At 47.0% G+C, this 498,215-nt stretch overlaps 2 protein-coding genes across 5 annotated transcripts in view; both read right to left on the minus strand.

Moving 5' to 3' along the window:
- LOC144770951 (uncharacterized) overlaps positions 1–58,108 on the minus strand; it is a 197,945-nt gene extending 139,837 nt beyond the window's left edge. For both annotated transcript variants that reach the window (XM_078655790.1, XM_078655789.1), the window contains exons 1-2: positions 57,992–58,108; positions 48,233–48,332 (exon numbers count right to left, since the gene is read on the minus strand). The gene's annotated coding sequence lies outside the window, so the exon portion shown is untranslated. The remainder of the gene's footprint in view (positions 1–48,232; positions 48,333–57,991) is intronic.
- Positions 58,109–72,604: 14,496 nt separating this feature from the next.
- On the minus strand, positions 72,605–340,120 carry LOC144770959 (uncharacterized). Of its 3 annotated transcripts, none has more exons than XM_078655812.1 (9): positions 339,977–340,118; positions 337,270–337,396; positions 329,587–329,697; positions 316,327–316,434; positions 313,255–313,365; positions 279,122–279,217; positions 243,439–243,549; positions 203,274–203,384; positions 72,605–75,647 (listed from the first exon to the last, which is right to left on the minus strand). In XM_078655812.1, exons 1-9 carry the CDS (start codon positions 339,989–339,991, stop codon positions 74,665–74,667), a joined length of 1,773 nt encoding a protein of 590 aa, XP_078511938.1. In that variant the 5' UTR covers positions 339,992–340,118; the 3' UTR covers positions 72,605–74,664. The 3 variants fall into 3 exon arrangements, with proteins under 3 accessions (XP_078511938.1, XP_078511936.1, XP_078511937.1); XM_078655810.1 differs by lacking the exon at positions 72,605–75,647 and adding an exon at positions 165,011–168,139; XM_078655811.1 differs by lacking the exons at positions 72,605–75,647; positions 313,255–313,365 and adding an exon at positions 165,011–168,139 and having other exon boundaries at positions 339,977–340,120.
- Between the last annotated feature and the right edge of the window lie 158,095 nt (positions 340,121–498,215).

The raw sequence follows: 498,215 nt of genomic DNA on the forward strand, positions 1-498,215 counted from the left end.
AACTACATTGGATTGTTTGACAATCCTAGTAGAGATTGCCACTTTCTTAATATCCCTGCAAAATGATTTTAACCAAAATACAGTACATTTAATATGGGGCGGTGACTTTAATCTCCCACTATGTTTCAACCACAAAAGTGGAAACTGTGGGCTACAAAACGAACATGGTAGTCCCATGCCCCATTTTGCTCACTCGACCTGTGGAAACAAGTTAAATGAGATTCTATTTTCCTTAGATCTGGACTTTGCAAATGAGTTAGTAGAGCCACAGAAAGATTTTTCTCCAACTTTCCATGGAAGAGGCTTCCTAACAACTATAGACTATATACTGTCCTCCCAATCACTCAAGGGGCAACTAACCAACTTTGTAACCGGGACAAATGTAACAAGTGATCATTATCCAATCAGTGTAAGAATCACCCCAAAAATGGACAATGCACACCCTGCAAAAATGAGTCTCTTAAACCAAAACTCACTAACCATGAACAAACTGAATGGCTATACATGTCAGATCTCGAACCCCCACCCCACTTCTTTCTCTCTGTCACCGTCTCCGTAGGTGCAGAAACCAGAACTACACGGAGTCCCGAGACGGCAAGGACAGAACCACACTTCCCGGCAAGCCGTGTTGCGCGGCGCACAGGTGACGCAGAGTCAGGCGCGCACCCGGAAACAAAAAGACATCGGAGACCAGCGGCGGTGCCGATTACTCAGCTGAACACGGAGTCTTCGTTTCAGGCGTATGGGTAGCGGTAAGCCGTTCTGGGAGGTTCAAGTTCCTCATTGTGATTGAGGGAGTCTCATGCTTGGTATTGAACACGCAGGCAGCGTGTTGTTCTGTTCTCGCAAATGGCGTGTTGGAAAGGACACGCAAGCAGCGTGTTGTAAAGTGCTGCGACTATCTTTGGTCTTGCTTTGTATTAACGCGCAGACAGCGTGTGAACTGTTCTGTAACATTTATCTCTCAAGAGAGAGAAAGGACTTTTTGGGTTCACGAACATTTGGCTCTGTTGAACTATGAAGTAAGTTGCAAGACTCATTGTCAACTTACGTTTATGCGGAGCCTCAGACTGTTTCAACTATTTGCATATTGACATTGAGAAATGGTGATGAAGTGCAAAGCAGAAATCGTTAAGGAGTAATTAACATTGACTGCTGTTTTTTCCTGTTTATTTCCACAACCCTGGTTTGCTTTATTTTCTATGCAGGAGAATCCGAGAGAGGGATACTTTAAGCAAGGGTTCTGTGCTGATAGGTGAGCCGTTTTGAAACCACATACTTACTAGGTGTGAATGAGCATTGTTGTTGGTATTCACATGCAGGGGTTCATACTAGTTCCCGTTTGTCTTTCCTACAGCAAAACAGTAGCCCTGGTATTCCCTCAAGTCTCATCTCCTCGCATATACTCCCTAACCTTTCCCCTCTCCAGGTAGGAAAGAAGGATAAGCAAATACCATACATTCCTAGACAGAAGAGTGTGAAACAGTGGGTGAAAGGGGGGGGCTTCTCCTCTAATGGTTTGTTCCTTTATCGTTTCAGCTCTCCCTCCCCGCTGCTCCCTTCCTTTCCTTCCTTGGGGGAATTGCTTTTATGGTCTGTGTATATTTCAGACGTAGAAGTGGTTCTTCGAGAGGAGGTAGAGGTCTTGCAACACAGCTCCGAAGAGATAGAGGCGGAGCCTGACAGAATAATCGGCCCAAGTAGTTTTTCTCTTCTCGGCTGTGTTGGAAGACGCCATGACAACATTGGATGATGTTATGGCTGCACTAGTGCAGGTTCAAACCGAACTTGCAGCATCCAATAGAGAGGTGGCGGCTGCCCGAGCCGAGAACGCCCAATTGAAAGCTAGAATGGATCGGACCCCGACACCCCAAGCCTTAGGAGGGGGGAGTCAAGTTCCATCAACCACAGTCACAGTGGAAATGCCTGCTCAAATTCCCTTAGCCCCACCTGAACGATTCCACGGGGATAACAGCAAGGTACAGGTGTTTATTACACAAGTGCTGTTACACTTCATGTGCAAACCGAAGATGTTTGCCACAAATCAAGCGAGAGTCGCTTTTTTGATCTCGCATTTAGGGGGTGAAGCCGCTCAATGGGCAGTCCCTATTGTACGAAGGGATGACCCGTTACTATACGCATGGGATGACTTCCGTGAGGCATTTGAGAAAACCTTTGATAGGAGGGCTGAGACCTTTTCGGCTGATAGGGATCTGCTTAAGCTAAAACAAGGCGGTTCGGATCTAGTGACCTATCTAAACAACTTCCGCCGTCTGGTGGCCGAGACAGAGTGGCCTGAAAACAAACAATCCGCCCTTTTCTATCAAGGCCTGAACGACGACCTTAAAGATGTCTTGGCGCAAATAGACCCTCAGCCTAGAACATGCTCCGCCCTGATTGAACTTACCTTACGCCTGGATCACAGGTTGAAAGAACGCAAAGGGGACCATAAAACCAAAGACAAAACAGTGTTACCTTACGAACATGCGGGGCATGGAGATAAACCGGCCTCACCCTCGGAAGCAATGGATATTGGAGCAGTTCGTGCTTCATTAACGCTTAGTGAGAAGAACTATCGTCGGAAACAGGGTCTTTGCCTGTACTGCGGGAAAAAGGGACATTTCCTGAGGGAATGTCCAGTGAAACCCAAACCAGGCAGAGGGAGAGGCGGAACGGTAGCGGCAGGAACCACTAACACGGAGCCGGAAAACTGCAAAGCTTGAAGGTGGGTGAAGGGGAACCATCAAGCAGAATAACCATCCATTCTATTACCCCAGAAACAAACTCAGACCAAACACATCTATTCCTGCATATGTCTATTGTGATTGCATCTAAGGAAAGAAGCATCAGAGCGATGGTCGACTCAGGTGCTACCGGATGTTTTATGGATTATTCAGAAGCAGAGCGCCTCGGGGTGCTGTTGATCACAAAAGAACATCCAGAAACGGTTTACGCCGTAGATGGCAAAGAGCTGAAAGCGGGACCTATATGGTATCACACTCCGGACTATGTTTTGTCCTATCAAGGAAGGCATCATGAGGAGATTTAACATCATCGAAGCGCCTCAATATGGCATCATATTGGGACTTCCGTGGTTGAAGAAGCATGAACCTCAAATCCATTGGACTTCAGGCGAGGTGTTCTTTCGATCCATCTTCTGTAGGGAACATTGTATTCATGAAAGGCTGAACCCCTCAGGTGCCTTGGCTTTGGTGCTGCATGTTGCTACCGCAGCAGAAAAAGAAGTCACTCTTCCCTCTTGCTACAAGGCATACGAGGAGGTGTTTAGCGACGTGAAGGCTGAAAAAACTCCCTCCCCATCGGTCATACGATTGTCAGATCGACCTTCTTCCCGGGTCTGTGGTGCCCAATAGCAGGATTTACGCCCTCACACTACCGGAAAACGAGGTTCTACGTGCCTACCTGGATAAATATCTGGCCCTTGGATTCATCAGGCCTTCCAGGTCCCCAGCGGCGTCACCACTATTTTTTAATCCAAAAGCGAATGGCGAGAAAAGATGCTGTATAGACTACAGAGCCTTGAATGCCATCACGGTGAAAAACCAATACCCGTTGCCCTTGATACCGGTCCTGTTGGAACAAGTCCGTTCAGCCACTGTGTACACAAAACTGGACCTGAGAGGGGCATATCACCTCGTCCGAATACGACATGGGGACGAGTGGAAAACAGCTTTTAAAACGAGGTATGGGCTCTACGAATACCTCGTAATGCCCTTCGGATTATGTAATGCCCCGGCGGCGTTTCAATTCTTCTCAAACGAAGTACTACGAGAATACCTGGATCGTCATGTAGTGGTCTACATTGACGACATCCTGATTTACTCCGACTCCATGGAAGAACACGAAGAACATGTAAAACAAGTGTTGGGAGCACTGCTAGCACACCACTTATACTGTAAAATCACAAAATGTGAATTCCATGTGTCCACAGTGGAATTTCTCGGTGTAATGCTCACCCCATCGGGACAAGTGATGGCAGAGAGGAAAGTTAAGGCTATCGCGGACTGGCCTCGGCCCTGTACCGTCAAGGATATACAGTGTCTGCTGGGGTTTGCCAACTTTTACAGGAGATTCATCAGAAATTTTTCTAAACTGGTGACCCCGTTAACCCGCCTGACGAGAAAGGATGTTCCCTTTGTTTGGGACCAGGAAGCACAGCAGTCGTTCGCACAGCTTAAGGTCTCTTTCTCCTCTGCACCTGTTTTGATTCATGCCAACCCCGAATTACCGTTTGTTGTTGAAGCAGACGCCTCAGAATACGCTATTGGCGCCGTACTTTCACAACGGAAAGAAGACACTGGTGTACTGCATCCTATTGCTTTTATGTCACGGAAATTGAGTGTGGCTGAGTGTAATTATACCATCGCCGAAAAGGAACTGTTGGCGATTCGTGATGCCTTCCTGGAATGGAGACATTGGTTGCTGGGTGCTAAACGGTTGGTTACTGTTTATACAGATCACAGGAATCTGCAGTTCATGCGGGACGCAAGACATCTTACCCCACGGCAACTACGTTGGATGTTGTTTTTTGAAGAATACAGGTTTGTGGTTACTTTTCGGCCTGGTTCAAGCAACAAAAAAGCCGATGCACTTACTCGCCAAGAACATCCGAACCAGCATTCCTTAACCCCTGATCGAGCGATAATCAATCCTACTCAAGTGATCGGTGCAACAGAATCGCAGGCCTTTCTCAAAGGAGTGAGTAAAGGAGTACAGACGTGTGTGTGGAGGACATGGATACGCCATCACCCTGAATGGAGAATGAAACATGGAGTGCCCATGAAAGGGAATCAGGTATTAATCCCAACGATTCCTTTAAGAAAACTGGCGTATTCTTGGTGTCATGACACCCCTTGTGCGGGACACATGGGATATGTAAAGACTCTGGAGAAGGTGGTGAGGCAGTTCTGGTGGCCTTCGGTGAGACCTGATGTTCGTAAGTGGGTGAGTGAGTGCAGGACGTGTGCACAAATGAAATCCGACAGACAACAACCACAGGGTCTACTCCAGCCTCTGCCCACGCCGGAACAACCTTGGGAGAGGTTTTCAGTGGACTTCATAGTCGGACTCCCCAAAGATCAAGGAAACAGAGCCATCATCGTTGTCGTGGATTACCTGACGAAGATGGGTCACTTCGTGGCATGTAAGCAGGTCCCTACGGCTGGTCAGTTGGCTTACCTTCTTTTGGTTCACGTTGTAAGGCTACACGGTCTCCCAAGAGATATAGTGTCCGACAGAGGGGCCCAATTCACAGCCCGTTTTTGGAAGACCTGGTGTGCAGAACTGCAAATTACGTCCTCTCTGTCCACCAGTTTTCATCCGCAAACTGATGGGCAGACAGAGAGGCTTAATCAAACACTTAAGCAGTATTTGCGTTGTTATGTACGGAACAACTCGGATGCTTGGGTGGACTGGTTGTGGGTAGCAGAGATCGCCTACAATAACACTTTGCATTCATCCACACAACATACCCCTTTCTTCTGCACCTATGGGCATCACCCCAGGTTCACTCCTTTGCTACTGCCCAGTACGTGCAGTACGCTTCCGGAGGTTAAAAACAGGCTTTTGCGACTACGCAAGGTCTTGCTCGCCGCCCGCAAGAACCTGATTCAGGCCAAAGCTGAGTACAAAAAACATGCCGATAAACACCGTAGGCCGAGCCCTGTGTATAAGTGTGGTGATTTGGTGTGGTTGTCCACGAAACATATCAGGTTTCGAAAGCATAGCGTGTTTAATCCTAAATTCATAGGCCCCTACAAGATTGTGAAACATGTCAATCCAGTAGGGGTGCGTTTGTGCCTGCCGAAGCACCTTCGGATTCACCCGGTGTTTCATGTTTCCCTGTTGAAACCATCTTTGTGCCCCCGCCGCCGGGCACCCATGCCTGTTTGGGTGCAGCAGGACCGGGAGTATGAAGTGCACAGTGTTTTGGACTCCAAAAGGGTGAGGGGGCGTTTGTACTATTTGTTTGCTTGGAAAGGATTTGGTCCGGAAGAACACTCATGGGAGCCTGCTGCAGCGGTGCATGCCCCTCGGCTGGTGGCCAGATTCCATGAGGCTCACCCGGATTGCCCTGTGTGAGTCCGGGACCCTTTGGAGGGGGGATGTACTGTCAGATCTCGAACCCCCACCCCCCTTCTTTCTCTCTGTCACCGTCTCCGTAGGTGCAGAAACCAGAACTACACGGAGTCCCGAGACGGCAAGGACAGAACCACACTTCCCGGCAAGCCGTGTTGCGCGGCGCACAGGTGACGCAGAGTCAGGCGCGCACCCGGAAACAAAAAGACATCGGAGACCAGCGGCGGTGCCGATTATTCAGCTGAACACGGAGTCTTCGTTTCAGGCGTATGGGTAGCGGTAAGCCGTTCTGGGAGGTTCAAGTTCCTCATTGTGATTGAGGGAGTCTCATGCTTGGTATTGAACACGCAGGCAGCGTGTTGTTCTGTTCTCGCAAATGGCGTGTTGGAAAGGACACGCAAGCAGCGTGTTGTAAAGTGCTGCGACTATCTTTGGTCTTGCTTTGTATTGACGCGCAGACAGCGTGTGAACTGTTCTGTAACATTTATCTCTCAAGAGAGAGAAAGGACTTTTTGGGTTCACGAACATTTGGCTCTGTTGAACTATGAAGTAAGTTGCAAGACTCATTGTCAACTTACGTTTATGCGGAGCCTCAGACTGTTTCAACTATTTGCATATTGACATTGAGAAATGGTGATTAAGTGCAAAGCAGAAATCGTTAAGGAGTAATTAACATTGACTGCTGTTTTTTCCTGTTTATTTCCACAACCCTGGTTTGCTTTATTTTCTATGCAGGAGAATCAGAGAGAGGGATACTTTAAGCAAGGGTTCTGTGCTGATAGGTGAGCCGTTTTGAAACCACATACTTACTAGGTGTGAATGAGCATTGTTGTTGGTATTCACATGCAGGGGTTCATACTAGTTCCCGTTTGTCTTTCCTACAGCAAAACAGTAGCCCTGGTATTCCCTCAAGTCTCATCTCCTCGCATATACTCCCTAACCTTTCCCCTCTCCAGGTAGGAAAGAAGGATAAGCAAATACCATACATTCCTAGACAGAAGAGTGTGAAACAGTGGGTGAAAGGGGGGGGCTTCTCCTCTAATGGTTTGTTCCCTTATCGTTTCAGCTCTCCCTCCCCGCTGCTCCCTTCCTTTCCTTCCTTGGGGGAATTGCTTTTATGGTCTGTGTATATTTCAGACGTAGAGGTGGTTCTTCGAGAGGAGGTAGAGGTCTTGCAACACAGCTCCGAAGAGATAGAGGCGGAGCCTGACAATACAGTCAATTGGGCCAAGATTGACCCGGTGGAAGTAACAGAGAACATTCTTGAAAAATCTAAGTCTTGGATACTTGAATGCTTATCTTCAGATACTACACCTCGGTCAATCGTCAATAGCTTCCAGAACATCTTAGAAACAATTGGTAATGAACTTTTTGTCAAGTTAAAGAACATTAAGCCCTCTACCACGAGATGGTTCGACGCAGCTTGTCGAAAAGCCCTCTCAAGCTTGAAAGAAGCCTTACATAGACCCACAAGAAACCAAGTGGAAATCTCCAACTTAAGAAAACTTTATAACCTAGCCAGACGGGAATGCAAAAAAGAAATTAAGCAAGACCTATGGACACAACTCCATGACAGCTGCCAAAGAAAGGATAGCGCCCTATTCTGGCAAGTTATAAGATCTCCTTTTCTGGCCGACAGTACAGAAGGTCAGCATCTAGATGTAGCAGTTACGGAGGATGACTGGGTTATGCATTTTTCTAAAATCTTCGGTCCATCCTCTCAAAATGCAACAGTAATAGGAACAGAACCAACTGAAGCCCATACATCGAAGAATAACAGCTATCCGATAAATATCCATTTCCATCATAGTGAAGTTATTAAAGCAATCAAGGCATCGAAACCAGGCAAGGCTCCGGGCCCCGATGGAGTTCCAATGGACATTTTTCTCCATAACATAGAACTCTGGTCACCGATAATTACTCAGGTTCTGGCAGCAGTAACATCGGATGGGTTTTTTCAGTCATGGTCAACGTCAACCCTGTTACCCATCTTTAAAAAAGGCGACTGTAACGACCCAGCCAATCTCCCTTCTGGATTCCATGGGTAAAATTGCAGGTCGAGTGCTCCTGGACCGTTTACAATCTTGGGCCCAGGAAAATAACATAATGACCGACCTGCAATATGGCTTCCAGAAGGGGCTTGGGACCGTGGAACAGGCCCTGAACCTTGCCCTCTTGACCGTGAAATATGTTGGCGCCAAAGGAGGTAACATCTTCCTCGTCTATGTCGACCTCAGTGCGGCATTTGACTGCGTCCAACATGGAAAACTTTGGAAAATACTCAGTGACCTTGGAGTGGATCCACCTTTAATAGTCTTCCTCCGTGAACTTTATTCCAATGCTTCAGGGCGAGTCAGATACGGTATCAACGGTGAGCTGTCCCGCTCATTTCCAATAACAAAGGGAGTAAGACAGGGTTGTGTACTGGCTCCCTTCCTGTTCAATCTTTACACCAATGGATTAGAGCAGGCTATGCTGGAAGGGAGCCAGGATCTACCCAAGATAAACCACCGTCCAATACCGACACTGCTATATGCAGATGATTCAGACATCCTGGCCCGTACACTAAATCAACTCCAAAAACAAATCAATAAATATAGCAGCTTTATGGACTCACTTGGCCTGAAAATTAATATAAAAAAGACCTTTACCATGCACATTGGCCCCAGGGTCAAAAACCATAAATCAATATTGGTGGATAATACAAAGTTGGAAAAAACCTCTGTTTACCCTTATCTGGGAATTCTTGTGGATGATGCTTTAAATTGGCGTCAAGCTACGGCCACTAGAAACCTCCTTTTTCGCGTGCAACATCGGCCCTGATTTCCTTTTCGAGAAAACTGGGGAAACCTGCTCCACCTGAACTTTTGAAAGTCTACTACGCTAAGTGCCACAGTGTGGCTACTTATGGAGCAGGCGTGTGGGGGTATGGCCATATAGATCACCTACAAGTAACAGAGAACGGCTTTATCAAATATGTGCTGGCCCTCCCGCAAAGCGCCCCGAACTTTGCTTCCCATAGCGAGCTTGGCATGGAATACATTACAGACACTATCCGTTCCCAACCTATCTTATTGTGGCAACGTATATGGTCCAAACCCGAGTGCCACTTAACACGATCCCTGATCACAGACTGTTTAGCTCTAACCAACAGGCATAAGATCCCATGGTTGGTCTATGTACGGAACTTTTTTAACGACCTTGGCTACAAGTCCTATTTCGATGACCCTCCTACTATCGAAGATATCTCCAGAAAACAGCTAAAGTCAATGTGCTTGGCTCACCTGAGAGAGCTGCGAAACCAGGCAGAGATTACAAAAACTTCGAATACCCAAATTTGCGCAATACAACCTCTCAAAGGTATGCAACCCTACCTGTCCTACTTTCTGTCAAACCACGAGAAATTCTTATTAACAAGATTTCGCTTTAACACTTTTTTTCGTTTAGTTTCTTTTCCTGAAATCCACAACTGGTCCCGCATGCTCATGAACTGTCCATGCGATGGAATATCTCCACAAACAACGATTCACATTATTTTCTTTTGCAAATATTACAAATCTCCACGTAAATCTTGGATTATTCCCCTTCTTCGATCTAGTGGTCATAGACAGTGTTACTCTGCATTCCTCTTTCTGCAGTGTTTGGACTCGCCACATGTAGCTAAATTCATAGCGACTTTCTTAAAAGCCACTATCACAATACACCAAAAACTTTCAAACTGAATAGAAAAACTTAAATCATAAGTTTTTTTTTTTTTTTTTTTAAACTTTGTCTTTCTTAAATTTATGTTTATGATGAAATCTTTTACTATGTACTTTTTATGATTATACAAGCGGTAATCGAATAAAAGTTATTGAACTGATATGCGGCGGACAAGGGTCGTTGGGGGACCCAGACTTTACGCGGTTCAACAGCTCAGCTAACCTCGATTGGTCTATGAGAGGGATAGCCTCAAGTTCGTAGGGATTTCTGCAGATGTCCATTCTGTCTGCAATGGCCGAGCAGGGCTGGATACTGTCTCTTATAATGACAATCTTATCCTTAAAGAAGTCATTGAGCTGATTACACATGATTTGAGTGGGAGGTTGAGAGGGGGAGGTTCTGACATCATTACATAGGTCGTTTACGACCCTAAAAATTTCTCTGGATTTATTTTGGGCGCTGGAGATTTTTTCAGAGAAGAAAGCTGCCTTAGCTGATAAGATGGAGTTCTTATACTTCCTGCGGGCAGATATGTATGATGATCTATCTTCGTCAGAATATCCGTGTCTCCATTTTCTTTCCAATTGGCGCAGTTTTAGTTTTTGATTTTTTAGGTCTGCAGTGAACCACCTATGGGCGTCCATGCGACGAGCACGTGAGAACTTGGTTAACGGAACGTGCTCGTTGCAGGCCGCCAGGACCCATTCAGTGAGATCTTTGTCCATGAGATTAATGTCTGGGGAAGGTGTTGGAAGAGAACTGGCCAGAGTAGACAGGAAATCTTGATTATTTAGTGAGCCCCATTTCCTTCCTAGCCGCCCCGCGGAGATGGGAGCCTTTGAGTGGCCGTAAGAGATGATGGAGAATTGCAGTAGGTAATGATCAGACCATATGCAAGGTATTGTCGTCGGGGTGGATAGTGGGGCATTACGTGACCAAATCTGGTCCAAAATGTGTCCCTTTTCATGGGTGGAGGTCAGGACTGATTGAGAAAAGTTCATGTGGGAGAGAAGCTCAAAGAGTTCTGTGGCCTGGGGTCCTGTTTCCGGGTCATTATACCAATAATTTAAATCCCCAATCAATATGACTTTGTCATAATTAACGGCTAGTCTGGCCATTTGTTCAGTCACAGAGACTGGGGATGTAGGCATCGTTTTGGGTGGGCGAAAGCACACATTCTATTAGGTTTTGAGCTCTCATCAGAGAAATGTATTTTCATTTGAATTCTGCACAGCAAGAAGAGTGAAGTGACACTAGTGGTGAGGCATACTAAAGTATACAAAAAAGGGATGGATTGAATGTTTGAATTAATATCAACCACTGGTAATTACTCAGGCCACATACCAGGGCACCATTTTTTTTCACACCATGCCACCTCATTTTGGACCCAGGAATATGCAAATCAGTGTAGACCCTGCTCCAACGGAAACGGTTCATACTGAACTTCCAGGCCAGATTCTCCCTGAATCACAAAACAAGCAAACTGGGACTGGTTTCGCCCAAAATATGGCTCATAAACCAGGTATAGTTTGATTCCAGTGTGTGCACAGGACCCACGTCTGGGCATACCTGTCCCGCTTAGCAGGACATACTAAAGTATATAAAAAAAGGGAGGGATGGAATGCTTTAATTGGTGGTGTGATCGGCATTGGTGCAATATCCATGGAAGTATGCAGAAGAACAATATATTAAACAAGAGTGGTGCAACAGCTCTCACAGCTATATAAGTTAACACTCAATGTGGATGCAGTCCACTATCTTGTTAACATGGGATAGAACACCGAACCAGAGATAGGAATTTTTTAAGTTTTGAATAAAAGTATTGCCCGAAACGTATTAAGTACCAACAGCAGTCATCTGATTGAGAATGACTGGGACCTCTGTAGTAATTAAGACTGACCATGATATAAGAAACAGGTTAATCTAAGTTGGAAGGTTTAGCCTCTGACTTGGTCTCTAACCCTTTCCTTTCTCCCGTCGGGCAACGGCCGTCGCAAGCACTCCCTCCGTAGTGCTATGCACATCCGTTGGCTGCTGCGGCCCTGCCCACACAATGAAACACTCCGCACCGTGGCGGAATTGCCGCCCCGGTTAAGGCGCTAAGATGAAAGTCAGCAAGCTGTGGTCGAGAAAGGCTCCACAAGTGCTTATGAAGTCGTTGACTGGGCGTGGCTTGGACACCGATGGAAGAGGTCGCCTGAGAGCTGAGCTCCGCGACCGAGCCTCCGATTATACTGTCTAACGACCTCTGAAAACCCCTGTTTCCCCTCGCAAGACGAGCGAGGGGGAATATCCTGCAGAGCGGCAGCGGGACATCCCCTGATCGTCTCTGGGGGCCGATGAACCAGACTCACTGGGCTGCCTGGGGTCCCCGGGGCGGACAGACAAGATGGCGGCTGCGGGGCGCCTCTGACGCCTGATACACCGGCGACCGGGACTGCCCCTGTGGGCCCTTTGGAGTTCCCCGGTTCGACGGCAGAACCAGGGAGATCAACTTGCCGCACGGCTCATGAGCGCGCGAACACGGATCGAAACTGCTGGAGAGGGCTATCCGGCTGAGGCTTGTGCGCCGTTGCTGTGTGGCGGCCCTTCGAGCTGAGATCGGGGTGCCCGGCCCTCCCCTGCGGGAGCTTGCTGCAGGCACTGGCCCAGAGGGTCGCACTGGTGTGGATTTGGCCCCGGCCCCCGCTCTGGAGCGGCGATTTCACCCACCATTGCCTGTGAATTACAGAGGCGGAGACCTGCTTCCCGCCCTCCCCCCGAGGACCGACTGGGCCGCTGTGCGAGGCGCCTCGGGTCCTACGAGGGGAAATAGACGTTGGCATAGCGCTTTGACGGTGGGGCTGCCTTGAGGACCGCGTGGAAGCCGGAGTGTCCCTGCTGCCTGTCGGGCGGCTCCTGGGAGTGTCGGCGGGAGGACGCACCATTGCTCTGAAGGGGGCTTGCTGAAGGTGAGCCCAGAGGGTTGGGGCCCGGTCTTGGAGGGCAGAAACTGCAGTGCCGCGCAAAGCACCGGGACCCTGGCATGGTGCTCACTGGTGCCCTCGCCCGACTGCGCAGTGAAGGATCACCTTGTCGCCGCCTCGGGGGCTCCAGGGGCGGAGGCGGAGATGAGGGCAAAGGCTGCAGGGGCGCTGCCGCGATGGGGGTGATGATCTACAGGAGCTGAACTTACCTGCACACGCAGTGGTGGCAGAGGAGAGCAGCAGCACACGTCTCGCTGGATTTTGAGGCCTGCGCCTCTGACCTCTTGCACCGAACTGCAGAAGGAACTGGTGACTGAGTCGAGGTCGAAGTGATCACCTGACCGAATAAAGACTACCAGACGACCTCTGATGGTTTGCAGCGTCACGTGGAAACAGGTGACTATCCACTAGCGGTGCCTAGACGCCACGCACCGGGCCCCCCCGACCCGCTGTCTCTTGGGTGGCCACCTCTAGAGCGCCTAGGAACTTCACTGACGAATTGCCCTCCGTGGTGGGGCAGCCGTGACACGGCTACCGTTCTAGGGGGGCTGGGTGCGACCCTTGTTGAACTAGACTAAGAACCTCACATGGCTGGCACTGGATGGACTGCTGCGTACGTGAGGGCCATCGAACATCTACTCTAATCCGAGCGACCTGGGACTCTGCTGACTGGGGACAACTCTACCTCGGTCCTATACACCTGACAACAAGGGGCCTCTGAGCAACACAATTACTTATTCACACTGCCCTTTTCTGAGCGCGCCCGGGAGAGTCCCTTCCGATCCGCTGGAACGAACACCAGCCGGAGCTCGAGTTGGTGGGAGGCCCCCTGTTTCCTCTCCACTATCCCTCGCCCACCGGCGACGAATTTGAGGACACTACTGCCATGGGAAAACCTAAAGGTACTAAAGGCGCTACACAATCCACATCCGATGCGGAGATGCCGGACAAGGGAGACCACCCAGACCCCGACCAACCACGGGATCCCCACTTGCAATTCCAGCTGGACAAGATCTTGACGGCCATAACGGAGATCCGTGCGGCACTTCAACAAGATATTTCGCAAGTGGCCACGGGACTTGGTTTGCTCCGAGCAGACCACGGTAAACTGTCTGACAGTCAAAGAGGTAGAAGACACAGTCCACACTCTGGCGCCAGCACAGAAAGACCTTTCAGCCACGATGGCCAATGTGCTGGATCGCATGGACGCTCTAGAGAGATGAGCTGAGGACGCTGAAGGGCGTAATCGCCGGAATAACATCCTCATAGAAGGCCTGCCAGAGAAAGTGGAAGGGAAGGACATGGTTCGGTATCTTGACGATTGGCTCCAGACGACGGTGGCGCCAGAAGGTTTGTCCACCTTTTACACGCTGGAACAAGCGCACAGAGTCCCATCCAAGCCGCTACAACAGGGCCGTCCACCACGACCGGTAGTGGCATGGCCGTTACACTATCGAGACAGAGATCTGCGGCTCCAGAATGCTCGCTTGAACGGCCCTTTCCAAGTGGAGAACAGTAAAGTCAACATCTTCCCAGACTATACTTACGAGACACAGTGCCGGCAGACCTCTTTTCTAGCAGTTAAAAGAGAACTGAGAAGCGAGGGTCTCCAGTACTCCCTGTTGTTTCCTGCTCGTCTCAGGATAATTGTTGATGGCGCCACTAAATTCTTTGACATGCCGGAAGACGCCTGCAACTGGCTGGAACTGTACAGAACTGGCAGAGATGGCCTGGATGCACGGCTCGGAACTGTCTCAGAAGGACTGCCACAACGAAAATTCAGGCGGATCCGTAATCGACACAGGGGTCTCAGGCGACCTTCAATGTCTGAGACGGCAGCGGAGTGAAGAGGGGTCCTGGAAGTGGTTTCTACCATATCGGGGTCACAGGATTCTCCATCGCGAGACGAGGCAGAATCCGGTAAAGGCGATGACCCCTCCGACACTGAACACTCAGAAACAGACAGTGTGCCATTGCCTGCGATCACACTAGCGACGGCTGAAGGAATGCTGGACGAATAACGAGAGAGCACCTGTGAGCTGTTGAGGCCCGCACACATTGACTGTGGTGAACTGTTTATTAAGGCATGAAAGGGGGCAATAATGTTCTTGTGGAGGGGAGGCGGGTGGAGGTTCTGTTGTATTTACCTACCTGAGGCTTGTTCCCCCACCGGGAGCTCAGGCGAGGGGCGGCTCCCCGTTGGTACCCAACCCCCCTTATTGCCCTTAAGGCTTCCCACAGTGACTACTGTTGGATTATTTACCAATTTTTTTTCTGGGAGTGTTTGGATGGGAACTAGATTGCGGTCTTTGGGTCCAGTTCTGGGGGGGAGGGAGGTTGGGGGCATATCATAATGTTGGGGGAAGGGCACACCATCGGTGCTAATGCTTTATCAGGTTGGAGACATTTACAGAATGGCTGGAACGAAGAGCACGGGACACTGTGGGACAATGGGTGACTTATCTACTTTGAAGTGTATAACCTGGAACGTGAGGGGACTCCATACTATGACCAGATGCCACAAAATACATGCATATCTGGTGCGCAGGGGAGTTAAGATTGCATTATTGCAAGAAACACATTTGACAAAGGCTGAAGGGATAGCATTACAACGCAGATGGTGGGGACAAGTCTACAACACCACATATTCAGCTTTTGCCAGGGGCGTTCTGATCTGGATTAGGGCCGGGATCCCATTTCAGGTTACCAGACAGATTATAGACCCAGAAGGGAGGTTTGTTGCCATAGCGGAAAATTGGATGGTAGAGACATTGCCTTGTGTAGCGTATATGCACCTAATGTGGATCAGCTCACTTTTTTAACAGAATTATCAGGATCCCTTGCACACTTCCTGGTGGCACCTGTATTAGTGGGAGGGGATTTTAATACAGTGCTAGATGTAACTCTTGATAGGTCACATCCCCCATTGGCAGACTCCCCAACACACCGTACTGCTAAGGGTAGAATGGAATGGCACTCAAGATGGAGCCTGTATGATATATGGTGCGCACAACACCCACAGACTCGAGATTATTCCTTTTTCTCAAACATGCATGAACTCCATGTTCGGCTAGATGCGTTCCTATGCTCCCCAACCCTCATACCAATGGTTGCGGGGACATAATATTTGTCGAGAACAGTCTCAGACCATAATCCTCTACTGCTCACCATGCAGTGGTCCCCTGTCACTTCTTGAGTTCCCACCTGGAAGCTATGCCCAGAAACACTGGAAGACCCGCTGTTCCGTGATGCGTTGGATGAGAGAATAACACATTTTTTTGAAGACAATGCTGGTACAACGAAGGCGAGAGCAACAGAGTGGGATGCCTTCAAGGTGGTAGTTAGGGGGTTTTGCATAGGTAAACAAGTAGGAGTACGGAAGGTGCTCTTGAACGACCTTGATAGAGCTGATAAGAAACTCCGGGACATGGAGTCTGAGGCCCGGTCACCCCGAACTACAAGAGCAGATTAGTGAGGCGAAAGAAGCAGTCGCAACAGAAACAGAACGTTTGCGCAGCTTCGACTATAAAGCATATATAGCTAGATCCCACGCAGAGGGCGACAAGTCTGGAGCCTTGCTGGCCTGGCTCGCCAACCCCATGAGGAGAGTCTCCCCCATAGTGTCCATGTACACGGCGGAAGGTGTGGAAGTGCATACCCAACCAGAGATCCTACGCTTCTTTACCAGTTACTATGAAACCCTGTATCAAAGTAAATTGTTGACCGACACCCCGGCTATAGATGTTTTTCTTGAAGGGCTATGCTTCCCAGTTTTAGACCCGGATCAAGCAAAAGACTTGGGTAGAGATATTCAACTAGGAGAGATCCGTCGGGCAATAAAACAGATGGCACATAATAAAACCCCAGGTCTCGATGGATTGCCCATCGAATTCTATGTGAAATACATGGATCTGCTGGCCCCACGACTACTAGAGGTCTATGTAGAAGCGAAGCAATTAGGACACTTACCAAATTCCATGCGAGAGGCGTTGGCAATTCCCCTCCTCAAACCTGGTAGAGAGAGCGGTGATACAGCATCATACAGACCTTTATCGATGCTGACTACTGACTACAAAATCTTGAGCAGCATACTGGCATCCCGTCTCTTAGAACATATGCCCACACTGGTCCATGAAGACCAAGCGGGTTTTATACCTAAGCGCAACACTGCTATGAACCTACGCTGCTTGATGAGACTCCTAGAAGAAGACCACTCTGAAACCCATCACCCTATGATATTATCCGTAGATTTGGAGAAGGCGTTTGACAGCTTGGAATGGGAATACCTTTACAAAGTACTTAGGCGCTTTGGTGTGGGGGACGACTATCTGAAATGGACCGCTGTGCTATACGCCTCGGTGGTGGCCAGAGTGAAGACGGGTAAACTAATATCACCTCAATACTCAGAAGAAAGAGGGACAAAACAGGGATGTTCACTATCTCCGTTGCTGTTTGCATTGGCAGTGGAGCCTCGCACGGGGGTCCATTATAGGGGACTGTGAAGCAAACTTGGCCGGCAATACGTATCGTTATATGCGGACGATCTTTTGCTTTTTCTTGAAGACGCAGATGGGGCCCTAGCTAGAGCCGACGATCTTTTAACCAGCTTTGGCGAACTTTCCGGCCTTAAAGTAAATTGGTCCAAGACATGTTTATTCCCAGTGCACAAAGGCGAGATTCAGCCCTCCACGACCAGAGCAATCAGGAGGGAACCCGTCTGCCTGAAATACCTAGGGGTTTATGTTTATCACACCCCTGCTGACGTATTAGAGGGCAATGTTACCCGCGGCATCATAGCGCTGGAGGGCAGCATGTCCTTCTGGGCCACACTCCCATTGTCAGTGGCAGGTCGCATAGTGCTGCTCAAGATGGTGGCGCTCCCAAGGCTCCAATATTATTTTAGAACGCTACCCGTTTGGATTCCTTCCGCCACCTACAGACTTCTGAAGTCTTTGATAGTATCCTTCCACTGGGGGACGGGTAGATGCAGAGTAGCCTTAGCAACGTTAATGAGGCCTAAACCGGAAGGAGGTCTGGCAGTCCCCGACTTTGAACTGTACTACTTGGCAGCTCAACTGCAGACCTATACCCAGGAAATAGCTCGGGAATTTCGAGGACCAGAAAATAAACGGGGCCTGGGCATGCCTCGCCATGTGCTTTCATTTATAGCATTACAACAGAAGTTAGACCTCAGAGACCTCACACAAGAGGAGAAAACGATTAGATTATGCTGGAACCGCACACAGCGTAGGGCGGGAGTGCTGCACCCATACGCCCCCGAAATCCCGCTGGGAATGCTGACAGCATTACCACACGGCGGGGATTGGTCACAGTTACAGAGGAGGGAGGATGCAGGGATTCAGGTACTTAGGGACTTATATGAGGACGGTGTGCTGCTGCCTTTTCCGGTACTCCTGGACCGGTATGATCTGCCCAATGGGGACTTCCTACTGCACTCAGCACTCACACGCGCACTACAAGCGCATTGGAGAGGAGGGCTCACGGAACTTAAAACAACGATGGCTTGCCAATATACTATGATGGCAGCGGGAACGTTTAAGGCGGTCTCATGCCTTTATTTTAGAATGACCAATGAAGGTCTCCCTCCTTTAATGGCGTTGAAGGGCAAATGGGAAGTCGATATAGGTAAAGAGACGCACGCAACCTGGGCTTCATCCTGGACTCCTCCCTCTCCATGACCGGACAAGTCAACGCCGTCTCCTCGGCGTGCTTCAACATCCTGCATATGCTACGTAAGATCTTCCGGTGGATCCCCACCGAGACAAGGAAGACGGTCACCCAGGCCCTCGTCACCAGCCGTCTGGACTACGGCAACGCCCTCTACGCCGGAACCACCGCCAAACTCCAGAAGAGACTCCAGCGGATCCAGAACGCCTCAGCCCGACTCATCCTGGACATCCCCCGTCGCAACCACATCTCCAGACACCTGAAAGACCTGCACTGGCTCCCGGTCAACAAGAGAATCACCTTCCGCCTCCTCACCCACGCACACAAAGCCCTACACAATGAAGGCCCAGGATACCTCAACAACCGCCTCAACTTCTACGCTCCCAAACGCCAGCTTCGATCGACCGGCCATGCCCTCGCCACCGTCCCCGGCATCCGAAGAGCCACTACAGGGGGAAGGTCCTTCTCCTACCTCGCCGCCAAGACCTGGAACTCCCTCCCGACTCACCTCCGCCTGACCCAGGACCACCTCGCCTTCAGGAAGCAGCTCAAGACCTGGCTGTTCGAGCAGTAGCGGACCCCCCCCCTAGCGCCTTGAGACCCCCCGGGTGAGTAGTGCGCTATATAAATGCTTTGATTGATTGATTGATTGATTGATTGAGATCCCTGAGACAGTGTGGAAACAGTTAATGAGAAGGGCCTGGAAGAGCACACGCAACGCGAGCTTCCAGTTAGTGCACTTTTACATTCTCCACCGTGCATACCTAACCCCGGGAAAGATCAAAAAATATTTTGCCGCAGATTCTGCGGGATGCCCTAGATGCAAGACAGTTGGTGTTGAGTTAGAACACATGCTATGGACATGCCCGATATTAACTCCTTACTGGACGGAGGTGGGGAACACTCTTAATGAGGTAACTGAGAGGGGATTGGTGTTCGACATGGCCATTGGGGTTCTACATTGGTTTCCTCACACCTCTAAAAACAAAGTCACAAGCAAATTCATAGATATGGGGCTTATCCTCGCAAAACGCGAAATCACACGACATTGGAAGACGGTAACAGGTCCCACGAGTATGAAATGGAGAAATTAGTTTCTTAAATGGGCGGGCGGGGAAAGCATGTTGAGGTTTCAATCGGCGCGGCGCCAGCACAATGACAGAGCTTTAGAAACTGCACAAGCATGGGACGCATTAGTACAAACACTGCGCGACTATGACAAGCAGGATGAACTAGCGAACTAATACCATGACTGGAGACTACCCCTGTAACACGTCAGGTACATGGCGCATACCATTGTCTGCTAACTCCTGTGCATATTACCCGTTATGATTATAACTTAATACGTGCACCGATGGTGGGAAATGGGAAGGGGTTCTTAATATTAGCAATTACTTAGTTCTTGGGTAACAGGCCACTATTAATGGCCCAGACAGCGTAAAACTGTAATGTACGATATATGTTGTGTGAAACAAAACCCAATAAAATTTGTTTAAAAAAAAAATGAAGTCGTTGACATTTGGAGGGACCGTGCAGAGCCTGCGAAAGTCAAAACTCACACCTAAGGAAGGTTACTCACTGGCCAGATACCTTTGCTGCCTTCGTTCAGGCTTAGGTCACTTTTTTGGAGCCCAGATTCCTCTAGCAGGGCAAGACTGCAAGTTGTAGCCAAACAGGGCTCTACGCTGCCTTACTCCTTCTCCGTGACCTCCAGTAGAAATATATTTGCTACCACAGGAAAGCTCCAAGCTTTGGCAACCTGAATCTTTTGCCAGCACAACAACCCTTCGTTGGATTGACCTGGCAGCTTTGACCCAGTCCTCCAGAGATCTTTGGAGCTTAAAAGTTTTTAAGTTCCAGGTTTCTCAGGATGTTAGGAAGAGTATGCTTTGATACGCTCAACTGTCCCAGGACCTCACGGACAGCCCTAGAGGGGGTCAAGACCCACATCAGCAGAAGCCACCAGCAGGGTCACAAGAAGGCTCATTTGGAACTGGTCAGTTGGGCTCTTAAGGAAAAGGTGCTTCTAACAGTGTTGTGTCCCTGTAGTCGGGCAGGACATCAACCAACTGACCCTTAGAGTCCATGTTTTTGTCGTGGGTACAGGGGGGAGCAGGTCCAGCCTCTCTGATCTGCTCATATGTCTCACTAACAGGTGCAGTCTTTCTTCTGACTTCCACAGGCCAGTAGGGCTCTGAAGGTAGTGCCCAGTGGTGCCACACTTATGCCTGGCACTAGCCTGTAGGTGGAGAAGACTCCTGGCCCCTCTTTAACCAATAGGAAAAAAGTTCCCTGGGGTAACTGTGAAATATTGGTTTGTAGGTTAAGGGGGTGTGTGAACCCTTCTAAAGCAACAGCCAGAATCCTCATCAGGGAGAACCACAACAGCCACTAGATGAACCTGTGCTTAATCTGGTAGCTTGGCACAAGCAATTCCCAATAAAAGGAAAACCCCAAACTGAGTAAGCAAAATAGATTATCGTTTAATAAATAAAATGACACAAAAACCACAGAAATCAAATCTATGGATCCGGAATTATGAAAGTTAAAACTTTTAAGTAAAAATAGCACCAAGAAGCACAAATCACTGCAGTTATCTATTCCCACAGGACCAAGTCACAAGTTCATGCTGATCGCGATGGAGCGCTGGCCTGGTACAGAACCGGGTTTGGTCAGATGAGAAATATCCCTTTGTGTGTTTGGGGGTTGAAATACAAAGCCTTAAATCAAGAGGCTTCCTGATGAATCGGTGCTGGTTGGTTGCCAATCAGAAGCTGCTCTGTGAAGTCTGGCATTGCAGTGTGTCAGTCTGCATCAATGCTGAGCGCTCCATTCACCAGGATATGAGATGCGGAGTCTGCCGTGAAGATGTGTCGCGCTGTGGCAGTGCTGAGTCGCTGATCAGGAGCTGCGATGCAAAGTCCAGCGTCGCAGTGTGTCGGGCTGCTTTAAAGCTGAGGGATTCGCCGTCCAGGAGATGCGATGTGAACTCCAGTGTCGAGATATATCGCACTGCATTTGTGAATAATTTGCCAATCAGAACCTGTTTTTCAATCATGGCTGAATTTGCCCTATCAGGTCTGGAATTGTGCTGCGTCGGGCAACGTCGACTTTGATGGATATGTTGTGTCCCTATAGTTTACACAGGAGGCCAGCGAACTGGCAGCTGGAGTCATTTTGTAGAGTTCTGGGTTCACTTCTCCTTGAGGAGAGCAGGCCTCAAGCAGTAGGAGAGCATTCTGGAGAGCAATGTGATCCTTCTGAAGTCATCTGCAGGTCCAGGAGTATTCTGAAAATGTGTTCTGAGGGCCCAATATTCATGCCTGGTGCTTGAAGTGAGGGCCTTCCTGGCTACACCTAATCCAGTTCTAACCAGTTCTCCTGTCCTTGTTGGGTCTGGCTCCCTTCTGTCAGGTAAAGCAACAACCAGGCCAGGCTTGGCGTCAGTCCCCCGTGTACAGGTAGTATCAACCCTTTGGAGTGCACGGGAAGGCCGGCTACAGCATTTCCCTATCATCGACCAAGATGAACCTTCCCACCCACACCCAAGTCCCCTGGGCTTCACTGTCTTGAAGGAATACACAAAACCCCAGTCACAGTCCTGTGACTCGGGATATTGGCAGAAAAGCACAGATGGTTAGGACAAGAAAATGCCAACTTTAAAAAATGGCTTTTGGACCCGGCTACTTCAGTTTGAGGTCCCCGCCTTGCTCCTGCGTCTCGCTCTGATCTTCTGCTCTCTGTTCTCACCCCTTGTGCTCTTCGTCACTTTCTGTGCTCTGTTCGCCTATTTTGTGCTCCTTGGGCTTCCTTGTGCTCTTTTTGTGCTCCTTTGTGTTATTTTGTGCTTCTTGTGCCCTTTTTATTTTGTTTCCTTTTTCTGCTTTTTCTACTCTTCTGTGTTCTTTTTACCATTTTTTCTGCTCTTCTATGCTCTTTTATGCCCTCTCTTTCCTCTTTTTGGTCTTTTGTGCTCTTTTCTGCCTTTGTCTTTCAGTCACTTTGGCCATCTCACCTTGAGTCAGTATTTCTGCCCCCTGTGGCACTCCCTGCAGCCCCCCACACCCATCCTGTGCTTTTCCCACCTACTCCACCCCTTACGTGTTCTTCTACCACGTTCTCAAGCCTGCCTCTTCTTCCAGCACTGTGTTAGGCCCACTTATCGCCCCTGCACTCTACCCCCTTCCAGGACCTATTTAATGGCAGCGCCCTACAGAGCAGGTGCCTAGACCCAGCCCCACACTTATCTCAACTGATCCTCTTACCAGTAAAGAGCCTTTCAGACCCAGCAACTTTGCCTTGAGGGTCTTGCCCCGCTACTTTAGCCCATTCTGGCAGTCTACCCTCTATTCTCAACCCCTGTTCTCTTCTGTGCTCCGTTGTGCTTATTTGTGCTTCCCTGTGCTTTGTTCGTGCAACTCTGTGCCATTATCTGATTTTTGTGTGCTGTTTTTGTGTGATTTGTGTTCCTTTTGCACAGTTTGTACTCTTCTGTACTCTCTTTGTGCGCTTGGTCTACTATTTTATGTTTTATGTGCTTTTTCTGCCCTTTTTAGGTTTCACCTAGCGAAGGCTGCGCTTGCGCAGTCTCCGCTGGGAGAAACTGATGTTTTCGGAGAATGGGGCTTGAACCCGCCCCTCTTCTCCATTGGCTGGCCTCGTAAATGCTGGCCAGCCATTGGAGGAGAGGCCCCGTCTTTTTCGGATTCGGGGGCGTGTTTTTGCAGCTTTTAACTCTGTGACGTCATCCGTCACTCAACTGCAAAAGCCACGCCACCGAATGCGAAAATGGCGGCGCTCTTCTTATGCCATTTCGGACCAACCACCGCCGGAAGAAGTCGCCGAGTCCTCCGCCCCAGTCGGTGAGTGCTTGCTTTTCTGCCCCCCCTGTTCCTCGTTCTGGTCGCTGCTCGGTTTTTGGCACCCCCCACCCCCTGTTCATCGTCACTTTTGGTCTCTCCCGTTGCGGCGTGCTCGTGCCCGTTGCCCCCGTGCCTCGCGCCCGCCCTGGTACCACCAGTCGTCGGCCCCGGAGTGTTCGTTGTTCTGTCAGGCGTCGCCATCGATCGGTGATGCTCCTCAGAGGCCGTGGACCTGGCGCTTTGTTCCTACCCTGGGGCCCTAGCCCTGCCCGACCAGCGGCGCAATGTACAGTCCGCGCCCGTTGAGCCCTGAAGTCGGCCGCGGCCTGCTTCCTCCGCTGCCTCCCTTGCCTCCCCTCCCGAGCCTGCCTCCGATTCCCCCATGTCGCTTCTGCCGCCTTTGACACCACTGCCTCCTTTGGGGCCGCTCGGATCTGTGGGATCGCTGACATCGTCGGCCTCGCTGACATCCTACAGGAGGGAGATGTCGTCCGACCTCCCGAGAAGGGTGAGTGTTAAGGGGCGAGCACTGGTGGGGGGTGGAGAGGGGACTGTCAGAGATCATGGGAGTGGTGGTACTGCAGGATATGAAGAGGAACCTGAGAGAGATGATGGAGGGGATACGGGTGACTGCATGACAAGCACTGATAGGGGATGTGCAGGGAGGCATGATGAGTGAGTGTGTGGGGTCAGGTTTGTCATGTTTTTGTATGGGACATCGCTAAAACAGCTGCCTCTCTGCTCTTTACAAGTTAAACAACATTGGATTTCGAGATCTCATTATAGGGAAAATGGAAAACAGTGGGAGCGGTGCAGAGTTATGGTTGATGTTGGCTGTTTGAGGATGTAGGGTCATCTTGCAGCAGCTGAGTTGGCAGAAACAGTATTGCTTGTGTTGGGTAATGTGGAAATAGAGATCTATTAGAAAGAGGAGTATATTGTGCACACATACAGATATGAGATGATTGTTTTTAATGGATTCCAGGTCCAATGCTTGCAAACGACGTGCCTGATAGTTGCGGTTTGGGATTAATTATTGACAGCAAGGTGCATACTTTGAAGTCGTGGGTTACTAGGCGGCCTAAACGCAGAGTGTTTTCTGCGGCACCTCAGAGGCTCTGTCTGGTCCAGGGCCCTCATTTCTACCTTCTGATTACTGAGGGGGCAGCATCTGATGTTAATGAGGGTCTGGCAGCAAGAGGGAGGGGGCAGGTGGGGCACAGTGCCAGGGGCATGACAGTGCGCTCTACCCATGTCTGTCGTCTGCGTGTCGCTCGGTCCTGGCTGTCTGCCTCACCCTCCGCCTGCCAGCCTGTCTGGGCAGCTAGTTGGACAGACAGACAGAGCACAGAGCGAGCGACACATCACCCCATGGGCACTCTGCCACGGTCTCAGACCCTCGTTCAGATGCAGGGGAGCAGCCCCAGGGCCTGCTGCCAACATTTCACCTGCCTTACTCCTCTTTTCAACAGGGCGCTCTCGCTTCTCTCCTGTTTCCTTTACGTTCCCTCTTCTTCGGTCTCTCTCCCCCAAACACACACTCCTCTCTTTCTCACACACACACATACACACACACACACACACTCTCCCTCTCATAAACAAAAAAAAATGTCTCTCTCTCCCCCAGAACACTTCTCACTTTCCTGCACACAAGTATCCCCGTTATATACACCAGTCACGCATAAATGTCACACTCCCTCACACACGAACCCCACAAACATCGCACTTCCTCACACAAGAACCCCACAAACATCGCACTCTCATATACGAACCCCACAAACATCACACTCCCTCACACACGTGGGGGGCTGTGTGTGTGGGGGGGGGGCTCTGTGTGTGTGGGGGGGCTCTGTGTATGTGTGTGTGTGGGGCTCTGTGTGTGTGTGTGGGGAGGGGTTCTCTGTGTGTGGGGGGCTCTGTGTGTGTGGGGGGGGCTCTGTGTGTGTGTGGGGCTGTGTGTGTGTGTGTGTGTGTGTGTGTGTGTGGGAGGGACTCTGTGTGTGTGGGGGGCTCTGTGTCTGTGTGTGGGGGCTCTGTGTGTGTGTGGGGCTGTGTGTGTGTGTGTGTGTATGTGTGTGTGTGTGTGGGGCTGTGTGTGTGTGGGGCTGTGTGTGTGTGGGGGGGCTCTGTGTATGTGGGGGGGGGCTCTGTGTGTGTGTGGGGGGAGGCTCTGTGTGTGTGTGGGGCTCTGTGTGTGTGTGTGGGGCTGTGTGTGTGTGTGGGGGGTCTGTGTGTGTGTGTGTGCCATTTGCGAGAGATTAAGCTATTGGCATTGTAAATGACAATGCCATTTATTTATCTGTTTTCAAAACCAACACATAAATAAAAAAACTTGTCATTTACAATGCCAATAGCTCTAACTTTGCAAAGGCGAGACCGTTACATTGTAAATGCTTGTTTAACTAGTCTGTGCTCTTTTTGCACTTTCTGTGCTCTTTTCTGCTTTTGTGCCTTTCACTCACCTGGGCTTTCGTCTCGAGTCAGGCCTTCTGCCCCCCTGAAAACACCACACAGCCACCGCTCTTTTCCTGCCTACCCATGCTCCTTATCTCTGCTCCTGTCATGTTTTCCTTCCCGCCTCTTCTTTCTGTGCTGCAGTAGCACTGCCTCTGCACTCCTTTCCCCTCCCAGGACCTACTTAATGGTGGCATGCAAAAGGCAGGTCCATCTGCGCCTGGACTACGCCCAGCCCCACGAACCCTGGTCCAATTGTGATACTCCGCAGCATTCCTTCAAACACTCGATCCGAGACGCCGCTCCTCCCGCTGCTGCAGCGCCGCAACACACACCACGATAAGAGCGTTCACCTCCACCCACTGCGGGTCTCCTGCAGCTACCACGCACACAGGCCTCAGCAATGCCATCAAAGCCCACGCCCAACACGATACGCCACAGCGACCTCACATAAGAGCACTCACTGGATTGCATGCTACTCAACACACCATCGCTCAGCAAACACACAACAGAAATTTGGGACCTGCTGAGTAGTGATCCACCAGACATCCTTTTCCTCACCAAAACCTGCCTCTACTCCACATCTGCACACAACATTGGAGCAGTAATGCCAGCACTGGGCTCGAAAAAGCATAGCATTGTTACCAGATTTGCTGGTCTAGTAACTTTAAAAATCTACTAAACCTAACTGTAATGTACTTGACCAATGAACTGCTCTCAAATTGTGTGATCCTAGGCAAGTATTTTGTCTTAAGGAGTCGCTGCCTTCTTTATTATCAAATAAGTGAGCACCCTCAAATATGCAAGTTCACTATTTCTGCTGTACAAAAAACTCTTTATTTACCAGACTTAACTTTTTCTCCATGTATAATAAGAATCAAGCCCACGTACAGGGTACACGTGATCACTGGCTTGCCTCTTAGTTCACTAATAGCATTGTCATCTTGGCAGGAGCAGTTATAATTCCCAGTTCATGTTTAAAAACTCACTTTTCATAAATATATTACTAAGGCATGCTGTGGTAGTGAACTGGCATTTACAGATAACATATTTTCCATTGGAATGGCCACAAAATGTTCCTACTAACATGTAGTTTTACTGATAATAGCGCAAAAACAGAAATTGGGTTTCAGCAAAAATATTTACAATTTGCACATCACCAAGTAAAGTGTTATAATTTGTTTTGATTCTATAAAAATATTTTTTCACCCCAGAAGTACACAAATGGGTCTTCAAAACTAGTGAAATATATATGAAATATTTGAACAGTTCACTTAGCTATTTCAGTGTTGTGTTAGAAAAATACTGACATCTTACAGCCTTTCATTCACCATGCTTTGCATAGTTCAATTGTCACACAGTTCACTTAACGAAATCCTCCAACTTCAGTCACAGGAAAAAATATGAAGCAAGACAAACTGACTTTTGACCACTGTCTCTAAAAGCGGAGCAAATGTGACAAGGTAACAAGATTTAAAGGCATTTTTCTTGCTCTTTCACTTTGTGAGCAATAAAGATGCCTTTAAATCTTATCTTGTCACATTTGCTGCTTTCAGAGACAGAGGCCAAAAGTCAGTTTGCCTTCCTACATCTACTTTTTGTTCTGTGACTGAAGTTAGAGAATTTTCAGCTTGCCCGGAAGGTAGAGTAGTCCCTAAAAATAGCTCGCCCTGAATAAATCTTGCTTGACAATGCTAGTGGGCGAGTGGATTTTTCGAGCCCTGATCTACAAGGAATCTATCATATGCTCAACATTCATGGAGAACGCCACCCCATTCATGGAACATCTGCATTTCAAGATGCAAATCTCCGAAAACGTCACCTTGTACGGGACCAGTGCATATCGTACATCCGGACCAAATGCCACTTTTAAGAGTCTCATCACCAACTTAACCCCCCTACTCCCCATCGACTCCAGAGTCTACATACTCCTTGGCGATCTCAACATCCACTCAACAGTCATGTGGAAGACAGATCCGACCCAGCCCTGCAGCACTCCTCGAAAGCCTGGGCAACATCAGACTTACCTAGCTCCTTAAATAACCAACACACACTGCAGGACTCACACTAAACTCCATCTTCACCACCAGTGACAGCATCCAATACAACCCCACCTCCCCGCTCACTTGGACCAACCATTCCATAATCCACTTCCAAGTCAACACACCGGTAGTCAACGCACCCACCAGTACCAGCCAACCAAGACGCAGATTGGGGGAAAAGAATTACAGAAACAGTTTGACTCAGCACTCCCAGCACGGATCAACCAACCCCACAGACAACCGTAACAGGTGCGTTGCCAACTTCCACAACTTGATAAGGAACTGGGCTGACTCACTCGCTCCAATGAAGCCTAAGAAGCAAAGAAGGTCTGAAAAGCAAGCCAGCTGGTACACACAGGAACTTTGAAGCACCATCTTGCATTGTAAACAGCTGGAGATGCAATGACAAGCAAGCCACAAAACTACCAACAGAACCACCTACATATTTACCGCTATATAGTTATTTATTTCACTTAAAACAACAATGGTCAAAGGGACTTTATAGTTAGGTGAAATTGTCAGTTAAACATATCATTTTAAACTAACAAATCCACAGAAATTCACCAGTTATAGTTATCTTCAGAAACCATAACACATGCCCTAAAGTAACTATAAGTTGTGCCCGCCATGCACAGTGAAGTCATCAATGACATGACATCATCCAAGCTTCGTTTGACACATTGCTCAATTGCTCTAAGGGCAAAATAGCTCTGAATACTATGGCGCATCATTACTGCTATCACACATGCAACGTCCATAGATGAAGCAAGCGTGTGTTATGTGCAACACTGACCCTATACCATACACTTCATGGGTAGCTGAGTTTTTGTTGACTATGAACCATAGATGAAAGGGTAACCTATCCTACACACGGTGTTCAATCTGTGTACAACTGTATAGGGAAGACCAAGTTCCCGCAGATACTCAAGCCGTTACATAATTAATGCTCTACTACAGACCTTCTATACCTGTATCAAACCCTCCACATTCATCAGACCTACAGTAATAAATGAAGTGGATATTAGCAGAAAAGTAGGTGTTAGAAACAACTGTCTACTCTATGGAGAGAGTTTATTCTGTACCACACTGTTTGCAGACATTAATACCACAGAGTATCTATTAAGAACAGTGTACACTATGCAAAACATGTCTAAAGAGCAACTATTCACTTAAAATAACCAAGGTTTGAAGGTGCTAAAGATCGTACTACCTGAAGCCTTCATGCTGAGGTGAAAGCTTTACAGTTAACCTATCTTCTGACGCAAAACAAGCACATGTACATAGGTTAGTGCATAATGCACACAGCAGTCTATGTTATGTACAAATTGTCATGCTGAGGTGAGTCTCTCTAACAACTAAGGGCTGCCTAAAATGCTTAGGGGTAGATTTATTAACTTGTCATGCAGCACAGCAAGTCAAATATATACATAGTTTACCTACTGGCAGATGCCAGTAGGTAGTTATAGTTAGGACCTAGTTCCCATAGGAAAAGTGTTTTTTTCCTTGCTTATTACTTTGGTGTCATTTGACGATCCCCCAAAAAGTACCCTCCTGATTCTAGTTGAGCATGGAAAACTTTGGTGTGATCTGTCAAGCGTGAGCTGATAAAAAAGGATGGGGGGGGGCAAAAGTGTGTTTCCCTAGTCCCCAAATTTTAGACATGGTTACAGCCTGAACCGCTGAATGGAATTCCGCCAAATTTGGCAGAAAGAAAACTCTTTTTTGTTATTTTGGGTAAATCCGTTCAGTAGTTTTGAAGATTTTGAAGGAAAACCAAAACACGGACCCTCTGCAAATCTTTTCAATCTCGTGCAGAGATCCGATTGGCTGCAGACACTTTAACTAGGCAACTATAACTCATGCCGTAAAGTAACTATAACTCGCGGCCCCACCATGTATCCTTTTTCCATCAATTATTTTATTGCAAAAGTTGCAATGATAATATTATTTGATGGGAGATGTCAATAGTGATGTAATATGTGGGGTAATTAGCAGTGAATGGTGAGGGCTTATGGTATAGTTACCTTAGTTCATGAGTTATAGTTTCTGTTGAATTTCTATTGTTTTGTGCTTGTAAAATCTGAAGCTTACTGTAACGTCCCTGAAAACTTTAGTTTCTTCAGTCAATTTGTACATTTTAAAATAATTTCCTATCCTTAACGTCCCTGTAACCTTTGGTTGTTTCAGTGAAATTCTATGTTTTTTTAACCAGTTGTCATGTTTGCAGAGTGGTGGAGAAAGTGGGCGCGCCTCCAATAACCTCTCAGCAATCCTGCTTTGTGGCACTTACTGAAGGTAACAGGAGGTCTTCTTGGCCCCCAGGACACTCAGCAGGCAAGGGGACTTCATCTCCCAACCAACAGTGTCGCAGGAGGCACATTTGCATAGTAGTGAAGAAAGTGGGTGGGGCCTCTGGCGACTTGGCGGTCTTTTGGTAATTTTTTATTTATTCAGAAGGAGACTGCTTGGCCCCCCTCCATGGTCGATTTTGGCCCTGGGGAACCCATTCCTCTGTGCCCGGCCTCTAGTGTGGGTACCTACTTTCTAGTGTTGGGGACCGAGTGGGGAGCCTCAAGGCCCCCATGGTCCCTTCCAGCTTCCCACCTCCTGCAGGAGTCGGCACTGCTTTGACACAGAGGGAGCTAGTAGGCAGCTCCCTCTATGATACAGCAATTGGCTCTGCTTTGAGCAAGCAAGCGCAAAATACTCTCACCTGCTCAAAGCGGAGCACTGTTTCCTAGGGGTGGGCACGCCGAGACATAGCTGGTGCCAGCCCTGGAGGCGGGTCCTCACTCCATTGCAGGTCAGAGCCCCAGGGAGGTGGAGGTCACCCACTTTCAATATTACCATTGGCCTTGGGGATCATTATCACCGTCATTATCATTACCATTTGGCCCGCATTAGTATTACATTTAGCCAAGGGGAGGCGGCAGTCCATGAGGCTGCGTGGGTCCCCTCCCCCGCAATTATGTCAGATTTCGCCCTTGGATTTCGCGTGGGGCCTCACGTGCCCCTGCATTAATACATTTGCCCGGGGGAAGTGGGGGTCCCCAGGGCAACCCCTGCATAAATTGTGAAGAATACCCCGGGGAGGGGGTGGCCCCAGGGGCTGCAGAGGTCATACGGGCCTCCACTGCACAAACTGTCAAAAAGCCCCTGCATCATTTTATTGTTTGCCTTGGGGAAGTGGCAGTCACCGGGCATGGGGGTGCTGCATGGGCACCCCCCTGCATAATTAATAAACATTGCCCTGGGGATTTGGCCCACCCGGGGTCTTCATAAAAAACAAACGAAGGGAGCCTGTGCGTCTTATCTTTTTTAAAAAGTTGCTGTGGGTCCAACTATGAATTCTCAAAATTCAAAAAAATACTTTTAATCCCCGGCAGGGTCCCAGCCATATCTGGAGGGGGTGTGGCGGGAGAGTCAGGGTATTCCTACTGTGCCCCCTTTTCCTTATTTTTAACTTCTTTGTGGGGCTCGGCTTCAAGCTGAGTCCCAAGATAGCTATAGCTGCAAACACTTCCTCGTTGAAGTGTTGGCATCCATTCAAATGTCAGTAGGCCACTGCAAGGACTTGCGTCCCCAAATATCTATATTTTTTATCTCTGAAACTACTGAATGGATTTACACCAAATCACAAAAAGCACGCTTTGTGGACCAACATCTAGCATTCTGACAAATTTGGTATAATTCCGTTCAACGGTTCAGGCTTTAGTCGTTTAAAAAAATCCCCATGGACATAATATGGGGAAAACGCATTTGGGAACCCCCTTTTTTCTCGGCTCCCGCCTGATGAATCACCCCGAAACTTTTAACACACCAGCTGAACCAAAAAGGGGAAGTTTTTGTTAAATTTGCAAAACGGCGCCAAAGTAATTGGCAAAAAAACACTTCACTATGGAAACTTTGTTCTTTACTATAACTACCTATCGCCAGTAGTTTATAAATGTATATATATTACCTACTGGCGGTCGCCAGTAGGTAGATATAGTTAGGACCTATAATCCAAAGGAAATCCGCAACATTCTATTTGGAATAACTTTGGCGCCGATTGACGAATCTTCATGAAATTTCCCAAACTTTTGGCCAGCTCAGTTCTGCTCCTTCCCTCAAAGTTTGGGGGCGACTGGTCAAGCGGGGGCCGAGACAAAAGGGGGGTCCCAAAACGTGTTTTCCTCATGCAATTTCCGATAGGACCTTTAGACTAGGCTACAGCCCGAACGGCTGAACGGAATTACACCAAATGTGGCAAAGAGGTAGTCCTCAGTTCAGACTTGTGCCTTTTGCTTATTTGGTATAAATCCGTTCAGTAGTTCCTGAGAAAATTACAGTGAAAACCATTTATATATCTATGGGTGCGGTGGATCTGCGTATCTATCCGTGTACTCTACGTGCAGCCTACAATTACCCTGCCATGCACGAGCTAATTGGCTGACAACTGTGAAAATCAGGAAGTGTTGACAGCCATCTTGTGCCTCGGTAGAACCGAGGCACAAGAAACCAAAAAACAAACGCTGCAGAACGCGAAAAGGGGGCATGGTAGAAACACCCTGACCCCCTAGGCCTGCGAAGGGGGTCCCACAAGCACCCCCAGGGCCCAAAAAAGCATTAAAAAAAAAAAAAGAAATTGCAGAGATACGTGCACCCAGTGCGAATTTCGGCCGAAGTAAAAAAAAAAAAAGCGCGGGCTCCCGAAATTCAGTGGTAATTATCCCCTGGGGGGGGCCAAATCCCGGGGGCAAAAAAAGAATTGGGTGGGGGGCCCAATAGGCCCCCCCAGCCCCGGGGCTTTTAAAATAAGGAATGGGTGGGAGGGCTAAAAGGCCCCCCCAAGCCCCAGGGACCGCCACCACCCCAGGGCTTCATCACGATATTGGTGGGGGGGGCTCAAAGACCCCCCCCCCGCAGCCCCAGGGACCACCACACCCCGGGGCTTCGAACTGTAAAATAAAAATAAAAAAACCTGTGTGGGGGGCCCAAGCCCTCCCATACGCCCCAGGGACCGCCACCTTCCCGGGGCTCTAATATTTCCAGCCCCGGGGACCACCACCCCCTGGGGCTTTAATACCCACTCATTCTTCAATGTAAATTGCTATATATGTGATGCATATTTAAATAACGAAGCAAACCACATTCACTGGATGATGTCATCAGTGATGTCATCAGTGATGTCATTTGAGATGTCATCAGTGATGTCACTGACCATGTCATGAATGATCTAATATGTGACATCATCAGCAGTGGATTGCAGGTGCGCGAAATATAGTTAGTACAACTAACTATATAGGAGCAATTTCATTGGTTTTGTATGAGTAAAATGTCCAGCTAACTATAACACCACTAAAACTTATAGTTTTTTGAGTGAATTTAAAAGGTTTTTTAAATGCTGATTCCTAACTATACAAGGCCTGAAACCTATGGTTTTTTCAGTGAATTTCAAAGGTTTTTTAAATGCTAATTCCTAACTGTATAAGGCCTGAAACCTATGGTTTTTTCAGTGTTTTAAAAAAAAAATTGATTGGTTAACTGGATTATTAAGTGTATCTTAGTGAATACATATATTAGCGAGTAATGTTTAAATATTTAAATATATGCATGAGTGATGTAATATGTGACGTCATCAGCAGTGCATTGCAGACGTGCAAGTTATAGTGAGTCTAACTAACTATAACGTGGGAATTTCAATGGTTTTATGCGAGTAACATTTCCAGCTAACTATACCTGGTGTGAAACCTATGTTTTTTTTCAGTGAATTTCAAAGGTTTTTTAAATGCCAATTCCTAACTATAACTGGTGTGTAACCTATGATTTTTTCAGTGAATATATATATATATAAAATTTCTATGGCAAAATGAAACCCCTCATTTTGTTCCTTTTCAAATTAAATGTATTAAGCGTTACCACTTTATTCCAATCAAGATGACTTCAGGTGTGCCATACTTTTGTCATAAGTAAGACTGTTAGCGTTCTAGTTGTTCTTTAGAACACTCTGGGACATTCTGTCATTGGGCTATAGTTGGGCTACATCTGGCTGATATTTGGGCTACATTTGGGCTCTTTTGTCTCTGGTGGCCATCTTGGGAGACTGCATATCAGAATTTTTTTAATGAAATATAAGTGGATTTGAGAAGTCACTCAAAATGTGCCCTAATTTTTCTTTCTTCAGCACTAATCATAATTTATATGGCAAAATGAACCCCCTCATTTTGTTCCTTTGCAAATTAAATGTTTTAAGTGTTAAAACTTTATTCCAATCAAGATGACTTCAGGAGTGCCATACTTTTGTCATAAGTAAGACTGTTAGCGCTCTAGTTGTTCTTTAGAACACTCTGGGACATTCTGTCATTGGGCTATAGTTGGGCTACATCTGGCTGATATTTGGGCTACATTTGTTTTTTTTTGTCTCTGGTGGCCATCTTTGGGCTACATTGGGCTACATTGGGGCTCTAACATATATATAGCCCAATGTAGCCCAATATATATTTTTTCAAAGTTAATTTTTCGTAAAAACCACTGGAGCACATATCTTGAGACATAGCAAAGGCACATCGGGCTACCAGTCCCTACAATTTTGCCACGTTTGGTGGAAAACCATTCAGCCGTTCGGGCTAAAAGTGAGTCCAACCGCCCTATGGAAATTAACATGGGGAAAACATGTTTTGGGACCCCCCCCTTTTATCTCTGCCCCTGCTTGACGAATCCCCCCCAAACTTTCAGGGAAGGAGCGGAGCGCCGCGAGGCAAAGTTAAGGAAAATTTCAGGAAGATTCCTCAACCGGCGCCAAAGTTATTCCCAATAGAATGTTGCAATTTCCCTATGGAAAACAATCCTAACTATATATCCCTACTGGCTATCGCCAGTAGGTAATATAAATAGTCTTTCAATCCTAGCATCCATAAATCCGTCAAAGCATCTCCAGCGGAAAAGAAAAATAGGTGGCACATGGTTGTCTGTCACCAGCAATCTTTTTAATTTCTTGAATTTCCCTAAGGTGCAAGAAAAAAATAAATATTGTTGGGCCAGGCCCTCTCTGCAGGTGAAGTGGGCCAGGCTCCAGGGGTCACACCCACATTTTTTGCCTTCACTCTATGCTTGCTGAAATTTGTTTTTGTTGACCTTAGGACTCTGCACTTTACTACTGCTAACTAGTGTTAAAATGCTTACGCTCTCTCCCTCAAACATGGCAAGATAGACTTACACCTATTTGTCTTATTTAATTTACTCATAAGTCCACTGTAGTGTGGTATCCCATATACCCAGGGTATGTAAATTAAATACTACTAGTGGGCCTGCAGCACCTATTATGACATCCACGTAAGAAGCCCCTTAAAACATGTTGCAGGCCTGCCATTGCAGGCTGAATGCTGTTTTAAACTGCCAATTTAACTTGTCAATATAACGCCCTTGCCAAGCCTTCAACTCCCCTTTAATTGCATGTATGTCACCCCTACGGTACGTCCTAGGTATCCCATAGGGCATGGTGCATTGTAATTAAAGGGCTGGACATGTACATTTAAGTTTTACATGTCCTGGTGGTGAAACACTCCAAAATATGTTTTTCATTACCACGAGGCCTACCCATCCCATAGGATAACATATAACTGTCTGTTTGACTTTGTTTTATCGTCCCAGGCAGCCAGATAATAGAGGGATTAGCTGTGTCTGGATGGGCCAGCAAACAGCAGGATCGGGCGGGCTGAGCAAAGCCCCACTTGCAAATGAATAGGCTGTGCTTTGCCTTCACACAGAGGACTGGTCACCCCTGCATTGTTCATGCAGACAGCCTGGAGCCACAGCAGATAAATGCAAAAACTTCAAGCACTTCAAAGGGAATTCTCTTAAAATGAGGCACTGAAAGTTTGAGCTATTGGCATTGCTAATAATAATGCAATGCGAATAGCTCAAACTTTCAGAAACGCGAGACCTAATGTATCGCAAATGCTTTTTGTTTTATTGTGGAAAAGCAGTACCCGTGAGTGAGATTTCACCTAGCAATCTGGTCTTTTCAGAAAATGTGGTATTACATGCAAGAGTTATGTCGGGAAGGCAATATTTGTGCAAGACTGTAGCGTGTGGTTTCGCTTCCTTTGAGCAAATCTGAGCTGTGAAAAAGTATTTCCAAGCACAATGTGAGCTTTAATGTGTAGCTAAAGTTTATTTGCCAAAAATGTTTCGTTTGTTCTCCAAGTTGTTGACTTTGTGAGTGGAGTGGTGTGGCTCACTAGTTAGAGGCGGCAGACCCGGGAGCAGAGGACGGCCCGGGACCAGGGTTCAATTCCCGACGCGGCAGGGTCTTGGACCAGGGTCAACGGACTCGATAATTCTCGCCTCGGTGCCTACTCTAACTAGGGATCACACTCGGCAACTCTGGGCATTAGCTTGCCTCATCTCCACAACGGCCCCCCACATACGCCGGGGATGCCTGGTTTCACCTTGGAGATACCCAGTAGGGACCATCTCACAGGGAAAGCCAGGACAGGTTCCCCAGCGGTCTACAGCGCAGAGATACTCCTTCGGGAGTCGATTCTAGCGCTTTAGAAACCCACAATCAATCAATCAATTTATCACTACGCTTAGAGGTGGCAGCAGAAAGCGTTTCTTATTCGGTAGATAAGTAGGCATATGCTATACAGGCAAAAACACTAATTGCCTCACTACAAATGTATTAGAACAGATCTTGTCTGGAATAGTTTACTTTGGTGAAAAACATACCCACAGCTCCTAACACCGATGGTATTGCAATAACGAGGGTCGTGTGACGATTGAAGACTCACAACAGCCACATATTTTGTTTACTTTTTCATTAAGTGTATATTGTTCATCAAAGCCTGAAAATATTTTTATCCACGTGTGCCAGTTTGTAAAAGTAGCTCGACAAAGAAGTCTCTCTGGTTGATGAGCGGTGGTGAGGTTTCGTCTGAGGTATTTTTGGCACAAGCCGTTAAGTCATTGGAAGGACATGTAAAGATCAGCCATCTAGTGCAGGCGCCATTCGAGACCAGGCACTAGTACAGCTGCCCGAGAAAGCAGCTAAAACACATATTCAAGTATGTCAGTGAATAAGAAACATGGCAGCAGTGCAACATTAAAAATATGTGCAGTACAAAATACATAGATAACCCCCAATAGTGGATGACATGAGGCGGTGAGTGCCACTGGTCATACACGTAAAACTTAAGGGCAGCAGGTTTAATAAATGAACAATGCCGCCAGCACGCTTCAGTAAAAATGGCACAACTATTGCCGCGATGAAGTAAATTCATGAAGGGGCAGCAGGCTGCAATGAAGAGATGCTGCTGACCCACACTCAAGCTTGCAAGATCAATCAATCAATCATAGACATTTATAGAGCGCTCTACTTACCCGGAGGTTCTCAAGGCGCTAGGGGGGGGGGTGCTGCTACTGCCCGAACAGCCAGGTCTTGAGCTTCTTCCTGAAGGCGAGGTGGTCTTGGGTCAGGCGCAGGTCGGTCGGGAGGGAGTTCCAGGTCTTGGCAGCCAGGTAGGAGAAGGACCTTCCTCCTGTTGTCGTTCTTCGGATGCGGGGGACGGCGGCGAGGGCGTGACTGGCTGATCGGAGGTGTCGTTTGGGAGCGTAGAAGTTGATGCGGTTGTTGAGGTAGCTCGGGCCTTGATCGTGTAGGGCTTTGTGTGCGTGGGTGAGGAGACGGAAGGTGATTCTCTTGTTGACCGGGAGCCAGTGCAGGTCCCTTAGGTGTCCGGAGATGTGGCTGTGTTGTGGGATGTCGAGGATGAGTCTGGCCGAGGCGTTCTGGATCCGTTGGAGTCTCTTCTGGAGCTTGGCGGTGGTTCCGGCGTAGAGGGCGTTGCCGTAGTCCAGTCGGCTGGTGACGAGGGCCTGGGTGACAGTCTTCCTGGTCTCGGTGGGGATCCATCGGAAGATTTTCCGTAGCATGCGCAGGATGTTGAAGCACGACGAGGAGACTGCGTTGACTTGCTTGGTCATGGAGAGGGAGGAGTCCAGGATGAAGCCCAGGTTGCGTGCGTGGTCTGTCGGTTTGGGTGCAGTTCCCAGGGCGGGGGGCCACCAGGAGTCGTCCCAGGCGGAGGGCGAGGATCCCAGGATGAGGACTTCCGTCTTGTCCGAGTTCAGCTTCAGGCGGCTGGTCGACATCCACTCGGCTACTTCTTTCATTCCTTCGTGAAGGTTGGCTCTGGCGGCGGCGGGGTCGTTGGTAAGGGAGAGGATCAGCTGGGTATCGTCGGCGTAGGAGATGATGTTCAGGTTGTGTTGGCGTGCGATGGCCGCGAGGGGGCTCATGTAGACGTTGAAGAGGGTTGGGTTCAGCGAGGATCCTTGGGGTACGCCGCAGATGACTTCGGTGGCCTTTGATTTGTACGGAGGTAGGCGGACTCTCTGGGTTCTTCCGTCGAGGAAGGAGATGATCCATTCCAGTGCCTTCTCCTGGATTCCGACGTTGTAGAGGCGCTGCACTAGGGTGCGGTGGCAGACGGTGTCGAAGGCCGCGGAGAGGTCTAGGAGGATGAGGGCCGTTGTTTCTCCGTTATCCATCAGGGTTCGGATGTCATCGGTGGCCGCGATGAGGGCGGTCTCGGTGCTGTGGTTGGCTCGGAAGCTAGACTGTGAGGGGTCGAGGGATCCGTTCGTCTCGAGGAAGGCGGCCAGTTGCTTGTTGACGGTCTTCTCGATGACTTTGGCTGGAAACGGGAGGAGCGAGATGGGGCGGTAATTCTTCAGTTCGGTGGGGTCCGCTGTTGGTTTCTTGAGTAGAGCGCCGAGTTCGGCGTGCTTCCAGCTCTCAGGGAAGGTGGCGGTGTCGAATGAGGTGTTGATGATGTCCCGCAGGTGGGGTGCGATGACAGCGTCGGCCTTGTTGAAGACGTGGTGAGGGCAAGGGTCGGTCGGAGATCCGGAGTGGATGGAGTTCATCGTGCGGACGGTGTCTTCGGTGCTGATAGTAGTCCAGGCGCGGAGGGTGGTGGTAGGGGGCGGTGGTTCGGTTGAGTCGGACGTGGCGTTCGTCGGTTGGGTGTTGAAGCTGTTGTGTATGTCCGCGATCTTGTTGTGGAAGTAGGAGGCGAGGGAGTTGCAGAGTTCTTGCGATGGGGTGATGTCGTTGTTTCCGGCGTTGGGGTTGGAGAGCTCTTTCACGATGTTGAAGAGTTCCTTGCAGTTGTGTGCGTTGTTGTCCAGTCGGTCCTTGAATGCAGTTTTCTTGGTGTCGCGGATCAGCTGGTGGTGCTTCCGGGTGGCAAGCTTGAGGGTGGTCATGTTGTCCGGTGTTGGCTCCCTTCTCCAGGCTTTCTCGAGGGCTCGGCAGTTCTTCTTGGAGCTCTTGAGTTCGTCGGTGAACCATGGGGCCTTCTTGCTGCCGGGTCTGCTGGGCGGGGTCTTCAGTGGGGCGAGTTCGTCCGCGCAGTTGCTGATCCACTTCGTGAGGTTGTCGGCGGCCTGGCTGGGGTTCGCTGAGCTGGCGGGAGGGTGCTGGCTCAGGGAAGCGGCGAGCTGGTCGACTGTGATCTTGCTCCAGTTTCTGCGGGCGACCTGTTGCTGGTGGTGGTGGATCGTCGTTCTTCTGAAGGTGAAGTGGACGCAGCTGTGGTCCGTCCAGTGGAGTCCTGTGGCGTGGCTGAAGGCGATGTCTTTGCAGGATGAGAAGACAGCGTCGAGTGTGTGTCCGGCGAGGTGGGTGGGGGTGGTCACCAGCTGCTTGAGTCCGAGGTTGGCGAGGTTGTCGAGCAGGGTGGTGGTGTTGCGGTCGTTGTTGTTCTCCAGGTGGAAGTTGAGGTCCCCCAGGAGGATGTAGTCAGCGGAGGGGAGGGCATGCGGGCTGACGAAGTCGGCGATGTCCTCGCTGAATTGTGTGCGTGGTCCCGGGGGTCGGTAGATCAGGGTGCCTCTGAGGGTGGTCTTCGGGTCGGTGTGGATCTGGAAGTGTAGGTGTTCGGCGGTAGTCAGGATGTCGTCGGTGTGGGTCGTGATGCGGATGGTGTCCCTGTGGATGATGGCGATGCCTCCTCCCATCTGGTTGGCGGTGCGGTCCCTCCGGATGATCTTGTAGCCGTCCGGGATGGCGATGGCGATGTCGGGCGCTGAAGAGGCGTTCATCCAGGTCTCCGTGAGGAAGGCAACGTCAGGAGCTGTTGTGTCGATGAGGTTCCAGAGTTCGATGGCGTGTCTGTGGACTGAGCGGGTGTTGAGCAGGATGCACTTGAGGTGGTTGGTGCTGGTGTTCGTCTTGGCGGGTGCTGGTGCGAGGCAGGTCCGGATGCAGGTGAACTTGCAGGCGGTGCAGCAGAAGGGTCCGTGGGAGCGCCTCGGGGTGGCACGGTAGCATCCCGGGGCTCGTCCGTCGTTGAGTGCGATGAGGGTGGCGGCGTCGTACGTCCGGCGGGTGGGCTGGGATCTGCGGGGGCCAGGGGTCCTGGCACTGGGCGCGGTCCAGGCGCGGACGGGCGCAGACGGGCTTACCTTTGGCGCACCTTCGGCGCTCATTTGGTGCTCCCGCTGCGCGCGTCCGCTGCGCGGTCGCTGAGGGGGCGTCATAAGAAGGGATCCGGGAGGGCGGGTCAGGCGGGAGGCGGGGAGCGCGTGGGCCTATCGGTAGGCGGGGGGGCGGGGTCGCGTCAAAACCGGCGCGAAAACCAGGCGGCTGGCCCTGCGGCGGCTGGGGCGCCGGGCTGGATCGGCGATCAAGGCGGGCGGCCCTGCGGCGGCTGGGGCGCCGGGATGGATCGGCAGCAGGCAGGCAGGCAGCAGGTAAGTGGCAGGCAGCAGGCGGGGAGCGAGGGGGCAACCAGGCCGAGGGCACAGTGGTCGTGTGCAAGCAGATGAGCACCAATAGCAAGCTCCATGTAAGCAGTGGAGCTCAGCTTTCCCTACTCAAAAAACAAAAATACAGCATCAGCAGTAGGCCTATACTGCTTAAGGAAAAAAAATTGCCAGTTCCAAAATAGAAAAGTGGTTGGCTTAATTTAAAAAAAAACCAAAATGATTTCTTAAAGTTCTCATCTCGTTATTCAGACCGGAACGGGTTGAGAGCACCTAGATGAGCCTTTGTATACCGGTATGCCTGAGTAAATAAAATAAATATTCGTGAAAACAAGGCTCAGCATTTTCTCTGCTGATCAGATCAGGGCTAATTACAGCAACGTTTGGGCCAGGGACACCGGTCTCTGCCACCAGCTGGAGCCCCGTGACTGACTGGAAGGTGGCGGGGAGGGTGAGCAGACAGAGAGGGGTGGAGGAGCGGGGAAGAGGCACAACAAGGAAATCAAAACCAGAGCTGTGCTCGTAAAAGGGCACAGTGCTGGTACAAAGAGCTCATACCTGTAGAGAGGGAAGGTTGTGCTGGGAGGAACAGGCACTGACAGCAGTGTCCCTTGCTCTGGGGCAGGCAGCAGCACACGCAGAAGGGGAGGCAGCAGTGTTAAGAGGGGTGAGAGTAAGAATGCTATATTTAAATGCAAGCAGCTAGGGCCCTGAAGCTGAACACACACAAACAGTAACAGAGCAGGAAGCCAAGAAAAAATAGTCCCCTGGAGAACAGATAAAGAACCATAGTGGAATGAGACAGTACTAAGGCCCTGCTCTGTTGGGAGGATAAGAAGAGAGAAAGGAGGGGCAAAAAGGCAGAACTGACCTCAGGCAAGCAAGGATTTTTAAAAGACACTGACATAGACAAATGAAAAGCAATGCCAAGAACAAGGGATGGACGTGATGGCCACAGACTAATTACTGCAGGTCTCAAAGAGACACAGCATGCGCTGCCTAGCTCGTCCTAAAAAGAGGACCTTCAGACCACTCTTTAGTCACTTTTTGGACCTGCGGAGGACTCTCAGCCTACTGCTGTGGCCTGCTGTGTACTACACAAGAGAGATTTGCTTCACCTCCTTAGCTGCCTAGAGCCTGCCTTGAACCCGCAGAGGCCTGCCCTGAAGTGTGAGCCCTGCTTCATTACTTAAAGCCAGGAATAGCATAGTGACTCTAGGGGCTAATTTACTGGCCTCTTGTTCAGAGCCTCAGGGACAGAAAAGGCTCACACCATCTTGAACTTGCACCTGGACCCAGCCTGAGAGAGTTCTAACACTAAAGTGGAGCCTTTCCAGTCTAGGACACTTTGTGGTGGTGCTAAAGGTGCCAAAATCCAAATTTTGGAACTTAAAAGATTTTTGCCTAAAAACTGCTCAGAGAACCGAGAGAATACAGGGACCAATTTGCTTGGGTATCCATCCAAGGTGCATCCTTTGCTGCAGCTCCTGTTACGTTCTTCTCCACGCAGCAAATCCTGTTCAGTGGTCCTACGCCAAAGGGGTATCTGGTGTCCCGGAACTCTCTTCAGCTACTGCCTCCTGCCTTGTCCCACAGGAGATTTTCGACTTTAAAAAAACAATACAATTCCAAACGTGGAAATCTTCACTGCAACTTCATTTAGCGACTCCCCGACAATGACACTTATTCCTCGGACACCGCCTGCAGCCGTGCCCTGCTCAAGTTTACCCACTCAGAACATTTTCTTCAGAATTTCTTAGGAGTTTGAAGGTAAGCGACAACTGGGCCCAATCCACTTTTTGTATTTGACCCGTGCTCCATCACGGTCAGCGATGTTTTCGAATTTGACCCAGCAACTAGATGTCCACGTTTGGCACTTTGATCTTTTATGCACTTGTTTTTACCTTAAAGTCTAGATTTCCATAACTCTGATTCTACTAATTGGATTTTTTCATTTTGTTGTCAAATGATTCATTAAAATGTACTTTAATTTTTCTAAATTGGTGTGGGGTTTTTCTTGTGTTATGCTTTGACTTTATTACTATTTGGTGTGCTGCATACATTCTTTATACATTGCCTCTATTTCAATTCAATTAAACTTTATTCGGATACAGTTTTGTGTCCATAAAAGTATACAAGTAATTAAAATCATTATTTAAAAACTGTTAAAATATTTAGTACAGAATATGACACGGGTAAAATACATTTTGTAGTAAAAAGAGCCGTAACTATCCATTAGCAGCAAGAATTCATATAGAAAAGACACAGAAACAAAGACAACAGCAGACTTGTGAAGCCAATAGTTTCTATTGTGACCCCAGAACACAGTCTATCATTATATATTTTACACGGAGTCAAAGTTAGCTCGATATCTAACACACACTTTTAAAAATTGGGCTATTGGGATGATGTTGTACTCAATGTCCAGACATTGTAGGGCAAGAAGGGCCGGATGACAGTGCCGCAAGCCCATGAGTTTCACCAAAGGGATGATCCACCGCTTACGTGGGAATTCATAATAACTGCAGAAAAAGACTATGTGGAGTAACGATTGCTCTGACTGCCCGTCACATGGGCAACAGGGCAGGGTACTAGACCAGTCTTTTATCTTTGGAAAAGTTAACTGCTGATGGAAAGTATTAAAACGGAGACGCGTCAAAAGATATTTATCATGGACAGTGACACTGGTTAGTAGATAAGGCTGGATCCCATGGGAGACTTGCACCGAGACTAGGTGGAAATTTGTAGGTTTAATGATCTCTGATGCCGAGCGAAGCTCACGGAGATGGGATAGACACACATCTTTCAGTTTTTTATGTGAAACTTCAGTTATGGTCTCGGGGGTTAGAAAGGCTGTTTCCATGTTTACATCTCTAAGGAAATTATAAACATAAAGTAACCATGGGATATTTTTCCACTTATCCAGTGTGAGGCAGTCAGAAATAAGAAAACGTGTAAGTTTACATTCTAAAGTTTGCCAAAGACGGTGCCATAAAAGAATTGGTTCAACAGCAATAAGATCGGTAATATAGTCCTGACCCAACTCCATATGACAGCCGAAGGTTGGGGAGCTTTTTGGGGCTGCCAGGAGATACCGCAGGAAGCCGTTTTCTACTTTTTGCCTCTAAGTTAAGACTGATTGCTTTTGTGCCAAGCTACCACAGGGTTAAGCACGGGTTAATTAAGTGAATTTTGTGGTTCACCCGACAGAGATTGTGGCTGTTGCTTGAACAGTGGTCATCATCAGGACACAAATAATCAGGTACACCCAGAAATACAAAATTGGAAGAATAGAATTTGGATCCAGAAAAAAACAAAATCATTCTGTGGGCTATTGGAACACTACGAGAAGCCTTACATACTAGTCTGAGAGTACATACCATTAAATTTAAGTTTAAAAGGCCTGAGTAATTACTTTTATACAGAACCTACAAGAAAGAAGGAGAGTACTCAGGTTGCAACCAGGTAACATAGGGGCTCAAAGACATGTGCAATGGAAAAAAGATATGTGAATACTAATTTATTTATTTCTTTTTTACATTTGTATGGCGCGCAGCTACCCAACAAGGGTTTCCCGGCGCCGATGGCAGAGTTGAAGCGGTTTAGGAAGGTGGTTTATGACAAGGTGGATTAATTCTGGAAGAGCCAGGTTTTAGGTGTTTTCTGAAGATGACATAACTGTCTTCTTTGCGGATATGGAGAGGGAGTTTGTTCCAGAGAGTGGGCCCTAGGACAGAGAAAGATCTTCCTCCCATTCTCGCGAGCCTGAACTTCGGGGTAGAAAAGTTTGCGGAATATTGAGATCGCAGCGCTCTTGCCGGAATGTAGGGGGTAGCAAGGGTTTGTAGATATTTAGGGGCGGTACCAGATTTGATCCTAAACATATAGCTCAGGGCTTTGAACCTAATGCGGCTCTCCACCCTGAGCCAATGTAGGTCTTTTAGATGGTTTGACACACTGGAGGTTTTTGGAATATTACAAAGTAGTCTTGCCGCTGAGTTCTGGACCAGTTGTAAGCGGTTAGTGACAGCTTTGTTTGAGCCCAAGTAGAGAATGTTGCCGTAGTCAAGACGAGATGTGATGAGTGCATTGACTACGGACTTTTGGGTATCAAGGGGAAGCATCCAAAGGATCTTTTTTAACCATTTCAAGATGGTGAAGCAGAGGCCAACCACTTTGTTAGCCTGCTGCTTCATGGACATGGTGTTATCAATGGTAACCCCCAGATTTCTTACTTGGGTGGCAGGAGTGGGGATGGAACCAAGCTCGGAGGGCCAGTGAGTTGCGTTCCAAAGGTCTTTATTTTTCCCCAGGAGGAGGATTTCGGTTTTGTCTCCGTTCAACTTCAGCTGGTTTGTGGAAATCCAGCTGAAGATGTTTTGGAGACCTTGTTTAAGACGTGATGGGGTCAGTGGGTTTGATTCTGACAGGGAAAAGATGATTTGAGAATCATCTGCATATGTCATGAGAGTAAGCCCAGATTCATCAGCTAGATCAGCCAGGGGCCGGAGGTAGAGATTAAAAAACAGAGGGCTCAGGATGGAGCCCTGCGGTACTCCGTGGGGGGCGCTAATCGTATCGGAGCAGGCTATTGAGGATGAAATTTGGAATGTTCTCTGTGACAAGAAGGATTCAATCCATTTTAGCGCTTCCCCCCTGATGCCATTTCTCCCAAGAGTGGCCAGGAGTTTGGAATGGGAGATGGTGTCGAAAGCCGCACTCAAATCTAATAAAATGAGTGCGACTGTCTGACCATCATCTAGGAGTTTCCTGATGTTTTCGGTTACTCCTAGTAGGGCTGTTTCTGTAGAGAAACCGGCCCTAAAACCAGATTGTGATGGATGAAGAAGGCAGTTATCTTCGGTAAAGAGGGTTAGGGCAGAGTGGATGTGCCTTTCCAGCAGTTTTGAAAAGATGGGGAGAAGTGAGATGGGCCGATAATTCGCGGGAAGTTCCGGGTTGGCAGTGGTTTTTTTTTAGGAGTGGGCTGACCATGGCGTGTTTCCATATTGAAGGCACTGCGGAGAGCTGGAGGGAAAAATTTATAGTTTCTGCAATAATGGTCAGGGCAGGAACATCCAGTTTCTTAAGAACAGAAACAGGTATTGGATCACGGGGGGAGCCTGATTTGACTAACTACATTGTTAAACAAAAATAACAAAAACACCCCAAGTGACCAAGGAATGTATAGTCGAAGTAATAACCATGCCCAATAAATTTGTAACATATCTGCCTTTACTAGAAAATGATGAGCCCACAATTGCCAGGATGGTACTTAGTGTAGGCAGGCGAAGCATCAATCATCAACCAGGGGGACACGTAAATAGAACCACCCCAAGCCAGCAATGTAACCGTTGCTGTCCTGGTCAGGGAGCAAAAGATGGGGACCTCCTGACAACAGGTAAATCAGCACCTGGTTCAGATCCACAAAAGCTCAAAAAAGAAAGAGTATTTAAAATAATTGTTGATGACAACATAAAATGATCAATTAACAAAAAGAGAGGTCATTACTGAAAAAAATGTATCTTGAATAAAAATGTAAATATAGTAGGACTAGTCGAAAGAGGACCATCAATCGCGCTTCCAAAAATAAATCACAATATGAAAACAGCATTAAAAACTGGATTAAAAGTGATTACAGATGAAGAAAAATGAAAATGAACTTTCTGGACCTCCTTTGTTTAAAAGGAAACCTGAGCACAGGAACGAATGCATGACTGAGAATTTCAAAAATAAAAGAAAGGGAGGAGGTCAAGCCACATTGCAATAGTTTCCCGTTGTGGTGCCAGAATGTCAACCCAACTGGCATCGTAAGGATCATCCGTATCAAACCACAGACAAACTGGCATCGTAAGGATCATCCGTATCAAACCACAGACAAACTGGCATCGTAAGGATCATCCGTATCAAACCACAGAATGTTAGAAATTGACCACATGAAAGTTTAGCAAATAATACTAAGAAAAGTTACACACATGGGTTGACTCAAGCAAGATGAAAAGTGGCGGTCCCACCGACAATGCATATGTATGATGGGGCAGTACATTTTTATCATGTGTGAGCCAGCAATCGGTGCTAATCCTGATCGATGTGCTACGGCATCCAAGCTATAAGTCATTGACGAGGCCTAATAAAGCTGGAAGCGCTCTGGGGCTGCTTGTGGACCCATGTGCAGCGTGTCTCGCCTGGAAGCTCGCGATTGACTGTTTGCATGAGGAGCAGGGTCAGTACTAATTTGCATAAGGCGGGCCTCTGTCTAGAGTGGAATGGTGGGCAAAAAACAGCGGGTTGGGAGCGGTAGGCAGCAGTTATGCTAATAGCAAGCATCCCATTGCTTTCAGGACAATATCAACCTAGTCATAGTAGTGTCCTGGTACAGTAGAGACGGTAATCATGGTTGCATTGCTGTTTGTTCTAACTGTATCCTCCAAAGCAATGCCCGATGAGTACCTTCATACAGCGAATTGTGGTTTCCTAAGTGTGACCTCAATGATATCAGAGCTTAGGAGTGGGGGCAGTGGAGAAGGAAGAAGAGAGGGTAGTTAGGAGAAACTATGACGCGGAATACCCAGGTTTAATGATGATTTCCAACTGTTCCCTCATCGCACTCGACCGTTTAGTAACTGGACAACAGACGAGTTGCATTCGATAATTTTTACTATGCCTACTCAACTCTGTTTGCTTTTCTGTGAATAATTCTTTTCTTAGGCCCACTTATCGTCAATGTACACTCTAGCGATCATTCCAGTAAGGCAAAGACATGAAAATACAGCATGTTCTTATTTTTTCAAATATCCTTAACAATTCATAACATGCAATCAGTAGAAGAAGCAAATTACTGAGGCGGAGAGAATGGCGGCAAATGAAATGCAAGAGTACTCTCTTGCTTCTATGAGTATAAATAACAAATAAATTCCTAATTACCACTGACGTCGTGGGCAAGGGATCCCAAAATAAAGGCCAAAAATCAGAAGGAAGAACTCTTCAAGTGCTGTCACCGGAGCAACCCTACATTTGTTTTATCCCCATTGAATTGCAGGAAATTTGCAAGTATATCAGGCAATACCTAGGATTCAGTGTAAGGGACTTCTTTAATTTTTTTAAATAACCTAAACTGACTTAAAATGTCATATTATTGTTAAGTTTAATTCTTCCTGGCTCTATTGCCACCACTCAAGTCGAGCAAAACAGTTCAACGCTTTTTTTCTCCCCAGAGTCTTCTTGACAACCTGTTCTTTCTTAGTTAATCCCAATGTAACCATGTCCTAAAATACCAACTGATGCTACTGGCAATTGCACAAGCATGATTTGGTTTGTGGAAAAGAAATTGCGTAAAACATATTTTTAATATTCCTAATGAGTTTATCGACCTACGACAAAGGTATAAATGGTGTCGGCATCTCAGATCGACCTCGCACTACACAAGTGCACAGAGTCCTGGGAAGTGTGACCCCTACCGTGACCTCTCAAGGATGCGACTAAGGTGTGACATGTGGGATTCTCGAGATGTAAGCTTGAAAAGCATGGTGACCAGTTAATGCTCAGAACATATTGCTATCACATCAGATGCAGAAGAAACACATTATAACAAATCTCACAAGGCCTTTCTGTTCCATTTGCAGTACTACCCACTGTGAAGGAGAGAAATGGCTGCTCAATGCATTACCTTCTGGGTTAGGTTATCGTGGATTCCACACATTGCTTCTGCCAAGGATGATATTGTGTTGGTTTCATCAGGGATTTTGAACCCTGTATAATCTATGACCCTGTAAAGAAGAAAAAAAGACATACTGAGGTCAGTTCACGGTAGGCGTTTGTCACAGGGATTTGCAGACAATGTGCGTGAGAAAAGTGCAGACACGGACAAAATGTTAAAGTTTGAAAGAAAGTTGGGAGCTAAAAGAAGAAAACAAAAAGTGATTCAAAACGTATAATGAGGGGTAAGGAGCTGAAATAATGAAGAACGAGTCACAAATTAAAAGAAAATGAAGAAACCAATCCAGGAGTGGTGGGTACAGATGACAATCACAAGCGGAGCAAGGTCTAGAGATACCTGCAGAAACGAAGGGTAAGTGACCTGCAGGGAGTGGGTTAGTCTAAAATTGACAAGTGCCAGTACCTGAAATGATTGATATCAGTGGTATTATGAATTTTGGGGTGCCTAATAGACTTTCCAGGTGCTCTGTGTGTGATGTGTGTAGAATAGTAGGTACCAGGTGCCCCTTTCTGCGCGGGGCCTACACAGTCTGGTCTGAGAGAATTACTCCAGGATTCCACATCACTCCCATTTACTAATGTGTAAACCAAGCTGGGGGTGAAAGAGTTCTGAGAAATGTTTAGTCTCTTGGCTTTAATATATGCCCGAACTTGTGTTCCAACCTCAATAGCGACAGTTTTACATTTGTTTACATCTATATACCTCTTCCCGTGATATTTTATTTCTTGTTAAGTGCGTACGCGGTTAAGAGGCAGAATGTATTAAAAAAGTTTAAAAAACCTCTTGTGAGGAATTTCCTGTCCAAGTTACAAGCCCAGCTTACTTCAGCTCCACAATCCACAACAGAACTCACACACGTCACAGCACAGGGGGCATCACAACAGTTATCAGGCACTGGTCATAGATATCAAAGCTCCCCTGGTAAGGTCACCACAAGTTACAGATTTCCCCAGACAGCTGGTGAAAAACGGGGACCGTCCTGGCAAATCCGGGATGCGTGGATATATATATATATATATATATATATATATATATATATATATATACCAAATCCTTTCTGCGAAGCACACGCAATTCTCCGCGCTGCCACACCTTCAGGAATGGACCACAGCAAAGGTAACTTATGAAGTGCAATTTATTCCAGTCACAACATGACGCGTTTCGGCCAGGTTACCCCAGCCTTGATATATATACATTTACAAGGCTACTAACTTTGTGTATATATATATATATATATACATACATACATTTGCAAGGCTACGCAAAAAACAGGACAAGCCAGATGTAAAAGTAGCATGAGAGGCTTTAGGCAGGCTTTGGTGTGGGACCTGTCCTGGTTTTTGCGCCTTAAAATCTGCTTTCCTGTCGACCTTTATTTTGCTCATAAACATGTATAACCGGGGCTTTATGTGGGCCGGGTCCTGCTGGTGCTCAGCACCGTTATATATAGAGGGTCCCAGACCAAAACACAATTCCTGATTTTGAACACACACTATTTAAATGAATTTTTGAAACACACACTAAATGAAGGTGAACAGTGTTTTTAATTCACTGTACCAGGTAAACAATGAATGTTGAAAAATCAGACATTAAATATACATGATTCAATGCGCCCACAAAGGGAGGGGGAGGGGGGAGGTGCAAGGAGGGGGATGTATTTCACTAGATTTTACATCACTAGTTAACATTCAAGAACAACAACATAATACATAGTTCAAAGCATAATTCCACATACATGAAAGCCATGGAACATGACATATATCATAGCAAAAAATTTTTTCTAAGGAGATACTCCTATAATGATTAGTATATCAAACTAGGGTTAGGAGTTCCTTGTTGTAAGGTGTAGATGTCTACGTTTCGACCCCGATGGTGTAGGACAGTGGATCCTTACTGCGTGGGTCTTCGTCAGGACGTGATAGGTGAAGGGGAGGGGAATGATGGGGCGTTTAACTCTGCGCAAAAAAATATAATAATAATTGTTACTCAACCGGTCTCAACTGAGTCCCGACACAACTACAAAAAGAAGGACAATAGAGTCCATTTATTAAAAATCAAAAGAAAGGAAATGGTAGGAGGTTCATACCAAGAGAGAAATACTGGGTGGGCTAAAGGCTAAATAGTTATCTCATGCCACAGATCAACAAAAGGAACTGCCATATGTGTCTAAACACCTAAAAAGCTTTATTACCACTGTGACCCAATGAGACAGGTAGGATTTAACTGGAAAAGACTCTTACACGACAGGGCATTAAATACCTTCGTCAGACGATTATGCACAAAAGGGGGGTACCACGTGTGCAGTCAAGATCTACCGTATGTAATCAAAATTAAAAATCACATTTGTAAGCAAAACCCAAGTGGGGTGTTGAGACTAAGGTGAGGCTGTATGGATAGAGCCCTACCTTGTTGTAAGCACCAAGGGTTAAGTCATGGATCAAAATGATTACCGGCTGCATCTGAAAGCAACGGTAAACAGCGTGTCAGTAGCACAGTCGCATTCTCCAATGAATCAATGAAGACTCAATACAGCTCAAAACTCACCAGTGTGGGTTGTACACCGTGCTAAGCCGGCTCTTTATCCACAAATTAACGCACGTTGTCAAGCTTGGCTCCGCATTATTGCTCTGTAAAGACATTGATAGAAAACGCCCAGCGTTTTAGAAATAACCCAGCGTTTTAAAAGTATGTCTTGCTGCTCCCTGCCAAGGGGAAAAAACTCACCCGCAATAGGGTTTGAAGGGCCAACCAGCCTTATTCCTAAAAAGAGACCTTTTTTCAGTTGGGGCGCGTTGTCGCAAAAGCATCTGCAGTGAACAAATCTGCAATATACAAGGTGAAAGGCTACTTAAGGAAAACCCAGCGTTAACAAATACGCATGGCTGCTCCCAGCCAGAGGGGAGACTCACCCGCAATATTGTGGAAGAAGCCAAACCGGGATTTTATTTCCGACCAAATCAGGGAAAGCCTCGATGATATTTAAAAGCCGCGTGTCACCATCTGTAGAGACACGGAGAAAAGACACTTAAACAGCCGCCCTTCGACTAACAGAACGCACAATTTCAGAACGCCAGGAGGGAGACCAAAAGGCAGAGACTCACCCGCGCTGCTGACGGAAAATTCCGATAGTGGTGCCTGCGCGCCGCGTCTCCTGGAAACAGGAAGTGTTGCCCCGAGAGACGGAGTTATTTACTCTCATGTGAAGACAGACTCGGGTCAGACTTATAAAAACTTCATTTAAGCGGGGATTTCGTCAGGAAAAAATAAACTCAATCAATGCTAGCGAAAACAGCCAAGGTCAGGAATTAATAAACATATATACAGCTAAATTTATACAATAAATCGGATAGGGCCCATTGGCAAAAACGTGATCATAGCACTGGACCTACCACACAGGGCGGTCAAAAGGGCTACTCACTCCATGCAATCCTACCTTGTTAAGAAGTGAAAAAACATTCTTGAAGCCCATACATATTCATCTCACCCACCAGAGGGTCCGAATGGATCATATATTATAAATGTCAGACATGCCAGAATGGTGACAGGGGGCGTCAAAGACACTGTACATACCTAAATAGGTGGTAGATGGCGCAAACCTACCTGGCAAGGCGGTTAAAGCGCTCTGTTATTAAAACATTCAGGTACATTGCACATTTGTAAGACAAATAGATACTGCTTATTGGGTAGGTTATACCAGGTTCATAGCTTCAAAAAATCCACATGACACATCCCACATAGGTTTCGAAAGGATCAGAAGGTAAGGAAGCATCATACGCCATTATATATCCCTAGAACATTGATGTACTTGCGCGAACCTGCCGGGCACGGTGGTTAAGGCGCTATGTAGCCCAAGGGTAACATTTAGAAGCAAAAATACACATTTGAAACATCTTAATCCACAACTAAATGTTGAGGCACATTGATGAAGACACTCTCAAACAGGAATAAAGCATACTAACATAGATATTTCACAGAGTAGCCATTTGGGCAAAACTGCTTTCAGACTCATTAAGACCCCCTCGTACAGAGTCAAAAAACCGGATCCATTTGATTTCTCTCATATTCAAAATGGGTTCAATGCTCCCACCCCTTGGACCCAGCTTAGCCTGCTCCAAAACTAACCACCTCAAACTCTCTGGTGGATGGCTCTTTTCATTACAATGTTCCACCAGGGGTGCGCCTGCAACCTTGCATCTCACACGGCTGCAGTGTTGGAAAAAACGTACTTTGACTCGTTGCTGGGTTTGACCCACATAGATCAAGTCACAGGGGCATATAATGCAGTATATTACGTCGGTCGAATTGCAATTCGTGTGCGATTTTAGTGGTACTTGTTGTTGACCGTGGCTAAAGACCTTAGTTTGGATTGTCGCAGGGCATGCTTTGCATGAGCCGCATCGGTAATGGCCCACAATGGGGGGCAGGTTCCACATGGTTGTGATGGTAGGTGCATCTTTGGTCGGCAGGAAGGAGCGAACCACACTATCCCGAATGTTCTTAGCCTTCTTAAAAGCATGAAGGGGCAATGAGTTACACCCAAGATCTTCTGATATCAAATTCCAATATCTATTGATGGTTTTTTTCACCTCATTGCTCCTTGTGGAGAAAGTTGTCACACAGATGAGGCGCTCCTCCTGGTTCACCAGTTTGTCACTAGGTTGGAGCAAGATTTCTCTTGGGTTGAACCATGCTCTTTTTTTGGCTTTATTTACCAGGCGTCTGGGGTATCCACGTTCGAGCAACCTGTTCATCAACACGGTGGACTGCTCTATGTAGTCATCCTTCCTACTGCAGTTACGTCGAATCCTTAAAAACTGACCAAACGGAAGGTTGTCCCGGAGACCTCGGGGGTGGTGGCTAGAGTATAGTAGAAGAGAGTTCCTCTCCGTCGGTTTCCTGAACAGTATAGTTTTTAAGGTGTCATCTTCCACAAAAATAGTAAGGTCCAAGAAATCTATTGTTTTTTTATCGAAATGGATAGTGAACTTGATGTCCGGGGAGCGTGAATTGAGCCAATTGAAAAAACCGGTGATTTTGTCCTCAGTACCTGACCAGATACAGATGATATCGTCAATATATCTCATCCAGGTTTTTATGTGTGGTCTGAAAGGGTTAGCATCAGTAAGTACAAACGTGTCCTCATACATGGACATAAAGATAATGGCCAAATCTGGGGCAAAGGCAGCCCCCATCGCCACACCCTTGGTCTGGAGATAGAAACAGTTTCTGAAGACAAAGAAATTCCTCATCATCGCAATTTTTAATAATAGAATGATGAAAGATGTAGGCACCCAGGTTGGAGCCTCCCGCTTATCTAGTGCAATAGTCATTGCCATGAGAGCCTCCTCTTGGGGTATGCTTGTATACAGGGAGACGATGTCACAGGTTACTAGAAGATCTTTAGCGGAGTCATAGGGATGCCCTTCAATCAGGTTGATGGTATGAGTAGTATCCCTGAGATAAGTGGTAGTGGCTTCTGCTATAGGTTTCAAAAAAACATCTATGTATCTACATAGGGGTTCCAGAACAGAACCACACCCCGAGACAATCGGGCGTCCAGGAGGCTGGTGGAGATCCTTGTGTACTTTGGGTAGGGTATAGATGGTTGGGAGTCGTGGATGCCTCTGGTTCAGATATTGAAATTCGTGTTCCGATAGGAAACCTTGTTGTCGTCCATCCTCCGTAACCCTCAGGATCTCGGCCGTGATGTCCTTGGATGGGTCACCACCCAATTGCTTGTAGCTAAATCCATCGTTCAGCTGTCGCAAAATTTCCTGAGTGTAGTTATCCAAATCTTGGACAACTATCGCCCCGCCCTTGTCGGCCGGTTTCACAACTATTTCAGTGTTGTCTCTTATCGTCTTGAGTGCTGATTGTTCTGCACGGCTAATGTTATTTCTGACAAACTTGTTGTCATCAAGGATAGACCTTACATCCCTAAGTACGAGACTTTCATACGCAAGGATCCGCTGGGTCATGGCATAAGTCGATGGTACGAAAGTAGATGGTACCCTCAGGTTTGTGGCAGATAGCATCGGTTGAGGTGGCTTGTTCCTGAAGAAGTATCTGAGTCTTATCTTTCTGAAGAATTTGTGGAGTTCGACCTCCGTGTTGAACGGATCTGGTTTGGAGGTTGGAACGAAGGATAAACCACGACTCAATACTTTAACTTCATCGTCTTGGAGGGTGTATTTGGAAATGTTAATCACAGGAGACGTCTTTGTCACCATCGGTAGGTTTTTCTGCGGGTCGACCTCTCCCCGTGTTCCTCTTGAGGGAAGCTCACTTGCTTGGCACCTCTCCCTCTCCCGGAGTCCCATTCTTGGCCTGGGTTGAATTGGCCCCTGCCTGTCCCCCTGTCCCACATGTTCCCACGGCCCCGGGGGGGTCTCCATCCTCCCTGACCTAAAAAAGCTAGCATTGATTGAGTTTATTTTTTCCTGACGAAATCCCCGCTTAAATGAAGTTTTTATAAGTCTGACCCGAGTCTGTCTTCACATGAGAGTAAATAACTCCGTCTCTCGGGGCAACACTTCCTGTTTCCAGGAGACGCGGCGCGCAGGCACCACTATCGGAATTTTCCGTCAGCAGCGCGGGTGAGTCTCTGCCTTTTGGTCTCCCTCCTGGCGTTCTGAAATTGTGCGTTCTGTTAGTCGAAGGGCGGCTGTTTAAGTGTCTTTTCTCCGTGTCTCTACAGATGGTGACACGCGGCTTTTAAATATCATCGAGGCTTTCCCTGATTTGGTCGGAAATAAAATCCCGGTTTGGCTTCTTCCACAATATTGCGGGTGAGTCTCCCCTCTGGCTGGGAGCAGCCATGCGTATTTGTTAACGCTGGGTTTTCCTTAAGTAGCCTTTCACCTTGTATATTGCAGATTTGTTCACTGCAGATGCTTTTGCGACAACGCGCCCCAACTGAAAAAAGGTCTCTTTTTAGGAATAAGGCTGGTTGGCCCTTCAAACCCTATTGCGGGTGAGTTTTTTCCCCTTGGCAGGGAGCAGCAAGACATACTTTTAAAACGCTGGGTTATTTCTAAAACGCTGGGCGTTTTCTATCAATGTCTTTACAGAGCAATAATGCGGAGCCAAGCTTGACAACGTGCGTTAATTTGTGGATAAAGAGCCGGCTTAGCACGGTGTACAACCCACACTGGTGAGTTTTGAGCTGTATTGAGTCTTCATTGATTCATTGGAGAATGCGACTGTGCTACTGACACGCTGTTTACCGTTGCTTTCAGATGCAGCCGGTAATCATTTTGATCCATGACTTAACCCTTGGTGCTTACAACAAGGTAGGGCTCTATCCATACAGCCTCACCTTAGTCTCAACACCCCACTTGGGTTTTGCTTACAAATGTGATTTTTAATTTTGATTACATACGGTAGATCTTGACTGCACACGTGGTACCCCCCTTTTGTGCATAATCGTCTGACGAAGGTATTTAATGCCCTGTCGTGTAAGAGTCTTTTCCAGTTAAATCCTACCTGTCTCATTGGGTCACAGTGGTAATAAAGCTTTTTAGGTGTTTAGACACATATGGCAGTTCCTTTTGTTGATCTGTGGCATGAGATAACTATTTAGCCTTTAGCCCACCCAGTATTTCTCTCTTGGTATGAACCTCCTACCATTTCCTTTCTTTTGATTTTTAATAAATGGACTCTATTGTCCTTCTTTTTGTAGTTGTGTCGGGACTCAGTTGAGACTGGTTGAGTAACAATTATTATTATATTTTTTTGCGCAGAGTTAAACGCCCCATCATTCCCCTCCCCTTCACCTATCACGTCCTGACGAAGACCCACGCAGTAAGGATCCACTGTCCTACACCATCGGGGTCGAAACGTAGACATCTACACCTTACAACAAGGAACTCCTAACCCTAGTTTGATATACTAATCATTATAGGAGTATCTCCTTAGAAATTTTTTTTTGCTATGATATATGTCATGTTCCATGGCTTTCATGTATGTGGAATTATGCTTTGAACTATGTATTATGTTGTTGTTCTTGAATGTTAACTAGTGATGTAAAATCTAGTGAAATACATCCCCCTCCTTGCACCTCCCCCTCCCTTTGTGGGCGCATTGAATCATGTATATTTAATGTCTGATTTTTCAACATTCATTGTTTACCTGGTACAGTGAATTAAAAACACTGTTCACCTTCATTTAGTGTGTGTTTCAAAAATTCATTTAAATAGTGTGTGTTCAAAATCAGGAATTGTGTTTTGGTCTGGGACCCTCTATATATAACGCTATTGATCACCCAGGTCCCACTGACCATATGGGTACAACCCCCCTTGTATAACCAACGGTGCTCAGCACCGGCAGTTCTTAAAAGCAGGTGCTGAGATGGGTCTTTGCTGGACTCTCCATTTTTGCCCTCAGGGTGAAGAAAAATCTTAACATCTTAACTCTGCAGCAATACTAATGCTTTAAATAGGCTGTTACTGCCCGGCACGGAATACCTGCACTTTTTCATTTTGAGGAGAGTACCGGCACTTCTCAAGAGAGACTTAATACTTTTAATTGGAGACTACCTGCACTTCTATTTTTCCATTTCAAGCACTGAACAGAACCACCGCTCAAAGCCTTTGATGTAGCTTCAGAAACTCAAATTCAAAATAAGCTTTATTCGATTTGTTTTGTAAAAATCATAAAAGCATACAGCACATTTTATACCACAATTTTCCCCCAACGTTTAAAAGCTCGAAAAAGCCATTTTCACATGATAAGAACATACAGTCGGTGGCGTCAGAAACTCATTTTAGTTCTTTTAGTCTTATTTCAGAACTGAAGAATCTTCAACATTTTTTACAACGAAGCCACAGTCGTTGCTTATTTATATTATGCAGCTAACAACCACTGACAAAGTCAATAGTCCTGGCTGAATATGTGATCTTTCTTCGCATGCGTTTACCACGCATGCCATAACTACGTTATTTCGCATACCGTTACAACGCAAGTTGTAACAACGACTTGCATCAGGGGGCGCTGGATGTTGGAATAGTATCATTTACTATTCCAAATCCAGTCTGTGCGGACACTAGGGAAGGTGGATTTTAAATCCAACACGTTCGGCCCCCCAACGCAAGTCGTTGTTTGGACTTGCGTTGTAACGGTATGTGAAATAACAACACAACGACCGTGTTGTTATGGCATGCGTTGTCACGCAAGCGTTGGATTGTTGTCGGTGTAATGTTACTTGTATTATATATCTGGACGCAAAGACTGAAAACTCAAAATGCCAGTCGGCGGTACACTATGCCAAGCACAGGTTTTATAAGATTGTTGTTTTAAGCCACGCCCCTAATTATACAAGCCACGCCCCTAACTATACAAGCCGCACATCTAATCATACAAGCCACGCCCCTAAGTATACAGGCCACGCCTCTAATCACACAGGCCACGCCCCTAATTCCACAAGACACGCCTCTAATTATACAACCCACGCCTCTAGTTATACAGGCCACGCCCCTCGACAGTTTTTCCTCCCCATTTAAAGCCCTGTGCATCATTTTGCATCCGTGACCCCCGTGAACGGTTCACGCCCCGGCTCGCGCTCCCGGGGACACTCCAGGTGTGTTTACAGCTGCTCTCTCTCCCTCGAGGCCTCCTTCCTCCTGGAGCCTCCCTCCCTCCCCCCCTCGCAGCTCTGACCAGTCCCCTCCCTCGCCATCTCTGCCCCTCAGCTCCCGGCCCCCGCCTCACCTGGGACAGCTCTGCCTTCGGTGATATATTGATATTTGTTTCCAGAGCGGCCGGGCCTGAACACTAGACAGGAAGTGACTGGGCCGCCGCCATTAACAGCCGGAATCTCACTGCGCATGCTCAGAAAACAAGACACACCTCACAGGTGCATGCGCACAGGTGACATGGTGTTACTGCCCATGCGCATGCTGAGACACTGCTTACGTAAGCATGCGCACACCTGCTAATCACTGCGCATGCCCAGAAAAAAGACGCGTACAAAGGCAGTGCGCAGCCGCCGTCGTACTTCGAGGCTCGTCCAGAAGAGAACGCGACTTTTACAGCCCGGCCGCCATCGTCCTACTGCGCATGCGCGGAAGACGAGACACAACTCACGAGAGCATGCTCACAGTGTGTGCACATGCTTCATTAAGTAGAATATCAGACATGCCAGCATTCTAGGGCAGGGCAGTGGGACAGTGTAATCTCCCCATTGCCTTCTATGACAGAAAGTGCAGTTTCAGGTGGGAGACGCTAAAACAAAGCACTTTTTGTCCCATTAAAAATCGGGAGTCTCCCGCCGGATTCGGGTCCATTGTCATGTATGGAATATGTAGTTCTGTACAAACAGCACCAATGCAGACATGCCAACATTTCAGGACAGGGACTTGGGAGAATTAAAGTAGAAAATCGGGAGAATGAAAATTCCCCATTGACTTCTATTGTAGAAACTGTCATTTCAGGTGGGAGACGGCTAATATAAAGCAATTTTTGGCTTGAAAAATCGGGAGTCTCCTGCCTGAATCGGGTCTATTGGCATTGGACATACATAATGTGCATTACCAAAGACAACACCTCCCACCTGCACAAACAAGAAACTTTCTAGAACTAACGATGACAATTTATGAGATAGAAATATCTTTCTTCAGGTACTAAAGCGCATGCATAAAACTTCAGAAAATGCTTTCTAATATCTTGACAGACCCATTAGTTATTATCTTTAGATTTGAGTCTTTCATTCGTTTTGTCCATAAATTGGGCTAGTATCCCTATAAAAGCATATTGTATAGTGTCTTAACACAAGTTTGAATCGCCTCCTTTACATTGCGCAAAGATTTCTTCCTGAAAGAAGGGAGGAAGTACTTGCTGTGAATATCACTCCACCCAGGACAGAGACAGAAAATTGTGATTCAAAGATTCCTTGCACTAATTTCAAAGTCTTCAATTTGGGGTGCTGGAGGTAGAGTTCCAGAGGCCTCCAAACTCTTTCATATGAATTCAGTAGACAGACAACAATTTTTGTTTTATTGGTGACTCTAAGTTAGAATCAATGTACTGATGATTTGGCTGGAAATAAGAATTCCATGAGAAGCTTAAAGTGTATTGTGATGCTTTTAGTAAATCTCTTAGCAGTGGTATCTGGTTACATTTCAAATGCAGGTTACCAGTCCGTGGCTTCCAATCAGGGGCTCAACCCACCATGAAGTCCGCAAATTGGGATGAGGGAGCAGGGTTCTTCCTTAGGCCATACCTGGTCCGTTCTCCTCTGGCAGGGGTTCTCGGCGGGGTTTCCCTCGGGATAGCGGTGGTGTCTTGTCGAGCAGCTGGAGAGTGTGGGGTGTTCGCCTTGGGGGTCACGGGTGTCATTGAACCTCCCGCAGGGTCTTCACCGTGGCTGTCTTGTTCTGCTGTCTCTGACTCCTCGCGGTCCTTTCGTTGACTGGGAGCTTCCTGGCCCCTTTCTAGCTCCTGTGAGCCAACGGTGTCTGGATGTGCTTTCTTGAAAAAGGAAATGTTGCGGGTAACTGTTTCTGGTCCACGTTGGGCTGTCACCATGGTGCCTGTCCGCCGCAGGACCGTCCATGGTTGAGGTTCGAACGGGAGCCGGAATTTGCTTCCTGGATACCGGTCTCTCACGTATACGCGATCCCTTTCTCGGATCTCCGATTCCTTGGCCTTCCGCCGTGAGCTGGCGTAGTTGTTGGATCGGAGTCTGTTGGAGAGAGTCTTCTGCGAGTCTACCCGACTCGGGGTCCAGTCGGGGTGGCTGGGAAGGGTGTCTCTGACCAACCGTCCCATGGTCGCAGGACCTGGTGCAGCCTCCGTGGTCCGGTGTGGAGTCAGCCTGTACTCGCGCAGAAAACTGTATATTGCCCTTTCCAGGGGGGATTCTTCGGCATGGGCAATCCTTATGATCTTGTTCAGGGTGCGCATGAATCTCTCTACCTCCCCGTTGGCTTGAGGCCAGCGGGGGGTTATCTTCCGATGATGGATTCCCCAGCTTTGGAGGTAATCTGCAAACTCTTGTCCCTGAAAGGGGGGACCATTGTCCGTTTTGACCACTTCAAAGATGCCGTGAGTGGCTATTGTTTTCTCAAATTTGGCAATGACTTCCTTGGCCGTTTGGGTCTCAATGATTTCTACCTCAGGATACTTGGTGAAATCATCGATGATAACAAGGAGGTATCGTCCGTCTGGTAGGTGCCCGAAATCGGCACTCACACACTCCCACAGTCTCTGAGGGTTGTCTTCTGTAATGATCGGTGGTGGGCGTTCCGGTTGTCCTGCTGCTTGGCCCCACGTGCACGTCCTGACTGCCTGTTCCACCATCGTGTCCATTTCTGGGAACCATACCTTAGCCCGCAGCCTGCTCACGCCCTGGTGTCCTCGGTGAGCTAACTCCACCACCTGTTGGGTCAGATTTGCTGGCATTACTATCCGCGGGCATCGCAGTAGGCAGCCTCGGTTGTCGAGGGACAGTTCTTCCTTCACCCTCAGGAGCGCTTCCAAGGAGGTTTTGGCATGCTGAGTCCGTATGTTCAGGGATGTCTGGATTGGCCTCCAGTCATTGGATCGCAGGGCATCTGCCGCCAATTGCAACACTTCATCGTTCTGCTTGGCTTTGATGATCATCTCCAAGCTCATGGGGAGGGGTCTTGACCGCTCCAGTACGACTCTCACATACTCTTCTGTCTCCTCTGCATCCTCCCTTTCCGATTTGGTTGCAGCGCGGGGGTGCCTGGACAGGTAGTCCGCCAGATTTGTTGCTCCAGCTCTGTATTCCACCTGATAGTCATACTCCTGTAATTGAAGGATCCATTTTTCGATCCTCAGGGGTGGCTTCGACACTGATCCCTGGAATAGGGGTATTAAAGGCTTGTGGTCCGTTGACACTGTGAAGGGGTGCCCGTATACATAGACATGGAAATGTCTGCAAGCCCAGTGAATCGCGATTGCCTCTCGTTCAATCTGTGAATATCTTTGTTCAGTGTCAGTCAGGGAGCGGCTGGCGTAGGCTATGAGAGCCCATTCTTCATTGTTTTGCCGCTGGGTCAGCATGGCTCCAAGGCCGTAAGGGCTGGTGTCGACTGCTATGTTCGTGGGCTTGGCCGGGTCAAAATACAACAGGGTTTTTTCAGCCGACAGGGCCTCCTTGGTGTCTCGGAATTCCTTTTCCTGTTCTTCGCCCCACTTCCAGGGGGTGGTGGCTTTTGTTAGCTCTCGGAGAGGCCTGGTGATATTGGATAAATCTGGTATGAATCTTCCACAGAATTTCACCATGCCCAGGAAGCTCCTTATTTCGGAGATATTGGACGGGGCTGGAGCGTCTTTCACATCCTGGACCTTGTCGGGGTCCGGGGCTATCCCCTGGTCTGAAAAGGTGTACCCAGAAAACTGATCTTGCTCTGTAGGAATTGGCACTTCTCCCGGTGCAACGTGAGCCCCGCCTCTTTGATCCTCTGCAGTACGCCCCTCAGTCTTTGATGGTGCTCTTCAACGGATTTGGCATAGATCAACAGGTCGTCGCTTACATTTAGGACTCCTGGCAGCCCGCTGAGTACCTCCCTAATAGTGTTCTGAATTACCTCGGCGGCACTGGAAATGCCGAAATTGAGCCGTCGGTAGCGTCTGAGGCCCACGTGGGTAGAAAAAGTAGTTATGTAACGGGAATCTGGGTGGAGAGGTAGCTGCTGGTAGCTAGAGCGAAGGCCCATTTTCGAAAACCACCTTGCTCCGTTTAGCTCTCCCAAGATGTCATCTACCGTGGGGGTTAAGTGTCTTTCCCTTTTGACGGCTGCGTTGGGTAGGCGCATGTCCACGCATATGCGGACCTGGCCCGGCTGTTTCGGCTTGCGAGCTACCACAATTGGAGATACCCAGGGGGTGGGTCCACTGACCTTTTCGATGATGCCCTGCTTCTCTAGGGCCTCCAGTTCTTCCGCTACCTTCTGCCTTAGGTGGAATGCAATTCTCCTGTGCCGTAGGGCTACTGGTTGGATCGATGGGTCGATGTGGAGGGATACTTCTTTTCCTTTCAGACACCCTATGCCTCTGAATGTCTCCTCAAATTCTTCCAGGATGGTGTCCAGCTCTTCTGTCAGTACGGCCATGGCAAACAAGATCAGTCTGCCCGCTGATCAGCATGCCGCTGCCCTCCTTGGTGACGTAGACTGTCGTGGGGACTTTCAAGTCCTGGTGTTGGAGTTCCATCTTGAAGCACCCTATTAGCGGGATCGGTGTTTTCTGTCCATATGCAAACACTCTAATCTTTGCTTCTTTCAGAGGAGGTCTGGCGCTTAGTTGGTTGTATATGTTTGCCGCCATTAATTCAATGGACGCTCCGGTGTCAATTGTAGCTCGCACTTCCTGTTGATGAATCCTGATGCGGCATTTCGGGAGCCGCCGCTTTTTTCGCTGCGGCTGGTCAATTGCGAAGACGTAGTGGACGGGATATTCGCTTGTTTCATCGTCCATATCTTCGCTGTCTTAGTCTTCCACAATCGCGTGTGCGGCTTCTTTCATGGACTTTGTGGACCTGCATACCGCAGCAAAGTGGTTCATCCATCCGCATGAACTGCATCTTTTTCCTCTTACTGGGCAGTCTTGTGCGTGGTGGGGCTGGCCCCCACAGTATCTGCAGTCCCTGCGCCTTTCTTGTTGTTTCTTCCCGCCGTACTGGCGCGTCTTTGGTTTCACCACGTTTACCTTCTCTGCCGTGTTGACCTGTTCCATCTTGATAGGCTGATGGAGGGCGGCTTCCACGTGCGAGGCTCTGGCTTGTGACAGTTCTTTTGAGCGCCCTAGCTTGAGGATATCTGCCAGTGGCTTACCGTCCTCTTGTAGTATCGTGACTCTCATCTTGGAGGAGTAGCAACCCTGAATTATCTGCCCCCGTATCTCCTCTTGTTCATCGCGGAATCCGCATGCACTGGTAAGTTCTTTCAGTCTTCCGTGGAACGCATCTATGGACTCTTCGGCCTCTTGCCTAGCTTGACGGAATACAAATCTTTCATAGTCCTTGCTTGCCATGGGCTCGAAGTGTGCATTAAGAGAGTTGAGGAGGGTTTGGTAAGATTTGGGGGTAGCTTCCACTAGCGTTTTGTATATTTTGTGGATGTCCTTTCCACCAAGATGGAGGAGTAGCACCCTGCGCCTTTCTCTGGCTGTGCCTGCTCCTTCAAAATAGATCTGCAGACGATCTGTCCAGTCTTTCCAGCGTGGCGCTAAGAATGCTGGGGCACGTCCACTACAAATGGCTCGATGGCGGGAATGGACGCCATGTTAGCACGTCGATGGGCCTGACTTGCAGCACGCGGTGTCCTTTGTCAGTGACTCCCAGGCTTGGGCAGATGCGGCCCTCTTCGGAGCAGCTCTTCGCGTAGGTGTGAGGTGGGGTTCCATCGGCGTGGGCCTCTACCTTCTGTACCCTTCGGCGTGCGGTCACTCTGCCTCCTGACCAGCGTCTTAGTGCTGGACGGGGCCGCACGCCAGTCTCCCCACCTATCCCGTGAGCTGAAAGGCTTGATGTCCCCTCTGACCTTGGTGACGACGCTGGCACTCCAAGAAGCTCGTGTCCGACACGTGGCGCGGTCCGCCGTATGAGCTTCTACTGCCGCAGGCGTGAGGTGCGAGGGGGCTGATCCGTGACGACACTACGAGGCATCCGGCGAGGGGTGCCGAACATGCTACTGGCATGGGGCTGCCTGGATGCCAGTACAAGTGCGTCGACGGGCATTGGCAGAAAGAGGCGTGCTCTGGGGCACAGCATGGGTTCTTAGGACCCTCGTCGCCAGTGTGAGGTCTTAGGCCGCGGGCGCAGGTGGAGCGCGGCGCCGCGGCATGAAGGACACACGGGACACACGTTTTGCTTTCCGCGTGGTCCGGACTGCCTTAGCCGGCTACACCTCCTTTATTTTATACTCTAGCGCGTGACGTAACACGCCCGCGCACACGCACCCTCTGGGACGCGGGTAACTAGACCGCTACCTCCCGATCCCAGACATTACAGTGATGCATAAAAGTTTGGTATGACATTTTTGTAGTGAAAGACGCGAACAAGCTTATTGGACAAACGTGAGGTCCAGGCTGGGCCCTCCTCCAGAGAAAAAATTAAAAAAGATTGGCAAACGGTGCATTTTAAAGCAAATTAATTTAGTGACAAAGCAAGGCTTATAAAGCAGTGGGAACGTATAGCCTTGAAATATTAAACACATTAAAAACTGCCCTATATCTTACTGCATTAACATTGCTGCCAAGGTTTCAGATTGCTCTGTGTGATATTTTCATAATTTCAGGGTAATTATGAATGACATTTCAATAACCATGACTGACACATTCTCGCGAGCAAAATAAAGCAATGAAGACGGGGGAAACATATAAATGTCAGAAATTACACCCATTTGAACAACAAGAAACTCCAAGAAGATATTAAAACATCTGTAAAGCACCAGAAATGGGATGGCATTAACCTAGTGCCCTTGTAATGGGTGGGTGGTAAAGTGTTTTCAACTTATTCACTGTGTTTCGCCTTGGTCTGTTTCTTTCCCTTTTACATTTCGGTACGATTAATGACAACAAACATCAAAAAGCAGAGAAAATTCCAAGCCTAGGTGAAACACTCATACCTGACAATGAACATGTACTGGTCTTTCCTCCACCGTTTCTCCCACAACAGACATCCGATGAAGTAAGTATATTTTATTGGAGGGCTGCACGTCATTTCTGGGTACCACTGTTAGCTTTAGAAACCGAGCTGTTAATTAAAACAGGCAATTCAAACCACTGGATCTCACACCTCTGCTGAATGCTGAAATAGCCTGGTAAGTGAGGGCACATGCTGCAGAGGGCACGTGTGCAAACAGTAGGCAACCTATCTGAATTCAGCGGAAGCTTTCACTTGTTAACTACACCTCACGGACAGTGAAGTGCTTAGGCACACTTACTTAATTTTGCAGCGAGGGCAGCCAGTGAGAGCAGCTGCCATTCCGTACACTTGACTTGCTGGCCAGTGTCATGGGTCGCCTGACTAGCTGGCGCTCTCTGGGCAGCTGAGCTGTGAACGATTAACCACAACTCTGCCGCCACAGCAGTGTTCGGTCAGCCGCCACCCGCGATGGCTCACCACCGTGCCTGGGCCCATCTGCGTCATCGTTGAAGCGGAATTCATCATTACCGAGGCGAGCTGAGCTCATGACTGCATGAAGCAGCAAAAAGAAACTATCAGATTGCAACTACCGCACCTCCCATCCGCCTATAAACTGAGTCTTAGACAAATTCACACTCCTGACCAGTATGTCGCGCCACACATGATTGAAGTGCTCCATTATTGCACTTAAGCTCAGCCAGCCCCCAGGCCACGCTTGCGTGTTGCCTGCCACTCCCCAGTTTTCACCAATCATATTTAACCAATAATCAGCCAGCACTCTTGGCTACTTGACAGCTGAGCTGAGGCGGTATATATGCGTGACAATACATTTCAGTGCGGTGATGCGGCCCACCACACAGAAATGCATTAGTCTAACGCCTGATGCATGGTACTTGGCAGGGCTGCATTAATATGTTCAACAGTTACTGTAATATGCAAATTGTACAACGCGACAGCTTCAGCCTTTTGAAGTGTGTGCTTGCCTAGTGTCTTGCACCGCATTGCGGCATCAACTTTGAAGAAAATGCTCTAACCAGTCTCCGGAAAGGACCCAAAGCTGCTGGCTACAATCAGCCATATAGAAATATGTGAAGATAGGCCTTTAAGTTGGATTAAAAACATGGGGGCTGTCTAAAAGGGAACACGTAATATACATTTCTGTGATTCCCATAGTGTGCTACCCGACTGGTATGTTGGTTTCTCTCTGAGATGTAATTGCATCCATATATATAACACAACAACTGACTTACACCTAAAACCTGGCAGTACGATTGGCTTTGTCAATGGCTGTCAGCTGTTTAGAATAAATGAGTAACAACAAGGATTTGTTTTGAATAATTAACCTTGAAAATGTTTCAGTTCTGAATTCCAATAGTATTGAGGCCTGTGGATGGAGTTTTAGCCGTTAGTTATGCTCGCTTTATGAATATGTCTGCCCTTTTTCTCTGGACTGTTGCGGGATCACTGGGCTGCCACAAATTTCCGACCACCCAGCGTTCCCCCAGGTCTCCTGACAATAATTGTATCTCACTTGTGTGGGTAGGCCTTGTGCCCGTGACAGGAAATGGCCCAAAACGTACTGTGGAGACTTCAAAATTATCGATCGCTAAACTGTCTGGTTTTGCGAGGGAATCACCTGTGTTTTTGGTCCCGGGCACCGCAGCCATCTAGGTAAACCTACTAAATCCAGACAGTTCTGGAAACTGGACACCCAAGTCCAGGGAGGTGTGGCTTGCATGAATACCCCAACATTTTCTTACGCAAAAAAAGCTGGCAACTTTTTCCTGCATGTTCTAATACTTGTTTGTTATATTTATTTATTTTTGTTCCAGGGGGGCAAAAAACAATGGGAGGGTGGATGTTGGGAAATACTACCTGAATTATAGCATAAACAGACGGATATTAGGGGCGAATCAACAGATGCCAGAATCCGAGGGCGGTGCAGAGGTGCAGCTCAGGATATGCTGAATGATTGTTATGTGGTGCTGAGTGAGGTTGAGGTGATGTTTAGTTGGTGGTGTTGCACTGAGGCTCAAGTGATGCTGAGCTAGTGTTCAGGTGGCGCCGAGGGATGCTCAGTTAGTGCTGTGCTGAGTTGATGCTGCACTGATAAACACAGGGCAGCATCCAAAGAGACATAACTAAACATACCTCGACGGACAATGCCAGCGATGCGACCGGGACATCAAAGTAATGCCTCCATTAATAACAATACATTCAAATTCGCTACCAACTGTACAGATGTTAGTCTTGAAAGAAGTTGTGCGCATTATAACTAATAGGTGCTCAGATTAAAAAACAGTAGGAGCGCTTGAAACTGGCCTGGTGCATTGTTTGTAAAAAAGAGAGAAATTTAAAGCCCATTACAATCAAATTAAACATGTTCTGGGGAAAGTCACTTTGCAGCAGCAGCGTAACCTTGTAACAACGCTTATTGTGTTTGCCACTAACTAGTGGGGAGGAAGCTTAAACTCTTTTGCAGATTGCTGCATATTAAGACTTTGGATATGTTAGATGGACTGGGGAGAGGTCACCTTGCCTTAAACCTGAGCATTACTAAGTAATTTATGGTGTGTGTCTTTAATGTTCTGCAGGCGAAGGGGAGGGAAGGAACCTTGCAGTACAATAGGAATGTTGGCGATCCAGGTTTTAAACTGGTTAAATTAGTTGGCGAGAAGTCACCCTGCAGTAGTTTTCGGGCAACAATAAAAATGTAAAGGGAACTTTGGTGAATAATGTTTTTTTTTGTTTGTTTTTTGCAGAGTTTTATATAGCGCGAACTAGACCCGAACTGAATCAGGTATCAGAGCGCTTTACATAGCACCAGTTACGTTACATGAGGACACACATTCATTTTAGGCACGGGGAGATTAAGTGATTTGCCCAGAATCACAGGAGGTTTTTGGCGTCGTTACCGAGACTCAAACCCAGATCCCCAGGTCCGAGGTAGAGCGCCCTAGCCGTTAGGCCAACCCCTCTCCCCTGTTGGAGAAAGATTGGAGTTTTATTTAGTGGCTGTTTCCACTCATGGTAAAGTCATGCAGAGGATTGAGATGCCTGCTGCAAAGAACATGTCCTTGTTCCTCGTGTGTCCAGAGGTTTACAGGCAACAATAGGAATGTAACAGTAACTTTGGTGATTAAGGTTCCTGCTGGAGAGAGATCGAAGTTTTATCCAGTGGCTGTTTCTACTCCTGTAGTAGCGCAGAGGATTTTGATGCCTGCTGCAAAGAACACGCCCTTGTGTGTCCAGAGGTTTTCAGGGAACAATAAAAATGTAAAGGTAACTTTGGTGATTAATGTTCCTGCTGGAAAGAGACGCATTATTGCACAAACCTTTTAAATATGATTGGCAAAACTAATTCTGTGCAACTAAGCCTGTCCCTAAATGGAGCTCTGATATTACGTGTAAATGGTTCAGGAATTGCAGACCAGCGCATAGCACTTTAAATGTATGTGACAAGCGTCTGCAATATTTGTATGTTTTCACACTTCTAGCAGAATAGCAATTGGGGGCTCAAGCTTTGCAGACCCACCAATGGAGGAAGATAACTAGAACATGGCAACAACAGGCAGCGAACAAGAAGAATTTCACTTCATCTTTGCCTCTAGTAGGTGGACTATACGTGCTTTAATTGGACTTGAAGCGCTTTAAATAACTGTTAATTTTGTTGTGTATAATTCTGGCATTAAGTATTTACAATTTTGCTCTGTGCCTCTGCTTGTAGCTTTATGCACGTGCTGCCTTTGACCAATATATTTTTCTCTGCTTGTCAAAGTATTTGTAAAGTAAACATTGCTTGAGTGGCAAGGAAATCACCTCAAGCACTCAGAGAGTTAATCTCAGAGGTGAGCATTTACAAGCAGCAAGCAATTAGACACACGAGATGTCACAGTACTTGCTTGAAAAAATAAGCATTAACCCCTTGGCCGCAGCAGTAATCCTGCCGCGGCGCTTGGGGGGAGGGAGAGAGCGCGGCGCCGCCATGCTCGTGACGGAACCACGCCGCCATGAGCCACAGGCGGGCTGTGCTTATGACAGCGTTGTTCCGTCACGACTCCGCCCACTCACTAATTCGCCCGCACAGGCAGGGAATCAGTGCTGCGTCGCGGAGTGGCCGCAGTATGACGGAACCACGCCATCATGAGCACATTCCGCCCATGGCTTATGACGGCATGGTTCCGTCATGAGCAGGGAAGGGGTTAATCTAGCCAAGAAGGATTCCTCGCTCTGTAACACGCTGCTGTTCTGGTCTGGTAATCTGCCATGGAGATTAATCCAGTGTTAGTGCAGATACTGTGGAAATCGGAGTGAGCTGCCTTATAACAAGGTATTTTCAGAATACTTTGGCCTCGATTGCGAGTGCCAGGAGGGATAGGCAGTATTTATAGCACCTGTTAAAACCCATATGCAGGGGTTTAAATAGCAAATTTGAAATAGCATCTATTACTGCACGCCGAAGACTATTTCGGCTTAGAAGCCCCTTTCAATGCCAATCACTCTTTCAGCTTCGACGTTTTTTGATGTCGGCTGCGAGGTGTGATTGGCATAATGTTAGAGAAAGTGGAAAAGGATGCATGCGCTGGACAGGGCTTGAAGGGAAATGTAGTTCTAGAGCATGTTTAGGTCTACAGTGCCGGGAGTCTGTGGATAGGCAGCCAATGTAAACGAGTGGGAGGAGCCGGGATGCTTCCTTCACTCTGTAGCGCTCCACGGAAGCCTGTTGAAGTGACTATAAGCGTGTTTAATTATTTTACGATGGACGGGAGCAGTTATAGGCATTTCAATTGAAAACCCTACAGCTTCTGTGAAGTCTGCGACTACAGAGCAGACGTTAAGGGTAGTAGGGGGGACTGAAATGCCTCCTGCTCTCAGCAGTGTACAAAGGAAACCTGTTGGAGCGATTAAAAGTTAGTATGATGCAGGATGGGGTGAACGTGCCTACGCAATAAAAGACCACATTTTAAGATAATGCAATTGCCATGGGAAACATGACGACGCCGTGCTCATACACGATCTGAGCCAAACAATAGATTATAGAGTGCGCCCAGAAGACCCTAGAATAAAGAATCGAGTATGCTCACGTGTAACAGGGGAAGTCTCCTTGAAGGGGCTGCAAGACCAAAAGGCGGGACTAATTAAGTATAGGGACCAAACAAAAGCAGGCATTTATGAAGGCCAGGAACAAGAGTCAAAGGAAAGATGGACGATACCTATAGTAACTATGCCAGATATAGCATGCATTGCAGAGCAGCACATGTGCTACCCAAGCTCAACCTAAAAACAGATGCTTTCATCTACAGCACTTTTCCCCCATATTTCCCCAAAAACACAAACTTTAGCTATATTTTGGCTAATTTCTGAGTTCCCTCCAGGGGGGTCCACAAACTCTAGTTACATCCTCAGGATGTTGGAAGTAAAGGATGCAAATTTGGCATAAATACCTTATGTGGACAAAACGTTACGGGCCCTAAGCGCAAACTGCAACAAATAGCCAAAAAAGAGGGGGGTGCGGGGTCGCCGTAGCAGGAAAGGGGTTAAGGTCAAGTGGGTTGAAACTATTTCCCAAACGGAATATTCCCTATTGCACGCAGAGACATCTCTTGGTGAGACAGAGGGCAGTGAGTCTGAGATCTCTTGACCATCGCCAAGCTGAAGACCGGCACGGCAAGAGTAGGGGCGTCGCCTGTGGGTGTCTCAGAAAAAGGCCCCCTGAGGAATCAAGGTTTCAGTCCTAATGAGAGAAGCTCATAGAGATCTGGAGAACTGATCTTCATGTTACAATTTTCAGGTCACAGATTTAAATGCTGAAAGTTAGTTTGGTGGGCTAATGGACCTAGTGTGCTCTGTGAGTGTGTGTAACATTAAGGCTAATTATTACATGTTTGATATAGAGGCTACATCTGACTGCAAGGAGCTGAGGAGTGCTACAGGTAGAATTTGTTATACCTGTAGGAGTATCTCAAGCTGAGTGTGCTATACATACACCAGACTACAAATGTAGATTGCTATTAGGATGTGGGGGAAGGCAACACATTAGTGAAAGACATATAGGAGGGAGGACACAGAGGCCTGTGGGTAATACGGATGTTCTTCTCTCCTGCATCTAAATTCACCAAAAAGAAAAGGTTCTGTCCAACATTTGTCAAAAGGGATTTTCAAGAGGAAAATAAAAGCATTATAGAAGGACATTTTCCAGTGATAGGTCTGAAAGTGCCCAGTGTCTTGCTAGAACAGCTTTGAAGTGTGAAAAGATGTGATGGAGATGGCCAAGTCAAAGTTTAAGGGCATTCTGCATTAAACCCAAATACAAGGAGGGTCGTGCACCTCTGTCTAGCTCTCCCCCTCCACACTCCTTCACCTCCCAAGAACCAGAAGTGTTATCAACACAGGCCGGTGGGTGTTCACCCTTCACCCTCTCCACCCAGGAGCTCTTGAGCGCCAAAAAAGCGAACCAGGGTAAACATCTTCAAAAAGCAAATCAGGGAAAGACATGAGTCTGAAATGTGAAAGGATTCCCTGCAGGAGGTGGTTTGAGAGACATCAGGCCCCAGACACATCAATGATTCTCTTTCTTTACCCCTGTAAGGGAGCAGGAGGAGCAGGGACTGATCTATACAAGAACATCAGAGGTTCAGGAAGGCATGCACCAGCTATGGAAGCACCAATCACCCAGGGAAACACCACAGAAACACAGCCCACTCAGCTCAGTGCCCCTGGGCCCATCTACTGTCAAGAGAAGCATTTATTAGTGGGAAGTAATGCCTTAACCCCTTCAGTGCTCATGACGAGCTCAGCTCGTTATGAGCTAAGGCGCTCCTGTGCTCATGACGAGCTCAGTTCGTCATGACCGCGCCTGTTCAATGGAACGCTCGCATGCTGGGCTGATTCCCCTGCTGTGCTGAGCGTTCCATTGAAACAGGCGCGGTCATGACGAGCTCAGCTCGTCATGAGCACCGGGGCGCTGTGCGCGCTCCCCCGCCTCCAGCACAGCGGGGGAAACAGCCTCGCACTCAAGGGATTAAAGTCTGCTTTCAAGCTAACCCTTGCATAAGTGATGGCGGGGAGTAAGGACAGCAGGGCCAGTAACTGCAAGATAGCATAGCCTGCATGATCATAACAAAAGGGAGTAGGCACCCCAGTGGGAGAACCTCTCCAGAAATAACCTGCATTACAAAATTCAGCATCAGAACCAGGGACATTAATACTTAGCGCAAGCATCCAACAGCGGAAAGAAACAGGGGGCATTCTGGGTTTACGATTCAATGCATTTCTCCTGAGGAAGGATCAGTTATTACATGGCCAGGAGAGGGGTCTGCGTCACAGATTATAACTAACAGTTGTCAGGTAGAGAGAAGTGTGATATGGAGCTGCAGGAACAGTGCCCAGAACACGTCTGTCTTCTGCACATCACAGGCAGTGGATTTAGCACAAATTTGCACAAACTATCAAGGGTCCAAAATGAGGATTGGGATTAAATATCCCACCCATTAAAATTAAAATACCGCTTTCTAGTGTCTCGTTCCCCATCCTGAGGGTTGCAACCCTGATTTTTGGCGAGTCAGAAAAGTCTGAGCAACAACTAAACATGTTTTCAATCAAAAAATGGGGGGTGGAGGGGGAGAAAGAAGTTGAGGTCCATTAACTTGATCTAAAACTGCACACCTATTTTTTTATTTCTTGAATCACCTTTCTCTAATAAATACTCATTTTCTGAAGATGACCCAAAGAATTTTAATTCACAATTTTTTCAGCACTTAACAATTTGCTCTGGACACTACTACGCATCCAGTGGTTACCTCCGGGTGGAGGTTAGCATACAACAAAACAAAAGACCCTATGATGATGCACTAACGCAACGTAAACGGCGGAGAATCAAGATATACCGCCATACCATCTACGTGCGTGTATGAGTTTTTTTTTTATGAAGGACAATTAGCACCATAAAAACCCAGGCTACGTAGTTACAAGTGGTCCATTCTCCCTCAATAACTAAACATGCTTTTAAATTCTGTGTTTATCTGGTCACATATGACATGTTAGGCTGCTTTATTTATTTAACATGGGGATTTATATTTACTTTTCTTTCTCTGACTGCAAATCGAGAGATTGTAAAGTGAATTATGTGACAATCTTCCTGGAGTACAGGGAGTGTGAAAGAAAAGGTTGTTAGGTGGTGTTTGTTTGTGAGATACAACACAATGTAAACACCTCTAAATGAACTGTATGCATTTAGCAGATAGAAAAACTAAACTTAGGCACAATTTGTTGTATTTTCATCTCAAGTGTGCTGAAAACAGAGATTTTAACAGGATAAAACAAATCCACAAATTTTTTCTTGGTGATGCACAAATGATAAATATTCACTGAAACCCAATTTTTACTCAATTAATCAATACATAATATCTTTATTCAGTCTATAATAAACCAGTAAAGCAGTAAAGCACATATAAGAACACAAATATTAAATTTAAACATTCGTTATCATTTGTGCACTATGTAGTTTTGTCAATAAAACTGTATGTCTGTGCAGATTTAGCGGCCAGTTCAATGGAAAATGCGCAGTCTGTCATTGACCTGTACTACGATGCGGTTCTTTACGTGCATTAAAGAATCACACAAAGCATTTCCATTAAATAAAGCTGGGTCACAAACGTTAGCTGTTGTAAAAAGTTGGTTGTGGTACTAAACAGTTTGGGAACCACTGTTCTACAGTGTTTCCTCTAGCCAAGATTAAAATATTTGCTTTGAGTAATATACTGCATGCATTACCTTATTACATTAAGAAGTTCACAAATGGATTAAAATAGGTGTGCTATCTCAAACTAACCCTATGGCACAAAGTGAGCAAAAACTAAATTCCAAGGTATTTATTATAGAAGAAATTCTGCAGTAGGCCAATGATCAGCTACTTGACGTGGCTTCTTGATAAATCATAAATAGTTCGAACTCTAATTATTGCCTCAATCTGGATGACTGAGAAACCCTTTCTTTCTGGCTGAATGCTTTGAAATGCCCAGCCTGCTCTGCGTTCTTTAGTGATACAGAAGATTTGACTTTTGAGTGAATGTTTTCCACTAAGCTGTGCAGTGAGGAGGTCTCTCCTCCGTACGTTCTCTGGTGATTTAGAAGATACGAGAACTAAGAGAAGGGGGAGGGGGATCCAAGGGACATGTACAGACCAGCGAGGACTGGTTCCCCAAACATTAATACAAAACACAGAGATTCCTCGGGTCTAAAATGCTGAGACGGCATCAATAGGGACAACAACAAAGATAACCAGTAGCTAATGGGAGAGTATTTTAATTAGGACAAAATCCCATCACCCACCAAGGTGGCATGCTTCATCATCTGGGAGTCTCCTCTTGGTGGAGACTCCTAGCTCTGCCAAGGGCTACAACCCCCTCACTGTGAGGGAGGAGCTCAGGGATGTTTTTAGTTTTCTATTCTGCGGAGGATGTACTAAATGCTACAGATAAGGAGCTTAAGACTGGTTGGGTAGCAGGCGCAGTGCAGGAAAAAAACTCAAAATGTGAGGTAGGTGATATTAAAACTAACTGGAATGAGGTCTAACTACTGTGCGTTTTCCCTGGAAATTTATAAGACTCACTGGAGTGAAAGGTTTTCACTCCTGTGAGTATTCCCTGGCAATGGTATAGAGTTTGCTTTTCAACAAACCTCTTCTCAGACTCACTGCAGTGATGGGGCCTCGCTACAGGGTGTATATACTCTGGTGATTTACAAGATACCTCTTTGAGTAAAGCTCTTCTCACACAGTGCACTGAAAAGGCCTTACTCCTGTGTGTATTCTCTGGTGCATTTGCAGTGTTCGCTTGTCACTAAAGCTCTTCTCACACTCAGTGCAGCGATGAGGCCCCTCTCCTCGGTGTCTTCTCTGGTGAGTTAGAAGATTCCCCTTTTGAGTAAAGCTCTTCTCACAATAAGTGCATTGAAAAGGCCTCACTCCTGTGTGTATTCTGAGGTGATTTAGAAGACTCCCCTTTTGAGTAAAGCTCTTCTCACATTCAGTGCATTGAAATGGACTCACTCCGCTGTGTATTCTCTGGTGAGACAGTAGGTGCACCTTTTGCGTAAAGCTCTTCTCACATTCAGTGCATTGAAAGGGCCTCACTCCGCTGTGTATTCTCTGGTGATTTAGAAGACTCCCCTTTTGATTAAAGCTCTTTTTACAATCAGTGCATTGATAAAGTCTTGCTCCTGTGTGTATTCTTCTGTGAATTCGGAGAGTTCTCTTGGAAACAAAGTTTTTCTCACACTCAGCGCAATGAAAGAACTTCTCTCCTGTGTGCATTCTTTGGTGAAGAAGATTTTCATTTTGAGCACTACTATTTTCATGCTCAGTGCAGTGACTGTCTCTCACTCCTGCATGTATATCTTCAGATGTCTGAAAAGTGGTATTTCGAGCAAAGCTCTTTTCACGTGGACGACACTGGTATGGCCCCAATAGTGTGTGTGTTATTTTGTGCCACAGAAGACTTGGCTTTTTAGTGAAGCTCTTAGCGCACACAGAGCAGGGATAAGGTCTTTTCCCTGTGTGGACTCTTTGATGCTCCACCAGAAGTGCCATACTGATACTTTGTTTTCCACACTCACTGCAGGTGAAGGTTACTTTCCTGGTGTGGATTCGCTGGTATTTTTGATTTTTTGCGAGTTTGTGAGTTAAAATCTTTGCAGGCTTGACACATGTGTCTGGCTCTTTATCGCTCACTATGCCATCTGCTGATTGATGTGCTGTAGAAAGAAACAAGAACAGGTTTAGTTCTTAGATTCACCTTCAAAATATTTCAGCACAGACTTGTGAAATTAATGTCAAATTGATTTGGTCTTGTTGCATCAAAAGGCTTGATGAGCTAGTAAAAGCTTTTCGTTAATCGACGACAGCTGCCCTGAGTCTGTCTACTACCCTTGTGCCTGTGAGATGTAAGGACTGTTAGGAAATCTGTAATATTCCCTCTCACGTGTAGTAGATGTCAGGAAAGTAGATTTTATTGCTAAGATACAGAAAGCAAGCCACCACAGTGTACACAGAAGTAGGAAACCCTTCAACTGTCTGGAATATTGGGGATTCACATATAAGCACCTGCTAAGGCCATTCAAGCATCATACAGGAGGTAAACAAGCACAGTGATGGCATTACATGATAGGAAAAACAGGATAATGGAACACTGTGTGACATTTCTCCGTAGAAAATAAAATCAAAGAAGGAAAGATCATGAAAGCGATGGTCTACTACATGACATAGGGCCAGATGTAGGTAGCCAAATACCGGTCGGTAATGGCCGATTTCGGCCGTTACCGACCGGTATTTGGCTTTGGACATGTAGGTGGGTCGGAATTTATAGAATCGGTGTATTTACCGATTCGGTAAATTTACCACTTCGGTATTTTTCCGAATCGGTAAATATACCGATTCTGTAAATCCATATGTAGGTGTCACTGTTTGCAGTGCCACATGCCCTTAGGAATTCTTAAAATACCGAAATCCAGTGTACATGCACATCTGTGCATGTACACCTATGCCATGTGACACACAGACATGCTCTTAGGGCATGTAAGTGTGCCACATGGCACACAAGCCTGCATTTGGGGAGCTACAGGGTGTCAAAGTGACACCCCGTTCCCCCTGCCAGGATTCGGTATTTACTGATTCTGTAAATACCGAATCTTCAAGGCCCGTAGGAATCAATGGGAAATACCGATTCGGTATTTACAGAATCGGTAAATACCGACTCTTACAGAATCGGTAATTTTTAAAATTAAAATTACCTACATCTGCCTCCTTCCAATTTACCTACTCTTAAATACCAATTCGGTATGATTCGGTATTTAAGAGTAGGTAAATCGGAATTACCTACATCCGGCCCCTAGCTACTTAAGAGGAACAAGACAAAAAAAATGAAAGCAAAAATTAGGTTGATATTTTCAGCAAAATACTAAAAATACAATCTATAAAGAAAACAAGCATAGCAAAAAGAATGAAAAGCACATCAACAGCAAAATGTTCTCTCCCAGAAACTCATAGAAACAAGAAGAGTCCCTTTGACTTCCACCTGGTTTCTCTCCCTTTCACACGGCTGCACCACCACATTATCAACCTTGACTCTCAGCATTCCATCAATGACGGGAATTTACCCTAACTGCATTCCTCCATAATTTATCCTCCTAGTGATTTATGAGAACGCCTGTGACCTTCGACATGCAGTGATTGCAGTAGCATATAAAGAGTGCAAGCCCAGGGATGAGTGATGACTTTGGGTTGTATCCTCCAAACTCCATCTTGAATGTCCGGACTAAATTATTGCCAACAATCCCAGATCACAGGCTAGTGGGAGAGATTACCTCACTGATACACAGGGATCAGACAGGCTTTATGCCTGGCTGATCGATGCAACAAAATCTCCGGCGTCCACACAACTGGCTAACTGTGGTGCAACATGCCCCCTTTCCACTGATACTTCTCATTACAGACGTGGAGAAGAAATTTGTATCAATTTATTTGCCAGACCTTTTTGCGACTGAGAAGATTTAGTTTTGTTCCACAATACTGCAGTCGGGCAACTTTGCTGTACAATGACCCCACCCTGAGTGGGACGGGTATACTCAGACGTGAGTCCCATGCTCTCCATGCCACAGGAATAAAGCTATCCAGGCTGAAGAGGGCTAAAAGCCCGAAACCGGTCCTTGGATGCTTGTTTCCAGTCCAGGGAGGACCTGGCTTAGCAGTTCGGGCTGGACTGTTCCCATTGGGCACAGGGTCAAGACTGATTTGCATATCGCTGGGTTTAAACTGGAAAGGCATGGTGAGCAAAAAAAACGATGGATTTAGGCCCAGATCTCTGTACTGGGGGCAATGTATGACATTGTTCTGCATTCTGTCCATCAACTGTTGTTTTGCATTTGTACAATGACCCCACAGCAGCAGTCTGTGGGAATGAGGCAATCTCAGACCCATTCTCTTTAGGCCAGGGCAGGAGGCAGGGGTGTCCACTTTTCTCCTTACGGTTTGCCCTTTGTATGGAATCCCAAGCTTGATCAGGGCATCAGGGGAGGAAGTGGAGGAGCCACAGTGGCCAATGGAGAAACAATGTCTATTTCTGTATGATGTCCTACTATACATCGCTGGTCCTGCCGCGTACTTGGGACCCCTACTTGAGAAGGTGGAGGCCTTTGGGGATACTCTGGATACAGGGTGAACAGAGGCGAATTGAACCTTTATAGAATGGGGCAATAGAACCAGGGAAATGAGTCACTGAATCAGTTCAGTCACTTCAAAGCTTTATTCGGCTTGTAAGTCACAACCATATAAGCAATCATTAAAATACAATTACATCATTATTGTTGTCAGCCCTTATTAGATACACAGGTAATATTTATCATCAAAAATGTAGATTGTACACACCTTTGGTAAATAGTATCGTGCTAACTCACAAACGTGTGCCTTATGCACTCTAAACTACATAATATGCAAATGTCGCAATACAGTACCATATGAAAATGATTTACATTTAGTACGAAATCTTCCAAAGTGACAAGTGCTATAAATAGTACATAAAGTGCAAACTTCGCAATAAAGTGACATATGTCAACGGTATACATTTCGTGCAAATTTGCAGAAAAGTGCCATGTGCTACTAATATTTGAGTGAGTTCAATTATGGCCTTCTGACATGGTCGACATATTTGAGTATAAGTCACTTGTACAGGGTCAGAATCATTATTAATGTCAACCCTTACTGAATACACAGGTAATACTTATCTTCATAAATTAGATTGTACATACCTTAAGTAAATAGTATTGTGCAAACTCGCAAACACTTGCCTTATGCACTTTAGAGTACATAATGTGCGAAAGTCAAAATACAGTACCATTATAAAAATGTTTTACATTTGGTACGAAATTTCCCAAAGTGACTGATGTTATAAATAGTACATTATGTGCAAACTACGCAGTAAAGTGCCATATGCCAACAGTATGTATTTCATGCAATTTTACAGAAAAGAGTCAAGTACTACTTATATTTGGATAGATAAAATTATAGCGTTCTGACATAGTTGACATATTTAAGTGAAAATCGCTTGTACGGGGCCAAAAGATTCATAAAGTGCTATCGTGCTGTTTTAGTTAATTGATCTGGGCAAAAATATGTAAATTCATAAGACTATAGATTTCCTAGCAGCTATACACTTTAAAATATAAGATGCAGCATAAAAACAAATGTCCGAACTTTCCAAAGAGAACAGTAACTTCATGGCATTTTTAGTGGATCGTACATTATATTTTAAAAGGATAGGTTTCAAATGAAATTTCCTTAAAAAAGAATAAAAAGTCACTGAATCAATAAAGGTCTTCCTGGACGTCTTAACATATCTGGGCATCTCTGTAACGCAGGACCCAGAGGACTTCTGGGAGCAAAACCTTGAACCACAAACGGGGGCCTTATAGGTGGACATGGCCAGATGGAGAAAGTTGGCATTCTAGTATTATTATTATCATTATTATTAGATACTTATATGGCGCACAGCTACCTCCAACGGAAGGGTCCCGGCACAATTATTCTAGGCAGGGCGGCCATCCTCATGATGATCACCCTCCTCAAGATATTATATGCAACTCAAAATAAACACCCTTCCTGATCCCAGAATCCTTCTTTGCTCGGTTGGACAGGGAGACAAAGCAATACTGGCGGGATGGTGAGCCTCACAGGAATGCTTTCAGGACTTTATGTCGCTCTCTCCCACTTTTGGGCATACTATTGGGCCTCTCAGTTCCAAGCAATACATTATTGGGCCCATGGCCCAAGAGAAGTCTCCGTGGTGCATCTTGAGAAGAGCTTTATGAAGAGCCCCTCGTTAAGACACCTCTCTTAAAGTGGCGAGTGCAGATCTGAGATAAGGGGCCCGTCCTGAGCGGTGCTGTTGGCCTGGGGCAGGACTAAGACATATATGGGGTGGAGGGGGTGGGTGACCAAGGCCACACCTTTGTGGTGGGTGGTATGCTCTGGGAGATAGGAACACCCACGCTTTTGACCACTGGCCTTCGATAGGAATCTCCACCCTTGGGGATGTGATTGGGGAGAGAATCCCACAAGGAAATCATGGAAACAGATCTACCCTTTTGTTGTCATTTTGCATGTCCAAGGTAAGGTACAAGAAAGAGACGAAAATGTATTTTCAAACATTTAGAGCTAAATCGTATTCTTGTATAAAAAGCATGAGTTGCGAAAAATAGGCAGATGAAACAAAGCAAGTGTGGGTACACGCCCATGTATTCCTACCTACACTATTGACTGCATAGTGGGAGTACCCTCTGCCAGATCAATTGCGATGGCCTAACCCCCTTACTTGGGTAAGATGTACCAAAGAGCCAGTCTGGTGTAGTTCAGGGTATCGTCCCTAGCAGGATGGAGGTCAGAGTCAGCAGGGCTGCATCTCAGTCACAGTGAAGGTTCCAGGATTACACCAGCAGACGTGCTTCTCTGCCAAATGTAGTACAGAGGCAATATTCATTGTGAAAGCACTGGTCAGCTCACATTGTGTCAGAGGTGCAGAGCTGATGCGATGATATGTCTACAATATCGGAGCTGTTGCCAACAGACAATCATGATACAAGGGAATCGCGTTCTGTGCTCCTAGCCTTGGCCTGAGTGTACAGAATACATGCCATAAAAACGTACAACGAATAGGCTTCATGTACATTGCCTTCTCAGTACATCACATGAGTCTAAAACCAAGTTAAAGTCACTATCAGAAAGAGATGCCAAGTTAAAACATGCAATCTAAAATGGAGGCTCTACGTGGGCCCTGTCGTGCTTCACCACACCCTCCCAGTGGAAGAATTAGCTCAAACTGAGTAAAACCGTAAAAGCTATAAATATATATGTAAAAAAGCAAATGCACTTCAATAATAGAAGCAGCTGAAAGCCATATTAAAAACATGCCAATTAATAAGCCAATAAAATCTAAAAAAATAAGTCAATTGCTTAAACACAAGGGGCGAAATCAAAATCTTGTAGGCTCCTGAGGAGTTTCCATGTCTTGAGTCACTAGTGACCAATAAAGAACCTGCATCTTCTCCTCCTGCTTCAACACCCTCCGCATGCTCCGCAGGATCTACAAGTGGATCCCCACTGAAACTAGAAGAACGGTCACCCAGGCCCTCGTCAGCAGCACGTTGGATGACGGAAACGCCCTCTACGCAGGAGCCTCTGCAAAACTCCTGAGACGGCTCCAAAGCATCCAGAACGCCTCTGCACACTTGATCCTTGACATCCCTCACCGCAGCCACATCACACCCCACCTGAGAGACCTACACTGGCTCCCGGTCAACAAGAAGATAACCTTCAAGCTCCTCACCCACGCACACAAGGCACTCCACGACACCGGACCAACGTACCTCAAGAGACGACTCAGCTTCTACACCCCCACCCGCCAGCTCCGCTCCGCCGACCTCGCCCTCGCCACATTCCCCGGCTTCCGAAGAGCGACCTCCGGCAGCAGATTGTTCTCCCACCTCACGCCAAGACCTGGAACACCCTCCCCATCCACCTACGGCAGCCCAAGACCTGCTGACCTTCAGAAAACTCCTCAAGACCTGGCTTTTCGAGCAGTAGCAGCATTCCCCACCCCAGTGCCTTGAGACCCTCATGGGTGAGTAGTGCGCTTTACAAATGATATGATTGATTGATTGCATCTGCAGACGACCGATCCACAGTGGCCTGAGAAGCAAATTCCAGCCAACTCAGCAGATGCTGAAGGCATGGCACCTGGTAGTGAAACTGCAACATTAGAGCCAGATCCCAATAATCCAGGAGCTGAAGCATCCATATCGGCCAGAAGCAAAGGCTCATAGTACGCATCGAGCAGCAATGGCAGCCTCGTAGGACAGCACTGAAGGTGGGTCCTCAATGGACTCATGCAGATCCATACCCATAGATTGAACCAATTGAGTGGCCAGACACAAGTTCAGCGCACATTCGAACGGGCTCAACAGACAGCAGTACACAGGGAGTCCACATTCTAGCTACACGGGTCTGGAGGACAAAGACCAGCTCGCGTTCAGTTCCTGGAGTAAAAACATTCCAAATTACTGTATTATGCATTCACAACACAGCAAGACATGTGGCAGATTCATCACCATTTGGCATCGAGGTGGAACATCCATTGTAGAGCAACACAAATGGGGCCAAAATAGCAACAACTAGGAATAACACAACTGGTATTCCTCTAAATACACTTGAAGCCAAAGAGTGCAGACAGTTCCCTCCAACTACAACCTGAAATGTACTGGGGGTGTGGCTAAGGCTGACTTGATGACAGAAGCTCCTTAACAGAGCTACACGCTGCGCTTCATGAACTCAGCAATATTCTGAAGTTCCTGCTGCCAGCTTTTACCCACACTGGCTCTAGGTGAGGGTACCAAGGTCAGGGGACCTGGATGGGCACCCTTTAAAAATATTTGCGCCCCCTGTCGGAGAGTGACAGCGGACACTCTCATGCAGCCCTGTGACATTGCTGCAGCATTTTCTGTTGGAGGCTGGAACCGGGCCTTCCCACCTCTACCCCTCTTTGCTTATAGTTACAAGCTTCCTGGGCAGGAGATCCCTGGGAAGTTACAATAGGGGTGCATGTCACAGGGATCTGGCCACCTCGGACAGCAGAGGCACCCCCACATGGTCAGTGACGCCAGATTGGGCCTCGCCAGGGTCGACGGTGCAGGGATTGGCCCACGATTGGTATCAGCCCTGGGCTTGTGTCCTGACCTCGGTGGCGTGCGGCACTGAGACACTGTGCTTTGGGGCTTTCTATGGCCTGGTGCAGGAGAGGTCAGTGACTGACCGCCGGATCCGTGATTCAGGTGATCCAGGGGAGACGGCAGTGTGCCAGTGTAGGAGACTCTGCGGGTGGATAATGAATGTCGTGTAGGGCTGGCGAGGGGCCTGCAGGGTGTGCATGACTTCGAGCCTTAAACTTTGGGGCCTTTCACAGAACGCTGTGCACTGGGGGCCTGCAGATGATTCTCCTGGCTGCTTTGAGGCAGGGACAGTATCTCCTAACAGTACAGCACCAGACTGTGATTGGCATTAGACCTGGTATTTGTTGTGGCGCCCTTGTAGTATCTGTGCAAAGGCAATCACTGCATTCCTTGCTGAATATGTAAATACGATGCAAGACTTTTCATTACATAGGAGTGCAGCGCATAGATATATTACCTACTGGCAGTCGCCTGTATGTAGTTATTGTTAGGACCTTGTTTCTTTAAAAAAAGTGTTTTTTCTTTTGCCAATATCTTTGGGACCGTTTGACGAATCTTCGCAAAAGCTTCCAAACTAATGGTTCACTCAGGTCAACTCCTGTCCTGAAAGTTTTGGGGTGATTTGTCAAGTGGAGGTCGACAAACAAGGGAGTCCCATAACTCATTTTCCCTATTTTAATTTCCTTAGGAATTTTGGAACAGGCTACAGCTTGAACTGCTGACTGGAATTACACCAAATTTGGTAAAAAAGTAGCTCTTGGTTCAGAAAGCAACCTTTTTTTTAATGGTGTAAATCCGTTCAGCGGTTCCTGAGAAATAAAAAAATATATTTATCAATCTTTGAGCACCGAGGAGGAGTTGAGACTCGTCCCGAGCAAGAGTGACTTCTGATTGTCTGCCAACACTCCAAGCCAGGAAGTGTTGGCAGCCATCTTATGACTCAGTAACTGAGTCACAAGAAAACACAAAAAAAAAAAGAGAAAGGGGGTAGGGTAGAAATACCCTGAACCCTTGGACCTACTCAGCAGGTCCCACAAGGACCCCAGAACCAAAAAAAGCAATAAAAAAAAAATGTCTGAATTCGCGCTGGCAGGGGCGATGAGATCCTCTTGTGTCCTGAGGACCTCAGGACTAAAGAGGACTTTATCCCCCAAACAGCAGTGCGCCTGGAGGCATGTTTGCAGATTGGTGTAAAAAGGGGGCAAGGCCTCGGACGACTCTCAGCAATCCAGCTGTGTGGGACTTACTGGAGGTACCTGGTGGGCTAGTTGGCCCCTAGGGACCCTCAGGATTCAATGGGACTTAATCCCCCAACCCAGCATTGCCGGAGGCACGTTGGCAGAGTGGTGGAGACTTTTCAGCAATACTACTATCTGGGACATACTGGAGGCATCAGGTAGGCTAGTTGGCCCCTAAGGATCCCCAGCAGCGAAGGGGGCTTTAATCCCTATCCAAGAGCGTGCCAGGAAGTGTGTTTGCAGAGTGGTGGGGGTGAGGGGCATGGCCCGCTATAAGAATTTAGCAATCCTGTGGGATGTATTAGAGGTAATAGAAGGAGAAGTTAGCCTCCAAGGAAGTCCTTGGGGGCCAACTTCCCCTCTTGTTACCTCCAGCTAGTCCCACACAGTGGGATTGCTAACACGTCATGGGAGGCCATGCCCCCCTTTCTCCACCACTCTGCAAACGTGCCTCTTGGCAGACTACGGGATGGGGGATGAAGTCCAATTTACTCCTGAGGGACTTTGGGGGCCATGAAGCCCTCCTGGTAACTCCTACACAGCAGAATTCTTGAGTGCTGGTCGAAGGCCCAGCACCCTTTCTCCACCACCCTGCAAACGCGACTACTAGTTAAAGAAGTGTTTGCAATGTGATAGGTTTCACATTTGCGAGAGTTAGAGCTATTGGCGTTGTAAATATAAAACGTTTTTTAATAATGTTTTGTGGAGTGGAGTAGATGTACGTTCTGTGTAGTGGAATTATGTGGTAAGTTGTGTAGTGAAATTATGTGGATAGTCCTCTTGCCTCCTTCTGCCCCTCTGTTGCTTCTTTCTGCACACCTGTTGCTTCATTCTGCACATTCCGTGCTTCTTTCTGCACCTGTCTTGCTTCTTTTTGCACCCCTGTTGTCTCTTTCTGCACTCGTCTTCCCTCTTTCTGTACATTTCTTGCCTGTTTCTCCATCTTCATTGCCTCTTTCTGCACTTTTCTTGCTTCTTTCTACACCTCCGTTGCTTCTTTCTACATCCCTGTTGTCTCTTTCTGCACTCGTCTTCACTCTTTCAGTACATTTTATTGCTTGTTTCTGCATCTCACTTGTCTCTTTCTGCACGTTTCTTGCCTGTTTCTGCACCCCTCTTGCCTCTTACTGCACCCGTATTCCCTCTTTGTGCAACTCTTTTGCCTCTTTCTATACCTCTCTTCCCTCTTTCTGCACCACTCTTGCCTCTTTTTGTACCTCTTGTGCTTCTTTCTTTACCCTTCGTGCCTCTTTCTACACCTGTTGCTTCTTTCAGCAATTCTCTTACCTCTTTGTGCACTTCTCTTCCTTCTTTCTGCACCCATTCTGCCTCTTCCGGTACCTCTCTTGCGTCTTTGTGCACCTCTTCTACCTCTTTCTGCACCCCTCTTGCTTCTTTTTGCAACTCTGTTGGTTCTTTCTGCACTGTTCTTGCTTCTTTCTGCACCTCACTTGCCTCTTTCTGCACTTATATTGCTTCTTTCTACACCTCTGTTGCTTCTTTCAGCAATTCTCTTGCCTCTATCTACACTTCTTTAGCTAGTTTCTGTACCTCGTTTGCGTCTTTCTACACCTCTGTTGCCTCTTTCTGCGCTTCATTAGCTTCTTTCTGTACCTCTCTTGCCTCTTTCAGCACCGCTGTTGCTTCTTTCTGCACTTTTCATGCCCCTTTCTGCACACACAGGGCTACTTTTAAGCTGACCTCAGGCTCAGCTGTGCACACATGCAAGTACAGAAAAGGGCTGCTGGCCTCTAAACTGCCATGCCCTATTATATGCTAGCGGCTTAGAGGTCGTTTTAAGCCCCCTGCCCTATTATGTACTAGGGCCTTACAGGGGATGTCATGCCAATCACATGGGTACCCCAACCCATAGTGTACCCGGGTGTATGTATGTGTTTTCATTGTATTCTAAGTGTCTTTCAGCATAACACTGGCTGCGGGCCTGTTTAGTCAGAGTCAGTTACCACCAGTACCAGTCAGCAAAAAGTTGGGGGCACAGGATGAGTTTGCAACAAGGCCTCTTTCTGCACCTTTCTTCGTCTTTCTGGACTTCTGTTGCCTCTTTCTGCATTTCACTCTCTTTTTTCTGCACTTTTCTTTCTCTTTCTGCACATGTCCTACCTCTGTAGGCATAGTTAGAAATTAGCATTTAAAAACTTTGAAATTCACTGAAAAAAACCATAGGTTTTCAGGGACGTTATAGTTAGAAATTATCATTTATAAAATCATTGAAATGCACTGAAAAATGCATAGTTTTCAGGGATGTTATAGTTAGAAATTAGAATTTAAAAAACCTTTGAAATTCACTGAAAAAAACGTAGGTTTCAAGAACGTTATAGTTAGAAATTAGCATTAAAAAAATCTTAGAAATTCATGAAAAAAACCACAGGTTCCAGGGACGTTATAGTTAGTTGGACATTTCACTCGTACAAAGCCAGACACATTTGGCCGTTATAGTTTGTTGAGCTAACTATAACTAATGCATTAAATACATTTAAATGCACCATCTGAGTTCTGAGGTCCACAATGATTTGTTGGCAACTAAGAGGGGTGTTTGTGGTGGACGTACTGCGGTGAAACTTTTAATTTGATGACAAATGTCACAACTGCGGACATGACATTTGTCATCAAATACATATTCTGGCTCCTCGGAGAAATGGAAGAACATGGCGGCCGGCTAATGGCAGGTCGCGGGAGAGCTCTTAGAGTGCTAATGGAACCTTGAGGAAACGAGGAGTACAATATGCTAAATCTAGGAAGTTGGAAATGCCACAATGAAAAATCCAATATCGGGAAAGCAACCGGAATCTACCTTGCAGAATTTCACAGACTGTGCAAGACTGTGCAAGCACGGGTGTGCCTCAGGACGCGGAATCCACCATGGCAGGCAGCAAAAGCACCGTAAAGGGCCCGGCAGCGAGTGTCTCACAGGACAAAACATCAGGCAGGTACGGAGACAAGGAAGAGTGTGAGAAAGGGAAAGCAGGAGAGAGTAACAGTGGGGGATGAGGGGCTTTTCAGATACACCCTAAGGAGCGCAGGGAAGGGGAGAGAGCTGCTGGGACAAGATACAATGGGGGAAAAAATCTGCTGTTGAAAGAGAAGGAAAGAAGAGAGGTAATAAGGAAGACAAAAACCCACCAGTCTGTAATAGGCCAGGTCCTGTTAAGCATACAAGCCATAAGAAAATATTAAAAACAAAACAGAAGAATTTGGAGCAAAGGATTAAGATCACACCTTCTCTTAGGACATTTTTTAAGGTTCTGCTAAAAATGATAATATTAGATGAAGGCCGTAGGGGGCAGTCAGACCCTTCCGGGGGCGGGGGGCGGGGGGCTGGATATGGCAGAATGGACAAATGATAGAAGCCTGAATCTATTCCAAGTTTTATTCTGAGAAGACCCAGTTTCCTCTAAGGAGGGGGCAGACAGTGTGCAAGTATTAGCATCTAGTGCTCCAAGAAGCTCAAGCTCTAGTCCGCTGGGAAGTGAAAGTGCCCTGAAGGGAGAAGCGAGAAGAGATGGTAACATAAACAGCAAGGAGCCCTCATTAGGATCCCTTTTAGCAACACTTTCCTCTGACATTAAGTCTAGGTTTGAGTTTTTCAGAAACGAACCACAAAGAAATAAGACTGGCTTGTGAGAATTTGGAGAAAAAGATAGATGACCTAACTAATAGAACAGTCATCTTGGAGGGGACAGTGAAGGAGCTTAGAAAGTCTGTGCAAATAATAGTGCAGAAATTGAGGAGCTATAACTGAGAGAGCAGGAGTGGCAAGATAGACTTGAGAGAATGGAGAACTTCCAGAGACGAAACACTCTGCAGATCTTAAAGGTGCCAGAAGGGAAAGAAGGAAAAGATATTAAGGCATTTGTAGTTAAATTTATCGAAAGGGAACTACAACCAGATGAGTCAGAGCAGGAGATTGCCAAGGATATTCAGAGGATCCACAGAGACCCCTTCAGACTAAATACTATCAGCACCAGACCAAGGAGAATATTGGTGAATTTCCTCACCTACATCTTGTTGAAGTCCTTGAGTAAGAAATCAGTAGACATGGCTGGTGTCACATGTGAAATCAGATCGGACCTGTCAGATATTACCTCAAATCGACAATGGGAACTGGGAAAGAGGATAGATCCATCGAAGAAATTAGGGGCCACAGTTCAGTTGAAGTTCCTGGAAGTTTTGATAGTTAGGCTAGATAACAAAATGCACAACTTTTCCTCGGTCAGGGATGTAGAGGAATTAATTGAGAAAACACAACCAGGAGTCTGAACATTAGGACGATAGAATGGTTGTACTGAAGAAGAGTATAGTTTATGGTTGATTTTTCCTTTATATTATTTGGTTATGGTGAAGCACACTCTGGGGGACACCCATAAGGCATAGGCCATGGTGAGTCTGGGATGAGTACTCACAGGGGGAAGAAGGGATGGGGTCACAGGGTGGGTAGCATGTGTGGAAAAAAGTCCTCCAAAGCCTCACTTATATTGTCCTCACATGCAGACGACAAAGGGGATAGGTGAGAAACAAACATCACATTTAAAAATTCTATCCTGGAATGTAAATGGTTTGAGGGTAAGGGGGAGACGGGAGAAACTATTACAGTATATAAAAGATTCACCAGCCCAGATAATACTTATGCAGGAAGCACACTTGGTGGAAAAAGAGTGTTTAGAGATCTTTAAGAGGAAAAGATGAGTGCAACAGGAAGTACGTACAAGACACTCATCTGTAACAAAGGGTGTGGTCCTCCTGGTGAAACAAGATACTGAAATCATCATCACTGAGTATGTTTCGGAGAGTGGGGTAAGATGGCTTATTGCAAAACTTGGGATTTTAGGGCAAAACTTTAATTTAGTTGGATTTTATGGTCAGAATCAGGATGAGAGTGTTCCCCTCAAGGAAATGTTGACAGAATAACTGAATTTCCCGCACCCAGTCATCATGGCGGGGGATTTTGTTGTAGTTCTGGACAATATCCTAGATAGATCCTCGAATAGTAAAGCTGTAGTGAATCCCAAATTGGAAGGTCAGATAAGGCGAATTATGGAGCAAATGGGTCTTAGTGATGTGTGGCGTCAGAGGGCAGGATCAAAGAGGGGATACACATATAATAACAGGAAGTATAGCCACCAGTCAAGAATCAACAATTTTTTCTTGAATATAAAGTTAGCAGATATGGTATGTAGGAAGGTGGAATTTGACTATATGGTTGCCCAAACTTTTTTCCTGGTGTTTTGATGGGTTTTGACTTAGTTGGACAGAGACCCTGCTAATCAGGGCCCAAGTCTATCTGCTTTCTTTGTAAAATGGACTCCATGTACTTTAAGTACATACCAGATTGGGTATTGGGTCACCTTTGTGAGTCCCTGTATAGTGTAACATAGGTACCCAGGCCATAGGTGCATCCAAGGCCTACCAGGGGCTGCAGCATGTATTATGCCACCCCTGGCTGACCCTCCAAACTGACACCACAAGTCTGTTCACTCAGCTTGGGTAAGGTGGTGTAATCACCCCTTACTTAGATATATTATACCTATATCTACCTATACATATAGACACATATGCAACTATAAGTCACTCCTATGGTAGGCCTCGACAATCCTCGAGGCAGAGTGCTTGGTTTTATGTGAGAGGGTGCCCTAGCATGAGCTGAGCCCCTCTGCAGCTTTCAGAACCATCTCCTTATAGCTGTTCTATGATATAGCCATACCATATACTCTTAAGTGCATTATAATCCTCGCTGTTAATGATAACTTTGGTTTGGCTTTATCAAAACATGTTGTGTAAGGTGTCAAACACTTTGGAATACTACTCCCCCCCCCGCCAGTCCTGGCGGCGGGGGTAGCATTCCACCCTTCTAGAGGGAGAAGACATGTAGTTACTGTGAAACCCAGTAAAAGTTAAACAGAGCTTCAGCAACGCAAAATGGATGCTGCTGCCACAGACATGAGTCTGACGTCCTGCTGCTTGGGTCCAATCCAGATACCGACACCGCAGTGAACTAGATCCTTCGTGGGACGGCTCGAATCCAGTGCCTGGTCATCATCAATGCCTTCTGGACCTCGTGGCTGAAGAGACAAACTCACTTTCTTCACCTGCAAGCACCCGACATCGCCTGGTTCCTTCCTGGTACCTTCCTGGTCACTGACTAGTGACCCAGACTCTGTCTCCTCTTCTTTCAGGTTCTTCAGATCTTTGATCCACCCTTGGATCCACCTGGACACTTTTCCTCTGGTCGCCTGCAGCACTTCTTTGCAGCTCTCCATTGAAAACGACGACGAAACCCGACACGAAAAGGCACCTATGCACCCGGCTTCCCTGGGTGAGGTGACACGAGTACTCTGGTGCTCCCGTGGGTCTTGACTCTCGAAGTGTCCTAGTTTAAAAGGGTTCCATCCTAGTCCATCCGGAAGTGTCCTTAAATTGTTCTTTTGTAACTTCTTCGTTTCCCATAGAAAGTCAATGGTAACTCGGGGCTGTGTTTAGACACGGCACGCGTCTCCCGTGGGCCTCCTACTTCCTAACCTTTGGTTGTTTAGAGTAGCCCCAGTGATTCCCCAGGCCCCAGGCGTGCTTTCTATTCCAGACGTGGTTCTTATACCACTATGTTAGTACATGGTTTGTGAGGCCCCTAGGGCATAACTGTATTTGTGCAACTTATCGTATGCTAATTGAGATTCTTGTATTGTACTTTGACCTCTGACCTGATAAAGAGAGCAGAGGGGTTGTGTTTAGATTAAATACATATATATTTGATATATACCTTGTGTGGTGTCTTTTCATTTGGTACTCAAGGGATTATAATTGGTAAAACAACTAGCTTCACATGCTCTCTGAAGTCTTAGTCTGATGACTTCTGGTCCATGCTACCACTAGGATAGCTTTCTATAAGGTTGCCTTTACAACCACAATCAATAAGGGTCGATTAGACTGGTGCAATGTGCCCACTAGAAGTAGTGGACATCATATGCCAGGCTAACTTCTCACATGGTACAGGATATCAACCATATAGGGGTGCACCTATCGGACAACTCAGGGGTGATGTTGGATTTAATCTTAATAGAGAAGAGCATTCAGTCTAGATGGACAATGGATCGTACTCTATTAATAGAGTAAGACATAATCGAGCTATTGAATAGGGAAACCTAAGAGTTATTGAAGTTAATCTAGGGTCTACCTCCGTGGAAAGAATGTGGGACACTAACAAGGCCGATTTAAAAGGCAGAATATGACGTTTATCGGCAGCAATGAGGAGTGCCTATTGGGAAGCAGTTACAAACTTAGAAGAGCGAATCCGAGTATTAGAAAGGGGATTGATCAACTTAAGAATAAATGAGGGTGACTCCCAGGGTTCGATGTCGGAAATAGCACAGGCTAAAAGTAACTTAGCCAATATAATGGAAGTCAGGGTTAGAAAGAGATGGGAGACCAGCAGGCTAGCCCATTTTGAACATGGCGAGAGCTGTAGTAAACTGTTAGCATGGAAAACTAAAAATGACCAGGTGAGGAATATGGTTAAGCATATCAAGTGTGAGTACACGGGCTGAGCTGTCTGGCAAGACGCAGATCGAATAAGCCTTCTTTAGGTACTTTGAAAAAGTTTATCCGGAATAAGTAGAGACTACTGAGGAGGGGATGAGAAAATGGTTAGAGCAGGAGCATTTTGATGTTTTAACGGAAGAAAAAGGCAAGAGTTTGAATGAGAAGATAGTTAGGATGGAAGTGGATCAAGTACTCAAGGAGGGAAAACAGGGGAAGGCCCCCGGCCCCCCATGAAATTTACAAAACACTGGCAGGGACGTTAGTTAGCACCAATTTTAATGAAGATATTTAATGAGGTATGGATGTAAGACGCTAGCATGCCTGAGTCATGGAAGAAGGCCAGCATTACACTAATTTTGAAGCCAGGGAAATGTGCCAAGAACGGCCGTTCGTACAAACCAGTGTCGTTATTAAATTGCGATTATGAAATATTTCCAAAATCTTGGCTGGAAGACTTAATGGGGTAATGGCAGATATCATACACGAGGACCAGAAGGTGTTCATACTAGGCAGGTCCTTGAAGGAAATGACACACACTCTTATTGGCTCCGGAGATCTGGCCACTGCATATAAACTCTCCCTTGAAGTAATTGCATTAGACGCTACAAAAGCGTTTGACCATGTAAACCGGATTTTTCTTCAAACAGTAATGAAATCTCTTAACTTGGGAATAAATTTTTGTAAAACACTGGCTGGAATATATAACTCACCATTAGCAAGGGTGTTGGTAAATGGCTCTTCGACAGACCCTTATAAAATAACCAGAGGAACGAGACAAGGTTGCCCGCTGTCGCCATTATTATTCAATCTTTATATTGAACCTCTAGCAAGGAAAGTCAGAAATAACCCGGAGATCATGCCCTCTAGATTGAAAGGCTGGAAAAAGACATTAGCTCTGTACGCGGACAACCTCTTGATTTATACGACTCACTTGCAGAAGACCATTAGTCAGGTTATGACATTAACAACGGAGTTTGGTAAGGTCTCAGGTTATGAGATTAATAGAGAAATACCAGAAATAATGGTCTGGAATGCAGAGAAAGGAGAGGAAAAAGTCAAAAGAGAAATTAGGTATTTGGGGACCAAGACAACCCAAGACATTACCGGGTTAGCCATGGAAAACTTTTTTTAACAATCAGGAAGGAAGTGTGCAACTTGAAGGTGAGCTGCTCACATCTTCTACTCACCATATGTGGCCGAGTCAACTTGGTAAAAATGACTATCCTCCCAAAGTTCACCTTTCTTTTCGATTCTATCCCACTACCTTTCAAGAAGGAATGGTTTGGAAAGCTTCAAGGCCGCATTAGTAGCTTTATCTGGTTCTCTAAAGGTCCTCGTATAGCGTGGAAGAAGTTGAGAAGGAAAATAGAGAAGGGGGGGTCTAGCGTTACAAGACTTACGATTTTAAACCTGGGCAATCTTGTTGAAAAAGGTAAAATGCTGCTAGATAGACCTTTGTGCTCCGAACCGGGCAGATGTTAAAGGATGTGAAAGGAGGGGAGTGCGGTTTTATGCATAAATATGCTGATTCCAAATACTTGAAAAAGATCAAACTGAAAACTTTAGAGGGCATGGCAACAGAGACGTGGTACAGGATGAAGAAGTTACCTTATTTTGGGAATCTTGCTCCAATTTGGGACTCCCGGCCTGAACAAAAGACAAACTGGCGGAGCTATTAAGGGAGGCTGGCATGTTGAGATGGGAACATTACATGCATGAAGGACACTTGATAACATATGAGTTGTGTAGAGAAAGGATGGACAATAGGGTGCAGAGATTTACATTTCTTCAAATCCAGAGTTGGAATAATTCCCTCAGTACGACAATAGGGGGGCCAAATGAAATCGAAGCCAGGCTGATGTCTGGAGCATTCACGAAGAAAGAAATATCTGTCTGGAAATAGGATGTTGGCTGACTTGAATGATGGGGAGTTCACGCTGCCACTGGAGCTGTGGGTTACCAGAGAACTTATGGCAAGTATCTATTTCTATGTTTTATAAAATAGTAAAACCTGCCTTTTTAAGAAGGACTCATCTGTTTACAATCCATAGGGCATATTGGACCCCATTAAGATTATCCAAATTTGGGAATGGAGGAGATGTGGCTTGCCCGAAATGTGGGCAATTGAAAGAGGGCGATGTTGACAAGTTCATGCAGGGTCCTGATATTCAAACCATTGTGGCAGGATGTGAGTAAAACTTTATCCCATATCCTGAAGATATAAATTCAGGTAAGTGTACGTCTTCTGTGGATGTATGGATATACAGTTCAAAGAGGATGGGGGCATTCGAAGCTGATATTTTATGCAGTACTGCTGGAACACGGGGAAAGCTGCAGAAAGTGGGTCGTCTCCACCCTCCTCCCCTACCCCGATATGAGGACTGGGTCTCTTCAGAAAAGAATATTGCTAGATTGGATATATTGGACATTGAAACGAAAAGGTACAATTTTTGGCTACCATTCATAAAATGGTCAGATGCAGGAAGAGGGAGGATAGATGAGAGGTCCGATGATTAAGCCAATTTCCGCCTCGGCTGGCACAGATCCTATCAGGCAGAGTCTGCTTGGAGGAATTGTGGTCAGACGAAAGAGCCTTTACAACTCAAGGGCGGTAACGATTGAATCCTCTTTCTCTCTTTTCCAGCAAAAGGTCAGGAAAGCCCAGGTTCGGGCTATGGAATGGTGTTTCTGAGGCAAATGAGGACATAAAAAAACAAAAAACAACTGTGGACATACTGTTTCATCTGCTTGCACCGACCATGCTACCAAAAGCATTTCTGTGGTAAGGAACCTGAAGCCGACACACTAGCATGTGCTGATGCCAATCCATCATGCACAGCAATAAATAATTGTAGCCTGCTGTCCGGGTTGGGTATCACTGGTATGCAAGCAAAAGGTATTTTTTGGGCAATCAAAGGATAGGAATATTTTGCTGGATATTCTTTAGGTAATGGGGTTGCATTGCTTTAAGCAGTGACAGCGGCCACAATGTCATCATCCACCCTGGTGTGAGAACAAGTAATCACTGCCCATACAGTAGTCTGGACCACTGCTTTTGCGGCTTCATAAGCCAGTGAATTTCACGCAATGTGTATTCCAACATGTTGGTGACTCAATGTATGAATTACATGAGCTTGTGGCAAGCGAGCTTTAAGATGCACCACTTTTCCCGAAACCAATTTATGTTTGATAGCATTTCCTTTAGACTCTGAATTCATTCAGGGCCCAACAGTAAAAATGTTCATCCTACGACTGGACAAAATAATTCAAATCACACACTGTACGTGTGGGGGATTTAGGATCTGTATTCTCCAGTGCGAGAACTAAAGTATTCAATTCAGCCAGTTGAGCAGGGTACAATCCCCTAGGGACTATGTAAATATTTGTTGTGCATGAAAAACAACATCTTTTATGACACCCAGTACTGTAGCACATGCAGCAGAATATCATTGTTTTGTCCCATACTGCAGGCTCAGCTGAATCATCAGTATATATTATATAATCAACCAGCTACAGGATAATATAGGTTAGCCACTTTTCCTCGGTGCAATGATTGGACATACGATTTTCCACCGTCACTGCAACCAGAAATCATCACAGAGCACTTTCTAATCTTAGTTGAGATCCCGTACTGACAAGACTCAACTGATCAAACATTCCGTGCATATAGAAGAACAGGGGCCATGGTCAACCCAGGAGGTCTACTCTGATAACAGACCCCGGGGATAAAATGTACTCATCCTCCGGTATGGAGTGACCGGGTGCTCTCTTGCCTCTTACTGGTCTGACTGGACCTATCTTCTTGAAATCAGAGCATCTTTTCGTAAAATGAGAACTAATAAAAAACATTTTTTAAATGAAGCTGTTTTATGTTTCTATCATCAATTAACAGTATATGTATTGCATTTTTATGGTCTATATCAATTATGACCGAATAATGTTTTTTGAACTTCAGTATAATCATACCAATCAAGAGACAAAATGTCACTGCACACAGGGTACTACTATTCGTACTGAAGGAATCCTTGAGTCTGCAAAGTGGGGTCAAAGACATAATCCACATCAGTAGCTGTTAAGAAAGTGGCCCACTGTATCTATCTTGGATGTAAGGCTTTCGGGTTAGGAACACTGGCCTTGGTGACAGCCTCTAAAGCTGGAATTGGGTTTACTACAATGATCTGTTTACCCGGAGCCAATGGTCTTTCCTTCATAACAGCTGTCTGAACTGCAGTCAGTATTTCTAAGGGAATGGAAAGCACATTTTAGCATTGGAATACAAATGTAATTTATAAGTAATCCACACAGTATTACCCTCACTGAAGGTGATATATGTATAGCCAGTGGACCCTGCAATTATGCGGATCATTAAGTTATCTGTGTTGAATTGAGTATGCAAGTGTCTGGATGCAGGCATGTGAGTTTGCAGTGTTTTAAGTATTTGCGTGTGTTCTGATGTCCAATGTGTACTGGAGAAATCAGGGCATATAAATTCGAACAACGTTTTAACTCATGCATAATCTGGTATGAATGTTCTACCAAAGTTCGGAAAACCTAAGTGATTGCAGCTTTTTATTGAAGTTTGGCAGTTGTAAGAGATCACCCTTCTCCAAGAAATGTGGCACAAGACTTTTGCCTTCATTAGAAGTTTTTATCCCAAAAATGGGGCACTGAGAAAAGCATTTTTGATCGTTGAAAGTTGAATTTGTATCCATGTTCAGCAAATCCCAAGACTATTTGATCTACTTTGACTAAGTGGGTATTAAAGTCATTGTCCGTTGGAAATATGTCATCGACGTAGGACAATGCGTCTCAGATAGTTTCTTGTAAGCTTGAAGTTACTCAGACAGCGAACAATCCTGGACTGTTCTTATACCCTTGAGGGAGTCCACCAACTGTCTCTGGCTCCCAAGGGCGCTGAAAGCGGTTAGATCTCTGCTTTCAGGTGCTATATTTTGGCAGAAAATCGACCAGAAATTAGCTGAAGGAGAATTCTCAATATTTGTGGCATAATTAGCCGAAATACCTGTCACTTTCTTCTTTTTAAACTAGGCTTTTTGAAGTGGAAGTTTCTCTGCCTTTTTTATGATGATGTCAGATGAGCGTTGTGAGTCCGTTTTTTAGTTTCACATACTCTTTGTGCCTGCATTCTGTTTGTCCTCCTCTCTCAGAGCTTTTGTCTGGTGTATCCTGAAAGGAGCCAAAAGGATGTGTACCAACATATTGATACCTATCAGGCTGTTTAAGTGTAACATGGTTAAGTAAATGATAACACTTTTCAGTGGGCTCCGGTTGCGGAGGTTTACACTGTGCTTTTGTTTTGTCTTTATTTTTCCATTTGTCCCAGGGTTTTTCAGAAGATTTAGATGTTTGCTTGGTGTTATCTGTTTCAGACTCGCCTTTAAGAAGTGGCTTATTAGGCCTGACTCCCAAATTATTTTGAACCAGACATGTATAGGTGGAAGAGGTGTGGCGCAGTGGCCAGGGTGCCTGACTCCGGACCACGGGGTTCACGGCTTGATCCCCGGCACTGGTGGCAGGTTAGCCCAGCACCATGTGACTCTGGGCAATAGCTCGCTTAATCTTCTCGATAGCCCCCAGCGCCGGGACACCTCTTCGGAGGTAGCCGTGCGCTTTACAAATGCTGGCATTTCATTTAGGTGTCCGCAATCATTTTTGGTAGTTCGCACTCTTGGTTCACAGCGGGAACCTGTGAAAGGCGCTGGCAGACCGCCAGCGCTGCTGATTCCCACTTAATATTACTTAAAATTATTGAGGAAACTGGCAAAGTTGGCAAAAAAATTCATTCCCAAATCCAGGGCAAGGCTGGCCCTGTATTCATTTTTTATTTGTTTTAGCACTTCAGGCAAAACAGCAATAAACAGCGTACCATGTATAGGGCAGCAAAGACGGTGCCTCAGGTGGCAAGGTCTTCAATCGAAGAAACCATACGAAGTTGTAAACACATTGTGAAAATTCTAATTTCATCTCGGGGTCCGGTATGGGGAAACACTACTTCAAGCTGGTTTTGTTTTTGTGCTATCCAGAATGGAATTTCCTTTACTTATTAGTGGCAGGACTAATTGCAGGCACAGCTTGAACAGTCCTTGCTGGGCCAGTTGGTATAGTACGCATAACAAACGGAGTTAAACGTCTATATAGTCTAGGGACAGACCTGTTTATAGGGTACAGAGTTCACCAACATTTAAAGGGGCTATGTTTGGGTACGGTGGGTAGCTGGCTAGAATTGACCAGGTTGCCCCTTTATTGCCGAGGAGACCTAGTCTTACATTTGCAAGTGGATGTGGAAGGGCATCTTGGTATCAATTGCGATGCAAGTTCTAATTGATTTTATGGCCTGTACTGATTAGGTATATCGGCCTCAGTGTATGTACGAAATGCTGTGTTGTGGCATCTACTGCAGGGAAATTGACCCAATAATAAGAAATTTCACATTTATATGCTTCGTGGGCCTCTACCACGAAGGTAACATCTCCACCTGTCAGAGGGAGTCCCTCTGCCATTAATTGTGCTGTAAATAGGATGTCTACAATTAACCGGAATGTTAATTACGTTTGCTATTTTAAAGAGTTGGAATCAGAGAGGAACTACTATGTTGGGGTTATCTTTTTAAAGGTTCAAGCATGATCATCCTGCAGATTCAAAAAGGTGCTTCCTATTAAGCTGAGGAGCATTAATCCCTAACACCAAGGACGTAGCCATATACAATTGAAAAGGGGGACCTTGGCAACATGCAAGAACTACTCAGGAGACCCACTGAATAAGTACCTGACCTAGAACGTTGGTGGCACCATGGTGTACGGTTCCTACCAATTAAGTAGGACTATGTATCAGGTCAACATAAACGTCAGGATATAGGGACTAAGTCTGCCTATACCATCAGAAATGTTGACAATTCCTAATTCCTAGCTAGCTCACAGTGCCCCAGCTGAACCCCTAAACTTACCAGGGTAGCAGATGGTATCTGCAACCTCGAACATGACTACACAGATTCCCAAGGAAATTGTGGAAACAGATCTACCCTTTCATAGTGACCTTGCATACCCAAAGTAAGACACAAGAATGAGCCAAAAGTTTCAAACAGTTATTGCTACAATCGTATTCATGTATAAAAAGTATGATCTGCGATTACTAGGCAGATTAAACAAAGCATGGTAACTCGCATTATAAGAATCGTGATAACGATGAACAGTTCAACCATGATAATGTTACTGTGTTGGTAAACTTCTATTGGTACGCTCCCATCCGTTACGACCTACAATATCGACAGCATAGTGGGAGTATCCTCTGCCAGATCAATTGGCATGGCCTACCCCCCCATACCTGGGTAAGAAGTACTGGAGAGCCAGGTTGCCAGTCTGGTGAAGTGCAGTCTATCATCCCTTGCAGGATGGAGATGACAGTCAGCAAGGCTGCATCTCAATCAGAGGGCACTACGTCCCAGGATAATCCAAGCAGGAGTTCTCCTCTGCCAAATGTAGCAGAGACAATTTCTTATAACGAAAGCACTGTTCAGCTCACATTGTGTCAGAGGTGCAGAGCTTATGCAAAGATATGTCTGCAATTTCGGAGCTGTCACCAATGGACAATCAAGATACAAGGGAATCGTATTCTATGTCCCTAGCCTTGGACGGAGAGTACAGACTGCATAGCATGCTTGCAAGGAATAGGTTGCATGTACAGTGTCTTCTCAGTACATTATCACAACAGTGTAAAACCATGTAAAAAGTTGCCATCAGAAAGATTTAAAATGTGCAGTCTAAAATGGAGGCTCTACGTGGGCCCTATCGTGCTTCACCACACTGGGGGGCAATCGGTCTCGACCACCTACAGGGTGATCCACAACAATATCTCTGACAATACTGGTTACCCTAGAAACCCCTGGGAGTGCGAAGTGGGTGACATGAAATACACAGACTGGGAGGTGGCCCTGAAGTACCCTAGTGAGGTGGCAAATCTTATACTATATAAATTGGCATCTTCATTACCATGTAACTTCTCTGTGCGTTGTATCTAATACTAGGTATCAACACATTTGTTAACATTGATAATCCCACTCTAGAGCCAAGTGCAGGTGTCTGCTTTAAGTGTGTGTCTATAGAGTAATCCCACTCTAGAGCCAAGTGTGGGTTTCTGCTTTAAGTGTGTGTTCTTCAGCATGTTTAAGTTTTCTCCAGTCACCTCAACTGTTGTTAGATGTAGGTTGCATCTGGGACCTCTAGTGCCCGAGCTCCATGAACAGTAGTGGTCACGCAAACTGAGACTGGCATTTGCAGCTCTATATGGAACATAGCTCTTGTGCAGCAATTCACGAAGGGTAAGGTTCACAGCCGAAATGTGGGAAGTACAACACTTAGGCCTAACACATGTATCAACATCACTTGAAGAAAGATGCAGGGTACAGTCAAAGACCTCACACTGACCTCAACATTGCTTTAAACACGGTTCCAAGGTTATGCAGGGTACGGACACACAGTCTTCCCAACATCAGAGCTGCTCACTGAAAGGGGCACAACACTGCAAGGTGTAGGCGCTTGAACTTCAGATGTTAATCAGCACAGCCCTCTAGTCCATGCATGACTAGCTTCCCCACACCAGGGTTTGTCTTTGTTTTGATCCGAAAAATTTCTCGTTTCTTTTCCCTTGAATCTCTCAAAATTATCATTTCTGCCCTCATCACTTCTCGCCTCGATTATGGAAACAGCTTGTTCGTGGGTATTCCTGCCTACGAAACCCGCCGCCTTCAAGCAATCCAGAATCAGGCTGCCCGTCTCATCTTTCACCTGCCCAAAACTCACCATATCACTCCTGTCCTCAAATCCCTTCACTGGTTACCCATTCTGCAGAGATCTTTGTTCAAACTTGGTTGCCTGGTTTTTCGGGCCCTTGATCGCTCTGCACCGGCTTTCATCAACTCTCTGATTTCCTCCCACACCCCTGTCCGCACTCTTCGTTCATCTTCCTCTGCCCTCCTCACTGTTCCCCGTTTCCGTAAAACTCGCACTGGTGGGACCAGATTTTCTGTTCTTGCACCCCGGTTTTGGAATTCCCTTCCTCTCTCTATGCGTTCTATCCCTATCTTTTCACACTTCCGAAAAGCGCTTAAAACATTCCTGTTTACTCTGGCCTACTCCTGTTAAAACCTCCTTGGCCCTGTTTGTTCTGTTCCCTAGAGCTCTCAGCGCCAAGAAGCCGTTTGGCCACCGTGCGCTCTATAAATAATTTCATTCATTCATTCATTCATTCATTCATTCATTCATGGCCTTACGTTAAGCGCTCCTGCTATCCTTGTCCTGATGAAGACCCCAGCATGAGGTTTCCATTAACCCTTATACCAGGGGTCGAAACGTAGACAACCTGACCACGCCATCTCTCTGAACATAGGAATAAATTAAGGAATAAGACGGACCCTATGTTGAAGAGCTCTATGGAACTTACGATCTAAATTAGACTGTAAAGGTTGCACTTGATTTTACTGTGATTGTTACAGGATCACAACACCTTTACCCAGTCCTCACCTTTTTCCATCACACCCATTCCCTCCAAACTACCTCCTTTCTTGTTCGCTTTGAGCGCACTGTTTTACATTTAATGTGAATAATAGGTTATGTTGCCTTACAAATCTCAAGCTATCTGTATAATGAATCTCAAATGTTTCTCCTATTTGTGTACATAAGATTATATGACTCAATGAGTTAATTGATATGCTTGAGGATTTACTGTGTAACTCATTGTTTTTGGGTACCCACTGAATGATACTAAGCATCCAGTGATTTATGTATGAAAATAAAATACATACTGGATCTATGAATTATGACGATTTAAGTTATGTTGTGTCTTCGCTTTACACTGTGGATGTGGATCGAAGTCGGAGAAGTCTGCAAGTCCAGTTTCTGAGTCGCTGAGTCGTCGGGTTCCCGCTGGAGCATCGACAAAGCAAACTGGCAAGTTACTGGTGGTGCCTGTTTGAACAGGGTGGTCACTCCTTGGCCACAAGGGAGATATTCTTCAGTCTTCTAGTCAGCATAGAATGTCGAAGTCCAAGAGTTCTGTATCGTAGTTTCTTTCCAGGATAATCTAATGTCTTTAGACACAGCTCCTAACTTTATACCAAACTAAGGGGCTGGATTACCTGCTAGGTCCCTCCTATGGGTGGAACCTGGGAAGGGGGTGGTTAAACCCCTTTCCCTTTGTCCAGTTTCGCGCCAGAGCTGGGGCTGGAGTGCCCCAGCAACTGGTTTGAACCGGGCTATGCATGGAGCAACTTGTGTGCCCCAGGCAGTGTCTGGAAAAGCATCTTTCCATTCAACCCACCCAGCCCCAGTACACTACTGGCTGTCAGGGGAGGTGCTAGCACCTCCCTCGACAGGAAACCTATTGTCCAGGCCTCCCTTGCTTGAGTTTGCCCCAGCTGCAGGAGGTCAGACTCGTGTCTGTGGCAGCAGCATCCATTCTGTGATGCTGAGGCTTTGTTTAACTTTAACCGGGTAAAGCAGTAACATACATGTCTTTTCCCTCTAGAAGGGTGGAATGCTACCCCCGCCGCCAGGACTGGCAGGAGGGGGGGGGGTAGTATTCTAAAGCGTTTGACACCTTACACAACATGTTTTGATAAAGCCAAACCAAAGTTAGCATTTAATCGCGAGGATTATAATGCACTTAAGAGTATATGGTATGGCTATATCATAGAACAGCTATAATGACATGGTTCCGAAAGCTGCAGAGGGGCTCAGCTCATGCCAGAGCACCCTCTCACATAGAACCAAGCACTCTGCCTCCAGGATTGTCGAGGACTGCCATAGGAGTGACTTATAGGTGCATATGTGTCTATATATAAGGTTAAATATAGGAATACTATATCTAAGTAAGGGGTGATTACACCACCTTACCCAAGCTGAGAGATCAGTCTGTGGTGTCAGTTTGGATGGCCAGCCAGGGGTGGCATAATACATGCTGCAGCCCCTGGTAGGCCTTGGATGCACCTATACCCTGGGTACCTATGGTACACTACACAGGGGCTCACAGAGGTGACCCAATACCCAATCAGGTACGTATGTACCTAAAGTACATGGTATCAATTTAGAGAGAGAACAGCTGGGCTGTGGGTCTGATTAGCAGGCCCACAACCACACTGAAGTCGAAAAACCAGTAAATCACAGCACAAAGTGGGGGTGACCATAGGAAGCAGACCCTACTCTCCTACAATGGCATAATTGGTTAAGGCATATGTGTCGTTAAGGTTCTTCCCTAGCACCCGCCCTGAGTGCTAAATCCCAGCCTCCCACCCCGAATTCTACCCCGACCCAAAACAGCCCAGCCCCCTGCCCACTCCTAAATGCGGACCCCAGCCCAAAAAACAAACCCCACCCCAGACCTAAAAACAACCCAGGCCCTGTGCCCTAAAACACACTCCAAGCCTTGAAAATCAACTCAAAAACCCCTGCCATGATCCCTAAATCCTTGACCCCAGATTTAAAAAACACCCCAGCCTGACCCCTTAAACCATCCACCCAGCCTTCAAAATCGACTCGGACCCCTCAGTCCTAAGCCCTAAAATCTTGACCCAAGATTTAAAAAACACCCCAGTCTCCCGGCCCTGAGAACTTGCCATGTATCGTATCGTATCGTATGGTATATTTATATAGCGCAAAAAACTGTCACCCTACCGGTATCCTGGCACTTAGACTTCAGAAATAGTCAACACGTGGGCAAACCTGAGCTGGCCGTAGAGGATCTAGTTTTACGCCCTTGGGAATAAACAAGTTTTCAGAGTCTTTCTAAAGCAGGTCAACGAGTTGGCTTGTCTGATGGTCTGGGACAGGTAATTCCAAAGACGTGCGGCTGCCACGCCAAAGGCTCTGCCCCCATCCTGGTTTTCTTAAATCTAGTAGTCCTTATCAGGTTTGCATTAGAGGGGCGGAGCTGCCTTTTCGGATTAGTCCATGTGAATCTTTCCTGTAGTCGGGTGGGCCCGAGTCATGCGCCGCTCTATACACAATACAGAGATTTAAAACAGATTCTTTAACAGGCAACCAGTGTAGGTCTCTCAAGGCTCCAGTCGTGGAGGTCCTACGTTGCCTATTCAACGCCAGCTTTGCTGCCATTGACTGGACTCTCTGCAGTCGCTGCAAGATGTACTGTGGTGCTCCCAGATACAGAGCATTGCAGTAGTCCAGTCTGCTAAGGATTACGCTCCATACTACAAGCGAGCGAGTATCTTTCGGCAGAAGCGGGAGGATCTGTCGTAACATCCGCAACAAAGAGAAGCAAACGTTAGCAGTTTTATTTGCTTGGGACTCCATTTGGAGACTGCCATCCACTAGTACCCCCAAGTTGCGCACCGTTTTGGCAGGAACCAGGGGGTCATCCTCTAGGGTGAGCTTAAACACCAGCATAGGCTGTTGGTGTAAGCTAGTCGGCGGGCAAAATATCACCTCTGTTTTTCCACCATTAAATTGCAGAGAGTTTTGCCTGAGCCAGCCTACTGTCTGGAGCATACACTCCTGAAACTTGTCCATGGACACCGCCTGTTTCCCTTCCAGGGAGAACACCAATTGGGTGTCGTCCGCGTAGTTAACCAGGTCGATTCCATAGGGCTTGATTAGAGTGAGTAGAGGACGCAGGTAGATATTAAAGGGGATGGGGCTTATCGCAGATCCCTGCGGAACCCCGTGAAGTACAGGGGACTGATTGGATTCAAACGGTGGCATAGTCACAGTCTGTTGCCTCCCTGAAAGATAAGATTGTAGCCACTGCAGGGCTCGTCCTCTTATCCCCATGTTTTTTAGTCTTTCCATCAGTAGTGTATGACTCACCGTGTCAAATGCGGCCGACATGTCTAGTAATACTAGAACAGAAAAATCTCCCTTGTCGGCACGCATCAGTAAATTATCCATTACGGTGACCAAGGCGGTCTCAGTACTGTCCTTTAGGATAGTCCCTTCATGTACATACCAAATTACATACGTTTTGTCCCATCCACACGTCATAACGGTTCTACACAGGTGACCTTTTATCCAGTATCTTACATCTGTCTTTTCGAAAACATGATCTCTGTACCCTATTTTAATCCGTGTACCTGACATACATAAACATGTCCTCAGGCACAGCAGATGTATTCTGTATAAGGGTCACGTCTCTTTTTTCATCCATGGCCAACAGCCCGCTATGCAGGAGAGTTTTTGTTTAGAAAAAGATTAGTGAATGTTTTCAAAACATATCAATTCTAGAAGAAAACCTGGAGTGACCACTTTAGTATAAAAGACCCTCACTCCCCCTTACAGAAAGAGAGGAGAATTCCTTCCAGGCTGGCCCGAGACTCTGCAGGCTGATCCTCAGACAGGCAGAGACCTGACATCCCTTGCGGGGTGTCATCCTCGACTCAGAGATGGGGTCCTTCATTCAGAACCATCAGGTCAGGGGTTAGCACTTCCCCAGGGGATTCTTGGCTCCATTAGGATCTATCCTGATATTTACATACACTGGCTTCACCTACATATCTAGGCTAGGACATTTAGGTAGGCTACGAATCATTGAAGTACGCCAATGCTATTGTTTTATATAAAATGCTTTTATATGTCTTATTAGCACTATGGTAAAAATGTATCTACTTTTTACGATATTGGTGCTAGCGATCGCATTTGTCGGCTCCTGTCTTCTGATTGTCGCACCTATTATGTTTCACACTAGACTGATGCTTGACCAGTAAATAATTATTGAAACCATTCCAATCATCATTCTATGTGTATTCTGAGAAAAAGTAAGCACGAGTAACTGAGCGAAAGATACCATATTGTTTCCACGATACCTGAGGAATCAGGGTTGCATGTTTAGTGGTTGCCAGATACTACCTACACCCCTGTAGAATACAGGGGGGTGATAGTGGAACTGTAGAGCTAACTGGTACAATGGCTGACTCATCCTGTGTGGCTGTCCAGAGTCTGTCTGCACACCAAGCCCTCAGTTTAGGTCATCCAAACCACGCAGTTCCTGGGGGGTCCTAGGAACTACACAACATCCTAAAACCATCACCTGGCCTTTAAATCGACCTGCCCTGCTGTCCTAAGCCCTAAAGCCTTGGTCCCAGACATAAAAAACACCCCTGCTCCCCCGCCCTGAACTCTAAAACCGCCCCCCTAGCCATGAAAAGTATCCTGACCACCGGTCCTGAGCCCTAAAACCCCATATACAATATTAAAAATTAGAAAAATCTTACTCACCAAGCCATTTCTAATCTGGGCAGGAAACCACCTCTGACCCACGCCCAGTCTGCAACACCTCCGACCCTCCGCTCAGAGTCTAGACCAATACCAACCATCAATGTCTAAACCACGCATGTGCCTGGAAAATGCATATTAGTGGTTTAGATGTACCTGGACTGCCTGCGTGGTTTAGCCTTGCATAGTTCACGGTGCATGGGAAAGGCTGTTTCTCATGGGTCATAGCAGTCAAATCACCCATAGGTTAACCTCCGAGGCATGACTTAATTAGGATGGCCTTTTTCTTTTGCCCATGTCCTGAGGAGGTCTGAATTTGTGGGCTAAAATGCATCGACCATACACACCAGAGGAATCCGACAGAATATTAGCGCCTTAAAAAGAAATTGGATACACACTCGCACGGACTGAGTGGAGGGTTGAGCTATCCTCTTTTGTGTGTATTGGACTACCTCGATGTGGGATTGCTTGAAAATATTCAGCAACCATTCTGTTGAATTTAGAATGGGTGAGAATGAAGTGTGATTGTATTGTATTGATTGATTTGTTTATCTTTTTTATGATTTCCTATTTGAAAAAATAAAAATAATTATTCTTATCTATTTTCTGATGTGGTATGTGATAAATTGAAAAAAACATTAATAACACTAAGGGACTAAGCACTTATATAAATAGGAATTCATTTGTGTTGCAATAAACAACAAGTATGGAAATGGAGTCACTACTCTGTACTCAGTAACAATAAGTATGGTAATAGCTTCACTGTTGTGCTACATGATAAGGTACGGGAATAGATTATCTGCCGTGGTACTTTAAGATTTATGGGAATAGATTCCCTGCTGTGGTATATTAAGATTTATGGGAATCGATTATCTGTTGCGGTACATTAAGATTTATGGGAATAGATTCCCTGCTGTGGTATATTAAGATTTATGGGAATCGATTATCTGTTGCGGTACTTTAAGACATATGGGAATAGATTATCTGCTGTGAAACATTAAGATTTATGGGACTAGATTATTTGCCGTGGTACTTTAAGATTTATGGGAATAGATAATCTACTGTGGTACTTTAAAACCTATGGGAATAGATTATCTGCTGTGGTCCTTTAAGACTTATGGGAATAGATTATCTGCTATGGTACTTTAAAATTTATGGGAATAGATTATCTGTTGCAGTACTTTAAGACATATGGGAATAGATTCACTGCCATGGTACATTAAGACTCATGGGACTAGATTATTTGCCGTGGTGCTTTCAGATTTATGGGAATAGATTATCTGCTGTGGTACTTTAAAATTTATGGGAATAGATTATCTGTTGTGGTACTTTAAGATTTATGGGAATAGATTATCTGCTGTGGTACTTTAAAATTTATGGGAATAGATTATCTGTTGCAGTACTTTAAGACATATGGGAATAGATTCACTGCCATGGTACATTAAGATTAATGGGAATAGATTATCTGCTGTGGTACTTTAAAATTTATGGGAATAGATTAGCTGTTGCAGTACTTTAAGACATATGGGAATAGATTCACTGCCATGGTATATTAAGATTTATGGGAATAGAGTATCTGTTGTGGTACTTTAAGTCTTATGGGAAATGATTATCTGCTGTGGTACTTTAAAATTTATTTGGAATAGTTTATCTGCTGTGGTACTTTAAAATTTATGGGAATAGATTATCTGTTGCAGTACTTTAAGACATATGGGAATAGATTCACTGCCATGGTACACTAAGATTTATGGGACTAGATTATTTGCCCTGGTACTTTAAGATTTAAGGGAATAGATAATCTACTGTGGTACTTTAAGATTTATGGGAATAGATTATCTGCTGTGGTACTTTAAGATTTATGGGAATAGATTATCTGTTGCAGTACTTTAAGACATATGGGAATAGATTATCTGTTGCGGTACTTTAAGACATATGGGAATAGATTATCTGTTGCGGTACTTTAAAACATATGGGGATAGATTATCTGCCGTGGTACATTAAGACATATGGGAATAGATTATCTGTTGCAGTACTTTAAAACATATGGGAATAGATTATCTGTTGCGGTACTTTAAAACATATGGGGATAGATTATCTGCCGTGGTACATTAAGACATATGTGAATAGATTCACTGCCATGGTACATTAAGATTTATGGGAATAGATTATCTGCTGTGGTACATTAAGATTTATGAGAATAGATTATCTACCAGGGTACATTAAGATTCATGGGAATAGATTATTTGTTGCGGTACTTTAAGACATATGGGAATAGATTATCTGTTGCAGTCCTTTAAGACATATGGGAATAGATTCACTGCCATGGTACATTAAGATTTATGGGAATAGATTATCTACCATGGTACGTTAAGATTTATGGGAATTGATTCTCTGCTGTGGTACATTAAGACTTATGGGAATAGATTCCCTGCTGTGGTACATTAAGACTTATGGGAATAGATTTACTAATCTGTAACACTATTAAGTATAGGAAGAGTGCCACTACTCCAACATTAAAAGTATGGGAATGGGTTTTGTACTCTCTACCATTGATAGCTATGTGAATTAAGGCATTACTTTGTAAGTTCGATAAGCATGTAAATAGAGTCTCTACTCTGTATTGTTAGTAAGTATGCAAACAGGTTCACTACAATATAACTTTGAGAGGTATGTAAATAGATTAACTACTCTATAAAGCTTATAAGTTATGAACAGATTTCCTATACATTAATAAATATCGAAAAAGATTAATTCCGCTGTAACACTCTTACGGGAATAGATTAACTACTTGGCCTCAATAATAAGTGTGGAAATAGATTAATTACTTGGTAACCTAAGATGGAACAGTTTTAATACTCAACCCCATTAACAAGTACAGGAATTGGGTCCCTACTCTGTAACATTAAGGGGCTAATTACGAGTACTGCGGTCCCTAGACATGAGTACTGTTGGTAGCTGGCCGACTGCCACCTCTCTGGTTTGACAGCTGGATTACAAGCATGGCTGTTGTACCACCACAAGACCGCTGCCAGAATCTTGGGTCCTGCGGTGATGGTGGTAGGGAAAGTGGCAGGTCCCTTGGAACCCCCCCCCCCCCCGACTGGGACATTGCCACTTCCTTTGCAGCGTGCATGCCCCTGTGAGGAAGAAAACAACAAAGTCGACATGGCACCCTGCCTCGGTGCCGTGCCAGGTAGCACTGCCTTACAGTAGAGGTAAGTCACCCCTCCAGCAGGCCTCACAGCCCTAAGGCAGGGTGCACTATACTCCAGGTGCAGATATGCCCTATAGAATTGGGCCCCATTTCCTAATAGTTAGTGCCAGGGGGGCCATAGAGAATACAAGGGCTGAGTACTCTACAACTCGAGTTCCACAGCACCAGGGTGGCTTCACTGAATACATGAATATTTGCTACAAAACTACACCTGTCAATAAATCCACACTGATGCCAGTGTGGGATGTATTGTACCATGTACCCAGAGGGAACCTCAGATGTGCTCCCTGAATCCCACCCAACCCAGGAGAGGTCTCTGGCCAGCAGTAGGCAGCCAGCTACCACCAGACATGTTTCTGGACCCCTGGGTAGAAAGTCCCCTGATCTCTGGGACCAGAAACAATGCACATCCTGGGCAAAGGAGTCATGCCTCCTCTCCCAGGATGGACCAGTGCTCAAAGGGGGGAATCTTTAAATGCCTGCTTTTTTAGCAAGGTGACCCCCAGCCTCTGCTGCTAGCAGCCGATGGCAGCGCCTGGTTTACATGAGCACAAGTTTCGTTTCACAAGGAGACATTCATTTGGTAGGCAGACGGAGATTGTGGGCCATATGTAGGTAATTTCTATTTACCGATTCCTAAATACCGAATTTTACCGATTCGGTATTTAAGAATCGGTAAATAGTATGTAGGTAAAAAAATGGTAATTTTTACCGATTCGGTAATATTTGTTATTACGGATTCATTATGTACCGAATCGGTAATAAGGAATACCTTCCCATTCATTCCTATGGGCCTGGAGTCCCATAGGAATGAATGGGAAGCCATTCACTATTACCGATTCGGTAAATACCGAATCGGTAATAGGGGGAGCATATTCAAGGGTGGCAGGGTGTCACATTGACACCCTGTTGCACCCCTGAATCGTGCATGAGTGCACATGTGGCGCACATACAGGCCCTAAGGGCATGTATGTCTGCAACATGGCACTTTTAAACAAGCATTTACAATGCAACGGTCTCGCATTTGCAAAGTTAGAGCTATTGGCATTGTAAATGACAACATTTTTATTTATGGGTTGGTTTTGAAAACAGATAAATAAATGGCATTGTCATTTACAATGCCATTAGCTTAATCTCTCGCAAATGCGAGACCTATTGCATTTGCAATGCAATAGGTCGCGTATTTACGCAAGTTTGAGCCATTAACATTGCAAACAACAACGCGTTTTATTTCTTTCAAAAACACACACACACAGCCACAGCCACACAAACAGTGCCACACACACAGCCACACACACACAGAGCTAAACACACACACAGAGCCCCCTACACACACACAGAGCCACACACACACAGCCACACACACACAGCCACACACACAGCCACACACACACACACACACACAGCACCACACACATACACACACACAGCCACACACACAGACAGAGCCATACACAGACAGAGCCACACACACACACACACACACAGAGCCACACACAGAGCCACACACACACAGAACCAGACACACACACAGAGCCAGAGACACAGAGCCACACACACACACAGAGCCACACACACACAGAGCCAGACACACACAGAGCCAGACACACACAGAGCCAGACACACAGAGCCACACACACACACAGAGCCACACACACACAGAGCCACACACACAGAGAGCCACACACACACAGAGCCAGACACACACAGAGCCAGACACACACAGAGCCAGACACACACACACACACACACACAGAGCCAGACACACACACACACAACACCAAGCCACCACCTTTATTTGATGGTGACTGTTGCACTCTAATATTCTGGTGGAAGGACTCTCTCAAACAGTGATCTAGCCACATTTAAGTTTTTTTTCCAGAAACGAAGTTCTGGTTACATTCTATGGCGGGGCTTGTGTGGAGCGTCACTGCGCGACAATGGAGGGCGCAGCATACTACGTGAAATAAAAACAGTGCATATTTGCCATGTGTTAATTCCTTTCGAGCCACAGGCTCATTGGCTAGTGAGGTAAACTGCCAATAGTATCCACAGAGAGCCGCGCGAGCCTGGGCATGGCGCCCCGCCGGCACGATGCCCAAGTGCCCCCGTGCGTGCTGCAGAGGCCGGGGTTAAGCCTGGCACTGATGCGCCCATGCCACAAGAGAAAGTACAAAATGGGGTCAATGACACCGCGTACCTCAGGGATCTGCAAGATGGACTCGCAGGAGGGGCGCACTGCAACCCAGGACCAGCAGCGGTTCGCACTGCCACCGCAGGACTGGGCTCAAGGCTCAGCAGAACCACAAGAGGAGTACAATGGTACCCCGAACACGCAATGAAACCAGAGGGGAGTACTATCACTGTGAAACCACAAGAGGGGCAATGCCACCCCCCAATCGCTGGCCTCATCTTGAACCGCGCGAGGGGTTCACAACCACACCAAGTGAGAGTTGCCTCCGGTCACCACCTGGGATTAACAGAGCCCCCACTGAACTCACTGCCGAACGAATTCTAAATGAATGAGTCCAGCACCTTTGGATCTGCAAGAAACTGATTCCTGTCTAACACTAGAAGGAACTGGAGCCCCAGTTACAGGGACGGGACTTCGGTAGTTCTGCGTACCTTCTTAGCACTGTTCATTCATTCGATGCTTAAACCAGCACACCACACCACACACAAGTAGAACCACGTCAGAATCGTGCAGGAAAGCCAAAACACCATCACACTGGAGGTTCAGGGTTGCAAAGAGCTCGCAGCAACACACGGTGGAAGCAACCCCTAAACCCCTCCTCCCTCGCTCCCCACCAAGCTTATGTTGAAGAGATGGCCCCAGTCCCCCCCTTCCCCACCAAAAAAGCGTGGCATCAGAGACGACATGGGATGTCTAAACCTGTTCCGCTCCTGTAACGCGCAGTGAAGGGATGTACGTGTCGGGAGCTTGCTCACAAGAGCATGGACACATGGTGCATCCCCACGTACCCAAAGCAACACACAGCTCCTCACACTGCCACAGACATGAGGTTGTCAACATGTACGCCCGCAAGCACTCGGGATTCCCACGGCCCCCGGCACAAGTGGGGTCCAGCAGTGTATACCCCCACACCACGCCGAGATCTCAGCCCCGACACACGAGCAGAACAAAGAAGCGCGCGTCCCCAGGGCTTTGAAGATGTTCCTATTTTGTAAGGTAGGGTTTACTATCTTTGACAAATCCGCCTCATGTTGCTTAATAAAACATAAGCCTCTCTATGTAGGTATGTTTTACATTGGGGCAATTATGTCATTTAAACCTTTTCTGACCGGCTGCCAGAAAGCCATCTGAGAGTTATGTACACGGTCCTTAAAAACCGCGACTGCTTTCCCCGAAAGGACCCTATGCGGCAAAACTCGGACTAAGAATTGTAATGGGACATGCAATATGCTGTGCCGTGCCTGGTTAATGCAAATTGGGCACTGATCCTCTGGCTGTGAGAATGTCGCCGCCGGATTCCCCCTGCCAGAAGCAAGCGCAACGAACGAGGGGTGGGGCAGCACAATGAACGAGGGGGCAGGACAGCAAGCACAAGGAACGCGGGGGGCAGCACAACGAACGAGGGGGCAGGACAGCAAGCACAACAAACGAGGGGGGGGCAGCACAACGAACGAGGGGGCAGGACAGCAAGCATAACGAACGAGGGAGAAGGACAGCAAGCACAATGAACGAGGGTGGGGCAGGACAACGAACGAGGGAGCAGGACAGCAAGCACAATGAACGAGGGGGGGCAGCACAACGAACGAGGGTGCAGGTGTGATTGGAGAACCAAGGTCTAGTACCAGAATAGACCAAATTTAGGAAAGGCCTTTCAACTACTGGTCATGTTTCCACTTTCAATGAAAAATGTGGTACCAAAAAGCTACACCACTTTAAATTGCCTTCCTGGATTTTGGTCAATCTTTTTGACATCTTTGGGCATTCAGCGTTGAGTGAAATTAAAAAAATGGAAGATGGACCAACAGCAAAACAAATAAAAATGGACCAACCGCTAGCAAATATGATTCAATTTCTTTATATAGGAACTACAATGGAGGTGAAAAAAAAGACTTGATGGAGCTAAAAATAGGAAGATAATGGTAACTAGAGGGGTCCAGAATGTTGCCTTCTGTCCCCTATTTAATAACCTGCATACAAATGACATCTATGACATTTTAATAGAACTTGTGCAGGATGTACTCTGAATTATAGTTGTTGAAATACCCATTCTCTTATTTGTGGATGGCTTTGTTTTGATTGCAAAGACACCAGATGCTCTACGAAATCTCCTCTGGTGCCCAGAAATGTATTCAAGGAAAATTGTCTGACCATCAATGAAAAGAAATCTAACTTAATGATGATAACTTTAGCAGAAAAAACATAATATACAAGACCTAAAAATACTGTTGCGCATATCACATGTGGCTATAATTTTGGAACACATTGTAGGGCTGTACTCAAGGGCACCTCATTTTTATGTAGACACTGGAATGTGGTAAATCACATTTTGTATCCCCTTTTCCCTCTTCTTCACTACGATTTGGTTCCTTTCTCATTTCCACAATTATCATTCCCTCACTCTTTGTTCCTCTATAGTATTCTCAAGTCTCTTCCTGTGTGCGTCTACTGCCATCTTTCCTCGCTACTTTATTAGTATGTAGTTGTGATGAGAGGTTTTTGTGTTGGAGTCTGGTCAGGGAATTAATTTGTTGAGGTAGTTAAACCTTCCATTTGGGATTTGTTTTGTGCCTTGAATGTGTAGAATTAGACGGTCATGAGAGGGAAGCAAGATGGCGACTGAGTGAGTCGGTCGTTTGGCTGCTCCCCAACCTTGATTCGACTTTGGAACTGAAAAGCGGCAGTAATTGGCAGCAAAAGGATCGCAAAAAGATCGCAAGTCAAGGAAGAATGCACACTGAATGAGAATACCAGTTATTTAAGAAGAAAAACTCGAAAAAACAAAAAGATTACGAGTGGAGGAAGGACAGGAGAGAAAAGGTAAAAACGGACAGGAATGCAGGAACAAGGGGGAACGGGATCGATTCTCACCCACCTGAGGCTCTACGACGGTTCCAATCAATGGGAAGCTGCGCTGTGTTGTACGGAGCTGGCAAGTGCGCTACTCTTCTCTCTGCGCTTATTGACGACTGGCAGAAGACAGGGGAAGTGTTGCCGGTTTAGATCAGGCTTGTTGGTTTCTCCGAGGCGAGGCAGAAATGCCTCGGAGAAACCACTGCCATTTTCGTGATTGGGGGGCGTGTTTTCGTTCTCTCCTCTTCCCATTAGCTGGAATGTAAAATTCCAGCCAATGGGAAGAGGATAGAAAGAAAACAGAAAGAAACTAAAAAACACACCCCTCAATCCCGTCCTAAATTGACGGACAACCCTGTTCTCCAATGACTGGCCTCCGTTTAGGAAGCCAGCCAATGGAGAAGAGGGGTGGGTTCAAGCCCCACTCTGAAAACATCAGTTTCTCCCAGAGAGAGCTGCGCAAGCGCAGCCTTTGCTAGGCGAAACCTAAAAAGCACAAAATTGCTTTTTTAAAGGTATTCGATATTTACCACCAACTTGTAGTTGGTGGTAAATAACGAATCCTTAAATCAAAAATGCACTCACTTGAGTGCTCCCTACATAGGATTTAAGGATTCGGTAATTTACCAATTCCTTAAATTACCGAATCCTTAAATCCAGGCACCTACATTAGAAAAAGTTAAATACCGGTCGGTAACGGGAAATTTATCGATTTTCGGCCGTTACCGGCCGGTATTAAGCTACCTACATATGACCCTAAGTGATTTGCCCAGAATCACAGGATGTTCAGCGTCAATACCGAGACTCGAACCCAGTTCCCCAGCTTCGAGGTCACCCGCTCTAGCTGCAAGGCTATATCCTCTCCAGTTGACAAATATATTCCACACCACCTTTGAATTGGACAAAATTTGCACCCTGGATTGCTGGAATCAGGCCTTGAGAGAACTCTACGATTGATATTGGGTCCAATGCCCAGGTTTCCTGCAGCACTATGACTGAGAATGTGTGGAGGTATCTCAGTGTTTCAGGGTCGTTGAGCTGGTCCTTCAGGCCATGAATATTCCAAAAGCAGAGTCTTAGGTTAGATGCCGTCTGGTTCAGTCCAAACTCTGTAACTTTGATTCAATTTCTCGGTGACTGTCGGTTGATTGATCCCGCAACCCACCACCATTCATTCCTCCAGGTTGAGTCATTGGGCAGGTGTGTGTCGGGCCTTTATCTTGAACTGCTCTGATGGCGAGGCTCCTTTTGCATTCCTGAGGACCGAGTAGGGCGTGTGTGCGGGTGACTGTTTTGCTGCCTGGGTACACTCTTCCATCATAAGCGGGTGCGGGTACCCAGGTTCAGTGTGGATTTCCACATGATCCCCGAGTCCATGAATTTTTAACATTTATAAAAACACTTTTGGGCTGTTTCAGTGGATCTCCAAGTGACCTTAGTTGAGTCGCTGTGCAGTCTAGTAGTGGGATTGATGAAAAAGACTGATTCTATTTCGGCTGGTGGGACCTGGCTAGAGTAGGGATCTGCCTCAGAAGTCCAAGTATGTTCCCTTATTTAGGATATCTTTGTTTCCTCAAGAGCGATAGTTTGGGTGGAATGGAGTTATGCTTGATGACCTTTTGGATGGTTTTCTGAGGCTTCCCTCCCCGCTAACATTGTGTGGGTTAAGTCTGCGTGGGCGTAACCAGCATTGAAGGGAGGTGGGCGTTGAGTGCTGCTCCCCATACCTGGGCATTCCCTCTCAGTTCTTTTGCACTCTTGTGTGGTGTATGGGTTTTTATTGCCTCATAGTCCTGTGGCGCAAAAAGAAGGTCTGTCTATATCCTGCTGTTTCGCATCGTACTTTTTAGAGGGGCAGTACTTTTAGGCTTGATGGATCTCGAGGTTGGTGAGGGGCAGATCTTTATTTCATTGATGTTGTTTCCTACATGTGCGGAAGTGGCGACTCTTAGGCTCGAGTGCGAGTGGTCATTGTGTTGCCCTTGTCCCTGATTTGGCCAAAAGTGCTATCAACGTTTTTAGGGTGCTTTCCGTGGGGAGGCTTGTTGCGTTTATCTTCGGAGAATGGTCCAGGAGTGTTGCAGTAGCCACTATGTACGCGTTTTGAGTATTTGTGCTTGGACTTGGTGACTATGGATCTCGAGTGTCATTGGTAATCTGTGCTGCAGGAGCCGCAGTCGATGGTGACGGATCTCTGATAGGTTCCTCTGTTCCTGAACTAGGCTGGGGCTTCGTTGGCACAGTCCATACCACGTGATATTTAGAAAAGTTTTGTTCCTTGACATTTATTTTTGGCTTCTTTTTGATTTTGTTTTAACGAAGAGTTAAAAATCTTCCTTGCTGGGTGATTGATTTTGCGTGGAGTCCACTGTGTAGCTAGCTGCCCGTGTATGTTATGATCTTTGTATCAGCCAATGTCCTTGCTGCCTTGCCTTCTTTTGGGGGGTGCTGCCCTTTGCGGAGCCTGGCCGGTTTTCTAAGTGGGCCTATACAGGTCCATTCGCTCCTGAGATTGGTATCTTAGTTATCAGGTTGTCTTTACTAGAGGGTACGCGTGCCTCACTTGTGGTTGGATCCGTGTTTGTTTTTAACTTATTTGTCAATTCAGGTTCTCCAGTACCTTCCCCAAAACCTCAGGCAGAGAGCGTAGTTTCTCCACGATTGGGGAACATATGCATTGTGTAGCCTTGGGCTCTTTTGATGAGCCTGGTCAGGTCGGCAACCTTCTGATCGTTTACAGCCACATGGGATGCAACGGTATTCAATACCGCGATTTGTATGTCCATTTTGCCAGAATGGTATGTTAAAGCTTCGACCATTCATTGCACGGTCTTTAGCAATTAGGTCCAGGTGCCGTTGTCTGACTGGTCCACTCATTGTTTTGCATTTCTAGGAAGTAGGCTCCTTGGTGTGGAGGTGATCTCTCCTGAGCTCTATTTTGAGCCCTCTGTTTGGTCTTTCTCCAACACATAAGACGCCAGGAGTTTGTTCCACTTGTGTCTTTACTCGAGGCCTGCTGTTGGAGTTGTGTTTTTCATTTCTTTGCTGCTTGTTTTTCTCCTTTTTCCATCTTTTACCCTCTGCTGAGTTGAATCATGGGTCAGTTCGGGGTGCTTCTTCCTGTGGTTTCCCATTCCTCTTGACCTGTTGGTTCTTGATTTTCAGAAGTGTTGGGTGGGTATGTGTTTACCGGGGTCAGAGTCTAGCCTTCCGCTGCACTGCTGGATTGTTATGACCGCTTGTCTTTGAGTTCTCTTCCATTTGTAGTTCTTCTTTTGTGTTAATATTTGAACTGAGCTTGCACTGGGGGATTCTTCTTGAGGCTTCATCTAGGCCGCCTGGAATACCCAGATGTTGAATCAGGGTGGGGCAGACGGGGTTATCAATGTGATTAAGTTTGAGGGTTGGTGCTAATCCTGGGTCATTAACTGAGATCTGTTTTACATTTTCTGCCACATGCATCGAAAATAGGATTTGCGATTACCAAATACCAATTTTTAAGGAATTGCTATTTGGTAATTGTAAATCCTTATGCATGTAGGAATACATTTTGTGAACATTAGCTAATAGCGATTTGGTAATTGCAAATCGCTATTACCTAATGTGACTATTCTTTTCTATGGGCCTACAGCCCCAAAAAATGAATGGGAAAGCATTCGCAAATTGCGATTACCAAATTGGTAATCGTAAATTGCAAACGCAATTCGAAAGGTTCCATGGGGCCCAAGGCCTCCCTGATGCACCCCCAAAAAAGGTAAGTGTGCACATGTGGCGCACGCACTTGCCCTAAAAGCATGTGTGTGTGCCACATGTCACTGTGAAAAATCCACGTTTGTGCATTTTTCAAAGAATGTGTTTGTATTTAGGGAAGGCTTGTTGCATCGCCTTTAAGGAATCGCAAATTGCGATTCCCTAAATGCATCATCAAAAATTGCGATTACATAATTTATGAAAGGAAATGGGTTCATGCATCAGAAAAGGCCTTTTTCCATTTGCAAACAGGCCGATTCTGCGAATCAGCCCGTTTGCGTCCGAAAAAAGTTTATGTATGTGGCCCTTTGTTCTTTTGTCGGAATGGGGATAGTCAGTGTGAGCGGGACTGGCAGCTCTGTGATTGGTTGTATGGTTGGAAAAATGGCGGTGCTTGCATCTTTAATTAGTGGGAACTTGGCAGTGGATTTAGGTCCCTGATTTCTCTGACGTTCACAAGTGATGCTGTCGTGCATGTACTGACCGTCTCGATGTCCCAGGGCTCATAGCTGTATTGCCCTGTTGTGCTGTTGTGTTGCCTATGCTTTATGGCACAGTCCTGGCGGCGGGCTGATTGGTTCTCTTTCCTGTTGGCCCTCATAGGGACTCCTTTACTTGCAGATCAACTCCTCGCTGCGATGAGCTATGATGAGCTGCCGCCTCAGCCCTTTTTTTTTTAATTAAAATTTTAATTGAGTGCTTCCCCTGTCTTTGAATTGAATTGAATTGAAAAGGGATCTATCCAGCGCAACATTGCCCGTAGGCGTCAAGGCGCTAAATCTGTGGCTTTAGCTTGCGCTGCCGGGATCCTAGGGCTTGGCCTTTTCAGGTTAACTCCCCAAGATATTGTTGACTGCCACTCCCCCTCACACCTTTGTTTGTTCCTTTCATGGCACTACTAATGGCGGTTGTGCTGTTTGTTTATTGTTGTTTCTTGGGAGAGAGAGGGGGCTTCTATCAGTGTTGCTCAAGGGGTGGAGGTGGGTCGTTACCCCCCTCCACTGAGTTGTGCTTGGAGATGCCTTCGAGCCCTCCAGGTACTGGGCGTTGAGCACTGTGCTCTCTGTGCTAAGGGGACCGGTTTGCTTCTGCCACTGCCGGTGGGCCAGACAGTGCCTAGCTTTCTAGTGGCCGAGTGGCAGTCTGCGGCTGTTGGCAATGTACTGCCCTTGCAGGGGTGATGTGAGTGGGGTGGCAAGCAGCGTTGGTAGACGGGAGTGGTTATTTTAAGGCTAAATTAAGCGGGTGACCGTGGGTGACCATCAGTCTGCAAACAAGCTGCACAAGCCTAACACACCGCTTCTATCTGTAGGGGGTAGCCCCTACAGTGCCTAGGTACTTGCACTTTGCTGCTTGCCACGTCTACCCTCGGGCCTGCTTTGGGGCGATGTGGCAAGGACCTGGTTCTGCTGGGTTACCGCTGCTCACACCCGGGCAGCGGTGCTGCACTCTCCGCGCCCTGCTTTGCCCCGCGCTGAGCCTGGCCAAGCCTTCCTCACTTGCTCTTTCGCAATGAAGAAGTCAATATCTCAATGTCATACCCCTTAATTACTCTGTAACACCAATGGATATAGAAATGGATTAACTACTCTGCCTCATTAGTGTGTGCAAGAAAGTGCCCCCTTTTGGCATAGTCACCCCTACATTTTGCTTGGTATTCGATGCAATTTTCACAGAAAGTGCTTTGGGTTCCTACTATCAAAGGTCCCCAGTGCCAGATCTCTTTCCATAAACTGTACAATTGTTCCCCCAACTGGCAATACCTTTAGCACCCCCTGTAACATGTCACTCGTCCTGTGTGCCATGCCTGCAAACACTGCATACAGAATAGGTAAGTCACCCCTACAGCAGGCCTTAAGTTGAGGCACGATGAACTATACTACATTCTTACTTATTACAAGTGAACTAGGAAGCTATTTTGAGTACATGTGCTGGATGCTGGTAATTAAGAGTTCCCTAGGTTCAGGATGGCCCCACGGAAACCCAAGATGTTTAGTATCAAACCTATTGTATTAATAAACCCACCCTGAATCTAGTGATGGATATATTAATAATGGCTCCCAGAGGGCACCTTAGAGGTGCCCCTCTTAAAACCTACCCACTACTAGTGCACTGGCTGACTGGTGTCGACCAGCCTGCCACAACAGACTGTTTTCTGTCCCCCTGCAGGTGACAGCCCACGCTCTCTGAAGGCAGAAACAATCCATGCTGTGAAAAGAGGTGTTGTCACCGCCTCCAAGCAGGATGGTTAAGTAATCAGCATTTCAAGACAGGAGGCTTCAAAAGCCTCTGCTGCATTTGATACAAGACCCGTGGCTTCCCCCGATAAGGGAACTCCCACCCCCTGCCCTGGGCTCATTTGGCACCAGGACAGGTGGAAAAATTAGCTAGTTAGGAGGCGTGTTCCCCATCAGGTTAATTCCACCACTAAGATGGGTTGCATGAGGGTTTTGTTGGAATTAGGCTCACTGGATCAGAGTTATGCCCACTTCCCAAAAGAAGTGTGTAGACACCCTAAAGGTAGGTAACCCACTGGCTACTTACTACCTATCACCCCATAAGTATTAAGGTGGCGCTCCTGATGCCAGGAATTTAGATTAGACAGATCAAGAAGAAAAGTATAAAGAAGAGCTGCGAGAAAAGCCAGAACTGAAGGCTGCTGTGGACTTTTGGAACCAAACCCTGTTTGCCAGCACCGAGTCTTAACAATCGCGACTAAGCCACTTGTCATGCAACTGAGCCTCTACCATGAGCCCGAGTAGACTGCCAGCTCTCTGCAAACTGCCAGCAATCTCACTTGGAGTAGAGGAGCCACACCCAGCAGTCCGCAGGCACTGAAAAACAGAGTTTGGTTAAACATGTTGCTGCTCCCCAGACAGCCCAATGCTGCAGGCCCCCCAGGAAGAGATACATGTTTTCCTGAATGTCAGATCTGTCCTCCCACTGAGTGAAAGGGCACCAGGTCGGACCAGAGCCGCACAGCACCAATACCTAGGGTACCAGAACACTCAATCGGCAAGACCCAGAACTGCAAGGAGCTTGGATGCATACAGATTGTTGTCCCACAAGAGGGTGAAAATGGAGTATAAGTAAGTGTCAGTAAAGAGATGCCCATGCATATGAATATACAGATTAGAACTGCAACAACCATAGGTGTCTGGGGAGGAGGATGGGCACATGTGAATCTACAGTCTACATGCCAAGAACAGATGCTTACAGGGTAAGTAACATAATCCGTTCAAGGCATGTGTGGCTGTAGATAAACATGCTTTTGCATAGACCCTCCAAAAAGCAGTGGCTAACCAGTGGACTTTGAAGTTGTTTCAAAAAGTGTACATAGCACCGCCTGTCCTACATTAGCTTGTTGGAGTGCTAAAATATCCACACAATAGTGTTCGATAAATGTGTGTTGTGTGGACCATATAGCTGCTTTACTAATGTCAGCTATGGGAAAGCCATATATGCCGCTATTTTACGAGTAGTGTGTGCTCTCGGGGGTACAGACAAAGTCCTTTGAGATAGCATGTCTGTATGCATTTAACAATCCATCGAGAACTGCCTGATTTTGAAATGGGTTTTTCTTTGTGAGAGGGAGGAAATGCAACAAAATGTTGTTTTGTGAAAATAATGTATCCTGTTAATATAATATATTAAGACTCTTTTAAAATCTAGTTCATGATGAGCCCTTTCTGCCACAGAATCTGGTTGAGAAAAGAAAACGGGTAGCTCAACCAATTGGTTAATGTGGAAAGGGCATACGACCTTTGGAAGGAATTTTAGGTTGGTAGGAAGAACCACCCCATTCCTATGATGCTTGGAGAATGGTTCTTCTAAAGTTAGTGCCTGGAGCTCACCAACAGTCCTTGGTGAGGTGATCGCAATTTAAAAAGCCAACTTCCCGGAAAGAAATTGGAGGAAGCAACTTTGTAACGGTTTAAAAGGTGGCCCAATAAGCCTTGTTAAAACAAAAGTGAGATTCCGCGCAGGTGAAGGTGAGACTCTTAATGACATCACTCTCTTAAGGCCTTCTGCGAAAGCCTTAATAACTGGCACTCTGAACAAAGACAAGTGTTATCTATTTTGAAGATATGCAGCCACTGCCGCAAGATGTTGATGTATGGAAACGTACCCACGCATTTGGGTTGTAAATGCAAGAGGTAACAAATATTTTGTATGGATGCATAGCATGCTCTAGAGGTAGGTTTCCTTGTTTCCTTAGGGGTGGTCAAGCATTCTGCTGGCAGGATTAGATATCCGAATCCCATGACTTCAGGAGCCAAATCACCAGGTTTAGCTACTTTAGTTTGGGAGTCTGATTTCGCCATTGGTTCTGAGTGAGAAGGTCTGGGTTCAGGTGAAGCTTCTTTTGTGTACAGAAAGTTCGAGTAGTGTGGTGACCCATGGATGACAATCCCATGTGGGAGCTACTAGAATGACGGTGAGAGACATCTGCCTGAGCTTCCAAACCGGAAAAGGAAGAAGAGGGAGAGGCAGAAAAGCAGGGGCAAATATCCCTGACCAATTCATCCACAGGGCGTTGCCTTTGGATAGAGGGTGTGGGTACCTGGAGGCAAGTGTGGGCATTTTACATTCTCTGCTGTTGCAAACTGGTCTATCAGTGGAAACCCCCAAGTGTAGTCGTACGGGAGGAGGACTTGAGGGTGGACTTAATGCTGCATCCTGCTGAGGAGGTCAGCAAAGCCGTTGTCTGTTCCCAGGAGGTATTCCGCTAACAAATGGATTTTGTGATGTATTGCCCAATGCCAAATGGTTTGAGCGAGGCGTGACAGCTATAGAGTGTGTGTCCCTTCTGTTTTTGTACATAGTACATGGCTGTCATATTGTCCGTCTTGCCTATAAGGTGAGGTCGAAATGCTTTCAGCGCTAGGGAACAGCTTGAAGCTCTAGGTAGTTGATGTTAAGATTCTGGTGTTTGGTGTCCCAGAGTCCCTGAACTGTTGGGTCTTGCTGGCGATCACCCGACCCTGTGAAGGATGCATCTGCTGTTAACATGACCTATGGAAAAGGGTCGATGAATGGCTGCCCTTTTAACGGGTTTTGTGTGTTCCACTACTGCAGAGAGTGATGAGTGTAGCTATCTACCAACACTAGTTGGTCCGGTCGACCCGGTGATTGAGTCCACTGTTGTGCTAAACATTCCTCTAGAAGACGCATGTTTAGTCTTGCATGAGGCACTAAGGCAATGCACGAGGCCATAATTCCCAGAATATGCCTGAACATTTTGACTGTTAAGTACCGATTGGCTCAAAATTGTGGTAGATGTGCTTGAAAATGTTCAATCCTGGCTGCATCGGTACAGGTTAGACCTAGTTGAGTGTTGAGCATAGCTCCAAGATATGATTGCAGCTGTGAGGGTTGGAGATGGGATTTTTGAGGATTGATTGTGAATCCCAGCTGTTGTAGGAGGTTTCTGGTAATTTGAGTGTGTTTATGACAACAGGATGTATGTATTGACTTTGATAAGCTAGTCTTCTAGATATGGGAAGACATGAATGTTTCGTAAATACGCTGCTACCACTGCTACGAATGGAAGGACTTCGAATTGGTGATGTTTTCCTGCTATCACAAGTCGGAGATATTTGTGATATGCTAGGTGAATGGGGATGTGAAAGTATGCATCCTTTAAGTCTAGTACTGACATGAAGTTGCCCTGCTGTAGAAGTGGAAACAGCTGTTGAAGTGTGACCATATGGAAGTGGCTATAGAGAGACGTCCTTTTTGGGAATTAGGAAGAGTAGAGGGAGTAAATTCCTGACCCCTGAATTTGTATTGGAACTGGTTCTATAGCTGCTTTGAGTAAGAGAGCTTGCACCTCTTGTTTGAATAGTTGTTTTTTTTTGTTTAAAAACTTTTATTGAGCAATCAGATAAAAAGTACAGAGATGGGCCTACAACCACACGGGCTGGCCGCTAATTCGCAAAGCACAACACATGAAGTAAACAATCATTTCCGTGGCCAGGCCGAAATCATAGAGTAAATATTGCTCCAGACATAGGACAGGACACAACAATTTTCTATATTAAACATTAAAATAACGAACACCAAACAAGGCGAATGCAGCAATCAAGTCAGCCCGGATGGCAGAGGGGAAGGTCACTAATCAGGAAAACAAAGGTAAATCAATGAGACTCGGCAAGGCTGGGGGTGGGGGGGAGAAGCAGGGAGGACAGGAAAATCCTAAAACAGAATGAAAAATTTCGGGAACGTCAGCCTAGGGAGACAGGGTAACATCGGAGGTGTCAACCAAGGGAGGGGTACAAATTTCTCCACGATATGCATTCCATTGACCCCAAATTTTCGTCCATGCCCTGGGTCTGCCCCTAGCCACATAGACGGTCTTCTCTCGGAACATGGACCAGTCCATGTTATCCTCCCACACCGAAACGTCTGGAGGTCGGGATGCGCCCCAGAGTTGCGCAATGTCACGCTTCGCGACCATGTAACCCAAGGTCGCCCATCTAGTCTGGGCCACAGAGTAATCGGAGGGTTCCCACACGTTCAGCAGGCATCGTCGGGCCTCAGGCCGCAGGGTAACACCAGTCACAACAGTCATTACCGCAAGTACATCCACCCAGTAGGCTGCTACCACAGGGCACTCCCAAAGTATATGCATAAAGGTAGTGCTCATCCCACAGCCACGCTTACATAAGCCATCCGGGGAAAAACCCATTACAACCAGACGCGGACCAGTCACATACACCCGGTGGAGGATCTTAAGTTGCACCAAACGAAGACGGGCAGGAATGGCGCCCTCTTTCGGAGAGGAGAGTGCCGACTGCCAATCCTCGTCATCTAATTCCAATCCGTCACCGACCCACATCTCCCTGAGTCGGACCAACAAATCAGCGCGATTATGAATCAATTTTTTGTAAATAAGGGAGATAGTGCTGTCGGGCAGGTGTCCATCTAGTATACGATCTTCAAGGGGGGAGGACTCGGGCAGGGCCACATCAGGAGTCAGAACTGAGGCCAGGGCATGCCGGACCTGCAGATACCGGAAAAACTCTCTATCACTCAAGTCGTATTCTGCCTTAAGGGCCTGGAATGACTTCACGCTACCTTTCACACAAACATCACCCACCTTACAAATCCCAATCATATCCCAGCGTTCAAAGCCCTTAGTAGACCAGAGACACCCCAAACGTTCAGAAGCATAAAGCGGAGTCGCCAGTGTCAGTCGATTCTCCCATCCCAAACTCACATTCGCGGCGCGCCACACGTTGACTGCGGTCCTGGACGGGCCCGTAAGATGGCGCCCGGCCGATCTAGAATAAAGCGCTCTATTAAAGTCCCCTCCCGGCAGCTGGAACCTATCCATCTCAAAGGCCGGATCGCGACCCGGCGAATACATCGCGTGGTTAATGGCAGATAGCTGGGCAGCCCAGTAATATCTCTTGATGTCGGGGAGCGCCATGCCCCCGTCATACCAAGGGATGGTAAGTTTCGCAAGGGCTATACGTGGACGCCCGTCCCAAATCAGTTGTCTTTGCAGACTATCGATCTCTCGGAAATAGGTAGCGGGAATGTCATCATAAGAATTTTGAAGTGCGTAGAGGAACCGCGGCAAGGACATCATTTTAAAAAGAGCTGCCCTACCCAGAGGAGATAGGGGTAGCTTACGCCAACGGGCCACATCCAGTCGCAGTCTAAGAAGCGGGGGGAGGAGATTACGCTCAAACCGGAGTGAGGGGTCCAGGGTAATAAAAATCCCCAAATACTTGAAGCCAGACTGGACTACCTGGATAGGAAATCTGTCCGGCAAAGGGGGCAAAACACCCGAAAGAACATACACACAGGACTTAGCCCAATTAATAACAAGGCCCGAGTTAGCACCGAACGAAGTAAGAACATCAAATAAGACATTTAAAGATTTACGCGGGGAGGTAAGATATAGAAGAATGTCATCCGCGTAAAGTGAGACGCGGTCCTCAAAGTCCGGTGACCAACGGATCCCTTTGAGTGAAGGCTCCCATCGAAGCCACGCAGCTAATGGTTCCAAGGCAAGCGCGAAAAGCAATGGAGACAAGGGGCAACCCTGACGGGTCCCCCTACCAAGGCAGAAGGGGACAGAAACTCTACCGTTCACCACTACTTGCGCTAAGGGTTCAACGTACAACAACTTCACCCAACCAATAAACTCAGGTCCAAAACCAAATTTTTCGAGAGCTGCCCAAAGATAGGGCCACTCTACAGTGTCAAAGGCCATCGAGGCGTCTAACGAGGCCAAAATGGCCGGCTCCGTCAGAAGCCCCGCCCTCGCAACAGCACCGTGGAGACGACGTAGGTTAAGAGCCGTGTTGCGATGTGGGATAAATCCGGATTGATCCGGATGAACCAAGCCACTAATGACCGTCAGTAGGCGGGTCGCCAGGAGCTTAGCCAGGACCTTAGGCTCAACATTTAACAGGGAAATGGGCCTATAAGACGAACAAAGGTCCCGCGGTTTCCCGTCTTTGGGAATTACGACTATCGTAGCCAGACGCTGGTCATACGGGAGAATACCCCGTTCCCGGGACTCCAAAAACATGGCACGAAGATAGGGCGCTACCCTGTCAGGGCGTAGCTTGTACAGCTCAATTGGCAACCCATTCGGGCCCAAGGCCTTGCCCGAACGGAGCGAGCGAATGGCAGTCGCTATCTCATCCGTAGTAAAAGGGGACTCCAACGAGACACGGTCTAAATCGGAAACACTGGGCAAAGCTATATCGCGCAACAAAAGGCGAGAGTCAGCCACATCCCGTCCAGACACAGGGGTATAAACCACACGAAAATACTCCGCAAAACATTCAACTATTCCAACCGGGTCCGTCACTTCGACACCATTCGACGACTGAATCACAGGCACCACACGATTCGCCCTCTCTTTCTTATCCAACCACGCCAACAATTTACCCGCTTTGTCCCCCACATCATACAGACGACCCTGCTGTTCCCGAAACATCAGTTTAGCCGCATCCGTGACCAAGGACTTATAAGCAAATTGTTTCAGACCCAGGGCGTGGAGTTTATCAGAGGTGACATCCGACTCTAAGTCGGCCTCCCTCTCCGCAATCTCTCTCTCAAGGTCCACCACCTCCCGATTCTTAGCCTTCTTGGAATCAGCAATAAGGGAAAGTGCCTGCCCACGAATCACTGTCTTAAAGGCCTCCCACAGGGATACCGCAGAGGAAACGGACCCCTCGTTGTCTAAAAAATAGGCATCCAAAGACTTAGTCAAAAGGTTGCGGGTCTCAGGGGAGGTAAGGTACCAGGGGTTAATAGGAGCCACTCGGCCCGCCGCTTCCACCCCAATCTCAAAACAAAGCCAGAGCGGAGAATGATCGGAGATGCCCCGGGGGAGGTGTCTGATCTCACGCACCGCCGGCGTCTGCGCCGCGGGCATCAGGAAATAATCCAGTCTAGACAGACTCCCATGGGCCCCCGAATGGAAAGTGTATTGAAGCTGGGTAGGATGCAGAAGCCTCCAGCAATCCACCAAGCCAAACGTGTCCAAAAACCCACCCAGCCACTGTTGGGCCGAAGGAGTATCCCTAGGGGGGTAACGATCGTGTAGACCGGAGATCACAGAATTAAAGTCACCTGCAATAAAGAGAGTACTATCAGGGAGGTTTAACAACACACGGCCCAAATCGGAAAAGGTAGAAGTCTGTAGGCCGGGGGGCACATAAACAGTAAACAAGGAGAGGGTACGACCCTCATAACGACCCACGAGGACAGCATAACGCCCCCGATCATCAAGGATCACATCATCAATAGCTAGGGGGAGGGAAGCCCGAACAAGGATACCCACCCCCCTGGAACCCGTGGTAAACCCCGAATGTGCGGCAAGGCGATATCCCCACCTATTCATCGCACGACAAGTATTGCCCACCAAATGAGTCTCCTGTAGAAAAACAATATCTGGAGATAAACGGCGTAGACATTTTAACACCACACTCCGCTTAATGCGATCTCCCAGACCATTAACATTCCACGAAACAAACCTCAACCGGCTACCCCCATCCCACACAGCAACGCCAAAACCCCTCTGCAATGAGCATGACATAAAAAACATCAGAAGCAAGATTGAGTCGCCTTGAGAACATAACACACAAACATCGAACGTCCCAACCACCCACCCCCCAACAATCGAGAAAACACCCCCCACCCTGCACCCCTGCAAAATGCTAAAAAGCCACCCCAACATGCAGTGTGCCTGTCGCCCAAGAACCCCCATTCTACAAAAAGACCCCGGAGGAGGAAAGGCTCTGGCCCACCCGCCACCCCGAGCAAGACAGATAATGAGGAGAACACACAAACAGTAGAGGCACTGAGGCATAGAATCCCTGAAGAGTTTACTCTATACGAGGGCCCAGGCGTAGACGAATTGTTCAGCTCTCCACACCACCCTCAGCACCACCCGGGTGGGCGGCGGACTCAGTCGCAGGAGGTCGGTCAGGCAGAGAGTCCAGCCAGTCATTCATAGAATCAGGCCGATCAAAGAAGAAGGTTCGGTCATTGTACTCAACGCGCAGCCTGGTCGGAAAAAGCATAGCGTAGCGTAACCCCATGTCTCGGAGACGTTTCTTGACACCACGGAAGCCCATACGCTGTTTCTGGACCTGTTGAGAAAAGTCCGGATAAAAGTTCACCGTGGCGTTCTCAAAGGCCACCGGGCCCTTCACACGTGATGCTTGCAGGATAGCGTCCCGATCCCTATAATGGAAGAGTTTCGCAACAATAGGCCTCGGCGGGGCACCTGGCTTACCCTGGCCCCCCGGAACACGATGGGCACGCTCCACTGCGAAAAATTTACTCAGACCAGACGGAGAGAGGTAGTTCTGGATCAAGTCCTCAACAAGGAGATCAACAGAGTGAGGTTCTGGATTCTCCGGAACTCCGACCACGCGCACATTACAGCGACGTGCCCTGTTCTCAAAGTCCTCCAAGCGCCGGGTCATGAAATCGTTCACCCTACGGAGGTTGCCGATCTCCGTCTGTATCTCCGAGACGTCTGCCGCGAGGCTGGATGACTTGAGATCCAATGACTTCACCTTCTCATTGGTTTTCGACAGGTCGGCTCGAATCAAGTTCACATCAATGGCCACGGTATCGATTTTGTGGGCCAAAGCTTCATATTGTTGGCCTATCGTCTCCTTCATGCCAGAAATGGCGCCCATGATGTCCTGCAAGGACGGCTCCGTTGACGCGTCCACAATGTGGTCAGCAGTACTTGATCCGGGCAGGGCGGCTCCGGGGGACCCCTTCGAATGGGTGTAACGGTCCATAACGTTAGACTGGACCGGGCCCCCACGCAGGGGCGTCTTGGTCTTCCGAGTCTCTCGGTCCCCTCTGCCTGCCATGCTAGAACTGCGTCACCAGGAGATTTACCAGGCTCGATGGAATGGCCACAGGAAAGTAGGGCTTCGGGACCAAAGAGCCGCTGCTAGGGTACCACTAGTATAGGGCCAGTCAGATAGGAGAATAAGCCAGCCAAAGGCCCGACAGCCGTCTCGTGCCCCGGATCCAGCCCAGGCCAGGCTCCCCTGCCAGATGTCGCAGTCTGAGGCAGAAACGAAACCGAAACTTAAGAGGGGGACCCACAAGTCGAATCCCCCTGCCACTGTTGTTCAACTCCAAGACGGCCACAGAGCCTCACCCAGTCCCGGGCGTACCTCGAGGGCGGAGCCCGAAAGTTCGAATCACCGTAACTCCGGCACCCCGGGTCCAAATCAAATTTCAAAAGTTCCAGGGCAATCAGCTCAGCGTCCTCTTCTGGTTCGATATCTTGTTGCCTGAAGATATTTGGCGTGTGTTTTATCACACGTCCCTGCACATCTCTGTGTCGAGCCAGACGGTCCCGCAAGGACTTTTTGGTTCGAAACACCTAACAGGCCTCACAATCTTCATCTTTGTACTCTGGAGATAAACACAGATTACAGACCTCATGAAGGTCGGTCCACGGGTATTTGGAATGGCACCGGGGGCAGGATCGAAATAGAGTCCGTTCCATCAGCAGAGTATCATCAATAGAGTCGAATAAGTATAAGGAAGTTCGGATGGCGAGGCCGAAGGCCACAAGAGGAGTATTCTGTCAAATTAATAAAGAGTTTTCCTATTTTTGATATGCAAAGGACGGGAAACGCGTTTGAAACAATACCGACAAGGGGTCGATGCCCATGTACACTATTACCAAGAAGAGGAGTCACCTTACCTCGTGGCTCTAAAGACTTCTCCAAGAAAAAAAAATTGCTATCATCCGGACCCAATACCAGATAGCAGTAGTATGGAAAGCATTTGTATGTCCGGCCACACATGCCTCAAACATCTAGTATTTAGGTGGCATACCCAGGTCCTGAACTTCAGTTGCTGATGACCTAAGAAGAGCTGGGCACTACGGAGTCACACCAGCAGAAGAGACTGCAGAAAATTACTGACTTGGCCTCAGCCCTACTGGCCTGTCTGCAGCCCTTGAGGATCCTGTGCCAAAAGACAACTCGTCCTGCAGCCCAGCAACCTCCAAACCTTTGGGAGGACTGCATGCCTTCGACAAAGATCAAGTTCTCCAGAGAACAGTGCACCTGTTCACAAGAAACAAACTTCAAGCAAGGCCTCTGTGACCTGAAGAACCGCAAAACCCTGCTCCCATTTCCAACTCTGCACCCAATGCCTCCAGCCCGAGTCCAAGTGGCCTACCGGTCACAGCGAGGTTCCCCAGTGCTCCAGAGTCCATTGTGCATTGACAAGTCCTGGACTCCTCAACATCGCCTGCAGCTTATGCACGGAAACACCCTCAACCGCGACCTGCTGCAGTAAGCCGTTTTCAACACCAAAAGACACCCCTGCAGCTGCCGGCCAGGGCCTTGGTGAAGCGGACCAAATGTGTCCCTATGTCCTGAAGCATCACAACTTATTTCTCCAGTTGTTGGTTTACTCTGACCAGCCTCCGGGCCTGAGCCTGCAGCCCTTTTCCGAGTTTTCCTTTCTCCATTGCATTATAGTGGGCACCCAACGCCTTATTTGCACCCTGCACCCGGCTGCCCCTGTGCCGCTGGTGGTGTACTGTTGGTGTTGCTTTGGACCCTGCCCGGCGCTTGCTTCAACCCCCAGAGACTCCTCCCCCCCTGTGGTATATAAATAAATAATACCGGATCTAGGTTTGACTGGACATAGCAATAACAGATAGCTCAATAAATAAGAGTCAAGATTCGAGGTAGTAGGAGTTTGCAGGTTTAATACAGCATAAAGGACAGGAACAGGACAACCTGCACAGGAATAGGATGGCAGCTGCCTGGGGGCAGGATCTGGAATGAGCGCGCTAACTTTAATAACAATACACAAGCATATATACTAAAACAGTTGCAATTGCAATACATACAATAGGCGGAGCAGTGGGTGTGGTCAATAGCAGTCGCGAAAGATAAGGGTGAAAGTAGGTGTAACAAGAGGCGTATACATAGACATGTGATGTAAACGTAACAGAATATGTCATAAATGGGGCGGAAACATGGAGGGGGCTACCTAAGGAGCCGGGACCTCTAACCTAATGGTGCGCGCAAACTGACAATGACGTGTTACTAGGAGAAGCTGGGGGCTATGACTTCTGCGCTAGGAGCAGAGACTGAAGTCTGGAGAGTCAGGGCGACATGTACCTAACATTATCTAGTATCTGATGTTTAGAGAACATGTTGATAGAATCCAAAAGTTATCGGGGTAAAGGCTAACAGACTCTAAGACTGGTGCATGCATTATTCTACATGTAGTGCGTGTTGAAGAATATTAAATGACCATAAATACAGTATTTCTCTTACATGGAGACGTAAAGGCTAGACGATGACGGAAACTATTGATGCGATTCAGTAGCTTAGGAATGCAGAGAAGGAGGGCTGGACTGATAACTAGAATCATAACATACTCTTGGCAGACTCGTAGGCAGAGCCAGGCTGAACCGGGCACTGTGAGGCAGGAAGTAAGTGAAGGGTCAGGAACACAGGTGGGGGCTGTATCGCTCCTCAGCGAGGGCTCAGGAGACAGGAGCTGAATCTGGTGTCCAGGCCCTTTTGAGGCCTAGAAACGGGGACTTTTCAATGAAATAACGTGCACACTGAGAAACGTGGCAACGTAGCTTTACATAGGCCTGATATTCGTAGTATTCACGAGAACTGGAAACTAGCATACTAGAGATGGACACAACTATAATTGCGTCTTTAATCGATCATGGGGAATACATATGCATATTAATCATGCACACATAACATAAGATGGGGAACACGTAGGGACACAGAACATGGCAAAATTTACTTTTCCACATTCCCTCCTTGTCACTACGTTTCCATCAGGAAACATCAATATTCATGATACCATCTATCATTTCATACAGTATCATTTGCTCGTCTCGAATTTTCTTGGAACGGGATTTAGAACGGGACTTGGGACTAGGAATACAAGAGGTAGCACAAATGCCACAAATCGCAGGGCCACATTGTATACAGAGGCAGCAACTGAATACGATCACTACTGCAATACCTAGAAAGGACAAGACTTTCCATCCCCAGGCGGAAATTATATTCCAGAACCAACCGGACCATGTCCAGGTGCCTGGATCTTGGTGTAACATATGGGCAATCTTATGGAGTCTGGTTATGGCTGAATAAACAGACGGCGCGTTATTTGGAATGAAAATGCAGCAACTAGATCCGATGACTCTACAAGCCCCTCCCCTATCGGCCAGTATGACGTCAAGGACGAGACGATTCTGGAGCACGACAATTCTCATAAAGGATTGTTCTTCGGTTAAGTTACCTAGAGCAGAGGTAGTCTCAATCACTACTGCTTCAAGGGTTCTGGTTAATCTACGTATCAGTTTACTATTCACGACAGTACCTAAATAGGGGAAGACACCTTTATTGATATCTATGTATTGTTCTAGAGCAGTTTCAGTATAATCGACAATCGGGAGGTCTCTCTTGTGTCTGGTATGTACTAGGTGGGAATTCCTATGATAGTCAGGTGGGGCTAGAAAAACTGGTGGCAGTAGGAAGGCAATGTAACAGGTTCCCTCCCAATCGAGGGGCAGACGAACATATGCGGTCTGACCACAAACAAAATAAGAATGACGTGAAGCTTTAAAAATAGATTTCCTACGGTCACTATACTTGACAATAGTAGTACAATCACTATGTCCTACATGTACGGAACCATTCTTTCGGACACATAATTCGCCTTTAACTGGTAATACTGACATAGCAGGTAAGTCTGGAGTAGAATCAGACTGAACATTCAGGACCATGAAATTCGAAGAATAATTACCTAAGTTATAAACTTCATTTTCTAGATCTAACCCTATTCTGTGGGGAAGACTTTGCTTGTCTGGAAAACATGTACTATTAAGAAAAGACATATCTGTTGAGGATGACGTTAACGTGGACCATGCTCCACACGAACCATTATGGGAAAATGGATAAGGAAAGGGTGGCAGAACTCCCTTCGGTGTCTGAAAAGGGGGGAGTCGACCACACACGCAACAATTAGTGGCATTGCTGGTCTGGTGTGAATAATGTAACATGCGGATAAATGAGTTATTACGCATAGCAAGACGATAAGATAGTTCATGAGGAGGCAGATCACTAAACGTGTGCTCTATTGCAACATTAGAAGACTTATTTACATGAGAAATAGGAAAACACAAATAAAATGCATAACTTGTGCAAGTAGTCATAAGGCTGAAAAACAATATGAAACTTAGAAAAACGATACATCGGATTGAGTTTTGACTAACTCTCTCACTATGGGGGTCTATTTTATACATGTCAGAAACCGGTCTAACCGTTTCACCTAGGGGAGGACTTAGACAATCAAACTGGCTGACTTATTTTACTAGACCTTAATTTCTTCTTATACTCCTGTTGCGGAGTTTTCTCTAACAGGGAGGGATTTATATCATTGTCTTTTGCGGGACAGTCCTTAAGAATAGTACTTTGGCAGTCTTTCAAATCCTCGGGAATGTTCTTAGAAACAGTTTTTAATCCATAAAACTTTTTCACATGAGACAGGTGGACCCAGCCCTTCCTGCCTTCCAGCTTGACGGCAGTACGGGTGGCCAGGAGGACCTGTTTTGGCTCCTTCCAGCGAGGCTCCAGCGGACTTGAACGATCAAAGTTCCTCACAAGGACCAAACATCCGGGAACGATGTCATGCGGTGCCACCTCGGTATTGTCTGGAAATGCGGCGGCAACCTGTGAACGACAAGAGTGTAGGGCAGACATCAAGGAAGCTAGGTAATCTGTCAGCATATTACTTGAAACATCTGTAATACTTCGGGGTCTAGGTGTACCCCACATATTAGGGGGGCGGCCGAATACGACCTCATACGGGGACAGACCTGATCTGGAATGTGCGACCATGCGCATATAAAACAAAGCAACTGGCAGAGCTACTAGCCAGTCTACACCTTTCTCTTTACAATTCTTGGCAATACGGATTTTCAGGGTCTGGTTATGTCTCTCTACGAGACCGGCTGCTTCTGGGTGGCGTACACAATGGAACTTCCACTGGTACCCTAACAAAAGGGAAACATGTTTCATAAGCTCAGATGAGAATGGCTGGCCGTTTTCAGAATATACGACTCTAGGGAGTCCATAACGGGGGAAGAACTCACAAACCAACTGCTTGGCAGTGGTCGCGGCTGTGTAATCTGGGACTGGGTATGCCTCTGTCCATCTGGACAAAGCGCATACAACTACAAGGACATACTTGAAACCTCGACATCGCTCCATCTGAATATAATCCATTTGGAGGACTTCAAAAGGGTGGTCAGGGGGCTGGAATCCACCTTGTTCCACCGGGACACTTTTACCTGGATTAAACTGGCAACATATCATACAGGTACGGACTTTCTGCTTGGCTGCAGCTCGTAAATGCTTGTTAAACCAAATGTTCTGGATACTGTCTAACATAGCTTTTTCTCCTAAATGTGCTGGACTATGTGCGGTATTGATAATGACTTGAACCATAGAGTCGGGGAGAAACCATGTGGCTCTACCCTTCGTTACCCATCCCTGATCTGTCTGGACCCCTCCTTGTTCGGACCATTTCTTGATTTCATCGGGAGTAGCATGTAACTGGATGTCTATGACATCTTGAGTAGGGTCCTTAACTGTCATACAGATAGTCGGATCTGGGGTATGTGTCTGTGTCGGATTAACTGGCATGTCTGGAGTCTGTGCTGTAAGCTTGGCTGTGCGATCTGCTAGATCATTACCTTGAGAAATAATATCAGTAACTTTCGTATGTGCTTTGCACTTCATGATAGCAATAGATGTCGGTAAATGTATGGCACCTAACAGAGCTTGAATAAGGAGACCATGCTGAATCTTGGTTCCATGAGAAGTCATGAAACCTCTCTCCTGCCAGAGCACTCCGAAGTCGTGTACAACTCCGAATGCGTAGCGTGAATCTGTATAAACATTAACTTTCAGGTTCTTGGCGTGTATGCAGGCTTGTGTCAGAGCAACTAGCTCTGCTGCTTGAGCAGACAGGGTGTCAATACGGTGTGTTTCTATAACTTCGGTGTCAGTAGTCACTGCATACGCGGCTACTAGTTCTCCTGTACTTGTTCTCATACATGAACCATCCACATAAAGTGTCAGGTCGGGATCTGGTAATGGAATATCTGTCAGATCTTGTCTTGGCTTAGTCATAATATTAACTACTTCCACACAGTCGTGTGCGACAGGATTCGAAGTAACTGACGGTAACAGTGTAGCAGGATTTAGAACGTTGCAGCGTCTGATTTCTATGTGTGGCTGGAACAATGTCAATTCATAACCTGTTAAACGTGCAATTGTCAAGTGCTGAGTTTGTGTTCGGTTTAAAAGAACTTCCACGGAGTGTGGAACTTGTACTGTCAAGGAATGTCCTAATACTATGGAATCACTTTGTCTGATAGCTAGTGCTGTGGCTGCAACTGACTTGAGGCACGCAGGCAGAGCCTGGGCTACAGGATCTAATGTGCTCGAAAAATAAGCACAAGACTTGTATTGTCCTGCTTGATCTTGTGTGAGAACAGATAATGCTGTACCTTCGCGTTCGGTGACGAAAAGTGTAAAAGGCTTACAGTAGTTCGGTGTAGCTAGAACAGGAGCTTGGCATAAAGCTTTCTTTAACTCATTGAAACTAAGTGTATGTTCAGATGTCCAAGGGAGGACAGTCGATACGGCTGCCTCCTGTGTCGTTAACTGTATCAGTGGCTTAGCTAGAAATGCATACTGAGGAATCCATTGTCTGCAATAAGAAGTAAGGCCGATAAAAGCACGTACCTCCTTCTGTGTCTTGGGCTGAGGAAGACTCGCTATTAACTGGATACGGTCTGGTGTCAACTGCCTACCCCACTTGGACAGTAAGTGGCCTAAGTAGATCACTTGCTGTACACAGAATTGAAGCTTCGAAGGGGACACCTTGTGCCCCATCTCGGCAAGGAAATACAAGACTGTAAGTGATGCTCGCTCGCAAGCACGTTCAGAACGGGCTGTGATCAGTAGATCATCGACATACTGGAGCAGGGCAGTGTCTGTTGGCATGTGAATGTTGTCTAGTTGTCGTTTAAGTGCTTGACTGTAAATACTAGGACTTTCTGTGAAACCTTGAGGAGCTCGTGTGAACATATAGCTCCTTCCATTTAAACAAAATCCGAAAAGAAACTGGCTGTCTGAATGAATGGGGACACTGAAAAACGCGTTCTTGAGGTCTATGACTGTAAAAAATGAAGCTTCGGAATCAATGGCTGTCAATAGGGAAGAAATATCTGGGACAACTGGATACTGGGGAATAATACATTTATTGAGTTCTCGAAGGTCAATCACTAATCGATATACTGGGGGTGCATTTGGATCAGTACGTTTCATGACTGGAATGATCGGAGAATTACATACATTGGAGTCAGTTTCTACAACTACTCCTTGAGGCATGAGCTCGTCAATAATTTTGGATAAGGCTGCTACAGCCTCAGGTGGCAATCTGTACTGCCTGATTCGTGGCAGGACTACACCTGGCTTGAGAGTCACACGATGGGGTGTGATTTGCATAAAACCTACATCAGTTGGACCTAGTGCCCATAGATGCGGCGGGACATTAGACAATCTCGGATCAAAATCTCGTAATACATAGTGACCATTGAAGTCACGTAAAAACAATCGTATTCCCTCTGGGGAGCAGCAAATAACTGCACCTAATTCTTTCAGTGTCTTAATACCTAACAAATTTTCTGGACATGACTTTGTAAGTAACAGATCAGTAGTGCGGGACAATGGACCTACTTCTAGAGTAACTGGCTTAGATATCTCGTTTACAATAGGCTTTCCTGAAAATCCAAGGGAAACATTTCTAGAGCCTGAGAGCGGAGCCCCTGGAACTTCGGCGTGACTGATGGTCGTCCTACTTGCCCCTGTATCAATTAAAAACTTTCTGTCTTTCCCTAGTACTTGACTATGAACATAGGGACCTTCTTGATCTACAGGAATCTCGATGAGAGGCAAGCCTACCTCCCTCTCTAGGCTGTTTCATGAATATTGTTGGTACTCTGGATACTCTGTCTGAGCATACTGATACATCTGCTGTGTAACATGCTGTGTTGCAGCAATAGGCTGCGATGCTGGAACTGTCTGTTGTGCATTCTGTGGCTGAGAAGTCTGTGAAACTTGTTCTTGTCTAGGCGGACGTGGTCTTTCTTTAGTTTTACCAGTGGCTATATTGTGTTTCAGAACTGCACACTCGTTTATAAAATGACCTGGCTGTTTACAATAATTGCATGTCCCTTTAACGGGAGCTGCAGGATGACTAGCTTGATTCGGACCCCTCTTCTGACTGTCTTGAGGAACAGATTGTGCAACTAGTACTTTCATTTTTGTGTCTTTCATACGTTTTCTCTCGTGTTCTTGCTCTTCTCTGATTCTATTCTGGTGGTACTGGAGCATCTGTAACATCTGGGACGGAGTACTAGCTTGCCATGTACTTTCGACTTTCAAAACTCGATTCTTAACTTGTGGACTAGAATTCTCAACTAATTTAGTAACAAAAAGATGAGGGTATGACTCACTACTTGTCTTGAGGCCACTGTTTATAATAAAGCATTTCTCAAATCTAGAATAAAAATCACTAGTGTCTTCGTCTTGTTTCTGTTTACAGGCTGAGATTGCATCCCAGTCTTCCTTTTTAGTGGCTAATAATCTGGGCAAAACTTGTATTAACAGTTCTGGTAATTCTTTACATTTCTCTCCAAGACCGGTACCTGGTACTCGTATCTTATCTTCAGCTTCTAGAACTGCCCAATCGATCTTTTTCTCTCCCACCTCCCAATCTTTTTCCTTGAGTTTTTCATATACCCCTGCGGGCAACAAGACCTTTAACATTTTAATAATATCTGGATAAGTGTATTCTCCCATACGGAGCATGTCTTTTAATTCTCGGTGGAACCCTGCTGGATCTTTGTCGTGACAAGGAATTAATTTCTTCATTTCTAAGAGTTCCATCTTTGTAATCGGGGTGTAAACAAATACTCTTTGCATTTCACCACCTGCTGTCCTGACTGGGTGTACTTCTCGTAGCGGGTTCTGTCTATCTATGTAAAATGGTTTACTTTCTGGAGGTGAGACATGAACAAAATGCGGATTCAAAAACATACTATATTTGTGACGCTGTTCTAGAATGACACTAATTAAATCGGTACCTAAACCTTTCCATTTATACTGGAGTAACTCGTTCAGGACATCATGTAACGGACCTGGATCAGAATGTTGACCCTCATACAATATGATGAGGTGCTGGATCATATACATACCCACCAGTCGCTGCTCGGCTGGGGGAAGTTTTAGAAACATGTGTGCCACTATTTCATCTGGAAAAGTGGTAGAATCAGTAATCCATCGGACTGCTGATCGGACTAGTTCTTGTTCATGCATAGTACTTAACTCACTATAACCGATTCGTGATTTCAGAATGTGATCGGTAGCTTGAAATACTTGTTCTAGAGAACCTTGTTCCGGTGCTGGATGATGAAAAACTGACTTGTGTTCTAGGCGTAAATGGCGATCTGGAAATCTAGATTTTCCTACATACGCTATTCTGGCGGGATTCTCGTCCTCTACCTCTTCCGTAGGAGAGTCATTCTCTTTCTCGCTTACTTGTGCTGCCTTACGTTGTTCGTGTAACCTTATTATTTCCTTACGAATTTTCTTGTACATACTCTCTATACTACTGATAGTTCTGTGTTTACCCTCGGCTATATTATCACTCCACCTTGTCAGGATTCTCATTTCGCTCGAATCTTTGGACGGATAATCTTGTTCTCTTATTAAACAATTAATCAGAAACTTTAATATCATGAGCTGGATCTCAGCTTTCCTTTGAGACATGGCTTCACCAATGCTTTCTGGATCATCCCCTGTACGGATGAAACGATATATTCTGTCTAGATCTTCTTTCATATCTGGTAGGGTGTCCAAATACCCGGTCACCCGTCTTACACGTATGGAATATATAACCGTACTATCATCACCTGCGACTGGATCATAGCGGCATTCAGTAAGAGCTCGTCGGATATCTGCAACGGACTTATATTTGGGCGTACGCTGTAACGCGCATTCATGTAACTCGACTAACGTTAAACGTTGGTGTGGTGGCGGGGTACCAGGAGGACCTCCTCCTGCGGCCCCTAAACTGGTATCATCGATTGATACTCTTCGTACTGGCGCGGCGGGAAATTGTAATGTAGGCTGGACCGGGGGTACCGTAGCAGGTACTCCGGTGTCTGGAGGAGCAGGAATTACATGATTTACAGGGACTGGCGGAACAGGATTTGCATATTCTGGGACTGTGTCGTCCAAGTAGGACGAGATGAAAATATCAGCTGCGGTCGGTTTGTGACGTAGCTTGGTCGGAACTAATGGTGACGGAAAATTACTGGATGCCTCCGGGGTCGCTTTTGGCAAGCCCTCGGCAAGAAGAGGATACATACCCTTAATAAGGGCATGCCTCTGTCTGTCTGACTGTTCGGTTTTAACTCGTTCACCTATTTCGATTAATTCCCTTTCTTGGGCTCTTTCTAAGGATTCTCTACTTAATTCTGACTTTCTGATTTCTTTCTCGGTTCTTTTATGAGATTCTTTGCGCCATAACTCGATGGCATCTTTCTGTGACTGTCTGGCTTTCCTTCTCCATAATGCTTCTTCTACTCGCATGATGCACTCGGCATCCCACGTACCTGATACGGGCCATCTATACTTTTCTTCTAACTGTTTGGTATACTCTACCCATAAATCTAGATATAATATGGCACTTATGCCATGCTTCTGATACATAAAATGACCTGGACTGTCCCTCGGCGGGACAGGAACTGCTTCTTCTAACAGACCTTTTCTAGTTCTTAACTGACGTAGTCTGGAAAATAACGGCATGACTGAACTATAATCTGGACACAATACAATACACAATGAACACGATAATTACACCACTTTCATACCACGACATTAAAATACATGAAGAACATTTAAAATAACAGTTCGAACAGAATACTACCTGGAATACGGAAAACAGAATACATGGATTTTTCTCGAGAACAGAACTGACTAGAACAGAAACTAGATGCACTGCTGAAACAGTACGAAACTTACCGGTCTCATAAAGAGACACGTCAGGACCCGCATCCACCGAAGTGGACACTTCGTTTTGGGATCTGTGTACCACCAAACCCCACGGACCAGAGACAATTAGATTGACCCTGTCTAGATACTACCCCAGCAACGGTACTCACCGGGCAGCAAGAACGGAAGGCCTCGGACTGGACGGGACTGCTTCGACGCCGGACGGATGAACTTCGGACTTCTGTTACGGGTGGGCCTCCGGACACCTCGGACTCTCGGCTTGGGCTCTGGTCGGGACTCGCCGCGTTCCTCCACCGCCTCGTCTGGATGCTGGACCGCAACCTCCGTCTCCTCCGTGGGCCTGAGGGATACTTGAAGCAGAAATATCTGCCGGTGCACGGTATGGTTCCGTCACGGCTGCAGAGGGTCAGGGGGCATACGTGGCTTCACCGGCGCGTGGGGAAAGGGCAAGTCCCTGTTCGGGCGCCATTATGTGGTATATAAATAAATAATACCGGATCTAGGTTTGACTGGACATAGCAATAACAGATAGCTCAATAAATAAGAGTCAAGATTCGAGGTAGTAGGAGTTTGCAGGTTTAATACAGCATAAAGGACAGGAACAGGACAACCTGCACAGGAATAGGATGGCAGCTGCCTGGGGGCAGGATCTGGAATGAGCGCGCTAACTTTAATAACAATACACAAGCATATATACTAAAACAGTTGCAATTGCAATACATACAATAGGCGGAGCAGTGGGTGTGGTCAATAGCAGTCGCGAAAGATAAGGGTGAAAGTAGGTGTAACAAGAGGCATATACATAGACATGTGATGTAAACGTAACAGAATATGTCATAAATGGGGCGGAAACATGGAGGGGGCTACCTAAGGAGCCGGGACCTCTAACCTAATGGTGCGCGCAAACTGACAATGACGTGTTACTAGGAGAAGCTGGGGGCTATGACTTCTGCGCTAGGAGCAGAGACTGAAGTCTGGAGAGTCAGGGCGACATGTACCTAACATTATCTAGTATCTGATGTTTAGAGAACATGTTGATAGAATCCAAAAGTTATCGGGGTAAAGGCTAACAGACTCTAAGACTGGTGCATGCATTATTCTACATGTAGTGCGTGTTGAAGAATATTAAATGACCATAAATACAGTATTTCTCTTACATGGAGACGTAAAGGCTAGACAATGACGGAAACTATTGATGCGATTCAGTAGCTTAGGAATGCAGAGAAGGAGGGCTGGACTGATAACTAGAATCATAACATACTCTTGGCAGACTCGTAGGCAGAGCCAGGCTGAACCGGGCACTGTGAGGCAGGAAGTAAGTGAAGGGTCAGGAACACAGGTGGGGGCTGTATCGCTCCTCAGCGAGGGCTCAGGAGACAGGAGCTGAATCTGGTGTCCAGGCCCTTTTGAGGCCTAGAAACGGGGACTTTTCAATGAAATAACGTGCACACTGAGAAACGTGGCAACGTAGCTTTACATAGGCCTGATATTCGTAGTATTCACGAGAACTGGAAACTAGCATACTAGAGATGGACACAACTATAATTGCGTCTTTAATCGATCATGGGGAATACATATGCATATTAATCATGCACACATAACATAAGATGGGGAACACGTAGGGACACAGAACATGGCAAAATTTACTTTTCCACACCCCCACCCCCCCAAGCTGCTGCTACTTACCTGTAAGCAGCCTCTGACCAATTGCCCCATTCTTCTTTGAGTTGTATTGGGCGCCCAACACCGTATTTTCACCCTGCACCCGGCGCCCACTCTGCTGCTGGTGGTATACTGTTGGTCTGAACCGAACCTTGCCTACTACGGACCTTCATTCCGGATGTCTGGTGTTGTAAGTCGATATTACCTGGCTGAATGGTTTCTTGCTCCCATAGGTTAACATTGCAAAGTCTGAAAATATGGAAACGTCACACACAGGTAGACTGTCCACTTTTTATATTGAAAAGTATTTCTATTGCAAAACTTATTTACCTAAATCAAAGTTCTGTGGTTCTACAAAATAAATATATTCAAGTACTACTTTTATAAATTGGTCTTGGATCAATTTTCATTTATTTGCACTGTGTGTACAACAAATGCTTAACTCAGCCCTCTGATAAGCCTAACTGTTCGCCCACGCTACCACAAAAGAGAACATCAGTATTATCTACTTTAGCCTCTGTAAATCCTTTGGGAATCCACTGGACTCTTTGCACACAATACCTCTTTTAGGCATACTATATAGAGAGCCAGCTTTCTACCGACACTAAGTTCCGAAGGACACTGCCTGAAACTGACCGTAAAAACTGTATACAGCATATGCCTTTTTTTCATAGGAAAGCATCGCTTTGTAATGACACATTTAACGGGACCCTTTACTTACCTGTAAACTCTACTTTAAAAAAAGTACTTACTTGATAACAAAGTTCTTGGTATCAAATTTTTTTATATTAAATCATGACTTATTTTTCTAAATTGGTCTTGGATTTATTCTGTGTGTAGGCCTCATGTATTGCTTCTGTGAGAACAACAAATGCTTAGCACTACCCTCTGATATGCCTAAACTTCTCGCCCACCCTACCACAAAAGAGCGCATTTAGGGCCAGATGTAGGTAAATGTCATTTACCGATTCGTAAATACCGAATTTTGCCGATTCGGTATTTACAAATCGGTAAATGCTATGTAGGTATATTTACCGATTTTATTACCGAATCTGTAACATTCGGTAATTACCGAATCGCTATTTACCGATTCGGTAATTGCCATTGATTCCTGTGGGCCTTGAGGCCCATAGGAATCAATGGCAATAACCGAATCGGTAAATACAGATTCGGTAAAATTACCGAATTTGCAAGGGGGATCGGGTGTCACTTTGACACCCTGTTGCACCCCTGATTCTGGCTTGTGAGCCATGTGGCACACATACATGTCCCTCAGGGGCATGTATGTGTGCCACATGGCACAGGTGTACATGCACAGATGTGCATGTACACAGGAATTCGTTATTTACCATCAAATAGTATTTCATGGTAAATAACGAATTCTTAAGGGCATGTGGCACTGTTTCCAGTGCCACCTACATATAGATTTACCGATTCGGTAAATCTACCGATTCGGTATTTTACAGAATCGGTAAATTTACGCCCCCTAAATCTCAATCACCAAATACCGGTCAGTAACGGCCGAAATCGGCCGTTACCGACCGGTATTTGGCGACCTACATCTGGCCCTTAGTGTTATAATTTTTGCCTCAGTAAACAAACTGGGGTCCGCTTGGACTCTCTACAGTAAAACTGGCTTGTTCCACTATATAGAGAGCCAGGTTCATGCATTTGGTGTCCAGTGCTGGCATACAAGACTTTGCATTTACTGATACCACTTGGGCAATAGGTGAATCCACAAAGTAAATTCGCAATTGACATTAGTTAAAAATATTTTTATTTAATTTTGTAAATTTTTCTAAATGTCTAAATTTGAACTGTTAGGGCCTGGGCTACGTCTCATAGTCCAATTGTTTTAGAATTTAACAATTATCCTAGATTAAGCCTGTTGAAAAGTAGACTGATCAATCTTTTTCTTGAATTCTAAAAAGGTTCCAACTGACCTAACACCACGTCTGAGGCAGATGGTACTAACCAGGCGCTCCACCTTGGTCCCTGCAAGAAGCTTAAGTTGACCCAACTCTAGGACCTCTGAAAAGCATGGAACCTCGCCATGAGGTCTAAATCTACTCGGGCTCCTTTACAGACCCTGCTTGCTGGAGCATGATATAGCCATGGCCAAGGAAGGGAACCCTTATGACACCGAGGAGGAAGAAGTCAGTGAGGAGGAAAATTACTCAGATTACCCTACTGACAGTACCTCCAGATGAAGCGGAAGAGAAAGATCCTGACCTTCGGAAACAAGCTAGGAGAATAGCTCTAGGAGTTAAAATCTTATCCTAAGGAAAAAAGAGCTGAGATTGGCCTAGGGTCCATCTCTGGTGGCAACTAGATCTTTAATGGAGAGAAAGATGAAGCGCTGACCCTAAAATCCACAAAGGGATTTTACACAAATATGTAGAGAGTTTACCAAATGGTTTACAGCATTTGAGGGGGTTGTAAGATGAAACTATTGTGGGTGTCTACTCAGGTAGCTGTGTTCAAGAAAGTTCAGGAAAAGACTCCTGGCACTGAGTGAAACAGATGCTGGGTCTTATGACCTCTTGAAGGATACCCTGACTGAGGGTTTTGGACTCATCACTGAGGAGTACAGGATTAGGTTCAGGGTACTCTCAAAATCGTGAGTCAGACGTGGGTAGAGTTTGTCAACTGCTCAGTCAATAAACTAGGTGGCTGGTTGGAAGGTAACAGGGTACAAGGCTATGATGGGCTTTATAATCGTATTATGAAAGAGCATCTGTTAAGTAACTGTGTTTCCGATAAATTGAATCAGTACTTGGTGGACCTAGGTCCAGTCTCCCCCCGAGAAATGGGAAAGAAGGCTCACCATTGGGTCAAGACTAGGGTGTCCAAGAAGTCTCATGGAAGGGCTGACCAAAAGAAAGTGGTAGCTAATCTCCCCAAGGGAAAAAGAGTGGGAGGTATAAAAATAAAAACTAACAGCTCTGTAAAGGCCCCCATGACCCGGTTCAGGAGTGTGGACCACAAGACAATATACAGTCGGGGAGGGGGGACAGATCCGTGTCACTATGGTGAATTAGAAACTGATATCTTCAGAGTGGTATTTGACTGAAGAGACCTATCCAGTCACCAATGCCGGCAAACAGACTAAGGTCCATCCAATGGCAATGGTACCCTTAGAGTGGGGAGGGGTCACTGGCCAAACAAATGTGGTTGTGTCCTCTGCAGTTCCTGTTGAATGTCTGCTAGGGAATGATCTGGAGTCCTCAGCATGGTCCGAGGCAGTGCTAAGATGTCATGCAGCCATGCTGGGAATCCCTGAATGGGTGTGCGTAAAAACCAGAGCCCAGGGTGAAAAAGCGGAGTTTGAGCCTGGAATAATGGCCGAACCATCGAAAAAGTAAGAAGTCTGGGAAGCCAGCTTCTGAACAGCCACAAGCTCGGGTCCCCTTGTATCAAGAAGTCCTGTCAGCCCCAGAGGGAACTGAGCCGCAGGCACTTGGGCCTTACATGGCAGAGCCCCAAAGCTGCTGCACAGGAAAAGGGAGATGTCAGGGATACTGAGGCCAGACACCCTGAGCCTGATGCCACTAGGAGAGCGGTAGTGCCTCCGCAGTACAGATAATGTTTAGTCTCATTGGCCCATGACATCCTCTTAGCTGGGCATCTTGACCAGAGCTAGACCTGTAGCAGGCTAGCCAGCCACTTCTACTGGCCACACATGTCCAAGAAGGTGAAGGAGTTTTGCGACTCCTGTGTTGTCTCTCAAGCCAGTGCACAACAGGTGGCCACCTGAAGGCCCCCTTAATTCCCCTAACTGTAGTTGGGTTCCCTTTGAGAGGGAGGGGGTGGCGTTATTGGCTTCCCTGGACCCTCCAACAGCATCCGGGAGCAGATTCATACTGGTGATAGTGGATCATGCAACCTGAAGCTACACCACTTAGGACTCACTGCTCCCGCAGTTGCTGGGGCCCTCATCAGTATCTTTACTAGAGTGGGCTTTCCTAAGGAGGTGGTGTTAGACGCAGGCAGTAACTTTATATCTAACTCCCTAAAAGCCATGGTGGCTGATTGTGGGGTGACATTCAAGGTAACCACCCCATATCACCCACAAACCAGTGGTTTAGTTGAGAGATTCAACAAAACCATGAAAGGTATGATCATGGGACTCCCTGAAAACTCAATAGGAGATGTGATGTCCTTTTGCCGTATATGCTTTTCGCTTACAGAAAACTCCCTCGGAAGGGACTAGGGTTCAGTTTCTTTGTTTGCCCATCCTGTAAGGTGACCATTGTGACTAATTAAGGAAGGCTGGAAGAGACCTCTCAAAGAGCCTAAACAAGATGTTGTGGACGTTATGCCTGGCATACGTTTAAGGATGGCTGAGCACCTCAGTAAAGCATTCAAAAGTCTTGAGGGCAGCCAAAACCTCCAGAAGCTTTTGTATGACCAAAAGGCTGCACTGGTGGAGTTCAAACCACGGCAGAAGGTATGGACGATGGAGTCTGTGGCACTTAGGGCTCTCTAGGACAAGTGGAGGGGTATCCTTCAGAGGAAAGGTGAGGACACCTATCTGGTGGACCTAGGCACTTGCAGGAACCTGCACAGAGTCATCCATGCCCACTGCCTGAAACCTTTCCAGGATATGGTTGATGTGCCCAAGCTGGATCAGGAAACAGAGGATCAGGAAACAGAGTGAACCTCTCTCTGACCTCCTCTCCAACAGCCCAAACGATATGTCAGTAGATTAGTTGTCTTCTCAGAGACACTCTCTGCCCAACAGCAACCTATCTGCAGGCAAGACCTGGAGCAGTATGCTGAGCCCTTCTCCCAACCCCCCTGGTCAGACTACCTGGGGAACCCATGAAGTGGACACTGGAGACAATACACCAGTCAAAAACTAAATATATCGACAGTCTGATCAAGTTAGGGAGAGCATCCGAGCTGACGTTAGCAAGATGCTGGAATTGGGAGACATTGAACATTCGCAGAGCCCCTTGGCCAGCCCAGTTGTGTTAGTCCCTACGCCTCGTTTCAAGGGTGGAATACCAAAGCTGAAGTTTTGCGTGGACTATAGGGGCTTCAATGTAGTAACCAAGACAGATATACGCCTAATTCCTAGAGATGATGAGGTAATTAACAGGTTGGGGCAGCCAAGTTCCTCAGTACCTTTGATTTAACATCAGGGTACTGGCAGATTAGTCTGACCTTAGGAGGAAAATGTCAGTTTTCTCGATCCCACAAGGGCATTATCAGTTCACGGTCATACCCTATGAATTAAAAGAATGCCCCTGCCACCTCCCATAAGTTGGTGAACATAGTCCTTGCTGGGTTACAGACGTTTGGTGCAGAATTTCTGGACGATATGGCTGGTTTTTTTAATAAAAACTTTATTGAGTTGTGAACGTACAGAAGCAGCTGGACACCTTTGACCATTGTATTTACAGAGTCACAGATTACCTTTGCAATGATTAGAAACAGGTATGTGCCCCATCCCACAACCTCGACATATACATTTTCATTCATGTGCATAGGCGGGAACAGTTATAATCAGTCCAACTGATTCGTCCATTTACCCCATACCCTGTGGTATTTAGCAGGATATCCCTGGGCTTCAAATAGAGGTTTCTCTTGTGTGGCATACCAGTCCACTCCTTGGCACCATCTGGCGATACTTGGGGGTTTGGGTTGTGCCCATGTGGCGGCAATATCGCGTTTAGCTATCGCAATGGCTGCCCCTAGGAACACCTTGTCTGGTCAGGACCCGTCTAGGCCATCCATAACCCCCAGAAAGAGTCGTGTGGAACCTGCCAGCCCAGGATGTGTGTGAGCTCAGACTTTATTACAGCCCAGTATGAGGCCAGACGCGGACAGATCCAGGTCATGAGGTAGAAATCTGCCGGTACATGACTGCAACGCGTGCAGCCCGAAGAGGGGCGCATGTCCGCTTTGTAAAGGTGTTCTGGGCTAAGATAGGCGATGTGTAGATAGTGATATTACTGTTTTTAATTCCACTTGGCAGCATCACCTGATCCACCTTGGGAAGAAGCTGAAGGCTTTACTATCGAGGCAAGCGAGTGCCAGATAGGGCAGGGCAAGTTGTAAACGTGGGCCACCTTGTAGGTGGAGGCCAAGATCAAACTTTATCATTATCTAGACATTTCTGGACTGGGAGGATCCAACCACCCTGGCTCAAGCCAGGGCATTCTTTGGTTTGCCTGGGTACTGCAGGAGGTTTTTGAAGGGGTATGGCACCATTAAGGCACCCCTCACAGAACGTACCTCCAAGAAGATGAAAAAGTAGATAAACTGGACAGTAAGCTGTCAAAAGGCTTTTGCCACTCTGAAGGAAGCAATGTGCCAGCCTCATTTTAACTCTCCAGATTACTCTAATCAGTTCAAAGTACTGAGCGATGCCTCTGAACATGGTGTAGGAGTGGTCCTATCCCAAACAACGATGGCCATGATTAGTCTGTTGCTTTCATTTGCAGGAGGTTACTCTACGAAGAGCAGCGTTTGAAGTCCCACAGAGAGAGAAGCCTTTGCTGTGGTTTTGGCCCTGAAGAAGCTGAGACCATACCTGTTTGGTACCCACTTCCTAGTTCAATCTGACCACAGACCTCTCAGATGGCTAATGCAAATGAAAGGTAAAAACCCCAAACTGCTAAGGTGGTCCATCCCTCTACAGGGAATGGATTTCAGAGCGGAGCACAAACCTGGGAGTGACCATGCAAATGCAGATAGACTTTACAGGTTTTTCCAGTTATAGGATGAGGACTCTCTTGGGAAAGATTAGTCATATTCTCTTTCGTTTGGGGGGAGGGTGTGGTTTAAGTAGGAAAAGGCCCCTTTAAGACATGGTTACCCTCACTTTTTGCCTGATGTTCAATGCAGTTTTGGCAGAAGGTGCACTGGGTTCCTGCTATTCAGGTCCCCAGTGCCAGATCTCTTTTCCTAAACTGTACAACTGTTCCCCCATTTGGTAATACCTTTAGCACGCCCGGTAAGACCCTTGTAAATGGTACCCAGGGAACCTAGCACATGGGGTACTAAAGAGGATCCCTAATGGCTGCAACATGAATTGTGCCACCCTAAAGGACCCCTCAGCACACTTATGCAAACTGTCACGGCAGGCTGCGAGACACGGTGCAGAGAAAAGTGAAGACACGATATGGCACACCTTTTGTGTGCCATTTCTGCAGAAACTGCATGCAGTTTAGGGAAGATACCCCTACAGCAGGCCTTACATCCCTAAAGCAGGGTGCACTATACTACATGTGTAGACATATCTGCATGAGCATATATGCCCCTGTGATGTCGAAGTCGATTCTTGGATATTACTAGAGAACTGGGAAGGCATTTTAAGTACATGTGCTGGACACTGTTAATTGCTAGTTCCTCACCTAAGTGATGACTTCACTCAAACTAAAGATGTTTAGTATCAAACATCTTGTATTAATAAGCCAACCCTGACTACAGAAATGGATTTATTAATACATGCTCCGACTACTAGTTTACAGGCTGATTGGTGTAGACCAGCTGGCCACCACAGACAGGCTTCTGACCCCCTGCAGAGAAGCCCGTGCTCACTGAGGGCCGTAACGGTGCCTGCTATGGACAGAGGCATTGATACCTACTCCAAGCAAGATAGCTAAGTAATGAGCATAACAAAGCAGGAGGCTTCAAAGGCCACTGCTGCCTTTGATATGCGACCCAAGGCTACCTCAAACAGGTGAAATGCCACCTCCTGCCGGGGCTCATTTGGCACTAGGACAGGCGGGAGAATTAGCATGTCAGGAGGCATATTTCTCACCAGGCTAGTTCCACCCATAAGGTACGCTGCCTGATGTGAACCCAAAACATAGATCTCCGCCATCTTGAATTTGGTGGAATCAGGCTCACTAAGTGAGAGAGCACAGACCGGAGCTCTTCCGCACCAATACCTAGGCTACCGGACCCATTGTAACAACAAAACCCTGTTTAAGTCCAGTTGAGACTCCAATAGTACTGAGACCGAGCTGCCAGCAAGGGTCATCAACCCCAGAGAGACCCACTTCCAGAGTGGCCTAGCTATCCTATTTTTGTACCCTAAACCGGCGAGACTGAGAACCGCGAGGACCTTGGCCCAGCCGACCTATCCACTCTGCACCCAGCTGGGTACCAACAAACCGGCTGTGCCCCCTTGCTCCCAGGAGTCTTGAGATCCGAGGCCCCCATTGGAAACTCCCAGGCTTGCCCCCAGGTTCCCCATTACAGCTGTTTCCAGGTGGACCCCCTGCCTTCTGGTATAATGCACAAAGCTAAGGGGGGCGCTAGAGGGCGCACAGCGGAATGGCTGCCTCTTGAGACAGCTCCACCGGCCAGGTCCCGTTAACGGCGGTAAAGAGCAGTAAGCAAGTCACTGATGGACTGCTGATGATACGCACGGCTGTCGGAATGCCCCGGCGTTAAGATGTGCAGGTGCTGGATTTTATAACTGAGACGCTGCGGCCGAAATTAATGTCGGAATGAATGGGGCTCTAAGTTTCGCGCCAAACAAGATGGCGGCGCCCAGTGAAACTCTTGTGGGAAGATCGGCAGTCGCGGCGAATACGGCGCAATGAGGAGCGATCTTCTGAATATAAACCCAGGTGATCAGCAGCGGAGTATAGTGGCTGTACAAGGAGATAACAGGCGGCATACTATACTGGCCCTTGCATACACACAATAAAAATTGGCATAGATGCGAGGCACAAAATTGTGGCGCCCATGTAGCCTCACAGGTCCCACTGGTAGCGAGATGCGCTTTACTGGGCAGCAGGATGGGCGAGGCTCTGACATTAGCGACTGGTGGCACTCCTACAGAGAACTCGGATGCTATCGCAAGTGTGCAGGTGAAAGGGTGCAATCACCGCAACGGAAGCTAAGGAGAGGTGCAGGACCTTAAGGTACAAATGGGACTGTTGGAAAGATGTGACAGCGACCGCGATGTTTGAGCCTGGGGACAATATGGTGGACATCTCCGTGTAGCAGATAGGCGGCAGATGCGGCTTCCGGGAAGGTGCTGTTTAGTGGCTTGTGCTGGAAATAATGTTGTTATCCGGAGCGGATAGTACATGATGATAGATACCGAGATTGAACTTATTATATGGCTTACCACTTGAATGAGCAAACACCCTACTGACGGTATACCACAGCAAGGCGCCTTATTGTGAATGTGTTGCCATCACAGGAGAAGCAATGCTAGAGGTATACAACTGCATGCATGGAGGAATAGTCAACATGTGGCACTAACGGAACCGCAGATCTGTGACGAGATCCCATCTATGGCTACATGACTGCGTCTGGGTGAGAACACTAGTATAATAGATTCGCAGAAGCACCTGAACTTATCGAATTGGAGTGCAATTCAAGCAGCACTAAACCTGAGAAACTCCAAACTAAGCTAACGTTTGATGCCAAAAAGAGCACGAAAGAGGCAACGGCACACTCGGATACCGAGGTGGAGAACAACGCAGAACCCTCAAAAGGTATGGAACAGGTGCTCAAGGCTATTCAACAAAGTTTGAAGGATGTCCATGGGAAACTGGACACCATAACGCTGCGAGTAGAAAACATGGCGGCGAAGCTAGATAAACATGGAGAGCGCCTTTTGGAGGCGGAGACCCGCATATCTGCAGTGGAGGATGTATCTCGCGAAACAGCGAAGAAATGCTCAGACATGGACAGACTACTGGAGGTCATTAAAAATAAGGCAGAAGAATTAGAAGCGAGATCCCGGAGAAATAACGTAAGAATTGCAGGTATTCCAGAGTCAACAAACACCGGGAAGATGGAGAGCTATGTGGAAAGTTTGCTCCGTGATATTTTTGGAACAGAACAATTATCCTCAGTATTTATTGTGGAACGCGCACACAGATCGCTTGCGCTACGACCAAAACCTGGTGCGCCACCGCGACCAATAGTTGCCTGCCTTCTCAATTATAGAGACAGAGATGTCGTTCTGAAAATGGCGCGGGAAAAGGGACGCATTGAATATCAGGGCAACAAACTGGAGTTCTATCCGGATTTCACCGTGAATGTACAAATAGCGCGTAAGGAATTTGCAACTGTAAAGCAAAAGTTCCGGGAATTGGGGATAGAATATGCAATGCTGTACCCAGCCCAGCTGAAGATTACACGAGACGGCAAAACCATGTTGTTTCAAACTCCGAAAGAAGCACAGGATTACATTAAAAAGCATGGACAGCGGCGACGAGAGCAAAGGCGGACCGAACAGCAGCAAGATTCGGACTGAGAGCAGAAGGTGAAGGAAGACGAACTGCTGAACACGGCGGACAGAATGAAGTGTTCCCCTTCGTCCTTTGGAGTTGCTATCCTCTGCACTGGGATATGTTTCTCACTGTCAATGTACTGTAGTGTTAGCATTTGGTGTTTTATGCTCGGACCTGCAGCATATTGAACGCCTCAACACAGTGATCAAATAAAACTCACAGTGAATGGAGAAGTGTACCACGGCTAATACTACGGGTACAGCACGTCCGTAGGATGCGCAGCTGCCGCTGCTATGCAACTACGGCTGTGGCCTGGAAGTGATGGGGTGAGACTTGTATAGCTGAAGAGTCCAGGCTGAGAAAGCAAGTATGCGTTAATGTTCCTTAACAGAGCCTCAGGTATGACAATGCAGCTGAGATGTGTGCTCAGGAATTGTTCATTAGGCATTCATATAATGAGTGAGGCCTATTACTGCTTGGTTGGGACAAGGAGATGTTTGGGGTACGCTATGCTGTAGATACTGTTGGGCGAGAGTAGATACATGAATGCCCCTTAATCCACATCTTGAGTGGAGCATGGTATTAGTATGTGTGAACAGGCCGGATAATATGTTAGAAAGATTTGTTGCCTCTTGATTAGGCATGGGGTTGCCAGCTGGGGTTGGGCTTCGGACTGCGTGTATTTTGCGACAGTGTATTAGTGCTTGCAATGCTCATGTTCACCTGGCCACATCCACTATGTTGGATGCAGATGTGTGACCCGAGTGGACCCCCGATAGGGTGTTTCCCTACCACAGTTTGGAAACAGTTGTAAGTGTTGAAGGGAAATGTCTTTGGCATGATTGGGATGCTGAAGTGGGAGGTTTTTTTGGGGGAAAGTTGTTATGCATTGCTGCATTTGAGAAACACTGCCATAATCCAGGGTACAATTGCACATTATGTTGTGTACATGGCGATGTCAAACATACGATATGAATGGTGTACATTACGCGCTTGGGCATTAATACATTTGTACTGTAGTTTCTGTATGTGTAACTAATGACTGAACGAATACAGTTCCTAACCTGGAATGTTAGGGGTCTCAAAAATCCGAAGAAAATTCATCAAATACTGGACTACTTCACTAGATTACATATTGATATAGCATTCTTACAAGAGACGCATATGGCCCCGAATACGACGAATCGTGAAGGTCACAGATGGGCGGAGTCGGTACATGGGTCTGCTTATTCCTCCTACTCTAGAGGGGTCCTTATACTAATTCGAAAGGGCTTAAACTTTCAGGTAGAGCAAGTCCATTCAGACAAAGAGGGGAGATATGTGGTAGTAACGGGAATGATCAGAGGACAGAGGCTCAACTTACTCAATCTATACAAACCTGGGAGTGACCATGCAAATGCAGATAGACTTTACAGGTTTTTCCAGTTATAGGATGAGGACTCTCTTGGGAAAGATTAGTCATATTCTCTTTCGTTTGGGGGGAGGGTGTGGTTTAAGTAGGAAAAGGCCCCTTTAAGACATGGTTACCCTCACTTTTTGCCTGATGTTCAATGCAGTTTTGGCAGAAGGTGCACTGGGTTCCTGCTATTCAGGTCCCCAGTGCCAGATCTCTTTTCCTAAACTGTACAACTGTTCCCCCATTTGGTAATACCTTTAGCACGCCCGGTAAGACCCTTGTAAATGGTACCCAGGGAACCTAGCACATGGGGTACTAAAGAGGATCCCTAATGGCTGCAACATGAATTGTGCCACCCTAAAGGACCCCTCAGCACACTTATGCAAACTGTCACGGCAGGCTGCGAGACACGGTGCAGAGAAAAGTGAAGACACGATATGGCACACCTTCTGTGTGCCATTTCTGCAGAAACTGCATGCAGTTTAGGGAAGATACCCCTACAGCAGGCCTTACATCCCTAAAGCAGGGTGCACTATACTACATGTGTAGACATATCTGCATGAGCATATATGCCCCTGTGATGTCGAAGTCGATTCTTGGATATTACTAGAGAACTGGGAAGGCATTTTAAGTACATGTGCTGGACACTGTTAATTGCTAGTTCCTCACCTAAGTGATGACTTCACTCAAACTAAAGATGTTTAGTATCAAACATCTTGTATTAATAAGCCAACCCTGACTACAGAAATGGATTTATTAATACATGCTCCGACTACTAGTTTACAGGCTGATTGGTGTAGACCAGCTGGCCACCACAGACAGGCTTCTGACCCCCTGCAGAGAAGCCCGTGCTCACTGAGGGCCGTAACGGTGCCTGCTATGGACAGAGGCATTGATACCTACTCCAAGCAAGATAGCTAAGTAATGAGCATAACAAAGCAGGAGGCTTCAAAGGCCACTGCTGCCTTTGATATGCGACCCAAGGCTACCTCAAACAGGTGAAATGCCACCTCCTGCCGGGGCTCATTTGGCACTAGGACAGGCGGGAGAATTAGCATGTCAGGAGGCATATTTCTCACCAGGCTAGTTCCACCCATAAGGTACGCTGCCTGATGTGAACCCAAAACGTAGATCTCCGCCATCTTGAATTTGGTGGAATCAGGCTCACTAAGTGAGAGAGCACAGACCGGAGCTCTTCCGCACCAATACCTAGGCTACCGGACCCATTGTAACAACAAAACCCTGTTTAAGTCCAGTTGAGACTCCAATAGTACTGAGACCGAGCTGCCAGCAAGGGTCATCAACCCCAGAGAGACCCACTTCCAGAGTGGCCTAGCTATCCTATTTTTGTACCCTAAACCGGCGAGACTGAGAACCGCGAGGACCTTGGCCCAGCCGACCTATCCACTCTGCACCCAGCTGGGTACCAACAAACCGGCTGTGCCCCCTTGCTCCCAGGAGTCTTGAGATCCGAGGCCCCCATTGGAAACTCCCAGGCTTGCCCCCAGGTTCCCCATTACAGCTGTTTCCAGGTGGACCCCCTGCCTTCTGGTATAATGCACAAAGCTAAGGGGGGCGCTAGAGGGCGCACAGCGGAATGGCTGCCTCTTGAGACAGCTCCACCGGCCAGGTCCCGTTAACGGCGGTAAAGAGCAGTAAGCAAGTCACTGATGGACTGCTGATGATACGCACGGCTGTCGGAATGCCCCGGCGTTAAGATGTGCAGGTGCTGGATTTTATAACTGAGACGCTGCGGCCGAAATTAATGTCGGAATGAATGGGGCTCTAAGTTTCGCGCCAAACAAGATGGCGGCGCCCAGTGAAACTCTTGTGGGAAGATCGGCAGTCGCGGCGAATACGGCGCAATGAGGAGCGATCTTCTGAATATAAACCCAGGTGATCAGCAGCGGAGTATAGTGGCTGTACAAGGAGATAACAGGCGGCATACTATACTGGCCCTTGCATACACACAATAAAAATTGGCATAGATGCGAGGCACAAAATTGTGGCGCCCATGTAGCCTCACAGGTCCCACTGGTAGCGAGATGCGCTTTACTGGGCAGCAGGATGGGCGAGGCTCTGACATTAGCGACTGGTGGCACTCCTACAGAGAACTCGGATGCTATCGCAAGTGTGCAGGTGAAAGGGTGCAATCACCGCAACGGAAGCTAAGGAGAGGTGCAGGACCTTAAGGTACAAATGGGACTGTTGGAAAGATGTGACAGCGACCGCGATGTTTGAGCCTGGGGACAATATGGTGGACATCTCCGTGTAGCAGATAGGCGGCAGATGCGGCTTCCGGGAAGGTGCTGTTTAGTGGCTTGTGCTGGAAATAATGTTGTTATCCGGAGCGGATAGTACATGATGATAGATACCGAGATTGAACTTATTATATGGCTTACCACTTGAATGAGCAAACACCCTACTGACGGTATACCACAGCAAGGCGCCTTATTGTGAATGTGTTGCCATCACAGGAGAAGCAATGCTAGAGGTATACAACTGCATGCATGGAGGAATAGTCAACATGTGGCACTAACGGAACCGCAGATCTGTGACGAGATCCCATCTATGGCTACATGACTGCGTCTGGGTGAGAACACTAGTATAATAGATTCGCAGAAGCACCTGAACTTATCGAATTGGAGTGCAATTCAAGCAGCACTAAACCTGAGAAACTCCAAACTAAGCTAACGTTTGATGCCAAAAAGAGCACGAAAGAGGCAACGGCACACTCGGATACCGAGGTGGAGAACGACGCAGAACCCTCAAAAGGTATGGAACAGGTGCTCAAGGCTATTCAACAAAGTTTGAAGGATGTCCATGGGAAACTGGACACCATAACGCTGCGAGTAGACAGCATGGCGGCGAAGCTAGATAAACATGGAGAGTGCCTTTTGGAGGCGGAGACCCGCATATCTGCAGTGGAGGATGTATCTCGCGAAACAGCGAAGAAATGCTCAGACATGGACAGACTACTGGAGGTCATTAAAAATAAGGCAGAAGAATTAGAAGCGAGATCCCGGAGAAATAACGTAAGAATTGCAGGTATTCCAGAGTCAACAAACACCGGGAAGATGGAGAGCTATGTGGAAAGTTTGCTCCGTGATATTTTTGGAACAGAACAATTATCCTCAGTATTTATTGTGGAACGCGCACACAGATCGCTTGCGCTACGACCAAAACCTGGTGCGCCACCGCGACCAATAGTTGCCTGCCTTCTCAATTATAGAGACAGAGATGTCGTTCTGAAAATGGCGCGGGAAAAGGGACGCATTGAATATCAGGGCAACAAACTGGAGTTCTATCCGGATTTCACCGTGAATGTACAAATAGCGCGTAAGGAATTTGCAACTGTAAAGCAAAAGTTCCGGGAATTGGGGATAGAATATGCAATGCTGTACCCAGCCCAGCTGAAGATTACACGAGACGGCAAAACCATGTTGTTTCAAACTCCGAAAGAAGCACAGGATTACATTAAAAAGCATGGACAGCGGCGACGAGAGCAAAGGCGGACCGAACAGCAGCAAGATTCGGACTGAGAGCAGAAGGTGAAGGAAGACGAACTGCTGAACACGGCGGACAGAATGAAGTGTTCCCCTTCGTCCTTTGGAATTGCTATCCTCTGCACTGGGATATGTTTCTCACTGTCAATGTACTGTAGTGTTAGCATTTGGTGTTTTATGCTCGGACCTGCAGCATATTGAACGCCTCAACACAGTGATCAAATAAAACTCACAGTGAATGGAGAAGTGTACCACGGCTAATACTACGGGTACAGCACGTCCGTAGGATGCGCAGCTGCCGCTGCTATGCAACTACGGCTGTGGCCTGGAAGTGATGGGGTGAGACTTGTATAGCTGAAGAGTCCAGGCTGAGAAAGCAAGTATGCGTTAATGTTCCTTAACAGAGCCTCAGGTATGACAATGCAGCTGAGATGTGTGCTCAGGAATTGTTCATTAGGCATTCATATAATGAGTGAGGCCTATTACTGCTTGGTTGGGACAAGGAGATGTTTGGGGTACGCTATGCTGTAGATACTGTTGGGCGAGAGTAGATACATGAATGCCCCTTAATCCACATCTTGAGTGGAGCATGGTATTAGTATGTGTGAACAGGCCGGATAATATGTTAGAAAGATTTGTTGCCTCTTGATTAGGCATGGGGTTGCCAGCTGGGGTTGGGCTTCGGACTGCGTGTATTTTGCGACAGTGTATTAGTGCTTGCAATGCTCATGTTCACCTGGCCACATCCACTATGTTGGATGCAGATGTGTGACCCGAGTGGACCCCTGATAGGGTGTTTCCCTACCACAGTTTGGAAACAGTTGTAAGTGTTGAAGGGAAATGTCTTTGGCATGATTGGGATGCTGAAGTGGGAGGTTTTTTTTGGGGAAAGTTGTTATGCATTGCTGCATTTGAGAAACACTGCCATAATCCAGGGTACAATTGCACATTATGTTGTGTACATGGCGATGTCAAACATACGATATGAATGGTGTACATTACGCGCTTGGGCATTAATACATTTGTACTGTAGATTCTGTATGTGTAACTAATGACTGAACGAATACAGTTCCTAACCTGGAATGTTAGGGGTCTCAAAAATCCGAAGAAAATTCATCAAATACTGGACTACTTCACTAGATTACATATTGATATAGCATTCTTACAAGAGACGCATATGGCCCCGAATACGACGAATCGTGAAGGTCACAGATGGGCGGAGTCGGTACATGGGTCTGCTTATTCCTCCTACTCTAGAGGGGTCCTTATACTAATTCGAAAGGGCTTAAACTTTCAGGTAGAGCAAGTCCATTCAGACAAAGAGGGGAGATATGTGGTAGTAACGGGAATGATCAGAGGACAGAGGCTCAACTTACTCAATCTATACGGGCCAAATATAGATGACCCCGACTTCTATCATAGATAGGTAGGTAGATCATAAACAAGTTGCCAGACGCACCACTGCTCTGGGGAGGGGACTTTAACGTCGCTTTGAATGAAGATGGGGATAGATCACAGCCCTCGGTAGAAACGCACAAAAGAGCATGAACTAAACTGAAAGATATTATACTGAACAGGCAACTAAATGATTTATGGAGAATGTGACATCCTGAGAAGTTAGAGGCTAAACACACAACAGCGGCACACAATAGCTGGTCCGGGATAGATTTTTGGTTAGGATCTTCGACTATATCACTGTGGGTAGATTCCGTATCTAATCTTCCCAGAACACTGTCGGATCATAATCCGGTGCTCCTAAAGCTTAAAATGCCGAATTATACTCCCCCCGTATAGTTGGAGGTTTAATGGGAAAGCACTACTTCACCCTATATACACGGATACAATTAGTAAAGCAATCACTGACTACTTTGAGTTGAATGTACCCACCACGGACGATCCAGGATTGCTGTGGGAAGCATTCAAGGCTAACATAAGAGGGATCTGCATAAATACGAGTGCAGGTATCTTAAAAGACACACACCAACAATTAACCAAACATGAGGATAACAACACGCGTCGTTACTAGGTGACATTAGAGTGGCGATGTCAGACTACCAAACATGCGCAGAAGAGGAACTCCGATATATCACGAAACGGCAAGTCGCACGCTGTTATGGGGAGGGAGGTAGGCCAGGTGCAGTATTGGCAGCTAAGATATGTGCAGGTAGACCGCCAACGATTGTGCAAGCCACACGAAATTCAGAGAGGGTTCTATGTCACGACATCCAGGGCATACTGAAGGAGTTTGTGGCCACATACGGGAAATTATACACTGGGGAGAATACGGCGTCAGCAGAGGAAATAGTGCAGCATTGTGATGATATAGCGCTCGCCTGGCTGTCTGATGCATGGAGAGCATATCTCTCCTTACCCATAACGGTAGAAGAAGTCACTGAAATTATCAAAAAGCTCCCCAATGGTAAGGCGCCTGGCCCGGACGGCTTTACGGGGAGTTCTACAAGGCTTTTGCAGATCAGATAGCTCCGCATCTTGTGGCAATGCTAGTAGATGCGCACGAGAAATCAATACTGCCACAGTCAATGAGGGAGGCAATGCTATTAGCGTTACTGAAGCCTGAAAAGAACCCAGAATACTGCGAATCGTATAGACCGTTATCCCTCATAAATGTAGACACTAAGATCCTGTCCAAACTGTTAGCTAACCGATTGCAACCCTTAATGACTAGATTGATTCTACCTGACCAATCAGGATTTATTCCAACGCGCTCAACAACCCACACTAGAACCCTGTTTGCAATATCGTATTTTCTGACCCCAAATACAAAGGCGGCTGCGATACTATTGGATGCCGCTAAAGCGTTTGATTCGATAGCATGGACATATTTGCATCCAATATTGCAACGAATGGGATTCCCCCCCGATATTCTTGCAATGGGTGAACCTATTATATACGGCGCCCACCGCCCGCATTAAGATCAACAATTACATATCAGAGGTAGTTCATATAGAACAGGGTACAAGGCAGGGTTGCCCTCTGTCCCCCCTGTTGTTCGCCATAGTGCTCGAACCGCTGGCTTGTAAGGTAAGGCAGGGTCATCACTGCTCGGCTTTACAATTCCCCCAGAGGCCACTGCATATATATCGATGTGCGCTGATGATATGATGTTATATTTCATTTAATCTTTATTTCGGCAATTTTGCCATAAAGAACAATTAAAAGCACATAATTACAGTTCATTTAACATAACAATACATCCAGCAGCACAAGTACGGAGAGTTTTTTTTGGGGGGGCAGAGGTAACCATACATTTATATACACATGATCAGGTTACGCCATAAAACCTAACACTAAATATCATAAATATACTAAAATCTTTAAAAGCCAGGTTTAAAATATTAAGAAGAGAAAAGGTTTTAATTATAGGTAGTTATCTTGGCCTTGCAGACCAAGGTTCAAAGGGCTACTAGAATTTTAGTCCCACCTTTTTTCTGATCAGATACACATTATATAAAAATCTACTTATACAAAATACTACCAATTGTGAAGTATCGGCTTTCAGTATGCGTTCAGCTTCACTGCAAGTCCTTACACCTAGGTTCCTACACAGTGGTCTAATCCATCGGTCTCGGTTAGCTTTGTAAGATGGGCAGATGAAGAGTAAATGGGCCTCATTTTCCTTTGCCTTCAGCGAACAGATAGTACATATATCTTTTCCTTTGTTCAATCCCCCCCATCTAGAGGTGTATGCATTTATTTCCAGTATGCCATATCTATATTTTAAAAATAAAGATTTGGCTAACGGGGGGCCTACCTCATCCAGAAAGGGTTCAAAGGAACCTTCATCTTTGAATTCGAGGAACTTCCGGGTGAGTGACCCTGTGGAAGAGCTATAAAGTAGTTCGGTGTGCTTATGGGACCAAAATGTTTGTTTTAAAATCTTTTTACAAGAGTTTGTAAGCTTTAGGGGTTCTTCCCAGTGGGAGAGGTGTGGCGCCGCGGCCAGGGCGACTGACACTGGAATCTGTGGATCAGGGTTCGATCCCCGGCTCCGGCGGCAGGTTAGCCCAGCACCATGCGACTCTGGGCAATAGCTTGCTTAATCTTCCCGACGGCCCCCAGCGCCTATAGGCCCTAACGGGTGATTGTGCGCTTTACAAATGTGGATTATTATTATTATTATTCCCAGTAATGGCTTAGGCCTAACTTGTTCACCCAAAGAAAGATGTGTTTTATCCAGGGGACACTCTTAAAACCATTGATCTGCATGATCTCTATCAGGCCATCTCTGTAACTAAGCAGCTCCAGAGTGGTCCATAACCTTATCCAATACAATAGCGGTCTTAAGGTTGCATGATAGTCAGTGCGTTTAATATTAATGTCTAGAAGTACTGGGGTCAATGGAGTTCTGGCAGGGATTTTCAATAGACTCCGTATGAACTTGTTTTCCTCCCGTTCAAAGTTATTTTTACAAAAAGGACCCCAAATCTCAGCCCCATACAGTACCGCAGACTGAACCTTAGCTTTGACCACTTCCAGGGCAGGAGGGATTGCCTTGGACTGGCTGTCTCCGTGTCTTTTTAAAATTGGAAATGCATTTTGCTGGAACATTAACCTATTTTTCTCTAGCTGACCTATCCAGGCTAGCTTGCTATCTAGCATGATTCCCAAATAATTAAAGCTTCCCGCATACTCCAATTTTTGATTTTTCAAGACAAGGTTCTTTCTAAATGATTTTTGTGGATTTCTAGACATGTATTTTGTTTTCGTTGAATTGATTTAAAGGCCCTTTTGCATGCAATAATTATGAAATGCGTTCACTAGATTTTGCAAGCCTTTAGGTGTCTGGGAAATAAGGATTGTATCATCAGCAAATAGTAATGCTGTGATAGCTTCACCCCCAAGTTTTGGGGAGTCGTGACTGCATTTGCCCAGAAAGGTGGGGATATCATTTACAAAAAGTGAGAAAAGCGTGGGTGCCGACACGCAACCTTGTCGTACACCCCGCCTCACTGGTATGGCTTCAGATGTCTCGCCCCTTGGTCCCCACCTTACTATTGCATATTTCCCTGCATGTAATCTTATCAGCTGGGCTAGTAACTCAGTTGGAACCCCTATATCTTTCAGTGTCTCCCATAATAGGGTTCGAGGAACTAAGTCGAAGGCAGCCCTCAAATCTATAAAAGCAACATATATATGATATATGATGTTATATATGTACGAAACCCGGCGCAGAACTTGAATCCATTATTGCGGGAATATATTAAATTTGGGCGTCAGTCAGGACTCAAGATTAACTGGGCTAAATCACTGATCATACCACTAACAAATAAATACTACACTACTGCACCAGACAGAGTTCCCGTTAGAATGGAAGTCGGAGCCCGTGCGATATCTAGGAGTGTGGTTTCACAGAGACCCTGAAGTGGTTGTCCGTACGAATTATGGCAGAGTAGTCAGTACACTAGAAGAGAAAATCGAAAGATGGATTCAGCTGCCATTATCGCTTGCTGATAGACTGGCAATTGTAAAAATGGTAATTCTGCCAAAACTCTTATATTTATTTAATAACATCCCAATCCGTCCACCTATGGCAGTGTTCTGTAGGATTTCCACTATGACACTACATTTAATATGGGCAGGCAAATCGGCCCGCATTGATTTGCACACATTAACGTTGCCATATTCACGAGGCGGTTTCAAAGTCCCTGACTTTCTGCTCTATTATTTGTGCGCACAGGTGCAATTTGCACACTTTTGGTATCACAAAATCCCCTTCCTTACACACGTGGCGATTGAAGAAGGAGATGCGAAACCGACACCGTTGGACGCGATTATAACACACCGCAGACCTCGGCTGCACAAGCTAGACATCAACACAATAGATGCAACAAATGAAGCATGGCGCATGATGGGGCGTATGGCAAACAAGCTGCCTTTATATGCTCCGGCTTTGCCTCTTCTTCAGGTGGGAATGGGATTGCTTAGACAGGTGGGTATAGATACTATGGGGGACTTGTATTGCAATGGAGTGTTCAAAACGATGGAAGACCTGTCATATGTGAGTAATCAGACACTGCTATTCAAGTTTACCTACCACAGGTTACAAGGGGCTGTAAAGAAATTGTATCCGTCATACTCAGCCGAGCCACACCAATTAGTGACACTGCAATTTTTGCTCACTACCCCTGATCCCAGACACATAGTGTCCAAATTATATGTATCAATCCAGGAAGATATAGGGAACACAGGGCACAAAGCACTGGAAAAATGGAATGCTTGTCTAGATACTCCCTTAACTGAAAAGGAATGGCCCATAACAGGAATGCTTACAAGTTTACTGACACCTAATTGAAATTTGCGAATTATACATATTAAATATCTACATCACGCATATCATACGCCTGTACGATTGGTAAGATTTGGTCTACGCACAGATTCCAGATGTCAGCGGTGTGGTGCTGTCCAATAGCTCTGTTATTGGCCAAACGTAGAGTGTCGCTGGAATGGGGAGTAAACGAGTGCCTCAAGCTAAGCAATGGATACAGGACTTGGTATACTGCAAGGACACTCTGAAGACCTACGAGGAAGAGCTACCAGCGGGATCGAGACCTAGAGACTATTGGATATATTTAATAGAGTACCTAAGTGCGACAAGTGTGGATAGCTAATGCGTACCGCCTAGAGTAGATGTACATTCTAATACGAATGTTGTGAATTATGTACCTATGGACGAGGAGTGTTGTAATGCAGTGATTACTATGGTATGGATTTGCTAGGTTTGACATGTGTTGTCATGTTTTGGTTTCTTATGAAATGCCAATAAAAAAAACAAAAAAAAAAAAAAAAAAATAATGCACAAAGCTAATACCCCAACCAGCACCAGCACCTCTGCACCTGGATGCCCCAGGGCTTGTAACAAGTAACTGGTGGAGGTACTCAGCCCAGTATGACCCTAAGAAACCAACCGTAAATAACTGTATGCAACATATGCCTTTTTTACGTAGGAAAGCATTGCTGTGTAAAAACGCATTTAAGTGAACATTTCACTTACCTGTAAAAATTGATATTTAAAAAAGTACTTACTTGATAACGAAGTTCTTGGTATATAAATGTATATAAAAATATGACTTATTTTTCTAAATTGGTCTCAAATTTATTCTTGAGTGTGTGCCATTTGTTCTCAGAGTACAACAAATGTTAGCATGTTGCCCTCTGAGATGCCTAAACTGCACGCTGCACTACCACAAAAGAGAACATTAAGTGTTAACATGTTTGCTTCTGTAAACCAATTGAGGGTCTTCTTGGACGCTCTACACAGAGTACCTCATTTTAATCCACTATACAGAGAGCCAGCTTCCTACAGTGTGGGAATGTATTAATTAGTCGGTCAAAGACATTAAGTATGTAATAGATTCAATACGCAACGCCATTAACAAGTGGTGAAATAGAGTCGCTTTTCTAAAATACTGTTTCGTAAGGAATAGATTAACTATGCTATAAAAATTTTTAAACATGGCAATATATTCACTACTATCTTATAGGTATATGAATGGACTCACTACTCCAATACTATTAAATTAGGGAATAGATTCACTACCCTGTAAAATTAAAAAATATAGAAAGATTTTCACTATGAGGCATGAATAAGTACATGGAACAAATGCACTACTCTAATATTACATTTGGGAAATTATTCAATAAAATAATAAGTTTGTGAATAGATTCACTACGTTGTCACAGTATGGTGAAAGATTCAGTGCTGTGTCACATTAACAAGTTTTGGAATAGCCATTCCTCAGTAACACTATTAAGTATGGGAATAGGTTTACTACTCTAACAATAACAGATTCACTATTTTTGTTTGCGAAAATCTTTTTATTGTAATAACTAGCTCCATAAAAATCGCACATTAGTCGGCATCGGTAATTCAATGGTACATAAAAACAAAGGCCATCATACAATCACCGGGAACAACATGGCCTGTACACAAAGGCCGAGCTCCTGGATATTCGTCTGTTTGTCAGCATCGGCCACAAAATGGAGAAGGCCATCCTATAATCATCAATAACAGTTCGATCCCCCCATATCCCTCGGGTCCATGGCATGCCCGTAGTATTCAACATTATCAGTTCCATGGGCTTACAGGAGGCAGAGTAACCCATAACAACAGCATATACAGTATACACAGCAATTACAGACCCAAATGCATGCATCACACTAACCAGGGTCAGACACAGACTGGGTACCTAACAATTCTCCCCTGTACAGTCTCCATGCCGCTCATATTTTCTCCCATTTCTTGGGACATCCTCTGCTTTTATATATTACTTTCTCAGCCCTTTGTCACCAGTCTAGGTCCGCCCCCAATCTTCCACTGTAGGAAAGAGATCACTACCCCACAGTCTTGCTATATTTCTCTTGGCGACCATACTCGCCAGTGCCAGCCATACCTTGTCCCACTTCGGCCAGGTGATGTCGCTCATCACACCCAAAATGTGCCACCTGGCGTCTAGTGGGACTTCCGCGCCCTAACAGATTCACTATTAATAAGTATGGAAAAAGATGAACTGCTCCTTAACACGGACACAAATGGAAATACATTTACTACTCAGTTTCACTGAGATGTGTAGGAATAGATTAGTTATTCAAACCCCATTAACTATTATGGAGCAGAGTCTCTACTCTAACATTGAAACTGTGGGACTGGGGTCACTTCTGTGCTACATTATTACATATGGGAATAGACTTATGTAACGGAAGCACTCTATAGTGCTCCACTGTGCTTCACTGCAATTGCAAGAATGTAGATTATAGGAGTTGATATCAAAATAGATAAAACAATGTGAAGATTTAGGCAACAGCTAAATCATTAAAGAACAAAAATAATTCTAATACATTTATTCAGGAAAAAGGGTAACACAATACAGATATAAACTTGTTATTCTTCAATAATGCAAAATGTTTCAAACCCTATGTAAGGTAGTACTGAAATGACGTGCTTTGGCTACTTTCAGTTTAGCATACCGTACTAACAGTAGTAATACTTGGTACAGATTTACATAATCTGTCTGGCACTTAAAGTAGCTGATTGGAGTTAAAATGCTACTCATGAAAAATCAGAAAACTGTTTTCTAGATCGTAAAGTGTTTTCCCTCTTGTCAAGTCCAGGATATTTTGTAAGAATAAAATAATGCTTTTGTTTAAAATCTGATTAGCACTTGGGAGACATTAGTTGTGCTATTTCAAACTCCCAGCATTACAGACTGCCATAAAATACATTCAAAACTACTCCATGGCATATGATCAGTTCTGCTGTAGAACACTTGTCTTCACGTAAAGAAAAGACCTCAAGACACACCTATTTGGAGGATTCAAAATAAATCGCTTCTAATACTCAGTTACTATCAAATTAATGAAGGCAAAGACTGATCTTTATTATAGAATGTAGTGCATTAAGATTGCCTAGTCCCGTAGGAATTCTCTGGTGCCACAGAAGATGTGAATTATGGGTTAAACGCTCTTACACTTTATTCAGAAAATTGACTCACTTTAGTATATTTTATGTGCATTTAAAAATTCAACACTTGGACAAAGCTTTGCTCCTGTGAGCCATATGGTGATACAGAGTACTTGGCTTTTGAGTAAATCTCTTCTCACACTCCATGCATTTATATGGCCTCACTCGTGGGTATTCTTTGAGGAATTACAACAGTTGATTTTAGAGTAGAGTTCTTCTCACATTTAGTGCAGTGAAATGGCCTCACAGATAGTGTATTCGTTGATGATTTCGAAGCTGTGACCTACATCGGAAACATTTGTCATACTCCGCTCAGTGAATTGTTTCTGTGTATTCTTTGGTGCCGTTGAAGATGTTGCTTACAAATAAATCTCTTCTCACAGTCTGTGCAGTGAAAGGGCTTACTTTCTGTGTGTTTTCTTTCGTGGTAGAGAAGACTTGAACTTGATGAAAAACTTTTCTCGCAATCAGTGCAGTGATACGGCCTGACACCTGTGTGTGTTCTTTGATGAATCGAAAGAGAGGACTTTCGAGTGAAGCTCTTGCCGCACTCCATGCAGTGAAAGGGCCTCTCTTCCATGTGTGTTCTCTGGTGCTGCAGGAGAATTTGCTTACGAGTAAATCTCTTCTCACACTCATTGCAGTGAAAAGGCCTAATTTCTGTGTGTATTCTTTGGTGATATAGAAGATTCGACTTTCGTGTAAAGCTTTTCTCACACTCTGTGCAGTTAAAAGGCTTACTTTCTGTGTGTTTTCTTTCGTGGTAGATAAGACTTGAACTTGATGAAAAACTTTTCTCGCAATCAGTGCAGTGATAAGGCCTGACTCCTGAGTGTATTCTTTGATGAATCAAAAGGGTTGACTTTTGAGAGAAGCTCTTCTCACAATCAGTGCAGTGATACGGCCTGACTCCAGTGTGTGTTCTTTGATGAATCAAAAGAGAGGACTTTCGAGTGAAGCTCTTGCCACACTCCATGCAGTGAAAAGGCCTCTCTTCCATGTGTATTCTCTGGTGCTGCAGAAGAGTTTGCTTACGAGTAAATCTCTTCTCACACTCATTGCAGTGAAAAGGCCTAATTTCTGTGTGTATTCTTTGGTGATATAGAAGATTTGACTTTTGAGTAAAGCTTTTCTCACAAACAGTGCAGTGATAAGGCCTCACTCCTGAGTGTGATCTTTGATGAATCGAAAGAGTTTCATTTCGAGTGTAGGTCTTGTCACACTCCATGCAGTGAAAGAGCCTCCCTCCAGCATGTGATTTTTGGTGCTTAAGAAAAGAGGTCTTTTGATTAAAGCTCTTTTCACATTTGGTGCACGGATACAGTCTCAGCCCAGTGTGGCTTCTTTGATGCTTCGCCAGAAGTGCCTTCCTGCTAAATCTCTTCTCACACTGAGTGCAGGCAAGGGTTCTTTTCAACTTGGGGGTTCGCTGGCATTTTTTTAAGGTGAACGTGTGAGCTGAAATCTTCTTGGGCTCGAAGCACGTATGGGACTCTTTCTCATTCATTATGCCTACCTCTGATTGGCATGCTAGAGAATGGAACAGGAATGGAAGAATATAACATGGAAATGTTTTAAAACTAAAATATAGAGTTGTGATGTTGCATGCGAAAGCATCACAGTCTCATTGCAAGCAGATGTTAGATGTTTTAAAACATACTTTCTGTTAATACACAAACATTGAGCAGTCAACCAGACATAACGTGCTGCCTCTTAACCCAGTAATAGGAGATTACCCAGACTTCCGTGCTAGACATGAAAAAACTTACTTACCGGTTACGATATTTCTGGTAGAGACTCTTATCACAGATTCCTCAACTTTACATATTCCCCTGGCTTCAGACAGGAGCCAGAAGAAATCTTGAGTGGTACCTCTGTGTGCCAGTAGGTGGTGCTAAGCGGCTCAGTGTCAATGCCGCCAGAGTCAGACGCAACATACACAGTGACTTTATAGGCACCACATTGGAGTGTTGACATAAATTTCTTTTATGACTATTTCCGCGCCAAAAAAACACGAAGCAATGACTGCATGATGTGTGACCAGTGTCCAGAATCCTTCAGGGTTGTTAGGGTGAGGAGTCCATTTCATAGAGCAGGGAAGATGAGAGGGTCAAGGAGGACTCTGCAGTTAGATAGTCTGTACCAGAAAAGCATGACCACAAGTAAGTAACTTGCTCATCTGATAGAGCCATCTAACCGCAAATTCCTCAGCTTAGCATGAATACCCAAGCAAAACCACCCCGGAGGCGGGTCTGAAAATGGATCAAACCAGCATATGCTGCAGGACTGACAGACAAAAAGCCGATCTCGATGGATTTGACTGTACATGCAGTAGTGCTTAGTGAACTGTGGAGTGAAACCCATGTAGCAGCTTGGCACAGGTCAAGGACCGATACCCGAGATGCTAACGCAGTAGTAGTTAAAATTAAACAAAACAAGGGGACCCGGAAGGATCGCTTCGGACCGCGGGTAACTATTTCTTGAGGAACAATGGTCCTAAGCATAAGAAACAGCATTCGAGCGAATCCAGTTATAGACCACAATGTGTACTATAAGTTCAATTCCAATGCCCAGCCGGACATGGAAGTTTTCAGGCAATAACTTTTTGGAGCAAAAGTGTGGCATGCATCTTAATACATTGTACTGCAAGCTCTACATGTCAGTGACAGCAATATATTCACACAATGGTACAATTGCGACACTGTTTCTGAAAGTCGACGACGTTTCGATCCCTTGCCCCTATGAAAGCGGGATCATCATCAGGACCAATGTCCCTGCTACCATGCACGACTGGATCGTATGACCATCGCGCCAACGACACCACTGAAGCCACGCTAGGCATCCCATCGCGGGCCTAAGCATTGATTCACTGAATATCCCGCTCTATTCCCCTTCCGGACAAGCATCGTCTTCCCAACTTGATCATGCTTTCACCTTCACTAGCAGGGTCTCGTTTCAGCGTATTTTACTTTGAGAGACTTGAGACAATTGAATCCGTGGCACTCGAGTATGCGCCACCTCAAAGCTTTATTCATAAATACAGGCAATTATTATTGGTCCTGATGATGATCCCGCTTTCTTAGGGGCGAGGGATCGAAACGTCGTCGACTTTCAGAAACAGTGTCGCAATTGTACCATTGTGTGAATATATTGCTGTCACTGACATGTAGAGCTTGCAGTACAATGTATTAAGATGCATGCCACACTTTTGCTCCAAAAAGTTATTGCCTGAAAACTTGTCCTTCTACCTTTCCTAACTCCTTTCTTTTCCTCAAACTGGGTACAGGACTGTGCCCTCTTATTTTTTGTGTGTTCAAATTTCAAAAAATCTTTTACAATTACAAAATAAATATTCCATGTCCGGCTGGGCATTGGAATTGAACTTTTAGTACACATCGTGGTCTATAACTGGATTCGCTCGAATACTGTTTCCTATGCTTAGGACCATTGTTCCTCAAACAAAAAGCAGTAGTAGTGGCCTTAGCCCTGGTGGAATGGGCCGTAAGCCCTCAGGAGGCTGCTTCTTAGCTAGTGTGTAGCAGATTGTGAGCAAAGTACAATCCATTGAGAGATGGCTCTCTTCTGCACATCCCTGAATTTTTTTCGCTCATTTAAAACTGATTAAGATCCGATCATCCACCCGCTGGTCCTTGGCACGATCAATGTAAAAGGACAGCGCTCTCTTCGGACCCTGACAGTAAAGCCTCTCCTTTTCCTTAGAAGGATGGGGTGGAGCTAAAATGTTGACAGCGTTATGTTTTAGCCGATGTGGAAGGAGGCCTTCTCCAAAATAGGGGGTCACTGTTCCAAGTGAGGATCTCAAGAAAGGAGAGGATCTGGGATGTAGATAAGATAGTCAACAAGACTAATACTTGTTGCCTTCGCACATTCCAACTAGCCAGTCGCATGTTCATTTCCATGCTCTCTGGCTCCATTCATGCCAGGTTGTCCTCCAGAAAGAGACGGGGTGCTGTGGTCACTATTAATGCGTTGCTCAGAGATATTCTGCCATAACAACGCCATGCAATGCTATCTTCACCTGCTGCTTTTTGAGAGACCCAATTGAGTTTCAATCTCCTTTTTGGCTGCAGGTCGGTGTGTTCCCATCTGTTCCAAGAATGGATGGTGTTTTGAGTATGTCAGAAATTATATCTTCGCCAAAACCTAGCCCTAAATTGCACTCCATGATTGTGTGATGTTTTTAGATATAAGCAAAAGATAGCGATATAAAGAACAATTGGTAATCCCCTAGGCCAGAGCTTTCCAAACTGTGTCCCGACACATTACTGTGTCGCCTGCAAAGGGTGGGTGTGTCGCGGGATGACACCGGTATTAATGGCACTAAGCACATAACTGCTGCTAATTAAGAGGCATTCCTTTGAAAGAGTGTCAGCAAACACCGATGCAGCAGTGCGGACTCCCTGACACTCTGCTCTATGGGGGCCAAGAGATTCACAACAAAGCAGTAAGTGGTATTTCAAAGACCTGCAAAAGTACTGGGGTGCGGCTGTGTGTGTCCAGGAAGCTGTCTCTGCCCAGGCTGAAACTCAAGCCAGGTGAGGGGACAGAGGGAGACAGAGGAAAGGAGACAGAGGGAGGGAGACAGAGAGGGGGAGAGGGAGGGTGACAAAGGGACGGAGACAGAGGGAGACAGAGAGAGATACAGAGGGCGACAGAGAGAGAGAGAGAGAGAGACAGAGGGAGGAAGACCGAGACAGAGGAAAACATAGAGAATGGAGACAGACAGAGGGAGACAGAGGGAGGGAGACAGAGGGAGGGAGACAGAGGGAGGGAGACAGAGGGAGGGAGACAGAGGGAGGGAGACGGAGACAGAGGGACGGAGACAGAGGGAGACAGACAGAGGGAGACAGACAGAGGGAGGAGGGCGACAGGGAGCGAAACAGACAGAGAGAGACAGAGGGAGGTAGACAGAGGGACACATACGGAGACAGACAGAGACAGACGGAGGAAGAGAGAGGGAGAGAGAGGGAGGGAGACAGTTAGAGAGGGAAACAGACAGAGTTAGTGAGAACCCTCCCGAACCCCCTTAAGTGGTTAGGGCTCGCTCGCTACGATCGCTCGCTACACTGCCTTACTGTGTCCCAAAATGATGCACCTCCAAAAAGTGTGTCACCAACATGAAAAGTTTGGAAAGCTGTGCCCTAGGCTGAGCCGACGTGCTTAATGTAACTAAGAGAAGGGTAACAAAGAGCGAAAAAACGGTCCAGTGCCTGCGCTCCAAAGCTAAGTATCCTCCAAATAGGGGGGGTCCCTGTTTCAAGTGAAATCTCAAGAAAGAAGAGGATCTAAGACTATTACTTGTTGCCCTCACACATCCCAAGATATGCCATGCTTCATCATAGGGCGGATGCTCCTTGTCGGGCCGGCGCTGCAATTGTGTGGAGAAGTGTGGCGCAATGGTTAGAGCAGGCAGACCTCGATGCAGAGCTCTGGCCAGGGACCAGGGTTCAATTCCCGCCTCGGCGCGTCTCGGGCTCATTAATTCCCCTGACCGGATATTCTCGCATCGGTGCCTATTCTAATCATGGGTCCCGCGCTGCAACTCTGGGCAATAGCTTACTTAGTCTCCACAACGGCCCCCACAACGCTAAGGATGCCTGGTCTGCACCATGGGGGTGCCCAGGAGTGGACACTTCACAGGGAAAGCCAGGAAGGGTTCCCTTGCGGTATTCGTACAAGCGCCGGGAAACCCACTGCGGGTAGCTGTGCGCTATACAAGTACAGAAACATTTACATTTACATTTACATATCATACGGGTCCTCTAAAGGGTCACATTGGCAGGGATACTTTGATACTCTCGCAGTATGATAAGTGTGAGACTGCGCTTAAGGAAGTGAGTATAAAACTGACTAGGGGATATCAGTACTACGTTTTTTTAATGGGTTGATTCCTCTGTCAGAACAAAAAACCTGATGGTTGGCGCTACTAGTGGGCTGTAATGTCCCTTAGTAGTCAGATGTGAATGTGAGTGAAAAAATTAAACAGGTCAACATGTTTTGGCCCGCTATTGGTCTTGGACAGAGATCCCTGGCACTTCTTAAGGACCAGAAAAATTGCAATCAGATAAAGTTGAGTTTAGTGAAAGTTGATCTCTCTCCTCCCCACTCAGAATGGTGGGGAGGAGAGAGGTCCCCTTCTATTAAAGTGGTATTGACTATTGGATCGTATCTTTGGTTATCCAACCTATATCGCAAAAAGAAAACCAAACAGAAAGAAAAAAACACATCAGTGTTACAATGTTTCTGGCGTAGGAGCTCCTTGTTAGCCAGAAGGTCCCATGAAGTGGACCACTGTGTGTGTCTGGTGCTGGACTAGACACCAGACATAGCAGGGTAAGTTACTTATCTTCGGTAACAATATATCTGTAAGTGACATATATTAGTTATAGATTCCTTACCTTAGAATTACCCCCAGGCGTCAGACTGGATCCGGAGAAATGTTTTCGTTGCAGTATCCCTGCGCGTCAATAGGTGGCGTCGGCCGACTCCATGTTCGTCGTCGTGGTCGGCAGGAAGTCAGTTCTGTACACGACTTTCCACGCCAGAAGCGCAGAGCCATGCAAGACACTGACCACTGGTACACAAAACTAGGGCCCGGGAAAGGAAGTCCTTAACCCTAGAAGTCAGTTTGCAGAACGGGGAGGATGGGTGGGGGGGGGGTAAGGAATCTATAACTAATATATCTCTCTAAGAGATATATCGTTACCGAAGGTAATTAACTTGTTCATCTGAAAGAGACTATTAGTGATAGATTCCTTACCTTAGAATAGATACCCCAGCAATACCAACCCCGGAGGTGGGTCTGCAAACTAAGTTCACACCAGGACATCCTGGAAAACAGAACGGCCAAAGAAGCCATCTCTCCGGACTTGAGAATCCAGGCAGTAGTGTTTGGTAAACGTGTGCAGTGATGCCCATGTGGGTGCCTGGCAGATGTCATGAAGGGGGAGTCCACGTCCCAAAGCAGTAGTGGCTGCCAACGCCCTGGTGGAATGGGTGCACAGACATGCTGGAGCTCCTTCTTTGCCACAGAGTAACAGATCTTAATGCAAAGAACGACCCACCGAGAAATAGTCTGTTTTTGCATGGCCCGACCTTTCCTGGGACCCACATAGCCAACAAAGAGTAGGTCATCCACCCTGAATTGCCTTTTGTGATCCAGATAAAAAGATACAGAAAAGGGGGTGGTGATGAACAGAGTGTCTGAATTAAGCAGACCACTCTTACCCAGTCCAAAGATCAGGGCTTGATCCATCACCGTTATTTATCTCACTGCCCCATCCCAGCTCAGAACCTGGCTGTATGCAAATTAGTCTGTCCCTGGCCCAGTGCATCATGGGAACAGGGCAGACCAAACTACAAGGCCAATTCTTCACCAGAAAGGAGACAAGCTACCGGGGACCGGTTTCTGGCATTTCAGCCTCTTCGGCCCGGCTTGCTTGAATCCTGATGGAGCAGTGAGAAAGGGACTCATGTCTGAGTATACCCTGCCACACCTATAGTGGCCAAAAACGATACAGAAAAGGGGGTGGTGATGAACAGAGTGTCTGAATTAAGCAGACCACTCTTACCCAGTCCAAAGATCAGGGCTTGATCCATCACCGTTATTTATCTCACTGCCCCATCCCAGCTCAGAACCTGGCTGTATGCAAATTAGTCTGTCCCTGGCCCAGTGCATCATGGGAACAGGGCAGACCAAACTACAAGGCCAATTCTTCACCAGAAAGGAGACAAGCTACCGGGGACCGGTTTCTGGCATTTCAGCCTCTTCGGCCCGGCTTGCTTGAATCCTGATGGAGCAGTGAGAAAGGGACTCATGTCTGAGTATACCCTGCCACACCTATAGTGGCCAAAAACGATACAGAAAAGGGGGTGGTGATGAACAGAGTGTCTGAATTAAGCAGACCACTCTTACCCAGTCCAAAGATCAGGGCTTGATCCATCACCGTTATTTATCTCACTGCCCCATCCCAGCTCAGAACCTGGCTGTATGCAAATTAGTCTGTCCCTGGCCCAGTGCATCATGGGAACAGGGCAGACCAAACTACAAGGCCAATTCTTCACCAGAAAGGAGACAAGCTACCGGGGACCGGTTTCTGGCATTTCAGCCTCTTCGGCCCGGCTTGCTTGAATCCTGATGGAGCAGTGAGAAAGGGACTCATGTCTGAGTAAACCCTGCCACACCTATAGTGGCCAAAAACGATACAGAAAAGGGGGTGGTGATGAACAGAGTGTCTGAATTAAGCAGACCACTCTTACCCAGTCCAAAGATCAGGGCTTGATCCATCACCGTTATTTATCTCACTGCCCCATCCCAGCTCAGAACCTGGCTGTATGCAAATTAGTCTGTCCCTGGCCCAGTGCATCATGGGAACAGGGCAGACCAAACTACAAGGCCAATTCTTCACCAGAAAGGAGACAAGCTACCGGGGACCGGTTTCTGGCATTTCAGCCTCTTCGGCCCGGCTTGCTTGAATCCTGATGGAGCAGTGAGAAAGGGACTCATGTCTGAGTATACCCTGCCACACCTATAGTGGCCAAAAACGATACAGAAAAGGGGGTGGTGATGAACAGAGTGTCTGAATTAAGCAGACCACTCTTACCCAGTCCAAAGATCAGGGCTTGATCCATCACCGTTATTTATCTCACTGCCCCATCCCAGCTCAGAACCTGGCTGTATGCAAATTAGTCTGTCCCTGGCCCAGTGCATCATGGGAACAGGGCAGACCAAACTACAAGGCCAATTCTTCACCAGAAAGGAGACAAGCTACCGGGGACCGGTTTCTGGCATTTCAGCCTCTTCGGCCCGGCTTGCTTGAATCCTGATGGAGCAGTGAGAAAGGGACTCATGTCTGAGTATACCCTGCCACACCTATAGTGGCCAAAAACGATACAGAAAAGGGGGTGGTGATGAACAGAGTGTCTGAATTAAGCAGACCACTCTTACCCAGTCCAAAGATCAGGGCTTGATCCATCACCGTTATTTATCTCACTGCCCCATCCCAGCTCAGAACCTGGCTGTATGCAAATTAGTCTGTCCCTGGCCCAGTGCATCATGGGAACAGGGCAGACCAAACTACAAGGCCAATTCTTCACCAGAAAGGAGACAAGCTACCGGGGACCGGTTTCTGGCATTTCAGCCTCTTCGGCCCGGCTTGCTTGAATCCTGATGGAGCAGTGAGAAAGGGACTCATGTCTGAGTATACCCTGCCACGCCTATAGTGGCCAAAAACGATACAGAAAAGGGGGTGGTGATGAACAGAGTGTCTGAATTAAGCAGACCACTCTTACCCAGTCCAAAGATCAGCGTGGAAGGGTATACTCAGATGTGAGTCCCTTGCTCATTGCACCATCAGGATTCAAGCAAGCCGGGCCGAAGACGCCTGAAATGGCAGAAACCGGTCCCCGGAAGCTTGTTTCCTTCCCAGTACAAGAATTGGCTTGGTAGTTTGGTTTGCCCTGTTCCCATCATGCACTGGGACAGGAACAGACTAATTTGCATATAGCCAAGTTCTGAGCTGGGATGGTGCAGTGAGCTAAAAAACGGTGATGGATCAAGCCCTGATCTTTGGACTGGGTAAGAGTGGTCTGCTTAATTCAGGCACTCTGTTCATCACCACCCCCTTTTCTGAATCAGATAAAAAGATAGCGCACAGTTTGGATCCAGACTGTGGAGAATCTCTTCTTCTTTTGAAGGATGTGGAGGCGGAAAGAAGGTGGGCAACGTGATGGTTTGACCAATGTGGAAAGAAGTAACGCCTCTGGGAAGAAAGGAAGATCCGGTTCTTAGGACAACCTTGTCCGGATGAACAGCTCGAAATGGAGACTTAGAGGATAGAGCCTAAAGCTCACTCACCCTGCGAGCAGAGCTGATGGCCACCAGAAAAGCAGTTTTCAAAGTTAGAAGCCTGAGAGGACAGGTATGCAGTGGCTCAAAAGGAGAGCACATTAGGCATGTTAGAACAAGGTTCAAGTCCCACTGAGGAATTACGAAGGGAATAGGAGAAAAGAGGTGAGTAATGCCTTTAAGAAATCTATTTACAATAGGGGAGTTGAAAAGAGAGGGCCGATCAGGCAGCTGAAGAAGGGCCGAGATGGCTGAGAGATAGCCCCTAAGAGTGACCAGAGCCCTGACAAATGAACCTTAGAAAAAGGGGCAGAGAGAGAAAACAACAGCCTTTGCTGTGCACCATGCCACAAATCTGTTCCATCCACAGGCGTACACCGTCCTAGTGGAGGGACGCATATAACATAAACAAAAAACAGCATTAAATGAGGGTCAAAGAAAGGGGAATATTTAAAGACCAAGATAACATTACAGACTTCGGGAGGCAGGTCAAAGGCTGTCACTGTTGCCGCTCAATCTCCACGAAAGGAGGTGGAGGCTGGACAGGTTCAGTGGAGGATCATCCCCTGCTGCTGCGACAAAAGATCCTCCAGAAGAGGCCATGTTGAGCAGCTCGGGATACCAGACTCTTCGAGCCCAGTACGGGACCACAAGAATGACTCGCGCTTGATCTTCTTCAGCACTCTGGGCATAAGTGGTATAGGCGGAAAGGCGTATAGAAAACCACAACTCCACTTGCAAAGAGAAGAGTCGCCAAGCGAGTGCCACCTTGGAAATTTGAATGAGGAGAACTGCTGACATTGCATGTTCTCTTCGGTGGCAAATAGATCTAAACAAGGTTCTCCCCACTGCTGAAAGTGACCTTGTACCACCTCCGAGTGAAGACCCCATTCGTGATCCATCATGCACCAGCGGCTGAGTTCGTCCGCACTGGCGTTCAGTGAACCTGCCAGGTGTTAAACCACCAGGAATATGCCCTGATGTTCCAGCCATATCCAGAGGTGAAGAGCCCCTTGACATAGGGTCCACGACCCCACCCGCCCTGTTTGTTGCAATACCACATGGCGGTTGTGTTGTCCGTGAACACCTGCACTACTCTTCCCTTGTCAGAGGGAAGGAATGCTTTGAGTGTAAGACGAATTGCCAGAGCTCCAGAAGGTTGATGTGGACCTCAGACTCCGACGGAGACCAGAGGCCTCTGATCTCCGCCTCCCCCATGTTGCCACCCCATCCCAGAAGCGATGCATCGGTCACCACTGTGAAATCTGGATGGGGAAGGGAAAGAGATCTGCAGTTGACCCAATCCTGGTTCGTGAGCCACCACTGCAATTGGGGTGCAGTGCCATCCGAGATCTGGACGCAATCAGAGAGATTTCTCTGATGCTGCGCCCACTGGAACTTCAGGTCCCACTGCCAATCCCGCATATGCCATCTGGCATGATCGACCAGCAGGATGCAGGAGGCCATCAGGCCCAGGAGCCTCAGGGTCATTCTGACTGAAACCCAGGATAGAGGCTGAAAGATTGGAATCATAGCTCGAATATCCCGCACTCGCTGCTCAGGAGGATAGGCCCGAAACTGCATTGTGTCCAGAACCGCTCCAATGTAGAAGAGCTTCTGAGAGGGAGTCAGGTGTGACTTCGGCACGTTGATAGAGAACCCCAGCGAGTGCAGGAAGTCTACCGTAGTCTGGAGGTGGGAGACAACAGCCTGGGGCGAGCCCGCCTTCAACAGCCAGTCGTCAAGATAGGGGAAGACTCCAACCCCTGATCTGCACAGATGAGCTGCGAAAATCCGCCATCACTTTCGTGAACACCCGAGGGGCGCTGGTAAGGCCAAAGGGGAGCACAGTAAAAAAAGTGCTTGTGGCCCACCATGAACCGAAGTTAACGCCTGTGGGCTGGCAGGAGGGGATGTGGAAATAGGCGTCCTGCAAGTCCAACGCCACCATCCAGTCTCCAGGGTCGAGGGCAGACTGAACCTGAGCTAACGTCAACATCTTGAACTTCTTTCGGAGGTTGCGGTTGACGTCCCGGAGGTCTGAGATAGGATGCAGGCCTTTGTCCTTATAGGGTACCAGAAAGTAGTGGGAATAACAACCACGAGCTACTTCTGGCACAGGGACGCGCTCAATGGCTCCCTTGGCCAAGAGAGCCATAACTTCCTGGCGGAGAAGGGCCAAGTAATCTTCCGACATGCAATGGAATTGAGGTGGCATGGATGGAGGGGTAGTCTCAAAGGGGAGGGAGTAGCCCCTTCAGACTATCTGCAAAACCCATCTGTCTGATGGGACGTTTTGCCAGTGAAGGAGATGATGGCGAATCCAGCCACCCACTGGCAACTCGTGGCCCTGAAGGGTCGGAGTAGGAGGGTTTGGAGGCTGCTGCAGAGGGGGCACTGGTGGACTGGCCTGCCCGCAGGCCCCCTGACCCACAACACTGGGTCCCACATCCCCAGCCGTGCAGAGTCTGAACAGTTTGCGCTGGCCTGTAGTCCTGGGCGGAACGTGGTGGGGCACCCCTTCCGTAGCCACAAAAGGGGTGTAAAACAGACTGAACAGGACAGGTGGGAGGGAGGCCCAAGGATCTGGCCGTAGCCCTAGAAACCTTGAAGTGCTCGGGTGCGCTGTCCGCTTTGTTGCAAGACAGGCGACGGCCATCAAAAAGCATGTCCAAAAGTGTAGATTGGACATCGCTCGAAAAGTCAGTTGATCTAAGCTAGGTGCAGCGTCTCAAGGCTACTGACCTAGAAATCGTCCTGCACAGCGAATCAGGGGTGTCAAGCCCACACCGAATGGCGAACTTGGCTGCATCTCTCCCTTCGGCAACGGCACGGGAGAGAACGGCCCGGGCCTCCTCTGGGCACCGAAGCAGCACCTGCCCAACGGAATCCCACACAGAGTGGGTGTATCGGCCCAATAGACATGCAGTGTTCACAGACCGCAGTCCCAAGCTGGCGGAAGAAAACATTTTTTTCCCAAGGTGGTCCAGCATTTTGGATTCACTATCTAGGGGAGCAGTAGGAAATTCGTTCTTGAAGTAGAGGCTTAAACCATCAAGCTCTCACGGGTAGGGTGTTGGGAGAGGAATATGGGGTCGCCCAGAGCCGTTCGATGGCGTTGAATAATCATCCTATCCACAGGAGCCCCTGTGCTGGGCCTGGTCCAGGTGCCCAGAAGGATGTCCGTGAGGGCATATTTGAACATCAGCAAGGTCTCCGAAGAGGCCGCTGCCTGTTGAAGCACCTCTGTCAGGAGGTTAGTCCTGACTGCCACCGTAGGAAGCTCGAGGTTTAAGGCCTCGAGCCGGCCTACGCAACACCACTGCATAAGATGCTTCCTCCTACGTAGCCGCGGTAGGGAGAGAAAGCATACCAAGGTCTGGTGAGGTGTCCAGACCACTGGCATCACCCAACTCCTCTCTCCTGTCCGGTTCGTCTAACTGGTCTGCAAGAGGGCCCACAGATCCCTCCGAGTCGTCCTGATCCTCACCAGGTTGCCACTAAGGGCAATAGGGAACGCCAGGATACAACAGGGGCACAAAAGTGCCCATCGGTGTCAGATCCGGTGTCAGGTCCGCTGTCCGACTCCGTGCCCATATCGAGGGGGAGGACGGGGTCGTTGGTGGCTGGGGACACAACCGGCATCGGAGGCGGCAGAGGTGTCGGCATCGGAAGCGGTGCTGGAGGTGTCGTTAGGTCGACAGGCACTGATTCGGATCCAGGTCTGGATCCTTGGGGGCCCCTCTGCCCCAGGCCGGAGCAGCCAAGTTCGAAGTCTTAGAGCCCCCAACCGAGTCTGCGGGCCCGCGGAATCCGGCTGCCCAAATATGGAGTGGAGAAATTCGTAAAAGCTATGAAGTTAGGCAGAGGTCGCCCGGCTCCCGGAAAGGGCAGAAAGCTTGGAGCCGACCCAGCTAGCTCTGCGGGCGGAACCGCAGGCAGAGCACCAACCACCTCCTGCATCACGTCAGCCGATGGACGGGGAAAATGCGAAGAGCGACAATGCTTCTTCGTCTTCTTCTTGTGCTTAGACTTACCCGAAGACTAATATGTTGACAAAGAGTGGTGTGGACAACTCCGCGACCGGTCCCACGACCTCCCTCTCGACTGGGACCTTGAGCGGCACGGACTGCCAGGCCTCGAGAAGCTTTCGGGACTTCTCCAGCAAAGACTTCGGGTTCATGGCCCGAAAGTCGAAGCACAACTTTGGGTCATGGTCGTACCTCCAGACACCAAAGGCACACCAGGTGCGGGTCCGTGACCGACATCAGTTTGCGAAAGGAGTCGCAAGCCTTGAAGCCAGTCTGATGCGGCATCCCTAGTGCACCAGGCATCAGGCATCAAGCAACTCAAAAATAGAAGTTGACAAAAGTTGAAAAAGATCAGTCAAAAAGTAACTGGAAGTACCGCTCTCTCCGGATCTGTGCTGGTTGGCGGGGAAATAGAAATAACTGACGTCAGTGCGCGAGGGCAGAGTCTAAGTAGATACCGTGACGTCATCCCGGTGATCACGCCGCCGCCGCATGCGGAGTCAACGGACGCCATCTATCGACGTGCAGGGGTACTGCTCCGAAAAAATGTCTCCGCATTGTAAATGTAAATGTGTTGTATTTGTAAAGCGCACGGCTGCCCACGCGACGGGGGTCCCGGCGCTACACTCATACCGCTGTGGAACCCTTCCTGGCTTTTCCATGTGAAATGTCCACTCCTGGGCACCCCCAAGGTGAAGCCAGGCATCCAAGCGCTGCTGGGGCCGTTGTGGAGATTATTGCCCAGAGTCACAGAGTGGGACCCATGATTAGACTAGGCACCGAGGCGAGAATGACCAGGTCCGGGGAGATTGAGTCCAAGAGCCGCCGAGGCGGAATTGAACCCTGGTCCCGGGCCAGACCTCTGCATCAGTGTCTGCCGCTCTAACCATTGAGCCACGCTTCTCCACGCATTCAGTCTGACGCCTGGGGTATTTCTAAGGTAAGGAATCTGGGATTGCTTGTGGTAGGTGGTTCTGTCAGGCGCCATTCTCCCCAAGCACCGACCGGTCCGTGGTTACACTAGTCATGGAGCGTCCCAGTGGCCCCAGCGTGCAAGGTGAGCTGAGTGGGCACATTCTTTCCCAGGGTGCATGTCTGGGGTTGTGTGCTGTGCAGAATGATGGTTCTAGACCACACTGGGCCTCATTGAGCCCCCATGGCCTAAACGTTTGTGTCTGGGTCTCACCGGCTGCCTCTGCGCTTCCGTAGTTGGTACCAGGGTGTGTGCTTCACTGCAGGGCGGCCTTCCAGATGTTATCTACATCATATGCCTGCAAGTTGAATGACTCACAATTCCACATTAGCTGCTGCTAAAATTCCCTCTGTGTTGTTTTTCTGCATTTTGGAATCCATGGCATTAGAGTGTGTTAACGTGGGCGAGGTTAAACAGTGGGGCATGGGGACTTCCGTGTATGCAGTGCACTGGGCATGAGGAAGAGTTTAGTGTCTACATCGTCCCGCTTTGGACCCATTATGTAATTGTGTGGGCGTTTGTAAAGCGCTACATTCCACAGTCATAGCGCTTTGGGAAGCAGGTACGCATGTGAGTTAATAGTTCATAGGAATGTATTAGATGCACAGACCCAGGAAGTGGAAGAACTATTCTCAGGCCCAGGAAGGATGGAGTCTACCGATGGATGTTCCCTCATTCTAACTTGACAACAGGGATGAAAAATCCTTGATGAAAGCAGGGGGGTTAATGGGGTCTCAGGGAATTTATTTAACGACCACTCACCACTATACTCCCCGGGGATAACCAAGCTACATACAAAATAATAGTGGTGGGTCAAGGAAGATTTTCTATGTACTCGACTATGTATAAAGAAGAATATTCAGTGGCAGTAGTCCACTAGCCAGGATACCTCATTCATGATTGATGAAAATACCCATCAGTAGCTATTCCTGGGCGCCCTTTTCATCATGTGGGTTCCTTCAAACCATGAAGGATGGTTGTTTTGCTCCAGTGTGATTTATACTGGACAAGGCCCAATGATAGTCTGGCTGCGTCTCAGGGAGCTACTGTGAAGCAGTGCGTGGGGGTGTAGTTAAGTGCTAATAGTGCAGGGTGGTGATTTACGTGAGTATAAAATTAGATAAACATGAGGAAAAATTATTTAATGCAGACCTCAATGTTTCTAAGGATTAAAAGAGTATTGCGAAATTGGTAGTTTTAACTAATAGCTACCAACAGGTTTTGGTCGACATGTTTCAGCAGATTTAGGGATCACTAGGGTATCCACTGCATTCCTCAGGACCTGTGTCGCTACTGCTTGTGATTCGTGAAAAATAAAAAGGAATTTTATCACCTGGGTTCTATTGAAGAATCATTCTCCCGGCTGGAAATTCAGATTCAGACAAACATACATAGTCGAAGACAAGGAAAGACATAGAATTAGTATATATTTGATATCCAACTGAACACATTAATTGGTATATCATATCTGTGGGGAGAATTTATCATTCAATTCTCTCTCTAGTACTGTTATTACTAGTTTTTACAGAAATATCTCTTCATGATATTTGAACTCTCACTTACCATTTAATGCAGGAGAGTACCGCCTCACCTCACCTGGCTCACAGCGCAGGTAAATGAAGCACCGCTCTAGAGTAAAAGGAAGACATACAAAGACATGTCAGCGACAGCTGACTTCACACTTAATCACAACCTTCTCTGGTGTGTTCTCAAAATTCGCGGACCGTTATATAATTTGGCTATGTCCCAAAGCAGAGCAACATTACTCGGCATTTCAAAAGAAGCATTTTAGTTATGCCAACATCAGGTTTCTCTCATTCATTCGTTGTGAAGCTTGTATTCATCAGAGAGAAACTTTTTCATCAAGCTGTAACCACTGGGTAGCTGCGCGAAGAAAGCATTCTACTGCTATCTAGCATCTCCGCACCTCGGAGAAAGATTTCAATTATCCCCTCTTTAGGTGTATATTGGTAGATTATCAATTCTATGTCAGGAAGCGGAGGCGAGGATTTTGCTAGTCCTTTCTCCATTTTATTGGACAGCAAGTTAGTAGTAAAGAAAAAACAACACATCCAGGACTGCCCAAACCAACATGGCAGCGGTAGTCCTGGTAACCTAACAACCAATCAGAGTCCAACAGTTCGTATATATGGAGTTCCAGCTGTTAGTCCTTCCTCTTTCTCCATTGCTGCCTCGGCAAGATAAGTCACGCTCTTCATATCTTTGTCGTGGCAGTTTATGTCGTGATTTGTTGACAGCTTTACTTGATTTCGCTTGTTTGTAATTGACTTTGCCTTGTTATAGGCTGTGTTTATAACGCGGTAGGCTTTCAGCCCGAGCGTTCATTCTTCGCGCGTGCGCGATCTTGGTGTCGGCTTCTGACGCCGATCAGCTGTTCTCCTCAGCGCTCTTCGCGCTTGAGTAGAAATGCGCTGAGGCACTGCACTTCTGTCATTTTACGGCCTCTTCCCTCACACTGACGCCGTTTTAGACGGCAAGAAGTATTTTCTGACTGAAATTTTTTGAATTTAATTTTAATTTCTGTCAGTACTTTGGTGTATCAGGTTTTCAAGTGTGTTAGCCTGTCTGGTACCTGTGTGAAGGGATTTCCCCTTGTATTTAGTTGGGGTGTTTGTGTATGGGTACCAGTTTTTCTGCTAATATGCAGTCCAGTCCTTCAACTGTTGAGGTGGTGGCTCCTAATGTTCAGCCACAACTGACCCCTTTACACCCTCCTGCAGAGGTTGACAGGCTTCTCTCTTCGGCGATAGCCCAAGCTCTGGCACCTCTGCAGGACAGTGTAAACAGACTGTCAGCCCATGTTTTTAAAAATGATACTGGTGTTTTTGGGGACAGTGGGGCAGGGCCCAGTGGTGTTCCGTTTGCTCTACCACGTACGGCCAGGAAGCGTGACGCGGGGCACCTGGAGGGCTTCAGTAAATTATCTGAAGTGTTCCGTAAGAGTGCGCGCACGCTTAGAAGCGCACCCTACCGGGGGGAAGACTCACCCGGAGAGACTGGTGGTTATGCCACCCAGGACCTTGACCCGGAGGAAGGGTTCCCCATTGAGGGAGATGATGAGGAGGACGAATACGTAGATGAGGATGAGGATGCTTCCTCAGAGGATTTTTCTGATGTGAGCAGGTCTTGGCGCCCTAAGCCCAGCGCTCCTAGTCTTACGGAGGGTGATCTTGCGCCTCCTAATATGTTTGACCCATCTACTATTATAAGACCTAGGTCATCGGAGTGGTTTCCTGAGCAGTCTACTGCTGATTATGTCGCAGCTAAGCTTCGACAGCCTTTACCTCAGGATGTCCGACTCCATCTGCGTTCAGAGTGCCCTCGCCCTTCCCTTCCCTTTAGAGTAGCTTGCACCCCTGAGATTGATCCCAAGTTGTGTACCTTCTTCGCCAAATATATCAAGGACCCTAAAAAGGGTATAGATAGGTCATGGAAGGCCTGTCAAGATAAACTCTTAGATGTAGTGGGCCCTCTCACTAAAATTATTGAAACGGCCCAACGTTCTAAGGAGTCGGGCTTACCGATGTCTGTTGATGACGTTGCTGGTTGGTCGCAACGGGCTATGTGCCTTCTTGGCAATGCCAATTGCGCGCTTTCTGCAGAGCGGTGACGTTCCTTACTGCTTAAGATTGACCCAAAACTAGGGGAGTTGTCGTCTTCGGAGGCAGGCCCTATTGCACAGGGTGCTTTGTTTGGTGACCCCTTTGTTAAGGAGTTGGGGAAGTTTGTGGCAACCTTTTCGGCTCTGGACAAGGCTCAGGCTTCGATGAAATTTTTTTTTCCCAGAAAGGTTTTTGGCGGGGCCGGCAGAGGCAGGGGTCGCTCTTCCGGCCGTCAGGTCCAGCAAGGCCCCAATAGAGGCCAATACAAACGAAATAACGGCTGGAATGATGGACGACAGGGTACCTTCTACCCCTCCAGAGGAGGCAGAGGCCAGGGCAAAGGACGTGGTGGATTCCAGTCCAACTCCAGAGGATTTAATGGTAAGATTTCGAATCATCTCTCTGGTTCAAATGGGGGGAAGGTTAGCGTTGTTTCCCCAGGCCTGGGCGTCATTAACTTCAGATCCTTGGGTGCTGGAGACGGTTCAGGGGTTTCACATCGAATTCTACGGTTCCCCCGTTCAACTTTCTCGTCCTCGTCCTCTAGTGTTTTCTGTCACAGACCAAGAACTTGTAGATTTAGAGGTTCGGGCGATGTTACAAAAAGGCGCCGTTATCCCCTCGGCGCTTCACCCAAACGGTTTCCTCAGCAACATCTTCCTGGTGGAAAAGAAAGGCAAAGGGTTCAGACCAGTAATCAACCTCCGCTCCTTCAACAAGTGGCTGGTTTACAGACACTTCAAGATGGAGGGCATCCATCTTCTGAGGGACCTTCTGTTACAGAACGATTGGTTGGTTCGCTTGGACCTGAAAGATGCTTATCTTTCGGTTCCAATCTTTCCTCCTCATCGTCGATTCCTCCAGTTTCTGTGGAGGAATCAGGTTTACGAATTTCGTACGCTTCCCTTTGGTCTTTCCTCAGCACCTTGGTGCTTTACCAAACTCCTGCGCCCGGTGGTAGAACATCTCCGTACCCTGGGGATTCATCTGATTGTTTACCTGGACGACATTCTTTTAATGTGTCAGTCCAAGGACCTCCTTCTTCACCATCTTCAGGTTACTATAACCCTTCTTCAGTCTCTGGGATTCATCATCAATGCCCAGAAGTCGGATCTCTTTCCCCGACAGGAAATTACTTTCCTTGGCTTTCTGATCATAACTACGGATGCGACTCTTCACCTCCCTTCCGAAAAGATCTCCAAGATCAAGAAGGAGATTCGCAAAGTTCTTCGGCGGGATCGAGTATGCCTCCGCCAACTGGCCAGGATTGTGGGCTTACTCTCTTCATCGATCCAGGCCATTTTTCCAGGCCCTCTTCATTACAGGGCTCTTCAGAGACTGAAGGCTTTTCACCTCCGCAAGGGTCATACTTACTCGGAACTGATTTCCTTGAATCTGGAAGCCCGATCGGAACTCCTGTGGTGGTTGGATCACATGGATGCCTGGAACGGGAAGGCGATTTTCGGTTCCCGTCCGGATCTGGTGATCGAGTCAGATGCCAGTCGCCAGGGTTGGGGCGCCCGTTGCGGCTCTCTCTCGGTGGGTGGCAGATGGACGGAGGAGGAACTTCATCTCCATATCAACTGTCTGGAGCTCCTGGCGGGCTCGTTCGCGATCCGCTCCTTCACCTCGACCAAGGTTTCGTGTTGTGTGCTTCTTCGGATGGACAACACGACTGCGGTCAGGTACATCAATCGATTGGGAGGCACGCACTCCAAGGTCCTAGCGGACCTTGCGAAAGACTTTTGGAACTATTGCCTTCTTCGCCAGATCTCTGTCACGGCGGAGTATCTCCCAGGCGATCTGAACACGGTTGCGGATTGGCAATCCAGGAATTTCCGGGATGCCAGCGACTGGAGACTGGATCCTTCAGTATTTCAGAGAATTTCGGACCTTTGGGGTCTTCCAGTAATGGACTTATTTGCGTCCAGATGGAACGCCCAACTACCCCGTTTCTACAGCTGGAAACCGGATCCGGGGGCGGAAGCAGTGGATGCCTTCCTACAGGACTGGTCCCTGTTTCCAGCTTATGCGTTTCCCCCCTTCCTTTTCATTCAAAGGGTGGCGGCTCAAGTCCGCAGGCAGAGAGCTTCTCTGATTCTGATCACGCCAATCTGGAGGGCTCAATGCTGGTTCCCTTCTCTTTTGGAACTATCCTGGGACAAGCCTCTTCGGCTTCCGTCGTTCGACCACATTCTAACGGATCCATTGGGTCACCCGCATCCGCTGGTTCTCCAGGGCCATCTACGTCTTATGGCATGGAGGATTTCAGGGGACGTTGGTCTTGTGACTCACTTTCGAGAGACGCTGAGCTCCTCATTCGAGGAGCCTGGGCTCCTAACACCACTAAGCGGTATAGATCAGCATGGAACAGATGGGTTCGTTGGTGTGTGGGAAAACACCTGGATCCCATGGGCTCCTCTGTCACCGACGTGATTAACTTCCTCGCTGATCTTTTCAAAAAGAAATTGGCGTACAGCACCATTAATTCTTTCAGTTCGGCAATTTCGGCTGGGCATGCCCTCGTTGATGGCTCTCCGGTTGGTGAGCACCCTTGGGTTTGTAAACTCCTTAAAGGTATTCGCCTTTCGCGCCCCCCAGAACCTCGTTATTCAGGTTTGTGGGATGTTAATGTGGTCTTGAATTTTCTAAAGTCCTGGCAGGATAATCAATACCTTTCCCGCAAGGAGCTTTCGGCCAAATTAGCGATTCTCCTCTGCCTGATCTCATGTAAACGTGCCTCAGATGTTCGTGCACTGGACGTATCAGCCAGGGTTTTTTCCCCAGAAGGGGTTACATTTACTGTTTCAAGAAGAACTAAATGTAATACCAGGTCAGTAACTTACCCGGCTTTCCCAGATTCGCCAAAGCTCTGTGTTGTTCGTTGCCTTAAGACATATGAGGATGTTACTCTTGAACTCCGCCCTCCGGGCGAGAGACAATTACTTATTGCGGTTAAGAAGCCGTTCAAGGCTGTTTCCTCTCCCACGATTGCCAGATGGGTCAGGTGGATAATGTCTGAAGCTGGAATTAGCGTCACTGACTTTGGGGCTCATTCCACTAGAGGTGCAATGGCTTCCAAGGCTATTCAGGTAGGTGGACGCCTGGAGGATATCATGAATGCAGCGGATTGGTCCTCAGATTCGACTTTCAAAAAGTTCTACTTTAAGCCAATCCATGAGGCTGCTTCGTTGGTGGTGAGTAGGCTTTGAACAAGCAAAATCCTCGCCTCCGCTTCCTGACATAGAATGAGAAATTTCCTAGTTACCACAAAGGAAAGTTTCAATTCTATTAAGGAGGCGGAGGCGAGGATTTTCCCACCCAGGCTTTATCGAGCCTCCCCTCCCGTGACTGGATTATGATTTTTTACTTCGTCTAAGGGAAGTATACTTTTTTCTGAGTTTTAATGTTTTCATTGATAAGCTGTGCAATGCTGATTACGTTCTATCTGCATTCCGTTCTGTTTACTCCATTGCAATGTTACTGAATTCTTCGACATTGTTCTGGACAAGATATTATTATTATTGTTCTCTTCCCTAGGCTCCGATCAAAAGACGGACTAGTGGTTGGATGACTTCTTTCCTGCGGCAGCTCCCACGAAAGAGGAAGGACTAACAGCTGGAACTCCATATATACGAACTGTTGGACTCTGATTGGTTGTTAGGTTACCAGGACTACCGCTGCCATGTTGGTTTGGGCAGTCCTGGATGTGTTGTTTTTTCTTCACTACTAACTTGCTGTCCAATAAAATGGAGAAAGGACTAGCAAAATCCTCGCCTCCGCCTCCTTAATAGAATTGAAACTTTCCTTTGTGGTAACTAGGAAATTTCTCAATCACGCATAATTTCTCATCTCAAACAGGGCGGACCACCACATAGCCGCTAAGAATTCTATCTTATGCACTGGATCGTTTACATGCACGTGATCGACTATTGAATCGCGCTATGCTGGTGGACGCGCGTCCTGAAAGCGGTAACAGCATATATTGCAGTGCTGACGCGTGAGCAGACAGAGAGATGTATTCTCCCACAAGTAAAGCACTCAGAACCATTCAGTCAATCCGTGAGGCTAAAGCAATTGCAAGCACCCGCACAATCAGGCGCTCATCCATTAGATCGCAGTAGGCGGCTATAGGCGCGTCCTAGATTTGGCAATAGCGTGTGTTACACCGCTCATTGACAGACAGGCAGAGCGATGTATTCTCCTACCTGTCCGTCGGTACTTCCAGCGTCCCTCTGGCTGTATGGGGAGGTAGCGAGCGCGTCAGACACCACTGATTTTACTTCCTTGTTGGGGCGTGTCTAGCAAGATCACGTGACTATAGGGATTATGGGACATGTAGTTCGCGCTGTTAGATCAACTTTAGCTATAGCGACCACATGATTACATGCTTGTAGTAATTGATGTTAACTTGTACATGATTACAAACGAGTATAACATGGCCTATGTCACACCGCTACTCTATATATAGAGAAGTACCAGTATTTTTTATATCGAACAATAGGTGTTGTGGGATATGTAGTTGTGGGATATTTGGTTCACATTTCGCCACAGCCATGGTCAAGGGTACACATGAATGGCGACATGCCCATCCAGTAGGTCACCTTCGTTTCTAATGTGTGTCAAATGAGGTTAGGATGGTGTGTTATTATTTCAACAGTATATAGAGGTCTATGGCAGATCCTATTAGTTAGGGACAGAGATGGAGGCTATCCATTCAGAGTGTATTCATATATATATATATATATATACATCCTCTTGGAGAGGGAGATTATCGTGTTCTGGCCAGAACTACTTTCAAGCCCTCCGTTAGGGTTTTTCTATCATGACGCATGTTGGTATTGGGGAGCTGTATTCAGAGAGACATCCAAGGGATGTCATCGTTCAACCCGTCCTTATCAGAGTTGAGGGTATACACCCATTTTTGCTCTTTCTTAAACAAAAACTTGTTTATATCTGTGACATGGCTGGGTATCAGAGGTTGTTCGATGACCGTCCAGCGGAAATCATTTGGGCCATGTCCCACCTCCAGGAAATGATTGGTCATTTTCGTGGATTGTCTTCAGCATCTGATAGTGCTTTTATGCTCAGAAATGCGTGTCTTCACCTTTCTAGTAGTCATTCCCACATATTTAGAGTCACAGGGGCAGACTATCAGATAGATGACATTTTGACTATTGCAATTGGTGAAGCGCCTTTGTTCCCACGGACGCCTACTCCCAATATCAATCGTTGTTGATTTCGCAGTCTGAGGACACGCAGCGCAATTCCCACAGGGATGGTGACCTGTCACCGCTGGCATGTCCCAGAGAGTACCCACTGCTCTCGGAATTACTGATCTTGGTCTGGTATGGACCAGTTGGTCCTTCAAGTTCTTTCCTCTTTTGAAAGCGAACAGTGGTGGGGGCAGATTGTCATTTCCAGTGTTGAGAATACCCCAATGTTTCTTAATGATCTTCTGGATTTTGTTTGATCGAGTTCCAAACGTATTGACACAGGTAATGCGAGTTTCCTTCGTTTTAGGTATCGATGGTTCCAAAAGACTCTTACGGTTATTATTGAAGGCCCTCTTTTTAGACCTGCGTATCAGATTCTTAGGATAATTTTTTTCAAGCAAATTGCTCTCTAATTTCTTAGCATGATTAACGAAGCTTTCCTTTGTTGAGCAATTCCTCTGGATTCTAAGGAATTGCCCGTAGGGCAGGTTATCTCTCAGAGCTTTATCCTGACCATAAAAAAGAGTCAATCACGCATCTGTGTCCATGGCCTAATAATGGCTGAGTACCTGCGCGGTAACTGCGCGCCTAGTGGACTAATTGTGACTAATGCACCTAGACTCTTCTTAGATGACAAGGAATTCTTGAACAACTGGTACCTAATCGCGTGGAAATGTACCCGCGACTGGTTAGTGCTTATAATTAAAACAGCGAAGAAGGCGGCCGATAAAATCTTGGTCGAGATTCAATTACTAGAGGGGCAGATTAGAACTACACTCTCAAGCAAAATCTTCACTAAAAATTTGGATGAGAATAACAAAGCTAACAAAGAATTCAGAGATTCTATTCTATTTAAGAAGCTGGAGAAGTGCAAAAAAGATATGGAGAAATTTGCGACCGAGAAAATCTATCCATATACCAGTGATTCCTTTGTCCCTGCGGTCTATAATGCAAAGGGCCATAAGGGAGGATCAACTTACGGTACTTCCAGTTCAGGCGAGGGGTCCAGTGATTCGGACTCATCAAGCCTAGGGAGCAATAATAACAACAAAGGTCGCGGTAGAGGTAACCGTAGAAATTGGAGAGGACCTGGTCAGAACTATAGTCAACCCCAGTTCCCACCATGGTGGCAACCAAATCCTTGGTCTCAAGGAGCCCCCTTCCCTCAACAGATGATGCCCTTTGGTCCCCAACAATTTTTCCCTGATTTCAATTCCCAGTCTTTTTTAGGATATGGCAGGGGGAGCCAGAGGGGGAGGAGGAGAGGTCAACAACAACAGAACCAAGTGCAGTGGAACCTAGCACCACAGATGATGGGCCTAAGGAGTGGGAAACAAGTACCTCAGGACCAGACGACGGCGACAACATCAGGGACGACCTCGTGATAAATCTTAGTTGTAATGTAATGTAATGTAAGCACACATTTTTATAGCGCGGCTATCGCTCCGAGGAGCATCTTGGCGCTCTCGGACAGTTCACGGACACTGTCCGAGATGGAACTAAAAATGCTCAATAGAGGTTTGGGTTTTGTGGCCACCAATATCGGTGACCCATTCCAGACTCATATCGAGATGGGAAAATTCTTTAGGAAAATTCGTTTACATTTTCTTTTCGCTAAGGAGAACGAGGGCGGAAGAGATCTAGCTCTGATGGATCAGAACACAGGCTTGAAAAAACCATCTAACTTTAACCCACCCACCATAGGCCTTCCAGCGAAGGTGATGGCCTTTGAGGAAGCGGTGGACACTGACATAAGGAATCTGCTTCAACAGAACAACAAGCCTTTTGTTAATTTTCCTAAGAAAGAACAAGAAGCGCTGAAAAATCTAACCCAAGATGCATCGGTAGTGATCAAACCTGCCGACAAGGGCGGAGCCATAGTTGTCCTTGATACCACCACATACCGAGAGGAATGCATTCGACAACTCAACGATGTCAAGTCATATCAGAAACTTGATGAGGATCCCACCGAAAGGTTGTCCTTAGCAATTAAACAATATGTAGAAGAAGCACTCTCAGAGGGGTGGATAACATCTAAAGAGGCATCATACCTACAAACGGCACACCCTGTTATTCCGTACTTCTATGTACTACCCAAAGTACATAAGACCCAGAGGCCACCGCCGGGTCGCCCCATAATATCGGGCATTGGGTCACTGCTGGAACCCCTCTCCACCTTCGTGGATCATTTCCTCAGACCGATGGTCCACGACATGCCAACGTATCTACAAGATACGAAGGATGTTTTGAAGATTCTACCCGACATTGAGTTTGATGCCAACCTCGATATCCTAGTATCGTTTGATGTAGAATCTCTCTATACATCCATTCCCCAACGGGAGACCCTTGATGTGATTGAGACTCTACTACGAGCACGTGATCTGGACTCTATCACGCCGGTCTCTTTTATCATGACCCTGGCTAATTTAGCGATGACTGAGAACTATTTCCAATTTGAAGACTCCATCTTTTTACAGGTCTCTGGGACCAGCATGGGCAGCGTTTTTGCCCCAAGTCTGGCTAATCTTTACGTCCACATGTTTGAAGAAGAAGTCATCCTTACCGAGACGAACCCCTTCTTCACCTCCCTACGCCTATGGAAACGTTACATTGATGACGTTCTTGTCATCTGGCGAGGGACAACGGATGAGCTAAAAACCTTCCACATCTGGCTCAACAGCAGAAATGACTTTCTACGGTTCACTGTTGAACAAAGCAAAACCCATCTTGCTTTTCTGGACCTCAAGATTAATGTCACACCGACTGGTCTTCAATCCGAACTTTACCGGAAACCGATGGCAAGGAACTCTTTGCTGAGCTACGAGAGTTGTCATCCTAAAGCTCTGAGAGATAACCTGCCCTACGGGCAATTCCTTAGAATCCAGAGGAATTGCTCAACAAAGGAAAGCTTCGTTAATCATGCTAAGAAACTGGAGAGCAATTTGCTTGAAAAAAATTATCCTAAGAATCTGATACGCAGGTCTAAAAAGAGGGCCTTCAATAATAACCGTGAGAGTCTTTTGGAACCATCGATACCTAAAACGAAGGAAACTCGCATTACCTGTGTCAATACGTTTGGAACTCGATCAAACAAAATCCAGAAGATCATTAAGAAACATTGGGGTATTCTCAACACTGGAAATGACAATCTGCCCCCACCACTGTTCGCTTTCAAAAGAGGAAAGAACTTGAAGGACCAACTGGTCCATACCAGACCAAGATCAGTAATTCCGAGAGCAGTGGGTACTCTCTGGGACATGCCAGCGGTGACAGGTCACCATCCCTGTGGGAATTGCGCTGCGTGTCCTCAGACTGCGAAATCAACAACGATTGATATTGGGAGTAGGCGTCCGTGGGACCAAATGCGCTTCACCAATTGCAATAGTCAAAATGTCATCTATCTGATAGTCTGCCCCTGTGACTCTAAATATGTGGGAATGACTACTAGAAAGGTGAAGACACGCATTTCTGAGCATAAAAGCACTATCAGATGCCGAAGACAATCCACGAAAATGACCAATCATTTCCTGGAGGTGGGACATGGCCCAAATGATTTCCGCTGGACGGTCATCGAAGAACCTCTGATACCCAGCCATGTCACAGATATAAACAAGTTTTTGTTTAAGAAAGAGCAAAAATGGGTGTATACCCTCAACTCTGATAAGGACGGGTTGAACGATGACATCCCTTGGATGTCTCTCTGAATACAGCTCCCCAATACCAACATGCGTCATGATAGAAAAACCCTAACGGAGGGCTTGAAAGTAGTTCTGGCCAGAACACGATAATCTCCCTCTCCAAGAGGATGTATATATATATATATATATATATGAATACACTCTGAATGGATAGCCTCCATCTCTGTCCCTAACTAATAGGATCTGCCATAGACCTCTATATACTGTTGAAATAATAACACACCATCCTAACCTCATTTGACACACGTTAGAAACGAAGGTGACCTACTGGATGGGCATGTCGCCATTCATGTGTACCCTTGACCATGGCTGTGGCGAAATGTGAACCAAATATCCCACAACTACATATCCCACAACACCTATTGTTCGATATAAAAAATACTGGTACTTCTCTATATATAGAGTAGCGGTGTGACATAGGCCATGTTATACTCGTTTGTAATCATGTACAAGTTAACATCAATTACTACAAGCATGTAATCATGTGGTCGCTATAGCTAAAGTTGATCTAACAGCGCGAACTACATGTCCCATAATCCCTATAGTCACGTGATCTTGCTAGACACGCCCCGAAAAGGAAGTAAAATCAGTGGTGTCTGACGCGCTCGCTACCTCCCCATACAGCCAGAGGGACGCTGGAAGTACCGACGGACAGGTAGGAGAATACATCGCTCTGCCTGTCTGTCAATGAGCGGTGTAACACACGCTATTGCCAAATCTAGGACGCGCCTATAGCCGCCTACTGCGATCTAAGGGATGAGCGCCTGATTGTGCGGGTGCTTGCAATTGCTTTAGCCTCACGGATTGACTGAATGGTTCCGAGTGCTTTACTTGTGGGAGAATACATCTCTCTGTCTGCTCACGCGTCAGCACTGCAATATATGCTGTTACCGTTTTCAGGACGCGCGTCCACCAGCATAGCGCGATTCAATAGTCGATCACGTGCATGTAAACGATCCAGTGCATAAGATAGAATTCTTAGCGGCTATGTGGTGGTCCGCCCTGTTTGAGATGAGAAATTATGCGTGATTTGATAATCTACCAATATACACCTAAAGAGGGGATAATTGAAATCTTTCTCCGAGGTGCGGAGATGCTAGATAGCAGTAGAATGCTTTCTTCGCGCAGCTACCCAGTGGTTACAGCTTGATGAAAAAGTTTCTCTCTGATGAATACAAGCTTCACAACGAATGAATGAGAGAAACCTGATGTTGGCATAACTAAAATGCTTCTTTTGAAATGCCGAGTAATGTTGCTCTGCTTTGGGACATAGCCAAATTATATAACGGTCCGCGAATTTTGAGAACACACCAGAGAAGGTTGTGATTAAGTGTGAAGTCAGCTGTCGCTGACATGTCTTTGTATGTCTTCCTTTTACTCTAGAGCGGTGCTTCATTTACCTGCGCTGTGAGCCAGGTGAGGTGAGGCGGTACTCTCCTGCATTAAATGGTAAGTGAGAGTTCAAATATCATGAAGAGATATTTCTGTAAAAACTAGTAATAACAGTACCAGAGAGAGAATTGAATGATAAATTCTCCCCACAGATATGATATACCAATTAATGTGTTCAGTTGGATATCAAATATATACTAATTCTATGTCTTTCCTTGTCTTCGACTATGTATGTTTGTCTGAATCTGAATTTCCAGCCGGGAGAATGATTCTTCAATAGAACCCAGGTGATAAAATTCCTTTTTATTTTTCACGAATCACAAGCAGTAGCGACACAGGTCCTGAGGAATGCAGTGGATACCCTAGTGATCCCTAAATCTGCTGAAACATGTCGACCAAAACCTGTTGGTAGCTATTAGTTAAAACTACCAATTTCGCAATACTCTTTTAATCCTTAGAAACATTGAGGTCTGCAATAAATAATTTTTCCTCATGTTTATCTAATTTTATACTCACGTAAATCACCACCCTGCACTATTAGCACTTAACTACACCCCCACGCACTGCTTCACAGTAGCTCCCTGAGACGCAGCCAGACTATCATTGGGCCTTGTCCAGTATAAATCACACTGGAGCAAAACAACCATCCTTCATGGTTTGAAGGAACCCACATGATGAAAAGGGCGCCCAGGAATAGCTACTGATGGGTATTTTCATCAATCATGAATGAGGTATCCTGGCTAGTGGACTACTGCCACTGAATATTCTTCTTTATACATAGTCGAGTACATAGAAAATCTTCCTTGACCCACCACTATTATTTTGTATGTAGCATGAAAAATCCTTGAACATGAATGAATACTAAAAGCTTGGGGGTGAGGGGGTCCAGAATGATGATCTATCGCTCATACTATGCGTCATTATGTGGTGTTATGCCGTGTTACCTTGTGTCGGCTGCTTTTAAAGGCCTTCCTGCACTGCTGGGCTGGTTCAAAGCGCTAGGACTGGGAGAGAAAAGGACAAGCATTTGTAATGCAATAGGTCTGTCCTGGTTGTGCAGAGAACAGCAATCTGGGGCTAAGGGTTTGAGTTTACCTTTATAAAAATTATGAGAAAAAAGACAGAATGAAAAGTACTTTCAGGTAAAAATCCAGGGCTTGGTGAAGAATTCACAAATGATTCGGGGCTTCTTGGCAGCCACATTTAACGGTAACCAATGACGTTACTAACGCAACTGAGGAACAGTGTTCTTCTGATCAGCATCATTTATACCAGGACTCCATTGTTTTTTCATTGCCATCTCGTGTCAAACACTTCCACACGACCCACCTGGTCGTTTCTGCTGATGCCTGGGAAAATTCTAACTGACACGACAAAAACCATCTTGCAGCCAGCATTTCTGCCCAGGAACTGTCGCACACCCAACCCCCCTGTTCTTTGCAGTTCAACAGAAAGCCATGAGACACTCAAGCCCTGGGTAAATGATTTGCTTTCCATCTCCTGCTCCCAGCCTGGTAAACATCCTTGACACCATGATCAGGTTATCTGGACAATGGCCTGACTGCTGGGCCTTGATCAGGGTGATTAAACAATGAACTGAAAGACCGGGCTTTGATCAAGCTGAGTGAACAATGACCTGAAAGACCAGCTTTGATCATACCGAGTGAACAATGATTTGTGTACCAAGCCTTCACCAGGTCACCTTCTACAAACATTGTCTGGATCTGGTTATCAACTGCAAACACTGCCCTGATTAAACAATGGTCTGACAGCCAAAAGACTGGAAGGAAAAAGTATACAAGGCTTGTAAGCTGCGGAGTAAAGCAGCAGCCTCCTGGGTTCTGTCTCTGACTAGCTTGGGACTCTGTTCCATAGCCCGGGCTCTTTGAATAAATCTGGGTTCCTCCTGCAGACAAAGGCTCCTGTGTCTCCTTTTACTAAGTATGGAAGACTTGGGCGGTTCCCCTGCCGCCGAGACCCAGTAAGTGGGTTAATCCGGTTCTTCAAATGGCGCCTGAATAGGGACTCCATGAGCACGAAGATCAGGCCCGATGGATGTGAGGAGGTGCACGGAGAGACTCCGATGGAGGCGCCCTACCCAAAGGATTCTTGCAGTCCGGTAGCCGAACGACTCGCCCGCTGTTCCTCCCCACCCGGTCGGGCCACATGACCGCGTCCTCGCTGGAGTCCCCTAGCAAATAATTTCTGGAGCAGGACACAGCCCTACGTCTGCAGAAGAGAACTACCCCTGTAAGGTAAGGGTGGACAGATCACCTACCAAGTCTGTATGATTCTGTTATTGACTTTTGCAAAAGCCAAGTGTTAGAAATGGGATCTCCGGCTGGCCAAGGCTTGCGCCAAAGTCAGTCAGAGACCACCACTCTAAGTCAGGGCAAGGGAGTTACACGCCAAGATAACCCCTGCTCACCCCTTTGGTAACGTGACACGAGCAGTAAGTCTAAACTCGGAGGCTATGTAAGTTAAGCGTTTGCGCATGCACCCCCAGCAACAACACTCAAGGCCCACCACAAAGGGAACAGTTACAGAGCAGATGTATATTAATTATAAATGTATTTTATCTATAGAAGTATATTGTGCACAAATGCATGCAGTCTTTAGTAATATTATTAGCCTTGTGATATAGAGTAGAGGGAGAGATGTCTTGCACTGGCAGTTTTCCCATTGACATATCCACTTGTCTGAGCCTGAACTAAACCGAACGAACAAGTTACTTACCTTCGGTAACGATGTAGCTGTAAGAGACATATATTAGTTATAGATTCCTGACCTTAGAATTACACCCAGACGTCAAACTGGATCTGTAGAAATTTCTTAGCAGTAACCCTGCGCATCGGTAGGTGGTGTTTGTCGATTCTGCGTCCGTCGTCATGGTCGCCGGGATGATGTTGCGGTGTCTACTTAAGACGCTGCCCCTGCACGCTGACGTCAATTCTGACACGACTTTCCACACCAGAAGCTTACAGCCATTTAAGACACTGACCACAGGTGCACAAACTAGGGCCCTGCAAGGGAGTCCCTATCCCTAGAAGTCAGTTCGCTGAACGGGGAGGATGGGTGGGGCAGTAAGGAATCTATAACTAATATATGTCACTTACAGATACATTGTTACCGAAGGTAAGTAACTTGTTCATTTGAGAGAGACTATTAGGTATAGATTCCTTTCCTTAGAATAGATACCCCAACAATAATAACCACAGAGGTGGGTCTGCAAACTAAGTTCACATCAGGAAGTCCTGGAGAACAGAATGGCCGAAAAAGCCGTCTCTCCGGAATTGGCTGTCCAGGCAGTAATGCTTGGCAAACGTGTGCAAGGATGCCCACGTGGCTGACTGACAGCTGTCAAGTAATGGAACTCCATGTTCCAAAGCAGTAGTGGCTGCCGTCGCCCTAGTAGAGTGGGCGTGCAGTCCTACTGGAGGTTCCTTTCTAGCCAAAGAGGAGCAGGTCTTAATGCATAGGACAACCCATTGAGAGATTGTACGTTTGTGCACTGCCAGACTTTTCTTAGCTCCCACATAATCCACGAAGATTTGATCGTCCGCCCGGAGGTCTTTGGTGCGGACAAGGTAGAAAGAAAGCGCACGTTTTCTCCTCTTTGGAAGGGAGCGGAGGCGGGAAGAAGTTGGGCAATGTGATGGTCTGACCTATGTGGAAGGGGGTAACCCCTTTAGCAGAAAAGAGGGCCTAGTACGGAGGACTGCTGTGTCAGGATGAACAGCAAGAAAGGGAGGTTTAGAAGATAAGGCTTCAATGCGTGCCATAAGATGCTCCAATGCAAGCCAAAAGATGCTGCAAGGCACGCCAGACGCTCCAGTGCACGCCACCTGATGCTCCAATGCACGCCAGACACTCCAGTGCACGCCACCAGATGCTCCAATGCACGCCAGACGCTCCAGTGCACGCCATCAGATGCTCCAATGCAAGCCAGATGCTCCAATGCACGCTAGACGCTCCAGTGCACGCCACCAGACGCTCCAATGCACGCCAGACACTCCAGTGCACACAATCAGATTCTCCAGTGCACGCCATCAGATGCTCCAGTGCATGCCGTCAGATGCTCCAATGCCTGCCATCAGATACTCCAATGCACACCACTAGAAGCTCCAGTGCACGCCAGACGCTCCAATGCACGCCATCAGATCCTGCAATGCACGCCATCAGATGCTGCAATGCACGCCAGACTCTCAAATGCACGCCATCAGATTCTCCAGTACACGCCACCTGGTGCTCCTACGCACGCCGGCAGATGCTCCAGTGCACGCCGTCAGATGCTCCAGTGCACACCGACAGATGCTCCAGTGCACGTCATCCGACGCTTCATTGTACGCCACCAGACGCTGTAATGCACGCCACCAGATGCTGTAATGCACGCCACCAGACGCTTCAATGCACGCTATCAGATGCTGAAATGAAAGCCAGACGCTCCAATGCACGCCATCAGAACCTCCAGTGCACGCCATCAGATGCTCCAATGCACGCCATCAGCTACTCCAGTGCATGCCATCAGATACTCCAGTGCACGCCATCAGATACTCCAATGCACGCTAACAGATGCTCCAATGCACGCCAACAGATGCTCCAATGCACGCCAGACACTGCAAGCCACGCCATCAGATGCTGCAATGCACATCACCCGATGCTCCAATGCACGCCATCGGATGCTCCAATGCATGCCACCAGACGCTCCAGCGCACGCCATCATGTGAATCAGTGAACACCACCAGATGCTCCAGTGCACGGCACCAAACTCTCCAGTGCACGCCATCAGACGCTCCAGTGCATGCCGTCAGATGCTCCAGTGCACACCGTCAGATGCTCCAGTGCACGCCAACAGATGCTCCAATGCACGCCACCAGAGGCTCAAGTGCACGCCGCCAGAGGCTCCAGTGCACGCCATCAAACGCTCCAATGCATGCCTACAGATGCTCCAGTGCACGACATCAGATGCTCCAAAACATGCCATCAGACGCTCCAATGCACACCATCAGGTGCTCCAGTGAAGCCATCAGCTGCTCCAGTGCACGCCATCAGATCAGATGCTTCAGTGCACGCCATCAGATACTGCAATGCACTCCAGACGCTCCAATGCACGCCATCAGAAGCTCCAATGCATGCCAGACACTCCAGTGCATGCCATTAGATGCCCTAGTGCACCCCATCAGATGCTCCAATGCACGCCATCAGACACTCCAATGCACGCCATCAGAAACTCTAATGGACGCCATCAGAAGCTCCAGTGCACACCATGAGACACTCCAGTGTACGCCAGTAGATGCTCCAATGCACGTTATCAAATGCTTCAGTGCACACCATCAGATGCTCCAATGCATGCGAGACACTCCGGTGCATGCCATCAGATGCTCCAATGCACCCCATCAGATGCTCCAATGCACGCCATCAGACACTCCAATGCCCGCCATCAGATACTCTAATGGACGCCATCAGATGCTCCAGTGCACGCCATCTGTAGCTCCAGTTCACTCCATCAGATGCTCCAGTGCATGCCATCTGACGCTCCAATGCACACCATCAGATGCTTCAGTGCATGCCATTTGATGCTCCAATGCACGCCATCAGATACTCCAATGCACGCCATCAGATACTCCAATGCACGCCATCAGATACTCTAATGCACGCCGTCAGATGCTCAAGTGCACACCATCAGAGGCTCAAGTGCACGCCATCAGATGCTCCAATGCACGCCATCATATGCTCCAATGCACGCCATCAGATACTCCAATGCACGCCATCAGATACTCTAATGCATGCCATAAGATACTCTAATGCACGCCGTCAGATGCTCAAGTGCACACCATCAGATGCTCAAGTGCACGCCATCAGATGCTCCAGTGTACACCGTCAGATGATCTAATGCACGCCACACGCTCTAATGCACGCTAACAGATGTTGAAATGAAACCCAGACGCTCCCATGCACGCCATCAGAAGCTCCAATGCATGCCAGACACTCCAGTGCATGCCATTAGATGCCCTAGTGCACCCCATCAGATGCTCAAGTGCACACCGTCAGACACTCCAATGCATGCCAGACACTCCAGTGCACACCATGAGACACTCCAGTGTACGCCATTAGATGCTCCAATGCACGTCATCAGACGCTCCAATGCACGTCATCAGACGCTCCAATGCACGCCATCAGATACTCTAATGGACGCCATCAGATGCTCCAGTGCACACCATCTGTAGCTCCAGTGCACTCCATCAGATGCTCCAGTGCACCCCATCAGATGCCCCAATGCATGCGCTCAGATGCTGCAATGCACGCTATAAGATACTCTAATGCACGCCATCAGACGCTCCAGTGCACACCATCAGATGCTCCAATGCACGCCATCAGACGCTCGAATGCACGCCATCAGACGCTTCAATGCACACCATCAGATGCTCCAATGCACGCCATCAGATGCTCCAATGCACGCCATTAGACGCTTCAATGCACTCCATCCGACGCTCCAGTGTACGCCATCAGGTGCTCCGGTGAACACTTTGAGGTGCTCTAGTGCACACCATCAGGTGCTTGCCCCAGTGCACACTATCAGACGTTCCATTGCACAAAGTCAGATACAGATGCTGAGGTGTCTTTTCATTTATGGAAAATGGACAACTGACCAGCACCAGACCACCTTTATCATCCCAAAACATAAGGATGAAGTATAGTTGTGGCAGCTAGCAACCGTTCCATTGGAGTCTCCACATTAGTCAACGGGAGAATTCAGCTGCCTCGGGCAGCACACATTATGGACGTTGGACATGCAGCAGCTATCCAACGTCCTATCCGCAGAAGATCAGAGACAGCTGAGAATCGTCCTGGCACATTGTTGGCAACAGCAAACAGGCCAAAAGGGGGAACGTCCGAGATGCTAAAGAATTATGGGAGCTGCTGTGTCTGTAAACCCCAATGACATCTTCTAAAGGAAGCTTAAAGTGGAGTGAATGTTGACGAATATGGTGACAGCTGCTATGTCACAAAACCTACAAAGATGGGAGATTCAAAAGTAAAGGCCCACTTGCTCTTCTTTTTAGCTCTGAGTGGTATTCCTGAAAGCTCCAAGGCGGAAGGACAGTAGAGGGGGGACAGGGTTTCTCTCTAGCACAACAAGGCTTGACCAGGGCTTTCTGCAAGAGGTCACCACATAAGGGGCTCATGGAAAACCTAGGTCCCCTGGAGGCTAACTTTCCTGACACAGGAGTATATTAGATATTGCGTCTAGGCCTGTCTGTGCTAGAGGACTGGGTGCCAGGCGTCCTCAACGAAGAAGCCGTAGTGACAACAGCTGGCGTACAATGGTTCAAAGTCAGAGTGCTCATCTAATGTTATGAAGTTTGGGGGCGAACATGTAAACACTCAAGTCTAACAGTAACAAGCAGATAGGACTGCAGACTTGGCAAAGACCTTTGTAATCTTTCTTTGAGGAAGTCAGGACCATATTTAATTTAAGCACCACTGCATTTAGAACATGTGTTGTGACCCAAACCTCAAGCTAGTTCACCTAGTAAACTTGGCCAACACAAAGACGTGTCTAAAATGTATATTTAAATATACCTGAGTGACTAGTGATGCTCTGAGGTGTGAAAAGAGTGGAAGAGTGAAAGTAAACATCAGTTTTTTCTCATTAATCCACTATAATAAAGAGGGTACAGAGGTGAACCAACTAAAGGAAACAAGGTGTGTTTGTGGAATCGGAAATCTGAGAGTAGAGAAAGCCAAGTCACAAAGGAAACACAGGCGACAGGTGACAATTAGTAAACATTGCGACTGCTGTCCGGATGCTTGTCTGAAGAGGTCAAGAACATGAAGCTCAGATGAGCACGATTGACTCACCCATATCATCATCAATGCCTCCTTTGATCTGACGGCCCTCGGGGTCCACTGAAGAAGCCATGCCCTCCTCTTTGATGTTTGGTAGAATGAATGATGTCTCTTCTGACATTCCTGTGAAGAACATTAAAAAACCACAGTCATAAAAGGAGGTTGAAAAGAATTCTGCCCACTCCCAAGCATGAGAGGCCTCTTTTGCAAACGGTACTGATCTACTTGTGACAGCTTGTCAAGCCCTCTTGACATGAGCTGGGACCCTGATGAGGGGCACAGCATTGTAGACACCTTGGATTTCATTAGGTATTAAGAGGAAGAAAGGGTGTTCTACTCTGCCGGCATCTGTTTGAAACAGTGAGGAGGAGAAGCATCCTTGCTCTCCATATGTAGGGGCAGTCACAGGTGGAGGGAAGCCGAGAACCCTTTAAACCTATGTAACCACACTACCCCCGGGACCATCCTGGGGGAGGGAACTTGAGGCGCAGGGCGCTAAGAGCAGGCAGCCTCCAACATCAAATGTTCAACCCAAAAAGGGGCCCAGTATAGTGGCCCCTTTTTGTGTTGTACAATCCTTTAAACCTACACATGACTTTATTAGAAACCAGTATATCCAACGCTTGAAAACACGTTCACTGGGTACTACAACTGGCAACACTTGTTAAAAGCACATAACCACATCAGATGGGCTTTGAGTAACTGTGCCAGGGGCGGCCTGCAGGTGCATCTCTGCCAGTCTTTCCTCCAGAAGCAGGTGAACAGCCAGGTCTTTTGCTCTTTCGTGCTTCCTAACCTGATTCGAGTGGCTGTCTCACTTTAAATTCCATCTGCCGGCTCCATGGGGCAGACTCTGAAGGTGTTCTGGGAGACGACCCGTGAATGACAGCAAGGCCAGAGGAAGCATTGGCAAGGTCAATAGGTCTAGCGCTAGGTGTCACACCGTTGGATTTGTCAATGGTTGTCTGGGGTTATAGTTACACTTTATTGGTGGAGGATCAATCTCTCTCGCTCTCAAAAAAACAATTGATAGATTGCTTAAGAAGCTGTATTCTGCTTTGCGCCGAGACTCTTGAACCAGATCCCTGAAAACATTGGGCTGAATTCAAATCCCGTTTGGTAGGAAAAGTCTCAAGATGTACTTCTGGGGCGTGGCCAAGCAGCATGGCCGTCAGGACGTAAGCTCCACCAGCTCCCGGCCGATAGACCCAGTAATCCTGTTTAATATCCTGCACAGGCCCCTAACACGCTAAATAGCTAGTCGCCTGCACCCCAGATGCGGTTGGCCCCTTTGTGAGGAGAACGGAGACGGGCCGCTGGGAGCGCAGTCCGAGAAACCGCCGGCACCGAGATGCCCCGGGCCACTGCCTAGGCGTGGCCGGGGATTGAGGCCTGGTCCGGGAGAAGGGCGGAATGTCAGCGGCCGCTTGCGGAAGCAGCGCCAAGGGAACCCTTTACTGCAAGTCGGAGCCTGCGACCATCTGGGGCTCCGTCTGGGAGGAAACTGTCGGGGGCCCTACCGGAGCTGATTGAGCCCCGCACCACCTGTGCTGGACCCCGAGGCCGCGGTCGAAGAGGCGGAGCCCGGCTCTGATCCCTGGTGCCTCTTCCGCCCCAGCTGTGGGGTAGAACTCGGGAGCCCCAGGAGACGCTGACCGTAGGGCCCCCGGCGACCTGCGACACCGCCTGCAGTGAGGAGCTTGTGGGCGGCCTCTTTGGGGACGGGCCTATATGCCTGCGGGGGCGAGCCCTGTGTCCGGAGGCTCTTGTGACTCACGAAGGCCTGCGGGGAGGACCGCTGACCCTGACTCCTGCCTCGCAGCCGCCCCACAACATCTGCGGGCCCCCAGCTGTTGGAGGGCCTGACTGACCAAAGGAACCATGGGCGCAGACCGGCGCTGGAGGTAGGAGGCGGCCTACTAGGCCTGAATGCCCAGGGGGACTGTAACCTCCTGGAGCACGCTACACGTGAGATCTCTGCTGGCGCTGGCCTCGGCGGGACCCGGCCGGACCCCTTTACCCTTGAGGCCTTGGTCCTGACTTCGTGGGGATGCCGAGGGGGCCCTGATCACCTGGGGGCCACACGGAGTGGCTGGACTGCAATCGTAACTCCTCCGACGGTGGTGATGGGCCTGCAGTGAGGAGCAGAGGCAGGACCTTCCCAACGGAGATCCGTGGCCCCTGGATCACCGCCGGAGGCCTAGATTCATCTCTGAGGGACCTCCCCGGGCCCGGTGGGGCTCTGGACCTCGAACTGGACATCGTGCTTGGACCCTGGGTCGAGCGGATACTGAGGGGCCCTGATTGCTGACTGACCCCGAGGAGCGCAGACCCCTGTAGGTAGGATCTGAGCCTAGACAAGTGAGGCCCTGTACGGCCCGGGACTGTAACCATCGGGGCGCGCTGAGGAGGAGAGGGGCTGAGGGGGGCCTCTGGTGGTGCCGCTTCAGGATCTGGTCCGCCGGGGGGGCCCTGTTGTGAGGGGGATCCACCATCTTTACGACCAGGGGGAGCGGCCTGAGCCCCCTCCCCCCCCCGGGGCTCTCCTTGGTCGTCGGTCTGGGGACACTGCGAATGGGGCTGCGGGGCGGCAGTGGAGCCCGGACTCAACGCCATCCCAGGGATAGACGAGGGACCCTCGGTGGCCTCTACTCGGAGAGTCGGCGGTGCGACGGAGAAGAGGAGCGCATTCAGGCCCTGGCTCCATGACCCAGAGGGATTTCTGCATAGGCCCCATGGGAAAGCGTCCTGGTTGTCCTGAGGGAGAGTTGTCCCGGTTGCGGGAGGACTTGGTGATGCGTAAGGACAGGATGTCTCGCTCTACACAGCCTAACACGATCACTCAATATACTACCCAGAGACTGCCGTCCCAGAGGATTACAAGCCAGTCGGGCCAGGAAGACGGGGTGGAGGCCCCCGGTCAACCCTCTCGGGCGGAACTGTTGAAGGCGATACAGGGCTCCCACTCTGCACTGGAGCGACAAATCGAGACGGTCTCTATAGACGTCAATCTGTTGAGGACGGATCTCCGAAAAGTCACGGACAAGGTCTCTGACGCCGACGGTAATATTAAGTTAAATCTTCAAATGAATTTTCTCCCATATCAAAGTGTCACATTTACACATAGCAGGCATCTTGCTCCCAGTGACTGGTAGAGACACTGCCATATTTATGACTACAGCCTTTTTTTCAAATGGGAGAAATTTAAAGTGCAGAAAAATGCTCCTCCGTAGGAACATTTTTGCAGAACATTTTGCTGCACTTCCCATGAAAAAAAAATGGTTGTATGTTTGTAATGTACATGTTACAGAGCCATATATGGTGAAAGGTATGTTCTAAGACACAAGTACATACAACACAGGCTTTAATGACATATAACCCATTCACTGCCACTCAGGTTCATACATCCACACAGACCATGGACTCACTGATGCTCATAGCAGCCCTATCATAGTACTCCTACTCACAGTATTTTGTTCAAACCATAGTATCGGGCTCCATGAACATTAGGTTTAATGCATATAAGGCTGGGAGATGGGGTGATTGGTAACATTGCATGAGTTACTTGGCCTTCAGTAGTTCACAACGATTTTCACTGATCAGAAGTAGCTCTCATTACAGAAAAAGTTGGAGACCCCTGGAATAGAGTCACTACTCTAGCGTTAAGTATGGGAATAGGTTGGATTCTTCCTCCCATTGAGAACTGTGAATTAAGTCGCTACTTTGTAACACTGATAAATATGTGGATAGAGTCTCTACTCTGTATCACTGGTAAGTATGCAAACAGATTCACTAGAATAAAATATTGAGGGGCGTGTAAATAGATTAATTACTCTATAACACTGATAAGTATATCAATAGATTCACTAGAATATAATATTGAGAGGTATGTAAATAGATTAATTACTCTATAACACTGATAAGTATATCAATAGATTCACTAGAATATAATATTGAGGGGCGTGTAAATAGATTCATTACTCTATAACACTGATAAGTATATCAATAGATTCACTAGAATATAATATTGAGAGGTATGTAAATAGATTAATTACTCTATAACACTGATAAGTATATCAATAGATTCACTAGAATATAATATTGAGAGGTATGTAAATAGATTAATTACTCTATAACACTGATAAGTATATCAATAGATTCACTAGAATATAATATTGAGAGGTATGTAAATAGATTCATTACTCTATAACACTGATAAGTATATCAATAGATTCACTAGAATATAATATTGAGGGGCGTGTAAATAGATTCATTACTCTATAACACTGATAAGTATATCAATAGATTCACTAGAATATAATATTGAGAGGTATGTAAATAGATTAATTACTCTATAACACTGATAAGTATATCAATAGATTCACTAGAATATAATATTGAGGGGCGTGTAAATAGATTAATTACTCTATAACACTGATAAGTATATCAATAGATTCACTAGAATATAATATTGAGAGGTATGTAAATAGATTAATTACTCTATAACACTGATAAGTATATCAATAGATTCACTAGAATATAATATTGAGAGGTATGTAAATAGATTAATTACTCTATAACACTGATAAGTATATCAATAGATTCACTAGAATATAATATTGAGAGGTATGTAAATAGATTAATTACTCTATAACACTGATAAGTATATCAATCGATTCACTAGAATATAATATTGAGAGGTATGTAAATAGATTCATTACTCTATAACACTGATAAGTATATCAATCGATTCACTAGAATATAATATTGAGGGGCGTGTAAATAGATTAATTACTCTATAACACTGATAAGTATATCAATAGATTCACTAGAATATAATATTGAGAGGTATGTAAATAGATTAATTACTCTATAACACTGATAAGTATATCAATAGATTCACTAGAATATAATATTGAGAGGTATGTAAATAGATTAATTACTCTATAACACTGATAAGTATATCAATAGATTCACTAGAATATAATATTGAGAGGTATGTAAATAGATTAATGACTCTATAACACTGATAAGTATATCAATAGATTCACTAGAATATAATATTGAGAGGTGTGTAAATAGATTAATGACTCTATAACACTGATAAGTATATCAATAGATTCACTAGAATATAATATTGAGGGGCGTGTAAATAGATTCATTACTCTATAACACTGATAAGTATATCAATAGATTCACTAGAATATAATATTGAGAGGTATGTAAATAGATTCATTACTCTATAACACTGATAAGTATATCAATAGATTCACTAGAATATAATATTGAGAGGTATGTAAATAGATTAATTACTCTATAACACTGATAAGTATATCAATAGATTCACTAGAATATAATATTGAGAGGTATGTAAATAGATTAATTACTCTATAACACTGATAAGTATATCAATAGATTCACTAGAATAAAATATTGAGGGGCGTGTAAATAGATTCATTACTCTATAACACTGATAAGTATATCAATAGATTCACTAGAATATAATATTGAGAGGTATGTAAATAGATTAATTACTCTATAACACTGATAAGTATATCAATAGATTCACTAGAATATAATATTGAGAGGTATGTAAATAGATTAATTACTCTATAACACTGATAAGTATATCAATAGATTCACTAGAATATAATATTGAGAGGTATGTAAATAGATTAATTACTCTATAACACTGATAAGTATATCAATAGATTCACTAGAATATAATATTGAGAGGTATGTAAATAGATTAATTACTCTATAACACTGATAAGTATATCAATAGATTCACTAGAATATAATATTGAGAGGTATGTAAATAGATTAATTACTCTATAACACTGATAAGTATATCAATAGATTCACTAGAATATAATATTGAGAGGTATGTAAATAGATTAATTACTCTATAACACTGATAAGTATATCAATAGATTCACTAGAATATAATATTGAGAGGTATGTAAATAGATTCATTACTCTATAACACTGATAAGTATATCAATAGATTCACTAGAATATAATATTGAGAGGTATGTAAATAGATTCATTACTCTATAACACTGATAAGTATATCAATAGATTCACTAGAATATAATATTGAGAGGTATGTAAATAGATTAATTACTCTATAACACTGATAAGTATATCAATAGATTCACTAGAATATAATATTGAGAGGTATGTAAATAGATTAATTACTCTATAACACTGATAAGTATATCAATAGATTCACTAGAATATAATATTGAGAGGTATATAAATAGATTAATTACTCTATAACACTGATAAGTATATCAATAGATTCACTAGAATATAATATTGAGAGGTATGTAAATAGATTAATTACTCTATAACACTGATAAGTATATCAATAGATTCACTAGAATATAATATTGAGAGGCGTGTAAATAGATTAATTACTCTATAACACTGATAAGTATATCAATAGATTCACTAGAATAAAATATTGAGGGGCGTGTAAATAGATTCATTACTCTATAACACTGATAAGTATATCAATAGATTCACTAGAATATAATATTGAGAGGTATGTAAATAGATTAATTACTCTATAACACTGATAAGTATATCAATAGATTCACTAGAATATAATATTGAGAGGTATGTAAATAGATTCATTACTCTATAACACTGATAAGTATATCAATAGATTCACTAGAATATAATATTGAGAGGTATGTAAATAGATTAATTACTCTATAACACTGATAAGTATATCAATAGATGCACTAGAATATAATATTGAGAGGTATGTAAATAGATTAATTACTCTATAACACTGATAAGTATATCAATAGATTCACTAGAATATAATATTGAGAGGTATGTAAATAGATTCATTACTCTATAACACTGATAAGTATATCAATAGATTCACTAGAATATAATATTGAGGGGCGTGTAAATAGATTCATTACCCTAAAACACTGATATGTATATCAATAGATTCACTACAATATATCATTGAGAGGTATGTAAATAGATTCATTATTCTATAACACTGATATGTATATCAATAGATCCACTACAATATAACATTGAGATGTATGTAAATAGATTAATTACTCTATAACACTGATAAGTATATATCAATAGATTCACTACAATATAACATTGAGATGTATGTAAATAGATTCATTATTCTATAACACTGATATGTATATCAATAGATTCACTACAATATAACATTGAGATGTATGTAAATAGATTCATTATTCTATAACACTGATAAGTATATCAATAGATTCACTACAATATAATAATGAGAGGTATGTAAATAGATTAATTACTCTATAACACTGATAAACAGTATCAAGTGGAATACCGTGGAATCCAGCGAATCCAGTCCATGTTTTGCAGTCCGCTTAGCCGTTTCCAGAGAGGAGACCAGAGGAGTCAGGCTGAGTGCAGGCGTGAGCGCTGAGCCTAGCGCTGAGAGAACAACGCCGCCGCAAGCCTGCATCCCGGAGATTACCACCGCCAGGAAAAGCCACGGAGCAGGGAGAATACTACCGCGTAGCCGCTAGCTGCAAGCCGGTATTACTCGGACTTACTCGGTGAGTTGGAGAGCCGGGGGTGGTTGGCAGCGCACGGAGCATACGGTGCACACGGTGCATATAGAGCTGGCCGGTGGGCGGGCGCACGAATCCAGGCTGAGCCTGAGTCCTGTACCTCGAGCCTGAGCCTGAGCCCCGAGCTCCGAGCTCCGAGCACCTGCCCCCCCCCGAGCCCCTGAGCGAACCACGAAAGAGGCTGCTGCAAGGCGCCTCGGCACATGACTCCCGGCCCTCACAGGTGGGACATCACGTATCATACTTAGCCTGCGGCACCTACAGAACCTGGTGCAGAATCTGGAGTCGCAGAGGTCTTGCGACGGTGGGATGTCGTTGGAGCTGGGGTTGGCGAGTTCTTTCACGATGTTGAAGAGCTCTTTGCTGTTGTGCGGGTTGTTGTTGATGCGTTCCTTGAAGGAGGTCGGTTTGGCGGTTCGGATGAGATGGTGGTGCTTGCGGCTGGCGTTCTGGAGGGCTGCGTGGTTGTCCGGTGTCAATTATTTTATTTATTGCCACTTCTTCTCAAGTTTTCGGCAAGTCTGCTTGGAAGCATGAAGGTCGGTGGTGAACCAGATGGCCCTTCTTTCGGTGCGTCTGTTTGAGGGTTTCCTGATCAGGGCGAGAGTGTTGGCGCAGTCGTCGATCCATTGCCTGCAGTTGCGGGAGGCTGTGTCGGTGGGGAAGGTTGGTGGGTCACGGGCGAGGGTGGTGATCAGCTGATCTTCGGTGACCTTGTTCCAGCTGCGATGCGGGATTCGTTGAGGGTGGTTGCGCGTGGTGTGTTTCTTGAAGAAGAATTGGATGCAGCGGTGGTCGATCCAGTGGAGATCGGTGGTGTGGCTGAAGGTGACGTGTTTGCTGGTGGAGAAATGGGGTCGAGCGTGTGTCCGTCGGAGTGGATGGGTGTCGTGACGAACTGTTTAAGTCCGAGGTTGGCGATTAGGGTGGTGGAGTTGCTGTTGTTGGCGTTATTGAGGTGGAAGTTCACGTCTCCGAGGAGGATGTAGCCTACGGAGGCAAGAGCGTGCGTGCTGACGACGTCGGTGATGGAGTCGCAGAACTGTGGTCTGGGTCTGTAGACGAGGGTTCCTCTGAGGGTGGTGGTGTGATCAATGTGGATCTTGAAGTGCGGAGGGTGTCTTCGGTGCTGGTCGAAATTCTGAGGGTATTCCTGTGGACGATGGCGATTCCTCTTCCTGGTTTGTTGGTGGGGTCCTTGTGGGTGATCTTGTAGCCATCCAGGATGGCTATGGCTATGGCAATGTCGGGCGCGGTCTCCATCAAGAAGGCGACGTCCGGGGAGGATGAGTCGAGAAGGTCCCAGAGTTCGATGGCATGCTTGTCGACTGTGCGGGTGTTGAGTAGTATGCATCTGAGGTGGTTGTGACCTGCCCTGGTAGGAGGGGCAGGACGTGCGGGTGTTTGTTGGCTGGTGAAGCTGCCGTTTCGGCAGATGAAGGGTACGTGAGTGAGCTTCGGGGAGGCCTGGAAGCAGGTGGATGTTCGGCCGGCGTTGAGTGCGTGGAGGAGGTTGGCGTCGTAACGGCGTTGGGTGTCGTGGCGCTCGCGGGGGCCAGGGGTCTGGCACTTGGCGCGGTCCAGGTGCGGATGGGGCAGACGGGATTGGCTTAGGCTCGCCTTCGGCACGCCAGCGGCCGCCATTAAGAAGGGAGGTGGGAGTGAGGAGCAGCTGGGAGGCGGGTATGGGGCGAATTGGTGAGCGAGGGGGCAGGCCGCAGGGGATACAGCGGCGGGAAGAAGAGGTGGGAACAGGGCAAGAGGGTGGGAATTAGCTGGGAAAGAAGGGCAGGGAAAGGAAATGAGAACAGTTGAAAAGTGGTAGTAAAATAATTGACAGAGGACGACAGAGAAGAACAGCAGAACAATATTAAGTATGGGAATAGATAAACTACCCTAACATTAGTAAATATGGGAATAAATTCAATGATCTGTATCATTGATAAGTATATGACTAGTCAATACTCTAACATTGGTAAGTAAGTGATTAGATTCACTACTCTAATACTGCTAAGTATGTAAATAGATGTAGTACTCTGTTAAATGGATTAGTATGTGAAGAGAATCTTTACACTGTCACATTAACACGTATAGAAAAAGATGAATTACTCGGTGACACCAATACATATGGAAATAGATTAACTACTCTGCTTCATTAGTGAGTGTGCGAATACCTTAGTTGAATAAGTACATGGAATAGATTCACTACTCTGTAATATATTAGGACCACGCGAGCACCAGAATTGTCACTAAAAAACCAAATCAAAACGCTCTTTGAAGAGGAGGGTTCTCCATGGCAGGTGCATTTGGCAGGAGGCATTAGATTATTGGACATCAACATCCAAAATCTGCATAACCCTGACATCCAACTAACAGCTTGGAGGAAAACAGTGAATACTCAGGCCAAGAGAATATCTTTAGAAAGGGACTTGGAAAGCCTGCATCACCAATTACATCTCTCCTCGCTGGACTCGTCATACACCATGGGAAAACCGCAGCCCTACCTGGAGCAAGCTTTGACAGTCCTGGCCCGGGGAAGAATCTCTTACATGAGACTGCTCGCTCTGCCCATCACGGATTTTAACTCAACTTGGGCCCAGCAGGATAATTCAGTGGCTTGCCGACTCTGCAATTACCACCGTGAATCCTGGCTCCATCTGTTGTGCTGTTGCCCAAAGCTAGTCAGTGAGCGGAAGCGCTTGGTTCTCCCCATCTGTAGGTTGCTTGGCCTACAAAGTTGCAGGAAAGTTTCCGACCTGTGTTTCTCTATTAAAATACCTCAAATTGTGGCCCGACTAGGGAAATTCACAGACGCCATCCAAGCCAAACTGAAACTGAAAACTGAATTATAACAGGACTTAGTCGGCCATCAAGCAAGAAACAATATGATAAAAACTTTTTTCTTAAATTCTACACACAACACTTTTCTGCTAGATAAGAAAATAATCATAATAAGAGTTATTTTAACTATTTTAAACCTTTTTAAACTACTACTTTGTTCTTAACTAATTGTGTGAGTTCCTAAACAAGTTGTTTTATTGATAGAATATTGTAACAATTTTAATTAATTGAACAATAAAGATTCATTTCATTTCAACTACTCTGTAATAATATTACATTACGGAAATGGTTCAGTACTCTAACATTAATAAGAAAGGGAACTGATTCACCACTGTGCTACATTAATACATATGTGAATAGATTCACCAAGTTGTCACATTAATAAGTATGGCGAAAGATTCATTGCTGTGTCACATTAACAAGTTTTGGAATAGTCACTCCTCAGTAACAATATTACGTATGGGAATAGGTATACTACTGTAACAATAACAGATTCCCTATTAATAAGTATTGAAAAAGATTAACTGCTCCTTAACACGAACACATATGAAAATACACTTACTACTCAGTTTCATTGAGACGTGCAGGAATAGATAAGTTATTCAAACCCCATTAACTATTATGGAACAGAGTCTCTCCTCTAACATTGAAACTGTAGGACTAGGGTCACTTCTGTGCTACATTATTACATATGGGAATAGACTCACTGCAACGGAAGCACCCTATAGTGCTCCACTGTTCTTCACTGCAATTGCAGATTATAGGAGTTGATATTAAAATATATAAAACAATGTGACGATTTAGGCAACAGTTAAATCATTACAGATCAAAAATAATTCCAATACATTTATTGTGGAAAAAGGGTAACACAATACAGATATAAACTTGGTATTTTTCAATAATGCAAAATGTTTCAAACCCTATGTAAGGTAGAACTGAAATGATGTGCTTTGGCTACTCTCAGTTTAGTATACCATACTAACAGTAGTAATACTTGGTACAGATTTGCATAATCTGTCTGGCACTTAAAGTAGCCGATTGGGGTTAAAATTCCATTCATGAAAAATCAGAAAACAGTTTTCTAGATCGTAAAGTGTTTTCCCTCTTGTCAAGTCCAGGGTATTTTGTAAGAATAAAATAATGCTTTTGTTTAAAATCTGATTTGCACGTGGGAGACATTAGTTGTGCTATTTCAAACTCCCAGCATTACAGACTGCCATAAAATACATTCAAAACTACTCCATTGCATATGAACTCTTCTGCTGTAGAACACTTGACCTCAAGACACACCGACTATTAATGTATATTTCAAAATAAATCGCTTCTAACACTCAGTTACTATCAAATTAATGAAGGCAAAGACTGATCTTTATTATAGAATGTAGTGCATGACGAGTGCCTAGTCCCGTAGGAATTCTCTGGTGCCACAGAGGTCGTGATTTAGGAGTTAAACTCTCTTACACTGTGCATAGAGTAGGACTCACTTTAGTGTCTTTTACACTGTGCATACAGTAGGACTCACTTTAGTGTCTTTTATGTTGATTTAAAAATTCAACATTTGAGCAAAGCTTTGTTCACAATGAGTGCATTGAAAACAATGCCTTCCTGGGAGCTATATGGTGATACGGAGTACTTGGCTTTTGAGTAAATCTCTTCTCACACTCCATGCATTTATAAGGCCTCAGTCATTTGTTATGTTATGTTATGTTATATTGAGCTTATAAAGCGTGCAGCTACTCAAAGTGTCCCGGCGCTAGCTCCTGAGAGAAAGAATGTCCGTGTATCAGATTAAAACATCTTAAAATAAAGAAGCGAGCAAGCTAACTTTGGGTCTTCTGTGATGAATTACAAGAGCTAATTTTAGAGTAGAGTTCTTCTCACACTTCGTGAAGTGAAATGGCCTCACAGTTAAGTGTATTGTTTCATGATGTCGCAGCTGTGACCTATAACCGAAGCAGTTGGGATACTCCGCTCAGTGAAATTTTACTGTGTACTCTTTGGTGCCGTAGAAGATGTTGCTCATGAGTACATTTTTTCTCGCATTAATTGCAGTGAAGGGGCCTCATTTCTGCGTGTGTTCTTTGGTGATACATAAGATGTGACCTCTGTATAAAACTTTTCTCACAATGAGAGCAGTGATAAGGCCTCACTCCTGAGTGTATTCTTTGATGAATCAAAAGGGTTGACTTTTGAGAGAAGCTCTTCTCACAATTAGTGCAGTGATACGGCCTGACTCCTGTGTGTCTTCTTTGATGAATCAAAAGAGTGTACTTTCGAGTGAAGCTCTTGCCGCACTCCATGCAGTGAAAGGGCCTCTCTTCCATGTGTATTCTCTGGTGCTGCAGAAGATTTTGCTTACGAGTAAATCTTTTCTCGCATTCATTACAGTGAAAAGGGCTCAATTCTGTGTGTTCTCTTTGGTGAAATAGAAGATTTGACTTTTGTGTAAAGCTTTTCCCACAATCAATGTAGTGATAAGGTTTCACTCTTGTGTGAATTTTCTGATGAATCAGAAGAGTGGACGTTTGAGTGAAACTCATTTCACAATCCGTGCAATGAAAGGGCCTCCCTCCAGCATGTGATTTTTGGTGCTTAAGAAGAGAGGTCTTTTGATTAAAGCTCTTTTCACATTTGGTGCAGGGATACAGTCTCAGCCCAGTGTGGCTTCTTTGATGCTCCACCAGAAGTGCCTTCCTGCTAAATCTCTTCTCACACGGAGTGCAGGCAAGGGTTCTTTTCAACTTGGGGGTTCGCTTGCATTTTTTTAAGGTGAACATGTGAGCTGAATTCATCTTGGGCTCGAAACATGTTTGGGATTCGTTCTCATTCGTTATGCCTACCTCGGATTGGTATGCTGGAGAATGAAAAAGGAATGCAAGAATAGAACTTAGAAATGGTTTAAAACAGAAACATAGAAAGTTGCAATTCACGTAGAAGTTAGATCTTTTAAAACATACTTTTTGTTAATACGCAAACATTGAGCAGTCAACCAGACATGACGTGCTGCCACTCAATCCAGTAACAGGAGATTACCCAGACTTCAGTGCTTGGGATGTACGACATTACAACGCATGCTTTTACATCGCATGCTTTTACAACGCGAGTTTTACAACGCATACCATTACAACGCATAGTGCTTTGGGGCGCTGGATAGTGAATTATTTAATTTACTATTCCAACTCCAGTCCCCGTGGATAGTAGGGAAGGTGTTGGATAGTAAATTAAATATATTCCCTATCCTAGAGCGCCCCCCAGCGCAATGCGTTGTAATGGTTTGCGTTGTAAAAGTTGCTTCGTAAAGGCACTGCGTTGTAAAAGTTGCGTTGTAAGTGATGTTTCCCCACTGCTAGACATGAAGAACTTACTTACTGGTTACACTTTTACTGTTAGAGACGAATTGCAGATTCCTGAACTTAAAATATACCCCATGTGTCAGACTGGATCCGGAAAGAATCTTGAGCAGTATCTGTGTGCTGGTAGGTGGCGTTAAGAGGCTCATTGCCAATCTCGTCAGCATCAGTAGTGAGGTACGCAGTGATTCAGTGATTTTATAGGTACCACCCCGGCATGCTGGAATCGGTTTCTTTTATGAGTTTTTCTGTGCCAAAAATGTGGAGCCGAGACTGAACGAGGTGTGACCAGTGTGCAGAATCTACCAGGATCATTAGGATGAAGAGTCCATTTCGCAGAGTAGGGAAGATGGGGGGGTTTTGGCCGATATGGAAGGGAGTCACCACATTCGGTAGACAGGAGGCATGTCTAAAGAACGAATTAGCCCGGGTAGAAGCTGGTATATGGAGGACTAACTGAAAGAGCTTGAAACTCACTGACCCTCCTGGCTGATCTAATGGCCACTAAGAATAGTCTTAAGAGACAGAAGTCTCAGAGGACAGCTACGTAGGGACTCGAATGGAGAACACAAGGTCGGAACCAATTTAAGATCCCACTGGAGCACGATGAAAGAGGTAGGAGGGAATAAATGGTGCAAGCCGTTAAGCTAAACCAGTGATTTAAACACTGTGGGCTGATCTGGCAACCGCAGAAAAGCAGAGATGGCGGAAAGATAACCTTTAACAGTGCCCAAGGGAAGGCCTCGCCAGGCTAATGACAGCAGCACCTCTGAGAAGGAGGCAGAAAGTGGATCAATAGGCACAGTGCACATCACTTACGAAGCAAAATCGATGCGGACGGAACTGCTCGACACCACCTATTGGCAGAGGTACTGCTGAAAACTTTCTGCTTCTCGTCTGACGCCCGGGGACTATTCTAAAGTGAGTCATCTGCAGTTAGAATGCTGTACCAGACAAATGTGGCCAGGTTCCAAGTCAATACCGCGGATTGCATATGTTTAGCAGTTCAACATTAAGGGCAAAGCAGTTGAATAGCATTTGCAACACACCAACCTCTCCCACAAGGAGGCCCTTAGAATGCAGAGATGTTCCGGCTCCGCTGCTTCAACTACCACTATCTGTGCGTCCCAGCCGCTCTGTGAAAAGAAATGAGCTACGCATCGGTAGCTCCAGTTTCCCAGCATTGGAATCTTTCATACAGTCTCTGCTTCATCATTCCCCTCAGCCCAATGACAGGGAATGATTCAAGAATATGAATATATGAAAGATCCAACGCCAGAGATCTAATTTTCTAACACTTTGTAGAACCAGGACTGATGATGTGTTGTACGTTTAAGTTCTTTGCATCTTTTTTTTTCTTTACTGTAGTGGTCGAAGGAATTTCCACCGGTTACAAATTGGTTTGTCTCATGTAGCCCAGCAGTATTTTTTGCTTTTGATCACTCTGTTTTTTTACCTTTACTACCGAAGTCTCACTGACTGTAAATTCCCGATAATCTGACTGAGGGTGGGTATCACTAGTGCCTGCCTTTTAAGAGAAGGCTGCTGCGGCGCAGCTGGCGCAAGGGGCACTAGGCTGGTTACGAGTGAACACATGTGCACACATTTGTTCAAATACCATTGTGCGCAGCCGGTGACTGCACCCAGGTATCCTGTGCAGAAGAGATTAGGTCTTTTAATATTAGTGGGCATTCATAGACAGGGCAAAACGGTTTACTGGAAATCTTTTAGAGCTGCAATGCATTTTATATACAGGCGAAATATGCCACAGTCCAGCGAGGTCTCAAACTGGGGAAAAGCATACATGCAGAGCTTAATTTTGCAGTTTCCAACAACATATATCCACACCTCATGAGGGTTCAGGAATTGCCCTATTGCTCTGGCCCAGCTCATAATCGGATTCCTGGCAATTGCACTCCCACACTGGGCCAAGTTAATTACTCTGCTCCCCAGTTGAGGGGAAAAAGGATACCCCGACACAAGGGAAAGGGGCAGCTTGAGACACTGGACCTGGGCTGCCACAATCCAAGCCAATTGATCAAAGGAGGTAGCCCAGACATCTGGAGCCAACACAGAAGAAGCTCGCCTCTGAAGTTTAGGAGGGAAAAGATCAACCAGTGATGTCAGTTAGGTGTGGAGCTGAAGCCCTGAGAGCAGCTCTGTTCTACCCCGGAAGGCTTGGGCAGGAGGGAGTATGTAGTGTCCTTGGATTGACCAGGAAAGCCTGGCATCATAACTTTCCACTCCCATGTAAAGCCTCCGGTACAAGGGACAGACAAGGAGGAAGATCCTGGACCTGGGCAGTGGTGATAGCAGAAGAAGAATGGCCGCTGGAAACAGGAGCCACCCATGGCCTGCAAGATGGACTAAGGACGTTGGCAGCAGCTGATCCCCCCATAGTACTAGGATGGGTATATCAAGGGCCAGTGGTGCTTGCCCCTTTAGCACCCCCGCCCGAAGATCTGGACTAAACTGCCACCTCCGGTGCTCTGGAAGACAGCCAGAGGCTATGGGGCCTGGGAGAGCAGGCAAGAGGATGCTCTGTCGGGAGGTAGCAAAGAGGCTGCATAAGAAGCCCCCACCGGAAGGATAGGAGAGCCAGGAGTCAGGCAGTGGAGAAGTTTGGCACAAAGCCAGTGAATTCTGCTCTCTGAAGAGTGCTTGTACAAACAGTCTCTGGTGGCTAGCACTGGCAACCAGAAGCAAAAACGAGCCAAAGATCTTCCAAATTGGCGTAAGTGGATCAGAGCTATGTCTAAATGAAGATATGACCTTTAAGGTCAGAAAAGCGAGCGTGTGGCGCGCTGCTATATTCTGAGATATTTTGCCTTTGGGGATGGGCCAGGGCCTATGATCCAGTGCAGAATTGAGTCATTGCCTGGGGAGCAGGAGTGCAAGGGCCCCCTGCCGACTCTAGATTGATCTCTGGGGCCCCACATCCCCAGGTGCTGAGGGAACAGGAGCAGACCATTTCTGGCCGTGAAGAAATCTAAGAGCGCAGGAGCAGCAGGGTAAGTTTGCTCACACCGTGGGAGAGAACACAGACAGTTGTCAGCTCCCACAAGTGTCACAGGAGGTATACACACGCACGTGGGAAGCCAGCTTGGATTTTGGGGTACCGTGGGGCTCCCTCACGACTGCAAATGAGAAATGGAGACTATTGGTCCCGGGCATTCAAATGAAAAGCAAGTTACGAGGCGCGAGGACGCAGAAGAAGTGGCAGGAGCTGCTCATAAAATAGTCAGGTAGTACTGAAAAGAGCATTCCATAATACCATCCGAGGGGCCTATTTGCATATTGTGCTTCTTTGTGGTGTCCCAATATGGGGCAGGGACATTGCCAACTTCATTAAAGCATTGTAAAGTTCTCCCCCTGAGATCGAACTAAGCTTCCTGATCAACGCAAGATCCCTGATTAAGAATAACATTGCTTTCAGGGACTTTGTGTCGCTTAGGAAGCCCTCTTGGGTGTTCGTTACCGAGACTTGGATCTCGGACTCTTCCGGTCCAGACCTTGTCGAGGCAATCCCTACGGGCTATGCCTTGACTAAAAATGGATAGATCTGGACGCAGAGGAGGTGGGTTGGGCATTCTGCATAAGGCTTCTTCTATCTGTCGAATTGAACAGCTTTCTACCTCTGCAGATTCCTTCGAGGCCCTCTATTTTTCAATCAACTCCTCACCCACGATCTCTTTTTCTGGCATTTTAGTCTATAGACCCCCAGGCCCTAGAACCTCTTTTAGTCATGACCTGATGAGGCTCTTAGAACCCCTTATTGATAGACCCCATCTCACTCTTTTGGGTGATTTTAATTTTCATTTAGAGAATCTGACTTCAAGGGACACTTTGTCCCTGATTGATTCCTTGCAGGCCTGTGGTTTACCTCAACTTGTGGAGGGTCCCACTCATCTGGCCGGTCATACACTGGATGGGGTTTTTTCGAATGACCAGAGATTAAAGACCTGTCCCCCTATCCCCTTAGCATGGTCGGATCACTTTGCGGTACCATTTGAGCTTAAGGGCGATAATATCCCTCCTTCTGTCCTTGACTCAAAGAAATGGCAACTCAGAAGGAGTTTCAGACATATTAGCAATGAAGCGCTTGCACCGCTCTTGAATAGCCTCAGTCCTCTCGTCAACAAGGATACTGACTTAGCTGCAGCAGATCTTTTTAATTCTATCGCTGGGGCGGTAGACATCTTAGCCCCCGCTAAACCTCATTATTCTGCCAGGAAGAGCCCTTCTGCTCCTTGGTTCTCTGATAGACTTAGAGCACTAAGACAAGGCTGCAGAAAGCAAGAAAGGCTCTGGCGCGCTAATCTGGACGCCACTGAGAATAAACAAAGACATAAACATCTTTTGAAAGAGTATAAAAGGGCCATCATTGAGGAAAAAAAGTCCTATTTCCTCAATTTGACCAGCTCTCTGAGTTCCCCATGGGAGCTCTTTAAGATCATTGACTCTCTTTCGGCCACTCAGAAGTTGGATCCCATAGTTGAATCCCAGGAGCTTTGTAATCAGATTTCCACCTTCTTTCATATGAAAATTGCTGATATACATAGCTCCCTGGTTACCCTCAATCAGGGGCTTAACGCGGGGTCTGATCCCCCCCTTTTCCCCTTCTCCCATGAGTGTAGCACTGATCTCTGTTGAGCCTGGGCCTAGCCTTCTTACCTTCCCTCTGCTTACCCTTGAAGAATCAAATTGCCTTCTCAACAGGATTAAATCAGGCTCTCCCTCGGACCCTTGTCCTTTGAAGATCTTGAAGAGCTGTAGGGAGGTGATTTTGCCCCCTCTTCTAGAGGTGCTTAACCTTGCCATTACGGAGGGGGTTTTCCCCTTCCCTGGAAATTGGCGGTGGTTAAGCCTCTCCTGAAGAAAGCTTCTTTGGATCCCGGGGTTTTGAAAAATTTGACCCATTTCCCTGCTTCCTGCCCCTGCCAAAATACTTGAAGTCCACCTCAATCAACATCTTACCACCTTTCTGGACGACTCAAACCTCTTGGATATTTCACAGCACGGTTTCCGGAGATCCCACAGCACCGAATCAGCTCTGACTGTGGTGACTAATAACATTGTTCGAAAGTAGACAGGGGTCAGATCACCCTGTTGGTATTACTTGATCTGACAGCGGCCTTTGACACCCTGTCTCCCTCCATCCTGGTTTCCAGGCTGGGAGAGATGGGGGTTGGGGGCCCTGCCCTCAGACTCCTAGCTTCTTTTCTCCATCAAAGGTGGGTGATTTCCTGTCTCCTCCCACTCCTGTGCAATGTGGGGTTCCCCAGGGATCTTCTTTAAGTCCCACCCTTTTCAATATCTACGTGGCCCCACTTGCCAAGGTGGTGAGAGCCTATGGATTTGAGGTGTTGTCTTACGCCGACGACACCCAAATCATGGTCTCTCTTACCCAGTCGGTGAAAGACTCTGCCCTCAATTTTAAAACCTGTATGGAGGCAGTTTCCCGCTGGATGGTGCAAAACTTCTTAAAACTCAACGGAGAAAAGCCCGAGGTCTTGATTTTTGGTGGTGGCCATGATATCTGGTCCAAAGATTGGTGGCCGGACTCCTTGGGAGATTATCCTCTTCCATCCCACTCGGCCAGGAACCTTGGGGTCTTGATTGACACCTCCCTTTCATTTGACCTTCATGTTACCAGGACCGTATCCACATGCTGTGGGATCATTAGGATCCTCAGAAAGATAGGTGCATATCTTTCTTTTGACGCAAGGAAGCAGGTGACGGTAGCCTTAGTATCATCAAGATTGGACTACTGTAATGCTCTATACGTGGGCATGAATAAGAGCTCTGTCCATCGATTACAGATGGTCCAGAATGCGGCAGCCAAGCTTGTGCTTAATCTTCCTAGGCTCTCCTCAGCTTCTATGGCAAGGAAATATCTTCACTGGCTGCCCATTCAGGCAAGGATTTCGTTTAAGCTCCTCTGCCTAGTCCGTGGGGCCATCCATGGCTCGGGATCGGAGGGTATCAGGTCCCTTCTTGTTCCTTACCTTCCTACCAGAACTCTTCGATCCTCTACCAAAAAGCTTGTCCGAGTGCCTAGATTCGCCAAGGCAAGATGGGGGGGGTGGGGGGAGTTTTATCCTCCCTGGCTCCTAAGCTCTGGAACTCCCTCCCGCTCGATCTGATGATACAACCATCTCTGCCTTTGTTTCACAGGGATTTAAAATCTTGGCTTTTCCGTGAGGCTTATCTTTAAGCCATGGATTCGGTAACTTTGAGACTTGCTGTTTTTAGTTTGGCTTTGCCTTGCGCCTTGATGCCCTTGGGCTAAGGTGCGCAATATAAATCTTATTTCATTCATTCATTGTGGGGGGTTGCAGCAAATCTCAAGGAATGATTTAAATAAAATAAATATATAGTGGTATGTGATACATGTACTTTTCATTTTAAAAGAAAAAGCCTTAAGTGGACAGAAATGTATTGCATGGTGTCGTGTGGCAGCAAATTGGAAATGCTAGCAGACATCACCTCCTCTGAGTAGGCCTTGGACTCCTGAATTTCACTACCCTGAGCAAGTCAAGTGCTACAATGGAGTACTTGGCTACCAGTAAAGAAACTATTGCAGACTTATTATTTGTGAAGGACTTGAATCCTTCGCAACTAATAACCCAATTTCTTACAAAACCCTATTTCAAATCTCCGTGTTGTCTCTAGTTTTTTGGGGCATGGCACACACCCCACCTTTAATCTTTTGAGTCAAGCACAATAATTCACAACATTTTCCATTAACGGAATTTAGATGCTCTAAATTAAATGTACTACTCTTCAAGAACTACCGTTCTCGCATCCATGCCCTTCAGAACTTGAAACAACTCTCCTGATAGTCTGGGAGGTGCTCTGATGCCTCCACAAGGGGTAGGAAAGCCCTAGGGAACAGTTACAATGCAGATGTATAAATGTATTTTATCTACAGATGTATATTGTGCACAGATGCCTGCAGTCTTAATGTTATTAACCTTGTGATATAGAGTAGAGGGAGAGATGCCTCGCACCGGCAGTTTCCCCATTGACATATCCACTTGTCTGAGCCTGAACCCAACCTAACAGAGGACTACAGCCTTTGAGTAGGTTTTGCAACTCACAAGTACCTCCGCATCACCCCAAGGTGAGAAACCAATAGCAGGCAGGAGTTGATCTGCGAAACAGGGCTCAATTCTACGGGACACCGCGTTTCATCACATGACTACCTGAACAAACCACCTTACATTGTGACAAACATTAAGAGACAACTCTGGTGTCAGCCTTAAAGTTAGCTGGTGCCACATTTGGTGCTGTACAAAGAAAAACACAAAATAGTGGATGTGGCTTGCCGAACCCTAAGATGCCATCCTAATCACACATGCAAACATTTCATCTCAGGAAAGAGGGAGATAGTGTGGGAAAACTTTGGTGAATTTATTTTCCCCATTGACTAATTCTGTAATGACTGCTAAATAGATCCCTTTTTGTCTTTAAAGACCTTGAGGCTCCCGGTCTGCTTTGCATGCATGTCTTAAGGCTGATTCTGTATTGATCTCACCTTCACAGAACACCTAGCATCCTTGCTCCAATAACAGGCAGTGCTTCCAAAATTGGAATACACCGGAGACAGCATGGTGTGATTTCCAGACTGATGTGTGCAGGCCTTAAATTGGACTGACTTAACACGAGCTCTGTAACTGAACCCCAAGAAGGCGGTGCAACATAAAAAATATATATATTTATCTTGAGACAAAGCAGCAAGCAAGTTCTCCCTACTTATGAACAAGTCCATAAGAGTGCTCTGCGCACAGGCTCAACGTCGACAGAGTTTATGAGCAGCAATACTTTAAGGGCAAACGCTGGATAGCAACAACGAAGTACACTTGGATGAATGAAGTGCTGTCCAATTATAGAACTCTCTGCCAGTTACCCTTTCTCAGCAAACTGTCGCAGAAAGTGATGTTTCAGCAGCTGTCTCCTTTTGTTTCTAATAACAACCTCATTCTCATCGGGTGCCGATGAGCTTCTGCCAAGGTCACAGTACCTCACTCACTGTCCTCTCTCTACTGGACGATCTGATCGGAGCTCGTCCGCAGATTCAGATACTCCCACCGTGTTGATCCATTTGGATTTAACTGTGGCTTTTGTCACAGTCACCTACAGGATTCTTCTTACTAGACTTGCCAAATTTGGAATTCAAGATGTGACCTTATGCCGGGTCATAGGCGTCCCAGAGGGATCAATTCTCTCAAAGCTTCTTTTTAATCTGCATTTGATTATTCCTCTGGCTCACCTGTTTGAATCCACTGGACTCAGCTTGTTTCTTTATGCACACACAAACAAAATGATTGCAGAATTATAGATGAAGCTTACAAGGCCTTATATGTTTGATGAATCTAGCCATCTCAAAGGGAATGGTTCCAAAAACAAGATTCTTATCCATTCCAAGCCGCTGCCCTAACTACAGTGGTCAATACTCGTGGCATAAAGATTACGGCTTCTTTATGTTTAGCCGACTAAGTATTAGCAGTGGTCGGGGCGTGGCCAAGACGGACTGCAAGATAACCTAGCGGCTCTGCCGGCAGAGCACACAAATCCGACATAAATCCGCAGTTTGGTAACAAATCCGAGGGAAAATTAAAGCCTACCTTCTTTGCCTGTCTCCGGAGACTCGTTCGGTGCCACTTGGAGTTGCTGGTGAGGAGAGGAACCGCAGAAACTGTGTGAGGGCGGTGCAGCCCTAGAAGGGTCCTGGAGTAGGGGAAAATAATCGAGCCGGTATCCAGCATCGGCACTCCCGGATTGCACCTGTACATTTGGCCGCTGGGATCTGTGACTGCTGCTGGGTTCGCGGCGGCCCGGGAGTGAGGATCTCGCAGACCGCGACCTCTGCGTGGCTGACTGCTGGCCCCTGGAGTTCGGCCTTGCTAGGGTCGCTGTGTCTGGAGGCTGTGCCTTGAGGACAGGACGGTGAGCTCTCCCGTCGGCGATTGCATCTCTCGCCTGCTCTCTTTCCCCCCACCCCCCGGAGGACTCCCGGGACCCGCCGCCGCTGCAATCGGGTGGCCGGGTGCGAGAATAGGTGGGCAGCGGCGAGGGTCTAGGGAGAGGCGGGACTATAATTATCCGGAGGCCCTGCGGGGGACCTGGATAGTGTGGCGGCGGCTGCGAAACTGAGCGGAAACCAGCTGAGGACGCCGGGACAAGGCGTGTGCCTGGGGAGACCTCGCGGAGGCCTACACTCAGCTGCCCTACAGTGCGGGAATATCCTGATAGGCCTGGACGATTTGTGTCCCTGCTGGAGAAGTGAGGGCCTATAACACCCGGCATTGGAGACATTGTGATCATGTGGTGGCATCGAGGTGCGCACTTTACAGATCACCAGCTGCCTTTGAGCCACCAGCCCTCGTGGCAAATCCTTCCACACCATGATCCTGTGCATAAAAACTGAGACCTAGCTATGCTGTGAGACACCCAAGCCCCCCCCCTGTTTTTTTTTTAGTTCACTGAGGAACTATTTGGAGGGCATCAAACAAACACACTGCGCCCTGCTGCTAATGTGGGAGAACGAGTGTCTACTCACTGCGTACCCTGTGAGGTACGGTGGAGTGTGGGGGCCGCATATCCTTCAGGACCTGCGCAGACCAAGGCAGTATTTCATCGCGACCAGCGGGTCAATGCACCGGCGCTAACATCGGTGGTGTTGTGCTGGCCCCCGACTGTGCATGACGACGTACCAAGGCGGCAGGATCCCTGTGTGGGTCTACCCAGAAGTATCCCTACGGGCAAGACAACACCACAAGACACAATGAGGAAAGCTGATAACAAACAGCCAAAGATACATTTTCAAAAAACGCTCTTCACTCCTACAAGATCCTATTCCATCATCCTTAACTGTGGTTCCCGAAACACAAATGGACTCTGACCAGGAAGACGATATCAGAGTGCTGATGCGTGAGGTAAGAGGCAGCCTGAAAGCTATTGACACAAAGCTAGACAACATGGCGGACAGGATGGATCACATTTCGCAAAAACTTGACAAACATGAAGGCAGCGGGTCTCGGGTACAGAAGACCAGAAACGACAAGTGGAGCCGTGCTCCGAATGGAGAAAGTTCTCGAAGTAATCAAGGCCCACAATGAGGATTTGGTGGCGAGGTCCAGGAGGAATAACATCCGCATCACGGGAATTTCGGAATCCACCTGTTACGTGATCTGTGTGCGGCGACCCTCACACCGATGTTACTGGTGGAACGAGCTCATCGTACCCTTGGCCCGAGACCTAACCCGGGAGCCCCTCCAAGACCAATCATAGCTCGGCTGCTAAATTATAGAGACAGAGACACCGCCTTGAGAGCTGCCAGGGAGAAAGGTGACATTCAATATCAGGGCAATAAAATAGCGCTGTTCCCGGACTTTACCCAGGCTGTCCAATCAGCGAGAAGAGACTTTATTCCGGCTAAGAAACTATTCCAACAATCTGGCATGAAATACGCAATGTTGTATCCAGCAAAACTTCGTGTTCAAACCAATGGTAAACCCCTTGTCCTTCACCGACGCAGGTGCGGCTTTGAAATTTGCGAAGTAAAAGACCAAGCGACATCGACAACAAGAAGCTGAAGCCCTGCACGAACCCGGCAACCAGATAACTGACAATGACTGATTACCCATTATATGGGAGGGTTGGTTTAAAACATCCTTAGGAGGCTTTGGGTTAACAACTGTTTCCGCCAGACATGTGAAAATATGCTCTGCCGCCCCGTCTAAGAGTGACAGGGTAGTTAGCTGGCAAACCCGCGCCCCCGCGGGATGATTCCCAGTTGTATCATGTTTCGAGGGCTCCCTCATGTAGGCAGAAGTTTCTCACGGGATACACAACCTGATTGGGGGTTTGGTGTGGGTGGGGGGAGGCGGGGTGTTGTTAATGTTTGTTGTTGTGAGTCACAAGATAATTCAGCCACGGAGTATCGTGACCACTTCCATAGGCAGTGGGTCATTGTCAGTATGTTACGAATGCTTCCACATGTCACACACTACAGCTATAGGATCTCACTGAGAGCAAAGCAGGGAGTATGCACATATAAGGAGATACCTGTTTTTACTCCCCGAAGGAACAAGCAGGAGCATGTCTAACCTCACCTGTCTATCTTTGTACGTGCGAGGTTTAAACGACCACCGTAAGACTGTGGTAATTAAGCAATGATTAGGTTAAGCATTAGCAGAAGACATCTTGTATTTAGAGACTATCTTGTTCATTTTGCGGAATCCATTTTGTATTTCTAACAGCCACTTTGTTTGCCATGTGCTCACCATGTGCTATGTCCTACCTTCCTGTTAACTGCTCTTGAAATCTGCCTAAAGACGATATATATTTATCCTCTTCTGCTTTGCACATGCCCAGTAGAGCTTACAGCTGTCCCTAACGTGTAACTGTCAGGATGTGTCCACCAGAATTAGCTTACTGTCAGCCCTTCCCACTTGTTGCTAGCACACTCTCTGTATGACCTTGTATGTATTTGAAACCAACACTCTGTGCCTTGTACCGCCTTCATTTCAGCCCCTGTGTGGGTATAAAAGGACCAAGCTCCTTCCAGTCAGTGTGCTACCTCATACTCTACCGAAGGGTGTTGTGTGAATGTAGTTCCACCTCATGAGGTTTAATAAACTCTGTCTTTTCTATTCCAGTTTCTGTGCCAACTTCTTTTTATTGGTCTAAGGACTCTGAGCAGAGAAGGGCGAATCCCTTGGACTGGTAGGCCTGGCTGAGGCTTGCTACTACAAATTGGCGCTTCCAACGTGGGGCTCATCGGCGACTCGGGTGCCCGAAGGACTGGTCGAGACGAAGGATTGGAATCTCGCTTTGGACGTGATCACTGCCCGGCGTTTTTCCTTTCTTTCTGATCTGACCATCCAGGTGGCGCCGGTCCTCGACTGAGATCTCTTCTGTTGATCCGCTGTGCAGTGACCGTTTGGTCGATTTAAGAACTTGGCAGTAGGAACCTGGACACCATTTGATTGGTAAGCGCCGTTCATGGCACTTGCTGTGGGGTTTTGATGCCTTTGACTGGTAAGGTAGTTTAGTAACACTTACTGCGGCTTTATTTATGAAATTGGTCAATATTGAACCTCATTTTGATATATATATATATATATATATACCACCAAGTACAGGAAACCCAAATTGAGGAAGTTCGCCACACGAAGGTAATTCAAGCACACTTTATTCGGCAGGCATCCAGCAGGAGCCTTCAAGGAGCAGCAAAGTGAAATGGATCCAAGCCAGACGCGTTTCAGGAGTCACCCTTTCTTCAGTGGCTTAACACGAACTGCAGGCGCTGCGAGGGGTGCAACATTTATTTCCACCACCTGTCCATGTGGGAGGGGCCCTCTCACGGCCCTCTGGGTGATGTACTCCGCCCCAAAGTAATACCCAAGTGGGTGCTTCGCCGCATTTCATAAAATGTCAAAAAAATAAATTCACGCACCTTACCAAGTTGGGACCTGTCCTGCTTTGTGGCTGCATGCTGTGGCTAAAGCTGATTTCTCCCTGCAAAGTCCTCAGCATTCTTCGTTCATTGCGCTCGGCACCAGATAGTGCCCTCGCAGACCCCTGATGCACGGTGGGCCGTTCCTCGCGACTGGGTATATATATGTGTTGCAATACATATAGGCAGGTAATGAGGAGTGTAGTACTGAAAATCCGAACTCGTGTAACCATTCTGGACTCGAGAATAAAACTTCGTCGTATCATGACGAATTTGGTGTCAAAAGACCGAGAATGACGAGTACATTATGTTCAAGCATTTTCGTCGCGTTCGAGCAATGATTTCACCTCGAAATCATCACTTGTACCTCGAACCCTTGGCTTGCATTTTGTATTTGGCAGCCATTTTGTGTGTTGCCCTTTACATAGGCCTTAATCCAGCTGAATTCGATTCCACAAGGACACGTGCACCTTAATCGACTTTCCTATGACCTGTACAAGTTGGAACCATTGCCCCAGGCCAAACTGGTTAGGTCAGTTCCCCTCCCAGTGACCGAACAAGATAGCATCAAGGCTCAACAAGCCATAAAACCATTTCAGCACGCACACCTGCCGTATCTCGCTCACATCTGTCTCCACTCCTTTTCTTCATTTTCTTTATGATGGGGAGGAGCCCGTTTTTATTGGGGGTCCAGCGATATCTGATGAAATGTTGGGCCTTGCCGAGTGATTTGTTGCGGGCAGCACGACGTGAAATATGTACATGTCATCATGACTCTTTTTTTTCCTTTTGTAACCAATAACTGTAAATGACATACTACAAATTCAAAGAATGTTTGCCTGAAGCTGAATATTCTGTATAAGAAGAGAAGCCTGACTTTGTAAATTCGAGCAGTCTCCTGAGAATATACTTCCCGTGTGTTGTACTTCAGGACACTTGTTACCTTGGTTGCAGCCAATAAAATCGATCTTTGACTTCACCTAGAAGACTCTGAGTTTCTGTGGTCTGGATCAGGAAGAACCCGAGGTCTCTGGGTGTACCCTGACACCGCTGGGTTACCGGTGTCTGTGCCGGTTCTTAAGAAAACCCAGTACCTCAGTTGGCGCCCAACGTGGGGCCCGAATAGGGACTCCCGATTGGAGGACTCATGTCCGGTTCCTCCGGTTGGAACTCCAACTTACGATTTATATGTGAAACATGGGGTAGGCCCCATCACATACAATGAGGTGTGGATCAAATACACCAGAAAAGATGGTGTTTTAAAATGGCCCCAATATGGTAGCTTTGATACCGAAATCTTAGATAATCTTGAAGTTAAACTGTTCAAAAAGAAAGCCCGGCCGGCAATGTTTGACTCTTTCCGCCTATGGCGTAAGGAGGCCAAACAGAAAGAAATTAAATTGGAAAAGAAAAATAAGAGAGAAAAAGGACTTTCAGTAATGCAAGCTGCTATGCAGTATAAAGACAATGAAGAAGAACAAATGAGTGAGCAGTTGCACAGGCAACGTACAATGGTGATAGATAAATGCTATCCAGTTTTGCCGCGTCTTAAGCAAGATGCAGCAAAAGAGCATGAAAAAGATCAGTTAATGTCACACCTGTTAAGTTCGCCACCCCCCTATGCACAAAATGCTACGGCACCGCCGCAACCTTTAGTTGCACAACCTATAATTGCATTGCCTCCTATTCCTCCACCGCACCCACCAGCTACTCTTCAGCTGGCTTCTGCTCCTTTTGTGCAGCCTTCTCAAAGCACACCAATCACCTCTGTTTTACCTATGCTTTCTACCACTTCGCCTAGTGCACCTTCTGTTTCTCCTAAAGATCCCTCTGCTATTGTTTCTGACCCTGCCTTATCTCACCCAGTTCTTCCATCCGTCCTTCCTTCAGTTTCACCTTCCATTCGGCAGAAAATGGCCAGCACTGTCACTAACCTTTTCTCGCCTATTTTTGGGTCACCTACTACGACCCCTAACATGGAACGCAGACAGTTGCGAAGTCGACTGCCTGACTATCAAGAGAGAGACTCATTGAATCGTTTAGCGCGCAAATGGGTCATGGACACTGGGAAATACGATATAGAGTCTGTCATGGAGGTCTTCCAACAATGGGAAGCCCCGACACAGAGATATGTTTTCGAACAGATGTGTGTTTTCCTTTGTGAGGATTTGGAAGACAATGATTTAGAATGCATCCCGCAGGAACTGTGTCACGTACGGTTTAAGTTTGGAGAGGGTATGATTGTAGGTCCTAATGTCAAGAAAGCGATTGAAATATTGTTATTCTATCGGTGTAAGGGGAATAGTTCTGGGTCACAATCCAAGCCTAGTGCATCTAGTAGGAAAAAGGCATGACAATACCCGATGAGAGAAGTTCCGCCACAGTGGAGAGAGGGTGACACAACCGCTAACCCACCTATTTTGCCACACTTTCAGCTTATATGGGTACATGTCCCATGGAAACGGGCTGAAGTTCTAGCACTCAAACAGACATTACCTGATCCGCGTAAAAATCCTGCAGGGTATTACAAAGAATTGTCACAAACTGCTGGTTCATGTATCATGAATCTAGCCGATATCGATATGTTATTTGGGAATGTTGTTCCACAGCCTTTATGGAGTAAAATTCGCCATACAGATCATGATCAAGAATTAGGTGACTCATGGGCTAATATTGCTACCGCAGATGCCCGAAAAGTTGGTGGTGCCAAGCCTGACCCTTTGATAGCAGAACTCCCTGGTAAAATAGTTGATTATATGAAAACGATAATGCCTGCAATACGCGTAAATTGGGATAGGTTGTCTGCATGCAAGCAGAAGAAAGAAGAAACTGTCTCAGATTTCTTCACCAGGTTCGAAGAAACGTTTGTCGATCACAGTGGTCAGGATATGACCACCGAAGGTGGTCAGAGATTATTCGTCGATAAATTCGTGCACAATCTACTTCCAGAATTGTGTAAAAAATTAAAGGATTCAGAAAGTTCGTGGGCAGTGTCATCTTCAGCACAGATATTAGCTACTGCACAATATTACGAAAATAGAGACAAGGACGAAAAAGATAGAGCAGAAAAGAAAACTAAGGAGTTGAAAACGAAGGTTTTGTTACAACAAGCATATCCGCCACGTGGTGGTGGTAATCGGAATAATAGTGGCCAGAATAACTATCAGAATAATTTTCAGCAGCCTCAACAGTATCAGAGGAACTCGCAAAGAGTCGAGTATACTCAGCCACGTGTCACTGTAGGCCCCAATCAGTGTTTATATTGCAAGGAAGAAGGTCATTTTAAGAATAATTGTCCAATTCTGTTACAGTGTGCAAATGGTGGTTCAAACACAAGAAGTCGAGGTGTTCAGCAAGCCTCTAGAGGTAGAGGACGTGGAAACGTCCCCCAAAACACACGTCCACTTCCACCACAAAATTCTATGAATAGGTTTGATCAGCAGAACAACACATCTGACAGAACAGCTCAATACTATGTTGATGATTACTATACAGAAAGTGAGAATTGGGAAACTTATGATTGCTAGGACAGCCATAGACAAAGAGAGGGAGTTGTTTCAGTTCCAGTAGATCAGAGTGGACCATACGTTGAGGTGATTACATCAGGTGTGTCGGAACCTTTTCTTTTGGATACTGGTGCTATGAAGAGTTCTATTATGCACTCCAAACTCCCTGGCGCACCTTTGTCTGGCGAAACGAACATTTCCGTAGGTTTTTCTGGCGCCCCAGTTAGAAATCCGATTTCTGACCCTTTGTCCCTTTCTGTTGGTCCTTGCGAATTCGAAGCACCCCTCATTCTGACAACAGGTTGTGGTGAAAACTTGCTAGGATTGGATTTGTTAAAAAGATTGTATGCGACTTTGTACTGTTCTCCTTCAGGAGTACAACTTACTCTAGGTAAGAAAGTGGTTTCTCCCATGTACCTGTCAAGAGATAAACTTCCAGCAGAATTGTCGTCTCTTCCAGACATTCTTTGGGCCGCTGGTCCTAATGATGTAGGCCTTTTAGAAATTCCACCATATGTTGTAACATTGAAAGCCAATGTGAAAATGCCACGAATTCCCCAATACCGAATTTCTAGTGAAGGTGAAAAAGCGTTACTAGTGATCGTTTATGAATTGATCGAAAAGGATGTGATTGAAGAAACACGAGGCAACGTTTGCAATAGTCCTGTTCTGCCTGTTTTTAAACGAACTGACCCTTCTCAGCCACCCGTGTACAGATTTGTGATTGATCTTAGAGAGGTCAATAAAATAGTTGTGCCACAATTCCCAGTTGTCCCCGACATTACCACATTATTGACTATGATTCCAGCTTCTGCCTCTTGGTTTTCGGTGATTGACCTGAAGAATGCTTTCTTCAGCATCCCAATTTCTGAGGAGAGCAGGGATATTTTTTCCTTCAGTTTAGGAGGTCGCAGCTTTCGCTTTAAACGCGCTCCTCAGGGCTACTGTGAAAGTCCGTCAATATATAGTCAAGCTCTAAAAACACAGCTTGATACGATTGTTTTACCTGAAGGTGCTGCCCTTATTCAGTATGTGGATGATTTGCTCATTGCTGCGGATACTGAGAAAATTTGTAAGAAAGCAACAACGTCATTGTTACGCCATCTGTGTGATTTGCATCATAAGGTGTCACTTTCCAAGATGCAATATTGCCGACAAGAAGTGACCTACTTAGGTCACCTCTTATCGAAGGAGGGAAGGAAACTGACCCCAGAAAGAATTCAGGCAATAGCGAAATTGAGTGTGCCAAGAACACAGAGAGAAGTGCGTGCTTTCTTAGGCATTACATCGTACTGTAGACAGTGGATCCCAAATTTTTCGTTATTAGCCAAACCTTTGGTGGCATTAACGTGTAAAAATACACCCAATCCCATACCTTGGTCTGAAGAGTGTCAGAAAAGTTTTCTCGAATTACGCACAGCATTGTGTTCGGCTCCTGTGTTGGGTACCCCGGACTACAGTAAGCCTTTCACATTATATGTCCACGAGAAAGAGGGCTGTGCATTGTCAGTGTTGACTCAGTTGTTTGGAGGTAGGCAGCGTCCATGTGCCTATTTTTCGGCGACTTTAGATCTGGTAGCTAAAGCATTGCCAAGTTGTTTAAGAGCCACAGCGGCAGCAGCTGTTTCTATTCGACAGTCTGCTGGTCTAGTAATGAATAATACACTGGTCGTGATGGTCACACATGCAGTAGACACGTTGTTAAATAGAACCAAGACACAGCACTTAACTAGTGCTCGATTGTCCAGTTACGAATTGACACTGTTAGCGAGTCATGTGCACATAAAAAGGTGCAGTACCTTAAACCTAGCTACATTGTTGCCAATTGCAGATGAATCAGATGTTTCAGAACAGCACAATTGTTTTCTCAGAACAGAGGAGGAGACGAAAGGGAGAATAGATTTATTCGATACTCCTCTTGCTGAATGTGATGGTACATTATGGGTGGATGGTTCATGCTTCAAGCTCCCGAATGGTGACACGACTGCAGCATATGCTGTCACGACTTTGCATACAATTGTTGAGGCTGCACGTGTCCCACATAATTCAGCTCAAGCAGCAGAATTAATTGCACTCATGAGAGCATGTGTGCTGTCTAAAGGAATGAAAGTGACTGTCTATACCGACAGCCAGTATGCATTTGGAGTGGCTCACAGTTTTGGACGATTGTGGAGAGAACGTGGATTCCTGACTTCGCATGGAGCTAAGATTCAGCATGGTCAGTTGGTGAATGAGCTTCTTGAATCACTGACCTTGCCTCTGCAAATGGCGATTGTGAAGTGTAGTGCTCACAAGAAGGTGACTGATGATGTTGGTCGCGGAAATGCATTTGCTGATGAAATCGCGAAGGAAACGGCAAAGAGTGTGATGAGCCGAATGTATGTTGCAGGCCCTGCAAGATGGACTGGTGATGTTGGAATGTGTGAAGACAGGATAGAGAGTGTGAAGTCCATTCAAGCTGAGGCCACAGAGAAAGAGATGAGTACGTGGAGAGAAAGTACGGGTAGAATGGATGCAAATGGTTGCTGGATTGAACTATCAGAGCATCAGAGATGGTTGTTACCCGATGCATATGTGCTTACAGTGGTTACAATGGCTCATGGAATGGCTCATATCAGCGTGAAAGGGATTTGCGAATTGTTGGCCCCAGTATGGAAGAATTCAGGGATTCTCAAGTGTGCAGAGAATGTTGTCAAGAATTGCATGATATGTCTGAAGCACAATCCTGGTAGGGGAACCCCAACTCCAGCTGGTCATTTTGCGCCTCCTACGTATCCGTTCGAGGTTTTGCAGCTAGATTTCATCCACATGGAGAGGTGCAACAATTTAAAATACGTACTCGTTGTTGTTTGTGCTTTCTCAAGATGGGTAGAAGCCTATCCCTTAAAAGACAATACTGCCTTGTCCACAGCAAAAGCCCTTGTGAAAGAGTACTTCCCCAGGTTCGGAATGCCTAGAAAGGTCTGGTCTGACAATGGAAGTGAATTTGTGGGTCGTGTGATGAAGAGTGTGTGAAGGGCTAGGTATCCGGCAGAAGTTTCACGCTGCAAATCACCCCCAATCAGCTGGATTAGTAGAATGTTACAATGGCACTTTAAAACTTAAACTGGCCAAAATCCAAGCGAGCACAGGTCTTAAATGGCCTGATGCTCTACCCTTAGCACTCCTGTCCACCAGAATGACTGTGCATTCACGAGTGAAACTCAGCCCCTACGAGATCGTTTTTGGCCGGCCAGCCAACATATGGGGAGTGCCTAGACCCACCAAATTTAGTGAGCTTGAACACCCTGTTTTGCTCGATTATTTGTATGAATTGACGGCTAAATTGCGTGTTTTGCATCAACAGGTCCACAACACCCTGCCTCCGGTCTCTGAGACTCCAGGTCACGCCATTGACCCCGGTTCCTGGATCCTTGTCAGGAATTTCCAAAGAACGAAGAACGACCAGCCCAGGTGGACCGGGCCTCATCTCGTCCTTCTTTCTACAAGATCAGCCGTTCGGGTGGAGGGGAAGGCCAACTGGGTCCACGGGACCCATTGTAAAAAAATCCCTTTCCCTCTGCCTTATGACCAGTGGGTCCGGAAGGGTGTCACTGACCCAGAACCTGATATCGTGTCACATGCCGCCCCTTTTAATGATTTGCACATAAAAAGAACTGACTCTGAACCAGAAAATGAGAACATTTCGCACAAGGCTGTGCCACCATCCAAACTATTGAACACTGCAGAGCCTGACCTTTTGTTTCCGGATCAGACAGTACCTGGGAAACAACGATATCATTTGAGACCGAGAAAAACGAACTAATAAAACAATTTCTTTTGCAATTTGAGACCAAAACCTATGGACAAATAAATACATTTTTTCCCTCCAAAGTACTATTTTTGGAAAGCGCAGCTCTCCCATCTAGGAAACTTGCTTATTTTTGTTTTTCGAACCGCCATCCGGGTTCCGCTGCTAGGGCCGCGGTTGATTAAAGTCTTTGGGGTGCAGCTGACGACGTTAGGTCGGTAGTTCTGGTTGGTCCAAGGGAGTTGCCCTAGACTGACAGAAGCATCCCTTAGCAGAGGCAACCTCCCACCGCGGGCAGCACTTTAGAGAGGATGGAGTTTCCCGATGTGGAGAGACCTGCCAAACGAACGAACTTAAAGCACAAACTGTGCAACGTGATGACAAAGAGAAGTTTTATAATAGTGTGCATTTTTATGCTGTTTAGTATAATGGTATTTTTAATAAGTTATGTTTTATTCTCTTTTCGTGTAACATTTGCACCCACTGCATCGCCCATACCTCCTCCCACTGTTTCCTCTCATTCTTTTCACCCCCTTCCTGACCATGAATCCAATAGAAGGTTAGAGTTCATTAATAACTCCTTTGTTCAGCTTTTACACCAACACCAACTGGTAATGAACACAACTAACTGTTGGGTTTGTGGCCTTATGCCTCACACTACGGATAAAGGTATCCCTTATCTAGTTCTGCCTTTCAGTCGTAATGGCTCTGTGTGGGCATACAGAACGATGTTCATATATGCACGAGAAATCCAACCCCTACCTTCTGTAAAAGACAACCTCAAGACTAGCGCCCTAGTAAAAGGTATAGTTGACATGATCAAGGAAGTAATTTCTTATGAAGATACTTCGGATGATGAGATGCTTGCATATATAGGTTGGAACGTGACCGGATATGGAGCTACTCTAAGTGAGAAACAGCAAGCAAAGAGGTCTTCCCCGATCTGGATTGTACCCCATCAGGGTAACCTGTGTCTGCAAGGTACTGACAAGAATCCCAGAGCTCAGTTAGGGAAGAGTATCTGTACAGAAACTTATGTTTTTGGATCTCAGACTTCCCCTGCGTTTTTGGCCGCTAAGGGTACTTATTTCATCTGCCATGATAGAGCCTATACATGGTTGCCCCCTGACTTTCCGGGCTCATGTTTTGTTTCATTCCTGTTGCCTCCCACCTACACAGCAGCGGCGGACTACCACCGGACAAGGATAGTTAGAGGTGTTTTGAGTGAAGAAGACACTGCAGGTCAAGAATTTGGGGACTTTGCAAAGGGTTTTCTGCCGTTCTGGGGATCCATGGCTAACATTAGGAACCTAAGGCAATTGACAAGGGTAGTTGAGTCCACCGTGACCGAAACTGCTGGTGCCCTTAGTAACTTGACTGCTGAGCTCCAGTCGGATCGACTTATGACCCTTCAGAACCGGGTCGCTTTAGATGTTATACTTGCAGACCGAGGTGGGGTATGCAGATTGATCCAATCTAGCTGCTGCATTTTCATCCCGGATAACGCTCCAACCGTGTACCAGGCCATCTCCAAACTACATAAGATTTCCGAATCTATTCATGTGGATAAAGGAGATTGGTTGTTAATGGGATGGTTCTGGGAACTGATATCTGCCTGGGGATGGAAAATTCTAATGGTCATTGGGATGGTCTTAGCCATTCTTTTTCTGTTCTGTCTGTGCATACAGTGGGCTCCTGCAATATGTGGCCTCTGTGTTACATCATGTGTAAGGAAGCCTGTGTCAAGAGATAACCTAAGTACTAGAATGATGTTACAGCAACATTTCAATGACTTTAGGAATATAGATATGGACTCAGACTAACATGAGGATAGATTAATTGCCTATGTAAGGGCAAAAGGATGGTTTGTAGTACTGAAAATCCGAACTCGTGTAACCATTCTGGACTCGAGAATAAAACTTCGTCGTATCATGACGAATTTGGTGTCTAAAGACCGAGAATGACGAGTACATTATGTTCAAGCATTTTCGTCGCGTTCAAGCAATGATTTCACCTCGAAATCATCACTTGTACCTCAAACCCTTGGCTTCCATTTTGTATTTGGCAGCCATTTTGTGTGTTGCCCTTTACATAGGCCTTAATCCAGCTGAATTCGATTCCACAAGGACACGTGCACCTTAATCGACTTTCCTATGACCTGTACAAGTTGGAACCATTGCCCCAGGCCAAACTCGTTAGGTTAGTTCCCCTCCCAGTGACCGAACAAGATAGCATCAAGGCTCAACAAGCCATAAAACCATTTCAGCGCGCACACCTGCCGTATCTCGCTCACATCTGTCTCCACTCCTTTTCTTCATTTTCTTTATGATGGGGAGGTGCCCGTTTTTATTGGGGGTCCAGCGATATCTGATGAAATGTTGGGCCTTGCCGAGTGATTTGTTGCGGGCAGCACGACGTGAAATATGTATATGTCATCATGACTCTTTTTTTTCCTTTTGTAACCAATAACTGTAAATGACATACTACAAATTAAAAGAATGTTTGCCTGAAGCTGAACATTCTGTATAAGAAGAGAAGCCTGACTTTGTAAATTCGAGCAGTCTCCTGAGAATATACTTCCCGTGTGTTGTACTTCTAGGACACTTGTTACCTTGGTTGCAGCCAATAAAATCGATCTTTGACTTCACCTAGAAGACTCTGAGTTTCTGTGGTCTGGATCAGGAAGAACCCGAGGTCTCTGGGTGTACCCTGACACCGCTGGGTTACCGGTGTCTGTGCCGGTTCTTAAGAAAACCCAGTACCTCAGGAGATTTTTCTCTATTTTAGATTATTTGAAGGGCGCAACGTACAAAAAGTACTGTAAGCACTATTTTTTCTAATACTGCATATTTTGCACTGTTTTTGACATGCCTGTTTCCAGCACACTTCATAGGATGTGTTGCTTTTGTAGTGGTACCACTTTGAAACTTGACGAAGCACCACCGCCCCCCCCGGAGGGGACGCCTAATAGGGACATGTATATTAAGTATGGTATTTCGTCCATAATGTACAGCACATTGTGGAATAAATACACCTGCAAGGATCCTGAGTTGCGCTGGCCTATGCATGGGTCATTTGATTTGTGAAAGATTCAGTATGTGGAGCAACGGATGTTCAAGCGAAAGGCTAGGCAAGACATGTTTGACTGTGTGCGAATGTGGGAGAAAGAAGTGTGTGAGCGTATGAAGCGTGAACAGGCCTTGATTGAAAAAGAACAGTATAAGAGTGTACATGCGCAAGCATTAGAAATGAAAAATAAAGAGATTAAAGAAATTAAAGAAAGGGAAGATAGGGAGCGTCAGTTACAGGTAAATGGCCAATACGCTATTCGTAGGCCTCTTTATGCTATTCTTAATAAACCCCAAGATGATTCTCTCTTATTAGATCGTTGTCCACCTCCGTATACTCTTCCCTCTGCTCCTGATGAGTCAGATGAGGACTCTCCTACGGAGCAGGATAAAGCCTGAGACACTCGCTCAATGTTAAATACAGAAGGTTCCTCTCAGATTAGGTCTGCGGCGCGTAAAGCCGATCGTAGTACTAATACTGCTTCTGAAATTCTAGATACTATTAAGAATTGGTCCGAAAGGGAACAAAAATATTTCACCTAGATCTTTGCTGCAGAGGTTCTTGAGCGATTTAGGAAATATTCGGTGGAAGTAGAGCCAGATGATATAGCAGCTGATTGTAAGCAATTACGTGAAGGTTCTTTTGTCTTCTCCCAGGTGGCTGACACGATCAGACTCTTAGTTAAACTACATGATGAAGCAGTACGTTTATTGCATGATTACTTAACCCCTTGCATGCTCGGGGCGGCCAGGAGCAGTCACTCATCACGGTGGGCGTGTGCGCAAGATGGCCCCCGGCCATCCAAATCCCGGTCACTTGGTAAAACCCCCGCACAGCGTGAGAGTTCGCGCCGCAAGCAAGGGGTTAAAACCATTGCAACCATAAAATCAATGTATTGAAAGAAAAAAACAGTTTCAAATGAACAAGCATGTTTAAAAAGGACATGGGGTGTTGTGTTAAAATGGGCACAGCCGAGTGACCAAAGGTCAGGGTTTCGTTTGTGGAGTAGCGTGTATCATTTCATAAGCCTCCAGGTTTAAAAAGCGGTCTGCTAAAACAAAATAGAAGATAGAAGAGTTCAAAGTTTTGCGTTTATATGATTTCAAATAATGCTTTTTTCCCATTTTTTCTTGCCAAAGGCAGTGAGTCTTAGGTACAACATAAAACGTGATCGTCGGATTGCTCCCTACTAGAGTTCAGCTTTTTTCTGCTTTATCAAGGAATTTGACATGGTGACACGCTAGTTGGATACTTCTGAGGCACCTCTCAGTAGGCGAAAAGCAAGCATGGTAAGACGACACCCCATCTATTCTTGAGTTTAGCAGGGAGCCCCATAATCATGCCTTTCAATGTCCTGTTAAACCTCTCAACACAACCATTGGTTTGTGGGTGATAGGGTGTAGTAAACGTGTACTGCGCTCCACACTATTTCCACATGTGTTTCAGGTAAGCAGGCATGAAGTTTGACCCCCTGTTTAAAACCACCTCCTTAGGAAACCCTACCCTAGTGAAGACACCAACGAGGGCCTTGGCTACTGCAGGAGCTGTAGTAGTCCTAAGGGGAATTGCCTCAGGATACCTAGTAGCATGATCCACTACCACTAGAATACATGTGTTTCCTGATGCTGTGGGAGGTTCAAGTTGACCCACTATGTCCACACCTACCCTATCAAAGGGAACACCAGACACTGGTAGTGGAATCAAGGGGACCTTGGGGTGTCTGTAGGAAGATGGCTCTGTATATACTATACCAAAGTGAGGTATAGTGTGCACCGAGTCCAGTGGAACCCCAAAGGTGGGAGGAGGTCAAGTTAGATAGAACCTTACTCTCGATTTTTGGTACTGTGGTCGAGCAGTAAGGCAGTATCAGAGGACTATGTAAAGCATTTGTTGTACACACTCAGTCAGCAAATGAATTCACACACTCAAAGACTGAACTTCAGACCAATTGTTTTTGTATAAAAATATTCTTTTAGTTATTTTATTTCTAGAACCAAGCAAGCCTGGCACAGGTAAGCAATAAATACTTTACAGTAGTAAATGCGGATTGTAAAACAGTTTGATTGCAATTGTAAATGTACTATGGTTTGACTTACAGTATTGTTTCAGAGAAATGCAATCACTTGTGAGTACAGTACATCGACTTGAATGGGATTTTCAGTAAAATAGCAGGTAAGTTACTTTAGGATTACTTTTCTTACTCAGTGCTGTATGCCTGGATGCAGCACTGGGACATTTCCTGTTAACAGCGTTTTTGTTAAATCGTACAATTTTCAAGAATGTCTTTAGGTTTCAAAACTCCACACTTAGAAACTTTTAGTCAGAAAAACAGTCAATGTTATGTATTTGGAGGATGTTATGGTTACGTTTTTTAGGTAAGTAATCTGTCTTTGGAGTTGAGGTTCTGGGGATAGAACAAGGGTTCCTCCAGGGTCAAGGATGCACTCTTGTACGGCGGCCGGGTGCAGAGTGCTGAGGCTCAATGTTATCCGAAGGGGGAAAGGGGGCCTCCAGTTGGTGGCTGCTAGCAAGCAGGTCACTGGGTTTGCAAAAGCACTGCAGGCAGGGAGACAAAGGTGCCACCACCACTTCGAGAGGTAAGTTGAGAAGTTAGGGGTTGGTTAGGCGCCGCTGGTTTGGGCACACAAGGCCGTGGGGCATCGGGTGCAGAGGTGCCTTTTGGGGTCAGATTTTCTTACCAGCTCCTGGTCGCGGTTAGGGGTGCCGTCTGGATTTAGGCTGCAGGCGTTCATCATGCAAATACCATTAAAAAAGTAGTCCTCATCAGTGCCCATTAGCAATTTTGTATCGCATTAACAAAATTGGGCTCACCCACTAGATAAAGCTGAGCGTGTAACAAGCCAAGTAAAAGGTCCAGTCGTATGGGCGGTAACAAATGCACACAAGGTGGTACCAAGGAGGGACTAACAAGCCTATTTACGAATCAAAAGCCAGCATTTAAGAAGGACAATGACACAAAACCAATGACAAATATGGGCGGAGAGCGGGCGGGACTGCTGGTGCATACCCTAATACAGCATGCCTCGCAGAGAGAGCAGCGCATGTGCGCTGCAGCTAGGCTCGGCCTAAAAAGCAGATACAACTGGAGACTTGACAAAGACCTTTGTAATCTATCTTTGAGGAAGTCGGGACCATATTTAATTTAATTTAAGCACCACTGCATTTGGAACATGTGCTGTGACCCAAACCACAAGCTAGTTCACCTAGTAAACTTGGTCAACACAAAGGACTTGTCTAAAATGTATATTTAAATATATCTGAGTGACTAGTGGTGTTCTGAGGTGTGAAAAGAGTGGAAGAGTGAATGTAAACATCAGTTTCTTCCGATTAATCTACTAGAATAAACAGGGCACAAAGCAAAGGTGAACCAACTAAGGAAACAAGGTGTGTTTGTGGAATCGGAAATCTAAGGGTAAAGAAAGCCAAGTCACAAAGGAAACACAGGCGACAGGTGACAATTAGTAAACATTGGGACTGCTGTCCGATGCTTGTCTGAAGAAGTCAAGAACATGAGGCTCAGATGAGCACGATTGACTCACCCATATCATCATCAATGCCCCCTTTGATCTGACGGCCCGCAGGGTCCACTGAAGAAGCCATGCCCTCCTCTTTGATGTTTGGTAGAATGAATGATGTCTCTTCTGACATTCCTGTGAAAAACATTAAAAAACCACAGTCAATAAAAGGAGGTTGAAAATAATTCTGCCCACCCCCATGCATGAGAGGCCTCTTTTGCAAACAGGGTACTGATTTACTTGTGACAGCTTGTCAAGCCCTCTTGACATGAGCTGGGACCCTGATGAGGGGCACAGCATTGTAGACTCCTTGGATTTCATTAGGTATTAAGAGGAAGAGAGGGTGTTCTACTCTGCCGGCATCTGTTTGAAACAGTGAGGAGGAGAAGCCTCCTCGCTCTCTATCTGTAGGTGCAGTCACAGGTGGAGGGAAGCCGAGAACCCTTTCAATCTACACACAACGTTATTAGAAACAAGTATATGCAAAGCCTGAAAACACGTTCACTGGGTACTACAACTGGCTACACTTGTTAGAAAGCAGACAAACACATCAGATGGGCTTTGAGTAACTGTGCCTGGGGAGTTACAGCAAACAAATAAAGGCTAGCTTGAATCCAGTGGCACAGTGAGCAAGGGACCCAGGTCTGGGCATACCCATCCCACTCAGGGCAAAAAGTGTTACAGCAAACAAATGATGCGCCAGGGGCGGCCTGCAGGTTCATCTCTGCCACAGTCTTCCCCCCAGAAGCAGGTAAAGAGCCAGGTCTTTTGCTCGTTCGTGCTTCCTAACATGATTCAAGTGGCTGTCTCACTTTAGTCCATCTGGTGGCTCCATGGGGCAGACTCTGAAGGTGTTCTGTGAGAGGAACCGCGAATGACAGCAAGGCCAGAGGAAGCATTGGCAAGGTCAATAGGTCTGGCGCTAGCTGTCACACTTTTGGATATGCCGCTGCTTGTCTGGGGTTTTAGTTACACTTTATTGTTGGAGGATGAATCTCTCTCGCTCTCAATAAAACAATTGATAGATTGCTGAACAGGCTGGATCCTGCTCTGCACCGAGACTCTTGAACTCGGTCCATGAAAACAGTGGTAGGAAAAGCCTCACAATGTACTTCTGACACCTCTACTTCATTGCCAAGGCCTCACCCTTCAGCCCCTCAACCCTCCTGATACCTCTCCACTCTACTGTACTGTGGTGTTATCACAATGATTCCATCACACTGGTGTGAAGTCCTATTTAAAGTGCTCTCTGCTGCGCCTCTGGCTTGGTCGCCATTTATATATCTACAACAGATGAGCACCACTGCCGAAGTACAAGCAGCACCTCTGCTTCTTTCTACTGGACTGCAAAATGCGGTTCATTCACTGTCTGTCCACAGCATCGCACTCTCTTCTAGGGTCTCTGATGCCAAGTTAAGCCTCACAGGCAGCAGCAGAAAGAAATGTCTCCTGGGCAAGGGTCACTGCCTCCGAGGGACCTTTGCACCCCTAGTGAGGTACCAATGGTATTAGAAAGCAGACACCATGAGTATGTGGTCTCTTTATCAAAGACGGGCTCAAGCTACTAGTCAGATGTGTGAGTGTTGCCGGAAACAAACATGGTTAAGGGTAGAGAATTGTATGCAATGGATCTGCTACGTACGCGCCCCTAAACTCCGCTTTCGGACTGAGTATTTTTGCCATTAGGACAGTGCTCTACGCAACAGTCGTAGGGTCTTTCTCAGATGACAATTCCTTCAACACTTTAGTTCCCTTTTTGTGTTCCACTAGACATTACTGCAAGTGTCATCAAGCTTGGTCAACTCTGCCCAGGCTCTATAGATCTCTAAAATTGCTGCTGAGAAAGTGCTGCTGAACTAAATCTGCTATTATATGCTCTGTTCACAAATGCTTTCTCACAGTACGTGGGATGCACAACTGAATGAAAAGTAATTCATCTGCTTCATCAAGGAGTGAAAAGTCTGTGGGAAAGTGCAACAGTTAACTCAAGCTAAAAAAGGTTAAAAGAAGTTGCACAGAAAGTACAATTGGCTTGCCCTCCAAATTCTGGATCGTAATGAGTCCTGCCTCCTCATCCTTCTTGATCTCTCGTCAGCATTTGACACGGTCAAACATGAGAACTTGTTGGAGCTGCTAAGTACTAGGATGGGGCTATCGGGAACTGTTCTCAAATGGTTTTCGTCTTTCCTTCACAACCGGTCTCAGAGGTTCAAGATCGACAATGTACTATCTACACCGGTGCCTGCAGATCTTGGGGTTCCACAAGGATCCACCCTCTCTCCTACACTGTTCAACCTCGTTATGGAACCCCTCGCCACCTTGCTTCAAGCATCCAATGTTCAATTCCATATGTACGCTGATGACACGCAACTCTACCTAAAGTTACAGTCCCCGGAAGATATCAAACAGCTGAATTCCACGCTTATTAACACCCAATCCTGGCTGGCCGATAATCACCTCAAACTAAATGCTCTAAAAACTGAGTTCCTACTCATCTCACCTCCGGCGAAAATCTCCACCACCCAAACCTGGCTCAACAACCTAACAGCACTCAATGTCCAACCTACCATCGTGGACTCGGCGAAATCCCTAGGCATCACACTCGACGCCAAGCTCGACATGCAGCAGCACGTCAGCAAAGCCACAAAAGCAGCTAATTTCCAAATTAACACGCTGAGGAAAATTAAACCCTTCCTCCCTGCCAAAGACTTCCAAACTGCTGTACAAGCTCTAGTCATCCCTCGAATAGACTACGGAATTGCGACCCTCAGCGGTCTCCCGCTATCCACAACAGCACCCTTAAGAGCCTCCCTGAACGCTGCCGCGAGACTCATTACTGGCTCAAGAAAGCACTCGCACATATCCCCAGACCTAAAGTCTCTAAAATGGCTGCCTTTTGAAGCCAGAATACAGCTAAAAATTGCAACTATGACACACGCGGCCGTGCACCACAAGGCACCCTACTACCTCGCTCAAAAGCTGTCTATATCAGGAGGGTCGAGATCCAATAGGAGTACTAAAAATCTACTCCTGAAACCTCGTAGATTTCGGAAAGCGAAAACTTACAAACGCTCCTTCTCAGGAATGGCACCCAGGATCTGGAATGCGCTCCCTCCTGAAACACGGCTAATCACCTCCACTGCACTCTTCAAGAAAGAGGTGAAAACAATGCTTCTGGCCAAGATCTCCTGATCGCTACAGATGTTGGGTCAGAGACTCTGCATTGCTTGTATCGCTGCTCTGCCTATCCTCGACTTGTTGGGGGCACTATTACGCTACTCTATTACTACCGACCAAGATATGATACACGTTGGTTTACTGATCCACCTGTACGCCATGGTAGTGGGATCAATGACCTGTGCTGCTATATACTACTCCCTTACCTGATCATATATGGAGTGGTTTTATGTTTGTTTTTTCATCCATGTTATTACCATGTTACTTACCATGTTATTACCATGTTATTACCATGTTACCATGTTACCTACCTGATCATATATGGATTGGTTTTATGTTTGTTTTTATCATCCATGTTATTTCCTTGTCACTGATTATTATACTGTTCCCATTATCTCTGTTTACTCTGTTGCCCCTTCCCTGTCTTTGTGAAGCGCTCTGATATCTGTAAGGATCTTGTTCGCGCTATATAAAACTTTGAATAAATAAAATAAATTGTCTTTTTTAATTATCATATTTCTTGTTAAAATGTGTGCTAATTCAGCATGGTGTCCTACGACAATATCAGAATTCTGAGTTTTAAGATCCTAAGTTGGAACATTATTAATATACCAAATTTGTATATGGCGTGTCATACGGATAAGTTACCTCCCTGTAATCCTAGCTCTCTTCCAGGGGTATCCTCGTCAAAGGCATAAGCACTGAATAGTCCCGCCGACGTGCTGGGACTCCGGAGCACGCAAAACATGCAGCCTAAAACTATTCAACAGGCTAAGATGCTAAGATTGCATTGGATTTTTCATTTGAAATAAAAATAAGTTTATATGGCATTTCTATAAAATAGAACATGCACTCCTCTAGTGTTCCAACATAGCCTTTTATTTTCAAAGAAAAAGGCAAGTAATATCAGGCAATTAGCCCATAGGCTGCCTAGATAAAACCACAACATTAATAAACTGCCGCCGTGCCTTTAAGACCTCCCTGCTCCCATCATGCTCCACAGGTGGCAGTCAAGTCAGTTTTTTTTTATAGAGTAACATCATGGGTAGGAATCAAGAATAAGGAAAATGCTGCTATTACAAAAGATATTTGTCCGAGGAGGCGGTGGTATGCTTGTTACTTTGAGGAGTATACCCCTGGAAGAGAACTAGGATTACAGGTAAGAAACTTATCCTTCTCTTCCAGGGGATACTCATCAATAGTCATAAGCACTGAACAGAATAGCAAGCTGTTACATTCAGTTATCCCTTTCCTTAATGTTTTCTATGTTTATTAATTTTGTATGGATCTGATACCTGGAATGTATGATGCGTGCCTGCATCTTACATCCTGGGTTCCAGATTCCATACTTGACTGTTATACTTGAGACCTTCATTGATAACTGATGTGCTGTGCTTCAACTTTGTATCTTCACAATAAACCTTTGGATTTTCTCCATTAAATCGTCTTCCCTACATTTTATATTGGCGACGAGGACATCTGACAATTTCTGCCACATCTTACAAGAAGCACAGAAGCAGAAATTGGAAGATTTGTGAATCCAGCAGAAAAAGAGCTTCAAAACTACTTGTTTTACCTTCACTAACAAGGCGGTGGCATGCTATCAAGGGACGTCTTACTCCGGCGGATTTGCGATCGAGAAGTCAAAAGTTATTAATTTGAAAGTTTTTTTTTTATTATGTGCGCTGTTGGGAGCTCGAGACTGCTTGAGAGCTCGAGACTAGGTAAGCGTCATTGCCTGTGACGGTAGCACCTCCACGCGTCAGTGCGCAATACCCAACACGTATTGCACTATCATCACGCACTGCGTGACAGCGCCATCTTGAATCTCCATGGTAACGGTCAACACGGAGTTACCGGAGATGCAGAAAGACTTATGAATGCATACTACGGTGCGCGAAAAATATAAAAGGTAATGTTACACGCCGGAGGATTGTGAAAAATAATTTATTTAAAAGCGCATTGATTTGGTAGCAAGTTTTACCCAAGAAAAAGTGAAAGTTCGTGTTCAAGCTACACATATTCACACTCTTTGGGTATTTACTGTGAGCTGTTGGAAACATCACGTGACTTGGATAATCTTATTAACTGTGAGCTGTGGAAACATCTACACTGATATTTTAAGCTTTAAAAAGAGATTTTAACCACAAATCCATCACGTGACTGCCACCTTGTGGATCTTTGAAGTATCTATCTGAATTTTTGTTTTAGTGCTGGTTTATGATTTTCTTTTGAGGAATTTGAACTATTTTATTAGTTTCTACTACAGTTTTATACTGTTTTATTCCTTGTGAAGAACTGAAATTTCTACTTAAGTCTATACTAATATCTAATATCCATATCTCAGTGTATAGTGATTTGAGGACTTGCATAAAACATGCAATTTGATCCTCCGTGAAAATTTTTGCAGACGAAAGGATATCCGCCAATTCCTTGGACTAGATGGAAAGAAGAATTCTTTACGTATCTTAAAGCTATGGATGGAGAAAGAATGTCAGCGGAGAGAAAAAAAAATATTTTTTTACATTGTCTTGGGTCAGAAGGGCAACTTGTCTTTAGAACTTTGCCTCCTGTTAGGTCTGGGGGTGATACTAATGTGTATGATGAAGCTGTACGAAGGATAGAAGGTGGATTTAAACCTGTGACTAGTGTTGCTTTGAATAGGTTTAAATTTTATACTAGGGTACAGGATGAAAGTGAATGTTTTGATGATTTCCTGACAGCTTTGCGTGCACTTTCCTTACATTGCAACTTCGGTCTGATAACTGATGAGATGATCAGAGACCAAATTGTTGTGCACGTAAAGAGCAAGAAAGTACAAGAACAGTTGTGGATTTTAGGGGATCCAAGTTTAGAAACAGCTATAAATACAGCTAAAGCTCTGGAACAGTCAGATAAATGGATCAAATCTTTAGATAAGGTATCTGTTCATAACACTCCTTCTACTTCTAGCAGTGAGGTTAGCACTGTCAATACGCAGGAAACAAAAACTCAAGGTCCTAATAAGTATGATAGCAAAGGAAAACAATTTTATTGTTTCAGATGTGGGAATCCTGATCATATTGCCTCCTTTCCACAGTGTCCTGCTATCAACAGACAATGTAATAAATGCGGACGTACAGGATATTTTTCAAAAATGTGTAAAACTCCTGCCAAACCTTTTAATGATTATAAAAAGCCTTCTTTTACTAGTTATAAACGTTCTAGAGGGAATGTATCTTATGTTGCTGAAGAAGGGAAGGATGATGATTCTTGTCTTAAAGAATCTGGGATTGTTGTCACTGTACAAACTCCATTTGATATGGCACAAACTGATAATTTATCATCTCCAAAAAGTTTGGTAAATATTTTGGGTAAAGTTCTAGAGCTCATGGTGGACTCTTGTTCTCCGTGGACTATAATCACTCGAGATTATTGTTTGGAATCATTTGGAGACTTGGTGGATATCAATTCTTTGTGTAAACCGGATATCATTGCCTATAATTTTGATAAATTAGAAATCAATTTTATGGGTTTTAAGGAGGTTCTCATTACTATTAAAAATAATTCTGCAATTATCAAAATGTATGTTGCATGGAAAGGTGTGAATGTATTAGGATGGAGGGATCAGGCGAAATTGGGAGTTACCTTGAATCCCAGATTAAAAGATCCTGTGTCTGTTCTTGCTATATCAGATGGGGAGTGTGATATTTTATCCATGTCCAAGAGAATTTCAGACTCTTTCCCAAAAGTTTTTTCTGACAAACTAGGAAAATTGTATGGTTTTACTCATAGAATTAAGGTCAAACCTAATACTGTCCCAGTTAAACAAAGGTTATGGGGCGTTCCCATTAGTGTTAGAGAGGAACTTAGAATTATGTTGGATACAATGGTGAAGGATGGTGTCATTGAGGAAGTAGAATCTTCGGAGTGGGTTTCGCCTATTGCTTTGACGATTAAACCTGATAAAACTATTAGGTTGTGTGTGGACCTGAGAGCCCTGAACAAGTGTTTGGTCACAGACTGTCACCCGTTACCTAACATCAATGAAATGTTGTGTATGTTGGATGGGGCGTGTGTATTTTCTACGTTAGATCTCAGGTCTGCATATCATCAGATCGAACTCACGGAAGACTCAAAGCAATTTACAGCTTTTATCACCCCTCATGGGTTGTTTCAGTTTAAGAGAATGCCATTTGGTTTGGCTTCGGCCGCTTCGGTCTTTCAAAGGGCAATGTACCACATATTTAAGGATCTAGGTGTTTTCGTTAAGTGTTTCCAGGATGACATACTTGTTTTTTTCGAAAAATGTGTTAGAACATGATGTTCATCTGAATGAAGTATGTTCCAGGTTGGAGAAGTATGGTTTGACTATTAAAGCCAATAAGTGCAAGTTTTTTTGCAAAACAGTGGAGTATTTAGGACATTCTCTTTCAGGAGAAGGTGTTGTGCCGAAAAAGAACCTTGTGGATGCCATAATGAAAGCTCCTTCTCCAGATAATAAGGAAAAACTACTCTCGTTTGCGGGATTGTGTGAGTACTATAGCAAGTTTATTCAAAATTTTGCTAGTAAGATGGAGCCTCTTAGGGAGTTAACACGGAATTCTGCTGAGTTCATTTGGACGGAAAAACAGGAACAGGCCTTTATGCAAATTAAGAAGGAAATTGTTAATGCACCTACCTTAAAATCTTACTGTGTTAATAAGAAATGCATCATTACTGTTGATGCTAGTTTGTATGGCATTGGTGGTGTTTTGAGTCAGTCATCTGGTAAGGATGAATGGTGTGTTGCGTTTTCTTCAAGAACTTTGTCGTCTACGGAAAGAAGATACTCTGTTATAGAAAAGGAGCTTCTTGCCTGTATTTGGGCTGTTGAGCATTTCAGAAATTATGTGTGGGGCAATCGGTTTATACTAGGAACAGATCATAAACCATTGGTTGGGATTTTATCTCCTGGTGGTGGATGGAATTCTACAGCGCGTATAGCTCGTTTGTCTTCACGTCTTCAGGAGTATGACTTTGAGATCGTTTATGTTCCTGGTAAAAGTAATGTCACGGCTGATTTTCTATCGAGATTTCCCTTTGACAATGTTCCTAGAGTGGATGAAGAGGTGGATGTTGTGGCTTCTATTGGTGATTGTGTTTCTGAGGAATTTCTTACTTTAAGTGAAGAAGAATGGTTTGTTGAATTAAATAAGGATGTTATTTGTCAACAGGTTTTTGATTTTGTAAGGAAAGGTTGGCCGGCCAATAGAGGTATCTCAGCTGATTTGGCTTCATATTGTCAAGTTTCATCTGAAATTGAAGAGTTTAGTGGTCTGTTGTTTAAGGCTGGCAAGTTAATCCCTCCTCAGTCTTTGCAGAAGAAGATCTTGCCACTCTCTCATCAGGGTCACATTGGCATGTCTTCAATGAAACGTCTTATCAGAGAAAACTTCTGGTGGCCTGGTGTTGATAAGATGGTGGATAGGCTAGTAAGGGATTGTTCGCACTGTATTAGTAGTGATAAAATGCTTCATTTGACTTCTGCTCCTCTCAAGCCTGTGAATTGGCCCAATTTTCCTTGGCAGAAGGTGGCATTTGACATATCTGGCCCTTTCAAACAGTTGCCTTACAATGCTCGTTATGCTTTGATCCTAGTGGATTACCACTCGAAGTGGCCTGAAGTAAAATTTGTTAGCACTGCTTCTTCTCAGTCTGTTATTCTTTTCCTAAAGGAAGTTTTTGCGAGGGAAGGTTTTCCAGAAACCTGTGTTACGGACAATGGCGCTCAACTTATTTCTGCTGATGTTGAGAGGTTTCTTAGCGGTTGTGGTATTAAACATTATACTACGTCCTTATATGAACCCAGGGAAAACGGCCCAGTCGAACGTTTTAATCGTGTTCTTAAGGATTGTATTAGTGGGGTACATGCTTCAGATGATGGGTGGTTGGATGTGGTGAGGAAGAGGTTATGGACATATCGCATTACACCTCACTCTGTTACTGGTGTCAGTCCCTTCAAGCTTCTTAAGGGAAGAGAACCGTCATCTGATATATGTCCCTGGTGGATTAGAAAACTTGACAAAGGAAAATATTCAGTTGTGGATCTTGCGTGTGTGGCCAAACGTGTTTAAGACAAACAACTGAAAATGAAAACTTTGTTTGATTCCAAGGTGGAGTAGTGTGGCTCACTGGTTAGAGGCAGCAGACCCGAGAGCAGAAGTCGGCCCGGGACCAGGGTTCGATTCCCGACGCGGCAGGGTCATGGACCTTGGTCAGCGGACTCGATAATTCTCGCTTCGGTGCTTACTCTAATCAGGGATCACACTCGGCAACTCTGGGCACTAGCTTGCCTAATCTCCACAACGGCCCCACCAATTCCGGGGATGCCTGGCTCCACCTTGGGGACTCCCAGCAGGGACCATCCCACAGGGAAAGCCAGGACGGGTTCCCCAGAGTTATACAGCGCCGGGACGCCCCGTTGCTGGGGCAGCTGTGCGCTTTACAAGTATACTACATACTACACACACACAAGTCTGTGGAAAAGTAAATTTTGCCATGTTCTGTGTCCCTACGTGTCCTCCATCATATGTTATATGTGCATGATTAATATGCATATGTATTCCCCATGTTTGGTTAAAGACGCAATTATAGTTGTGTCCATCTCTAGTATGCCAGTTTCCAGTTCTCGTGAAAGCTACGAGTATTAGGCCTATGTAAAGTTACGTTGCCACGTTTCTCAGTGTGCACGTTATTTCATTGTAAAGTCCCCGTTTCTAGGCCTCAAAAGGGCCCGAACACCAGATTCAGCTCCTGTCTCCTGAACCCTCGCTGAGGAGCGATACAGCCCCCACCTGTATCCTCGACCCTTCACTTACTTCCTGCCTCACAGTGCCCGGTTCAGCCTGGCTCTGCCTACGAGTCTGCCAAGAGTATGTTATGATTCTAGTTATCAGTTCAGCCCTCCTTCTCTGCATTCCTAAGCTACTGAATCGCATCAATAGTTTCCGTCATTGTCTAGCCTTTACGTCTCCATGCAAGAGAAATACTGTATTTATGGTCATTTAATATTCTTCATCACGCACTACATGTAGAATAATGCATGCACCAGTCTTAGAGTCTGTTAGCCTTTACCCCGATAACTTTTAGTTTATATCAACATGTTCTCTAAACATCAGATACTAGATAGGGTTTAGGTACATGTCGCCCTGACTCTCCAGACTTCAGTCTCTGCTCCTAGCGCAGAAGTCATAGCCCCCTCCATGTTTCCGCCCCATTTATGACATATTCTGTTACGTTTACATCACATGTCTATGTATACGCCTCTTGTTACACCTACTTTCACCCTTATCTTTCGCGACTGCTATTGACCACACCCACTGCTCCGCCTACTGTATTCATTGTAATGCAACTGTTTTAGTATATATGCCTGTGTATTGTTATTAAATGTTAGCGCGCTCATCCCAGATCCAGCCCCGGCAGCTGTCGGGCCTTGCCAGCTCATTCCTGTCCCCCCTGCCGGGCTCTGCCATCCTATTCCTGTGCAGGTTGTCCTGTTCCTGTCCTTTATGCTGTATTAAACCTGCAAACTCCTACTACCTCGAATCTTGACTCTTATTTATTGAGCTATCTGTTATTGCTATGTCCAGTAAAACCTAGATCCGGTATTATTTATTTATATACCACATAATGGCGCCCGAATAGGGACTTGCCCTTTCCCCACGCGCCGGTGAAGCCACGCCGGCCCCCTGACCCTCTGCAGCCGTGACGGAACCATACCGTGCACGTGCAGATATTTCTGCTTCAAGTATCCCTCAGGCCCACGGAGGAGACGGAGGTGGCGGTCCAGCATCCAGACGAGGCGGTGGAGGAACGCGGCGAGTCCCGACCAGAGCCCAAGCCGAGAGTCCAAGGTCCGAGGTATTCGGAGGCCCACCCGTAACTGAAGTCCGAAGTTCGTCCGTCCGGCGTCGAAGCAGTCCAGTCCAGTCCGAGGCCTTCCGTTCTTGCTGCCCGGTGAGTACCGTTGCTGGGGTAGTATCTAGACAGGGTCAATCTAATTGTCTCTGGTCCGAGGGGTTTGGTGGTACACAGATCCCAAAACGAAGTGTCCACTTCGGTGGATGCGGGTCCTGACGTGTCTCTTTATGAGACCGGTAAGTTTCGTACTGTTTTAGCAGTGCATCTAGTTTCTGTTCTAGTCAGTTCTGTTCTCGAGAAAATTCATGTATTCTGTTTTCCGTATTCCAGGTAGTATTCTGTTCGAACTGTTATTTTAAATGTTCTTCATGTATTTTAATGTCGTGGTATGAATGTGGAGTAATTATCGTGTTCATTGTGTATTGTATTGTGTCTAGATTACAGTCCAGTCATGCCGTGGTTTTCTAAACTACGTCAGTTAAGAACTAGAAAAGGTCTGTTAGAAGAAGCAGTTCCTGTCCCGCCTAGGGACAGTCCAGGTCATTTTATGTATCAGAAGCATGGCATAAGTGCCATATTATATCTAGATTTATGGGTAGAGTATACCAAACAGTTAGAAGAAAAGTATAGATGGCCCGTATCGGGTACATGGGATGCCGAGTGCATCATGCGAGTAGAAGAAGCATTATGGAAAAAGAAAGCCAGACAGTCACAGAAAGATGCCATCGAGTTATGGCGCAAAGAATCTCATAAAAGAACCGAAAAAGAAATCAGAAAGTCAGAATTAAGTAGAGAATCCTTAAAACGAGCCCAAGAAAGGGAATTAATCGAGATAGGTGAACGAGTCAAAACCGAACAGTCAGACAGACAGAGGCATGCCCTCACTAAGGGTATGTATCCTCTTCTTGCCGAGGGCTTGCCAAAAGCGACCCCGGAGGCATCCAGTAATTTTCCGCCACCATTAGTTCCGACCAAGCTACGTCACAAACCGACCGCAGCTGATATTTTCATCTCGTCCTACTTGGACGACACAGTCCCAGAGTATGCAAATCCTGCTCAGCCATTCCCTGTAAATCATGCCATTCCTGCTCTTCCAGACACCGGAGTACCTGCTACGGTACCCCCGGTCCAGCCTACATTACAACTTCCCGCCACTCTGCCAGCACGAAGAGTATCAGTCGATGATACCAGTTTAGGGGCCGCAGGAGGAGGTCCTCCTGGTACCCCGCCACCACACCAACGTTTAACGTTAGTCGAGTTACATGAATGTGCGTTACAGCGTACGCCCAAATATAAGTCCGTTGCAGATATCCGACGAGCCCTTACTGAATGCCGCTATGATCCAGTTGCAGGTGATGATAGTACAGTTATATATTCCATCCGTGTAAGACGGGTGACCGGGTATTTGGATACCCTACCAGATATGAAAGAAGATCTAGACAGAATATATCGTTTCATCCGTACAGGGGATGATCCAGAAAGTATTAGCGAAGCCATGTCTCAAAGGAAAGCTGAGATCCAGCTCATGCTATTAAAGTTTCTGATTAATTGTTTAATAAGGGAACAAGATTATCCGACCAAAGATCCGAGTGAAATGAGAATCCTGACAAGGTGGAGTGATAATATAGCCGAGGGTAAACACAGAACTATCAGTAGTATAGAGAGTATGTACAAGAGAATTCGTAAGGAAATAATAAAGTTACACGAACAACGTAAAGCAGCACAAGTAAGCGAGAAAGAGAATGACTCTTCTACTGAAGAGGTAGAGGACGAGAATCCCGCCAGAATAGCGTATGTAGGAAAATCTAGATTTCCAGACCGTCATTTACGCCTAGAACACAAGTCAGTTTTTCATCTTCCAGCACCAGAACAAGGTTCTCTAGAACAAGTATTTCAAGCTACCGATCACATTCTGAAATCACGAATCGGTTATAGTGAGTTAAGTACTATGCATGAACAAGAACTAGCCCGATCAGCAGTCCGATGGATTACTGATTCTACCACTTTTCCAGACGAAATAGTGGCACAAATGTTTCTGAAATTGCCCCCAGCCGAGCAACGACTGGTGGGTATGTATATGATTCAGCACCTCATCACATTATATGAGGGTCAACATTCTGATCCAGGTCCGTTACACGATGTCCTGAACGAGTTACTCCAGTATAGATGGAAAGGTTTAGGTACCGATTTAATTAGTATCATTCTAGAACAACGCCATAAATATAGTATGTTTTTGAACCCGCATTTTGTTCATGTCTCACCCCCAGAAAGTAAACCGTTTTACATAGACAGACAGAATCCGCTACGAGAAGTACACCCAGTCAGGACAACAGATGGTGAAATGCAACGAGTATTTGTTTACACCCCGATTACCAAGATGGAACTCTTAGAGATGAAGAAATTAATTCCCTGTCATGACAAAGATCCAGCAGGGTTCCACCGAGAATTAAAAGACATGCTCCGTATGGGAGAATACACGTATCCAGATATTATTAAAATGCTAAAGGTCCTATTGCCCGCAGGGGTATACGAGAAACTCAAGGAAAAAGAATGGGAGGTGGGAGAGAAAAAGATCGATTGGGCAGTTCTAGAAGCTGAAGATAAGATACGAGTACCAGGTACCGGTCTTGGAGAGAAATGTAAAGAATTACCTGAACTGTTAATACAAGTTTTGCCCAGATTATTAGCAACTAAAAAGGAAGACTGGGATGCAATCTCAGCCTGTAAACAGAAACAAGACGAAGACACTAGTGATTTTTATTCTAGATTTGAGAAATGTTTTATTATAAACAGTGGCCTCAAGACAAGTAGTGAGTCATACCCTCATCTTTTTGTTACTAAATTAGTCGAGAATTCAAGTCCACAAGTTAAGAACCGAGTTTTGAAAGTCGAAAGTACGTGGCAAGCTAGTACCCAGTCCCAAATGTTACAGATGCTCCAGTATCACCAGAATAGAATCAGAGAAGAGCAAGATCACGAGAGAAAACGTATGAAAGACACGAAAATGAAAGTACTAGTTGCACAATCTGTTTCTCAAGACAGTCAGAAGAGGGGTCCGAATCAAGCCAGTCATCCTACAGTTCCCGTTAAAGGAACCTGTAATTACTGTAAACAGCCAGGTCATTTTATAAACGAGTGTGCAGTTCTGAAACATAATATAGCCACTGGTAAAACTAAAGAAAGACCACGTCCGCCTAGACAAGAACAAGTTTCACAGACTTCTCAGCCACAGAATGCACAACAGACAGTTCCAGCACCGCAGCCTATTGCTGCAACACAGCATGTTACACAGCAGATGTACCAGTATGCACAGTCCGAGTACCCAGAGTATCAGCCATACTCATGAAACAGCCTAGAGAGGGAGGTAGGCTTGCCTCTCATCGAGATTCCTGTAGATCAAGAAGGTCCCTATGTTCATAGTCAGGTACTAGGGAAAGACAGAAAGTTTCTGATTGATACAGGGGCAAGTAGGACCACCATCAGTCACGCCGAAGTTCCAGGGGCTCCGCTCTCAGGCTCTAGAAATGTTTCCCTTGGTTTTTCAGGAAAGCCTATTGTAAACGAGATATCTAAGCCAGTTACTCTAGAAGTAGGTCCATTGTCCCGCACTACTGATCTGTTACTTACGAAGTCATGTCCAGAAAATCTGTTAGGCATTAAAACACTGAAAGAATTAGGTGCAGTTATTTGCTGCTCCCCAGAGGGAATACGATTGTTCCTACGTGACTTCAAGGGTCACTTTGTGTTACGAGATTTTGATCCGAGATTGTCCAATGTTCCGCAGCATCTATGGGCGCAAGGTCCAACTGATGTAGGTTTTATGCAAATCACACCCCATCGTGTGACTCTCAAACCAGGTGTAGTGTTACCACGAATCAGACAGTACAGATTGCCACCTGAGGCTGTAGCAGCCTTATCCAAAATTATTGACGAGCTCATGGCTCAAGGAGTAGTTGTAGAAACTGACTCCAATGTATGTAATTCTCCGATCATTCCAGTCATGAAACGTACTGATCCAAATGCACCCCCAGTATATCGATTAGTGATTGACCTTCGAGAACTCAATAAATGTATAATTCCCCAGTATCCAGTTGTCCCAGATATCTCTTCCCTATTGACAGCCATTGATTCTGAAGCCTCATTTTTTACAGTCATAGACCTCAAGAACGCGTTTTTTAGTGTCCCCATTCATCCAGACAGCCAGTTTCTTTTCGGATTTTGTTTAAATGGAAGGAGCTATATGTTCACACGAGCTCCTCAAGGTTTCACAGAAAGTCCTAGTATTTACAGTCAAGCACTTAAGAGACAACTAGACAACATTCACATGCCAACAGACACTGCCCTGCTCCAGTATCATCCTCGACATCCCCCGTCGCAGCCACATCTCCGGACACCTGAGAGATCTGCACTGGCTCCCGGTCAACAAGAGAATCACCTTCCGGCTCCTCACCCACGCGCACAAAGCCCTACACGACCAAGGCCCGAGCTACCTCAACAACCGGATCAACTTCTACACTCCCAAGCGCCTCCTCAGATCAACCAACCACGCCCTCGCCGCCGTCCCCCGCATCCGAAGAGCGACAACAGGAGGAAGATCCTTCTCCTACCTGGCCGCCAAGACCTGGAACTCACTTCCGACCAATCTGCGCCTGACCCAAGACCACCTCTCCTTCAGGAAGAAGCTCAAGACCTGGCTGTTCGAGCAGTAGCGGCACCCCCCCCCCCCTCCCAGCGCCTTGAGACCCTACGGGTGAGTAGTGCGCTCTACAAATGACCTGATTGATTGATTGATTGATTGAGTATGTTGACGATCTACTGATCACAGCCCGTTCTGAACGTGCTTGCGAGCGAGCATCACTTACAGTCTTGTATTTCCTTGCCGAGATGGGGCACAAGGTGTCCCCTTCGAAGCTTCAATTCTGTGTCCAGCAAGTGATCTACTTAGGCCACTTACTGTCCAAGTGGGGTAGGCAGTTGACACCCGACCGTATCCAGTTAATAGCGAGTCTTCCTCAGCCCAAGACACAGAAGGAGGTACGTGCTTTTATCGGCCTTACTTCTTATTGCAGACAATGGATTCCTCAGTATGCATTTCTAGCCAAGCCACTGATACAGTTAACGACACAGGAGGCAGCCCTATCGACTGTCCTCCCTTGGACATCTGAACATACACTTAGTTTCAATGAGTTGAAGAAAGCTTTATGCCAAGCTCCAGTTCTAGCTACACCGAACTACAGTAAGCCTTTTACACTTTTCGTCACAGAACGTGAAGGAACAGCATTATCTGTTCTCACACAAGATCAAGCAGGACAATACAAGCCTTGTGCTTATTTTTCGAGCACATTAGATCCTGTAGCCCAGGCTCTGCCTGCGTGCCTCAAGTCAGTTGCAGCCACAGCACTAGCTATCAGACAAAGTGATTCCATAGTATTAGGACATTCCTTGACAGTACAAGTTCCACACTCTGTGGAAGTTCTTTTAAACCGTACACAAACTCAGCACTTGACAATTGCACGTTTAACAGGTTATGAACTGACACTGTTCCAGCCACACATAGAAATCAGACGCTGCAACGTTCTAAATCCTGCTACACTGTTACCGTCAGTTAATTCGAATCCTGCCACACACGACTGTGTGGAAGTAGTTAATATTATGACTAAGCCAAGACAAGATCTGACAGATATTCCATTACCAGATCCCGACCTGACACTTTATGTGGATGGTTCATGTATGAGAACAAGTACAGGAGAACTAGTAGCCGCGTATGCAGTGACTACTGACACTGAAGTTATTGAAACACACTGTATTGACACCCTGTCTGCTCAAGCAGCAGAGCTAGTTGCTCTGACACAAGCCTGCATACACGCTAAGAACCTGAAAGTTAATGTTTACACAGATTCACGCTACGCATTTGGAGTTGTACACGACTTCGGAGTGCTCTGGCAGGAGAGAGGTTTCATGACTTCTCATGGAACCAAGATTCAGCATGGTCTCCTTATTCAAGCTCTGTTAGATACCATACATTTACCGACATCTATTGCTATCATGAAGTGCAAAGCACATACGAAAGTTACTGACATTATTTCTCAAGGTAATGATCTAGCAGATCGCACAGCCAAGCTTACAGCACAGACTCCAGACATTTCAGTTAATCCGACACAGACACATACTCCAGATCCGACTACCTGTATGACAGTTAAGGACCCTACTCAAGATGTCATAGATATCCAGTTACATGCTACTCCCGATGAAATTAAGAAATGGTCCGAACAAGGAGGGGTCCAGACAGATCAGGGATGGGTAACGAAGGGAAAAGCCACATGGTTTCTCCCCGACTCTATGGTTCAAGTCATTATCAATACCGCACATAGTCCAGCACATTTAGGAGAAAAAGCTATGTTAGACAGTATCCAGAACATTTGGTTCAACAAGCATTTACGAGCTGCAGCGTCCCGGTGGAACAAGGTGGATTCCAGCCCCCTGACCACCCTTTTGAAGTCCTCCAGATGGATTATATTCAGATGGAGCGATGTCGAGGTTTCAAGTATGTCCTTGTAGTGGTATGTGCTTTGTCCAGATGGACAGAGGCATATCCAGTCCCAGATTACACAGCCGCGACCACTGCCAAGCAGTTGGTTCGTGAATATTTCCCCCGTTATGGACTCCCTAGGGTCGTGTATTCTGACAACGGCCAGCCATTCTCATCTGAGCTTATGAAACACGTTTCCCTTTTGTTAGGGTACCAGTGGAAGTTCCATTGTGTACGCCATCCTGAAGCAGCCGGTCTCGTAGAGAGACATAACCAGACCCTGAAAATCCGCATCGCCAAAATATGTAAAGAGAAAGGTGTAGACTGGCTAGTAGCTCTGCCAGTCGCTTTGTTTTATATGCGCATGGTCGCACATTCCAGATCAGGTCTGTCCCCGTATGAGGTCGTATTTGGCCGCCCCCCTAATATGTGGGGTACACCTAGACCTCGAAGTATTACCGATGTTTCAAGTAATATGCTGACAGATTACCTAGCTTCCTTGATGTCTGCCCTCAACTCTTGTCGTTCACAGGTTGCTGCCGCATTTCCAGACAATACCGAGGTGGCACCGTATGAAATCGTTCCCGGATGCATGGTCCTTGTGAGGAACTTTGATCGTTCAAGTCCGCTGGAGCCTCGCTGGAAGGAACCCCGACAGGTCCTCCTGGCCACCCGTACTGCCGTCAAGCTGGAAGGCAGGAAGGGCTGGGTCCACCTGTCTCATGTGAAAAGATTTTACGGACTAAAGCCTGTTTCTAAGAACATTTCCGAGAATTTAAAAGACTGCCAAAGTACTATTCTTAAGGACTGTCCCGCAAAAGACAATGATACTGAATCCTCCCTGTTAGAGAAAACTCCGCAACAGGAGTATAAGCAAAAACTAAGGTCTAGTAAAATAAGTCAGCCAGTTTGATTGTCTAAGTCCTCCCCTAGGTGAAACGGTTAGACCGGTTTCTGACATGTATAAAATAGACCCCCATAGTGAGAGAGTTAGTCAAAACTCAATCCGATGTATCGTTTTTCTAAGTTTCATATTGTTTTTCAGCCTTATGACTACCTGCACAGGTTATGCATTTTATTTGTATTTTCCAGTTTCTCATGTAAATAAGTCTGCTAATGCTACAGTAGAGCACACGTTTAGTGATCTGCCTTCTCATGAACTCTCATATCGTCTTGCTATGCGTAATAATTCCTTTATCCGCATGTTACATTATTCACACCAGACCAGCAATGCCACTAATTGTTGGGTGTGTGGTCGACTCCCCCCTTTCCAGACACCGAAGGGAGTTCTGCCACTCTTTCCTTATCCATTTTCACATAATGGTTCGTGTGGAGCATGGTCCACGTTAACGTCATCCTCAACAGATATGTCTTTTCTTAACAGTACATGTTTTCCAGACAAGCAAGGTCTTTCCCACAGAACAGGGTTAGATCTAGAAAATGAAGTTTATAATTTAGGTAATTATTCTTCGAATTTCATGGTCCTGAATGTTCAGTCTGATACTACTCCAGACTTACCTGCTATGTCAGTACTACCAGTTAAAGGCGAATTATGTGTCCGAAAGAATGGTTCCGTACATGTAGGACATAGTGATTGTACTACTATTGTCAAGTATAGTGACAGTAGGAAATCTATTTTTAAAGCTTCACGTCATTCTTATTTTGTTTGTGGTCAGACCGCATATGTTCGTCTGCCCCTCGATTGGGAGGGAACCTGTTACATTGCCTTCCTACTGCCACCAGTTTTTCTAGCCCCACCTGACTATCATAGGAATTCCCACCTAGTACATACCAGACACAAAAGAGACCTCCCGATTGTCGATTATACTGAAACTGCTCTAGAACAATATATAGATATCAATAAAGGTGTCTTCCCTTATTTAGGTACTGTCGTGAATAGTAAACTGATACGTAGATTAACGAGAACACTTGAAGCAGTAGTGATTGAGACTACTTCTGCTCTAGGTAACTTAACCGAAGAGCAATCCTTTATGAGAATTGTCGTGCTCCAGAATCGTCTCGTCCTTGACGTCATACTGGCCGATAGGGGCGGGGCATGTAGAGTCATCGGATCTAGTTGCTGCATTTTCATTCCTAATAACGCACCGTCTGTTTATTCAGCTATAACCAGACTCCATAAAATTGCCCATATGTTACACCAAGATCCAGGCACCTGGACATGGTCCGGTTGGTTCTGGAATATAATTTCCGCCTGGGGATGGAAAGTATTGTCATTTCTAGGTATTGCAGTAGCGATCATATTCAGTTGCTGCCTATGTATACAATGTGGCCCTGCGATTTGTGGCATTTGTGCTACCTCTTGTATTCCTAGTCCCAAGTCCCGTTCTAAATCCCGTTCCAAGAAAATTCGAGACGAGCAAATGATACTGTATGAAATGATAGATGGTATCATGAATATTGATGTTTCCTGATGGAAACGTAGTGACAAGGAGGGAATGTGGAAAAGTAAATTTTGCCATGTTCTGTGTCCCTACGTGTCCTCCATCATATGTTATATGTGCATGATTAATATGCATATGTATTCCCCATGTTTGGTTAAAGACGCAATTATAGTTGTGTCCATCTCTAGTATGCCAGTTTCCAGTTCTCGTGAAAGCTACGAGTATTAGGCCTATGTAAAGTTACGTTGCCACGTTTCTCAGTGTGCACGTTATTTCATTGTAAAGTCCCCGTTTCTAGGCCTCAAAAGGGCCCGAACACCAGATTCAGCTCCTGTCTCCTGAACCCTCGCTGAGGAGCGATACAGCCCCCACCTGTATCCTCGACCCTTCACTTACTTCCTGCCTCACAGTGCCCGGTTCAGCCTGGCTCTGCCTACGAGTCTGCCAAGAGTATGTTATGATTCTAGTTATCAGTTCAGCCCTCCTTCTCTGCATTCCTAAGCTACTGAATCGCATCAATAGTTTCCGTCATTGTCTAGCCTTTACGTCTCCATGCAAGAGAAATACTGTATTTATGGTCATTTAATATTCTTCATCACGCACTACATGTAGAATAATGCATGCACCAGTCTTAGAGTCTGTTAGCCTTTACCCCGATAACTTTTAGTTTATATCAACATGTTCTCTAAACATCAGATACTAGATAGGGTTTAGGTACATGTCGCCCTGACTCTCCAGACTTCAGTCTCTGCTCCTAGCGCAGAAGTCATAGCCCCCTCCATGTTTCCGCCCCATTTATGACATATTCTGTTACGTTTACATCACGTCTATGTATACGCCTCTTGTTACACCTACTTTCACCCTTATCTTTAGCGACTGCTATTGACCACACCCACTGCTCCGCCTACTGTATTCATTGTAATGCAACTGTTTTAGTATATATGCCTGTGTATTGTTATTAAATGTTAGCGCGCTCATCCCAGATCCAGCCCCGGCAGCTGTCGGGCCTTGCCAGCTCATTCCCTGTCCCCCCTGCCGGGCTCTGCCATCCTATTCCTGGGCAGGTTGTCCTGTTCCTGTCCTTTATGCTGTATTAAACCTGCAAACTCCTACTACCTCGAATCTTGACTCTTATTTATTGAGCTATCTGTTATTGCTATGTCCAGTAAAACCTAGATCCGGTATTATTTATTTATATACCACAAGTCCAAGGTTAATGATTTTGTGGTGGGAGAATGGGTGCGAATTAAAAAACCTGGTTTTCTTGTTAAAGGTTTTTCTAAGTTCTTCCCTCCCATCAAAGTGGTCAAAGTTTTTAAAAGTAGTGTAGTCACGCAGGATGGTAGAGTGTGGAATGTTCGTAGAGTGGCAAGATGTAATGATTTTAACAATGTACATAATTATCAAATTTCTGTTTCTGGAAATAGCCAATGTGGACCAAATATTGATTTCTCAAAATGTTCTCAGAATTTGGTTCAAGATGGTTTATCTGTTGCTTCTAGAGTCAAAGTTTGCAATAGACAAAGGAAAGTTCCTAACAGATATTTGGATTAAAGTTCTTTTATTTAGGGGTAAGATGTGTTACATTCAGTTATCCCTTTCCTTAATGTTTTCTATGTTTATTAATTTTGTATGGATCTGATACCTGGAATGTATGATGCGTGCCTGCATCTTACATCCTGGGTTCCAGATTCCATACTTGACTGTTATACTTGAGACCTTCATTGATAACTGATGTGCTGTGCTTCAACTTTGTATCTTCACAATAAACATTTGGATTTTCTCCATTAAATCGTCTTCCCTACATTTTATACAAGCCCATCCCCACAATCCTGCAGAAGAACAGCAGTAAAGTTACAGTCACTCTAGGGCATGGGTATTCCCAAACATTTACCCAGGGGCCGCAAAGTAGGGTCTGTGGTGTGACCGAGGGCCGCACTGATGCCTGCAGGGTACTGGCAGGGGGTCTGGGTGAGTTACGGATTGTGTAAAGAGGTCTAAAAAAATATTAAACGGGAAAGCATGTATTGGAAAGTCAATAAATGCCTACTTGTTTATTTAAAAATTTCTTCTGACTATTAGTGCTCAGCAAACAGTTAATCAGCAAGGAGGGATGAGGATTGTGCGTGTCCGTTTCTTTCCCCAAAGTAATCGATTTTTAATCAACAAAATTGGACACTTGTAACACTGCTCAACCTTTGGTTCAGTGTAAATAAGGAAACCCTCAGAGAAGTCAATGTTTGATTGGAAATTGCGGTATATTTGTTTCATCCGCCCCACACTGACATTCACGCAGTTATCATAGGGTTATTCCTATTGGTGTGTACTGCTCGCCTCATCCAGAGGCACCTCCAGTCTCGAGTGCAGTGTCCAGAGACAAAAAGTACTTCCCCACAAAAATGGTTAAAAATGAAAATGTGCGCCAAAAAATGGTTTATTGCAGGGCAAATTTTCATTAGTTAAAAAAGTAGTAGATACTCAGTTTAGGCCGAGTTACTAGGCCATGTAGTACTGCAGGGATAAAGTTGTCGACATGTTTCAGCTCTATTGGGCCAGAAGGTCTGTAGAGCTTTCGTCAGGACTTACAAAACAAAAATGAACAAACAAAATTGTATACACATATAAAGCTACTCACACAACTTGTGCGGTAATCCCATACTCATAGCAGTTATATGAGAGTTGTGTTCTTCACGATCTATGGAAGAATGTACATATTTTAGCTAATAACAGTGATTTTACGAAATTTTCAAGTGGGTAAGTGTGGATACTCAGTTAATAATTTTATTAACACTTGCATTACTCATGGAGGAATTTTCAAATGGGTAAGTGCAGTAACTCAGGTAATAATTTTATTAACACTGGGATTACTCATGCAGGGAGGGAATATTAGGAGGCTATGAATACATATTTGTACATTTTTATAGAATACGGGCGCTATGCAAACTTATCATCTCATATTTCAAAGTGTTTGGTACTGGCCGAGGGGTCTCAAGTTATATACTGTCGGCAACGGGTCGGGTGCTTTTCTATATCATGTTCATTGCGCACAGGGAAGTGTGTCTTTTACTAACTATTAGAAAACCTCTCTAAACTCTGTTGGTGCTGTGGAAATTGCGGGCGGTCAAATCTTGCTTAAAAACATTGGACTTAAACGTTCAACAGGCAAGTGTGACCAAAGGTTCTAGTCGAATGCTAGTTTCAGTACGTGCCCTTTCATGTTAAACGATAGAGAAGCAGTGTCCGCTTTTAAAACACGCAGTAAGCTCTTACCTGTCGTGTAGGAAAACTCTGCTTCCAACGGGGGATACCTTCCTGTGATGCAGAGCTGGAGTAGAGCAGAGACCTCGATAAGTATGGGAGGGGAAAATGCATCTTACCCAAGATAATAGTCGGGGATATCTTCCGCCATTACCCGCATGGAGGCTACACTCTAGCCTTGTGCTGACTCTGCCCCCGGAGTGCGGAAGTCGTGAGGTAACGGGTTTTTAGGAACCCGCCGGTGTCAGGGGAAAACACCCGAAGACCTCTGAGTTCCCTTGTTCCGGACCACAGAAACACGTAGTCTTCTAGTCGCAGTCAAAGATCAAGTTTTATAGGTAGCTACCAAGTAACACGTGTCCCAGAAGTACACCACACAGAGAGTAGGTTCTTGGGAGACTGTTAGTTTTTACAGAACTAGCCGTCTCCTTATATATCAAATATATGGCTTCAAGCAAGAATTCTTGAGTTTATGGTATGGCAACATACATATTTCTACAACAATACAAAGAGCGAAGTCATGTAAGCAAGCCCATATTTTAGATGTCCAGTTTGCTGATAGATTACCCAGTTGGACCGGGAACTCCCATCAGATATCGATGAACCACCAATAAAGGAAGGTACAACCCAGCCATAAAAGGACCATAAACAAGATACGGGGACAGGTGCGTGTTTGAAGGAAACATGGGCTGTATGTAGTGAATGGTTCGTGGAATGTTATGCGTAGATGCTATCGTATTCAGCCACTGGGCGAGGAGCTGCCTAAACAGGTTTGACCGAAGACAGTGGAGTCAGTTGGGACAGGTCAGGGGAAAGTCACGAAAGGTGGACGTGTCTATTTGGATCAAGCTCAACCTTTAATTGACTTATCGTGAGGGCAAGATGCAAGATGGATGCCGTTCACAAAATGGAGTTTAAGGGATGGGACGGAAACTGTGATTTAGGGGTGTTGGCAACCCTCGATTGTAACGCAAATACATAGGAATGATGTCCTAATCATTATCGGTTCGTAGACACCAAAATCGTCTCGTTACGTTGAGGTTTTGTGGCACGGGTATTGGACCTCGATATCGGGAAAACCACAGGGTCCGGATTTTGGGAACCACAGTCGCGCTGCAGTTTCTTTTTTAAAGGCAGTTGGGCGCCTCGAATTTAAAGATACAGAGGCAAGTCAATTTTACTCGTAGCGTGATGCAGACAAAAACAGCAGCTTGTGCTCCTGTTCACCAGGGGGGCCACATGTAAAGGTCAGGAGGGCCACAAGCCGCCCCCAGGCCATACTTTGAGTATCACTGCTCTAGGGATACTTTATCCAAACAGGTTCCTTAAAGAGGCCTGTCCAAACTGAGCATCTGCCGGAGTGTCAGAGTCTAAACAATAGTGGAGAGAAAATGTGTGTACTGATCGCCATGTGGCAGCTTTACACATTTCTGCAATTGGAATATTTTTGAGGAGGGCCGTAGTAGAGGCCTTTCCCCTGGTGGAGTGAGCCTTCGGTTTACCAGGGAGTTGTCTCTTAGCCAGCGTGTAAGACAATGTCATGCATAAATCCATCCATCTAGAGGTGGACTGGTTGGAAGATTAAAAGCCAGTACGCATGGAACCATAGTTCACAAACAAACTGTCTGATTTTCTTAGATCTTTGGTTCTGTCTAGATAAAATCTGAGAACCCTTTTGAGGTCTAGAGAATGTAGAGTCCGGACTTGAAGGATTTGAAAAAAAGGTAGGAAGAGTGATAGATTAGTTAACATTAATATTCGAGACTACCTTAGCTAAAATATTTGAATGAGTTCTAAGAACCTCCCTGTTTGCATGAAAAATTAGATACAGTTCTTTACAACACAGAGCTTGAATCTCGCTCACTCTGCGAGCAGAGGTAACTGCCACTAAGAAAGCGGTCTTCCATGACAAATGTTGCTGGGACGGGTTATGAATGGGTCCGAAAGGCAATCCATCAACTTAGAAAGAACCACATTAAGTTCCTATGGAGGAGAAAGATCTAATCAGTGGATAGACTTTTTTCAACCCTTCAAGGAAGTGCTTAACCACGGGCATCTGGACGAAAGAGACCTGTGTGGGAGATTTTCTGTATGCTGTAATAGCAGCCAAATGCACCTTTATAGAAGAAAACTGAAGGCCCGATTTGGCTAAATACAGTAGGTTGGGTGTTATCACCTGCTCTTGCCCTTGAATGGGATCATAGACATGATTGGAGCACCATACGTAGAAATGCTTCCATTTGAAAGCATACGACTTTCTCGTGGATGGTCTCGAAGCCTCTTTAAGAATATTCCCTCAGTCTGAAGACAAGCCTAGATGTCCATACTGTAAGAACCTCAGCAGCCATACCGTCAATCTCAGAGATGGAAGGCTGGGACGGAACACCTTCCCTCCGAGTTTGGATAGTAGGTCCGGACGGCACGGTACTCTCCAGTGTGGGGTATCTGATAGATGAAGAAGGTTCGGATACCACCACAGGCGAGCGCACTCTGGTGCAATCAGGATCATCCTGGTCTTGCCTCTGTAGAACTTGTTGATCACCAGAGGAATGAGAGGAATTGGTGGCAAAACGTAAAGTAATGTCACTGACCATTCGCTCAAAAGCACATTCCCTCTGACGCCTGGTTGATGGAACCTAAACGCGAAGACGCAGCATTTTGAGTTCATTGCGTACGCAAACAGGTCGATGTCTGGAAATCCCCATCGTTGGAAGATGTCTTCCGCGACTTCGTTGTTTAGCACCCAGTCATGAGCTTCGACAACGTTCCGACTTAGAGCGTCTGCATCAACGTTGAGAGTGCCTGGTAGGTGAATCGCCTAAATGGTTAGCTTCATTGCAAGCAGCCACTTCCATATGGTTTGAGACTCCTGAGAGAGGGGTCTCGACCTGGTCCCTCCATAAGTTTAGTTTATACATGGTTGTGGTGTTGTCTGTCTAAATCAACAGGGAGTTTGTCTGGATGGAAGGGAAGAATGCCTTGAGTGCAAGATGTACGGCTCTCAGCTCTAACATATTGATATGATATCCCTTCTCCACCTCGGACCACAATCCCTGTACTTGGAGAGGGCGCATGTGAGCTCCCCAACCCTGGAGCGAAAAGTCAGTGATGATCGTATGGCTAGGAAGGTCCTGATGAAACGGCACCCTTTCAGCAGGGGAGTACGTTTCATGCACTATCTGAGTGAATCCTTGGCCACCCGAGGTAGAGCCACTGTGTCTCTCCAGCGGTTCGAGGTCTGTGACCACTGATCCTCCAAAGATTGCTGGAGAGGGCGCATTTGCAGCCTGGCATTGGGGACAATGTAGATGCAGGACGCCATTGAGCCCAGAAGAGAGGACAATTGTCTGGCCGTGGGGAGGTGTGTGTGAAGGAGTGTGGGGCACTTGTTGAAGATAACATTTCCTCCGAAGGACACACGCTTGCGCTTACAGTATCCAGAGTAACCCCAGGTAATACATCTTTTGTGTTGGAATGAAAATAGACTTCTTGTAGTTGGTTTGTAGGCCTAGATGGCCCAACACTCGAATGCAGCATTGGAGGTGTCTCTGCAGCAGAGCGGGTGACAAACTTTTCAGCAGCCAGTCACCCAGGTACGGATAGACGAAGATTTTCGGCTTGCGTAGAAAAGTCGCTACTACTGCCATGCATTTCAAGAAAGTATGGGGCACTGATTTTAACCCAAACGAGAGGACTATGTACTGAAAGTGCTTCGACGCCACCTGAAAACGAAGGAATTTTCGATGCTTTATGGAAACTGGAACATGAAAGTATGCGTCCTGATGATCTATGGAGCACATCCAATTCCCTTGATGAAGTTGAGGAAAAATTTGGTCAGTCCTAGAAAATATTTATTTACCGATTCATTTGTTTAAGCGCCTTAAATCGAGTATGGGTCTGTACTCCTGAGTTGGACCTTTCTTTACAACCAGGAAGTAAGGGGAGTAAATTCCCTGTTGTTGGGATAAAGGATCTTCCTCTATAGCGTCTTTTTGTAGTATTCACCTCTGTCTGAAGTAAATGGCGTTGATGGACAGAGGTGGCATTGGTGTTGGAGGGGACTTGAATCTGAGTAAGTAGCCATAATGCAAAAATGTTGAGCACCTATTTGGCTTTTGTGATTTTTTTCCCCACTCGTCCAGGAGCTCATTACTTTGCCAGCTGTTTTGCTGAGGAGGACGTTGATCTAGATGCTCTTGTTCTTCTTCCTGGTCGACGCTGGTGATAATACGACCTGGACTGTTGCTGTGGTGACGACCAGTGAGGGGTTTGAACCCTCTCTGAAAATGCCAGTGATCGTAAGGCTGGTATCTGCGCCTGAACTCTGTATGTTTTTTTGAGGCCGACTGCCTTCGGGTGTCTAATTCTGATTTCATTTAGACACATCATCAGCATGGGTGCCGAACAGGGAGCTGCCGCTGAACGGGAGGTTCATGATCCTGCGCCACACTTCAGGTTTGAGACCTGTAAGACGCAGCCTGGCCGATCGCCTGGTACAGATGCCGTGGGAGTATCCATGTGCTGCAAGATCGGAAGCATCAGCCGCTGGTTTGTCACAAGGCTACTTTCCCGTACGATCGATTGGAAGTCTTGATGGTCTTCCTTTGGGCAGCTTATCGGTGAACCTTGCAAGAGAGTCCTATAGCGCCCTGTCGTATCACCCTTGTAGCGCGGAGGCACTAGCCATATTTATATAAGACGGAGAAGTGTTGCACATCTTCCCTACGGAGTCCATATGTTTGCTTTCCTTCTCATGAGGGACTGAAGAGGAGGCAGCCCCTGGATCTACCTTCCTAGCTGCTGCCACTATTATAGAATCCGGTGGTGGATCTGTATTAAGAAACAGTGGGTCCTGATCAGGAGCATTGTACTTTTTAATAATGTATGATGCAGCCGACCCTACCGTAGCCGGAGTAAAAAATGTTTGTAGAGCTGGCTCAAGCAGGCCCGGAACCAGAGGGAGCAGAGGCCTTGCTAAGGACCTGTGATAGTGTTCCTCAAATATTAGTTATGCAGAGGTAGCCAGCATAGTCATTTTAATGTTCAGCTTATTGGCACCCCTGCTTAGGACTTCATTGAAGGCGGTCATGTCGTCAACTGGAGACACTAACTGGCGGGGTAGCAGATAGCGTCGGTGAATAGTCCTGAACCGAAGATCGAGATGACGTAGTAGACCAGGAATTTGATCACTGTCTATGTGATCTAGATTGCCTGAGAGGTATTCGGGATCGAGATCTTCGAGTAGAAGGAGATCTCGTTCTCCTTAGAGATCTGTGTGGAGATGTTCCAGCTGTAATTCTGGATGGGAGACCAGCAGAAATTCTGGATGGAGAGTAAGTTAGTGGGAAGTCTGATCCTGGACTTCTTCGTGGGACTCTCAAATGTTTGACACTCTGCAACCACCGTGGAGACAGGTTAACAGGAGGCATTTTCTCCGGAGCCTGAGAGCTCTCCAGAGTGACTGTACGATTCTGATGCCTCGGAAAGAGGTTTCTCTTGACGTCAACCATCTGTATTTAGATGTCGATCTCCGGCTTCCCTGTGCCTCCGTCGAGGGTGAGGGGAGCCTTGGCGCTGTCATGGTCTTCGCCGTCATGGGATTCTTCTAAGATGAAATAGCCATTCGCCGCTTCTTCGATGCCGGTGAGATGTGTGGAGGTAGGCCTCAACATCGGGCCTCTTGATGCCGAACATCGGCCTGAATGTGGTGACACCGACGGTGACGCTCTGGATCACCTATATCCTTTGGCTGTGTTGGTGAGTGAATGGATGTCTCAGTGGTAAATGTGTGGGTAACTACATATGTGAAAGGCAGTATATACGAGTGTTGGAGTACATAAGTGACTACATGTGAGAGTGAGTGATTGTGAGAGGGCTGTATGGATAAGTGTGTGCTTGTGTCAGTGATTGTATAAGAGTAGAGTTAGTGACAGTATCTGTATGAATAAGTGAGGTGGTGTGTGTACAACTGTATAGGTGAGTAAATGGCAGTGTGATGGATTATTTGGGTGACTGACTAGATGTGTGAGTAACTCTATGGGTGAGTGGCGGTATGTGAGTGTCTGTATGGGTGTATGAGTGCATATATCAGTGGCTGTAATATGTGACTTCGTCAGCAGTGCATTGCTGGGGCGCGAGTTATAGTTAGCTCAGCTAACTAGAACGGCTGAATTTCTCTGGTTTTGTACGAGTTAAATGCCAGCCTAACTATAACGTCCCTGAAACCTGTGGGTTTTTCACTGAATATCTAAGGTTTTTTAAATGCTTATTCCTAACTATAACATCCCTGAAACCTCTGGCTTTTTCAGTGAGTATATATATATATGTGTGTGTATGTGTCTAGCCAAAAACATGTACGTAGTACTTTCAAACATATCTATATATACACACACACATGTATATACATACAAATACATGCCGACTAAAAGCACTCAACAGGCTAAGATACCAAGATTGGATTTTTCATTTAAGACAAAAATAAGTTTACATAGCATTTCTGTAAAATAGAACATGCACTCCTCTAGTGTTCCAAAATAGCCTTTTATTTTCAAAGAAAAAGGAAAGTCATATCAGGCAATTAGCCCATAGGCTGCCTAGATAAAACCACAACAGTAATAAACTGGTGTCATGCCTTCAAGACCTCCCTGCTCCCATCATGCTCCACAGGTGACATGGTTAGCTCTTTTTTCCGGTTCCTTGTGTGAGGATCCTGGAGAATTGTTTGTGTCAGTTTTTTGCCCTTCCTACCAAAAATTCGTTTTTTTTTTGTATTTCTCTTCTTCATTTGAAGTCTTTGACTGCTGGATACCTTTTCTAACTGTTTTCTGACAAATGTGGAAATTCTTTCCTGTCAGAAATGCCAGCATTATTCAATAAATGTCCGTCCTGTGGGATGAAAATGGCAAAATCAGACCCACAAATGTCTGTATTGTGTGTGTACAATCTTAACAAAATCCTGACAAGTGTTACTACTGCCAACATTTTTCCAGAAGGACACTTCAAAACAGAGAGAAGATCACGCTGCATGCGTTGCAGGAGAGGGGAATGGGATCAACAAGTGGCCTTAGAGGGTGCCATGCGTTCAACAAGCATTAGCAATGCAATAGGTCTCGCATTAGGAAAGTTAGAGCTATTGGTCTTGTAAATGACACATTTTTTATTTATGTGTTGGTTTTGAAAATAGCTAAATTAATAGCTTTGTCATTTACAATGCCAAGCTTCGATCCACTCCATCATCCCTGAGACCCTCTCTGCTCTGACTGCGCTCATTAGTGCTCCACTCGGATGTTCTTCGCACTAATTGAGGTGCTGCAGACATTGCAGAGATTAACTGTTCAGTGGCTTTTGCGTCGGTTGAGGAGCCCTGAACAACAGTCGTGATATGGCTCGCACAGGCTATAAAGCCACCTAAAATGACTGAGATGTTCTGTGCAGTAGCAGAGAGGTCACGTGCACTGAGGTTGTGCTTCCGTAGCTTGGTATGCTCTGTGCTCTCGCCAAGATGATGCTCTGTGATCCGGATTTTATGTGGTGTTTTTGAGGCTCAATGTGAATGAGCAACACAAGATGGTTTGTTGACGACTCTTGAGTCCAGACTAGCCGTTGTTTCTTTCAGTACGTTTGCTGTGTGATATGGATCAAGTAATGGATTATTCTGAAAGCATACAGGCGGCTCTCCCCTCTTTCACGAAGCGCGCGCAGCAGGAAGACGCACGAGCCTGGAACGGCGCTGACGCGCACCAGCCTCAAGCTTCGATCCACTCCATCATCCCTGCTGACGTTCCACATATAGAATCACTGCACACCAGGGGTGGAAGAGGCCTCAAGCTCAGAGGCACGTCGGGATTCCCGAAGCGCGTCACAAGGCCGTGTCTGCAGCCCGTGCACCTGTGTGTCAAGAATGTGTGTCAGGAACACTAGTCTAAGGCACTGTGATTCAGACGCGTGTGGGAGGAAAGGGACGGGTAACAGTAACACCAAGTAACTTAAACACCAATGGGCTAATGGAAGCTTTTCACAAGCGATCCTAGCATCCACTTATCAACAAGAGCGCCTACTGTATGCCCCACAGTAAGATTACTCTGACACCGTGGAACATCGCAGGAGCAGGCAAGATTGCATTAGAGCCTGAATCAGAAACCCACTTAAGATCATTTGATATAAGACGTCTCCAGGAGACCTGGAGCTGTGGAGAAACACCACTCATGGGTTACTCAAAATTCTATAACCCAATTGTAACCAGATAAACATAAGTAAAAAATAAACACCGCCTTCGGGTGAAGTCCGCGCTATATAAAAATGCATAAATACATAAAGAAATAAATCCCGCCTTCGGGTAAAGTCTGCGCTATATAAAAATGCATAAATAACTAAATTAATTAGTACCGCAAATCACCGCCGTCACTGTGCCGGCCTGCGACCAGGAAGTCAGGCAGGCCGGCGCGACAACAGGAAACAGGAAGTAGGAGGGCGGGAGCCTACCCCGCCTCCAACGGAAGAGCCGCGATGGGAGCCGCGTTTCAAGCACCGGAGCTGGCAGGAGCCGGAGCCGCGTTTGAAGCACCGGAGCTGGCAGGAGCCTACCCTGCGGGTGCCGAAGGAGGGAAGAAGAGTCCTGCTGCCGGGCCCTGCAGCTGAGGAGAGCCGCCGCACGAATGAAGCCGGTGAGTGGGTTGCTGAGCGGGGGGGGGGGGAGCATGTGTGCGTGCGCGCGAGTGCGGGGGGGGGCGGGCTGTGTATGTGTGTGTGCGTGCGTGTGTGCCTGGAGTGCGTGTGTGTGACTGTGGGGGAGGGGGGTGTGTGTGAGCGAGTGTCTGTGCCGTGTGCCTGTATGTGTGTGCCTGCGTGTGCATGCGCTCGCCTGTGTGTGCGCATGCAGAGGGGTGGGGGCTGCCTATATGTAAAGCGCTCTGATACCTGATTCGGTTCGGGGCTGGGAAAAAAAAAAAAAAATAAATGGCTGAGTTACTCTGTGCATGCGCGGGTGAGACGCGCGCTCCCGCGGTGAAAACTGCGAAGGAAACGCTCGTCCACATCGGTGTCCACATTCCCATTAACGGGCAACAATAGTTGTCGAGACAGACACTCTCAATGCTCACGCATTGAGAGTACGTCTGCTCGACCTAAAAAGCCCTCCTCATGTGACAAACAAGTATGCAGGGGTAGAGCAGAGAAGAGTAGAGACCTCACTCGGCCTTGCTGTCGAAAGAGATCACCGTCTAGGCAAGTACCTGACTGAAACATAGATGGCATGCATCGACGTTGAAGGGAAGATTGCCATTGAGGCAATTAGCGCCTCTGCCTACAAAAGGCAAGTCGACGTCCAGAACCCTCGCTGGAGCATGCTCGGAGGACGTAAGACCTGCAAAGCGCAAGTCGATGCCGAAAAGCGGACTTGGGTCAACGTCGGGAATGTGTGCTCATCACCACTCAGCGACTACGCTGCAGCGGTCTGCATCCAGAACTCCACCGCCGTCGGCGCATACACGGTCGGTGTCGAGAGCGTCCCCGTTGGGCGAGCGCATGTATTTGTCGAGAACTCTACCAATGGGATATAGGCAATCCAGAGAGTCACCGTCGCTGTCGCCTCATTAAGGTCACCTTTCGGCATTGAGAGGCCTACCTCCTTTTTTTAGTGAATTTCTAAGTTTATTTTAAATGCTAATTCCTAACTATAACGTCCCCGAAACCTGTGTTTTTTTCAGTGAATTTTTTAAGTTATTTAAATACTCATTTCTAACTATGCCTACATTAGGTAGGACATGCACAGAAAGAGGAAGAAAGGAACAGAAAGAAGCAAGAGAAGTGCAGAAAGAGGAAAGAGAGGTGGAGAAAGAGGAAGAAAGGTGCAAAAAGAAGCAAGAAAAATGCAAAAAGAGGCAACAGAAGTCCAGAAAGAGAAAGAAAGGTGCAAAAAGAAGCAAGTGGAGTTCAGAAAGAAGCAACAGAGGTGCAGAGAGAGGCCTACTTCGACTGTACCTTTCTACAGACTCATACAAAGTAGCCTAATCACTAATCCTTCTCCCAAGATGTATTAAACCTCACTTTTCTCTTGAAGGTTCACTATTCATCGACTGCTCAGAATGTTAGGCCTACCAAATCTAAAACAGCAATCCTAACCATATCACTGTTGTAAGTGTGACCAAGTTTGTGAAGGTCTGCATGCGTGCGTCTCTGCTTTTACCAAGTGACATGTCACATAAAAATAAACATACAAATACTTGAATACCTGGGTTTCAAACAACATACTCTGTAAATTTGTGTACAAAAAGGTAGAAGCAAGAAAAGTACAGAAAGAAGCAACAGAGGTGAGGGAAGAGGGGTGTTGAAAGGCAAAAGAAGTGTAGAAAGAAGCAACCCCATATGCCCGAGCATTCCTCTTTGCGGTCTCCCAACACCACAAGGGCATTTATCAGCCCACAGACTGGCACTATGGGAAGAGGGTGGAATCACGACTTTAGGCTCCTTATTTAATGATAGAGCTTTAATGCATCATGCTGAGCTCGTACACACATATAACATATTGAACACACTATTTGTGACCCATGGCCATATCCTACACTTTGTCCGTAAGCATTGGCTCGTTGAGCAATGTGAGCCCTCTACATTCCAATTGTTACAAGCCATTTAGTTAGATGGTTATACAGGGGCCTGAGAGAACATTGGGAAATTCCGCTGTCGCCTCTTCGGCAGAAATGGGCAACAGATATTGTACGCGCCCTTACAGACCTGTACTGGTCAGCTGAGCTTTCTGTAGGTTATTATTCTTAAGCAGTGTACTGGCCAGCTGAGCTTCCTGTAGGTTATTGTTCCTATGCAGTGTACTGGCCAGCTGAGCTTTCTGTAGGTTATTGCTCATATGTAGTGTCATGGTCAGCTGAGCTTTCTGTAGGTTATTGTTCTTATGCAGTGTCGGTGAGCTGAGCTTTCTGTAGGTTATTGTTCTTATGCAGTGTACTGGTCAGCTGAGTTTTCTGTAGGCTATTGTTCTTATGCAGTGTACTGACCAGCTTAGCTTTCTGCAAGTTATTGTTCTTATGCAGGGTCATGGTCAGCTGAGCTTTCTGTAGGTTACTGTTCTTATGCAGGGTCATGGTCAGCTGAGCTTTCTGTAGGTTACTGTTCTAATCAAGTGTACTGGTCAGCTAAGCTTTCCGCGGGTTATTGTTCCTTTGCAGTGTACTGGCCGGTTGAGCTTCCTGCAGGTTATTGTTCTTATGCAGTGTACTAGCCAGCTAAGCTTTCCGCAGGTTATTGTTCCTTTGCAGTGTCATGGTCAGCTGAGCTTTCTGCAGGTTATTGTTCTTATGCAGTGTACTGGCGAGCTAAGCTTTCTGCGGGTTATTGTTCCTAAGCAGTGTACTGGTCAGCTGAGCTTTCTGCGGGTTATAGTTCTTATATAGTGTCATGGTCAGCTTAGCTTTCTGTAGGTTATTGTTCTTATACAGGGTCATGGTCAGCTGAGGTTTCTGTAGGTTATTGTTCTTATGCAGTGTCCTGGTCAGCTGAGCTTTCTGTAGGTTGTTGTTCTTATGCAGTGTCATGGTCAGCTTAGATTTCTGCAGGTTATTGTTCTAATGCAGTGTACTGGTCAGCTGAGCTTTCCGCAGATTATTGTTCCTATGCAGTGTACATGCGAGCTGAGCTTTCTGCAGGATATTGTTCCTAAGCAGTGTACTGGCGAGCTAAGCTTTCTGCGGGTTATTGTTTCTTATGCAGTGTACTGGTCAGCTGAGCTTTCTGTGGGTTATAGTTCTTATATAGTGTCATGGTCAGCTTAGCTTTCTGTAGGTTATTGTTCTTATACAGTGTCCTGGTCAGCTGAGTTTTTTGTAGGTTGTTGTTCTTATGCAGTGTCATGGTCAGCTTAGCTTTCTGCAGGTTATTGTTCTAATGCAGTGTACTGGCCAGCTGAGCTTTCCACAGATTATTGTTCCTAATCAGTGTACATGCGAGCTGAGCTTTCCGCAGATTATTGTTCCTATGCAGTGTACATGCGAGCTGAGCTTTCTGCAGGATATTGTTCTTATGCAGTGGGAGCATGAACTTATCCATCTTTATGATATACTTTATCCATCTGGCAGGAAGGTAGCTGGTGGCACTGATGCCACAAAATATATTTTTCATCGGTTCAACTTAGTGGAAGTCACAAGTTAGAATGGATTATAGCTCAGTGGTACAGGGAGAACAATTAAGAGCATAGAATTTTGGAGGATTTCCACAGCGACAATGGAATAACGAAGGCAACCAGGAAATGATCAAGTTGGAGACACCCGTCAAGACGAGGTGAGCACTTGGCTCTCTTTGGAATATCATAACCATACCAAACTTGTGTATTTTGTTAGAACAGAAGAAATCAAACCACTGCCAGGCTCAGAGATGCAACAGAAGACAGATGGGTTATGGGGCAGAACATGGAAGTGTGGGTGACACACCCAGCCTTTGACCAAAGCAAAAATACCTTTATCTGAGCCAACACTGGGGCTGCCGTCAAATCCACCTCCATCCGCACAATCCAGAAAACCCACTTCTACCTTAGTGGGGTTGAGAACAGATTCTGTAGAAGACAAAAAAAATAGTTGTATTTCCAGATGAATTGTGTGTAATGTATTATAACAGTTGTTGAATCCGTTAATACAGTATCAGAATGCAGTGGACACCTCAGACATAAGGTCTTCCCTTCAATCAAGTTGTCACAGACTCACTATAGCGTGATAATAGCACTCTATTTCTGGAAAGAAAAACACAGACTCCAAGATCCTGCTAACAAGTCCGCACCTCATGTCTTTGCTTTGCAGACCTGGAAACATGCATGCTTCAAGAGCTCACATTTCCTTCAAGAATACCCGGATTTAGACCCCCCAGATGAATAAAAACATCCGTAGCAGACACGGAAGAGCCCCTCCTCTAAAGGGATGAAGATAAGACAGCCCTCTTACTTCTTGTATTGTGCGCAGCAACTGACACATCTAATCACTAAAGTGCGTAGGACAGGATATAAAATAGGTGGGAATAGTGGCCATTGTGCTTTCTTTGCTACAAACTGTTTACTTCAAATGCAGTAAAAAACAAGGCATTGAAAATGCAATAGGTCTCGCCTTTGATTAAGTTAAAGCCATTTGCTTTGCTAATGGTATTGTATAGCAAAGCACATGGTTTTAATAAATGAACGGCGAGATCTATTGCATTTTCAATGCTTTTTTTGGCGTCGCTAATTGCGTACACAAGCCTTGGGCAAACTGCGACAGCGATAGACTGTTCGATGAGGCGAAGGGCGCATTATCATAAGGGCGCCCTGACTCACTCCGTCTCAGCGAGAGTGACCTCCCTCGCCGCTCTGCCACGGATACTTCTGAAAGGTCATGTGTGTCTTAAGAAAACAAACCTTTCTCAGGTCTACGCTTCAACTCACCCCATAGGGGTATCATGGCAGTGACAGAAAAAAAGTGATGTTTTTGTTACCCAACTCAACTGGGCTCATGTCATCGACCTTGGAAGTATGAAAGCCTGAGAGGCCCTGCCGGGATTTCTAACAGGAACATTAATCACTAAAGTTATCATAGCATTTTTATTGCTGTCTGAAAGCTAGACACACAAGTTTGTAACTCTGCAGCAGGTGCTCTTAAATCTTAAATTATTGCTCAACGCAGCGACCCCCAAGTTAGTAGGTGTATTGTGAGCGGTTCACAGGTGTTTATGTGTATGAATGTTTGCATGTGTGTGCACGTGTGTCAGTGGGTGCTTGAGCAGGGTTGACTCGTGTTTGTATGAAAGTATGCACGTATGTCAGTGGGCTCAAGGGCAGGGTTGACGGCTGTGAGTATATATATTATTTACATGTATGCATGTGTCAGTGGGTTCAAGGGCAGGGTTGACAGCTGTGTGGGAGTATATACATGTATGTATGTGTCAGTGGGTTCACGGAAGGGTTGACAGCTGTGTGTGAGTATATACATGTATGCATGTGTCAGTGGGTTCACGGAAGGGTTGACAGCTGTGTGTGAGTATATACATGTATGCATGTGTCAGTGGGTTCACGGAAGGGTTGACAGCTGTGTGTGAGTATATACATGTATGTATGTGTCAGTGGGTTAACGGGAGGGTTGACAGCTGTGTGTGAGTATATACATGTATGCATGTGTCAGTGGGTTCACGGAAGGGTTGACAGCTGTGTGGGAGTATATACATGTATGCATGTGTCAGTGGGTTCACGGAAGGGTTGACAGCTGTGTGTGAGTATATACATGTATGCATGTGTCAGTGGGTTCACGGAAGGGTTGACAGCTGTGTGGGAGTATATACATGTATGTATGTGTCAGTGGGTTCACGGACGGGTTGACAGCTGTGTGTGAGTATATACATGTATGCATGTGTCAGTGGGTTCAAGGGCAGGGTTGACAGCTGTGTGTGAGTATATACATGTATGTATGTGTCAGTGGGTTCACGGAAGGGTTGACAGCTGTGTGGGAGTATATACATGTATGCATGTGTCAGTGGGTTCACGGAAGGGTTGACAGCTGTGTGGGAGTATATACATGTATGCATGTGTCAGTGGGTTCACGGAAGGGTTGACAGCTGTGTGTGAGTATATACATGTATGCATGTGTCAGTGGGTTCACGGAAGGGTTGACAGCTGTGTGTGAGTATATACATGTATGCATGTGTCAGTGGGTTCACGGAAGGGTTGACAGCTGTGTGGGAGTATATACATGTATGCATGTGTCAGTGGGTTCACGGAAGGGTTGACAGCTGTGTGTGAGTATATACATGTATGCATGTGTCAGTGGGTTCACGGAAGGGTTGACAGCTGTGTGTGAGTATATACATGTATGTATGTGTCAGTGGGTTCACGGAAGGGTTGACAGCTGTGTGTGAGTATATACATGTATGTATGTGTCAGTGGGTTCACGGAAGGGTTGACAGCTGTGTGGGAGTATATACATGTATGCATGTGTCAGTGGGTTCACGGAAGGGTTGACAGCTGTGTGTGAGTATATACATGTATGCATGTGTCAGTGGGTTCACGGAAGGGTTGACAGCTGTGTGTGAGTATATACATGTATGCATGTGTCAGTGGGTTCAAGGGCAAGGTTCACAGCTGTGTGTGAGTATATACATGTATGCATGTGTCAGTGGGTTCAAGGGCAGGGTTGATAGCTGTGTGTGAGTATATACATGTATGTATGTGTCAGTGGGTTCACGGAAGGGTTGACAGCTGTGTGGGAGTATATACATGTATGCATGTGTCAGTGGGTTCACGGAAGGGTTGACAGCTGTGTGTGAGTATATACATGTATGTCTGTGTCAGTGGGTTCACGGAAGGGTTGACAGCTGTGTGGGAGTATATACATGTATGCATGTGTCAGTGGGTTCACGGAAGGGTTGACAGCTGTGTGTGAGTATATACATGTATGCATGTGTCAGTGGGTTCACGGAAGGGTTGATAGCTGTGTGTGAGTATATACATGTATGCATGTGTCAGTGGGTTCACGGAAGGGTTGACAGCTGTGTGTGAGTATATACATGTATGCATGTGTCAGTGGGTTCACGGAAGGGTTGACAGCTGTGTGTGAGTATATACATGTATGTATGTGTCAGTGGGTTCACGGAAGGGTTGACAGCTGTGTGTGAGTATATACATGTATGCATGTGTCAGTGGGTTCACGGAAGGGTTGACAGCTGTGTGTGAGTATATACATGTATGCATGTGTCAGTGGGTTCACGGAAGGGTTGACAGCTGTGTGTGAGTATATACATGTATGCATGTGTCAGTGGGTTCACGGAAGGGTTGACAGCTGTGTGTGAGTATATACATGTATGTATGTGTCAGTGGGTTCACGGAAGGGTTGACAGCTGTGTGTGAGTATATACATGTATGCATGTGTCAGTGGGTTCACGGGAGGGTTGACAGCTGTGTGTGAGTATATACATGTATGCATGTGTCAGTGGGTTCACGGGAGGGTTGACAGCTGTGTGTGAGTATATACATGTATGCATGTGTCAGTGGGTTCACGGAAGGGTTGACAGCTGTGTGTGAGTATATACATGTATGCATGTGTCAGTGGGTTCACGGAAGGGTGGACAGCTGTGTGTGAGTATATACATGTATGCATGTGTCAGTGGGTTCACGGAAGGGTTGACAGCTGTGTGTGAGTATATACATGTATGCATGTGTCAGTGGGTTCACGGAAGGGTTGACAGCTGTGTGTGAGTATATACATGTATGCATGTGTCAGTGGGTTCACGGAAGGGTTGATAGCTGTGTGTGAGTATATACATGTATGCATGTGTCAGTGGGTTCAAGGGCAAGGTTCACAGCTGTGTGTGAGTATATACATGTATGCATGTGTCAGTGGGTTCAAGGGCAGGGTTGATAGCTGTGTGTGAGTATATACATGTATGCATGTGTCAGTGGGTTCACGGAAGGGTTGACAGCTGTGTGTGAGTATATACATGTATGCATGTGTCAGTGGGTTCACGGAAGGGTTGACAGCTGTGTGTGAGTATATACATGTATGTATGTGTCAGTGGGTTAACGGAAGGGTTGACAGCTGTGTGTGAGTATATACATGTATGCATGTGTCAGTGGGTTCACGGAAGGGTTGACAGCTGTGTGTGAGTATATACATGTATGCATGTGTCAGTGGGTTCACGGAAGGGTTGACAGCTGTGTGTGAGTATATACATGTATGCATGTGTCAGTGGGTTCACGGAAGGGTTGACAGCTGTGTGTGAGTATATACATGTATGTATGTGTCAGTGGGTTCACGGAAGGGTTGACAGCTGTGTGTGAGTATATACATGTATGCATGTGTCAGTGGGTTCACGGAAGGGTTGACAGCTGTGTGTGAGTATATACATGTATGTATGTGTCAGTGGGTTCACGGAAGGGTTGACAGCTGTGTGTGAGTATATACATGTATGCATGTGTCAGTGGGTTCACGGAAGGGTTGACAGCTGTGTGTGAGTATATACATGTATGTATGTGTCAGTGGGTTCACGGAAGGGTTGACAGCTGTGTGTGAGTATATACATGTATGCATGTGTCAGTGGGTTCACGGAAGGGTTGACAGCTGTGTGTGAGTATATACATGTATGTATGTGTCAGTGGGTTCACGGAAGGGTTGACAGCTGTGTGTGAGTATATACATGTATGCATGTGTCAGTGGGTTCACGGAAGGGTTGACAGCTGTGTGTGAGTATATACATGTATGCATGTGTCAGTGGGTTCACGGAAGGGTTGACAGCTGTGTGTGAGTATATACATGTATGTATGTGTCAGTGGGTTAACGGGAGGGTTGACAGCTGTGTGTGAGTATATACATGTATGCATGTGTCAGTGGGTTCACGGAAGGGTTGACAGCTGTGTAAATGTAAATGTAAATGTAAATGTACAGGAATTTATATAGCACAAATCACCGAGCGGTTTCTAAGTGCTTGCTTAGGGAACCCGTCCTGGTATTCCCCTGTGAGATAACCCCGGCAGGGTATCTGCAAGGTGAAAGCCAGGCATCCCACCGCGAGGGGCCGTTGTGGAGATTAAGCAAGCTATTGCCCAGAGTCTCAGAGTGTGAACCCGTGAATCGAGTAGGCACCGGAGCGGGAATTGTCGAGTCCATGGACATTTTAGGACTCAAGACCCCGCCGAGCCGGGAATTGAACCCTGGTCCCGGGCTGACCTCTGCTTCCAGGTCTGCCTCCTCTAACCAGTGAGCCACACTTCTCCACCTCCACACTTCTCCACCAGCTGTGTGTGAGTATATACATGTATGCATGTGTCAGTGGGTTCACGGAAGGGTTGACAGCTGTGTGTGAGTATATACATGTATGCATGTGTCAGTGGGTTCACGGAAGGGTGGACAGCTGTGTGTGAGTATATACATGTATGCATGTGTCAGTGGGTTCACGGAAGGGTTGACAGCTGTGTGTGAGTATATACATGTATGCATGTGTCAGTGGGTTCACGGAAGGGTTGACAGCTGTGTGTGAGTATATACATGTATGCATGTGTCAGTGGGTTCACGGAAGGGTTGACAGCTGTGTGTGAGTATATACATGTATGCATGTGTCAGTGGGTTCACGGAAGGGTTGACAGCTGTGTGTGAGTATATACATGTATGCATGTGTCAGTGGGTTCACGGAAGGGTTGACAGCTGTGTGTGAGTATATACATGTATGCATGTGTCAGTGGGTTCAAGGGCAAGGTTCACAGCTGTGTGTGAGTATATACATGTATGCATGTGTCAGTGGGTTCAAGGGCAGGGTTGATAGCTGTGTGTGAGTATATACATGTATGTATGTGTCAGTGGGTTCACGGAAGGGTTGACAGCTGTGTGGGAGTATATACATGTATGCATGTGTCAGTGGGTTCACGGAAGGGTTGACAGCTGTGTGTGAGTATATACATGTATGTATGTGTCAGTGGGTTCACGGAAGGGTTGACAGCTGTGTGGGAGTATATACATGTATGCATGTGTCAGTGGGTTCACGGAAGGGTTGACAGCTGTGTGTGAGTATATACATGTATGCATGTGTCAGTGGGTTCACGGAAGGGTTGACAGCTGTGTGTGAGTATATACATGTATGCATGTGTCAGTGGGTTCACGGAAGGGTTGACAGCTGTGTGTGAGTATATACATGTATGCATGTGTCAGTGGGTTCACGGAAGGGTTGACAGCTGTGTGTGAGTATATACATGTATGCATGTGTCAGTGGGTTCACGGAAGGGTTGACAGCTGTGTGTGAGTATATACATGTATGTATGTGTCAGTGGGTTAACGGGAGGGTTGACAGCTGTGTGTGAGTATATACATGTATGCATGTGTCAGTGGGTTCACGGAAGGGTTGACAGCTGTGTGTGAGTATATACATGTATGCATGTGTCAGTGGGTTCACGGAAGGGTGGACAGCTGTGTGTGAGTATATACATGTATGCATGTGTCAGTGGGTTCACGGAAGGGTTGACAGCTGTGTGTGAGTATATACATGTATGCATGTGTCAGTGGGTTCACGGAAGGGTTGACAGCTGTGTGTGAGTATATACATGTATGCATGTGTCAGTGGGTTCACGGAAGGGTTGACAGCTGTGTGTGAGTATATACATGTATGCATGTGTCAGTGGGTTCACGGAAGGGTTGATAGCTGTGTGTGAGTATATACATGTATGCATGTGTCAGTGGGTTCAAGGGCAAGGTTCACAGCTGTGTGTGAGTATATACATGTATGCATGTGTCAGTGGGTTCAAGGGCAGGGTTGATAGCTGTGTGTGAGTATATACATGTATGCATGTGTCAGTGGGTTCACGGAAGGGTTGACAGCTGTGTGTGAGTATATACATGTATGCATGTGTCAGTGGGTTCACGGAAGGGTTGACAGCTGTGTGTGAGTATATACATGTATGTATGTGTCAGTGGGTTAACGGAAGGGTTGACAGCTGTGTGTGAGTATATACATGTATGCATGTGTCAGTGGGTTCACGGAAGGGTTGACAGCTGTGTGTGAGTATATACATGTATGCATGTGTCAGTGGGTTCACGGAAGGGTTGACAGCTGTGTGTGAGTATATACATGTATGCATGTGTCAGTGGGTTCACGGAAGGGTTGACAGCTGTGTGTGAGTATATACATGTATGTATGTGTCAGTGGGTTAACGGGAGGGTTGACAGCTGTGTGTGAGTATATACATGTATGCATGTGTCAGTGGGTTCACGGAAGGGTTGACAGCTGTGTAAATGTAAATGTAAATGTAAATGTACAGGAATTTATATAGCACAAATCACCGAGCGGTTTCTAAGCGCTTGCTTAGGGAACCCGTCCTGGTATTCCCCTGTGAGATAACCCCGGCAGGGTATCTGCAAGGTGAAAGCCAGGCATCCCACCGCGAGGGGCCGTTGTGGAGATTAAGCAAGCTATTGCCCAGAGTCGCAGAGTGTGAACCCGTGAATCGAGTAGGCACCGGAGCGGGAATTGTCGAGTCCATGGACATTTTAGGACTCAAGACCCCGCCGAGCCGGGAATTGAACCCTGGTCCCGGGCTGACCTCTGCTTCCAGGTCTGCCTCCTCTAACCAGTGAGCCACACTTCTCCACCTCCACACTTCTCCACCAGCTGTGTGTGAGTATATACATGTATGCATGTGTCAGTGGGTTCACGGAAGGGTTGACAGCTGTGTGTGAGTATATACATGTATGCATGTGTCAGTGGGTTCACGGAAGGGTTGACAGCTGTGTGTGAGTATATACATGTATGCATGTGTCAGTGGGTTCACGGAAGGGTGGACAGCTGTGTGTGAGTATATACATGTATGCATGTGTCAGTGGGTTCACGGAAGGGTTGACAGCTGTGTGTGAGTATATACATGTATGCATGTGTCAGTGGGTTCACGGAAGGGTTGACAGCTGTGTGTGAGTATATACATGTATGCATGTGTCAGTGGGTTCACGGGAGGGTTGACAGCTGTGTGTGAGTATATACATGTATGCATGTGTCAGTGGGTTCACGGAAGGGTTGACAGCTGTGTGTGAGTATATACATGTATGCATGTGTCAGTGGGTTCAAGGGCAGGGTTGATAGCTGTGTGTGAGTATATACATGTATGCATGTGTCAGTGGGTTCACGGAAGGGTTGACAGCTGTGTGTGAGTATATATATGTATGTATGTGTCAGTGGGTTCACGGAAGGGTTGACAGCTGTGTGTGAGTATATACATGTATGCATGTGTCAGTGGGTTCACGGAAGGGTTGACAGCTGTGTGTGAGTATATACATGTATGCATGTGTCAGTGGGTTCACGGAAGGGTTGACAGCTGTGTGTGAGTATATACATGTATGCATGTGTCAGTGGGTTCACGGAAGGGTTGACAGCTGTGTGTGAGTATATACATGTATGCATGTGTCAGTGGGTTCACGGAAGGGTTGACAGCTGTGTGTGAGTATATACATGTATGTATGTGTCAGTGGGTTCACGGAAGGGTTGACAGCTGTGTGTGAGTATATACATGTATGCATGTGTCAGTGGGTTCACGGAAGGGTTGACAGCTGTGTGTGAGTATATACATGTATGCATGTGTCAGTGGGTTCACGGAAGGGTTGACAGCTGTGTGTGAGTATATACATGTATGCATGTGTCAGTGGGTTAACGGGAGGGTTGACAGCTGTGTGTGAGTATATACATGTATGCATGTGTCAGTGGGTTCACGGAAGGGTTGACAGCTGTGTGTGAGTATATACATGTATGCATGTGTCAGTGGGTTCACGGAAGGGTTGACAGCTGTGTGTGAGTATATACATGTATGCATGTGTCAGTGGGTTAACGGAAGGGTTGACAGCTGTGTGGGAGTATATACATGTATGTATGCATGTGTCAGTGGGTTAACGGAAGGGTTGACAGCTGTGTGGGAGTATATACATGTATGCATGTGTCAGTGGGTTCACGGGCGGGGTTGACTGGTGTTTGTATGTTTCAATAAATGCACGTGTGTTAGTGAGTTTATGGGCGGGGTTAACAGGTGTGTGTGTATACATGGGAGTACGCGTGTGGGTACCCGGGCCGCGCCTGACACCACTGACCTGCACCTAGCTCAGCCGCTGGAACGACGCCAGCAGGTACCTCTCGCTGCCCACCATGTACTGCTGGGGGGAGAACTCCTGCTCGAGGCGGGAGAGCTGCTCAGGGCTGAGATGGTGCGGATCCGCTTACACTTGCCGGCCCTGGAGCTCAGTGCCGGGTAGCAGTACTGGGGCACGGGGAGTCCTGTGAGGAACGAGAGAGCGCTGGTAAGAGACGGAAAAGACCATTGCATGCAAAGGAGTAGAGTGGATGCGACGGCCTTACACAAATAGTTTGCGCTTTCTTACAGTAACCCCAAGCATCTGCACCGTGTGCTGCGGCCGCAATTGTTTTTTATTTGTGTTCCTCCGGGATCACTTCAACAGAGTCATGGTCTAATTTGTTTTCCCAGCGTAGCATGGCTCCCATATTCTGCGCCATTGCTACATGCCAACATTTAGGAAGAAGGAACATTTAAGAAAATCGGGATGCATTTCTCCTATTGTTTTCGATTGAAGCGCAATCAATTTCAGGCAGAAGACATCTAATATAACGCCATTTTGTTTGAGGGCATAAGATAAATAAGCAACAACTATGGCATCATTGTATATATGATATTGAAAATACTTCAATTTTTAAATGATGCAACTGAGATAGAACTATAACGAGTCTGTTTGACGTTACCTCAAAGGCAGTGAGCAGTGGTACTGCCGCAGAGTTCAGATTTATCTGTTCATCGATGGTGAGGGCAAAACTGGAGAGCCCGATAGGAACCCGTCTTAGCACCTGCTTTTTAGAACTGCTACTTCTGAGCACCAGCAAGACCCAGCCCACTTAAACCCCTGCTACAACCTTCCGTGAGAGCACTCCGTTATGTGGCGCAAGTGAGACTGATTCCCGTATGCCTGTGTGTGACTGGTTAAAACTTCCCAAGACGTTCACATGCGTTACTAAGAGTAATCCCTCGAGTGATCAGTGTCTCCAAATGTTTTCCGACAAACTGGGAATTGACCCTGAGACCACAGGCGACCTTCACCTCTCTGAACAAGTGCAAGGTGGAGAAGTGTGGCTCACTGGTTAGAGGAGGCAGACCCTGAAGCAGAGGTCAGACCCGGGACCAGGGTTCAATTCCCGACGCGGCAGGGTCTTGAGCCCAAATATCCACGGACTCGATAATTCTCGTTTCGATGCCTACTCGAATCACGGGTTCACACTCTGCAGCTCTGGGCATTAGCCTGCTTAATCTCCACTACGGCCCCCCCGCGGCGGGATGCCTGGCTTTCACCTTGGGGAAGCCAGGACGGGTTCCCAAGGCAAGCGCCGAGATGCCTACGGGTAATCGAGCGCTATATAAGAACGCATAATAATAATAATAATAATAATTAATGCACTGAGATATTTTACCTGCGGATGCCCATATTTTATGAATCTCAAAACGTAGCTAGCTAGGACTTCTATGAACCAGAACCGAAAGGGCCAGCGCTAGGAGTGATGGACAGTCAGGGGGCATGTTTGGAGGGTGGGACTTAAGGTAAGGCACCCAGACACGGTGCTGTCTCTATCTCACTGCATAGGCTGCTCCTCTACCTGCCATGTCAAGACTCGGTCCCAAGCACCCATAACAGGACCACCTCCCACACTAGCTAAGGAGCTTCCACTCAGGAGGCCCCACTGCGGAGGACCATCGAGCGGTTCCCCTCGGAGCCTTGACCCACTTACCGCTATCACCATCTCGGCAGGTAGAAGCGCTTGGCAGTCCTCTCCAGTACCGCACATAACTCCTCGGCGGCCATTTTCCGCTCTTTCGATGGTCAGCCTAGGTGAGAGGAGTGTATGCAGCCATCAGCTCTCGGCGGCCGCTTCTAACCCCGCACGGGCATCTCCTGTCACTAGTAGCAGACCTACTGCCGGGAACTACCATTATGTACGACGGGTGGGGGGCGAAGAGCTATGATGATAATCGCCAGTGGCAGTTATCCCGGATACAACCAGGCACTACTGGTATTATGGTTGGGATTGTCACAGAAAACATTTTTTAGGTCTGACACGCCTGCTTTCGGCACATTGCGATATTCGTTTCGAAGGAGCACATGAAAATGCAGCTGCCTCCATTTGGAAAGAGAGCATGCCATGGCATCTGACATAGCTAAAAATAGCACGCTCGGTCTGCACCATGCCTTACATGAGCAAATTATCCAGTTATATTTCGGCTTTAATTCCGCGGCTCACAGTGCAATCTGGTTCCATGTTTGGTTAAAATTCAGCTTCGTAGCACGCGACGATTATAAAGCGTTAAGCTGCATTGTCAGAAAAATGCCCACGCGTTTATCATGCTGCTCAAGACAGAATCGGACCGAAAGAACCGCTCCCTTTCCAAATCTAGATGCTGCTTTTGGAATATAACAGGAAAAGGCACAAATGCAGGCAAATGATACAAATCGCCGGAAGAGTGCGGCCAAGCTAATTGAGGAACAAGCGCTCGCCAGGCAGCCACGGTTTATTTTTGCATCTCGCTTTCACTTTAAAGCGAAAGCCAGATAAAAAAAATAAACACACCGCGGAGCTTGTCTTTATGGGGCCATGTGTTTGAAACACATGGCCCCATAAAGGTAACCAAGCTTTTACGACGGGAGGAAGACAGACGAGCCCGTGCAAGTGGGCCGTCTGACAGAGAGAAAATTCTACGTCAGACAAAACTCTTTCCCAATGGCAGGCCACCGTTTAGCATAAACTGTGACGCCGGCCAATGGGAAAGAGGGGCGGAGCTTAAAGCCCGATACTGAAGCTCCCTCAAAAACATAAAATCTCGCCAGCGAGACTGCGCATGTGCACAGCCCACACAGGCGAGACCAAAAAAAGTCTACAAAACACAAGACTGCCAGAGTGGCTCGCTCCTCGCTTCAGGCAGAGAGGTCGCTCCCAGTGTCTCTTGCAGGCATCTGGTATTAGTCGCGCTGCACTGCTTAACTTGCCTTTAAAAACGCTTTCTCATTGCCTGCTGTGTTAATTATATCGTAGCGCTGCTGTGTTTAGCTGCTTACTGTGCAATTCATACCATTTCCTTGTGTGCTTTAGATCCTAGCGCCGCTCCGCTTGACTGGTCAAACTGTGCAATTTGAATTTGTTTTTGTCACATTTCGCCAGCTGTGTAGCTTATTTTGCGCTCTGCCTCGCTAGCGCTTGATTGTGTAATTGCCCTCTGCTGTTGTAGCCTGTTAGCGCATTTGACTCCAGCGCTCCGCTCTGCTCCCCCCTCCGCCTCCATTTTGTTTGTTGTTGTCCTCGTGTGCCCGCCCCGCCTCCCAGCTGAGACGCCCTCGCCCCTCCCCCTCCACTCTCCATATATGACAGGAGTTCCCGCGCGCAGCGTTCACGCGCAGCGACCGCGCCCAACCCGCGCCGAAGGTGCGCCAAAGGTAAGCCCGTCTACGCCCGTCCGCGCCTGGACCGCGCCCAGCGCCAGACCCCCTGCCCCTCGCGCTGCCCAGCCCCCCCGCACTACCTACGATGCCGCCACCCTCCTAGCCCTTAACCCCGGTCGCGCCCCCAACTGCGTTCAAGCCGCTCCTGGACGCACCCATGGACCGTTCTCCTGCTTCTCCTGCAAATTTAGCGGCACCGACAACATCTCCGCTACGACCACACCACAGATTCCCGACCCCAACCACCTACAATGCATCCTTCTCAACACCCGCTCGGTCCACAGGCACGCCATTGACCTTTGGAACCTACTAGACACCATCTCTCCTGACGTCGCCTTCCTAACGGAAACATGGATGAACGCTTCATCCGCCCCTGACATCGCCATCGCTATCCCTGACGACTATAAGATCACACGCAAGGACCGCACCGACCATACAGGAGGAGGAATCGCTATCGTCCATAAGAAATCCATCCGCATCTCTACCAGCTCCGACGCCAACCTCGCTAACTCCGAACACCTTCACTTCCAGATCCACATCGACCCCAAGACAACTCTCAGAGGCACCCTCCTCTACAGACCACCAGGACCCCGCGCAAAATTCAGTGAAGACATCACGGACTTCATCACCCCACACGCGCTCCCCTCCAAAGACTACATCCTTCTGGGAGACCTCAACTTCCACCTTGAAAAGATCAACGACCGCAACACCGCCACCCTCTTAGACAACCTCGCCAACCTCGGACTTAAACAACTGGTCACTTCCCCCACCCACATCGCAGGTCACACACTCGACCCCATCTTCACCTCCAGCAACCATGTCTCCTTCAGCCACACTACGGATCTCCTCTGGACTGACCACAGCTGCGTTCACTTCACCTACAACAAGCCGAAACCCATCACCCACCTCCAACCAACTCTACAAAGAAACTGGAACAAAATCACCACGGATCAGATCTCCACATCGCTCCTTCGAACCTCCCCAGCCCTCTCTTCTAACGCCAACGAAGCCGCCTCCAACCTCTCCCTTTGGTTATCCAACACCGCCGACACCTTAGCACCACTGAAAAAACGTCAACACAAACTTGGCAACAAGAAGGCCTCATGGTTCAACGATGATCTCAAGAAGTCCAAGAAACTGTGCCGCTCCCTTGAAAAGGCCTGGGAAAAAGACCCATCCACCATCAACAAGGACGCCTTCAAAAGCGCCACCCGTACTCACCACCAACTGATCCGAAAAGCCAAGAAAACAGCATTCAAGGATCGACTTGACAACAACGCCCACAACAGCAAGGAACTTTTCAACATCGTCAAGGAATTTTCCAACCCCTCGGCCAACTCCAACGACATCACCCCCTCTCAAACCCTCTGCGACTCCCTAGCCTCTTTTTTCCACAACAAGATTGCTGACATCCACAACAGCTTTGACAACCAACCCGGAAGCCAACCCACCCTACCATCTGCTGACCATCTTCCCCCCGTAAACACCCTTAACGACTGGAACCCAATCTCCACCGAGGACACCATCCGCCTGATGAATTCCATCCACTCTGGATCCCCCACAGACCCATGCCCTCACCACATCTTCAACAAAGCAGACTCCGTCATAGCTCCGCACCTCCGAGACGTCATCAACTGCTCCTTCAACTCCGCTACCTTCCCAGAAGACTGGAAACACGCTGAACTCACCGCCCTTCTGAAAAAACCAACAGCAGACCCCACCGAACTCAAAAACTACCGCCCCATCTCGCTTCTTCCATTCCCGGCCAAAGTCATCGAGAAAGCCGTCAACAACCAGCTCGCCGCCTTCCTCGAAGCCAACAAATCACTCGACCCCTCACAATCTGGCTTCCGAGCCAAACACAGCACTGAGACCGCCCTCATCGCAGCAACAGACGACATTCGAACTCTACTGGACAATGGAGACACAGTCGCCCTCATCCTCCTCGACCTCTCTGCAGCCTTCGACACAGTCTGCCACAGCACCCTTTTACAACGCCTCAGAAACATCGGAATCCAAGGAAAAGCACTGGAATGGATCACCTCGTTCCTCACCGGAAGAACCCAGAGAGTCCGCCTCCCACCATTCAAGTCCGAGGCCTCTGAAATCATCTGCGGCGTACCTCAAGGATCCTCACTCAGTCCCACCCTCTTCAACGTATACATGAGCCCCCTCGCGGCCATCGCCTGCCAACACAACCTCAACATCATCTCTTACGCGGACGACACTCAACTGATCCTTTCTCTCACCAAGGACCCCAGCACCGCCAAAACTAACCTACACGAAGGAATGAAAGAAGTCGCCGAATGGATGAAACAAAGCCGTCTGAAACTGAATTCAGACAAAACAGAAGTCCTCATCTTAGGTACATCCCCCTCTGCATGGGACGACTCCTGGTGGCCGGAAGCCCTCGGAAAAGCACCCATCCCGACAGACCACGCACGGAACCTTGGCGTCATCCTGGATTCTTCACTCTCCATGAACAGACAAGTCAGCGCCGTATCCTCTTCCTGCTTTAACATTCTTCGCATGCTCAGAAAAACATTTCGCTGGATCCCCTCCGAAACAAGGAAAACAGTCACCCACGCTCTAGTCACGAGCCGACTGGACTACGGAAACACCCTCTACGCAGGTACCACCGCTAAACTCCAGAAGAAACTACAACGAATACAAAACGCCTCAGCCAGGCTCATATTAGACATCCCACGCAACGAACACATCTCTGGTCACCTTAAAGACCTCCACTGGCTACCCGTCAATAAGAGGATCACTTTCCGACTGCTTACCCACGCACACAAATCACTCTACGACATCGGACCAGATTGCCTCAACTCTCGACTGTCCTTCTACTCCCCCTCCCGCCAACTTCGCTCTTCCAGCCAAGCCTTCGCCACTGTACCTCGCATCAACAAGACCACCATGGGAGGCAGATCCTTTTCATACCTGGCTGCCAAAACATGGAACTCACTCCCCGCTTACCTTCGCCTCACCCAGAATCACCTAGCGTTCAGAAAGCAGCTTAAAACGTGGATATTTGACAAATAATCCTCCTCCCCTTCCTAAGCGCCTTGAAACCCTCTGGGTATGTAGTGCGCTATACAAATTTTATGACTTGACTTGACTTGACTTGGCGCGTGGTGCTGACCGAGTAATCTTCTCTTTATGCTGCTCCACTCTCACCCCGGAGAATTAATGGGTGAGCATGGCAGAAAGTGCTTCATGCAGACATCCAGTGGACACAGGTGAGGCAGAATCAATTCCTGCACACTTCGCTATCTTGACTTGAGCTCAGTGCACAGCATGAGGGAAAGAAATCAGATTCATTTGTCTCGGGAAGAGTTTAAACAAATGGTAAAGGATCTATGAACCCAACGCATCATAGAACCTTTAGAGTCATCCCAGTGGGTGGCTTCAATCATAGACGCACATAAAACAAGCATTGGCATAGCCAATAGGTCTCGCCTTTGGGACCTTATAAGTGTTTAGCCATGCAACAGTTGATGTTGTTGCAAGAAGGATATTGTGCTAGATAACTAAACACTCATAAGGCCTTAGAGATGAGACCTATTGGCATGACAATGAGAACAAAGTATGAATACCGTAAGTGTGTGGTTATACAAAAGATTCTCAAAAATACAGTGACATATTCCATATAAATACTTATAAAAAAACATGTGACAATAGACGCGTTTAAAAAATGCTCAGCCTATACAAGGGAGTATGTAGAACTTGTTAAGGAGTGCGTTCAGACAATTAATCACCCGCCTTCATGTGTGTGCGAGGATGTTAGACCCTGGTTGGGGAACGCGTTCTGACTTATAGTCATCCACCAACATGAATATGTGTTCAATTGCTGGGGGGGTGAGCTCAAGCTTGATAAAGTCTAGTGCCTCTGAGTGTGTGTGTTGGTTTCTAATCCTATTTACAGCGAACCTATACATTCTGTGAGCGACCGCAGGCGGTACCAACGTCATAAAGAAAAGTAGATGAAAAGAACAAGCGAAAGTGTGCTCAGCACATGTACATACCATTAGTGTGAGCCCAGGCCCACCGTCAAGGGAAAACTGTGGGAGGCGGGACATGGGCGATGAAAACAGAGGATGAGAATGCGGGAAGGCGGGTGCGGGAGAGACAGGGGGTTTGGAAAGAGGAGGGAGGAGGGGCAGCGTCATCTGTCCGTACATAATAAGTAACGCCTCCTACCAAGTTGCCATGCCCGTATATGGTGGCGCCTAGGAATATACGCATTTGCAGGTGGGGGAGCCGTCCACGTTTTGGCTCCACAGGGGGCAGAGAGTTCATACTACCAAGGATATGGCCCATCGTTAGTGAGATGAGGTTGGCCCCATGCAGGGTCTAGGTAAAATAGGGTCCAGAGAATGGGTGGCTCCTGTAGGGGCTCCCCAAGAACAGTTGTAAATTGTGAGCGTGGCGCAAGAGTGTGCTGGCTGCGCGCAAAGGAGAGGAGAAGACTCACATACGTGATCCGGCACTGCTGGGGGCACGGTGGGTGCTAGGGGATAAAGGTGGGTTATGTACGTAGTGACTTAGGATAGCCTGATAAGCGAGACCACAGGGGAAGGGGAGAAGCCCACATGTGTGAACTGGGCAAGAAAGCAAACGTGAACTGGGGGAGGGGGGAGACAGGAGTACAGGCGTTATCGCGGCTTGGGTCTAAGAAGAAATTAAAATTGCGAAAGCAATCCCAGAATAAAGGGCAAATAATATCGAAGGGATATGTCAAGGGCGGCAAAGGATAAACACGGATAGTCTGGGTGCCGAGCGTGTTAAAGGCAAGGATCTTATCGCAGCACATATATAAAGCTTGACTATGGGGCACAAAGAAAATAAAAACAATAAAAGGAAGAGGGAAATTGGAGCGTGATCCCCGCCAGAGACCAAAGTAAGATATCAGTCCGAGCCTTGGTGCCGAGCAGTCAGATTTGCGGGAAAGCCGGCAGCGAGAGGACGTACCTGAATAACTAGCAGCAGCCGTCGGCTCCGTTCGTGTGAATGGAGTGCCGGATTGGGAGCTGTAACTTATATGTTAAAAAGCGCAGGGAAGTGTTAGTGGCGTGCGTGATGTTAAGGAGCACAGTAGGAGAGGGTGAGGTCTACTAGTGGCTAAAGGAGAGGCGGATGAATCAGAGCCTAAGGTTGTGCGTCTAGTCAGTGGCAGCGTCAGCACAAGGGGATGCAGTGAGTGGAAAAGGAGTAGGATAAATTGGCGTTCCCGTTTGCAAGTCAGAACAATATCCAGTGTCAGTACAAGTAAGGTACTGGGCCAGTGACCCAGTGGGGGCAGCACAAGTCAGAAAGAGGGGAGGACTGGGTGTGTGCTCAGAATCGGCACTCCCGTTTGCAACTGAAAACACTGAGCAGTGTCAATACAAGTAAGGTACTGGGCCACTGACCCAGTAGAGGCCGCACAAGTCCAAACAAGCATTGGCCACGAAAGTCATCGCGATCGCTGTAAAAGCGAAAGTGATCGCGAAGAAACACGCAAGGGATGCGCACGCAAGCTCGCGTGCTTGTGCGCGTTCTAGTAAACTGGTCGCCGCTTTGGGAGCACTTCCCAAAGCCCTACTAAATGTCTCTCCGAGCAGCGCATGTGCGCTGACTCAGCGAGACCTAAAAAATCAGGTGACATCAGGCTCTATGCAGACTTGAGAACCTTGAACGTTAACATTTTAGTTAACTGCACCTCCTACCTAGGGTACAGGAAATGCTAACTGACTTAGGCAGTGCAAAGTGGTTTTCAGTCATTGATTTGAGATCTGCTTACCATGAGATTGCTTTAGATGAGGCCTTTCCAGAGCAGATTGCTTTTGTCAAACTCTTTGGTGCCTACAAATATCTAAGGCTGCCTTTTGTGCTGGCATCACCTGCCAGTGTTTTTCAAAAGCTTATGGATGTTTGTTTGCTGACATTAAAGGGGTCCAGGCCTACCAGGACGACATACTGGTCTTTGCAGATTCTCTAGACGAACACCATATCATTCTTACAAGAAGGTAGTAGCGTTCCCAACTTGGGAAAGGACAGCACATCAAACAGGAGAACAAATATCTAAATGTCGAGTAAATGGCGTGATAAGTAAGCAATAGCTGTAGGTAAAACCACTTGGCACTACCCAAGTCAGTTAGCATTTCCTGTATCCTAGGAGGTAGCAGTCTACTAAAATGTTAACGTTCAAGGTTCTCAAGTCAGCAAAGAGCCTGATGTCACCTGATTTTTTTATGTGCGACTATGATTGAAGCCACCCACTGGGATGACTCTAAAGGTTGGATGATGCGTTGGGTGCATAGATCCTTTACCATTTGTTTAAACTCTTCCAGAGACAAATTAATCTGATGCACCTTGTGAACAAATGGTTTAGCATTAGGTTTGAGTTTGGTTGTGGTGAACAAAACTCGACAGTCCCAGCCTGTTCACTGAAGAGCTTCTTGTTCTTATCTAGAAGGGTCTCAAGTGGTTCCTCCAAGCTACAACAGCTTCTCACGCATGTCACCTAGCATAAATGAAGTGTCTGAACCAGGTACAGACACATTTTGGCCTGGTCCTGCCAGCCAATAACGTTCTTACCTTTGAAGACAACGTACACTTTGGTAAAGGTTTTCCTACCTAGACGCATCTTTGCTGTAAAGAAACCTAGCATATCAATGGGTTTCTCACCGAATGTATTCGGATGAATACCAGGTGAGATAGAGCTTCCTCTTGACCTCATTTATCATAGAAAGTTGTGTCTCAGAGAATAGTAATTTGCGTGCCTGAGTCCGCAATTAGCTGCAAGGAAAAATCATCAATTATGGCATCACAAGTAGGACCTTTGACAGATGTGCATACCATATTACAATCAACGGTCAAAACTACACTGCTGATGGAATCTGTGCATGAGCCAGCTTCCACTTCAATGTTGCTAACGTGCATGGGATCTTAGCTACTCCTGCACACCACTTGGAAGTGTCCTTACATTTTGCAAGATCTGCAACTTTTGCCCACTGAGGGGCAACCAGTACAGTTGCTACCAAGGTTCTTGGATCCTCATCAGTAACAGTATGTCAAGGCCTTCTTTGTATTTCATCTCTATACAAAAGGCTTTCCTATGCTCGGAACTGCACACAAAGTAGCATTTTCTTGTTCTTGATCTGTGCTTGACATCAACCTGACAGTGATGCAGGATTTGAAACTTTGAGGATATTAAAGATCTTTCTATGCTCTTGGCCAGGTCCAACACTTCATTAAGGGTAAGGTTGCGACAACTGAGTAGTCGCTCTGAATCTTCCTGAAAGCACAATTAAAAATGAACTGGTCAGGGCGAGGGGGGCGCTAGAGAGCCTGGCGCAAGATGGCCGCAGATTAGTGCTGCTCTGCGGACCGGGGTAATCCTGATCAAAGTGACCACCCGACACACGAAAAATGCACCCCACATTGGGGAAGAGGAGGTGCATTGTTTGTGCCCTGCAGCATGACCAGTCACAGCGCCACGACAACGAATTGCCGTAAGTCGACGGGCCATAAGGGGTGTGAAGAACCATAAAATGGCAGCCACCTATGGAGCTGTGGCGGCGATATACTACAACTAACCAGCCCAGCGGGGCATTGCGGTGAAACTCGGGTGGCCGCACAAGAAGGTGGCTGCCGGCTGAATCACAGAGACTGCCGTCAACTTTCCAGAGGTGCAGGGTGACTGCTGAGTCCAATCGGAGAACCTGGGGTGCAGTGTAGGCAGCCTGCTATAACCAAGCTCTGTGAGGTGAGCCGCTGCCGCAGTGGGTGATGCCTGGAGCGATGTGGGAACCGGCCAGCAGAAGAGAAGTGAGGGAGAAGTAGGCGACCACCCGCTGCGGTTCCCGGCTCTCTGGAGAGAGGCGAGGCAACTCAGCTACGGAGGGGGGATGGGTGCTGAGTCGCGAAGGACTGGCTGTGCAGGCTCTGGTGGGACTGCACATAGGCATTGACTGTAGGGCCTGATAGGGCCAGAATCTGGCGCAGAAATTGACGAAGGTGTGCCAGCCTGTGGTCCCGGACAGCCCTGCACCTCGGGAGGTCAGCCAACGCTGTCAGTGCTAGACTACACCAATGAGTTGGGCCTACTACGCATTGTAAACACAGAATAGCCCCTTCCCCCCCCAGGAGCTACTGAGGTGGGGCCCTCTACGGACAAACGGAGTGGGGACTAAAACAAACAACGAAAATAAAAACATACTAAGAAAATAATAAAAAAGAGAATACAGGGCTGTATCCCTGGCCCTGCAAAACGGAGAGGACCCACAGGTGGCACCGGTAACAGCAGGCTGTACATTTGAGCCCATTGGCAAAATATAGGTAAAATGGACAAACAGTCTTGCCTCACCTTTGAGGCCAAGCGAACCGCAAAGCCCCATAGGCCAGTCATGTCAAACTCGGAGCACAGTCCACAGTGTTGCCTGCAATCTATAGATGGAAAAATACACATGCTAAACCTACGTATTGACCATATCGTGGCCAAGCCAAGAAGAATAATAATGGGAGGCAGAAGACAAGTTCCAGAGCACCCAAGAGAAATGTCTCAATATGGAGAAAGTTTTGGAGATTATCCAGGCCAAAAATAAAGACCACAAAGCAAGGTCACGCCGGAACAATCTTTGGATTACTGGGGTTCCTGGTGGCGATGCCGGACCCAGGGCTCCCACGAGCCTCATTATAGCGCAGGTCCAGAATTACAACGATCGACACCGTGTTGCGTCTCTCCAGGGAGCAACAGGACATCCAACACTAAGCAGACGACCTTTCCTTCTTTCCAGACTTTATAGCAACCATGAAGGCCGCTCGCAGGGAGTACCTCCCAGTGAAAAAGAAGCTACAACAAGAACGAATTGAATAAGCCATGCTATAACCAGCTAAACTGAAATATGACTATCAAGGTAGCCAAAAAGCATGCACCACCCCTAAGGCAGCTATAGATTACATGAAACAAATCACCGCGGGCCAGAGACCTCTGTAGGACCCACAGACCTGATACATCATGAGGTCCGAGGGGCAATGGGTGCGGACTTAACACACCAGCCACTCTTGTTGGCTTGCTGGGGGCACAGGACGCTCTTATTCCAAACAGACATGGACTGGTGAGATAGTTGCATTAAGTGTGAACATATGATATGCGAGTATAGCATATCTGGAGTGGGAAGCCGTTTTGGGGGATGTGAACGCAACACCAAGATGACGGAGCAAGGCATGGATTTGAGCCTGGTCACATGGAAGGGTAACTCACATCAAGACTCCCATCTTGTAGAAAGTGGATTTCTGTGCAGTAACCCCCCTCCACTTGTTGCTAGAACTACTGATGCACTTTGACTTGATGTGCCCTGGGTCCCTGCCATTCAAGCTCCCAGGGCTTGTTTTCTTTCCCCAAAACTGTACGAAACCCAATTGGCACTCTCTGCCTCAGGTCAGTCCCATGTAAATGGAACCCTAGGTACCCAGGGCACTGTGGCCAGGCGGGCTGCAGCATTTATTGTGTAACCCTTAGAGGTCCTGTACCGTTACACTCACACACTGTTTTGGTGCAGAACAATGTTTACAATACTGTAAGTCAAATCAAAGTACATTTAACATTCAATCCAAACTGTTTACAAACTGCATTACTACTGTAAAGTATTTATTGCTTACCTGTGCCAGGCTTGCTTGGTTCTAGAAAATAAAATAACTAAAATAATATTTTTATGCAAAAACAATTGGTTTGAAGTTCAGTCTTTGAGTGTGTGAATTCATTTGCTGACTGAGTGTGTGCAATAAATGCTTAACACTGTCCCCGGATACTGCCTTACTGCTCGACCACAGTACCACAAATAGAGAGTAAGGTTCTATCTAACTTTATCTCTGTCCACCTTCACTTTGGTATAGTATACACAGAGCCAGCTTCCTACACCTCTTAACAGTCCCACTGAACAATATCTATTTACTTGTTCACTGGTCACCTCCGTCCACTGGGAGGTTACTTGGATCTCTAGCCGCCCCATGCGGGTGAACCCCTTTTACTTCTGTTAGTTTTGGGGTATCTACTGACATTGTGGCGAACCCCTCAGATGCTACTAGTCATATCCGTTTTGTTTAATTGGTGAGAGAGCTTTACCAAAGTTGGAAAGCTGTAGTGGGAGGGGGGTAAGTGTTTTCGTTTTGTGTTAATTGCATACAAATGCATGCATAATGTTATTGTCAGGTACAATGATTTGTTCATAATCGCTACGACCATGCAGGATGATGGAGTCTAAGAAGGTAGCTGGGGCCCCAAGGGCTGATCCGCCGGTTCTGCTAACGTGGAACGTAAGAGGAGTTATTAACCCTAAAAAAAATAGTCAGGTACTAGCTTATGTCGACAGACACAAGGTACAAATAGTGCTTTTACAGGAGACGCACCTCAAGGGCAGCGATGCGGAGGTGATTGGTGCAAGATGGGCAGGTTGCCGCGTGGCTTCTTACTCTACATATGCGAAAGTAGAGAAGTGTGGCTCAATGGTTAGAGCGGCAGACCCTGATGCAGTAGTCTGGCCGGGACCAGGGTTCAATTCCCGCCTCGGCGGGTCCTGGGCTCACTCTCCCCGGACCTGATAATTCTCGCCTCGGTCCTATTCTAATCATGAGTCCCACTCTGCACCTCAGGGCAATAGCTTTCTTAATCTCTACAACGGCCCCAACAACGCTGAGGATGCCTGACTTCACCTTGGGGGTGCCCAGGAGTGGGCTCCTCACAGGGAAAGGCCAGGAAGGGTTCCTCGGCGGTATTCGTACAAGCGCCGAGATGTCTACTGGTAGTCGTGCGCTATACAAGTGCGTAATCATTTCATTTCAAAGGCGTTATCGTATTGATAAAGAAGAGAGTTCCCTTTGAGGCCACATGCTTGGAAATAGACCAGCAAGGCATTGATGTCATATTACATAAAGACCATTATCAACAAGTACGGGCCTAATGAAGACGATCCTGTCTTTTTTACACATGTACGGCAACAGCTCAATTCTTTGATGTCATCAGCTGTTATTTGAGGGAGGACCTGAATTTATGTCTGGACTCGAATATGGACCGATCTGCTACAGCGGATTGGCAGGGAAAACAATCAGAACAGCTGATGCGAGGAGAAATGGAGGACAATGGTCTCATTAACATTTGGAGGTTTAGAAATCCCGAGATGACAGAAGGGACATTTACCTCATCGGTCCATTGATAATGGTCCCGCTTAGATTACTAGTTGGGACAAGGAAGGTGCAAACTTGGGCGCGGGACATCAAGCATATGCCCAAAATGCTGTCACGCCTGTAAAGATGGCGCTGTCTATTCCAACTCATGTACCCACACAGTTCCAGTGGTGCCTGCACCTCACGGCGCTACTGGATCCGGTATTCCGGGACATAATACGAAAACCCATAAATTAATACTTCACCCTAAATACAAAGTGGATAGTGCGGGGGTTCTATTGGAAGAATTCAAAGCTACCAAACACGGGGTAGGTGAGGGCACATAAAAAGGCATACTAAGATATCGGCACACAGCTTCAGAAAATAGAAAGTACACTGCAGCAGTTAGAGCACGACTATGAGACCACTGAAAAGGCTAGCACCCTAGGGGCCAGAAGAGCCCATAACACAGGATATAAGGCCTCTGCGGCACAGGAAACCCTTTATCTCTCTCGTCGACATGTGGCCCGAGCGTATGGGGAGGGAGGGAGACCAGGACGCCACTTAACCAAAAAACTGAAAGAATAGTGGGTACACACAAACATAATTATTGTTAACAAACCTGGCGGCACATCCGGCTTTAGCACAGAGGCGACTGCGGCGGAATTCTCATCATACTACACACAGCCATAAAGTTCCCCGGAAGCACATCAGCATCAAAGATCTCTGAGTATCTGGACGACATCACCTTAGTATGGCTCACACAGGGCGAGAGAGAGTACCTCTCCTAACCTATCAGGGTGGACGAAATTAAGGATATTAAAATTGTTGGTAAATGATACAGCTCCTGGCCTCGATGGCCTACCTGGCGAATTTTATAAATAATTTGCAAAACTTCTGGCCTCGCATCTACACAAGATGTTTGAGGAAGCATACACTAAGCGAACATTGCCTTAGTCACTTAAGGAGGCACTCCTGAAACCTGATAAACCTTATCGACCGCTGTCACTTCTCAACATGGACATGAAAATTCTTGCTAAGATACTGGCCACCGGACTCCAACCACTGCTCTACAACATGATTTTACCTGACCGATCCGGGGTTATATCCACCCGTTCAACAGAGCAAAAACGACGCACTATCTTTGCATTATTCCATCAGCTAGACCCCTCTATGATAGCACCTGCAGTCTTGCTAGACGCCGCAGAAGTGTTTGACTCTATTGAGTGGACCTATATGTTCACTATCCTGCAGAGGATAGGTATCCCTCCGGCTTTCATACACTGGGTCTGCCTACTGTATACTGACCCAACGACCTGGGTGAGGGTAAACAGCGTCACATTTGCTGCAATACAAATACACAGAGGCGTGAAACAAGGATGCCCACTGTCGGCGATCTTATTTGCATTGGCACTGGAACCTCTGGAATGAGTAATATGCCAAAGACATGCCGCAGTCGCACTACGCTTTCGCCCACTGGTGATCTCGATGTATACAGACGATATGGTCCTCTATGTCCGAGATCCAGAGGCACGACTAGCACAGATCATCCGGGAAATATATATTCGATTTGAGCAAATGTCTGGTCTGAGCATAAACTGGACTAAGTCCTATATAATACCCTTTACCACTAGCACTAGGACATACAAATTAAAATTCCAGCTGGAATGGCGCATGTACCTAGTGAAGTATCTAGGTATTGTAGTGTAGTTCCTATTATCCCAATAGGCTCTGCGCATTGGAATAATACCTTCAATAGTATAGGCCTAGACCAGACGTTAACTAGGTCTACTACTGTCGATATTAGACTTAAAGTTTTGGGTTTGCCAGCTTGCTCAGAGTTCACTAGAAACTTTCTCGAATAGGCAAGGAGGGTCTGAACCTCCCTGGGTAGACAAGAAGGGATTTAGTTTCTGACAACCATAGAACATGACAACTTTGCTCTCCCCTAATCAAGAGTGTATCTCTAGAGTCGTGTGAAAACAAAAGACAACTTATTTTACTCGGTCAGTTCAGTGCATTCTTAGTTTCACCAGATTGTAGAGAAAAGGAAGAGACGGGCGTGTTCAATAAAAGATGTTATTTATTGATCAGTCTCTTTTCTCGTACAAGAGAAATGGATCGCTATTATTGCAATACTTATAGTTAAGTAAAGTGCATACAGTAACGACAGAATTATAAAATAATACTGTAAAAGCATTGATATGGTTTCTGAGCCATATGATACTTAAAATGGATAAAATAGATACATACATATATACATTTGACTAATCGTACTCAACTGGTGCTTCTAACCACGCCTACCCCAGTGTACCTGACCTAAGCCTAATACGTAGCCGGGAGTCGATAAGTAGCAGTTTAAGTTAAGTTTGTTTTGCCAAGGGACTGACTCAAGAATTCTCTGCAAGGGGTTATTCAGTTTTGTACCTGGGATCTAGAAGGTTGGAGGGCTGGTATCTCTTATCCCAGGTCTTGATATTCCAGCTGCCTGCGAGGGCGTCTTGGAAGCGCCGGAGCTGGATTTCTCGGCAGGAGAAAGGCAGCGTTTCCTTCTCAGCGCGTCAGAAAGGCGGGGCAGCGTCTGTGGGCTTCGCTCTCAGCTGGGCTCCTCGGCAAGTCTCGCTGCTCCGATCTCGTCACCACCGCGTGTGTTTGCTTAAGGCAATGTCGGTAATATTTATACCTGAAAGGTGCCGAGATTGACGTAAGGATGGACATAAATACGTCAATAAGGATGTCATACGAACGGGTTCGTTCGCACATTCTTTACTGAAGTTCTCGATGAAATCAAAACAATGGCTGCAGGGATTTTCCCAGGTCGCTGTAGGTTTGATTTGTTTTGAGAACTCCGTATGCCTATCAGGGGGCTGGAGGAATATCGCTTGCCTAATTAGATGGCATGCGTTATGACTTAATCAGATAACGCGCTTCTGTGCCGTGGTGTGGCTTGATCAGATAACGGGTTTCTATGCCGTTAGATGGCTGCTAGTTAATTTATTAACCAAACCAGGGTCAGGAATAGGGGGATCGATACAGTACCCATAGGAATACATCACAGTATCTGGATACACAGGGACCCAAGGAGGTGGTTAGATATAATTATGGCAAAGCGGTTTCCAAACTAGAAGACCAGGTGCGTAGCTGGTCCCACATGCCACTTTCACTCACTGACCGTGTGGCTAGCCTTAAAATGATAGTCCAGCCAAAGTTCCTATTTAATACCATACCAATTCAGCTTACATAAGGTTTAAGGCTTAACTACCACTTGATATCATGGTCTGGGTGGGGAAACAACCAAGAATCGTGTGGAGTACGCTTACAATCCCACATAAGCAGGGTGACTTTGCATCCCCAGATTGGACTACTATATTATCTATGCACACAAGCCCAATACAAGCATGAATGGTTCTACCCCGAAGGTATACACCGCATCTAGCTATAGAATATGATGCAGAATACCCCATACCATTGAAGACCCTGATTCCACATCCTCAAGGGAACACTAAACCAGCAGAAATCCCCACTAGCACTACAAGAGCATGGCAGAAGCTGGAACAGAGAGCAAATAAACTACCGCTATATGCGCACACCCTTCCACTGATACACCGGCCTTCCCTGTCGGTCACGTCGGAATCCAAGGCGTTGAGCCTAGTATCTAAAGCAGCATTGAACACAATAGGGATACATCAAGGATGGGCATTTTATCAAATTGACAGCGGTCTCTTCACAACAGGACCACCCTCCCTTGCTACACTTTACATACCTGTGCGTGCATCACTGCTCAGACTATACCCACAGTTTCCAACTGAACAACCAGTCCTGAAAGCACTCTAGACACTACTGACCATCTTCAGAAGACAGAAACTCCTCACAAGGTTATAGAACGCATCACAACAAGACGCAGACCTGACAGCCACTGCACGACAAATGGAATGACGTCCTGGACTCGCCCCTCACTCAAGCAGGATGGACATTCTGCTGTGCACAAGCTGGGGAACTCACCTCTAATGGTAACGTACGTATGCTACACATCAAGTATATACAACAGATGTATTATACACCGGTCAGATTATGTAAATATAGTCTCCGAGCTATTGTGAGAGATTTGGCTCCCTAGGAGTCAACTTTCTACACTTGGCACGGGACTGCCCCTGTATATTTCAGTACTGGGAACAGGTTACATAAGTTCTCACAGAAGTAGTGTTAAGTCACTGAAAATAGCTAATCGTAAAGTGGTGGCAGTTAGCATATTGCTGGCCAAGAGGAGAATTGCCATGTGATGGGGTCAGAGGGAATATTCCAGGTTTGAAAGTTGGTACCGGGACTTAGCATACTGTAGAGACCAACTGAAGACTTATCTTGAGCTGCTGCCACGCGCCTCAAGATCGAAAGACTTTTGGACGCCGATCACTGCATAACTCCTTGCCCTATCGGAGGAGGCCCCGGCTGCACATATAGCGTGATGCATTACGTAATTGTGATAGCCGCAGTGGGAGCTATTTGTTTGCTCAAATTGGCAGGTCACCTGTGAATGTATGTACAATGGATGGCAATTGTTGATCTTTGTAATTTTATATGACGAACTGAAATAAAAACAAAATTAAAAAAAATAAAAATGAACTAGCCACAATATGTGTGTCACATTGGGACTGAATTCACATTGTGGCCCCTAAAATCCTGAGTGCATCTACATACTCCTCAAGCCCTTCTTCAGGAAGTGGTTTGCATTTTACAAATGTATGTCTTTCCAAGGTGATTTTCGATTCCTCCGCAAATTATTTACGTAACCTCTCAATGGCTTCCAAGTGTACATTCAACAGATCATCCCCACACCGGCCACATGTCCACGATATAGGTGACAAATTGTCCAAAATTCGCTGCCCTGTCAGACCCAAACGATGAGACAAAAGTGCAAATTTATGTTCAGGACGATAATTGCTTGTATCAACAGCCACCCTGCGATTTTCAAACAAATGAAACCAATACACCCACTTTGATAGGTTTGACAGGTTAACACAATAAAAGAGGAGGCTGCGTCATTTGCTGTGGTGTGGCCAGACTGCAAAAATAGATGGCAAAGACCTTCTACGTAAAACTGAGGTAAAGCTGTACCACTTCAAAATAAAAACATCTGCCAGCAAGAGTACATATGTGACTATTGAAAAATGAAATGAGGAACGGTAGCAGAATAACATGAACAAGTCATGGCAAAAACAAAGTACCTGGACAACCGGGGGTCGCTTGAACGCTCCGCCCCTCGTCGTAGGGGGGGGGGGGTATGAGCTAGAGGGTGGACCAATGGTTCACCGGACAGGGGAGGGGCTAGCCTCTCACCACAACCGCTAAGCACCGTCTGGCCAAGGCCGCGGGCTACTGGCTACTTGGCCTATCAGGTGGCAAGCTGCGAGGGGCGGCTTGCCTTTGGATCATCTGTAAGTTAACCCACCATGTTTTGGCATAAGTATGCTAATAAACCTGCAGCTACTTTTTCCCAACAACAAGTTGGCTTGTCTGCTTATTTATTGATGTACAACATGATTATTGGGGGGTTGGTGTGCGGGCCAATATTGGCACCACGAGAAACCATTGATGTAAGACAATCCAAGATGGCCGCTGTGTGTGATGCCACCGTCTTGTCTGCCGTATGTTGCCAGGCAGCGGAATACCTTTGCCAAACATTTGCGGCTGGGGCGCGCAGACATGCCTTGTAAAAGAGACACGTTAACGTGCACACTCCCAGCACAGAGGGTGCGGGAATGGTAGTCGCCCGCTAAACAACTCCAAAATAAGAAAATAGTAATCCAGGTGCCGAGGAGAGTCGGTGGGTGAAGAACGAACATAGTCAGTAGGTGGTAAGTATATGGTATCACTGAGCAGGAAGAACAATTAAGAAGGTTTTATTAAGAAATAGCTTCCCCCTCGACGGGCAGCAATCAGCCGGCTCAGATCCCAGAAGAAACTGATAAGATCAGTTGGAATCTTCAACAACCATTCCCTGCCGGCACGGGCTTCATAAGAATATATAACATTTAAATACCAACACTGAATTGAATATAAACATGCTGCGGTGTGATTTGACTTGGGCCCTAAACAGTCCTTTTTGTGCACTCTTACTGAACTCACCATAGCTGGTAGTGACACGGAGCTCTTTACTTGGGCCTGTTCCAGAAATGTTTCTCTCTCTGGGATCCTCATCCGTCACCCGCCAGGGCCAGCCTCTAGTTTTGTTGCATCTTTGGCTGATGCTTTGCCACCTCTGGTCTTACAGTATTCTAATTTTACTATTGTAGATTAACTCAAACTTCATTTTGAGAATGCGTCCTGTTCAATGGTAGCAGCATTAGGCGCCAGTTATCGCGATGAGTCTCTCTCTACCAACAGATAGGCGTGGGCACATATTGGAGCCTATTTTTTTTTCAATTGTAGTGGGCTAGCTGTCGATCCTCCTGGGCCGCTTCCATGGGCCAATCATTTGGCGATTCTCTTTTATGTCGCTATTGACAAATCTGTCTCACTCCACCCCTAGATTAAGATTTCTATCTAGGGAAAGGGCTACGGTTACCCCTGCAAATTTTACCAGTGCCTTAGCCATGAATCGGCCCAAACTTGGAAATTGTATGATGTCAGCCAACTATCAGGCAGAAGAGTGGATATCCAGGGCTCTGGATCTAACTGCGCCAGTAGCTAACAAGTTAGCATGGAAAGCTAGGCCAACAGCGGACTAGTTCAACAGGGAGCAGATGTATTTTTTATAAATACACTGTGTGGTTCTACACTAAAGGTCTGTTTTGGTGCTGAGCCCGAGGGCGGGGCATTGGAAACAGTCTCTTGGTGCCGACCATGGCCAGAAGGCAGTGGTGGCCTAGAAGCCTTTTGTTTGATAGAAGAAAGTTTGAGGGCCATAGGGACTTTATTACCCACCGCACCCTGTTCAGCTAGAATGTCTTCAGACTCTAGCTCAATCTCTAGTTCAGAGTCCAATTCTTGAATAGAGAAGGCCTCCTCCTCTTCCGCTGCCTCCATTTCTTCCTGCTCAGTATCTTCTCCGAAGATATCTGGGGTGTGTTAAATGTTCTGCCGCTGCATGCCCTTTCGACGAGCCAGACGATCACGCAAAGTCCTCTTCAATGGGAACGATTGACAAGAGTCGCAATCTTCTTGCTTGTGCTCCAGTGTGAGGCACAAGTTGCAGACTTTATGTAGGTCGGAGCACGGATACTTGGAATTGCACCGAGGACAGAAATGAAATTGAGTCTGTTCCATCGGCAGAAGACTGAATAATATGGAACAAGTGTAAGTCGACAGACACGGCTAGGCCCAAAGGCCGCCAAGAATGTCTTAGGGCACTGACACTTTTCCTATTTTTTTTTTACACACAGTGAATGGTGAATCGCATACGAAATAATTCCGACGAGGGTACAGTGGGTTGCGCACCGAGGGGATCCCGAAGAACGGTTTCGAACTGGAGAACCGCAAACCACGCCCGAACCCGATGACTGAAAGCAAAAAAAATCTAACAATGGAGTCGATGCCCATGCGCACTATCACCGAAAGTAGGAGTAACCTTACCTCATGACTGGAAAAGTCTTCTTAGAAGAAAAACAACTTGGAAACATCCGGACCCAACACTAGATGGCAGTAGTATCTACAGCACACATGCCTCGAATGTACCATTATTATTATGGTAATATAAATACCCCGGATACCGCTAAAGAATACTTTTGGGGGTGATAACCCCTCCTATATATGTTTCCCATGTCTTCAAGGTTGCCCATGGGAGGTTGGGGGGAGGGGATTTGCTGGAATCAGTGATGACTGTGTATAATTTAGAAGTGATTCCTTTAGGTGAAGTGACCTGAAAGAAAAAAATCTCAAATTGGTCATTTTCTCCTGGTGGCCACCTCTTTCATCAGGGGTTGCAGCACTAGCATAAGAGTTGAGGATAATCTTATCTTTCCGTTTCTCAACTTAAAATTTTTGCTTACATCGGAGAATGATTTAATTTGATAACACTTCTGAACTGAGCATGCATCCACCCTTACACCAATTATCATAAGGACCCTGAATTGCTGACGAAAAATCTGGGATTAAAGTGCATCGAGGTATGTGTTGATAGAAAAGCTGCAAGATGTAGTTTGATCACAGGTTTAAACCCTGCAGTTTTTGGAGGGAACATGTTCCATTGCATAATGGTTTTTGAAGACAAATGTAGAGAAAAGTACATGTCAACCAACAAGAAAAAGTTGGATGTGCACTCAAGATCTGTGTACGAAGGCACGTAAAGAAAGGAACAAACCTTGGCGCGCATGCATGAAGCTTACATCCGTCTTAGCACGCCACTTTCGAGTGGAGCCGTATGCTGCCACGTACCAATGTTGTGTTTTCACTACCCGTTGCATCACCTGCAGTTCAGTTATAGCTGCCTCCGTTTCCTTAACCTTTTCTGCTAGTTTATGGTGATTAGCGTGCAACAGGCCAAGTTCGCCATACACCGTGCCTATCTCTCGCTAGAGGGTGGTCTTGGAGTCTTTGATAGCTTCTAGTATCTTGTCCAAAGTTATTTGGAGTGGCTGGGGCATGGGGCTCAGGACCATCTGTGTCCAGTGGGCCCTGCAGTGGATCCTGCTCGCTAGGATTTGGCCCCTGGGTTTTGGACTTCAGTTTGCCCATATCTGCCTCTGGGCGCCAGGAGGAAGCTCACGCCAGAAACCTCCAGGCCGCGCACCCCCCTCCCCCACTTGGTGGGAGTCAGCTCCGCCGAGACCCCCATTTGAGTCCCATACGCCTCTTGAGGGGTCATCACTGGAAGCAGTCACTCTTGTACCTCCGGGCAGTGGCCACAGGCCCAAACTCGCAACTGCAACGGAGTACTCAACTGGATCATATGCCCCTAGAGAACAGTCAGGCCTGTGATCTCTGCTGCACCTTTCCGAGGTTGCTGAAGCCAGCCAGCACAGCTTCCTGGTAGTGTGCCCACTCGTTCTCCACGGGTGCCGAAGTGCACTCTGGCAAGCAAGATTGTGGCAGCCATCTATGCACCTCTGTGAGAATATGAGATGTCTCGCGCCGCCTCAGAATTTCCCCATGGTGCCACGGGGCTGCAAGCACTGTCCAATCTCAGCTTCCCGCCTTGGGGCGGGGGAATGCCTCTCCGCCAGGGGGCGCGTCAGCTCTGTCATCTCACCTGCCTTGGGGGGCACCCAGTCTACAGAGCTCCCGTGCCTCTGAGGCCGCAGGAAGCCACCAGCCCACCAGGGGGTTGGGCCCTGCCCAGTCACTCAGGAACTGGGCCCCGGGCGATGTTTCTGGCGTCGCTCCGCTAGACCTAAGCCCCCGCTACAGGCCTTCAGCTTCTGCTTGAAGGGGGGTTTCACCAGGTGACCCGGCAGTCTGCGCGGTCTAGGCCCACTGCCAGCCACCGCGTCTCGTGTCTGCCAGTTGACTGATCTCAGATGCCCGGTCTCCATCGAGGGCAAGTTGCCCCTCGTATTGATCAAGGGTGCTAGATCCCCTTGTTGCTTGCGATTCCCCCCAGGATTAATACTATATCAGGATCTTCAGATACACTAAGAAGCCCAATGTTGCTTTCATAACAGAACAAATGAGTTGCGATCCATACAATAAATCCTTGGGTGAGAATCATATTCCCCAGCCTACACAGCCCTATAGCTGCTGCTCGTTTTTTAAACCATAGATACCTCTATCCCCGATGTGTATCCATCTAATGTAGCGCATTTTTGTAGTCCCCAGGTCATAACGGTCCTGGTGAGACCCTCATATTACAAGCAGGGTTGAAACGTCAACACCAACTGAAGCACAGTCACACTATGGTCACCTCTTTTTGACATGTTGGGTTACGGTTACTTTACTTAAGGCTCTTTATCATTTATTTCTTATCACTATTCACGGAAACCGTTTGCACCAATATATTCTGTATTATAACAAGAATAAATAACTCAGTTCGGCTGACCTGAGTTCTATGACAGCAATAATTGGGCTATTTAAGTCGTTCTTTAGTTCATTTATGACAGATGTGTTCTTTTATTATTAATATTTCCTATTTTTTAATTAAATCTGCACAGAATTATTCTGTGCCAATAAGAAATTATTTTCAGAAATGAGTTCCATGTGAACACTTGTTATAAGTTTACACTTAATACCCAGTCCACATGGATATATGGGTCGCCCTCCTTCTTCTGAAATACCAGTGCGGGGAAAGGCAGAGACGACTGGAGCTGCGCAGAGGTTCTATTATTCCAGTGGAAGATGGAGGCGACATCAAGGTTGAGACAGCCGGAACAACACAGGGGTTGTACTGTTGAACTGGAAGATTGGGGGCAACACCACGAACCAGTGAGTGGAAGGAGAGACACAGCTGGAGGTAAACGGGTATAGTGAAGGAAGCAGTATATTATTTGTGGTGAGAGCAGAACACTGGAAGTCCACCAGGAATCAAGAAGAAAAGAAACATAGTCACCTCTGGAACATTGGAGGGGTTGCGTCTCCTCAGGGTCCTGAAAAGCCATAGGATGCGGCTCAGCCTCTTCTTTAAGGGTGACTGATACCACTGCTGCATCCGTCCTGCATCCTGAATTAATAGAGAAAGGCAGATATGAGTCCACTGTCTGCAAAGACGTAAACACCACTGGTTATCGCTTCATATATAATTTCACCTGGTTTTTTTAGCATAAAGAGAACATACTGTAGTGTAGTTCCTATATTCCCAATAGGCTCTGCGCATTGGAATAATATATTCAGCAGTGTAGACGTAGGACTGAGGTTATCTAGGTCTCTACTGACTATATTAGACTTAAGATTTGCCAGCTAGCTCAGAGGTCACTAGAAACTTTCTCGAATAAACGAGGAGGAGTTTAACCTCCCTGGATAGACGAGAAGGGATTAGCTTCCGACAACCATAAAACATGACAACTTTGCTCTCCCTGAATAAGAGTATATCTCTAGAGTCGTGTGAAAACAATAGACAGCTATTTCACTCAGTCAAATGTGCGTACTTAGTTTCACCAGAAAGCAGAGAAAAGAGAGACGGGCGTTTTCAATAAAAAAGGTGTTATTTATTGAGCAGTCTTCTTCCTCATGCAAGAGAAATGAATTGCCACGATTGTAATACTCATGGTAAAGTAAAGTGCGTACAGTAAAAGTAGGATTATAAAATAATACTGTAAAAGCATTGATATGGTTTCTTAGCCATATGATACTTTAAAATAGATAAAACATATATACATATATACACTGACTAACGTACTCAACTGGTGCTTCTAAATACATCTACCCCGGTGTACCTGACCTAAGCCTAATACGTGGGAAGGAGTAAGTAAGTAGCAGTTTAAGTTAAGTTAGTTTTGCCAAGAATCTGACTCAAGAATTCTCTTTAAGGGTTTAGTCAGCTCGGTACCTGGGTAAATAGAAAGCAGGAGGTCTTGTATCTCTCTCTCAGGACTCGATATCCCAGCAACCTGCAAGGGTAGGCTGGAAACGCCGGAGCTGGATTTCTCGGCAGGAGAAAAGACAGCGTCTTTCTCAGCGCGTCAAAGAGGAGGGGCAGCGTCCGTGGGCTCTCGCATCAGCTGGGCTCTCGGGCAAGTAGATAGCTGCTCTGCTCCAAAATCACCACCATGTGTTTGCTTAAGGCAACGTTGGTATATTTATACCTGAAAGGTGCCTGGTTTGACGTAAGGTTGGGCATAAGACGTCAATAAAGATGTCACTAAGAACTGGCCGTTCTTACAGTGCTTTACAGGAGTTCTAGGACGAAATCAAAACAAAAGCAAGGGGGATTTCCCAGGTTGCTGGAGGCTTGGTTTTGTTTAGAGAACTCAGTGTGCTTTCTAGGGGGCCGGAGAAGTAGCCTTGCTTAATGTGACAGCATGTGCTACGACTGAATTATGGATATGATTATTATGCCGTTGTATGGATATTATTGATTATAACCGGACAAGGGCATAAAATAGGAATATCGATTCAGGTCCCTAGATAAAAACACTACAATACCAACTTTTCTATCTGTCAGCCATGGAAGCTGGCGACATGGGTGTGAATGCGCCCCCCACCGTCCCCCAAGTGGTGCACTCCCTGATATCTATGGTAAAATAAACCATTCCTCAGCTTGTTTCCTCTTTCTTTCCTGTGGTTCCCCATGAGGTCTGACCCGCACGGTGGCTGGCAGACAAAACTCTTGATGATTATTGTTAAACCTGGCATCTTTGGCCTGGTTTCCCCTGTCTTTTTACCTCTACCTCCTGTATTTTTGATGCTGTGCTGACTTTCGTTTTTGCTGGTTTAGATGCTTTGGGCACTTTGCCACTGCTGATCAGTGTCGGAGTGTAAGTGCTCCCTGTGGAAATTGTTACTGTAATTGGTTATCCATGATTGGCATATTTGTGTCACCAAGAAGTCCCTAGTAAAGTGCACTGGGTGTGCCAGGGCTGGTGATGACAAATGCTACTGGTGGGCCTGCAGCACTGATTGTGCCACCCACATGAGTAGCCCTAAAATGGTGTCTGAGGCCTGCCACTGCCGTGCCTGTGTGCAGTCTGTGAACTGCCATGTCAACCTGGCCAGTGTCCCCACTGACCAGGCCTAACCCTTCCCTTTCCGTGCACATTGGTCACCCCTATGGAAGGCCCAAGGTACCCCCCTGGGCAGGGTGCAGTGTATGTGAAAGGTAGAGCATGTACCAGTACAGGTGACATGCTCTGGTAGTGAATGACAGCCATTTTCGTTTTTCACTATTGTAAGGCTATCTTGCCCATAGGCTGTCATGGGGAATGCTGGCTACAGTGGCTACCAGCATATCTTCCCAAAGGAGAAAGATAGGACATATAAGTCTGGTATCCCTGAACTCAGAATTTAACAACACACCTTTTAGGAAAGGTGGTTTTTAAATCCTGTGTTTGAGAACAGCACTTTTAGAAAGTTGCTGTTCTCTTGTCTGACCTTCTGTGTGCCTTGGAGAACTGTTAGGCGGTCAGTTTTCTGGGAGGAGGGGGCGGGGGGATTGGTAGTGGATTGTTGTAAATTCCAATAAACAGCTTTACGAAGAAGAAAAAAAGGAATATTTCTCACTACATTCGGCATGTGGAACAGGGTGCACTACAGCCCATCTGCTTGTTAATCTAAAACCTTTCCAAGGAAACGGATGCCACGCTGTGCTGCGTATCAGCCAGAAACTTCCTATGTCGTTTATTCCCAATAGTGAATTCAAGAGCAAGAAGACCAGTCTAAAAGACAGCTCTGCATAAGCTGGTATGGTACACCAACGCCCCTTAGGTGAGCAGTAAAATGTACAATAACTCGTCGCCAGATTTGAAAATAGGGAGGCGAGAAGGTAAGTTCTTTATTCAGTACCTCACACTGCTTTACAATCAGGCTGCACGGTCCAGTAGCGCATGCAAGCAAGCGGACAACTGGAATGTTTACAGTGTATAAACAGTGGTCAGTTCAAGTAATACTTAATGCTGCTGCAAATATAAACAGAAATATACACGTTATAGTAGAACACATGTGCACTCTGCTGCAGGTCCCCACTCACCTGGGAAGGGGCTTGTGGTGCTTTTTCCTTCGACTAGGTAATGATCAACCGTCAAATCTTCATCTGACTCATGCCGTAAAATGATGTCAAGATTCAGGGAACTTGAACCTACATTTATAAAAAGCACAATTTCATTTACATTTTAAATCTTAACACGTCACATTCAAAGTGCTTTAATATAATTGGAAATATCTAAACAGAAAGAAGGAAGGCAGGTGAGGGCTAGTGACGTCCTGTGTAATGATAAGTAATACAGATACGATGGAGGATAACCAGTGCCATATATGAATGCAAGACAAGAAATGGGCACCGTTTTCCCATTTGGGCATGATGCTGTGGGTGTAAGGAAAGAAATAAGTGCACAAATGGAAGATGGTGGTGACAAAATTCAGAGAAAAACTGACGTTACTCACTTAGTATTTTTTTTTTTAAAGAGCTATAAGAATATACAAAAATGGAAAGCTTTACATTGGATTTCTGAACCTAATCAATAATTTTAAAAAGCTAGACATAGCCTGAGCCACACAAACATTTTCCAGCTGTTGCAATCTAACATAGGCTATTCTGCAAGAGCGGTGACCCCATGCTTTAAGGATTGGTTTCAAAATAATCCTCCGCGGAACTACATAAAATTTACAAAATAAAATACAGTGTAGGTTTGATTGAGGGGATGAATCATCACAGGGGCAGGTGGGCAAATCCCTCGACCAAATGTTACAAAATGGAAAAGTAATAATACGAAAGAAACTTCCAAACCTGAACCGTGTTAATAACATTCTTGAGTAACAGGTTAGATCACTTAAGAGATACAATTGAGGCCCTGGATTAATAGTAATTTCCTGAAAGGCCACAACTGTGTTTTTAAGTTTTTCTATGGACCATCTTTTGTCGGTTAAATGATTCATGGCAAGTTGTTTCAATGATTTTCTAGTGATCATTTCCATGCTAAGTGGTCTAGAAAAAAACTCAGGATGGCCCAGCTCAATCATCAGGGCTTGAACGTAGGATAGCCATTTAATATTTCTAACTCCATCCAAGGTAAGACAGTCAGAAATTAAATTGCGATTAAAAGCTGTCTCCGGGGTGACCCACACCTTATGCCATAAAAGGATGGGTGCAATTTTTATGGTGTCAGAAATAAAAGGTAAACCTAATTCAATATGGGTAAGGTAGTTTGCTGAAGATTTAGGGGCCCCCAGCAGATATCTGAGGTATTGATTTTCAATTAGTTGAATAGATGTTGTGTTTTCAATACCCCAGATACCCGAGCCATAGGTGGCCGTAGATATACCTTTAGCCTGATATATTGTAATTAGTTCCTTAACGGGTCTCCCCACGAGTTTAGCCGCAAAGTTATGGAGTGCACCGACCGCCCTCAGAAAGGCCAATTTTCTCGCTTTGACTGCTGTGTGCCAAGTGCATTTCCTGTCAAAGGATATTCCGAGGTAGGGAAAGTGATCGATGGTCTCTATCTTCCTGCCTTAAAGGTATATGGGATAGGCTGCTTTCTTGGTACCATGCCCACAAGCCATAGTATATGTTTTAGTAGTGTTGACTTTTAGCCCCTTATCTTTCATATAAGTATTACATTTTGTGACCGCCCTCTGGAGACCCAACCTGGTTTGCGACATAATAGCCGCATCAGCTGCGTACAGAAGTATGGGGACAGGGTGGCCCTGAGATGAAGGGTAGTCATAGAGGAAACCCTTTAGGTGGTCGCCAATAGAGTTTATATATAACGTGAATAACAGGGGTGCTAGAATGCACCCCTTTCTCACTCCCCTTTTGATGGAAAATTTGGACGAACACTCACCTAGCTTACCAAAGCGCACCCTGGCCCCAGCACCCCTATACAATTCCTTGATGAAATTTAAAATTGTTACGTCAATTCCCAGGTCGGATAATGTGGACCAAAGTTGGTTGTGGTCCACGCAATCGAAAGCAGAGCTTAGGTCGATAAAAGTAATAAAAAGGTTCCCTTTTCTGGCCTGGGTGTACTTAGAGATTAAAAAACTACACATTTAAGCTCTGCTCAACTGTTCCCATGCCGGTGCGAAAACCATACTGGAAATTAGATATGATGTTTCCTCCATCAGCCCACAGTTGGATTCGCTTTAGAATAATGCGACCGGCCACCTTCATTAGGGCGTCTAGAAGGGAAATAGGCCGATAGCAGGTTGGATCTTGTCTATCGCCCTTTTTAAAAATGGGGACCACTATGGCCTCAGTCCAAGTTGATATTAATCCAACCATGTTTGCGCTATTCATAACATTAGTTAAAAGCAGGGCCCAGAGGTCAATTTCATGTTTAAGTACATCAGTTGGAATGCCATCCGGCCCGGGCGCTTTACCAGAAGGACTCTCCCTTATAGCCATTTTAACCTCATCACAGGTAAAGGAAATTCCCAAAGGGAAGACTCCCTTCCAGACGTAATGGTATGGGCAGGAGATACTGGTTTACAAGAAGTTTCGTTATCATAGAGGTGTTCAAAGTGAGTTACCCATGTTTCACCATTTATAGCAATATCTATCACCGCTATGTTGTTTTTATCACGGAAGATAGAGGCATTAACCGCCTTCCAGAATGAGGTTGAGTCCCTATTTTTGGAGGCAGTGATTAAGGCCTGCCATGCTTCTTGTTTCAATGATTTCTCCCTGTTTTTCATTGCTTGACGGTAAGAGTGTCTGGCTTCTCGGATCTCAGACAGGGATCTAGGCGTAGCATGGAGGGCCTTTTTTTAAGTTTTTTAATGCATTGGTGCAATTATGATCAAACCAACCAATTTGATGATGCGAATCTGGGCGGTGATACCTAGTCAGTAGTTGTTTTAAGGTTAATTGTATTTTGGAAAAAGAATCCAAAATTATGAGGGGGTCATCACTAAGAGAGAGACAGATGTCAATTTCCTTCCTCATTTTAGATACTAGATTTATTAATAGACCCGCAGGATCAACCTTATCCCATTTAAGGGTATAACCATTTTAACGCGCAAGAGTGATCAGTTGTTGGTATAAGGCACAGCTTTCCAAACTGTGTGGCGCGACACATTACTGTGTCGCGCCCCATGCGTAGGTGTGTCGCGCTATCAGATTTATGAGGGCACCAACAGACACCTCTCTGCCCCCTCCCCGCTGCATTCGTAAATAGATTCATTTGACAGATAAGGGAAGCATTGCTCACCTCCCGAGAAGAGATTGCACAGACCTAATCGCAGCTGTGCTGGTGAGCCGGAGTGGAATGTGTGTCTGGCAGACAAGGCGCCGCTTCTGCAGCCTTGATCGGAGCCCCAGCTGAGCCATTCAGCCGGGCTCATTGGAATAATTGCCGGGTGCTCACACCACGCTGTGCTTGACAGAGCAGGGTCCGGCCAGGCCCTGTGGTGTCATCACAGTCACACTATCCTGCGCATTTGTGCCAACAAGTGTCAGATGACAGAGGTTTCCGAGGGAGTATTCAAAAAAAGGGCATGATACGACGAGTCACAACTTTCATGTAGAACCTGATGAGGCAGTGAAAGTTGTATTGATAGTGTAAATGTTATGGATGGATGAGTGAACAAGGGTGTATGGATGGGTGGATGAATGAATAGATGGATGGCTGGATGAAAGGGGGTGGATGATTGGATAAAAGGGCGGATGATGGGTGGATAAGTGAAACATTGGATGGATGAATGAAAGGGAGGGAGGGTGGATGAAAGGGTGGATGATGGATGAGTGAAAGGGTGGATGGAATGAAAGGGTGGATGGAATAAAGGAGTGAAAGGGTTGATGGATAGATGAGCAAAAGAGTGGATAAAGAGATGGATGAGTGAAAGGATGAATGGATAGGTTTGGAGATGGATGGATGGTTTGGATATGAAGGATAGACAGACGGAATGGTGAAAACTGAATGATGGATGAAAGACTGAGCAGATGACACAATGTAAAGGTTAAATGGCGGCCATCAGCAGGTAAATGGTAGGATGAAACAATGAATGGATAGATCTATGGAAGAGACAAGCGGTATCTTCTGGGGAGGGTCATGATGATTTGCTTAATTTACATTGTGCCATAAGAGCTTTGGGTCGAAGTGGGGGTATTTTCAGTGGGTGAGTGTGTGGATGGATGAGTGAGCAAGGGTGGATGTATAGATGGATGGATGGGTGAAAGCATGGACTGCTGGGTGAAAGAGGGTGGATGATTGGATAAAAGGGCGGATGATGGGTGGATACATGAAGGATTGGATGGATGAATAAAAGGGAGGGAGGGAGGATGAATGAAAGGGATGGAGGATGAATGAGTGAAAGGAGGGATTGAGTGAAAGGGTGATGTAATGAAAGGGCGGATGGAATAAAGGAGTGAAAGGGTTGATTAACAGATGAGCGAAAGGATTGATGAATGAGCAAAAGGGTGGAAAAAGAGATGGATGAGTGAAAGGATAAATGGATAGGTTTTGAGTTGGATGGATAGGTCTGTATATGAAAGGTGGACAGACGGAATGGTGAAAAACGGAATGATGGATGAAAGACAGAGTAGACGACAGAATGTAAAGATTAAATGGTGGACATCAGCAGGTAAATGGAAGGATGAAAGGATGAATGGATAGATCTGTGGAAGAGACAAGAGATATCTTCTAAGGAGGGTCATGATGATTTGCTTCATTTGCTTGGTGCCATAAGAGTTTTGGTGCGACGTGGGGGTATTTTCAGTTTCTTCCTACTCATGTGCTGAAAAATAAATGGTTTTGTGCCAAACAACAGCAATCTATCTTGATTGAATGCCATTGAAAGAAGCATTGACAAACTCAGTAGGCTCGGCCTTGGCAAGCGCCATGGGTGGTTCGGGCTCGCTCGCTCGCGTTACCGTGTCCCGAAATTTTATTTTCCAGAATGGCGTGTCACCAACATGAAAAGTTTGGAAAGCGGTGGTATAAGGCACTATTTTTCCTCCGCGGCCGCTCTAAATCGGCCTTTTTTATGGTGAAGGAAATTGGGTAATGATCTCCATAAATAACGTCTAACGTCTCCCATGAAGTTATTAAATAAGCATACGTTCTGGAAAGGAGGGTAAAGTCAATTATAGAATTACACCCTCTACCATGATAGGTTGGCTGGAACTCTATTATTGGCGAGCATAACTCGTTTATAAAAGTAAGATTAAAATAGAACAACAGGTTATTCAGGATATCACCCTGCCCTGAATGGGCGAGATGACTTGGGTTGTCGTCAGGAGGGTTTCCGAGGCCGTACAAGCCCTTCGGGCCGTCCCGACAAATGTTGAAGTTAAAATCACCCACCCAAACCAGGAAAAACTCCCGCGCCTATTCTTTCCTTTATAGAGGAAACATCACAAAACAGATTATTAGTAACTCTATCCAAGCAATCTGTAGACAGATCATTATAAAAATTGATTAGAATCATATTAACGGAAATGCCCCATTTAAGGATTAAAATCTGATAATTTTCAGTCAAAAGGTATTTTAAAACAAAAAGCCCGCTCACGTTGCTGAGATATATACATAAACCCCCACTATTTCTACCGTGAGGGGATGGTAAGGCTGGAGAGTGGAAGGTCCGATACCCCAGTAAATGTGCGGGATCTAAGGCCCATGTTTCCTGTAGGCACAGGATAGTATATTTATCAACCAAGTCCCGCCAGGACTGTTGAGCAAGTTTATTTGCCAGGCCTGCCACATTCCATGTCAGAACTGAGTAGGACACAGAAATAGGATTTGGTGCCTTATGTATTGCAGTGTCTCTTATTTTCTCTTCTCTGAGGGTGAAAGATGGGGATCTAGTGTATAAATGGTCCGAATGTACCCTAGCCTCCGGTGATTGTGTGGTTGGTTCCCCGTAAGGCATGGGAAGAGGCCTTGCTATTTTAGTAATTTCATTGGCGTCACCGGAAACAATAGTATTACTTAATCCATCCGATGAGGGTTTACTCGCACGCCCATTTAGATTTTTTAGGTTCCCAGGGGAAGTGACTAATTGCCGGGGGCCCTGTTTTGCCGTCGGCTGTCAATCCAAGTCCTCTAGGCTTGACAGTGGTTCAAATGGAATGTGTAAAGGAATATTCCATCGCCCATTGGGATTTATATGTTGGTGTCTGCTAGAATGAGAGAAAAAGGGCCTTTTGGACCGTTGGAATGGAAAAAAAGAGGGAAGATTAGTGAAGCCGGGTATCGATGTTAAGTTTTGGTTATTATAAAGCATGGGGGTTTGTGAGGAGTTGAATCTATTCGAAGTTGATGGAAAATTTAGGGGGGTCAGCAGAGCTTTAGGATAGAAATAGCTCAAATTGCGGGATGAAATGCCGCCTTCACCTCTCCCCGGGAACCAATCACTGATATGAGTAACAACTCTATGGTCCCTAAAGTTAATTATCACGACATCCATGTCTTTTGGTCGGGGACCCACCCAAGTAGATCGTCTAACAGACACTATGTCTCCGTTTATGTGTGATGGGAGGGGTCTGTTAGTACACATCCAATGTATGACTTTGTTTTTAAGGTTGGCATGGGGTTCTATCCTACCGTCGGCCAAAACTGGGACTCCGGTCAGAATGATGACATAATTAGAAGCTTCAGGGGGTAAATCTATATAGGGCCCACTGTTGTTTTGGGCCTTGTGTGATGAGGGTGCCTTAAATGGTACTGTATTTTTGGTGATGTTTGAAGATCCTATTAGAATTTTCTCTCTAGGTGGCTGTCGGGGCGGCTCCGACCTAACAGGAGCAGTCTGGGCGAGCCCTGGTTTTGGTAGGGGGCATTCCCCTTGGGGCTTAGCTGGTCTCAATGTGGGACACTTAGATGCAGTTCGGTTTTTCTGGGAAGTAAGTTGCTTTGAAGCCTCTTCATTTAAGTGGGAGACTTCCAATAAGTGAGTCATTTGATCTCCCAGCCTCTTAACTCTCTCTATAAGAGGTAGCAAGAGGGATTTTAGAAGGTGTTCCATAGCCTCCATTAGACCTTCTGAAGACGAACCCTCCGAGAATAAGTTTGTTTTGGGACCAGATGATGTATCCCTCGTGACTTGCTTCTTAGTTAGATCTATTGATGGTATACATATTTTTGCGCTTTTACCAACATGTCTGTCCCCGCCCCTCTTCCTTCTTTTTTTTTGGTGGTGGGCCATGGGCTCGTGTTTGATTTTTACAGCATTTATTCTCTTTTTTGACAATCTCTACTGTCGGTGAATGCGTCTCTGGTAGTTCTTCCATCTCTAGTAATGAGTTAGAAGAGGAAGGTGGGGCGTTTATATTTAATTCACTGTTTATATCAGTAGTGTGAGTTCTATCTAGCAGGATTAGGGGGATACAATCGTTGCTAGATAACTCATGCTCCTCATTTAGTGTTTGTTTGCTATTATGTGGTGAGGTGAGTACTTGTGTTGGACCCAAAGATGCAAATAACAACAAGTGATGGACTGAATGTGGATCAATGTCACACACTCCCCCAGTCAAAAGATCTGGGCCCAAATCCATCGTTTTTTTGCACTCCACACCACCCTGGGTCAGATAATGGCTTTATGCAAATCAGCTCTGACCCTGTTGCCCCATGGGAACAGTCCAGTCCGAACTACAACAGCCATATCTTTCCCAGACCGGAATCAAGCATCCGAGGACCGGACCGGTTTCGAGGTAACACCTCTCTTCAGCCCGGCTAGCTTGACTCCAAGTGGTGTGGAGTGCCTGGGACCCACGTCTGGGCATCCCCAGCGCACTTAGGGCGGCAATTGCAAATAACAACAAGTGATGGACTGAATGTGGATCAATGTCACACACTCCCCCAGTCAAAAGATCTGGGCCCAAATCCATCGTTTTTTTGCACTCCACACCACCCTGGGTCAGATAATGGCTTTATGCAAATCAGCTCTGACCCTGTTGCCCCATGGGAACAGTCCAGTCCGAACTACAACAGCCATATCTTTCCCAGACCGGAATCAAGCATCCGAGGACCGGACCGGTTTCGAGGTAACACCTCTCTTCAGCCCGGCTAGCTTGACTCCAAGTGGTGTGGAGTGCCTGGGACCCACGTCTGGGCATCCCCAGCGCACTTAGGGCGGCAATTGCAAATAACAACAAGTGATGGACTGAATGTGGATCAATGTCACACACTCCCCCAGTCAAAAGATCTGGGCCCAAATCCATCGTTTTTTTGCACTCCACACCACCCTGGGTCAGATAATGGCTTTATGCAAATCAGCTCTGACCCTGTTGCCCCATGGGAACAGTCCAGTCCGAACTACAACAGCCATATCTTTCCCAGACCGGAATCAAGCATCCGAGGACCGGACCGGTTTCGAGGTAACACCTCTCTTCAGCCCGGCTAGCTTGACTCCAAGTGGTGTGGAGTGCCTGGGACCCACGTCTGGGCATCCCCAGCGCACTTAGGGCGGCAATTGCAAATAACAACAAGTGATGGACTGAATGTGGATCAATGTCACACACTCCCCCAGTCAAAAGATCTGGGCCCAAATCCATCGTTTTTTTGCACTCCACACCACCCTGGGTCAGATAATGGCTTTATGCAAATCAGCTCTGACCCTGTTGCCCCATGGGAACAGTCCAGTCCGAACTACAACAGCCATATCTTTCCCAGACCGGACTGTAGTTCGGACTGGACTGTTCCCATGGGGCAACAGGGTCAGAGCTGATTTGCATATCGCCATTGTCTAACCCAGGGTGGTGTGGAGTGCAAAAAAACGATGGATTTGGGCCCAGATCTTTTGACTGGGGGAGTGTGTGACATTGATCCACATTCAGTCCATCACTTGTTGTTTTTGCAATTGCCGCCCTAAGTGCGCTGGGGATGCCCAGACGTGGGTCCCAGGCACTCCACACCATTTGGAGTCAAGCTAGCCGGGCTGAAGAGAGGTGTTACCTCGAAACCGGTCCGGTCCTCGGATGCTTGATTCCGTTCTGGGAAGGACATGGCTTTTGTAGTTCGGACTGGACTGTTCCCATGGGGCAACAGGGTCAGAGCTGATTTGCATATCGCCATTGTCTAACCCAGGGTGGTGTGGAGTGCAAAAAAACGATGGATTTGGGCCCAGATCTTTTGACTGGGGGAGTGTGTGACATTGATCCACATTCAGTCCATCACTTGTTGTTTTTGCAATTGCGGACCCAAAGATGAACATTTGTATTTAAGAAGTTCGACAGATAGACGTCGCTTGGCGCGTCGCTCAGCCAGCGCGATTTCTCTGTCTATTTCTGAGGTGGCCCTGGTGATATAATTATCTAAGGTTCCTCTTTTTGCCCCTCCTGCTAATGATGATTTTTCTTTGGACACGCGCGGAGTCATAATGTGAGCGGGTGTTACTACAAATCTAGGTAAACCACTATAGGCCACTAAGCAGTTAGATAGTCATACAGCGTTTGCAATAAGTAAAGTCAAATGTGGACTCATGTAAAACGATGGAGGCTTACTATAATAAGGTCCAAGGAGTCCTGGCCAAACAATAAGAGGGTGGGCCCAGCCCGGCCTCGTTTGGCCCCGGACGGCCACAGACGGCCCGCCCTTAGCCCGGCGCAGACCCGCGCGCGATCACGCAACGCGGGGGGCGCAGGATCTTTCAAGGGCCTCCGGTCGCGGTTGTTGCGTCGTCAGGCGGCGCCCCACCAGGAAGGATGCTGGGAAATGGAGTCCCCCGCTCGGCGGCCGCGGGTGACGAAACGCGGCAGTGGGGGGACTCTCAGGGCCTGGGGCAGCGTCCAGCAACCAGCACCAACAACAGTCGTGAGTTCAAGGGGTAAGTGTGTCCCAACAGGAAGAGCGGCACCCGCTCCACCGGGGCCGCAGGATCTTTCAAGGGCCTCCGGTCGCGGTTGTTGCGTCGTCAGGCGGCGCCTGTGAGAAGTTGGCCTGATGTGCAGTGCTCACTATTCTAGTGATCACTATATATCAGTCCAAACAACCCTTATTGATGATGGGTTGTAAGTCAACCTTATAGACCAGCTATCCTAGTAGCATGGATACGAGCAGTCTAAGGCTAAGACTCTAGAGGGCGTGTTAAGCCAGCTGTTTTACCATCACATTACCCCTTGAACACCCAGTGAAAGGACACCACACAAGTTGTTATGAAAATAAACAGTGTATTTATTTATAACAAGACTACGCTGGCTCTTTATGAGACAGGGAGCTAAGCACACAACAAAACTCTTATAAAAATACTTCAAGTCGCACAATTTACACAAATGCCCGAGGGGCACGAAAAACCATATACTACAAAAGTGGAATGCGAATTACTAGCAGGTAAGTAACGATTCTCAGAGGCTTTGGGATCGCTAGGACTGGACTACTGAACCTTTAGATTACTAGCAGGAGGCCTAGGGAACTCGGGTGCAGAGTGTGCACTCTCACGCGGGATGCGGGACAAAGTCTATGGAAACTAGAATTCACAAAGTTACTGTTCTCGGGCGAACCCGACTAGCTGGGACGAAAACGGGAGTGGATCCAAACACTTGGAGTGTTGGACTATGCTGGGGCACCGGAGTGCTGGATTTACCTAGCCCAGGGGCTGCGGCTGCATAGGGTTCAAGTTGCGTCGGAAACCCACGTTGACGGACCAGGAGCCTGAAGAAGAAGTTGCTGGCAGGCGGCCAGTGAAGAAAAGTTCGAAGAGATCCAAGCCTGGATCAGGGAAGAAGAAAACCTGAAAGCAGAGGGGACCAAGTTCTGAATCACTAGCCAGTGATTAAGTGGGCACCAGGATGGCACCGGGCGAAGTCACCGCAGTCAGGTGAGTGGGCGCTGCTGGGCTCTGCAGTCTCTCGGACCAGGAGGCGTTGTCGGCGACCAGGATGGAGGTGCGAGCTGTCCCACGAAGGTTCTTGCTGTCGACGTCGCTGGACCCAGGATTGGGCAACAAGTCTTGGCAAATGCAAGGCCCACGCGGTGGACCTAAAATGGCATCTTGAGTGGACCAGGAGGGTCCAGGGTGCTCCTCTTTTGGAGGGGAGCACGGGCTAGTCTGGAGCAACCAGACCAGCAGTGTTAGTTGTCGTGGAGCGTCGTGAGGGGGCCACTAGCCAACGGGCAAGCGACCTGGACAACGCGGTGAGCAGCAAAAAGCAGAAGGGCCCCACGCCGATCTCGTGGATGCAGGGGGGCTGGACTTCGGTGCTGGAGCTGCTCAGGGTCGGGGCTTCTCTTACCCCAAGGCACTCAGTCGAGGGTCACTCAGGCGTCGTGCTGGACAAGCGTCGTGCAGTTCAGAAGATGGCCGGTCCCTCGAGGTCTCGCCACACCCACGGATCACAGCTGGGCTGATGATGTGGGTTGAGGTCAGAGGTGCCAGGGAAGCCGGTTCTCGTCGTGATGAAGCAGTCTTGATCCGAAGGAGAGACTGGCAACAAACCGCAAAGCTTGGTTGGTGCCTGCTGCTGCAGGGTGACTACTCCTTAGTCACAAGGGAGAAATCTTAGGAAGAGTCTTGAGTTCCTTCTTGAAGAAAGTAGTTTCAGGATTCAAAGATGATCTGATTTGGAAGGGGGCCAGGTCCTACCTTTATCCTGCAAAAAGGGGCTGGCACGCGACTAAGTCCTGCCCTATGGGTGGGACTAGGAGGGGGGTGGTTACACCCCTCTCCTTTGGCGGGCTTTCCCCAGGCCAGGGGCTGGAGTGCCCCTGGAACTGGTTTCAGCCGGCCTATGCACAGTGAGCACCGGGGTGCCACTTGCAGTCACCTTCCTCTGAAGCCCTGCCTACCTAGGATACACAAAATCCTGTCTGGGACGGTGCTAGCACCGCCCCTGGCAGGAAACCCTTTGTCCTTGCCTCCTGCTCTGGGAGGACTCCCAGCAGCAGGAGGGCAGACTTGTGTCTCGGTGGCAGCATCCATTTTGTGGAGCTAAGGCTCTGTTTGACTTTAACCGGGGTAACAGGTTACATCCATGTCGTGTCCCTCTAGAAGGGTGGAATGCTAACCCCGTCGCCAGAATTGGCGAGGGGTTAGTATTCCAATTCGTATGACACCTTACTCGACATGTTTTGATAAAGCGATACCAGAGTTGGCATATAACCGCGAGGATTATAATGCACTTAAGAGTATATGGTATGCGATATCATGGAAACGGCTAAGGGATGGATCCCGAAAGCCGCAGACAGGCTCAGCTCATGCCAGAGCACTATATCACACGATTCCAAGCACTCTGCCTTCAGGATTGTCAAGGCCTGCCATAGGAGTGACTGATAGGAGATCTGTGTGTCCATTTTAGGGTTAGATATAGGTATACTATATCTAAAGCAAAGGGTGATTACACCACCTTGCCCCAGCTGTCAAGCAGCCAGTTGTGTCAGATTTGGATGGGCAGCCAGGGGTGGCATAATTCATGCTGCAGCCCCTGGTAGGCCCTGGGTACACCTATGCCCTGGGTACCTAAGGTACACTGTACAGGGACTGATAAGGTGACTCAGTATCCAATTGGATATGTACCTAGGGTACATGGAATCCATTTTAACAGAGAGAGCAGTGGGCCTGAGGTCCTGAATAGCAGGGCCTCAGGTCAACTAAGTCAGAAAACCAGCAAAACACCAGGCAAAAAGTTGGGGGCAACCATAGTCAGGGATCTACCTTCCTACAGCGCCCCACCAGGAAGGATGCTGGGAAATGGAGTGCCCCGCTCGGCGGCCGCGGGTGACGAAACGCGGCAGCGGGGGGACTCTCAGGGCCTGGGGCAGCGTCCAGCAACCAGCACCAACAACAGTTGTGAGTTCAAGGGGTAAGTGTGTCCCAACAGGAAGAGCGGCACACCAATACATCGATCTTCACAGTGAAGAACCAAGAAACACCAGTCCTCACACAGTGAATAATACGACTCTCACAAGGTGAAGATCCAAGACACACTAACCCTCAGACATTGAAGCACAAGAATACATTGATCCTCACACAGTGAAGCAGGAGGACAGACCAGTCCTCAAACAACGAACCAACAAGACATACCAATACTCAAGTTAGGACACACCCAACCTCAAACAGCAAGGCTGGCGGTCACTCTCATCCCCACACCTCACATGATGAAGCAAGAGGACATACTAATCTTCATATGGTGAATGAGGACACGATTACGCTGAAGGGCACAACTATCCTCACATGATAAAGCAGCAGGACACTCCTGTCCCCACAAGGTGAAGCAGGAAAGTACACCAGTGTGTCAAATGCTGTAGCACAACGGCTCACTGATCCTCACAGCAGTGATGCACGTTTGTCTGTGCAGAACACAGCCTGCCCCACCTCCATCAGAAAGTAGATGAAACATTTCTAATCTTTCACTCACTTTGTTGATGGTTGTTGTGATTTCTTCTTTCCATGTTCTGGTCATCCTCTTGGCTTAGACCTTTCTTTACTTGTTCGCTTAATGAAAACACAGAAGCAGCGATCATAGGGCCTGAGGTGGAAAGAAAAGGTATGTTAGTGATCTACAATTCATTGTATGTTTGTTCTCATGACAAAAATGATAGTCCAGTACAAAGACAAATATGACCAAATATTAGACGTATCTGCGTAAAAACCTAGAAATAAACACCATATCACCACCGAACTCACTCCAAGGGCAACACATGGGACCTTATCTTCGCAACAATCCATAACCTGCACAACCAGCCCCCACCACACCCTTGGGCTGATCACCGTGCCATTCCCTAGACAACTTTTGTCTGTGAAGGTTCTGTCCATGACAAGGTGAATTCTTGTTTTGCGCCGTACCTTCGGTTGTGGCCAGAGAACTATAGTTGTACTGTGAAGAACTATGTTAAACAAGTTTACAGGCAGCACAGCCTTACTTTTCGTTGGAATGAAAGGTGTATGTTTTCTCATTGTTTTTTTTGTAGTAACTCATACTGGTAAATTGCAGAGTCTTGCAGTTGACATTGCTTTGGCAATTAAGTGCTGCTTCCTCAATTTTAGCACAGTATTATCTTGAGTAAAGTAGGTGTGAATGGGGACTGTGAGTGGGAATGGTGTAGGCATATTGTGTTTACATTGACATTTAATCCTTTCTGCAGTGAGGTATTTATTAGAGTGTGGTACCTCAGAAATGATGTACCCCGATGCCACTCCCACACCGCCAAACTCCACTGCCTGCCGGATTAGGAGTTTTCTCCTGGTCCGGCGGGCGGTCTCACGGCAGTGCTGTGCTAAGGCTCATATGTGAGACCTAGCAAGGCAGTGCTGCGGAGTAACGAAGCCTGTTCCTGCCTCCATGTGCCCCCTGCATGCATCCCTAGGCCTTGAGGCAACACCCTTAAATGCTTGAAAGTGTTGCATGGGCACTTCCAACATATTGCGAGCCTATGACCGCCATGCCACGTCCGAGGGATGTAATGTAATGTAATGTATGTATACTTGTAAAGCGCACTGTTACCTCGTTACGTGGTGTCCAGGCGCTGTATACCACTGGGGAACCCGTCCTGGCTTTCCCTGTGAGAGGGCACCCCAAGGTGAAGCCAGGCAACCCCGGCGTTGCTGGGCCATTGTGGAGATTAAGCAAGCTATTGCCCAGAGTTGCAGAGTGGGACCCATGGTTAGCGTAGGCACCTAAGTGAGAATTATCGAGTCCGCGGACATTGACCCAAGACCCTGCCGCGACGGGAATTGAACCCTGGTCCCTGGCCGACCTCTGCTTCAGGGTCTGCCGCTTCTAACCAGTGAGCCACACTTCTCCATCAGGGATCCCCGGCCAATGGGGGTACGACTGCCAAACTCATTATAGGGAGGTTTGGCGGTCCATTGGATCGTCAAACTCATAAACAGACCTTTAGTGGTTTCCCAATTTCCAGCAACAGATTTCTCTAAGAAGTAATATTACAATCGATTTACTGAGTAAACTATTATATTTGTTTGCAGATAATATATCTTCGTTTACTTTAGGGAGACAATGTCAATTCTTCAAACCAAGAGCAGACAATTTAAAAGCTTTTTTCTCACATGAGTTAGCCAGTAATGTAATGTATAAATAAGGTATACTCTTGAGACAGCAGAGAGTTCAAAACATGTTTGGGGAGTTTATTTCTGCCAGGAATTCGATCAAGCACATTAAATTAGAGAAGACAACATCTATACATTCCCTTCTCGCCAATCATGTGGTTCTCAAGAAATGGGATCAACAGAGCTGAGAGTAGACAAGATACCGTGTGAATTGGAGCCAGTCCATGATTTCCTCTGAAGTTTTATATTTCTAACAGTAATTCTTGGTAGCACCGGTCCTGCCGAATGGTGATAATACCCGGCATATTGTGGGCAGCCATGGAGACAAAAGCTCTGTCTTTTCTGCAGTTACTAGAGGGTAGTTAATGGTTTTCTAAGAACTTTCACTCTATACAGTGCCGGTCGCTCAACCCGCCGCGTGGCCCCTCCCGAGGTCACCCGGTCCCCCTGCTGCCACCGCCTGCTCGTTGCCGCCTTGCTTCCGCTGTGCCCCTGACTGCGTTTGTATCTCTGCGTTTGTATCTCCCGGTACTTGTAATTCTGCTGTGCTGTGTGTTTTTGCCCGCTGTACCCGATTCTGTTCTTGTGCTGTGCCCCTGATTGTCCGCTGTTTATCCCCCTGCCTTTGTTTGTTTTTTCAGCCCCCTAGCGATTCAGCCGCCGTTCCCAGCTGCTCCACCCCGCTCCCTGCCGCTGCTCCCCCGCGGCGCGGCCCCCTCTCCATCTGGTCCCTCTCCCATTCGCCACCCCGCTCCCACCTCCCAGCTGCTCCTCCCTCGCTCCGCCCCCCCACTCTCCACTTATGGCAGAGTCTACGCGTACGCGCAGCGAAGGCAAGCCCGTCTGCGCCCGTCCCCGCCCAGCACCAGGACCCCTGGCCCCCGATGCTGCCAACCCACCCGACGAACTTACGACACCGCCACCCTCATCGCACTCAACACCGGCCGGATCCCCGGGCGCTATCGAGCTACCCCAAGACGCACCCACGGACCCTTCACCTGCCAATCCTGCAAGTTCTCTTGCATCCGGAGCTGCACCGCACCCGCCAAGCCGAGCACCAGCAGCAACCACCTGAAGTGCATCCTGCTCAACACCCGCTCCGTCCACAGACACGCCGTGGAACTATGGAACCTGCTCGACACCACATCTCCAGACGTCGCCTTCCTCACGGAAACTTGGATGAACGCCTCCTCAGCGCCAGACATCGCCATCGCCATCCCGGACGGATACAAGATCACCCGGAGGGACCGGGTCAACCAGACTGGAGGAGGCATCGCCATCGTCCATAAGAACACCGTCCGCATCACTACCAACTCCGACGACACCCTCACAGGCGCCGAACATCTTCACTTCCAGATACACACCGACCCCAAGACCACACTCAGAGGCACCCTCATCTACAGACCCCCAGGACCCCGCACACAATTCCTCCTGGACCTCTCAGTAGCGTTCGATACTGTCTGCCACCGCACCCTAGTGCAGCGCCTCAGCAACATCGGAATCCAAGAGAAGGCACTAGAGTGGATCATCTCGTTCCTCGCCGGAAGAACCCAGAGAGTCCGCCTCCCCCGTTCAGATCCGAGGCCACCGAGGTCATCTGCGGCGTACCACAAGGATCATCTCTCAGCCCCACCCTCTTCATCGTCTACATGAGCCCCCTCGCAGCCATCGCACGCAAACACAACCTCAACATCATCTCCTATGCCGACACCCAACTGATCCTCTCCCTCACCAACGACCCAGCCACCGCCAGAACCAAACTACACGAAGGGATGAAAGACGTAGCCGAGTGGATGATGAACAGCCGCCTGAAACTGAACTCAGACAAGACGGAAGTCCTCATCCTGGGATCATCGCCCTCTGCCTGGAACGACTCCTGGTGGCCCCCTGCCCTGGGCACCGCCCCCAAGCCAACGGACCACGCACGCTACCTGGGCTTCATCCTGGACTCCTCCCTCTCGATGACCAGACAAGTCAACGCCGTCTCATCATCATGTTTCAACATCCTACGCATGCTCCGAAAGATCTTCCGATGGATCCCCGCCGAAACCAGGAAGACGGTCACCCAGGCTCTCGTCACCAACCGACTGGACTACGGAAACACCCTCTACACCGGAACCACAGCCAAACTGCAGAAAAGACTCCAACGCATCCAAAACGCCTCCGCACGACTCATCCTGGACATCCCCCGACACAGCCACATCTCCGGACACCTGAGAACCCTGCACTGGCTCCCCGTCAACAAGAGAATCACGTTCCGACTCCTCACCCACGCACACAAGGCCCTCCACGACCTGGGCCCCAGGTACCTCAACAACCACCTGACCTTCTACACTCCCACCCGCCAGCTACGATCGACTAGCCACGCCCTCGCCACCGTTCCACGCATTCGAAGAGCCACCATGGGAGGAAGATCCTTCTCCTACCTGGCGGCCAAGACTTGGAACTCCCTCCCCATCCACCTCCGTCTGACCCAAGACCACCTCTCCTTCAGGAAGCAACTCAAGACCTGGCTGTTCGAGCAGTAGCAGACCTCCCCCCCCCCCCAAGCGCCTTGGGACCGCTCAGGGTGAGTAGCGCGCTATACAAATACAATTGATTGATTGATTGATACACCTGTAAACCAATTTCTGATCTTTTCCTGTGCATTGAAATCCAACCTGGCCATAGAGTCGGCCAAATGCACCACTCAGTGGCACTCATAAAAACCTGGCTTTTGAGAGCAATTGGTAGGATATTTTCCCTGAGCTCTTGCGGCACAATCAGCCATTTTTTCCTAAGCACAATATCACTTTCATACAAAATCCCTACATTGATAATCAGTTATGTTTCTCTTTCTTCACACCACACCACCCTTTGAGGGTCAGACAATAGACATATGTTCACAAACGTTACTGAAGACATGATTACACCTTATAACACTTAGTCTCAAACCCCCAGAAATCCGATCATTCGTTGCTTATTGCTCAATCACTATAACACACTGATCTTCCTCCTCGATCTTCTTTTATTTCCTTCCTTACAGGTAATCTCGAAAAACACTCAATGAACACATTCTTATTCCGTGGTATGTACTCTACTCCAATGTACCATTCTTACGTTCACAAAAAAAGCAAGAAATTCAAGAAGACACTCTTTCAGCACTTTTAGCGGTGAACAATTCTAGCAAAAAGTGATAGGTTGTCCTAACAATGAATTACATTGCCCACAAGTATTTCCTAAAGCAGCTTACTCCACGCTAACAAGCTAGTGCGTGGGTCTCCAACCTTTTCTGTACTGAGAGCTGAAAAACATTGAGAGCTACTAATATTGTTAGTGTTGTAGAATTGCAATTTTGTTATATGTATATTAATTCAACCAATCCTCTGTTTTATTCGTTATGGCTTGTATTTCACTCATAGATGTCACTGGCATCTCTCTTAACCTTTGATCCAGATAGTCCGATATTTTTACCATTTGTATATGTTTTACACAGTCAACTCGTCTACCACCAATTGCCCTCAGGCCATATCTAGGAATAGGCAAAATTAAAATTACGCCAGTGTAATTTCAAGAATTTTGGATTATCCTTATTACACAAAATTCTGTCTTTATGCCGCTTCAAGTCTTACGCTGTAAAAAATTACGGTGAATGCGCCATTTACTGTCCAAATTTACTGCAAAGGCCTGGGAACAATAAAATGCGAGCAGCTGTTCACTGTGCTTTTGTTTTTAGCGCAAAATTTGTTCCAAAATCAATAAACACATTTTGCTCTAAAATATAGCACAAAATTCCAGAGTTGCATGTCACATAATTTTGTGGAATTTTTACGAAAGCTTACATGGTCTTTGCACATTCTTGATCATCTCTGTATGAAAACCGTTAGTTGCAGATAGCCGCTAATAATCTCAAGGCAGCCGCATCAGGTTTACCTGGCAGGTGACATATCATAAATGTAAATGTTTCAAGTACTTTATTCCTTTTACACCCAGAGTTCTTTGCGAACTTGTATATGGGCAATTCATTATCATCACGTTCATCCTCTTCTTCTCGAGGAGACGGTGAAAGCTTTACCACACAGCGCCCCACTGCCCCTCAGTAATGCTTCAACAAGACTAATCTCCTTTTGAATATGTCCCCTCCAACAGCCTCTACTAAGGGCTTCAAAGACCCCCTTTCACTCTTACCAAATAAGAGATAATTTTTAGAGAGTGTTCAGAAACATGAGAGGTGCGGACATTCCTTCTATTTTGCACTGAGTGTGAAAAAGCAATGAGACAAAAGTGTGTGCGTGCATCTATGTGTGTAATACTAAGAGTCAATATTTTATTCACATAAGATTGTTTGATGGTTTTCCTCATACTACTTTTACTAATTATTGACAACACATTGAGAAATTCCTTGTAAAATCCGCAGCTGCTAATATTGCTGAAGTTATCCTTCTTCTAGGAATGCCAGAGCTGCTAATGTTGCTATAGCGATCCTTCTTCTAGGAATGCCTGCAGCTGCTAACGCTGCTATAGCGATTCTTCTTCCAGGAATGTCTGCAGCGGCTAATGTTGCTATAGCGATCCTTCTTCTAGTAATGTCTGCAGCGGCTAATGTTGCTATAGCGATCCTTCTTCTAGTAATGCCTGCAGCTGCTAATGTTACTATAGCGATCCTTCTTCTAGGAATGCCAGAGCTGCTAATGTTGCTATAGCGCTCTTTCTTCTAGCTTCTAGGAATGCCAGAGCGGCTACTGTTCCTATACCGATCCTTCTTCCAGGAATGCCTGAGCTGCTAACACTGCTATAACGATCCTTCTTCTAGTAATGTCTGCAGCTGCTAACGCTGCTATGGCGATCCTTTTTCCAGGAATGCCTGCAGCTGCTAATGTTGCTATAGCGCTCCTTCTTCTAGAAATAACTGAGCTGCTAACACTGCTATAGCGATCCTTCCTCCAGGAATGCCCGAGCTGCTAGTGTTGCTATAGCGATCCTTCTTCCAGGAATGCCTGTAGACGCTAATGTTGCTATAGCAATCCTTCTTCTAGTAATGCCTGGAGTTGCTAGCAGTTCCATGCATTTTGAGACAGTATATATAATGGGTGCTACGTTGTCTTTTGCCACTCCCGGGTCTAAAGGTAGCGTGCATGTGCATGGTGTCATATACTAGTAGTCGCATAATTGGGCGTGCAAACCGTTCAATTACAAATGGTGCCACACTTCAACTGCGTATTCCACAGGCTGTAAATCGCTGGCCAGCTCATGTCTATCCCGTACAGTAACTTTTAGAAAGCAATACACACTAAACCTGTAAATATCGTATTGAACACAGTACGTTTGTGAGTGTCTAATAGTGTTTCCGGGCTACAAGACACCATTTTTTATACAAAGGAGAGGTCCCGCATGGTCCCCGCAACAGGTTGCTGGACTTGCCACAGAACGTTCACAAACGTCAACTAGGAGGTGTTTTAATCCCTAAGTACCTGCTCATCACCAATGAAATGAAGCCAGTCGAAACAAAAGAAGATTATTTGAGGAATGCTATACTGGCTAAATTGACACCACAACACTATCCAACCATAGCAGATTTTGAGAACATAGCGTTCTTCCCAGCAAGGATTCTTTCAGGCAGGATGCTACACTGGCAAAGCCATTGCATAGCCGTAGCAGGCAGGCTAAGAGGCTGGGCCAAGATTCTATGAACTAGATGGCTAAAGGATATGGGTAAGTAATAAGTTATGGAGGGAGCATATGCTTCAGCTGTATTTTCTCACCCCTCTAAGACCAACATGAGTTCCAGGCCATGAGACCAACATACAGACATGCCTTTAACAAACCTCTGCAGGCGAGCCATAGAAAGTGGTTACAACTTGTGCTTTACTTCTTGTACATGGGTGTAAGGTTAATCTGCGTGACCGTAAGCTGCCTTTTGAGAGTGATCTAGTACAGAATTCATTAAAGTTTATAGATACAGATCAAAACCAATTCTGAGCATCAAAAGCATGAAAACAGGAAGGGGATTTTATGTATTAGGCAAGTTTAAGAATGAAGTTCAGTGTTACTTAACCCAGCGAGGTGAAGGCCTGGTGTATTTCCTTCATTAGGTTTCTGTACAGCTCCCTCTGCCATGTGTGCAAAAGCTTCCACTCCTCGGCAGAGAAACCAGCAGCAAAATCCTGGAATGTAACTGGAGCCTGGAAGAACAGGTTGTAAAAATAATAGAGATGAATAGCATGTTCATAAACTACACTGCAGAAAGATCAACTAGAGAATGAAGATAATTTGTAAAGTATGCCATTTTCCTTCCATTAGCTTCTGGGTTAGCCATATTTAATCTGACAAAAGTAGAACAGTAAACACTATTAAAAATGCATCACAGCTGGAGGTTTCTGCATTGCCAAGGCCTAGACATAAAGCACATGCATAAGTCTGACCATGCCAAAATGGGTCTTCTGCAGGCAATCAATCAATCAATCAATAATTTTTGTATAGCGCGCTACTCACCCAGTAGGGTCTCAAGGCGCTGTGGGGAGGGGTACGTTACTGCTCGAACCACAAACCACAAGCTTAAGACACGCTCCCTCAATATGCAAGCATCTAAGATATGGTAAGATTAATTGTAATCAGCATAAAATATACAAGTTTGCAAACAGTACAGTAAAGAACACAACATATAAGCGACACAAGGGGACTATAAATAAACAGAAACATTAAATCGCAGTTCACCTTGAAACTCAAACACATATAAAACCAAAACACAAGAATAAAGAGTTAAAAGATCACACAAATTACATGAAGAATATCTTAGTAGACACAAATCATAAACAGATTTCACATCGCATGTGCATTATCCCGCCATCTACTGGTTGGGTTTGGATCTTAGTCCCCTTTTGAAGTCTCACGTAGGCAACTGCACGATCTCTTCGTGACAGGCTGTATTCAGGAATGGACCTGGAGCTCCGCCCATCGCTTCAATTGGCTTCTGTTACTCTCCTTTCTCAATGTTTACTTTTGATTTGAGAATAGGCATAGTAGTCCCTCCTTAGTACCGCCTTTTCTACTTTTGTAACCTCCCATGAACTTTCAATAATGCGAGAGAGAGCTATTGTATTGCAAATGCTTTTTTCTATTTATTTTTTAAGCAATAAGCGGGTGCCACAATTGCTTGAAAAATAAATAAAAAGTAATGCAAGACCTATTGCATTGCAAAAGTTTGTTCTCTCTTTTTGTGTTGCCGGGCGTAGCCTGTACCCATTTGATGTCCAATTCTCCTATGACATCAGACGTGTGCCCCAGAAGTCCCTGTGCCTGGTCGCCATCTTCAGATTATTTTTCCCCCCCGAGCGACTTCCTGTGTTAGTTGGCTTCCTCTGCGTCTTTAATGTTGCATAATGTTCTCCATCCTTGTCTCACCTCATTTTATACACTGAGGAGGTGGAGGGTCGCATATAAATCCATAATATTCTTGAAGCTGCAAAACTCCTCCTCCTGGTAATCATTTCGTTTTGCAGCATAAATCCGTTTCTGGATTCACATTCTGTGTATTGATTTTGTATTCCTGGTTACTCCTGATGGTGTCAAAAATTAGTTTGAGCTTGCAAATAGATGTTTCTGTACTCTTTGGACCACTTCGGACTCCTTGTTCACTTGTATATCCAAATAATAGTGTTTTGGTGAAGGTGCGCAAGGATGACCATGTGGCTGTCTAGAGGCACGTTTGGTATGAAGGCCAGGGTCGCTCATTTCTTCCTTATGGAGTGTGCTCTGGAACTGGTTTCCAAGCGCACACCTGCTGTTAAATAGCATAATTAGATTGTTTGCACTATCCACCCTGCAATGGTGCTTTTTGTCATCGGTGAGCCCTTCCTTGAGCCCGAAAAAAAATATGTTTCCAAGTAATACATCACAACTTTGCAAACTTCTAGCATGTGCAGCGCCCTATCAGCTTGTGCCTTTGGCTGCAGGAAGAAAAAAACAGTTGAATGGTTTGGTTTACGTTGAACTGTGATAGGACCTTGGGGAGGAAATGTGGGTTAGCCGCATGACTACCTTTCCTTGTGTATTTGTAGGTAGGGTTCTTGAGTGGTTAGTGCCTGCAGCTCACTCACCCTGTGTAGTGACGCGACTGCAATTAGAAAGGTGGTCTTTAAGGTTAGGAACTGTGGCTATGTCTTGTGCAGCGGTTCAAAGGGCGCCTTCATAAGTTGTGTCAATTCAAGGTTGAGGTTCCACAAAGGCATCAGCGTTATTCTCTTGGCTCCCTCTAGGAACCTTTTGATAAGTGTTGCTGTGAAATGGCTTCTCCCTATGCATCCCCTTGTCTAGGCTACTATTTCCACCAAGTATACTTTCAGTGAGGCATGTGATAGTCTGTTAGATAGCCGGTATGTGAGGTATCAAATCCAATCACTGTGGATGCATCCGTTTTGTTCTGAAACATTCAATTGTTTCTTCAGGACACATGTCTGCCATGTGCTGCTCTCCTTGTGCTCGGCCTCACCGTGGGGTGAAGCTGAGGACGCATTTGCAGGGTGCTCCCTTCCCTGAGTGTCCCCGTGCGCGCCCGGTGCTCCTGAGCAGCGCCTCGAGGCGGAGGAGGCGCTGAGGAGAAGCTGCAAAGAGCAAACGAAAACAACAAACACCGGACAACGCAACGCCGGGCCAGAGAAAGACGGTTGAATGTTTAAACCCAGACGCGGCTGCTCTGAATGGCAGGTTTCTGGCGGCCCCACCCCCCCTCCCCGCTTCAGCCGTGACCCCCCCGGGCCCCTCACCTCCGGGCCCGGCATCTTTCCCGGTGTCGAAGGCGCCGGGGAGGGCCAGTGCCGAGGCCCGCAGGGACGAGTCCGCTCGGAGACCCCGGGACCGACGGACAGAGACAGACAGACCGACCGACAGGACCCTCAGCAGGAGCACACGGGGGCGGGGCTCGGGAGGGAAGTGACGCAGTAACGGGGCATGCGCACAAGTGCAGGCCTCCACTGTACTGAGCATGCGCAGAAGAATGCAGCCCTCTTCCACGTACTGAGCATGCGCACAAAAGCAGTTACCACTCTCCCCGTACTGAGCATGCGCAGACGTGAAATAACTACACATGCGCACATGAACGTTTTCGCCCTTTCCCTCTCAGAGTATGCGCGTCAGAATTCAACCGACTTTCTATGCATAAAAACCGGAATGTGCCCCACTGAGCATGCGCACAAGAACCAAGCCGCGCGTCCACCGAACTGATCAAACCTGCAAAAACCGCGCTCCATTGGCCGCCGTCCTACTGCGCACAAGGGCGCCTCCTTTGTCGGGTGCATCCACTCCAGATGTTGTCAGAACCGAGACTGAGAAGTGTCCAAGCTACGGTGAAGCACGTGGAGGCGAGGAGAAGGCACAACTTTCTTCACTCTTTATTACACCAGCAGTTTCAAAGTTAGAAGCTAACACAATAAAAAAAACTTCAAGTCCCATTGTTGTAGTCAGATGACACCGTAAATGATGAATAAGTATTTAATAGCATTACATATAAGGCCCACAAGGAACTGGCAAAAGCATCAGTGAACAGCAGGTCGGAACAGCTGAATGACCGAATGGAATATGAGACGTCACATAAATACCATCGGAGCATTCCAGGATGGAACTATGTGACTTGACACAGTAGACATGGTAGAGGCATGATGACAAACAGTGGAAAGAAAGAAGTACGATTACAACATCTCCCTTCCTCAATGTGAAAAAAACAAAATTAACAATACATAACTGTCATACGATGAAACAGAATATTATTCCAATACATAACTGTCATAACATTTGGGAATACATATTTCTCTTCCAGACCCGGTATGAGTGCGTATGTCAACATGTCTGTTGTCCACTACATTTTCAATCCTTATGCACCTTTTTCTTTCCTTAGATCCCTTAAGAACACATGATCTTCCTTCTATATTCTCGTGTCCACTATCCCTACTTGTATTTCTCTCTTCCTCCTGCCCTCGAGCACTGACACTGTCATTGCTTATTTGATCACTGTGGTGTACTGGCGTATCATCCCATTCCAGAATGCTGTCATCAAGTTGCCTTTCCTCATCCTCCATTCCTTTCATTATTAACAATTCCTGACCTTTTTTTAATCTTACTACATCATCCTTGCTGCGCCATCCTTTGCCATCTACATACACTGCCCCTTTGGATGCCCTGCTCACTTGTTCCGGTCTACTGAACATAGATTCTCCTTTGTTCACTCTGAATGGTTTCTTCACCAGAATCCAGTCTCCTTTTTCCACCTCTTTGCTCCTTACTTTGTTGATTTCATCTGAATATTTTTTAGTATTTAATTGTTTATTTACAATGTTCTCCCTCACTTTGAAGGTTTTATCATCTATGCACTCCGTAGACACATCATCTTTGTACCACTTTTCAAATTTGGGAGTCAGTTCATTTTTGCATTTTCGTCCTGAGGAAAATTGAATTTTGCCCTGTTATGTGTCCCTACGTGTTCCCCAACATGTAATATATATGTGCATGATCGCTATGCATTTTCCTTCCATGACCGAGAATAAAGACGCATTTGCAGTTGCGTCCAACGTTAATATGTCAGTTATCCAGCCTTCCGTGAAAGCAACCTGAATTAGGCTTTTAGGCCTATGTTGCTAACGTATTTACATGGTGCACGTTAAATCATCGAGATGCACCCGTTTCTAAGGCTCCACAGGGCCCGGACACGAGATCCAGGCCTTAAGCCTCCTGAACCACTCCGAGAGAAGCAGCCTCGCCCGCATCCCTGACCCTTCCCTTACTTCCTGCCAAGCAACGCGGTGCCCGGCTCAGCCTGGCCTGCCTGCCAAGAATATGTTATGCCTACAGTTATCTGTTCAGCTCCCCGGAGTCACATTCCTAGCTAACGAACAGCATAAACATGTCCATCTACAGTCTAGTCTTTCTGTCTCCATGCAAGTGATTTACTGAATTAATATCCATAGAAGAATCATAGCCCACGCAATACATAAAGAAATATATGCATACACTAGCCTTTAGTGACAAGTAGCTTTTGCCCTGATGACTTTTAGAATCAAGCAACATGTACTCTAAACACAAGATATCAGATATACTATAGGTACAAGTCGTTCTGACATCCCAGACTCCAGTCTCCTCTACTAGTGCTAAGAAGTCAGCGCCCCCCAGCCCTCCCCAGTTACACGTCATGACTCGTTTTTGCGCGCACCAGTAGGTTAAAGGTTCCAGCTGCCCATGAAACCCCCTCCATATGTCTACCCACCTATGACACTTCTGTGACGTCTACATCACACACCTCCGTGCACGCCCTGTGCACACCTTCTTTCACGCCCATATGTTCTTATCTTTCGTTTGTCACTTGTTACGCCTACTGCATTCAATGCAACTGTATGGTTCTACTATATATATTGTATGATGTCAAAGAAATGTAAGAATGTCCCTTCCTGAACCTTAGTAGGTGATGGAACCCGATGTCCATTGGCTCGAGCCACTTAATTAAAGCCCGTATGACTCAGATACCACGGACTCTGCCTCTCATTTATTGAGCTATCCTTTTCATTTAATGCATAGAAAAATAGTACCGGTAATTTATTTATTTACCACAGTCCTCTCATCAAGTAAAATGGGGTGAATTTTGTAGTTTCGTTAGGTGTGATATTATACGTGTTCACTTTATCTCTTAAAAAACATTTGACGTTCAACTTAGAAGCAATTGCCAATTGGATGCCTTCCTTCATGAATTTGTTCATACGCTCAACTTGACCATTACTCTTTGGGCTGTAAAGTGGTGTTTTTTCTTGTCTCACACCTATATTTTCCAAAAACTCATTTGCTTTGACACAAGTTGAGTTCCATTATCTGACACCAGGATTTTTGGCTGACCTTCTGCAGAAAAGATTTTCTTAAGAAATTTTATCACAGTTTCAGTTGTCATATTTTTCACAAATTTGAAATAAACCCATTTAGAATAATAGTCTGTTAGAACTATCATGTATCTTTCGTATTCTGGTAGCAAGTTAAATGGCCCAGCAAAGTCAAATGCTATTTTCGACCAAGGTTCATCTGGTATGTCCACCATCTGCAACTCTCCTTTACTGGTCTTCCAGTGCTTATCTGCTTTCAAACACTGTATGCATTTGTCAATGAAACTGCACACGTCATTGTCCATTCCCGGCCACCAGTAGTGCATTCTTAAGAGATTCTTCATTGCGCTACTTCCGGGATGACCCTTGTGAGCTAATGTTATTAACTTAGATCTAATGTTTGCAGGTGGTATAAACAGGTCACACCTTTTCAGAAACCCACCTTCGATAGTTAATTCATCGCTAACTTGTTGGAAGCTTCTTAACTCTTTATGAAGATTTCTGACTGGTGGCCACTTAGTTTTCACATAACTTAATACCCTTTCCATTATTATATCTTCTTCCTGGCACTTCATCCACTCTTCCTCTGTTACCGACCCATTACACATTTCTGTGGCATCGATCCATGCTACAACGCACTCTGTTTCGTCTAGTGTGGTTTCGGAAGGACCATTCATTGGCAATCGTGATAAGCAGTCAGCTCTGCAATTCATTCCTCCCTTTATGTGATGTATGGTGAATGTATACTCCTGCAACTTTGACAATAACCTTATCAATCTAGAAGTTGCTTTGCCATTCTAGATATAATCCATCCATCATGTAAATCAATGGTTTGTGGTCTGTGATGATTTCAAAACTTTTTCCCCATAGGTAACTTTTGAGTTTTTGCACCGCCCACACACATGCGAGTGTTTCCCGCTCAATGGTACTGTAGTTTGTTTGAGCCTCACTTAACCTCCTGGAAATAAAAGCTATCGTGTTTTCCTTCTTCCCTTGTTTTTGACAGAACACTGCGCCTATGCCTTTGGCTCTGGCATCTACTGTGATGACGTTTTCTAATTCTGGGTCATACGGTTTTAAGGCAGGTGCTTTGGCAATATCATTCTTGATTTCATTGAAAGATTTATCTTGGTCTCCAGTCCATTGGTAACTCACGTTTTTCCTGAGAAGTTTTCTCATTGGTTCAACTTTGGTGGCATATGCTTGTATAAACTTGGAATGGTACTCGCTTCGTCCTAGGAAGGACTTTAATGTTTCCTTCCTTATCTTTAGGCTGAGGTGCCTCTCTAATTGCTTCTGATGAAGCAAAGCTTCGCATATTTTGCGGCTTGCCGAAGTCAAGAACCTCGTTTATGTATAACAAGGTAATCAATGTACGTCTTACTAACATTTATATTAAGTTTGAGTAAAGTTTATGACGCTTGCCTATGTGTATTCCTAACTATATTAATCCGTGTTTCTAAAAATGGCCGCCGCTTGTATTTAGTTACTGCGCATGCGTCAGCCACACTCACGTGTCCTGACGCGTATGCAGAAGTGGAGGGAAAGTTATGCGCATGCGTAATTCATAGCTGTGCTTATCATGTGGTACTGCTCGTGCCACTGCTCTTGTGACTGTATCAATGTGGCTAACATTTAAACGCAATAGTTTTATTTCTTGATGATGAGTTGAAAGTACAAACCCTGTGATGTGTTTTCATAATGACATTATTATGTATTCATTTGTTTTTCGCTTACTTTTCATGTACCGCGGGGAATGGGGTTTTGTCTGTACCGGGAACCATCTTGGAGGTCCTTTCTGCGCCTGCGCGACTTGCCGAGGCACAGCAGACCTTGACTGATGGAACATAGCCAGTTGGCAGCGATGGGCGAGATGCTCCTGAGAAAGTCACCTCTGCCCTGCGAGAACAGCGAATGTGGCTCCTTATATGTTACAATGTAATTGTATTGCTGCTTGTCGTGTAGTCTCTCATGGGAACCACTGTCCCACTAGGCGGTACCAAAATATGTTAATGTGGCATACAAATAGACTGTTATGATTGGTGTGTTACCCAAATCCTACCTTAGGACCAATCCAAATTGAGGGATTCTGATACTTTGCAACATTGGGGGGTGGTACGCTGTCCCCAAACTGTATATCTACCCTGGGTTCCCCTAGGGAGCCGTCCGACTTGTCTGGTTTAGCTGACCTGTCACTGACCCAACGCACTCAATAGGTGACTGAAGATACAGAGCGCTGCGAAGCACTCTGTCCGAATTTGACCATAGACTAAGGTTCTACTGAACCTTAAAGTGCTGGCGAGGCACTTAGCTGGGAGTTCGCTGACCCAATCGGGGTCTTGATCGATAGCTGCAGAGCGGGTGGAGCGCAGGCGTTGCTTCCGAACTGTGGGTTCCGGTCCTGTCCTGAAGAGGTCCTGTCCTGAGGGTTTGCTGTCCTGCCCTGAGGGTCCTGTCCTGATTCCTATTCCGAGGGTATCCTGTTCTGTCCTGGGTGTCCATTCTGCACCTGCTGTCCTTTGAGGGGTATCCTTCCTTGAGGGTTTCCTGTCCTTAACTGACCCGTGGCCAGGGTTTGGTTTCCACACCTTTCTAGGTAAATATTGCTCTGAAACTCTTAAAATATTGCACCTTCTGAATTTCTAACTTTTGCTTTAATAAAGTTCATCATTGCATATGTTATATTTTCCATGCCTTTCCGCAACTATTGAAAGTCAATTACATATTTTCATAAGTTTGTTCCTATGTCTTCTCACTTGTTAGAAATTATATTTTGCATTGCAGTTTGTAATTTTCTGATATGGTCTAGAACTTCATTGCCTAGACTGTTCAAAGGCCCCTTTACTTTAAGTGAAGCGTGTTATTCATTGTAGGCCCTCCTATAGTTACCCACACTTAGTCTGCCCATGTTTAGATAATACTGAATTGCATAGTATTTCTCTCGTTACATTTTATCAGTACTTCAATGATTACTCTGTCCTTATTTCTTTATAGCTACATAATTTACGTTATCTTGGTTATTGATTGCCTTATTTTACTGTACCTCATGCAAGAAAATAATGAACTTTAGATAAACATTTTAAAACTTCCAGTTGTCCGTGGTCATTTCAACAGTATTTTGAATGTTATTGGTTGGGTTTGTATTTTGCTGCCTTTCTTTACAGCTAGCTCCCTGATTCATTGTGGTCATTAGGTACCCGCATCGGTGGATGGTAAGTCGGGTGCACTGAAAATAATAGTAGGGAACACACACACACAACTTGGTAGAGCTCGTGAAGTCACCTGATCGAGGTATATGGTGATTTTGAGAAGTATATGGGCCCTGAAGCCGGAAACGGCGAAAACTATTGGTCGGGTGGCCTCGCGCGCTCTATCAGTTTTCTGGTAGCAGAGGATGGTTAGGGACTAGTTGAGAGTAAGGCAGGGATTAGTTGGACTAGTGGAGTCGGAAGCTGCTAGTATATTGATGCTGCTAGAAGAGCGGCTGTTCTAAGAGACCTGATCATTCTCTTGTGAATACGCTGCTGAAACTGATGAATTTTTGCATTGTTATTATTCTTGTTCTTATATTGTTATATGTACTAATCCATGCATTTGTAAACCGTATCGTTTCATGTTGTCCGAACTCCCCGGGGAATTGAAAGGGCAAGTGGTGAATAGAATCCATTGTCCTGAGGTCACAGGCTCGAGGAAAGTTAGGTGCACGTTAGGATAACCGGGAAGCACTAACTAGGGTTTTCTGAATACATGTGTGAATAAATGACAGTAACGGGGTTCATTGGCAAAATTCCCATAGTGGCGTAACCTAGCAAGGGTCACATCGGAAGAGTAGCAGGTTCCTCGGAGCTAGAGTGAAAGCAGAGGGGTCCGCTGAGAAACCTTAAACTCGGAATATATCCCGGAAAGAAGTGGATGAGTTTAGGGGAATAACAGGTTCACCGATGCTAGAGTGAAGGGTAGGCGGAAGAGATCTACCCGCAGCGAGTGAAAAGTAAATGGAAGTAGTTTACTTGCAGTAAAACAATTCTTTCTCTGTCTAGACACTTGAGCACTGTGGCGAATGTGTATTTGTTGTAAAATAACCAAGCACTGAGCACTTTAAAAGAAAGAAAGTTTCCGTTACCTTGTGAAGGGAGGGAGTCAGTCGCGAAGCGTCTCTGACGTCACTCTGTGCCGCGCTGGGATTGGTAGAAGCAGCGGGCGGGTAGCAGAGCTGAGTTTGTAAAGGAGGGGTGAGCGCCGGAGCGTGGGAACTGTCTCACGAAGGGGCCGCGCACCCATTGGCGGAGCTTATTTAGTGTCGCGCACCCATTGGTTGCACAAATTTCTGAAGCGCGTTCTGATTGGAGGTAGTTTGTAAACAAAGTTTAGCGTAGAAGTCGTATGTGGCACTCGCAGACTACAGGAACTCGACCTGATCCAAGGCACCTAGGGTTTGAAAGGGATCAGTGGAAGACTAATAGATACGATATTATGTACGGAACAAAGAGAAAAATGTCCCTTGTAAGTAAGGTGAAAAATTATTTTAAAACGGACAAACCGATTAAATCTAGAGAAGGTGTTCTTGTCCCACCACCCAATACTCCCGCCTCATTCATGATGTTTGACCGAGGGTACAATACCTGTGTGTGGTTGGAGAACTGGGTGAAGTACACAAAAGATGACGGAGTATTGGCTTTTCCGTTAGATGGTACTTTCAATGGTAGGATCTTATTTAATTTGAGAACCCGAATGAATGAACTGCATCCCAGGCCAAGACTAACGCAGTATGAGGCATTAGAGGAATGGGAGATTGAGGCTTTTGAAAGAGAAAGACCCCGAATGGACAAGGGTTTGACCAAGTGGTACCCCAGGCAGAAACAGGAGTCCAGGGATAAAAGGATGAAACAGTGGAGGCAGAGCATGATTGTTGAGGGTCTGTTCCCCATGATGCCGGCATGTCATAACCCTGCAGCAGGTGAGAAAAGTACTGAAAAATCTAAGCATTGGGGGGCCTCGGGGGAATCAGATGATGAATTGATAGATGACATTTGTACCAGAAGTCCGCCACCTTATAATGAGGGAACCCGACCTTCCAGTGTAGGAGATGCTCCCCGACGCCACTTCCTCAAGGAAGAAGACAGGTCCCTAGGACTGGGAGGGGTGGTCAAGGGTTACCCTATTTTGAGAAACCAGAACCGACGGAAACAAGGGATATATATCCCAAAGTGCCCGTAAGTCAGGAAGAAAAATACTCAGGTACAAAAATGTTCCTTCCCAGACCCCTGTATGAAAAAGAAGAAAAACCATTGAATTCAGGACTGCCTTTTGTTCAGCCTCCATATGAGGAAGAACGCAGGTCCTTTAACACTGGAACTTTATTCCCGAAACCAAATTATGGTGGAGGACCAAGTGAAACGCATCCTACTGCCCCGAGTTTTACTCCTCCACTGACCCCACAGATGTTACATGACACAACTTTAAGAAGGATACTAGTGGAAAAGGAGCAAGAGGCTCTAGCTAGACAAAGGACAGAAATAATTCAGAAAATCTCCCAGTTAAATACCAGTCCTGAGGCATTGACTATTCCAGTAACTATTGGACCGGTGGTCCCGTTATACGGAAATGGTCAGGGAAATCCGATTACTCCAGTTATGACCCCAGTCATGGCACCCCCGAGACAGGAACCGATAATCATAGATGATCAGTCCAGTGAGTGCGAGTCTGAAGTTGCGTTCTTGGACTTGCCAAACAAACCGACCGGAAAGGGAATGCAGCAGAGGCATAACCCTTTTAATGCGAAAGAGATTAAATTAGAATCAGCAACAGGTACTAGGAATGTCTCTCTGGTAACTCCGGATGAAATTGAGAGTTGGAGTCGTGAATTAGAGAAACAGACTCCGCAAACGAAACCTTTAGACCTCTACAAGCTGAGGGTCGAAATCGAAGAATTAATGGCAGGAAATGTGGGGTTGGATCGATTGAACACTTACTCTGAAGAAGAATTGTCGTTCATATGTAAAAGCTTTACAAGGAACACCAGAGTGCTCCACGAAAAACTGAGCGAAACAGCAGTTAGTATGGGGGTAGATATCTCAAAATCCAAGCCCTTACAGAAACCGTACAGAGCAGACTTCTCAGACAAAGATATAGAGCACCTGAATGTGGCGGGGAAGAAGTTGCAGATTAAAGAATTAATGGGGGTACTGCAGAAATGGGGAGATGTGGAAAGATGGAGAAGCAGGTGGGCGAAAAAGAGGGAAGAGGTTCGCTCCCGACAAGCGACTCCTGAGTTTGCTTTAAGGGAGGTAGAAAAACCTGAGCAGTTATGCCCCATGCGCGAAGTTCCAGGAGGGAAATATGTGCATGTCCCCTGGTCTAGACAGGATATTGTGTCCTTTACGAACGATTTTCCAAAATTACGAGAGAAACCAGTCGACTGGTGCAGGCAGGTAGAGAGGTTCGTGAAGGTACAGAAATGTCTGTGGAAAGACCTGGATGGGTTTTTCGACATTGTGGTTCCAGTAGATTTATGGACCCAGTGTAAAATAGCCATAGACTGGCCTAGTGAGGAGTACCCAAGAAATAAGGAAACCGGGGAGCCATCAAAGGATGTCTTGCGAAAATATGAGCAGGTAATTCAGCATTTGAAAGAAAAAGTGCCCGCAAAGGAAACTGATTGGACAAAAATAGATAGAACAACACAGGAAAGGGACGAGACAGTGCACTCCTTCTATGAGAGGTTATTGCAGGTATTTAAAACATACAGTGGTATTGATAACATCGATTTGAAGGACATGACGCACTTTATTTACAGGTTTGTAAATGGTTTAAGACCTGAAATTTGTCAGTGGATAAAAGATAATAAAATCTGTTGGCATACAAAGAAAATGGATGAGGTCCTGCGGTACGCTAAGTACTGCGAGGACGAGATGGCAGAAAAGAAAAAGGCCCTTAAGGAAAAGGTGATGTGGGCTCAGGTGAAGCTTGCAGAACAGCAGGAAAAACAATTGAGTAACATGGTTAAAAATGCTGAGAACAAAGGTCCTGGGGGAGGGGGTGGAGGAAAGCCCCGGCCCAAATTTAGCAGGGAAGAGGCTATGAAGAAATTTCCCTGCCATCAGTGCGGCGAAATTGGACATTGGCGAAACGAGTGTCCCCAATTATTAGATAATAATGAAAAAACTCCTGATTTAACTCCACAGACGCAGACAGAAAGACCAAGAAAGACTCAACCCCAGGTAAAAACAGTCCAGGTGCCTCGAGCACCCAAGCAGGTATACAGGGGAAGACAGGCAGAAGGTGAAGAGATAGAAGTTTGGGAAAGCGGGGAGAACAGAAATACAGCAACTTCGCAGTATCTGCTAAATGATACCTTCCTTTGTAATGATCAAGACTGACGGGGCCTGAGAGGGGAGGACGAGGAGTGCGTACTTGGCGCTTCCTTGCCGGTAGACCAGACTGGACCATACATTGAAGGAAAGGTTGACGGAAATGATGTCACCTTTCTGTTGGACACTGGCGCTACCCGTTCTACTGTAAGAACAGTGGACGTTCCAAACCTACCCCTCTCGGGAGAAAATATCCAAGTAGTGGGTGTATCTAATCAATTGATTAGTACTCCTGTTACCGAACCAATGGAGATTTCAATTGGAAATTTTAAACAGATGCATAGATTTGTCGTCTGTGACACCAGTCCAGTGAATCTACTGGGTCGTGATTTGCTGTGCAAAATGAACTGTACTATCTTTTGCACACCAAAGGGTGTTGAAATACAGACCCCAGATGAAGATGGCATTTATAAACTATTGTTACTTAGACCTGACTCAGAAATTAAAGGATTGACCCTGCAGGACTTGCCCCAAGAACTCCAGGAAGCAGTAAAGCCAGAGGTGTGGGATTTCACTGGAAAAGATGTGGGGTTAATGAAAGATGTGGACCCCATACAGATAGCCATCAAGGACAATGCAGTATATCCTAACACTAGGCCCTACCGAATGAATGCTGAAGTGAAAGCAGGTGTCACTCTGGAAATTCAAAAATTATTAGAAGGAGACATCATACAGGAAGTAATGAGCAGCCCATGCAACTCACCGATTATGGGCATCAAGAAGCCTAGCGGCAAGTATAGGGTAGTGCAGGACCTGAGAAAGGTAAACAAAATTGTAGTTCCTTGCTGCCCTATTGTCCCGAACCCAGCAGTGATATTATACCAGATTCCTTGGGATGCTGAGTGGTTCACTGTGATTGATTTATGTCATGCATTCTTTTCGATACCCCTGCACCCCGACAGCAAATTTCTTTTCTCATTTGCCTTCGAGGGTCACGTGTATTGCTGGAACCGGGTCCCTCAAGGGTATACAGAGAGCCCCTCTATCTTTAATCAGATCTTGAAAAAATGTCTAGAGACTTTGATCTTACCTGGGAATTCGGTCTTAGTGCAGTACATAGACGACCTTCTACTGGCGTCTAAAAGTCATAGGGACTGTGTAGTTGACACCATTGCCCTCCTAAATCATCTGTGTGAGAAAGGGCATAAAGTGGCCCCTGACAAACTACAGTTCTGTGCGAAATCAGTGAAATATCTAGGACACCAGATAGAAAAGGGTGTCAGAAAAGTCACATCAGAAAGAGTGAGAATAATTGAAAAGATGCAGTTGCCCCGTACTCAAAAAGATGTCAGAATGTTCCTGGGTGTACTAGGGTACTGCAGGCAGTGGATTCTGGGATTTGCAGCCTTAGCTAGGCCTTTGATAAAAATGACCACGAGAGGAATGCCAGATATTGTAGAGTGGGATGATGAAAGCCTAATGGCTTTCACAAGACTGAAAAACTGTCTGTGTACAGCCCCTGCGCTGGGAATGCCAGATTATTCCAAAGAGTTTGCCCTATTCTGTGACACTCGCGATAATTGCACATTGTCAGTCCTGACTCAAGAACATGGCACGACCAGAAGGCCTGTGGCCTATTTCTCTGCCACTTTGGACCCAGTAGCTGCTGGGTTACCAGGCTGTCTGAAAGCAGTAGCTGCTACCTGTGCAAGTTTGGAACAGAGTGAGTCCATTGTCATGGGACATCCTGTGACCGTGTATGTTTCACATGGAGTGGTAATTCTATTGACCAGAACTAAAACGCAGTATCTCACCCCTAGTCGGCTGACTAAATACGAGAGGATTCTTGTGGGTGCAGCAAATGTAAGCATTGTTAGGTGCGGTATTCTGAACCCTGCCACTTTACTCCCCGACCCCTTGGAAATAGAAGGTGGGGATGATGATGAACATGATTGCATTGACCTAACAGAGTTCAGTACTAAACCGCGCCCAGACATAAAAGAAGTGCCATTGCCTGAACATGATAAAGAACTATTTGTGGATGGTTCCTGTCTAAGACATGAACTAGGAGGCCTGAGTGCTGCTTATGCAGTAGTCTCTTTTACAAAAATTGAAGAAGCAGGTTACCTATATAACATCAAGTCTGCACAAGTAGCCGAATTGATAGCTATGATAAAAGTTTGCAAAATTGGGAAGGACTTACGCATAACAGTGTATACTGACAGTCAGTACTGTTATGGAGTTGTGCATGACTTTGGCCAATTGTGGCTGCAGAGGGAATTCATGACTTCCTCAGGTACTCCCATTCGGAATGCAAAGGTTGTTCATGACCTTTTAGAGGCCATCCAGTTACCCAAGGAACTGGCAGTGGTAAAATGTGCTGCTCATCAAAGGAGCATGGACAAAGTATCACTGGGAAACGATTATGCTGATCGAGTGGCCCAATGGTGCGCCAAAGATCGGTATATTGTAAATCCAAAACGAGGGGGGCCAGGAACCAGCTGCCAGCTTCAGGTGTTTGAAGAAGTGCCTACATGGGATGAAGTGAGAGAATGGCAGGAATCGGCTCCGTGGCAAGAAAGAGAGAAATGGAAGGAGGATGGGTGTAGACCGAGACGTGTGGATGGTGTGATTTTGGGCCCAACTGGTATGCCTGTGTTACCCCGACACTTGCTTGGCACAATGGCAAGATTAATACACGAAGGATCACACATTGGTAGGGATGCCATGATTCTGGTATTTCAACAGACTTGGTACAGTAAAAAGTTCAGGAAGGTAGCAGAGTCCCTCTGCCAGAGGTGCCTGTCATGTCAACAGATGAACCCAGGCAAGAGGACAATGGTTGAACTGAGCAAGATTGGGAGATCAGGGGGTCCCTTTATAAGGATACAGGTTGATTTCATCACCATGCCCCGTTGTGAAGGAAAGCGATATGTCCTTGTCATTGTTTGCGTATTTTCAAAATGGGTAGAAGCTTACCCTACTCCCAAAAGTGACGCATTGACAGTAGCGAAGTGTTTACTAAAAGAACTGATACCTAGATTCGGGATACCATACATTATTGAATCAGATAAGGGTGGACATTTCCAGAATGAAATACTGGCTGAACTCTGTAAGGCCTTTGGAATAAGGCAGAAACTGCATTGTGCATACCACCCAGAGGCTTCTGGAATAGTGGAACAAGTAAATGGAACTATCAAAACCAGACTAGCAAAACTGACAAATGCTACTGGCATGACCTGGGTGAAGGCCCTGCCTCTGGTCCTGATGGGACTGAGAAGTGTTCCTGACCGCAAGACAGGCCTAAGTCCCCATGAAATCATTATGGGAAGAGTGATGAGACAAGCATGGGTGCCAGGAAGCAAACTGTTGAGTATTACTGATGATTTGGTGCTTGAATACTGCAGAAGATTGGGTGACCAAGTGCGTTCTATCTCTCGCCAGATTGGAGACGACGGCATCCTCAATCCAACGACTCCTCTCCACAGCTTGGTTCCAGGAGACTGGGTCAAAATAAAGAAGCACACTCGATCAAGCTGTCTGGCACCAAGGTGGGGAAAGAAACGCCAAGTAATCCTGGTAACAACCACTGCAGTGAAAGTCGCAGGTGTTCCCCAGTGGATCCACGCTGGGCACACCCAGAAGGTATTACCAGACAGAGGATTTGAAGAAGAAGGGCAACCAGCAGAGGACCCTGCCGGAGCCAGTCCAGAAGCAGCTGACAACGAGCAGCCCAGCACCAGTCAGGTTGCAGGAACAGCAGACGTTGGCCCAGGAGTAGTTGACTACGAACTGCCAAGAATCCAGCCTGCTGAAGAGGTCCAGGAAACTGAGCCAGGAGTAGCTGAAGACGAGCTGCCAAGCATATGGCCAGAAGAATGGATACCGATGATTGATCTGACCGAAGATCCCATCAGAACAAGAGAACGACTTTGTGAAGGTAGAGAGTGGATTAGTCAGGAAAAGCAAGGCACAGGCGAAGAACCTCAGCCGCTTGAGATTCACATCAAAACTGAGGAAGGAGAAGGTCAGACAGGGACAGAACAGGTGTTCGATACACCACCGCTAACACCTGATGCAGATAAGGGAGAGACTAGAAATAGAGTGATAGTTCGAGCAGAAGAAAATCAAGAGATCGAAGTGCTTGAACAGGATCAGAGAGGGTTAGAAGAACGGGTTCAGGAAACAGAAACAGAAACAGAGACAATCGAAAGCCAAAAACAAAATATTCCTGAACAAGGCCAGATTAGCAACCAGGCAGAAGAATTTGATGCTAGCCCTGGAACTAGCCAGATAGGGCAAGAAGAAGAAGAAAGTGAAGCAGAATTGTCACAAGCTAAAGAGAACAAGAGAATAAGAGAAGAAAGTGAAGTCCAAGTACCGACTAAGAGACTAAAGAAAAGAAACAACCTTGAGCCTAGGTTTGTAAAAAGATTGAGGCTAAGGATAAAGACAGTGGAAGAAAAACGTGCAGAAGCAAGAAGAAGTGCTCGGATAGCAGAGCAAGAAGAAAACTCTTCCAAAAGAAGGAGTGAACGAATAAAAAGACAAAACAAAAAGTACAAGTCTCCTGAATGGACACTGGTTTTGGAAGAACTTGAAGATCTTGATATAACTGACGTGAGCGACGGAGAACCCGTCCCTGAGTACTCAGCTGAAGAAGAAGACGAACCACCGTGAATTTGCACAAAGTAAGCTAGTTGTGTAAAGCCAAAAAGAGGGGTCGAAAAACTCCTTCTGAGCCGAAATGTCTGATTCAACAGTGAATGGTAGACCTAGTTGCAGCCGTTTTAAAACGTGTTGCAAGGTGTGTATATGTAGTGTAGTAGTACTGATAGTCATCTGGATAGGACTAACAATTTTCATTCCCTTTGCTGTAAGTAAAGATACTAACATTGTCCCTACTGAAACTGTAAATACTGACAGTGAGGAGTTGACAACACAGAGTGTAGAAAGACATGAGAGAGCACTGAGACAAACAAAACGAGACTTAGAAGCATCAGATGAGGGAGGACTACATTATCATGGAATGAAGAACAGGACACACTTAAATGTTTTCGCAAACTTGTTAATACACTATGTAGAGACTATGGAAATTGAAGATTGCTATGTCTGCATGAAGCTACCTACTTCTGTGGCTGAAGGCGTGACATACCATCACTTGCCATTGACATATGGAATCTCCTGTAGCATTTTAGCTAGTTTATTTTACAAAAGAGGACCGTTACAATACTATTATTCTAATAATGACGTGATCTTTTCTGAACTTCCTATACGTGGGAACTTGAATCCTGTACATACCAAAAGCGACACCATAAGATATATGGGAGACTACTTCCTGACTATAGGGAACATTGACATAGCGGACGCACACAGAGATAACTTGACTTGTTCTTTGCGTGAGCAGGAAAAGATGTTCCTGAACATGGCAGAGTAGAGAAGAATTAAAATTCAAAAGAAGGCTAATGACGAAAGTCAGAAAAAGCCAAAGTGGGCAGAGAACATGGAAGGCACCTCATCTGGTGGAGCGGGTCCTGCTCTGTTGCTGGATTTTGAAAAGAAAGGCAAGCTATGTCTTCACCGCGAGAAGACTAGCTATTATAATAATGTTTTCATTGGTTCCAGTGAATGCGAACATAATTACAAGGTAATTGGAGGTTGGGGTTTCAAAAATGGGTCAGAGCCGGTGTTTCCTGGAATTTATTATATTTGCGGGGACAAGGCTTATTTCAAATTGCCGGATCACTGGTATGGAAGCTGCTACTTTGGCATTGTCTTCCCGAAAATATACCATGTGAATGGGAAAACTGGAAACAATGAAGATACTAATGGCTTAGTGCGTAGTAAAAGAGAAAGTATAGGTGAAATTATGGGTAGTATTTTCAGTGCACTGATACCTGGAGTGGGAGTGGTTCTGAACACTCACAGAATTTGCAAATTGTCTACTATAGTGGATGTGCTGTCTACTGAAACAGCTCATGGATTTCTGCTGGTCAATACCGAAATGGTTGCGATCAGATCAATGGTTTTACAGAATCGACTTGCTCTTGACACCTTATTAGCGAAAGAGGGCGGAGTCTGCCGGATGTTGAAGGCGCAACATTGTTGCACTTATATTCCGGATAAAAGTGTACAGATCAAAAGATATGTGAAAAACATTACTAATTTGGCAAAGGAACTCAAACCACTCGAGGTTGATAGTGCCTGGACGAGACTGGTAGATGGTCTCTCAAATGTAGGTCATTGGCTTGCTAGCATAGGTAAAAGCTTATTGTTCAAAATACTGATGCCAATTGGTATTATAGGTCTTATTATATTTTTCATTTTTATGTGCTGTAAATACCGCAAGCGCACCAAAAAGCACGAGGTAAATGCAAGAGGAGTGAAACGAAGTGTGGATGAGATTGAATTAGAGGAAGTGAATGACCAGATATACAAAAAGGTGAAGACTTCTCACCCTACTAGAACTGAAAGAGAAATATTAGAACGATTGCTGGAAGAGATAGAACTTTATAAAGTGTGAAAGAAAGTTGGCATCTGGTTCCATTATATTTTGTGATGATAGTAAATATCATCAAAGAGGGGATTGATGAAGCAAAGCTTCGCATATTTTGCGGCTTGCCGAAGTCAAGAACCTCGTTTATGTATAACAAGGTAATCAATGTACGTCTTACTAACATTTATATTAAGTTTGAGTAAAGTTTATGACGCTTGCCTATGTGTATTCCTAACTATATTAATCCGTGTTTCTAAAAATGGCCGCCGCTTGTATTTAGTTACTGCGCATGCGTCAGCCACACTCACGTGTCCTGACGCGTATGCAGAAGTGGAGGGAAAGTTATGCGCATGCGTAATTCATAGCTGTGCTTATCATGTGGTACTGCTCGTGCCACTGCTCTTGTGACTGTATCAATGTGGCTAACATTTAAACGCAATAGTTTTATTTCTTGATGATGAGTTGAAAGTACAAACCCTGTGATGTGTTTTCATAATGACATTATTATGTATTAATTTGTTTTTCGCTTACTTTTCATGTACCGCGGGGAATGGGGTTTTGTCTGTACCGGGAACCATCTTGGAGGTCCTTTCTGCGCCTGCGCGACTTGCCGAGGCACAGCAGACCTTGACTGATGGAACATAGCCAGTTGGCAGCGATGGGCGAGATGCTCCTGAGAAAGTCACCTCTGCCCTGCGAGAACAGCGAATGTGGCTCCTTATATGTTACAATGTAATTGTATTGCTGCTTGTCGTGTAGTCTCTCATGGGAACCACTGTCCCACTAGGCGGTACCAAAATATGTTAATGTGGCATACAAATAGACTGTTATGATTGGTGTGTTACCCAAATCCTACCTTAGGACCAATCCAAATTGAGGGATTCTGATACTTTGCAACATTGGGGGGTGGTACGCTGTCCCCAAACTGTATATCTACCCTGGGTTCCCCTAGGGAGCCGTCCGACTTGTCTGGTTTAGCTGACCTGTCACTGACCCAACGCACTCAATAGGTGACTGAAGATACAGAGCGCTGCGAAGCACTCTGTCCGAATTTGACCATAGACTAAGGTTCTACTGAACCTTAAAGTGCTGGCGAGGCACTTAGCTGGGAGTTCGCTGACCCAATCGGGGTCTTGATCGATAGCTGCAGAGCGGGTGGAGCGCAGGCGTTGCTTCCGAACTGTGGGTTCCGGTCCTGTCCTGAAGAGGTCCTGTCCTGAGGGTTTGCTGTCCTGCCCTGAGGGTCCTGTCCTGATTCCTATTCCGAGGGTATCCTGTTCTGTCCTGGGTGTCCATTCTGCACCTGCTGTCCTTTGAGGGGTATCCTTCCTTGAGGGTTTCCTGTCCTTAACTGACCCGTGGCCAGGGTTTGGTTTCCACACCTTTCTAGGTAAATATTGCTCTGAAACTCTTAAAATCTTGCACCTTCTGAATTTCTAACTTTTGCTTTAATAAAGTTCATCATTGCATATGTTATATTTTCCATGCCTTTCCGCAACTATTGAAAGTCAATTACATATTTTCATAAGTTTGTTCCTATGTCTTCTCACTTGTTAGAAATTATATTTTGCATTGCAGTTTGTAATTTTCTGATATGGTCTAGAACTTCATTGCCTAGACTGTTCAAAGGCCCCTTTACTTTAAGTGAAGCGTGTTATTCATTGTAGGCCCTCCTATAGTTACCCACACTTAGTCTGCCCATGTTTAGATAATACTGAATTGCATAGTATTTCTCTCGTTACATTTTATCAGTACTTCAATGATTACTCTGTCCTTATTTCTTTATAGCTACATAATTTACGTTATCTTGGTTATTGATTGCCTTATTTTACTGTACCTCATGCAAGAAAATAATGAACTTTAGATAAACATTTTAAAACTTCCAGTTGTCCGTGGTCATTTCAACAGTATTTTGAATGTTATTGGTTGGGTTTGTATTTTGCTGCCTTTCTTTACAGCTAGCTCCCTGATTCATTGTGGTCATTAGGTACCCGCATCGGTGGATGGTAAGTCGGGTGCACTGAAAATAATAGTAGGGAACACACACACACAACTTGGTAGAGCTCGTGAAGTCACCTGATCGAGGTATATGGTGATTTTGAGAAGTATATGGGCCCTGAAGCCGGAAACGGCGAAAACTATTGGTCGGGTGGCCTCGCGCGCTCTATCACTTCCACCAGATCATCTTTTGGCGTTATACCATTTGGAGTTAACACATGTCCCAAATACTCAATTTTGCTCTCCATAAATTTGCATTTGTCTTTGGACACAGTCATACCCCTTTCATTCAGGGTTTTCAGTACTTGGTCCACTAGTTTAAGATGCTCAGTCTCTGTCTTTGAATGGATCAAAATGTCGTTCTGGAACGCCTCAACCCCATTTACTTCTCCAAAAAGACTATCCATAAGCCTTTGAAATACCCCTGATGACGAGGCAAGACCAAATGGCAGTCTGATGTATCTGTACGCTCCGAAAGGAGTCACAAAAGTGGTCAGTTTCCTTGACTCTTCTGTCAAGCAAACCTGATGGTATGCTGCTTTTAGGTCAATTAATGTAAAGTACTTTGACCCTGCTATGGATTGTAGTATTTCTTGTACCATGGGTAGTGGATGACAATTAACCAGAATGTTTCGGTTTAGCGATCTCAGATCCACACACAGCCTTATCTCCCCTGTTTTCTTTTTCTTGGAAACCACGATTGCAGACACCCACTCAGAGGCATCTGTCTCTTCTATCACTCCCTCTTCTTTCAGCTTTTCTAGTACATCTTTTAACTCTTTTCTTATTGACAAAGGTACAGACCTCACTCTATGCTTTGTTGGCATAGCACCATCCTTCAGTTTTATTGCATGTATGAACCCTTTCACACACCCTATCTCATTTCTGAATACATTTTCATACTTCTTCAGTAACACTTCTATGCCATTTACTTTTGCTTCAAGTTTAATGCTGTTTACAAAATCCTCCCTCAATATTATGGGATTTTCAGAACCTGGTTGCAGGATCACTCCTATCTTAGCTAGATCCTTCCACCCCACCAGTATTCTACCTCTCTTGGCTACGTACACTTTGGTCTCAATTGTTCTCCCCTTAAACGTCACAGTGTCATTGAAGTAGCCCACCATGTCTATATCCTGTTCCCCAAATGCTTTTGGGTTTATGTCAGTCTCCTGTAGTTCAACATCATTCCATCAAAAAAAAAAATTTTTTCATTATTTTTACTTCCTCGCTGACTTTTCCTTTCAATTACGCTGTTCGCCACCTCAGACCTGAAATTGACACAATAAAATGGCCGCTAAAACGCTAAAATGATGACGTGGTGAGCTGTATAACCAATGGCAGTGGTTTACATGCTCGCGTCACTCCCAGAATGCTTCACGCGTTTATCCTGTCAGAAGTTCTGCTACGCGTCTATCACGCCTGATCTGCCTTGTGAGTTGCTTTTAATCAGCTGTGCGTGCGCGTGCAGTTACTTCACTTACTTCGATGTTTTCTGCTTATTACCGGTTATTTATTTCATCCGATAACCGTTGCGGGTGTCTTCCTTCAAAACCCGATATAATTCTTCCTTTGTGAGCCTTTCACCGCTTTGACTTCGTTTGGTTTCCCTCGTCGCCACTTTGTGTAGTCAGAGTCTGACACTGTAAATGATGAATAAGTATTTAATAGCATTAAATATAAGGCCCACAAGGAACCGGCAAAAGCATCAGTGAACAGCAGGTCGGAACAGCTGAATGACCGAATGGAATGTGTGACGTCACATAAATACCATCGCAGCATTCCAGGATGGAACTATGTGACGTGACACAGTAGACATGGTAGAGGTATGACAAACAGTGGAAAGAAAGAAGTACGATTACAACACCCATGAGGCTTTAATGAGTGTCCATAGCAACCATCAACCAATAACAGCACATTCCGTCCATTGCATATATATCCATGATGGCTGTAGTCCTTCCTCTTTTTTTGCTGCAGGAAGTTAAGTCATGCCGCTTCAATCTGCCTTGGAAATAAAAAATGTGCTAGCATTCGCGCCAAGAATTTTCAATTCTATTAAGGACACGGAGGCAAAGATTATGCTCACTCTTTCTTTTACTGTAAACAAACAGCAGCCAATAAGATCATTTATAACATTGAAAACAAAAACTTTCCCAGAATGCTCAGCCTGGATTTACAATAACCATGGAGACTAGCCCTATATAACAGTCCTTAAACCGAAACACTTCCTCATTCTTTGCCCAACGCGCAGAGTCCAAGGTATTAAGTATCAGTCCAAGTGAAAATGATAATGCATCCAAACAGTCTAGAACAGTGGTTCCCAAACTTTTGACTCCTGAGGACCCCCATAGAGTCACCACTGGAAGCCGGGGACCCCCAAGTAATTTGTAGAATTTAAATTTGAAACATTAAAACAGTAATTCGGAAAAAATTAACACACATATGCACACAAAACAAATACTCAAATTACTAATGATTTTAGTGGCATATTTACAAGCCCCTATCACCATGGGAACATCACTTTCTGAGACGTTCCCGTGGCGATCAGGAACTTTGCCTTATTTACAAGGCAACGTTAAGCCACTTAACGTGGCTTCACGGTCCCTTGTAAATAAGACCCCCTTTGACACAATGCTTAGTGTGAAAGGGGTGGGCAGTGCGTGTTGTGGTGGGCGTTTCCCCTGCGACACCCATTGATTTTGACGCTGCCCAATATTTACAAGAGCCGCGCAAATGGGAAGCAGCGCCAAAGGCCTGGGAAAGACATTTCTCCTTGTTTTTGTAAAACGCCTTGGATTGTTTATGTTCAGGAAGGCGACCCTTTCTGCACATAAACAATCTTAAAAAAAAAGACATTTTGTAACTTACATGTGTGATGCATTAAGCAGTACACATAGAAGTGACAAAATGACATTTCAAGATTGTTTATGTGCAGGAAGGGGGACCTTCCTGCACATAAACAATCTTCCCCTGTTAAATATAGTGCCAGTGGGGGGAAACGCAGGGCTGCACCATATTCTTGTAAATATGGTGCAGCCTTGAGTTTCTGAAGTAGTAGAGTGTGTTGTTAAGCCAAGGAGGCTGGTCTGGAGAAGCACAAACTCAAGGAGTGCTGGTCTGGAGAAGCACAAACTCAGGATTCAGAACATAACACAGTGGTTAGTATTGACTTTAACAATAAAAATGTATTTACACCCAAAGAAACCTTTTTATAAGCATCAGGATACTGAAAGACTGAAAAAAACATGTCACTAACTTGTAACTTGCAGTTTGCAAGCCGCTGTTTGATGAGTTTTTTGGTCACTGTGCTAGATTACGATTGTCACTTATGAACTGCACTGTAACAAAAGAATCTCTCTGACAAAAGCAGTAATCCACTGACCGATGCATATCAAATACTGTTTTTAGGTCGAGGACCGTCGCACTGCGTAGCAGTGGGCGGAGCCCGAGATTTAATGTTGCTTAGAGGGGGCTTGGAACCCGCCCCTCTTTTGCATTGGCTGGCTTCCTAAACGGAGGCCAGCCATTGGAGGAGAGGGACATCACTCCCTTTAAACCCCGTCTTTTTTGGATTCGGGGGGCGTGTTTTTTAAGTTCTTTCTATCTGCGACGTCATCCGTCACTCACCCAAAAACACGCCCCCGCATCGGAAATTTTTTGAGCTTTGCGGCAGCCATTTTTTTCGTTGATTGTTGTTGGCAGGAACAGCCCCGCTGCCACTCCAGGTAAATCACTTGTCCCTTTCTCCTACCACGGGTCTTCCCTCTTTCTTTTAACCTATCCCACGTTTCTCCTTTCTCTTCTGCACCATTTCCATTACCATGACCACTTTCCCCTCTGCTCACCCTCGTCTTTGTTTCCGGCCCTCACCACAGGACCCTCACCACGGACGGTTAACTCCTCTCCGCCAAACACAAGGTGAGTTATTTAATGAGGAGCCAAGCGCCCCGCGCCGCCGCCTGATGGTGCAGCGCGAGGCAGAGGAGGCTCGCGCTCGCCTCTCGCGCTGCACAAGAGACATGCTTCTTGTTCCAGCGGCTTGGAGGGAACGGGAGCAGAGCCACGGAGCAGGCATCAGCGCTTCGTGGTATCTAATTGGACTGCCAGGCCGCATCGCTGTAGGAGAAGCAGGGGAGATATTAAAAGATGATGAGGCTACAAATGGGGGTGGGGTCGCACACTATTCACACACCGGCGGTGTCGCCCCTAAGGACTCTGGTCAATGTAGTAAAGTGTTCGCGATGCATCATCTTTCGATCTTCTGCTATCTTCGCTGTCTTCGCCATCCCTGGACACGTGTTTCGGGGTATCACCCCTCGTCAGCAGGGATAGGCCGTGTACTGGGGTTGCCAATGGCTGCCAATATCTGCCAGGTATACTACCACTCAGGCGCGTAGGTGCAGGATCCCAGGCTCGTCAGCCCACTGCTCACGGGAGCTTTAAAGTTACAAATGGGGGTGGGGTCGCACACTACTCACACACCGGCGGTGTTGCCCCTAAGGACTCTGGTCAATGCAGTAAAGTGTTCGCGATGCATCATCTTTCGATCTTCTGCTATCTTCGCTGTCTTCGCCATCCCTGGACACGTGTTTCGGGGTATCACCCCTCGTCAGCAGGGATAGGCCGTGTACTGGGGTTGCCGATGGCTGCCAATATCTGCCAAGTATAGTACCACTCAGGCGCGTAGGTGCGGGATCCCAGGCTCGTCAGCCCACTGCTCACGGGAGCTTTAAAGTTACAAATGGGGGTGGGGTCGCACACTACTCACACACCGGCGGTGTCGCTCCTAAGGACTCTGGTCAATGTAGTAAAGTGTTCGCGATGCATCATCTTTCGATCTTCTGCTATCTTCGCTGTCTTCGCCATCCCTGGACACGTGTTTCGGGGCCTGAGTGGTACTATACCTGGCAGATATTTGGCAGCCATCGGCAACCCTAGTACACGGCCTATCCCTGCTGACGAGGGGTGATACCCCGAAACACGTGTCTTGCCCCCCCCTGCCTGTCACCCTGCAGCCCAGCTGTCTTCGGCACGTTACAGGTAAGGCACTGAGAGAGCCGGCCGCCCAGATGCACACTGCAGCCCGTGTCAGTCCCTGTAGTGCACGCGCTCCGCATCTCAAGGCGTCAGAGGAGGAGCTGCCGGACAGGCTCTGCCTCCCCCTGCCAGGGCTTGCGCTTCACAGCCCAGGAGATGCTGGGAAGAACAAGCATTTGCAATGCAATAGGTCTCGCAGTTGTGAGAGTTTGAGCTATTGGCATTGTAAATGGCAATGCCTTTTATTACGTGTTCGTTTTTAAAACATAAATGAAAGGCATTGTCATTTACAATGCCAATAGCTTAAACTCCCGCAAATGCGAGACCTATTGCATTGCAAATGCTTGTTAAAATCTGCACTGGCCCAGCAGGACACATACTTCGTGTGTGCTTCATTTAAACAGTTTTTATCATTATCATGGCCAATGCAGGAATACAATAAGACATTACAAAATGCCCAGATAACGCTGGTGATTAATGATCCTGCTGGAGAGCAATCTTTTGTCTGTTAGTAGTTTTTAAATGCAGATGAACTTTTCTTGTATCTGGATAGTTCATTGGGTTACTGCCTTTGTCACAGAGATCCTTGTGTTACTTGGAGTTCAGAAGTTACAATCGTATCATAGGACAGTGACCTATGAACTGTCACATAAGAGCTGCCTACAAACATGAATGGTATAGTTAGAACTTCGCTTTTTTTGTTTTGTGATATAGTTAGAACTTCCCCAGTCTTTCATTATTCTAATGTTGCTAAAATGAGTATGTTTGGGCAGATATACATTTGTATCAGTAAAGCTGACCCCCATGGAATACTCTTTAAATCCTAAGGTTGTGTTTCCCCATACCAAACCCTTTCAAAATATACTCCCCACCAGTATGAATGACACGTGATTCATACACCTTGTAATCCTCATTGGCTTATGTGACATTCCCTATAGGCTGATTTACATACTTGTATGATTCATTGTCTCTGTATAATGTGTGTGTGATGTAAAGTACTGACACACACTACACTGATATGAGTAGCGCTATACAACAAATTAAATGCATATGAGAGAGGGGCTACGTAAAGATGAGGGGCACTGTTGGAGGGTGTCAGTGAGGGAATCCGAGGAGGAGGTAGTGGGAGGGACTATGGAACGATGAGGGGCACTGGTGGAGGATGACAGTGAGGGAATCCGAGGAAGAGGTCATGGGGTGGAGGGGGAGCTAGGGAGAGATGAGGGGCAATGGTGGAGGGTGGTAGTGAGGGAGTCAGACGAGGAGGTCATCAGTGGGAGGGGCTACACAGAGATAAGGGGTATTGGTCTCCAAGGAGGAGGTCATGAGGGGGGGGGGGCTATGAGGGGCACTTGTGGCGTGAGGCAGTGAGGAAATCAGAGGAGGAGGTCAATAGGGGGGTCATGGAGAGATGAGGGGCACTGTTGAAAGGTGGTAGTAAAGGTATTTACGGAGAAAGAGGTTATTGGTGTGGCGCCCAAAAAAACTTTTGCATCAGTGATAAAGCCGGCCCTGTCTGTTTTTGTTTATTTAATTAGCAGTCGGGTCATAAGGGCTACTGTGGAACATACTTTAAATTGCGTACTAATTATATTTACTGCTATATTCAATGTTTTAAGTTTGAAGGTGATTTTTCTAATGTTTTTACCTGGCAAAATGAAAGTGGAGCCCGATGGTGCCTGATATGGGGCTGGGGCCCAAGGTCAGCTGTGAGATAAGGTGCACTGGAGAGGAGTAGTGGATATTCAAGCCTGTAAGGGAGTGCGTTGCAGAGTCCGTGGTCAGGTGGAGGTAGTAATGAAGAGGGATTCTTCCTGAAGGCTCGCACAGAGGGAGCTTGAGAAGTGTCACTTGCCTGATACCCCCACCTCAGAAACCTCCTCTTCCCATCAAAGAAATATTACATGCAAAATACAGTTTTTGAGAGTGATAACATTTAGAAAGAGATTTGTAAAAGAGTGCGTTTTACTGGGCCTTGCAAGAGTAAGAAGATATAAAGGAGGGCCCTGAAGCAGGCCTGCCCAGAAAGATATGCTACAAATTGAGCCCCAGCGGCCCACCCAAATGCACCCTTGGCCCACCCAAATAAAAATTCCTGGAGCCGGGCCTGGGTAGCAAACAGTGTGTTACAAGAGAAAAGTGACGTGTGCAAGTTACAAAAGAGTACTAAACACAGGTACAAGGGTAATACTACAGTAAATGGTAAACACTCAAACTACCAGAACACACTGGGAGGGCACTTCAATAGTCAAGGACAATAGAATTTCCAATAATGGGAGGTCTTCCTTCAGATGATAGAGACGGCGTGAATTAGATTGGGAGGTGTCTTTGGAGGAGGAGAACTTTGAGGTTAATTTTGAAGGCATGGGAGGAGGCGGTGGTCCGGAGCTGAGGCGGAAGTTGGCATAACTAGTATATGTGGAAGTTGAATATCACACACAGAGGTATGCTATGTACCCCCTCCTAGGTCTCTGTGCCAGTTACAACCTAGCATGGCTGGTGCCCCCCCCCGCACCCCCATTCCCCGCTGCTGAGGGAAAGAAAACCATACAGCACACGAAGTCCCGCACTGCAAGTGCTGTCTGAATCACTGCTGCCTGGCAGCGTTTTAGGAGCCGGACTCCCAGCGCGTGAGGTAACGAAAGTTGCCCTGCCGCCCCCTAATCAAGTACGGCCTGGCATGCCAGCTGAGGGGCGGCATGGTCCCTAACAGTCACGGCCTATGCCCACCCGACAATCCTGCTGGTTGCGGGGAGATGCCCGCCAGGAGTTTGGTAACAAGCGCAAGTTGCAACATCACCCCGTCCACCGCCAGAGAGCGCTCTAACCGTGAGGCATATCCACTCGCCTTGTCAACTAAGTTACAGGTGAGTTTTAGAGATCCGTGCCGCTACGTACCCCCTGGCCAGCTAGCTGCGCAGGATAGCTGTGCAGTGCCGAACAAACATTAGATAACGCAGCGATTTTACAAGTGATGGACTCAGTAGACCCACAATTTATCTGTCGAATGATTAAATATGTCACTAATTTCGAAAAAAACAAACACAAATGTTTTGTAATGAGTTAATACCATCTTGAATGTTTAGGATTCTCAAAACTGTATCTCCTATTAGTGAATCAATTTTTCTAAACTATTAGTATCACTGTTTTTTACAATTTTTATCAACTGCTGTTTTTAATACTTGTATAATATTTTAAAACAAGATTGCATTTCACATTGTAACGGTTTTTATTAACTATACAATAAAAGAATTACAATGTCATTAGATAAGGCAGAACTTTCCTGTTAAGAGTGCGAGGGGGACAAGCCATGCCTCTGCGTACACCGCCAAATGGCCGGACTTGTGCCGCAAAATACTGGGGGCTCAAAACTCTGTCCCTCACCTCGCCGCCTTCATAGGAACAGGCAAGAGGAGACACAGTGATATGCCCAGACCACAGGAAGTGGACGCGACCATGAGCCTGTCTCCAAATCAGCACACACTGGGAAATCAGCACACCTCGGCGTAGCCGATGTGCCTGCGCTGCCCCCCGACCGCGAGGGCATCGGCGTCCCAACTGCCCGCCCGACCGCCCCGGAGGCCCATCTTCATGTGAACAGCAAACAAGATAAAAAAAAAAAGCTTGCCTCCCTCTCCAGGTTTTGTTTCATTATAAAACGTGTGCTTATTGGCATAGTGCATCCCAAACCTACAAGCCCTTCACACTGCCCATACATCCTTGGCCTCTCCTCAGAGACTGCCAACAGGGTACAGCAATACTGTGCTCTGATCACAGTTTCGCACCTGCCTTATTCATTTAAGCAGGAGAGAGACCCAAATATCTTATTACAAATCAAACTGACGAAACCGCAGCGTGAAAATGAAGGATATATGACGGTACCACGCGTACTTTTACAACGCGTACCGTTACAACGCTACTTTTACCACGCAAGTCGTTACAACGACTTGCGTGGAGGGGCGCTGGATAGTAAATTCTTTAATTTACTATTCCAACTCCAGTCCCCGTGGACTCTAGGGAAAGGAGTTGGATAGTAAATTAATCTATTTACTATCCTGGAGCGCCCCCCAGCGCAAGTCGTTGTATCGACTTGCGTGGTAAAAGTAGCGTGGTAACAGTACCGCGTTGTTAAAAATGCGTGCTAACCGCTGTATACCGAAAATGAAGGACCTATTTGTTGGGGAGCTATGTATTGTCGGGTCTTGACTTGAGCGGGTATGTGGTTGGCTAGCAGCCCTCTGCTAAAGCGCGGCCTGAGATGCCCGCTGGGGGGGGGGCGAGTGAGCATGGTGCCATCAGTCTCAGCGGAACTTGTTGCTCCCCTGTTGTGTCTTGGGCCCTAGGCCCACATGCTGAACAAAAGACCACACGGACCCTATTCTGAGATACTGGAACTGGCCTCGAGCACGTACACCCGGGCCCATTTATTAGCCAGGTCACGTCACTCGTGACGCCGGTGGTGGATGGGTGTAGGGGTATCTGTGTGCCCATTCCCATAGGTGGAGTGGTTACAGAATCAGTGCCTGTCGAGACACTAGAACGTGTCTCGCAGGACACAACATTCCTCCAAAACTTTAATGAAAATAAAAACTCAAAGGTTCAACCTGTAGGAATAACCGTTGGACTTCGCCCTTCTGGCAGGTTCACCCCTAAACGTTTTGCTTTTTAATTGTGACCTGATGATAGTGATTTTTGGTTTCTGCGCACTTTACCACTGTGTCCCAGGGTAAAGTGCGTGCGTGTGGTAAGGTTGGCCTGCCCTCCCATAGGAATGCATGGGGAATGTATGTTTGCCTGGTAGTTCCTGATGCGTGGGGAGTGCAGATGCGAGTTTGGTATGTGCAGACTCCTGTGATTAAATACTGCACGATGATGTGTGCGGCATGATTGTGTCTAGTGTGGAAGTGCCACTTCTAGAAGTTGGCCTGTCTGAGTAAATTATGTGAATTGGCTGTCTGGCTTGTGATTGGCTGGAGCTGGCTGGTGAGCCTGGCTCCAGGAGTCAGGATGGGTCTGCCCCTGTGGTGAATGGGAGATCTGCATGTTAATGTGAGGGAGGGGTGCACCTGGGACCTGAAAAGGGCTGGGCTTTCCCCACACAATGCTGGCTCCGCCCCCTGTGGTGCGACTGATGACCCTAGCCTGACTAGTGAATAGTGAGAGGGGCTGAGCACATCAGAGTGCTCTAAAACCAGCTGCGACTGGTTTTTTCCCCCACCCTGCAACCTCAGACAAAGGGATTTGGTGTATAAAAAGGGGCTGTGACCCCTTGCAAAATGCTCTGTTGCGGATCCTGTCTTGAGGGGGGGCCTACTGCTGCTGCTGGGCACCAGGAGGACCGCCACTGCGACTGCCTCTCTGCCTGGAGTGCCCTGTGAGCTGGCCCCTGTGCCCAGCCTTTGCCCCCACTGCCTTCATTTCTTCCTGGACTTTGTCCCTGGACCTGGAGGGACTTGGGATCCTGCCAGTGCCTGTGGAGTGCTGGCCTCCCCCTAAAAAATAGCGCATTGCGCCGCTGGTGCGGCGATCCCTTCCTAGAGGGATTCCCCAGAATGGGGATTCCCCTTTGTGGCTGATTTTCAAGGCAGGTGCCCACCCTGCATTTTGCCGAGCCGGTTTGCCGAGTTGCGGCGCGGGTGCCCACCCCGCTTATTTGCTGACTTTGTTTGTGCCTTATTACGGGTGCCCACCCCGTGATCTTGCTGAGTTTGCCCCCCTGACGGGTACCCACCCCGCAAGGGGCTTTATATTTAATTATTGGAACGGGTGCTCGAAGATAGCCCGGGAAGATACAGCGCTGTGCCGCGCTGTGATTGGCCCCGGGAGTCCCGCCTCGTCATCACGAAGCCTCGTAGCCATTGGTCCTGCCGCGAGGGCTTCCCCCGAGATCTGGAAACTGCAACCGGAGGCCGCAGAATCCACTAGTGAGGCAGGACACAGACGGAGAGGAGCCGCCGCCTGGAGGGAGCCGGCGGAGCTCCAGTGTCACCAGCAGAGGAGCCCCGCAGTCTCACCGGTGAGTGGGGGCCCGTGGTGTTCATTTACAAGAAGGGGGGCGTCGGGGCACATTGCTGGTGCCCGCCCCCCCCCCAGTAGTGCTGTCGTCGCTCCGGGCCAGTCTTTGTGGAGGTAGAGCGGCCCCGGCTGGCAGCGGGCCGCTCCCCCCGAGAGGCTCCAACGTGGGGCCCATTTCTGATTACGAGCCCACGAGGCTCCGTGAGGCCATTATTCCCTGAGTCTCCCGAGCGGGACTCCAACGACCTGGGCACAGTTCTTAAGAGCCCACGAGAGGCTCAGGGCACATTTGTTAATTCCGAGTCCGCAGAGCGGGACTCCCACAGTCACGGGGGCATATTTGTTTTAAAGGCCAGGAGGCACCACGCACATTGGGGCATTTCTAAGGGTAGAGTGGCCCCGGTTGACAGAGGGCCGCTCCCCAAGTGCAGAGGAGACCTACAGCTGCCCAGCACTTAGTGGGCAGCTGCTTCGTTTAGGCCCTTGCACCTTCTTCTTTGGATGCCTGCGCAGCCTGCCCTGACTTTGCTGGACACAGGGTGTTTCAGCCCCTGAGAGGCCAGTTGGCCTGGGGACAGTTCTGGTGTTGTGCCCTAGCTAGGAGTACATGTTTGGCCTCCTGTGATCTTTTGCAATTGTGATACCTGCCTAATGTCATTGCTGCATCATGTGTAATGTTTTATACCTCTGAATGTATTGTGGTGCTTAGGAGGTTGTTTTTCCTAGTATAAGGTTATGCTAGTGAGTTTATAATTCCCTGCGTGATATTTTCCTAAGGTGGTTAGGGTTGCGTAGGTGGTACTTACCTCCTACCAGTGGTTACTGGTTGTGTGCTCTATTTTCTATTTTGTGCTACAGTTATTATTGTTCTATGTTCTAAGTGCTAATTCTAACAAGTATTCTAGTTCTAAAAGTGCTTATTCCTGACAGTGGTCCATGTGGCCCTGTCCTGTACATATCCCCTGTAAATTCTGCCCGTGCCTGTTGGCACATTGTAAAGTGTGTGTTTTTATCTAATGTGTTTGGTATAATACAAAGGCTTTTTTACATATAATCTTGTGTGGAGTTCCTTTTGTGGGGGGCCTTGGATGTTGTTGCTGCGGGTGCGTGCGCAAATACTTAACTTACATTGCCTCTGCGATAAGCCTTACTGTTCGCGTCACGTTGCCTACAGGGTGAGCAGGGGTTATCTTTGGCGTGTAACTCCCTTGTCCTGACTAGAGTGGTGGTGTTTGCCTGGCTTTGGTGCAAGCCTCAGCCAACCGGAAATCCCATTTCTAACAATAACTAACAGTGAAATGTACACCACAGGGTTCATCAGTTTCTCAAGCCCGGCATCAGGAAGACGGTCGACAAGGGCTGGTGAGTTCGACTGTGGCAGGATGCTCTCAACAGATGTTCATCATTTAACCTGATCAGTTCAGGACACAAACTCTTGCTTGAAGATGTCATCTGCGCACTAGGAACGTGCCAGTGTAATCATGTCCTTTATTTGCTCATGACTTCCTTCCGCCGACCTGGAGGATGGTATGTGGTGTGTAACAATAGTTAATTTACTGGGTGCGTCAAGATCATGGTGGGAGTCCATGGGGAAAGTTCACTGGATTGTTTCTAGATCGCCCGAAGTCTCTCTGAGGCTGTCTTGCTGTGTCTGGTGACCTGTCGGTGGGGCAATGTCTCTTTCAGCTCTCCCGCCTGGGGAGGCCCTTCTTCAAGCTTGCCACGGGACTGCTGGTAGGCTGCGATTGGGGCTGCGTATGTGCCGGCTGGGGGCAGCTGCAAGCCGCTGATGAGCCAGTAGCCAGTCTCTCACACAAACCTCAAGGGTGTACGGGACTTGGTCAGGACATGCTCTCTCTGCCGCAGTTCGGGTTAGCAGTTAGCCTCTGAGTTTTCTTGTCGGCTAGTTTGGCATTAGTGAAGGACTCCACTCCATGTGTCTTCGAGACGGTGTTGGTAGACGCAATTGATGAGGGCTGGCATGGTATCATTGCCAGCCGTGTGGCGAATCAGGACGATGGCGGGTGACGACTTGCCTTGAGGGGCATAGGCGTCTAGTCTGGACTTGATCACCTGAGGCAGGGATTGGCCAGGTACCTCTGTGTTCTCTGGTGAGGTACTTGCATTCGTATACATGGACTTCTTGGGCTGTTGGGACTTTGATGACGGCGGAGTGATGAACGCGCTGAGGAACGTATGACTTGAGACTCGGTTCGCGCAGGCTGTGCGGCTTACTCTTGGACTCCCGCTGTGCGGTTGCCAGTTCCTTCTCGGGTCATCCCCCTCTTCCCTTGCCGTCGCTGTGTCAGGACACACTCCTGGTGTGGCTTGGATTTTCTTCATCGTCCGGCCCTGCCACTCACGACTTCCTCTTCTGACCTCAGCTGGTTGTCCGATTCTTGGTGTAGACCCTCCGGTCACACTTCCACGTTTCTTGCGGAGTGTTGTGTCATGGACTTGGCACTGATGATCTAGCTGCCATTGAACCTGGATGACAGGTGGCGATGGTTAACTAGGAGAGGAGGTTTCTGGATGAACGTCGTAGTCACTTGACTACCTCTTCGGAATCTTCTCTTGCACCTCTGGCATTTGTTATCAGGGGCAGGGATGCCGTAAGACTCCAACTGCCGACGCTCAGGCTGGACGGTCTCACTGTGAAGCGATGGGAGCAACGCGGCTTGCGCTTGCTGCGCCTTACATGTGGTTCTCCCTTGGTGCTGTCGCCAGGGCCGTCGTTCCGCCTCGGTGGCTGTCTGGTGTCTTTGGAGGTGTTCTTGGCGTGTGGTGCTACGAGTCCTCATGCTTCTCCTCTCATTGTCTTTGACACACATGTGGTTGTCCAGCTCTTTGGGGTAACACGGTCGCCACTTTATCTCCACTCTTCTTCTGCTTCTCCTCCAGGTGCATTTTCTAGCAAGGCCAACGGGCCTATTACCTGCAATGGTCTCCGGACCATACGGGCGAATCTTCAGTCGCTCTTCTCGGCTGCATGGCAAGCAGCCACTTACATCGGGTGCTCCTTTTCTGGCAGCTTCTCAATGCTCCTTCTCCGGGTGTTCCCTCTCCGGGGAATGACTTCCACGGGCAGTGGTGAGCTGTGGCTGGCCACTTGTGGTGTACGACTCTCCTTTCGCCAGCCTTGGGTCACTGACGACTCCTGCGTGCGGCAGTGTGAGGGGGGACACTGTGTTTGGCCTCTTCTGGTGTCCATTGCTGTTGTGGAGTTGTAAGGGATCTCCCTGCTGATTCCAGCAGTGCGTCTTCCTGTTGGAGAGATCTCTTTTCCTCCTGGGTGTGCACCTGTGCTGGCACGCTTCTAGGTGCATGAGGCGCGTGCCTCGGACTGCGTGCTCTACTTTGCTAGGGCACCCTCTTCTGGCAGCGGCCGTGCCTGCTCTTTCTCCTTGCGGTGATGGTCGCTCACCGTCAGGGGCGTGTGGCGCACCCTTCTCACTTGATGTGGCATAAGACAGGCACTGAGGTTGCACTCTTCATCAGTCTTTTCTGAGGCTCCTTGTGGGGTTTAACAGTCCCACCCCTCCAATGCGACAGGCCTGAGTTGGTGCCCCGTCAGGCAGTGCTGGGGCCTTGCGTGCTCACTTGCCTCTAGTAGTGGTGGATGCGAAGCCTTTGCATAGAGTTGTTTTTGTGGCAGAGTGCTGGTGGCGCCTGACCCTGTGTATAGTCATTCCGCGGGTGCCTTTGGCTGGTTCCCTGTAGGCTTGCTCTTCTTTCCCTACGTGGTCCCATTTTGTGTGCTGGGGTACGCGTGGCCACTGGACAGTGTCTTTGGCTAGATTAGCTTTGTGTTCTTTGCAGTTCCATGCTGGGGGTCAGCACTCTCTTGCTGCTTGGGGCTTCAGTGCTGCAGTATACAGTCTCTTTCCCAGGTGCCTCTCTGGAAGTACAGGCAGCGTGTGGTGCTCTAATTGAGGTGTAGTCTGTTGCTGCAGTGTGGAAGATGAAAAACAGGTTTCTACCTGAAGGTACATGTGTTTGCCCAACAGCTTCCTGTTCAATGCATCTGCTGCAAGGCCGTTTGTGTGGTGGTACTGCGGGCATCTCTAATCATGGCATGGGACCATTGTGTGAGGAAAGGTCCCTGGCACTTCCTGCTATGTCACACCGTGCAGCGGGACGGCTTTGTGCACCACAGTAGTGTTCATGTGGGGGTCTCTGTGTTTGTGCTGTGTTCAGGTGCTGTGGTATATAAATAAATAATACCGGGTCTAGGTTTTACTGGACATAGCAATAACAGATAGCTCAATAAATAAGAGTCAAGATTCGAGGTAGTAGGAGTTTGCAGGTTTAATACAGCATAAAGGACAGGAACAGGACAACCTGCATGGACTAGGATGACAGGGCCTGACAGGGGGGCCCCGACAGCTGTCGGGCAGGATCTGGGATGAGCGCGCTAACATTTAATAACAATACACAAGCATATATACTAAAACAGTTGCATTACAATGAATACAGTAGGCGGAGCAGTGGGTGTGGTCAATAGCAGTCGCGAAAGATAAGGGTGAAAGTGGGTGTAACAAGAGGCGTATACATAGACATGTGATGTAAACGTAACAGAATATGTCATGAATGGGGCGGAAACATGGAGGGGGCTACCTAAGGAGCCGGGACCTCTAACCTAATGGTGCGCGCAAACTGACAATGACGTGTTACTAGGAGAAGCTGGGGGCTATGAACTATGTGCTAGGAGCAGAGACTGAAGTCTGGAGAGTTAGGGCGACATGTGCCTAAACAATATCTAGTATCTGATGTTTAGAGAACATGTTGATAGAACCCAGAAGTTTATCGGGGTAAAGGCTAACAGACTCTAAGACTGGTGCATGCATTATTCTACATGTAGTGCGTGTTGAAGAATATTAAATGACCATAAATACAGTATTTCTCTTGCATGGAGACGTAAAGGCTAGACTATGACGGAAACTATTGATGCGATTCAGTAGCTTAGGAATGCAGAGAAGGAGGGCTGGACTGATAACTAGAATCATAACATACTCTTGGCAGACTCGTAGGCAGAGCCAGGCTGAACCGGGCACTGTGAGGCAGGAAGTAAGTGAAGGGTCAGGAATACAGGTGGGGGCTGTATCGCTCCTCAGCGAGGGCTCAGGAGACAGAAGCTGAATCTGGTGTCCGGGCCCTTTTGAGGCCTAGAAACGGGGACTTTACAATGAAATAACGTGCACACTGGGAAACGTGGCAACGTAGCTTTACACAGGCCTGATATTCGTAGTATTCACGAGAACTGGGAACTGGCATACTAGAGATGGACACAACTGTAATTGCGTCTTTAATCAAACATGGGGAATACATATGCATATTAATCATGCACACATAACATAAGATGGAGGACACGTAGGGACACAGAACATGGCAAAATTTACTTTTCCACATTCCCTCCTTGTCACTACGTTTCCATCAGGAAACATCAATATTCATGATACCATCTATCATTTCATACAGTATCATTTGCTCGTCTCGAATTGTCTTGGAACGGGATTTAGAACGGGACTTGGGACTAGGAATACAAGAGGTAGCACAAATGCCACAAATCGCAGGGCCACATTGTATACAGAGGCAGCAACTGAATATGATCGCTACTGCAATACCTAGAAAGGACAATACTTTCCATCCCCAGGCGGAAATTATATTCCAGAACCAACCGGACCATGTCCAGGTGCCGGGATCTTGGTGTAACATATGGGCAATTTTATGGAGTCTGGTTATAGCTGAATAAACAGACGGCGCGTTATTAGGAATGAAAATGCAGCAACTAGATCCGATGACTCTACAAGCCCCGCCCCTATCGGCCAGTATGACGTCAAGAACGAGACGATTCTGGAGCACGACAAATCTCATAGCAGATTGTTCTTCGGTTAAGTTACCTAGGGCAGAGGCAGTCTCATTCACTACTGCTTCAAGGGTTCTTGTTAATCTACGTATTAACTTACTATTCTGGACAGGTCCTATAAAGAAGAAGAAGCCTTTATTGAAATCTGTATACTGTTCTAGAGAAGTTTCAGTATAATCGACAATCGGGGACTCGATCTCCCTTCTATGTGTAATGTGTACTAGATGTGTGTTTCTATGATAATCAGACGGGGCTAGGAAAACTGGTGGCAGTAGGAAGGCAATGTAACAGGTTCCCTCCCAATCGAGGGGCAGACGAACATATGCGGTCTGACCACAAACAAAATAAGAATGACGTGAAGCTTTGAAAATAGATTTCCTACTGTCACTATACTTAACAATAGTAGTACAATCACTATGGCCTACATGTACGGAACCATTATTTCGGACACATAATTCGCCTTTAACTGGTAGTACTGAAATAGCAGGTAAGTCTGGAGTAGTATCAGACTGAACATTCAGGACCATGAAATTCGAAGAATAATTACCTAAGTTATAAACTTCATTTTCTAGATCTAACTCTGTTCTGTGGGGAAGACCTTGCTTGTCTGGAAAACATGTACTGTTAAGAAAAGACATATCTGTTGAGGATGACGTTAACGTGGACCATGCTCCACACGAACCATTATGTGAAAATGGATAAGGAAAGAGTGGCAGAACTCCCTTCGGTGTCTGGAAAGGGGGGAGTCGACCACACACCCAACAATTAGTGGCATTGCTGGTCTGGTGTGAATAATGTAACATGCGGATAAAGGAATTATTACGCATAGCAAGACGATAAGAGAGTTCATGAGGAGGCAGATCACTAAACGTGTGCTCTACTGTAACAATAGAAGACTTATTTACATGAGAAACTGGAAAATACAAATAAAAAGCATAACTGGTGCAGGTAGTCATAAGGCTGAAAAACAATATGAAACTTAGAAAAACGATACATCGGATTGAGTTTTGACTAACTCTCTCACTATGGGGGTCTATTTTATACATGTCAGAAACCGGTCTAACCGTTTCACCTAGGGGAGGACTTAGACAATCAAACTGGCTGACTTATTTTACTAGACCTTAATTTGAGCTTATACTCCTGTTGCGGAGTTTTCTCTAACAGGGAGGGTTCAGTATCATTGTCTTTTGCGGGACAGTCCTTAAGAATAGTACTTTGGCAGTCTTTAAGATCCTCGGAAATGTTCTTAGAAACAGGCTTTAGTCCGTAAAATTTCTTCACATGAGACAAATGGACCCAGCCCTTCCTGCCTTCCAGCTTGACGGCAGTACGGGTGGCCAGGAGGACCTGTCGGGGTTCCTTCCAGCGAGGCTCCAGCGGATTTGAACGATCAAAGTTCCTCACGAGAACCATGCATCCGGGAACGATTTCATGCGGTGCCACCTCGGTATTGTCTGGAAATGCGGCAGCAACCTGTGAACGACAAGAGTTGAGGGCAGACATCAAGGAAGCTAGGTAATCTGTCAGCATATTACTTGAAACATCGGTAATACTTCGAGGTCTAGGTGTACCCCACATGTTAGGGGGGTGGCCGAATACGACCTCGTACGGGGACAGACCTGATCTGGAATGTGCGACCATGCGCACATAAAATAAAGCGACTGGCAGAGCTACTATCCAGTGTACACCTTTCTCTTTACATACTTTTGCAATTCTAATTTTCAGGGTCTGATTATGTCTCTCTACTAGACCAGCTGCTTCTGGATGGCGTACACAATGGAACTTCCACTGGTACCCTAACAACAGGGAAACATGTTTCATCAACTCAGATGAGAATGGCTGGCCGTTATCAGAATATACGACTCTAGGGAGTCCATAACGGGGGAAGAATTCACGAACCAACTGTTTGGCAGTGGTCGCGGCTGTGTAATCTGGGACTGGATATGCCTCTGTCCACCTGGACAAAGCGCATACAACTACAAGGACATACTTGAAACCTCGACATCGCTCCATCTGAATATAATCCATCTGGAGGACTTCAAAAGGGTGGTCAGGGGGCTGGAATCCACCTTGTTCCACCGGGACACTTTTACCTGGATTAAACTGGCAACATATCATACAGGTACGGACTTTCTGCTTGGCTGCAGCTCGTAAATGCTTGTTGAACCAAATGTTCTGGATACTATCTAACATAGCTTTTTCTCCTAAATGTGCTGGACTATGTGCGGTATTGATAATGACTTGAACCATAGAGTCGGGGAGAAACCATGTGGCTCTACCCTTCGTTACCCATCCCTGATCTGTCTGGACCCCTCCTTGTTCGGACCATTTCTTGATTTCATCGGGAGTAGCATGTAACTGGATATCTATGACATCTTGAGTAGGGTCCTTAACTGTCATACATGTAGTCGGATCTGGAATATGTGTCTGTGTCGGATTAACTGGCATGTCTGGAGTCTGTGCTGTAAGCTTGGCTGTGCGATCTGCTAGATCATTACCTTGAGAAATAATGTCAGTAACTTTCGTATGTGCTTTGCACTTCATAATAGCAATAGATGTCGGTAAATGTATGGCATCTAACAGAGCCTGAATAAGGAGACCATGCTGAATCTTGGTTCCATGAGAAGTCATGAAACCTCTCTCCTGCCAGAGCACTCCGAAGTCGTGTACAACTCCAAATGCGTAACGTGAATCTGTGTAAACATTAACTTTCAGGTTCTTAGCGTGTATGCAGGCTTGTGTCAGAGCAACTAGCTCTGCTGCTTGAGCAGACAGGGTGTCAATACGGTGTGTTTCAATAACTTCAGTGTTAGTAGTCACTGCATACGCGGCTACTAGTTCTCCTGTACTTGTTCTCATACATGAACCATCCACATAAAGTGTCAGGTCGGGATCTGGTAATGGAATATCTGTCAGATCTTGTCTTGGCTTAGTCATAATGTTAACTACTTCCACACAGTCGTGTGTGGCAGGATTTGAATTAACTGACGGTAACAGTGTAGCAGGATTTAAAACGTTGCAGCGTCTGATTTCTATGTGTGGCTGGAACAGTGTCAATTCATAACCTGTTAAACGTGCAATTGTCAAGTGCTGAGTTTGTGTTCGGTTTAAAAGAACCTCCACGGAGTGTGGAACTTGTACTGTCAAGGAATGTCCTAATACTATGGAATCACTTTGTCTGATAGCTAGTGCTGTGGCTGCAACTGACTTGAGGCACGCAGGCAGAGCCTGGGCTACAGGATCTAATGTGCTCGAAAAATAAGCACACGGCTTGTACTGTCCTGCTTGAACTTGTGTGAGAACAGATAATGCTGTACCTTCACGTTCTGTAACAAAAAGTGTAAAAGGCTTACTGTAGTTCGGTGTAGCTAGAACTGGAGCTTGGCATAAAGCTTTCTTTAACTCATTGAAACTAAGTGTATGTTCAGATGTCCAAGGGAGGACAGTCGATACGGCTGCCTCCTGTGTCGTTAACTGTATCAGTGGCTTAGCTAAAAATGCATACTGAGGAATCCATTGTCTACAATAAGAAGTAAGGCCGATAAAAGCACGTACCTCCTTCTGTGTCTTGGGCTGAGGAAGACTCGCTATTAACTGGATACGGTCTGGTGTCAACTGCCTACCCCACTTGGACAGCAAGTGGCCTAAGTAGATCACTTGCTGTACACAGAATTGAAGCTTCGAAGGGGACACCTTGTGCCCCATCTCGGCAAGGAAATACAAGACTGTAAGTGATGCTCGCTCGCAAGCACGTTCAGAACGGGCTGTTGAGGTTCCGTGACGATTTTACTCGTGTTTATAACATTGTCGTAAATACATAATTTTGGTATCAGTGAACCGCAAATGATCCATTTAGTACATCCTGGTGTTTTCGCTATGCTACGAGCAAGAGCACTCCAGTTACAAACACATTTCTGTTCTACCCGTGGCATCCATCTTAGAACACGGAAGCCATTTTGTATTCCTTGCCCTCACATAGTCAATGGACACGCAATGATCCCTTTTTTTTTATTAAAGGACACGCAGGCTTTAACCGGCAATTCACCTTGCTAGTGACACGTGCACCTTAGGCCAGCAACGCTGTAGCAGCATGACTCGGCAAGAACTGCCTCCCCAGCCTGAGGCCAGTCCTGCTATACTGGTTCTTGTGTTCGTTGGCCTGATCATGATTAGGCGGCCGAAGCTGGTAACCGTGCCCATTTACGACCCACAAACATTTCTTATCCTGTCTTTCTATCTTCTACACCTGGCTCTGCTCCTTTCCTTCTGGGCCTTTATTAGGGGGAGGTAACGAAATTTACGATGAGGCGGTCCGGGTCTTGAATGAAGAATTGACATGGGATTATGATGGACTAGTGGGAACCCCTCATTCGTAATGTTTTGACATCAGATACTGTTGACGATTCCTGTGCAACGCCAAATATTTATTGTTTAAGACACGAATGTTTAGAACTGTGGTAACATGTAAAGAATTTGCCTGAAGCCCAATATTTAGTATATAAGGAGCAATCCTCTTTGTACAAATCGAACAGGCTCCTAGATACTGCCCATGTGTAGTTTCTGTGACTTCTGTGTCCCTGCAGTAATAAACCTTTGGTCTTTGACGCCACCATCGAGAAGCCCGTGTTTCTGTTTGTTTGTGTACCAAGACAGGTTGAACTCCGGGGTCTTCGGGTGTTGTCCCTGACACCTCTGGACGGAACTAAAAAGTCCAGAACTCCATTTGGCGCCCAACTCGGGGCGACGTCATTCGGTACCGGCCCAAAAGCCTGAAGAGTTCGAGGAGCTTCGTGTGAAGATTTCAGAGGGAGGCGCCCCACTTCATCGATCCCGGCATATCGCAAAAGTGGCCCCGACGTCCTCTTCCACGAGGGTTCCCGTTCAGACGGCTGCAGTGCTCCGTTGCCTTGACCGTCGCCCTGTCTTGGACCCGAGGTGCAGTCCTCAGTACGGCGAAACGTGACGGGTTTCTCCTTGGTGACGTCTTCAGTGCCTCAGTTAAGTATTCAGTGGTTGCTAGTTAAATATTTTGTGAGGATTGCTCCTGTTTGGATAATCCTTTTAGTTCTCAGTTCAGTTCAGTTCTGTAAGATTATCACTGGTTATTCTGGTTACGATAATCATTCTGTTCAGTTCAGGTATCGATACATTTGTCAGTTCTGGTAGGCCTAAGTTCGTGGTTCGAGTGCGCATCTTTTCTGTTTGTGTCTTGTTTGTCTTGTGTTCCGGATTATAAAATGGTAAGTCGGAAAAATTGTATGTTGTCTTGTTTTAGTTGCAACAGTGATTCCCGGTTGGAGGACTCGTGTTTGGTTCCTCCGATTGGAACTCCCCTTTATGATCTATATTGCAAATTTGGTGTGGGCCCTATCTCTTATAATGAGATATGGATCCGCTACACAGAGAAAGACGGTGTCCTTAGTTGGCCACTACATGGTAGTTTCGAACCTGAAGTTCTCGATAATCTAGAAAGAAGGTTGTTTAAGAAGAAAGCCCGGCCGGCAATGTTTGATTCTTTCCGTTATTGGCGAAAAGAATCTAAACAGAGAGAAATTAAAAAGTTGAAGAAAGAACAGAAAGAGCAAGAGTTGACTCTAGAACAGTCTGCTAGGCAGCTGCAACTCAACGAGTCTGAGAAAGCGATGGAGGTGGCCGATAGAGAGCGTAATTTAGCGATAGACAAGTGCTATCCTGCTTTGCCATCGAGTACGGCTAAGACAGTAGAGGACCCTGAAAAGGATCCCCTATTGTCTTACTTGTTACGATCACCCCCACCGTATGCACAGGGTGCTACGGCTCCACCTATACCGAATGTTCAATTACCGGTTGCTGGACAACCTGGTGTCCCTGTTCCCGCTCCCCTGAATCTAGTTCCTGTACCTCCTGTGGTCAATATTAATGTTCCTTCGACAACCCCTCTTCTAGGGTTGCCGGCTTCTTTTCCTATGCCTGTGTCACTCACACCTGCCACTTCACAAGCTATTTTGCCTGCTACTCCTACTATTCCTGATCTATCTATTCCAACTACTACTCTATTCACTGCCTCTGCAAGTATTATGACTCCGCTTTCTGTTCGACGAAGAATCACTGATTCTGTCTCTAATATTCTATCTCCCTTCTATAAAACTCTGATTAAGACTCCTACCTCTGACTCTGTGCAGAGACGTAGTCAGCTTCCCAGTACTGAAGAAAGAGGAATACTAGATTCCACTGCCCTTAGATGGGTTTCGAAAGTTGGAAGATATAATGTACAAAATGTATTAGATACATTTATGCAATGGAACGAACCGACACAACGATATGTGTTCGATGAAATGTGTTTCCTTCTACGTGAGGAATTGGAAGAGGATGACCCTGAATCAAATTTAGGAGAATTAATTAATGTTCAGAAAGAGTTTGCTACAGGTATGATAGTTGGTCAAAATATAAAAGAAGCGATGGAACTAATTTTAAGTTATAGATCCGACTCATCCCTTCTTTCACCGAGAGAGTTAGAGAAACGTAGTACGAAACGAAATCGTCAATATCCAATGAGAGAGGTTCCACCAATTTGGCGCGAAGCTGTGCAAGCTAATGCACCGCTTGGTATTGCAGCCGCTCCGGCCCAATTCCAGAGAGTCTGGATACATATTCCATGGAAACGAGCTGAAGTGTTAGCAGTAAAACAGGCCTTGCCAGATCCGCGTAAAAATCCTGCAGGGTACTACAAAGAGTTGGCTCAAACAGTTGACGCTTGTGTATTGAATCTTGCTGACATAGATCTGCTATTTGGTAACGTAGTACCGCAACCAATTTGGGCTAAAATTCGTAAAGAGAATCATCCAGTTGCCCTAGGTGGTGACTGGGCAGCTATAACTGCAGCGGATGGTCAACAAATAGGTGGTTCCAAACCTGAACCTTTAATTGCTAACTTGCCTGGTAGAATAATCGATTTAATGAAAACCTTAATGCCTGCATTACGCGTTAACTGGGACAAATTGTCCGCGTGCAAACAAAAGAAAGACGAAAGCGTCTCCGACTTTTTCACAAGATTCGAAGAGACTTTCGTGGATCATAGTGGTCAGGATATGAGCACAGAAGGAGGCCAGAGATTATTTGTTGATAAATTTGTGCACAATCTGTTGCCAGAACTTAGTGGTAAATTAAAGAATTCTGAAAGTGCGTGGGCTGTCTCTACGACTGCGCAAATACTTGCGACTGCTCAGTACTACGAAAATAGGGATAAAGAAGAGAGGGAAAAATCAGATAAAAAGACGAAAGATTTAAAAACTAAAGTACTTTTACAGCAAGCTTATCCGCCTCGCATGAATCAAACTAATATGCAACAAGGGTCATATCAAAGAACGGATTATAATTTTCAAAGGCCACAATACCAATGGAATCAATGTGCTTATTGCAAAAAGGAAGGTCATTACAAAAGTGATTGTCCAGTTCGGGCGCAAAATAATGATGCGGCCGCTCAGAGAGGTCGTGGTAGTTCTATGCAAAACTCTAGAGGTCGAGGACGAGGTGCTATGCCTCCACAGACAAGTGATCGCCCCTCTAATTATTTCGACCAGCGTAATGGACAATCTGCCCAACAGAATAGGTCTCCACAGTATCATGTTGAAGACTATTATGAAGCTAGTGAGGAAGGTCAGCAAAGTGAATACTAGGACAGCCATGGACAAAGAGAGGGAGTAGTATCAGTACCAGTAGATCAGAGTGGGCCTTATGTCGCGGTAGCAACATCAGGTATAGTCGAACCGTTTCTGTTGGATACTGGTGCAGCAAAAAGTTCTATCATACATGCGAAACTCCCTGGCGCACCTTTGTCTGGCTCAACAAACGTTTCAGTAGGTTTTTCGGGCGCCCCTGTTCACAACCCTGTTTCTGGTCCTTTGTCTATTTCTGTTGGACCCCGTCAATTGAAAGCACCCCTGATTTTGACGACAGGTTGTAACGAAAATCTGCTTGGTTTAGACTTGTTAAAACGCCTGTACGCGACATTGTACTGTTCTCCAGCAGGTGTACAGCTTACGTTGGGTAAAAGAATAATCTCCCCGATGTACTTGTCGATGGATGCGCTCCCACCAGAGCTGCGTTCACTCCCTGATACTCTTTGGGCGACTGGTCCTAATGATGTAGGTCTATTGGAAATTCCACCCTATGTAGTAACTTTGAAAGCAAATGTCAAACTTCCACGAATTCCACAATACAGAATCTCTAGTGAAGGTGAGCGTGCGCTCCTACTGATAGTACAAGACCTGATCAAGAAAGATGTTGTAGAAGAGACTAGAAGTAATGTCTGTAATAGTCCTGTACTGCCTATTTTGAAACGAACTGACCCTACAAAGCCTCCAGTATATAGGTTCGTAATTGATCTTAGAGAGGTTAATAAAATTGTGATCCCACAGTTTCCTGTGGTTCCAGACATTACTGCATTGTTAACGTTGATTCCTGCTACAGCAGCATGGTTTTCGGTTGTCGACTTGAAAAATGCCTTTTTCAGCATTCCGATAGCCGAGGAAAGCAGAGATATCTTCGGTTTCTCTCTAGGAGGACGAAGTTTTAGATTTAAACGCGCTCCACAAGGTTATTGTGAAAGCCCATCCATTTACAGTCAAGCATTAAAAAGCCAGTTAGATTCCTTCGTACTTCCTCGTGGTTCTGCTTTAGTACAGTATGTCGATGATCTTCTAGTGGCTGCCGATGACAAGGAAACTTGCAAAACAGCTACGATTTCTTTATTGCATCATTTGTCAGATTTGAATCACAAGGTGTCACCTTCAAAAATGCAATACTGCTGCCAAGAAGTGACCTACCTAGGTCATCTCTTGTCAAAGGAGGGAAGGAAGTTGACCCCAGAGAGAATAAAAGCAATTACACAGATGAACGTTCCTAGCACGCAGAGAGAAGTACGTGCCTTTTTGGGTATTACCTCATATTGTAGGCAATGGATCCCAAATTTTTCTCTTCTAGCAAAACCATTGGTAGCCTTGACTGGGAAAGGTGTCCCGAGTCCGGTACTGTGGAAAATTAGTGCGTTTTGGTGAACATTATCTGCGCCATCTTGCCTCTTCCCCTGATGCCACACTTTTTTGTGCGCGCTCGCTTTTTTAAGATGCCCCGATCAGAACAAACCCTTTTTCATGCCGCTGGCCCCCTGACATAGCCCTTTGCCTTCACTAAGCCTGCACGCTGACCACCCCCTGCTTGCACCTGCCTTGAGTCATAAACCCCTCTTCGGCGCTGCTCTGCCCCCGGCCCTCATCCTGTTCCCAGCGCGACACCTCCCTGCTTTCCTTTCATGATCTCCGGCCCTTAGATGCAAACCCCCTTTTTCCCCGTGTGCCCGTTTTGCCCTCCCCGTTCCCAAGCCGACACCCAGCTCTGCCGATACCATCCTTGCCCCTCCCCGTACAATAGAAAGCTTCCCCCATCAAAGAATCCCCGGGTTGATCAAAGCCCCCCCCCCACCCCATGAGATCCGATCAGACTCCCCACATTCCGTGAATCGGCGGATTATCCAGCTGCGCGATGCTCATCACCTGTTGTGACTAGGGTGGGGACTTTAACTGTAAATGTGTGTGGGAACGGGCCCAAAGGGGAGTTCCGAGAATGTCTTTTCCGCACATCAAAGCTTTAAACATGTATGTGTAATCTGCAATAAAGTCATAAATGTGGATATAAGAGGCCAGGCCTCAGAAATACAGTTAGAGCACCTCAGAACGATACCTTCTGTCCGTTTCGTTGTGTTCTCCTCCGGAGAGAATAAAAAACCTTGTTTCCTGCTTTCCAGTCTCCAGCGCCTGCCTCTTCATTGTTTTAAATAACTAGGGGGTCACAGAGGCAATACCGCCGGGCAAATATCGATTGTCCCCGACCCGATTGAACTTTTTACAATTGGCGTCCCAAGCGTGGGGCCCATCAGCGACTCGTGGATCCAGTGGGAGAGGTCCCGACGACAGAGTGAACGACTGCAACGATCGGGAGAGCTCTTGCCCAATAGACCCTCGTCTGGCAGCCGATCATCCGAACTTCACTAGTTCCGAACAGACCTCTCTCGAGTGATCTACGGTCCTGACTGGGAACCATCAGGAGTGCCGTGAGAAATACGAGAAAAAGAGGACGATCGGGCGCTGGATTCGGAAGACAAGAAACTGTCCACATGGTCCGGGTAAGGTCGTGTTGCCACGACAAGTTGCGAAAGAATTTGTTTTGATTGCTTGATTGTTCAAAAATACTAGTATTGCCTTGTTTATTTTTATTTAGAGATTCACTGTCTGCAAACGGAGAAACAACAGGCTCCCTCTCCCTTTGCAAGCAGTGGAGGATAAGCAGGGTAGCAGCCGTGCTTGTTCTTTTTCTCCCCCACTCAATAATTGCTTGAAACTGAACTGTTGTTCGCAAACTATTGTTTCCTGGAGATTCCCTGTCTGCAAGTAGGGAAGAGACCACCCTTTTTGCAGATAGTGAAAAGGGTAGGTGACGCAGATCTTTGCGGACCTACTCATTCTCCCCATTGTTATTTTGTTGGTCTTTTGTTTTTTTTGGATCCATGAGGTATTCACTACCTGCAAACAACGTAGAATAGAAATATTCTGTCTAGTCTTTGCACCTAGTGATAAGATAGGCAGTGCTGACTTTTTAGTCCCTCGTTACGAGCCGTCATGTCTGTCTTCTCCCCATTGATAAATAGCCTGTTTAGCCCGGACCGGGTGTTAGAGGTGGACCATATGGCTCCACTAGAAGGCACCCCTAATAAGGACATGTTCATAAACTATGGGTTAGTCACCATAGCTTATAATAAATTATGGCACAGGTATACCGAAGATAGCCAAGACAAACAGTGGCCACTGGCAGGATCCTTTGACCTTGATAAAATAGAAACGTTAGAAATAGCCCTTCGAAATAATAAGACGACGCCAATTATGCTCGACAGTCTCGGTATGTGGCGCAGAGAGGCTACGAAACGACAGAGAAAAGACGAGGATAAACCAAGTAGGGAAATATACCGACAGGACAACCCCGGGACACCGCTACCCACAACTTATCCCCCGACACTATACAAAGGACGACCAGACTTAGGGTCAGACCAATGCGCTTTTTGTAGGTATGTCGGACACTGGAAAGCCCAATGCCCGACTCTACTGAGCGTGAGTAAAAGCAAAGGGCCGACAAGAACGACAGACCGACAGTACGAGAAAAGGCGCGAGACAGAGAAGAGCCCGACTTACATAGACAGACCAGACAGAACCACCACGTTTGATTATGCCCGATGGCACAGATTTCGCCAGGAAAATCTCAGCGGCATGATCAAGTTCTCCTAGGTCGGGCAATGTCAAGACGGGAACCCAGCCTCGTTTAAAATTCACAGACGGAAAGAGATAATTATGACCAATAACTGTTTTTATATTTGTCTTGGGTCTTTGTATGTCGTACTTGTACTGTCCCCCGTCTGAGTTCGTGTGTATGTAATGTACAAATCTGCGTCACCCCTCTACACGTGTTTCCGTGTTACTCGACCCCTGTTAGCAGAAACTTAGCATAAAAGCAACCTGGAAAGAAAGAAATGATAAAACAAAATCCGTAGAACATTAATAAACTTGAACTTTTAATTTAACACAACAAACAAGGAATAATAACGATAAACTGTAGAAAATGGAAGTCAAACAGAACATTCGCCCCCCCCCCCCCATTCTGGAACCTTCCAAAGTAGGGCAGGGTTACGGCTACGCCCAACCAACGGCAACCCATATAAGGCGAGCCCCGCCGCCAACTCTTGGTCAGGAAATCTTAACGTATGGGGGAGCCGGAGGAGAGACAGGAGCCCGCAGCCTGGGCATTTGCAGGTAGTCCCGCCACGTGTCTCCTTGGCCGGCCGCAACGGGCCTGGAAAGACTAAGGTAGTCCCGCCACATGTCAAGAGGAGAGCGAGGCACCTCTTCCTTTTCTCTTCCGTCACAGCCGCAGCAGTCCTGGACGGCGGGATGTCCTGCACGTACCTCCACAACAATTTGTCCAAGTTGGGCTGGGAGGGAGAGGCGACGCGGACGAGCCTCTCCCACCTCCACCGGTAGGAGGTTTCCCAGCCCCCAGCCCGGCGCCGAACACCCCCAGTCAGGCGATGGTGCCCATACTTCCACAGCACCGGACACACAATGGTGGCACCCCAGTATTTGCGCAGCACCGAACGTACAATGGTGGCACTTGGGGAACACCGGATGTGGAGAGGCCTTCATGCGGGGCGATGAAAAGGAGCGGCATGGAGTGCACCGGGAGAAGGAGACGATGTGAACGAGTCTCCCTCGCCCCCCAGGTGGGGGCATCACAGCTGCACCCCAGCTGGACGTCCCGCTCTCACAAAACAGGGACCTCTTCCTTTCACTCCGAAGGGTCTCTTCCATCCTTGCAAGCTCGACGAGAATGGCCCCTGTAGGGCCTCAAAATGGCGTCTGGATCCGCTGGAAGGCGGGCCCCGGCCACTAGAGTAACTTTGGCCAGCCATACAACTCGAACATTTGTCCCATGGAGCACGAGCCCCCATCTCCGACAGCATCTCCGCAGCCTTGAAGATCATACAAAGGTCCCCGGCGGAGCCTTCGGCCTCTGCAGGTTTCCGGTAAGGGACGGCTGCTTCGATCGCCAACGAAACAAACATGACGTTGCCACACCTTCTGTTAGCGTGAATTCTAGAACTGCCGAAAAGGACTCTGGTCCAAACTGCCAGTAATGGAAACATTTCCCCCTGATGCTGCTTCCGGACTGTGCCGGCCCCGCCCAAAATGGCGCTGGTATCAATCGGAACTTACGAACACCTCGTGGTGTTCCTTTGCACTAATATAAACTTGATGTTCTGAGATTTTTGTGATCCTTTGTACACTTGGCTAGAAAAGACAAGGAGAGCTCACTCGACGAACAGTATGAAAAGATCCCCGTTACAAATGTTGACTACGAATATACAATGTATTATATTTTTATAACTGATGTAAACCTCATTTACGATGCATACGTACGGTATGCATATAGGAAATCTGATTACAACTGTTATGATTATGTTTCTAAATTATGAAAATATATGCCCCTGAACCCCCAGCCAATTAATAGACGTTTTCACAAATGAATGAGTAAAACTTTCCGATGTTTTTACTGTTGCAAACGACACCCCCCCCACTATACGCACTTTAGCCATTGCCACGACCGACCAAATATGACCACACCCTCCTACTCCATATGCTGAAATGAATTTGCAAAATAAAGTCTTTGAAACTATGGACGGGTATTGCATGCTTTATTTTAAAACAATATGGGATGGGTAGGAAAGTTCTTTTTCTGTGCACCCTACTCTGCTCTCTCTTTAAGGTTAAAGGAAGATGGTTGCCCAGCCCTGGAGGACGGATCGGATCGACAACACGACACTCCGACTTAAAAGTACGCGACTGACTCATGAACTCTCGCGTAGAGGAAGACCGTGACTTCCAAGGATGGGTAAAACGGATGGTGTAAATGAGGGAATGTAAAAGGAGGGTGAAATGAAATAATGTAAATATTGTAAAGTACAACGTTCCAAAGTAGCAGGGACCCAAGAACCGAAGAACTTTAGAATGCCACGGCGTTGAAAGAGGTTTAAGGATCCCGATAGTGAGATATACCCTTTGACTAGATACCTCGCACTAGGCCCCTCTGGTTTCCTTTTTATGTTTCCCCGCACACGCCCTACATGAACACACTACCCCCCCCCGACTCCGAAAACCATATCCCCGGGGACCCTGCCCCAAGGAGGAAAGACGAGTAAAAGGTAAGTAAAGGACTTATGAATCCATGTATTTGAATGCGCGCGAATGCTGTCTCCCCCACCCTCCCCCTTTTTTCCTCCCTCTGCAGGTTACATCAGAGATTACAGCCAAGGTGTGGCGAAGATCTGAGACCTTGCCATGTCTAAATACGCGAAACGGACTAGCGCCGCAGGGTGGTGTCTAAGCACGCCTGCAAACTACTCACGTATCGAACAAACCCGAAAAATTAGCACAACCTGATAAAAAGTGATCACCCTTAAACCAGACCGGGCGAATGAACCCACGTTACGTATGATGCGAAACTGTGAGGGAATGTGTGTGTGTGTGACTGAGGCGTTGACCCAACTGGTCAAAGGACCGAGAATGCGAGAAAGTGCGACAAAATGGTACCTCCTTTTTCTTCTTTCCTTTTCTCAAAGTACGTCCCCTCTACCCTGTCTAATGCTCAAACTGCGTGATTACAAGATTCTAACACGGACTCGTGAATACCCTTTACTGTGTAATGCACTAAATAGCCTTTCTTGAATGCACTGCCGCCCTCTCTGTTGCACGTGTACTATTTAGCCTGCCGTTGCACTCTCTCTCTCTCTCTCTCTCTCCCTCTCTCTCTCTCTCTCTCTCTCTCTCTCTCTCTCTCTCTCTCTCTCACTCTCTCTCTCTATTTTTTGCACTACCACTCTTCCGAGTGGTTAGCCCCGAAATTGGCAGATTGCCACCCCTAGCACACCACCTAATTGGCTTCAAATACCGTCAGTATTTGCACAAACATTTGTCTTTAAATACAATCACCCTGAGGCCGCGTCATTACCTCTCCTTTTCCGCTAGAAGTCAATGAACCCAGGTTGGGCCGTAAGGGAAAGGACAGGTAAGACGACAGAGGTTCCCTAATCTGGCCCGAAATAAGGGAACTACATGTCAACGGCTCCTATAGTATAAAACAAGGACCTCAGAATACGCGACCCTCCCCTCCCCGAATCGTCGCAATACCCAAACCAGAAAAACGATCACCCCCGCTACCTCCCCTGTCTATGTCCCTGGTTGTTTCCCATAAAACCCCTGTCCTTCCTAGTTAAGTAACCGGGCTGTAAAAGGTTACGTAGGACCCAGAATGATGTTTTACAAGGTTAACAGACTAGACCAAGGTAAAGAAATCATCAAAATGAACCCCGCAGTAGTTGAAAAACAGGATGCACCGATAGAAAGGAAATGTTTAGCCATGTTCGTCTCTCAGCAAAATACCTGTGTAGTACCATGTTGACGACTCACTGTACCCTTTTGTAAATGTGAAACTCTAGAGAACGGCATATCTTTGCCAGATTTGTCTCCCGAAGGTGGGTTACCATCAGATGAACTGTCATTCCTGTAATAAATGATTATGAAGGAAAGTCATAGTAAATCCAGCAGGTCCGCCACCGGTCATTCATATGCCAGTTGTGAACGTTAAAAATAACGGACATTTTCATTCTTTGCCTGGAGCTGGGAGAGAAATAGACTTTTTGATTATCTTCATCCGCAAATTTTCTAAAAGACTGTCTTTTCAAACTTGTTTAAGGGTACTGCTGTTGGAGGAGAGAAGGACCGGATGTGGGAGCACGAGGCCCGACTGCAGACTAAGGGACACCTGCGACATTAGCCAAGGCGAGACCACGACTGAAAAGAGCTGCAGGACGAGGCACTGTTTTCGACAGCATGAAAAGAAAGGGTCGACCTGATGCCCCTGCTCGACGTCCAGTGCCTGTCGACAAGTCCCCGCTCTCTGAATTCCGTCGCACGCCCGCCTATTTGAAGTCTCTCGTTCCCCTAGTTTGTTCCTAATTTGGCCTTGCTCCATCCCCCTTTTTCCTCTGACCTACCCTATGGACTGTTTTGAACGCTCTTCTTCCATCGGAACTTTCTGACAATCACCTCAAAGGACACAGGGCGAAAAAGGACCTTTCCGACCAGAAACGCGAGGAAAGGGTCGTGCCCTGCAACGCAGAACTTAGAACAGAGCTGGACTTGTAGCTCCACCGCCGGTGCTCAACAGCGCCAACGAAAGACCACTAAGGAGAACTCGTAAACTTCGAACATTTTGACATCCTCAATCACCGTTTTTTGCCTCATTTCTCTCCCAGCCGCCATTGTATTGATCCTGCTCCAAACCGAATCTGAAATATGTATTAACCTGCCAGTTCACGTTATGATATGTACTTGCTGCTCGCCGTTTTTTTTGTATTTCATTCCTATGACTTTCCTGCTGAACAAATTTATCAAAGTTTATCAAATAGGTGCACCTCCTAAAAACTAGGAACCTCAAAATGTATTGTTTACAACTCTTTTTCGAGGGTTCCTACCGGTTTCTTTCTCATGCCCACCACAATAGACCCGAGTAGAAAATGAACCAGCAAGATGTCTTGAATATGTTAAAGGGAGGACTGTGGAAAATTAGTGCGTTTTGGTGAACATTATCTGCGCCATCTTGCCTCTTCCCCTGATGCCACACTTTTTTGTGCGCGCTCGCTTTTTTAAGATGCCCCGATCAGAACAAACCCTTTTTCATGCCGCTGGCCCCCTGACATAGCCCTTTGCCTTCACTAAGCCTGCACGCTGACCACCCCCTGCTTGCACCTGCCTTGAGTCATAAACCCCTCTTCGGCGCTGCTCTGCCCCCGGCCCTCATCCTGTTCCCAGCGCGACACCTCCCTGCTTTCCTTTCATGATCTCCGGCCCTTAGATGCAAACCCCCTTTTTCCCCGTGTGCCCGTTTTGCCCTCCCCGTTCCCAAGCCGACACCCAGCTCTGCCGATACCATCCTTGCCCCTCCCCGTACAATAGAAAGCTTCCCCCATCAAAGAATCCCCGGGTTGATCAAAGCCCCCCCCCCACCCCATGAGATCCGATCAGACTCCCCACATTCCGTGAATCGGCGGATTATCCAGCTGCGCGATGCTCATCACCTGTTGTGACTAGGGTGGGGACTTTAACTGTAAATGTGTGTGGGAACGGGCCCAAAGGGGAGTTCCGAGAATGTCTTTTCCGCACATCAAAGCTTTAAACATGTATGTGTAATCTGCAATAAAGTCATAAATGTGGATATAAGAGGCCAGGCCTCAGAAATACAGTTAGAGCACCTCAGAACGATACCTTCTGTCCGTTTCGTTGTGTTCTCCTCCGGAGAGAATAAAAAACCTTGTTTCCTGCTTTCCAGTCTCCAACGCCTGCCTCTTCATTGTTTTAAATAACTAGGGGGTCACAGAGGCAATACCGCCGGGCAAATATCGATTGTCCCCGACCCGATTGAACTTTTTACAGTACCATGGTCTGCTGAATGTCAGCAGAGTTTTTCTGAGTTACGAAATGCACTGTGTTCAGCACCTGTATTGGGTACACCCGACTACAGTAAGCCATTCACGCTCTATGTCCACGAGAGAGAAGGTTGTGCATTGAGTGTTTTGACGCAGAAATTTGGTGATAAACAACGCCCTTGTGCGTATTTTTCATCAACATTAGATCCAGTAGCTAGAGCATTGCCTAGTTGCTTGAGAGCTACAGCCGCAGCTGCAGCTTCCATTCGACAATCTGCTGGTGTAGTAATGAACAACATGCTAGTAGTCATGGTTCCTCATGCTGTGGATACACTCATGAACCGAACCAAGACGCAACACCTTACCAGTGCTAGATTATCAGGTTATGAACTGACACTGTTAGCTAGTCATATTCAGATCAAAAGATGCAATGTATTGAATCCAGCAACATTGTTGCCGACTAGCGAAGAGTCGAGTGATTCCGAACCACACGACTGTTGTTTCAGAACTGAGGAAGAAACAAAAGGGCGAATCGACTTAAAAGACACTCCGTTGTCAGAACCAGATGGCACGTTGTATGTTGACGGGTCTTGCTTCAAATTGGAGAATGGTGATGTGACTGCTGCTTATGCAGTAACGACTTTGAGCACGATTGTGGAGACTGCAAGAGTGAGTCAGAATTCTGCCCAGGCTGCAGAATTGATCGCGCTAACAAGAGCGTGCGTTTTAGCTAAGGGAAAGAGAGTGAACGTGTTCACAGATAGTCAGTACGCGTTCGGCGTGGCCCATAGTTTTGGCCGTTTGTGGAAAGAGAGAGGTTTCATTACGTCCCATGGGACTAAGATTCAACATGGTCAGCTAGTTAATGACTTGTTGGAATCTCTAACCTTACCGACTGAAGTTGCGATTGTGAAATGCAGTGCTCATAAAGCAATCACGGATAATGTTGGTCGTGGAAATGCTTTTGCCGATGAGATCGCAAAACAGACAGCCAGAAATATGATGAGTAGAATGTATGTTGCAACGTCTGCAAGATGGATTTCTGAGTCTGGAATGTGTGAAGACACAGTGGAAAGCGTGAAAGAAATTCAGAAAGAGGCGACTGAGGAGGAAAAACTTGCATGGAAAGAGAGCACGGGTAAATTGGACTCGAGTGGGTGTTGGATTGACTTGTCGGAACAACAGCGTTGGATGTTGCCTGATGCGTATGTGCTTGCAGTAGTGACGATGGCACATGGAACAGCGCACATCAGTTCAAAAGGAATTTGTAAGATGTTGGCTCCGGTCTGGAAGAATGACGGGATTAGTAGGTGTGCAGAGAGAGTGGTGAGGAATTGTATGGTATGCTTGATGCATAATCCTGGCAAGGGAATCCCCACACCTGCAGGTCACTTCGCTCCTCCTTCCTGCCCCTTTGAAGTGATCCAGCTAGACTTCATTCACATGGATCGTTGTAATAACCTGAAATACGTCCTAGTGGTAGTTTGTGCTTTCTCCAGATGGATCGAAGCATACCCACTGAAGGACAATACTGCCTTATCCACTGCCAAAATTCTTCTTAAAGAATACTTCCCCAGATACGGAATGCCACGGATTGTATGGTCAGACAACGGAAGTGAGTTCGTAGGGAAAGTTATGCAGAGTGTGTGTGCCGGCCTAGGGATTAGACAGAAATTTCATAGTGCGAATCATCCCCAGTCCGCGGGTTTAGTCGAGGGTTACAATGGCACCCTTAAACTGAAACTCGCTAAGATACAAGCATCCACGGGTTTGTCCTGGCCAGACGCATTGCCTTTGGCTTTGCTATCAACAAGAGCAACTGTACATTCTAGAGTAGGGCTTAGTCCCTACGAAATAGTTTTCGGTCGTCCTGCAAATGTTTGGGGGGTACCTAGACCGAAAGAATTTAAGCAGCTGGAATACCCAATGTTAATTGATTACCTTTTCGACTTGACTGCTAAATTGAGTCTTATTCACCAACAGGTTTTCGACGCATTGCCAAAGCCATCGGAGAGTCCAGGCCATCAGCTGAAACCGGGTGATCAGGTGGTCATCCGAAATTTTGCAAGAACGAAAAATCTTCAGCCCAGATTTATTGGCCCGTTCCAAGTCCTGCTAGCAACGAGAACTGCTATTCGTGTGGCCGGAAGAAGAAATTGGATCCATACGACTCATGCTAAACGTGTGCCTCTGCCACTTCCTTACGACAACTGGGTAAAGAAAGGAATCGGTGCCTCTGAAACGGAACAAATCCCCAGGTTCATACCTTTCAGCGATGCAGAACTGATCACGGATTCACCAAATTCTGACTCTCCTCCTGAAACTGCTCTTTTGAACCCTGAACATTTGTCATCTGTACCAAAAGAACATTTGTCATCTGCGAACGTGAACATTGCAACGTCAGCTGAAAATACATTGTTCCCAGATCAGACAGCTCCTGCAAAACTGAGATACAACTTACGTTCTTGCAATATGGACAAATAAAGCAGGAAACTGCCTATTTTCAGATTTGAATTTGCTATACATTGCCTCCAGCCAGGAAGTTTGCTAATACTATGTATTGTTTCTTTTTGTTTTAAAATTGCCTTGCCGTCTGGGTAGCCGTAGGGTCGTGGCTGTGTGCCTAGTTGAATCTGCGGGGGTCCGACACAAGGTCGATCTTTCTGTTAGTTCTGGGAACTCCCAGGGCTGATAGAGGCATTTTCATCTACGTACACATCATCAGTGGTCGCGAACGGTCGTAGAAGATGGAGCTTCCTGAGCTACAACGAGAAAATGTAATTTATGTTCGCAGAAATAGACTGAACAGAATACTACACAGCAAATGCTTTCTAATGCAATGTGCAGTTACATTTTTAATCGTTTTAATAACGTTGGTGGGTGGAACCGTCTTTGGTGTACATTTGATTTTTATGCCAGTAACTACAGTACCTTCCCTTGATCCTACTACTTCTACGGTTTCTTCTATGCATTCTTTTCACTCATTTCCTGAACACGAACAAGCTCGACGCTCAGAATTTATTAACAATACATTTGTACAGCTCTTGCATCAACACCAACTGATAGTTAACACTACAGACTGCTGGGTGTGTGGCTTGATACCTCACACTATGGATAAAGGCATTCCCTATCTAGTCTTGCCTTTTAGCTATAATGGATCATTTCAGGCTTTTCAGACCATTTTTTCATATGCCCTTGAGACCTATCCTCCGCGTCCACCACGGTCCACTAAATACAACTCAGCCAACAAAGCTTTAGTCCAGGGAATTATTGATATGATTAAAGACGTCAATAATACTCCATCTTATCCTAGAGATGAATTACTGGTGTATTTGAGTTGGAACTCTACAGAGTATCGCCTTGGTTTGGGAGAAAGCAAGCGTAAAAGCTCCACTTCAGTTTGGGTCGTGCCTCACCGAGGTCAGGTCTGTTTGCAAGGAAATGGGAGAAATCCGAGAGCTCAGCTAGGGAGCAGTGAGTGCGTTGAGACTTACGTATTTCCGTCTGACTCCTCCCCTGCCTTTCTGACTGCTAGGGGTACCTACTTCATTTGTCAGGACAGAGCATATACATGGCTGCCTGCTGACTTTTCAGGTTCATGTTATATTGCTCGATTGTTACCTCCGACATACACTGCTTCTTCAGATTATCACAAAACCAGAGTAGCAAGAGGTGTCTTCAGCAAGGAAGATACCGCTGGTCAAGAAGCTGGAGACTTTTTCAAAGGTTTCCTTCCGTTTTGGGGGCCTATGGCTAATAGTAGAAGTATACGTCAACTAACACGAGTAGTTGAATCTACTATTACAGAAACTGCTGGTGCCCTTAGTAACTTAACAGCTGAGCTTCAAGCGGATCGTCTCATGACGTTGCAGAACCGTATGGTTCTAGACGTAATACTTGCAGATCGAGGTGGGGTATGCAGAATGATCCAATCGAGCTGCTGTGTCTTTATTCCAAATAATGCTCCAACAGTCTATGAAGCAATCTCTAAGCTACATAAGATTTCCGACTCTATACACGTAGATAAGGGAAACTGGTCCTTCATGGAGTGGTTTTGGACTCTGGTATCAGCGTGGGGATGGAAGGTTCTGATGGTCATTGGTGTCATCCTAGTATGTCTGTTCTCGTGCTGTCTTATTATCCAATGTGGTCCCGCTCTGTGTAGCCTCTGTGCTACAACCTGTTTCAGAAAACCACCTACATTAGGAGAAAAGACACGAGACAGGATGATGATACAACAACATGTCACTGACCTAATGAGCATAGAATTAGACTCTGACTCTGATATAGACTGAGTAATTGCCTATGTAAGGGCAAAAGGAGGGTCTGAGGTTCCGTGACGATTTTACTCGTGTTTATAACATTGTCGTAAATACATAATTTTGGTATCAGTGAACCGCAAATGATCCATTTAGTACATCCTGGTGTTTTCGCTATGCTACGAGCAAGAGCACTCCAGTTACAAACACATTTCTGTTCTACCCGTGGCATCCATCTTAGAACACGGAAGCCATTTTGTATTCCTTGCCCTCACATAGTCAATGGACACGCAATGATCCCTTTTTTTTTATTAAAGGACACGTAGGCTTTAACCGGCAATTCACCTTGCTAGTGACACGTGCACCTTAGGCCAGCAACGCTGTAGCAGCATGACTCGGCAAGAACTGCCTCCCCAGCCTGAGGCCAGTCCTGCTATACTGGTTCTTGTGTTCGTTGGCCTGATCATGATTAGGCGGCCGAAGCTGGTAACCGTGCCCATTTACGACCCACAAACATTTCTTATCCTGTCTTTCTATCTTCTACACCTGGCTCTGCTCCTTTCCTTCTGGGCCTTTATTAGGGGGAGGTAACGAAATTTACGATGAGGCGGTCCGGGTCTTGAATGAAGAATTGACATGGGATTATGATGGACTAGTGGGAACCCCTCATTCGTAATGTTTTGACATCAGATACTGTTGACGATTCCTGTGCAACGCCAAATATTTATTGTTTAAGACACGAATGTTTAGAACTGTGGTAACATGTAAAGAATTTGCCTGAAGCCCAATATTTAGTATATAAGGAGCAATCCTCTTTGTACAAATCGAACAGGCTCCTAGATACTGCCCATGTGTAGTTTCTGTGACTTCTGTGTCCCTGCAGTAATAAACCTTTGGTCTTTGACGCCACCATCGAGAAGCCCGTGTTTCTGTTTGTTTGTGTACCAAGACAGGTTGAACTCCGGGGTCTTCGGGTGTTGTCCCTGACACCTCTGGACGGAACTAAAAAGTCCAGAACTCCATTGTGATCAGTAGATCATCGACATACTGGAGCAGGGCAGTGTCAGTTGGCATGTGAATGTTGTCTAGTTGTCTTTTAAGTGCTTGACTGTAAATGCTAGGACTTTCTGTGAAACCTTGAGGAGCTCGTGTAAACATATAGCTTCTTCCATTTAAACAAAATCCGAAAAGAAACTGGCTGTCTGGATGAATGGGGACACTGAAAAACTCGTTCTTGAGATCTATGACTGTGAAAAACGAGGCTTCGGAATCAATGGCTGTCAATAGGGAAGAAATATCTGGGACAACTGGGTACTGGGGAATAATACATTTATTGAGTTCTCGAAGGTCAATCACTAATCGATATACTGGGGGTGCATTCGGATCAGTACGTTTCATGACGGGAATAATCGGAGAATTACATACATTGGAGTCAGTTTCTACAACTACTCCTTGAGCCATGAGCTCGTCAATAATTTTGGATAAGGCTGCTACAGCCTCAGGCGGCAATCTGTACTGTCTGATTCGTGGCAGGACTACACCTGGCTTGAGAGTCACACAATGGGGTGTGATTTGCATATAACCAACATCAGTTGGACCTTGCGCCCATAGATGCTGCGGGACATTAGACAATCTCGGATCAAAATCTCGTAACACATAGTGACCCTTGAAGTCACGTAGGAACAATCGTATTCCCTCTGGGGAGCAGCAAATAACTGCACCTAATTCTTTCAGTGTCTTAATGCCTAACAAATTTTCTGGACATGACTTCGTAAGTAACAGATCAGTAGTGCGGGACAATGGACCTACTTCTAGAGTAACTGGCTGAGATATCTCATTTACAATAGGCTTTCCTGAAAATCCAAGGGAAACATTTCTAGAGCCTGAGAGCGGAGCCCCTGGAACTTCGGCGTGACTGATGGTGGTCCTACTTGCCCCTGTATCAATCAGGAACTTTCTGTCTTTCCCTAGTACTTGACTATGAACATAGGGACCTTCTTGATCTACAGGAATCTCGATGAGAGGCAAGCCTACCTCCCTCTCTAGGCTGTTTCATGAATATGGCTGATACTCTGGATACTCTGACTGGGCATACTGGTACATCTGCTGTGTAACATGCTGTGTTGCAGCAATAGGCTGCGGTGCTGTAACTGTCTGTTGTGCATTCTGTGGCTGAGAAGTCTGTGAAACTTGTTCTTGTCTAGGCGGACGTGGTCTTTCTTTAGTCTTACCGGTAGCTATATTATGTTTCAGAACTGCACACTCGTTTATAAAATGACCTGGCTGTTTACAATAATTGCAGTTCCCTTTAACGGGAGCTGCAGGATGACTGGCTTGATTCGGACCCCTCTTCTGACTGTCTTGTGGAACGGATTGTGCAACTAGTACTTTCATTTTCGTGTCTTTCATACGTTTTCTCTCATGTTCTTGCTCTTCTCTGATTCTATTCTGGTGGTACTGGAGCATCTGTAACATCTGGGACGGGGTATTAGCTTGCCAGGTACTTTCGACTTTCAAAACTCGATTCTTAACTTGTGGACTTGAATTCTCGACTAATTTAGTAACAAAAAGATGAGGGTATGACTCGCTACTCGTCTTCAAGCCACTGTTTATAATAAAACATTTCTCAAATCTAGAATAAAAATCACTAGTGTCTTCATCTTGTTTCTGTTTACAGGCTGAGATTGCATCCCAGTCTTCCTTTTTAGTGGCTAATAATCTTGGCAAAACTTGTATTAATAGTTCTGGTAATTCTTTACATTTCTCTCCTAGACCGGTACCTGGTACTCGTATCTTATCTTCAGCTTCTAGAACTGCCCAATCGATCTTTTTCTCTCCCACCTCCCAATCTTTTTCCTTGAGTTTCTCGTATACCCCTGCGGGCAACAGGACCTTTAACATTTTAATAATATCTGGATACGTGTATTCTCCCATACGGAGCATGTCTTTTAATTCTCGGTGGAACCCTGCTGGATCTTTGTCGTGACAAGGAATTAATTTCTTCATCTCTAAGAGTTCCATCTTTGTAATCGGGGTGTAAACAAACACTCGTTGCATTTCACCATCTGTTGTCCTGACTGGGTGTACTTCCCGTAACGGATTCTGTCTGTCTATGTAAAACGGTTTACTTTCTGGGGGTGAGACATGAACAAAATGCGGGTTCAAAAACATACTATATTTGTGACGCTGTTCTAGAATGACACTAATTAAATCGGTACCTAAACCTTTCCATCTATACTGGAGTAACTCGTTCAGGACATCGTGTAACGGACCTGGATCAGAATGTTGACCCTCATACAATGTAATGAGGTGTTGGATCATATACATACCCACCAGTCGTTGCTCGGCTGGGGGCAATTTCAGAAACATTTGTGCCACTATTTCATCTGGAAAAGTGGTAGAATCAGTAATCCATCGGACTGCTGATCGGACTAGTTCTTGTTCATGCATGGTACTAAGTTCATTATAACCGATTCGTGATTTCAGAATATGATCGGTAGCTTGAAATACTTGTTCTAGAGAACCTTGTTCTGGTGCTGGATGATGAAAAACTGACTTGTGTTCTAGGCGTAAATGGCGGTCTGGAAATCTAGATTTTCCTACATACGCTATTCTGGCGGGATTCTCGTCCTCTACCTCTTCCGTAGGAGAGTCATTCTCTTTCTCGCTCACTTGTGCTGCCTTACGTTGTTCGTGTAACTTTAGTATTTCCCTACGAATTTTCTTGTACATACTCTCTATACTACTGATAGTTTTGTGCTTACCCTCGGCTATATTATCACTCCACCTTGTCAGGATTCTCATTTCAGCCGGATCTTTGGTCGGATAATCTTGTTCCCTTATTAAACAATTAATCAGAAACTTTAATATCATGAGCTGGATCTCAGCTTTCCTTTGAGACATGGCTTCGCTAATACTTTCTGGATCATTCCCTGTACGGATGAAACGATATATTCTGTCTAGATCTTCTTTCATATCTGGTAGGGTGTCCAAATACCCGGTCACCCGTCTTACACGGATGGAATATATAACTGTACTATCATCACCTGCGACTGGATCATAGCGGCATTCAGTAAGAGCTCGTCGGATATCTGCAACGGACTTATATTTGGGCGTACGCTGTAACGCACATTCATGTAACTCGGCCAACGTTCTACGTTGGTGTGGTGGCGGGGTACCAGGAGGACCTCCTCCTGCGGCCCCTAAACTCGAATCGTCGACTGATACTCTTCGTGCTGGCAGAGTGGGAAATTGTAATGCAGGCTGGACCGGGGGTACCGTAACAGGTACTCCGGTGTCTGGAGGAGCAGGAATGGCATGATTTACAGGGACTGGCGGAACAGGATTTGCATATTCCGGGACTGTGTCGTCCAAATAGGACGAAATGAAAATATCAGCTGCGGTCGGTTTGTGACGTAGCTTGGTCGGAACTAAGGGTGGCGGAAAATTACTGGATGCCTCCGGGGTTGCTTTTGGCAAGCCCTCGGCAAGAAGAGGATACATACCCTTAATAAGGGCATGCCTCTGTCTGTCTGACTGTTCGGTTTTAACTCGTTCACCTATCTCGATTAATTCCCTTTCTTGGGCTCGTTCTAAGGATTCTCTACTTAATTCTGACTTTCTGATTTCTTTTTCGGTTCTTTTATGAGATTCTTTGCGCCATAACTCGATGGCATCTTTCTGTGACTGTCTGGCTTTCTTTTTCCATAATGCTTCTTCTACTCGCATGATGCACTCGGCATCCCACGTACCTGATACGGGCCATCTATACTTTTCTTCTAACTGTTTGGTATACTCTACCCGTAAATCTAGATATAATATGGCACTTATGCCATGCTTCTGATACATAAAATGACCTGGACTGTCCCTAGGCGGGACAGGAACTGCTGCTTCTAGCAGACCTTTTCTGGTTTTTAACTGACGTAGTTTAGAAAATAAGGGCATGACTGAACTGTAACCTAGACACAATACGTAAATTACAATACACAATGAACACGATAATTACTCCACATTCATACCACGACATTAAAATACATGAAGAACATTTAAAATAACAGTTCGAACAGAATACTACCTGGAATACGGAAAACAGAATACATGAATTTTCTCGAGAACAGAACTGACTAGAACAGAAACTAGATGCACTGCTAAAACAGTACGAAACTCACCGGTCTCATAAAGAGACACGTCAGGACCCGCATCCACCGAAGTGGACACTTCGTTTTGGGATCTGTGTACCACCAAACCCCACGGACCAGAGACAATTAGATTGACCCTGTCTAGATACTACCCCAGCAACGGTACTCACCGGGCAGCAAGAACGGAAGGCCTCGGACTGGACTGGACTGCTTCGACGCCGGACGGACGAACTTCGGACTTCTGTTACGGGTGGGCCTCCGGATACCTCGGACCTTGAACTCTCGGCTTGGGCTCTGGTCGGGACTCGCCGCGTTCCTCCACCGCCTCGTCTGGATGCTGGACCGCAACCTCCGTCTCCTCCGTGGGCCTGAGGGATACTTGAAGCAGAAATATCTGCACGTGCACGGTATGGTTCCGTCACGGCTGCAGAGGATCAGGGGGCATACGTGGCTTCACCGGCGCGTGGGGAAAGGGCAAGTCCCTATTCGGGCGCCATTATGTGGTATATAAATAAATAATACCGGATCTAGGTTTTACTGGACATAGCAATAACAGATAGCTCAATAAATAAGAGTCAAGATTCGAGGTAGTAGGAGTTTGAAGGTTTAATACAGCATAAAGGACAGGAACAGGACAACCTGCATGGACTAGGATGACAGGGCCTGACAGGGGGGCCCCGACAGCTGTCGGGCAGGATCTGGGATGAGTGCGCTAACATTTAATAACAATACACAAGCATATATACTAAAACAGTTGCATTACAATGAATACAGTAGGCGGAGCAGTGGGTGTGGTCAATAGCAGTCGCGAAAGATAAGGGTGAAAGTGGGTGTAACAAGAGGCGTATACATAGACATGTGATGTAAACGTAACAGAATATGTCATGAATGGGGCGGAAACATGGAGGGGGCTACCTAAGGAGCCGGGACCTCTAACCTAATGGTGCGCGCAAACTGACAATGACGTGTTACTAGGAGAAGCTGGGGGCTATGAACTATGTGCTAGGAGCAGAGACTGAAGTCTGGAGAGTTAGGGCGACATGTGCCTAAACAATATCTAGTATCTGATGTTTAGAGAACATGTTGATAGAACCCAGAAGTTTATCGGGGTAAAGGCTAACAGACTCTAAGACTGGTGCATGCATTATTCTACATGTAGTGCGTGTTGAAGAATATTAAATGACCATAAATACAGTATTTCTCTTGCATGGAGACGTAAAGGCTAGACTATGACGGAAACTATTGATGCGATTCAGTAGCTTAGGAATGCAGAGAAGGAGGGCTGGACTGATAACTAGAATCATAACATACTCTTGGCAGACTCGTAGGCAGAGCCAGGCTGAACCGGGCACTGTGAGGCAGGAAGTAAGTGAAGGGTCAGGAATACAGGTGGGGGCTGTATCGCTCCTCAGCGAGGGCTCAGGAGACAGAAGCTGAATCTGGTGTCCGGGCCCTTTTGAGGCCTAGAAACGGGGACTTTACAATGAAATAACGTGCACACTGGGAAACGTGGCAACGTAGCTTTACACAGGCCTGATATTCGTAGTATTCACGAGAACTGGGAACTGGCATACTAGAGATGGACACAACTGTAATTGCGTCTTTAATCAAACATGGGGAATACATATGCATATTAATCATGCACACATAACATAAGATGGAGGACACGTAGGGACACAGAACATGGCAAAATTTACTTTTCCACAGTGCTTCATTTGAGTGGCCACTCGGCGGTGTTGCAGTCACCATCTCAGCCAGGCTGTTTCTCTATTTTCGTCCGGAGCATGCAGGGGGGGGCTGGATAAACAGATGCAGGGCATACATGGTGCTGGCAAGGTCCCCAGTCTCCAGTTGTGGCTCTTCCTATGGGGCGCCTTACAGGACTGCATTGTGAGTGGGGCTACCACGTTTTTTTTTTATTTCAGTAATTTTTTATTGACTCAACAACATAATGTGCCTACGTCTCTCTCTACTCGGACACCTTTCTTCTTTTGATCTTCTATCTCCTCACATCACCAGGGGGGCGGAAAGATAACCATACTGGTTGGCAAAGGGACACGGGGGGGGGGGGAAACTGGAACGTGCAAGAACGAAGAGAAGAAGATGAAACAAACTGTAGAATGGACTGTCAAGAGCCAAACTAATTAAAGCCAATGTATACAATGCTTGACAACCCCCCCACCCCCCACCCGGCGCTTTTTCTTTCTTTCTTTTTCCCCATGTGTTTCACCCAGTACCATGTAAATATGCTCTTAACCGTGCCAGATGTGGGCAGTTCCTATGTGAATGGCTCACTTATTCCTGGCACCGCAATCACTACTGGCCACTAGATGGCAGTGTTGCATGCTGGGCTCTGGTCAGTTTCCTTGTACTTTACTTTTGTGTCCTTTATCACCATCAGCAGTCTTAGTGTGTGTGCAGGCCCTGCGAGAGCGAGTGTGTCTTTGTTGCAGCAGACGCCCGGGGCCAGGGCGGTGTTGCCGAGGCCGCGTGTTCTCTGCAGGAGTAGCCGCCGGACAGACCTCCTACAGCGCACTTTTCTCCCACTGCTAGCCGCTACTCTTTACTCTCTTTACATGCCAATGCGGCCCGTCTTCTGACACCACCACGGCGGACAGGTGGGCAGCCTGCGGGCACTGCTGGTTTGCAGATATGGGGTAGGGCGACCAACTGCCAGGGGGCAAATTCAGGACGGTCAGTGTAAAAATTCAGGACAAAAATTCAGGACAGAAGGTCAAAAATCAGGACAAAAATTTGGTACAAAACATAAATTTTGCAGACATATGAGAGGAGGTGGCACAATAATATATAAGTAAGTAAATCTACAACCAAAATAAATACAAGTCAAAATAAGTTTATATAAAGTTGAGCCAATCGTGCACTTCACAGTTTTTCAGTATGCGTGCAACTTTGCAAAGCGACATCGGGCCCTTTCTGCAATCAAGATTTGTGCTAGTAACAATACACATTAATAAATAGTAGTTTTTTATTTGTATGTTGAAATCTGTCTTTTAAATGTACAGTAAAAACGGTGTTAGTTATTTTATTTTTATTTTCTCCAGCATGGCAGAATGCTTTGCCACAGACAGTCCCATGTAGGAGAAGGCACCCCACATGCTGTCACTACAATTGGGCCCATTAGCACTTCTAGAATGACACTCCGCTGCAGTCTCAGACTGACTATGGGCCGCTCCACAGTCTGCACGAGCGAGGTCCGGGAGGGGGGGGGCTGCAGGGGGCCTCTTCAGTTTAAAAGATAAGAGCGAGAGGCAGAGTGAAATCTTTTGAACTCACGGGGCCTCTCGCACGGGAAACAGCATTCCTTTCTGAGATTTCCCATTTCGATTTTAGTATGATGTCTGTAAGGCGTCTGTAATCATACTAAAATGACGGACGGTCCGTGAAATTTACGGACGGTTGGTCAACCTAATGTGGGGTCCATGCAGCGCCAAACAGCCAGCCCCCCTCGGCCCCTGTGGCATCCACTATCTGCAGGCGAGTGTGTGAAATCTTAATCTCTGCTATGGCTGCTTTTGTTGTGGTTGTGGGCATTTTTACTTGCCGACTCCTGTTCACCGTGCGCTAAGGGTCGTCCTTCATGCCGGCCACTGCGCGCATTCCTCCCCTCTGGCCTGTGTCAGCCCGCATAGTCACATCAGGTCAACAAAACCCCCGCCCCCAACATACACAACATCCCGCAAATAACACACAAGACACCAGTGTTAGATTGGGAAAAATTGCTGCAGGTTTATTACATACAATGTTATGTAATCACGGTGGGTTATCTTACGGACGATCCAAGGGCAGGCTGCATTCTCGCCACCTGCCCGCCTGATGAGCCAAGCAGCACAGTGGCGAACCACCCAACTGCTGCGCCATAAACGCGCGACGTCCGGAGCGGCAAAGAGGCAGATAAAATGGCGAGGGGGAAATATATACCCCCTCGCCCTGCCTGCCGCCCCGGACGCGCGTCATGGTCCCGCCCACCCTCATGCCGGGCATCCCTGCCCGAGGGAAGAGTGTTGACCACAGGCAAGGGGCAGGGAAGCCCTCCCCGACTAAGGGCCCGCCCTCCTGATGGCCACCGGGTGGCCTCGGTCATCCGCAGAGTGCGAGCACCGCGACACGCGGTGCGGCCCTTCCTCGATGCAGGAGCGTGGTGGGGTCCGGATCTCTTGCAGAGAGCGTTGTCACTATAAGGACACCTTGGCCGTGGTGCTGCCTTTGGGACCCCTCCCTTTCACCCACTGACAAGCCGGTCAGGATGACGACTGCCGCCAGTGCAGGACAGAGTGGCCTCAGCTGGTAGGCTGTAAGTTCATACAGAGGCCGCGGCAGTGTTCCTAGCACCGCAGGCCTTGCATTTGGCGCGTAACTGCTTCTCAGAACAGCTCTGCTGAGCTGCTGTGTTGGTGACGGGTGTAGGGGGTACAAAGGACAAAGGTTGACATTCCCCTTACAAGGATTTGCAACCACGGGTCCAGCCCGTCCTCATCGCCATTGTTGTGTCTTGGGCCCTAGGCCCACACGCTGAACAAAAGACCACACGGACCCGACTCTGAGATACTGCAACTGGCCACGAACACGTGCACCCGGGTCCATTTATTAGCCAGGTCACGTCACTTGTGACGCCGGTGGTGGATGGGTGTGGGGTATCTGTGTGCCCACTCCCATAGGGGGAGTGGCTACTAAATCAGTGCCTGTCGAGACACTAGAACGTGTCTCGCAGGACACAACACTCCCCCTCACCGTCCTACATGACTGCCCGTGAGCCGAGGGACGGCGGATGCACTTCTGAGGCCCCGAAACTTGATGCATCATGGCGGGGACCCCCGCTTGGACCCCCTTGGGCCCTGGCACAGTGCTGCCGTATAGTCATAAACAGAGGGCGGGGGGGACTACTATAGTTCACTGCCCCACCGCATCCTCACTTCCCAACTGCCCGGCGAGGCAAGTGTGCCACACTATGCCTGCACAGTCCAAGCTGACCGCCGCAGGCCCCCACCCACCCCTAGCCACCCAACTGGAAGGGGTGAGCGCCGACGGCTCTCTGTTTTCGCCCCCACCCCGCACGACCTCCTAACGCCGGACTCACGAGGGCCGAAGGATAGCCTGGCAGGCTCCATCCCCCTCCCCCACAACCACATGTGTCCTGCTCAACACCTCGCAGCCCGGCGCAGAGGAGGGACCACGGTCGAAACCACTGCCCCCCCAAGCAGCAACCCACGGCCTGGGGACACACCCGCCATGAAAACGACCGTAACGGAGAGGCCCATGAGGCCCACCACTCAACTTGTTCAACAAAGAGAATGGGAGCTGTTCCTCTTGATAAGGGGCCAACCACCAGTCAGGTTTAGTGGTGGTTGGTTGGGTGTCATAGGGACTAAGGAGGAGGAGGAAGTGGGATGGGGGATCCCGCTTTGGCGGAACTAGGGTCCTCACACACCCAGCAAGCCAGGTGTCATGCTTCATCATTTGGACCTGCTCCTCATTGGACCGGCTCTGTAATGTCCAACGGGCACCCGCGAAGGGGCTCTTTATTGGAGATCTTTTGTTCCTTTGCCGTATGATGAAGTGGGGGCGTGTGACCTGTGGGAGTGTAGATACTAGGTGGTACAGTGCGTGTGTGAATAGTTAAAAAAGGTTGGATATTCCAAGATAATATATTTATTCCAGCTGGTAATCCACCTTGTTAAAATTAGAATTTAGAGTGGCAGTTCCCTAAGGGCGGGGTAGTCAGTTGCTATACTGCTCTGCTCTCTGGGTCGACATGTTCCTTGCCCTATTGGTTTACAAAATAGCGTGGCAATTCTTCAGGACCGAAAAGTGTAAAAATAGTGAAAGTGGTGTATAATATCTACACTGAATGGTGCTTCTAATGATATGCCACCGATCAGTAGTAACTACAAGTCAAACGTCATGTAGTCTCTGTAAAAGTACCTCTCTTCTTGGTGAGAGGTGCCTCAACAGGGGCAGACAGATCATGTAGGCGCCTCAGAAAGTAGGTGCCTTGGATATCATGGATTCCGCGTGGTAAGACCTACCCACGCTGTCCGTCCCTGGACTGCTGGCCCTCCACTCACCACCATGACTCACAGGGCTGAGTGTTGCTAGCCGCTGGATTGCACCCCTATACTATGGGTGCGGCCATGGAGTTGCAGCGGCTATGGCCGCCTGCACCCGGCCCGCGTTGGAAGAGCCCTCCCCATCGAGGGAGGACCGGGCACCATGGAGGTTCACTCTCACCCCCAGCAAATACCCACTACACCCGGGCCGGACCGTGAGCCCCACTGGGTAACCATGGACATGACCAGGCTGCAGCGTGCAAGACGCCGAGGAGGCCAAGGGCCCGCGCCCCCCGGGATCTGTCTACCCCCCCCTCACCGCGGCACACCGTCACCATGTAGTACCTGCCAAGCACTCGACACCTATGAGTGCCTGCTGGGAGGGAGGGGATGGGGGAATTTTGCATTCACCGCGATGCAGCTCACGGGGGCTCGCCACTAAAAAGGATCACGACGGATCCAAACGGCGTCGGGGGAGCGGGCAAAGAGGGCGCCCAGAGGGCGGGTGTGGTATATGTACCTCATCCCCCGCCCCAACTCCCCCGGAAGTGACGCAGCACACCTGGACCCCTGAGGGTCCCAAACACTGGGAGGCTGCCTCCTGTGCCTCTTGTGGCACTAAATAGGCCACCCTTTTAGTGGGTCTCCTTCGTGGACCCCGGGCAGCCTGCAGTTGCTCTGTGTTCCAAGTTTTACTATGACAGTTTTCTCAACGATGAGCCTGCCATATAAAATGGATCAGCCAACAGTTTACTTCCTTCACAGAACTTCTGTACAGCTAACATAATGTATGATATAGCTGTAAACATGGTTATCCATGGAATTTTTATCCATTTCTATATTTAGTAGACCATGGGCCATATGTATCAAGGAACCAATTTGCGATTCTGTAATAACGATTTTTAAGAAATCGCTATTTCAGAATCGCAAAATGGTATGTATCAAGAAAAATGCATTTTTTTAGCGATTTCTTGATATTCCTTAATTGCGAATTCACAATTTGCGAATTCGCAATTAAGGGAAACTTTCCCATTCATTTCTATGGGCCAGGAGGCCCATGGGAAGGAATAAGAATTTTTTCTCAATTTGCGATTCGCAATTTGCGAATCGCAAATTGAGTATAATTTCAAGGGTGCAGGGGTGTCCAAAGCACACCCTGTTGCACCCCTGAAATAAGCATGGGTGCACATGTGGTGCACATACTTGCCCTAAGGGCATGTATGTGCGTCACATGGCACTTTGAAAAATGCTGAAATGTGCATTTTTCAAGGAAATCGCAACTTACCACCAACTAGAATTTTTTTTTTGCTTAATACATTGCATTTAAGGAATCGCAAAATTTGCGATTCCTTAAATGCAATCGCAAAATAAGGAATGGCAAATTTTGCGATTCCTTATTTTGCACCCAAATTCTTTCATACATACCATTTTGCGAAAATGAGTTCGCAAACGCTGAAATTCTGCGAATTTCTGCGTTTGCGAACCCATTTGGCCTTGATACATATGGCCCCATATCACACAGTGGAAGAAGACAAGTGCCTCATCAGAGGCCGCATTGGGGAAAATTGAACGTTTTTGGCAGTTTTGCTCCCACTGTTTGCATTGATCTTAGGCTGACCAATCAAGAATGTCCTCTCTTCTTTGCAGGGGGTGGAACCTCCAGTAGCCGGCGGGCAGGGAGGTGTCTTCTGTAGCATGGACGGCTGCTGTAATTAACAAGGCATCAGGTGAAGTGTCATTAGCAGAGAGTGGGGGGCATTCTAAGCAAAAAGGCTAATGCTGAGGTCACTATGCCAGCCAAGCATAGAGCATTGTATAGCACACAGTCACTATTCAACAGACAAGTACTTGTTTGTAACACCCATGACACTAGTTAGACAATGCACAATCGAGGTTGTAGAGGAGCACTTGTGAACAGGAATGGTCAAAACACGAGACATTCTTCAGCTATTTCTAAATTAGAAACACCCAAGAAACCAAACACTTAGAGAGTGTGCTCAGCCCAACCTCTTCTGACCCCTCATGCCCTGCTGATGGGAAGTCCTTTGGCTCAGGCTTCACGGCCCATGGGTGCCCTGCGGATGGTTAATACAGCGGTGCGGCCAGTTGGATGGAGACCAGAGCCGCTGGGGACTCCGGGTCTTGGAGACCCCCGACAGCGCGTATACACAATGTCAAAAAAAGAAATGAAGAAATGTTCTGTTTCAATAGCCTCAGGATATGGCACACAGATATTTTGTGGTGCATTCTGGGAGCATTTGCCTGCCTTTATATGATTCTTAAAAGTTATATCTGCAAACAATAATGAGTATGTTTTTGATGCATGTGACATATGGGTAACAGAGCCTGGTGTGAGCCAGTCAAGTCACCCCATTCTGGATTCCCCTGGGTGTCTAGTTTTCAAAAAGGTATAGGTTTGCTAGGTTTTCCAAAGTGCCAGCAGAGCTAGGGTTAAAAAACGACAGCTAGGCACTTTGCCAAAAAAGAGTAATTTTTCTCTGTGAAATTGTGGTGTGTCTGCGTTGCGTTTTGCGACGTTTCCTATCACGACCACTTGGCCTACCCACACAAGTGAGGTACCATTTTTCTCGGAAGACTTAGGGGAACACGGAGTGGGTGGAAATTTGTTGATCCATGCAGATTCCAAAACTCTCAACCACAGAAATGTGAGGAATATGTGTTTTTTTTGACAATCGTCTTGGTTTGAAAGGGATTCTGGGTAACAGAACCTGGTGTGAGCCAGTCAAGTAACCCCACCCTGGATTTCCCTGGGTGTCTAGTTTTCAGAAATGTGAAGGTTTGCTAGGTTTCCCTTAGTGACGGCAGAGCTAGGGTTAAAAAACTACAGCTAGGCACTTTGCCAAAAAAGGGTAATTTTTCTCTGTGAAACTGTGGTGTGTCCGCCTTGTGTTCTGCGCCGTTTCCTTCCAGTCGCAGCCACTAGGCCTACCCACACAAGTAAGGTACCATTGTTCTGAGAAGACTTTGGGAAACGCGGGGTGGGTAGAAATTTGTGGATCCACGTAGATTCTAGAACTTTCCACCATAGAAATGTGAGGAAAATTTGTTTTTTGGACAATTGTTTTGGTTTACAAGGGAGTATGGTTAACAGAGCCTGGTGTGAGCCAGTCAAGTCCTCCCATTCTGGATTTCCCTGGGTGTCTAGTTTTTAAAAAGGTATAGGTTTGCTAGGTTTTCCTAAGTGCTGGCAGAGCTAGGGTTCACAAACAACAGCTAGGCACTTTGCAAAAAAAGGGTAATTTTTCATTGTAAAAATGTGGTGTGTTCACGTTACGTTGTGTCGGCACTGAGCCTACCCACACAAGTGAGGTACCTTTTTATCAGGGAGACTTAGGGTAATTCAGATTTGTAAAGCAACTGTTATTTACTATTGACTTTCGATGCATTTCTGCCTTCCAAATGAAAGACAATGTGTAAAATATTTTGAAAAATGATCTATTATTCTCATGCTAGTTTGAATATTCCCAATTTCGGAAATATGCAAATATCTACTGTTGCTAAACTCTCTATTTTGTTCCCATTTCAGCAATACATAGGTGTCTTTCATACCGATTTTTCCATGTATACATTTTCCCAGAATAATTGCTATTTACCCTGTACATAAATAAAAAACTATTGCAAGTCCCTGCTCAGTTTTTTTTTCTTAGTTTATCGGGTTCTTGGTGAAACTACAAGTCCTATATATCACCACAACCAGGAAGGTCCAGCAGATGTAACGGTATATTGCTTTTAATCAGTTTTCATAATTAGAAGAAGTTACATGTGAAAACGTTGACACAAAAGGCTGTTTTTTATACTAATTTTCAATGTTTCCTATATTTAACTGTTACGGCCAGATTCATCATACTGAAATCGGCTCGCAGAGGGCCAGATTCTGAGAATCTGGCCCTTCGCGAGCGCTATTTTTGAATTTGGGATTCATCATTCCAAATGCAAAAATCGCTATACTAGAAATCGCTATATTGCGAAGAATCGCATTTAAGGAATCTCAATTAGAGATTCTTTAAATGGTATTCAAGAACCGTTTTAAAATTGCGAAATCGCAATATGGGGCCGCTATTTACCGCGAAGTGTAACTTCGTGGTAAATAGCGAAAACTTAGAAAAATGCACTTTATTGCATTTTTCTAAGTTGTATGTTACACACACACATGTCCTTTGGACATGTGTGTGCGCAACACCAGTGTACATTTGCATTTCAGGGGTGCTACAGGTTGTCCTTTGGACACCTTGGCACCCTTGAAATCGCTTCCTTATTTGCGATTCGCTAATTGCTAATCGCAAATAAGGAATGACTCCCCATTCATTCCTATGGGCCTTGAGGCCAATAGGAATGAATGGGAAAGCCATTCCTTATTTGCGATTCGCAATTAGCGAATCGCAAATAAGGAAGCAGTAGAAATCGCAAAATAAATTGCGATTTCTACATGCATCCCATTTTGCTAGTCTTTAATTGCGATTCCTTAATAATCGCTATTAAGGACTCGCAAAAGAGGACAATGATGAATCTGGGGGATAGTCACAAAAAGGCTTAGCACGGGGAAAAGGCCTAGCAGCGCAGGGGTTAAAGTTGTGCCCTTTGTGAGTGCTGAGGACAGAATTGTTTTGTAATTGTATGAATAGCAATAGTACATGCATGCTAAGGGCAGGATTCTTTTTTATCGGGTGCACTGATACGCTATGTACAGGCAGGCTATTATTGTTTAAGTGTGTACCATTGCAATATTTGGGATATTGCGGTCTGTGTGCAATTTGAGCCCAGGATTTGTTTATTTAAGAAAATCCGTTGGGGGTGGTCTATGGCCACACCGCCCACCTCCGCTCTTTCTGCTAGGCTTGGGCACTGCAGTCCTCCCCATGGCCAACAAAAGGAAGCATGGATTCTTTTGGGTGTCGTTTGGACATGTGGGCCGCCAAAGAGAGGATAAACACCTCACTCTGCCTCTCCTGGTGGCCCAGGGAAGGCAAAATGGGGAGGGGCTCCCCTGATTTGCCAACCATTAAATACATACGTTTTTGCCCTGAAGACCAAACTTTGAAAGTACTATAGAGTTAAATCCATCAGTCTCTTATGTTTGCAGAGATATGTAATGTTGGTCAGTTGCCCAAAAAAGAGGTGATTCCCATAGTTATCAATCGAGCTGCTGTAGAGAATGATTGTTGATTGTGTTTCGACCATGCATCAATTCACACGCTTGATGTTCCCTAAGAGAGAAGACCAGTGAGACTGCACTGACTGCTTCTACATTGTTCTCACGAGCAAACATGTTTCAGCTCCGGTACAGGGTGGGAGTGCACACTGGTGCCCTAGAGTGGGGTTCCACAGTGCCTACATGCTCTCTCAGGAGCTGTTGAAAAATGACCAAAGGAACGCATCATCCACAAACAAATGGAAGTAGTAAACGGTCAAACAATTGCAGCATTATCAGGTCTGGCTGGGTTGGGTCTGGTGGCTCAGTGGACTAATGCATCCACTGCAGGGACCTGTGTTCAACCTCATGGTCACAGGTTGAAATCCTGGCGGGACCACTCAGCCTTTCATCCATCTGAGGTCGATAAAATTGAGTTGGGTAACAATAAACATCTGTTATTCAGCGCCAAGATCCCTCCGGGTGAATGTGCGCTTTACAAATACACATGTTATATCATTGATTTTACATCCAACTACTCTAGTGAAAAAAGGATTTACAGGCTAGACACCATTACAGGGTTTCCAAGTGACCACCTTTGCTAAGCTCTGCTCAGCACTCGTCGACACTGCGGATTGCGCCTCACCACAACTGCCTCTCCAAGGGATTACTTGCCATGATCTGATGGAACTCACCACTGGGAAATGAACGTCCAGATCCATGTCTGAAGATCTGTACTGCCCTAGAGTAAGAAAACCACACTCTGTCACTGCACATTCAATTACACGAACCTCTCTCCCGCCCTGGGCGAGCCCCCCCCCCCCGCCCCTTCAATGTGAAGGGTCTCAATGAACCCGCACAACTGGTACTTCAAGTGTGGAGTGTCGCAGGGCGCACTACCACTTCTTCAAGCAAACAACGTCATCTGATGAGTGGATTCAAATGCCAGCGACTCATGAACAATATATTTGACATTTTTGCAGCGAGGGCGCCCCCCGGAGGCAAAGACTGCAGCAGTCACAAGAGTTTGGCAGATCCCAATAAAGCAATTATCGACGATTCTTTGGTGATGACTCATATGAACTTGGATGCTTTGGTTTTAATGTAAGAAAATATATGACTTTTATGAATTGATTGCACCCATATTCATATATATATATATCTTTGTCTGATGTACTTTTATAACTATCTTTTGCTAGACGAATAAAGATTAAACTGACGGACAAAGAACTCCAATGTCAAAATATCTAACAGACAGCACTGTGGTCAAGCTAGTAACCCTGAAACATTGGCCTGAGCTGCACATCAGAGCCGTGACAGCCACGTGCCAGCCTGGGGTGTGACATCAGACCCCTGACAGACACGTGCCAGACTGGGGTGTGACATCAGACCCCTGACAGCCACGTGCCAGCCTGGGGTGTGACATCAGAGCCCTGACAGACACGTGCCAGCTTGGGGTGTGACATCAGACCCCTGACAGACACGTGCCAGACTGGGGTGTGACATCAGACCCCTGACAGCCACGTGCCAGCCTGGGGTGTGACATCAGAGCCCTGACAGCCACGTGCCAGCTTGGGGTGTGACATCAGACCCCTGACAGACACGTGTTAGCTTTGGGTGTGACATCAGAGCCCTGACAGCCACGTGCCAGCTTGGGGTGTGACATCAGAGCCCTGACAGCCACGTGTCAGCCTGGGGTGTGACATCAGAGCCCTGACAGCCACGTGTCAGCCTGGGGTGTGACATCAGAGCCCTGACAGCCACGTGTCAGCCTGGGGTGTGACATCAGAGCCCTGACAGCCACGTGTCAGCCTGGGGTGTGACATCAGAGCCCTGACAGACACGTGTCAGCTTGGGGTGTGACATCAGACCCCTGACAGCCACGTGTCAGCCTGGGGTGTGACATCAGAGCCCTGACAGACACGTGTCAGCTTGGGGTGTGACATCAGACCCCTGACAGCCACGTGTCAGCCTGGGGTGTGACATCAGACCCCTGACAGCCACGTGTCAGCCTGGGGTGTGACATCAGAGCCCTGACAGCCACGTGTCAGCCTGGGGTGTGACATCAGAGCCCTGACAGCCACGTGTCAGCCTGGGGTGTGACATCAGAGCCCTGACAGCCATGTGTCAGCCTGGGGTGTGACATCAGAGCCCTGACAGCCACGTGTCAGCCTGGGGTGTGACATCAGACCCCTGACAGCCACGTGTCAGCCTGGGGTGTGACATCAGAGCCCTGACAGCCACGTGTCAGCCTGGGGTGTGACATCAGAGCCCTGACAGACACGTGTCAGCTTGGGGTGTGACATCAGACCCCTGACAGCCACGTGTCAGCCTGGGGTGTGACATCAGAGCCCTGACAGCCACGTGTCAGCCTGGGGTGTGACATCAGACCCCTGACAGCCACGTGTCAGCCTGGGGTGTGACATCAGACCCCTGACAGACACGTGTCAGCTTGGGGTGTGACATCAGAGCCCTGACAGACACGGGTCAGCCTGGGGTGTGACATCAGACCCCTGACAGACACGTGCCAGCTTGTGGTGTGACATCAGAGCCCTGACAGACACGTGTCAGCCTGGGGTGTGACATCAGAGCTCTGACAGACACGTGCCAGCTTGGGGTGTGACATCAGACCCCTGACAGCCACGTGTCAGCTTGGGGTGTGACATCAGACCCCTGACAGCCACGTGCCAGCCTGGGGTGTGACATCAGAGCCCAGACAGCCACGTGTCAGCCTGGGGTGTGACATCAGAGCTCTGACAGACACGTGCCAGCTTGGGGTGTGACATCAGACCCCTGACAGCCACGTGCCAGGCTGGGGTGTGACATCAGAGCCCTGACAGCCACGTGTCAGCCTGGGGTGTGACATCAGACCCCTGACAGACACGTGCCAGCTTGGGGTGTGACATCAGAGCCCTGACAGCCACGTGCCAGCTTGGGGTGTGACATCAGAGCCCTGACAGCCACGTGTCAGCCTGGGGTGTGACGTCAGAGCCCAGACAGCCACGTGTCAGCCTGGGGTGTGACATCAGAGCTCTGACAGACACGTGCCAGCTTGGGGTGTGACATCAGACCCCTGACAGCCACGTGCCAGGCTGGGGTGTGACATCAGAGCCCTGACAGCCACGTGTCAGCCTGGGGTGTGACATCAGACCCCTGACAGCCAAGTGCCAGCCTGGGGTGTGATATCAGTGCCCTGACAGCCACGTGTCAGCTTGGGGTGTGACATCAGACCCCTGACAGCCACGTGTCAGCCTGGGGTGTGACATCAGAGCCCTGACAGCCACGTGTCAGCCTGGGGTGTGACATCAGAGCCCTGACAGCCACGTGTCAGCCTGGGGTGTGACATCAGAGCCCTGACAGCCACGTGTCAGCCTGGGGTGTGACATCAGAGCCCTGACAGCCATGTGTCAGCCTGGGGTGTGACATCAGAGCCCTGACAGCCACGTGTCAGCCTGGGGTGTGACATCAGAGCCCTGACCGCCACGTGTCAGCCTGGGGTGTGACATCAGAGCCCTGACAGCCATGTGTCAGCCTGGGGTGTGACATCAGAGCCTTGACAGCCACGTGTCAGCCTGGGGTGTGACATCAGAGCCCTGACAGCCACGTGTCAGCCTGGGGTGTGACATCAGAGCCCTGACAGCCACGTGTCAGCCTGGGGTGTGACATCAGAGCCCAGACAGCCACGTGTCAGCCTGGGGTGTGACATCAGAGCTCTGACAGCCACGTGTCAGCTTGGGGTGTGACATCAGACCCCTGACAGCCACGTGTCAGCCTGGGGTGTGACATCAGAGCCCTGACAGCCACGTGTCAGCCTGGAGTGTGACATCAGAGCCCTGACAGCCACGTGTCAGCCTGGGGCGTGACATCAGAGCCCTGACAGCCACGTGTCAGCCTGGGGTGTGACATCAGAGCCCTGACAGCCACGTGCCAGCTTGGGGTGTGACATCAGACCCCTGACAGCCACGTGCCAGCCTGGGGTGTGACATCAGAGCCCTGACAGCCACGTGTCAGCCTGGGGTGTGACATCAGAGCCCTGACAGCCACGTGCCAGCTTGGGGTGTGACATCAGACCCCTGACAGCCACGTGTCAGCCTGGGGTGTGACATCAGAGCCCAGACAGCCACGTGTCAGCCTGGGGTGTGACGTCAGAGCCCAGACAGCCACGTGTCAGCCTGGGGTGTGACATCAGAGCTCTGACAGACACGTGCCAGCTTGGGGTGTGACGTCAGAGCCCTGACAGCCACGTGTCAGCCTGGGGTGTGACGTCAGAGCCCAGACAGCCACGTGTCAGCCTGGGGTGTGACATCAGAGCTCTGACAGACACGTGCCAGCTTGGGGTGTGACATCAGACCCCTGACAGCCACGTCCCAGCTTGGGGTGTGACATCAGACCCCTGACAGCCAAGTGCCAGCCTGGGGTTTGACATCAGACCCCTGACAGCCATGTGTCAGCCTGGGGTGTGACATCAGTGCCCTGACAGCCACGTGTCAGCTTGGGGTGTGACATCAGACCCCTGACAGCCACGTGTCAGCCTGGGGTGTGACATCAGACCCCTGACAGCCACGTGTCAGCCTGGGGTGTGACATCAGTGCCCTGACAGCCACGTGTCAGCTTGGGGTGTGACATCAGACCCCTGACAGCCACGTGTCAGCCTGGGGTGTGACATCAGAGCCCTGACAGCCACGTGTCAGCCTGGGGTGTGACATCAGAGCCCTGACAGCCACGTGTCAGCCTGGGGTGTGACATCAGAGCCCTGACAGCCACGTGTCAGCCTGGGGTGTGACATCAGAGCCCTGACAGCCATGTGTCAGCCTGGGGTGTGACATCAGAGCCCTGACAGCCACGTGTCAGCCTGGGGTGTGACATCAGAGCCCTGACAGCCACGTGTCAGCCTGGGGTGTGACATCAGAGCCCTGACAGCCACGTGTCAGCCTGGGGTGTGACATCAGAGCCCAGACAGCCACGTGTCAGCCTGGGGTGTGACATCAGAGCTCTGACAGCCACGTGTCAGCTTGGGGTGTGACATCGGACCCCTGACAGCCACGTGTCAGCCTGGGGTGTGACATCAGAGCCCTGACAGCCACGTGTCAGCCTGGGGTGTGACATCAGAGCCCTGACAGCCACGTGTCAGCCTGGGGTGTGACATCAGAGCCCTGACAGCCACGTGTCAGCCTGGGGTGTGACATCAGAGCCCTGACAGCCACGTGCCAGCTTGGGGTGTGACATCAGACCCCTGACAGCCACGTGCCAGCCTGGGGTGTGACATCAGAGCCCTGACAGCCACGTGTCAGCCTGGGGTGTGACATCAGAGCCCTGACAGCCACGTGCCAGCTTGGGGTGTGACATCAGACCCCTGACAGACACGTGTCAGCCTGGGGTGTGACATCAGAGCCCAGACAGCCACGTGTCAGCCTGGGGTGTGACGTCAGAGCCCAGACAGCCACGTGTCAGCCTGGGGTGTGACATCAGAGCTCTGACAGCCACGTGTCAGCCTGGGGTGTGACATCAGAGCTCTGACAGCCACGTGTCAGCCTGGGGTGTGACATCAGAGCCCTGACAGCCACGTGTCAGCCTGGGGTGTGACGTCAGAGCCCTGACAGCCACGTGTCAGCCTGAGGTGTGACATCAGAGCTCTGACAGCCACGTGTCAGCCTGGGGTGTGACATCGAGCCCTGACAGCCACGTGTCTGCCTGGGGTGTGACATCAGAGCCCTGACAGCCACGTGCCAGCTTGGGGTGTGACATCAGACCCCTGACAGCCACGTGCCAGGCTGGGGTGTGACATCAGAGCCCTGACAGCCACGTGTCAGCCTGGGGTGTGACATCAGAGCCCTGACAACCACGTGCCAGCTTGGGGTGTGACGTCAGACCCCTGACAGCCACGTGTCAGCCTGGGGTGTGACATCAGAGCCCAGACCGCCACGTGTCAGCCTGGGGTGTGACGTCAGAGCCCAGACAGCCACGTGTCAGCCTGGGGTGTGACATCTGAGCTCTGACAGCCACGTGTCAGCCTGGGGTGTGACATCAGAGCCCTGACAGCCACGTGTCAGCCTGGGGTGTGACATCAGAGCCCTGACAGCCACGTGTCAGCCTGGGGTGTGACATCAGAGCCCAGACAGCCACGTGTCAGCCTGGGGTGTGACATCAGAGCTCTGACAGCCACGTGTCAGCCTGGGGTGTGACATCAGAGCCCTGACAGCCACGTGCCAGCTTGGGGTGTGACATCAGACCCCTGACAGCCACGTGCCAGCCTGGGGTGTGACATCAGAGCCCTGACAGCCACGTGTCAGCCTGGGGTGTGACATCAGAGCCCTGACAGCCACGTGCCAGCTTGGGGTGTGACATCAGACCCCTGACAGACACGTGTCAGCCTGGGGTGTGACATCAGAGCCCAGACAGCCACGTGTCAGCCTGGGGTGTGACGTCAGAGCCCAGACAGCCACGTGTCAGCCTGGGGTGTGACATCAGAGCTCTGACAGCCACGTGTCAGCCTGGGGTGTGACATCAGAGCCCTGACAGCCACGTGTCAGCCTGGGGTGTGACGTCGGAGCCCTGACAGCCACGTGTCAGCCTGAGGTGTGACATCAGAGCTCTGACAGCCACATGTCAGCCTGGGGTGTGACATCAGAGCCCTGACAGCCACGTGTCAGCCTGGGGTGTGACATCAGACCCCTGACAGCCACGTGCCAGCCTGGGGTGTGACATCAGAGCCCTGACAGCCACGTGTCAGCCTGGGGTGTGACATCAGAGCTCTGACAGCCACGTGCCAGCTTGGGGTGTGACATCAGACCCCTGACAGCCACGTGTCAGCCTGGGGTGTGACATCAGAGCCAAGACAGCCACGTGTCAGCCTGGGGTGTGACGTCAGAGCCCAGACAGCCACGTGCCAGCCTGGGGTGTGACATCAGAGCCCTGACAGACACGTGTCAGCTTGGGGTGTGACATCAGAGCCCTGACAGACACGTGCCAGCTTGGGGTGTGACATCAGAGGCCTGACAGCCACGTGTCAGCTTGGGGTGTGACATCAGAGCCCTGACAGCCACGTGCCAGCCTGGGGTGTGACATCAGAGCCCTGACAGACACGTGTCAGCTTGGGGTGTGACATCAGAGCCCTGACAGACACGTGTCAGCTTGGGGTGTGACATCAGACCCCTGACAGCCACGTGTCAGCCTGGGGTGTGACATCAGAGCCCTGACAGCCATGTGTCAGCCTGGGGTGTGACATCAGAGCCCTGACAGCCACGTGTCAGCCTGGGGTGTGACATCAGAGCCCTGACAGCCACGTGTCAGCCTGGGGTGTGACATCAGAGCCCTGACAGACACGTGTCAGCCTGGGGTGTGACATCAGAGCCCTGACAGCCACGTGTCAGCCTGGGGTGTGACATCAGAGCCCTGACAGACACGTGCCAGCTTGGGGTGTGACATCAGACCCCTGACAGCCACGTGTCAGCCTGGGGTGTGACATCAGAGCCCTGACAGCCATGTGTCAGCCTGGGGTGTGACATCAGAGCCCTGACAGCCACGTGTCAGCCTGGGGTGTGACATCAGAGCCCTGACAGACACGTGTCAGCTTGGGGTGTGACATCAGAGCCCTGACAGACACGTGTCAGCTTGGGGTGTGACATCAGAGCCCTGACAGCCAAGTGCCAGCCTGGGGTGTGACATCAGAGCCCTGACAGACACGGGTCAGCCTGGGGTGTGACATCAGAGCCCTGACAGACACGTGTCAGCTTGGGGTGTGACATCAGAGCCCTGACAGCCATGTGCCAGCTTGGGGTGTGACATCAGACCCCTGACAGCCACGTGCCAGCTTGGGGTGTGACATCAGACCCCTGACAGCCACGTGCCAGCCTGGGGTGTGACATCAGAGCCCTGACAGACACGTGTCAGCTTGGGGTGTGACATCAGAGCCCTGACAGACACGTGCCAGCTTGGGGTGTGACATCAGAGCCCTGACAGCCACGTGTCAGCTTGGGGTGTGACATCAGAGCCCTGACAGCCACGTGCCAGCCTGGGGTGTGACATCAGAGCCCTGACAGACACGTGTCAGCTTGGGGTGTGATATCAGAGCCCTGACAAACACGTGCCAGCTTGGGGTGTGACATCAGAGCCCTGACAGACACGTGCCAGCTTGGGGTGTGACATCAGAGCCCTGACAGACACGTGTTAGCTTGGGGTGTGACATCAGACCCCTGACAGACATGTGTCAGCCTGGGGTGTGACATCAGAGCCCTGACAGCCACGTGTTAGCTTTGGGTGTGACATCAGAGCCCTGACGGTCCCGTGCCAGCTTGGGGTGTGACATCAGACCCCTGACAGCCACGTGTCAGCCTGGGGTGTGACATCAGAGCTCTGACAGCCACGTGTCAGCCTGAGGTGTGACATCAGAGCCCTGACAGCCACGTGTCAGCCTGGGGTGTGACATCAGAGCTCTGACAGCCACGTGTCAGCCTGAGGTGTGACATCAGAGCCCTGACAGCCACGTGTCAGCCTGGGGTGTGACATCAGAGCTCTGACAGCCACGTGTCAGCCTGGGGTGTGACATCAGAGCTCTGACAGCCACGTGTCAGCCTGGGGTGTGACATCAGACCCCTGACAGACACGTGTTAGCTTGGGGTGTGACATCAGAGCCCTGACAGACAAGGGTCAGCTTGGGGTATATAAATAAATAATACCGGATCTAGGTTTTACTGGACATAGCAATAACAGATAGCTCAATAAATAAGAGTCAAGATTCGAGGTAGTAGGAGTTTGCAGGTTTAATACAGCATAAAGGACAGGAACAGGACAACCTGCACGGGAACAGGATGGCAGCGCTGCCGGGGGCAGGATCAGAATCGGCACAAGGGAATGGGTCACATTTAATAGCAGTGCACAAGCATATATATTAAAACAGTTGCATTACAATACATATGATAGGCGGAGCAGTGGGTGTGGTCAATAGCAGTCGCGAAAGATAAGGGTGAAAATGGGTGCAACAGGGGCGTATACATAGACATGTGATGCAAACGTAACAGAATATGTCATAAATGGGGCGGAAACATGGAGGGGGCTACCTAAGGAGCCGGGACCTCTAACCTAATGGTGCGCGCAAACTGACAATGACGTGTTACTAGGAGAAGCTGGGGGCTATGAACTCTGTGCTAGGAGCAGAGACTGAAGTCTGGAGAGTCAGGGCGACATGTACCTAAACAGTATCTAGTATCTGATGTTTAGAGAACATGTTGATAGAATCCAAAAGTTATCGGGGTAAAGGCTAACAGACTCTAAGAGTGGTGCATGCATTATTCTACATGTAGTGCGTGATGAAGAATATTAAATGACCATTAAATGCAGTATTTCTCTTACATGGAGACGTAAAGGCTAGGCAATGACGGAAACTATTGATGCGATTCAGTAGCTTAGGAATGCAGAGAAGGAGGGCTGGACTGATAACCAGAATCATAACATACTCTTGGCAGACTCAGAGGCAGAGCCAGGCTGAGCCGGGCACTGTGAGGCAGGAAGTAAGTGAAGGGTCGAGGATACAGGTGGGGGCTGTATCGCTCCTCAGCGAGGACTCAGAAGACAGGAGCTGAATCTGGTGTCCGGGCCCTTTTGAGGCCTAGAAACGGGGACTTTACAATGAAATAACGTGCACACTGAGAAACGTGGCAACGTAACTTTACATAGGCCTGATACTCGTAGCTTTCACGAGAACTGGAAACTGGCATACTAGTGATGGACACAACTGTAATTGCGTCTTTAATCAAACATGGGGGATACATATGCATATTAATCATGCACACATAACATAAGATGGAGGACGCGTAGGGACACAGAACATGACAAAATTTACTTTTCCACATTCCCTCCTTGTCACTACGTTTCCATCAGGAAACATCAATATTCATGATACCATCTATCATTTCATATAGTATCATTTGCTCGTCTCGAGTTTTCTTGGAACTGGATTTAGGACGGGACTTGGGACTAGGAACACATGATGTAGCACAAATGCCGCAAATCGCAGGGCCACATTGTAAACAGAGGCAGCAACTGAATATGATCGCTACTGCAATACCTAGAAATGACAATACTTTCCATCCCCAGGCGGAAATTATATTCCAGAACCAACCGGACCATGTCCAGGTGCCTGGATCTTGGTGTAACATATGGGCAATTTTATGGAGTCTGGTAATAGCTGAATAAACAGACGGTGCGTTATTAGGAATGAAAATGCAGCAACTAGATCCGATGACTCTACATGCCCCGCCCCTATCGGCCAGTATGACGTCAAGGACGAGACGATTCTGGAGCACGACAATTCTCATAAAGGATTGTTCTTCGGTTAAGTTACCTAGAGCAGAAGTAGTCTCAATCACTACTGCTTCAAGTGTTCTGGTTAATCTACGTATCAGTTTACTATTTACAACAGTACCTAAGTAGGGGAAGACACCTTTATTGATATCTATGTATTGTTCTAGAGCAGTTTCAGTATAATCGACAATCGGGAGGTTTCTCTTGTGTCTAGTATGTACTAGGTGGGAATTCCTATGATAGTCAGGTGGGGCTAGGAAAACTGGTGGCAGTAGGAAGGCAATGTAACATGTTCCCTCCCAATCGAGGGGCAGACGAACATATGCGGTCTGACCACAAACAAAATAAGAATGACGTGAAGCTTTGAAAATAGATTTCCCACTGTCACTATACTTGACAATAGTAGTACAATCACTATGGCCTACATGTACGGAACCATTATTTCGGACACATAATTCACCTTTGACTGGTAGTACTGACATAGCAGGTAAGTCTGGAGTAGAATCAGACTGAACATTCAGGACCATAAAATTCGAAGAATAATTACCCAAATTATAAACTTCATTTTCTAGATCTAACCCTGTTCTGTGGGGAAGACCTTGCTTGTCTGGGAAACATGTACTGTTCAGAAAAGACATATCTGTTAAGGATGACGTTAACGTGGACCATGCTCCACACGAACCATTATGTGAAAATGGATAAGGAAAGAGTGGCAGAACTCCCTTCGGTGTCTGGAAAGGGGGGAGTCGACCACACACCCAACAATTTGTGGCATTGCTGGTCTGGTGTGAATAATGTAACATGCGGATAAAAGAATTATTACGCATAGCAAGACGATATGAGAGTTCATGAGGAGGCAGATCACTAAACGTGTGCTCTACTGTAACATTGGCAGACTTATTTACATGAGAAACTGAAAAATACAAATAAAATGCATAACTGGTGCAGGAAATTATAATGCTGAAATATAGCAGAAAACATAAAATAATAGTGCAACTTCTAGAGTTCTCACTAACTCTCTCTCTGTGGGGGTCTATTATATACATGTCAGAAACCGGTCTAACCGTTTCACCTAGGGGAGGACTTAGACAATCAAACTGGCTGACTTATTTTACTAGACCTTAGTTTAAGCTTATACTCCTGCTGCGGAGTTTTCTCTAACAGGGAAGGGTTCGTAGCAATGTCTTTTGCGGGACAGTCCTTAAGAATAGTACTTTGGCAGTCTTTAAAATCCTCGGAAATGTTCTTTGAAACAGGTTTCAATCCAAAAAATCTTTTCACATGAGACAGATGCACCCAGCCCTTCCTGCCTTCCAGCTTGACGGCAGTACGGGTGGCCAGGAGGACCTGTCGGGGTTCCTTCCAGCGAGGCTCCAGCGGACTTGAACGATCAAAATTTCGGACAAGAACCATGGATCCGGGAACGATTTCATGCGGTGCCACCTCGGTATTGTCTGGAAATGCGGCAGCAACCTGTGAACGACAAGAGTTGAGGGCAGACATCAAGGAAGCTAGGTAATCTGTCAGCATATTACTTGAAACATCGGTAATACTTCGGGGTCTAGGTGTACCCCACATGTTAGGGGGGCGGCCGAATACGACCTCATAAGGGGACAGACCTGATCTGGAATGTGCGACCATGCGCATATAAAATAAGGCAACTGGCAGAGCTACTAGCCAGTCCACACCTTTCTCTTTACATACTTTTGCAATTCGGATTTTCAGGGTCTGATTATGTCTCTCTACGAGACCGGCTGCTTCTGGATGGCGTACACAATGGAACTTCCACTGGTACCCTAACAAAAGGGAAACATGTTTCATCAACTCGGATGAGAATGGCTGGCCGTTATCAGAATATACGACTCTAGGGAGTCCGTAGCGGGGGAAGAATTCACGAACCAACTGCTTGGCAGTGGTCGCGGCTGTGTAATCTGGTACTGGATATGCTTCTGTCCACCTGGACAAAGCGCATACAACTACAAGGACATACTTGAAACCTCGACATCGCTCCATCTGAATATAATCCATCTGGAGGACTTCAAAAGGGTGGTCAGGGGGCTGGAATCCACCTTGTTCCACCGGGACACTTTTACCTGGATTAAACTGGCAACATATCTTACAAGTACGGACTTTCTGCTTGGCTGCAACTCGTAAATGCTTGTTGAACCAAATGTTCTGGATACTATCTAACATAGCTTTTTCTCCTAAATGTGCTGGACTATGTGCGGTATTGATAATGACTTGAACCATAGAATCGGGGAGAAACCATGTGGCTTTACCCTTCGTTACCCATCCCTGATCTGTCTGGACCCCTCCTTGTTCGGACCATTTCTTGATTTCCTCGGGAGTAGCATGTAACTGGATATCTATGACATCTTGAGTGGGGTCCTTAACTGTCATGCATGTAGTCGGATCTGGAGTGTATGTCGGTGTCTTATTAACTGGAATGTCTGGTGTCTGTGCTGTAAGCTTGGCTGTGCGATCTGCTAGATCATTACCTTGAGAAATAGTGTCAGTAACTTTCGTATGTGCTTTGCATTTCATGATAGCAATAGATGTCGGTAAGTGTATGGCATCTAACAGAGCTTGAATAAGGAGACCATGCTGAATCTTGGTTCCATGAGAAGTCATGAAACCTCTCTCCTGCCAGAGCACTCCGAAGTCGTGTACGACTCCAAACGCGTAACGTGAATCTGTGTAAACATTAACTTTCAGGTTTTTAGCGTGTATGCAGGCTTGAGTCAGAGCAACTAGCTCTGCTGCTTGAGCAGACAGGGTGTCAATACGGTGTGTTTCAATAACTTCAGTGTCAGTAGTCACTGCATACGCGGCTACTAGTTCTCCTGTACTTGTTCTCATACATGAACCATCCACATAAAGTGTCAGGTCGGGATCTGGTAATGGAATCTCTGTCAAGTCTTGTCTTGGCTTAGTCATAGTGTTAACTACTTCCACACAGTCGTGTGTGGCTGAATTTGAATTAACTGACGGTAACAGTGTTGCAGGATTTAGAACGTTGCAGCGTCTGATTTCTATGTGTGGCTGGAACAGTGTCAATTCATAACCTGTTAAACGTGCAATTGTCAAGTGCTGAGTCTGTGTTCGGTTTAAAAGAACTTCCACGGAGTGTGGAACTTGTACTGTCAAGGAATGTCCTAATACTATGGAATCACTTTGTCTGATAGCTAGTGCTGTGGCTGCAACTGACTTGAGGCACGCAGGCAGAGCCTGGGCTACTGGATCTAATGTGCTCGAAAAATAAGCACAGGGCTTGTATTGACCTGCTTGATCTTGTGTGAGAACAGATAATGCTGTACCTTCCCGTTCTGTGACGAAAAGTGTAAAAGGCTTACTGTAGTTCGGTGTAGCTAGAACTGGAGCTTGGCATAGAGCTTTCTTTAACTCATTAAAACTAAGTGTATGTTCAGATGTCCAAGGGAGGACAGTCGATACGGCTGCCTCCTGTGTCGTTAACTGTATCAGTGGCTTGGCTAGAAATGCATACTGAGGAATCCATTGTCTGCAGTAAGAAGTGAGGCCGATAAAAGCACGTACCTCCTTCTGGGTCTTGGGCTGAGGAAGACTCGCTATTAACTGGATACGGTCGGGTGTCAACTGCCTACCCCTCTTGGACAGCAAGTGGCCTAAATAGATCACTTGCTGGACACAGAATTGAAGCTTAGAAGGGGACACCTTGTGCCCCATCTCGGCAAGGAAATACAAGACTGTAAGGGATGCTCGCTCGCAAGCACGTTCAGAACGGGCTGTGATCAGTAGATCATCGACATACTGGAGCAGGGCAGTGTCAGTTGGCATGTGAATATTGTCTAGTTGTCTCTTAAGTGCTTGACTGTAAATACTTGGACTTTCTGTGAAACCTTGAGGAGCTCGTGTGAACATATAGCTCCTTCCATTTAAACAAAATCCGAAAAGGAACTGGCTGTCTGGATGAATGGGGACACTAAAAAATGCGTTCTTGAGGTCTATGACTGAAAAAAATGAGGCTTCAGAATCAATGGCTGTCAATAGGGAAGAGATATCTGGGACAACTGGGTACTGGGGAATAATACATTTGTTGAGTTCCCGAAGGTCAATCACTAATCGATATACTGGGGGTGCATTTGGATCAGTACGTTTCATGACTGGAATGATCGGAGAATTACATACATTGGAGTCAGTTACTACAACTACTCCTTGAGCCATGAGCTCGTCAATAATTTTGGATAAGGCTGCTACAGCCTCAGGTGGCAATCTGTACTGTCTGATTCGTGGCAGGACTACACCTGGCTTGAGAGTCACACGATGGGGTGTGATTTGCATATAACCAACATCAGTTGGACCTTGTGCCCATAGATGCTGCGGAACATTGGACAATCTCGGATCAAAATCTCGTAATACATAGTGACCCTTGAAGTCACGTAGGAACAATCGTATTCCCTCTGGGGAACAGCAAATAACTGCACCTAATTCTTTCAGTGTTTTAATACCTAACAAATTTTCTGGACATGACTTCGTAAGTAACAGATCAGTAGTGCGGGACAATGGACCTACTTCTAGAGTAACTGGCTTAGATATCTCGTTTACGATAGGCTTTCCTGAAAATCCAAGGGAAACATTTCTAGAGCCTGAGAGCGGAGCCCCTGGAACTTCGGCGTGACTAATGGTGGTCCTACTTGCCCCTGTATCAATCAGAAACTTTCTGTCTTTCCCTAATACTTGACTATGAACATAGGGACCCTCTTGATCTACAGGTATCTCGATGAGAGGCAAGCCTACCTCCCTCTCTAGGCTGTTTCATGAATATGGCTGATACTCTGGATACTCGGACTGTGCATACTGGTACATCTGCTGTGTAACATGCTGTGTTGCAGCAATAGGCTGCGGTGCTGGAACTGTCTGTTGTGCATTCTGTGGCTGAGAAGTCTGTGAAACTTGTTCTTGTCTAGGCGGACGTGGTCTTTCTTTAGTCTTACCAGTAGCTATATTGTGTTTCAGAACTGCACACTCGTTTATAAAATGACCTGGCTGTTTACAATAATTGCATGTCCCTTTAACGGGAACTGCAGGATGACTGGCTTGATTCGTACCCCTCTTCTGACTGTCTTGAGGAACAGATTGTGCAACTAGCACTTTCATTTTCGTGTCTTTCATACGTTTTCTTTCATGATCTTGTTCTTCTCTGATTCTATTCTGGTGATATTGAAGCATCTGTAACATTTGGGACGGAGTATTAGCTTGCCAGGTACTTTCGACTTTCAAAACTCGATTCTTAACTTGCGGACTTGAATTCTCGACTAATTTAGTAACAAAAAGATGAGGGTATGACTCGCTACTTGTCTTGAGGCCACTGTTGATACTAAAGCATTTCTCGAATCTAGAATAAAAATCACTAGTGTCTTCGTCTTGTTTCTGTTTACAGGCTGAGATTGCATCCCAGTCTTCCTTTTTAGTTGCTAATAATCTTGGCAAAACTTGTATTAACAATTTTGGTAATTCTTTACATTTCTCTCCTAGACCGGTACCTGGTACTCGTATCTTATCTTCAGCTTCTAGGACTGCCCAATCGATCTTTTTCTCTCCCACCTCCCAATCTTTTTCCTTGAGTTTCTCGTATACCCCTGCGGGCAATAAGACTTTTAACATTTTAATTATATCTGGATACGTGTATTCTCCCATACGGAGCATGTCTTTTAATTCCCGGTGGAACACTGCTGGATCTTTATCATGACAGGGAATTAATTTCTTCATCTCTAAGAGTTCCATCTTTGTAATCGGAGTGTAAACAAACACTCGTTGCATTTCACCATCTGTTGTCCTAACTGGGTGTACTTCTCGTAACGGATTCTGTCTATCTATGTAAAACGGTTTACTTTCTGGAGGTGAGACATGAACAAAATGCGGGTTCAAAAACATACTATATTTGTGACGCTGTTCTAGAATGACACTAATTAAATCGGTACCTAAAGCTTTCCATCTATACTGGAGTAACTCGTTCAGGACATCGTGTAACGGACCTGGATCAGAATGTTGACCCTCATACAGAGTAATGAGGTGCTGGATCATATACATACCCACCAGTCGTTGCTCGGCTGGGGGCAATTTCAGAAACATTTGAGCCACTATTTCGTCTGGAAAAGTGGTAGAATCAGTAATCCATCGGACTGCTGATCGGGCTAGTTCTTGTTCATGCATAGTACTTAACTCACTGTAACCGATTCGTGATTTCAGAATGTGATCGGTAGCTTGAAATACTTGTTCCAGAGAACCTTGTTCTGGTGCTGGATGATGAAAAACTGACTTGTGTTCTAGGCGTAAATGACGGTCTGGAAATCTAGATTTTCCTACATACGCTATTCTGGCGGGATTCTCGTCCTCTACCTCTTCAGTAGAAGAGTCATTTTCTTTCTCGTTTACTTGTGCTGCTTTACGTTGTTCGTGTAACTTTATTATTTCTTTACGGATTTTCTTGTACATACTCTCTATACTACTGATAGTCTTGTGTTTACCCTCGGCTATATTATCACTCCACCTTGTCAGGATTTTCATTTCGGCCTGATCTTTAGTCGGGTAATCTTGTTCTCTTATTAGACAATTAATCAGGAACTTTAATATCATAAGCTGGATCTCAGCTTTCCTTTGAGACATGGCTTCGCCAATACTTTCTGGATCATCCCCTGTACGGATGAAACGATATATTCTGTCTAGATCTCCTTTCATATCTGGTAGGGTGTCTAAATACCCGGTCACCCGTCTTACACGGATGGAATATATTACTGTACTATCATCACCTGCAACTGGATCATAGCGGCATTCAGTGAGAGCTCGTCGGATTTCTGCAACGGACTTAAATTTGGGCGTACGCTGTAACGCACATTCATGTAACTCGGCCAACGTTCTACGTTGGTGCGGTGGCGGGGTACCAGGAGGACCTCCTCCTGCGGCCCCTAAGCTGGAATCGTCGACTGATACTCTTCGTACTAACGCGGCGGGAAATTGTAATGTAGGCTGGACCGGGGGTACCGTAGCAGGTACTGCAAGAGGTGCCCCGGTGTCTGGGGGAGCAGGAATTGCCTGATTTACAGGGACTGGCGGAACAGGATTTGCATATTCCGGGACTGTGTCGTCCAAATAGGACGAGATGAAAATATCAGCTGCGGTCGGTTTGTGACGTAGCTTAGTCGGAACTAGTGGTAGCGGAAAATTACTGGATGCCTCCGGGGTCGCTTTTGGCAAGCCCTCGGCAAGAAGAGGATACATACCCTTGATGAGGGCATTCCTCTGTCTGTCTGACTGTTCTGTTTTGACTCGTTCACCTATCTCGATTAGTTCCCTTTCTTGGGCTCGTTCCAAAGATTCTCTACTTAGTTCTGACTTTCTGATTTCTTTTTCGGTTCTTTTATGAGATTCTTTGCGCCATAACTCGATGGCATCTTTCTGTGACTGTCTGGCTTTCTTTTTCCATAATGCTTCTTCTACTCGCATGATGCACTCGGCATCCCATGTACCCGATGCGGGCCATCTATACTTTTCTTCTAACTGTTTGGTATACTCTACCCATAAATCTAGATATAATATGGCACTTATGCCATGCTTCTGATACATAAAATGACCTGGACTGTCCCTAGGCGGGACAGGAACTGCTGCTTCTAGCAGACCTTTTCTAGTTTTTAACTGACGTAATTTCGAGAATAAGGGCATGACTGAACTGTAATCTAGACACAATACAATACACAATGAACACGATAATTACTGCACATTCATACCACGACATTAAAATACATGAAGAATATTTAAAATAACAGTTCGAACAGAATACTACCTGGAATACTGAAAACAGAATACATGAATTTTCTCGAGAACAGAACTGACTAGAACAGAAACTAGATGTACTGCTAAAACAGTACGAAACTTACCGGTCTCATAAAGAGACACGTCAGGACCCGCATCCACCGAAGTGGACACTTCGTTTTGGGGTCTGTGTACCACCAACCCACGGACCAGAGTCAATTAGATTGACCCTGTCTAGATACTACCCCAGCAATGGTACTCACCGGGCAGCAAGAACGGAAGGCCTCGGACTGGACTGGACTGCTTCGACGCCGGACGGACGAACTTCGGACTTCTGTTACGGGTGGGCCTCCGGATACCTCGGACCTTGGACTCTCGGCTTGGGCTCTGGTCGGGACTCGCCGCGTTCCTCCACCGCCTCGTCTGGATGCTGGACCGCCACCTCCGTCTCCTCCGTGGGCCTGAGGGATACTTGAAGCAGAAATATCTGCACGTGCACGGTATGGTTCCGTCACGGCTGCAGAGGGTCAGGGGGCCGGCGTGGCTTCACCGGCGCGTGGGGAAAGGGCAAGTCCCTATTCGGGCGCCATTATGTGGTATATAAATAAATAATACCGGATCTAGGTTTTACTGGACATAGCAATAACAGATAGCTCAATAAATAAGAGTCAAGATTCGAGGTAGTAGGAGTTTGCAGGTTTAATACAGCATAAAGGACAGGAACAGGACAACCTGCACGGGAACAGGATGGCAGCGCTGCCGGGGGCAGGATCAGAATCGGCACAAGGGAATGGGTCACATTTAATAGCAGTGCACAAGCATATATATTAAAACAGTTGCATTACAATACATATGATGGGGCGGGGCAGTGGGTGTGGTCAATAACAGTCGCGAAAGATAAGGGTGAAAATGGGTGCAACAGGGGCGTATACATAGACATGTGATGCAAACGTAACAGAATATGTCATAAATGGGGCGGAAACATGGAGGGGGCTACCTAAGGAGCCGGGACCTCTAACCTAATGGTGCGCGCAAACTGACAATGACGTGTTACTAGGAGAAGCTGGGGGCTATGAACTCTGTGCTAGGAGCAGAGACTGAAGTCTGGAGAGTCAGGGCGACATGTACCTAAACAGTATCTAGTATCTGATGTTTAGAGAACATGTTGATAGAATCCAAAAGTTATCGGGGTAAAGGCTAACAGACTCTAAGAGTGGTGCATGCATTATTCTACATGTAGTGCGTGATGAAGAATATTAAATGACCATTAAATGCAGTATTTCTCTTACATGGAGACGTAAAGGCTAGACAATGACGGAAACTATTGATGCGATTCAGTAGCTTAGGAATGCAGAGAAGGAGGGCTGGACTGATAACCAGAATCATAACATACTCTTGGCAGACTCAGAGGCAGAGCCAGGCTGAGCCGGGCACTGTGAGGCAGGAAGTAAGTGAAGGGTCGAGGATACAGGTGGGGGCTGTATCGCTCCTCAGCGAGGACTCAGAAGACAGGAGCTGAATCTGGTGTCCGGGCCCTTTTGAGGCCTAGAAACGGGGACTTTACAATGAAATAACGTGCACACTGAGAAACGTGGCAACGTAACTTTACATAGGCCTGATACTCGTAGCTTTCACGAGAACTGGAAACTGGCATACTAGTGATGGACACAACTGTAATTGCGTCTTTAATCAAACATGGGGGATACATATGCATATTAATCATGCACACATAACATAAGATGGAGGACACGTAGGGACACAGAACATGACAAAATTTACTTTTCCACAGTGTGACATCAGAGCCCTGACAGCCACGTGTCAGCCTGGGGTGTGACATCAGAGCCCTGACAGACAAGGGTCAGCTTGGGGTGTGGCTGTCCCTCAGGGCCCCTCCCTCACTCTATGATGTCATGCAGAGATGGCTGTTGCTGAATTGTGCTGGGTGCTTCCTGTGTGATTGGCATCTGAGGTCTGTGGTGTTCATTCCTTATTTGCTGATCAGTCACATTTGCAGAAACAGCCTCCTGACACCGGTATCACTGGAAGATCCGCTCATGTATCTCTCTCATGACGTAGACGCGGCTGCACCTGCTTTCAAGATGGAAACGCTGCTGTGCCTGGGATTAGATTATTTTGCACTGGTGTTGAGGCAAACAATATACAATCCATTTCTAAGCTTCTATTGCAGCGCCTCACTTACCCTGTGGATACATCTGCTGCCTGCCTCATAATCTGCACACACCCTGCCTGCTCCAGTGCGAGCCTAGACCTGCTCCTCACAGACCCTGCCTGCTCTGCTGTGAGCTTAGACCTGCTCCTCACAGACCCTGCCTGCTCCAGTGTGAGCTTAGACCAGCTCCTCACAGACCCTGCCTGCTCCAGTGTGAGCCTAGACCAGCTCCTCACAGACCCTGCCTGCTCCAGTGCAAGCTTCGACCAGCTCCTCACAGACCCTGCCTGCGCTGGTGCGAGCTTAGACCAGCTCCTCACAGACCCTGCCTGCTCCAGTGCAAGCTTCGACCAGCTCCTCACAGACCCTGCCTGCGCTGGTGCGAGCTTAGACCAGCTCCTCACAGCCCCTGCCTGCTCTGCTGTGAGCTTAGACCAGCTCCTCACAGACCCTGCCTGCTCCAGTGCGAGCCTAGACCAGCTCCTCACAGACCCTGCCTGCTCCAGTGTGAGCCTAGACCTGCTCCTCACAGACCCTGCCTGCTCCAGTGTGAGCCTAGACCTGCTCCTCACAGACCCTGCCTGCTCCAGTGTGAGCCTAGACCAGCTCCTCACAGACCCTGCCTGCTCCAGTGTGAGCTTAGACCAGCTCCTCACAGACCCTGCCTGCTCCAGTGTGAGCCTAGACCAGCTCCTCACAGACCCTGCCTGCTCTGCTGTGAGCTTAGACCTGCTCCTCACAGACCCTGCCTGCTCCAGTGCGAGCTTAGACCTGCTCCTCACAGACCCTGCCTGCTCCAGTGGGAGCTTAGACCTGCTCCTCACAGACCCTGCCTGCTCCAGTGTGAGCCTAGACCAGCTCCTCACAGACCCTGCCTGCTCTGCTGTGAGCCTAGACCTGCTCCTCACAGACCCTGCTTGCTCTGCTGTGAGCTTAGACCTGCTCCTCACAGACCCTGCCTGCTCTGCTGTGAGCTTAGACCTGCTCCTCACAGACCCTGCCTGCTCTGCTGTGAGCTTAGACCTGCTCTTCACAGACCCTGCCTGCTCCAGTGTAAGCTTAGACCAGCTCCTCACAGACCCTGCTTGCTCTGCTGTGAGCTTAGACCTGCTCCTCACAGACCCTGCCTGCTCTGCTGTGAGCTTAGACCTGCTCCTCACAGACCCTGCCTGCTCCAGTGCGAGCCTAGACCTGCTCCTCACAGAGCCTGCTTGCTCTGCTGTGAGCTTAGACCTGCTCCTCACAGACCCTGCCTGCTCCAGTGTGAGCCTAGACCAGCTCCTCACAGACCCTGCCTGCTCCAGTGCGAGCCTAGACCTGCTCCTCACAGACCCTGCCTGCTCCAGTGTGAGCTTAGACCTGCTCCTCACAGACCCTGCTTGCTCTGCTGTGAGCTTAGACCTGCTCCTCACAGACCCTGCCTGCTCCAGTGTGAGCCTAGACCAGCTCCTCACAGACCCTGCCTGCTCCAGTGCGAGCCTAGACCTGCTCCTCACAGAGCCTGCCTGCTCCAGTGTGAGCCTAGACCAGCTCCTCACAGACCCTGCCTGCTCCAGTGTGAGCTTAGACCTGCTCCTCACAGACCCTGCTTGCTCTGCTCTGAGCTTAGACCTGCTCCGCACAGACCCTGCCTGCTCTGCTGTGAGCTTAGACCTGCTCCTCACAGACCCTGCCTGCTCTGCTGTGAGTTTAGACCTGCTCCTCACAGACCCTGCCTGCTCCAGTGTGAGCTTAGACCTGCTCCTCACAGACCCTGCCTGCTCTGCTGTGAGCTTAGACCTGCTCCTCACAAACCCTGCCTGCTCTGCTGTGAGCTTAGACCAGCTCCTCAGAGACCCTGCCTGCTCCAGTGTGAGCCTAGACCAGCTCCTCACAGACCCTGCCTGCTCCAGTGTGAGCTTAGACCTGCTCCTCACAGACCCTGCCTGCTCTGCTGTGAGCTTAGACCTGCTCCTCACAGACCCTGCCTGCTCTGCTGTGAGCTTAGACCTGCTCCTCACAGACCCTGTCTGCTCCAGTGTAAGCTTAGACCTGCTCCTAACAGACCCTGCCTGCTCTGCTGTGAGCTTAGACCTGCTCCTCACAGACCCTGCCTGCTCTGCTGTGAGCTTAGACCAGCTCCTCACAGACCCTGCCTGCTCCAGTGTGAGCCTAGACCAGCTCCTCACAGACCCTGCCTGCTCCAGTGTGAGCTTAGACCTGCTCCTCACAGACCCTGCCTGCTCCAGTGCGAGCTTAGACCTGCTGCTAACAGACCCTGCCTGCTCTGATGTGAGCTTAGACCTGCTCCTCACAGACCCTGCCTGCTCTGCTGTGAGCTTAGACCTGCTCCTCACAGACCCTGCCTGCTCCTGTGTGAGCTTAGACCAGCTCCTCACAGACCATGCCTGCTCCTGTGCGAGCCTAGACCAGCTCCTCACAGACCCTGCCTGCTCCAGTGCGAGCCTAGACCAGCTCCTCACAGACCCTGCCTGTTCCAGTGTGAGCCTAGACCAGCTCCTCACAGACCCTGCCTGCTCCAGTGCGAGCCTAGACCAGCTCCCCACAGACCCTGCCTGCTGCAGTGCGAGCCTAGACCTGCTCCTCACAGACCCTGCCTGCTCCAGTGCAAGCTTAGACCTGCTCCTCACAGACCCTGCCTGCTCCAGTGTGAGCCTAGACCAGCTCCTCACAGACCCTGCCTGCTCCAGTGTGAGCTTAGACCAGCTCCTCGAAGACCCTGCCTGCTCCAGTGCGAGCTTAGACCACCTCCTCACAGACCCTGCCTGCTCCAGTGTGAGCTTAGACCAGCTCCTCGAAGACCCTGCCTGCTCCAGTGCGAGCAGGCACTGCCTGCTCCAGTGCAAGCTTAGACCTGCTCCTCACAGACCCTGCCTGCTCTGATGTGAGCTTAGACCTGCTCCTCACAGACCCTGCTTGCTCCTGTACGAGCCTAGACTGGCTCCTCACAGACCCTGCCTGCTCCAGTGTGAGCCTAGACCTGCTCCTCACAGACCCTGCCTGCTCCTGTGCGAGCCTAGACCTGCTCCTCACAGACCCTGCCTGCTCTGCTGTGAGCTTAGACCAGCTCCTCACAGACCCTGCCTGTTCCAGTGCGAGCCTAGACATGCTCCTCACAGACCCTGCCTGCTCCAGTGCAAGCTTAGACCAGCTCCTCACAGACCCTGCCTGCTCCAGTGCGAGCCTAGACCAGCTCCTCACAGACCCTGCCTGCTCCAGACTGAGCCTAGACCTGCTCCTCACAGACCCTGCCTGCTCCAGTTTGAGCTTAGACCAGCTCCTTACAGACCCTGCCTGCTCCAGTGTGAGCCTAGGCCTGCTCCTCACAGACACTGCCTGCTCCAGTGCGAGCCTAGAACAGCTCCTCATAGACCCTGCCTGCTCTTCAGTGAGCTTAGACCTGCTCCTGACAGACCCTGCCTGCTCCAGTGCAAGCTTAGACCAGCTCCTCACAGACCCTGCCTGCTCCAGTGCGAGCCTAGACCAGCTCCTCATAGACCCTGCCTGCTCCAGACTGAGCCTAGACCTGCTCCTCACAGACCCTGCTTGCTCCAGTTTGAGCTTAGACCAGCTCCTCACAGACCCTGCCTGCTCTGCGGTGAGCCTAGACCTGCTCCTCACAGACACTGCCTGCTCCAGTGCGAGCCTAGAACAGCTCCTCATAGACCCTGCCTGCTCTTCAGTGAGCTTAGACCTGCTCCTGACAGACCCTGCCTGCTCCAGTGCGAGCTTACACCAGCTCCTCATAGACCCTGCCTGCTCCAGTGCGAGCCTAGACCAGCTCCTCATAGACCCTGCCTGCTTCAGTGCGAGCTTAGACCTGCTCCTCACAGACCCTGCCTGCTCCAGTGTGAGCCTAGACCAGCTCCTCACAGACCCTGCCTGCTCTGCGGTGAGCCTAGACCTGCTCCTCACAGACCCTGCCTGCTCCTGTGTGAGCTTAGACCAGCTCCTCACAGACCCTGCCTGCTCCAGTGCGAGCTTAGACCAGCTCCTCACAGACCCTGCCTGCTCCAGTGTGAGCCTAGACCAGCTCCTCACAGACCCTGCCTGCTCCAGTGTGAGCCTAGACCAGCTCCTCACAGACCCTGCCTGCTCCAGTGTGAGCCTAGACCTGCTCCTCACAGACCCTGCCTGCTCCAGTGTAAGCCTAGTCCGGCTCCTCACAGACCCTGCCTGCTGCAGTGTGAGCCTAGACCTGCTCCTCACAGACCCTGCCTGCTCCAGTGTGAGCTTAGACCTGCTCCTCACAGACCCTGCCTGCTCCAGTTTGAGCTTAGACCAGCTCCTCAGAGACCCTGCCTGCTCCAGTGTGAGCCTAGACCAGCTCCTCACAGACCCTGCCTGCTCCAGTGTGAGCCTAGACCTGCTCCTCACAGACCCTGCCTGCTCCAGTGTGAGCTTAGACCTGCTCCTCACAGACCCTGCCTGCTCCAGTTTGAGCTTAGACCAGCTCCTCACAGACCCTGCCTGCTGCAGTGTGAGCTTATACCTGCTCCTCACAGACCCTGCCTGCTCTGCTGTGAGCTTAGACCTGCTCCTCACAGACCCTGTCTGCTCCAGTGCGAGCCTAGACCAGCTCCTCACAGACCCTGCCTGCTCCAGTGCAAGCTTAGACCTGCTCCTCACAGACCCTGCCTGCTCCAGTGCGAGCCTAGACCAGCTCCTCACAGACCCTGCCTGCTCTGCGGTGAGCCTAGACCTGCTCCTCACAGACCCTGCCTGCTCCAGTGTGAGCCTAGACCAGCTCCTCACAGACCCTGCCTGCTCCAGTGTGAGCTTAGACCTGCTCCTCACAGACCCTGCCTGCTCTGATGTGAGCTTAGACCTGCTCCTCACAGACCCTGCCTGCTCCAGTGTGAGCCTAGACCACCTCCTCACAGAACCTGCCTGTTCCAGTATGAGCCTAGACCTGCTCCTCACAGACCCTGCCTGCTCCAGTACGAGCCTAGACCTGCTCCTCACAGACCCTGCCTGCTCCAGTTTGAGCTTAGACCAGCTCCTTATAGACCCTGCCTGCTTCAGTGCAAGCCTAGACCTGCTCCTCACAGACCCTGCCTGCTCCAGTGTGAGCTTAGACCAGCTCCTCACAGACCCTGCCTGCTTCAGTGCGAGCTTAGACCTGCTCCTCACAGACCCTGCCTGCTCCAGTGTGAGCCTAGACCAGCTCCTCACAGACCCTGCCTGCTCTGCGGTGAGCCTAGACCTGCTCCTCACAGACCCTGCCTGCTCCTGTGTGAGCTTAGACCAGCTCCTCACAGACCCTGCCTGCTCCAGTGTGAGCCTAGACCTGCTCCTCACAGCCCCTGCCTGCTCCAGTTCAAGCATAGACCAGCTCCTCGCAGACCCTGCCTGCTCCAGTGCGAGCTTAGACCTGCTCCTCACAGACCCTGCCTGCTCCAGTGCGAGCTTAGACCTGGTCCTCACAGACCCTGCCTGCTCCAGTGTGAGCCTAGACCAGCTCCTCACAGACCCTGCCTGCTCCAGTGTGAGCCTAGACCAGCTCCTCACAGACCCTGCCTGCTCCAGTGTGAGCCTAGACCAGCTCCTCACAGACCCTGCCTGCTCCAGTGTGAGCCTAGACCTGCTCCTCACAGACCCTGCCTGCTCCAGTGTGAGCTTAGACCTGCTCCTCACAGACCCTGCCTGCTCCAGTTTGAGCTTAGACCAGCTCCTCACAGACCCTGCCTGCTCCAGTGTGAGCCTAGACCAGCTCCTCACAGACCCTGCCTGCTCCAGTGTGAGCCTAGACCTGCTCCTCACAGACCCTGCCTGCTCCAGTGTGAGCTTAGACCTGCTCCTCACAGACCCTGCCTGCTCCAGTTTGAGCTTAGACCAGCTCCTCACAGACCCTGCCTGCTGCAGTGTGAGCTTATACCTGCTCCTCACAGACCCTGCCTGCTCTGCTGTGAGCTTAGACCTGCTCCTCACAGACCCTGCCTGCTCCAGTGCGAGCCTAGACCAGCTCCTCACAGACCCTGCCTGCTCCAGTGCAAGCTTAGACCTTCTCCTCACAGACCCTGCCTGCTCCAGTGCGAGCCTAGACCAGCTCCTCACAGACCCTGCCTGCTCTGCGGTGAGCCTAGACCTGCTCCTCACAGACCCTGCCTGCTCCAGTGTGAGCCTAGACCAGCTCCTCACAGACCCTGCCTGCTCTGCGGTGAGCCTAGACCTGCTCCTCACAGACCCTGCCTGCTCCAGTGTGAGCCTAGACCTGCTCCTCACAGACCCTGCCTGCTCTGATGTGAGCTTAGACCTGCTCCTCACAGACCCTGCTTGCTCCTGTACGAGCCTAGACTGGCTCCTCACAGACCCTGCCTCCACCAGTGTGAGCTTAGACCTGCTCCTCACAGACCCTGCCTGCTCCAGTGCGAGCTTAGACCTGCTCCTCACAGACCCTGCCTGCTCTGATGTGAGCTTAGACCTGCTCCTCACAGACCCTGCTTGCTCCTGTACGAGCCTAGACTGGCTCCTCACAGACCCTGCCTCCACCAGTGTGAGCTTAGACCTGCTCCTCACAGACCCTGCCTGCTCCAGTGTGAGCTTAGACCAGCTCCTCATAGACCCTGCCTGCTCCAGTGTGAGCCTAGACCTGCTCCTCACAGACCCTGCCTGCTCCAGTGTGAGATTAGACCTGCTCCTCACAGACCCTGCCTGCTCCAGTGTGAGCCTAGACCTGCTCCTCACAGACCCTGCCTGCTCCAGTGTGAGCCTAGACCTGCTCCTCACAGACCCTGCCTGCTCCAGTGTGAGCCTAGACCAGCTCCTCACAGACCCTGCCTGCTCCAGTGTGAGCCTAGACCTGCTCCTCACAGACCCTGCCTGCTCCAGTGTGAGCTTAGACCTGCTCCTCACAGACCCTGCTTGCTCCAGTGTGAGCCTAGACCTGCTCCTCACAGACCCTGTCTGCTCCAGTGTGAGCCTAGACCTGCTCCTCACAGACCCTGCCTGCTCCAGTGTGAGCTTAGACCTGCTCCTCACAGACCCTGCCTGCTCCAGTGTGAGCCTAGACCAGCTCCTCACACACCCTGCCTGCTCTGCGGTGAGCCTAGACCTGCTCCTCACAGACCCTGTCTGCTCCAGTGCGAGCCTAGACCAGCTCCTCACAGACCCTGTCTGCTCCAGTGTAAGCCTAGTCCGGCTCCTCACAGACCCTGCCTGCTCCAGTGCGAGCTTAGACCTGCTCCTCACAGACCCTGTCTGCTCCAGTGTAAGCCTAGTCCGGCTCCTCACAGACCCTGCCTGCTCCAGTGCGAGCTTAGACCTGCTCCTCACAGACCCTGCCTGCTCCAGTGCGAGCCTAGACCAGCTCCTCACAGACCCTGCCTGCTCCAGTGTGAGCCTAAACCAGCTCCTCACAGACCCTGCCTGCTCCAGTGTGAGCCTAGACCTGCTCCTCACAGACCCTGCCTGCTCCAGTGTGAGCCTAGACCTGCTCCTCACAGACCCTGCCTGCTCCAGTGTGAGCCTAAACCAGCTCCTCACAGACCCTGCCTGCTCCAGTGCAAGCTTAGACCTGCTCCTCACAGACCCTGCCTGCTCCAGTGCGAGCTTAGACCAGCACCTCACAGACCCTGCCTGCTCCAGTGCGAGCTTAGACCAGCTCCTCACAGACCCTGCCTGCTCCTGTGCAAGCTTAGACCTGCTCCTCACAGACGCTGCCTGCTCTGCTGTGAGCTTAGACCTGCTCCTCACAGACCCTGCCTGCTCCAGTGCGAGCCTAGACCAGCTCCTCACAGACCCTGCCTGCTCCAGTGCGAGCCTAGACCAGCTCCTCACAGACCCTGCCTGCTCCAGTGCGAGCTTAGACCAGCTCCTCACAGACCCTGCCTGCTCCAGACTGAGCCTAGACCTGCTCCTCACAGACCCTGCCTGCTCCAGTGCAAGCTTAGACCTGCTCCTCACAGACCCTGCCTGCTCCAGTGTGAGCCTAGACCAGCTCCTCACAGACCCTGCCTGCTCCAGTGTGAGCCTAGACCAGCTCCTCGCAGACCCTGCCTGCTCCAGTGCGAGCTTAGACCTGCTCCTCACAGACCCTGCCTGCTCCAGTGTGAGCCTAGACCAGCTCCTCACAGACCCTGCCTGCTCCAGTGTGAGCCTAGACATGCTCCTCACAGCCCCTGCCTGCTCCAGTTCAAGCATAGACCAGCTCCTCGCAGACCCTGCCTGCTCCAGTGCAAGCTTAGACCTGCTCCTCACAGACCCTGCCTGCTCCTGTGCGAGCCTAGACCAGCTCCTCACAGACCCTGCCTGCTCCAGTGCGAGTCTAGAACGGCTCCTCACAGACCCTGCCTGCTCCAGTGCGAGCTTAGACCTGCTCCTCACAGACCCTGCCTGCTCCAGTGTGAGCCTAGACCAGCTCCTCACAGACCCTGCCTGCTCCAGTGTGAGCCTAGACCAGCTCCTCGCAGACCCTGCCTGCTCCAGTGCGAGCTTAGACCTGCTCCTCACAGACCCTGCCTGCTCCAGTGTGAGCCTAGACCAGCTCCTCACAGACCCTGCCTGCTCCAGTGTGAGCCTAGACATGCTCCTCACAGCCCCTGCCTGCTCCAGTGCAAGCTTAGACCTGCTCCTCACAGACCCTGCCTGCTCCTGTGCGAGCCTAGACCAGCTCCTCACAGACCCTGCCTGCTCCAGTGCGAGTCTAGAACGGCTCCTCACAGACCCTGCCTGCTCCAGTGCAAGCTTAGACATAATTGGAGTGGGAGGTGATCACTCTCGGTTCTGGTGTCTATTTTTAGATCAATGAGTAGGTACCATAAGCTCAGGGAGACCAATATAATGTCTATATGTGTCTTACAATTTGTTTTGCAGAAGGTTGGGGCTGCCGGTCTGTCTGACTGCAAGCGGCCATTACAAGCTCTTGATTCATGACCTACAGTTAACTGGTAGATTTGGGTTACCGCTACAGTACATTTAACTGGCCCATTAACATCCAAGTTTGGAATATCATTTGCAGTGTCCTGCTCTTCAAGTAAGTAGTCCAGGCCCAGTACCGGTTCATATTTACAATTAAAATCCCCTCCTACTATTACTTGGGCTTTGGGTCCTAAGGTATCTAAGAAGGTATCTAATAATTCTATTACCTTAGATTCTTTATTTGTTGCCTGTGGCCTATTATATATCTTTATTAAATATATAGTATCATTCCCCCTTGTCACCATCTTTACTCCTGACAGATCTGGGGAAGGAATATTTAATGAGGTAACTTCTATTTCTAGATTAACTTTAACCCAGATCACCAGGCCCCCTGATGGTCTTCCTCTTATTGAGGGAATTGCGTCACGGCTAAAGGTTTTATACCCAAGCCTGTGTGAAGCTATTAAAGACCAGGTCTCCTGAAGGAGGATGATATCGTAGTCCACAGTGTAAGTACACCAGTCGAGGTCCCGAAGGTTCTTAGCTAGCCCCGCTATAGTCCATGATATTAATTTTAAAAATAATTTGTCACTGGGACTGGGTGAGGGTACATCCAACAGTGGGTCTTGTGTGATTTTAGCGGCCAGGGGTTGTGCTTGACTACATATTTCATTCACAGCATTATTTGCTATATTAGAGCCCTGAAGCACACTCCTGTCTAACTGGCACGTAATCCCCTCGTCTGGGGTATCACAAGTATCACCAACACAGATAGTAATCTTATCTATTTCGACTGCCCTTTGAACAGGCCTGTGTGATAACCTGTCATTGTTATTAGGTGTGTGCACCACTACCCGCTCCTGCGAATATTCAGTTTCTAGACTAGTCATATTTAGTTTACCTACTTTATTGCCTAGAGTGGTCCCCAAACAATTTCTATCAATCAATGGGAGTCAATCATTCTGATCCATCGCACTCAGTGCCTGGTATCTGTTGTGCGTTGTGATCCCAAAGATTGAACTCCCATAGGAAATAGGGGGCCTTGGTGGGTTATTACGCTGGGGGGCCTTGTCTAAATGGCTATAAAAATATACCAGGGGGTGGACACCCACTCTGTTCTCATCCTGCTTTAGGGAGGCAGCTCTAAGCAATACAGTCGCAACATGCTGGGGGTGTCTAAAATTGACTATGACACAGTCACCCCTGCAAGTTTTCCTAGCATTTTCAATCCACAATGCTCATCTAGTTGATAGTATTTGGTCAGCGAAATGTATCGGGAACCCACAGTTTTTGTTCTGCCAGGAGACAGTTTTATGCTTCAGGGAATCGTGTGGCTCCTGGCGGAAATTAAATTCAGTTGGGTGTACAGGTGGACCATTTGAAAGTACAACGACGTACGGTTCACAAGCTGGTGGGAGGTTAGCTGGTCGTGTTCTCCTTACTGGGATAGAGAGCCCCTCCATACTTGTTGAGGTCGCCTTGGGCTGGATAGATTGACCATCCACTACACTCATCGCCTTAGCTGTGGCCATATTTGATTCACACACCGTTAGTGGCTGTACAGCATTATCAGTTGAAACATTCCTATCCCGCATTTTAGGATTCTCACCATTAGTTGTTTGGTTTAGAAGCTCCCCCAGTCTAGACACTTCAGTAGTGAGGGCATCGATTTTTGCCCCTAGAGGCTTAACAAGTACTTCTAGTTTGACTTCCAGCAACTTAGAGATATGATCTAAAAGATCAGAGTTTGTGTTAATGCCAATATTAGTGGTCATAGTTCCCTTATGGCTGGGAGTACTCCTCCTGATTGTATCCAGCTTTCTCTTAAGGTGTGTTCCTCCCCTTTTGGACGCTGTTTTCCTACATTTTCTTACTGCTCTCTTGGCCGGTGAGCAGTGAGTGGAAACATCTGTAGAATCCATAGGATCATCAGGTGTGTCATCATCAAGAGCGTCCTGGTCTATCAAGTTTGCCTCCTGGGGTTCCACTATAAGGGTGCTGGGAATGACGTCAGTAGTGGGAGGGGGGAGTGAATCCGATCCACCACTGGCATCAGATGCAGCTGTTATTATCTCAGGTAAATTGTCCCGTCCCAGTGACTTCCTTCTATCATTGTTAATTTTGCTCACAATTTTCACTAGGTAGTTGTCCATGGTTATTTTGTTTTTAGCCATAGCTAGTGACGGAGCAAGAAAACAATAACAACAATCTTAAAACTTCTATGTACTTCCGTATTTTAGAACCGAAATGACATGAACAATGTAATATTAAAAGTGCAGGGATCTTACTTCTTGGGGGGGATGGCCCAGCCCTGCCTCGTTCTGCCCGGACTGCACAGACTGTCCCGCCCTTGTCCCGGGCTTCTCCTGGCGCTGCCCGCGCGCGTCCCGTGAGGGGGGAGGCATTCCCGGCTCTTAATGCGCCTCGGGGCGCGTTGCTGACGTCACTATCGTTGCGCCGGCGTGGTCTCCCTGCAGCCGTTTACCTCACGGCACGGGAAGGAAGAAGGGCAGGAACGTTGAGCCGTTGCCCTTACGGCGTAGATAAATGCACCAACTACGCCAACTGCAGCCCCCTATTGGTATAACTTCCTATTGAATGCAATATTCTTCTGGAACCCGAGTTTGCAGCATCAATTTCAAAGAAGGAGCTAAAAGCAAGGTTTCTATCACATAAGAAGGAGGCTAGAGAAAGGTTGTCTAGGAAACTACCAACTTCTGTTTTTTATCAGGATTTAAATCTAAATAAAGGCTTCCAGGCATATTCAACCATAGTGACACGAAACTCCCATCGATTCGTTTTAACACGCCTTAGGTTGGGAATTGTCCATCATCTAGCGGCATTCCCGCACATGAAAACTGGCACCAATTCCGCATGCCCATGTGATAACATTTCAAGACACAGTTGTTGCCACTTTTTAATGTTCTGTAAATTGTATTATTCTTTTAGGACATTTTATCTGAAACCTATCTTTTTAAAATACAATGTTCGTTCCACTAAAAGTTAATATCATCTTTAGAAGGTGCAGATATCTGTTTTTATGTTGCATCATATATACTGAAATGTATAGCTGCCAGGAAATCCATAACTCTTTGAGCAACTACGCACGGCCAAACATAAAACTGTATTGATACATTTCATTTCGCCATGACTGTACACGTGCAATTATGGAAGCATTAGACACTTTTTATGCGCTTTGCACTTTAGCAAGTTTGTGTAGAAACTGCGTAGCACTTAACACTTTATTGCGAAATTTGCACACAATTTATTTCTTTATATTAGTTGTAAATTTTGTTGGAAAGTTTGTTGCAGGAGAATTTGTTTAAAATACTTTGACGTCTTGCATATTATGCGACTACGGAAGCACACTGCACTTTATTGTAAGCATGGGTGGATTTTGCGTATTGGCAATCCGCGGATCTGCGTATTTGCGTATTTGCGGATTGCGACAATACGCAAAATTCACGGATCCTAGCGTATTTTTTTTTGCGTGTTCGCACGGGTTTCTGCAAGTTCACGAGGGTTTTATTGTACAAAACGCTCGCGAACGTGCAGAAACCCGTGCGAACACAATGTGGCTACTCATGGCCAAACGGACGGGCTTCCATGCGAGTACATTATTGCATGATATGAACCGGACAAGGGGCACTTAAACAATTCCTTCGTCTACCATTATAAACATACATGACACCCGTGAAACTACAAATTCCAGCAATCCCGGATCAAGTCTGTCTCATATGACGCACTTGTTGCGCACCACTCCGCGACGGCTGATTCAGACACGCCGACCGAGAGAGGAGTCAGGAAACCCGAATCCAGGTAAGCCGCCTGTGATTCCCTGTCCGTTTTGATCAACTACCGCTACTCGCTTGAACAGCACCGAGCGAGGTAGTGACTTCTCCGCATTCGTTTCCCTGCAGGGCATAAAAGTTATCTCGCAACTTGAAATTGAAAGGAGAAAGGAAATATGAAAAATGCTCGTTTACAGACTTCTGCATGAAGGTAGGAGCACTTGCTAGCCCCCTCCAAAACAGTAGCTTAATAAGGCATCGTGTGGCATCTGACAGTAGATTTCTCTTCACAGCTGAGAATTTCAAGAGTACCCACGTGAATTTTGGATTTTAGAAGAAATTGATTGTTTCTTCAGAAGATAAGGTATTTCTAGGCGTTTTGCTGGTCTGGAGACAAGTTGAAGGTCTGCTCACTTTTCTATTTTAGTAAGACGTTGCTCTTTTGTGTTTTGTCGTTGCAGGTTTAATTACCGGCTAGGTCCTGAGGAGAAACCCCATTCTAAAGGGGCTTCGAAACGCGTCGACCTTGTTGTTTCCGTTGTTGTGAATTTATTTCATTGTTAAGTGGCCAATCTTGTAGAAGTGATTATTGCCTATGCATTGAGCGAAAATGTATACTGGTTAGATGGCCTGTTACATCACACACTCGACAGTGATTTAAAATAGTACAAGTGCCTTACCATTCTCCGATTACTATGCTATTCGTTTTCTGGTTAGGACACTTTTTTCCTTAATAACAATTAACTTATGTGTTTGTAAATATTAGGATAATTTACTTCACTGCGCACTGTATGTGTTGTTGTGTTGTTTGTTTACTCATTCTTTTGATTTGGATGGTGGTATGGAAGACTTGCACAGAGCAAATGTAGAATGTGAGGTTTGAGAGTATTATTGATTTTTGTGTATATTTTGTTGTCACTTGCACGTTGTGTTTCACATTGGTTCGTATTTTAAACCACAACCTACTCCCCTCCCAACATTAAGAATCTTTAGTAAATTCAAAAATTGAACGACTTTTTTCTAATTCTTCGAGAAAATAAATTACAAAATATTTGAAACACACTGTACATGGTGGTCTTGCTTCAATTGTTTTATATCATTGGGCATGAAATTTTGTTTATTAATTTGCGCAGCATTGGCAACTGTTTTTGTTTATACTTCCATGCGAGTGGGCATGCCTCTTGTGTGTATAAAAGGTCAGAGGCCGATCAGAGCAGCAGATGAAGATGCAGAGACTCCTGGTCACAGGGACAGCACAGGGATTGTGCTGCACATGCCTCTTGTGTGTATAAAAGGTCAGAGGCCGATCAGAGCAGCAGATGAAGATACAGAGACTCCTGCTCACAGGGACAGCACAGGGATTGTGCTCGTGAAAGTCAAGGATGCAAAGGCCTCTCTATCCAGCATCACAGCTGACTTTCGACGGTAGATTGGGTAAAGAAGGCACATTGCCCAGCCTCGACGGCGCTCTCGATTGTTTCTGGGCTGATGAATGAGTCACTGCATTTGAGCTTCAACAAGTTCCAGGGACCATGTGTGTACTGTTTCCAACGGCGCCAGCAAGCTGCCAGAGCCGTTGAAAAATAGTTACAAAGTTAGCTGCACCTGCTCTGTGCAAGCTAACTTTGTAACTATTTTACAACGGCGCTGGCAGCTTGCTGGCGCCATTACATGAGTGGGTGGGGGGAATCCGTTACATCCGCGGATTTTGTCGGATTTTTGGGAAAATACGTAAAATACACGGATTGCGTATTCACCAAAAATCCGAAAAATCCGTGGACGTAACGGATTTGCCGCCCATGCTTACTTTATTGATGTCTTTTGCACCCAGCGAGATTTGCACAAAATGCTTTGCATTCGTCACTTTATTGCGAAATTTGCGCGTAACATATTAACTAAACATCATAGAAAATGTTCTTAGCAGGGGTTCCGTATGGAATGTATGTATAGTATTAAAGAGGGATGTATTGCATACTTTGTATCGTAGACACCCTGTATAGCATTTTCCGATCCATTATGGGTTAAACTTCCGTTTCCACCACAAACTGGAAGAAGGTTGAAAGCACAAAAAAAAGTAAAATGGGCAATCTCTCAGGAAAATGCCACAACAGTCTGCCTGTTCCTGAAAGCCTCCTGGCCCGTAGGAATGAATGGGAAATTATTCCTTATTTGCAAATTCGCAAATTGCAAATTCGCAAATAAGGAATAATTGGAAATCGCTAAAAAATAGCGATTTTCTACATACATACCATTTTGCGATTTCTAAATAGCGATTCCTTAAAAATCGCTATTTAGAAACCGCAAATGGTGATGATGATACATATGGCCCCTAGTGTCTGTATATTGTACAACCTCAGGAACATGGTGTTGCTACATTTTTCTAATGTTTTGGAGAACAGTAACAGATATATTAAAATGCAAACATGTTTCCGAGTGGTGGTGGTGGTATGCGCATTACTTTACGGAAATGTGTCATTACAGCATGCAGTTCACCACAGCACATCAGTCCTCAACCTATTTCACATGTTTCAGAATGTCGTCTGACATTTAAGCAGAAATATTCTTATTTCGGGATTAAGCATTGTTTTCTCTTGTCTTTTGGCCTCTTTTAAATCCAAAACTCGACTGGTGTAAATTGTTCACTTGAATTTTTGATGCTGTAATATGTTAAATCTGAGTTTAGCCGCACTGCACACAAAGATGGGCAGATGTTTTATCCAAAAAGTGAGTGTTAAAAGCAGCGTCACACTAATTGTACTAATGACACAACGCTGACAGAGAAGAGCCACAGTGTTAGCAAATTTTAAAGATTCACAATAAATAACCATTATAATTTTTTTTAAAACGTAAAATCCATGAAATAAGAGTTTATTTATGTAATTTAGCCATTAATTGCACTTCCATACAGTGTCACATCTTTGTTTTCTCCTTGAAAATGTACTCTCACTTCGTGCATGCCTCGTGTGATTCTGTCACTCCGTGCATGCCTCGAAAACGTACTCCATTATTTCACTCCGTGCATGCCTCGAAAACTTACTCCATTATTTCACTCCGTGCATGCCTCGAAAACTTACTCCATTATTTCACTCCGTGCATGCCTCGAAAACTTACTCCATTATTTCACTCCGTGCATGCCTCGAAAACTTACTCCAATATTTCACTCCGTGCATGCCTCGAAACCTTACTCCATTATTTCACTCCGTGCATGCCTCGAAAACATACTCCATTATTTCACTCCGTGCATGCCTCGAAAACTTACACCATTATTTCACTCCGTGCATGCCTCGAAAACTTACTCCATTATTTCACTCCGTGCATGCCTCGAAAACTTACTCCATTATTTCACTCCGTGCATGCCTCGAAAACTTACTCCATCATTTCACTCCGTGCATGCCTCGAAAGTATATTTCATTCTTTCACTCCGTGCATGCGTATACATTTTTATTTATTTCAAGTTTCTTTCTTTGTTCTACTCGAGATTTGCCTCCTGTCTGTTCATGTGCAGTATGACTCTTTTAATAAAGACATGTCGGGTAATTAATTGATTCCTGTGTCTTCATGTGCAGCATTGCAGGGCCGGCCTTAGGCATGTGCAAACTGTGCACCTGCACATGGCCACCAAACCCCAGGGGCCACCACGCCAATATATATCCTTAATATAATAATCCCCCGAGGATGGATACATATTTGCGTGGCGGCCCCTGGCAGGGATTTGGCGGACTCCGGCTCTGTTCCACTTCCAAACACCCTGACGCTCCCCCTCTTCACTGGCCTCCGCGCTACGCCCCGCCCGGACCCCATCTTCCGGGGCCCCTACCTACGCTCCCTGCCCAGGGCAACCATGAGCCTAGAGCCGCCCCTGAGCATTGCCTCCTTCATTAAAGAAGCATGAGCAATTAATAGCCTTAGCTCCGTTTCGGATCCAGTGAAATCGTGTATCCCCGCACTCAGCCCGAGCAGAGATCGACTGCTTCTGTCTGATCCTGCCCGGGCTGAGTTTATTCTACGAAGTCAGCCGAAGTGCAGGGGATACACGATCCCAAGGGGATACCACATATTACACAACACCGGAAACCAACGCAATAGGAACTAGGCAATGGGTGAAAGTTGCTGGTTCTGAGGCTCACAGACCAATAATGGTTCACGGGATGAAACGTATATTACACGCACTTCCGGCGAAACAGGAGCATAGAATGTCGGTATATGTAAGCACCGCAACCCGGAAGTGGTACAGACTCCTCGGGACACATGACGTGCATTACGTGCGTGGTACCAAATTGCCGAGGTGTATCCAGCAAGTTTATTGCTAAATGTCGCGGCCATTTTGAAATGTAGTTATTCATAGTGATATGTGATAGGCTAAATTATAATATTAGCGTGCTCGCATAATATAAGCAGCGCTATAATATTAGCGTGTTCGCATAACATAAGCAGGGTAAATGTACACATTAGTGTTACTAACTCGTCGAAACCTACGACTTGTTTTACGTGCGTCGTGTCAAAATACTGCGATGTATCCAGCAAGTTTATTGCTAAATGTCGCGGCCATTTTGAAATGTAGTTATTCATAGTGATATGTGATAGGCTAAATTATAATATTAGCGTGCTCGCATAATATAAGCAGCGTTATAATATTAGCGTGTTCGCATAACATAAGCAGGGTAAATGTACACATTAGTGTTACTAACTCGTCGAAACATACGACTTGTTTTACGTGCGTCGTGTCAAAATACTGCGATGTATCCAGCAAGTTTATTGCTAAATGTCGCGGCCATTTTGAAATGTAGTTATTCATAGTGATATGTGATAGGCTAAACGGTTCCAGCGTTGTTCTTTCGTCATAAGAATTTGGTCAACGTTGGACTGTCTGATTGTGGGTTTTACTGTTTCAAAAATACCTGAGGCCACATTATTGCATTCAGTGCCCATGTGGCCTCAGGTATTTTGGTAAAACCACGCAGGTAGTTAAAAGACGAATATTACAACATCAATCCAGGATACAATGTAGGATAGAGAATGCCCCCCTGGTAGACCAATATCTGATGAAAAAACATACAGAGAAAGAAATGTTGTGGTGGGTTGTTGAAACTGTAAAACCCACAATCAGACAGTCCAATGTTAACCAAATTCTTATGACGAAAGAACAACGCTGGATCTGTTCTGCGGATTCAGTTTAAAATGGTTTGAATTCGTCAACAGAATGGTTCACCTTGGCTAGTTCTACGTGACTTGTAGTCACTATGGACCACATGAATGACAGTACCTATCATGTCAAGGATTTATCCGATAATCTATTTTAGATTCATGACCATTTCAATGTTCAGAATTACCCAATATGTGGTTATAAAGTATAATAACGTCTTCTGGCACATATGTTTAATTACTGTAATTTTTGTGAAATGTGTCGCTCACACTAGGTTTGATGTAGAAGGTGAACTGGCTTGAGTAATGGCTAATATAGTATCAATCCCTTCCTCTTTACAGCGATTTCATGTGGGGAAGTGTTTTAATCACTGACTGGTTTCCTCTAGGAGCTCTTTTTATTATTTTTTTAACTTTCAATTGTATTATCAAACATTGTCCATCATGTTGAGTTGGTTGTATCTAATAAATGAGGGTATTTTGCATATATATGTACGCTTTATGAATGCTCAAATAATGTCAACTTGAGTGTCCACATTACAAACAGCAACTAAATTCCAATATGGCCATCAGAGTCGGATAGCAGAACTAGCCAGATTCCCCACGGCCTGCAATGATGTTATATTCATGGCGCGGTAGCTGGATTCTTTTTGGTGACGATGTGTTCATTTACTCTGCTTACGTTATGCGAGCAGGCTAATATTATCAATCTCAGCCTATTACATTTTATCGCGAATAATTATATTCCAATATGGCCCTGACATTTAGCAATAAACTTGCTGGATACATCGTGGTATTTTGACACGACGCACGAAATACAAGTCGTATGTTTCGACGAGTTAGTAACACTAATGTGTACATTTACCCTGCTTATGTTACGCGAACACGCTAATATTTTAGCACTGCTTATGTTATGCGAACACGCTAATATTCTAGTTTAGCCTATCACATATCACTATGAATAACTACATTTCAAAATGGCCGCGACATTTAGCAATAAACTTGCTGGATACATCGCGGTATTTTGACACGACGCATGTAATACAAGTCGTATGTTTCGACGAGTTAGTAACACTAATGTGTACATTTACCCTGCTTATGTTACGCGAACACGCTAATATTCTAGTTTAGCCTATCACATATCACTATGAATAACTACATTTCAAAATGGCCGCGACATTTAGCAATAAACTTGCTGGATACACCTCGGCAATTGGGTACCACGCACGTAATGCACGTCGTGTGTCCCGAGGAGCCCGTACCACTTCCGGGTTGCGGTGCTTACATATACCGACATTCTATGCTCCTGTTTCATCCTCGTGCTTTTGCCGCCGGAAGTGCGTGTAATATACGTTTCATCCCGTGAACCATTCTTGGTCTGTGAGCCTCAGAACCAGCAACTTTCACCCATTGCCTAGTTCCTATTGTGTTGGTTTCCGGTGTTAGTTACCGACTCGACTTTATCCATGCCAGTCACTTTTGTTTTGGATTTGTTGTCATGTCTTATATCTTTTTTTTTATTATATATATTTTATATATTATATTTTATATATATATTTTATAAATATATTATATGTATTTATCATGTCTTCGGTATGTTTGTTGCTGTCGCCACAATCGTAGGCTTTAGCCAGATATAATTCTATGTGTGGCAAGGACGCTGACAGAATTGTTTTGCTCGACTAGAAATGTCATCCGTTTGAGCTTGAACCCTGCTAGCATTTTGTACATCTATGATTAAGTGGGCAACTACCGTAGATGTTCCTTTTTATGCTGAGAATTATAAAAACTATGTTTTCAAACTCTGAGAGCATTCCAGGTTGCTCTCGGTGCATTATTCATTAAGCAATTGTGTTAACCTTCTGCATGACGCAGATACATATCTCCCGGTTTTTGCTGTTTTTAATTGCTTCAGTAGGCACATATATTCTCTTTAAATATCGTGCTAGCTCGATGCATAATTATTTGACAATATTGAGACATTAGTTCTTTTGTTTTAGAAACGTTGATTCAAATATAATTTGAACTATTATCTGAAACCGTCGACGAATTAACACCCCGGGATAGCTCTTTGCATCCTTGGAACACAGATAGGTATTGCCTTTTTTGATTTTTGACTGTTCATCTTACAGCATAGATAGACCAATGAGGTGATTCTTACTTGTAATGTTTGTATTACACTGAATAAAGACGCTGCATCAACTGTTGTGGTAACGGTTATTTATTATCTTACAGGTTTCCTAAGGAGCGCCGAGCCACTGCCTCCGTACGCTCGGCTTTCGCGCCACTCAATGCGCGATGCGCGCGCAGCCTAAACATGGCCGCCAGCACGTCACGTCAGCGCGTAACGTGCAACAACTAGACTACGCCGCTACATAACTGTATTTTGTTTTGTCCCATGGGTTGACTTAACCGAAAACTGTGGGGTGCTTGTCTCGTGCAGCGAGTCCCCTATTAATCAGCACGTCATCATCCTTTGAAGTAAGTCAGTGACCATACTTGCTGTTTGAAATGTGATCTGGTGCTATCCTTACACTTTATAGGCATACTTACAACGCATTTGTAAATGATAAAATTAAAATGCAGTACTGAATAATGCACTATTTTCAGTGCATTTCTAAGTGAGACTATACATTTAGATTGACAATAAACTGTTGAATTTTAACTTCTGCTTTGAATTTGTTTGAAATTGTATATGATTTGGTCAAGTTAATATGTCTAACACGCTGCTGAGTAATGAGTATCTCTCAGTAAATATAGCACTTTGGTGCAATGCACACGGCCATCCTATTGTAAATTGTATATATTTGCTATGTTTTAATATATAATCCTGTATAAAATGGTAATTGATTTACGTTATATTTACACAGGGGGTTTTTCTCATACCATATTAATTGTCCTGAAGATGGTCTTTTGACGTGTGCAACCAAGACCGAAACGTCGACCAACACATCATCTCCAATAACAATTTATTGATCCAAAGAATCTCCTTGGTTCAAGTTACTCTTGGCTGATCTAATAGGAGTTGATGTCTAAATTATGAACTGATGTGCCATTGATTTGCTTTATCTGTTCATCACTGTTTACTATGAGATAATTTTCTGTATGTTTCCCCGCATTTAAATCTGATAAATTTCAGTTTCTCAAGAATAGGTTCTCCGTGTACTTTCTCTAATTCTTAGATTTTTTTGAGATTCAATCATTGTTATCCCGTGGATACAATAGAGTTAGATTGTTTCCACAACTAACCTGCCTGACTAATGCTTTTAATTTTTTCTTTACTACTCTTCCAAATAAATCCCTTGTAGACAACTCCCTATTGATACATTATACTGCTCAAGCCTACAAGAGTTTACTGGGTTACCCAATCTCCTTTGATGCAATACTGTGCAGCCGTTGGTGGCAGGCTGCTGTAAGACTGTGCTGCTGTTGCTGACAGGATGCTGTAAGACTGTGCGGCCCTCGGTGGCAGGATGCTGTAAGATTGTGCTGCTGTTGCTGACAGGATGCTGTAAGACTGAGCTTCTCTTGCAGGCAGGATGCTGTAAGACTGTGCGGCCGTCGGTGGCAGGCTGCTGTAAGACTGTGCAGCCGTTGGTGGCGGGATGCTGTAAGACTGTGCAGCCGTTGGTGGCAGGATGCTGTAAGACTGTGCTGCTGTTGCTGGCTGGATGCTGTAAGACTGTGCGGCCGTTGGTGGCAGGATGCTGTAAGACTGTGCGGCCGTCGGTGGCAGGATGCTGTAAGACTGAGCTGCTCTTGCAGGCAGGGTGCTGTAAGATTTTGCTGCCGTTGGTGGCAGGATGCTGTAAGACTGTGCGGCCGTAGGTGGTAGGATGCTGTAAGACTGTGCAGCTGTTGGTGGCAGGATGCTGTAAGACTGTGCAGCCGTCGGTGACAGGATGCTGTAAGACTGTGCGACCGTCGGTGACAGGATGCTGTAAGACTGTGCGGCCGTCGGTGACAGGATGCTGTAAGACTGTGTGGCCGTCGGTGGCAGGATGCTGTAAGACTGAGCTGCTGTTGCTGGCAGGATGCTGTAAGACTGTGCGGCCGTCGGTGGCAGGATGCTGTAAGACTGTGCGGCCGTCGGTGACAGGATGCTGTAAGACTGTGCGGCCGTCGGTGGCAGGATGCTGTAAGACTGTGCTGCTGGTGCTGGCAGGATGCTGTAAGACTGTGCTGCTGTTGCGGTCTGGGTGCTGTAAGATTGTGCTGCTGTTGCTGACAGGATGCTGTAAGACTGTGCTGCTTTTGCTGTCACGGTGCTGTAAGACTGTGCTGCTGGTGCTGACAGGATGCTGTAAGACTGTGCTGCTTTTGCTGTCACGGTGCTGTAAGACTGTGCTAGGGGAACCGAAGGTTTTTAGATCAGTTATAGATGGGTGCACTACCAGTTTATACGCATACAATTCTAGATACAAAGGTTATCCTAGGTGCTAATCGGCGAGTGGACAAACCCAAACCACTCCTGTGAGTAGAGAACTACTGCTGTCTGAAAACATGGATTGCCGATGCACTCTAACATTGAGTAAACAGATTGTTCAGTAACAATTCATAACAGTTCAAAAACCACTTTGCAGAAGTGACAAAAAACTCCAACAGATGCGTAAATCTTGGAGTCTTTAATGCAGAGTACAGCCAGCCGACACGTGTTTCATCGCCTTCGCAATTCCTCAGGGCTGAAACAAACAATTGAATAACATCTAGCATGTGTCTAAAATGAGATGAATTTTACATACATGACCCTGGTATAAGGTCTTCATAAAGAACCACAATGAATGCTTCCCACTGCAGTGAACATACAGTGATTTTTTTCATCAAAACTTGTTGCACTAGTGCCACCACAACACATCCGTGTCGAAACTAGGTGTATAGTACCGATATTCTATATGGGCGTGCTCATAAGTGGTGGTGTTTGTGATGGCTGTGTATGGGGACAAAAGAGGTTAATCATGATGTACCCGGGGCGACAAGCAATGACAGATGTGAGACGTCGCAGCGGAAGTGTCCTATCCGTATGCGGCTCATTCATTCCTCATGCCAATTGGTTGTGATGTAGTGAAAACATGTGTCAATTCGAAAAACATACCTAGATGGCCGTGTCAACGTAAAAAAGGTCTGCATATTGGGATAAAAAGGGAAGACAAAACCGAAAGAATCTCATCACTAACTACTACTGGTGGTTTTTAGCGACAAGAAGTTACTGAGGTAAGACTGTCTGCCAAGTTCAAATTGCAGACTCACCGCTCAGCTGGTGATAATTCCAACCCAGCCGGGCCCTTGACCAATGACACTCGGTTCGAGTGTCTCCAGCAACGATTATATCCTTTGTTTCTGTGACAAAGTAAAATAATATAAAATATGTCACTATAATTGCACGGTATTCAGTGGTCACCACGATGTCCTAAAATAATATTCTCTACATATGCCCAATGTATATAGCACCCTCCCTCTTATATTTCGTGTTAACACATACACGTGAGTAGTTTGATGGTACTTAGACGGGAGGGTGCTATATACATCGAATCTTTGTAAATTTGAAGATTTACAAGCACCAGTAAATGAGAGTGACGTGAATATACAGTCACCTAATGGGAAATTATGCGTGGGTATTTTAAATAAATTGAAACGACTATGATAATCATAGTGACATTGGGCATATGTAGAGAATATTATTTTAGGACATTGTGGAAAAGTAAATTTTGCCATGTTCTGTGTCCCTACGTGTTCCCCATGTTATGTTATATGTGCACGATTAATATGCATATGTATTCCCCATGATCGATTAAAGACGCAATTACAGTTGTGTCCATCTCTAGTATGCCAGTTTCCAGTTCTCGTGAAAGCTACGAGCATCAGGCCTATGTAAAGTTATGTTGCCACGTTTTACAGTGTGCACGTTAAATTCATTGTAAAGTCCCTGTTTCTAGGCCTCAAAAGGGCCCGGACTCAGATTCAGCTCCTGTCTCCTGAACCCTCGCTGAGGAGCGATACAGCCCCCAGCTGTATCCCTGACCCTTCACTTACTTCCTGCCTCACAGTGCCCGGCTCGGCCTGGCTCTGCCTGCCAGTCTGCCAAGAGTATGTTATGATTCCAGTTATCAGTCCAGCTCTCCTTCTCTGCATTCCTAAGCTACTGAATCGCATCAATAGTTTCAGTCATCGTCTAGCCTTTACGTCTCCATGTAAGAGAAATACTGTATTTATGGTCATTTAATATTCCTCAACACACACTACATGTAGAATAATGCATGCACCAGTCTTAGTGTCTGTTAGCCTTTGCCCTGATAACTTTTGGATTCCATCAACATGTTCTCTAAACATCAGATACTAGATAGTGTTTAGGTACATGTCGCTCTGACTCTCCAGACTTTCGTCTCTCCTTCTAGCTCAGAAGTCATAGCCCCCAGCTTCTCCCTAGTAACACGTCATTGTCAGTTTGCGCGCACCACTAGGTTAGAGGTCCCGGCTCCTTAGGTAGCCCCCTCCATGTTTCCGCCCCATTTATGACATATTCCGTTACGTTTACATCACATGTCCATGTACACGCCTCTTGTTACACCTACTTTCAGCCTTATCTTTCGCGACTGCTACAGGCCCCACCCACTGTTACGCCTACTGTATGTACTGTAATGCAATTGTTTTAACTATATATACTTGTGCACTGTTATTAAAAAAAAGTGATCCCTTCAGCGCGCTCATTCCAGCTCCTGCCCGACAGCTGTCGGGGCCCCCCTGTTGGCTAGCCATCCCAGATCTTGCCCGTGCAGGTTGTCCTGTTCCTGTCCTTTATGCTGTATTAAAACCTGCAAACTCCTACTACCTCGAATCTTGACTCTTATTTATTGAGCTATCTGTTATTGTTATGTCCAGTCAAAAATAGAGGTATTATTTATTTATTTACCACATAATGGCGCCCGAACAGGGACTTGCCCTTTCCCCACGCGCCGGTGAAGCCACGCAAGCCCCCTGATCCTCTGCAGCCGTGACGGAACCATACTGTGCACGTGCAGATATTTCTGCTTCAAGTATCCCTCAGGCCCACGGAGGAGACGGAGGTTGCGGTCCAGCATCCAGACGAGGCGGTGGAGGAACGCGGCGAGTCCCGACCAGAGCCCAAGCCGAGAGTCCAAGGTCCGAGGTATCCGTAGGCCCACCCGTAACAGAAGTCCGAAGTTCGTCCGTCCGTCATCGTAGCAGTCCAGTCCGAGGCCTTCCGTTCTTGCTGCCCGGTGAGTACCGTTGCTGGGGTAGTATCTAGACAGGGTCAATTGCATTGTCTCTGGTCCGTGGGTTTGGGGTACGCAGATCCAACACGAAGTGTCCACTTAGGTGGATGCGGGTCCTGACGTGTCTCTTTATGAGACCGGTAAGTTTCGTACTGTTTTAGCAGTGCATCTAGTTTCTGTTCTAGTCCGTTCTGTTCTCGAGAAATTCATGTATTCTGTTTTCAGTATTCCAGGTAGTGTTTTGTCCGAACTGTTAATTTAAATGTCATTCATGTATTTCAATGTCGTGGTATGAAAGTGGTGTAATCATCGTGTTCATTGTGTATTGTATTGTGTCTAGACTACAGTTCAGTCATGCCGCTGCTCTCAAAACTACGTCAGTTAAAAACTAGAAAAGGTCTGTTAGAAGAAGCAGTTCCTGTCCCGCCTAGGGACAGTCCAGGTCATTTTATGTATCAGAAGCATGGCATAAGTGCCATATTATATCTAGATTTATGGGTGGAGTACACCAAACAGTTAGAAGAAAAGTACAGATGGCCCGTATCGGGTACATGGGATGCCGAGTGCATCATGCGAGTAGAAGAAGTATTATGGAAAAAGAAAGCCGGACAGTCACAGAAAGATGCCATCGAGTTATGGCGCAAAGAATCTCATAAAAGAACCGAAAAAGAAATCAGAAAGTCAGAATTAAGTAGAGAATCCTTAGAAAGAGCCCAAGAAAGGGAACTAATCGAAATAGGTGAACGAGTTAAAACCGAACAGTCAGACAGACAGAGGAATGCCCTCATTAAGGGTATGTATCCTCTTCTTGCCGAGGGCTTGCCAAAAGCAACCCCGGAGGCATCCAGTAATTTTCCGCCACCCTTAGTTCCGACCAAGCTACGTCACAAACAGACCGCAGCTGATATTTTTCTCTCGTCCTATTTGGACGACACAGTCCCAGAATATGCAAATCCTGCTCAGCCAGCTCCCGTGAATAATGTAATTCATGGTCCTCCAGCCACCGGGGCACCTGTTACAACACCTGCTACGGTACCCCCGGTCCAGCCCGTAGTACAAATTCCCGCCACATCAGTCACTCTGCCAGCACGAAGAGTATCAGTCGACGATTCCAGTTTAGGGGCCGCGGGAGGAGGTCCTCCTGGTACCCCGCCCCCAAATAGACGTTTAGGAGCAGTCGAGTTACATGAACGTGCGTTACAGCGTACGCCCAAATATAAGACTATTGCAGAAATCAGGCGACTTCTTACTGAATGCTGTTATGATCCAGTCCCAGGCGAGGATAGTATGGTTATATATTCCGTACGTATAAGACAGGTGTCCGAGTATTTGGTCACCCTACCGAATATGAAAGAAGATCTAGACAGAATGTATTGTTTCATTCGTACAGGACAAGATCCAGAAAGTATTGCTGAAGTCATGTCTCTCAGGAAATCTGAGATCCAGTTTATGCTATTAAAGTTTCTGATCAATTGTTTAATTAGGGAACAAGATTCCCCGACTAAAGATCCGACCGAAATGAGAATTCTGACAAAGTGGAGTGATAATATAGCCGAGGGTAAGCACAAGACACTCAATAGTATAGAGAGTATGTACAAGAAAATACATAAAGAAATAATAAGGTTACACGAACAACGCAAAGAAGCACAAGTAAGCGAGAAAGAAAATGACTCTTCTACTGAAGAGGTAGACGACGAGACTACCGCCAGAATAGCGTATGTAGGTGAATCTAGATTTCCAGACCGACATTTACGCCTAGAACACAAGAAAGTCTTTCATCTTCCAGCACCGGAACAAGGCTCTCTAGAACAAGTATTTCAAGCTACCGATCAAATTCTGAAATCACGAATCGGTTATAGTGAATTAAGTACTATGCATGAACAAGAACTAGCCCGATCAGCAGTCCGATGGATTACTGATTCTACCACTTTTCCAGACGAAATAGTGGCACAAATGTTTCTGAAACTGCCCCCAGCCGAGCAGCGACTGGTGGGTATGTATATGATCCAACACCTCATTACACTGTATGAGGGTCAACATTCTGATCCAGGTCCGTTACATAATATCCTGAACGAGCTACTCCAGTATAGATGGAAAGGTTTATGTACCGATTTAATTAGTGTCATTCTAGAACAGCGCCACAAATGCAGAACGTTTTTGAACCCGCATTTTGTTCATGTCTCACCTCCAGAAAGTAAACCGTTTTACATAGACAGGCAGCATCCGTTACGAGAAGTACACCCAGTTAGGACACCAGATGGTGAAATGCAACGAGTATTTGTTTACACCCCAGTTACCAAGATGGAACTCTTAGAGATGAAGAAATTAATTCCCTGTCACGACAAAGATCCAGCAGGGTTCCACCGTGAATTAAAAGACATGCTCCGTATGGGAGAATACACGTATCCAGATATTATTAAAATGCTAAAAGTCCTGTTGCCTGCAGGCATATATGAAAAACTCAAGGAAAAGGATTGGGAGGTGGGAGAGAAAAAGATCGATTGGACAGCTCTAGAAGCTGAAGATAAGATACGAGTACCAGGTACCGGTCTTGGAGATAAATGTAAAGAATTACCAGAATTATTGATACAAGTTTTGTCTAGATTATTAGCCACTAAAAAGGAAGACTGGGATGCAATCACAGCCTGTAAACAGAAACAAGACGAAGACACTAGTGATTTTTATTCCAGATTTGAGAAATGTTTTATCATAAACAGTGGTTTGAAGACGAGTAGCGAGTCATACCCTCATCTTTTTGTTACTAAATTAGTCGAGAATTCAAGTCCACAAGTTAAAAATCGAGTTTTGAAAGTCGAAAGTACTTGGCAAGCTAGTACCCCGTCCCAAATGCTCCAGATGCTCCAGTATCACCAGAATAGAATCAGAGAAGAGCAAGAACACGAGAGAAGACGTATGAAAGACACGAAAATGAAAGTACTAGTTGCACAATCTGTTCCTCAAGACAGTCAGAAGAGGGGTCCGAATCAAGCCAGTCATCCTGCAGCTCCCGTTAAAGGGACATGCAATTATTGTAAACAGCCAGGTCATTTTATAAACGAGTGTGCAGTTCTGAAACACAACATAGCCACTGGTAAAACTAAAGAAAGACCCCGTCCGCCTAGACAAGAACAAGTTTCACAGACTTCTCAGCCACAGAATACACAACAGACAGTTCCAGCACCGCAGCCTATTGCTGCAACACAGCATGTTACACAGCAGATGTACCAGTATGCACAGACAGAGTATCCAGAGTATCAAGCGTATTCATGAAACAGCCTAGAGAGGGAGGTAGTTATAGTGAACAGAAGGTCCTTAGCTTATTTCAGAATCAAAAACACAATACTGTATAGAAACACAATGGAAAACTATACGTTATAAAATTTCCAAACCCAGCCGGGAGAGGAGTTTATTTTATAGAGAAGCAATGTTCAATCCAACAATACAAACGTAATCACAAGACACAAGCCTGTGCCGTACATAAAAGAAAGAAAAAGAAAAATAGAATAAGGGTGAAAGGGGTGTCTATCAGGCATAGAGCGAGAGCAAAGACAGGGCACTGTTGATAGGTAAAAAAATCAATAACAGTATCGCCTGGAGTGGAATATAAACAATCTTATTGGTCAATATTGTAAATATGAACCCACTCATGGGTGTCGACGTTTCGATCCCTATTGCTCAATTAGATACATGGGATCATCATCAGGACATTTGTAATGAACAAGACATGCCTGATTGTAAGGAAGCCTGTTTAGGATAAACGAAGAGAAACAGAGATATTTCAAACAACTTAAGAGTAGTTTGCAGACGTATGCCAACTATGTATCGAATTCGCAGTGTGTGACCAAGTGCACGGTGTTTGTGACTTAATCAAGCATCAAATAACAGCATTTTCATACTCCTCGGAATCGCAGTGGCATGCGTGAAGGGCTGCGAGAATCAGTCGTGACGTGATGGTGAACAATTCAATTACTGGTCTACTGGGTACAAGGATTACTAACGTGGAGTGTCGGTAACATTTTCAATAAACTTTGTAATTATTCTTCATTACAAAATTCTTCCGGACCCCCGAAGAGACCTCCACGACAATTTACTGCGTGGTACGTGGTCATGATTAGTATTATTAATTGGAATCTATGGTTTGGGGTACTTTGTGAATCAGGGAATTCATAACCTGCTGACTCCCTTTCTAGCAGTATCTCTTTGGATTAAGTCCTCGAGGGGTAGCACACCTCCCATTTTACGTTCAATATAACTTATAATCCACAGGCTATCCCCAATCTGCTACTCGCCCTTAGTCACGCAACTTTTGAAAATGTTACCGACACTCCACGTTAGTAATCCTTGTACCCAGTAGACCAGTAATTGAATTGTTCACCATCACGTCACGACTGATTCTCGCAGCCCTTCACGCACGCCACTGCGATTCCGAGGAGTATGAAAATGCTGTTATTTGATGCTTGATTAAGTCACAAACACCGTGCACTTGGTCACACACTGCGAATTCGATACATAGTTGGCATACGTCTGCAAACTACTCTTAAGTTGTTTGAAATATCTCTGTTTCTCTTCGTTTCTCCTAAACAGGCTTCCTTACAATCAGGCATGTCTTGTTCATTACAAATGTCCTGATGATGATCCCATGTATCTAATTGAGCAATAGGGATCGAAACGTCGACACCCATGAGTGGGTTCATATTTACAATATTGACCAATAAGATTGTTTATATTCCACTCCAGGCGATACTGTTATTGATTTTTTTACCTATCAACAGTGCCCTGTCTTTGCTCTCGCTCTATGCCTGATAGACACCCCTTTCACCCTTATTCTATTTTTCTTTTTCTTTCTTTTATGTACGGCACAGGCTTGTGTCTTGTGATTACGTTTGTATTGTTGGATTGAACATTGCTTCTCTATAAAATAAACTCCTCTCCCGGCTGGGTTTGGAAATTTTATAACGTATAGTTTTCCATTGTGTTTCTATACAGTATTGTGTTTTTGATTCTGAAATAAGCTAAGGACCTTCTGTTCACTATAACGTTGTTATACCCATGGTACTTAGCTATCTGTTGGGTCCCCCTTGTGTCTTAAAAAAATAGAGAGGGAGGTAGGCTTGCCCCTCATCGAGATTCCTGTAGATCAAGAAGGTCCCTATGTACATAGTCAAGTATTGGGGAAAGACAGAAAGTTTTTGATTGATACAGGGGCAAGTAGGACGACTATTAGTCACGACGAGGTTCCAGGGGCTCCGCTCTCAGGCTCTAGAAATGTTTCCCTTGGATTTTCAGGAAAGCCAATTGTTAACGAGATTTCCAAACCAGTTACTCTAGAAGTAGGTCCATTGTCCCGAACTACTGATCTATTGCTTACGAAGTCCTGTCCAGAAAATTTGTTAGGTATTAAGACACTGAAAGAATTAGGTGCAGTTATTTGTTGTTCCCCAGAGGGAATACGTTTGTTTTTACGTGACTTCAAGGGTCACTATGTTTTACGAGATTTTGATCCGAGATTGTCTAATGTTCCGCAGCATCTATGGGCGCAAGGTCCAACTGATGTTGGCTTCATGCAAATCACACCTCATCGTGTGACTCTCAAGCAAGGTATAGTCTTGCCACGAATCAGACAGTACAGATTGCCACCTGAGGCTGTAGCAGCCTTATCCAAAATTATTGACGAGCTCATTGCTCAAGGAGTAGTTGTAGAAACTGACTCCAATGTATGTAATTCTCCTATCATTCCAGTCATGAAACGTACTGATCCAAATGCACCCCCAGTATATCGATTAGTGATTGATCTTCGAGAACTCAATAAATGTATCATTCCCCAGTATCCAGTTGTTCCAGATATCTCATCCCTATTGACAGCCATTGATCCTGAGGCTACATTTTTTACAGTCACAGACCACAGTCACAGACCTCAAAAACGCATTTTTCAGTGTTCCAATTCATCCAGACAGCCAGTACCTTTTCGGTTTTTGTTTAAATGGAAGGAGCTATAAATTCACACGAGCTCCTCAAGGTTTCACAGAAAGTCCTAGCATCTACAGTCAAGCACTTAAGAGACAACTAGACAACATTCACATGCCAACTGACACTGCCCTGCTCCAGTATGTCGATGATCTACTGATCACAGCCCGTTCTGAACATGCTTGCGAGCGAGCATCGCTTACAGTCCTGTATTTCCTAGCCGAGATGGGGCACAAGGTGTCTCCTTCGAAGCTTCAATTCTGTGTCCAGCAAGTGATCTACTTAGGCCACTTACTGTCCAAGTGGGGTAGGCAGTTGACACCCGATCGTATCCAGTTAATAGCGAGTCTTCCTCAGCCCAAGACCCAGAAGGAGGTACGTGCTTTTATAGGCCTCACTTCTTACTGCAGACAATGGATTCCTCAGTATGCATTTCTAGCTAAACCACTGATACAGTTAACGACACAGGATGCAGCCGTATCGACTGTCCTCCCTTGGACATCTGAACATACACTTAGTTTCAATGAGTTAAAGAAAGCCTTATGCCAAGCTCCTGTCCTAGCTACACCGAACTACAGTAAGCCTTTTACACTTTTTGTCACAGAACGTGATGGTACAGCATTATCTGTTCTTACACAAGATCAAGCAGGACAATACAAGCCCTGTGCTTATTTTTCGAGCACACTAGATCCAGTAGCCCAGGCTCTGCCTGCGTGCCTCAAGTCAGTTGCAGCCACAGCACTAGCTATCAGACAAAGTGATTCCATAGTATTAGGACATTCCTTGACAGTACAAGTTCCACACTCCGTGGAAGTTCTTTTAAACCGAACACAGACTCAGCACTTGACAATTGCACGTTTAACAGGTTATGAACTGACACTGTTCCAGCCACACATAGAAATCAGACGCTGCAACGTTTTAAATCCTGCTACACTGTTACCGTCAGTTACTTCAAATCCTGCCACACATGATTGTGTGGAAGTTGTTAACACTATGACTAATCCAAGACAAGATCTGACAGATATTCCATTACCAGACCCCGACCTGACACTTTATGTGGATGGTTCATGTATGAGAACAAGTACAGGAGAACTAGTAGCCGCGTATGCAGTGACTACTGACACTGAAGTTATTGAAACACATCGTATTGACACCCTGTCTGCTCAAGCAGCAGAGCTAGTTGCTCTGACTCAAGCCTGCATACATGCCAAGAACCTGAAAGTTAATATTTACACAGATTCACGCTACGCATTCGGAGTTGTACACGACTTCGGAGTGCTCTGGCAAGAGAGAGGTTTCATGACTTCTCATGGAACCAAGATTCAGCATGGTTTCCTCATTCAAGCTCTGTTAGATGCAATACATTTACCGACATCTATCGCTATCATGAAGTGCAAGGCACATACGAAAGTTACTGACATTATTTCCCAAGGAAATGATCTAGCAGATCGAACAGCCAAGCTTACAGCACAGACACCAGACATACCAGTTAACAAGACACCGACATCCACTCTAGAACAGACTATTTGTATGACAGTTAAGGACCCTACTCAAGATGTCATAGATATCCAGTTACATGCTACTCCCGAAGAAATCAAGAAATGGTCCGAACAAGGAGGGGTCTAGACAGATCAGGGATGGGTGACGAAGGGTAGAGCCACATGGTTTCTCCCCGACTCAATAGTTCAAGTCATTATCAATACCGCACATAGTCCTGCACACTTAGGAGAAAAAGCCATGTTAGACAGTATCCAGAACATTTGGTTTAACAAGCATTTACGAGCTGCAGCCAAGCAGAAAGTCCGTACTTGTATGATATGTTGTCAATTCAATCCAGGTAAAAGTGTCCCGGTGGAACAAGGTGAATTCCAGCCCCCTGACCACCCTTTTGAAGTCCTCCAGATGGATTATATTCAGATGGAGCGATGTCGAGGTTTCAAGTATGTCCTTGTAGTTGTATGCGCTTTGTCCAGGTGGACAGAAGCATATCCAGTCCCAGATTACACAGCCGCGACCACTGCCAAGCAGCTGGTTCGTGAATTCTTCCCCCGTTATGGACTCCCTAGGGTCGTGTATTCTGATAACGGCCAGCCATTCTCATCTGAATTAATGAAGCACGTTTCCCTTTTGTTAGGGTACCAGTGGAAGTTCCATTGTGTACGCCATCCAGAAGCAGCCGGTCTCGTAGAGAGACATAATCAAACCTTGAAAATCCGCATTGCCAAAATCTGTAAAGAAAAAGGTGTAGACTGGTTAGTTGCCCTGCCAGTTGCCCTGTTCTATATGCGCATTGTCGCACATTCCAGATCAGGTCTGTCCCCTTATGAGGTCGTATTCGGCCGCCCCCCGAATGTATGGGGTACACCTAGACCCCGAAGTATTACAGATGTTTCCAGTAATATGCTGACAGATTACCTAGCTTCCTTGATGTCTGCCCTACACTCTTGTCGTTCACAGGTTGCCGCCGCATTTCCCGACAATACTGAAGTCAAGCCACACGAGATCCTTCCCGGCACCCTGGTCCTCGTCCGCAATTTTGATCGTTCGAGTCCGCTGGAGCCTCGCTGGAAGGAGCCGAAGTTAGTCCTTTTGGCCACCCGTACTGCCGTCAAGTTGGAAGGCAGGAAGGGGTGGGTGCATCTGTCACACGTCAAGAAATTTCACGGACTAACAACTGTTTCCAAGAACTTTTCCAAGGATTGTCAAGATTTTAAAGACTGCCACGAAACTATTCTTAAGGACTGTCCCGCAAATGACATTGATACCAAACCTCCCCTGTTAGAGAAAACTCCACAGCAGGAGTATAAAAAGAAGCTCCGGTCTAGTAAAATAAGTCAGCCAGTTTAATTGTCTAAGTCCTCCCCTAGGTGAAACGGTTAGCCAGGTATCTGACATGTATGAAATAGACCCCCATAGTGAGAGAGTTAGTTAAAACTCAATCCGATGTATCGTTTTTCTAAGTTTTATATTGTTTCTCAGCTTAATGATTACCTGCACGAGTTATGCATTTCATTTATGTTTTCCAATTTCTCATGTAAATAAGTATTCTAATGCTACAGTAGAGCACACGTTTAGTGATCTGCCTCCTCACGAACTATCCTATCGTCTTGCTATGCGCAACAATTCATTCATCCGTATGTTACATTATTCACACCAGACCAGCAATACCACTAATTGTTGGGTGTGTGGTCAACTCCCCCCTTTCCAGACACCGAAGGGAGTTCTGCCACTCTTTCCTTATCCATTTTCACATAACGGTTCATGTAGAGCCTGGTCCATGTTAACGTCATCTTCAAATGATATGTCCCTTCTGAACAGTACATGTTTTCCAGACAAGCAAGGTCTTCCCCACAGAACAGGGTTAGACCTAGAAAATGAAGTTTATAATTTAGGTAATTATTCTTCGAAATTTATGGTCCTGAATGTTCAGTCTGATCCTACTCCAGACTTACCTGCTATTTCAGTACTACCAGTCAAAGGCGAATTATGTGTCAGAAATAATGGTTCCGTACATGTAGGACATAGTGATTGTACTACTATTGTCGAGTATAGTGACAGTGGGAAATCTATTTTCAAAGCTTCACGTCATTCTTATTTTGTTTGTGGTCAGACCGCATATGTTCGTCTGCCCCTCGATTGGGATGGAACCTGTTACATTGCCTTCCTACTGCCACCAGTTTTCCTAGCCCCGTCTGATTATCATAGAAACACACATCTAGTACACATTAGACATAGAAGGGAGATTGAATCCCCGATTGTCGATCAAACTGAAACTGCTCTAGAACAGTATACAGATTTCAATAGAGGTTTCTTCTTCTTTATAGGACCTATCCAGAATAGTAAGTTAATCCGTAGGTTAACAAGAACTCTTGAAGCAGTAGTGAATGAGACTGCCTCTGCTCTAGGTAACTTAACCGAAGAGCAATCTGCTATGAGATTTGTCGTGCTCCAAAATCGTCTCGTTCTTGACGTCATACTGGCCGATAGAGGAGGAGCATGTAGAGTCATCGGATCTAGTTGCTGCATTTTCATTCCTAATAACGCGCCGTCTGTTTATTCAGCTATAACCAGACTTCATAAAATTGCCCATCAGTTACACCAGAATCCAGGCACCTGGACATGGTCCGGTTGGTTTTGGAGTATTATTTCTGCCTGGGGATGGAAAGTATTGTCATTTCTAGGTATTGCAGTAGCGATCATATTCAGTTGCTGCCTCTGTATACAATGTGGCCCTGCGATTTGCGGCATTTGTGCTACCTCTTGTATTCCTAGTCCCAAGTCCCGTCCTAGATCCCGTTCCAAGAAAATTCGAGACGAGCAAATGATACTGTATGAAATGATAGATGGTATCATGAATATTGATGTTTCCTGATGGAAACGTAGTGACAAGGAGGGAATGTGGAAAAGTAAATTTTGCCATGTTCTGTGTCCCTACGTGTTCCCCATGTTATGTTATATGTGCACGATTAATATGCATATGTATTCCCCATGATCGATTAAAGACGCAATTACAGTTGTGTCCATCTCTAGTATGCCAGTTTCCAGTTCTCGTGAAAGCTACGAGCATCAGGCCTATGTAAAGTTATGTTGCCACGTTTTACAGTGTGCACGTTAAATTCATTGTAAAGTCCCTGTTTCTAGGCCTCAAAAGGGCCCGGACTCAGATTCAGCTCCTGTCTCCTGAACCCTCGCTGAGGAGCGATACAGCCCCCACCTGTATCCCTGACCCTTCACTTACTTCCTGCCTCACAGTGCCCGGCTCGGCCTGGCTCTGCCTGCCAGTCTGCCAAGAGTATGTTATGATTCCAGTTATCAGTCCAGCTCTCCTTCTCTGCATTCCTAAGCTACTGAATCGCATCAATAGTTTCAGTCATCGTCTAGCCTTTACGTCTCCATGTAAGAGAAATACTGTATTTATGGTCATTTAATATTCCTCAACACACACTACATGTAGAATAATGCATGCACCAGTCTTAGTGTCTGTTAGCCTTTGCCCTGATAACTTTTGGATTCCATCAACATGTTCTCTAAACATCAGATACTAGATAGTGTTTAGGTACATGTCGCTCTGACTCTCCAGACTTTCGTCTCTCCTTCTAGCTCAGAGTTCATAGCCCCCAGCTTCTCCCTAGTAACACGTCATTGTCAGTTTGCGCGCACCACTAGGTTAGAGGTCCCGGCTCCTTAGGTAGCCCCCTCCATGTTTCCGCCCCATTTATGACATATTCTGTTACGTTTACATCACATGTCCATGTACACGCCTCTTGTTACACCTACTTTCAGCCTTATCTTTCGCGACTGCTACAGGCCCCACCCACTGTTACGCCTACTGTATGTACTGTAATGCAATTGTTTTAACTATATATACTTGTGCACTGTTATTAAAAAAAAGTGATCCCTTCAGCGCGCTCATTCCAGCTCCTGCCCGACAGCTGTCGGGCCCCCCTGTTGGCTAACCATCCCAGATCCTGCCCGTGCAGGTTGTCCTGTTCCTGTCCTTTATGCTGTATTAAACCTGCCAACTCCAGCTACCTCGAATCTTGACTCTTATTTATTGAGCTATCTGTTATTGTTATGTCCAGTCAAAAATAGAGGTATTATTTATTTATTTACCACAACATCGTGGTGACCACTGAATACCGTGCAATTATAGTGACATATTTTATATTATTTTACTTTGTCACAGAAACAAAGGATATAATCGTTGCTGGAGACACTCGAACCGAGTGTCATTGGTCAAGGGCCCGGCTGGGTTGAAATTATCACCAGCTGAGCGGTGAGTCTGCAATTTGAACTTGGCAGACAGTCTTACCTCAGTAACTTCTTGTCGCTAAAAACCACCAGTAGTAGTTAGTGATGAGATTCTTTCGGTTTTGTCTTCCCTTTTTATCCCAATATGCAGACCTTTTTTACGTTGACACGGCCATCTAGGTATGTTTTTCGAATTGACACATGTTTTCACTACATCACAACCAATTGGCATGAGGAATGAATGAGCCGCATACGGATAGGACACTTCCGCTGCGACGTCTCACATCTGTCATTGCTTGTCGCCCCGGGTACATCATGATTAACCTCTTTTGTCCCCATACACAGCCATCACAAACACCACCACTTATGAGCACGCCCATATAGAATATCGGTACTATACACCTAGTTTCGACACGGATGTGTTGTGGTGGCACTAGTGCAACAAGTTTTGATGAAAAAAATCACTGTATGTTCACTGCAGTGGGAAGCATTCATTGTGGTTCTTTATGAAGACCTTATACCAGGGTCATGTATGTAAAATTCATCTCATTTTAGACACATGCTAGATGTTATTCAATTGTTTGTTTCAGCCCTGAGGAATCGCGAAGGCGATGAAACACGTGTCGGCTGGCTGTACTCTGCATTAAAGACTCCAAGATTTACGCATCTGTTGGAGTTTTTTGTCACTTCTGCAAAGTGGTTTTTGAACTGTTATGAATTGTTACTGAACAATCTGTTTACTCAATGTTAGAGTGCATCGGCAATCCATGTTTTCTGTAAGACTGTGCTGCTGGTGCTGGCAGGATGCTGTAAGACTGTGCGGCCGTCGGTGGCAGGATGCTGTAAGACTGAACTGCTCTTGCAGGCAGGGTGCTGTAAGATTGTGCTGCTGTTGCTGCCAGGGTGCTGTAAGATTGTGCTGCTGTTGCTGCCAGGATGCTGTAAGACTGAACTGCTCTTGCAGGCAGGGTGCTGTAAGATTGTGCTGCTGTTGCTGACAGGATGTTGTAAGACTGAGCTGCTCTTGCAGGCAGGGTGCTGTAAGACTGTCATCAGGAGGTTTATGGTTTTTATCTCCTCACATGATAAAGATGACTATTCTCAGGAGTGATGTCCTATCAGCTGCATCTCATTAAGAGGTCATGTTCTGTCCCTGATGGATGAGAAGTGATTAACGAAAGACTGCACAGCTCGCACCGGTGGAGGGGTTGGGGGAGGGGAAAGAAAGGGATGGAGAATGTGAAAAGATTATATGAGTGAGTGAGGGACACAGGGGTGATTGCGTGAAATAATTTAAACATGAATTAGTGATTGAGTGAATGGTTGAGAGTGATTCTACATTTGAGTGAATGAGTCAACAAGTGAGCCTGCATGTGGATTCAGTTATTAGCCTCATTTACAAGGCGCATGCTGGCTCAGAAGGGTTTCTTGGCACTGTAGTAATCTGCAGGTATTTCTTGGGATCCCCTTGAGAGTTTAAGGGAGCTCAAGGAAGATGAAATTCAGAGCTAGACTGGCCTTTCATTCCCTCGGGTATGTCCGGTGCGCTGGAGCCCTTGGGGGCTGACTGTGAAAGCCTAGGACCCCTCCAGAGGCCAGAATACTCACAGGGTGCACTTTCTCTATTTGCACCACGACCACGACACATATTTCAAAAGGTGCACCAGACGCAAACAGGGAACCTGCTCCCTATGATGCTGAATGCACTGCCCTCACAACAGCCACAAACTCACGCGGCCCTGGGGGCAGCTCTTTCCAGTGGACCATGGAGCAGCTGTTTAAAGCCGCTCCGTGTTTCTTTGTGCAGACGGCAACCTACCTGCACTTTCAAGAGGGGAGGGAGATCGTGTTGCAGGTGGGGGCAGTCAGTGACTTTATCCCCCTAGAGGTAGGGATCCATGGCTCCCCCCTCCAGAGGGCTGCCCTCAGGGGGCGCACTGCCTCAACGCCCCCTGCTGGCTTCTTTTCCTTTGCACCCACATCCTTAATACCACGCAGGTGTAGAGTCAAGGTGATTTGCATGGGACCACGCCTCCATGCAAATGAAGGAATGCCCTCTCAGGATAAGGCTAGAGCTACATGTGCGTCAGCACTATCCATATTACACAAAGGGCCACGCAAGTGTCTGGGGCCCCTTCTGTAATGCCAAATTGGCCAGGGGTTCACCTGCCAGTTGCGTCCCAGGACACTTGTGCAATACGGCCCAGGGTGCCTCTGTCCCCGTCTCCAGGTCCCTGAGGTGAGCTGCAGCAGGCAAAGGGGGCTTCAAGAAACAGAGCAGGGGCGAGGGAGGAGGAGAAGAGATCAAAGAGGGAGAGAAGAGAGAGATAATGGACAGGTGCAGACAGATAGATAGAGTGAGAGATGAAGAGAGCAGGGATGGAGGGAGAGAGAGAGAGATGAGAGGGGAGAGAGAGTGGATAGATGAAAACAGACAGACAGAGCGAGAGATGAAGGGACCGGGGAAGGTAGGTAGAGCAAAAGGGATCAGATAGAGAGAAGAGAGAGATTGGATAGGTGAGGACAGATAGACAGAGTGAGATATGAAGGGAGCAGGGGGAAGATGGTAGAGAGAAAGAGAGAAGAGAGGGAGATGAGAGAGACTGGACAGGTGCAGACAGACAGAATGAGTGATGAAGGGAACGGGGAGGTAGGTACAGAGAAAGAGATCAGAGAGAGAGAAGAGGGAGCTAGGATAGGTGCGGACAGACAGACAGAGCGAGAGGTGAAGGGGGCAGGCTGGTTTTTAGGATGTTTGCCATGCCTGCTTCCGGCTCCCCAGTCTGGTCCTGATGGGACTGGCTGATGTAATGTTTGTGATGACACCAGATTGAACTTTGTCCTTTGACCTCTGCCTTGGACAGACCTCTGGCGCCACTGGGCTGTTGTAGGAGCTCTGGAGGTGTCCTTTGGTGACTGATCATAAACCACTCATCCACTTATTGAAGGAGGATCTTGTAAAAACCACAGTCTGAACATAAGTAGAATTATTTCAAAACAGTTAATGCAGGTAACAGGAAGCCTCACCTGTAGAGGAGCTGGTGCCATTTCTCTGCCCCGCTGCCCACCCCTGGGCGCTCTGAGGCAACAGAAGAAAGGCTCAGGACCTGATTTAGGGTTTGGCAGACATGTTTCTACACCACAAATGTAGCGGAGTGCCCTGTCCGCCAGACTGACGTCCACCCATCCTTCTCTGGTCAGACGGTCCATCGTGTTTCCAAAGGCGGTGATCCTGATAGCTGAGCTGGCGAGGTTCATGCTATAGAAATACTATCTGCTTACCCACACACACGCAATGACTGTCCGTGTGGATGTTAAAGTTGAGGCTGTCAATATATTACTTGACAATAGTTTGTGCTTCTTAAAGTGTAGCACATTTTAGGGTACTCTAAAGCTCTACTTTCTTTATAACAAATGTAAGAGAGGTATGTAATGCAACAAACTCCACAATCTAAACCCTGGATAAACGAGGAGACCCTCCCCTGCCCCAGAGTCCTTTAACAAGTTCAACAGAACAGAGAAAAGAAAAATGTGGCTAGTCCAAATATCATGGGGATAGCCCCTAGGAAGACTAAAAATAAAGACAAGAGTGGGTTGGCAAGGAGAACAGAAGTGCAGGCTAGCTGCACACCTGTAGGTTGACTGTAGACTTTCTCAAGCAGAAGATGAAAGGAGAAGTAGATTAATGGACCCACGGGAGCAGATGTAGTGAGCAGCTCAGGCCCGGTCTAGCTTCCAGGTCAAACCTCTACGGACCCCATCACATAAAGTTCTGTGATGTCATGAGAGAGCATCACTGCGGATACCACAACCCGAAACACAGGCAGCGTAGACTGGAGCTACAGGACCAAAGACCACAGTCACATGGAAGAACACGAGGAAGGCAAACCCTCCCATGGAAATCCATGACCAATGCCCACGATCCCACAGAACTGCATGACCGAGGTTCACAATCCCATGGAACTACATGACCAAGACCCGCAATCTCATGGAACTCCATGACCAAGGCCCACAATCCCATGGAATTTAACACCTCAAATGATTTCACCTTGCCCTTCACCCAGAGGTCGCCCACCTTACTAATACCGATAAGGTCCCATCTGTCGAATCCCTTGGTTTTCCATAACTTCCCAAGCCTGTCCGAACTGAAGAGCGGGGTCGCTAAGGTTAAACGATCTTTCCACCCCAGGGAAGTATTAGCGTCTTGCCACGTACGCACCGCCGTCTTTGTAGGCCCCGACAGAGTCTTGACCACCGATTTTGAGTAGAGCGCCCTATAATAATTACCCCCGGGCGGCAGCCATCTGTCCATAGCGAATGCAGGATTTAATACAGGACCATACATACCGTGGTTGATGGCACTCAATTGGGCATCCCAGTAATAGCGTTTAATGTCAGGGAGAGCAATTCCCCCGTCATACCAGGGAAGCGTCAATTTGGTCAAAGCAATACGAGGTCTACCGTCCCATATCAACTTCCTCTGGAGGTCTTCGACAGCACGAAAGTAGCCAGCAGGGACAATATCAAGAGTGTTCTGGAGAGGGTACAAAAAACGAGGCAAAGACATCATTTTAAATAGGGCCGCACGGCCAAGCGGCGAAAGCGGAAGTTTACGCCAACCCGCGACGTCCTGTTTCAATCTAGCCTGAGGTGGAAGAAGATTCTGCTCATAACGGGCCATCGGATCCAATGAGATAAAGATACCGAGGTACTTAAATCCAGTGAGAGTCACCTGAATAGGGCAGGTACGTGGGAGAGGAACATCACCAGAAAGAACGTATAGATAGGATTTCGCCCAATTAATAATCAGACCAGAATTCCTACCAAAGGAGGCCAAGACATCACACAGAACCATCAAAGACTTCTGAGGCGAAGTCAGATACAGTAAAATATCATCCGCGTAGAGCGAGATGCGATCCTTGAGTTCAGGAGACCATCGAATACCCTTCATCGAGGGCTCCCATCGGATCCACGCAGCAAGGGGTTCTAGGGCTAGGGCAAACAATAACGGAGACAAGGGACAGCCCTGACGAGTGCCCCTTCCAAGACTAAACTGAGTAGAAACACGACCGTTCACTACAATTTGCGCAAGGGGGTTTTCATGGAGAAGCCGCACCCAGCCAATAAAACCAGGTCCAAACCCGAACTTAGCCAACACGCCCCATAAGTATGGCCATTCCACGGTATCGAAAGCCATCGTGGCATCTAATGACGCCAAGACGGCCGGCTCCCGCAACGTCGCGGCTCCCGCGAGAACACCGTGTAAACGCCTGAGATTCAGAGCAGTATTTGGGTGTATCAATTCACTGATAACGGTGATCAAGCGGTTAGCCAGCAATTTTGCAAGGATCTTAGGTTCAGCGTTCAAAAGAGAAATTGGCCTGTACGATGTGCACCTATCTCTCGGTTTCCCTTCCTAATGGATCACCACAATGGTAGCGAGACGTTGATCGCTGGGTAGAGATCCGCACTCCCGAGACTCCAAAAACATATCTCTTACATAGGGCGCTATCCTGGCAGGCCGCAATTTGTAAAGTTCAATAGGCAGGCCGTTAGGACCCATAGCCGTTCCCGAACGCAAGGAGCGAATCGCTATAGCCACCTCGTCCGCAGTTATTGGAGCATCCATATGTTCCTTATCCAAATCAGAACGAGGCGGTAGAGCAATATCGCGCAACAATAGATGTGAATCTTCCTCCGGCCTATCCGACACAGAGGCATATACTGACTGAAAGTGATCTGCGAAACACTGGACGATCTCTTCAGGATCAGTAAACTGGCAACCACTCGCTGTCTCAATCACAGGCACAACACGACTGGCCCTATCCTTCTTATCTAGCCACGCTATAAATTTGCCGGCTTTATCACCTACGTCATAAAGCCTTCCCTGCTGTTCTCTACTCATTGCCTTAGCTGCATCAGTAACCAGCGCCCTATATTCCAACTGCTTAAGCCGCAGAACATGTGTCTTAGCACGCGTTACCTCCCGTTCCAGGCCGAGCTCGAGATCCGCTATCTCCGCCTCAATCTTAACCACCTCCTCGTCTCTCCGTTTCTTAACACCTGCAATTAACGACAGGGCCTGGCCCCTGAGAACAGTTTTGAAAGCCTCCCAGAGGGACACTGCCGATGAAACCGAACCCTCATTCTCAAGAAAATAGTGATCGAGAGATTTCACCAGATCCGCACGAGTTTTAGGGTTCCGGAGGTACCACAGGTTGATCGGGCTACCCGACCCTCCGTTCCAGGACTAGATCCCATACAGAGCCATAGTGGAGAGTGATCAGAGATCCCTCAAGCGAGATGCTGGACCTCAGTAACAGAGAGCGCCTGTGCAGCCGGGACCAAAACATAATCAATTCTAGAAAGGCTACCATGTGCTCCCGAGTGAAAGGTAAACTGCCGCTGAACAGGGTGCAACAACCTCCAACAATCTACCAAGCCTAGAGTATCAATGAAATCATGAAGCCTGTTCTGCGCCCCCTTAAGATCTCTAGGTGGGTGGCGATCAGCCACACCGGAAGTACAGCGTTAAAATCACCACCCAGTAGCAATGACCCCTCGGGGAGAGCGAGGATCACCCGCCCTAAGTCCGCGAAAGCAGTAGACTGTAGGCCAGGGGGGACATAAACAGAAACAAGGGAAAGAGTTCGACCCTCCCACCTACCCGTTAGAGCGACATAGCGCCCCCTGTCATCAAGGACAGTTGCATCGATCTCCAAGGGGAGAGAAGTCTTGATAAGAGTACCAACCCCCCTCGAGCCTGAGGAAAACCCAGCATGGGCGACCAGACGATACCCCTTCCTATTCATAGCGTGACAAGTATTACCTATCAAGTGAGTCTCCTGAAGAAGGACTACATCTGGGGAAAGGCGTTTCAACAATTGTAGCACTACCCCGCGTTTAATCCTATCCCCCAACCCATTCACATTCCAACTCATCAATTTCAGCCCCCTAGCCCCCATCCAAAAGTGAAAGTTCCTACCCCAACAAGAACCCAGCACTTTGATCAGAAAGTGTAACAGTACATTGCCTTGACGAAAAACAAAAACACACCCCAACCGGAACCCCCTACCCCCCCACCAACATCCCGTTACAAACCCCCCCACCCTGCACCCCTGCATAAGACTAAAAAGCCACCCCAACTTGCAGTGTGCCTGTCGCCCCCACATCAACTAAGCTACAAAAAAGTAAGACGGAGGAGGAAAGAGACCCACCAATAGCCCCGTAACCCCCCCCGGATGTTACAACCATTTAAAATACAATAGTAGCGAACCACATTTCGAGGCCAACTGGGGGACCCCAGAAACCAGGCAAAGGTGTCTATTCCGGTTCCATCCGTCCGCCCTCTGCCCCTCCGGATTGTTCCTCTGGTGCAGGATGATTCGGAAAAGTGTCAAGCCAGTCAGCCACTGCATCAGGCCGATCAAAGAAATAAGTGCGCTCAGCGTGTTCGATTCTCAACTTGGCAGGGAAAAGCATAGCGTACTTTAGTCCATATCACGCAGTCTCCTCTTTACCCCCAGGAAACGAAGTCTCTGCCTTGGAACAGATTGGATAAAGTCCGGGTAGAAGTTGATTGTGGTGTTCTCGAACTTAGTAGGTCCACTCACCCGCGAAGCCTGCAGAATAGCGTCTCTGTTGCGAAAGTTGAAGATCCTTGCGATCATAGGCCGCGGCGGGGCACCCACCTTTGGCTTACCGCCCGGCACTCCATTGGCACGCTCGACCATGAAAAATTTGCTAAATGTAAATTGATACTTGTATAGCGCACTACTCACCCGCAAGGGTCTCAAGGTGCTTGTACGAATACCGCTGTGGAACCCATCCTGGCTTTCCCTGTGAGGCGTCCACTCCTGGGCACCCCCAGGGTGAAGGCCAGGCATCCTTAGCGTTGTGGGGGCCGTTGTGGAGATTAAGCAAGCTATTGCCCAGAGTTGCAGAGTGGGACTCTATGATTAGAATAGGCACCGAGGCGAGAATTATCAGGTCCGTGGAATTTTGAGCCCAAGACCTGCCGAAGCGGGGAATTGAACCCTGGTCCCGGGCTAGACCTCTGCATCAGGGTCTGCCGCTCTAATCATTGAGCCACACTTCTCCTACTTAGTCCCTTGGGTGCTAGATGGTTTACAACCAAGTTCTCGACAAAGAGGTCAGCTGCAGAGTCTTCTGCCTGCTCCGGAACACCGATAATGCGGACGTTGTTCCGCTGAGCCCTCACTTCAAAATCCTCCAGACGACGAACGAAGAGATCATTCGAGGCCCTCTAATTGCGGACCTCCGACTGCAGGTCAGTAACGTCACTCGTCAAACTGGAGGTCTTAATGTCCAACGACTTGACTTTCTCATTAGTTTTCGTCAGGTCCGTACGGATCAGATTGACCTCGATCGCCACAGTGTCGAGTTTATGGGCGAAGGTCTCCATTTGTTGCCCGAGGGAGGACTTGATCCCATCTATGGCGGCCATGACGTCCTGTAGGGACGGTTCGGTTGCCGAAGTCGGAACATCTCTAGAGTCCTCTAGCGACCTGCCCGGTCTGCTGGGAGATCCCTTGGCTTGGGCATAACGGTCCATATTGTTGGTCTGGGTATAGCCACCACGCCTGGTTGTCTTGAGCTTCTGCTTTTCACCCTCTGGTTTCCCCGCCATTGCGGAGTACAGACCGACGCGAGGCAGATAGGCCAGATAGGAAGATGGCGGTCCAAGACCCCGGGACCGTGGCCCAGCGGCACTCAGGAGGGCACACACCAGGTATCAAAGCAAGAGTCTCAAAGCGGTGAGGAGGTACACTCGGATGTAGCAGAGAATAGCCGACCCAGGCACGCCGGGGCCGCTTGCTGTCGATTCTCCCTCAGAGAACGGCCAAATCGAAAGTGAAAGTCAACCAAACCGGTCCACCCCACCACCTCAGGCCGATGTTGATCAACTACAGCTCGGGCACTGTGCCAACTCGACAGCCGGGCATCACGGAGGCGTAGGCCGCAATCTTCAAAGCACCACAACTCCGGTCTCCGGGGTCCGATTCGGAATCTGAAAGCAGATCTCGCCTCACCCGTGGTTCATCTTCATAGATATGTCAATGAAGGACAGGATAAACAACAGAATAAATGTGGGAGGCTAAGAGGGTCTCGGGAGCCCTGTGCTCACGCGGCCATCTTGGTCGCGACCGAAGCTCCTCCTTCCCCGGTGATAATTTTTACAACAAATGCAGAATGACCGCTCCTTAGCACTCGTAATAGGAAGATGATATGCATTTAGAAATATGTGTTATGTTATTCCAAGTGGCATATGCCTGTTATTGGTATGACCCTATCCGCTCTGGGTTGGCTTGTTCGTGACTTGTAATGTGGACATGGTTTATTATCCTGACAAATTATAAATTGGGCGCAACACGTGTCTCAGAGGCCATCGATGTTACATTTTAAAGTAGAGAGGATAAGTTTGCCATTGGCAGGGATGGTGGCAATATGACATTTAAATGCTGGAATGTGCCACATGGCAAGCAGTAGGATTCTTAATGTTGTGGTCTTTGCGAGAAAATGAGTTGTAGGTGTATCTAAGATGTAATTTTGTGTTGTCATCTGGAACTATTTGTTACTGTGTCAGTTGTTCTTATTCTTTGGTTGTCTCTTTGGATTGTTAACCAGCTAATAGGCATATATATATATATATATATATATTTTGCTAATACATAGCCAAAGAGAAAATAAAGAGTTTTTTTATTTACACCCAAAAAAGTGTACAAATAATAGACACAGCAATCAACAAGCAAAACCTATGATGATGTTCTGATGTTTTACCAGATTCACCGAAGCGATAGGCTTACAAGAGGTAGCTCTACATCTTCCCTTACTTTTCTGGAAAAGGTCTTTCTCAATGATTTTTGCTTTTTCGCGCTCTGAAAAAACAAAACAGCACTGCCGCAGGTGCATGCGCACATTTTTTCAAGCGCTTGTTGGCAAATGCAGCCGGCTTTCTGGCGGCCGTGCTTCTTTGTATCTTGAGGGTAATTTAAAACACGGGGTCTCTTCTGACAGTCATACTAGCTGTTGGGTTTGCCGTGAGATTACTGCACAGCTTCTGCCTCAGCCTGAGGATAATGCAGCATGGTGCCTGTCCGTGCGCGAGTCAGTGTCACACTTAGGCAGCTAAGATGGATCCGCGTGTTGTAACTGCTCATGTTGGGGCTGCCTCACATCCTGTTGGGTTGGGTCCCGCGTGGACGGAGAGGCCCCGGAGTCCTGGTGCTTTCCTGATTGATTGCTGGCAGGGAAGAGGCCCAGTGTGGGCAAAGGCTGCCAATCTTATGGGGCGCCTCTGCCTCTGCAGCAGGCAGCACATTTGTATTTCATAAAAGCACACAGGAATGTGCAGATTCAGTATCAGGAGGTGTTTTAAATATTCCTTTTACCCCCACATACAACATGGGGGTTTCCATACTGGTCATGATGTGTACCACAAGCCATTTCATGTGCTTAACCCCTCCCATGCTCATGACGACCTCAGCTCGTCATGAGCCACGGTTCTCGTGTGCTCATGACGAGCTGAGCTCGTCATGACTGTGGGAACGCTCACACGCGGGGATAATTCCCCTGCTGTGCTGAGCGTTCCATTAAACGGGCGTGGTCGTGACGATCTCAGCTCGTCATGAGCACACGAGAACCGTGGCTCATGACGAGCTGAGGTCGTCATGAGCACCGGGGCGCTGTGTGCGCCCCCTTCCCCCTATCACCGCAGGGGAATGTGCCCCGCAGCCAAGAGGTTAAACCATCTTCTCAGAAACCCTGTGTTATAAAACACTCCTAATAGCTTTTGATAAAACAAACTTCCAACCCATAGATTGGCAAAAACCTTTGATTTCAGTTTTTTCCAGCATGAGGTTTAGGTATGTGTTTTTTAATGATGCTTGGCCCCGGGGGTTAGTTAGTATCAAGGTGGTTCTACGTTGCCAGCACTGCGCCCTGTGTATTGCGGTGCAATTTCTATGCCCTGCAGGTGTGCGTCTTCAAGGATGGCATGGCTTGGAAATGGCCCTTTGGCCTCTGTGGAAGAGAAGGACCCGCACAGTACATGACCATTTACTATACAATGAGAGGCCATACTGTGCCATTCCATGGCTGAGTGCCCTTCCATTTCTGGTGCTTTACACCATTTCTAGTGTTTTAAGATCTTCTTCAAGTTTCTTCTTGCTCAAATGGGAGTAATATCTGATGTTAATATATTTTGATAGTCTTCATTGCATACTTTTGCTCGGACGAAAGTGTCACTTATAGTCGTTGAAATGTCACTCATAATTACACTGAAATTATGAAAATGTCACACATAGCAATCTGAAACCTTGGCAGCTATGCCCGCAGCAGCCCCCGTGTTCCAGCCTCCAGGGGTCCCATCAGCGCTGTAGCGCCCAGAGGCAGCACTACACTCTCGCCGGCGTTGGTTGCACCAGTGAGTTGCCTCATAACAGTCCTACCTCATAAATTAAATGGCGCGTGCCGTGTGCGGTGGGTGCAGGTGACCTGAGCTTCCAGGCCCAGCAGCAAGGAGGTTGAAGGCAACTACCTTGAGGCCAGAAACCATTTGCATATTTACATACCTTTGTAAATTGGTTACAGAGGCTTAGGTTTTTTTCTGGTTCCAGTAACCCCTGGGCCCCCACTCTGACTATTCCTTACATTTGAAATGTACATTTACTGCTGTAGTATGAGAATGCGTTTCATGAAAAGGAGTATAAAGTAAGGTTGCCTACAGAAAAATGCCAGACATGTGTTGTTTAAAGAGCCTGGAAGGACCTTGTCTTCACACTAAATAGGGTTATAAATAAAGTTTGTATTGATTTGTAATGTGACTTTTCTGTCTTAATTCCCTTTAATTATCAGTCATGGATCATTCAGGCGGCCCTAGAGCATTATTAAAAGTGCTTTCTTTTCATATTTGCTGTTCGAATTATTCACAGATAAGTGCTGAAAATACGGCTTTAGGTGACTGCTTATTTTTGTGCGTCAGGGATATCAAAATAATAAGCTGGCAACCCTAATCATAAGGCTGAAAGTTTGTTGCAGGATCAGCACATTATTTATTTCCACCCTCGATCCCTGATTAACGCCATAAAAGCAATAGTTCGACGTATCTGAAAACCTACATCGCCATCAATAACATGCTGAGTTATTTCCAGTGTCTGGGAATGCACCCTTCATTCAAACAACTCACTCCTCATTCTCGCCCTTCACTTTTATGCTCACCCTGCACTCACAGCAAGCACAATGCACTCACACTGATCACCGTGTACTCCCACCATTCACCTGCTCACCCTGCACTCACAGTGATCACTCTGCACTCACAATGCACTAGCGCTATTTATTTATTTTTTGTTAAGTTTATAAGGCGCGCAGCTACCCAAAAAGGGTTTCCCTGCGCCGGTGACGGAGCAAAACAGCAGAACAAAAACTAACGTAGATGTTACTGGTCAAATAGCCATGTCTTGACATTTTTTCGGAAAGGCACATAGTTGGTTTTTTCCGTATGAAAGTGGGAAGTGTATTCCAGATAGATGGACCTAAATAGGAGAAAGATCTCCCACCCACTCTAGAAAGTTTAAACCTTGGTACACAGGAATTAGCCGCAGTTTGGGATCGTAGATGAGGTGTGGGTACATATGGGTGCATTAATGCTTGGAGGTATTTAGGAGCAGTATCGGCTTTTATCTTGAACATATAGCTCAGGGCTTTAAATTTAATTCGATTCTCCACCCTGAGCCAATGTAGGTCACGTAGATGGCCAGAAATGCTAGATGTTTTAGAAACCTTACAGAGCAGCCTATTCACCCTGTACCTCACCCTGCAGTCCACAAGCATACTACTCACCCTGCACCCATGTGACACTTCACTCACCTGTCCCCCCCCTTACTGCTCAATCTGCAATCTCACTCAAACATGCCCATCACTAACCATGCATTCATTCGTCCAACTGCACTTACATCTGTACCCAAATTCATATGGTCACCTCACTCACCCTGGGGTCACTCCTCTTTCCCTACACTCACACTGTTGCATCGCTAACCGTGCACTCACATGGGCACTCCTACCACCCACACAGCACAGAGGGTTAATGTACCTGCTGCAAAGAGCGTGTATGATGCATATCACAGAACTAAGTGTGAGTAAACTATGAGTAGCGCTATAAAAAAATGAAAAGTTTGTCCGAAAGGTGCTATAGAGAGATGAGGTGCATTGTTAGTGAGTGGTAGTGAGGGAATTCATGGAAAAGGAGGAAATGGTGGAGGGCGCACCAAAAAAGACTGTCCAATGCCATCCAGAGACATTTTGAGGCGTGGGCAAAGTGGGCTCCGGCCCAGGGCCCCAGACTTTCAGGGGACCCCTGATAAAACCTGCTCTGCTCTGTAGAGTCTTGCCCTGATGGCATTAAATGAATCTTGAACAGGTTGTTTTAAATACAACCTTTCTTCGCTTTTTTCAATATTGCTGATGTGTGTCTATTACAGACATTTTGTGGAGGAATGTTGTGTTTCATGCAACATCCATAACATTTCCTTTTGGATCAAATCAGGACCTCACACTTATGAGAAATGCAAGAGTGTCACAGAGACTAACATGCTGCTGTGTTACAATTTTAAAAACACGCATCACTACCCTGAATATTACACGTGAACACATTTTAGAGTTTGGACTAGTGTGTCTGTGCACTGTCTGTGACTCGCCCAAAGAGGGCAGGAAGGAGATGAAATAGGATCATGAATTCAAAACTGTTCTTACAGGGGTTCCCAATATATGTTTGGCAATTGGCCCCTAAAATCCCTAAGATGTTCCTGGTGCCATTTTGTGTATAAAGTTCAGAAAAAAAGCAAATTGTAGCAAAGGTGCAGAATGCTTAAACTCTGCATAAGTGTTTCCGTGGTGCTGCACAAACAACAGGGGAATTAGTTTGACTAAATAGGTTTGCTTTATGTATGCTGCTGCTTGTTTTACTAATGACTTTGAAATATTTGCACCTTCATGCACAAGCACAAACCAAAAGGTCATTGGTTGACTAAAGTGGTTTGATTTTTGTATGCTCCCTGCTGTACTTGTTACTGTTTTGGTAGTCACTTTAACTCCTTCCGTGCTCCCGTCGGCCGTTGGCTGACGGGAGCACTACCTCGCGGGTGCTGCCGATGGAGCCCCGCCCACTCAATAGAACACCCGCACCTCGGCAGAAAAACCGCCACGGTTAAGGCGTTAAAATTTTTGAGCATTCAAAAAGGGAATTGTTAGTTTAAACTGGTTTGATTATTGCATGGTGCTGTAGTTGTTATTGTTTACCATTTGCTTTGAAATATATGTGCCTTTATGCACACCCCAAATGGGGAATTGTTTGACTAACCTGGCTTCATTTTTGCATACTGCTGGACTTGTTTTATCATGCACTTTGAATGTATTTTCACGTTGATACAAGAAGAAAGTTCATTGTTTTACTAAACAAGCTTGATTTTTGTTTATTGCCGGACTGGTGATTGATTTATTATGCACTTTGAAAGTAGTTGCACTTTTCTTTTGCTTTACGAACTGCAGTTTGCATAGATTGTCATTAGGTACTTGCTGATATGGTTTGTTTTATTCGACATGTGGTGTTATTTATGGTGTTGCTTGCACCTGTCTGTAATATGTGTGCCTTAAATCTTGTATTTAGCATTGTTTACACTACAGAAATGATCAAATAAAACAGGCAAATATCTGCATCAGTGTTCTGAAGCATCCGAACAGTTTTCTTCCTCAGCCTTGTTTGCCTGCCTGTTTTGTAATGCTTCCTAAGAAAGACATGATGGTAGAAATTGAAATTGCTTCCTCAGTTCACGTTACTATCATGCACAACCCTTGACAGCCGCTAGTGTGTGACATGCAGATAATTCACCAGTCTATTTCTCTTGCCTTACGCAGGATACTGAGTTATATCTTGTGTTCTTTTCATGTATATTGTCATTCGAGGTTTTATGGAATTGCAGGTTTGGGTTTCTCTTTCAGAGTTTTACGTTATTGTCCATTAATGTCAATTCTAATTCAGACCCTTCATAGTTATTCTCCAGCCATAGGCAGTTCCTGAGACAATCGGATCGCTCTTTGGCATTGTTGTGATTGGTCCTCAGTCAAATAAACTGCTTTTCACCTTGTTACAAATGGCGTAGCTTATATGTTAAGAGGGTTTCCCACTTTCTCATTAGATCTTTGAGAAAGACAATATAGAGGCATTTAATTTAAATCTTGGAGGTTTCAAATCAAAATATGCCAGATTTTCGGGTGGTGGGGCAAAGTGGGAGGTGGTGGGCCGGGCCGCTGGGGGGGGCTCCATCTGTGTTGCAGTGGGGCCCCTCAAGTTTCGTTACACCACTGGGTAGGATGCGGAAAGACTGTGCTGCTCTGTTGCTGGCAGGATGCTGTAATATTGTGCTGCTGTTGCTGTCAGGGTGTCGTAAGATTGTCATCAGGAGGTTTATGGTTTTTATCTCCTCACATGATAAAGATTAATATTCTCAGAAGTGATGTCCTGTCAGCTGCATCTCATTAAGAGATCATGTTCTGCCCCTGATGGATGAGAAGTGATTAACGAAAGACTGCACAGCTCGCACCGGTGGAGGGGGCAGACGGGGGGAGGGGCAAAGAAAGGGATGGAGAATGTGAAAAGATGATATGAGTGAGGGAGTGAGTGAGTGAGTGAGTGAGGTACACAGGGGTGATTGGGTGAATTAATCTAAGAGTGAATTAGTGATTGAGTGAATGGTTGATTGTGATTATACATTTGAGTGAATGAGTCAACAAGTGAGCCTGCGTGTGGATTTAGTTATTAGCCTCATTCACAAGGCGCATGCTGCTCTGAAGGGTTTCTTGGCACTGTAGTAATCTGCATATGTTTCTTGCAATCAACTTGAGAGATTCAGTCAGCTTAAGGAAGATGTAATTCCGAGCTAGACTGGCCTTTCATTCCCCCGGGTATGTCCTGGTGTGCTGGAGCCCTTGGGGGCTGGTTTTGAAAGCATAGGACCCCTCCAGAGGCTGTATTACTCACAGGGTGCACTTTCTCTATTTGCATCACGACACACATTTCAAAAGGTGCACCAGGCACAAACAGGGAACCTGCTCCCTATGATGCTGAATGCACTGCCCTCACAAAAGCCACAAACTCACGCGGCCTAAGGGCAGCTCTTTCCAGTGGACTATAGAGCAGCTGTTTAAAGCCGCTCCGATTTTCTTTGTGCAGCCGGCAACCTGCCTGCACTTTCAAGAGGGGAGAGAGATTGGGTTGCAGGTGGGGGCAGTCAGTGACTTTATCCCCCTATGGCACCCCCTCCAGAGGGCTACCCTCAGGACGCGCACTGTCACAAAGCCCCCTGATGGCTTCTTTTCATTTGCACCCTGTTGGACCCGGCCTCGTGGCGTGGTCCTACCCCTCCCGTATGGCGGACCCTGGACGACATCGGCCCTCCATCGACCCACTGTCGCCCTCCGGACACCCCCCCGCAACGAACTCTCGACGAGAGCCGCCCTTGGCAAACCCCGGCTCTCCCCCTCTGGAACCCGGCGAACCCGGCTCGCCCCAACTCTGCAGGTCCGGTCACCACCCCGGGTCACCCTCTCAGGCCCGACTCCATCTTGGGCCCATCACGTCCCGAGCACGTGGCCTCGGCCCGACCCTGGCCAAGGCCCCAGCGAAGCCCCGACATCGTGGCACCAAGATCAACCCAGGTGGTAAAGTGGCCACTTGGCGGATCCCGGAGGAGAAGAGTTTCGATGGCCCTCCAGCCGTCCCCGGACGCCTGGTATCGATCGCCCTCCGGCCTCCCTGGGCGCTGGCTCCACCCCCCTGCTGGGTGTCTGGACACCTTCATCCCGGCCCCTCTGACCCCCAGGCGCGAGGGTCCAGACATCAAAGGACTACAGTCCTATATCTGGGCCAGCCCTGGATCAGGAAATCAGTTGTATCTGGGAGTCGAAGCCCTGCTGACCTCGTCGCGGCTGATCCTGATAAGAATTCTGGAACCTGGAACCTCTGAGCCCTGCTGACGCTGTCGCGGCTCTACCAAGCTGAACCATCCTCTGAGCCCTGCTGACGCTGTTGCGGCTCTACCAAGCTGAACCATCCGCCGAGCCCTGCTGACGCTGTCGCGGCTCTACCAAGCTGAACCATCCGCTGAGCCCTGCTGACGCTGTTGCGGCTCTACCAAGCTGAACCATCCGCCGAGCCCTGCTGACGCTGTCGCGGCTCTACTAAGCTGAACCATGCGCCGAGCCCTGCTGACGCTGTCGCGACTCTACCAAGCTGAACCATCCGCAGAGCCCTGCTGACGCTGTCGCGGCTCTACCAAGCTGAACCATCTTCGGAGGCCCTGCTGACGCTGTCGCAGCCTGCCCACGCTGAAATATCTTCGGAGCCCTGCTGACGCTGTCGCGGCTCCCGGCACCCCCCAGCTCGAGGATTGAGAGCTGTGCGCAGGGTTTCCTAGTACCAGCTGGTACCAAGACTGTCCCGCTACCCCCTTCCCTGAACATTGAGACTCTGTTGGGATCCCTCGATCCCCCTGTACACATTGCTGCAGAACCTTGTCTTTATTCTTTATATAAAGACTCTTAAACCTACTCTTGTGTGGTGTCTCTCTGTGGTAGTGTGATTGCTCGGCTGTTACGATCATAGGAGAAGAGCCTCGCCAAGGAGGCCTCTCGACGGCGCTCGGCCAATTCCATACGGAAAGGTGGGTTTCTGGGCGGCAGTCAGACATCTTCTGCCTCCCCTGGGATCGCCTTTCTAACATTGGTGGCAGGCGACGGGATCCGAGCCGACGCATATCGTACAGCGAGCAACTCGCCCACTACTAACAAAGACCACAGCAACCATGAGCGATAAAGTAGCCGGAACGACCGCAGAGTTCCAGAAGGAACTACTGGAGGAGTACACACATAAAGAACTCAAACAGTTCTGCAAAAACTTAGGTATCGCTACCACCCGACTAAGTACAAAGGAAGATTTTAAAGAAGCGCTGCAAACATGGGTGGAGGCCGGAGAGACACCACCCCCGACCGGAGGTGAACCAGTCCCAGATGTGCACCAGGGGACCTCAGCAGCCCCCGTAGAGGAAAGAAACCACAACAAAGATCCGGGCCTCTCCCACGAAGAGGCCCGAGAACGAGAGAGAAGCTGGCTCCACGAGTTGGAGCTCGCCCGACTCTGGCTAGACGGAGAACTCCAGCTAGCGGAAAAGAAAATCGCCCTTGAGCAACTACGGCTGCAAGGAGACCTGCAGGAAAGACGGAGACAGAGCGAACTAGAAGAGAAGAAACTCACGTTCGAACACGAGCGTGGCCTCAAAGAGCTGGAGATCAAGGCCAAGAGCGAAGAAGCTGGCGCCGCGGTGCTCCAAAACCCCCCGCCTCCTGCCGACCCGAAGGTCCACATCCCCAAGGATGTCATCAAAGAGTACTACAAAAATGACGACATCCAGCAGTGGTTTAAGGCCTACGAAGTCGCCATGGCCGCGCACCGCATACCCCGAAAAGATTGGGGTGCCGGCCTATGGGGGAGATTCGTCAGCGAAGGAAGAGACACCCTGCTGGACCTGGCCGACGACGTGATGTCCTCCTATGATCACATGAAGGACGCCCTGCTCACCCGATATGGACTCACCCCTGAGATGTACCGGCAAAGATTCAGAGACTGTAAAAAGATCCCCGGTACCACATTGGTGGAGTACGTGAACTTTTATAGCAGGGCGCTAGAAGGGTGGATAAAGGGCATCAAGGTGACCTCCTACGAACAACTGTTCGACCTCATCGTATGGGAGCACCTCTCCAACAACTGCTTTGTCGAGCTCAGACAGCATCTACTCGACAGCAAGCTGACAGAGCCACGGAAACTCGCCGTCGAGGCCGATCGATGGGGGAGCACCCGGGTCCCCCGGACCCCGATAGGAGAATCCGGACGGAACACGCAAGGGCACCCCCGCCAGCGAGGTGGCGGAGGAGGCCAGAACCGGAGCCGAGACTTCCCGCCTGCGCCGCCCCGGAGTCCACACCGGGGGTCGCCCCAGAACAACACTTCACCGTCTCTGACCCGGAGAGGGCCCCCCTCAGCACGACCGGGGCCCCGCCTGAACGTTACCTGCCACAGATGCCAGCGGCCAGGTCACTACACCAGTGACCCCCAGTGCCCAATGAACCAGCGCACCGGCGTTGCCGGACCTCCGACCCGCCAGATCACTGCCGCAGCCCTGGGGGAAGGAGGCGAGGGAGAAGAAGAAGTCTACAACGAGGACCAGACCGAGTGGGAGCCAGCCGCCATGGCCCTAGCCTGTCTGGGCGAGAGAGACATGATTCCCCGGGCTCCACTCCCGAGCAACACCCAAAAGTACAGTCAGTGGGTCAACATTAATGGGCGCCGGACCGAAGCACACCGTGACACGGGAGCCAGTGTGACAGCCGTCCGCTGCCACCTGGTGACTCCCTAACAGATCCTACCGAATGTACTGTGCCCCGTGCGGGCCGCCGACAATTCCAAAACCCTGTGCCAGATGGCCCGCATCCCCTTCGAGTGGGGAGGGGTGTCGGGCCTGCTAAAGGTAACCGTCCGGGACGACGCCCCCGTGGACTTCCTCCTTGGAAACGATCTCGAGAGTTCCCCCTGGGCCCAAGTCAAGCGGAGAGAGCATCTGGGGATGCTGGGACTACCCGAGTGGGTTTGTGTGACAACCCGATCCATGGCAGCTCGGGCCCCGGCGCCGGCGGAGGCCGCCCCGACTGAAGAACAGGAATGGCCCGCGCCTCCGCCACCCGCCATCGATGAAGCAACCGGCCTTGAGCCCGGGCCACCAGGGCCCAACCATCAAGACATCGCCGAACTCGGCGACATCCCTGAACTAAGCCAATGGCGCCAGGAAGGTGGTCCCACCAGAGAACAATTCCGCCAGGAACAGAAGACCTGTCCCTCCCTCGAGGGGACCCAGCAGCAAGCCGCAGCCCAAGCCACCGGGGACACCTTGGGGTCCCACTGGGTCTACTGGGACCACGACCTCCTATACAGTGAACAGAAAATTGCTGAGCTGGGGGCCAGCCAAGTGTTGGTGGTCCCCCTACGATTCAGAGACTTCCTCTTAAACCTGGCACACGACGTGCCCCTCGCCGGGCACCTGGGGCAGGACAAAACTTACAGCCGCCTGGTGACCCACTTTTTCTGGCCCCAGATGCGCAGCGATGTGAGCAACCACTGCAGGACCTGTCCAACCTGTCAAGCCAGCGGGAAGAGCGGGGGAAACGCCAAGGCCTCGCTCCAACCCTTTCCCGTGGTGACAACCCCCTTCGAGCGAGTGGGGATCGATATCGTGGGGCCCCTGGACCCCCGCACCGCACAAGGACACCGCTTCATCCTCGTCCTGGTGGACCACGCCACCCGCTACCCAGAAGCCATCCCCCTCCGGACCATAACGGCCCCCGTGGTGGGCCGAGCACTAATGGGAATCTTCTCCCGAGTGGGATTCCCCCGAGAGGTCGTGAGTAATCGGGGCACAAACTTCATATCAAAATATATGTGGTCCCTGTGGCAACAATGCGGGGTCACATATAAGTTCACCACCCCGTATCACCTCCAAGGGAATGGACTTGTGGAGAGGTTTAACAGAACACTCAAGGGGATGATCAAGGGCTTAGAAGAACCCCTCCGCCGCAAATGGGACGTCCTACTCCCATGCCTCCTGTTTGCCTATCGGGAGGTACCTCAGAAGTCCCTGGGGTTCAGCCCCTTTGAACTATTGTACGGACACCCTGTCCGAGGTCCCCTCAGCCTGGTCAAAGAAGGCTGGGAGACTACAGTCCGAGATGCTCAACCGGATGTCTACCGGTACTTCCTGACCATCCGCAACCAGACTAGGAAGTTCCGGGAACTTGCTGAGGCCAATCTGGAGGCCAGTCAGGAGGAGATGAAATGCTGGTATGAACAGAACGCCTCATCCATCGAGTTCGAGCCGGGCCAACAAGTCTGGGTCATGTCCCCGGTCGAACCCTGTGCCCTCCAGGACAAGTGGACGGGGCCCTTCAAGGTGGTGGAGCGCAAGAGCCCCGTCGCTTACTTGGTGGACATGGAGTCCCCCAGGAACCCCCTTCGGGTTCTGCACACCAACCGGCTCAAGCATCACTTTGCCCGCACGGAGCTGAGCCTGCTGCTAGCTACGGATGATGGGGCCGAAGACGACTCCGAGCCCCTGCCCGACCTCCTGAAGTACTCTGAGAAAGATGGCTCAGTCGAGGGAGTTCCCCTCTCCACCGCCCTGACCCCCGAACAGTGCCAGGACTGCCAAGAGCTGTTGGGGCAGTTTGCGGACATGTTTTCGCTCACTCCTGGGGTCACACAGTGGTGTGTCCACGATGTCGACACTGGGGACAGCCCGCCCGTGCGACACCGGGCCTATCGAGTGCCCGACCGAGTCCGGGCCTGCATCCAGTCCGAAGTTGCCAAGATGCTAGCCCTGGAAGTGGTCGAGCCTTCAGACAGTCCCTGGGCCAGTCCAGTTGTCCTGGTCCCTAAAGCCGCCGCCCTCAGCGCCCCTCCAGAGCTCCGGTTTTGTGTCGACTACCGGGGGCTGAATGCCGTCACCAGGACCGACGCCCATCCCATCCCCCGGGCCGATGAACTGATCGACCGCCTGGGGGCCGCCAGGTACCTCAGCACCTTCGACCTCACGGACGGATATTGGCAGATCGGCCTCACCCGTGGTGCACAAGAGCGATCTGCCTTCTCAACCCCCGATGGCCACTTCCAATTCAAGGTGATGCCCTTCGGCATGAAAAACGCCCCCGCTACCTTCCAGAGACTAGTGAACAGAGTGCTGGCGGGGCTAGAAGAGTTCAGTGTCGCATACCTGGACGATATTGCGGTGTACAGCCTCCACTGGAACGAACACTTGAGACACCTCTGGGAGGTCCTGACGGCCCTCCAGCGGGCCGGACTCACAGTGGAAGCCAGCAAGTGCCAGATAGGCCAAGGGTCCGGGCCTATCTGGGGCACCAAGTGGGGAGTGGCCACGTGGCTCCCCTCCAACCCAAGATCGACGCCATCATGGCCTGGGAGCCCCTGGCCACCCAGACAGCAGTCCGAGCCTTCCTGGGACTCACTAGATATTATCGGCACTTCATAAAGGACTACGGGAGTATTGTGGGGCCCCTCACTGAACTGACCTCCAAAAGACTGCCACAGAAGGTGCACTGGACCCCCGAGTGCCAAGTGGCCTTCGAGACTCTAAAGACTGCCATGTGCACCGCCCCTGTGCTCCAGGCCCCCGACTACAGCCGAGAGTTTGTGGTCCAAACCGACGCCTCAGAGCACGGCATCGGGGCGGTCCTGTCGCAAGTCAACCCCGAGGGGGTTGACCACCCTGTGGCCTTCATCAGCCGGCGGCTGCTGGCTCGAGAACAACGATGGAGCACCATAGAAAGAGAAGCCTTCGCCGCCGTGTGGGCCCTAAAGAAACTCCGGCCCTACCTCTTCGGCACCCACTTCCGGGTCCTGACCGACCATCGGCCCTTGCGGTGGCTGATGCAAATGCGTGGAGAGAACCCGAAGCTGCTGCGATGGTCCATCTCCCTCCAAGGGATGGACTTCACTGTGGAACATCGCCCTGGCAACGACCACGCCAACGCTGACGGCCTGTCCCGCTTCTTCCGCCTTGACGAGGAAAATCCCCAAGAAGATGGGTGACTCTCCCCGCCTTCAGCTGGAGGGGACGTGTGTTGGACCCGGCCTCGTGGCGTGGTCCTACCCCTCCCGTATGGCGGACCCTGGACGACATCGGCCCTCCATCGACCCACTGTCGCCCTCCGGACACTCCCCCGCAACGAACTCTCGACGAGAGCCGCCCTTGGCAAACCCCGGCTCTCCCCCTCTGGAACCCGGCGAACCCGGCTCGCCCCAACTCTGCAGGTCCGGTCACCACCCCGGGTCACCCTTTCAGGCCCGACTCCATCTTGGGCCCATCACGTCCCGAGCACGTGGCCTCGGCCTGACCCTGGCCAAGGCCGCAGCGAAGCCCCAACATCGTGGCACCAAGATCAACCCAGGTGGTAAAGTGGCCACTTGGCGGATCCCGGAGGAGAAGAGTTTCGATGGCCCTCCAGCCGTCCCCGGACGCCTGGTATCGATCGCCCTCCGGTCTCCCTGGGCGCTGGCTCCACCCCCCTGCTGGGTGTCTGGACACCTTCATCCCAGCCCATCTGACCCCCAGGCGCGAGGGTCCGGACATCAAAGGACTCCAGTCCTATATCTGGGCCAGCCCTGGATCAGGAAATCAGTTGTATCTGGGAGTCGAAGCCCTGCTGACCTCGTCGCGGCTGATCCTGATAAGAATTCTGGAACCTGGAACCTCTGAGCCCTGCTGACGCTGTCGCGGCTCTACCAAGCTGTACCATCCTCTGAGCCCTGCTGACGCTGTCGCGGCTCTACCAAGCTGTACCATCCTCTGAGCCCTGCTGACGCTGTCGCGGCTCTACCAAGCTGAACCATCCGCCGAGCCCTGCTGACGCTGTCGCGGCTCTACCAAGCTGAACCATCCGCTGAGCCCTGCTGACGCTGTCGCGGCTCTACCAAGCTGAACCATCCGCCGAGCCCTGCTGACGCTGACGCGGCTCTACCAAGCTGAACCATCCGCCGAGCCCTGCTGACGCTGTCGCGGCTCTACCAAGCTGAACCATCCGCCGAGCCCTGCTGACGCTGTCGCGGCTCTACCAAGCTGAACCATCTTCGGAGGCCCTGCTGACGCTGTCGCGGCCTGCCCACGCTGAACTATCTTCGGAGCCCTGCTGACGCTGACGCGGCTCCCGGCACCCCCCAGCTCGAGGATTGAGAGCTGTGCGCAGGGTTTCCTAGTACCAGCTGGTACCAAGACTGTCCCGCTACCCCCTTCCCCGAACATTGAGACTCTGTTGGGATCCCTCGATCCCCCTGTACACATTGCTGCAGAACCTTGCCTTTATTCTTTATATAAAGACTCTTAAACCTACTCTTGTGTGGTGTCTCTCTGTGGTAGTGTGATTGCTCGGCTGTTACGATCATAGGAGAGGAGCCTCGCCAAGGAGGCCTCTCGACGGCGCTCGGCCAATTCCATACGGAAAGGTGGGTTTCGGGGCGGCAGTCAGGCACTGTCACAACGCCCCGTGCTGGCTTCTTTTCCTTTGCACCCACATCCTTAATACCACACAGATGTAGAGTCAAAGTGCAATGAGGGAATGCTAGGCTAGAGCTACATATCTATATTGCACAAAGGGCTACACAAGTGTCTGGGGCCCCTTCTCTAATGCCAAATTGGCCAGTGACTCACCTGCCAGTTGTTTCCCAGGAGACTTGTGCAATGCATCCCATGGTGCCTCTGTCACTGTCTCCTGGTGCCTGAGGTGAGCTGCAGCAGGCAAAGGGGGCTTCAAGAAACAGAGCAGGGGTGAGGGAGGGGGAAACAGAGATCAAAGAGGGAGACAAGAGAAGAGAGAGATAATGGAAAGGTGCAAACAGACAGATAGAGTGAGAGATGAAAAGAGCAGGGATGGAGGAGAGAGAAAGAGATGAGAGGGGAGAGAGAGTGGATAGATGAAAACAGATGGACAGAGTGAGAGATGAATGGAGAAGGGGAGGGAGAGAGAAAGAGATGAGAGGGGAGGGGAGAGGGAGTTGATAGGTGAAAACAGACAGACAGTGTGAGTGATGAAGGGAGCAGGGATGGAGGGAGAGGGAGACAGAGAGAAAGAGATCAGAGAGAGCAAAGAGAGGCAGACAGGAGAGACTGGACGGGACTAACAGACAGACTGAGAGGTGAAGGGAGTGGAAGCAGGTGTGTAGAGCAAAAGAGATCAGGGAGAGAGAGGAGAGAGAGATTGGATAGGTGCAGACAGACAGACAGACAGACAGAGCGGGAGATGAATGGGGCAGGCTGGTTTCAGGATTTTTGCAATGACTGCTTCCGGTTCCCCAGTCTGGTCCTGATGGGACTGGCCGATGTAATGTTTGTGATGACACCAGATTGAACTTTGTCCTTTGACCTCTGCCTTATACAGACCTCTGGCGTCAGTGGGCTGTTGTAGGAGCTCTGGAGGTGTCCTTTGGTGACTGATCATAAACCACTCATCCACTTATTGAAGGAGGATCTTGTAAAACCACAGTCTGAACATTAGTGGAATTATTTCAAAACAGTTCATGCAGGTAAGAGTAGGCCTCACCTGTAGAGGAGCTGGTGCCATTTCTCTGCCCCGCTGCCCAACACTGGGCGCTCTGAGGCAACAGAAGAAAGGCTTAGGGCCTGATTTAGGGTTTGGCAGACATGTTTCTACCCCACAAATGTAGCGGAGTGCCCTGTCCGCCAGACTGACGTCCACCCATCCTTCTCTTGTCAGACGGTCCATCGTGTTTCCAAAGGCGGTGATCCTGATAGCTGAGCTGGAGAGGTTCATGCTATGGAAATACCATCTGCTCACCTACACACACGCAATGACTGTCCGTGTGGATGTAAAAGTTGAGTCTGTCAATATATTACTTAACAAAAGTTTGTGTTTCTTAAAGTGTAGCACATTATGGGTTACTCTAAAGCTCTACTTTCTTTATAACAAATGCAAGAGAGGTATGTAATACAACAAACTCCACAATCTAAACCCTGGATAAACGAGGAGACCCACCCCTGCCCCGAGAGACCTTTAACAAGTTCAGGGAAAACGAGAAAAGAAAAATGTGATGAGTCCAAATCTCATGGGGATAGTCCTCAGGAAGACTAAAAATAAAGACAAGCGTGTGGGTGGCAAGGAGAACAGAAGTGCAGGCTAGATCTACACCTGTAGGTTGACTGTAGACTTTCTCAAGCAGAATATGAAAGTAGAAGTAGATTAATAGACCCACGGGGGCAGATGTAGTGAGCAGCTCAGGACAGATCTAACCTCTAGGGACCCCATCACATAAAGTTCTGTGATGTCATGAGAGAGCATTACTGCGGATAAAACAAACAGAAACACAGGCAGCGTAGACTGGAGCTACATGACCAACGCCCACAATCCCATGGAACTACATGACCAAGGCCCGCACTCCCATGGACCTGCATGACCAAGGCCCGCACTCCCATGGACCTGCATGACCAAGGCCCGCACTCCCATGGACCTGCATGACCAATGTCCACACTCCCATGGAACTGCATGACCATGGCCCACAATCCCATGGATGATCCGAGTCTGAAAGAGTGGTACCAGAGAAAACCTGGACATCTTGCGCTAGTTTCCCGCTCACTGTGAAGTGACATAAACCATGTAAAGAAGAAGCACGTGACGCATCAGAACTTTAAATACATGCAAATAACGATCGGTGTCATCAATTCATATTAAACATGGACACTTGAAGGTTTTGCTTAATTCTTTATTAAACACCCTTCAGCTGGCGCATATTTAGAAATAAACACTGAAATGCAACAAAGCAGAAATATAGGTGGATTACAACACAATATAAAATGGCAGAAGCACTACAAAAATGAGAGTGGTAAACTCAAAGGTAAATTACAAAGAAGTAGAATACGCGACCAATCAGGAAGCCAGACATAACAGGGTGGTAAAAGTGTTTGGCCTCCAGATAGGAACATTTTTACAAAGACACTTAAAATCCAAAATTGGGTCATTTTATTCTATTTCAATCTCTCAGTGGGTGGAGTAAGGAGGGGGCATTATCTGCTGGTAAACAACAAGGAACATGAATCAGGAGATGCAGTTGATGAGTCAGAAGATTCTGGTTTCGGATTGGACAATCACTATTAGGGGTCCCAGGTAGGGTGCCAAGTTAGGTTGTTCTGACTAAGTTTCATTTTTTATTCTCGGTGCTGACATTAGGGGTGGGCATAACTCGTGTAACTCCATGCATCGTAGCCACACAGAATTACCTAAAAGATTCCACAGGATTATGCAAAATGACACAAGAAAAGTAGTTCTTCATTTAGTGCTATTTTATTAGAGTAAAATGCCCCTTGTGTCCAAAATGAACGAGAGGCTGCATTTTGCCTCAAGAAATATTGCAGAATGCAACAGAACACGAATAGCAGTGCAAACAGCCACTCACGCTCGATAAATGTGCTCTTGTTGTGAGATTTTCCACCAACTTTCTCCAGACATCCTAAACCCTTAGGGCCTCATTTATGAGCCCTTGCGTCACTTTTATGCTGTCAGTGCGTCACTTTTTCTGATGCACCAGTGGTGTAAAAAAATGTGCCTTGTTGTGCCATATTTACAACGTGACGCATCTCGGTAGATCCGTCACTTTTTAAACGCCTGCGCAACATTATACCTGCACCAGGTATAATGAATGTAGGGGGCGTATTGACGCAAGAAAGGGTCGTAGAAGTGACGCAGTGAAATCTATGTGATTTCACTGCGCTACTTCTAGGACACAAATGTGTTAATTTCTTACGCATGCCTCACAGCAGGCGTAAGACTGATGCAGGCCCTTTCACATACGGCTTGCCCCATGTGAAAGGATACATTGCTTGAGTTGCGTCACTTTTGTGACACACTCCAGCAATGCGTCACTTTTACGCCTACAGATACGTCAGAAATACTGACGTATCTGTAACTCCTTGCGCCATGATGCGTCATACTGTAAATATGAAGCATCATTGGTGTCGCAAGGAGGGCGCAAATGAGGCCCTTAAAGTTCTGCAAACTCCCTGAAATTTGAAAAAGGCGCTAAGATCCCTTTTAAATCACACGCACACTGTTTTTTAAAT

This window comes from Lissotriton helveticus, chromosome 7 (genome assembly GCF_964261635.1).
Source record: "Lissotriton helveticus chromosome 7, aLisHel1.1, whole genome shotgun sequence".
Classification (NCBI taxonomy): domain Eukaryota; kingdom Metazoa; phylum Chordata; class Amphibia; order Caudata; family Salamandridae; genus Lissotriton; species Lissotriton helveticus.

Coding starts and splice junctions, on each gene's coding strand:
- LOC144770959 (XM_078655810.1), bottom strand. Junction 329,698..337,269: donor CCAGGCCTTCACCTCGCTGG/GTTAAGTAACAC, acceptor TTTCCACCTCAG/GCCCTATGATCGCTGCTTCT. Junction 313,366..316,326: donor CACCACAAGCCCCTTCCCAG/GTGAGTGGGGAC, acceptor CTATTAATTCAG/GATGCAGGACGGATGCAGCA.